Source organism: Schistocerca gregaria, chromosome 4, assembly GCF_023897955.1.
Source record: "Schistocerca gregaria isolate iqSchGreg1 chromosome 4, iqSchGreg1.2, whole genome shotgun sequence".
NCBI classification, from domain to species: Eukaryota; Metazoa; Arthropoda; class Insecta; order Orthoptera; family Acrididae; genus Schistocerca; species Schistocerca gregaria.
Window position 1 is genome coordinate 44,880,585 of NC_064923.1, and position 576,716 is coordinate 45,457,300.

The 576,716-nt window shown below is 43.5% G+C and overlaps 2 protein-coding genes across 3 annotated transcripts; one reads left to right on the forward strand and one right to left on the reverse strand.

Annotated features, from left to right (window-relative positions):
* The first annotated feature begins 39,493 nt into the window (after positions 1–39,493).
* Positions 39,494–42,930, forward strand: LOC126266786 (uncharacterized). The gene is made up of 2 exons (XM_049971329.1): positions 39,494–39,542; positions 39,920–42,930. Exons 1-2 carry the CDS (start codon positions 39,494–39,496, stop codon positions 42,928–42,930), a joined length of 3,060 nt encoding a protein of 1,019 aa, XP_049827286.1.
* Positions 42,931–150,378: 107,448 nt separating this feature from the next.
* On the reverse strand, positions 150,379–487,003 carry LOC126267248 (discoidin domain-containing receptor 2-like). Of its 2 annotated transcripts, XR_007548969.1 has the most exons (19): positions 486,666–487,003; positions 400,305–400,360; positions 293,713–293,867; positions 280,302–280,407; positions 255,574–255,805; positions 246,666–246,813; positions 244,354–244,533; positions 230,246–230,379; positions 229,879–230,086; positions 226,604–226,708; positions 216,045–216,437; positions 209,154–209,284; positions 191,078–191,200; positions 187,695–187,804; positions 182,829–183,023; positions 174,696–174,788; positions 172,498–172,639; positions 154,460–155,465; positions 150,379–154,336 (listed from the first exon to the last, which is right to left on the reverse strand). XR_007548969.1 is itself a non-coding variant. In XM_049972257.1 (18 exons), the coding sequence occupies exons 3-18, from the start codon at positions 293,807–293,809 to the stop codon at positions 155,121–155,123; spliced, it is 2,742 nt and encodes a 913-aa protein (XP_049828214.1). In that variant the 5' UTR covers positions 293,810–293,867; positions 400,305–400,360; positions 486,666–487,003; the 3' UTR covers positions 150,379–155,120. The 2 variants fall into 2 exon arrangements, 1 of the variants encoding a protein (XP_049828214.1); XM_049972257.1 differs by having other exon boundaries at positions 150,379–155,465.
* Positions 487,004–576,716: the final 89,713 nt, after the last annotated feature.

Sequence of the window (576,716 nt, forward strand, 5' to 3'; positions counted from 1 at the left end):
AGATTGTTACCTGGTCATACACCTTGTTTTAGAAAAACATGTCCTAAGAATTCAAGCCTTAACAGTACATGTTACTTTTCACTACAAACTCATTTGTATTTTCAGATTCAGAACCAGTGTTACACAACAATATATTTGTTAAAAGTATATATGAATAAAAGTCAATGACAAATGAAATCTAAATTTTTTGTGGTGATTAGAAAGTACTGCTCCTTGCTTGTGGAAAATGCGTTGGTATTGCTAAGAGTGTTATGAAAAATTTTTGGTTCTAAAAACCTCTGACACATCAATACATTTGTGAAGAATGTGTTGTTAATAAAAGTTCACACCAATTAACGGAATTTGATGTTTTAAGTTTTTTGTGATGGAGAGCCCTCCCCAGTAACGCACGTTATGCAAAGGTCGTTGGTACTGCTACGTATCCCCAGCCTCGCGTGCATGCAGATGGTTTCCGACCAACCTCGACCAGAATGGTTAAAAACTCAACCAAGTTCGTGGGATCTTGAGTTAGACTGGCATCACTATAAAAGTCAGTGACTCAAAGATCTACCCAAGGGTTGTTATATGACTGAAGTCGTATACCTGGTGGATTTTTCGAAAACGCTACTGAAAACTGAGTTTTGGAGTTTCGTCATCTTAATAATTTCCTCCCTGTCAGTTTTCTTTCTGAGACGAGTAGCAGCAATACTGAAAAGAGAACGCAGTTTATCGGACAATACCAGTGACAGTGTTCCTGGTCTGATTCGCATCTTACTTGCAAGTGAGCAGTTTTCCCATGTGAGAGAATTTGCTCCATTGCACAGTGTATCTGCATTTACTTCCAAGTTATTTCGGGCTGTTTTGTGGAGTAGATGTGTTCGAGCCAAGTTCATTCGATTGGTTAGTGCAATACGCTTAAATTACGGTGGCCGATTGAAGGGACACCAGATATTTAGGCAAATATTTACGGGTTAATACGATCGCATCAGACAGTATGAATAACTGTGTGCCTCTGTTATGCAGATGGAGCGCTTTGTGACCCGGTCCGCCATTGATATTTACAGAAGCCGACGTCGTGTCTCGTGGCAACCTCTTCCCCTCCATCACGCTAGGTGACGGCGGGGTCGACCGGTGGGTCCGTACGTGCATCGGTGTTCGCACAGTGTCACCTGGCACGGACGTTCGGTGGCAGCATTTATAGTAGATGTTCGCAGAGCCGCCAGCACCTCAACTCACTGAGTATCACTTAAGTGTCCACATTGTGCTTGTCTTCGCCAACACCTGTGAGAATGTCAGCGGATGTAAACGTATGAACGTGGTCCTACAACGTGACAGCGACTTTCACGTAATAATTGAAATCTAGAACGTTCAATGTCTTGCTATTAGTGTAGTGAATGTGGTACATAGGTACGAATTTAAGTACCAACGCATCATAACGGACTATAATTAGAGGCAGACGACGAGTGACTACCTCACACACCTATTAATGTCCATATTTTCATGAGGAAGGTATCAATCATTGATAAGTATGGAGAAGCGGTACTGGAATAACGTCAGGATAGACGTCCATTTACATTAAACATTCAAGTGCCCTAATTTTCATGTAGTGTGCGTTAATGATCGCGATAGAGGAACAGCCGGATCTTGCTACTGCACACTGCGACTTTAGATGCTGTTCACGCGAGTATAGTGTAAATATACGTCGATTAAAACAATGCATAAATTCCTGTATTCAGCCAGAGTCAAAGAGCGCAAGTGTTAACCTCGGAAGCATGACATCAATAGAAACGAAAATTACAGGTGGGATAACATGTATAGGGTTGCTCATATAGGGTAGTACACGTATCAGACCGAATTTAGGGTGTAAGGAAAACAATTATTTTAAAATATTGCAAAGCAGAATGACTGTAAATTTGTGACAATGTGTATGTATATATACAAATAATCAAGATTACCATAAGATTATTTTTAATCCCATCCCCCTGTCCATCTGTCATTCAGATGTGTTACAAAAATGTGTAGACGCAGCACACCGGCGACAAGGAAATAACATTTTCTGCAACCACGCCCAGTGGAAACGACCACTTTTGTCTAAAGACATGTCAGTATTTGACTGAACAATCGGCATACTATAAAAAATAGATTTAGGAAGAACTAGGGGTTCCGCACTCCTCCATATGGTTGTCTCTGGTTGCGAGTGTGAGTGCGTATAGCACGATTGTGGCGAGAACATAAAGAGATAACTGCGACCAAATACAGGCAGAACACCAATACTTACATAAGTTCCCACAACACGGACATAAATAGGAAGAGATGTTCGAAATGCTTTGTGCTAAACATAACGCAGCTGTGGCTATAACTTTATTATTTAAATCTCTACTGATGTTTTACAGCTGCCGGCTTTCCAAAAATATCGTTTACTATAGATGATATTAAATTTCTTAGGTCATTTTCGATGTGAAGCAGTGCAGTAGATCAATGATTGTTCTGTATCCACTACTAGCCATTAAAATTGCTACACCACGAAGATGACGTGCTACAGACGCGAAATTTAACCGAAAGGAAGAAGATGTTGTGACATGCAAATAATTAGCTTCTCAGAGCACTCACATAAGGTTGGCGCCGGTGGACACACCTGCAAAGTGCTGACACGAGGAAAGTTTCCAACCGATTTCTCATACACAAACAGCAGTTGACCGGCGTTGCCTGGTGAAACGTTGTTGTGATGCCTCGTGTAAGGAGGAGAAACGCGTTCCATCACGTTTCCGACTTTGAAGAAGGTCGGATTGAAGCCTATCGCGATTGCGATTTATCGTATTGCGACATTGCTGCTCGCGTTGGTCGAGATCCAATGACTGTTAGCAGAATATTGAATCGATGGGTTCAGGAGGGTAATAGGGAACGCCATACTGGATCCCAAAGGTCTCGTATCACTAGCAGTCGAGATGACAGGCATGCTATCCGCATGGATGTAACCCATCGTGCAGCCACGTCTCGACCCGTGAGTCCACAGATGGGGACTTTTGCAATACAACAACCATCTGCACGAACAGTTCGACGACGTTTTCAGCAGCATGGACTATCAGCTCAGGAGATCATGGCAGCGGTTACCCTCTACGCTGCATCTCAGACAGGAACGCCTGCGATGCTGTACTCAACGACGAACCTGCGTGCACTAATGGCAAAACGTCGTTATTTCGGATGAATTCAGGTACTGTTTACGGCATAATGATGGTCGCATCCGTGTCAGGCGACATCGCGGTGAAGGCACATTGGAAGCGTGTATTCGTCTTCGCCATACTGGCGTATCACCAGGCGTGACGGTATAGGGTGCCATTGGTTACACGTCTCGGTCACCTCTTGTTCTCATTGACGGAACTTTGAACAGTGGACGTCACATTTCAGATTTGTTGCGACCCGTGGCTCTACCCTTCATTCCATCCCTACGAAACCCAACATTTCAGCAGGGTAATGCACGACCGCATGTTGGAGGCCCCGTACGGGCGTTTCTGGATATAGAAAATATTCGACTGCTGCCCAGGTCAGCACATTCTCCAGATCTCTCACCAATTGAAAACGTCTGGTCAATGGTGACCGAGCAACTTGCTCGTCACAATACGCCAGTCACTATTCTTGATTAGTATCGTGTTGAAGCTCCACGGACAACTGTCCCCGTACACACAATCCAGGCTCTGTTTGAGTCAATGCCCAGGGGTATCAAGGCCGTTATTACGGCCAAAGGTGGTTGTTGTGGGTACTGATTTCTCGGTATCTATTCACCCAAATTGCGTGTAAATGTGATCACATGTCAGTTCTAGTATAATATATTTGTCCAATGAATACCCGTTATCGGAGAATCGACGAACTGTTAGAACGGTTCGTATTAGACGCAATACTGTGAAGTTTATGCTAACAAGTAAGTGGGACACTTTCTGAAGTAACTGTCGCTAAAATATTCTCTATCCAGTACCGATCTTTCCATGAAACCTCTGTCGTGGAAAATGGAAATGAGCGTTTGGCGTCATTGGCCCAGAGGCATGTCCCGCCGCCTCGGTGCAGGTCTTATTACATTCGACGCCACACTGGGCGACCTACGCGCTGGATGGGGGTGAATTGATCATTAATACAACACCCAGTCCCTGAACGGAGAAAATCTCCATCCATACGGGAATCGAACCCGGCCCCGTTGGACGACAATCCTTCACGCTGACCACTTTTCCCTTAAATCTCATTTTGTTCTATATTGTTCGTTGAATTTGTTCGTGGCGGACGTCCGATAACACTCGCTCATTCTTCGTTGATCCGTTCACTCATTTTGTTTGTTACAGAGAGTAGCTAAACCCTCTGACCTAACACCCCTGCCGGCGAACACTCAGCTATCGGGATGGACCAACTCCGTCGTGAATCTAGCCCACTGCATTCTCAGCCAGACATCTCGCCATGTCAAGCATAACATTACTTATCCCAAGTGTCAAACCTACCATACACGAGCGATATCTTAGTCTCGAATGACTACTCGATGTTGGTTACTCTATGTGGCACCTTTAGAATGTTATTCCCCTTATAAAATGGTTTGTTGTTAAGACAACAGCAAGGAAATCAGTTGCCTGTAGGGTCCTTTCTTTCTGATATCTGTACAAATCTGAAGAAAAGTATCTGGAGACACGTGCAATACGAAACTGACCGCTAGATGACACGGCTAGTGGATCTGCCAGTTCAGACGGAGGTGCGGATTACCGTTTTGTCAGTAGAGAGACAGGAACAACAGAATCAGAAGTTAGGAGAGTTCAGTAATTATGAACGTGGACTTGTCGCTGGACGTCACTTGAGAACCCACTCCATCATCGGCATTTCAGCCCTTCTCAGACTCCCCATGTCGAATGCTGCTAATGTGAAGTGGAAACGAGGAGGAACAACCAGAGCTAAACCAGGACCAAGCACACTCCGTGTACTGAGTGACAGGAATCGTCGAGCGCTCAGAGAGTTGCCTGTAAGCAGTAGCTTAAAATTAGTGGGAGAAATCACACACGCTTTCCAAGGAGCTACCTGCAGTGCAGCTAGTGCAATGGGTGTGCATAGGGACTTAAAATAAGTGAGACACTCTGTTCCAGATTGTCTTCATAAGCCACGCACTTATGCAGTGAAATCCAGTTCGGTGACTGGAAACGAGTGATGTGGAGTGATGGGTCACCCTCTGCTTGTGCGTTTGACTACTTGCCTCGTTTTAATAAGCGAAACACACGTATTGTGTTCCTGGTATGATATTTAAAGTGACTAAATAAGATAAAAACGTACGTGGGCCAGACTGGTGCACTGTCAACGCATACGAGAATATATTTTAAATAAATTACAGCTTTATGTGAAGCTAATTAATTTCATGAAGTCGTTTTTTCACGAAAAGAACATTACTATACAAATTGCAATTAATGCAGTTTCAAAAATACACGATAATTTACCACTAATTAAATGAATCTAGATGCTCAGTAACAACTGTTTCTGCATGGAAACCGCAGACAGGATAATATTTTGGATTCATTAACAGCCAACAGTTGTGGTAGGTGCAGATACGAGCTAATGCCAGGCGGACGAATTCGTTCAATATTTAGCTGACGACATCTCGGGTAACTGCAAAACATGTAATCATTACCTTCCGATGCTTACGGAGCGCGTCGATTACAACCTCATGGGTATTAGCGTGCTCTCCGCATCGATACGGTTGTTACACTTCCTTTTTTGTTATACTAGCTTCATTACAGATTAATAACAATTTATAAAATGTTGCCGTACATTTCTTCACAGTTTTTCTCGGTTTTTACACACATCAAAAACAGATTTGCGTCACCTCGGTCCCGCGAGTTCCGGAACATGTAGAGAAAATTGGAACTGACAACATAAACTTCATTCTGCCCTTTTGACTGCTCAGGAAAACCACATATTGCTTGTTGTACCACCATACAGCGATATCTTCAGAGGTGGTGGTCCAGACTGTTGTACGCACCATATCTTTAATACCAACTAGCACGTACTCTTGCATTGATGCATGCCTGTATTCGTCATGGCATCCTATCCACAAGTTCATCAAGGCACTGTCGGTCCAGATTGTACCAGTCCTCAACGGCGATTCGGCGTATCTCCCTCAGAGTGGTTGGTGGGTCACGTCGTCCATAAACAGCGCTTTTCAATCTATACCAGCCATGTTCGACAGGGTTCATATCTGGGAAACATTCCAGCCACCCTAGTCGAGCGATGTCGTTATCCTGAAGGAAGTCATTCACAACATGTGCACGATGGTGGCGCGAATTGTCGTCAATGAAGACGAATGCCTCGCCAAAATGTTGTAGATATGGTTGCACTATCGGTCGGAGGACGGTATTCACGTATCATACAGCCGTTACGACGCCTTCCATGAACACCCGCGCCGTACGTCGGTGCATCATAAAGTCACCCCAAAGCATAAGGGAACCACCTTGCTGCACTCAATGGACAGCGTGTCTAAGGCGTGGAGCCTGACCGGATGGCCTCCAGACACCTCTCCGAAGATTGTCTGGGTGAATGCACATGCGAAACCTATTGGTGAAGAGAACATCATGTCAATCCTGAGCGGTCCATTCGTCATGTTGTTGCTCCCATGTGTATCGCGCTGCATCGTGTCGTGGTTGCAAAGATGGACCTCACCATGGACGTCGGGAGTGAAGTTGCGCATCATGAACCCTATTGCGTACGGTCTGAGTCTTAACACGACGTCCTGTGGCTGCACGAAAACCATTATTCAACATGGTGGCTTTGCTGTCAGGGTTCCTCCGAGCCATAATCCGTAGGTGGCGGTCATCCACTGCAGTAGTACCCCTTGGGCGACCCGAGGGAGCCTTGTCATCGACAGTTCCTGTCTCTCTGTATCTCCTCCATGTCTGAACAACGTTGCTTTGGTTCACTCCGAGACGCCTGAACACTTCCCTTGTGGTGAGCCCTTCCTGGATAAAGTAACAATGAAGACGCGATCGAATCGCGGTATTGACGGTCTAGGCATGGTTGAACTACAGCCAACACGAACCGTGTGCCTACTTCCTGGTGGAATCACCGGAACCGATCGCCTATCTGACCCCATCTCCAGGCGGGTTTAGTGACATCTCTGAACAGTCAAATGGACTGCGTCTGTGATACAATATGCACAGTCAACGTCTATCTTCAGTTCTGGGAACCGGAATGGAGCAAAACGTTTTACGTGAAACACAACTAACTGTTTATGAGGCGATATTCCATACGCACACAGTTTGGTTAGATAATGGTAAGGAATGGTGTCGAAAGCCTTCTGGAAATCTAAAAATATGGAATCAATTTGATATCCCCTGTCGATAGCACTCACTACATTATGAATGCTATCGTCAGGGGATGTCAAATTGATTTCATATTTTAAGATTTCCAGAAGTCTTTCGACACCGTTCCTTACAAGCATCTTCTAATCAAACTGCGTGCCTATGGAATATCGCTTCAGTTGTGCGACTGGATTCGTGATTTCCTGTCAGAAAGGTCACAGTTCATAGTAATAGATGGAAAGTCATCGAGTATAACAAATAATATCCGGCGCTCCCCAAGGAAGTGTTATAGGTCCTATTGTTCCTTATCTGTATTAAGGACATAAACAATCTGAGTAGCCGTCTTATGTTGTTTGCATATGATGCTGTTATTTACCGTCTTGTAAAGTCATCAGATGACCAAAACGAATTACAAAATGATTTAGATAATATATCTGTATGGTGATAAAACTGGTAATTGACGCTGAATAAAGAAAAGTGTGAAGTTATTCACATGAGTACTAAAAGAAATCCACTAAATTTCGATTACGCGATATTGCACACAAATCTGAAGGCTGTAAATTCAGCTAAATACTTAAGGATTACAATTACAAATAATCTAAATTGGAACGATCACATTGTGGATAGAGCAAAACAAAGACTGCTATTTATTTGCAGAACACTTAAAAGGTGCAACAGATCTACTAAAGAGACTGCTTACACCACGCTTGTCCACGATCTTTTGAAATACTGCTGTGCGGCATGGAACTGACGGATGATATCGAAAAATTACAAAGAAGGGCGGCTCGTTTTGTATTATCGCGAAATGGGGGAGATAGTGCCACATACATGATACGTGAAAACATTGGTCTTTTTGTTGCCGTTCGAGGGTGGAGTGGTAGAGAGACAGCTTGAAGGTGGAACCCTCTGCCAGGCACTTTATTGTGAATAGAAGGGTAATCATGTAGATGTAGATATGTATTTTATATTTTATCACTGAAGTTGTAACGTGGCCATGTTAAGTAAGCCAGTGTGTGTCGCCACGTGCCTATAAATACTGCATGCTGATGTGGGGGCTGTGGAGTTTTGTTCGCCTTCCTATTTGACGACATTTGATCAGTTACGGTGAGATACCACTGTAATCTTACGGGTGATGGTAGATTTGGATTGAGGACGTTTCTCATGGTGCTATTCTACTTCAACAATAGCCACCTCGACACGGTTTATATAACAAGAATTCGAGTGAACTGTTTCAGGGAGTCGGTGACCTTGTGTCGTAGCTGTACGTGAGGTAGTAAGCGTGATGTGGTATACCGAAAGCTATCGTTGCTGTCTGGTCTCCATGTACGTGTTACACTCACTATTAAGCTCTAGTTCAGTACGGTTATGGTGTAACATCTCTGACGAACTTCTGTGGGATCACTTTTCTTTGCAAACTGTGCTACAATCTCATCAATTTGTTTCAGCATGTTGTAAACACAGTAAATACGTTGAAACTTCGTGTGAACACGTTTTTGCTGTAGATGAAAATTAAATGCCATATACATACGATAACAACTGTAACATTCACTATCCGTATAATCACGTTCTCAGTTTTTATCGTTACGTACCCAGTCCATTAGACCGGATCCCTTATGGGGTCACTGCGTGGGTCGTCTGTCGGCCTGTCTGTATGTAAGTGCCCATACGTCAGAAACGTTTAGATGTACCGAGCTAAAATCTGATGTCATGTACCATAGTCCACTGTCCCTGAGCGTTGTAAAAAAACTTAAGCTACTACATCAATGCAGTCAGAAGATCCTTCATTTATATCACAAATATTGAAACTAGCAAAATCACTCATAGGGTAGTTCCTGTTAACCTAGAATAAAGAAATGTGGCAAGAAGTAAGGTTTCGCAGTAAAATAAAGGGGAAAATTCGAAATTTGTTAAATTGAAACTGTTGCTGTTGTGGTCTTCAGTCCTGAGACTGGTTTGATGCAGCTCTCCATGCTACCCTATCCTGTGCAAGCTTCATCATCTCCCAGTACTTACTGCAACCCACATCCTTCTGAATCTACTTAGTGTATTCATCTCTTGGTCTCCCTCTACGATTTTTACCATCCACGCTGCCCTCCAATGCTAAATTTGTGCTCCCTTGATGCCTCGGAACATGCCCTACCAATCGGTCCCTTGTCAAGTTGTGCCACAAATTCCTCTTCTCCCCTATTCTATTCAATACTTCGTCATTAGTTATGTGATCTACCCATCCAATCTTCAGCATCTTTCTGTAGCACCACATTTCAAAAGCTTCTATTCTCTTTAAGTCTAAACTATTTATCGTCAATGCTTCACTTCCATACAAATACTTTCATAAACGACTTCCTGACACTTAAATCTATACTCGATGTTAACAAATTTCTCTTCTTCAGAAACGCTTTCCTTGCCATTGCCAGTCTACATTTTATATCCTCTCTACTTCGACCATCATCAGTTATTTTACTTCCTAAATAGCAAAACTCCTTTACTACTTTAAGTGTCTCATTTCCTAATCTAATTCCCTCAGCATCACCCGATTTAATTTGACTACATTCCATTATCCTCGTTTTGCTTTTGTTGATGTTCATCTTATATCCTCCTTTCAAGACATTGTCCATTCCGTTCAACTGCTCTTCCAAGTCCTTTGCCGTCTCGGACAGAATTACAATGTCATCGGCGAACCTCAAAGTTTTGATTTCTTCTCCATGAATTTTAATACCTCCTCCAAATTTTTCTTTTGTTTCCTTTACTGCTTGCTCAATATACAGATTGAATAACATGGGGGAGAGGCTACAACCCTGTCTCACTCCTTTCCCAACCACTGCTTCCCTTTCATGCCCCTCGACTCTAATAACTACCATCTGGTTTCTATACAAATTGTAAATAGCCTTTCGCTCCCTGTATTTTACCCCTGCCATCTTTAGAAAATGAAAGAGTATTCCAGTCAACATTGTCAAAAGCTTTCTCTAAGTCTACAAATGCTAGAAACGCAGGTTTGCCTTTCCTTAATCTTTCTTCTAAGTTAAGTCGTAAGGTCAGTATTGCCAGCACGTGTTCCAATATTTCTATGGAATCGAAACTTATATCCTCAAGGTCGGCTTCTACTAGTTTTTCCATTCGTCTCTAAGGAATTCGCGTTAGTATATTACAGCTGTGACGTATTAAACTGATAGTTCGGTAATTTTCACATCTGTCAACACGTGCTTTCTTTGGTATTGGAATTATTATATTCTTCTTGAAGTCTGAGGGTTTTTCGCCTGTCTCATACATCTTGCTCACCAGATGGTAGAGTTTTGTTAGGACTGACTCCCAAGACCATCAATATACCCTGCAAAATCTATTTTTGCCTTTAGAACTGTTGTAGCATTCATCGGCAGTCAAAAGCGTAATAGAAAAACATTACTGCATTTAAACATAAAATGTAAGTAAAGGAAAAACGTTTTATTGAATCTGCTCGCTTCTTTGCCTAGGTTGGTCTCCGAAACGAGAGCAGATATTTTTATACGATCTAGCAATTACCAGAACCGATAACTTGCCATTATCGATATCTGTAACAGGCGAAAGTCCTCGAGATTCTCGATTCTTGGAGGGAATGGACTACCTGTCTGTAGAGAACTATCAGTGCGCCAGTCCTACTCGCACATGGCCAATTTTTTTTTCCATCTTGAAAAAAAGAGAACGTACCATCATGCACATAAGTGTCCGTAGGACCTTAACTGTATTTCGCCTGATTTGTATGCAACTCAGATGTCTTGCGAGTCTTGTGCTGTGTTTTCCGTACAGTCGTTTGTGTTGTGGTTGGCAGGAGAGCCAACCGTGTGGTTAAAGGAGGCCGAAATGCACGCGTGTCAGCTCACGCAGGCTGGCGTGAGGTCTGGAACATGACAAGGGAATTAGAATTGAGAAAAACGGATGTAGCTGGTGGAATACTTAACTTTAATCCATTAATGGAGAACGTCGCTCTTTATGGTACATGATTCACAATATCGATAGTACGAATACTGGCGCCTTGCTTGGTCGTAGCAAATAACGTAGCTGAAGGCTATGCTAATTATTGTCTCGGCAAATGAGAGCGTAGAAGTCAGTGAACCATCGCTAGCAAAGTGGGCTGTACAACTGGGGCGAGTGCTAGGAAGTCTCTCTAGACCTGCCGTGTGGCGGCGCTCGGTCTGAAATCACAGAGTGGCGACACTCCGACGTTTACAACCGGACCGCGGCCGATTTAAAGGCTACCATATAGCAAGTGTGGTGTCTGGCGGTGACACCACATTCCTCCCCCGCAAATCGGCGTACGGTTGTGGAATAAGGCTTCCGCCCGCCGTGGGGAGGACCGCATGTTGACGTATGCGACGAGGTGGGGAGCCTAACAGGCGAGGCTGTGCCACCCGCACCCTACCATTCGGACCGCGGGGAGCTAGGAAACGCCTGAAAACCTGCTCCAGGGTGCACGCCAACATGCGGTGTATGCGCCCTTAGACAGGAGGGGCCGAAGGGTCGACCTCCATCGGGCCGGGGCACCCGACGGGCGAAGACAACATATGGTCCGGAGCGGGGAAGACTCCATGTGGGAGGACAACTGGTCACGGAAAGCGATCGACGGCGCGTGACCCAGGGAGGAGCCCGTCGGTTGCAGCGACGCGTCCACTGCGGGCGTCGCCAGCGGTAGAACAGGCGGGGGCGGCGGCGGCGGCGGCGGCGGCGGCGGCGCGTCGCCATGGGGCAAAATGCAAGGCAGCGTCGGCAACACCTGCGGCTGAGCTGAGCCAGTAGATGGGTCCCCGGGGCGCTGACCGGACGGCACCGTCGCTGAAAGCAGACGGCGAGTGGCAGATCCCGTGCGACCACAGAGGCGCAGCTGATTGAGATGCCGACGCACCTCACCAGAGGCCCCCAAAACCAGATACGTAGCGCGTCCGAGGCAGCGAAGAATGCGCCCTTCGAGCCAACGCCGTGAACCTCGATAGTGGCGATAGTAGACAACGTCGTTGGAGCAACAGCAGGTGTCTCCCGCTGCACAGGAACCTGATGCGGGGGATGTAGCAAACACATCAAGGTTCGATGATGACGACCGTGGAGCAACTCAGCCGGCGAGCGACCATCTCGGAGCTGACAGCGATACGAGGACAAAAAGAGCAATAGCGCGTCCTCCCGAGAATGCGACTCTCAACTTCAATACCTGTGACTTGAAAATCCTGACCAATCGTTCAGCGGCACCGTTTGACTGGCGAAAACGGCGAGGACGTCAGATGTTGAATACCATTTGCCTTGAAGAATGGTTGAAATTCTGCGGACATGAATTGTGGGCCATTGTCGGAAGCAATAGTCTGTGGAAGACCTTCAATGCAAATGAAAGCGGATAACGCTTGGATGGTGGCAGATGACGAAGTGGAAGACATCCGGACAACAAAAGGAAAATTACTGAATGAATCTACCACAAACAACCATCGAGCATTCCAGAATGGACCAGCAAAATCGATGTGTAAGCGTTGCCAAGGGGAAGTGGCTTTTGGCCATGCAAAGAATTTCCGCGGTGGTGCTGATTATTGTTCGGCGCACACTATGCAAGAAGAGCACATATTCGTAATCGCGGCATTTATTCCGAACAAAGTACAGTGCTGACGAGGAAGTTGTTTCTTTCTCACTATACCCCAATTTCCTTGGTGGAGAAGCTGTGAGACAGGAGCAGGAGCAGACTCCAAGACAGGAGCAGACTCCAAGACAGGAGCAGACTCCAAGACAGGAGCAGACTCCAAGACAGGAGCAGACTCCAAGACAGGAGCAGACTCCAAGACAGGAGCAGACTCCAAGACAGGAGCAGACTCCAAGACAGGAGCAGACTCCAAGACAGGAGCAGACTCCAAGACAGGAGCAGACTCCAAGACAGGAGCAGACTCCAAGACAGGAGCAGACTCCAAGACAGGAGCAGACTCCAAGACAGGAGCAGACTCCAAGACAGGAGCAGACTCCAAGACAGGAGCAGACTCCAAGACAGGAGCAGACTCCAAGACAGGAGCAGACTCCAAGACAGGAGCAGACTCCAAGACAGGAGCAGACTCCAAGACAGGAGCAGACTCCAAGACAGGAGCAGACTCCAAGACAGGAGCAGACTCCAAGACAGGAGCAGACTCCAAGACAGGAGCAGACTCCAAGACAGGAGCAGACTCCAAGACAGGAGCAGACTCCAAGACAGGAGCAGACTCCAAGACAGGAGCAGACTCCAAGACAGGAGCAGACTCCAAGACAGGAGCAGACTCCAAGACAGGAGCAGACTCCAAGACAGGAGCAGACTCCAAGACAGGAGCAGACTCCAAGACAGGAGCAGACTCCAAGACAGGAGCAGACTCCAAGACAGGAGCAGACTCCAAGACAGGAGCAGACTCCAAGACAGGAGCAGACTCCAAGACAGGAGCAGACTCCAAGACAGGAGCAGACTCCAAGACAGGAGCAGACTCCAAGACAGGAGCAGACTCCAAGACAGGAGCAGACTCCAAGACAGGAGCAGACTCCAAGACAGGAGCAGACTCCAAGACAGGAGCAGACTCCAAGACAGGAGCAGACTCCAAGACAGGAGCAGACTCCAAGACAGGAGCAGACTCCAAGACAGGAGCAGACTCCAAGACAGGAGCAGACTCCAAGACAGGAGCAGACTCCAAGACAGGAGCAGACTCCAAGACAGGAGCAGACTCCAAGATAGAGGACTGTAACGAACGTGGTACCACGACCCTGGACTGACCATTATCAGAACACAAGAGCAAAACACGACGTCGTACAAACAGTCTCCTTGTGAGCAAAAAATCTGCGAACCAATGGGTCCCCGATCCGTGACTGACAAGGTCGATTGGGTAGCAACAAAACGCAAAACGGTAGCAAGGGCACGGTCGGTAGCTGTGGCTGTAGCTACACGACGAAAATCAATCGGAAACGATTCGACCACATCATCGGTTTCCGCATCAATGAACATGCAAGCAAGTTCGGAGGAATCGAATGCCCTATCCTCAGCAACAGGCAAGCGGGACAACGCATTGGCGTTTCCGTGCTTAGCAGTGGACCGATACAAATATCGTAGCGGTACTGCTTGAGGAAAGTAGACCAGCGAATGAATTTCTGCGCTGTACGTGAAGGTACAGGCTTGGTCGGATGAAAAAGCGATGTCAAAGGTTTGTGGTCTGTGTTTATGGTAAAGTGACGACCATACAAGAAATCATGAAACTTTGTAACACCAAATACGAGAGCCAATGCTTCTTTCTCGATCTGTGAATAATTTCTTTGCGCAGACGAGAGCAATTTGGACGCAAAGGCAATAAGGCGATCGTGCGATCCATCTTTGTGCGCAAGCACAGCACCGATCCCGAACACCGATGCATCCACCATCAATAAAAGGGGCTTCTGGGGATCGAATGACGTGAGGCAAGTATTGGAAAGCAACGCCGATTTCAACTGGCGAAAGACGCGTTCGCATTCCGTCGTCCAGACGAACGGTACACCTTTACGGCGTAAGCGATGAAGCGGTCCTGAAATGGAAGAGATATGCGGCACATATTTATCGTAATACGTAATTTTTCAATCACGCTCTGTAGCTGCTTCAAATTCTGCGGCTAAGCCAAGTTTTGTATGGCACGGAGGTGCGTTGGACTGAGATGTATGCCTTGGGAATTGATTACATGTCCCAGGTATGGTACGTCCCGAGCAAAAAACCTACATTTGTCCTTCCGCAAGCGAAGACCATTTTGTCGCAAGGCCTGAAATAATGTTCTGAGATGGGCCAAATGTTCTTCTTCCGTCTTTCCAGATATCACAATATCGTCCAGATTATTTGCTGCAGTAGGACCGACGCACAAACAGTTTGTAGATATTGCTGAAACAATGCAGGGGCGGATGCACACCCGAATGGCAGTCTTTTAAATCGATACAAACCAAGATGCGTGTTAACCATCAAAACGCGCTGGGATTCTTCGTCCACCGGTATTTGTAAGTACGCATCTGCGAGGTCCTACTACGAAATATATTTACCCGGGCAGAGTTTGTCTAAAAGATCTTCCGAGCGGGGTAAAGGAAAAGATGCAATTACCAGTTGTGGACTGTTGCCTTGAAGTCCACATTAAGTCTCAACTTTCCAGAAGGTTTCGGCAAAATTACTAAGGGCGATGCCCATAGAGAAGCCTGCACACGTTCAATTACACCTTCTGATTCCAAATAGTGTAATGTTTCTGCGACCTCATCGCGCAATGCGTGGGGAACATTGCGTGCTCTGAAAAATTTCGGTCGCGCGTTTACTTTCAGTCCCAATGTGCTTTATAGTTCTTAGCGCAACCAAGGCCCGGTGCAAAAATGTCTGCAAATTCATCACAGAGACAAGAAACACTGTCTGAAGGCACAGTCTGGTTCACTGATAGGACCTGATTTACTATAGACAAGTTAAACAACTGAAATAAATCGAAACCAAACGAGTTCACTGCAGAAGAAGAACGAAGGACGTAAAATGACAAGTTTTGCTTGTCCTTTGTATGTTGCAAGAAGGCTGCACTGTCCTAACGGATGTTTTGACCGGAGTAGCTATTTAACGTAACATTTGCGGCACGCAACGGAGTTGTGCGCAGCAGTTTGTAAGTGTCATGATTTATCAGTGAAACTGCAGCTCCGGTATCGAGCTGGAATGGTATCACTTTGCCGTTAATGTCCAATTCTACAAAAAGTTTATTGTCCTGCTGACGACAAGAGCGACTGTGTCTCGCAACGTGAACTGACACTGGTACATAATCACTTGCTACTCGACGGTAGTTCCGGCGACGTCGACGCACACTATTTGTGGGACGAACACAGTCACTGTTAGAGAGAGAGTGGTACTGGGTGCAGTGGAATGAACTACATGAATTTCCATGGGCGAAGTTTCGCGAGCCGGAGTATCCTTGGTTCGATTCCGATTCCGGCGCGAAGCAAAGGGTCTGGAACGGTTTTGAGCTTCCGATCTGAGCTTTTTCTGGCAAACACTCTGAACATGTCCTTTTTTATTACAATAAAAGCAAATCGCTTGGCTTGACGGGCAATTCTCATGCGAATGTTTAGTAGCACACCGCGGGCATGATTTGATCACTTTATTTGCTTGCCTGCGCGGCACACCTGGCTCAGAGCCTGGCGGCAGCGGCGCGGCCGGGCGCGAGGGCTGTTTACTGCTCCGTGCAGCTCGCCGGCGGGCCGGTGAACCTGACACACTGCTGGCTAAGTTTCAAATGATTCCTAAGCAAAGTCAAGTGTGTCCTGCCGATCCAATATGTCCATCACGTGTTGAAGGGAGGGATTGACTAGTTTCAAAATCTCTTCCCTTATACGAACATCAGAAACGTTCTGTCCAATTGCATGACGTACCATAGTATCTGAATAAGGGAGTCTACATTGACACTCAAAAGCACAATCCCTAGTAAGGCCTTGCAAGGTTGCAACCCACTCCCGATTATTCTGTCCTGCCGTACGTTTTGTACGAAAGAAGGTATACCGTTTGTCAAATATGTTTACTGATTCTTTGAAATATGCATCTAATGCAGACAAAATTTCTTCCTAGGACAGAGTTGCTACGTCGCGGCGAGGACATAATTTGACTATCACACGGTACGTTTGTACCCCTACTGAGGACAACAAAAAGGGCTGCCGCTCGTTACCTTGAATTGTGTAGGCGGCGAGATGGAATCCAAATTGGCGTGACCACTCCGTCCAGCTTTCCAGTGCAGCATCAAAAGGTCGAAAAGTTGGTGCAACAGCGTGTTGTGGCTACGTTAGCGGTGAAGCGGCTGCCACCGCATCGTCTTGCATCGCACGTGAACCCTGGACGAGCTGTCGAAGGGCATCCAGTAAGGCCTGCGTCTGCTCATTCTGTAAGCGATAAAATTCGGACAGTACATCTGGAGATTGTGGCGAATCCATTACACAAGTAAATCATAGCAATTTAGATAAGAACACCTTCACTCTCGTCGCGAATGTTGTGGTTGGCAGGAGAGCCAACCGTATGGTTAAAGGAGGCCGAAAAGCACGCATCTCAGCTCACGCAGGCTGGCGTGAGGTCTGGAACATAAGGGAATTAGAATTGAGAAAAACGGACGTACCTGGTGGAATACTTAACTTTAATCCATTAACGGAGAACGTCGCTCTTTATGGTACATGATTCACAATATCAATAGTATGGATACTGGCGCCTTGCTAGGTGGTATCAAATAACGTAGCTGAAGGCTATGCTAACTATCGTCTCGTCAAATGAGAGTCTAGAAGTCAGTGAACCATCGCTAGCAAAGTGGGCTGTACAATTGGGGCGAGTGCTAGGAAGTCTCTCTAGACCTGCCATGTGGCGGCGCTCTGTCTGCAATCATTGATAGTGGCGACACGCGGGTCCGACGTATACTACCGGACCGCGGCCGATTTAAAGGCTACCACCTAGCAAGAGTGGTGTCTGGCGGTGACACCACAGTTTGACTACGCAAAATGTCCTGTTTCAAGAGGCCACAAGAGCAAACTGCTCTCTATGCCTTCCATTCCAGATGCAAAAGAAAATCACGGTAATGCAATTATCGTAAAATATGTTATTAAGTGTGATACAACCACTGCTCTTATAAACTCAAATTTATTACATTAAATGGATTTCCAAAAAGCAAGTTCCAACTTGAATTTATTTTACTAACATTTTGGTACTGGACTGGGACCCGGCACTCCAATCCAGTATATTTTTTCGTGTAACCTCATTTCAATCGCTGGAACTAAGCGGTTTCAGTGACTGAAGTCTGCTGAATGTTGTGGATATCGTCAACTTCAGCTGATGGTGCTATTCTGAAGATGGCCTAAGGCTAGGCTGAAACCGGTCATTTTAAATAAAATAACCAACGCGATCTAGACTGTTTTCTCACAAATTTTATATACCTCACAACATCAATGTTTGCAAAATACGTTACCAAAAATTTTGATTGTAGAATACATTTGGTAACCACATTTTCGATAAATAATGTGAAAGTTTGTGACTTGTGGTGTAACACTGGGCTGTCAAATATATTATTTGATTTCAGGAAAGACGTTCCACACAGAACCAATAAGTAATCTCATATTTAACGTTGCTAATTATCTCTGTTAGTCAACAACAATGTCACAGTGAAATATATTCTAAATTTAGTGGCTCGCTAGCTCAGTGATTCAGTTTCATGGCAGATGCGTGGTTGGGTGGGGGGGGGGGGGGGGGGAGATGGACGTGTTTACACGCTCCGTAGCGTCCTCGCCGGGAGTGTTTACAGCATAGCGGAACTGTTATTGTGAGTGTAGTGTTTTACATGACCATGGAATCCGATATTCGCAAATGCACCTTAAAATTTACATTTCTGTAAGGTTTTGGGCCTCCAAAAGCATCCGAATTAGATGAGTGGTTTCAAAACAATATTTGTTATTTGTTTGCGTGTCAATGAAATGCTAGGATTTCGGTACGATTTTGTAGCAAACGGAGTATATTATGCAGATCTTGTCTCAGGATTTTCAACCTTCCATTTGAAGTAACTTTGAAAAAATTTCGGAAGACATTTGCCTGCTATGGAAGCGTTCTGCGAATAATGTCTGAGAAATGGACCGGAAATAAGAATTTCAATGTAGATAACGTGGTAAAGGGTGCCACATTTGGCTTACAGAAACATGTCTCGTTATATGTATTTATTAAGGGATTTGAAGTATTAGTAATATACGACGGACGACCGCACACCTGTGACAATTACAGACTCTCTGATCAGTTAAAGTCAGTATGTCTAAGACGTTTACGAACTGCTCAGAAACATCCCCGCTCACGCAGACATGGAACAAGAAAACCAAAATAACGGCTCAACATATGCAAACGTATTGCAGAGTTCCGCTACACGACCACACACTCCGGAACAACGGGTAATATCTTTACCGGTAGCTCCAGTCCAAATAAGTAGCTTAACGGCGAGTACCGAGATGCTTCCGGCTGGTACAGTAACTGAAACTATTGTGAGACGACTGGGCACTTTAACGCGTGCTTCGGAGTCGGAGCAGCAAAAAGTGCGCACCCTTCCGGATATTATTGCACGACAATTTCGGAGGAACCCGAAAGGAAACAAAACAAATCTGCTGGACTGCTTACCGACACACCTGACGAGTCTGTAATACAAGCAGCGACCAGGCCGACTACCGTGGCGACATCAAAAGATGTCACACCAACACATGGGGCCACAAACATTACAGATGAGGAAACCGACTACACATCACAGAAGTCTGAAAGACCAAAAGATGTCACACTAACACATGCGGCCACAAACATTACAGATGAGGACACCGACTACACATCACAGAAGTCTGAAATATCAATAGATGTCACACTAACACATGGGGCCACCAACATTACAGATGAGGAAACCGACTACACATCACAGAAGTCTGAAAGATCAAAAGATGTCACACTAACACATGGGGCCACAAACATTACAGATGAGGAAACCGACTACACATCACAGAAGTCTGAAAGACCAAAAGATGTCACACTAACACATGGGGCCACAAACATTACAGATGAGGAAACCGACTGCACATCACAGAAGTCTGATAGACCAAAAGATGTCACACTAACGCATGGGGCCACAAACATTACAGATGAGGAAGCCGACTACACATCACAGAAGTCTGATAGACCAAAAGATGTCACACTAACACATGCGGCCACAAACATTACAGATGAGGAAACCGACTACACATCACAGAAGTCTGAAAGACCAAAAGATGTCACACTAACGCATGGGGCCACAAACATTACAGATGAGGAAGCCGACTACACATCACAGAAGTCTGATAGACCAAAAGATGTCACACTAACGCATGGGGCCACAAACATTACAGATGAGGAAGCCGACTACACATCATAGAAGTCTGATAGACCAAAAGATGTCACACTAACACATGCGCCCACAAACATTACAGATGAGGAAACCGACTACACATCACAGAAGTCTGAAAGACCAAAAGATGTCACACTAACGCATGCGGCCACAAACATTACAGATGAGGAAGCAGACTACACATCACAGAAGTCTGATAGACCAAAAGATGTCACACAAACACATGCGGCCACAAACATTACAGATGAGGAAACCGACTACACATCACAGAAGTCTGAAAGACCAAAAGATGTCACACTAACGCATGGGGCCACAAACATTACAGATGAGGAAACCGACTACACATCACAGAAGTCTGAAAGACCAAAAGATGTCACACTAACGCATGGGGCCACAAACATTACAGATGAGGAAGCCGACTACACATCACAGAAGTCTGATAGACCAAAAGATGTCACACTAACACATGCGGCCACAAACATTACAGATGAGGAAACCGACTACACATCACAGAAGTCTGAAAGACCAAAAGATGTCACACTAACGCATGGGGCCACAAACATTACAGATGAGGAAGCCGACTACACATCACAGAAGTCTGATAGACCAAAAGATGTCACACTAACGCATGGGGCCACAAACATTACAGATGAGGAAGCCGACTACACATCACAGAAGTCTGATAGACCAAAAGATGTCACACTAACACATGCGGCCACAAACATTACAGATGAGGAAACCGACTACACATCACAGAAGTCTGAAAGACCAAAAGATGTCACACTAACGCATGGGGCCACAAACATTACAGATGAGGAAGCCGACTACACATCACAGAAGTCTGAAAGACCAAAAGATGTCACACTAACGCATGGGGCCACAAACATTACAGATGAGGAAGCCGACTACACATCACAGAAGTCTGATAGACCAAAAGATGTCACACTAACACATGCGGCCACAAACATTACAGATGAGGAAACCGACTACACATCACAGAAGTCTGAAAGACCAAAAGATGTCACACTAACGCATGGGGCCACAAACATTACAGATGAGGAAGCCGACTACACATCACAGAAGTCTGAAAGACCAAAAGATGTCACACTAACGCATGGGGCCACAAACATTACAGATGAGGAAGCCGACTACACATCACAGAAGTCTGATAGACCAAAATATGTCACACTAACGCATGCGGCCACAAACATTACAGATGAGGAAGCCGACTACACATCACAGAAGTCTGATAGACCAAAAGATGTCACACTAACACATGCGGCCACAAACATTACAGATGAGGAAACCGACTACACATCACAGAAGTCTGAAAGACCAAAAGATGTCACACTAACGCATGGGGCCACAAACATTACAGATGAGGAAGCCGACTACACATCACAGAAGTCTGATAGACCAAAAGATGTCACACTAACGCATGGGGCCACAAACATTACAGATGAGGAAGCCGACTACACATCACAGAAGTCTGAAAGACCAAAAGATGTCACACTAACGCATGGGGCCACAAACATTACAGATGAGGAAGCCGACTACACATCACAGAAGTCTGATAGACCAAGAGATGTCACACTAACGCATGGGGCCACAAACATTACAGATGAGGAAGCCGACTACACATCACAGAAGTCTGATAGACCAAAAGATGTCACACTAACGCATGCGGCCACAAACATTACAGATGACGAAGCCGACTACACATCACAGAAGTCTGATAGACCAAAAGATGTCACACTAACACATGCGGCCACAAACATTACAGATGAGGAAACCGACTACACATCACAGAAGTCTGAAAGACCAAAGGATGTCACACTAACGCATGGGGCCACAAACATTACAGATGAGTAAGCCGACTACACATCACAGAAGTCTGATAGACCAAAAGATGTCACACTAACACATGCGGCCACAAACATTACAGATGAGGAAAACGACTACACATCACAGAAGTCTGAAAGATCAAAAGATGTCACACTAACACATGGGGCCACAAACATTACAGATGAGGAAACCGACTACACATCACAGAAGTCTGAAAGACCAAAAGATGTCACACTAACGCATGGGGCCACAAACATTACAGATGAGGAAGCCGACTACACATCACAGAAGTCTGATAGACCAAAAGATGTCACACTAACACATGCGGCCTCAAACATTACAAATGAGGAAACCGACTACACATCACAGAAGTCTGAAAGACCAAAAGATGTCACACTAACGCATGGGGCCACAAACATTACAGATGAGGAAACCGACTACACATCACAGAAGTCCGGAAGACCAAAAGATGTCACACTAACGCATGGGGCCACAAACATTACAGATGAGGAAGCCGACTACACATCACAGAAGTCTGATAGACCAAAAGATGTCACACTAACACATGCGGCCACAAACATTACAGATGAGGAAACCGACTACACATCACAGAAGTCTGAAAGATCAAAAGATGTCACACTAACACATGCGGTCACAAACATTACAGATGAGGAAACCGACTACACATCACAGAAGTCTGAAAGATCAAAAGATGTCACACTAACGCATGCGGCCACAAACATTACAGATGAGGAAGCCGACTACACATCACAGAAGTCTGATAGACCAAAAGATGTCACACAAACACATGCGGCCACAAACATTACAGATGAGGAAACCGACTACACATCACAGAAGTCTGAAAGACCAAAAGATGTCACACTAACGCATGGGGCCACAAACATTACAGATGAGGAAACCGACTACACATCACAGAAGTCTGAGAGACCAAAAGATGTCACACTAACGCATGGGGCCACAAACATTACAGATGAGGAAGCCGACTACACATCACAGAAGTCTGATAGACCAAAAGATGTCACACTAACACATGCGGCCACAAACATTACAGATGAGGAAACCGACTACACATCACAGAAGTCTGAAATACCAAAAGATGTCACACTAACACATGGGGCCACAAACATTACAGATGAGGAAACCGACTGCACATCACAGAAGTCTGATAGACCAAAAGATGTCACACTAACGCATGGGGCCACAAACATTACAGATGAGGAAGCCGACTACACATCACAGAAATCTGATAGACCAAAAGATGTCACACTAACGCATGGGGCCACAAACATTACAGATGAGGAAGCCGACTACACATCACAGAAGTCTGATAGACCAAAAGATGTCACACTAACGCATGGGGCCACAAACATTACAGATGAGGAAGCCGACTACACATCACAGAAGTCTGATAGACCAAAAGATGTCACACTAACACATGCGGCCACAAACATTACAGATGAGGAAACCGACTACACATCACAGAAGTCTGAAAGACCAAAAGATGTCACACTAACGCATGGGGCCACAAACATTACAGATGAGGAAGCCGACTACACATCACAGAAGTCTGATAGACCAAAAGATGTCACACTAACGCATGGGGCCACAAACATTACAGATGAGGAAGCCGACTACACATCACAGAAGTCTGATAGACCAAAAGATGTCACACTAACACATGCGCCCACAAACATTACAGATGAGGAAACCGACTACACATCACAGAAGTCTGAAAGACCAAAAGATGTCACACTAACGCATGGGGCCACAAACATTACAGATGAGGAAGCCGACTACACATCACAGAAGTCTGATAGACCAAAAGATGTCACACTAACGCATGGGGCCACAAACATTACAGATGAGGAAGCCGACTACACATCACAGAAGTCTGATAGACCAAAAGATGTCACACTAACGCATGGGGCCACAAACATTACAGATGAGGAAGCCGACTACACATCACAGAAGTCTGATAGACCAAAAGATGTCACACTAACGCATGGGGCCACAAACATTACAGATGAGGAAGCCGACTACACATCACAGAAGTCTGATAGACCAAAAGATGTCACACTAACACATGCGGCCACAAACATTACAGATGAGGAAACCGACTACACATCACAGAAGTCTGAAAGACCAAAAGATGTCACACTAACGCATGGGGCCACCAACATTACAGATGAGGAAGCCGACTACACATCACAGAAGTCTGATAGACCAAAAGATGTCACACTAACGCATGGGGCCACAAACATTACAGATGAGGAAGCCGACTACACATCACAGAAGTCTGAAAGACCAAAAGATGTCACACTAACACATGCGGCCACAAACATTACAGATGAGGAAGCCGACTACACATCACAGAAGTCTGAAAGACCAAAAGATGTCACACTAACGTATGGGGCCACAAACATTACAGATGAGGAAGCCGACTACACATCACAGAAGTCTGATAGACCAAAAGATGCCACACTAACGCATGGGGCCACAAACATTACAGATGAGGAACCCGACTACACATCACAGAAGTCTGATAGACCAAAAGATGTCACACTAACGCATGGGGCCACAAACATTACAGATGAGGAAGCCGACTACACATCACAGAAGTCTGATAGACCAAAAGATGTCACACTAACGCATGGGGCCACAAACATTACAGATGAGGAAGCCGACTACACATCACAGAAGTCTGATAGACCAAAAGATGTCACACTAACGCATGGGGCCACAAACATTACAGATGAGGAAGCCGACTACACATCACAGAAGTCTGAAAGACCAAAAGATGTCACACTAACGCATGGGGCCACAAACATTACAGATGAGGAAGCCGACTACACATCACAGCAGTCTGATAGACCAAAAGATGTCACACTAACGCATGGGGCCACAAACATTACAGATGAGGAAGCCGACTACACATCACAGAAGTCTGATAGACCAAAAGATGTCACACTAACGCATGGGGCCACAAACATTACAGATGAGGAAGCCGACTACACATCACAGAAGTCTGATAGACCAAAAGATGTCACACTAACACATGCGGCCACAAACATTACAGATGAGGAAACCGACTACACATTACAGAAGTCTGAAAGACCAAAGGATGTCACACTAACGCATGGGGCCACAAACATTCCAGATGAGTAAGCCGACTACACATCACAGAAGTCTGATAGACCAAAAGATGTCACACTAACACATGCGGCCACAAACATTACAGATGAGGAAACCGACTACACATCACAGAAGTCTGAAAGATCAAAAGATGTCACACTAACACATGGGGCCACGAACATTACAGATGAGGAAACCGACTACACATCACAAAAGTCTGAAAGACCAAAAGATGTCACACTAACGCATGGGGCCACAAACATTACAGATGAGGAAGCCGACTACACATCACAGAAGTCTGATAGACCAAAAGATGTCACACTAACACATGCGGCCTCAAACATTACAAATGAGGAAACCGACTACACATCACAGAAGTCTGAAAGACCAAAAGATGTCACACTAACGCATGGGGCCACAAACATTACAGATGAGGAAACCGACTACACATCACAGAAGTCCGGAAGACCAAAAGATGTCACACTAACGCATGGGGCCACAAACATTACAGATGAGGAAGCCGACTACACATCACAGAAGTCTGATAGACCAAAAGATGTCACACTAACACATGCGGCCACAAACATTACAGATGAGGAAACCGACTACACATCACATAAGTCTGAAAGATCAAAAGATGTCACACTAACACATGGGGCCACAAACATTACAGATGAGGAAACCGACTACACATCACAGAAGTCTGAAAGACCAAAAGATGTCACACTAATGCATGGGGCCACAAACATTACAGATGAGGAAGCCGACTACACATTCCAGAAGTCTGATAGACCAAAAGATGTCACACTAACACATGCGGCCTCAAACATTACAAATGAGGAAAGTGACTACACATCACAGAAGTCTGAAAGACCAAAAGATGTCACACTAACGCATGGGGCCACAAACATTACAGATGAGGAAACCGACTACACATCACAGAAGTCCGGAAGACCAAAAGATGTCACACTAACGCATGGGGCCACAAACATTACAGATGAGGAAGCCGACTACACATCACAGAAGTCTGATAGACCAAAAGATGTCACACTAACACATGCGGCCACAAACATTACAGATGAGGAAACCGACTACACATCACAGAAGTCTGAAAGATCAAAAGATGTCACACTAACACATGCGGCCACAAACATTACAGATGAGGAAACCGACTACACATCACAGAAGTCTGAAAGACCAAAAGATGTCACACTAACGCATGGGGCCACAAACATTACAGATGAGGAAGCCGACTACACATCACAGAAGTCTGATAGACCAAAAGATGTCACACTAACACATGCGGCCACAAACATTATAGATGAGGAAACCGACTACACATCACAGAAGTCTGAAAGATCAAAAGATGTCACACTAACACATGCGGCCACAAACATTACAGATGAGGAAACCGACTACACATCACAGAAGTCTGAAAGATCAAAAGATGTCACACTAACACATGGGGCCACAAACATTACAGATGAGGAAACCGACTACACATCACAGAAGTCTGAAAGACCAAAAGATGTCACACTAACGCATGGGGCCACAAACATTACAGATGAGGAAGCCGACTACACATCACAGAAGTCTGATAGACCAAAAGATGTCACACTAACACATGCGGCCTCAAACATTACAAATGAGGAAACCGACTACACATCACAGAAGTCTGAAAGACCAAAAGATGTCACACTAACGCATGGGGCCACAAACATTACAGATGAGGAAACCGACTACACATCACAGAAGTCCGGAAGACCAAAAGATGTCACACTAACGCATGGGGCCACAAACATTACAGATGAGGAAACCGACTACACATCACAGAAGTCTGAAAGACCAAAAGATGTCACACTAACGCATGGGGCCACAAACATTACAGATGAGGAAACCGACTACACATCACAGAAGTCTGAAAGATCAAAAGATGTCACACTAACACATGCGGCCACAAACATTACAGATGAGGAAACCGACTACACATCACAGAAGTCTGAAAGACCAAAAGATGTCACACTAACGCATGCGGCCACAAACATTACAGATGAGGAAGCCGACTACACATCACAGAAGTCTGATAGACCAAAAGATGTCACACTAACACATGCGGCCACAAACATTACAGATGAGGAAACCGACTACACATCACAGAAGTCTGAAAGACCAAAAGATGTCACACTAACGCATGGGGCCACAAACATTACAGATGAGGAAACCGACTACACATCACAGAAGTCTGAAAGACCAAAAGATGTCACACTAACGCATGGGGCCACAAACATTACAGATGAGGAAGCCGACTACACATCACAGAAGTCTGATAGACCAAAAGATGTCACACTAACACATGCAGCCACAAACATTACAGATGAGGAAACCGACTACACATCACAGAAGTCTGAAAGACCAAAAGATGTCACACTAACACATGGGGCCACAAACATTACAGATGAGGAAACCGACTACACATCACAGAAGTCTGAAAGACCAAAAGATGTCACACTAACACATGCGGCCACAGACATTACAGATGAGGAAACCGACTACACATCACAGAAGTCTGAAAGACCAAAAGATGTCACACTAACACATGCGGCCACAAACATTACAGATGAGGAAACCGACTACACATCACAGAAGTCTGAAAGATCAAAAGATGTCACACTAACACATGGGGCCACAAACATTACAGATGAGGAAACCGACTACACATCACAGAAGTCTGATAGACCAAAAGATGTCACACTAACGCATGGGGCCACAAACATTACAGATGAGGAAGCCGACTACACATCACAGAAGTCTGATAGACCAAAAGATGTCACACTAACACATGCGGCCACAAACATTACAGATGAGGAAACCGACTACACATCACAGAAGTCTGAAAGACCAAAAGATGTCACACTAACGCATGGGGCCACAAACATTACAGATGAGGAAGCCGACTACACATCACAGAAGTCTGATAGACCAAAAGATGCCACACTAACGCATGGGGCCACAAACATTACAGATGAGGAAGCCGACTACACATCACAGAAGTCTGACAGACCAAAAGATGTCACACTAACGCATGGGGCCACAAACATTACAGATGAGGAAGCCGACTACACATCACAGAAGTCTGATAGACCAAAAGATGTCACACTAACGCATGGGGCCACAAACATTACAGATGAGGAAGCCGACTACACATCACAGAAGTCCGGAAGACCAAAAGATGTCACACTAACGCATGGGGCCACAAACATTACAGATGAGGAAGCCGACTACACATCACAGAAGTCTGAAAGACCAAAAGATGTCACACTAACGCATGGGGCCACAAACATTACAGATGAGGAAGCCGACTACACATCACAGAAGTCTGATAGACCAAAAGATGTCACACTAACGCATGGGGCCACAAACATTACAGATGAGGAAGCCGACTACACATCACAGAAGTCTGATAGACCAAAAGATGTCAAACTAACGCATGGGGCCACAAATATTACAGATGAGGAAGCCGACTACACATCACAGAAGTCTGATAGACCAAAAGATGTCACACTAACACATGCGGCCACAAACATTACAGATGAGGAAACCGACTACACATCACAGAAGTCTGAAAGACCAAAGGATGTCACACTAACGCATGGGGCCACAAACATTACAGATGAGTAAGCCGACTACACATCACAGAAGTCTGATAGACCAAAAGATGTCACACTAACACATGCGGCCACAAACATTACAGATGAGGAAACCGACTACACATCACAGAAGTCTGAAAGATCAAAAGATGTCACACTAACACATGGGGCCACAAACATTACAGATGAGGAAACCGACTACACATCACAGAAGTCTGAAAGACCAAAAGATGTCACACTAACGCATGGGGCCACAAACATTACAGATGAGGAAGCCGACTACACATCACAGAAGTCTGATAGACCAAAAGATGTCACACTAACACATGCGGCCTCAAACATTACAAATGAGGAAACCGACTACACATCACAGAAGTCTGAAAGACCAAAAGATGTCACACTAACGCATGGGGCCACAAACATTACAGATGAGGAAACCGACTACACATCACAGAAGTCCGGAAGACCAAAAGATGTCACACTAACGCATGGGGCCACAAACATTACAGATGAGGAAGTCGACTACACATCACAGAAGTCTGATAGACCAAAAGATGTCACACTAACACATGCGGCCACAAACATTACAGATGAGGAAACCGACTACACATCACAGAAGTCTGAAAGATCAAAAGATGTCACACTAACACATGCGGCCACAAACATTACAGATGAGAAACCGACTACACATCACAGAAGTCTGAAAGACCAAAAGATGTCACACTAACGCATGGGGCCACAAACATTACAGATGAGGAAGCCGACTACACATCACAGAAGTCTGATAGACCAAAAGATGTCACACTAACACATGCGGCCACAAACATTACAGATGAGGAATCCGACTACACATCACATAAGTCTGAAAGATCAAAAGATGTCACACTAACACATGGGGCCACAAACATTACAGATGAGGAAACCGACTACACATCACAGAAGTCTGAAAGACCAAAAGATGTCACACTAATGCATGGGGCCACAAACATTACAGATGAGGAAACCGACTACACATCCCAGAAGTCTGATAGACCAAAAGATGTCACACTAACACATGCGGCCTCAAACATTATAAATGAGGAAACCGACTACACATCACAGAAGTCTGAAAGACCAAAAGATGTCACACTAACGCAAGGGGCCACAAACATTACAGATGAGGAAACCGACTACACATCACAGAAGTCCGGAAGACCAAAAGATGTCACACTAACGCATGGTGCCACAAACATTACAGATGAGGAAGCCGACTACACATCACAGAAGTCTGATAGACCAAAAGATGTCACACTAACACATGCGGCCACAAATATTACAGATGAGGAAACCGACTACACATCACAGAAGTCTGAAAGATCAAAAGATGTCACACTAACACATGCGGCCACAAACATTACAGATGAGGAAACCGACTACACATCACAGAAGTCTGAAAGACCAAAAGATGTCACACTAACGCATGGGCCCACAAACATTACAGATGAGGAAGCCGACTACACATCACAGAAGTCTGATAGACCAAAAGATGTCACACTAACACATGCGGCCACAAACATTATAGATGAGGAAACCGACTACACATCACAGAAGTCTGAAAGATCAAAAGATGTCACACTAACACATGCGGCCACAAACATTACAGATGAGGAAACCGACTACACATCACAGAAGTCTGAAAGATCAAAAGATGTCACACTAACACATGGGGCCACAAACATTACAGATGAGGAAACCGACTACACATCATAGAAGTCTGAAAGACCAAAAGATGTCACACTAACGCATGGGGCCACAAACATTACAGATGAGGAAGCCGACTACACATCACAGAAGTCTGATAGACCAAAAGATGTCACACTAACACATGCGGCCTCAAACATTACAAATGAGGAAACCGACTACACATCACAGAAGTCTGAAAGACCAAAAGATGTCACACTAACGCATGGGGCCACAAACATTACAGATGAGGAAACCGACTACACATCACAGAAGTCCGGAAGACCAAAAGATGTCACACTAACGCATGGGGCCACAAACATTACAGATGAGGAAGCCGACTACACATCACAGAAGTCTGATAGACCAAAAGATGTCACACTAACACATGCGGCCACAAACATTACAGATGAGGAAACCGACTACACATCACAGAAGTCTGAAAGACCAAAAGATGTCACACTAACGCATGGGGCCACAAACATTACAGATGAGGAAACCGACTACACATCACAGAAGTCTGAAAGACCAAAAGATGTCACACTAACGCATGGGGCCACAAACATTACAGATGAGGAAGCCGACTACACATCACAGAAGTCTGATAGACCAAAAGATGTCACACTAACACATGCGGCCTCAAACATTACAAATGAGGAAACCGACTACACATCACAGAAGTCTGAAAGACCAAAAGATGTCACACTAACGCATGGGGCCACAAACATTACAGATGAGGAAACCGACTACACATCACAGAAGTCCGGAAGACCAAAAGATGTCACACTAACGCATGGGGCCACAAACATTACAGATGAGGAAGCCGACTACACATCACAGAAGTCTGATAGACCAAAAGATGTCACACTAACACATGCGGCCACAAACATTACAGATGAGGAAACCAACTACACATCACAGAAGTCTGAAAGATCAAAAGATGTCACACTAACACATGCGGCCACAAACATTACAGATGAGGAAACCGACTACACATCACAGAAGTCTGAAAGACCAAAAGATGTCACACTAACGCATGCGGCCACAAACATTACAGATGAGGAAGCCGACTACACATCACAGAAGTCTGATAGACCAAAAGATGTCACACTAACACATGCATCCACAAACATTACAGATGAGGAAACCGACTACACATCACAGAAGTCTGAAAGACCAAAAGATGTCACACTAACGCATGGGGCCACAAACATTACAGATGAGGAAACCGACTACACATCACAGAAGTCTGAAAGACCAAAAGATGTCACACTAACGCATGGGGCCACAAACATTACAGATGAGGAAGCCGACTACACATCACAGAAGTCTGATAGACCAAAAGATGTCACACTAACACATGCAGCCACAAACATTACAGATGAGGAAACCGACTACACATCACAGAAGTCTGAAAGACCAAAAGATGTCACACTAACACATGGGGCCACAAACATTACAGATGAGGAAACCGACTACACATCACAGAAGTCTGAAAGACCAAAAGATGTCACACTAACACATGCGGCCACAAATATTACAGATGAGGAAACCGACTACACATCACAGAAGTCTGAAAGACCAAAAGATGTCACACTAACACATGCGGCCACAAACATTACAGATGAGGAAACCGACTACACATCACAGAAGTCTGAAAGATCAAAAGATGTCACACTAACACATGGGGCCACAAACATTACAGATGAGGAAACCGACTACACATCACAGAAGTCTGAAAGACCAAAAGATGTCACACTAACACATTCGGCCAGAAACATTACAGATGAGGAAACCAACTACACATCACAGAAGTCTGAAAGATCAAAAGATGTCACACTAACACATGGGGCCACAAACATTACACATGAGGAAACCGCCTACACATCACAGAAGTCTGAAAGACCAAAAGATGTCACACTAACACATGCGGCCACAAACGTTACAGATGAGGAAACCGACTACACATCACAGAAGTCTGAAAGATCAAAAGATGTCACTCTAACACATGGGGCCACAAACATTACAGATGAGGAAACCGACTACACATCACAGAAGTCTGAAAGACCAAAAGATGTCACACTAACACATGCGGCCACAAACATTACAGATGAGGAAGCCGACTACACATCACAGAAGTCTGATAGACCAAAATATGTCACACTAACGCTTGGAGCAACAAACATTACAGATGAGGAAACCGACTACACATCACAGAAGTCTGAAAGATCAAAAGATGTCACACTAACACATGGGGCCACAAACATTACAGATGAGGAAACCGACTACACATCACAGAAGTCTGAAAGACCAAAAGATGTCACACTAACACATGGGGCTACAAACATTACAGATGAGGAAACCGACTACACATCACAGAAGTCTGAAAGACCAAAAGATGTCACACTAACACATGGGGCCACAAACATTACAAATGAGGAAACCGACTACACATCACAGAAGTCTGAAAGACCAAAAGATGTCACACTAACACATGCAGCCACAAACATTACAGATGAGGAAACCGACTACACATCACAGAAGTCTGAAAGACCAAAAGATGTCACACTAACACATGCGGCCACAAACATTACAGATGAGGAAACCGACTACACATCACAGAAGTCTGAAAGATCAAAAGATGTCACACTAACACATGGGGCCACAAACATTACAGATGAGGAAACCGACTACACATCACAGAAGTCTGAAAGACCAAAAGATGTCACACTAACACATGGGGCCACAAACATTACAGATGAGGAAACCGACTACACATCACAGAAGTCTGAAAGACCAAAAGATGTCACACTAACACATGCGGCCACAAACATTACAGATGAGGAAACCGACTACACATCACAGAAGTCTAAAAGATCAAAAGATGTCACACTAACACATGGGGCCACAAACATTACAGATGAGGAAACCGACTACACATCACAGAAGTCTGAAAGATCAAAAGATGTCACACTAACACATGGGGCCACAAACATTACAGATGAGGAAACCGACTACACATCACAGAAGTCTGAAAGACCAAAAGATGTCACACTAACACATGGGGCCACAAACATTGCAGATGAGGAAACCGACTACACATCACAGAAGTCTGAAAGACCAAAAGATGTCACACTAACACATGCGGCCACAAACATTACAGATGAGGAAACCGACTACACATCACAGAAGTCTGAAAGACCAAAAGATGTCACACTAACACATGCGGCCACAAACATTACAGATGAGGAAACCGACTACACATCACAGAAGTCTGAAAGACCAAAAGATGTCACACTAACACATGCCCCCACAAATATTACAGATGAGGAAACCGACTACACATCACAGAAGTCTGAAAGATCAAAAGATGTCACACTAACACATGGGGCCACTAACATTACAGATGAGGAAACCGACTACACATCACAGAAGTCTGAAAGACCAAAAGATGTCACACTAACACATGGGGCCACAAACATTACAGATGAGGAAGCCGACTACACATCACAGAAGTCTGATAGACCAAAAGATGTCACACTAACGCATGGGGCCACAAACATTACAGATGAGGAAACCGACTACACATCACAGAAGTCTGAAAGACCAAAAGATGTCACACTAACGCATGGGGCCACAAACATTACAGATGAGGAAGCCGACTACACATCACAGAAGTCTGATAGACCAAAAGATGTCACACTAACACATGCGGCCACAAACATTACAGATGAGGAAACCGACTACACATCACAGAAGTCTGAAAGACCAAAAGATGTCACACTAACACATGGGGCCACAAACATTACAGATGAGGAAACCGACTACTCATCACAGAAGTCTGAAAGACCAAAAGATGTCACTCTAACACATGCGGCCACAAACATTACAGATGAGGAAACCGACTACACATCACAGAAGTCTGAAAGACCAAAAGATGTCACACTAACACATGCGCCCACAAACATTACAGATGAGGAAACCGACTACACATCACAGAAGTCTGAAAGATCAAAAGATGTCACACTAACACATGGGGCCACAAACATTACAGATGAGGAAACCGACTACACATCACAGAAGTCTGAAAGACCAAAAGATGTCACACTAACACATGCGGCCACAAACATTACAGATGAGGAAACCGACAACACATCACAGAAGTCTGAAAGATCAAAAGATGTCACACTAACACATGGGGCCACAAACATTACAGATGAGGAAACCGACTACACATCACAGAAGTCTGAAAGACCAAAAGATGTCACAGTAACACATGCGGCAACAAACATTACAGATGAGGAAGCCGACTACACATCACAGAAGTCTGATAGACCAAAAGATGTCACACTAATGCTTGGAGCAACAAACATTACAGATGAGGAAACCGACTACACATCACAGAAGTCTGAAAGATCAAAAGATGTCACACTAACACATGGGGCCACAAACATTACAGATGAGGAAACCGACTACACATCACAGAAGTCTGAAAGACCAAAAGATGTCACACTAACACATGCGGCCACAAACATTACAGATGAGGAAACCGACTACACATCACAGAAGTCTGAAAGACCAAAAGATGTCACACTAACACATGCGGCCACAAACATTACAGATGAGGAAACCGACTACACATCACAGAAGTCTGAAAGGTCAAAAGATGTCACACTAACACATGCGGCCACAAACATTACAGATGAGGAAACCGACTACACATCACAGAAGTCTGAAAGACCAAAAGATGTCACACTAACACATGTGGCCACAAACATTACAGATGAGGAAACCGACTACACATCACAGAAGTCTGAAAGACCAAAAGATGTCACACTAACACATGGGGCCACAAACATTACAGATGAGGAAACCGACTACACATCACAGAAGTCTGAAAGACCAAAAGATGTCACACTAACACATGCGGCCACAAACATTACAGATGAGGAAACCGACTACACATTACAGAAGTCTGAAAGACCAAAAGATGTCACACTAACACATGCGGCCACAAACATTACAGATGAGGAAACCGACTACACATCACAGAAGTCTGAAAGACCAAAAGATGTCACACTAACACATGGGGCCACAAACATTACAGATGAGGAAACCGACTACACATCACAGAAGTCTGAAAGACCAAAAGATGTTACACTAACACATGCGGCCACAAACATTACAGATGAGGAAACCGACTACACATCACAGAAGTCTGAAAGACCAAAAGATGTCACACTAACACATGCGGCCACAAACATTACAGATGAGGAAACCGACTACACATCACAGAAGTCTGAAAGGTCAAAAGATGTCACACTAACACATGGGGCCACAATCATTACAGATGAGAAAACCGACTACACATCACAGAAGTCTGAAAGACCAAAAGATGTCACACTAACACATGGGGCCACAAACATTACAGATGAGGAAACCGACTACACATCACAGAAGTCTGAAAGACCAAAAGATGTCACACTAACACATGCGGCCACAAACATTACAGATGAGGAAACCGACTACACATCACAGAAGTCTGAAAGATCAAAAGATGTCACACTAACACATGGGGCCACAAACATTACAGATGGGGAAACCAACTACACATCACAGAAGTCTGAAAGACCAAAAGATGTCACACTAACACATGCGGCCACAAACATTACAGATGAGGAAGCCGACTACACATCACAGAAGTCTGATAGACGAAAAGATGTCACACTAACGCTTGGAGCAACAAACATTACAGATGAGGAAACCGACAACACATCACAGAAGTCTGAAAGATCAAAAGATGTCACACTAACACATGGGGCCACAAACATTACAGATGAGGAAACCGACTACACATCACAGAAGTCTGAAAGACCAAAAGACGTCACACTAACACATGGGGCCACAAACATTACAGATGAGGAAACCGACTACACATCACAGAAGTCTGAAAGATCAAAAGATGTCACACTAACACATGCGGCCACAAACATTACAGATGAGGAAACCGACTACACATCACAGAAGTCTGAAAGACCAAAAGATGTCACACTAACACATGCGGCCACAAACATTACAGATGAGGAAGCCGACTACACATCACAGAAGTCTGATAGACCAAAAGCTGTCACACTAACGCATGGGGCCACAAACATTACAGATGAGGAAGCCGACTACACATCACAGAAGTCTGATAGACCAAAAGATGTCACACTAACACATGCGGCCACAAACATTACAGATGAGGAAACCGACTACACATCACAGAAGTCTGAAATACCAAAAGATGTCACACTAACACATGGGGCCACAAACATTACAGATGAGGAAACCGACTACACATCACAGAAGTCTGAAAGACCAAAAGATGTCACACTAACGCATGGGGCCACAAACATTACAGATGAGGAAACCGACTACACATCACAGAAGTCTGAAAGACCAAAAGATGTCACACTAACGCATGGGGCCACAAACATTACAGATGAGGAAACCGACTACACATCACAGAAGTCTGAAAGACCAAACGATGTCACACTAACACATGCGGCCACAAACATTACAGATGAGGAAACCGACTACACATCACAGAAGTCTGAAAGACCAAAAGATGTCACACTAACACATGCGGCCACAAACATTACAGATGAGGAAACCGACTACACATCACAGAAGTCTGAAAGACCAAAAGATGTCACACTAACACATGCGGCCACAAACATTACAGATGAGGAAACCGACTACACATCACAGAAGTTTGAAAGATCAAAAGATGTCACACTAACACATGCGGCCACAAACATTACAGATGAGGAAACCGACTACACATCACAGAAGTCTGAAAGACCAAAAGATGTCACACTAACACATACGGCCACAAACATTACAGATGAGGAAGCCGACTACACATCACAGAAGTCTGATAGACCAAAAGCTGTCACACTAACGCATGGGGCCACAAACATTACAGATGAGGAAGCCGACTACACATCACAGAAGTCTGATAGACCAAAAGATGTCACACTAACACATGGGGCCACAAACATTACAGATGAGGAAACCGAATACACATCACAGAAGTCTGAAAGACCAAAAGACGTCACACTAACACATGGGGCCACAAACATTACAGATGAGGAAACCGACTACACATCACAGAAGTCTGAAAGATCAAAAGATGTCACACTAACACATGCGGCCACAAACATTACAGATGAGGAAACCGACTACACATCACAGAAGTCTGAAAGACCAAAAGATGTCACACTAACACATGCGGCCACAAACATTACAGATGAGGAAGCCGACTACACATCACAGAAGTCTGATAGACCAAAAGCTGTCACACTAACGCATGGGGCCACAAACATTACAGATGAGGAAGCCGACTACACATCACAGAAGTTTGATAGACCAAAAGATGTCACACTAACACATGCGGCCACAAACATTACAGATGAGGAAACCGACTACACATCACAGAAGTCTGAAATACCAAAAGATGTCACACTAACACATGGGGCCACAAACATTACAGATGAGGAAACCGACTACACATCACAGAAGTCTGAAAGACCAAAAGATGTCACACTAACACATGCGGCCACAAACATTACAGATGAGGAAACCGACTACACATCACAGAAGTCTGAAAGACCAAAAGATGTCACACTAACACATGCGGCCACAAACATTACAGATGAGGAAACCGACTACACATCACAGAAGTCTGAAAGATCAAAAGATGTCACACTAACACATGGGGCCACAAACATTACAGATGAGGAAACCGACTACACATCACAGAAGTCTGAAAGACCAAAAGATGTCACACTAACGCATGCGGCCACAAACATTACAGATGAGGAAACCGACTACACATCACAGAAGTCTGAAAGATCAAAAGATGTCACACTAACACATGGGGCCACAAACATTACAGATGAGGAAACCGACTACACATCACAGAAGTCTGAAAGACCAAAAGATGTCACACTAACACATGCGGCCACAAACATTACGGATGAGGAAACCGACTACACATCACAGAAGTCTGAAAGATCAAAAGATGTCACACTAACACATGGGGCCACAAACATTACAGATGAGGAAACCGACTACACATCACAGAAGTCTGAAAGACCAAAAGATGTCACACTAACACATGCGGCCACAAACATTACAGATGAGGAAGCCGACTACACATCACAGAAGTCTGATAGACCAAAAGATGTCACACTAACGCATGGGGCCACAAACATTACAGATGAGGAAGCCGACTACACATCACAGAAGTCTGAAAGACCAAAAGATGTCACACTAACACATGGGGCCACAAACATTACAGATGAGGAAACCGACTACACATCACAGAAGTCTGAAAGACCAAAAGTTGTCACACTAACACATGCGGCCACAAACATTACAGATGAGGAAACCGACTACACATCGCAGAAGTCTGAAAGATCAAAAGATGTCACACTAACACATGGGGCCACAAACATTACAGATGAGGAAACTGACTACACATCACAGAAGTCTGAAAGACCAAAAGATGTCACACTAACACATGCGGCCACAAACATTACAGGTGAGGAAGCCGACTACACATCACAGAAGTCTGATAGACCAAAAGAAGTCACACTAACGCTTGGAGCAACAAACATTACAGATGAGGAAACCGACTACACATCACAGAAGTCTGAAAGATCAAAAGATGTCACACTAACACATGGGGCCACAAACATTACAGATGAGGAAACCGACTACACATCACAGAAGTCTGAAAGACCAAAAGATGTCACACTAACACATGGGGCCACAAACATTACAGATGAGGAAACCGACTACACATCACAGAAGTCTGATAGACCAAAAGATGTCACACTAACGCATGGGGACACAAACATTACAGATGAGTAAGCCGACTACACATCACAGAAGTCTGATAGACCAAAAGATGTCACACTAACGCATGGGGCCACAAACATTACAGATGAGGAAGCCGACTACACATCACAGAAGTCTGATAGACCAAAAGATGTCACACTAACACATGCGGCCACAAACATTACAGATGAGGAAACCGACTACACATCACAGAAGTCTGAAAGACCAAAAGATGTCACACTAACACATGGGGCCACAAACATTACAGATGAGGAAACCGACTACACATCACAGAAGTCTGAAAGACCTAAAGATGTCACACTAACACATGCGGCCACAAACATTACAGATGAGGAAACCGACTACACATCACAGAAGTCTGAAAGACCAAAAGATGTCACACTAACACATGCGGCCACAAACATTACAGATGAGGAAACCGACTACACATAACAGAAGTCTGAAAGACCAAAATATGTCACACTAACACATGCGGCCACAAACATTACAGATGAGGAAGCCGACTACACATCACAGAAGTCTGAAAGATCAAAAGATGTCACACTAACGCTTGGAGCAACAAACATTACAGATGAGGAAACCGACTACACATCACAGAAGTCTGAAAGATCAAAAGATGTCACACTAACACATGGGGCCACAAACATTACAGATGAGGAAGCCGACTACACATCACAGAAGTCTGAAAGACCAAAAGATGTCACACTAACACATGCGGCCACAAACATTACAGATGAGGAAGCCGACTACACATCACAGAAGTCTGATAGACCAAAAGATGTCACACTAACGCATGCGGCCACAAACATTACAGATGAGGAAGCCGACTACACATCACAGAAGTCTGTAAGACCAAAAGATGTCACACTAACACATGGGGCCACAAACATTACAGATGAGGAAACCGACTACACATCACAGAAGTCTGAAATATCAAAAGATGTCACACTAACACATGGGGCCACAAACATTGCAGATGAGGAAACCGACTACACATCACAGAAGTCCGGAAGACCAAAAGATGTCACACTAACGCATGGGGCCACAAACATTACAGATGAGGAAGCCGACTACATATCACAGAAGTCTGATAGACCAAAAGATGTCACACTAACGCTTGGAGAAACAAACATTACAGATGAGGAAACCGACTACACATCACAGAAGTCTGAAAGATCAAAAGATGTCACACTAACACATGGGGCCACAAACATTACAGATGAGGATACCGACTACACATCACAGAAGTCTGAAAGACCAAAAGATGTCACACTAACACATGCGGCCACAAACATTACAGATGAGGAAGCCGACTACACATCACAGAAGTCTGATAGACCAAACGATGTCACACTAACGCATGGGGCCACAAACATTACAGATGAGGAAACCGACTACACATCACAGAAGTCTGAAAGGCCAAAAGATGTCACACTAACACATGCGGCCACAAACATTACAGATGAGGAAGCCGACTACACATCACAGAAGTCTGAAATACCAAAAGATGTCACACTAACACATGGGGCCACAAACATTACAGATGAGGAAACCGACTACACATCACAGAAGTCTGAAAGACCAAAAGATGTCACACTAACACATGCGGCCACAAACATTACAGATGAGGAAACCGACTACACATCACAGAAGTCTGAAAGACCAAAAGATGTCACACTAACACATGCGGCCACAAACATTACAGATGAGGAAACCGACTACACATCACAGAAGTCTGAAATATCAAAAGATGTCACACTAACACATGCGGCCACAAACATTACAGATGAGGAAACCGACTACACATCACAGAAGTCTGAAAGACCAAAAGATGTCACACTAACACATGCAGCCACAAACATTACAGATGAGGAAGCCGACTACACATCACAGAAGTCTGATAGACCAAAAGATGTCACACTAACGCTTGGAGCAACAAACATTACAGATGAGGAAACCGACTACACATCACAGAAGTCTGATAGACCAAAAGATGTCACACTAACGCTTGGAGCAACAAACATTACAGATGAGGAAACCGACTACACATCACAGAAGGCTGAAAGACCAAAAGATGTCACACTAACGCATGGGGCCACAAACATTACAGATGAGGAAACCGACTACACATCACAGAAGTCTGAAAGACCAAAAGATGTCACACTAACACATGGGGCCACAAACATTACAGATGAGGAAGCCGACTACACATCACAGAAGTCTGAAAGACCAAAAGATGTCACACTAACGCATGCGGCCACAAACATTACAGATGAGGAAGCCGACTACACATCACAGAAGTCTGATAGACCAAAAGATGTCACACTAACGCTTGGAGCAACAAACATTACAGATGAGGAAACCGAATACACATCACAGAAGTCTGAAAGATCAAAAGATGTCACACTAACACATGGGGCCACAAACATTACAGATGAGGAAACCGACTACACATCACAGAAGTCTGAAAGACCAAAAGTTGTCACACTAACACATGGGGCCACAAACATTACAGATGAGGAAACCGACTACACATCACAGATGTCTGAAAGACCAAAAGATGTCACACTAACGCATGGGGCCACAAACATTACAGATGAGGAAACCGACTACACATCACAGAAGTCTGAAAGATCAAAAGATGTCACACTAACGCATGGGGCCACAAACATTACAGATGAGGAAACCGACTACACATCACAGAAGTCTGAAAGACCAAAAGATGTCACACTAACGCATGGGGCCACAAACATTACAGATGAGGAAACCGACTACACATCACAGAAGTCTGAAAGATCAAAAGATGTCACACTAACGCATGCGGCCACAAACATTACAGATGAGGAAACCGACTACACATCACAGAAGTCTGAAAGACCAAAAGATGTCACACTAGCATGTGGGGCCACAAACATTACAGATGAGGATACCGACTACACATCACAGAAGTCTGAAATACCAAAAGATGTCACACTAACGCATGGGGCCACAAACATTACAGATGAGGAAACCGACTACACATCACAGAAGTCTGAAAGACCAAAAGATGTCACACTAGCATGTGGGGCCACAAACATAACAGATGAGGAAACCGACTACACATCACAGAAGTCTGAAAGACCAAAAGATGTCACACTAACGCATGGGGCCACAAACATTACAGATGAGGAAACCGACTACACATCACAGAAGTCTGAAAGACCAAAAGATGTCACACTAACACATGGGGCCACAAACATTACAGATGAGGAAACCGACTACACATCACAGAAGTCTGAAAGACCAAAAGATGTCACACTAACGCATGGGGCCACAAACATTACAGATGAGGAAACCGACTACACACCACAGAAGTCTGAAAGACCAAAACACCATCCGCGCTACCAAACGCCCGAAGAGCTGCAAGACTTAGACAGTAATTTACAGTTGACCGGCAAAATGTTGAAAAAGGATGTGAGGCACGACCGAAAGGCAACAAGGAATATGAAATCGACGCTATGAACGTCGACAGGCAGGAAACCGAGAAATCTTAAACGACTGTGTCAGACGCATTAGACACCACCACGAACTGGTCTGAGAACATGGGAGACTAAACGACTTCACTAAATAGCTTCGGTAACATCATGCAGGATTATAAAACTGCGACGGTAAACGTTAATAGAATCGAGTCGTGTGTTATAAGTAAAGCATTAACGCTTTACCTACAGATTACGGATTTACGCATCATCTTTATCCTAAAAGTGGTGACCCATAAAATGACCGATATCGGGGAGAGGGGGGGGGGGGGGGGGGGGGGGGGGTACGATGCGGTTTTTAATTTAGGAACTGAGAGTGGAACAGAAATTTCATTCAAGCAAGGCATACAACTCAAAGTAAAACTTCAAGCAGAGGAACCTTCATCGTTTCTCAGGAAGTTTTATTAGTGAACGTTTATGCACCCTGGGGAAATATTGGACGTAGGCACACAAGCACTTTTTTTCCGCGACGAAATAGCCAGTTTGTGTACATGACCAAACGCTACATTAAAACTTTGGGGAGATTTTAGTTGTATATTGAAAAAGCTGGATCAGAACTCCAATTTTAATTTTTTCCACTACTTTTCGAATTCCTTCAACTAAAAGACTCTTGGATACACTTCCGTCCAAACACTTCTGGCTTTGCGTATACCAGCTTTGAATCCTCAAGTAGACTCGACAATTTCTATGTTCATAAAGACTTCATAAGTCATCAGCTGCGAAATATGGCCAGTTGGTTTCTCCGACCACAGAGCTTATCAGATATCTCTGAAACTCTCCCGACAAAATATTTTTATGCGAAGGGGCGAGCGGCAGAGGAATGTGTACTCGTTAAAGGATGCTTCTCTGTCTCAGGCGGTCGAATAACTAGCAACAAACTTAGCCGACGGTTACCAGCATGTACCTACCTCATAGTATGGTGGACGCAGATAATAAAACCAAGCCAACAAATATACATAATGAACTTTGCCAAAGGAAAATGACACTTAAGGTCACATACAGAGCAGTATTATTTTACACTCTTCCTAGACCTGTACGAGAGTGAAATGAATATAATTTCAAATATACATTGGGTTAAGTGTACGGAAGCCAAATTAATCGCAATCGCTAGACAATTCTTGGACGGCATCCAAGTTAGGACAAGAAATCTAGTGATGTTCCTAATGATACGATCTCCATATATCCTTTATCCGAGATACTAAAGGAGCTAAAAATAAGGTAATTAACAAACTTGTTGACCCACAGAACACTGAGTACAGCACCCAGGTTGCTGTCTAGGACTGCACTGCGAATTATTTCACTGAGGTTTTCACGGAAGCAAAGAGTAATGGCATCGCGCATCGTAATATGTTACAAAACATGGTAACAAGCGTTATGCCGATAGAAAATACGTCATTGGTTGAAAGCACATCGTCTGCAGAAATGTAGGAAATAATTGGCGGTGCCCCAAAACCAAATGTGGCTGGCTTAGACTGGCTGGAAATTGAATTTTATGCTCATAACTGGCACATCACTGGTGCAAAGATTTCCTTCGGAATTCAGAGAATGTCTAATAGTGCTTATAGCAAAAAAGAACCTCGCTCTACCTACCTGTCAAACTATCGATCGATCAAGCTGTTGAATTTGGATTTCACATTATTCACACGCATAGGGAATAAAAGGATGAAACCTATATTTCCGAGGGTTACGGGGCATTATCACTCCAACTCTGTGTCGGATGTTCGATACTAACTACACTGTCAGACTGCAGAGATATCACGTCGATCTGCAAGATCAAAATAGCCATAGCATTCCTCGATTTCAATATGGCGTTAGGGAGAGTGCATCCCGATTTCTTGCTCCAAGTGATGAACCTTATGGGAGTTAACGACGACGTTCTACAAATACTACAAAAATGACTACGCGGAACACACTCCAAGTGCCAAATGGTTACCATGGTTTCCACGTGTATTCCACGGAAAGGTACTGTGAGCTTTACTTTCGATAAAAGAACGCGACACGTGCGGCTCGGGTCTCTAGAAATCCACGATTAGCTTGTCGATACAATTCGTGTGAACTCTGATAGAATCAATACCGGATTTTTGACGTGTCTTACGTAGAATTTATGGATCCCCTTCATGTTGACAGGTTACTGTCACGACACTGGTTCTCAAGTCCCATTCATTGGTGCCCCAGGGTTGGTTCGAATGGCCCTGAGCACTATGGGACTTAACATCTGAGGTCATCAGTCCCCTAGACCTTAGAACTACTTAAACCTAACTAACCTAAGGACATCACACACATCAATGCACGAGGCAGGATTCGAACCTGCGACCGTAGCGGTCGCGCGGTTCCAGACTGTAGCGCCTAGATCCGCTCGGCCACACCGGCCGGCCGGTTCCCCAGGGCTCCGTGCTAAGTGTTGTACTGTTTTCCATGGCCATAAATACAATTATGAGTTGTCTCCTTCCAGATATCTCGGGCTCCCTCTTTGTCGACCATTTTGCGATCTACTACAGCTCTCAGATGACCAGTCTTCTTGAACGACTTCTTCAAGAATGCCTCGATCGCCTTCACTCATGTAACATTGAAACCGGCTTCCGCTTTTCTCCCATTAAGACTGTCTGTGTAAATTTTTGGCGTCATACGGAGTTCCGTTCGCCTTCCCTACAATCTAGGCCCTGTCGACTTTCCGTTCGCGGATTTCGCTAACTTCTTGGGACTTACGTTTGACAGAAAACTGTGCTGGTGCTCCCATGTTTCATATCTTTCGGCTCGCTTTCTGCGATCCTACAACACCCTCCGTGATGTCGTATCTCTTGGGGAGCTGACCGAGTAGTCCTTCTCATCCTATATCGCGCCTTAGTGGGCTCGAAATTGGACTATGGAAGCATAGTTTACTCCTCTGCTCGGCCGTCTATTCTTCGGCGTTTCGACTTTGTACACCACTGTGGATTGCGTTTAGCGTCTGGAGCATTTTACATCAGCCCCGTGGAAAGCCTTTATGATCAGACTGCTGAACCTTCGCTGTCCAATCAGCGAGCTGTCCTGAGTAGTTATGCTAGTCATCTGTCTTCCATGCCTGGTCATCGGGTCCATGTCCTTTTTCTTCGACGCTTCCTTGGATCTAGGGTACGGAGGCCGCCCTACCATCGGGAGTCCGGTTCTGTCGACAGCTACGTTCTCTTTCCTTCCACTTTCCTAAAATTTTCTTGACTTGTGTGGGTACGGCGCCACCTTGGCTTCACCCGCAGACCTGCCCTCTCAGTGACCTTAGTCAGCTTCCCAAGGATAGTACCCCTCCTCTCGTTTATGGTCATTCATTTGCTGCTCTATGCGCATAAATGGAGGATGCCACATTTATTTACACTGACGGCTCAAAAACGACATTTGGTGTTGGGAGTGCGACACCCCTAATATATTTCGGCTTCCAGACCAGTGTTCGGTTTTTACTGCAGATCTTTACGCTGCTCTCCAGTCTGTCCAATGCATAAGCGGATACAGTATATTATATGCTTCGATTCGCTCAGCTCTCTCCTCAGCCTCCAAGATCTCTATCCTTTCCACCCTCCGGTCCACCGGATTCAGGACTCTCTCCACTTGCTCTACTTGGGGGGCGTCTCTGTGGCATTCCTCTGGATCCCAAGGTACGTTGGTATCCGCGGAAACGAGGCAGCCTATATAGCGGCCAAGGCAGCTGTCTCTATTCCTCGGCCCGCAGTTTGCATGGTTCCCTTTGCCGATCTGCAGAGTTTATGTCGTCATGTTAGTCTTTATGGAACACACATTGATCTACACTTCCCGATAGTAAATCGCTGGATGTGAAAGCTCATCCCTGTGCTTGGATCTCTTCCTCCCGCCCTCGTCCAGGAGGTAATTTTCACTACACTCCGGATAGGGCACTGTCTTTTAACTGGCGATCCTCGTCCGGTTGGTCCCCACTGCTGTCAACCGGGACGATGAGACACATTTTACTTCAGTGCCCCTATTTTAATCCGCTACTCGCCCGTTTACAGCTGTCGCCTGATACGTCTTCCATTTTAGCAGATTGAGTTTCGCTCATATTGCTGCTGATTTTTCATTCGGTTTTTACCCTTCCCTAAGCCACAGAACGGGTACTTATGACCGTAGCAGTTTTGCACCCTAAAACCATAACAAAAAAGTCCCGTTCAAGCATCACGATAATTCATAAAATTATGTTTTTCAGGCGTAAGGAGCTGACCAATTCATGTAATTCACCATAGAAATTAAAATTTGGAGATTGATCTGCAGGACGCAACACACAGTTAAAATCGCCATCCAATAGAGTACCCGTAGGACTCTAAGGCAATAGATAAAGTATATCCTCTTTATAATACGCCAACGATCCACTGCGATGCCAGTGCCAGAAGGGGCATATAAAAGTACCGAGGTAAGGTTAAAAAGTTGATAACCTACGCCCCTGCCAGAATCCAACTTTTCCACATCAGTAATAGGAATGACTTCGCGAAAGAATAAGACGGTCCCCGTAGAATATTTAGTTGCAACATTAAAGACCAACCGAAAACCAAGAAAAGAGAGATGCCTAAATAACACCTACTGTAAGAAGAACATGTACGCACATGAATCAGAAATGAATTGACGCAGTGGAGCCAATCGCGATTCTGATTCCTCTCGATTAACATTTAATGAAAGGAATGTGTAAGCTTAGGTCTTTCATCACAGGTATACACGGATGTACGGGACGTTCGGAGCAGAATTAGGTACACAGCTGAGAGTCAAGGTCGATTGCGCAGTCCACAGGTGAATCAGACGTCGGGGGACTAGAACCCCCGTCACCACAACCTGTTTTCTTAGATTTCTTACGTGCCATCCCACGGTCGGGTTGTATACGCTTTTTCTGTCGGCTACGCGGCGTCGTGACTGTGACTGAGGTGTAGGAGGGGTCAAAGGGTCAGCTCCCTGACCCTCAGAACAAGGGTCATGTAATGCACTTCCAGTGACTAAGGCGGAAGCATGCTGTTGAACTGCCTGTGCAACAGGTGATTCTTGGTCGTTAATCTTTTTCTACTGGGGAGTTGCTGTAGGCGGCAAAATTTAGGAAACCGTCGGTGGCTGAACAGTAATGGGTGATACAAAGACGAGGCGGGGGGTGAGGGGGGGGCGTGGGGGAGGGGGAGGGCACACTGTGCTTCCCCTCCACACACAGGCCGCTCACAAGGAGCCACTTGGCGAGCAGGAGGGATGCTGGAGATAAGTTCTTCGCCACTTACCGTACCACGGACGGGAGGTACCGTAGTATCGAGAGGAGCAGGGGATGCAGTGGGTGTGGAGGACGTTGGGGCACAAGACACATCCACACCCTCAGCCTCACCATCTTGAGTGCGACGTCGCTTGTTTGTTACTGCCACAGATTCTATCCTGGGGGGAATAAGATTCTGAGCCTGTCGTGGAGGTAGAGGTAGATATTCATTTACACGATCATCAGAACTGACTTTTAGCTCATTATGATCTGGGACAGACGTACGTCCGACGTTGGGTGGAAGGAACAAGATCAGCAACCGTCAATTTTCGACGCTGCACCAATGACGGCCATAATACAAAAACCCTCCGTGGACAATTCGATGGAACATATCCACTTGAATAACACAGGAAGCAGGTTCCCTCTTGACCAGTATGCATGACACGAACGCAGTTTTCACACACTTGTAGATCTTATGGAATATTGTGTTTGACATGCATTTCACGGAACGAATTCCATTATAACATTGTAATCTGTGTTGACTAGACCAACGTTCACGACGGACGTTTTTCTCATTACAGTAAGAAGTTAGAAATCTGTCATCAACTTCCGGCGGGAGGTTGAACACTCGAACGTTGATATAGTCAATTTCAGCTTCTGCGAGTGGCGCCATAAAATTCATTAAATTTTCCCACTGTACTGGGAACGTAAAGTTATTTCGCACTCCGTGGATGTTAAACGTCGCTCACTTCGTTGACGTGATTCGAGCTGTGTGGGAGTGTACTCTACGGTACTCTGGGAAGTACTCTTCCATCGTTGACTGGTGGACACAGCTGGCAAAACCGAGGCTCAGGCAAACTTTGATACTTTTCTGTGCAGCCAAAGAGCGAGACTTTCGGAGAACTTACGAATAATACCATTCCATCCTGCGTGAACTTTATGATGCTGCATATCCCGTCACTCTGCGAATTGCGGACGTTAGGCGTGTAAAGGCAAAATTGTTGATCTTGAAGAGAATATAAATGAGAGCGTTGAAAATGCGATCTAAGCCACGTTCATTGGTGACCGAAGAACTGATTTAAGGAAATCCCTTGCTTCGGCATCAGAACGGTCGCCAACACACTTGTATTAATTATCGCACAACAAATAATGAGCAAGCTGATATATAAAGTGTCTTACACCAAACCGTGTAGACATCTACGACATCGGCGAGTCCAGTGGAACCTTGTGTGACCCACTAGTCAACATCTTGGATACGACGATTAAACCTAAACATAATGAAATCCTTTTAGCTGCCTTCCGGCCTGAGGAAGTTTACAAACTTTTGTGGGATCGGTTTCTCAAAAGTCCCCGGGTCTGGATGCACATCCCAAGGAGTACTACGTGCGCTTTTGGCCACTGTTTGGTGCTATCTTTACGTCCCTTTGAATGAAGTGTTACGGGGTAGAGTACTGCCGGCCTCGTTCTAAGTGGGAAAATTGTTTTAATCCCGAAACGCCTTGGACCAGCTTCCCCTGGTAGCTTTTGCCCATTTGATTTGGTAAACTTCGATTATAAGAGTGTGGCAAGGGCAGTTAACAGTAGGGTGTCGGCTCTGATGGAGACGATTGCTGCATAACATCAGAATTGTGTAGCTGGTCGTATCATTCTTATCAATGTACTCGGGTGTCGTAACGTGGTTTCGGTTGCTGCTGTAACGTTCGCATTTGTGCCCTGACTTCCTTAGACTTTGGTAAGGCACTTGATCAAGTTAAACCCGACTTTTTGCTTTGGATTCTGGAGGCAGTTGGTTTTACTGTTGACACACCGTGAGTGCTCTCAAATCTGTTTACAGGCATTTCAACTTCGGTGATTGTTAATGGCTAAATGACGCCCCTGATAAATATCCGCTGTGGAGTGCCCCAAGGAACTCCGCTGTCAATAACGTTTTTTTGTGTTAGCTCTGGAGCCCCTACTTAGGATGCTTTCCGGAGGGACTGTAGTTGTTCTTGCTTATGACGTGATGGTCTACTCGCAGTTCTGTGGAGATATCTCGACTGAAGTCCGTAATCGGTTATTATTGTCGGAATTCACGCGCACTATTTAATGAAGGTAAATGCAGGCTTCTTACTTTGCAAGCTTTTGACAACGCGGCTGTTTCATGGGCTACCGCAGTGGATTAGCATACAGAAAAAATTCAAGCTGAAAAAGAATAAACACAAAGAACCTGGACGACAGTTTGGTTCAATATCAGTCTTTCGATTTGGCCGATGCCCGTAACGTCGTCCTCTTGGTGTAAGGTAGTGTGTGTATGTGAAATCTTATGGGAATTAACTGCTAAGGTCATCAGTCTCTAAGGTAGTAAATGACTTGTTTTCAACGAACGATAGACACTGCATATTGGTCTTAGATACACAGGTTCAGGTATTCGTTGTACGTCTACGGATGCATTACAGCATCACTTTACTCGTGGAGGTCATATGCTAACTGATCTCGGATTAGGATGCAATTGGTTTTCTGAGACTTTATACACTTTTTTAAAAAATTTATCATGCTTCCGACTACATCCCTCTCTTACACCCTTTTTAATACGAGCTCTAAGCTGTTGGTCGTCCACTCTTATTATTCCCTCTTTGTTCTTGTACATACCGTGCATTACGTGTCTCTCCGTATAGCTTACCCCTAATTTTCTCAGAATTTCGAACGTCTTGCAGCATTTTACATTGTCGAACACTTTTTCCAGATCGACAAATTCTATGAACGTGTCTTGATTTTTCTTTAGTCTTGCTTCCATTATCAACTCTCTGGTGCCTATGCCTTTTCTGACATCAAACAGATCGTCATCTAACACATCGTCAATTTTCTTTTCTATTATTCTTGTCAGCAACTGGGATGCAAGATCTGGTACGCTGACTGTTTATTGTTGTATAATTCTCGCTCTTGTCAGCTCTTGCATCCCTCGGAATTGTGTGGAGTTTTTTTTTCCGAAAGTCAGACGGTATATTGCCAAACTCGTACATTCTACACACCAACGTGAATAGTCACATCTCCCTAATTATTTTAGAAATTCTGATGAAATGTTATCGATGCCTTCTGCCTTATTTGATCTTAAGTCCTCTCTTTTAAATTCCGATTCTAAATCTTCCAAATCGACTCCTGTTTCTTCTTCCATCACATCAGACAAATCTTCCTCCTCATAGAGGCCTTCAGTGTACTCTTTCCACTTACTCGCTCTCTCCTCTGAAAAATGGAATTCCGGTTACTTTTAATTTCACTAAAAATTTCTGGAACTCTCCTATATGGTGAGTCTGTCCTTCCGACAATCATTTCTTTTCCATTTCTTCACGTTTTTCATGCAGCCATTTCTTCTTAACTTACCGGTACTTCCTATTTACTTCGTTCCTCAGCGACGTGTATTTTTGTATTCCTAAATTTCCCTGAATATTTTTGTACTTCCTTCTTTCATCGATTAGCTGAATTACTTCTTCTGTTACCCATGGTTTCCTTACAGTTACCTTCTTTGCACACTGCAGATTTCATGTTGCGCCCAGATTGTTCCTCCTTTCCACGGTCGAAACCTCTACCGTTAGGTGGTTTACTGGGGCACTTCGTTCATTATTTTGTAGCACACGAGGGGGAACATCACATGAACCTCATGCAGTACATGAGCACTGCCTATTGGTCAGATATCGAATGCCTCGAGAACGAGATCTCTTGCCAACATGTTGAATCTTGCTTTCCGTCGGCAAGGTGTTGGTTAATTTCAGTTTTCGGATGATGGGTGTTTTCTTTGTTATATATGTTCCCATCTGATTTGCCTCGGCTTGTTCTCTCCTATTTTACCTACTCGTTTTTCTGTGTTTTGGATCAGTATCGCTCCAGTTCTATTGGAAAATATGTATAGATGAAGTATCTATGTACATGAGCGTATACAGTCCTTGCGATCAGATTGGAATTTCTCTTGTTTAGAATATTATCGGCTCTCGTCCTTCTGCTTTAAGATTATATATGGTGTCCCAGCTACCTTGTCCACCCAAAGTATCTCTGGAACAATAACAGCTGTTGGAAAACGACTTTCACCGGCATCAATGTACATATTTGGAAACTTTCTAAAACGAAAGCATATGTGTTTTTTTAACACAAACTTAAGTTTTTTTAAATGGACCTCCTATATTTTTTCTTCAGCAATCCATAGCATGACAAAGCACATACACAACGGCGTTGATTGCATCGCAATATTCCCATTACATCCCGAGATATTGAGACGCCAAGTTGACGCTTCAAACACCCGACATGCGCTGCTAGCGCACGTCCTGAGGCTCAGGCGTGAACCCCATGCTGCCTGTAATCGCAGTGTGATTGACATGTGTAATCACATCTCCATACTTATCAAGAGGGACACTTACTTGAAAGTCGTTTTCCAATAGCTGTTATTGTTCCAGAGATATTTTGGGTGGACAAGATAGCTGGGACACCCTATATATATACTGTTTATAAATATTACGAGAGCTTGATGGTGGGTTGTCAGCTATGTTCTCGGTTTCTTTCCTTTCTCTTTTTGTTTATTATTTTGTTATCAGCTTACAGAACCCTTCACGCAATACGTTGCATGAGAAAAGGTCACTACGTCCATAACTACTTGATTATATCAAACGAAATGCGGTTTAGGAACGTAAAGATTAGAGTGTGCTAGAAATCTAGTTTTTGCGTTTATACTGCGTTATATTTGTGTGTGTCCTCAATATCTGGCGTTTGCGTTTATACTGCTCCATATTCGTGAGACTGTAAATACCTATATCAGCAACGGAATCAGAAGTGGGAAGCAAAACTTCCACCAGAAATTTCCAGATCCTACTGCGCTGCTGGATCGTGTAGCTGTCTGTTAGGTGATTTCATGTCATTGATGAAAAAAAAAAAGAAGAATTAAGAAACACGCTTAGCTTAGACAGCCAGTAATTATCTATGTGGACGCGCAAGGAAATGAATGTATCGATCATGTTCCAGTTAACCTCCAGACAGGGCAGAGTTTTCTTCTTCACGAAAAAATCATGAATTAATTCTCTCGGCAGGATGATGGTCTGTTGGAATGATTCTAATTACTCATACCTAAGGTTGAGGTCCGATTGACACATGAGGCAACGTTTTTAACAAGCCCAAAATGGTCATCTTATCCTGTGGTAACGAAATTTGAACAATGTAGGGTTGCATCATAGATCTAAAGCCACATCACACATTTCCCTTCGTAACCTACTTTAGGACAGCCAGTGAAGGTTGTAGCTTGACAGAGGCGGCTGTTACACGAGGTAGAAACCTGCTTACTTACGTGAGTTTTTTTATTGTTAGTAACGAGTGATTCGTCACTTAAGGTCACCGGACACTTCTTTCTTATTGTATACAGTGTGAGTCACCTAACATCACAGCTGAATATATTTCGTAAACCACATCAAATACAGACGAACCGATTCCACAGACCGAACGTGATGAGAGGGACTAGTGTAACTGGTTAATACTAACCATAAAAAACGCACTGAAGTATGTTTTTTAACACAAACCTACGTTTTTTAAAATGGAACCCCGTTAGTTTTGTTAGCACATCTGAACATATAAACAAATACGTAATCAGTGCCGTTTGTTGCATTGTAAAATGTTAATTAAATCCGGAGATATTGTAACCTAAAGTTGACGCTTGAGTACCACTCCTCCGCTGTTCGATTGTGTGTATCGGAGAGCACCGAATTACATAGGGATCCAAAGGTAACGGTAATGGACCTTAGGTACAGAAGAGACTGGAACAGCACATTATGTCCACGTTCTAACACTTTTTTATTGGTCTTTTTCACTGACGCACATACACATTACCATGAGGGGTGAGGTACACGTACACACGTGGTTTCCGTTTTCAATTACGGTCTGGAATAGAGTGTGTTCCGACACGTCAGGCCAATAGATGTTCAATGTGGTGGCCATCATTTGCTCCACACAATTGCAATCTATGGCGTAATGAATGTCGTACATGCCGCAGTACATCTGGTGTAATGTAGCCGCAGGCTGCCACAATACGTTGTTTCACATCCTCTGGGGTTGTAGGCACATCACGGTACACATTCTCCTTTACCGTACCCCACAGAAAGAAGTCCAGAGGTGTAAGATCAGGAGAACGGGCTGGCCATTTTATGCGTCCTCCACGTCCTATGAAACGCCCGCCGAACATCCTGTCAAGGGTCAGCCTAGTGTTAAATGCGGAATGTGCAGGTGCACCATCATGCTGATACCACATAGGTCGACGAGTTTCCAGTGGGACATTTTCGAGCAACGTTGGCAGATCATTCTGTAGAAACGCGATGTATGTTGCAGCTGTTTGGGCCCCTGCAATGAAGTGAAGACCGATGAGGTGGTCTCCAATGATTCCGAACCATACATTTACAGTCCACGGTCGCTGTCGCTCTACCTGTCTGGGCGAGGGAGGATTGTCCACGGACCAGTAATGCATGTTCCGTAGATTCACTGCCCCGTGGTTTGTGAAACCCGCTTCATCGGTAAACAAGTAGAACTGCAACGCATTCTCTGTTAATGCCCATTAACAGAATTGCACTCGATGATTAAAGTCATCTCCATGTAATTGCTGATGTAGCGACACATGAAACGGGTGAAAGCGGTGACGATGCAGTATGCGCATGACACTAATTTGACTCAGTCCACCGGCTCTCGCAGTGTCCCGTGTACTCATGTGTGGGTTCATGGCAACAGCAGCTAACACACCAACTGTCTCCTGTGACGGACCCGTTTGCGTGCTACGACCATATCTGTTGCATACAGTTGGCGGTAGGTGTTTTGCAATGTGCGGCACGTTGGATGCTCTCTGTCCGGGTACTGTTCTGCATACACCCTGCACGCTTCACCTGCATTTCGTCGACACTCGCCATAAATGAGTATCATCTCGGCCTTTTCAGAGTTCGAATACACCATGGTCACAGTTCCTACAACACTACACTATCACAGACGTCTGGTAACACAGTGTATTACAGTTGGTCTGCGTGCGAAGACGAATGCAGAATAACAATAGCAGCAAACGCTACATGCGGAAACTGCGACAGCTAGACCAAACCACAACAGTGCACTACAGACACACTCGTAAACACGGTCGTCATCGTAAACGTGTCCCTGCAGATGCTGCTCGCTGACCGTAGCCTGTGTTTGTTACAACACGCAATCGAACGTCGGAGGTTTCAAGCGTCAACTTTAGGTTACAATATCTCCGGATGTAATTAACATTGTACAATGCAACAAACGGCACTGATTACGTATTTGTTTATCTGTTCAGATGTGCTAACAAAACTAACGTAGTTCCATTTAAAATACGTAGGATTGGGTTAAAAAACATACTTCCGTACATTTTTGTATGGTTTGTATTAACCAATTACACTAGACCCTCTCCTCATGTTCGGTCTGTGGAATCGGTTCGTCTGTATTTGATGTGGTTTACGAAATATATCCAGAGGTAACGTTAGGTAACTCACCCTGTATATGCATTCAAAATATTTATGCTGGGTTTTCGCTGTGTTTGACGCCTTTGAGACGATGCAAATCCATCGTGTCATTGTCTCTCGAAGACTCAGAACTCCTAACGGTCTCTGTGAAGAACAAAAGTCTCGGTTCGAATCCTGATCTGGAACAAAAATTTCCAACATGTCACTTCAAGTTGTAGCATGCACACACCAAACTGTAAAATGTTTCTGATTTTTAGCACCTCTACGTAGGTTTTCAACAATAACTCTTGGTACCGGTTTCGTCTCCCCATCAGACACATACCTTTTTGCCATATCATTTCAGGTTCAAACATTTCACTCTTAATTATTGGTGAAAAAGAATTCGGCAGTCAACGTCTCTTCGTGTGTAGTCAACGACGATGATAAGACATGTTATTTCCAGTTGAGAGCACATGACGCTACCGGTGAAATAAAGTTATTTTTAATGTCTACTCGTGTCTAGAAATTAACGGCGATATGTACTGAGTTCGAATGACACTAGGCGAAAAATCTGCCGTCTCGTCAATTGGTGAAAATTTATGGTTTCCAACATTTGACTGTGGTTATTTAACACTCCAATTAGTTTTTGGGTTTTCATCCGCGTCCAACACAAAATTATATGCTTTGTCATTTCAAGTTTAAACCTCTGAACACTTTGTTATTTGTAATCGAAACGATTTTTAAGATATTTCGTGCTTAGCAACAATAGTTATTGAATTGGAGAGAAGGATCCCAGCCCAGTACAAAAATTTTCGTAACGTAATTTCAAGCTAAAACTTGCTTTTTGAAATTTTGTTTACTATAGTTAAATGGGTTTACAAGCATAATCGTTGTGTTAGCTCCAAAATAAGGTGTTTTGTGCATTGTCACGATATTAATCTACATCTGGATTGGTAGACAGGGAGAGCACATAAACCTTGTGGCCCCCTGAACTATCCATTTTGTATAGTCAAACGACTGTAGCGAAAAGAGAGCAGAGGACCTGAAAGACAGTTATGTGAGATGGATATAGATCAGCCGAAACGCAGTACAGGTCGTTCGGATACTTTTGAGCATAATAGTACGTGTGCGATTATAATCGTAGTCCTGCTTCCTCAGCCTATGGTGTAAACATTTGTCAAGGACTTCGTGTTGTGGTTGGCAGGAGAGCCAACACCGTGTTACTAGAGGACGCCGAAAGGCACGCGATTTAGCTCACGCAGGCTGGCTTGAGGTCTGGAACAGGACAATGAAATTAGACTTTAGCAAAACGGACGTAGCTGGTGGAATACTTAACTTTAATCCATTAATGACGAACGTCGCTCGTGACAGTACATGATTCACAATATCAATAGTAACTGATAATGTCGCCTTGCTAGGTCGTAGCAAATGACGTAGTTGAAGGCTATGCTAACTATCGTCTTGGCAAATGAGACCGTATTTACTCAGTGAACCATCGTTAGCAAAGTCGACTGTACAACTGGGGCGAGTGCTAGGAAGTCTCTCTAGACCTGCCGTGTGGCGGCGCTCGGTCTGCAATCACTGATAGTGGCGACGCGCGGGTCCGACGTATACTAACGGACCGCGGCCGATTTAAAGGCTACCACCTAGCAAGTGTGGTGTCTGGCGGTGACACCGCACTTTGCATCTTCAGTGTGATGCCTCCGAGGAGCTCCATTGAGTAGGCCGAACAGAAGGAAGTCTGATCGATGAGTTAGTCGACACATTGGTTGCTGTGCGAAGTCACAGCAGTTTCTAACCTGCCGCTCCGTGTTGTAAATACACAAATGTATTTGTCCTTCAGCCTCTCTAGAACGACGGACCCATCGTCCATCGTAGAATCTCCATACACCTTCTTCAGCCGTTCGTGAGCGCTGTTAGAGGTTTCAGCTTCTGCAGTAAGTAATTCAGTCTCAGAACGCTGTCTTGTACCTAGGTCAACGTTGACTGTTTTCTAGACTTACATAGCGCTGCCATTTGTTGCTGGAGCAGACTGTGGAAGTAAATTTGTGGAAATACATCAAATTCATTATTACTACATTGCCAGTTTTATGAAGGAGAAAAAACAGGAGGTATTATTCTCCTAGTAGCCCTTGTAGCAAGGCGAGGATCATTTCCGTACTACAGGGAAAGGGAGACTGCTGAGGCCAAAAGCGAGCGTAGGAGATGGTAACGTATAGTATGTCGATTAAGGAACTGCTATTACAGGAACCTAAAAAAATACGAAAATCTGTGGGAGTGCACGAGTGCTAGCTTGCTTCCGGGTGCTACGCACCAGCTTCAGAGAATCCACTCTGTTGACTCTACACTACAATTTCATCTCAGCTCCGATCTGTATTGTCCGCAAATGCTGTAAAATTTGCTTTGCAGTCGTCTGTAGTCATTTCTCGATCGATCTCTCCACCTGCTTCACCCTCTTTCATGGTGGACTAAAAATTACAGGACATGTCAGTGATTTATTTGCACGTGTATATATCTATTACCCATAAAGACCAGAAAGGGTATTAAGTTATGTGGTACATTGGATATTTTAATCTACAAACATATTCTCTTCCTTGAACGCACAATCAACGCTGCTAGGGTATTATTTGTCCATTACGAACCAACACACTGCTATTATGTACAAGCTATTATTTCAACCAAATAAAATCTAAACCACAACCATGAAAGAGCGCACTGACCATCTGGAGAGCTGTAGACGGTTTAGAACCGGTTCAAATGGTTCAAGTGGCTCTAAGCACTATGGGACTTAACATCTGTGGTCATCAGTCCCCTACAACTACTTAAACCTAACTAACCTAAGGACATCACGCACATCCATGCCCGAGGCAGGATTCGAACCTGCGACCGTAGCAGCCGCGCTTAGAACCGGTACCAGTTGGCTTGCACTTGCCGCAAATAATCTATCTACTCGTGTAAAATGAGATTCAGGCCTTCCTCCTAATGGTTGCTATCCAGTATGCACTGGTTTAATCTGTCAGTGAATAGGCATTTGTTACTTTGCAGAGGCGTACGCCTTCAGTCAAACAGGCAGACTATCGATTACCGAAGGGCACCCGGCTGATCTCTTCTCTCATCTACACGATGCAAGTCGCACAAACAGCGGAGTCAGTCATCGCTGTGCAGAATAAAACAGTCCAATAAAGTTTCGCACTGCAAGGGGCACCTAAAGTGGGGGCTTGCAACACCAGTTACAAAAACAATTAATGCAACCTTTCATCAACTATATGGTTCAAATGGCTCTGAGCACTGTGGGACTTAACATATATGGTCATCAATCCCCTACAACTTAGAACCACTTAACCCTAACTAACCTAAGGACATCACACAACACCCAGCCATCACGAGGCAGAGAAAATCCCTGACCCCGCCGGGAATCGAACCCGGGAACCCGGGCGTGGGAAGCGAGAACGCTACCGCAAGACCAGGAGCTGCGGACATTCACTAACTACACATCAGGTGTAGATGGGCCAACAAGTATACTGGTAGCACAGCGTGCAGGGTGCACTAACAAGACAGTGTTCAATCTGCACTGAAGTAATACAGGGCAAGTGTAATTCTAAGTAGCTGTGTACGATACAGATCTGCGGGTTCTTGCAAATGGCGGGTTAACTAATAAAGTTTTTTTATTTGTATTTTAATTTTTTTATTGGGACGCTTCCACGTATACTTCGTCTATTGTTCTTAGCATGTCTAGGTGACACTCAGTTTCTCTGCATGTCTTGTCCAAAATCTCTTTAGCAACCGCCGCTGTAGCAACTCGAATTCGTGCCACAAGAGCTCGCCCGTCACGGACTGGTGAACCGAACACCTCGTCCCACCCACTAGGAAGCCAGTGGGAGTATGTGTGGTGGACGTGGTGGCCACCATGTCAGCCCCTGTCTATCTTTTCATCTGTACGGCAAGGTTTCATCCAAGAAATGGCGAGCAAATAACTTCCAGCGTGGTCGTCCACCGTCTTGTTGAACCACTATAAAACACCTGTAACTGAAGTGCAACAGACACGCCTAGGTAAACTGTTGTCCTAATGCAGGCTCGATGAAAAAGAACAGGCCCATAGCAGTGTTGTGCACTATGCAGCACCACACGTGTGGTTTCAGGATGTCCTTCGCTTGTACATGGTACAGTACATGGCTCTACAGACTCCCGGGTGTGCATAATATACCTGTTTATTACGTCAGGGTAGTGAATATATTCTTGATAGAAAAAAAAAATCGTATCGTAGTCGTTGTCTGCACCGATTCGTTTCAGCAGACTCAACACGTCTCGGCCTATCATCTGGCTGCAAAACGTGTAAGAGTTGCCCTTTGTGTGCATTGAGATGCAGTCCTAAGACTTCGATTACCAAGAACTGGTAAATTATAAACGTAACTTCAGAAAATAACCAAGACATGCTACGCTGCTGTGCACTCAAAGACTGATATTTGTCCTGATCACTGCATTCATTAATTTTATATTGTCCACACGCCTTGGCTTACGCCATTCTCAAACACTCTACAAGAGACACCAAACGGTGTCGGTAAAAGTACATTGGTATAATCACATAAAACATACCTGGTACAAACGGAAAAGGCAAGCAATCAGTAAAAACAATGATAAAGTACATGAATTGGGGTTTGTAAAAAACGAAAAAAAAAAGTGGTAGAACTCGCAATAATATCTGTAAGAGGCGCTTAGGTAAAACGAAACTGAATTTGTCAAACACTAATATAAAGTATCTGATCTACACTACTGGCAATTAAAATTGCTACACCAAGAAGAAATGCAGATGATAAACGGGTATTAATTGGACAAATATATTATACTGGGACTGACATGTGATTATATTTTCACTCAGTTTGGAAACGTAGATCATGAGAAATCAGTAACCTGAACAACCACCACTGGCCGTACTATTTTCGAACATTTTCTGTATCCATAAAGGTCCGTACATGACCTGCAACATGTGGTCCTACATTATCCTGCTGAAATGTAGGGTTTCGCAGGGATCAAATGAAGGGGAGAGGCCGGCCGCGGTGACCGAGCGGTTCTAGGCTCTTCAGTCCGGAACCGCGTGACTGCTACGGTCGCAGGTTCGAATCCTGAATCGGATACGTATGTGCGTGATGTCCTTAGGTTTGTTAGGTTTAAGTAGTTCTAACTTCTAGGGGACTGATGACCTCAGATGTTAAGTCCCATACTGCTAAGAGCCATTTGAACCATTTTTTGAAGGTACAGCTACGGGTCGTAACACATCTGAAATGTAACGTCCACTGTTCCATCAATGCGAACAAGGCGTGTAACCAATGATATACCAGTATGGCGATGACGAGTACACGCTTCCAATGTGCGTTCACCGCGATGTCGCCAAACACGGACGTGACCATCATGATGCCGTAAACAGAACCTGGATTCATCCGAAAAAATGACGTATTACCATTCTTGCGCGCAGGTTCGTCGTTCAGTACACCATCGCAGGCGCTCCTGTCTCTGATGCAGCGTCAAGGGTAACCGCAGCCATTGTTTCCGAGCTGATAGTTCATGCTGTTGCAAACGTCGTGGAACTGTTCGTGCAGATGGTTGTTGTCTTGCAAACGTCCCCATCTGTTCACTCAGGGATCGAGACGTGGCTGCACGATCCGTTACAGCCATGCGGATAAGATGTCTGTCATCTCGACTGCTAGTGATACGAGGCCGTTGGGATCCAGCACGGCGTTCCGTATTACCCTCCTGAACCCACCGATTCCATATTCTGCTATCAGTCATTGGATGTCGATCAAAGTTAGCAGCAATGTAACGATACGATAAACCGCAATCGCAATAGGTTACAATCCGACCTTTATCAAAGTCGGAAACGTGATGGTACGCATTTCTCTTCCTTACACGAGGCATCACAACAACGTTTCACCAGGCAACGCCGGTCAACTGCTGTTTGTCTATGAGAAATCGGTTGGAAACTTTCCTCATGTCAGCACGTTGTAGGTGTCGCCACCGGCGCCAACCTTGTGCGAATGCTCTGAAAAGCTAATCATTTGCATAACACAGCGTCTTCTTCCTGTCGGTTAAATCCGACTATGTCTGTAGCACATCATATTCTTGGTGTAGAAATATTAATGGCCAGTAGTGTACCTTAGTAGATGACATCTGATTACAATCAGACTCAATGTACACATCGAACTATTAGGTACAGACGATGCCAGATGGGATGCTATACTACGGTAATGAACATTTTATGTTTTGAAATATAGACGTAACGCTACAACTTACTGATAGAAAGTAGTTATAAATGTCAAAACACATTTTATCATATCTGTTATATCATCCGATTTTTTATTTATTAAATATCCTTGACATGTGCGAAGTACGTCCAAGGTAACTGTACCAATGTATTTTTAGTGTGTATTTTCATGTATTTCATGTATTTTCAGGTAGAGCCTCTGAGAACGGCGTATAGCCGCAACGCGTGATGCAGTGGTGAAGACTAACATCCATTTTTCAGCGCATTACAAATGGCTGCAACAAGTCACAAAGCATTTATTACTATCCTAATACGTCAGGGCTATACCTGGTTCTCTGGAAGAACAATCCGTCGATTCCTACTGCCGTGAAATGCCGCACACGCCATAGCAACAGTGTCATCCCACACTGCAAGTCTGCGGCTTCTTTTCTCGTCACCAACACTGTCGATGTCTTAAAACTTTTCGTGCCATCCATTGATGCTCTTCAGATTTCATGTATGTCTACCATAGGCACCGCAAAACACATGGGGATCTCTCCTATATAGAAGCCCCTATAACAGCGACACTCCAACACTTCGGCACATCTAACAAGATAGAGAGAGAGAGAGAGAGAGAGAGAGAGAGAGAGAGAGAGAGAGAGAGAGAGAGAGAGGGAGAGAGAGACAAAAGAAATCAGATGTTGTCCAGAGGAAAAACAAATCTTAACCTACCATCTGAAAAAAAATATACAGAGACATGTAAACGTATATCCATAAATAACGTTACGAATTAAGCTAATATTTGCAACAAACTGCACAGCTGTATCTTCACTGCAGAGCCAAAGAAACTGGTACACCTTCCTAATATCGTGTAGGGCCACGCGAGCACGCAGAAATGCCACAACACAACGTGGCATGGACTCGACTAATGTCTGTAGTAGTGAAGTAGTGCAGGAAGGAAGTGACGCCGTGAATCCTGCAGGTCTGTCCCTAAATCAGTAAGAGTACAGAGCGGGTGGAGATCTGTTGTGAACAGCACGTTGTAATTCATCACAGATATGCTCGATAATGATCGTGTCTGGGGAGTTCGGTAACCAGCGGAAGTGTTTGAACTTAGAAGAGAATTCCTGGGGTCACACTGTAGCAATTCTGGACGTATGGGGTACCGCATTGTCCTGCGGGAATTGCCCACGTCCGCCGGAATGCACAACGAACATGTATGGATGCAGGGGATCAAACATGATGCTTAGGTACGTATCACCTCTCAGAGTCGTATCTAGACGAATCAGGAGTCCGATATCACTCCAACGGCACACACCCCACACTGTTACAGAGCCTTCACCAGTCTGAACAGTCCCCTGCTCAAATCAGGATCTATGTATTCACGACATGTGTCTCAATGGCCATCCGCTAGAAAAAAATTTGAAAAGAGAGTTGCCCGACCAGGCAACATGTATTCAGTCACCAACAGTCCAATGTCGGTGTTGTGGGCCCAGGCGAAACGTGAAGCTCTGTGTCGTGCAGTCATCAAGGGTAAAAAAGTGGGCCTTTGGCTCTGAAAGCCCATATCGATGATACTTCGTTGAATGGTTCACACGCTGACACTTGCTGGTGGCCCAGCATCCATATCTGCATCAATTTGTAGAAAGGTTCCACTTCTGTCGCGTTGAACGATTCTCTTCAGCCGTCGTTGGTCCCATTCTTGAAATGTCTTTTTTCCGGCTATAGCGATGTAAGAGATTTGATGTTTTACCGGATTCCTGATATTCGTGGCGCACTTGTGAATTTATCATACGGGAAAATCCACACTCCATCGTCACCTCGGAGATGGTGCGTTCCATCGCTCGTGCGCCAACTGTAACACCACGTTCAAAGTCACGTAAATCTTGATAACCTACCATTGTCGCAGAAGTAACCGATCTAAACTGCGCCAGACACTTGTTGTCTTATATAGGCGTTGCCGACAGCAGCACCGTGATCTGCTTCTTTGCGTATCTCTCTGCTTGTTTACGTATATCTGTATTTGAATACGTATGCCTGTACCAGTTTCTTCGGCGTCTCAATGTAAAATAGTTCGTTGGTGATAATTTTATGTGATCAGGGAACGGTTTTATTCTGACCCAGTATTTCTAGTGCCGCACTTTCAGCAAGGAGAATAACTTCAATTATTAACGACGTATAACGATTCATCAGTCTATTTATTTATAGAGGAGAAAGTAGGGGCGAAGGATGAAAAAGAATTGTTTTCGTGTTAGTAAATTCAGAGACAACTGCAATTTGGGTTCCCCCTCTAATTACGACTGCCATTTGCGTCCTTGCTGCTGACAGCCCCTTATATCTTCCGCCTCTGCCACTGCACCGAACGTTCCATCACGTCCGGCCGGAGGAGAACGAAGTGCCGTACCAGCGGGGACGCTTCGCACCGTACCGGTAATTTCAAGAAACGCGGCGCCGATGTCGCGGACATTGATTTTTCCGTCAGACTGGGTCCATTCATTGCTGCAGTGACAAATCGACTGGAGAGGGGCGCAGGTGGTTGCTTTCCCTGCGCGCCGCCCTCGTGTTGCTACAGCAGGCCGCGTCCCCGTCAATACTGGCTTTCTCAGCCAACCGGTTCTCGATGTTGGGACGACATATTTTCGAAGAAAGGTGCTGTATCCATAATAGACGACATTCCCTCAAAACTGCTGATACCTCTGAGAGAGCCAGCCGTGTCTAGACTAATCCAGCTGATGTGCGATTACATACAGTAGGTGAAATGCCCTTAGATTTCAAGAAGAGGATAATAATTTTTTAAAGAAAAGTGCTGAGAGGCGCGAATATTACAAAATTATCAGTTTAGCGGGTCAACGCTGCAAAATACTGAGACGAATTACTTACGGAAGATTGACAAACTGGTAGAAACTGACATCGGGGACGATAAGTTGGGATTTCGAAGAAATGTAGGTACACGCGAGGCGGCACTGACTTATGGTACAATATAGGTTAACGGAAGGCAGTTCTTTGTTTATAGCATTTCCATGTTTCGAGAAAGCATCTGCTGATGTTGACCGTATTTTAACGGGGTAAAGTACAACAAGCGAAAGGCCATTTACAACTTGTAGAGAATCGAAATGTCACTTACAAGAGTCGGACGGCTGAAAGAGAAACAGTGGATGAGAAAGGAGTGATACAGTGGTGTATCCTACCCCAATGTTATTAAATCTGTACATTGAGAAAGCTGTGCAGTATAATATAATAAAATGATGGAATAGACGATAGTAAAATATTGAAACGCGTGGCTTTTTAAAATGTATTGAATAAATGAGATTAATTTTTCGGCATGAATGCCAAGCACAGTAAGCTTTGCTATGCCTAGAAATAAGTTCGTATTAGTTCGTATTGTTTTGCAGGGGGAAGTAGTTTCTTTCTCCGCTGTAGATTTGTGCTTACCATTCTTTATAATGCTACGTTTGGTCGCCGTGTTCACCTTCAAAGTCTTGACCGTGTTCCATTGAGCTTATCGGATCTTCGTAATTTTCCAAAGTACACAGGTGGGCTTCAGTTCTTGTAGTTATCGTACTATTTTACATAACAACTCACGCGACCTTTCTGTTAATAAAACAATGCTTTATTTTTCTAAACGGTGCACATATGAAATACATACTCCTCACTTTTCATATCGCTCCCAAAATGGCGGTCTACAATTACTCGCTTAAAATGGCGTGCTTCTCTCTCGTTCACTAGCTAAGCACGAATCCTTCCTTCCTCCTACTGCTACAAGAAAAAATCCTCTGTTTTTTAACAACTGAAAATCAAAAATACATGACGGTAGGAACAGGCTCTATGATGGGCTACCGTTTCATCTTTTCTCTTGCCTTTAAAGAAGACGAAAACATAAAATAAATGCAAAAGGTTTATCACAGCAGGAAACCAAGGAGAAATTTGGAATTGGAATAAAACATCAGTGAGAGGGAATAACATGTTTGAGGCTCGCCGATGTAATTCTGTCATAGAGGCAAAGCACATGAAAAAGCAGTTAAAAGGAATGGGCGATGCCTTGGAAGGAGGATATAAGATGGACTTCAACAAAAGCAAAACAAGAGTATTAGAATGTAGTCTAATTAAAGCAGGCGACGCTGAGGGAATCGCATTAGGAAGTGCGATCCTAATCAATACATTGGTTTTCTATTTCGATGGTGAAATAACTGGTGATGTTGGAAGTTGACTGTCAATGGCACAAAAAGCGTTTTTGAAGAAGAAGAATTTGTTAACAGCAAATATAAAATGAAGTGTTAACACGTCTTTTCTGAAGGCATTTGTCTGTAGAGTAACATTATACGGAAGAGAAGTGAGGACAATACAAAAAGGGAATAAAAGCTTTTGAAATGTGGTGCTACAGATGAATCCTGAAAATAAAGTGGGTAGATCACTTATCTAATGAGCAAGTACTGGATGGTTTTGCGCAGAAAAGAAATTTATGGAAGAACTCGATTAAAAGAGTGGGTCATATGATAAGAAACATTGTGGGACATCAACGAGTTGCAAGTTAAGTTTTGGAGGGAAATGTCGGGAGCAGAAACAGTATGGGGAGACCAAGAGGCGAGTGCAGTAAGGTGCTCTAAATACATGTCGGTTTCAGTAGTTATTCGGAGTTGAAGAGACATACACAGCATATAGTAACTTGGAGAGCTGCTTAAAATCAGTCTTCTGAAGATCACAACGACAGCGTGCAAAAATTTTGATTTCTGTACAACCTTATAGTATAGTTAAAATACTTGTTTAATCTGTGAGTTGAGCGAACGACATTGTGATAAAATCAACTAGTCCCGATTCCTGTTGCTAATGGAACTTAGGCCTGCGGTGTTATACTTATGTGCCCGACACGTGAACAGGAAAACTGTGTAACGCACCTACAAAAATAATTAAAATCATAATTGCAATAATGGAAATTCATCTTTTACTGCTGTAAAAGAACATTTAATAACAAAGTAAAGAGAGAAATCAGTTTTCTCATTGTCAGGACATAAAGACAATTTTAGTGTGCTCCAAAATAAATCTCTTAAATTTTCACACTTTTGGGAATTATTTTTAGTGAGCGAAAGTGAATCTGAATCCATAGGTAGCTTAATGCTAATTGTTTGTGGAAAAATTCAGCAACGGGAATATTAAGAAAATTGTTCCCTGCCTAAAACTTACTGTAATCACGAAATCTATGGACTCTGATAAAAGAAAACTGATTGCTTTGAAAGTAAGGCTGGTCCTCGTAAGTTAAATGAAAGAAATAATCTGTATTACACAATTTATCTTACCTGCAAACTGCCCTCGTAGCTGCAGCGTCTCTCGCTAATAGAGCTGCAAAATCTAACTACAGAGATACGGAAAGGTGCAATGCATATTACAAAAACATTGCTGTCATTCTTGGTTCATAATTTTTTCGTAATGGTTTTTAAACATTGAAAATTAATTGACTCTTGAGATGTGGGCAATGATTCTTGTTCAAGTGAACTCAATTACAATTTAGTTAATAAGATTTAATGAAACTTCAAAAATAATTCAGCTAATCATATGACAATAATCCAACAATTACAAAAATTGAACTTACAAATATTCAACTTTACTTATCATCTTTCCTTAAACAAAATTCCAAAACATAATTCTTAAATTCATTTCTGCCTCAGTGAACGATAAATCCTAACGAGAAAAGGAAAAAGCAAAAATATTCTCTGATCTGGATGTCTGACACACCAAGAATGCGACAAAACAGTTTTTGTATCACTAGACAAAATTTCATCAAAAGAAGAAAGCGTCAAGAAATACTTGTAGTAACGCTATACTGGTGTAATAGATGTCCCAATAGTGCTTCTAGTGAAAAACTCGACCACTTCAACAGGTTTGCACCTGATACTGGCTCGGAGGCGAAGACTACCTGGAATCTGAACTAAGTACTACCAGGTCTTAGAAATCCTTAAAAGAAAAATGAGTGAGTAATGCAGTATCCCATTCTATTATTCCAGTGTTAATGAAGGAAATCAGCCACCTTTTCACGGATATAGACTAACAAATTTTAGTGCCAATATACTGGTGCATATATCGGATCTACATCTACATCTACATCCACACTCCGCAAGCCACCTGACGGTGTGTGGCGGAGGGTACCCTGAGTACCTCTATCGGTTCTCCCTTCTATTCCAGTCTCATATTGTTCGTGGAAAGGAGGTTTGTCGGTATGCTTCTGTGTGGGCTCTACTCTCTCTGATTTTATCCTCATGGTCTCTTCGCGAGATATACGTACGAGGGAGCAATATACTGCTTGACTCTTCGGTGAAGGTATGTTCTCGAAACTTTAACAAAAGCCCGTACCGAGCTGCTGAGCGTCTCTCCTGTAGAGTCTTCCAATGGAGTTTATCTATAATCTCCGTAACGCTTTCGCGATTACTAAATGATCCTGTAACGAAGCGCGCTGCTCTTCGTTGGATCTTCTCTATCTCTTCTGTCAACCCTAACTGGTACGGATCCCACACTGCTGAGCAGTATTCAAGCAGTGGGCGAACAAGCGTACTGTAACCTAGTTCCTATGTTTTCGGTTTGCATTTCCTTAGGACTTTTCCATGAATCTCAGTCTGGCATTTACTTTATCGACGATAAACTTTATATGATCATTCCATTTTAAATCACTCCTAATGCGTACTCCCAGATAATTTATGGGATTAATTGCTTCCAGTTGCTGACCTGCTATTTTGTAGCTAAATGATAAGGGATCTATCTTCCTATGTATTCGCAGCACATTACACTTGTCTACATTGAGATTCAATTGCCATTCCCTGCACCATATGTCAATAAGCTGCAGATCCTCGTGCATTTCAGTATCTACTGCAATGTTGATTATTGAAATATTAATACACACATCTGGCGTTTCCGCAAGACATTCATATTGAACATAACAAGTTAACCATAACGTATGTAGGTGCGAGGTTTCAGGATAGTTCCGTACAAATGTGAGAGCGAAGCCAGTCGTACACAGTCTAGGGATGAAAATCGATAACATGAAAAAAAATATTTGTTTATACCCGTAAATGTCGTTTCTTAGAGGACAACCTGTAAACACTACATTTGCGCATACCCGTAAATGTCGCATCCTAGAGGGCAAATTCCATTAAACGATAACCTGAATAAAATATTTTCGTATACCCGTAAATGTCGTATCCTAGAGCGCAACCTGTAAACACTATATTTGAGCATACCTGTAAATGTCGCATCCTAGAGCGTAAATTCCATTAAATTACGCACGACTTCTTGTAAAAAAAATATTTGCGTATACTCGTAAATATTGTATCCTAGAGCGCAACCTGTAAACGCTACATTTGAGCATACCCGTAAATGTCGCATCCTAGAGGGCAAATTTCATTAAACTCCTAAATGTCGTATCCTAGAACGCAACCTGTAAACACTAAATGTCGTATCCTAGAACGCAACCTGTAAACACTACATTTAAGCATACCCGTAAATGTAGCATCCTAGAACGCAACCTGTAAACACTACATTTGAGCATACCCGCAAATGTCGCATCCTAGGTGGCAGAAAATTCTACTATTGTTAATGCAGGTGATATCATGTGGAGTACAGTGTTACCGTGTTACCCTGTTCTTGTTCACTTTCATTTAATAGTTCGTGGAAAGTCACTTTGTAAATGATGTTGCATCGAAGATACTGGCTGAACGATAGTCGCTGAAGCGTTGATACGGTACACTTCGAGATGCGTAGCAGTGGAAGCAGTTCTAATTTGATGCTGCGATGCTGATGTTCGTTGAAGATCGCTGAGCCATAGCAAAACGCTGTTTACTATCTTGTCAGCTATAAAATTAATCATCAACATTGAAATGATAATTCTGGCGGCTGCTCTTGCACGTAACACCGTAAAAACTTTTACCTGTATCAAAGTAGGTGCGCCATGGTGTGCGTTGGGTTACTAGGCAGATACAGATTTTACATATTCAACAGAGACGTTTCCTTCACTATGGTTTGAGCGGAAGATAGTCCTTTTATTAAGTCTTCAATCAAATTAAATGATCGTAAGTTTGGCCCTCACACTGTTTGGTCTAAAATTTGTAGATAATTCACAGACGATCTCCATTCGTAAGCAGCTGTCCTTAGAACAGCAAAATTCACTGTCGATGTAGAATTAGAACCATAACCTATCACTAGAACGCTAATACTGCGTGATTTCTTCGAGTAAGAAATCGAACTTTTCCTTGGTTTAGTAAACAGAGAAAAGACAGTGCAATGTATTGCTGTTTGTCCTGATTACGAGTGGAGACTGACCAGCCGATACGCAGGCATGTTATGATATGCAAAATCAAAACTGGGCTCAAATAAAAGAAAGGCCAATAAATAAAACAGAAAATTACCTCCCGCAACCAAAACAAAAGAAAAATGTCTGGTGAACGAAAGAATGTGACAGATTCCTTGAAATAAAAGCAAGACAGGAATAGTTTAAAATGGCTAGCTCCTCTTTCAGATCAAAACTTGATCAAAAACAAGGAACTATCACTACCCTTTGAAAAAATAACAAAACGCAGCCCACCGAGCCGAGAACTCCGAGACAAAAACGGAAATATTGTTTACAACGATAGGGGTAATTGTAAAACATTGGTAGAATATTTCAGAAAATTTCTCAACTGTGAAGAAACCACAGAAGAAATGGACTTTAAGATCTCAAAAATAACCAGCTCAAACTCATAACCACTCATCACCGAGAGAATATATAGACAGCCATTTCAAATCTGAAAAGTTGCAACGCATCGGGAGAAAACCAACTCACAGCGGATCTGTCGAAAAATGTCAACAAAGAACCTATAGATTCTCTGCAGTATATCTCTGCAGAAATATGCACGAATGAAAGAATCCCAGATAAAAGGAAGACAACCCTCGTTTACCTACTCCATAAGAAAGGATGCAAAACAAATCACAACCACAGAGGGATCTCACTCCTAGATTCGATGTATAAGATCCTAAATTCCTACAAACTGAGCAGAACACCAGTTAGACCATTAACCTGGAGAGTACCAGGGGAGTTTCAGGAAAGGGAGACCCTGTCCAGAACAAACCCTAAACCCTAAGGACCTCATGACCTGTAATAGTAATAATAAAGAGTAATATCGTGTGCTAGACTCTCATTGACTTTAAAAAGCTCAGGTTCAGTAAACCGGGAATCCGTCATCCTGTGCTAAAGGAATGTAGACAACAAAACCACAACCTAATCAGACAAAAGCTTACCAGAACATACTACAAAGTCAAATAGGTTAGTTAACTATCCAAACTTTTGAAATAAAAATTGTTGTATGCCAAGAAGGTGGACTCTCCCCACTGCTATTTAACTGCACTGTAGAAAAAGCAGTAAGAGAGGGGAGCACGAACATCCGTGGTGGAATCGGACTAGGAACCAAAAACTAAGGCATCAAACTCGATAGTCCAGAGTTTGCAAATGATATGGCCGTACTAGCCGAGAGCGGGTAGAGCTCAAGAAACATACTCGAACTACAAACATAAGCAGAAAAAATAAATCTGAAAATCTGCTTCGGAAAGACCAAGTTAATAAACATAAGAAACTCAACAAAACATTTTAAAGCTTCAGAACAAAATAATAGAGACAAATATCTTGTATAATGGATCAGCTGGAAGGCCCTTAAAAATAAGGCAGTGGAATTTAAAACTAGTTTAATTGAACTGTCCTTCCAACTCACCAAAAAAGACGTGAAGCAAAAAGTTCCTGTCATGGTATGTAAAAATAAGAATTGAAACGCAATCGATCGTGAGAAACTCAGCTTGCCCTTTTCTCACATGATGTACTGATCACTATGGATGAAGGGCAACAGACAATTCCGTATGTCTAGATTTCCGGAAAGCGTTTGATATGGTGCCACATTGCAGGCTTTTAACGAAGGTACGAGCGGATGTATAAGTTCGCAGATATGTGAGTGGCTCGAAGACTTCTTCAATAATGCAGCGCAATAGGACGGTGAGTGTTAACCAGAGAGAAGGGTATTCTCAGAAGTGCCCCAGGGAAGTGTGGTAGGACCGTTGTTGTCCTCTATATACATAAATGATTTGGCGGACAGAGTGGACAGTAATGTGCGGTTGTTTGCTGATTGTACCGTGGTGTGCGGTAGTGTTGGAGTTGACTTAATATACACTCCTGGAAACTGAAATAAGAACACCGTGAATTCATTGTCCCAGGAGGGGGAAACTTTATTGACACATTCCTGGGGTCAGATACATCACATGATCACACTGACAGAACCACAGGCACATAGACACAGCCAACAGAGCATGCACAATGTCAGCACTAGTACAGTGTATATCCACCTTTCGCAGCAATGCAGGCTGCTATTCTCCCATGGAGACGATCGTAGAGATGCTGGATGTAGTCCTGTGGAACGGCTTTCCATGCCATTTCCACCTGGCGCCTCAGTTGGACCAGCGTTCGTGCTGGACGTGCAGACCGCGTGAGACGACGCTTCATCCAGTCCCAAACATGCTCAATGGGGGACAGATCCGGAGATCTTGCTGGCCAGGGTAGTTGACTTACACCTTCTAGAGCACGTTGGGTGGCACGGGATACATGCGGACGTGCGTTGTCCTGTTGGAACAGCAAGTTCCCTTGCCGGTCTAGGAATGGTAGAACGATGGGTTTGATGACGGTTTGGATGTACCGTGCACTATTCAGTGTCCCCTCGACGATCATTAGAGGTGTACGTCCAGTGTAGGAGATCGCTCCCCACACCATGATGCCGGATGTTGGCCCTGTGTGCCTCGGTCGTATGCAGTCCTGATTGTGGCGCTCACCTGCACGGCGCCAAACACGCATACGACCATCATTGGCACCAAGGCAGAAGCGACTCTGATCGCTGAAGACGACACGTCTCCATTCGTCCCTCCATTCACGCCTGTCGCGACACCACTGGAGGCGGGCTCCACGATGTTGGGGTGTGAGCGGAAGACGGCCTAACTGTGTGCGAGACCGTAGCCCAGCTTCATGGAGACGGTTGCGAATGGTCCTCGCCGATACCCCAGGAGCAACAGTGTCCCTAATTTGCTGGGAAGTGGCGGTGCGGTCCCCTACGGCACTGCGTAGTATCCTACGGTCTTGGCGTGCATCCGTGCGTCTCTGCGGTCCGGTCCCAGGTCGACGGGCATTTGCACCTTCCGCCGACCACTGGCGACAACATCGATGTACTGTGGAGACCTCACGCCCCACGTGTTGAGCAATTCGGCGGTACGTCCACCCGGTCTCCCGCATGCCCACTATACGCCCTCGCTCAAAGTCCGTCAACTGCACATACGGTTCACGTCCACGTTGTCGCGGCATGCTACCAGTGTTGAAGACTGCGATGGAGTTCCGTATGCCACGGCAAACTGGCTGACACTGACGGCGGCGGTGCACAAATGCTGCGCAGCTAACGCCATTCGACGGCCAACACCGCGGTTCCTGGTGTGTCCGCTGTGCCGTGCGTGTGATCATTGCTTGTACAGCCCTCTCGCAGTGTCCGGAGCAAGTATGGTGGGTCTGACACACAGGTGTCAATGTGTTCTTTTTTCCATTTCCAGGAGTGTAGGAAGATACACGAAGACGTAGACAAAATTTCCGGTTCGTGTGATGAACGGCTCTGTATCTTATCAACGGCTCTATATGTGGAAAAATGTAAGTTAATGCGGGTAAGTAGGAAGAACAGGGCTAATACGGAGGCGTACAGACAGACGTTTTTCTCTCGATCTATTTACGAGTGGAACAGGCGGGGAAATGACAAGTAGAGCGGCAGTGTATCGTCGGTAACGCACAGCACGGTGGCCTCTGGAGTATCTATGCAGATGTAGATGTACATGTAGAATGATTAAATAGGAAGTTCTGTTTGCAGCGCATACACTGCCCATCACCAACCATGGCCCAGTTGGAAGGCTGGAGATCAAAGGAAGGAAGATACTAAGAAAAATCCGTGGCCCCAGAATCCACAGAAATAAATCAGTGTACATCAGAAGTGAACCCCTTTACTAAACTACCGAAAAACTCTCAGACACCATGCGGAAAGAAGATTTGATTTTATGAACACACCCTCAGCATGGACCAAAATAGATTACCATAAAAAATTGACTACTTTTGCAACAACAACAAAAAAACAACCAAATTTGTTTTAGGAAACGGAGAAGGACTTACGAGAATTCACATCACAGGAAATATGCTCATTGATAAAAATAAAAAAAAATCAGACTACGAAAAGAGGTTCCAAATAAACTGAAAACCAAAGGACGACCGAAATCTCTGAAGCAGGAAGGACAGCAAAGTCAGAAGACATGAGTCAGTACTGGGCTAATACAATGGCACAGAACTGATTGCTACATTTAACATACACAAAGTCGGGTGAGGCCAAAGAATGAATCAGTCATTTTCCTGTAGATTATGAGTTCCACTCGTCTCTAATTGTAAATTAAAGCGTTCTACGTTCCAATAAACTGTCTCTGTAATCTTGTAATCTTTCCAGCACTACTAAAACTGTTCATCTTTCCAAAAAGTACTTGATTTTCCGAAATGTATTCTGCACACGTGCCATACCATCCAAGCACCTTCAGGACCACCGGGAACTACTTGCTCATCAGCTGTCGCTTCCACAGCCAGAATATTTGGCATAGGTGATATGTTTCCTGTAGAGCAAAAATTTTTTTATAAATTTACAGAGGTTACTTATAATTACAGTGAAAAATAATACTAAAACCCAAACAACGGCTTTTTTACAATCCGCAACTGTACAGTCAAGGAATAAACATAGGAAAGGAAGTACAATTTAATTATACATCCACACTAAATAGTAAATTATTGAGAGGTTGTTTCATAACTACAGACAAGGCTGAAAATGTACCTGTTGCACCCTTGCCGTTCCATACTAACTCTAACTCACAAAGTTTGCAAATGTTATGGGAGTTAACACAACGATATTTATAATATTTTTCACACCACATTGAGATTGCAATGACGCTCGTATATACTAGTAGTTAGACTACATTTGTAATAAATGAAACTGGAATTGAGGCCTTCAAGATTCCATAATGTAAAATAAAACGCATTCTGTAACACTGTAACATAATCATATGCCGTTTTGAAAGCTGCTGACTGAAACATATTAATCTATGTAAGTAGATCAATGCTTCTACACCTTCGGTTCAACCAGAAACAGAATATCATATAAAGGAAGAGCAGGCTTCAGTCGTTTAAGAGCACATGAATAATGACAGTATGAAGTCGCATAACAACTGTAAAGGTCAAACTGATGCTTACTGATCGAAAAGCATATATTTGCAAAAAGCATAATTTCCTTCTGGAATAACATAAGAATTACCTGAAACATGGTAAAATATGTGACTGGGGAAAAAAATCAGTAACATGTGCAAATTTCTTGAAAGGTAAATAATGTACTCTACAAAGCCTTAAAATTTCAGGCAATTTTCGTCATCATGGTCATTTTCTGTTTTTGCCCGTTACTCCTCCTTGTAGAGATAGTCCAAGTTCTACACCGGGTTGAGTCTCTATATGTTATGTTGTCCTGTTGGGTTGTTGTACTACGCTGTTTTGGATATTGTATCATCACCAATAACACTAATGTGCTGTTTTCATATCCTTTTCTTTTTAAGAGACGTTAATCCAAATTCTGCTCTCATCTCTGTACATCGCTTTCGATCTTGTATGTCCCGCTTCAGGTCTGTGAAACAACGTTTACAAGTTTTTGGTTCTCTTCGTACCATTTTATGTTGTTATCCACACTTCCGTGCATTGCAGCTGAGAGGGACAGTGTAAAATGTGCTTCGTCTTAGTTTCCGTTGCAAGAGTCGTCTAATAGCAATATTTATTATATTATACACTCATTTTCAGAAAAAAAACAGAACACTTGAACGACTAGATATAGGACGTTCATATTCACAGGATATTTACATTAGTATGTTCTGCAGAAAAGATCAGCATTTCAGTCACTTCGTTTCAGCGTATGTCCTGTTACCTAGTAGGCAAAGGGTCCACCATGGGCCCTGATATCTTGTTCCATGCGTGATGGCATCGACGGGTATAAGGCGCGAATGGAGTCCTACGGTATAGTCAAACATGCTGCATTCACCAGGTTCCAAAGTTCATCTGTGGTGGTTGGCAGCGGGTCACAACGCTATACCCATCGGTTCACCATATCCCACAAATTTTCGAATGGCGGTAAGTATGGTGATCTGGCGGGCCAGTACAAAAGGCTGAGGACTTGTGACACCAAGAAGGCACCTGTTGGTGAGGCAATTTCTGGTTGTGCAGTGTCTTGCTGACAAATGGCATCTGAAGTGTTGTGCAGAAAGGATGTGGCTACGGCTCACGGGATGTTATTCGCGTAAGTCACACTGGTTACAGTAGCCTGGCCACACACCACTGTGATTTGTGGTTGTAGGCAGTAGCACCCCACACCATAAGGCCTTGAATTAGCACTGTTTGTTTTCTGTGAATGGGGTCACTGTGATACTGCTATCACCATCGTTTTCAAATAAACGGAACCTTGATTCCATTCAAAAAACACTGACTGATGACATTCCTGTCCCTAGCGACGTCGTCCCATACACCTCTGCCGTCTAGCGCGTTTCTTCATATTCGCCAAAGATAGGGCGAGAAGTGGACAAGAGGCACGTAACCGAAGCGGTAATAAACAACGACGGACTGTCACCCTTGGTAGTGTAGAATGTGTTACACTGTCCCACTGTTGTGCCACAGCCGAGGATGACGCAGATCTGCCCGACAATGTCCTTCGGGTGAGGTGTCGATATTCTCGGGAGTGGTCTAGATGGTGCGACATGATCCATCTCCTCGTGTTCTACGGAAGGCACACACCCATCGCACTGCCGAAAGACTTCGTCCAAGACGAACAGCAATATCCAGCATGGATGCAAAACATTCTCTCCTGCCAATAATGCCCGCTATTTCAAACTAACTGATTTGACGATACCCTTCGGCCATACATGTGCGAGGCATTCTGCGTGTCTGCTCAAGCCACACTGATCCAATACCTTCGGATCATAGCGACAACGAGGGCCGCAGAAACATTTTACCGATAGTTGGAACTTGGCCGCGATACCGAAGTTGACATCGAATCCGCGGGCTGACGTGGTCCAAATACTAATCATTTCTGCAGAACATACTGTGAATATACCCTGTGAATGTGAACGTCCTACATCTAGTCATTCGTGGTTTCCTCTTTTTTCTGATCATGAGTGTGTTATGTTGAAGGTAAGTTTCGTTTTGAAGTAATATCAGTTTCTAGTTTTATTATTTTCCCATTTATTAGAATTTTGGGACTAATATTTTTTTTCATCTAAAGTTCTGTCACCTTTCTTTTCGTTAAGTTCTCAAAAAAGCATTCCACAGACGTTTCATAAATTTTACCTCTAGTTTAGGAAGAGTATTAGTCGACATACGCAAAACATGCGAGTTTTGCTACGTTGGCAGCAAAATGACTGATGATGGCCGAAGTGGAGGGGATATAAAATAAAGAATGACAATGGCAAGAAAAGGAATCTGTTAACATCGGATATAAATTTAAGTGAGGGAAACTGTTTTCTGAAGGTCTTTTGTCTGAAGTGTAGCCATGTACGGAAGTGAAATGTGGACGGTAAAAACTTTAGATAAAACCAGAATAGAAGCTTTCGAAATTTGCTCCTACAGAAGAGTGCTGAAGACTAGATGGGTCAATTACGTAATGAGGAAGTAATGAATAGAATTGGGAAGACAAGAAATTTATGGTACAACTTGACCAAAGGAAGATCTCGGGTGATCGGACACATTCTGGGACATCAAGGAGTCACCAGTCTAGTATTGTAGGAAAGTGTGGGGACCAAGAGATTAATATAGTAATGTTGTTGTTGTTGTTGTTGTTGTCTTCAGTCCTGAGACTGGTTTGATGCAGCTCTCCATGCTACTCTATCCTGTGCAAGCTGCTTCATCTCCCAGTACCTACTGCAACCTACATCCTTCTGAATCTGCTTAGTGTACTCATCTCTCGGTCTCCCTCTACGATTTTTACCCTCCACGCTGCCCTCCAATGCTAAATTTGTGATCCCTTGATGCCTCAAAACATGTCCTACCAACCGATCTCTTCTTCTAGTCAAGTTGTGCCACAAACTTCTCTTCTCCCCAATCCTATTCAATACCTCCTCATTAGTTACGTGATCTATCCACCTTATCTTCAGTATTCTTCTGTAGCACCACATTTCGAAAGCTTCTATTCTCTTCTTGTCCAAACTAGTTATCGTCCATGTTTCACTTCCATACATGGCTACACTCCAAACAAATACTTTCAGAAACGACTTCCTGATACATAAATCTATATTCGATGTTAACAAATTTCTCTTCTTCAGAAATGCTTTCCTTGCCATTGCCAGTCTACATTTTATATCCTCTCTACTTCGACCATCATCAGTTATTTTACTTCCTAAATAGCAAAACTCCTTTACTACTTTAAGTGTCTCATTTCCTAATCTAATTCCCTCAGCATCACCCGATTTAATTTGACTACATTCCATTATCCTCGTTTTGCTTTTGTTAATGTTCATCTTATATCCTCCTTTCAAGACACTGTCCAATCCGTTCAACTGCTCTTCCAAGTCCTTTGCCGTCTCTGACAGAATTACAATGTCATCGGCGAACCTCAAAGTTTTTACTTCGTCTCCATGAATTTTAATACCTACTCCAAATTTTTCTAATGTTTCCTTTACTGCTTGCTCAATATACAGATTGAATAACATCGGGGAGAGGCTACAACCCTGTCTCACTCCTTTCCCAACCACTGCTTCCCTTTCATGCCCCTCGACTCTTATTACTGCCATCTGGTTTCTGTACAAATTGTAAATAGCATTTCGCTCCCTGTATTTTACCCCTGCTACCTTTAGAATTTGAAAAAGAGTATTCCAGTCAACATTGTCAAAAGCTTTCTCTAAGTCTACAAATGCTAGAAACGTAGATTTGCCTTTTCTTAATCTTTCTTCTAAGATAAGTCGTAAGGTCAGTATTGCCTCACGTGTTCCAACATTTCGACGGAATCCAAACTGATCCTCCCCGAGGTCTGCATCTACCAGTTTTTCCATTCGTCTGTAAAGAATTCGCGTTAGTATTTTGCAGCCGTGGCTTATTAAACTGATAGTTCGGTAATTTTCACATCTGTCAGCACCTGCTTTCTTTGGGTTTGGAATTATTATATCCTTCTTGAAGTCTGAGGGTATTTCGCCTGTCTCATACATCTTGCTCACCAGCTGGTAGAGTTTTGTCATGACTGGCACTCCCAAGGCTGTCAGTAGTTCTAATGGAATGTTGTCTAATGGAAAAGGCTCCAAAAAGACAGGGTAGAACAGAGAGCTCCATGAGACCAGTCTTAGAGCTGAAGACCACAACTAGAACATACACAAATCAGCTGCCACCACTGCTGAACAAGGCAGTTCATTTTTTAAAACAGAACATGACGACACAGTGTCGTTCAACACGTTAGCTGAAATGTTTTGAGTAAATGGCTCATGCATGGCGGGGCGCAATCGCTGCCGAAGTCGCCATCGATATACACTCCTGGAAATTGAATTAAGAACACCGTGAATTCATTGTCCCAGGAAGGGGAAACTTTATTGACACATTCCTGGGGTCAGATACATCACATGATCACACTGACAGAACCACAGGCACATAGACACAGCCAACAGAGCATGCACAATGTCGGCACTAGTACAGTGTATATCCACCTTTCGCAGCAATGCAGGCTGCTATTCTCCCATGGAGACGATCGTAGAGATGCTGGATGTAGTCCTGTGGAACGGCTTGCCATGCCATTTCCACCTGGCGCCTCAGTTGGACCAGCGTTCGTGCTGGACGTGCAGACCGCGTGAGACGACGCTTCATCCAGTCCCAAACATGCTCAATGGGGGACAGATCCGGAGATCTTGCTGGCCAGGGTAGTTGACTTACACCTTCTAGAGCACGTTGGGTGGCACGGGATACATGCGGACGTGCATTATCCTGTTGGAACAGCAAGTTCCCTTGCAGGTCTAGGAATGGTAGAACGATGGGTTAAATGACGGTTTTAGTGTACCGTGTACTATTCAGTGTCCCCTCGACGATCACCAGAGGTGTGCGGCCAGTGTAGGAGATCGCTCCCCGCACCATGATGCCGGATGTTGGCCCTGTGTGCCTCGGTCGTATGCAGTCCTGATTGTGGCGCTCACCTGCACGGCGCCAAACACGCATACGACCATCATTGGCACCAAGGGAGAAGCGACTCTCATCGCTGAAGACGACACGTCTCCATTCGTCCCTCCATTCACGCCTGTCGCGACACCACTGGTGGCGGGCTGCACGATGTTGGGGCGTGAGCGGAAGACGGCCTAACAGTGTGCGGCACCGTAGCCCAGCTTCATGGAGACGGTTGCGAATGGTCCTCGCTGATACCCCAGGAGCAACAGTGTGCCTAATTTGCTGGGAAGTGGCGGTGCGGTCCCCTACGGCACTGCGTAGGATCCTACGGTCTTGGCGTGCATCCGTGCGTCGCTGTGGTCCGGTCCCAGGTCGACGGGCACGTGCACCTTCCGCCGACCACTGGCGACAACATCGATGTACTGTGGAGACCTCACGCCCCACGTGTTGAGCAATTCGGCGGTACGTCCAACCGGCCTCCCGCATGCCCACTATACGCCCTCGCTCAAAGTCCGTCAACTGCACATACGGTTCACGTCCACGCTGTCGCGGCATGCTACCAGTGTTAAAGACTGCGATGGAGCTCCGTATGCCACGGCAAACTGGCTGACACTGACGGCAGCGGTGCACAAATGCTGCGCAGCTAGCGCCATTCGACTGCCAACACCGCGGTTCCTGGTGTGTCCACTGTGCCGTGCGTGTCATCATCGCTTGTACAGCCCTCTCGCAGTGTCCGGAGCAAGTATGGTGGGTCTGACACACCGGTGTCAATGTGTTCTTTTTTCCATTTCCAGGAGAGTATTACTTGTGTGCGTATAGTAGGATCGATGTCGGTATCTTTACAAACTAGCCGCAGTACCTGGATGGTTTTCCTAGAACCGAATAAAATAAGTAAAAAGACTACAGAATGTCACTGTTGTTTCCTACCGTTCTACAATGAAATCTGTTAGTATTTCGTGAAAAAATCGTAGCAGTGAATTTATCTGGTATTAAAACAGCAGCTGCCATGTGCAGTTAAAATATAATAGTGAACACATGCGCAGGTAGAGAAGAAAGTATTTAATTTACATGGTTATTGCAATCAATGTTATGAACTGAACAAAAGTGCAAACAAAAGTTCAGACTACTAGGTAATCCAGAAACGGAGCGCCTTTGTGTGTGGTCTCAGGAAGCACTTTTGCGGGTGGTCGCGTCTCTGAGCATTTCTTGCTTGTTATCAATTTTCGTCGGTCGTCTCGGAGTCGTAGTGGCTCTAAAAGCTGACATCGGCAGCTGCCTATGAATCGCCTTGCGCCCGAAGTCGACTGCGGTCACGACCGACGCGAGGTAGTCGTCGATGCCCTGTTTTACGACTGTTCATTAGTTGCTGCAGTCTTAACCGCGAACGCTCGTAAAAGGCGGCGTAAATACGAGTGCAGCGAAGGGAGTGGCGGAGTCATTCCTCTCGCCTCATACTACAGACCGCTTGCAGAACGTGCCCGTCCTTAGTTGCCTGGATGCGTCGCCGAGAACACGCACAGCCTACGCCAGTACCATTACGTTACACTGAGGCAGTTGTCTCCTCTCTCTTTAAACTAAACAGAAAATCAGTTACAAATTGAATTTATTGCATTAGGTTTCTCATTTTTTGTGATAGAGCTTTTTCTGTACCACATACAAATACTAACGTTAGAAAAAACCTCAGCAATAATAATGATAAATGTGATGTAAATTACTTTTATACGATGGATTAGGTGGTTTAGGTTAATTCTGCCTCAGAGGTATTAGGTCAGTTGCGTCGCAATAAAGGGGCAAGTAAGAGTCACACAACGCAGGGTTTGACGGCCGGTATTTAGGTTCTCTGTCATTTTAGATTTAAAGGCATTCGGTCGTCGTTCACAACATGTTTGTTTGCCTAACATTTCGTCTCCTAACACTGGAGACGTCCTCAGAGTCTATAAACAACTCAAATGGTTCAAATAGTTCTGAGCACTATGCGGCTTAACTTCTGAGGTCATCAGTCGCCTAGAACTTAGAACTAATTAAACCTAACCAACCTAAGGACATCACACACATCCATGCCGGAGGCAGGATTCGAACCTGCTACCGTAGCGGTTGCTGGACTCCAGGATGTAGCGCCTAGAACCTCACGGCCACTCCGGCCTGCGTAAAGAACTCGCTAGTTATTTTTCTGAGGATGTATGCTGAGATGAAGCGGTAGGCGCAGAAACATACCCAAAACGCTGGTCTAGTGTCCTTACACAGAAAATCATCAAGTTAGAATGTTAGAATAAACACTGCTGAGTCGAAACATTATTAGTATCTCCGCAAGACTGTTGGCCCATCTTCTTGAGGCAACAAGCAGTGAGTCTCTGTGGCATGATTTCGACGAATTTTGAATAGGTTTCAGTAGGTATTCGATTGCAAATTTCCACGCACAGTTCACGCACATTCTGTAAATTAGGGACGCGTGGTTTGTGAGCGCGAAACTGGCACCCGGTAGAGTTCCAAATGTGCTCCACTGGATTGAGATCACGCGAATGTGGAGAGCAAGACATCAAAGTGAGTTTACTATCACGCACCCCAATTCACTGTAATACAATTCTGGCCTTGTCACGTGGACAATTATCCTCTTGGAAGATGCCACGGATATCGGCGGAGACACCAAGTAATCAGGGACTTAGACGGTCCGCAATAATTTTCACGTAGTCTACATATTATGATGCCCACCTATTGGATTCATGGAAGCCCTGGTAATGTCCCCCGAAACATAATACTGACCTCAGCTTCCTGTGCTGTGTACATGGTGCAGTACGTGTTTGGGGCAGCCATTTCCCTGGATGATGGCATATCCGGACACGCCCATCGTGTAATAAGAAAGGTGATTCATCCGACCATGTAATGCTTCTCCATTGACCCACGGTCGAAAATCGATGATCTTGTGATCGCTCGAACCGTTACTGACGATGTCGATTGGTGAAGTATGGATCGTCGTCTACGAATCACTACGTGCAACAGTGCACACTGAACGATGTACACCGTACACCTATGTCTGCAGTAACCTTGTACTCAGTCGTCAGATCTTGCACAAATCGGTGTGTATTCTACCTCATAGAACGGGCACAGCTCTGGATTCTACGTTCTGTGACGAGGCGTGGACTTCTCACACCCTAGTGGGCATCGCACCGTGTCTCCTAAACGTATTTTTTCGTCGTCCAGTCGCCGGCTCACGGATTAACACGCGAACAACTGACCAGTTTTGCCGCCTCCTAGAATTGGGCTATAACAATCTTCCTTTTTCAAAGTCTCCTATGACTGTGGATTTCCACTTTTGTGGTCGATGTCGTCGGTAGAGTGATTCCCCAGCAGTCTCTGCTCACTTATTCAGTGTGTTTCCGTATGGTTAAATTTATCAATTTGAGGAAAACGACACTGAGGAGGAACCGATAGAGTCGAAACTTATAAGCGAAATCCGTTCTGATAGCTCTGACCGTGGAATATAAGTACTGGTATTGACCGGGTTGTACTAATCAGAATCGACAGCAGACCAACACTGACAACGATAGTTCAGGTATACATGCCGACGTCGCAAGCTGAAGATGATCAGATAGAGAAAGTGTATGAGGACATTGAAAGGGTAATGCAGTATGTAAAGGGGGACGAAAATCAGCTAGGTTGGATACGCCCACATAAGGTACGCGATCTCCACACGATGTGCTTACTTCATCGATTTCTTAGCCACTGGAGCCCCCAATACTTATCTTCTCACATTAAACACCTATCATCATTCCACAATCGCAACACCAGATCGGATACGTCTATCGTCTTGGCTGTATCTTTACATAACACAAAATCTTTCTCCGTGTCATTCTCCATCTCAGCGATACGACTATGGAACGCGCTCCCCTGTGATCTTCGTCTTATCCAGAACTACTCAACATTCAAGAGGGAACTCAAAACTTACATATTAGGGACGGTATAGCCACCATTGTTGTGCCCCTCCCATCTCTTTCTTTCTCCTCTCAATCACAGCTTCGAATTTCACCGTTCTATTTCTCTTCCTCTAACCTATCTACCTCATATATATCTCTTTCACCCCATTCTATCGTCTTATGTCTCTGCTCGATGAGAATAACTCACAAGCTGAAAAAACATAACGAGAAAATTCCCAACTAACTATGGGACTGACATTCAGAAAAGAAAAGTATGTTTACTTTCATAAACATAGTCACTATTATTATTATTATTATTATTATTCTTGATTGTTATAATTATTTGTTATTGTTATAATTATCATTGTACTACTGTTATAATATCTATTTTTTTCTTTAACATCAATACTGCATAATAGGCTATATTTCCTTAATGTTATGTAGAAACTGTAACTCGTTCAATCTGAATATGCCTGGTTAGGTGTAAGAGAGGGCCTGAAGGCCCTAATCTTGCCAGGTAAAATAAATGCATAAATAAATAAATAAATAAATAATAGTCATGGGCGACTGGAATGCAGTTGTAGCGGAAGGAGTAGAAGAAAAGGTTACAGGAGAATATGGGCTTGGGACAACGAATGAAAGAGGAGAAAGACTAATTGAGTTCTGTAACAAGTTTCAGCTAGTAATAGCGAATGCCCTCTTCAAGAATCACAAGAGGAGGAGGTATACTTGGAAAAGGCCGGGAGATACGGGACGATTTCAATTAGATTACATCATGGTCAGACAGAGATTCCGAAATCAGATACTGGATTGTAAGGCGTACCCAGCAGCAGATATAGACTTAGATCACAATATAGTAGTGATGAAGAGTAGGCTGAAGTTCAAGACATTAGTCAGGAAGAAACAATACGCAAAGAAGTGGGATACGGAAGTTCTAAGGAATGACGAGATACGTTTGAAGTTCTCTAACGTTATAGATACAGCAATAAGGAATAGCGCAGTAGGCAGCACAGTTGAAGAAGAATGGACATCTCTAAAAAAGGCCATCACAGAAGCTGGGAAAGAAAACATAGGTACAAAGATGGTAGCTGCAAAGAAACCGTGGGTAACACAAGAAATACTTCAGTTGATTGATGAAAGGAGGAAGTATAAACACGTTCCGGGAAAATCAGGAATACAGAAATACAAGTCGCTGAGGAATGAAATAAATAGGAAGTGCAGGGAAGCTAAGATGAAATGGATGCAGGAAGAATGTGAAGACATCGAAAAAGATATGATTGTCGGAAGGACAGACTCAGCATACAGGAAAGTCAAAACAACCTTTGGTGACATTAAAAGCAACGGTGGTAACATTAAGAGTGCAACGGGAATTCCACTGTTAAACGCAGAGGAGAGAGCAGATAGGTGGAAAGAATACATTGAAAGCCTCTATGAGGGTGAAGATTTGTCTGATGTGATAGAAGAAGAAACAGGAGTCGATTTAGAAGAGATAGGGGATCCAGTATTAGTATCGGAATTTAAAAGAGCTTTGGAGGACTTTCGGTCAAATAAGTCAGAAGGGATAGATAACATTCCATCAGAATTTCTAAAATCATTAGGGGAAGTGGCAAGAAAACGACTATTCACACTGATGTGTAGAATATATGAGTCGGCGACATACCATCTGACTTTCGGAAAAGCATCATCCACACAATTCCGAAGACGGCAAGAGCTGACAAGTGCGAGAATTATCGCACAATCAGCTTAACAGCTCATGCATCGATGCTGTTTACAAGAATAATATTGAGAAGAATGGAAAAGAAAATTGAGAATGCGCTAGCTGACGATCAGTTTGGCTTTAGGAAAAGTAAAGGCACGAGAGAGGCAATTCTGACGTTACGGCTAATAATGGAAGCAAGGCTAAAGAAAAATCAAGACACGTTCATAGGATTTGTCGACCTGGAAAAAGCGTTCGACAATATAAAATGGTGCAAGCTGTTCGAGATTCTGAAAAAAGCAGGGGTAAGCTATAGGGAGAGACGGGTCATATACAGTATGTACAACAACCAAGAGGGAAAAATAAGAGTGGACGATCAAGAACGAAGTGCTCATATTAAGAAGGGTGTAAGACGAGGCTGTAGCCTTTCGCCCCTACTCTTCAATCTGTACATCGAGGAAGCAATGATGGAAATAAAAGAAAGGTTCAGGAGTGGAATTAAAATACAAGGTGAAAGGATATCAATGATACGATTCGCTGATGACATTGCTATCCTGAGTGAAAGTGAAGAAGAATTAAATGATCTGCTGAACGGAATGAACTGTCTAATGAGTGCACAGTATGGGTTGAGAGTAAATCGGATTAAGACGAAGGTAATGAGAAGTAGTAGAAAGGAGAACAGCGAGAAACTTAACATCAGGATTGATGGTCACGAAGTCAATGAAGTTAAGGAATTCTGCTACCTAGGCAGTAAAATAACCAATGACGGACGGAGCAAGGAGGACATCAAAAGCAGACTCGCTATGGCAAAAAAGGTATTTCTGGCCAAGAGAAGTCTACTAGTATCAAGTGCCGACCTTAATTTGAGGAAGAAATTTCTGAGGATGTACGTCTGGAGTACAGCATTGTATGGTAGTGAAACATGGACTGTGGGAACAGAAGAGAATCGAAGCATTTGAGATGTGGTGCTATAGACGAATGTTGAAAATTAGGTGGACTGATAAGGTAAGGAATGAGGAGATTCTACGCAGAATCGGAGAGGAAAGGAATATGTGGAAAACACTGATAAGGAGAAGGGACAGAATGATAGGACATCTGCTAAGACATGAGGGAATGACTTCCATGGTACTAGAGGGAGCTGTAGAGGGCAAAAACTGTAGAGGAAGACAGAGATTGGAATACGTCAAGCAAATAATTGAGGAAGTAGGTTGCAATTGCTACTCTGAGATGAAGAGATTAGCACTGGAAAGGTATTCGTGGCGGGCCGCATCAAACCAGTCAGTAGGCTCATCACCAAAAATAAAAAAAAATGTTGTTGCTCAACTTGTAGAGACGGCAAGTTTAAGACATGATAATAGGTGTCCAAATAACAATAACTGTCTACTAACAATAATAAACATGAACTGTACAATGCATAAGTTAAGAGCTGTAAGGACTTGTTCATCTTCCATGCTATGAAACACCTCCCTTCTACTACAAACTCTTTGGTTTCCACATTTTTGGGGGCGTAGTATATACAAAAATAATTAAAACATTGTTCAGTAAATATTGACCCTGAAAATTATACTTTAAGAGCTCTGGGCACTTGCTCATTAGAAGTGATGTGTTTCATAGTATCGAAGATGTACGAATAGTATACATTTTATAACCCATGTGCACTAGAGATTTCTTTCTTGCTGTGACCCATACCATCAGCACTGAAAGTTGCCTACCTTGCAGCCTTAGGAATAACTCTACCTGTACGTGTATTCCACAGTCAGAGGTATCCCAACGATTTTCGCTTATAAATTTAGACTCTGTCGTTGCCAGACCAGTATCCCTTACCTCAATGCGTTTACTTTCCTCCATCATCTCTGAAAGTCGTCACGGAATCACCTTATATTCTTTCCTCGCTATTTTAAGTGTCTGGAACGCCACCAGTCAGCGTTGTCTAGCGTTGGGAAATCGTCGTAAAGTTTTAGCTAATCAGAACACATACTCGCATTCTCACGTAGCTTAGTCAACAGCTACAGTATCCCTTACCACAAACTGATAAATTAACCTTTCTGAACAACAGCTCGATAAGGAATTCTTACACGGTTTAAGATTAGATTTAAATACACACAGATCGTACCGGAACAACTGTGGTGTCATAAAATATTTAATGTTGCACGTCTAACGAGGTCATGAAGTGCTTATCCGTGAAACCTTATAAGCCCTTCTATATACTTACTGCGTTTCTCATAATGATGACAGTAGGCACTCTATGCACTAAAACGTAATGTTTGTCCTTGTCAGTATTATCTCAAGACTGCAAAAAATTGCTGACTAAGTTTCTTAAGTACGTAAATCTGTACGCTATAACACAATAAAATTTTTGTGTAGTGCGAGGCTGAAGGGGAGCATGGGAATAGCTACCGATACGGCAAGATAACATTTTAAAACAACATGGCTTGACATGCAGTTAGCATTCAGTTCATAAGATACGTACGGGTTGCAGATCTCTGTGTCTATAGAAATTCTGTAGTTGTGGTCAGCACTCTGAAGACTGTCTTGTCGCATCTCTCCACGCTCGTCTGTCCTTTGCAAGCCTCTTCATTTCTGCGTTAACTACTGCAACCTACACCCATGTGTAACCTATCAACATAACCCTTCTTTTAATCGCGTTCTCCCCCTTAAATTTCTGTTTTCTCTCCTATTAGATTCTGTATTTCTTGATTAATTACTGTGACTACCATCTAAACTTCAGCATCCTTCTTTAGCAGATTACAGAAGATTCTATTCTTTTCTTCTCTGAACTATTTATTGCCCACGTTTCACTTCCGTGCAAAAGGGTTATGATAAAAGATCTATAAATGATCTCTTGATTCGAGAATTTAGAATCATGCAAGACACCGATTTAATACAACTAGAAACTCTCAACTTTTCTCTATAGGATGAACAATAATGTCGATCAGTTTATCATCGATCTCAGGTTCACCGAAAAACCGTTCGTAGATTTATTGAAGACTTGCTTATCGATATTGCCTCACTTCCTCATAATTTCTCCAGTTCTTAACCACTGGCTATCCTCTTTCTCAGGGAACCTCTAATCACCACAACCATAATCACTTTCCATCATTTGCTCTCATTATAACAACGTGCAACGCTTCCTGTTACCCGCAATCCTACACTCATCCTCCTGTTCCCACGATCATAACCTGAACCACTGTTCCATCATCCGTATATCGTTCCTACTCCAGTTACTTCCACGGAAGAACGGGCAGACGCCACACCTGCCAGCGAACCGGTAAGAATAGTCCACAGTACGACAGTGCCAACACCGGAGCCCTACCATGAGACATGCACCCTAACCGACCATACCATCTCTCCGACCTGCGCTACCTACAAGTAATCCAATTAACGATTGACTCAGTTAAATCTTCAAGGGGCCTTGAGGCGGAACTGGTTGTTCCTTCACATTGCGTTGCCACAGGCACCCTTATGTTCTTCATTATTAATGACACATTGTTCATCTTCGCATCTCTGCTCAGGTAGCCAGAGCACATGCTTTTCCCATCCCTGTTACCGTTGTTCTCAGTTGGGGAGTGAGTGACTGTTACGCTTGTGGTTTCGAGTGTGGAGCAGCTGTAGTGCAACGATACGTGTGTTACTTAAGATTTGATTTCAGTCTAGTAGTTGGAGTGGTCAGAGCTGTAACTACGGTGGTAGGATCTTCGGGGGCGGTAGGAGCCTCCTCCCGCCCCTTTCAGGGATGAGCAGAGTGAGCGTTAGAGGGCACTCTGCCAATTTCAGCGTCCGGTTTCCGGGAGGCCTAGAGCAGGGGCTCTCAAACTGTTCACGTCTCACCGCCCTTCTGAAACAAACTATTTCTGATTTTCTTTACTTCCTCAGCCTTCTCATACTTGACACAAAGTTGGCCTACGATATCTCGTTTACTTCTGTCCAATGAAATAATAATAATAATAATAATAATAATAATAGGGTCTCATTCGAGTACAATAATGTTTAACACATTTTTACAATATTGTCATATATTTGTTTTCTTCAAAGATTGTGAAAGTTAAAAATTATAACAAGTATATAAATAAGTACGGCTGCGTGCGCAGTTATTGGAACCGTGCAAATATCTGAATTGCATCACATATCTTAACACAAATTAGTTCACAGATTAGTCAGTTAGTTAAACTGTTTCCATTTATATTGCTTTTAATTCATTGAGACACTTTCAATATTTTAAAGATCACGACATACAAATAGGCACAGAACAATAGTCAACAGTTTTAAAACTGTTATGTTCAAACTGATCACCCGGAAATAAATATAAGCGAGAGTGAAAATAGCACGGTTTAAAATTCAAAACTTTTCTGGCATTTGTACGCACACTGTGATGCGTGTGCTTGAACTCGTGAAGAAAACATATACAGTCTTGCTTGGATCTTTGAAACAGTGGCTTGCAGATACCCTTCCAGCTGCACTCGAGACCGTTGTTTCGTCTTCAGTAATGCCGTTGGGGAAAATACTAACTCGCGAAGAGTAATAATACGTCCACTGACCTTGTACCTTTCTTCCAATATTCATTTCGAGACCGCTCCAAAAAACTGTTAAGAGATTTCGATTTAAATTCATTTCATTTTATCACTTGACAGTTTTACTACCTCGCCTTGATCTACTGCTGACATGTCGTCTGTTATGCTGCCATCAAGTTGCAGGGCCAATTTTTTATTACCACGATGAGGTAGGAATAATAAATTTTTCATATCAGGTGCTTGATCGTGTGAAAGATCAATCGCCATCCCCGAATTGCTCTTCAACAGTGGGAAGCAAGAAGGTGCTTAAATCATTAATGTAGGCCTGTGCTGTGATAGTACCATGCAAAGCAAGGGGTGCAAGCACCGTCCATGAAAAGCACGACTACACCATAACACCGCGGCCTCCAAATTTTATTTTTGGTTCTACGCAGGCTGGCAGATGACGTTTACCGGGCATTGGCCATACCCACAACCTGACATCGGATCGCCACATTGTGTGTTGTGATTCGTCACTTCACACAACGTTTTTTTCCCCTGTTCAGTCGTCCAATGTTTTCTTTCCTTACACAAAGTAAGGCGTCCTTTGGCATTTACCGGCGTGATGTGTGGCTTATGAGCAGCCTCTCGAGCATGAAATCCAAGTTTTCTCACCTCCTGCATAATTGTCAAGTGGGTCCTGATGCAGTTTCGAATTATTGTGTGATTATCTGGATAGATATGTGCCTGTTACACATTACGACCCTCTTCAACTGTCGGCGGTCTCTGTCAGTCAACAGACGAGGTCGGCCTGTACGCTTTTGTGCTGTACGTGTCCCTTGACGTTTCCACGTCACTATCACATCAGAAACAGTGGACATAGGGATGTTTAGGAGTGTGGAAATCTCGCGTACAGACGTATGACACAAGTGAAACCCAATCACCTGACCACGTTCTATGTCCATTAGTTCCGTTGAGCGCCCCATTCTGCTCTCTCAAGATGTCTAATGACTACTGAGATTGATGATATGGAGTACCTGGCAGTAGGTGGCAGCACAATGCACCTAATATGAAAATAGTATGTTTTTGGGGGTGTCCGGATACTTTTGATCACATAGAGTATATTGCTCATGACGCTGAAAAATTTCGATAGGTTTATCAAAATGATCTGGGTGTTTTCTCAGAAAATGTCTCTTCAGTTTCAATCCATATATGGCTAAAATCTTCAAGCGAATAACATATTCTGGTCGTTCCCCATAATTCAAAAGAATACTTGTAATCAACTTCACATTTACGCTAATAGGAACAGAAGTTGACGAGAAAGAAAAATTTATGTTGATTAATTCAAATATTTTTCCTTATTAGATTTGCGTATTTCCAAAGGAGAAGAGACACTTCGTGAATCACTTCCATGGGATCTCTTTCTATCACTGCGAATCAGGCACTTAGCCATGGGCATGGCGGAACTTGTATCACTTTATTTTAAATCTGTTTATCTACTTCCACTACTTCTAAGTACTAGAGGTCAACTTCTAACTCGCTATCTATGAACTGATTTCGGAAGCATGGCTGAAGTCGAGTGGACAGTCACAGTGGCTGTGATTAATCATACGTTCTTGTAGTTAGTGTTGCAAGGGTTTGGCGGTCACATTGTCAAGCGGCCTGTTGTCATAAGTGGTTGTTGTATGTTTCGTTATTAGCTAACACTGCAGGTCATTGGCGGCAGGAGCTGTGTGATGAAATATTCCTCGCGGCCTGCTATGCATTCTTGCTGACATGACTTACTGGTCAGTTCATATGAGACAGCAAATTAATAATGGTGCAGTTTTCTAACTTTGTTCATGGAAATGAAAATCTGATGCTGGCAGTAGGTCTTGTTCACCGGAAATCCTTTTGACACATAATATTTCAATCAAAAACCGGCGTTCCCCTCTATTACTCTCTACCCCGTGATCTTTGTGGACGGACTCACTACAGTTTCCGTCAGGCTATTTGCTAAATCAAGTATGAGTTACACTGTAATTGAAATCATTGATCTGCTCCTTTTCAGAATCATCACAGTCGGTTTGTGTTACAGACACCTCCTGTAATCATTTTTTAAATAAATTTACTATGTGGATATTTGAGTTTCCAACGAGGGCATGGAGCTCATTTCAGTGCAGTGGTATGAAGTTAATCGAATAGGCCTTCACCGCGTATTATGTATGTTGCTTTCAGTTTACCCTCAACTTGCATTTACTCATTTCCGTTGACTTTTTTCCTTTGTGCCTCAGTAGTCTAAGTGGCCGCAACCGTTATAGGAACGAGTAGGCATGTTCTTGCATTGGTTTCTACTCAGTATCATAACGGAATGACAGTGTGAAACATTTAAATGTCGTTGCCCAATAATTTCCCACCCCATCGCCACATCTGCTTATTATTTATTAGGATTTTTCTATGCGTCACATTAACACAGCAATATCTTGTTACTGGTTTCAGTTTACCGTCACGTATGCTATGTACCCTTTTGCACTAGCCAAAGCATAAGGAGTTTCATTTTACGAATTTCGCATCCACATTGATCTCAGAGAACAACGGCTTAAAGCAAAATTAAAAGTAGACTTCACACCCAGCGTGAACTCTAGATTTGATGTGGTATGTAACCTTCATTTCCGAGATCTATCGACCTGGACTAAAAATTATGCAACTGCAGAACGCCCTTGTTCCCTCAGTTTTCCCTTTTTATCCAGCTTACAAAGTATGAAATGTCACACAAGAATGTATGCCTGTCATTAAAATTCAGTGAATGCGAAATACAAAACGAATTAATAGAAACACTGAACAAACCCATCACTAAAGATTTACATCAGACATCTCCCTATGCGAATATCACGGCAGTAATACTTACCGTTCTTCCATTAACATCCAGTGTGACATTTTAGAAGGAAAGGTGATCAAAATAGAGCAAAACAAATTGCGACAGAAACTGCGGAGGGCGCGGGTTAAACTTCTACGTCTTGAAGAGAAACTCAATGAAACCACCCATGGATCGCAGTCTTATAACAACGATTATCACAAAATATTTCTATATACTTCTGTTGAAATAGCAGAACAAGATCCATCTTCTTGCTCAAATAGCGAATTTCAAACAATCGTCTTGCAGCTAGATAGAAGATGCTGCAAAACGTAATTTAGTGTTGAGATCGGTACACCCAAAGGATTGAGGAACGCCAGATAAAATGTCTGGCAGTGGCCTTCTGTGAGTTCACTGCAACTATCTCGGTGACAGTTCATGCGGAAATGGAGTTACGAATCCTGTAAAAAAGAGATTAACTTTAGAAGCTATGCATTTGAATTAGGTTAGAGACATTGTTCCTTGATAGTGGATGAAATTTCATTGGAACACCAGTTGCAGTTTGATGGAAAGCTGGATATTTTCTTTGGTCATAAAAACACACCTGTTAACAAAAGCTATCAGAATTTTATCGATAACAATCCGTAATTAGTAACGACAAGAATGTGAGCGAATGTGAAATTCTCGCCACTATTTACTATGCTTCATGATAGCGTGTTTGTATACCAAGTATCTCTTCACCAAAAGGATCTTCTGGAAGCAAGTACGCAATCTGACACTGTCTGTTACCAGATATATCGACGACAGCGGATTTCTTTCAGTACGTCTATTTACAGATATTCATAGGAACAATGTAAATATCATGTGACGTCTTTCCAAAGGTAAGAGCTTGAAGTGGCAAATTACTCACCCACATGATCCGAGGCGACCATTATTTCTTACGTCTGATCAATCACAAATTTTAAGGAACATGAGGCACATATTTTTTGAAAGATCGTGTTTGATGCAAAAGACAGATAAACGGCTCTCATGTGGAAAATGTGTATGAACTGTAAGGAAACGAAGCAGTAAAACCTCTCTGCTTTTGACTCGAATACAGGCATGCCCTAACAACATAGAGAAAATGAATGTGACGTTAGCGAGGGCTATATTTTCTACACCAGTAATAACAGCTCTTGAGTATCTCCAAACACATTCTGCACATCAAAAAGCTCGTTTGTTCCAAGACTGCACAGCGACCATGTATTTCATGAAAATGATTTAGAAATGGTTCAACATGCATGATGTTAGCAGTTGTAGCAAACACAAAGTTTTGCCCTGACAGAAATCATTTTTTCAACACAGGTGATTACTTCATTGACTGGAAAATGAGTTCCTTAGGAGTCTGAGGATATGAAAAAAATATGCCCTGAGCAAGGAATGGCTTCCCTCTGAAACGAGACTTGCGAGGCAGTTCGTTTGACTACTTGTTCTACAGTAGTATGTGTGTGTTCGATACTTACCGTATTCGGACTTTCATTTCGTGCTAACAAGAATATATAACGGCGACTCTACAGAAATTTTCTTTAGCACTTTGATGAAAAACTCGGGCATAAGTTACATGCTGGATTCAAGAGCTGTAGTATAGGCCATCACGGAATCTTAAAGACAGGAATTTGTATGCATCAACGATATCACCATGCTCATGACATGTTATTAGCTGCGACAGGTCATCGGAAGTGATACCTAAGAACACAGAAACAGCGACCAAAATACTGCAGAAACTTAATGGGTCCTAAGGCACGTATAGCTTCTTCACAAAATTTCTTTACCGACAGTAGTTTGATGATAGTGTTACAAATAATAACAATATTGTCATTACAATGTAAATCTGATGTCTTTATTTTGATACAGGTTTGAAGACTGTATCAATTAAGCTTTGCATTGCTTCCTTTTCTCTATGGTTTCGATGTGAAGGGAATTAGAGAAGGAGTTAGTTGCGAATCGTGTTGCAGCCTAATTCAACGATAAAACTGTAGTCCTCCATTAATGGATATGGTTTCGCAACAAGGTGAGAGTAATGTTTTCTTCTATCATTCAGAATTATTGGTGTGGATAGTAAACATTGTATGTAACTTTGAGTGTAAAGTTCCAAAATTTGTCACTATCCAAACCTGAAAAAATTTAAATCATCAGTTTTCAATGTTTAGAAAACTTCTAAGGTTTTGCATGTCAAGTGAGACTCCAGGTCACATTGAGAGACTAGACCAGGTAATCCGCGAAACTGATATACCAATCACCTTAAAAACAAGTGCGTGAACGTTTCGAAAGGGTGAAAAATTTAAATAACAACACAATCAACAGAAAAGTAAATCTGACTGTAGCAGATGTGAAAATTGCGCGTAGGTTCGTTCATCACGCTTGGGGCGCTCTAATGGTGAACTTGAGTACTTTTTGTGTTCGCGCTTTTTCCCGGTGTGGAGTACACTAGCGGTGATCATCCGTACAGTCGTAAATCCACCATTAATTACGTTTCTTACATTGTATTCAGTAATCATCAAAAATAATTCAATACCCTAAGCAAATTTATATTTTGTGGCGACAGTTTTCTTAAGAACTGTGACCAGTTTTCATTTTTCACAACGAGGTTCTTTTTCAATGATCTAGAAGACCCTACCTTCTTACCTCAATTTCCTTCTGCTTTCTTTCTCTTCTGTTCGTGTTCCCGAGCATTATTCACAGGTGATGAGCGGATTTCCAATTTTTAGTCCTTCCGATTCGTTTTGTCAATTGGCTACAATTTTAGCAAAGTCTGAAATGAATTTATGCGCTTGTAGGCTATGTGCCGTAGCCGTTCCTGTCTGCATTTTCTTCTCTGGACCTGTGTCCCCAGTTGTGTTTTACATTGGATTATCTGAACTGCAGTTTTGCGTCCTGCCGTCACATGAAAAGTAGAAAAATTCTCCACCGAATAATATTTAGTATTATGTGGGAATATTCTCTTTTTATTCACATTTCTTAGGTGCATGCTGTACTGTTACTGTCCGGTAAGAGTACAGAAGGCACCGAAAGCCTGTAGGCACGTCTAAATAAACCGCCTCAGAGGCTAGTACTCTTTTTCCGAAAGTTCAGTAGTTGGCGACTTTATTATTATATCCTACAACACGGTACAGACAGTCGCAACTGCAATAGCAAGGGAAAATTATCATGTAGACTTAATAGGTAATGCATATATAAAACTGCAGTGACTGGTTAATACCCCTTACATTACGAGGCGTATAAGTGACTTTCAATCCTTACCTGAAATAAATTATGAAATAGCAACAATAAATGTCTAGTCTTCATGTCACTGCACACTCCTACAATCGCTATACAAAAACAGGTTCCTGATGAGTTTAGCCAACACAGAAAGGAGTGGGTAATCTTAGATGATCTTTCCGTTTGGATATGTGGGTAAGAGATCGTAGTTGTTGCCTAACACATCCACTTCGAGTGAAAACGCTACAACGCATATAAAATTTTGTAAAACGTAATGCTCAAGGGAATCCTGAAGGGATTGTTGTTCGACCCCTACTGATAAGTACTCTTGCGACGTTGGCCAGAAAACTCCAGGGTACTGACGAGAGGGAAATTACTCCGATGACGGCATGTTTACAGGGGAAAAAATTTAGCAGGAGAAACCACTTTCCGTCGCTTCAAGAAGGAATCCCTTGTTTACTGCTAAGCAGGGCGCTCAAGATCTTTGTTGCATTTAATTATTCTTCTGGTACGCCTACGTTGTGTCGCCGACAACACGACTAGGGAAGCTACTGTTTGCTTCCAGTGCTGTTCCGGTACGGATAAACATTTGTTTCCGAAATTATAAAGGCAATTTGTAACACTGGAATCCTTTCCGGAAGATGGACCCGGAATCTCTTAATACCTTATTCAGAAGGAGCTTATAGAGGATTTGATTCGAGACACAAATTAGGCTTAGGTCGGGAGGCGGGCAGTGGACGCGGTATTTGTTTAGGAAACCCGCTTACAGGTAATTTAGTAGGGACGGTGGGGTTTCCGGCAGCCGGTGAAGCCGTGGAGGTGCAGTCGCAGGCGCGCCGGGGCGCCACCACGCCCAACACTGCAGCCTAGCCTCGCTGGCTGCGGCAGTGCCCTGCTGGCGCCAGGCGTCCTTCAGAAAACTTACGACACGCAAGTCCGGCATGTTGGTAGTGCCCTGCACCGCAGACAGCTAGTGAAGACAGGTAAAACGAGTCCTTATGCTATCGACTATCAGCTTATCACGTTTCGCTTATGGTTCATAGAATGACATTTTAAGACGAACACTGGTAGATTAATCCTCGGTTTCTACTTAATTCAATTTACTCTGAAGACACAAAGAAACTGGTACACCTCCCTAATATCGTGTAGGGTCCCGCAAGCACAGAGACGTGTCACAGCACACAGTGACATAGCCTCAACTAATGTCTGAAGAAGTGCTGAAGGGAACTGACACCATGAATCCTGCACCACTGTCCATTAATCCGTGAGAGTACGAGGGAGTGGAGATCTCTTGTGATCAGTACGTTACAGGGCATACCAGATATGCTCAATAATATTCATGTCTGAGGAGTCTGGTAGCCAGCGGAGGTCTTTAAACTCCCAAGAGTGTTCCTGGAGCCACTCTGCAGCAATTCCGGACTTGTGGAGTGTCGCATTGTCCTTCTGGAATTGCCCACGTCCGTCGGAAAGCACCGTACATGGGTGCAGGTGATCAGGCAGGATGCGTACGTACGGGTCCCCTGCCAGCCTCGTATCTAGACGTATTAGGGGTCCCACACCACTCCAACTCCACACGTCCCACACCGTTAAAAACACAGAGCCTCCACCAGCTTGAAAGTCCCCTGCAGGGTCGATGGAATCATCAAGTTGTCTCCATACCCATACAGGTCCACCTACTCGATATAATTCTAACCGAGGTTCGTCCGACCAGGCAACATGGTCGGACTGAGGGAGGACATAGAAGCAATTCAGAGGTGGGATGCTAGACTTGTTACTTCTAGGTTTGATTGTCACGCGAGTGTCACGGATATGCTTCAGGAACTCGGGTGGGAGTCTCTGGAGGAAAGGAGGCGTTCTTTTCGTGAATCGCTACTGAAGAAATTTAGAGAATCAGCACTTGAGGCTGACTGCAGTACAGTTTTATTGCCGCCAACTTATATTTCGCGGAAAGACCACAAATATAAAAAAAGAGAAATTACAGCTCGTACAGACGCTTATAGGCAGTCATTTTCCCTCGTTCTGTCTGGGAGTGCAACAGGAAGACAAGATGCCAGTTGTGGTACGAGGTACCCTCCACCACGCACCGTATGGTGGATTGCTGAGTTTGTGTGTAGATGTCGATGTTTCCAGCCATCAACACTCCAATGTCGGTGTTGACGGCTCAGTCGTGCAGTCTTCGGCTCCGAAACCACATATCGATGATGTTTCGTTGAATGATTCGCTCGCTAACACTTTTTGATGGTCCAGGACTGAAATCTGGAGCAGTTTGAGGAAGGGGTGCTCTTCTGTCACACTGCCGCCGCTGGTCCCGTTTTTGTATGATATTTTTCCGACCGCAGCGATGTCGGAGATTTGATGTTTTAACTGATTCCTGATATTCACCTTACACTCGTGACATGGTTGTACGGGAAAATCTCCGCTTCGCCGTTATTTCCGAGAGGCTGTGTCCCATCGCTCGTTCACCAGCTATAACACCATGTTCAAGTTCACTTAAATGTTGATAACCTATCACGGGAGCAGCAGTACCCGATCTAACAACTGTGCCAGACAAATGTCTGATATCGGTGTTGCACGCCGTATTCTGTCTGTTTACATATCTCTGTATTTGAATACGCAAGAAGATATCAGTTTCTGTGGCAATTCAGTGTAAGAAATCATCTATGCAATTCTAAACGAAAATGAAAGCAGATTAGTTCATTTTAACTGTAATGCACTCTATGACAAAAGAAAAATCGAAGTGCCACGAAGTAATTATCCGAATGGGACAGTTGTAATGTACCGAGGAACTAATGATTACAATTTTACAAAAATTGGGTAATTTATTCAAGAAGAAAGGCTTTACAAATCATGTTAGTCAATAACACGTTGCCCTACTTCTGGCCCTTGTGCAGGCAGTTACTGGGCTTGGCATTGTTTGATAGAGTTGTTGGTTGTTCTCCTGAGGAATATCGTGGCACAATATGTGCAACTGGCGAGTTACCTCAGCAAGAGCTGAGTTGGAGAGCTCTGCTCATGATGCTCCAAATGTTCTCAACTGCGTTTGATACGGCGACCATGGTCGCCGAGGTAGGCTTTGACTAGCACGAAGGCAAACAGTAGGAACAGTCACCGTATGCGGGCGGGCATTACTTTGCTGAAATGTAAGGCCAGGATTGGTTGCCATGAAGGGCAACAAAACGAGGCGTAGAATATCGTCGACGTATCGTAGTGCTATATGTGGGCCACAGACTATAGCCAGTGGCGTCCTGCTATGAAACGAAATGAGACGCCAGACCGTTATCCCTGGATGTCAGGCTGTATGACGGGCAAGAGTCAGGCCGGTATCCCACTACTGTGTGGGGCGTCACCAGACAGGGTTTCGATCTTCAGTGGTGAGTCCCACTTCGTACTGAGCCCCGACGAACAGCGAAGACGTCTTTGGAGACTTGGCAGACTGCCGTGTGATACCAGCCTGACTGTCGTCGCCCACACTGCCAGACGTGATGGTCTAGAGCTCTATTTCTTTTCATAGCAGAACGCCATTGGTTGTCATTTGAGGCACTCTTACAGCGCAAACTGTACGCAGTCGGTATTCTACGCCCCGTTTTGTTGTCCTTCATGGCATGCCGTCCCCGGCTTACATTTCAGCAAGATAACGCCCGCTGGCACACGGCGACAGCTTCTCCAGCTTGTGTTCATGTTTGGCTCACCCTACCTTGGCCAGGAAGGTAGCCGCATCGGTAGCCCATTGAGAACGTTTGGAGAATTATGGGCAGAGTCCTCCAACCATCTTGGCACATTTTAAGGCGGCAATTGCACAGACTTTGGTGCGATATCCCATAGGAAAACAACAGAAAACTGTATTGATCTCGCCTTGACGACTGACTCAATTTGTAAAGCTCTGTCCCTTTAATAAATCATCCAATTTGTCCGAAACTTTAATTTTTTGTCTCTACATGTTCTTCAGTTCTACCGATTTCCACTCCACTGGGATAATTTTTTCGTGGTGCATTTTTTTTTTTTTTTTTTTTGTCTTTGGGTGTACACACGATCATTGTAGGGTTATCACGCATGTCAGTATACTATGAGCATAATAAATAAACTCTATAAGGAACAAAATAGACTTTCATATGAAATGATGCACTTGTGAGAACAGCTGAAAACTAATATAACGACTGGAGGGACCGGTGTTCCTACGCCGTATCGTGCACGGCAGTGTGTTGCGTTTTTACTCTTCCCATAATTGTGTCCACCCCCCGTACCTTATAATAATAATTCTCTTCTCTATGTACAAACTAGATGTCTTCGGATGACATGTTCTTCAAGACAATGAAGTCATAGCTGACAATGAGTTCTCATTGATCGCACTAAATGTCTATTACGGACACACAACACCGTGACTCCAATACAACATTAATTTATTACTCTCCAAGGAACGTACATCATGGAATATAAAACATTAATTCAAGGCTAAGCAGTATTTCCAAAGTGTCTATAACTACAAATATAAACCCACAACACCCTCCACGCCCTGGTCAACTTCTAGAGGAATGACCAGTTGAACGGGGCGTGAGATTATGGATCCTTCTGAAGATCGTAAGGTTACAGTTTTTCCCATCTCCTCTTTCATGAAGTTCTTCTATCCGCGCCTTTCTCAGTGTGGGCGAACATAACCATTTCAGGTCAACGATGGGTTCAATTCGATCAGAGAGCACAGTGCGTACCATGTTAACACACCCACACCATTATGCACCCCACACCACCTTGCACTGCCTCTTGACAGCTTGGGTCCATGACTTCATGGGGTCTACTCCACACTCAAACCCTACAATCAGCTCTTACCAATTAAACTTTGGACTCATCTGACCAGGCTATGGATTTCCAGTTGTGTAGGGCCCAGCTGCTCTGGTCAAGAACCCAGTAGAGACGCTGCAGTTGATGTCATGCTGTTAACAAAGCCATTCGCGTCGGTTGTCTTCTGCCGCAGTCCATTAATGCCAAATTTCAGCTCACTCTCCTAACGGATACGTTCGTCGTACATCAAGCATTGATTTCTGAGATTATTTCACGCAGCGTTGCTTATCTGTTAACACCGACAATTCTACGCAAAGCCTCTGCTCTCGGTCATTAAGTGAAGGCCGCTGGCAGCTGCTTTGCCCATGGTGAGGGGTAATATCGGCCCACTCTTGACACCGTGGATCTCGGAATATTGAATTCCCTAACGACTTCCGAAATGGAATGTCTATTATTCTTCGTAAAGCGGCAATAATTTCCCCGGAAACCTATTTCACATGAATCACCTGAGTATAAATGACAGCTTCGCCAATGCAATACCCTTTTATGATTGGTATACGCGGTATTACAACCCTCGGCATATGTGCGTATCGCTAACCCATGACTTGCCACGTGAGTGAATTTCTCTGTCGTTGTAAACGCTAACCAAAGTACTATATGCCAAGACTGTAGAAAGTCTTCCACTTGTGATAAAATTTCATAGACAATTTTATTTTCAAACACCAAGCCCGGTTTAATAATTATGAGCCTAACGGTTTGGAGATATAGGCAGTCTGTCTGTAGACTTCCTCGAAGTTAAGCTTACAACCACAGATTCCACCTGCGTAACTCCACGACATTAGGATCATTTGACAATAGCCTTAGCGGCTGAAACCGGTCGCACTGTTATAAAATAAAACTATTGAAGTTGTTGTTGTTCTTTGTCTTCCACCAATATCTACAGTTAAGGATCCTAAACTACCATGTTCAACATGTTCGACAAGAGAAAAATATCATAGCCCTCCAATAACAGCATTTTACTGGTGTGACTTCATGTGCAAGCTGTTGCTGTCTCTGTATAACGGGATCCAGGGTTCGATTCCCCGCCGGGTTGGAGATTTTCTTTGCCCGGGGACTGGGTGTTTGTGTTGTCCTCATCATTTCATCATCATCATCATCATCATTTGTCAGAGTGACTAGATTGGATTGTGAAAAGAAAATGGTATGTGTAAAAATTGGGACTTTATACAGGCGCTGATGACCGCGCCGTTCAAAAAATGGTTCAAACGGCTCTGAGCACTATGGAACTTAACATCTGTGGTCATCAGTCCCCTAGAACTTAGAACTACTTAAACCTAACTAACCTAAGGACATCACACACATCCATGCCCGAGGCAGGATTCGAACCTGCGACCGTAGCGGTCGCGCGGTTCCAGGCTGTAGCGCTTTTAACCGCTTGGCCACCCCGGCCGGCTGACCGCGCAGTTGAGCGCCCCACAAACCAATAATCATCATCAACATCACGTGAAAGCTGTACTAATTAATGCGTAATCCTTCAAATGAGTTTCGTGGGATGAGACACTCACTGTCAACAGCCCGGACAGGTCAAACTTTGACTTATTCTAAGAAGTTTTAACAAACTATGCTTCTTTCATCGTAACCCGAGCCATTCAAGCTAACAGCAGTGTCTTCATGTATTGGACAGAGGAGTCAGTCAGGCCTTGCTGACGTTAGAGCTCGGTTGTTGTGAAGTATGGCGATAATATTGAAGGATTCGAGTGATACATTCAAATAAATAAATGTCGAAGGGAACGTTATATTACCCAACTGCTGTCATCGATTCACGGCTGTGGCCAATAAGTAGGATGCACGCTGTATGTCTAGACGGACAATTGCATTGGGACACGACATCCTGTAGCTCTGATATCTTGTTATTAGAGTGGTAATCGAGTTGAAGGTAACGTCTTCCTAGATGTTGAGGCGCGTCATGTTCCTCTTTAATTTCTTCTAGGCGGTCGACGTTTCGACCCATTTTCTGGGATTGACTTCAGAATCTTCTGGTGTTCATGGATTAGTTGAACAGTCAATTTGCAGCTGAAAAATATGATACAGTGGGTAAGAGTTATGTTGTTTCATGGCAACTCACAGCATGAATGCGCACAGAAATTTGACTGCGTGAAAAACACATTACAGCAAGAAAGGCGACAGGTAGATCAAGTAACAGATCAGGAAATAACACAAGGATAATTCTGCGACATCAACACAGAACTTTATAATGTCGTATTATGTGAAACACTCAGGGCACAAATTATGCAGAAGCTGACAGGAACCATTTACTGCGAACGAGCAAATTTTTTTGTGACATATAGAGTGCGAAGCATATTTAATTCCTACTGATGGGTGAAGAAGCACAGTTTCAACAAAGTGATCAAAACTGTCCGTACTCTTCCGATAGATATCCTAGAAATGTCTGTCGCACAGTCATAGAGTGAAAATATGGTGCGAGATATCTGTTGCCTCAATAAGGAGTCCTTTTCGTTTAGTGGATGAGTGACAGCTAAACAGTATGTAGACTCGACTGGAAGACCTGTCATCGAATCAAAAAGCCAGGCTCACTGGTATGCTACCAAGTAATCCTATTTGCGAACTTCACTGGAAACCGTACATCACGTCTTCGGCAAGGAGTCATTACTGGAAATAATAGTAGTTGGTGTTCTGCCAAATCATTAGATATGTTAATTAATGCTTACGTCTTTGGCGAATGAGAAACTCAAATTTTGTATCAGCGTGTGACGAAGAAGCCGAGTGAAAAAATAAGGTGTTTAAAGGAGATATCCATTAGAAGGAATTGAAATTTACACACATAACCAGTCATTCAGCAAATGTTCACCGAGTGAAACAACTTTCTTAGCAAACAAATATTCAGTCAGAGCTTTCAATATGTTTTACTCTTAAAAAAAAGAAAAACTCACGTCTACGTCATATCACCTCCCAGCTTCCCACAAGGTATATCTGGCTTGGTTTACAGCTTTCTTCCAATACCTGTACTTGTTGAGAAATAAATTAACGCATACAGTTACAAAGAAAAAATCATATATATAAATAAGAGGAAAAAAAGTAATAAACCCGTAAGTGACTTCATCATACGCGTTGAAACATTATAAATGCCTTTGCATGCAAAGAATCATTACTCGGATGAACTCATTTGTTAATAATACACTGCTAAGATTATTGTTGGCAGTAGCATATTTCAACTAAAAATGTAACATGTATGTAGACTTTAATATATGTTTGTAAAGATTTCCTGTACCATTGACATAATACTGCCCGAAAAATGAGTGCAGTCTGCTAGCAAAAATTTCCTAAGTCGACAACGCGAAGCAAAGTCTATTGCAACCTCGGTTTCTTGTCAGATGCGTTTATTGTTCTATACCATCACATGTGAGAAAAATGGAACATTGGCTTGTGACGCAAGTGCTGATACTTCGGCAGCCAGAAAATGAGGGTGATAGTCCAAGTGTTGACACCAGATGTCAGGCCTGTTCTTTGTTTCACGTAATAAAGTAAACGTGCACCTGCGACGCTTGAGAATGAAGCAAACGAAATCGGCAAAGAGTAACCATAAAAAGTCGTTTTAGCAACAACAAATATCGTTATATTTAGGTTAAAATGATAAACTACGTACAGTGTGTTTGAGGAGGAATATCTCAGGAACTGTGGTGTAAACTGAATAAAACATTTGATACAACACGTGTCAAACTTGTATTGGTTACACAAATACAACTTTTACAAGGTAACAAAAAGAAATACTCACACAAGGTGTTAAGTTTCAAAGTTAATTTTCGTAAATTCTCCAAAGCATATCGAATGTTTTTACACAAACATGTAGCCCTTCTGTGGTCTTCTTGGAGTTCGAGGATGAAGTTATCCCTCTGCAGTGGGTTGTGGCAGACTGAAACTGTGTGCCGGACCGAGACGCAAACTCGGAACCTTTGCCTTTCGCGGACATGGCCTACCCAGAGCGTGCGGGATGTTCCCAGAATGAAATTTTCACTCTGCACCGGAATGTGCGCTGATATAAAACTTCCTGGCAGATTGAAACTGTATGCCGGACTGAAAATCTAACTTAGAACATGACTTCCCTACAAAAGGCAAACGTCCGGATTTCGAGTCTCGGTCCAACACAATGTTTCAATCTGCCAGGAAGTTTCATCTTGGCGTTCATTTAACACGATAGCGCTATTCATAACGCGAACGATCAGTTCGTCCGTCCGTGTATTTACTTTTTTCTTTTTAGATTTCGCACTTGCAACCACGCCAGACGTTGAAATCTAATGGGGTTGAGCCCAGGGACATTGGTGACCAAGACATGTGGCGATTTCTACCTACATATGTTCCAGGAAATGTTTGTATTCGATGATGTTTCTCCTGATGATTAGAATGAGCACTCCCCTCCTTCATGCTGAAGATCATATCCATCCTTGCGGAACCTCTTCCAACAATTGAGAAAGGTCATTTTCAAAAATGTCTTGAAAATAAGGCTCTGTAAGTGGATGGTGTAACACAACGGGCCCATTCGACTGTTCACCTATCGTACTACACCACACATTTACAGAGAAGCGTTCAGGAAAATATGTTTCTACACAGCCGTATACGTTATCGTCGGACCACCGATATGAGCTACGAGTGTTTCTGATACCATCACGAATGAAACAAGTAAACAGTATTAGTGAGAGTACTTGGCGATTTGCAGCTAGGCAACCGCAAAATTCCAACCGTCTACCTTAATCACTGTCTCAAAATTATTGAATCTGCTGATGTTACGTTCGCCACATTCATGTATGTAAAACGTGGAGATGTGTAGAAACTCTGCTTGTGCTTGCTGAAGGACCACGTTCTACCAACTGAATAATTTCTCCTGTTTAAACTACACTGAAACGCCCTGCTAAATCTGCAGGACAGGACAGATAGAATAAACTGTGCAAAGAGGCCAAAATAATGGGCTGTCAGTAACACTCGATCATACAACTTTAGTATTTGATCAAACATTACAGGGCAAATTTCCGACCTTAACTATCGACTGAATATGTCACACAATCTTATGGCTTAAGGGCACAACCTCTTTAATTTTTAAAGCGGCTTAAGGTCCATGATTTAAAAACAGAACTACAATAAATTTTCAAAGGCAGAAGGCCCAAAGCTTTACCCTTAAATAAATTAGAAAAGGAGGCTGAAGGCCCAAACAATGTAACACTTAACAATAAGGAATTTTACTTTTAAATCGGCTGAAGGCCCATGATTCAAAGCACAACTAGAATAAATTTTTACGAGGCAGAAGGCCAAATGCTATATAATTAAATATTTTTCTTTTAAATGAGGCTGAAAGCCCAAACAATGTAAGATTTAACAAGTAGGGAATTTAAATTTTAAGATGTCTGAAGGCCCATGATTGAAAAGCACAACTACAACAAATTTTCAAAAGGCAGAAGGCCCAAAGCTTTATCCGCAAAATATTTTAAATTCGGCTGAAGATCCAAACAATACAATACTTGACAAGTAAGAAACTTTCAATTTTAAAACGGCCGAAGGCCCATTATTTAACACCCAACTAAAAGAATACTTATCCAAACCATTGGCTATGAGCCATTAAAATACACAATCAAACAGCAATAAGAAAAGGCAGTACAGCCAGCGGCGCTCGTAAGTTTCCGGGGGTCGGTCTGCACTTGAAATATTAACGTTCGCTTAGGGAAGACAGGTGGTCGGCCCAACTATATCCGGTCCGCCGGCAACCAAACCAAGAGATAGTCAACGGACCCACTGACAAGACGACTTCCTTTCTAACCGACCAGTACACAAGGAATTGGAAAGCCAAAACCTAAAAGTTGTAGCCGCTCACAACCAAGTATGCATAAGCTGTCAAAACTACACACACGTATTGGACAGCGACAACACAGTGAGGAAACGACACTGCCTGAATTTTACGTCAGCGGCCAGGGCAGGTAACCGGAACGCTAACGGTTCAAGGCAAAAAATGCCGCTGGTGGACTTGAACTTCAAACAACAGAAATACAGTTAAACTCCACCGGATGTGGGCCAAACTTTCGTTAATTCGAATAATCGCTGTTGCTCACGGAAACTGGCTTCCGCTTCGGTAATTAAAACACCTCTCAACTTTCATCTCCTGTGTCGGTGAACCACGAACCTCGTAGCAATCAGAACAGCTCCCACCTACTTCGACACTGCTGCATAGAGACCGCCAGCGGGCTCCGCCCCCTGCGCTGCGAAGAAATTTTCTGGCTGATCTACACCAACCGACCGACTGCTCAGAGCCAGTACACCGACAACATTTAAAATGACTTGTCAGCCAGAATGACACAAAATACACACGGTTTCACGAACACTTTCACGAAGAACTAGACAGTGCTAACGGCAGTGACTGTACAATAACAGGGATGAATCACGAGATGGCACACACAGCCAACCCATAAGCGACCGCCGGCCAAATACACGTCGTCCGGCAAGCCGACCGACCGACGATCAACCAAAGTCGGCGCCCCTCCATCACGTGTGTCGACAACCGTCGAGCGAGTCATGGCGGTCCAGACCTCAGCGGTGCCGCGCCCCGACTGAACTTGTGCCTCGTGCCAACTCTGACACTGCCAGGTCCGAACTAACTTCTGGCAGGTTCCAACTAACTAGTAGATCCGAACTAACCCCGAACACACGACAACTGTAACAGAGTAGATTAGATTAGGTAGTAGACCAACAAATATAATACGAGAGGGCCTATATCTATAAGCGCTGCTGGTGCCGCTCACGGGCAGGCAAGGCAGCAACTCAGTGACACAAGTAACGAAACTAAGATAACGAGGTGGCAGTACACCAAAAACAGGATGTTAAGTGAGAGATGGCACGAACACGAGCCTCAGTGCACTTTTAGGGGGTGCACTTTTAGGGTGCTTGACAGTACCATTCCAGACTCAAGCATTGTAAATACGAGTAAACACTCTTGAATCTCGTTTCTGCATTGTAAAAATAGTCTACAGCATTCTCTCCAAGAAGCCACGTACGCAGATACCATATCTGCATACTTAACAGCTGTAAATACATGCTGCAGGCTTAAAGGATACATGAAAGAAAGCATGATGAATAGTATTTAACCTCCTGCCGAAAAGCTCGGGTTAAGGATAGACAGGGAAGAAAATCAGGGGTGCCCTTTCAGTGGAACAATTCCTTTATTTACCGTAAGTTATGTAGGGATTTACAGGAAAAGCTAAATCAATATGGCTTCATAGGGATTTGCGTTCTGCCGAGTACGAGTCCACTGAGCTAGCCACTGTAAACTGTGAAGTGAAACTGCGCAACAAACCACAATCATAATTACAGCTGAAAAATTCTATTATTTAAGCTCAAGCACAACCTGATTTTCAAATTAAAAATGATAAACAACAAATAAATCCGTAGCAACAGCAACACCAACAAGCGAATTCAAGAGTATCTCCATGTCTTGAAAGGAGGGTATAAGATGAACAACAAAAGCAAAACGAGGATAACGAAATGTGGTCGATTTAAGTCGGACGATGCTGAGGGAATTGGATTAGGAAATGAGACACTTAAAGTAGTATAAGAGTGTTGCTATTTGGGGATCATAATAACTAATTATGGTCGAAGTAGAGAGGATATAAAGTCTAGACTGGCAATTGCAAGGAAAGCGTTTCTGAAGAAGAGACATTTGTTAAGATCGAGTATAGATTTAAGTGTCAGGAAGTCGTTTCTGAAAGTATTTGTATGGAGTGAAACATGGATGATATATAGTTTGGACAAGATGAGAATAGAAGCTTCCGAAATGTGATGCTACAGAAGAATGCTGAAGATTAGATGGGTAGATCACACAATTAATGAGGAGGTATTTAATAGAATTGGGGAGAAGAGGAGTTTGTGGCACAACTTGACTAGAAGAAGGGATCGGTTGGTAGGACATGTCCTGAGGCATCACGGGATCACCAGTTTAGTATTGGAGGGCAGCGTGGAGAGTAAAAATTGTAGAGGGAGAGCGAGAGTTGAATACACTACGCAGATTCAGAAGGATGTAGGGTTCAGTGGGTACTGGGAGGTGAATAAACTTGCGCAGGATAGAGTAGCATCGAGAGCTGCATCAAACCAGTCTCAGGACTGAAGACCACAACAATAACAATATTATCAATGTAAGTAGGAGGCGTGTTACATGGAATGCTTTCTTTTTCGAATTAGTTTCTGATACCACTTACTAAAATGCTTACTTGCAACACCTGGAATTTTAGTGAAAGAAGACAATGTATTAGGGAGATACGTGTTTAACCTGAGACTAAGATGTGTTTCACCTCTGTGTGTTTTCAGTTTACCCTAAATAAGTCAGCATTCTTACTTCCTATCTTGCTGATTAGTGGTGTGACCAAACTCAGAAGTCCTCTGGACCGACATTAACTGTGAGAAGTAACCGCCCGCCATTCTTCACGGTGAACGATCACATTCCGCTCGCATTCCCGCCCCTTAATCCTCCCCTGCCGCCGCCCCTTAGCCCATTCGCGTTCTCCAGCGCGCGCTATTCCAGCGGCAGGCGGCCGGGCAGTGGGATTAATGCTGCCATAAATCGGGCGCGATCTAATCCTCTTCACAGGTCCGCCCGCGGCGCTGGAACAGTGCTGGACCGGCCCGGAGCGCACCTGGTGCCGGCTACCGCCCCTTCTGCCGCTCGTGCCGCCCCCGCCCGCCGCCAGATGGTCATCGCTATCGATTTAACAATTATAACATTCCATTAGCTCGCTGCCGGCAGAGTGAAAGGGGCTACCGGCGGGGCGGTTCTCCATCACCGGCGCTCTGGGCGCGGTACGCCGTCACGAGCTGATTCTCTGCTAAGGAGGGCGAGACCGCTGGAAGACACCTTGCCCTCACTGCGAGCGACGGGCTGGATTCAATAAGATCAGCGCAGTTAATTCACAACGAAAGGCGTCCAATACAGAGCTTCATTGGCAATAACACTGATACTACTTGTTTTCACGCAGAAATCTGAAGCACTGTGGCAAATTGTTGTTGTCGTTGTTGTTGTGGTCTTCAGTCCTGAGACTGGTTTGATGCAGTTCCCCATGCTACTCTACCCTGTGCAAGCTTCTTCATCTTCCAGTACTTACTGTAAGCTACATCCTTCTGAATCAGCTCAATGTAGTCAACTCTTGGTCTCCCTCTACGATTTTTACCCTCCACTCTGCCCTCCAATACTAGATTTATGTTCCCTTGACGCCTGAGAATATGTCCTTCCTACCAATCACTTCTTCTGGTCAAGTTGTACCACAAACTCCTCTTCTCCCCAATCCTATTCACTACCTCCTCTTTAGTTAGGTGATCTATCCATCTAATCCTCAGCATTCTTCTGTACCACCACATTTCGAAAGCTTCTATTCTCTTCTTGTCCAAACTGTTTATCGTCCATTTTTCACTTCCATAGATGGCTACACTCCAAACGAATACTTTCAGAAACGCCTTCCACACTTAAATCTATTCTCGATGTTAACAAATTTTTCTTCTTCAGAAACGCTTTCCTTGCCATTGCCATTCAACATTTTATATCCTCTCTACTTCGACCATCATCAGTTATTTGTCTCCCCAAATAGCAAAACTACTTTACTACTTTAAGTGTCTCATTTCCAAATCTAATTCCTTCACCATCACCCGACTTAATTCGACTACATTCCATTATCGTCGTTTTGCTTTTGTTGATGTTCATCTTATATTCTCCTTTCAAGACACTGTCCATTCCGTTCAACTGCTCTTCCAAGTCCTTTGCTGTCTCTAACAGAATTACAATGCCATCGGCGAACCTCAAAATTTTATTTCTTCTCCATGGATTTTAATACCTACTCCGAAATTTTATTTTGTTTCCTTCACTGCTTGCTCAGTATACAGATTGAATAACATCGGGGAGAGGCTAAAACCCTGTCTCACTCCCTTCCCAACCACTGCTTCCCTTTCATGCCCCTCGACTCTTATAACTGCCATCTGGTTTCTGTACAAATTGTAAATAGCCTTTCGCTGCCTGTATTTTACCCCTGCCACCTTTAGAATATAGAAGGGAGTATTGCAGCCAACATTGTCAAAAGCTTTCTCTAAATCTACAAATGCTAGAAATGTAGGTTTGTCATTCCTTAATCTTTCTTCTAAAATAGGTCGTAGAGTATCAACCAGTAAATGTGCCTGTGTACGGTAGAAGAAACACAGAAGTCATATTAGTATTGCTTTACTGGTCCAGCTGCTATTGCAGTTGGTACTAAGCTTGCCTTTTGTCAGGTTGTTATGCGCCTCTTCATCCAGTTATGTGGAGAGCAACCATTTTTCTCTCGTCTTAATTGAGACCAATAACTCGGCCACCCCCAAATCTTTTAAAGAATCCTTCTTCCATGTATGAAACAGCTTCAAGCACTGGATGATTGTAGTGTGGGTTACTGACAGTCTACTTTAAACAAAAGTTTGTTTTTCAAGTAAATGTTCATATCGTCATATCTTCTCATATATGTGTGGTACAAAGGTATAATTTTCCGCCGGCCAGTGTGGCCGAGCGGTTCTAGGCGCTTCAGTCTGGATCCGCACGACTGCTAAGGTCACAAGTTTGAATCCTGCCTCTGGCATGGATGTGTGTGATGTCCTTAGGTTACTTAGGTTTAGGTAGTTCTAAGTTCTAGGGGACTGATGACCTCAGATGCTCAATCCCAAAGTGCTCACAGCCATTTGAACCATTTTTTACAATTTGCAGACATATTCAGTGCTGTATATGGATACGTTCTGCCGATAGACTTAGCAGTAAAGAGCTAATAAATTACTGCGTCATGTCTGATTCTGAATTTTGACCGTATCGACAGCGACAATGTGGAAAGCGATAAATTTTTCTCCTTCCATTATTTTGTGGGGGTAGTAATATTGGACGAATATAATCTGGATAATTTGAGCGCCGTGAGCTACAATCAGTCTCAAGACATACACATAATTTTGAAAATCAATACTTATCTTATTGTGCTAAAACATTGACATAACGAGTAGATTATCACAGATTTCTAGAGTTTTAAATAAGAGGAATGATTATATGAAAGATTGAAAATTATATTTTTGTTGCCCATGGAAGGCGTTAGGTAGGAAACCTGTGAAAGGTAACAGTCACCAAGAACCATGAGCAAGGTAGCCGTTTGACAATAAGGATTACGATTCGGCGACGTGGAAAACATCTGACCCCAGAAATAATACAGCGCCAAGTCCAAGGAGAGAGGTTTTCCATCTACACTTACCTCAGATGTGACCTTCAGTCTCTATCGAGTTGTATGTCGGGTGTGATAGCTATACTTGTATTATCGACGATAAGTATCAGCTTTGCATTTTCGTGAATATAGAATGGCAAGTCATTAATATACACTCCTGGAAATTGAAATAATAACACCGTGAATTCATTGTCCCAGGAAGGGGAAACTTTATTGACACATTCCTGGGGTCAGATTCATCACATGATCACACTGACAGAACCACAGGCACATAGACACAGGCAACAGAGCATGCACAATGTCGGCACTAGTACAGTGTATATTCACCTTTCGCAGCAATGCAGGCTGCTATTCTCCCATGGAGACGATCGTAGAGATGCTGGATGTAGTCCTGTGGAACGGCTTTCCATGCCATTTACACCTGGCGCCTCAGCTGGACCAGCGTTCGTGCTGGACGTGCAGACCGCGTCAGACGACGCCTCATCCAGTCCCAAACATGCTCAATGGGGGACAGATCCGGAGATCTTGCTGGCCAGGATAGTTGACTTACACCTTCTAGAGCACGTTGGGTGGCACGGGATACATGCGGATGTGCATTGTCCTGTTGGAACAGCAAGTTCCCTTGCCGGTCTAGGAATGGTAGAACGATGGGTTCGATGACGGTTTGGATGTACAGTGCACTATTCAGTGTCCCCTCGACCATCACCAGAGGTGTACGGCCAGTGTAGGAGATCCAGATGATGCCGGGTGTTGGCCCTGTGTGCCTCGGTCGTATGCAGTCCTGATTGTGGCGCTCACCTGCATGGCGCCAAACACGCATACGACCATCATTTTCACCAAGGCAGAAGCGACTCTCATCGCTGAAGACGACACGTCTCCATTTGTCCCTCCATTCACGCCTGTCGCGACAACACTGGAGGCAGGCTGCACGATGTTGGGGCGTGAGCGGAAGACGGCCTAACGGTGCGCGGGACCAAAGCCCAGCTTCATGGAGACGGTTGCGGATGGTCTTCGCCGATACCCCAGGAGCAACAGTGTCCCTAATTTGCTGGGAAGTGGCGGTGCGGTCCCCTACGGCACTGCGTAGGATCCTACGGTCTTGGCGTGCATACGTGCGTCGCTGCGGTCCGGTCCCAGGTCGACGGGCACGTGCACCTTCCTCCGACCACTGGCGACAACATCGATGTACTGTGGAGACCTCACGCCCCACGTGTTGAGCAATTCGGCGGTACGTCCACCCGGCCTCCCGCATGCCCACTATACGCCCTCGCTCAAAGTCCGTCAACTGCACATACGGTTCACGTCCACGCTGTCGCGGCATGCTACCAGTGTTAAAGACTGCGATGGGGCTCCGTATGCCACGGCAAACTGGCTGACACTGACGGCGGCGGTGTACAAATGCTGCGCAGCTAGCGCCATTCGACGGCCAACACCGCGGTTCCTGGTGTGTCCCCTGTGCCGTGCGTGTGATCATTGCTTGTACAGCCCTCTCGCAGTGTCCGGAGCAAGTATGGTGGGTCTGACACACCGGTGTCAATGTGTTCTTTTTTCCATTTCCAGGAGTGTATATTAAGAAGAGCAGAGGATCCAAGACAGAACCTTGCGGCACCCCATTCTTGATTGTTCTCCAGTTTGACAAATCACCAGTCTTTTGCATATTATGTGAATTGCTTATTTCAGCTTTCTGAACTCTTCCAGTTAGGTATGATTTAAACCATTGGAGCACTGTCTCATTCATACCACAGTACTTGAGCTGATCTAGAAGTATCCCATGATTTACACAATAAAAAGCCTTTGATAGATCACAAAAAATCCCAATTGGTGACTTCCGGTTACTCAGAACATTTAATACTTAATTAGTGAAAGTATATATAGCATTTTCGTTGAAACCCCTTTTGGAAACCAAACTGACATTTTGTTTAAACTTTATTTTTACAAAGGTGTGCTGCTACTCTACAATACATTACTTTTTCAAAAACTTTGGATAAGGCAGTCAAAAGAGAGATTGGCTGTAGTTGTTAACATCAGACGTATCCCCTTTTTTATGCAGTGGTTTTACAATGGCATACTTCAGTTTATCTGGGAACATACCCTGCTTCAGAGAGCTATTACATATGTGGCTAAGAATCCCACATTTCTTGGGAACAAGCTTTTATTATCCTGCTGGAAATGCCATCAATTCCATGTGAGCTTTTATTCTTGAGAGAGTTTATTATCTTCCTAATTTTAGCAGGAGAGGTGGGTGGAATTTCAATTGTATCAAATGGTGTGGATAGGGACCTCTTCCATTAACTGCCTTGCTTCTTCTAATGAACATTGAGATCCTATTTTCTTTATAACATTTAAAAGATGATTATTCAACATTTTTGGACTTCCAGATTGTTGTTTATCAAGTTTCCATTCACTTTGATGGTGATGCCATCATCCTGCACTCTTGGTTGCCCTATCTCCCTTGTAATAATATTCCAAATTGTTTTGATTTTGTCATCAGAGGTATTAATCTCAGACATGAAGCACATACTACTAGACTTTATAATAACCTTTCTTAATGTAGCACATTAGTTTTTATAATATTTGGCTGTTTCTGGGTCATTACTCTTTCTTGTTGCTGGATACAGTTCGCTTTTGTGGTTACAAGATATGTTTATTCCTTTAGTAAGCCAAGGTTTTTTGCAGGGTTTCTTAATTTGATTTAACTACTTTCTTGGGGAAACAGTTTTCAGATTCTCTTACAAGTGTATCATGAAATAAGTTATATTTTAAATTTGCATTGGGTTCCTTGTACACTTCATCCCAGTCTAACTACTGAAGATTTTCTCTGAAATTTCTAATTGTTGAATCATTAATTGCATGCACAACTTTGGAGGGTAGTTGAATTAATGAATGGAGCTATGTCATATACTGTAACTAGCCGAGCATCATGATCAGAAAGCCCATTCTCAACAGGACGAGAATTTATGTTTTTAAAACCTGTCTTGGTCTATAAAAGTGTTATCTATCGATGTGCTGCTGTCCTTTACTACCCGAGTAGGAAAATTAATGACGGATGTCAAATTGAAAGAACCAAGCAAGACTTCCAGGTCATTCTTCCTATTACACTCTTTCAGTGAATCAACATTGAAGTTCTCACAAATAATAATTTGATCTCCCCTATCTGACAGATAGCACAACAAGGCATCCAAGTTTTCCAGGAAAAGTTCCCTGAAGGGGACCTATATACTGTTACAATTATAAAAGAGCCCTCCTTCAGTTTAAGTTTACAGGCACATGCTTTTATATGTTACTCTAGACAAAACTTTTTTCTATCTAAGCTTTCTATACAGTGATGTCCTTACGTTAGTTAGGTTTAAGTAGTTCTAAATTCTAGGAGACTGGTGACCTCAGAAGTTAAGTCCCATAGTGCTCAGTGCCATTTGAACCATTCTATGACTATATGGAGTATTTTTATTTGTATTACTAAGATAACATTTATTGCATAACTCTGCTAATATTACTCCTCTCATATCCTTTCCATCAGGGCCATATTCCCGTAACTCTCTCTTCTGTTCCCACCCATACTAGATCCTTGCAATCAGCCATGATTGTTATATTTTCAACTCTCTTTATACACTGAATTACACTGGCAATATTCACTTTGACTTGCTATTGACATATTACAGTAGGCTACAATTTAATGCCGATTCTGATGTCAGTAATACTATCAGTGAACCGCTACCAGTAAATCACTCTCTGCGCTTCTTTTCTGTTCATGACAAGTCCTACTTCCAAAACACCATTTTATGCTGCTGTTATTTTACGCTTGTCTAACCAGAAAACCTTAACTTCCTTCCATCTTTCATTTCAACTGATCATCAGTACGTCTAGATTGAGCTTTTGTGTTTCTCTTTTCGGATTTAATAGCTTCCCTACAACATTCTGCCTTCCAAGATTCCACGATATGACTCTTAGAATCTTCTTGTTGGTTATTCAGTACAGGATATTTTGTCAATGGAGAGATCATCATGACACCTTTTTTTAATACAGACCATACACGCATGCCTTTAAAGGCGATTTATAACTTTATAAAAAAGTTTCTCAGTATTTTAAATATCTAGATGTAAATAGGTAAATGATATGAATCTTCTGTGATACGTAGCACTTTATGTGAACTTTGAACACAAGATGAAGGACGACAACGGATGCCAAAAACCTCTTCGTCCACTTTTCCTCCTCTTCCTTCTTCTTGTTCTTGTTCCACTTCTTCCTCTACCAGTTCACACGATGCACCTTTATACTACACACCTCAAACAAGTTTTGCATCACCTAGGTTCCGAGAGTTCCGGAACCTGTACAGAAAATTGGAATACAGATCAGTATAAACATCGTTTCCGCCCTTTTTATTGCTCATGAAAGCCACACATTGCATATTGTACCACCAGACAACGAGACCCTCAGAGGTGGTAGTCCAGTCTGCTGTACACACCCGTGCCTCTAAAACCCAGTAGCACGTCCTCTTGCATTTATGCATACCTGTATTCGTCGTGCCATTCTATCGACTACTTCATCAAGGCCCTATTGGTCCAGATTGTCCCATTCATCAACGGCGATTGGGCGTAGGACCTCAGAGTGGTTGGTGGGTTATGTCGTCCAGGTAAACAGCCCTTTTCAATCTATGCCAGGCATGTTCGATAGGATTCATGTCTGGAGAACATGCTGGCCACTCTAGTCGAGCGATGTCGTTATCCTGAAGGAAGTCATCCACAAGTAGTGCGCGATGGGGGAGTGAACTGTTGTCCATGAAGACGAATGCCTCGCCCGTATGATGCCGATAAGGTTTTGTCGGAGGATGTCATCCCAAGTGAGTTATTCAGATGAAATGAAGTATTTGGGGAGCAACTATAGATCTAAATTTACCATAGGTTTCAGAGTAATAGTATTTCGCTAACTAATATGTCGTCTTGAACAGCGTATTCAATCACGAAATTTTGGAAAAGCACTTAGATTCTGACATTAGAAATACGAGAAATTTGAGTGGAGTCTCGGGTGTTTCATAAATGACTGGGAGACATAGTGGGCGGTAGTGCGCACGGCAGATACTGAGTCAGTCGTTTAATTTTCTTTGCTGTCGAACCTCACACCTCAGTTCTCTATTAAATTGCTAATTTCTTCAGAGTCTATTATTAGCTGAAGGCGTAGTACGCTTTCGATGATAATACGAATCTCACGCTAGAGATGTGCAACATCATACTGTCGTAGGTCTTCATCCGTGTAACATTATACACCCCACACCTCACATTAGATAAAGATATTGGCAAACGTCCACTTACATTGCCGTAAGCGCAGTTCGTGCAACAGCATATTTTACCACACTAACATGCCTTGTTATACAATCTGGAACTATGCAACCAAACATTTGATTCTTCATCGAGATTAATTTCGGAAGAAATGGGCCCATAACGTCGTCTTACAATTTCATATGCCTCTCATGTTTTCATGACGTAATGTCTGTGAAGATCAAATTCGATTCAGGAAAGACATTTACCTATACTTATTAAAAATATTTCAAAAGCGGAGAACAGAGACAAGTAGTCAGAGATCAAACAAAATTCGTCACTACGAACTCCAGTTCCTCAGTAGTGGCTGTAGATTGTTCTGACGTTTGTGCACCTGTCAACATCACGTTTGATGGATCAAGTAACGGTTCTCACTCATGATTTCCGGTACAGATAGGCAAACTCCGTCTTTTCCGGTGATTCACCTTCGTTATAACAGAGGCTGCTGCCCCATATGTGGCACCATAAGCTTGACTGCTTGGTAGCGTTTTGGCATAGCTTAACCGTGCGACGTTGCACTCTTATAACGTCTGATTAGACTTCTTTTCCAACGTTCCCTTCCCTAGAACGACACGGGAGTTTGATCACTGTTCATGTTATAAATCACAATGGACTGATTTGTGCTGAATGTCCAGAATGCAAGATGAAAAAGCGTTTAGTCAGGCCCCCGGGCTCAGCAGCTGTTGTGGCTCAGCACCTGAAGAATAATTTGGAAAATATTTCGAGTAGATTTCCCCACCATGTTATAGTTCTGGGTGGAGATTTTAATTTGCCGGATATAGACTGGGAGACTCAAACGTTCATAACGGGTGGCAGGGACAAAGAATCCAGTGAAATATTTTTAAGTGCTTTATCTGAAAACTACCTTGAGCAGTTAAACAGAAAACCGACTCGTGGCGATAATATATTAGACCTTCTGGTGACAAACAGACCCGAACTATTTGAATCAGTTAATGCAGAACAGGGAATCAGCGATCATAAAGCGGTTACTGCGTCGATGATTTCAGCCGTAAATAGAAATATTAAAAAAGGTAGGAAGATTTTTCTGTTTAGCAAAAGTGACAAAAAGCAGATTACAGAGTACCTGACGGCTCAACACAAAAGTTTTGTCTCAAGTGCAGATAGTGTTGAGGATCAGTGGACAAAGTTCAAAACCATGGTACAATATGCGTTAGATGAGTATGTGCCAAGCAAGATCGTAAGAGATGGAAAAGAGCCACCGTGGTACAACAACCGAGTTAGAAAACTGCTGCGGAAGCAAAGGGAACTTCACAGCAAACATAAACATAGCCAAAGCCTTGCAGACAAACAAAAATTACGCGAAGCGAAATGTAGTGTGAGGAGGGCTATGCGAGAGGCTTTCAATGAATTCGAAAGTAACGTTCTATGTACTGACTTGGCAGAAAATCCTAAGAAATTTTGGTCCTATGTCAAAGCGGTAGGTGGATCAAAACAAAATGTCCAGACACTCTGTGACCAAAAGGGTACTGAAACAGAGGATGACAGACTAAAGGCCGAATTACTAAATGTCTTCTTCCAAAGCTGTTTCACAGAGGAAGACTGCACTGTGCTTCCTTCTCTAGATTGTCGCACAGTTGACAAAATGGTAGATATCGAAGTAGACGACAGAGGGATAGAGAAACAATTAAAATCGCTCAAAAGAGGAAAGGCCGCTGGTCCTGATGGGATACCAGTTCGATTTTACACAGAGTACGCGAAGGAACTTGCCCCCCTTCTTGCAGCGGTGTACCGTAGGTCTCTAGAAGAGCGAAGCGTTCCAAAGGATTGGAAAAGGGCACAGGTCATCCCCGTTCTCAAGAAGGGACGTCGAACAGATGTGCAGAACTATAGACCTATATCTCTAACGTCGATCAGTTGTAGAATTTTGGAACACGTATTATGTTCGAGTATAATGTCTTTTCTGGAGACTAGAAATCTACTCTGTAGGAATCAGCATGGGTTTCGAAAAAGACGATCGTGTGAAACCCAGCTCGCGCTATTCGTCCACGAGACTCAGAGGGCCTTAGACACGGGTTCACAGGTAGATGCCGTGTTTCTTGACTTCCGCAAGGCGTTTGACACAGTTCCCCATAGTCGTTTAATGAACAAAGTAAGAGCATACGGACTATCAGATCAATTGTGTGATTGGATTGAGGAGTTCCTAGATAACAGAACGCAGCACGTCATTCTCAATGGAGAGAAGTCTTCCGAAGTAAGAGTGATTTCAGGTGTGCCGCAGGGGAGTGTCATAGGACCGTTGCTATTCACAATATACATAAATGACCTGGTGGATGACATCGGAAGTTCACTGAGGCTTTTTGCAGATGATGCTGTGGTGTATCGAGAGGTTGCAACAATGGAAAATTGTACTGAAATGCAGGAGGATCTGCAGCGAATTGACGCATGGTGCACGGAATGGCAATTGAATCTCAATGTAACGAAGTGTAATGTGATGCGAATACATAGAAAGATAGGTCCCTTATCATTTAGCTACAAAATAGCAGGTCAGCAACTGGAAGCAGTTAATTCCATAAATTATCTGGGAGTACGCATTAGGAGTGATTTAAAATGGAATGATCATATAAAGTTGATGGTCGGTAAAGCAGATGCCAGACTGAGATTTATTGGAAGAATCCTAAGGAAATGCAATCCGACAACAAAGGAAGTAGGTTGCAGTACGCTTGTTCGCCCAATGCTTGAATACTGCTCAGCAGTGTGGGATCCGCACCAGGTGGGGTTGATAGAGGAGATAGAGAAGATCCAACGGAGAGCAGCGCGCTTCGTTACAGGATCATTTAGTAATTGCGAAAGCGTTACGGAGATGATAGATAAACTCCAGTGGAAGACTCTGCAGGAGAGACGCTCAGTAGCTCGGTACGGGCTTTTGTTGAAGTTTCGAGAACATACCTTCACCGAAGAGTCAAGCCGTATATTGCTCCCTCCTACGTATATCTCGCGAAGAGACCATGAGGATAAAATCAGAGAGATTAGAGCCCACACAGAAGCATACCGACAGTCCTTCTTTCCACGTACAATACGAGACTGGAATAGAAGGGAGAACCGATAGAGGTACTCAGGGTACCCTCCGCCACACACCGTCAGGTGGCTTGCGGAGTACAGATGTAGATGTAGATGTAGATCGTTGGGAAGTTAAGTGATTCAGAGATATTGCCTCCTTCGCTTTAAAGACTCTTCTTTATTCGTTATATCTCACACCCAGTAGATATTGAATGTTTCCCTATTTGATATTCTCGCCTTTCAGCAAGTGTCATTGCACCATGACAACATATTTTAGGGCTTTGTTACTCCAGTATTGAACACAGGTACAATTACTAAGGTAGAACTGTGAAATTGTGTACAGTGGTTTATAGAATGCATTACGTATTTGACGCTTGCCTTCAGTATGACGCCTTCCGACTACCGATGACGTCTTTTCATTCCTGTAACAAAGAGGCACGCGAAGACTGGTGCCATTTCTGGTGTGGGACATGGGAGTGTGAGTCAGATAAACCACAATTTCTTGTTAATTTCAACAGACACAAAATAAGAAGATAAACTTACAGTGATTATTGCTCTGTATTTATCTGTGTATGTTATGAAAACTTGTAGTACCTTGAATGAATACATGGATTTCAGTTTTAAATTTAATTGTTTAAGATACAGAAACTGTTCGTTTTAGCATGTAATGGCAGATTGGGGTAAAGGCTCACGGACAAAGACCAGTCGCAACTTACCCGTGAAAAAGAAACTGGAGAATAAAGTAAGGGATAGAAAGAATCAGCAGACTGAATTGAAGGACAAGAAAAGGAAAGCTATTGGAGGGTGCTTTACTGTGATCCAGAAACAAATGAAAAGGAAAGTAGTAGTAGCACCAGTCATCGTAGATATCGGATGTTTCCGCCATTTGTTCACTGGGGCATAGAAATCTCTACCTACACATATACAGACCGTAATGAATTATACTGAATGTCTAAAGAAGTAGGAAAAGACGAATTATACTAGGGGGTGTGTTGGAATGTGCTACATGTGGGCATGTGATGGAGGAGACATCCCAAGACTGTGCATGTAATGACCGCTTATCCAAGAAATTAACATTTTAAAAACGGCTGAAACGTGAAAACGAAACTGATTACACATTCCATGTTACTGTTTAAATACGTTTCAGTATTCTGATTTGCTAACAGGAACTGCCAGATAATTTAATTGGCGATTATCTTCACTCATGCGTATGTATTAATATAAGCTTCCTCTCTGAAGCGCACAATCTCTCAACCACAACGGATAATTATCCCGGCGCATGTAATCAATTATACGAAGAAACTACTTCATTAAATATTAAAACACAGCGTGTTATGCCGGGCGTAAGAGAAATAAGAGCAAACATCCCTATTGGTGACAGAGGACGGTGTAGTTAACAACATTTAGTCAGTACTTTCTTCATATGCGGACTAGTAATTACTACTGGTAGGAGTAGCGTGATTTTAGGTTGATTAGTGACAAGAGCCGCCCATTAATATTTATTTTCCCTTGAGCAGCAGGTCACGTGTTGAAGTATGAACACTTCGAAGCAAAAGGATAAATCTGTACTGACACGGGCAGTCCACTTACTGGTGCAGTTACAGGCATGCAGAAAACACCAGGTCGTAAAGTTTGTGTGTGTTCGTGGGAAGACTGTTCGAAGTGGAGAATAAAGAACCAACACACTGACGTCTATACATGTTAAGGTACCACATGTAAAAATATCTGTCCTTATGGCTGTCGAGAGACCCGCACCGCCGTATTAGACAGGTTGCTAGTGGAGGTGGTTTGACGCTGCCTTCCTCCGACCGTAATGGGGATGAATGACGATGAAGACGACACAAAAACATCCAGTCATCTCGAGGCAAGTGAAAATACCAGGCCCCGCCGGTATTCGAACCCGGGACCCCGCGCTCGGGAAGCGGGAGCGCTACCACGAGACCACGAGCTGCGGACGAATTGGTCTAAAGGAAACAGTGAATCAATAAGTGGAGGGGAATCATGCACAAACACGCCTATCTGTGATATTTTCAATTAATTTCATTGCACTATTCTTTTTTTACGTGTAATTTTATTGAGTTCAGGGAAAATACAGAAACTACAGCATCTTTCCAGAATAAGATTTTCACTCTGCAGCGGAGTGTGCGCTGATATGAAACTTCCTGACAGATTAAAACTGTGTGCTAGACCGAGACTCGAACTCGGGACCATTGCCTTCCGCGGGCAAGTGCTCTACCAACTGAGCTACCGAAGCACGACTCACGCCCCGTCCTCACAGCTTTACTTCTGCCAGCATCTCGTCTCCCACCTTCCAAACTTTACAGAAGCTCTTCTGCGAACCTTGCAGAACTAGCACTCCTGAATGAAAGGATATTGCGGAGACATGGCTTAGCCACAGCCTGAGGGATGTTTCCAGAATATTTTCACTCTGCAGCGGAGTGTGCACTGATATGAAACATCCTGGCAGATTGAAACTGTGTGCTGGACCGAGACTCGAACTCGGGACCTTTGCCTTCGCGGGCAAGTGCTCTAACAACTGAGCTACACAAGCACGACTCACGCCGCGTCTCCTAGCTTCCAAACTTTACAGAAAGTCTCCTGCAAAGGTCCCGAGTTCGAGTCTCGGTCCAGCACACAGTTTTAATCTGCCAGGAAGTTTCATACAACGATCTTGCCTACTATTCGTTTAAGGTTAGGCCTGCTTATTTTGTAGGCGTCAAAATAAAGATTTATGCTTAAGTGCGCACTAACGCCCCACTTTTCTACACATAATTTATAAATTTCTACTACTATTTAAAAGCGATAAGTAGTAATTACTATGTTGTACTATACTGTATGAATACATAGATCGATGAGTCGCGAGACTGAATACAGATTAAGAAACAGACGAAATCCCAGATTGGGCTTACTTAAAGTAGTCGAAAAAGTTCTGCATGTCAAATTCTCAGACAGGGTGAATGCGCATGTGGCAGGCATCCCCAAGTGTTGAACCAAAATAAACTTAAATGTGAACAGCTCCAGACGCGAAAAGTCGGAAACGCTAGACAGAAAGAGTCGGGGGGAAGAGGCGACGCCTCCGGACTGTGATTCACACTGTGGGGTCACGTCGGAGAGGCACATTTCAGGGCTCGGCGCGCAAGTCTAAAAAGAAATTAATAACGGAGCAAAGACTTGGGACGTAGGCCTTTTTCTGATTGCTAATTAACGTTCCATGTAAGGGGCGCCGCGTTCTTTGTCCATGGAGCTGTTTTATAATAAGTGCTGCTTCTGCGAAAGTAATAAATATCGCTGGAAAGCCGACTACGGACCACAACCGCGGGACCCTGCGACTGGAGAAAGCTTACTCTCCCCCGCCCCGTCTTCTCCCTGGCACCCTTGCCGCTCCCGCCCGCGCCGCTTTTCTCTCGCTGCGTCCTTAATAAAACAGCCCTGAAAAATTTTTACAATTTACTCTTCCGGTGCTGTTATTAGAGGCGGCGGCGGTGGCCCGGGCTCGATGCCACGCGGCGCGCGCTCGCTCGTACCTCTTGCTTTACAAGAGGAAATTTTAATATGTTGCGTTGCGCGGTTCTCTGACTTTCCCAGAGCAATGAATATAAGCAGTTGCAGGGAAAGGAAAACCGCTTCCATATTAAACGCGTCCGGAATAAAGAAATGTGGGCGTGCAGAGGAGCGAGCTGCACTGCAGCCAGTGTTATAGTCTCGGCTGAGCTGAGTAAGCGGCTAGCACAAGCTCTCCAAGGGCAGGCGGATCTTGCAAGCGAGAACATAATAACTGGAGACCACTCATACGCTGTCTTCTTATCCATGGTAGTATGAACGTAAATCCATAAATGTCGAGTCAATAAACTGAGGACGTACAACGGTGAAGGCCGGCCGCTGTGGGCGGTGCTCATAGGCGCTTCAGTCCGGAACCACGCGGCTGCTATGGTCGCAGGTTCGAATCCTGCCTCTGGCATGTATGTGTGTGATGTCCTTAGGTTAGTTAGGTTCAAGTAGTTCTAAGTCTAAGGGACTGTTGACCTGAGATGTTAAGTCCCATAGTGCTCAGAGCCATTTGAACCATACAACGACCAACGGGCTTCATTAGTCACACACAATTAGCACACAATTAGCACAATATTAATGTGCTAATAGTAAACTGCAGGAGCGTTTATAGAAAGGTCCCAGAACTGTTCTCATTAATAAACGGTCACAACGCCCATATAGTACTAGGGACAGAAAGTTGGCTGAAACCAGACGTAAACAGTAATGAAATCCTAAACTCAGATTGGAATGTATACCGCAGAGACAGGCTGGACAGTGAAGGGGGAGGCGCGTTTATAGCGATAAGAAGTGCAACAGTATCGAAGGAAATTCACGTAGATCCGAATTGTGAAGTGATTTGGGTGAAGGTCACGGTTAAAGCAGGCTCAGACATGGTAATTGGATGTCTCTATAGGCCCCCCGGGCTCAGCAGCTGTTGTGGCTCAGCACCTGAAGAATAATTTGGAAAATTTTTCGAGTAGATTTCCCCACCATGTTATAGTTCTGGGTGGAGATTTTAATTTGGCGGATATGGACTGGGAGACTCAAACGTTCATAACGGGTGGCAGGGAAAAAGAATCCAGCGAAATTTTTTTAAATGCTTTATCTGTAAACTACCTTGAGCAGTTAAACAGAGAACCGGCTCGTGGCGATAACATATTAGACCTTCTATTGACAAACAGACCCGAACTATTTGAATCAGTTAATGCAGAACAGGGAATCAGCGATCATAAAAAGGGGTTACTGCATCGATGATTTCAGCCGTAAATAGAAATGTTAAAAAAAGTAGGAAGATTTTTCTGTTTGGCATAAGTGACAAAAAGCAGATTTCAGAGTACTTGATGGCGCAACACAAAAGTTTTGTCTCAACTACAGATAGTGTTGAGGATCAGTGGAAAAAGTTCAAAACCATCGTACAATATGCGTTAGATGAGTATGTGCCAAGTAAGAAATGGTTCAAATGGCTCTGAGCACTATGCGACTCAACTGCTGTGGACATTAGTCCCCTAGAACTTAGAACTACTTACACCTAACTAACCTAAGCACATCATACACATCCATGCCCGAGGCAGGATTCGAACCTGCGACCGTAGCAGTCGCACGGTTCTGGACTGCGCGCCTAGAACCGCGAGACTACCGCGGCCGGCTGTGCCAAGCAAGATCGTAAGAGATGGAAAAGAGCCACCGTGGTACAACAACCGATTTAGAAAACTCTTGCGGAAGCAAAGGGAACTTCACAGCAAACATAAACGTAACCAAAGCATTGCAGACAAACAAAAATTTCGCGAAGCGAAATGTAGTGATGGTCAACTTGTTATATTCAATATGAATGTCTTGCGGAACGCCAAATGTGTGTATTAACTTTTCAGTAATCAACATTGCAGTAGATACTGAAATGCAAGAGGATCTGCAGCGAATTGACGCATGGTGCAGGGAATGGCAATTGAATCTCAATGTAGACAAGTGTAATGTGCTGCGAATACATAGAAAGATAGATCCCTTATCATTTAGCTACAAAATTGCAGGTCAGCAACTGGAAACAGTTAATTCCATAAATTATCTGGGAGTACGCATTAGGAGTGATTTAAAATGGAATGATCATATAAAGTTGATTGTCGGTAAAGCAGATGCCAGACTGAGACTCATTGGAAGAATCATAAGGAAATGCAATCCGAAAACAAAGGAAGTAGGTTACAGTACGCTTGTTCGCCCACTGCTTGAATACTGCTCAACAGTGTGGGATCCGTAGCAGATAGGGTTGATAGAAGAGATAGAGAAGATCCAACGGAGAGCAGCGCGCTTCGTTACAGGATCATTTAGTAAGCGCGAAAGCGTTACGGAGATGATAGATAAACTCCAGTGGAAGACTCTGCAGGAGAGACGCTCAGCAGCTCGGTACGGGCTTTTGTTAAAGTTTCGAGAACATACCTTCACCGAGGAGTCAAGCAGTATATTGCTCCCTCCTACATATATCTCGCGAAGAGACCATGAGGATAAAATCAGAGAGATTAGAGCCCACACATAAGCATACCGACAATCCCTCTTTCCACGGCTGGAATAGAAGGGAGAACCGATAGAGGTACTCAGGGTACCCTGCGTCACACACCGTCAGGTGGCTTGCGGAGTATGGGTGTTGATGTAGATGTAGTCTGAAATCGAAAATCCGTCACGTAGCGTCCCTCACTCTCCACTTTTGAGACGCCATATTCGTTGTTTCCTCACCAAGAATTGCGTGTTACGACAGCGTGCCGTTTTAAGGCAACAGCGCACGGATTTTTTAAATTCTTCTGCGCCTGCAAAGTTGTACATGTCTCGCTAGGACATGCGTTTAGTAAGCCGAAGCGCTACTATATTCAATGACTTTGAATTAAGATGCTCTTTCCTGACCCCATAAACTTATTTCGACTCCACGGCCATTATCAAGCTATCTGCAAACCTATCGAGTTGTTAGTGCATATATCTATGTCAATTTGTAACGAAAACGATTTTGTACATATCTGTCGCAGTCCTTATGTCCTCAACACACTGTTAAAGCTGCCTTTGTCGAATACCACGTATTTCTGATTATCGAAGGACTAATGCAGAAGAAATTTTTATCCTCTAGATATGTAATATCTTAGAAGTGGAATTTGTTGCTAAGCAATATTCGCCTGAGACTCATCGACAGCTTCAGTTGGCAGATAAGTCAACAATGTTAATGGCTACTTAGTTGCTTATTCATTTATAGATGAGTGTGTGTTAGTAGCAGTGACCTCTGATCTCTATACTACCTCGATGTAGAACTCTGATCTCAGCACATGAGACACTAGCCTGCCTGCAGATTCTTGTCATCTGCCTAGTCCGCCATGTTGTAATTAGGCAAAAAAAATGACCTTGGTCTCTACGAGATAAAGTATTCTTCACTGGCTTTGAACTTTATATCAATATGCATATAATAGACTGAAGTGGGAGCAGAGTCGATAAGTATTTTCATTCTGCGTTCTCGTGACATTTCCTGGCAGTCATGTTGTAATCAGGCAATAAACGAAGTACGAGCGTCTTTGGCGGGCACGCTCAGGCAGCTGGAGTTCGACTTTCAGATAGTAGAGATACCTCGGGGTAGTAGTAAATTCTTTACTAACGCTTGCTGGTGTTGTCTTTGCCTGTAAATTTGTTCTATGTGCCATCGTATTCTATACTTTCAATAACATTGGAAAAAATTTTATGTTTTAAGTTGATTTGTTCGTTAAGAATTTTGCCTGGATGTTTGTATGTGTGTATGTAGATTTCTGTTTCCTCTGAAAAGTTCGTTATTCGGCCATTTGTTCTTATGTGATATTCTGCTTGCATGTGGTTGAATACTGTGTATGTTCCTTTTACGTTCTCGGTATCTGGTTTTGAAATTTCTGACCTTTTGGTCTGTATAAATTTTTCACTGTCATTACAATTACTTTTATATACGCCTGGGTACGTGTAACCCGTTAGTTTCATTATTCCGGATTGCTTTTTTGGGTTTAGGTCGTGTGTAATGCGTTATGCAAATCATTCTATAGTTTTGTTTAGTAATGTTTTGAGTCTCTCTGCTATATGTTCTGTTTGTTTATGATGACTACGTTATTTTCAGTTTTGTTAATTTAATGGCGATGTGAATCGTTACATGTATTGGTTCGTTGTGATTATCATAGATTCTGTGCATAACACCAAACGACCCAACAATAAACTTTTTTGACGATATAGAAATCTACATACGATTACGCAAATATACAGACTAAACTACTGACGAACACACCGACTCGAAACATAAAAATTGTATTGACAACTTTGTTGTAATTGTAGACTACGATAACGGATAAAACAAATTTACAGGCAGCACAACTCCAGCAAACAGTAGCAAAGAATTTACTACTACTACTATACACAACGCAGTTCTTGTTGATTGTAGTTTACACACCTTACCACAATGAAATGTTATCTGTGATGCGTCATTCAATGTCCGACCAACAATAATATCAGTTTACTAGGTAAAAAACGATACAGTTTAACATGTTCAGCACTGTGCAATACTATACACGTGATTAAGGTTCTGGACTCAAAAGCTTAGACCCTCGTAAAGAGGAGTCTTTTTTCTAAAGGATGTAAGGAATATTTGTAGTAATGATAGGCTAATGGGTGTATTTTTTTTAATAACAAAACATATCATGATTTGAATGTACACCTGCTTTGATCATTTGCTTACTTTTACTTTTGTATTTCGCTTTTAGGTTTTCAAAGTGTCTACCATGCTTTGTGTTACACCAATAATACCTGGTTAGTTTCATGTGCCACGTATTATTTGCACGATAAATCGTAATGATGTCGAACGAGTTATTTTATATTAACATCATTTTTTAAAATATTCCGCAGTACTGATCATTTATTAGTTTTTTTCGTTTTTTAACTAGGCAAGCAGATGCTAGCAAATCCTACCCATCACGATTTGCGCATTCCAATAGTGGATAGTTTTCTGAGGATCAGGAGTAGTTGCCAAAGAGAAACGTTTTCAGATTAGTTTCAAATTATAATTTTATAATTTATATATCCGTTGATACACTGTGGCTCGGATGCAGGGGCGTTTTCAGTTTGGAAGGCAATGAAAAACACAGGAAACAAAAAAACGTAAAAAGCAGAACCGTAATTCGTGTATACAAAAGGAAATATTGCTTGAACGGCTCCACCTACGTATGAAAACTTTAAACTTTAAATTACGATCAGATCTATTAGTATACCGGTAAACGGCGAAAACTGGCTTTTTTTAGTGAAACAGCTATGTCCCAACACAATCAAATCACCAAATGCTATTTCGGATACGACTACAAAAGTCGGTTGATATCCTTAACTCTCGAATCACGGCACGGGCACATCACAGTGACATAACGGGTAAATATACCACGGTGCTCCATTGAGGTATAAATGCGGTGAACCTAATGTTTTGGGCTATATAAGATGGCTTACGTCTGTTCTAGCTGGTGACGTAACTACAACTCCCTTCTTTTTTCGCCTCTATGCTACGCAAGACTATAACCTTGTTGACTTGGCTGTTAGTTGAAGCTATCAAACTAACGAATAATATTAAACACGTATTAGCGAATACTGCTTAGAAACAAATTGCGCTACTGAGACATTACAAATACACTCCTGGAAATTGAAATAAGAACACCGTGAATTCATTGTCCCAGGAAGGGGAAACTTTATTGACACATTCCTGGGGTCAGATACATCACATGATCACACTGACAGAACCACAGTCACATAGACAAATGCAACAGAGCATGCACAATGTCGTCACTAGTACAGTGTATATCCACCTTTCGCAGCAGTGCAGGCTGCTATTCTCCCATGGAGACGATCGTAGAGGTGCTGGAATTAGTCCTGTGGAACGGCTTGCCATGCCATTTCCACCTGGCGCCTCAGTTGAACCAGCGTTCGTGCTGGACGTGCAGACCGCGTGAGACGACGCTTCATCCAGTCCGAAACATGCTCAATGGGGGACAGATCCGGAGATTTTGCTGGCCAGGGTAGTTGACTTACACCTTCTAGAGCACGTTGGGTGGCACGGGTAACATGCGGACGTGCATTGTCCTGTTGGAACAGCAAGTTCCCTAGGAATGGTAGAACGATGGGTTCGATGACGGTTTGGATGTACCGTGCACTATTCAGTGTCCCCTCGACCATCACCAGAGGTGTACGGCCAGTGTAGGAGATCCAGATGATGCCGGGTGTTGGCCCTGTGTGCCTCGGTCGTATGCAGTCCTGATTGTGGCGCTCACCTGCACGGCGCCAAACACGCATACGACCATCATTGGCGCCAAGGCAGAAGTGACTCTCATCGCTGAAGACGACACGTCTCCATTCGTCCCTCCATTCACGCCTGTCGCGACACCACTGGAGGCGGGCTGCACGATGTTGGGGCGTGAGCGCAAGACGGCCTAACGGTGTGCGGGACCGTAGCCCAGCTTCATGGAGACGGTTGCGAATGGTCCTCGCCGATACCCCAGGAGCAACAGTGTCCCTAATTTGCTGGGAAGTGGCGGTGCGGTCCCCTACGGCACTGCGTAGGATCCTACGGTCTTGGCGTGCATCCGTGCGTCGCTGCGGTCCGGTCCCAGGTCGACGGGCACGTGCACCTTCCTCCGACCACTGGCGACAACATCGATGTACTGTGGAGACCTCACGCCCCACGTGTTGAGCAATTCGGCGGTACGTCCACCCGGCCTCCCGCATGCCCACTATACGCCCTCGCTCAAAGTCCGTCAACTGCTCATACGGTTCACGTCCACGCTGTCGCGACATGCTACCAGTGTTAAAGACTGCGGTGGAGCTCTGTATGCCACGGCAAACTGGCTGACACTGACGGCGGCGGTGCACAAATGCTGCGCAGCGAGCGCCATTCGACGGCAAACACCGCGGTTCCTGGTGTGTCCGCTGTGCCGTGCGTGTGATCATTGCTTGTGCAGCCCTCTCGCAGTGTCCGGAGCAAGTATGGTGGGTCTGACACACCGTTGTCAATGTGTTCTTTTTTCCATTTCCAGGAGTGTATACAAAATAACAGCTTCGTCTGCGCTACACCTGTGGTACGTAGCGATACGAGGCTTTAGACAGCGACAAATTTAACGGTATGTTTTGGAAGCAAGTACTACGAAAAATATTTACAACATTTTATTAGTTACAAATAGACACAGATATAGTCACGAACAACTCGATTTGTCTGCAGATAGCTTGATAATAGCCCTGGAGCCGAAATAAGCTTATAGCTAAAGAAAATAACATCTGAATAAAAGTTATTGAATATAGTAACGTTTTGGATTACTATACATATGTTCTTACTAGGGCACCGAAAATTTATCACAGACACGTCACTCTAGATACTATTCGAACGAATTAAATGCCAGTTAATGACACTTAGGCGGTAAAAGTCTTTACGATACGAACAATTACTGTGAACTTGTGGTTAGAGCTGAAGAAAGTGGGATAGCTTACTTATTCATGTAACAGAAGTATGTTCTGCAGTAGTCGATGTTGTTTACAAATAAGAGCGTCCTCTTTCAGGAATCAGTTTCTTCAATTTTGTGATTTCAGTATGATTAAAACACGAAAGGCGATATTTCCGCGAGTGCAACTACATTTCTCTTCTTTCTTGTCCCAAATGTTAGGCCGTTTTTTAGGACATGTCACGATTTCCAAAGGGGTGCTTAAACAGGATCCTAAAAATGCAGCTAAAAATCTGCCAATGGTTGGAAGTATATGGCCGCATTTTCCAAATGTGTTATGATTCTCGATGGCGGGGCTGTGCAGAAACTTAAGATCATAGCTCAAATTGCTGCCAATGAAACGGGGAACAACGACGTTTGTATTTTTGCTTCTCACAAATATTAGCTGCGCTCGAATCGTAAACGACGTGTTCGTAATTTCGACGCTCAGCACATCAGTGGTTGCAACACACAGCGAGCGAAGGGCGTCACGTGACCTCAATGTCAGCTGATCGTGAAGTGATGAGGCGGTGGTCTACTTCTAGCAAGCCTCGTTGCAGTTTCGCACTGCCGTTTTTCGGATCCAACTACAGCCACATGGAATAACGAACATGTTGCACTACCTGACAGACCAGTCTTCCGCGGCTCTTGCAGTGCCAGGATGCAACAATGGAAAGAGCGAAATACAGTTCGCAGGTGTCGTAAATATTAACAGGCTACCTGGATTTTAGATTGATCCAGTATCCATCCGTGTATAGCGCCGACAACATTCCTACATGTAGGTGTTCATGATTTGTTTGGATACTGCGAACGGAGTAAAATACGGCAAACCGTTCGGCTCGTCTCTTTCCATTCATATGTGATAAATAATCGTCCGTGGACAAGTTGCGTGAGAAAGTTTCTGATCAATTAATTTTGATATTGATTAATGGAATTACAGTAGTTATATGTCCTGATTCCATCTTTCCTTTTGAACATTCTTTAACTTAACATGCTTCTGGGTATTTCAAATGATTTACTGGATGAGCTAACTTACATGTGCTGAGGACATCGGACAGGAGAGTCGCAAGAGTGGCGCCCTCAGGTCCGAGGTAGCGTGATGTTTGCAGAACTGCTTGTGAAGGATCGACGAGTAGAAACGATCGTCCCGCTATCTTGGAGAAAGTCGCCTCGGCTGGTGCCCAGCCTATCGTGCAGTTGTTGTTGTTGTTGTCTTCAGTCCTGAGACTGGTTTGATGCAGCTCTCCATGCTACTCTATCCTGTGCAAGCTTCTTCATCTCCCAGTACCTACTGCAACCTACATCCTTCTGAATCTGCTTAGTGTATTCATCTCTTGGTCTCCCTCTACGATTTTTACCCTCCACGCTGCCCTCCAATGCTAAATTTGTGATCCCTCGATGCCTCAAAAGATGTCCTACCAACCGATCCCTTCTTCTAGTCAAGTTGTGCCACAAACTTCTCTTCTCCCCAATCCTATTCAATACCTCGTCATTAGTTACGTGATCTACCCATCTAATCTTCAGCATTCTTCTGTAGCATCACATTTCGAAAGCTTCTATTCTCTTCTTGTCCAAACTAATTATCGTCCATGTTTCACTTCCATACATGGCTACACTCCAAACAAATACTTTCAGAAACGACTTCCTGACACTTAAATCTATACTAGATGTTAACAAATTTCTCTCCTTCAGGAACGCTTTTCTTGCCATTGCCAGTCTACATTTTATATCCTCTCTACTTCGACCATCATCAGTTATTTTACTTCCTAAATAGCAAAACTCCTTTACTACTGTAAGTGTCTCATTTCCTAATCTAATTCCCTCAGCATCACCCGATTTAATTTGACTACATTCCATTATCCTCGTTTTGCTTTTGTTCATGTTCATGTTATATCCTCTTTTCAAGACACTTTCCATTCCGTTCAACTGCTCTTCCAAGTGCTTTGCTGTCTCTGACAGAATTACAATGTCATCAGCGAACCTCAAAGTTTTTACTTCTTCTCCATGAATTTTAATACCTACTCCAAATTTTTCTTTTGTTTCCTTTACTGCTTGCTCAATATACAGATTGAATAACATCGGGGAGAGGCTACAACCCTGTCTCACTCCTTTCCCAGCCACTGCTTCCCTTTCATGCCCCTCGACCCTAATAACTGCCATCTGGTTTCTGTACAAATTGTAAATAGCCTTTCGCTCCCTGTATTTTACCCCTGCCAACTTTAGAATTGGAAAGAGAGTATTCCAGTCAATATTGTCAAAAGCTTTCTCTAAGTCTACAAATGCTAGAAATGTAGGTTTGCCTTTTCTTAATCTTTCTTCTAAGATAAGTCGTAAGGTCAGTATTGCCTCAAGTGCTCCAACATTTCTACGGAACCCAAACTGGTCCTCCCCGAGGTCCGTATCTACCAGTTTTTCCATTCGTCTGTAAAGAATTCGCGTTAGTATTTTGCAGCTGTGACTTATGAAACTGATAGTTCGGTAATTTTCACATCTGTCAGCGCCTGCTTTCTTTGGGATTTGAATTATTATATTCTTCTTGAAGTCTGAGGGTGTTTCACCTGTCTCATACATCTTGCTCACCAGCTGGTAGAGTTTTGTCATGACTGGCTCTCCCAAGGCTGTCAGTAGTTCTAATGGAATGTTGTCTACTCCGGGGGCCTTGTGCAGTATACTGCATGTATTCACTTCTAACAGCCAAGCTGAACGCATTCGTTCTGTGTGAAGGAATTCTTCCTGGCACGAATCAGGCGTCCAGAACATCTGTCAGCTGTCCAAAAAAAGTGACAAAAAATGAGACGTATGTGATTCTTCAGTTTCTCCTGGCGTATTTCTTGCTCGAACAGTCCACGGATGTACTGCCGGTCCATAGTGCCCAACGGGACATCGGTGGACTGTTCGAGCAAATCTGACGCATGTTCAGAATATATCGTCGAGATGAAGTAAAAACTCGAGCACAGTTTCTGATCTCGTCTATGTGCACTCAGGCGAGGCTACCTCTAGGTTGAGGGGGCACCGGTTGGTGAAACGGATGTGCCGTCAGGAGCGCATAACACGTTGTGTGAAGTTCTTAGAAAAAAGAGGAAATAGAGATTATTGGTATCTAGCATTTCGCATATCCTGTCGGGAGCATTTGTTACAAGGAAATAATTACGCCGCTAGAGAACCGGTATAACTGTAAGAGAATTGGTTGCCGAGATCCCCAGCGGGAAGAGGTGAGCACTCAGTTCTTTACTGTCAAGAAGTTAAGAACTTCGACTCTGGACTGAACGCGTGGGTACTCCTCAGGCTTCGCTCTCAACTAGAGCGGAAGAGTGCATCAGCAGAGTGGGATCACTGTTCCAGTCCTCGGGAGAGTGGTTCTAGCGCCGTACTTGGTGGCAAAGCAGACACGGAGTCTCACATCACACTGATGATAAAGGCGAGCCCGGCTTGCAGCTTCGGCATGTTAGGACTATCGCGAATTACAAGTTCAGAATCGTGTTCAGATTCATTTCCCCACATTCGTCAGGGCATTCTTGCATGACGGTCTTGGTTTCACTGGTCAGACAAATACTCTCTGTAAACGATGTGTACCCAGGTCGAGTTAAATATAAAAAAAATTATATATATGATTATCAACTAAATCTAACCCCATCAAGTAACTCTGCCAGCAGATGTTTCACTCATCTACTTCTCACAGTTAATATTCTATGTCTGTAATTTTCTTGATTTCATTACTTAGTTAGATGCTTGTTCAGTCTCATGCCTTTGTGGAATAACCTAAAGAGTTCACATAAATCAAATCTTTCATTCGAGTAAATAATATCTCATATTTCGTATTTTTCAATGGTAAAATGTGCATTTCCCTCCTTCACATTATCTGATAGGGTGGCGATCTTTCGTAGCTCACTCATTATGTTGCGTACACTTGCTTCAGCACTGGGTTTTAAAGGTGTTTCGGCAACACGATTAGTTTTGATACAATTAGCTTCTCTCACACGTGCGTGGGGTTTCGCTGGTGAGAGGACTTCACAACACTAATAAGACAGCTACTGAGGAGTTATAAAACTGGAGATGTATTCTGACATCTGGATTGAACAAAACCTAATATGTAGCGAAGGCCAACTATGACTGACGTTACCACAGTGATACACGACACACAAAACATGTATTGTATCGTATCTAGATACACAGGACTAAGATCTAATCGGAGAGAGAACGCTGAACTACGAAAAGCAGATCAATATGGCCAAGGGGGAGATTTCGGCGAATCATTCGAAATTGCTGCGGCCATCGGTTTTAATCAGAGTGTACGAAACTCAAGCTCACCCAGCGAACGAAACGGCGTCGTATTTGATCCGTATAGCTGTTGTCTGTCCAAAGCCCAAAGCAGTGAACAGTACTCCTTCATGGCGGTATAGGGTTGTAGCACGATGCGCTTGCATATCTTGTTTCTAAGCCCGAACTGAATGGATGCGGACGTGGCGATGGACATTTTATGACCTGGCTGACGCCTCTCTCGGGTACTCTTACGACTTCAAAAAATGGAGGCGTTGTACTTTCTCAAGCAATAGTTTCCTATAGTTACAGGTGCACTCCCAACTACAGGAACGTCAGTTTCAACCGTACCTCTACTCCTCCCACGAGGATGAAGACCTCGTTCAAAACTTAAGGAGTATTTAGCAGTTGCAGCCACTTTTAGTAAGCTATTAACTACTAGTAAGCTATTAACTCATTGTTAGACCGCAGCCGGAATCTGTTTCCAGATTTCGGTTGGTATGTTGCTCCGCAGTCATTATCATGAAGTTGGTTTTCTCTCGGAAAAATTCGTTAGCCGGCCACGGTGGCCGAGTGGTTCTACGCGCTTCGGTGCGGAACCGCGTGACTTCTGCGGTCGCAGGTTCGAACATTCCCTTGGGCACGGATGTGTGTGATGTCCTTAGGTTAGTTAGGTTTAAGCAGTTCTAAGTTCTCTGGGACGGATAACCTCAGATGTTAAGTACCATAGTGCACAAAGCCATTTGAACCCTCTGAACCAAAAATTCGTTAATGGTGAGTAACATTTGAATTTTCAAGTAAATCGAAATCAGGCTGATACGGAAATTGTGAATTCATCTTAGACTGATTCATTATTAAAGGGCCTTGAATCACTGAATTGTTTGATTATTAATTCCTATTCGACTCTTTCATCGTGTGAGTTCTTGTGCGGCCGTCTACATGCGTGTCTCAGCACTTGGTGAAGCTGAGAAGTTTCCCTAAGACATGATGTTACAAGTTGGGCTAAATCTTAAAGCCCCGTACCTAGCATGATTCGGTTTACTATGAGGTGATCTATTGGCTCAATTTAATCTGGCATTGGCCCACTTGAATGGCCTCTTCCAAACGAGGCAGCATGGATTCTGAAAACACTGAACGTAATATTTCATGATATTCTTAAAGTCATCCATCAAAGCAGACAGCTGCAATATTTCTTATTTACAGAAAAGCATTTTAATCAGTACCGCACCTGCGTTAATTAATGCAAGTATGATCATATGGGATATCAGGCTGAAATTGTGTCTGGATTGAGAAATTATTGGCAACGAAAATGCAGCATGTAATTGTGGAAGGAGAGTCATAGACACATGAAAAAACTTCAAGCGTGTCAAATGGAAATGCGTTTGGACCGTTGCTATTGGCGTTGTGTATTAATGAGCTTCCAGTTAATGTTAACAATAACCTCAGAGTTCTAGTGTAAGCTTCGGTTATCCGCACTATTTGACCAAAGTACCCTGGTATCTACTAATGGACATCAATAGGGGTTGTACCCTTTCTTGGAGACAAGTTGTAGGAGATGTCTGAATGTCTGTGGAGGACTCACAACCGATTCAACAGTTCGGGACTCTAGGTAGGCCAGTCCATTTAAGAAATGTTACTGTCCGCAAACCATTGTCTCATACACCCAGCATTATAACGTGGTGAATCGTCAGGCTGGTACAAAAAATCATCGTCCTCGATGTGTTCCTCTACTGTACGCAGTACACAATGATGTAAAATGTTATCATACCTTTCTGTCTTCCTCATTTTCTTGAGCACACTGAGCGAACCACAGCCTAACAGCAAAAAAACTATCCCAAACAGTAACACCACAACTTCCGTGCTTCACTGACGACACATGACGGCAGCTAACGTTCTACAGACATCATTCAAAATCAGCACATTCATCAGGTAGCGTGAATCTTCATACCGCATTGCTCGTTTTCACTCTCCAGTGGCGTCACTGTTTACACCGATTCAGCCTCGTTTATCATTGACCAAGAGACATGTGACTTACAAGGAGATGCTCGAACATTGTCTCCCGTTCTTTATATCGCCCTATGCGCACCCATTGTATCACTGATTATAGGCGGAATGAAGCGTTAAGCGTGATTTACTGCCTCCGAACCTACGCAACGAAAGAGAATCCTTTACGAATGTAAACCAAGTTCGTTTTCTATTAGAAACTTTAAAACAAGCTTGCAATTGTAACAACGTGGCTTCTGCAGCTTGTGGAGGATGAAGAGTAAATTACTACTGTTTTTAAGACGAATACTATCCCAGGCTCAGTAAATCATCAGCTGAAAAATAATAAAAGTAATTTTTTAATACACTAAGTTCTCGTTTTCGTTTTACAATCATTCTTTCGAAATTTTTTACAATTTAAAATTTTACGTTGCCATTTAGTCCCATGCCTTTTCCGAAAATATTGATAAATACATTACACTGAACATTATCTCTGTTTATCTGAAGGGTAACTAAGGTAGAAATTTAAATTTAAAAAAAGCCGATGCCACGCAGATTCCACTCCTCGACCCTCAGAGTAACGTTCCACACTCCTACACAGCCAAGCGCTATCTGGAAATTGCAGCAACAAAAATAGTTTATGCCTCGCCCGACCTGGGCCAAGGATAATATTTTTTTAGGCTTGATCTTCTGGATCTCCCACGCTTGCGATTTTCATTTCTGGGCAAGACCAGAACATACCACAAATTTGGACGAAATCGGTGATGGCAAGTAAGTGTGGTCCCCTTTTCAACCGTTGCTGAAGCAGTCCTTTCATTGGACTTCCGTTCATTTGTTCAATACCAGAGGGATACAATCGCTGTACAAAGTAGCCTGCTTACAAAACACACGTTAGGCACAATCTCTTATTGCTGAGCTTCAGACCCACATTCTCAAAAACTTTTTTCCTCTAATTCAGCCCTATGTTTGATACCAGTAGATTTCTTTTGGCCAGGAATGTCCTTTTTTTTGTGCCTCTCATATATTCCTTGCTTCGTCCGCCTTGGGTTATTTTGCCTCCAATGTAGCTGAGTTCCTTCGTCTACTTCGTTGTCACTAATTTTGATCTTAAACTTCTCGCTCTTCTCACTTCTGCTACTTCTCATCTCTTGCATCTTTCTTCGGTCTACGCTCAGTACATATTCTGTACTCATTTCAATCTTCATTCCGTTCAATAGATCTCGTAATTCTTGCTCATCTTCACTGGGGATAGCAATGTCATCAGCAAATCTTATTTCTGTCATGTTTTCATGCTGAATTTTAATTTCACTTTTTAACCTTTCTTTTATTTCCAGAATTGCTCCTTTCGCGTATACACTGTACAGTAGACGCGAAAGACTGCATCCCTATCTTACAGCTTTCTTAATCCGAGCCAAACGCTGTTCATTCTTGTACGTATTGTATACCAGCTGGGGTACCCGTCTTTGTTCAAGGAGTTAGTAATCGAAGTTTTGCATTCATGCAACAGAATCCTGTTACTTGTCTACTGAATTTTTTCGCGTTGCAGAATTGGAAGATGGTTTCGATTTTTCTGCTTACGACGACTTGCGTTTATTGTATTCTTTCCTCGGGTCGTAGTGGAATGCTTGATGTGTTATGTCATATCGTTTACTTGTCTTCGTCCGCGCTTCTCGTAGGGTGATATTTTCGTGGCTGACTTAAATTCGCAGCCACTTATTATAATATCGTGACGAAAGTCCTTGTTCTTCAATCCGTTCATTACGATGTTCTTCGGTTTTTTTTTCTTCTCACGGTGCTCATTGTTGTACGTTAGGAAGTTAAACATGCTTCGCACTCTTTGTCTGATTCGTTTTCCGTTGTTCTTTTTGATTCCGCTGTAATGCTTCAGGTAACGACCTTGCCGTCAGATCCCCGTAGTTAATTGTTGGGCGTGGCCGGCACTTGGATGGGTGACTATCCGGGCTGTTGCAATTTTACAAGGTGCACTCAGATTCGCGATGCCAATTGACGAGCTACTCGACCGAATAGTAGCGGCTCCGGTCATAGAAAACCATCGTAACGACCGGGAGAGCGGTGTGCTGACCACACGCCCCTCCTATCCGCATCCTCAGCTAAGTATGACACTCCGGTCGGACGGTCCTGATGGACCACTTGTGGCTAGACGACAGGTTGCTTTTAGTGGGTCATGTTACAGATCTGGCAATATTTCCTCCTCTTTTACGTTTAGGCATTGTCTCAAATATAAACCAAGTCACCTTTTAGTAGCAAATCCTCCAAGTACCCTTTTCACACCTTATTTTCGATTCGTATTCATTCACTGCATCACGTTGGCCACTCAAATTTCACTATTGGTTTTTATTCACTCGCTGCACTATTTTTTCGGTTTCTCCCTTCGTCACTGATAAGAAACTGACATTCCAACCCATTATGGGTCTTGCTTAAAAAGCCATACCAATGGAATGCCCCACCTTTGGCCAATTCCAGAACATACCAAAAACGCTTTGAATGGTCTGCAATGTTCCAGCACAGTCCACAGCATTCGAGAGTGTTCTCGAATGCTCTACAACGATCTAGGATGTTCGAGGATGTTCCCGAACACTCTGAAATCTTTACGAATATTCCAGACTATTCCTTAACATTCCAGGACATCCTGGATCGTTGTGGAACATTCCGGAATGTTATGGAATGCTCTCGAATACTCTTGTACGTTCTGAATATTCTTGAATACTCTAGAGTCTTATGGAACATTCTAGAAACTTCTAGAGAGCGCAACTGTCAAATTGGTTCTTTTCTTTTTTTTGTAGCAGTATAGATGTAAATGTTTTAAGTGCGATTTAGAAAGAAGAAGCCAGGTGAGGGCAATAAATACGAAGTGCTTCACAAGCAGGTGAGGGAGATTATTTACCGCATTTATAACTTTTTCAAACGTGAATTTGAAAGCTGGTCTCCTACAGTTGACATTTGAAGACACACGAACAGCCTTCAGAACTACGTAGTATCGACGAGAGAACTGTAAAGAGAATTGCAAACGAAAGTGTCAGGGTTGCAGGAACCGCAGAAAAAGTTAATTTTGTGTCGCTAGGAAAGCATCGAAATCGCAAGGAACCGGTAACACAAAAGGATGGTTTTAACAACAATGTTTTAAAGTGCTCCATGTGAATGATCAATGCCTGACATCACAAAAACGTGTTAAAGTTGTGCAGGCGAAAATTAGCTTCAATGGTAAGCACTTTGTCAATGTAAAGAATTTTAAAAGACGTAGGTTCCTGATATGTTAAGAAAAGAGTTTTTAGTTCAAAGAAATGACATAGATGCAGCACGTACTACATCCCACATAAAGATTCATGATACAAGAGAACGTGGTAGTTCAACATTGTATTAGGCTGATAAAACATGGGCCTATTAGAAACATTCCAGGAAGATGTGCTGGTAAATGAGTGATGGTACTGGAGATTTTAAAATTTTCATAGGGAATAGTTCTCGGACAATTATTCCGCATACTGACTCTTCTTCTGGTTTTGTTTCACGGAGTAAACTTGTATTTACTTGTATGAAAAGCATCAGTGACTACCATTCCGAAATGAACGCTGTCAGTTTGATGACGCCATTGACAGTTCTTATCATAACTTGCTTTGAAGTTGGTCATTGCCACTTATAAACAGCAGAAAAGAGATTATTTTTCCCTAGTTTAGAAATAAAGATGTGTCAATAATGGGGGTTTACAGAAAACAACGGGACACCTGTAGGAATATTCGTTCAGACCAAGTTATTGAACTGTAGAGGAACTGTTCGAATTTCGTGGAAACGATAGCAGAAACTGGTATCCTTTACAAAGAAACAGCGGGTATGACATAAAATTACTTGAGAGAAGGAGATCTTCTTAGTCAACAACTTATATTGACGATTACTGATTTCGGCAAACATGTTTGGATTACTAAACGAGTTCATAGAATGTCAAAATATTACGTTCACTTGCCCAAGTGCGCCTATACAGTCTCATCGTCTGACTGTGGTTACTACGGTAGTTTAGTGTACTATCTACTATCATCGTAATTATTTTATTATTTGCATAGTGGTGATTACTCGGGTTGTAATCCGGGGCGTAGACTGCAATCAAAACAATACAGCGGAACCACATCTTGTGACTTTACTTCAGCATTTTTTTATAATTTTATTATTTTATAATCATGTATGCGCCATCTCTCAAGTAATTAATAAACACCGTCTTTACCAGTCGAGATGAGTAAACTAAAATTTAATTTAGCTCTCACATTATAAAATACTTATTTATTTAATACTAACTACCTTGTAATGTCTATTTTTTCTTATTTTTAGCTTTTTGTTTATTTCAACCACGAGTGAGTCAAAACAATTGCTCCTACCCCTTCCACCCAATTATGATATGTGGTAATTTGAGACGACACTGTTGTCTACTTGCAGACGATTTCATCGGCGCTGAAGCGAGTTCAACCAAGCGGAATTTACGGCTGTCGTTGAGGGAACCGCTACTAAATCTTGGCCTTCACAGAACGTCCCGTCCGATAATACCATCCCTGGAGTCTGTGGGAGCAGTTTACTCGTTTTTGTACCTCTTCAAACGCAGCAGTTTGCATATTAATACTTTAAGTGTACTTTACAGTATAAACGTCAAAGCAAGCCATTTCTACAAGCTAATTTAGAAACATACTGGAAACAGCGTGTCATTCGCGTGAGATACAGCAGCGTTGCTTGCGCCTGGCGTAGAATACGACGCTAGTTAATTAGCCGAAGATCTTACAAGAAGTTCCACAAGAAGGATGCAACCCTCGTATATAATTAGGACAGTACAGCACAAATGCTGAAAATGTTGCCTAGTAAAACGTCATCACCTGGTGAATGAGTGACTACAAAATAACACATTTTGGAGTAATCAATAATCAGACAAATTGAGTTATACAGATGAGCTGAAATTATATTTCCCATACGGAATGCTAGAAGCAACAGTTAACCTCATTTCATATTTACAACTCGACAAATCTGATGTCTGATGATGGGTTATCTCGAAACGCGTAATATTATACACTCACCGGTTGATGACGTTTTACCAAGTGATCTACTTAGCATTTATGCAGTGCTGTTCCAATTAGTTCATTTTGATACCTACATTTGCATGACACATCACAATAATGATTAAATACCTTCTCTTACGAACTATTAACAGGATAAAATTTCACACACTTGTTGACACTGTACTTTTCAAAAGAAAGCAAATAAAATGTTTAGGAAAAACTACAAGAAACCTATAGCTTGTGAGCGGCTTTCCTGGAGGAAAGCCGTGCTGGTCCCCGGCACGAATCCGCCCTGCAGATTAGAGTCAAGGTCCGGTGTGCCGGCCAGTGTGTGGATGGTTTTTAAGGCGGTTTTCTATCTGCCTCGGCGACTGCGGGCTGGTTCTTCTAATTCCGCATCAGTTACACTTTGTCGTTGATTGCTGCGCAAACACTTTCTCCACGTACGTGTACACCATATTTTACTCTACCAAGCAAACATTGGAGTCAGACTCGTCTGGTGTGAGACGTTCTCAGAGTGGTCCGCTGAGGCCCGAATCGTACGATAACTCTGGGTTTGGTCTGGACCGCTGTAGCCTGTAGTGAGGTTGTGTACCACTGTGGGCTAAGGAGGGGACGAAGCCTCTCCGTCGTTTCTAAGGTTCCCAGTTCAGTACAACCATCTGCTGATCATATTCAAGCCGAGGAAGAAGTGATAATGCAGCTCTGATGATTTAAAAATGAATGGGAGCATTGCAGGTGCTGCTCGCGTCTTTGTGTAGGACAGTAGTAGTAATAGTAGTAGTCGGCTTCGAAGGTACTCGAAGCTCCCGTGCCGATCTGGCATTATTCCTCCAGATGCTCCTGTTCTGAGCCCCTTCTTGCCAGTTATTTATTCCCAATCTCTTCACCTTGCTCTTTTGCCATATGGCTTCTCCCTGAGTATTCTTAGCACAATTTAGTCTTCTTCCATTCTCATTAGATGTGCAGTCACAAGGCATTTATTATGTTTACTGTAGTTGGTTGTTGTGATAGCTCGTGGATTTCTATGTTGTTTCTTCTCTTCCAGCATTATGATTCGTTATCATAATATGGACCAAAGATTTTTCTACAAACCTTATTCTCAAACACTTGTAAATGGTGGTGTTCTGTTTTTGTTAGGCTCCATGTTTCTGCCCCATAGATTAGAACTGGTCTGATGATTGTACTATATAACTTTAATTTAGATTTCCTAATCAGTATTTGGGCCCTAAGAGATTTTGTATTGCATAATAGGCTCGGTCAGCATTTTGCAGTCTCGCTTTTATTTCTGCCAGTGATTTTGTTCATTTATCACTGATCCCAGCAATTTGAACTGTTCAACATTCTCGAATTTGTGTTCACCAATTATTAAATGTGATTGGCTATCCCACTGATTTCTACATCTTTGAACTATCGTGCATTTCGTTTTCTTGTCATTTACTTTCTGACTAAGTCCTGATGCCCCTGTTGCAAGCTTGCCTAATCCGTATTTCACTGTTTCCAATGAGCACTATGTCATCTGCGTATGCTAACACGTTAATTTTGCTTTCTTGGAGGATCTCAGCAGCTACCAGTTTGAGTTTCCTCAGAACTCTTTCTAAAGCTATATTAAAGACAAGGGGGGACAAAGCATCTAGTTCTCTTAATCCACTTTAATGGTCAGACTTTAATCCGTTTAGCAAAACTGTGTATGTATTTTCATCCATGCGTACTTTGCGAAGATTTATCAATTTAACTGAGAAACTAAATCCAGTCATTACGTTCCACAAGCTTTCATGAAATCGATGAGCAGATACTGTATTTTGTGTTTACATTCCCAGTCTTTTGCATTTATTGATCTGATTGAAAATATGTTGACAGTGGTGGATATGTTTTTGCAGAAGCCATTTTGATAATTCCCAATTATATAGTCTGCATATGGTTTTAAGTGGCATAGCAATAAACAAGATATGAACTTCTAACTTACATTGACTAACGATATTCCTCTGTAGTTTCCGAAATCTACCTGTCTCCTTTTTTATGTATATGGATTATTAACGATTCTCTACACTCCGTTATAATGTTTTCTGTTTTTGTGATTATCTGTATCAGATGAAATAAACACCTGAGCAATGCTTCTCCTCCAGATCTTAGTATCTCAGCTGTGATGCTGTCACTGCCAGTTGCTTTACCATTTTTACACATTTGATACACTCTACCATCTGGAATTTCCTCATAGTTGTGACTGTTTCTGGAACTAGTAATTGTTGCTTCTGGATCACAGCAATTCAGTAGGATGTCTAAATACTTCTTGCTTGTCGCCAAAACCTTCATCACCTTGGTTTTGTGACTAAAACCTTGTCTAATTTTGATGATTGTACCATGCATTTTTTGGATGTTGTTATTTTGATGATATTCATGAACAGATTCAGTCTGATGTTTTAATAATTGTGTCTATTTCTTCCACTTAATTTTGTGTCCTTACGTTTGAACCTGCCGATAAGCATGTTCTATTTCATGATCCTTATTTGTTTGCAATCATTTTTCCTTTAGTTTCATAACCTTGTTTTCAGCTTCTTCACACTCTTCAACGAACCATTTTTCCCTGCCTTTCTTGGATCTCTACAGGTTATTATTTGCAGCTGTAAGGACGACCTTTTTTACATTGTTCCAGTATTTATCACTGGTCATTTCAAGGCTTTCTTCTGTATTACTTAAGGCCTCAAACTGGTTTGAAACTTCAACTTCGTACTTCATTATTGCTTCTGTTCGTATCATATTTTGCAAATCCAATCTGTTCATGTTTTCTGGTCTAGGTTTCACTTCTGATGCTGCCTTCAGTTTGATTTTCATTATGCTTATTACTAGATTGTTATCTGAACCCATTTCAGCTTCTCAGAAGGCTTGTATGTCACTAATTGCTTTTCTGTGTTTGCTATCCATGATAACATGATCAATCTGATTTGCTGTTTTCTTGAGTACCATGTTTCTTTGAGCATTCCTTTTCGTAGGAAGGAAGTACTGCTAATGATCGTATTTGTGTATGCAGCGAAATTTATCAGCCGAATGGCACTGTCATTACTTTCCTCACACAAACTTTTTTTTCCACTAGGTGGTCTGAAAAGTCATTTTTTCCTATTTTGGCATCAAAATCGCCTACTACTATCTCGATATCATGTTTTGGTTTTTGTTCCACAAGTCTGATAAGTTTTCATAGAAGTTGCCCTTTATTGTATAATCTTTGTCATTAGTTGGTGCATGATGACAAGTTGAACCATTATGACCTGATTCTAAGATAGCTTAGTCTTTCGTCAATGGCTTCAAACTTTATTACTGTAGGTAGCCTATGATTTAGTACACATAAGGCCGTTCCAAATTCGTGATAACCAATTTCTTTACAACTACAATATTGTGTTCTTATCTATATCTTGTATATTTCGACCTAATAGTCATGTTTCCTGTATTGCTGCTATTGCTATCTTGTTAATATATAGTTGTTTTCTTAGTCTTTGGAACGATCCTGTTTTAAACATACTCTGTAATTCCATGTTACAACTCTCATGTTTGATTTCCATTTCAAGGTCGTCATATTTTGGGGTCCATGTTTCATCCGAGGCATATGTGAGATATTGGCAATATGAGAGTTTTTCGAAGCTGTGTTATTGCCTCTGCATACAACCCCCAACCTGGAGGACCTGGTTTTTTTTATAGCGGTGTTCAACCCTTAGCTGTTGGAGATTTCTCTACCTACTACAAGGCAGTAGTGCTGATTTTGGTCCACCTCGAGTATTTGATTTCCTCGATACCCATCATATCTGATGAGCTTTCCTCTATCTGCCAACTGGTGAAGCGCCCAATGGAGACCAGCAAACTCCAATTGCAGAATAAGGCAGAAAAATATTGCACCATTTCACCTAATATTCAGCAGTTATAAGGACCACTAAAATTAAATGTACGTTACTATAAACATGTAAAACTTCTTGATGTTTAGCCAAACAAGGAGATTCAACATTTAGAAATTGGACAAGCTAGAGCATAGGGTGTCACAAAAACTAAACCAGAAATCTCTGTTGATGCATCATGGACAGGGGACCTGAGCAAGTTAAAAAATCGTCAATATCAATGAAATTCTCCAACAGCCGTGCAACTAAGGTGTTATTTTACTTTATATTGACAGCTACCAGTTTCAGCATTCCAGCATATGGGGCCACCGTCAGGCCCTATATGCATCTCCTAAAATAAACGATAATGCCGTACAGTACCATATATCATTGGATTTTCGTAATTAAAACCGTTTCACAACTGCTTCATTCGAAGACTTGCTACTTAGTCTTTATGGTTTATTTTGAGAGATGCATATGAGGCTTGAAGATGGCACTGTGAAATGCCAAACTGGTTGTCATCAAAATAAAATAACATCTTAGTTACACTGCTGTTGGAGAATTTCATTGACATGAACAACTAAACCAGAAAGGTCACAAGAAATATTAAAGTTACCAATCAGTCTAGTGGAGTTGTTACACTAAAAGTTTGCAGCGCTCTCTTTGCAAAATTTTCTGTTTCCTTTAGGTTTCTCTTAGGTCACCGCCAGAGTATAATAGAACGATTATCGTTATTATAGGACATGTCTGTCTTAGAGATATCAATGTTATTTAAAGACACATTAGCCAGTACCAAAACCCAATGGAGTATCTTAAGCGATAGATTTATGGCTATACAATAAGCTTTTCTAAGTAAACAGTATCGTAAAATATCTACCTAATAATTTTACTGATGTTTTCAAAATTATAGAAGATTGCTGTTCGAGTGTAGAATTGCCTCTTTTATTACACTTCTGCTATGTCATTTATCCCCCCACCCCCACTTATCCTTTTGTACTTGTAGAGTTTTGTTCACTTAAGTAAGGTATTACCCAATGAATATTATCAATTCATATGTTTTAGAGGAATATGATATTTCTGCTTTTGTGCCTTTTAGCCTCATTATTTTTGTCTAATATTATGTACTCTACAAACTTAGTATTTCGTGACTTAAACAATCACCATATAATGTTACATGTTATAAATGTACTTATTAGATCGTGTTCTATTCAGCTGAAGCCTATTAACTTTACACAATATATTTTCTCCTGTTTTAGTGCACTTGTGTTCATAACGTGTTTGTATTTTGAAATTCCGATTTTTAGTCTACTGTGAGTATGATATAATCATTTCCATTCCCAGCACTGACGAATAATAGTTTCTCTTTTAACCACGCCCCCTTACTCCATCCATCCCCTGTTTTATTATGTAGGTTTTTAACCGGATTGATGTATGAGAAAACAGTGAAGTTATTCATGTTATCTTGATATGTTGACTTCCCATTTAATGTGTTTTAGCGTATATACCTAGATACTGAGACACTGTATCAGTAAAATATTATGACTCATGATTTAGAATTGCTTTATAAGGATACATACTCAACAAATAGTGAACATTAAATATGCTACTATATTCCTTTATAAGGGTCAATAATATGAGACTTATGTAACATTAATCAATTGAGATCCTTATGAGCTATGATTTTTATTTTCATATTTTCTTGGAGCCTGATTTATGAAATTTTGTACTTCATCACATGAAAAAAACCATTACCTGTGTTTTATTGTCATTATACTTGCTCCTTCGTTTGTATTTGTTAATAATTGTCAATGAATTACACAATACAGAATTTTGAGGATAGGTTTGTACTACTAATTTTAAAAATGTTTTCAAAAGTTGTCTTATGTGTAGGTACATAAGAATGGATCATTACTACTGTTGTGGTTTTCAGCTCTTTTCATTTTTATTGTCTGTTGTTGTGTACTTCACAAACTTCATGTCGTAGACAGCAGTACATAAATATGCTTCTTTGGTTATTCTTTATATAGGTGAAGTAGATATGGACTTTATACGTTTTCCTCCCTGTTTATTTTGGTGTACACTATATGTTTCTATTAGCAAATGGTTATGATTTTAGCTTGCCATTGTGAATATAATCATGTTCACACCCAGTATTACAGAGAGTATTGCTTGGCCTTTCACTTCTCGCCTCCACCACCATCTTCAGAAAGAAGATTAGGTACTTGACTGATGTTTGATTACATTATGAAGCTCCTTGTGTTACCCTGGTTTGGTGGCTAGTGTTTTAATTTGGTTTTGCATAGACTTGGGTGATATGGAATGTAGTACCTGGATATGTAGAACCTAGGTATGTCTTGTTCATTTGGGTAGCAATGCATTTTCATGTATGATGTGGTACTAGATTATTTAAATGTATGCCTTAGTGGAATGGAATGAAGTATAGGTATTAGGTTACATGGTCCAAGTTTGTGGCTTACCCCTTTTGATTATAACAGGGTTTATATACATTAATTTTGTAAAACGTGTGTTGTGTGATGATTTTATACCATATATATGTAAATATTATGTGCACTTTGTTAATGTATATTAATATTGTTGGACAAAATAAGAAAAAAAACTATAGTGGTTTCACCCAGTGTTGAGGCATTTGACTATTTTGCTTTTATATTAACCTACAACATAGCATTTTGGGGATTTGTTACCGCTCAAACCTGTATTGTTTTGTCTGTATGACTTTTGGTCTTTTAACATCCTACATCGTTTCCTGTATACTGGACATCCACTTGCCTTATTAATGAAAACTTGTAATCATTGTTTTGCATATTTTGTTATGTTTTAGTTTTAGTTTGTATATGAAGACATGTATGACATGTGATAATGTGATCATATTGTTCCTTAAGTATTTTAGATTGACAGATTACTTTTATTTGAAATTTTATTCTATTTTGACAGTACATTGTCTTTTCTCCTTTTTTGTCTTTGAACAGTAACCTGGACGGTGGTCAAGAACTGAAACTGATAGTAATAAATATTACAAGAGAGCATTGTGTCATACATTTTACGAAAGACGTCACACCTACACCGCAACAAAATCTTGCTTTAGCAAAAGAAACATACTGGTATTACATCAATAATCAGAAATCGAGAAACATTTCTGAAACTTTGGAAACTGTAGCCATCTAGAGAAGCCCCTCATAAACACTGAAAAACTCGGAGGATAAAACAAAACTGATAAACATTATTACAAAAGAACAGTAGAATTAAAGTAGGAAGGTATACTGGTGGGAACACAACAAGAGAAACGATTGGTTCTTAAAAAGGTCTGGAAATGTCAGTACTTCTTTACATCACTACAATTATATGTGTGAATTATTCCTATTTATCATCATTGCTGCTCATGGGTTGATGTTCACTTTCACAAATATTCCACATTATCTTTGTGGGAAACACAGAACACAAATATTAATTTAAACTGCTCTGGTTTAGAATCATTTGTGTTGCAACTGGGAAGTATCTGGCAGTACGAAAATGTATATGTTATGTAACATACTTCAACAGAGGGCAATCACACCATTTAATTGTTGCACCAAGTAGAAGGAAATAGGAAGTTGGAAAAGTGGAGCAAGTTTTATTAAAACACAAAACATCCATTCCATCGGTTTAATTTGTATCAGCAGTTCACAATGTTTACAGAAGGAAGTAATGTGCAAAAAAAGACTCATTTTTGAGATGTATCCTCTGAATTTTACTGCAAGCAAATGCTAATGTCCATACTGTGATTTCTTAAATTTGTACACTATAATTTTCTTTACATTATTAGATACGTGATGTATTGGTGATTGTGCCACGCCATACCGTTTTTCTTGCTGAATTGTGCAAGGTGAAGTAACTGAATAACAATCTTCTGAAGTTTTCATTTGATTCTATGCTTCAAAATTTTTGACACTCTGTGTGCTATTGTGTGTTCTTGACAAACATTTAGCAAATGTGCTGAGAAGGAGAGAACGCTGGCTCAGTTTATTATTACTTTCCGAATGACACAAAACATACAACGCAAAATTTCTCCAATTTTCTAGAGCCGCTTGATTTTAGTTACCGGTACTTTATGTAAGTTTAAAAATTTTTAGTGGATTTTTGCTAGCGAGCATCAGTACAATTCTCTTTTAAACCACTTACGGGATACTGTGTGTTAGACATTATTTCGAAAACTATGTTAGACTATACATCTCTATACAACTTTACATTATTTGCTATAAAATTTAGATTCGTTGTTTTCTCCAGTAGTAGATAACTTTTTCACGACTTGTTACTTTCTTCTTAATACAAGAATAGCTACAAACAGAGTAGACATAGAGAAACTACATGCAACAACATCTTTCAAGTTTTGTTTTCTAACTGTGAAAATAGCACTTCGTTGCAGTATTTGTACAGAATGCTCAAGTCACTAATATGTATAGTTATTAACATTTCGATTTTTCTGTGCTGTTTTTTGCCCCATTCTGTATACGTTTTATCGGTACAACTCTTTACCATACTAAGTACTGCTTGCTAACAACTATCAAGAAATATGGCAGTTGTTTCATTTAAGGAATTTACTCCAGTTTTACATTTTCAATTACTATTTTTTGTTTCTGCTGAGCACTTCAGCTGCTATACTGCCTAGGTAATCATGCTTGAAAAAATGTTTCGCCTTATATCGCTTCTTTAGAGACAAAATGAAGTTTATACAAACTCCAAGTCGGAATCATACTGTTTCCAAAACCTCACAGTTAGTAAAATACGTACAAAAGCATTAAAATGTTGTTACCAGAAAAAATATCAGCTTTCTGCTGTCAACGTAGTACAAACTTTTTCTACATTCGTGAACTAGAAGAAGTGCAACAGGGGTAGCTCGCATTAGTAAAATCTTTAATTGGTCCTACAGAAAGTTTCAGTCACATCAAACATCGATTGTAGGCATTGATTCTTGAGGTATGATTTGCTTAAGACAGTGTTAGGTTCAAGTTTTCTCAGAAACTCTTTACCTGGTATCTACCACTATTCTATCACAGATAAAATATCGTTTTAATTTCACGAGTATGCGTAATGTAAAGCAGTTAGTCCTGAAGATCGTTACGCGTTGTTCATAACATTTTGTCAGCTGATGCACTACAAAGACAGAAAGTACCTACACTGCCACAGCTGGTAAACTAAACATGGATTATTGTTACTAGATTCTGCCATCAACGTGTGTGAGCCCCACTTGCCTACAGTTCTACCTAACACACGCATATGAAGGGAGGTAGGCGAGTGATAATTCTGGGCATGATTTCATGTCCTGTGATTCTGTAGGTAGTCACGAAGTAACCATTTTTAGACACACAAAATTCTAACGGTTTCCTATGTTACAATTTCCGGAAGAACACATCTTTAACTGGGAACCTAAAATTGTAATATAGATAATGAGTACACAAAAAGAAACTTTGGTTCACGGGTCTTAATTAGGCTGATACTGCGAAAAACATGTTGTAACATAGCTGAGCTTATGGGAAAAAAAGGAAGCATTATGTGCCCATGAGAAAAGTGCCAATTTAGACTACCATCTACAAGAAAATGCCACAGAGGATCTACAAAATAGAAATTGTCTCATTAGACCGGTTATATGCTATATTTCAAGGAAATTTTGATATTGCTATTTCATTGCTTTCAATAAAATAATGTGAGTGTTAATTACATAGATTATTAAACTAAACGATTAGAATGATAATATCTTACAAATTATCAAGGAGCTACAAATCATATCCTCGCAATTTTCAAAGGGTAGGGAGCTAGTATTGGGGTATTGGGGGAATGTAAATGTAAGCTGGAACGACTCACGTGGATGAAAACCTATTGACTTTTTGGTATGACTATTATACATTTTTCTTTTTATTAATGGAAATATTGTACATTAGTAGGAGTGCCCATGTTTATTGCACAGTCGGAAACAAACCACTGTAGGCTTGAGAGACTATTCAAGCAACGAACAAGCACACAACTTCCAGAGACCATTCTGCTTAGGGAGCTAAGGGTGCTGCTACGTGAACACCTCCGGATATAATTATCAGCAGATACTTCAAACCAGATCACTTGATTTCACGTGATGACTACCGTCTTAAATAAGTACGTAGGTAGCAATAAAGTTTTAATTATCACCTCTAAAATGTTAATTACTTATTTAATTTTATGTTTGGATGCAAATGTCTGCAGTGCAGGTACACACTGAAATCCTCACGCCACAATATCGTAGCACGTTCCGAGGGGGCCAAAATAGAATGACGTAGACCACTGACAAAACAGTGTATCATGGATGATAAGCAGCAGCTGAATTCTGAAGCTGTGCGAAGCCAAGCCAGATGACCTTTTCTGCGATCTGGATTGCCCTGACACTGCTGCAACATTTACGCTGGTTAGCGTGACGAATTATCGCGCGATACTACAGTTTACCGACGGTCTGGGCAACAGGGATGCCGGTTAGCGCTGAAATAACCGGTTCTCGGTTATATTTATTTTATTTGCACACCTGTTTAAGCTGACTCTTAAAACAGCTCAAACCGACCGGATTCTGAAATAACCGATTATCCTTTACTCCTATTATTTCTTTGTGGTAAACGTAGAAGCCGAGCAGAGATTGAAAATTTTGACTCTCTCAGACTCAAGGTACGTAGTATCAAAAAATTAGTAAATAGTCATCTGGGGAACAATTAGTCCGTTAACACTTCGCTGCTCTTTTCAAAAAGTGGTAAGTAGTGGAATACTTCATAAAAAAAAAGAAGAAGGAAAGAAAAAGAAATAACACCGCTATTCTCCTATGATCATAATTTTTAGAAATTCTGCTCAAAAATCATGTTCTAACCGCGGATCATTGCAATGTCTGGACATTACGAAACGCTAGTGCTAAAGAGTGAAAACTTTGGTTGAAGAAGTCCATTTTGCGTGTTAATTTGTCCGTTTTCACAAGCTACAAGAAGATAAAGGCATGTTATGTAGTTACTGGCAACAGATCAACTACTTTCTCTGTTTATTGTATACTATGCTTGAATTGTTGTTAAATGTTTAATTTATTACTGTTACCATAATTACCTTCCCGTTTTATTATTTCATAGAAATGGCAGACAAATATTTAATCTTTTAAAGCAAATAGAGCACTGCTGTTCATTGCTACGTGACTTTGCAAAAATCATTCCAGACTACGGTTTGTACCAATCTGCACTACAGCGGATGTCTAGCGACGACGGCGAAAAACTGCCTTATAGACGAGGTAGGCACAAGTATTGCACCCTGCACGTACAGGCATACCTTGAGCCATGACATAAGCAAGGAGGACATTATTGTCTGAGCAGAGCTATACCAATTGTTATGCCATACGTTAGTTCCCCGTTTCGGTTGGCACTGTTATTAAAATAGCACTGATGGCCCTACCTGCATGCTACAATAACGCAACATTTGAAACCAATGCAAATTTTACTAATAAAAATTTTTCGTTTTATAAAATAGGTTTATTTCAAAACGAATAATTTTGCAAATACGATATATCTAATTCATATTTCGTTTATTTACTCGGTTATCAGAAAATTGAAAAACACCTGTTACAACTGTGTCGAAACAAGTACTGAATACTATCTGTTAAAAACGAAAAATTTTGGAAATACAATATATCTAATTCATATTTCGTTTATTTACTCGGTTATCAGAAAATTGAAAAATACCTGTTATAACTGTGTCCAAACAAATACTGAACTCTATCTGTTACCCACAACTAAGATACCGGTATCGGGAATGAGATTTTCACTCTGCAGCGAGGTGTGCGCTGATATGAAACTTCCTGGCAGATTAAAACTGTGTGCCCGACGGAGACTCGAACTCGACACCTTTGCCTTTCTTGGGCAAGTGCTCTATCATCTGAGCTACCGAAGCACGACTCACGCCCGCTCCTCACAGGGGTACTTCTGCCAGTATCTCGACTCCTACCTTTGAAACTTTACAGAAGCTCTCCTGCGAACCTTGCCCGCGAAAGGCAAAGGTCCCGAGTTCGAGTCTCGGTCGGGCACACAGTTTTAATCTGCCAGGAAGTTTCATACCGGTATCGCTCTTAACCGGTCTATTTATCCCATTCCGACTGCGCCTTGTGCTTTTCGTTTCTGTTCCTGCATGTTGCGCTGATGTGGCGTGCGGATTGCGGTATATACCAGAAATGAAAGTAAAAAAAAAAATAGTTAATCGCGTGACCTACGTTTTGGAGATGATAATTAAAACGTTCTGACCATCCCACGCAACTCGCAGGACTTGCTGTCCGTACTTGTTACGGACTCGTACAGCTAGGCCGTCGCCGGACCAGGACGAGGTTCACAGGCGCACGTCGTCGAGGCATCAGGAGAAAATGCCGGGCGCGTAGCCCAGCGTCTTGCGCTGCAGGAAGAGGTGGATCTCGCGGAATGCGGGCCTGCGCGCGGCGTGGCGGCGGCGGCACTCGCGCAGCAGGCGCAGCACGTCCTTGGTGCAGCAGGCGGGCGCGCCCAGCGGCAGCGGCGCGTCCACGTCCGCGTCGTCGTCGTCGCCGGCCTCGTCGGCCTCGTCGCGCTGCTGCAGCCGCGCCAACGCCTCCAGCACCTGCGCGTCCGACAGCGGCTCCAGCGGCCGCCGGCGTGCCAGGGTCAGCACCTCCCACAGCGTCACGCCGAACGACCACACGTCGCTCTTGGTCGTGTACTGGCCCTGCACACGTCAACCGACAGGTATTCTTTATACAGAACCGAATTAAGCCGTGTATCGACTCGTGCTACACCTTGTGTTTAGATTGCATTGGTTTTCCTTTTCTTCCTCTGACATGTTTGTTTGATATGTTGCCTGTCATTAAGTGACTGCTTCGTTGTCTTTTCCCTCTGCTATCGATATCTTCGTTTTTGCTTCGGGGAAACTGCTATGGAGGAAGTGAGCTCTTTGACCGGTTGGAACCTCGTGTAGTGACGCGGAAGTAGGGGGTCGCGCGCAGAGAGAGTGTTGTGGACACGGGAGAGCAGTGTGGCTCTCCAGCGCGAAGCAGGCGTGGTCGCTTGTACCGTGTCGCCACGTGATGTATGTCGGTTGTGTGTAACGAGTGGGTCGAGTTGACGGAAGAGCTCCCCGCGTGTTGATTGTATACAGAATCGCCCCACGAGTAGATGCTGTTCTTTTCGCCTTGGTGGGACATTAACAAGCTTCTTTATATCCTCCGTTTCAACACTGGAGTTTAAAAGGAAGGAGCGGTCACTACCCGTCAACGTTGCAGGGAAGACGCGAACTCCGGTGACAGAGCGTGTTGTCGCGTGATCGTGGCGTGTTGGGTACGCTGGCGACACGTGCGCGGTCGGATGTGTGGATCGTTGCCATCGGAGGTCGTGTACTGCCTGTTCGAGCACAATTGAAAGTTAAGTTTGTGGAAGGTTTAATCATTAAGTAATAATTTTGTGTAACCAGCGCCTCTTCTGCCGTGTGGCCTCTGGCGACCGGGTTTCCTGTCCCTGGCACCAGTGCAAATGAAGACAGTGATCTTTCCTCCTCCTCTCATTACTGTCCGATGGGAGGTGTAGTTTTGGCAGTTTAATTGTTTCGCTATTCTGTCGTGGGTTATAAGTAAATTCATGCATCTTGTTGGTTGGTCATGTGATCGCTCATTCGGGACTGTGTCGTGTAATGTTTCCTTGTACGAGGTTAGCTCTAATTCTGTCAGCAAGTTAAGCCGTCTTATAACAAGTTTTTGCTGGCTAAAAGTCGGTGCAGTGACCAGCCTGAGAGTGGCAATTGTGTTTAAGGGCGTATTTAAATTGGTCAGTATTTTGTCTAGCCTGAGCAGCCCTGAGTGGGTGATTTGTGGCCGCCTTACATGGGTCCGTCATATCTGTTATGTTCTAATGACATTCTAGGACACTTTTGTTTAAATTTTTTTTAATTTCTCCAAGATTGTAGATTCCTTTTACTGCCATTAATCCTGTGTTTGCTGAGACCTGTGTAATTTTTTAAATGGAGGTGTTGGTAGCTTCACTACCTCACCATACCTTATTAACAAAGCTCTGTATTTACCTTAGTAGCCTGATTACTAACGTTCTTTAATTTTTTTAAATTGTTGTATTGCTATAAATTACTTTGATTTGCGTTAGCACCGTGTTTTAAAAGGTAGTTTATTGCCGTACTGCTAGCTTCTGTGTTTATTTAAATTTTTAAATTGTTTTATTGCTATAAATTACTTGATTGCCGTTAGCGACGTGTTTAAAAGGCTGTTTATTGCCGTACTGCTAGTTTCTGTAAGATACGAACAAAACATTTGTGATAATCTCAACTCGACAGTAAACTACTAGAGATTTGGCCCCGTTTCCCAACTTGCGGTGTGGCTTGTAGAAACCGTAACCACTGTGTGTGTCACGAATGCTGTCTCAAACGCAGGAACAAATCCTACAAAAGAGAACCTACATTACTCGACATTGATCTGACTAAGCTACTTGACCATAGTGCAACTGATCAACGTTATCAATACGGGGATTATAAGGCAGCTGTTGCCCGGATCCGTGATTTAGTTAATTTAAATACGCAACATCTTTTGGAGGGACATTGTAAATCTGAAACATTTCCACATTATACAAGCCTCAGCTGCTGTGTCGTACACTTCGTTGTGGGATGTGTACCTCACAGTGCGTTTAAAATTAGTTGCGACTTTTGACGTTTGGCTCACTGGAGCCGGACGAAACGCCGTAGCCCAGGCAACACCAACACCAATGGCGAACCGACTTTCCCTACACACCGCCAGTGGTTCGCACCTGTTGCCCATCATGAGTAAATAGTACCACGTGGTACACAGATTTTTCAGAGCGCATATTGTTCCCCTATGCCACGTGAAAACCTTACATTACAGTGTCTCTTTTTTTCTGTAATCCGATTATGATTAAATAAAAGCTATATGTTGCCCCAAGATACGCCAAAGATACCTGTGGAAACCCCACGAAAATTCAATTTGTCGTTTTGGAGATTAGTGTTCAAACAGAAAAATAGATGCGAGAGTTACACAGTGCGTTATTATTAGAGATGATATTTCCAATCACAGGTTCATACAGGAGAAAATATTGCAAAATCGTTGACAATTATCATTCGTCTATCGCCTGAATATTTAGCAAGTCTGAAAACTAAAATGGCAAATACCAGTTATAATATGAATTTTTACCGACCTTCCATATGTATAGCCTTGATGCGAGCCTATGAGATGGTGGTGGAAAATTAATTTTAGTCTCATCCGAACAGTTATTTTCAGAAAGTCACAAGATGGCATAAATCGGTAAATAACAGAGCCATTGCCTCAAATTTCCCACGAATACAGATCAGTGCAGAGGAAGACTGCTTTTTCGAGGCACTCACTCTCCTGACAACACAACAGAATGACCAGCTTGAGTTCCAGTTTGCGGTCACCTGCCTCTCTGGCAGAACGTTGCTGCATTGATCAGCCCTGACTTCCTGCGAAGATTAACCGCAGGAATAATTTTTTCCAGAGGAGGCATTCAGTGTTTCCTCCGACAATAAAGCCACGGAAACACGCTCAAACAACCTACTTCTTTGCTGATTTCAGATACTGTTCAGTGTTGGTAAGTCATTAGTGTGGTAGTTGCCGCCAACTTCAGTGAATATGAATTGGCATCCATTACCCTGTAATCAGTTGTGTGTAAAAGCACAGTGGTAGAAACTCGCTCAGGCCGCAAGAGTGCACCTCGGTCTCTGGTATTACACACACTGGCAGCTTGCTTTGAGAGCTGTTGGCACAACGTTTTCTGAAACTGACGGGGTTTCAGTTACCGTGCTTACCGTCCTTTGTATCCGAATCTGTCGTTCCTCATGGTCTACAATAATATATCCTGCACGTCTCTTAAGATGGCTTCCCACGTTTCACTAGTTAGAACTCTCTAGGGCTGGGCGAATGTTTTGTTACTCGATTGCTTTACTTGTTTAGTTTCTAACTTCTCCGAAGGACTGGCTATCCGACGAGTAATCCGGAATTCTCCAGCGATGTCGTCAAATACTTTAATAAGGATACCTCGCGATGAAACGTATTTTTAATTAATCAGTATATAATTATACCATCGATTTACTGCATGCATTTTACATGTGTGTGTCCTCTCGTGTTCTTTACTGTATTAATTATTCTGCTGGAAACAGCTGCTGCATGGTCAGCCTGCCATGATGCATCGCTCAGGGGGCGGACGGTGCAGGTAAGATAGCTTTAATCAGCGTAACGGATTGGGCAGCTAATTCTAATTCTTCTCCTCTTCAACCTCACTAAATGTGGGCATGCTATAACATGATGCTGTTATCATGTTACGTGAACAAAGAAAACACAGATCATTAGTGCGCATTGTCAAACTGTCTTTCCATATTGTCTTATAGTGCTGCGTACTTTGAAAGATTATGGTACTAGGCACAGTCAAAAGTAAGCAATCACCAGACATTCATTGTTAACGTGCGGAATCTACGAGATTCAGCAACGGTATCTCCGACAGTGAGTTTTCGCTGCTTGCTTATTTTTGACTGCGCCTAATGGCATGATCTTGTAAGGTGCAACATAGACATGAACCATGTACACAGATTTCCTTTACACGTACGTTAGTATGTGACATAATGTATAGTAATTGCTTGTTTTTTCGTTGCTTATTGAACTTTATTATTGGGTAATATTTTCCCGAAACCTGTTTTTAAGTGAAATAAATCACACATTTGGACAACTGGTGCGACTTATCTCTGTATTGACGAAGATAGTTATAGGTCCCGCTATTGAAGGTAATAATCTTGGATACGTGGCAAGTTATTAAATTATTTAGGTATTTTATTGACTACTTGCTTAGACAAATTAGCTATTCCTTCTCACATACAACAGAGCGATTTGTATATGTGCATGTATGTCATATTATATTTTAAGCGCATATCTTCTTTTATAAATGCAGAAATGCATACTCTCCGAAATCTGCCTCTTTTTCTGAATTAATAGCAAAGAAAAGAAGTGCACTTTTGTGAAAGGAAATTAAGTACACGATACGACACATACTACAATGCAAGGAACGAATCAAAGCTTCTTTGTAACTGCGAAAGGGAGACATCTGTGACGTTATTACAGACAATCAAAAAAAAAAAAAAAAAAAAAAAAAAAAAAAAAAAAAAAAAAAAAGCACTTGGCAGCCCTCATCTGACTGTTAGTAGCGCACTGTAGAAGATCACCTTAATAAGTGTTGACAGAGCAGCGCGTGACGCACTAGGTTCACATAAATTATCTCTCTCCGACTAACATGAACTATCAATAAAATCAAGTGGTTCAAATGGCACTATGGGGCTTAACATCTGAGGTCATCAGTCCCCTAGAACTTAGAACTACTTAAACGTAACTAACCTTAGGGCATCACACACATCCATGCCCGAGGCAGGATTCGAACCTACTACCATAGCGGTCGCGCGGTTCCAGACTGTAGCGCCTAGAACCGCTTGGCTACCCCGGCCGGCGAACTTTCAGTAAAATTGTCTATAGTGAAAGGAAGGCTATGTTTTTCACATTAAAAAAACTGAATGTTTTAAGCTTTTTAGATAATTTATGACACAACGAAGGAAACAATAACAAGTTGGTCGTCACTGTACAAATGACACCGACTATGTGAAGGGTGTAGGAGACATTCTTACAACATCCCGTGCCAAATTAAACCATACACCTAGTCTGGATTATGTCTTGCACAAAGTATTGGAAAAATTAAGATTCCTCCGTCTTTACACGAATACTGTGAATCCCTGCACAAAATCGCTGAGAGTAGAGATGGTCAATAATGTGTTACCAAAAAGATCGCTGTCCTTCATGCTTTAAATAGATGAAAAATATTTTAGGCGTTTGTTCCACAGTAAGTATTTGGAAAATATTAGAGATAGTCTGAGGTATTACTATGATTTTTTTAATGCAGCTGATTCAAGTTGTAAAGGTCCAATGCCAACCAGTATGTAAATTTTAAAGTTTACCATGAGGTTACGAGGCAGTTCCGTCAATGACGTTAAGCCGTGCGTGTGGTTGTATTGAGTCCTGTGCTTGAGGATACCCTTTGCCTAGCGTTACTTACCTACAGTTATCTTCGCAACCTCAGTGGTGGCGCCCAGGTTAGCTCCGCAAGAAACACATGCACGCATACAGCACACGTGATTATTTGGGGTTCGGCTGTTCTCATGGATCCTCGTGTTATATAGTAGCTTGTACTGAGATCACAATCTAGTGATAATGAGGAGTAGACTCAAGTTTAAGAGATTATTCAGAAAGAATCAATACAAAAATAAATGGGCTATGGAAGCACTAAGAAATGACGAGATACGCTTGAAATTCTGTAAGGCAATAAATACAGCAATAAGAAATAGTTCAGGAGGCAGTAGTTGAAGAGGAATGGTTATATCTAAAAAGGGCAGTCACAGAAATTGGAAAGAAAAATATAGGTACAAAGAAGGAAAATACGAAGACACCACGGGTAACAGAAATACTTCAGTTGGTCGGTGAAAGAGGGAAGTTGAAAAATGTTTAGGGAAATTCAGGCATACAGAAATACAAATCGTTGAAGAATGAAATAAATAGGTAATGCAGGCAAGCTAAGACAAAATGGTTGCAGGAAAAATCTAAAGACATCGGAAAACAAATGATTGTCGGAAGGACAGATTCAGCATACAGGAAAGTCAAAACAGGTTTCCGTGAAATTAAAAGTAGAGGTGGTAACATTAAGAGTGCAACGGGAATTCCACTGTAAAATGCAGAAGAGAGAGCGATTAGGTGGTCAGACTACAGGGAAGCGTCTATGAGTGGCGAGATTTGTCTGATGTAATAGAAGAAGAAACTGGAGTCAATTTAGAAGAGATATGGGATGAAGGTATTAAAATCAGAGTTCAAGAGAGCACCGGAAGACCTACAAACAAATCAGGGAGAAGGGATTGATAACTTTCGAACAGAGTTTCTAAAATAACTGGGGGAAGTCACAACAAAACGACTATTCAGGTTGGTGTCTAGAATGTATGAATCTGGCAACATTCCATCTGACTTTGGGGAAAATATCTTCCACACAATTCCGAAGACTGCAAGAGCTTAGATGTGCGAGAATTATCTCATAATAAGCGTAACAGCTCTTGCATCCAAGTTGTTGACAAGAGTAATATACAGATGAATGGAAAAGAAAATTCAGGATGTGTTGTATGACGATCAGTTTGGCTTTAGGAGTGGTAAAGGCACCCGAGAGGCAATTTCACGTTGCGGCTGATAATGGTAGCAAGACTTAAGAAAAATCAAGACTCGTTCATAAGATCTGTCGACCTGTAAAAAGCGTTCGACACTTTAAACTACTGCAAGATGTTCGAAATTCTGAGAGAAATAGGGGTAAGCAGTATGTACAAGACCCACGAGGGAATAATAAAAGTGGACGACAAGGAACGAAGTGCTCGGATTAAAAATATGTAAGACAGGGACGTGGTCTTTCGCCTCTACAGTTCAATCTGCACATCGAAGATGCAATGATGGAGATAAAAGAAAGGTTTAGGAGTGGAATTAAAATTCAAAGTGAAATGATATCAATGATACGATTCGCTGATGACACTGCTATTCTGCTTTAAAGTGAGGAAGAATTACATGATATTTTGAACAGAATGAACAGTGTAACGAGTGCAGAATATGGACTGAGAGCAAATTAAAGGAAGACCAATGTAATGAGAAGTAGCAGAAATGAGAACAGCGAGAAACTTAACATCAGGATTGATAGACAGGAAGTAGAGAAATTAAAGAATTCTTTTACCTATACAGCAAAATAACCAATGAGGGATAGAACAAGGAGGACATCAAAAGGAGACCAGCAGCGGCAAAAAGTACATTTCTGGCCAAGTGAAGTCTACAAGTATCAAACATAGGCCTTAATTTGAAGAAAAAATTTCTAAGAATGCACTTTGGAGCACGGCTTTGTATCATAGTGGAACGTGGACTGTGGGAAAATTGAAGAGAATCCAAGCATTTGAGATGTGGTGCTACAGACGAATGTTGAAAATTAGGTGGACTGATAAGGTGAGGAATGAGAGATTCTGTGCAGAATCGGAGAGGAAAGGAATATGTGGAACCACAATGACAAGGAGAAAGGATGATTGAACGTCTGTTTATACATCTGGGAATGACTTCCACTGTACCAGAAGAAGCTGGAGAGGACTATAACTGTAGAGGAAAGCAAAAATCGGAATACATCCTGCAAATAACCGAGCTCGTAAGTTGCAAGTGCTGCTATGAGAAGATGAGGTTAGCACAGGAGAGGGATCCGTGGCGGGCAGCATCGAACCAGACAGAAGGCTGATAAAAAACTGGGAGTTGCAACTTCACCCAGACTGCGTGGTGACAGGCCGTATTCTATGTTGGACTTAAGACGTGATACTGTTACCTTAAGGGGGGTAGGACGTCAAACGGGCCGATTTGGAGCAGGAGAGGCACCACAGGACATTTTAATTTCCATCGTCTATACTTTTACAAATAAATTCATAAAACTTAGTCAGCATGACAAGGAAGGATTCAGAATGGACACTCGTAACAGCGGAAGTTCGTAAACATAACGAACTAATTTTTTTTACATGTGAAATTTCATCATTTGTTTCCACTTACTAATGGCAGCATTTGTTGGTATAGGTACACTTTTCTTCATAAGTAACAGAGATGGTTCGATGAATTTTGCACAGCATACAAACCATACTTAAAGGTGTATGAAACTGTAGGATTTTCCAAATATATTAAAAACTGTGGTAAAAATGGGGGTAATTAACTACAAAATTTGTGTTATTTTAAACATGAAATTTCACACTTTAAAAAAAATATTTAGTTGTGTTTTCGAACTTCCACTGCAATGAGTGTGAATCCTGAATCCTTCCTGGTGATTTTGACAAAGTTTTATGAATTTATTTGTGAAAGTATAGACACTGGAAATTAAAATGTCCTGTAATGCCTCTCCTGCTCCAAGTCGGCCCGTTTCACGTTCTACCCCCCTTAACTGGTTGACGTGGCCTCATTCACTGTCCATGATCTGCTTTGGTCTGATACAGGAGTTAGGATGTGAAATATTTTGTGGGGGTTATGTGCAGGTTACCATTTGTGAGACAGTACCCCCTCCCTGTAAAATCACTTCTGAATGTCGTTTGTTGAGTTGTCTACTGGCCATGTTTGGTCGATGCATCTAAAACATGCGTCAATAGTCATTGTATCAGGCTTATGCGTTTTCCAAATTAAAGTTTTAATGTCCTTTGCTTCCTGTATATAAGTGCCTTTCTCTGATTTTCTTACCTGTTACAGACGGGCCAAATGGACTCAATTGCGTTCCCTCATGCTTCTGTTGTAACTGGGGCACCTGTACTGACTGTCATTCACTTGCTGTGTAAATTTAATTTGTACCCTGTGTGTATGTTTTAGAATTTGTCGAGCAACTGTTTGGAATGTCGGCTGAAATCGAGCTGTTACTGTATTTGCCTAATTTGTGTGCTTAAGGCCCTTCGTTCTCCTAGCATTTCTTTGGTCATATAAACGCTTTCCAAATGTCTCAATCTACTTCACAGGCGTGCACATTCTTTGAAATTTCTGCGTTTCCTGATTTTGGAAGCTATTGAGATAAGAAATCCTTCAACTTGCTTTCTATTTGCGTATGTAATTGTTTAAAATCACTCCACAGTCATACATACTCGTATGTTATTTCGTGTGTCAGTCATTTTCCGAATCTGTGGTTTAAGCTAATTTTTGATAAATCTTTGGGTAACACTCAGAACCTAATGATTTGTTTTAAACCTGGGTTTCTGTGACGAGCAAATATCATTTCGCTTGTAGAGGAAAAACTTGTCCTCTGGGATGAATCAGTTACTAATTTTACATCAAATTATATTTTCGCTCAGCATCTCACTATTCCCAAATCCTAGCTATTTACCGCTTCAAACGTAATTCACACTGGTTGTCAGATAATGATTATTAGATCGAGGATGTTTAAGTTGGAACCTATTCTATTTTCGAGTTCCTAATTGCAAAGATTTATTTATTTATTTAGCGTATGGCGCTACACACATGGTTTACATTTATTACATTATGAAATTATATGATAAAATACACTATAAAATACATAAGTGAAGGATACAAATTCAGATAAAATATAATACATAAACACTATAAAAAGTAACATCACAGCAGATATTTTGCGATACACAAGTCTTCAAATTCTGACGTCCAAATTGGCGATCCACTCGAGGCAGGGCGGTGTGGCGTTGAAGAAGTCAGCCCGACTACCCTAGTAGGCTCTTAATTTACAGTCCTTGGCTATGTGCTGTATTGTTTGATTAGGTACCCCACAGTCACAGCTAGGGCTGGGAAGCTTTCCCCACTTCTGTAGATTGTGTGCACACCGTCCATGATCTGTTCGGATTCTGTTTAGGCTTTTCCATAGCTGTCGTGGGACTTCAAAGCCCTTATGTTTCTCTGATGCACAGATAAGTTCACGGTTGCCAGGGGGGGGGGGGGGGAGGGACTATCACTCCAGCTCTCGTGCCATTTAGTGTCCATGCTGAAGTTGGCAGCTGACAGATGTTAGGCCAGTCTTAAAGGGAGATTATGGAGCGGAGTCGTGTTCTTTCCAAATTTAGGACATCTTCATGGATAGGAAGTATTGGGTTATTCAATTTTTTTGTATATTCCTTCATCAGAGCTTCCTGTCTTCGCAGGGAGGGTGGTGCTATGTGACTGAGCGTTGGAAGCCAATCTAGTGGGGTAGTCTTTATGCAGCCAGTTATGGTTCTCATAGCGGCGTTGAGCTGGGTGTCCAACTTGTTTACATGCATGCATGCTGGTTAACCATGCTGATGCACAGTACTTGGCTGCAGAGTACACTAATGCGAGTGCAGAGGTTCGTAGTGCGTCTTCTACTGCTCCGCAGTTAGTGCTGCAGAGCCTCTGAATGAGGCTGTTCCGTGAGCTTGCAAAGAAACTTGTACTTACACGATTGATGACTAATTACGCTCGAAACCGTTAATTTTATAGCACATAAAACAGCTTATTTCAACGTTAGGGCACATTTTTGCCTATTTCCGCTTTAAAATCCTCAAATGTGTGGTATCAAGTATCGATTCCACCCTACTGGCGTCTCAAATTTGGCAACAGAACTGCAAGTTTCCGTCAGACGCCAATATGGGTCTTGCGGCATCTGGCAGACGCAATGGTGCCTGATCACTTAGCCACGCCTGCGAGCTTTAGTTGAGAGAGCCTCATTCTCTTTGCTATTGTATGAGCTGACTTTTATTTCTTCCTGTATTATTTGTAATGAATAGAGAAAAACAAGAAAATCTGTTTACTATGTTAACTTGATCCCTGCCAATTCCTGCTTCTGTCCAACCTCGCTATGACGACAGTCGCTGCACCCCTCTGCAGCCCACCTCTGCTTACCGTGATGTATAGTGTGGTACACGACAAAAGGTGTCTATTCCTTTAACGCAAGAATAAAATTCTGATATTTTCAAAAGTTGGAAGTGCTTGCAAGAATCGTAGATGTGAGGACTTTCGACGATATTTAGAACAATCTGTAGCTCTTAGAATACTGGTCAGCTTCGTGTTTTCTAGAAGAAAATGAAAAAAAGTCCTGGAAGAAAGATATTCTTAGGCCTTGAACCGGTCTCTGATAAAAAAAAAATCTCATTGGGCAGTTTAAGTTGTCTAGGAAAGCTGTTTAGTCCCTTTAGTAAGAAAGCTTGGCTGTACATCATAGAGCCTCATTGTAGGATTGTGAGGCCATTGCCTAACTTCAGAGGACGCTAGTAGTGTACTGACGGACGTGTAACGTTTAACATGTTCATTGCTCAGAGTCTGTTCTAGTTTCAGTGTGCGAACGGTTCAAGAGAGCTGAAAACAGCTAGATCAAAGAGTAGTGACATTAGACAGTGGCTGCCAAGGCTTCCGTACTACACAATACATGGAAAAATTGTATTCTGCAACAAAGAGATTAGCTGTTATATTTTTATGCTTCTTAGTTTTTCCTGTCATTTCGGAACGTATTTTTCTTACGCTTTCGACACCAGAGCGTTTGTGAAGCAAATTATTTTATCAATATTGTTTAAATTAAAGTGTGAAACACCGGTACTGAATCACTCACTTTTAACAAAGTTGTCGAGTTCGATGTTGACATAACGGAAAAGCAAGCAATGTGAAAATGTGATAGCCGTAGGACAAACAATAAATATATTTAAAATGACACACCAAGTATCGATTTTTTTCAGAATTGAGTTGCAACAAAAATCTGTAAATTATAGAAGACTTTTTTTATTTCCCCAAATTTTCGTACCTGTGTCTTGTAACAATAGCAAATACTGTGTACATGCACGTTTATACATGCTGTTACAATAAGGTACGGCCAAACTTTCAGGAAACATTCCTCACACACAAAGAACGAAAATATGTTATGTGGACATGTGTCCGGAAACGCTTAATTTCCATGTTAGAGCTCATTTTATTACTTCTCTTCAAATCACATTAATCATGGAATGGAAACACACAGCAACAGAACCTACCAGAGTGACTTCAAACACTTTGTTACAAGAAATGCTCAAAATGTCCTCCGTTAGCGAGGATACATGCATCCACCCTCCGTCGCATGGAGCCCCTGATGTGCTGATGCAGCCCTGGAGAATGGCGTATTGTATCACAGCCGTCCACAATAAGAGCACGAAGAGTCTCTACATTTGGTACCGGGGTTCCGTAGACAAGAGCTTTCAAATGCTCCCATAAATGAAAGTCAAGAGGGTTGAGGTCAGGAGAGCGTGGAGGCCATGGAATTGGTCCGCCTCTACCAATACATCGGTCACCGAATCTGTTGTTGAGAAGCGTACGAACATTTCGAGTGAAATGTGCAGGAGCTCCATCGTGCATGAACCACATGTTGTGTCGTAAAGGCGCATGTTCTAACAGGCCAGGTAGAGTATCCCGCATGAAATCATGATAACGTGCTCCATTGAGCGTAGGTGGAAGAACATGGGGCCCAATCAAGACATCACCAACAATGCCTGCCCAAACGTTCACAGAAAATCTGTGTTGATGACGTGATTGCACAATTGCGTGCGGATTCTCGTCAGCCCACACATGTTGATTGTGAAAATTTACAATTTGATCACGTTGGAATGAAGCCTCATCCGTAAAGAGAACATTTGCACTGAAATGAGGATTGACTCATCGTTGGATGAACCATTCGCAGAAGTGTACCCGTGGAGGCCAATCAGCTGCTGATAGTGCCTGCACTCGCTGTCCATGGTACGGAAACAACTGGTTCTCCCGTAGCACTCTCCATACAGTGACGTTGTCAACGTTACCTTGTACAGCAGCAACTTCTCTGACGCTGACATTAGGGTTATCGTCAACTGCACGATGAATTTCCTCGTCCATTGCAGGTGTCCTCGTCGTTCTAGGTCTTCCCCAGTCGCGATTCATAGGCTGGAATGTTCCGTGCCTCTAAGACGCCGATCAGTTGCTTCGAACGTCTTCCTGTCGGGACACCTTCGTTCTGGAAATCTGTCTCGATAAAAACGTACCGCGCCACGACTATTGCCCCGTGCTAATCCTTACATCAAATGGGCATCTGCAACTCCGCATTTGTAAACATTGCACTGACTGTAAAACCACGTTCGTGATGAACACTAACCTGTTGATGCTACGTACTGATGTGGTTGATGCTAGTACTGTAGAGCAATGAGTCGCATGTCAACAGAAGCACCTAAGTCAACATTACCTTCCTTCAATTGAGCCAACTGGCGGTGAATCTAGGAAGTACAGTACATACTGACGAAACTAAAATGAGCTCTAACATGGAAATTAAGCGTTTCCGGACACATGTCCACGTAACATCTTTTCTTTATTTGTGTGTGAGGAATGTTTCCTGGAAGTTTCGTCGTACCTTTTTGTAACACCCTGTATATAGCACTTCTTCCTTGTATTACGTTTTGAGTGATAAAATGCCCACTTGACTCAGCATGCAGTTAACGTAAGGCATATGTTGAACGAAAATCAAAACTCAAGCAAACGCTTTTAACTAATTCTTTAGCAACTTGCGTCATGCTGCAGTAGTAGCGAATATCGCTTTTCAAAAAGTAGAAAACTGTTTTCATAGGTTTGTTTGGAAAGTACTGCCATCAGTCTTTTCCTGCAGGGAGACTACTTCGTAAAAATTATGTGGATTCAACTTACAGTGACGTGTTGCACACAACCCGAGAAGATACTGGGGACTCTTTCATATGGATTTCTGTTGATGAAACTACTGACAATCTTGGCCGGTAAACTGCAAATCTGTCAACAATGTGTTCCATATCCAAACAACGAGGATGAAAACAAGATGCTTCTGCCCTTCACAGATGCCGCTACTACATCTATGGTTGCAGCATTCAAGTATTCTACCCTTTGATGCTGCGTGTAACTTTCGTAGCCCATCGTACCAACCATACACGAGAGCAAGTAAAGGTTAATTCCCTAAGGTAAACAAATTAATCTCCACTATAAATAAAGTTTTTTCGTCTTGCCACATGAACCGGTTGTTATCCGCTAGGACACGACGATAGCAACAGAGGAATAGTACAGTAACTATCTCCCGGCAGTCTAGCAGGTAACTGAAAATCTAGTGGAGGAGGCCGATGCAGTAACTTAGTCAGACATTCTTCAATCCAACCAGCCTTGTCTTATATTATAGCCAACTACTCATTTATGGCAAGAACTATTTCCAAATTAGACGGATCAGGGAGGCGTGTATACGAGAACACTTCTTCACTAGAGGATGTTAAAAACAAAATTAATGATGCGCAAGGTGAAGTGAGAGAAAAAGTACAGGCAAAATTGAAAAGTTTTTGCAGAAGAACCCCGGGCTGAAAGACTTGTGCACAACAGCATACATACTTAGCAGGAAACCCATCTCCCGTGATTGCCGAATTGCTGTCCAGTACGTTGTGAAAGGGAAGTACACTCATCACATCCATGCACGAAGAAAGTTCAGTTTCGGTATATACATTAACACTGGCTGACAAGAGCCACAGTTTTCTCTATGAAGTACAGAAAATGTTTTAGTCATTTACGGTGAAGCCAACAACGGTCTGAATGTTTTCAACTCTTACTTTATCTGGCATGCATCAAATTACGTAGTGGACGTATTTCAACTTGTGGTTGTATGTATTATGAACTGTATTTTTATCTTGAGAAAACTAAAAAGATCTGGCATCAGTTTGGACAAAAGAGTCATGTTGCTGGCTTGTGCAGCTGCGCAGATTTTCATTTTCCTTTTTTTCATGAATAATAATAAGCTCATATGTCAACACTGTATTCTACATTACGTTTAGTTTCTCTGCATAACACTTTTTAGGGTGTATTTTTGGTTCTTCATAGCTTGAGGTATTGAAAAAGCCTATTTTAGACGCCTAAAATGCACTTTTCAGGCCCTAAAAAGTCCACAGACTGAAGATTTAGTGCATCAAGGTTGCGGAGTGCACGAAATGGTTGTTAAGAGTCCTGAAGGGATTTAGTGTGGGTAGAAATAAATTCACAACTATAAATGATGTCTGCTCCATTGTCAAAAAATTTGTTTATATTTTACAGCGTCCAGCGTGATAGAAAAAGTGAGGAAGTGGAAACAATATATTTACCTCAAGGAACTGCATTTTTAACCATCAGCTGTGTAAGTAAATGTTTATCTTCTACCTGTTTCGGTCATTCAGACCTCCATCACAGGAAGAAAAACATTTTACTTTACTTTTAGATGTTTCGGAAGTCCTCAAGAGCAAATTAAACTCATTTTCCATCTCATGTATTTGCCTTCTCTTCCAGTGACGATGGTATGTGCAACCGAATAAGGGGAATAAAGGTTTCTTATATGGCTGGTGGTTACAAATAGGTTTGCTTAAGTATCTGACGACAATAGTCATCTCATCAAAATATTAATCAGTGTAGGTAAAACTCGTGACGGGTAGCGATTGTCATTAAATGGGTGTCGCGTAAATAGAACATATAGTAAGAGAGGACTTCAAAAGGTTACTCCCTTACTACTTTGGCAGAGCAACTAACTTGTATTAAATGCTGAACATTTTAAAGTGAAACATATACACGTCACTAATACACAACACATTCACCATGTCTTTGCAGAGATCTTTCGGAACGTTCTACATCTACATCCATACTCCGCAAGCTACCTGACGGTGTGTGGCGGAGGGTACCTTGAGTACCTCTATCAGTTCTTCCTTCTATTCCAGTCTCGTATTGTTCGTGGAAAAAGAAACTGTCGGTATGCCTCTGTGTGGGCTCTAACCTCTCTGATTTTATCCTCATGGTCTCTTCGCGAGATATATGTAGGAGAGAAAATATCCTGCTTGACTCCTCGGTGATGGTATGTTCTCGAAACTTCAACAAAAGCCTGTACTGAGCTACTGAGCGTCTCGACTGGAGTTTATCTATCATCTCCGTAACGCTTTCGAGAGTACTAAATGATCCTGTAACGACGCGCTGCTCTCCGTTGGATCTTCTCTGTCTCTTCTATCAACCCTATCTGGTACGGATCCCACATCGGCGAGCGGTATTCAAACAGTGGGTTAACAAGTGTTCTGTAACCTACTTCCTTCGTTTTCGGACTGCATTTCCTTGAGATTTTTCCAATGAATCTCAGTCTGGCATCTGATTTACTGACGATTAATTTTATATGGTCATTCCATTTAAAATCAGTCTTAATGCCTACTCCCAGATAATTTATGGAATTATCTGCTTCCAGTTGCTGACCTGCTATATTGTAGCTAAATGATAAAGGATCTTTCTTTCTATGTATTCGCACCACATTACACTTGTTTACATTGAGATTCAATTGCCATTCCCTACACCATGCGTCAATTCCTTGCAGATCCTCCTCCATTTCAGTACAATTTTTCATTGTTACAACCTGTCGATATACTACAGCATCATCCACAAAAAGCCTCAGTGAACTTTCGATGTTATCCACAAGGTCATTTATATATATTGTGAATAGCAACGGTCATACGACACTCCCCTGAGGCACACCTGAAATCACGTTCCACCAGTTTTTCAGTTTCTAGACGACAGAAATCTGCTCCTTGGTTACAGAGCCATTCGAGAACTGCTGTGTGGAAGTCCTCACCCTTTGGAAAATGTTTTTCCCCCAGATGTTCTTCCAGCTTGCCGGAAAGATTGCCTTGTGGTCGATATTAATGGCCTTCTTTCCTCACCAGCATCATCCACATCTGTGCACCCTTGGACAAATTGTTACCACCATATCGTCACAGCTGTACGCGAAATTGCATGTGGTCCACATACCGCCAGTATTTCACCATGAATTTACACGATTTGCCCGCGTGTTCGTGCCGTCCCGGGTACATCAGCGTTGTGGTACGTTTCCAGTTACCGTACAATTTCATTCGCACACTGTCATGCTTCTATTAGCAATACCGCAGCAGAACTGTGTATGGATGTAACCCAAAACGTATACTTTCTTCTGGCAATGAGCCACTCTCGTCGGGCAGTTGTCTCACCATGGGAAGATGTCTCTTTTTGAAGTCCCTTGTATCAGCTACAGAAAGCTTTAATCCTAGCTGAATATGCTGTTAATGTTTGAGGTCAGAAGAAGCGTATCAAAATTCTACTTCACACTAATTTTTAGCTGCCATAACTGTCTGTTGCGTGCCGCAGTTCTAACGAGGCCAACATACACACCTGGCAAACAGACTCCCAGGCCATCCATCTCACGGGTATCCCGTTGGCGCCGTCCACCTTGTAATAGTCAGCTGCGTACAGCTCGTTGTCGGTACCGAAGTCGCACACCTTCACGTGGTAGCCCTCACCGACCAGGCAGTTCCTGATGGAAGAAAAAGACAAACAAAATGTGACTGTTTGTATAGTATTCATCTGAGTAAACATGTATTGTGAGAAATGTTACTAAAAATTAAAAACAATGATTTTGATTGATGTCCGGGAATCGTCTTCCGGGGAAGTTTGGCCACCAATTTGCAAGGCTTTTTAGTTGATGCTACATTAAGCGACTTGGTTCTCGATGATGATGAAATGACTGTGAGGACAACTCAACATCCAATCACCGAGCGGAGAAAATCTCCGATCCGGCCGCGAATCGAAGCCAGGCCCACTGCATACCAGTTGCACGCACTGACCAATCAGCTAAATCGAGTGAGGTGGCGCAGTGGTTAGCACACTGGACTCGCTTTCGGGAGGGTTACAGTTCAAACCCGCCTCCCGCCATCCTAATTTGGATTGTCCGTGATCTTCCTAAATCAGGGCACGGCCGACTTCCTTCTCCATCGTTCCCTAATCCGATGGGACTGAAGACCTCGCTGTTTCGTCCCCTTCCCCCAAAGCAACAATTCAGTTAAGGAGGCGAGCGGTCACTAAAAGACCAGTTGGAACGCTGGGTGAAAGCTTTTTGGGACATTATTTGTCAATGGGGAACTACTAGTGAGGAAATCTAATAATTACAGCTTTGAAAGGACGGGCCAGCAACGTTTGATATTTCTATGAACAGTTCAGTTCATGCCGCGTCTGGGAACTGTCGTTTCTAATAAAATTGTAATGTCTGAGTTGCAATGAACTGGTATTTGATCGAATTCATTAGCATCTGTTTTCACCTCTCTGTTATAGTATTTTGAAGCATTGAATAGTTTTTTTTTCGGCAGGGAATGTTAAATATTTTGAATATCTCTTTATTTTGGTTTCTGTATTTGTTTTTTGGACCATGCTAAATCCTTATTCACGCCCTAAAGAACGTATATATGGAACGAATAGGACTGCGGATAAATGGTGTAATATACCGTAGAAAGGGCTGTTATTTCAGCTGTTTTATCAGATTTGATCTTTTGAAAATGAATTGGGCGCGGAATCTATTTGAATATCCATGGAACCAATGTGGATTTGTGGTATTCAGGTGATTGATTACATGAACAAAGATTAGGTAGTGTGGTTCATTAGGTATGAATGTGAAAACTGGAGTGTGTGGTAAGAGAGATTTCAGTGTTGAACTAAAGTTTGGTAGCAGCTGCAGTCAATATATCCGGTAGCCCGTTGCCTGTAATTTCCTGGCAAGTCAGGTACAATTTACAGCTGGAGACGAGACATTCATATCTGAAAAGTGTTCGATTACTTCTGGATGACATTAGCTACTGTCGCACTTATGTTGTACAGAGGAGGAGGTGGTAGGGTATCACTTCCAGATAGATTTACTGTCGTCTGGTAAGAGTCATCGATTTGCTTAATTTTTCCTTTTTTCTCAAATTAATGACTCTGGAAACATCAGATACAGAAAGTAGTGGCAGTAGTTTCCTAATTATCTGAGCTGTATTAGAACCTCTGTCATATCACTGATCACACTTTAGTTATAAGGCCATGTATCAATGTTTGCAGTGTTCGCGGTTTCAAAACTGATTTGTAATTAAATGAGCTCCACATTTTACATTTCTGGGATGACACACCATTACAGAATATTTAAATGTCCCATACAGGGGATGAAGTTCGTATCATGACTTGAGGAACCCAATGTTTCCAAAGTACTTGTGTGAAATAGTACGCACGTCAGTTTTCTGACTTTTGCAGTGGGTTTCATTACGAGTGAAGAATGGTGAGCGGGTGGGAATGGGTGACGAATGGAGGACTTGCTGCTGTAGGAAAATAATACGTACCTAATCTCCGCGACAGGAAGTGCCGATAAACATTCCGTTTTAGTTTTAACTGCTTTAAGAATGTTGTAGTGGCAATGGAATTAACATCAGACAAAGCTTCGGTCAATATCGTTTACGTCTCAATTTTTATGTAGTAGATACGTTTCGTTCAAATGTGAAGTAAATATTTATTTCAAAATAACCTCACTACTATGTTTCTCTCTTCTAGGTATTAAAACCGTAACTTACCGCGTGGCGAGATCTCTGTGAACGAAGTTCAGCGTTTCCAGGTACCGCATGCCAGACGCTATCTGGCAAGCCATGTACAGCAGACAGCTGAAGCTGAAAATTTGGAAAGGAATACTTGATACCTTGACAACATATCTTTTATTATAAAGAATGCAACTGAAATACAGGGTCTTGTTTACAGGCTGCAGAGGATAAAAAGAAAACACGATTCCTGCTTCAAGGAAGATTTGTTACACGTACATTCATCAAAAAATGGTTCAAATGGTTCTAAGTTCTATGAGGCTTAACATCTGAAGTCATCAGTCCCGTAGACGTAGAACTACTTAAACCTAACTAACCTAAGGACATCACACACATCCATGCCCGAGGCAGGATTCGAACCTGCGACCGTAGCAGCAGCGCGGTTCCGGACTGAAGCGCCTAGTACCACTCCACCGCAGCGGTCGGCGTAAATTTATCAATTCCACGAGTGTTTGTCATTTGAAGTAAGATCAACAAGATATTCATATATCTAAGTTCATCTCTATTGCTTGAAACTCTTCGAATGAAGCAGATAAAACTATTGCCGAATTCACTAACAATTCATTTTAAATTGCATAAAGCTAGTAGTAAAGTGCTTTTGCGTGAGCCACAACTAGTACAGGCTTAAAAATTTGAAGCAGGGCATACTATTGCTGTTGAAATGATTTAATACAACCTACAGCGCATCTGAAAAGAGATAAAAGCACAACAAACAAAGAAAAAAATTATACTGAAGGGATATCACATAGTTTAAACAATTTGTCATTGCATGGCCCAAGTACAGTGAATATTAATCTTGAAAAAATATCAAAATATGAAGTAAGAAGACACTTGGAAACTCGATAGAAGCAGTAGAGACAAAGCTCTTAAACATTTTAAACATCACTCAGTTAGATCACGTGAAACGGTGCTTTCCTGTCACGAGTCCAGTTATGTCCCGTTCATAAAGTTGCAAAGGACACTTAAGCAAGAAACCACAATTAACTCAACTGTGAAACAGAAAAATCCATGGCGGTCGAAACAAAGTTTGCTTCGAATGAAGTGTCAGTGTGTAGATCCTAGTCAAAACAAAGCTTGTTTTGTCTTGCAATATCTTCTGCATGTCTTGCTGTCACATCTCAGATGTTGCTTGAAGAAGTATATAAAAATAAGACAGACTTGACGATTTGGTGTCAGTAATGACAGTATAAAAATTATTTGAAAGAATTATAAATATATCACTTCACTAATGTTGAAATAGAACATATGCAACGATTAAGAATATGCATGAATCTATTCTCTAGTAGCAACAGCATACAAATTCATTAAAATGATTTTCGTAGAAAATCATACTTTCGCAGTGTCTTATTGTAATTCATTTCAAGTAACATCAGAAATGTGACAGCAAGACATGCAGAAGATATGGCAAGACGAAACAAGCTTTTTTTGACAGCCACCCTGATTCTACTGGCCAATAAAGTTGATGGTGATGCAGCGTTTTGAGTACCCTTTGTATATTTATCAAAAGTAATTAATACAATCCAGTGAGTCACAGAAATGGTGGTAACTGAACACTCAAGTCAGTTGTTTCATTTGAACGAAGTGAGTGGTTGTTAACACTTTTGTGTGAACAGACAAGTCAACAAACTAAGTCAACATCCCTCGTACTAGGTCATCCAAGCCTCCTGTGCAGGATAACCACAACAAGTACTGAAACTATAAAGAACAACTAAAATATTTATACGTGAAAAAATGGTTCTTTATTCCCATCATAGTCAGAAGATGAGGTTTGTACCTCGTAACATGTTACTTCATTACATCACTTAAGTAAGCGAAAAATTATTGTAACTGGTAATGGTCTCTAAAGAACTTTTTCGTATTATAAAATCATCGAACGCCATTTGTAACAGAACTTTTGAAAACCAATATTCTTTCAAAATGGACGTGAGACTATTTTGCCTTGTACGTTGCTTATGTATAATGAAGTTTATTTATATGTATCACACATGGAACGGACAGGACAGGGAATATGCTTCTTATTAGAGCAAATGTAGCAATTAGACGTGTGTGGATTTTCACAAACTAACTATTTGATTTGAAACCAGCTACATTAGATTGGTGCCCAAGTTCTTAGTGTTTTTGTTTTCCATTTGGTATTCCGTTTTTATGGGTTTATTAATCGATTGTCATTCTTTATTTGTGTGACACTGTTGCTATTTGAGTTTACATATAGTTATTTTGTCATTTGGAAATAGTGAGTGAAGCTGTGGACACTAGAAATTGGATTCCCAAGTGGAGAAGTCGAAACAATTCCGATATATTCTTCTGTTTGCGTTCAGTAGAGGGGTGACACGAGCGGAGACAGCCACAAACACTCCAAATCGTGCCTGGGGATAATGCCGTTGGACAGTAGTGAGTCTTCACGTTCAGGAATGCCTTCGGAGTTTGATGTCGTTTTGAGCGCGTTAATGCCCAATGATCCACGTCATTGCACTCGAGAACTGCGCATGCGATGAAGTGTAATCATTCCTCCACCGTGTGACGTTTGTACGCAGTGGGGAAGGTTCACAAATCGGACGTATGGGAACCACATGCTCTGTGCCAAAATCCCAAAAATCAGCGGGTGGTCATATGTGCATCTCTGCTTGCTCGTCATCAATTGGTTCGTGAACAACACCGACCTTTCGTAACATCTATTGGTACTGGTTACAAGAAATGGAGTCCTTCATACAAACATAAGAAAAAGAAAGGAGTGATTGAGAGAAAATAAAGGAAGAAACAGCAACTCCACGTACAAAAAACCACGCATCAGGTGGAAGAGCGACGGTGTGTTTCATTACGAATTCATTACCCAATGTGTAACCATCACTGCTGACATTTATTGTCAATAATTGAGACGTCCTGCAGGCGGAGTCCACGATCAACAACGAGGAATACTGCGTGAAGTGGTGCTATTGCCCGATAACGCCCGTCCTTCCGCATTCTGCTAGACTGAAAAGAAAAAGCACTATAGAAGAGTTGGGTTGGGAAGTCATTCTGCACCCACCTTATTGACTTGACCTTAAACCTTCAGATGTTTACCTTTCCGCTCTCTATCGACCAGCCTTCAAAGACCTTTTTCCGGATGGAAATGCTCTCCGAACATAGGTCGGCGAGTTCTTCGACTCAAAACCACGTGATTTCTACAGTCAGGAATTTGAAAAGTTACCAAACACAGGTAGACTTATTTATTTATTTATTTACACGTCAAGTTCCGTAGGACCAAATTTAGGAGCAAATCTCCTAGGTCGAGGAACGTGTCAGTACATGAACTTACAACATAAAAGTAATGACAGCTAAAAATAAATGTTTATGAACCTGGAAAAAAAGTCAGCCCATAAGGTTAAGTAAACGGTATTCGCAATACAATAAGAATCAGCTTAATTTTTCAAGGAACTCTTCGACAGTATAGAAGGAGTGAGCCATGAGGAAACTCTTCAGTTTCGATTTGAAGGCTCGTGGATTACTGCTAAGATTTTTGAATTCGAATGGCATCTTATTGAAAATGGATGCAGCAATATAATGCACACCTTTTTGCACAAGAGTTAAGGAATTGCGATCCAAATGGAGGTTTGATTTCTGCCCAGTATTAACCGAGTGAAAGCTGCTTATTCTTGGAAATATACTAATATTGCTAACAAGAAACGACAATAAGGAGTATACATACTGAGAGGCCAATGTCAAAGTACCCAGTCTCGTGAACAGAAGTCGACAAGAGGTTCGTTGACTCTCACCACTTATTGCCCGATCCGCCCGTTTCTCAACCAAAAATATCTTTCTAGAATGGGAAGAGTTACCCCAAAACATAATACCATACGACATAAACGAATGAAAATAAGCAAAGTAGACTAACTTACGTGTCGAAGTATTACTCACTTTTGATACCGTTCGAATAGTGAAAATGGCAGTATAAAGTCTTTGAACATGATCCTGAACGTAGGCTTTCCATGACAGCTTACTATATATCTGAACACCTAGAAATTTGAGCTGTTAAGTCTCAGTCATCATATGCCCATTCTCTGAGATTAAAACGTCAGGTTTTGTTGAATTGTGTGTTACGAACTGTAAAAACTGAGTCTCACCGTTATTTAACGTTACTTTATTTTCTAAAAGCCACAAACTGAGGTCATATACTGCAGTACTTGAAACCGAGTCAATGTTGCACACAACATCCTTTACTAACAAGCCTAGTGTCATCAGCAAACAGAAATATTTTGATTACCCATAATACTAGAGGGCATATCATTTATATAAATAAGGAACAGGAGTGGCCCCAACACTGATCCCTGGGGCACCCCCCACTTGACAGTACCCCACTCACATCCCACATCACAGCCGTTATCAACATTGTGAATAACGACGTTTTGCTGCCTGTTGCTAAAGTAAGAGGATAACCAATTGTGAGGTACACCCCTTATTCCGTAATGGTCCAACTTATGGAGGAATATTGGGAGATCAACACAGTCAAATGCCTTTGTTAAATCAAAAAATACTCCAAGCGTTCGAAACTTTTTATTTAGCACATCCTGTACCTCACAGAGAAAAGAGAATATAGCATTTACCGTTATCAAATGACTTGTAAAGCCGAACTGTACATTTGATAGCAAATTGTGCAACATAAAATGATCAATTAACCTTACATACACAGCCTTTTCGATAACTTTTGCAAACACTGATGGCATAGAAATAGGTCTAAAATTATCTACATTATCCCTTTCTCCCTTTTTATAAAGCGGCTTAACTACTGAGTACTTTAATCGCTCAGGAAACTGACCAATCCTGAAGGAAAAATTACAAATATGGCTAAATGCAGGGCTAACATGTGCAGCACAGTGCTTAAATATTCTGCTAGGCACTCCATCATACCCATGACAGACCTTAGTCTTCAGTGATTTAATTATTGTCTCATTCTCCGTCCTGTCTGTATCACAGAGGAATATTTCAGACGTCAATCTCGGAAAGGCATTTTCTAACAGATTTATATGATTTCCTGTAGAAACTAAATTTTTAATTTAATTCCCCAGCAATGCTCAGAAAATGATTGTTAAATACTGTACATATATATGATTTATCAGTAACAGAAATATTATTACTGCGAACTGACTTTATATCATTGACCTTGTTCTGCTGACCAGACACTTCCTTCACATCTGACCATATAGCTTTAATTTTATTCTGTGAATTAACTATTCTATTTGCATACCACATACTTTTTGCCTTGCTAATAACATTTTTAAGCACCTTACAATAATAGAATGATATTTTCACTCTACAGCGGAGTGTGCGCTGATATGAAACTTCCTGGCAGATTAAAACTGTGCCGGACCGAGACTCGAATTCGGGACCTTTGCCTTTCGCTGGCAAGTGCTCTACCAACTGAGCTACCAAGCATGACTCACACCCCGTCCTCACAGCTTTACTTCTGCCAGTACCTCGTCTCCTACCTTACAAAGTTTACAGAAGCTCTCCTGCGAACCTTGCAGAACTAGCACTCACGAAAGAAAGGATATGCGGAGACATGGCCTAGCCACAGCCTGGGGGATGTTTGTAGAATGAAATTTTCGCTCTGCAGCGGAGTGTGCGCTGATATTGCCCGCGATAGGCAATGGTCCCGAGTTCGAGTCTCGGTCCGGCACACAGTTTTAATGTTCCAGGGAGTTTCACCTTACAATACTATTTGTAATGGGCTACTGTAGCTTGATTGTGACTACTTCTAATATTTTGATATAATTCCCACTTTGTTCAACATGATATCTTTATCCCACTAGTTAGCCAACCGGCCTGTCCATTACTGGTAGTACCCCGGGCTTTTGTAAACACTGACAGATGAGTATGTAATTGATGAGGAAATTCTCTGTTACATTTATCTGTTGTGTTTAAACTTATGGCAAAACGCCACGAACATATGTTGGTGTTGTCTTCAGTCCTGAGACTGGTTTGATGCAGCTCGCCATGCTACTCTATCCTGTGCAAGCTTCTTCATCTCTCTGTACCTACTGCAACCTACATCCTTCTGAATCTGCTTAGTGTACTCATCTCTCGGTCTCCCTCTACGATTTTTACCCTCCACGCTTCCCTCCAATGCTAAATTTGTGATCCCTTGATGCCTCAAAACATGTCCTACCAACCGATCCCTTCTTCTAGTCAAGTTGTGCCACAAACTTCTCTTCTCCCCAATCCTATTCAATACCTCCTCATTAGTTACGTTATGTACCCACCTTATCTTCAGTATTTTTCTGTAGCACCACATTTCGAAAGCTTTTATTCTCTTCTTGTCCAAATTAGTAATCGTCCACGTTTCACTTCCATACATGGCTACACTCCAAACAAATAGTTTCAGAAACGACTTCCTGATACATAAATCTATACTCGACGTTAACAAATTTCTCTTCTTCAGAAACGCTTTCCTTGCCATTGCCAGTCTACATTTTATATCCTCTCTACTTCGACCATCATCAGTTATTTTGGTCCCCAAATAGCAAAATTCCTTTACTACTTTAAGTGTCTCACTTCGTAATCTAATTCCCTCAGAATCACCAGATTTAATTTGGCTACATTCCATATCCTCGTTTTGCATTTGTTGATGTTCATCTTATATCCTCCTTTCAAGACACTGTCCATTCCGTTCAACTGCTCTTCCAAGTCCTTTGGCGTCTCTGATAGAATTACAATGTCATCGGTGAACCTCAAAGTTTTTACTTCTTCTCCGTGAATTTTAATACCTACTCCAAATTTTTCTTTTGTTTCCTTTACTGATTGCTCAATATACAGATCGAATAACACCGGGGAGAGGCTACAACCCTGTCTCACTCCTTTCCCAACCACTGCTTCCCTTTCATGCCCCTCGACTCTTATGACTGCCATCTGGTTTCTGTACAAATTGTAAATAGCCTTTCGCTCCCTGTATTTTACCCCTGCCACCTTCAGAATTTGAAAGAGAGTATCCCAGTCAACATTGTCAAAAGCTTTCTCTAAGTCTACAAATGCTAGAAACGCAGGTTTGCCTTTTTTTAATCTTTCTTCTAAGATAAGTCGTAAGGTCAGTATTGCCTCACGTGTTCCAATATTTCTACGGAATCCAAACTGATCCTCCCCGAGATCCGCATCTACCAGTTTTTCCATTCGTCTGTAAAGAGTTCGCGATAGTATTTTGCAGCTGTGACTTATTAAACTGGTAGTTCGGTAATTTCCACATCTGTCTGCACCTGCTTTCTTTGGGATTGGAATTATTATTTTCTTCTTGAGGTCTGAGGGTATTTCGCCTGTCTCATACATCTTGCTCACCATCTGGTACAGTTTTGTCATGGCTGGCTCTCCCAAGGCCGTTAGTAGTTCTAATGGAATGTTGTCTACTCCCGGGCCTTGTTTCGACTCAGGTCTTTCAGTGCTCTGTCAAACTCTTCACGCAGTATCGTATCTCCCATTTCGTCTTCATCTACATCCTCTTCCATTTCCATAATATTGTGCTCAATTACATCGCCCTTGTATAAACCTTCTATATACTCGTTCCACCTTTCTGTCTTCCCTTCTTTGCTTAGAACTGGGTTGCCATCTGAGCTCTTGATATTCATACACATGGTTCTCTTCTCTCCAAAGGTCTCTTTAATTTTCCTGTAGGCAGTATCTATCTTACCCCTAGTGAGATAAGCTTCTACATCCTTACATTTGTCCTCTAGCCATCCCTGTTTAGCCATTTTGCACTTCCTGTCGATCTCATTTTTGAGACGTTTGTATTCCTTTTTGCCTGCTTCATTTACTGCATTTTTATATTTTCTCCTTTCATCAATTAAATTCAATATTTCTGCTGTTACCCAAGGATTTCTAGCAGCCCTCATCTTTTTACCTACTTTATCCTCTGCTGCCTTCACTACTTCATCCCTCAGAGCTACCCATTCTTCTTCTACTGTATTTCTTTCCCCTATTCCTGTCAATTGTTCCCTTAATATGTACCAACCGAATTACAGGCAACTGCCGCTGGAGAGCGATGCGGTTTTTCAAATGTAGACGCGGAGTATGTTCCGTATGATGCGACAGCTCGTTTGTGAACACGCAGCACCCGCGACGGAAAGCACACCCCGCGTGAGGCGCACGCACCTGAGCGTGCTGTGCGTGGAGTGGGCTGCGTCGCCGGCCAGCTGGTGCGCGCGCAGGAACTGCGTGAGGTCCCCGTGCTCCAGGTACTCCAGCACGACGCCCAGCGGCTCCTCGCGCGTGCTCAGACCCAGCACGCGCGCCAGGTTCGCGTCCTCCAGGGCGCCCAGGACGCGCACGTCGCGCAGGAAGTCTTGTCTGCAACAGTCGGCAGCAGTCCGTTCCAGCAGCAGTCTGCACAGCACCGGAGCAGGCACAACCCTGAACCACAGGGTACTCCACACGGGTGCGTCCTACGCCCAGTCGCCACCCGTCAGTTTCTCTCTGCCCCACATGCGTGCGGTTAGAGGTCCCCTTCTCGACGTGGGTGCATTTTCGATTTCAATCGCAGCTCGACAGAACGATCTATACTGTACCAGGAATCAACATATCCGCTTTGCTCACAGCAGTTATCGCCACAGTCGGTATACAGTGTGGACCATTGATGTCACGAAATGAGCGTCAAACGAAAAAACTAAAAAGAACGAAACTTGTCTAGCTTGAAGGGGAAACCAGATCGCGCTATGGTTGGCCCGCTAGATGGCGCTGCGGGTATCAACTGGGTTTTACGTAAATAGGAACTCCCATTTTTTATCACATATTCGTGTAGTACGTAAAGAAATGGGGATGTTTTAGTTAGACTAATTTTTTCGCTTTGTGACAGATGGCGCTGTAGTAGCCACAAACATATGGCTCACAATTTTAGACGAACAGTTGGTAACAGGTATGTTCTTTAAATTAAAATACAGAGCGTAGGTACGTTTGAACATTTCATTTCGGTTGTTCCATTGTGATACATTTACCTTTGTGAACTTATCATTTCTGAGAATGCATGCTGTTGCAGCGTGATTACCTGTAAATACCACATTAATGCAGTTATTGCTCAAAATGATGTCCGTCAACCTCAATGCATTTGGCAATACGTGTAACGACGTTCCTCTCAACAACGAGTAGTTCGCCTTCCGTAATGTTCGCACATGCATTGACAATGAGCTGACGTATCTTGTCAGGCGTTGTCGGTGGATCACGACAGCAAATAACCTCCATCTTTCCCCACAGAAAGAAATCCGGGGACCACAGATCCAGTGAACGTGCGGGCCATGGTATGGTGCTTCGACGATCAACTCACCTTTCATGAAATATGCCATTCAATACCACTTCAACCGCACGCGAGCTATATGCCGGACATCCATCATGTTGGAAGTACATCGGCATGCTGCCATGCAGTGACACGTCTTGTAGGAACATCGGTAGAACATTACGTAGGAAATCAACATATATTGCGCCATTTAGATTGCCATCGATAAAATGGGGGCCAATTATCCTTCCTCCCATAATCGCGCACCATACATTAACCCGCCAAGGTCTCTGATGTTCCACCTGTCGCAGCCATCGTGGATTTTCCGTTACCCAATAGTCCATATTATGCCGGTTTACGTTACCGCTGTTGGTGAATGACGCCTCTTCGCTAAATAGAACGCGTGCACAAAATCTGTCATCGTCACGTAATTTCTCTTGTTCCCAGTGGCAGAACTGTACGCGACGTTCAAAGTTATCGCCATGCAGTTGCTGGTGCATAGAAATATGTTACGGGTGCAATCTATGCTGATGTAGCATTCTCAACACCGACGTTTTTTAGATTCCCGATTCTCGCGCAATTTGTCTGCTACTGATGTACAGATTAGCCGCGACAGCAGATAAAACACCTACTTGGGCATCATCATTTGTTGCAGGTCGTGGTTGACGTTTCACATGTGGCTTAACACTTCCTGTTTCCTTAAATAACATAACTATCCGGCGAACGGTCCGGAAACTTGGATGATGTCGTCCAGGATACCGAGCAGTATACATAGCACACGGCCGTTGGGCACTTTGATCACAATATCTATACATCAACACGATATCGACCTTTTTCGCAATTGGTAAACGGTCCATTTTTAACACGGGTAATGTTTCACGAAACAAATACCGTCCGCTCTGGCGGAATGTTACGTGATACCACGTACTTATACGTCTGTGACTATTACAGTGCCATCTATCTTTATGTTAAGCAACCTCTTTCAACAGACTTTGCTGACATCCTCAGGTCTTCAAAATTTGGTTACGAGACATGTACATTGTGAGTTGAAACCTCATGCAAAGTTTTCATGTTAGTCGATAACAGGTAGCACATTTTATAATGATTTGTCAAAAATAAAACATTTACTGTCAAAACCACCTTGTACACTTAGTCATGTTCGTATATGTAGCGTTCCAGACCTGCGGGCACGGCCATGTGCACAAAATGGTTTCTCATTCTTTTATTTTTTAAAAACCTTTGTAAAATATGCTACATTTTTTCCATTAATGTGATAACTTGGCCTGAGGTTCCAACTCATAATAAACAAGTTTTGTAACGAAAATGTTCAAGACCTGAAGATCACAGCAAAGTCTGTCAAAACAGGTTATTTGAAATAAGGAAATATTTACGCGATCTTGGCTTTAGAATGTTAAAGAGATCGCTCCTTCTCGTTCCTAAACATGAGGTAATTCAATCATAACTATGAAATTATTAGATATAGAGCATCGTGGTTTGTTGTAAATCGTTTAGCAGCTCTCAAAGCATCTTTCGGTTAGGCCAGAACTTCACTGTGCGGCCAACTTCGCTCATAGAACATACATTCCAGTTCAGCTCAAATACAGGTCAGCTGTTGTGGTAGCTTCAGTGACTCGTATACTAAGGACTGCAACGTCACCAACTACTGTTGTGTACACGCGTTCCTCAACGTAAGCCCACAAAAGAGGTCTACTGGCGTGACATCGGGAGAGCGGGAAACCATGCGATAGGCACCATCACGACCTATTCGCTTTTCACAAAATGTGTCATTCAGAACTTACTGTACGTTCAACCTCCAATTTGGCGGGCATCATCATGCTAGGAGATGATAAATGTCTGCACTCCTTTGATGTCCGAAAACATGAACAGTCCTGGAATGTCTAAGTAAACGTTTACCGTTATGGTTCCCTCTGCAAAGAAAATTTGCAACGAACGGGAAAGACAACAAAGCTTTGACGCTTGCTAAACGTCTTAAAGAAACCACGATTCTGTATCTCTAATAATTTTCGCAGTACTGGTTTTCCCAAAGTGTAACGGAACTATGTAGACACGATGTATTTCGAGACAGATGAAATCGTATAAAAAGGACCAGCTACTGGGATGGTTAATACAACGTGCCTAATGTATCTTTGAGCCTGGTGCAGGAGATAAAGTGGAGAGAAGTACTGTGTCTAATGACTTTACTCATGATTTTGAAGTAATGCTTTATCCTTTTGGACGAACGATAACGAAAGGAAAATGTAAAATATTCAGACGATGTGCTAGTACCGATACTTCGGAATCCTTCCTTCCAGATACACTTACCTCCCTCTACAGTTACAGATGAAGGTTTCTAAACCTAACATCATCCCAAAAGTTTTACAGGCTCTGGTGAAATGCCAGGAAAACTACATTAAGCAAGCAAACTTGGTGACAACGTAACTTTTCTTTCCGTTGTGCATCACGGAGAGATTCTCTGTTGAAATTTCAGGACAGCACTTTTCATGAGGAGTCGGACAACATACTACTTCCCCCCATCTACATCTCGCGTATTGACCACTAGGAGAAAATTCGAGAAATTAGAGGCAATACAGAGGCTTACCTACAATTATATTTCCCACGGACTTTTTCCGAGTGGAACAGGGTTGCAAGGATCAGAAAGTGGTACTGAAAGTAACCTCCGCCACACCCCACTTGGTGGCTTCCGGAGTACCATGTAGATGTAGATGAACATTGATTTCATGCCTGACATCTGACATTTACAGTTCAAATCCCAAAAATACCTGTATATCTCTGTACTTGCAACACCATAAGACTATGGATAGTTAAGTGCTAAAACAGTAACACATTTCCGTTTACATGTAAGTCATTCAAATCTCTTCAAGATTGGTGTGTGTGTGTGTGTGTGTGTGTGTGTGTGTGTGTGTGTGATGGAAGATGGGAGGGGAGATCTTATTTGTATTATATCCCATGGCGTCAGTTAATACAATAGTTCAGTGAATGTCTTTTCTCCACATCTCACAGAATGGTAAGTGCAACGAATAAAACAATTTAATTAGCGTGTTCTTCTCCACAACTTCTGAGTAATAAGTGCAAACGAATGTTTATTTAGATATGTAAACGTAAGACACATCTCTCTTTCTGTGGAGTTAAGAACATACGTCATTTATTTTCCAGAAAGTTGCACCGAAGAGTTCTAATATTTTCAAAGGAATGCAATTTTCTCGAACGATACAGCTGATGCTTTCAAACTGAATCCGTACAAATCAATTTAAATCAAATTTCTATTAATTATAATTACGGAACTAGAAAGGCGTATTATTTTAGGGACGCATGTACTTAGTGGTCTGTGTTTAGCAGGATGTTCTCATGGCAGAATGTGCATTGCGTTGGGATGTTAAACCAAGTGATCATTTGCTTGAATGCACAAATCAGTGTGAAGCCTTAAACGTCCTTCGGGTGGAGCGTAAAATTTTCGACGTCACGGAGCGAAAAATTGACATTATAAGCAGGCACACGTATGTGTTTCAGTGCAGTTTACAGTGAGTGAAGTTTCAGAGTAAAATTTATAGACAAATTTACTGCAGTTCAGGTGATAAGTTACATTAGTTTAATGCTTAACTGAACGAGGACTAAATGTGACACCTGGTGCATAACTTTCAACTTTAAACCGAAATGTTCAGAACGAGTACACAAGGCAGGAAAGGAAGAGTAGGAGTGACGCTGCTCCGACACTTGGGACCTCACGCACTGACCTCTGCTGCTCGGTGGAGGCGGTGGGCAGGAACTTCACGGCCACCAGGCGCTTCCCAAGCGTCGCTGAGCTGCCGTACTCCGGGATTCCGTCCGCCTCGGCCACGTACACCTGTGTGCACGCACACGCCACATAATATATAGTCTGCAATAAATGTAGGTAACACAGCGTAAGCATATACGTTTTACATCTGAAAAATGGAGAAAATATTGAAACTTCTAATGTATCGAGACAGAATTACACTCCTGGAAATTGAAATAAGAACACCGTGAATTCATTGTCCCAGGAAGGGGAAACTTTATTGACACATTCCTGGGGTCAGATACATGACATGATCACACTGACAGAACCACAGGCACATAGACACAGGCATCAGAGCATGCACAATGTCGGCACTAGTACAGTGTATATCCACTTTTCACAGCAATGCAGGCTGCTATTCTCCCATGGAGACGATCGTAGAGATGCTGGATGTAGTCGTGTGGAAAGGCTTGCCATGCCATTTCCACCTGGCGCCTCAGTTGGACCAGCGTTCGTGCTGGACGTGCAGACCGAGTGAAACGACGCTTCGTCCAGTCCCAAACATGCTCAATGGGGGACAGATCCGGAGATCTTGCTGGCCAGGGTAGTTGACTTACACCTTCTAGAGCACGTTGGGTGGCACGGGATACATGCGGAAGTGCATTGTCCTGTTGGAACAGCAAGTTCCCTTGCCGGTCTAGGAATGGTAGAACGATGGGTTCGATGACGGTTTGGATGTACCGTGCACTATTCAGTGTCCCTTCGATGATCACCAGAGGTGTACGGCCAGTGTAGGAGATCGCTCCCCACACCATGATTCCGGGTGTTGGCCCTGTGTGCCTCGGTCGTATGCACTCCTGATTGTGGCGCTCACCTGCACGGCGCCAAACACGCATACGACCATCATTGGCACCAAGACAGAAGCGACTCTCATCGCTGAAGACGACACGTCTCCATTCGTCCCTCCATTCACGCCTGTCGCGACACCACTGGAAGCGGGCTGCACGATGTTGGGGCGTGAGCGGAAGACGGCCTAACGGTGTGCGGGACCGTAGCCCAGCTTCATGGAGACGGTTGCGATTGGTCCTCGCCGATACCCCAGGAGCAACAGTGTCCCTAATTTGCTGGGAAGTGGCGGTGCGGTCCCCTACGGCACTGCGTAGGATCCTACGGTCTTGGCGTGCATCCGTGCGTCACTGCGGTCCGGTCCAAGGTCGACGGGGACGTGCACCTTCCGCCGACCACTGGCGACAACATCGATGTACTGTGGAGACCTCACGCCCCACGCGTTGAGCAATTCGGCGGTACGTCCAGCCGGCCTCCCGCATGCCCACTATACGCCCTCGCTCAAAGTCCGTCAACTGCACATACGGTTCACGTCCACGCTGTCGCGGCATGCTACCAGTGTTAAAGACTGCGATGGAGCTCCGTATGCCACGGCAAACTGGCTGACACTGACGGCAGCGGTGCACAAATGCTGCGCAGCTAGCGCCATTCGACGACCAACACCGCGGTTCCTGGTGTGTCCGCTGTGCCGTGCGTGTGATCATTGCTTGTACAGCCCTCTCGCAGTGTCCGGAGCAAGTATGGTGGGTCTGACACACCGGTGTCAATGTGTTCTTGTTTCCATTTCGAGGAGTGTATATTTCGAGTTAGCTGCCATTATTTACACCAATCACAAATTCTGTCCAAGTCATCTTGTATCTTCCTACAGTCACTCCACAGCTACAAAACCTTGATCTGACCTATGCTATGAAAATGTTTCATGGTTATGCGCCTGCTTAAGTTCTACAAGTCCCCCACATGGATCCTTTACTACAATTGCCACCTTTCCTCAGTCACGCTGAACACCTCTGAACAACCCCCTCGACTCCAACAATCCTATAGTTTTCCTTTCACTTTCCAACCCTGGAACGATCCTGCGGCTCTATCAACACATCCCACCAGCCGTACACCTACATAATCTCCACATACTCTTCAAAAGAGGTGTCAACCGTCACCCCTTCCCAAATCGTGAACACAGTCCCCACCAACTTTAAATCCGCCCCACCTGTTCCATCTCATCAGCACTCCCTCTCCCTCCCTTCCTTCTACCTTTCTTTCCCTAGTCCCTTTTCACCACCATATTTTGGCCTCACTGATGCCCCCTCTACTCCTACCCCTCTTGTATTCTAACAGCCACTCCCACAACCATCGAAAATCTGCACCCATCCTGCTTCCATGTGCCAGCTTCCTTTTTCTTCCCTCCTCAACGACCAGCTTGTACCCTCTCAACAACAGACTACCCATCTGAGGGCAGGTCCTTCCAGTTTCAATGCCTGTGGCTTCTTTCTTACTACCACCAGTGTTCTGTGTCATTGTTTTTTAATATTTTGAAATGCACTCTTATTGTGTTTCTGTTTTACTTTTCAGTACAACTCTTTTTAACTAAATGCAAAGGAAGTCATACATCTTATGCATAAAAACTTCCATTTCCTTTTCACCTTCAATTTTTTTTAAATTCATTGTAGATATCTCACCTTCAAGTTGCGTGTATTAGTAAGTGTAATCTACTGCGTAAGACAAGGCGAAAATCCCCATTAATGAATGAGTACAAGATAAATGATCAGTCTTTGGAAGTGGTAACATCAGTCAAGTATCTGGGTGTGACTATTCGAAATGATCTCAAATGGAATGCTCAGATTACACAAGTAACGGGTAAGGAGAATATATTGCGGTTTATTGGTAGAATCCTGAAGCGATGCAAGGAAATGGCTTACAATACGTTAGTTCGTCCAGTCTTAGAGCATTGTTCATCTGTATGGGACCCTTACCAGTTGGGTCTGATTCAAGAGATTGAGAAGGTCCAAAGACGAGCGGCAAGATTCGTGACTGGTACATTTAGCCATCGCGAGAGCGTTACAAATCTCATAGAAAGTGGGACAAACTTGCAGATAGACGACGCGCTAAACAGAAGGGGCTTCTCTCTAAATTTCGAAATCCAATCTTTACCGAGGATGTAGAGCATATATTATTACCACCAACTTTTAAATCGCGTAATGATCATCATTCAAACATAAGGGAAATAAGAGCTCTTACTGAGGTGTTCACACAGTCGTTTTTCCCTCACGCGATCCGCGAGTGCAACAGAGGGGGGGAAATATGACTTTGGCGCGAATTCTGCCCTCCGGCACACACTGCTTGGTGGCTAGCGGAGTATATATGTACATGTAGATGTATTTTTCATCTCATTTAGCTTTTATTGTCAACTGGTTGAAGAGTGGGTTGACTTTTCCGCCGACAGCCGTACACCATGCCCACATGGAACGAGGGGTATGAAACAACAAAAAAAAAAGGTACACAGATGTCAAGTGTGTCACTCACCGTGCCGAAGGCTCCGTCGGCCAGCCTGGAGAGCATTCGCAGCCTGTGCCGGGGGAACTCCGGCAGCGCCGTCTGCTGCAGCCGCCGCCGCAGGGCTGCCAACGCTCCAGGCCGGTCAGGGGACTGGAAGAAAGACAGGAAGGCGCGCTGTAGCGTAGTGGAGTAGGCAGAGCTGTCAGTGATAGTTTCACGAAACGTAAGTCGCAGATAAACCGTTTCCTGGACGATCTCCGTCTGTGTTGTGTGTGTGTGTGTGTGTGTGTGTGTGTGTGTGTGTGTGTGTGTGTGTGTGTGTGTGGTGTTGGGCGGTGCGGGCGGGAGGGGGGGGGGGGGGGCGGGGCGTGAGCTCAGTAGTTCATAATCAAATGGCTCTGAGCACTATGGGACCTAACATCTGTGGTCATCAGTCTCCTAGACTTCGAACTACTTAAACCTAACTAAGCTAAGGACATCACACACCTCGATGCCCGAGGCAGGATTCGTAACTGCGATCGTAGCAGCAGCACGATTCCGGAGTGAAGCGCCTAAAACCGCTCGGCCACAAGGGCCGGCGTGCACGAGTTACTCTATCCCGTGCAAGCCTCTTCATCTCCGCTTAACTACTATGATGTACATCTTCCTGAATCTGTTTACTGTATTCATCTCTTGGTCTCAGTCTACAATTTTTAACCCCCATCGGGCGTTATATGGATTGTGTTTGCCGACATAGATAATGAAATGTGTTTCACATGCCTTCTCGTGCGCTGTTGTCTAATGTCGTCTACAGTGTTGACCCAATAACACAGTCTTTATTAGTTTCACCATGTTCGGAATGTGCTCTTGACCCATAGTTGCTTTTCATCAGTTAGTGAAAGACTGCACAAATTGTTGACACACATTTCATTTAGGTTCACGGCCATTTTTAACGCATAAACCGGTGGACATGTAAATATTTTACACGATGGAAGATAAAAACAGAAGCTTATACATGGACAGAATATTAGGTCCCACGTTTTTCTTGTTTCCTTTTTAATTATGTGTGTTCCATATACAGCGTTTTAAAAGCAATTCCGCCTTCGCAGCTCACCTCATACAAGACAGTCACACGATGCACAGTATCGAAAATAACCTGGTCATTCTCCATACAACGAAAAACAGATAATTTATGGACATTTAACTCTCTAGGACATATGCAGAGACGTAACTGTCAGCTTCCTTTAAAGGTACTTCGCACTTCGTAGCTGCATCTACATGGTAGTATTGCTCAGACGAGCAATAGTGACATTTTTAGGTAGAAGTTGTTGGGATCTATGGTTGCTGAAGTTGCCGGGCATGGGCCACCGCTTTTGCGGCATTGCCAGCCATTACCGAATGCCTCGTGTATTCTCCGCTTTGTGCTGTGCGTTGCTTATTTGTTCGTTGAAACGAGTGAAGACGCTGCCCTATGTTCATCAGAGTGTTCGAGTACAGCACCCGTGACTCCTAAAAGGAATGGGAGATTCGTAGTACGAAGTGGTGCTCATAAAATGATGCATAATGTGGTGGACTGCTGCGAGGCCTAAACGAAAAACAGAAAACTGCTACACCCTATCACTCAGACTCATCAGAGGGCTGCCACTTACACCAGCCTAAGTATTGCGTTCATTAGATGGGATTAGAAAGTTTGCAACCTCTGGTCCAGGCTAATCAGTCGGTACTGCAGGAAAGAAAAGATCAATTTTAGTCCGAATTTGTACTGCACAAGTGCAAAGCCATTTTTATTCGACAATATTTCGAGCTACTCAGCTGCTAAGTTGAAATTACTGTATTTTTTTACTTAAGAAGAAATGCAGTGATATTGAAGAAGAAGTCGACAACTTCAGATAAATTGGTTATAAGGAATGGCCTCGCACTTGTTCAAGGGCTACTTGAGAAGATAAGCTGGAGATGGGGCAGTACTTCCTTAAAAGCGTTACTTAAGTCGATGGGATTCGTGTGGAGATCCGTAATGACCAAACGAAATCTCTTGCTAGACTGTGGTGACACTGTTCTTTTGTGGTCTCGTTTGCCTGCGTATGTGAGGAGCATTAGGGAAGCTCAAAAAGTCATTTTTTGTCTTGATGAGTCGTGGACTGATAGCATCTGATATGCGGCAAATTCTGGCTGAAGCAAGATTTTTGTAATGGGTGTTATAGCGTGGGAAGTGCCTTCAGCATGATGGTAACGTCAAGTGCTGGCTCGAAAAACAGGTTAGTGAAGCAACCGGGGAGCAAGTTCTGGACGAAATAGATGCAAGGAGATTATCGTGGCCAAATGAACTGCCGGCCATTGTGGCCGTGCGGTTTTAGGCGCTTCAGTCTGGAACGACGTGACCGCTACGGTCGCAGGTTCGAATCCTGCCTCGGGCATGGATGTGTGTGGCTGTTGATATACTTTCCGGGATGTGAGGTCGTGGTCCAAGAACTTTTCTGCTCCTTACGTTTCGTCCAGGACCGCGCTGGACTTCCTCAGAGGCGCTGCTCCGCTGAGTCTTGCCGACTGACTGGTCGGGTGTCTGAGAGCGACTTATATATTGTGAGAAAGGGGGCGTGGTTCAGGTGACACGTGATGCGCAGTGATAATCCATAGCAAAGATAAGGTTGACTATCGATTACCACCTTGTCAAAGATAAAATTGTTAGCAATTTTGTAGAGCCACTGTCCATATATCGCTAAGTTTCATAGCCTCCTCTTTCCTATTAAAATTATCGTGATGTTTATAAATTTCAATAGCTTCTCTATATAGCCGTGGATAGTAATGTAACGTTGTAGATAAAACTTCGGTATCCTAAAACTTCACTTGGTTGTTGCCTGGTTGAAGAGCATGTTCCACTACAGCTGATTTTTCTATTTTTCCAAGTCGACAAAGACTTTTATGCTCTTTTTGTCGCGTATCTACAATGGATATGTGTGATGTCCTTAGGTTAGTTAGGCTTAAGTGGTTGTAAATCTTAGGGGACTGATGACCTCAGATGTTAAGTTCCATAGTGCTCAGAGGCATTTGAGCCTAATGAACCTTTAAATATTCAAGAAGTGGTTTTCGGATATGTACCGCCAATTTCTGCCAGTGTTATAGATATGATAATCGTGGCCAAATGAACTACTAGAATAAGAAGTGATTTTCAGAGATTTTCCGGCTGTCAAGTAGTTTTGGATAATGCGATGTATTGTAACGATAACAGGAGCAAGTGCCAACTAATATTTTATAGGGCTCGCAGACATCTTACGACTGCGAGAGACTAATTATCTCTGACTCATGATATGAAGACTCTGTGGATAAAATGTGGACATCACGTATGCATTGGATGGACTACTTCGGATTTAGAATTGCCAAGAGTAGGATCGCAGTGGAAATGTAATTACCGAAATTGTAAGCTGCCATCTTGAATACGGAATGAAATTTAAAATAATTGTGATAACATTTCATCTCATGCACTGGGATGATGTATACTGAAGTGTAGCTAGGAAACTCATTTATGGAAAATTATAATTTCATGAATGGAAAAGGTACGTTCAATTCTTTGGTTGTCTTAACGTCTCCCTCGTTTGTGACTCGGAACATTATTTTGAGTCGTAACTCGTAGGGAACTTTGTTTCCTGGGAAATCGGTAGAGCCTGCACCACGGTTGTTTTTGCTTTATTTTAAGAGATTAAATTCTGGACTTTATCGAAACTGATGACAACGTGGACACTGATTCCCTTGCTGCAGAGTGCGTACGTCGTAGCACCCAGGACCGCTTCCTCACGGCGTACAATTGCGCCTATGATTATTTTACGTATTTTCGGAGTCGATGATAGCGAGATTTTATTGCAGATGAAGTGATAAATTTTATACCTTGAAGAGTGGGAGATAACAGTATGAAAATATTTGAAAGCGACTTCTCTCGCCCAAAAGTTTCCGTTCAAGTAACTACACATTATTCGATGAGATTTCGGGATTGCAGCCGGATCACGTTGACTTCTTGCCACGATATTTCGGCTGGCAATCGTCCAGCCATCTTCAGGTGAGTGTGCGTCACTGGAGACTGCAAGTTCCTGGAGTCAGCTTTATAGCAAAAAATTGGCGCGAAAACGCATGCGCATTGGCCACCGTCACAGGAGCGTCCTCTGTCGAAGTCCGCGCCCTCTGGAGCTACTGTTCTATCTTTGGAGCGCAGGCACATGCGTAAAGGTGAAAACTACATGTCCGCCCTCTGTCGGAATGCGCGCCCGCGTCGCTAAAAACAGACGTCAGATGTCGCTAGACGTGTCATTTAGAATAAACCGTCTTCTCTCAGAGGAAATTAGAGAGATCACCGGGTCCCAAGCCTTGTCCAGTTGAAAACCGCCGTCACGATTTATAAGATTTTGCGCTAGGCGTATCTCCACAGATTCTTTAATAACGGAATCCCAAAAAGTTTTCGCTGGGGCCAAGATTTTCGTGGCCGAAAATTCCATAGCGTGTCCTGTGGTAATACAATGCTCAGCTACGGCCGACTTACTGGGCTGCAAAAGGCGAGTGTGGCGTTCGTGTTCAACGCACCTTATCATGTACTGTGCGCGTCGTCTGACCGATGTAAGCTTTGCCACACTGGCAAGGAATTTTATAGATTCCGGCCTTCCGCAGACCCAGATCGTCCTTTACCGAACCGAGAAGGGCACTAATCTTCGCCGGTGGCCGGAAGATTACTTTTACTTGATGTTTCCTTAGGATCCTGCCTATTTTAGATGAAAGGTTGCCGGCGTATGGAAGGAACGCCCTGGACCTGAAAAGCTCCTTATCTTCTTGATGTGAGTGGTCACGTTTCTTCCTTTTTAGCGCTGCTCTAATCTGATGTGGAGAGTAACCATTACCTCTGAACACCGACTCTAAATGTTCCAGCTCCTTTGTAAGGCTGTCTCCATCAGAAACAACATGAGCCCGGTGCACCAACGTTCTAAGGACACCAGTAGTTTGTGAAGGATGATGACAACTCGACGCTTGCAGGTAGAGGTCCGTATGTGTGGGCTTACGGTAGACAGAATGCCCTAATGACCCGTCCACTCTCTTGGTAACCAAGACGTCCAAAAACGGCAAGCAACCATCCTTCTCTATTTCCATCGTGAACTGGATGTTATTGTAGATTGCATTCAGATGCTGCAAGAACCGTGACAGTTCTTCTTCACCATGGGGCCACACTACAAAAGTGTCATCTACGTACCGCCAGAATACACTCGGTTTAAGTTCTGCCGAATCTAGTGCCCTTTCCTCAAAGTCTTCCATAAAAAAGTTTGCTACCAAAGGCGAGAGAGGACTTCCCATGGCAACACCGTCAGTCTGCTCAAAGTACTCGTTATTAAATAAAAAGTAGGTTGAGGAAAGGACGTGATGGAAAAGTGCTGTTATGTCGGCCGTGAACTTATTGCTGATGAGAGACAAAGAGTCCATAAGAGGAACCTTAGTGAAAAGTGAGGTGACGTCGAAGCTGACTAGTAAGTCAGTTTCACTGAGCCGAAGTGACTTTAGTCTACTAATAAAGTCAGCCGAATTGCGAACATGATGCGCACACTTCCCCACAAAAGGTCTCAGTAGAGAAGCGAGATGTGTCGCCAAATCATACGTGGGGGCGTCGATATTACTGACGCTCGGTCGTAAAGGAACCTCTTTCTTATGGATCTTCGGAAGACCGTATAACCTGGGTGGCACAGAACTGTGAGGTCTTAGTCTTTTCGCCACTTCTTGCGGAATAGAAGAAGAATTCAGCAGTGCTGATGTTTTCCTTTCCACTTTCGCTGTGGGGTCTTTGCCAATCTTCCGATACATTGGTTCATTCAGCAAGTTGTAAATCTTCTGATTATAGACCTCACGTGGCAAAAGCACTGTAGCGTTTCCCTTATCCGCTGGTAAGATCACTGTATGAGGATCTTCTCGTAGCTTTCGTAATGCGGCCCTTTCCATGGCAGAAATGTTGCTCTTCTGACGTGGAGCTTTCGTGAGTGCACGGCAGGTTTCACGTCTAATTTCTTCTGCAGCATCACTAGGAAGAGGTCTTACAGCTTCCTCAACAGCACTAATAAAATCAGTTAAAGGCAGGGTCCTCGGCGTAGGAGCGAAGTTCAGGCCTTTATTAGTAGACTAAAGTCACTTCGGCTCAGTGAAACTGACTTACTAGTCAGCTTCGACGTCATCTCACTTTTCACTAAGGTTCCTCTTATGGACTCTTTGTCTCTCATCAGCAATAAGTTCACGGCCGACATAACAGCACTTTTCCATCACGTCCTTTCCTCAACCTACTTTTTATTTAATAACGAGTACTTTGAGCAGACTGACGGTGTTGCCATGGGAAGTCCTCTCTCGCCTTTGGTAGCAAACTTTTTTATGGAAGACTTTGAGGAAAGGGCACTAGATTCGGCAGAACTTAAACCGAGTGTATTCTGGCGGTACGTAGATGACACTTTTGTAGTGTGGCCCCATGGTGAAGAAGAACTGTCACGGTTCTTGCAGCATCTGAATGCAATCCACAATAACATCCAGTTCACGATGGAAATAGAGAAGGATGGTTGCTTGCCGTTTTTGGACGTCTTGGTTACCAAGAGAGTGGACGGGTCATTAGGGCATTCTGTCTACCGTAAGCCCACACATACGGACCTCTACCTGCAAGCGTCGAGTTGTCATCATCCTTCACAAACTACTGGTGTCCTTAGAACGTTGGTGCACCGGGCTCATGTTGTTTCTGATGGAGACAGCCTTACAAAGGAGCTGGAACATTTAGAGTCGGTGTTCAGAGGTAATGGTTACTCTCCACATCAGATTAGAGCAGCGCTAAAAAGGAAGAAACGTGACCACTCACATCAAGAAGATAAGGAGCTTTTCAGGTCCAGGGCGTTCCTTCCATACGCCGGCAACCTTTCATCTAAAATAGGCAGGATCCTAAGGAAACATCAAGTAAAAGTAATCTTCCGGCCACCGGCGAAGATTAGTGCCCTTCTCGGTTCGGTAAAGGACGATCTGGGTCTGCGGAAGGCCGGAATCTATAAAATTCCTTGCCAGTGTGGCAAAGCTTACATCGGTCAGACGACGCGCACAGTACATGAAAGGTGCGTTGAACACGAACGCCACACTCGCCTTTTGCAGCCCAGTAAGTCGGTCGTAGCTGAGCATTGTATTACCACAGGACACGCTATGGAATTTTCGGCCACGAAAATCTTGGCCCCAGCGAAAACTTTTTGGGATTCCGTTATTAAAGAATCTGTGGAGATACGCCTAGCGCAAAATCTTATAAATCGTGACGGCGGTTTTCAACTGGACAAGGCTTGGGACCCGGTGATCTCTCTAATTTCCTCTGAGAGAAGACGGTTTATTCTAAATGACACGTCTAGCGACATCTGACGTCTGTTTTTAGCGACGCGGGCGCGCATTCCGACAGAGGGCGGACATGTAGTTTTCACCTTTACGCATGTGCCTGCGCTCCAAAGATAGAACAGTAGCTCCAGAGGGCGCGGACTTCGACAGAGGACGCTCCTGTGACGGTGGCCAATGCGCATGCGTTTTCGCGCCAATTTTTTGCTATAAAGCTGACTCCCGGAACTTGCAGTCTCCAGTGACGCACACTCACCTGAAGATGGCTGGACGATTGCCAGCCGAAATATCGTGGCAAGAAGTCAACGTGATCCGGCTGCAATCCCGAAATCTCATCGAATACTCAGTACGCCGGGAAAACTTCAAGAATCACATCAGATACCTCTTCGGGGAGGCGATGGCATTACAAATCCAGAGGTTGGACAAGCTACGCAGTAAGCGAGCGAGACTGTTAAGTTCTCTGTGTTTTATACTGAAGTGTCGGGACAACGGCCTTATACCGAAGTTTGCCAGAGTGAGGCATTTTATCCAGACCGCCGCTGCAAAATTCATTACACGAAAGGCGAGCTTGGCATTAGTGAAGGAGAGGATCCGGTTTACTCGGCGTGAACTGGACGCCATATCGAAACAGCTGTTTCATCTGCATATGGAGATTGCATCCAGCCTGCCATCACTTTCCTGGGCATGGGTCGATGGCGTGACCTGGGCTAAATCGGACTGGGTTCATAAAGAATCTACATCAAGACAGGTTTCGAAGTTCACCCGGCTGTCAGCAACGTTACCGCAAGAAGATGCTTTACGACGCTCCGTGGTCAATTTAACGGATAAAGTTTTGGACAACGTAACACTGTCTGTGCTTGGGAAAGGCCTGAACTTCGCTCCTACGCCGAGGACCCTGCCTTTAACTGATTTTATTAGTGCTGTTGAGGAAGCTGTAAGACCTCTTCCTAGTGATGCTGCAGAAGAAATTAGACGTGAAACCTGCCGTGCACTCACGAAAGCTCCACGTCAGAAGAGCAACATTTCTGCCATGGAAAGGGCCGCATTACGAAAGCTACGAGAAGATCCTCATACAGTGATCTTACCAGCGGATAAGGGAAACGCTACAGTGCTTTTGCCACGTGAGGTCTATAATCAGAAGATTTACAACTTGCTGAATGAACCAATGTATCGGAAGATTGGCAAAGACCCCACAGCGAAAGTGGAAAGGAAAACATCAGCACTGCTGAATTCTTCTTCTATTCCGCAAGAAGTGGCGAAAAGACTAAGACCTCACAGTTCTGTGCCACCCAGGTTATACGGTCTTCCGAAGATCCATAAGAAAGAGGTTCCTTTACGGCCGATCGTCAGTAATATCGACGCCCCCACGTATGATTTGGCGACACATCTCGCCTCTCTACTGAGACCTTTTGTGGGGAAGTGTGCGCATCATGTTCGCAATTCGGCTGACTTTATTAGTAGACTAAAGTCACTTCGGCTCAGTGAAACTGACTTACTAGTCAGCTTCGACGTCATATCACTTTTCACTAAGGTTCCTCTTATGGACTCTTTGTCTCTCATCAGCAATAAGTTCACGGCCGACATAACAGCACTTTTCCATCACGTCCTTTCCTCAACCTACTTTTTATTTAATAACGAGTACTTTGAGCAGACTGACGGTGTTGCCATGGGAAGTCCTCTCTCGCCTTTGGTAGCAAACTTTTTTATGGAAGACTTTGAGGAAAGGGCACTAGATTCGGCAGAACTTAAACCGAGTGTATTCTGGCGGTACGTAGATGACACTTTTGTAGTGTGGCCCCATGGTGAAGAAGAACTGTCACGGTTCTTGCAGCATCTGAATGCAATCCACAATAACATCCAGTTCACGATGGAAATAGAGAAGGATGGTTGCTTGCCGTTTTTGGACGTCTTGGTTACCAAGAGAGTGGACGGGTCATTAGGGCATTCTGTCTACCGTAAGCCCACACATACGGACCTCTACCTGCAAGCGTCGAGTTGTCATCATCCTTCACAAACTACTGGTGTCCTTAGAACGTTGGTGCACCGGGCTCATGTTGTTTCTGATGGAGACAGCCTTACAAAGGAGCTGGAACATTTAGAGTCGGTGTTCAGAGGTAATGGTTACTCTCCACATCAGATTAGAGCAGCGCTAAAAAGGAAGAAACGTGACCACTCACATCAAGAAGATAAGGAGCTTTTCAGGTCCAGGGCGTTCCTTCCATACGCCAGCAACCTTTCATCTAAAATAGGCAGGATCCTAAGGAAACATCAAGTAAAAGTAATCTTCCGGCCACCGGCGAAGATTAGTGCCCTTCTCGGTTCGGTAAGGGACGATCTGGGTCTGCGGAAGGCCGGAATCTATAAAATTCCTTGCCAGTGTGGCAAAGCTTACATCGGTCAGACGACGCGCACAGTACATGAAAGGTGCGTTGAACACGAACGCCACACTCGCCTTTTGCAGCCCAGTAAGTCGGCCGTAGCTGAGCATTGTATTACCACAGGACACGCTATGGAATTTTCGGCCACGAAAATCTTGGCCCCAGCGAAAACTTTTTGGGATTCCGTTATTAAAGAATCTGTGGAGATACGCCTAGCGCAAAATCTTATAAATCGTGACGGCGATTTTCAACTGGACAAGGCTTGGGACCCGGTGATCTCTCTAATTTCCTCTGAGAGAAGACGGTTTATTCTAAATGACACGTCTAGCGACATCTGACGTCTGTTTTTAGCGACGCGGGCGCGCATTCCGACAGAGGGCGGACATGTAGTTTTCACCTTTACGCATGTGCCTGCGCTCCAAAGATAGAACAGTAGCTCCAGAGGGCGCGGACTTCGACAGAGGACGCTCCTGTGACGGTGGCCAATGCGCATGCGTTTTCGCGCCAATTTTTTGCTATAAAGCTGACTCCCGGAACTTGCAGTCTCCAGTGACGCACACTCACCTGAAGATGGCTGGACGATTGCCAGCCGAAATATCGTGGCAAGAAGTCAACGTGATCCGGCTGCAATCCCGAAATCTCATCGAATACTCAGTACGCCGGGAAAACTTCAAGAATCACATCAGATACCTCTTCGGGGAGGCGATGGCATTACAAATCCAGAGGTTGGACAAGCTACGCAATAAGCGAGCGAGACTGTTAAGTTCTCTGTGTTTTATACTGAAGTGTCGGGACAACGGCCTTATACCGAAGTTTGCCAGAGTGAGGCATTTTATCCAGACCGCCGCTGCAAAATTCATTACACGAAAGGCGAGCTTGGCATTAGTGAAGGAGAGGATCCGGTTTACTCGGCGTGAACTGGACGCCATATCGAAACAGCTGTTTCATCTGCATATGGAGATTGCATCCAGCCTGCCATCACTTTCCTGGGCATGGGTCGATGGCGTGACCTGGGCTAAATCGGACTGGGTTCATAAAGAATCTACATCAAGACAGGTTTCGAAGTTCACCCGGCTGTCAGCAACGTTACCGCAAGAAGATGCTTTACGACGCTCCGTGGTCAATTTAACGGATAAAGTTTTGGACAACGTAACACTGTCTGTGCTTGGGAAAGGCCTGAACTTCGCTCCTACGCCGAGGACCCTGCCTTTAACTGATTTTATTAGTGCTGTTGAGGAAGCTGTAAGACCTCTTCCTAGTGATGCTGCAGAAGAAATTAGACGTGAAACCTGCCGTGCACTCACGAAAGCTCCACGTCAGAAGAGCAACATTTCTGCCATGGAAAGGGCCGCATTACGAAAGCTACGAGAAGATCCTCATACAGTGATCTTACCAGCGGATAAGGGAAACGCTACAGTGCTTTTGCCACGTGAGGTCTATAATCAGAAGACTTACAACTTGCTGAATGAACCAATGTATCGGAAGATTGGCAAAGACCCCACAGCGAAAGTGGAAAGGAAAACATCAGCACTGCTGAATTCTTCTTCTATTCCGCAAGAAGTGGCGAAAAGACTAAGACCTCACAGTTCTGTGCCACCCAGGTTATACGGTCTTCCGAAGATCCATAAGAAAGAGGTTCCTTTACGGCCGATCGTCAGTAATATCGACGCCCCCACGTATGATTTGGCGACACATCTCGCCTCTCTACTGAGACCTTTTGTGGGGAAGTGTGCGCATCATGTTCGCAATTCGGCTGACTTTATTAGTAGACTAAAGTCACTTCGGCTCAGTGAAACTGACTTACTAGTCAGCTTCGACGTCACCTCACTTTTCACTAAGGTTCCTCTTATGGACTCTTTGTCTCTCATCAGCAAGAAGTTCACGGCCGACATAACAGCACTTTTCCATCACGTCCTTTCCTCAACCTACTTTTTATTTAATAACGAGTACTTTGAGCAGACTGACGGTGTTGCCATGGGAAGTCCTCTCTCGCCTTTGGTAGCAAACTATTTTATGGAAGACTTTGAGGAAAGGGCACTAGATTCGGCAGAACTTAAACCGAGTGTATTCTGGCGGTACGTAGATGACACTTTTGTAGTGTGGCCCCATGGTGAAGAAGAACTGTCACGGTTCTTGCAGCATCTGAATGCAATCCACAATAACATCCAGTTCACGATGGAAATAGAGAAGGATGGTTGCTTGCCGTTTTTGGACGTCTTGGTTACCAAGAGAGTGGACGGGTCATTAGGGCATTCTGTCTACCGTAAGCCCACACATACGGACCTCTACCTGCAAGCGTCGAGTTGTCATCATCCTTCACAAACTACTGGTGTCCTTAGAACGTTGGTGCACCGGGCTCATGTTGTTTCTGATGGAGACAGCCTTACAAAGGAGCTGGAACATTTAGAGTCGGTGTTCAGAGGTAATGGTTACTCTCCACATCAGATTAGAGCAGCGCTAAAAAGGAAGAAACGTGACCACTCACATCAAGAAGATAAGGAGCTTTTCAGGTCCAGGGCGTTCCTTCCATACGCCGGCAACCTTTCATCTAAAATAGGCAGGATCCTAAGGAAACATCAAGTAAAAGTAATCTTCCGGCCACCGGCGAAGATTAGTGCCCTTCTCGGTTCGGTAAAGGACGATCTGGGTCTGCGGAAGGCCGGAATCTATAAAATTCCTTGCCAGTGTGGCAAAGCTTACATCGGTCAGACGACGCGCACAGTACATGAAAGGTGCGTTGAACACGAACGCCACACTCGCCTTTTGCAGCCCAGTAAGTCGGTCGTAGCTGAGCATTGTATTACCACAGGACACGCTATGGAATTTTCGGCCACGAAAATCTTGGCCCCAGCGAAAACTTTTTGGGATTCCGTTATTAAAGAATCTGTGGAGATACGCCTAGCGCAAAATCTTATAAATCGTGACGGCGGTTTTCAACTGGACAAGGCTTGGGACCCGGTGATCTCTCTAATTTCCTCTGAGAGAAGACGGTTTATTCTAAATGACACGTCTAGCGACATCTGACGTCTGTTTTTAGCGACGCGGGCGCGCATTCCGACAGAGGGCGGACATGTAGTTTTCACCTTTACGCATGTGCCTGCGCTCCAAAGATAGAACAGTAGCTCCAGAGGGCGCGGACTTCGACAGAGGACGCTCCTGTGACGGTGGCCAATGCGCATGCGTTTTCGCGCCAATTTTTTGCTATAAAGCTGACTCCCGGAACTTGCAGTCTCCAGTGACGCACACTCACCTGAAGATGGCTGGACGATTGGCAAGAAGTCAACGTGATCCGGCTGCAATCCCGAAATCTCATCGAATACTCAGTACGCCGGGAAAACTTCAAGAATCACATCAGATACCTCTTCGGGGAGGCGATGGCATTACAAATCCAGAGGTTGGACAAGCTACGCAATAAGCGAGCGAGACTGTTAAGTTCTCTGTGTTTTTTACTGTAGTGTCGGGACAACGGCCTTATATCGAAGTTTGCCAGAGTGAGGCATTTTATCCAGACCGCCGCTGCAAAATTCATTACACGAAAGGCGAGCTTGGCATTAGTGAAGGAGAGGATCCGGTTTACTCGGCGTGAACTGGACGCCATATCGAAACAGCTGTTTCATCTGCATATGGAGATTGCATCCAGCCTGCCATCACTTTCCTGGGCATGGGTCGATGGCGTGACCTGGGCTAAATCGGACTGGGTTCATAAAGAATCTACATCAAGACAGGTTTCGAAGTTCACCCGGCTGTCAGCAACGTTACCGCAAGAAGATGCTTTACGACGCTCCGTGGTCAATTTAACGGATAAAGTTTTGGACAACGTAACACTGTCTGTGCTTGGGAAAGGCCTGAACTTCGCTCCTACGCCGAGAACCCTGCCTTTAACTGATTTTATTAGAGCTGTTGAGGAAGCTGTAAGACCTCTTCCTAGTGATGCTGCAGAAGAAATTAGACGTGAAACCTGCCGTGCACTCACGAAAGCTCCACGTCAGAAGAGCAACATTTCTGCCATGGAAAGGGCCGCATTACGAAAGCTACGAGAAGATCCTCATACAGTGATCTTACCAGCGGATAAGGGAAACGCTACAGTGCTTTTGCCACGTGAGGTCTATAATCAGAAGACTTACAACTTGCTGAATGAACCAATGTATCGGAAGATTGGCAAAGACCCCACAGCGAAAGTGGAAAGGAAAACATCAGCACTGCTGAATTCTTCTTCTATTCCGCAAGAAGTGGCGAAAAGACTAAGACCTCACAGTTCTGTGCCACCCAGGTTATACGGTCTTCCGAAGATCCATAAGAAAGAGGTTCCTTTACGGCCGATCGTCAGTAATATCGACGCCCCCACGTATGATTTGGCGACACATCTCGCCTCTCTACTGAGACCTTTTGTGGGGAAGTGTGCGCATCATGTTCGCAATTCGGCTGACTTTATTAGTAGACTAAAGTCACTTCGGCTCAGTGAAACTGACTTACTAGTCAGCTTCGACGTCACCTCACTTTTCACTAAGGTTCCTCTTATGGACTCTTTGTCTCTCATCAGCAAGAAGTTCACGGCCGACATAACAGCACTTTTCCATCACGTCCTTTCCTCAACCTACTTTTTATTTAATAACGAGTACTTTGAGCAGACTGACGGTGTTGCCATGGGAAGTCCTCTCTCGCCTTTGGTAGCAAACTATTTTATGGAAGACTTTGAGGAAAGGGCACTAGATTCGGCAGAACTTAAACCGAGTGTATTCTGGCGGTACGTAGATGACACTTTTGTAGTGTGGCCCCATGGTGAAGAAGAACTGTCACGGTTCTTGCAGCATCTGAATGCAATCCACAATAACATCCAGTTCACGATGGAAATAGAGAAGGATGGTTGCTTGCCGTTTTTGGACGTCTTGGTTACCAAGAGAGTGGACGGGTCATTAGGGCATTCTGTCTACCGTAAGCCCACACATACGGACCTCTACCTGCAAGCGTCGAGTTGTCATCATCCTTCACAAACTACTGGTGTCCTTAGAACGTTGGTGCACCGGGCTCATGTTGTTTCTGATGGAGACAGCCTTACAAAGGAGCTGGAACATTTAGAGTCGGTGTTCAGAGGTAATGGTTACTCTCCACATCAGATTAGAGCAGCGCTAAAAAGGAAGAAACGTGACCACTCACATCAAGAAGATAAGGAGCTTTTCAGGTCCAGGGCGTTCCTTCCATACGCCGGCAACCTTTCATCTAAAATAGGCAGGATCCTAAGGAAACATCAAGTAAAAGTAATCTTCCGGCCACCGGCGAAGATTAGTGCCCTTCTCGGTTCGGTAAAGGACGATCTGGGTCTGCGGAAGGCCGGAATCTATAAAATTCCTTGCCAGTGTGGCAAAGCTTACATCGGTCAGACGACGCGCACAGTACATGAAAGGTGCGTTGAACACGAACGCCACACTCGCCTTTTGCAGCCCAGTAAGTCGGCCGTAGCTGAGCATTGTATTACCACAGGACACGCTATGGAATTTTCGGCCACGAAAATCTTGGCCCCAGCGAAAACTTTTTGGGATTCCGTTATTAAAGAATCTGTGGAGATACGCCTAGCGCAAAATCTTATAAATCGTGACGGCGGTTTTCAACTGGACAAGGCTTGGGACCCGGTGATCTCTCTAATTTCCTCTGAGAGAAGACGGTTTATTCTAAATGACACGTCTAGCGACATCTGACGTCTGTTTTTAGCGACGCGGGCGCGCATTCCGACAGAGGGCGGACATGTAGTTTTCACCTTTACGCATGTGCCTGCGCTCCAAAGATAGAACAGTAGCTCCAGAGGGCGCGGACTTCGACAGAGGACGCTCCTGTGACGGTGGCCAATGCGCATGCGTTTTCGCGCCAATTTTTTGCTATAAAGCTGACTCCCGGAACTTGCAGTCTCCAGTGACGCACACTCACCTGAAGATGGCTGGACGATTGCCAGCCGAAATATCGTGGCAAGAAGTCAACGTGATCCGGCTGCAATCCCGAAATCTCATCGAATACTCAGTACGCCGGGAAAACTTCAAGAATCACAACTACACATTATTCAGTTTTAATATTTTAACTTCAAATTTCAGGGGGACGAAAGTTAAAACGCAGCAGAACCTGCATGGGCGAAAATTAAACGGTACGTGTGGGAGCCCAACGTCTCTGGCGACATGTCTGGGGACAGTCTCAAAAAATTGACAGACAGTGCCTTAAATTCTGTCGGTCCAAACGATTTGCAAGGGGACTGCGGAAAAGTGCAAGAAGCGGAGCATGATTTACAGGAAGTGCGATGGCGTAATGGAAATAGCAATTGACGACAGTATAATAGGTACTAATGACTTCAGTGTTTCATCTAATGCAGACACAGCGGAAGATGAGAGCTCATCCTGCAGCAGATAATGAGTCTTCACGTACCGACGCGAAAATAAATCTTCAGACAGTTTTATGTAGATGATGCATATATTGAATTACATTGGTTTTTTACTAGATATGTGTTTGTCTGTAATTTATATTGTTTCTTCACTTGTTTCGGCTTTCACTATAACCATACTTCACATCTGCTTTTACTGAAGCGCGAAACACGTGTGTAGGTAGGCTGCCATGCGAGAGGGTGGCGGGGCACGTCCCCACGCACCTCCCTTTTCCCCTCTACGTCCGTAGTCCTCGTTTGTTTACCTCCACGGCCGACTGCCATGATAAGCGTCCCAGTTGTAGCCAATCCACGTTGTGTCCATGATACGCTAGCGCCCTCTGCCGTTCCCCGTTTTGCCGGCTCTCACTAGAGGACGTACCAGAATGCTCGACTTGGACACACCGTCCGCTGCAACTATTTTCAGTTTTTATTAGTATAAAAATTACTTTTGGCGGTTTTGGTAACCATGCAGTTTTAAATTTCAAATATGGCAGAGCATAACTTCTTTTAAATGTAAAGGATGCCAATATTTTAATGTATCTAACTGAACAGTTTGACACGCCCATTTTTTTCATGTCAGTGACATATAAGTTTTAACTCTATCAGACTGTTAATTTTGTTTTCATCCATTTGGCAATGCCCGGATGTGAATGCTAAAACCCGTCGTGGACTAAAATAAGCTGCGTATCAGTAACTGGAGCGGTCTTTCATCAATTAGTAAGACCTGTATTAGAAATATTACTTTATTAATAAATGTGCAATCAAGTACTTGTCAAATTAGCGAAAGAACGAATATGTTCGGAAGAAATATTGTTATGGTATTTTGACTGTATCTGTTTCACAGTGAAACCATTGCTATATCAGAGGTTATTCAACTTTTGTGGTAACCTGCAAAACCGTTATTATTACTGATGCGTAGTGTAGCACCACATGTCTGTCACAAACCTTTCCTACGGTAGGGCTGTCTCACTGTTCTACAGAATTCTCACCTCGATGTTCTCATTGCAAGCGTACGTACAGTAGCATTTCAGTTCACCCATAACAGCTTGTGAAGTTCAGGCTATGTTTTGTGACACCTCGTGCGTAATGCTTTATTTGCTCTTGTTGGAGAGCACATTGATGCTATCGCAAGGCGTGCAATGGCAGCAACTCTCAACGCCTTCCAACCCAATCTTCTAAACTTTCTCCTGATCAGCTACCATGACATCCATTAGCTGAACAGCTCACCACTGGGGACGTAGGTATGACGTAGAATTTCTCATGTTCATTGCTGGTAAGAAGAGATAACTCGGCTTTCCTTACTAGTCGTTAAGACTGAAATCTAAACAATTATCCTGTTCGATACGAAAACTGTTTCATTCTATGTAAGAAGCTGTGGCAGAGAAAACGTAATTTTAAAAACACATTCACAGTAATCATCAACAAAAATTGTAGTATGCTAAATAGCGAAAAAACTGTTCAGATGGCTCTGAGGACTAACTTAACTTCTGAGTTCATCAGTCCCCTAGAACTTAGAGCTACTTAAACCTAACTAACCTAAGGACATCACACACATCCATTCCCGAGGCAGGATTCGAACCTGGGACCGTAGCGGTCGCACGTTTCCAGACTGTAGCGCCTAGAACTGTTCGACCACCCCGGCCGGCGAAATAGCCAAAAGGAAGAAAGTGTGCTGGCAACAGAACACGCAAAACCATCAGCTACAGTGCTAGTATGAAAACCAGGAAAGCTTGAGAAGTGGGCTACTGAACACCGAGTTCCGGAGGAGGCTAGTAGTCAGTGGCTACCAGCAAACGTCACGACGTGGCTGTCACACCGCTATATAAGGGCGGTAGGCCACGTAAAACAGCTGGTGTCACACAGAATTCAGTGGTCAACCAAGGACCAATAAGTCAGCTGAGTGTTGCTGGATAGGAAATACAGTGTCTGAATTTTGCTCTGTGTGATGCAGCTAGGGAATCCGTCGTTGTGAGGAACTCACCTTCTTGGCCCTGGAGAGGGTCCTGCTGCCTCTGGAGAAGATGCTGCCGACGTCATCCGACAGCGAGATCGCCGGGGGCGTGGGTGGCGGCCGGAGACCCGTGTCCGGGACGGCGTAGTCGGGGCCGCTCTCTGTGGAAGACACAAGACTCAGTGAGGGCGGGAACCTCACTGCGTAAGTGATCCATTTACGGCGTGGATCTCAAAACCAAGTATAGCCTAATGGGTACTAGGCGGCCGACTGTCATACTTATTACAGAAGCTTTTACATCGAAGAGTCAAAGAAACTGATACACCTGCCTAATACCGTGTAGGACACCCGCGAGCACTTCGAGGTGTCGTAGCACGACGTGTCATGGACTCTAAAGTCTGACGTTGTGCTGGAGGGAACTGACACCATGAATCCTGATGAGTACGAGGCGGTCGAGATCTCTTCTGAACAGCAAGTTGCAAGGCATTCAAGATATGCTCAGTAATGTTCATTTCTGGGGAGTCTGGTAGCCAGCGTAAGTGTTTAAATTCGGGAGAGTGTTCCTGGAACCACTCTGCAGCAATTCTGGACGTGTGGGGTGTCGCATTGTCCTGCTGGAATTGCCCAAGTCCGTCGGAATGCACAATGGACGTGAATGGACGCAGGTGATAAGACAGGATGCTTACGTACGATTCACTTGTCAGCGACGTTTCTACACATATCAGGGGTTCCATGTCACTCCAACTGCACACACCCCACACCATTACAGAGCATCCACCAGCTTGCACCGTCCCCTGCTGACATGCAGGGTCCATCGAATCGTGGTCTCCATACCCGTACATGTCTATCCGCTCAATACAATCTGAAACGAAACTCATCCGACTAGGTAAAGTGTTTCCAGCCATCAGCAGTCCAATGTCGGTGTTGATGAGCCCAGGCGGGGCCTAAAGCTTTCTGACGTGTAGCTATCAAGCGTAAACGAGTGTGCCTTTGGCTCCAAAAGTCCATATCGATGACGTTTCGTTGATTTCTTCCCACGCTGTCAATTGTTGATGGCCTAGCATTGAAATCTGCAGCAGTTTGCGGAAGGGTTGCAATTCCGTCACGTCGAACGACTCTCTTCAGTCGTCGTTGGTCCCGTTCTTACAGGATCTTTATCCGGCTGCAGCGACGTCGGAGATTTGATGTTTCACCGGATTTCTGATATTCACGGTACACTCGTGAAATGGTTGAACGGGAAAATTCCCACTTCATCGCTACCTCATGTATGCTGTGCACCATCGCTCGGAGCCGACAATAGAACCACGTTCAAAGTCACTTAAATCTTGATAACATACCATTGTAGCAGCAGTAAGCGATCTAGCAACGGTGCCAAACACATTTTGCCTTCATAGGCGTTGCCGAACACAGCGCCGTATTCTGTCTGTTTACGTACTCTTTATTTGAATATGCGTGCCTATACCAGTTTCTTTGGCACTTCAGCGTATTAAAATGGTTTAGTGGTCCATAGCGCGTTTTGAGCCGCATAATGCTTTCGTACACCATGGGACATAAAATCCTTACCTACCGTTCAAATTTTATACTCTCGCATGGTGACAATTTACGTTTTGTGTATCTCCGGAGTTCTGTGTAACAAAAAGAGTACATACGCAGCGTCTTCTTTCAATAGCACAGAGTGCTAGCGGTCGACAAAAGATATTTCTGCGTCTCTCAAAACACAAGCCCAGGTACATTTAAGTAAGTGCGTTAGAATGTATTACGATCGGGTCCCTGGATCACACATACCTGATTCGGCAGTTCAGGTTATGAAATATGTCACTGGTTCTACTGTAACCGTTTTGAGTAAATTAGAGTATCCGCCAATTGAGGTGTCAGTTACTTCTTTGTAGATACACCGAAATAATGAGCATTTTTGGAAGGTGGCTACTAACAGCCGTAAAATAATGTATAAAATACATGTATGACCCTCACATCAGGTGCTTTTTTATTTAAAATCAAAATATAGATGGATTTCATTATAGATCATATTCACGGATTGAACTCAGACATACAAAAAAGCAGTATATAGGAAAAGTTACAAAAACTTTTCCAAGGAACTGCAAAATATGCATGAATATTTACAGGGTTAAAACTGTTTTGACCACCACATTACATCCGTCATTACTTAAGGAATGGCCACGTCTCATATGTAGAGCATGCCATGAATTCCAATATAACATACACGAATATTAAAGGTAAACATAATAACAACATGTGTAAACAGGGCAGCACTGAAGAAAAGATCAGAGTGTAAGTGCTACAATTCTACAAAATATTATGGAATTGGTCAAAGGTCTTTACCAAGTGTCTTCGTGGTAAATAACTACTATTATACAGATGCGTTCTAAACATTCCTTAAAGCCAAATCTGGGGACGTGCCTAGTCATGCTGTGGTTATTTACCCCGCCCCTTCTCTAAGGAATTAGTATTACTGACATATTAGGCTTTTAATTAAGAACTATAACTGAACTTCATTTACATATGATGTTTTCCTGTAAATGTAGCCGATATTTTACAGTAATGGTTCATTACTGTAACTTAGGTGCATATGAATGCTAGTTGACATTTAAGTCTATATCTGAACACTGCATTTTAACTTGCTTTTATGTTATGGATACTACTTTTATTATGTTTATGATGTACTTGACTTTTGTTTATAAACATTTCATAGAATGTATAAGGATTATTCTACTGTTTAACATTAGGGTTTTATAATGATTTTTACATTATTTTGTAAGATCGATGTGGATAGCGACTTTGTTTTTCTGTTTACATGTTAAACTATACCAGAGTTTCATATCAGCGCACACTCCGCTGCAGAGTGAAAATCTCATTCTATACCAGATATGTTTGCCAAAGATGGCCCAGTCCCCTACATTTGGCAAGTAACATATCATCGAGGTATTTTTCTAACAAACGATGGAAATACTTTGTAAAGATTTTGTACAATTGTAGCACTTATACCTCTGATCCTCTATTCAGTACTGCTCTAAGTACACATGTTATTAGCATGTTTGCCCTTAAAAGTCTTGTGTGTTACACTGGAATTCACGGCATGCTCTACATATGAGACTTGGCCATTATTTAAGTAATGACAGACATAATGTTGTGGCCTAAACTGTTTTAACTCTGTAAGTATTCATGTATATTCTGCACTTTCTCGGAAAAGATTTTGTATCAATTAGTGTATAATACATATTCTTTTCTTTTTTCCGTAATTCTGGATAGAAACCGTGAAGGAGATCTGTGACTGAAACCGGTCGATATTTCAGTTTTAAATAAAAATGCAGCCGATAATCAAACATGCATTTTGTGCAACATCGGAATACACCGACGGAAAAATCACAGCAGCAAGAAGGAGTTGGGTGACATAAATGAAAGATGGTAGGAGTGTTTCTACATCTGAAAGATGACGTGTATTCAGATTTCACGTCAGTCGCTTAAGAGTAATACTACACTACTGGCCATTAAAATTGCTACACCAAGAAGAAATGCAGATGATAAACGGATATTCACTGGACAAATATATTATACTAGAACTGACACGTGATTACATTTTGACGCAGTTTGGGTGCATAGATCCTGAGAAATCAGTACCCACAACAACCACCTCTTGATACGGCCTTGATATGTCTGAGCATTGAGTCAACCAGAGCTTGGAGTGCGCGTACAGGTACAGCTGCCCATGCAGATTCAACATGATACCACAGTTCATCAATAGTAGTCACTGGCGTATTGTGACAAGCCAGTAGCTCGGCCACCATTTCCAGACGTTTTCAATTGGTGAGACATCTGGGGAATGTACTGGCCATGGCAGCAGTCGAACAGGACCGGCAACATGCGGTCGTGCATTATCCTGCTGAAATGTAGGGTTTCGCACGGATCGAATGAAGGGTAGAGCCACGGGTAGTACCACATCTGAAATGTAACGTCCACTGTTCAAAGTTCCGTCAGTGCGAACAAGAGGTGACCGAGACATGTAACCAATGGCATTCCATACCATCACACCGGCTGATACGCCAGTATGGCGATGATGAATACACGCTTACATCGAGCGTTCACAGCGATGTCGCCAAACACGGATGCGACCATCATGAAGCTGTAAACAGAACACATTCATCCGAAAAAATGACGTTTTGAAATTCGTGAACCCAGGTTCGTCGTTGAGTAGATCATCGCAGGCGATCCTGTCTGCGATGCAGGGTTAAGGGTAACCGTAACCATGGTCTCAAAGTTGATAGTCCATACTGCTGAAAACGTCGTCGAACTGTTCGTGCAGATGGTTGTCTTGCCAACGTCCCCATCTGTTGACTCAGGGATCAAGACGCGGCTGCACGATCCATTACAGCCATGGGGATAAGATGCCTGTCATCTAGACTGGTAGTGATACGAGGCCGTTAGGATCCAGCACGGCGTTCGGTATTACCCTCCTGAACCCAACGACTCCATATTCTGCTAACAGTCATTGGATCTTGACCAACGCCCGGAGCAATGTCGCGATACGACAAATCGCTATCGCGATAGGCTACAATCCGACCTTTATGAAAGTCGGAAACGTGATGGTACGAATTTCTCCGCCTCACACGAGGCATCACAACAAAGTTTCACCAGGCAATACCGGTGAATTGCTGTTTGTGTATAAGAATTCGGTTGGAAACTTTCCTCATGTTAGCACGTTGTAGGTGTCGCCACCGGCGCCAACCTTGTGTGAATGCTCTGAAAAGCTAATAATTTCCATATCACAGCATCTTGTTCCTGTCGGTTAAATTTCGCGGCTGTAGTACATCATCTTCGTGGTGTAGCAATTTTAATGGAGAGTAGTGTTGTAGCGTTACTAGGAGGATGCAAATCAGTTTTGATTGAAATACTCACTGGGAAGGTCATGAGAGTTAGTTGCCTTCGAGATAAGGTGTGGTGCGTTGTTGTCAGTCAAGACAACTGACAACAAGTGACTAAACGCCATTATCAGCATCTTGAGCGAGTTCGTGTAATAGGGCTACGAGAAGCTGGATATTCCTTCTGCCGTACTGCAGAGTCTCGTTCGGGCACACAGTTTTAATCTGCCAGGAAGTTTCTTAGTTCCTGCATCTGAGTCTGCGCGTTAGGCCACCAGTCTTCTCGTGTTCGCTCAGGCAATGGTCATTGGCGATTGGATCGATCGGTTCGTCGGTCGCGCGCTGAAACACAAGACGACTTGTCCGTCTTGAGCGTCGGCGCATGTGAGGTCAACACGTGATTCCAGTGGGCCGCAGCGTATAGTGAGGGGTAGTGACTTCGCGGTCGACACGAGAGCAGCAGGAGTCAACCCACAACATCAGTATGGCCGGTGCGAGCTGCGACGCCGTGAGACGGGAGATCGGCGCGCCTTCCTGCGTCCATTGAAGCGGCTGGCACCTGATGGTTCGGGAGAGCGATCTGGGGATGCTGCGCCAGGTCTCCTCGAGAAATCGCAGTTTATTAGAAGTTAAGTGATTGGTGATATGTTGTATGATTTACTTTTCTTAAATTCTATATGTTTTCTTGGTGAGGTCACCAGCCGTTTTGCTTTTGGGTCGTCCCACCATTCTTCTCCGTTTGCCCACCCGCGAGAAAGTTGTTGTTTATAAACTGAGTGGTCCAAAAAAAATGGTTCAAATGGCTCTGAGCACAATGGGACTTAACATCTGAGGTCATCAGTCCCCTGGAACTTAGAACTACTTAAACCTAACTAACCTAAGGACGTAACACACAGCCATGCCAAGGCAGGATGCGAACCTGCGACCGTAGCAGCAGCACGGTTCCGGACTGAAGCGCCTAGAATCGCTCGGCCACACCGGCTGGCCTGAGTGGTCCTTTCTTCCCTTGTAGAGTAGGGGCAGGTTAGAGCAACCTGGGGTTCGGGTTGTTCAGTAATCACCCTATCAATCTACCGTACGTTACTAGCTGTCATGCTTGTCGGATTTGGTGTGTTAACGAATTTATTGCTTGGCGTGCAACGGTCTAATACCTGAAATATGTTTTGATCTTTGGAAACTTTGGTATTATTGCCTATGATGTTGAGAGGCCGTATCTGTGTACTGTAGAGCATCTTAACTACTGTTTGGTCAACCTTGTAGAATTTTATATAAGATTGCATTTCATGGGCTTTTATTTGAATGATCATTTTAGTATACGAAGTTGCCACGCTCTGACAGTAAGACTTTTCTTAGAAGTTAAAATCAAGTTGCACCTTCGTTGGCAAGGTTAATATTTTAATTGCTAGTGTTTTGTACCATTTCCATCCTTTCTACGGGGGGTGGTAGTTTGTTTGCTCGTGTAAATTGTTAAAACTCTTAGTTTAAAGTTATCTGGTGTGTTGGAGATTTGCACTAGTGTAGTGTTTCAGAGGCTGTTGTGAGCGGTCGTAACTACGTCCGTGTCAAAAGGGAGTGGCGAGGTTCTCTGCCCGAAAGCATATACAGTCAAAACTTGTTTCCTTCTGCCTCTGAATAAAATGTAACTTTGATATCTAGAGAATGCTTACTGATTGTAATTTTAAATCTGTTTGTTTAAAAAAAGATTTTAGGCACTATTAAAGTGAATAAAATTCTCATTTGTTAAAAGAAATTTGGTTATATTTTCATCAGCTATTCCCTGGCAACTACTTCCATGCTTACATAGTGTGATTAAATCTGTTAATGTTCTTCATGAATCGCTAGTAAATAAAATAAATTATCAAGAATATTCTTTGAAAGTAAATCACGGTTCATCTACATTGAATAGTTTTTGCAATTGCGATATTTTTCCGTCAATGAGTGAATGCTCACTGCTCGTATTAATTGACAACTGCCGCTGCACATGGCACGATGTTACGAGTCACATTCTCTACAGATGCTAGTCGTGGGAGGAACGCCTGGTGCTTACCACTGTGCGTCGCGAAGCCCTTCTCGCTGACGCCGTCCACATCGAAGGGCACGCTGCTGTAGCTGTAGTAGGGCGCGTACTTGAGGGCGTGGTAGGGCTCCTGGTAGTCGCTGGCGACGAGCAGCGGGTCCAGCGTGGCCGCCTCCCTGCCGCCGCCGCCCCCGCCGCCCCCGCAGGAGGCGGCCTTGTCGGGCGACGCGCCCGGCGTGCCGCAGGCGCTGCCCGGCGCCGACGCCAGCGCCCACTTGGCGGCCAGCGGCGACGCGAAGCACTTGCGCTGGCGGTGGCGCGACACGATGACGTAGATGGCGGCGGCCAGCAGCAGCACGACGGCCATCAGCACGCCCACGATGACCGCCAGGTAGGTGTGCTCCTCCTCCGTCGCCGTCGACACTGTGCGCAAGCGGGCAGCCACAGCTCCTCACTCTGGTCTGTTTGCGTGCGTCAGACGTGGCGGTTCTTTGACTTGCAACACTCTTAAGAGCAGTTGAACGGAATGGACAGTGTCTCGAAAGGAGGGTGTAAGATGAACATCAACAAAAGCAAAACGAGGATAATGGAATGTAGTCGAATTAAGTCGGGTGATGCTGAGGGAATTAGGAAATGAGACACTTAAAGCAGTACAGCAGTTTTGCTATTTGGGGAGCAAAATAACTGATGTTGGTCGAAGTGGAGAGGATATAAAATGTAGATTGGCAATGGCAAGGAAAGCGTTTCTAAAGAAGAGACATTTGTTAACATCGAGTATAGATTGAAATGTCAGGAACTCGTTTCTGAAAGTATTTGTATGGCGTGTAGCCTTGTATGGAAGTGAAACATGGATGATAAATATTTTGGAAAAGAAGAGAATAGAAGCTTTCTAAATGTGGTGCTACAGAAGAATGCTGAAGATTAGATGCGTAGATCACATAACTAATGAGGAGGTATTGACTAGAATTGGGGAGGAGTTTGTGGCACAACTCGGCTAGAAGAAGAGATCGTTTGGTAGGACATGTTCTGAGGCATCAAGGGATCACAAATTTAGTATCGGAGTGCAGCGTGGAGGGTAAAAATCGTAGAGGGAGACCAAGAGGTGAATACACTAAGCAGATTCAGAAGGATGTAGGTACTGGGAGATGAAGAAGCTTGCACAGGCTGGAGTAGCATGGAGAGCTGCATCAAACCAGTCTCTGGACTGAAGACCACAACAACAACAACAGTGCTAAGAACGTGAAACTTACACTGGTGTGTCTAAAGTTAACAGCTACACAGCGGGAAGGAGATTTCAGTGATAAAGCTAAATCCGAAATTGATGAGGGATATCAAGTTGCAAAACACCACGTATAAGGCGGTCACACTGATAAAAGCACAGACAGGGACACACGTGTGTAACACCAGCAGTATAAACTTAGTCCACTGAACCTAGATTTCGAGTGACTTGTAAGACCTGAGTTTCAAGTAACTTACGAATGACGTCGTCAACAACCGCCGATATTTCGACAGCAGAACACCTTGCCATTTTCGAGGCAAAACTGCAGCAATTAAGCGCTACTCAATGAAATTTAAAACCTCAGTTTTCAGATAAACGGCGGAAGGGTAACACTCGTACACGCTGTAAACACTAGCACCATCAAAACCAAAGATGACCGCGGTCAGAAGTTATCGATAGCGAAATTAATAACCAACGAGAGAGGTAGCAAAAGCTCTGTCCCTCTGTTTTCTGACAAGGGACACAGCACTGTTCCAAGCAAGATTTGAACATAAACCACTGTGCCTTTTTATAAGGTTAGTTGCTAATTTAATTTCGACAGCTTCCTTAACAATAATAGTGCAATAGGTGGAAGTGCATGGCAGAATCTTCGTGTCGGTTTGTTCCATAGGATGACGGGTGTCAAGACAACGTTCTGCAGTGTCGGATTTGCTCGGCTGTTTTAAGCAGGTTTGCCGTTTATTTTCAGTGCACGAGTCCTCCGGGTGCGACCATCTTAACTATAAGTGTCTAGTAAAAAATGGCTCTAAAACGCATATCTCAAGAGCTATAAGTACTTGTTCAGTAGAAGAAACGCCTTTCACAGTAGCTAACATATGCCCTTAGCTGTTAATGTATGAACATTAGAGTCCATGTTTACTGGCCCTTTTTTATTATTTTGTTCCATACTATCACCTCTCAAAATATGGTAAGAAAGAGTTTGTAGTAGAGGATATTTGTTTCACGGTATCGAAGATAAATAAGTGCTCCTAGCATTTCAGAGGCCGTGTTTAGTGTTTATTAATTTTTTGTTTTTTTGTTCGAGTGATAGTTCGTCTCATATCCATGCCTCCTCGATCACCATGAATTAAGATACGATGTATAACTGAGTATGACACTCATCGAAACGTCTTGGAAGTTGAACACAGCCACCCGAATGGCAGCCCGAAAAAAATTCAGTAACGTAACAGACATGCAAATGTAATGCGAGTATCACAGCACTTTTTTTTTAATTTAATGGTATTTTGTAGGTGCTTCTGTCATACAGTAAGCAATATCAAACGAACATGAACGATACAATACGAGTGTAAAACTTGTTATACATAGCATGTAACGAAAACTATATGTCAAAGAATCAGTGTTAGTAGGAGACGCTAGAATTTTTATATTTAAATGGCTTTTGAGCAGTTTTGTAAGCAATATGTGACCAATGAGGAAGTGTCATAGCGTATTACATAAACATGTTTTGCTAACTGTTTGTTGATTTATTAATAATGTATGCAAAATTTTGTTGTTCTACGTATTTTTGTCTTCCAAAGATAACTGTAATGGACAGTTAAAAAGATTTTGTACCTTTAATGACAACAGTTATGAGGAGACTAATTAATACTAATTTTGTTGTTACAGGAACTATGAAATTTATCGCTGTTGCTGTTAATAAATGTCTGTATAACGAAGACTAATGTTGAGCAATTCGGAAAATATATGTATCACTCATTATGACTCCATTTCTTATTGGTGAAAATTTTAGATACTTACTCTACAGGTTGTGCTATACCTTAGCAATGCCTGAAGTACCTGAGTTCGCTTCTTCAATAAAAACAGCTAAATACGAGGGTTGGAACTTTGATAGTGGCAACTATTTATTTACAGCTCTTACAAAATAGATATAGGGTTTCAAAGTTTTACTCACTTTCAAAGTAGTCACCAGCAATGGGTATAAACCATTGTCAGCGATGTGGAAGCCGTAGAATAATCTTAGCAGTGCCAGTTGTGTTGACAGTTCGTGCGGCCCGTTTTATTGCCCGACGAATTTGTAGCAGCTCTGAAGCGAATGACGTGAAGTGTTTCCTTCGGTTTAGAAATCGAGTTGAGCTCACGAGGGCTTCAGTCTGGGAAGTGCAGTAGGTGGTACAGCACTTGGCAGCCCCATCAGTCAAACAAATCAGTAACAGCTTGCACTGTACACGCTTCAGAATTGTCCTGCAATCGGTATTAATACCGCGACTGCACCTGGGCTCTTCAGTAGTTGTGTACTCACCTGATGATGGCCGGACGTCTCTGGGCCGAAATATCGTGGCAGAATGTCGACGGGATGCGGCTGCATACCCGGAAATTATTAGAAGAACAAATACGCCGGGAAAATTTCAGAAGTCACGTCCTGCAATATGATGGTCAGGTCCTGCAGAAAGTGTCATCACTTCTGTCTCTATGTTGTTCATTTTTGGAACACAGGCTACGACCGGCTTAGGGATGGAAATCGTGACACTTTCTGCAGGCCTTGACCATCATTTTGCAGGACAGTGCTCAAGCACGTGCAGTGCCTCCACAGTGCAAGCTGTTACTGATTTTTTTTTTTGATTGGTGGGGCTGCTAATTGCTGGCAACTGAGTCATGCTTTACTGGATAATGGGGAGTGGGGACACATAACTCGCATCACAATGCGGTCGCGTGGTTTAAGCTGTACGGTCTGTGTGTCGTGGCATAATGTCCGTTTCCATTACAATTTTCTCAACATGTAATATTGACTCTACCCTGTTTGCACCTACTAAAGCCATGAAGCTTTCTTCGCTCGACTTGGAGTCATCTCCATTAAATAAGATGGACTTTGAGGTTATGTTCCAGCCGAATACCTTCCCAGCGCGGCCTTGCTTGCCATGATGACATGCACCTGGCTGTGACGTCAGACGCCGACAGACTGCTGACTCCGCAAGGCAGATAGCATTCAGAGAAAACCACGACAAAGTGGCATCGGAGCTACCTCACAAAAACGTGCCAGCTCCCTGAAGGGAAGAAGCACAGTTGTCGGCAGAGTCCGCTTGGGAGCTGTGGCATCAGCCAGCAAGTGAGTTTACTGTGAATCTCACTCCACTTGGAATGGGCATTAATTACGTAAGACCCGAAATGGGAAGTAACGCAGATGTAAACTGCAGCCTAAACGAAATTTGGTAGCGAAATGTTGGAAACTGATGCCACACCATTCTTGTCAAGAAGACATGGCGCTTACAACTGATTCATTAGATATCACCTAGCCCCATCGGAACTTCTTCTCATGTAATGAACTGTTCGATAATACTCTAAATTTAGCAAGACTTGGGTGGATTTCCTTACCTAAATTACTAGTTCTTATTGTGGATGCTCAAAGAGATTTCTGATTGTCAAATAAAAAGTACAATTGTTCCGTAAATACATTCTTGTATAGGATTTTCGATATGTTATCAGGTACCGATCCTACATCATGAAACGTAGCAGTCACAATTCAAAAAGTATATGATTTGCAATGAAGATACAATAATTTTATTCTTCATTGTCATATGAAAACAGAATATCTGTCTCCATTTGTAGTTCTATTAATTTTGCCATCGATAATGGTACAGATTTTCTGAAATAACGGCTTGTTGGGGTCTTCAGTCCATAGGCTGATTTGATGCAGCTTTCCATGCTATGCTATCCTGTCCAATCTGCTTGGTTTCCAAGTACCTACTGCAACCTACATCCTTCTGAAAGTACTTAGTGTACTCATCTCTTCGTCTCCCTCTACGATTTTTACCCTCCCCGCTTCCTTCCAGTATTAAATTGGTGATTCCTTCATGCCTCAGAATGTGTCCTATCACCGATCCCTTCTTCTAGTCAGGTTCCAAATTCCTCTTCTCCCCAATTCTGTTCAGTACCTCCTCATTAGTTACGTGATCTACCCACCTGATCTTGAGCATTCTTCTGTAGCACCACATTTCGAAAGCTTCTATTTTCTTCCTATCTAAACTATTTATCGTCCATGTTTCCTTCCATACCTGGATACACCCCATGCAAACAATTTAGGAAACAACTTCCTGACACTTAAATCTATATTCGATCTTAAAAATATCTCTTTTTCAGAAACGCTTTCTTTGAAATTGCCAGTCAAAATTTTATATCCTCTCTACAGTTATTTTGCTCCCCAAATAGCAAAACACATCTATCAATTTAAGTGTCTCGTTTCCTAATCTAATTCTCTCAGCATCGCCCGATTTCATTCGACTACATCTCATTATCCTCGTTTCTCTTGTTGGTGTTCATCTTATATCCTCCTTTCAAGACACTGTCCATTCCGTTCAACTGGTCTTCCAAGTCCTTTGCTGTCTCTGACAGAATTACAATGTCATCGGCAAACCTATAAGTTTTTATTTCTTCTCCATGGATTTTAATTCTTATTCAGAAGTTTTCTTTTGTTTCCTTTGCTGCTTGCTCAATATACAGATTGAATAACACCGGGGATAGGATTCAACCCTGTCTCACTCCCTTCCTAACCACTGCTTCCCTTTCATGTCCCCCATTTCTTATAACTGCCATCTGATTTCTGTACAAATTGTAAACAGCCTTTCGCTCCCTTTTTTGACCACTGAAAACTTCAGATTTTGAAAGAGAGTGTTCCAGGCAACATTGTCAAAAGCTTTCTCTAAGTCTACAAATGCTAGAGACGTAGTTTTGCCTTTCCTTAACCTATTTTCTAAGATCAGTCGTAGGGTCAGTATTGCCTCACGTGGTTCAAATGGTTCAAATGGCTCTGAGCATTATGGGACTTAACAGCTGTGGTCATCAGTCCCCTAGAACTTAGAACTACTTAAACCTAACTAACCCAAGGACATCACACACATCCATGCCCGTGGCAGGATTCGAACCTGCGACCGTAGCAGTCGCACGGTTCCGGACTGCTGCCTAGAACCGCGAGACCACCGCGGCCGGCTGCCTCATGTGTTCCAACATTTCTACGGAATCCAAACTGATCTTCCCCGAGGTCGGCTTCTACCAGTTTTTCCATTCGTCTGTAAATAATTCGCGTTAGTATTATGCAGCCGTGAGTTATTTAACTGGTAGTTCGGTAATTTTCACACCTGTCAACATCTGCTTTCTTTGGGATTGGAATTATTATATTCTTCTTGAAGTCTGAGGGTATTTCGCCTGTCTCAAACATCTTGCTCACCTGGTGGTAGAGTTTTGTCAAGGCTGGCTCTCCCAAGACTGTCAGTAGTTCTAATGGAATGTTGTCTACTTCCGGAGCCCTGTTTCGACTTAGGTCATTCAGTGCCCTGTCAAACTCTTCACGCAGTATCATATCTCCCATTTCATCTGCATATACGTTCTCTTCCAGTTCCATAGTATTGTCCTCAAGTACAACGCCCTTGTATACACCCTCTATGTACTCCTTCCATCTTTCTGGTTTCCCTTCTTTGCTTAGAACTGGTTTTACATCTGAACTCTTGATATTCATACTAGTGGTATTCTTTTCTCAAAATGTCTCTTTATTTTTCTGTAGGCAGTAGCTATCTTACCCCCAACTGATATATGCCACTACATCCTTACAGTTGTCCTCTAGCCAATACTGCTTAACCATTTTGCAATTTCTGTCGACCTCATGTTTTTCACGTTTGTTTTCCTTTCCGCTGCTACATTTACTGTATTTTTATATTTTCTTCTTTTATCAGTTAAATTCAATATCACTTCTGTTACCCAAGGATTTCTACTAGCCCCTGTCTGTTTACCTACTTGATCCTCTGCTGCCTTCAGTATTTCATTTCTCAGAGTTACCCACTTTTCTTCCTTGTATTTCTTTCCCTTGTTCTTGTCAAACGTTCCCTAATACTTTCTCTGAAACTCTCTACAACCTCTGGTTCAGATACCATCTCCTTAAATTTACAACTTTTGAGCAGTTTCTTCAGTTTTAGTCTACAGTTCATAACCAAGAGATTGTGGTCAAAATCTACATTTCTCCCGGAAATGTCATACAGTTAAACACCTGGTTCCTAAATCTCTGTCTTAGAATTATATAATCTATCTGACACCTTCCAGTATCTCCAGGCTTCTTCCATGTATACAACGTTCTTTCATGATTCTTAAACCAAGTGTTAGCTACGATTAAATTATGCTCTGTTCATAGGTCTATCAAGCGGCTTCCTCTTTCATTCCTTCCCCCATTGCTTATTAACCTACAACTTTTCCATCTCTTCCTTTCCCTGCTATCGAATAGCCGGCCGCAGGTGGCCGAGCGGCTCTAGACGCTTGAGTCTGGAACCACTCGACCACTACGGTCGTAGGTTCGAATTCTGCCTCGGTCATGGATGTGTGTGATGTCCTTACGTTAGTTAGGTTCAAGTAGTTCTAAGTTCTAGGGGACTGATGACCTCAGCAGTTATGTCCCATAGTGCTCAGAGCCATTTGAACCATTTTTTTTTTACTATCGAATTCCAGTCCGCCATGACTACTAAATTTTCGTCTCCCTTCACCATCTGATACCTCATCATACATTTCATCAATTTCTTCGTCATCTGCGGAGCTAGTTGGCATATAAACTTGTACTACTGTGGTAGCAGTGGGCTTTTTGCAGATCTTCGCTACAATAATGCGTTCACTATGCTGTTCATAGTAGCTTACATGCACTCCTATTTAATTTTTATTCATTTTTAAATCTACTCCGGCATTACCCATATTTGATTTTCTTTTTATAAACCTGTATTCACCTGGCCAGAAGTCTTGTTCCTCCTGTCACCAAACTTTACTAATACCCACAATATCTAACTTTAACCTATCCATTTCCCTTTTTAAAGTTTCTAACCTGCCTGCCCGAATAAGGGACCTGTCATTTCACGCTCCGATCCGTAAACGCGTTTTCTTTCTCCTGCTAACGACGTCCTCCTGAGTAGTTGCCACCCGGAGATCCGAATGGGGGACTATTTTACCTCCGGAATATGTTACTTGAGAGGACGCCATCATCATTTGACCATACAGTAAAGCTGCATGCCCTCGGGAAAAATTACGGCTGGAGTTTCCACTTGCTTTCAGCCGTTGTATTGCAAGCACAGCAAGACCGTTTTGGTAAATGTTACAAGGCCAGATCAATCATTCAGACTGAAAAGGCTGCTGCCCCTCTTCAGGTACCAAACGTTTTTCTGTCCTCTCAACAGATACCTCTCCATTGTGGCTGCTCTTGCAGTACGGCTATCTGTATCGCTGAGTCGCTGTGGGTTCAAGCCTCCCCACCAACGGCAAGTTCCAAGGTTCATGGAGGGGGAGGAGGGGTGAGGGGGGGTTAATAACGGGAAGGTTCTGTATTTCAAATTTTCAATATTTCTACGTTTTTGCCCTGGAAAAAATATATGGAGGTTAGCCGTGGCGCTAGTAGTCTGGCTCAACTGTCTCAAGGGTAGTATCGACTGTCCCTCCTCTCGCCCCATTGTTAATATCTATGAGGAAGAGTTGGTATCTGTGGGTTCTGTCCTTAGATATTTGCTTGCCGGTGTATATACGGGGTTCGCTGACCGGAGAGGGGGGCGCAAAAAGTTTGGGGAATGGCGGTAGAGTCACGACAAGAGGTGGTAACGATGTCCGAGTGGCCGAAGCCACGAGGTACTCAAGGAGGCTCTGCGCAGAGGAAAGATACCGGAGTACCTCACCGGGGTCAGCGTCGATTACAAACAGCAGGCCGACACCCCGTCTATTGGTGGGCAACACTCGTGTCGGACGACCGCTCGTGGCCTGGCTGCCCTCTTCCACTTGGCTTTCGTCGGCGCCACTCAGTAAACGCTGCGACGAACCGTGCATCTTGCTGATAAAGGGGAGTAACATTCTGTAATTCTCGTGGTGATTTGTTTCATTACCTACCTTCCTCATTATTTTCTGGTTTGTATCCGACCCTCAGAGTTTTACTCGGACGGCTCTTTGGTCGTAGATATATACAGTACTATTGTATTAAGGGACTAGTTGTCGTTTGTCACTCGATTATTTTTCCTTTTCTTTCTGGTCTGTAACCGATCAATAATGTTCTAATTAATTAGCTCTTGGCCGTAAGCCGGCCGCGGTGGTCTCGCGGTTCTAGGCGTGCAGTCCGGAACCGTGCGACTGCTACTGTCGCAGGTTCGAATCCTGCCTCGGGCATGGATGTGTGTGATGTCCTTAGGTTAGTTAGGTTTAAGTAGTTCTAAGTTCTAGGGGACTAATGACCACAGCAGTTGAGTCCCATAGTGCTCAGAGCCATTTTTTTTGTTGACCGTAAATACAACCGGAACAATTGTACTAAGGCACAGGCTGCCGTTAAACAAAAGCGGGACCTTGTGGTTGGATTTAGCTATTAATTATTTGTTTGTAATTGAATTTCTCATTCACTAGTTATGATCTGAACAATCTGTTGTACTAAGCTGACGTTTCTGTATTAGAAATACCGGGCCATTATTGGCGTATTTCATCTGGATCTTGTGGTTTTGCAGAGTGAGTTCTCTTGTAGTAAGTGTTTGCAAGTAATGTTTTAAGACGTTCCTTCGGAGCGGTCATAATAACTGAGAATCAGTTTAACTTTCAAAATATTAACAGCCAATTGCCACCAGGACTTTAAGGAAAATAAGATAGTCAAAAGGGACGGTTTGGGATCCAGTCGCACCTTGGTTGCCGATTGAAATTAAGAGGTTGGTTGCTTTGAAGTAATCCTTATCATTGTCATACTGTTTCCTAATCTGTTCAACCTTTAAGCCCAGTTGCGCATCTTAACCCCGAACTTTCGACATGCAGCTTTCGAATTAAAAGTTACGTCATCTGTTCTGAGTAACTGAATCACTTTTGTCACCAAAGGTGCTTTATAGCATAGGAAAGAACAGCCATCAAATGAGGGACATGATGTAGTGAAATTAGAAGGAAAGTCAGCGTTGGCCCTAATTTTGATGGTTTATTGACAGCAAAATCGATTTTCAATCACATAATGATCATCTTCAGTGCCTGTAGTGTACAAATTAAAACTCATAGGTACTGGTGTCAAGTGATTATCAGCAATCAAAGCTATGAAAGATAACAATAACGTTGAAAGTTTACGGATAACGTGCAACATTATGGAAGAATCGCACTAATCCCAGCGTTTCATCGTCCCCAGCGGTACAGTTGGTATGTGACATTCTCTTCACCAAAACTCTGTGCAACGTATAGCACTTCTTACAGAAAACAAAGTGTTCCAGTTGACTGGAGAGCTTTGCCGTGCCGGAGAGGGTGTGAGCCCAGTGAACTAGTATTCTGAAGGCTCAGTTCTTCTGCAGCTGCCGGCGTACTAGTACAGAAACAGCTAGGCACCGGCGCTTCAGAGACGAGTTGTACTCACCAGGCCGTCCCCCGGCGTGCTGCTCGTCCCTCTCGATGAACACGTCTTGCGCCGGAGCGTCCTGCGCGGGCAGCACCTCCTCAGAGAAGTTGCCGTGCGCTATCACTGCAACGCAGGACACATCGTCATTAGTTTGCGGCACACGAACTTATCTCACTGTTAAAATTATTTAAAAGCAGCCGATATTATCTTATGACTGGTTTCGGCCATCATCAGAGTGGCTGATCAGTTACAGTGACTGAGGCGTCCACAGCGGGTCAGGCGCCGCCATCACCGTCATCCAGGTTGTGCAAACTCTGATGATGGCTCGTAATTGAAAGGCCGAAACCGCTCAGATGTTAATATCGGCTGCGAGCAAGACTGCTTTTAAATAATTTTATCACAATAATATCGCTGTTCTCCGACAATGTTCTATAAAACTACCTCGGTGTCCTAGAAAGAAAGAACTATGGCTTTGATTTAAATAAGATAACTACAGAAAATTATTTTAAAACGATACTTTATTTCATTATGAACGAAATAAATAACATGTTTAATACGAGCACAGGAGTATCTTCAGTTTTAGTAGACAATGCCAAAACCGTAGACAGGTTTCCTTAGGAAATGGTGATGACAGGGGTCGGTGAGGATTATAATGGCTAGTAATAACGAGCGGTTGAGACACTGTGCAGCAAAGCGTTGGCAGTTCAGTAATGGACTAGAGCTACAGTGAACATCTAGATCATCCAGAAAAACTTCCTCCTTATGAAGAAGCCTTCGATCCTCACGTGTACCTTTGTTAACTGTGCTTCGAAGGGTAAAGGGATTTGCTAGAGCGCATAACGGCATCATTACACGTCCAACGCAGGGAAACGGTGAAGTAGACTTAGCCGTCACGTTCTACATACATGCTGATGTCAGGGTACTTAGTTCCATGACAAACATAACCTGACGCTGTGTATAGCGCTTACCAACAGGGCACCGCTTGAGCAGGAGACGCAAGCGTGTTCGAGGTGATGACATGGTTTTAAATATGATCCTTGGCAGATGTGTTATTACCTTCCACTGGTAAACAAGTCTATTGATGTCCGTCTACAGCACTCGTAGAGCAACAAGTACCATCAACAGAATAAGAACTAGATCCCCCAAACTCCTCAGAAATGTTTCAAATCACATTACTTTTGTTCTTTTGATTGCATATGACATTCCATGGAGTAAGTTGTGTGGACTTTCCACACAGTTGTGACGAATCTCCCTGCATTTTGGACTGTCCGATGGTTTCTGCGGCATTTGGAAATCAGGTGATGACGAATCGTCACCATAGTAAGGGCGATAGGAGACCTTTCATGCTATTAGATACATACCACTGATTCATTTTCTCGTTAGTGTATTTTGCATTGTCACCACAATCAAACTGTGATATACAGGATGAAATTGATGGGGCAAGGAGGGTAGAATATTTGAAACCTTAGCGACATTTCAAGTCACTCTTCTTTTTTCCACGTCAGCAATTCCCTAATCGTTGGGTTAGATATGACCTCTCCTTATATCGTCATTGAAGTCTTTCGGTGGAATTCATAGATTTTTCTTCTTAATAACTATGTTTTCTCGTAATTTTGTAAAATTCTGCAGCAAACAAGCTATGCACTTTTGCTGTAATACTTAGTTCAAGTTTACATGTAATTAACACAATGAAGGTGGTTACTTTGTTTGAAAATGTTTAAGGAGACACAGTAACTGGTTGTTTAGCTCATTTAAGCGAGCGTAAAGCTGGTTTTTAATTGAAACCACTTCATGCACATCAACAAAAGTTTTACATCACCCCTTTACTTTGAAATTCATGGCACAGAAAACAAAAATTGGCTCTGAAGTATGGGTATATATGCATTTGCAATGTGTCCATATCACTAAATCAAGAAAGGAACATTTGTAGGATGACAGAACACTCTGTTTCCCATTGGCTGTTTTACACAGCACTCCCGAGCGACGTCAGTAAATGATGGAACGGTCCCTTGCTAGGATGCCGGGTTTAATCCGTCGTGCACATTGATGACGTCTTCAAACCAGCCCCGCTCCAAATTATACCACTCTTTAATAATGATTCTGTGTAAGTCGCGCAGAATACATCGTCGTTGTCGGCATCCAAACGCAGATCGTTTCGGTCAATGCCATGGAAGTCCGATTGGGCTTATGTCTGGCGAAGAGGTAGGCCATCTTATTCTGGTGATCTGGCACTCTGAAGGATCATGTTTACGAGAACAGCACGATGAGCAGGTGAGTGATCGTCCATCAACATAAAATTGTCACCAAAATGTGGGCGATTCGGTCCCTGTGTTCATTGCAGAAATTCGTCCCTGTACCGCAGAGCAGTGAGAGTGTCCTCAACATACTCGAGAGGTTTACTGTGGCTCAATGTAACGTCACCACATAACATTACACCACAACCATCCTGTTGGACATTTGAGTGCGGTGTTGGAGTCGTTCGATATCACCGAGTTGTCTCCAAACACGTTGTCATGCTACAAACAAACCCGAGTTTCGCCCTTAAACAACCCCCGACCTCAATCCTGGGACGTCCACTGTGCATTATTTCCTGTCAATCTGTAACGCTGTCCATGGTGTTTGGTGTACGACGTGATCGTGGCCATAGTCGTTGGGAATACAAATTCGCAACATGCAATCGTCTCCCAACAAGCTGATGCGCTACGCGACCTCCTGAAACCTCCTCGAACACGGAATTCAGTTCTGAAACACTCCAATCACGGTTCCGTTGACTTAAAAATCATAGATATCTGTAATCCTGTGCACCTGTCATAGTGCACGGCCTGTGCAGCGTAAGTCCTCAGCGCTAGCTATCAACTGAAAGCGATTACATGTCCGCAGCACATCATATCCGCACCACACAACTTTTGCGCAGGGTCAGTTGCACAACTTCCCTGTTTCACAATGCTGTTGCGCTTAACATGGTGATGCGAGCCTGATCACTGGTCCCCACTGTCCTCCCTGGCGTGATACACGTTCACTTCTGTGTCCCACAGACGCCTCTAATGCGTCTGTGCTGGTGCTTACTTTCAAGTGAAATGCTGCGTTTCGCTGAAGTGTGGTGGTCTACGCGTAGGTAGTGCTGATAGTAATTTCCAAACAATGCCAGGCACGACCTTCCGACCGGCATGGGGACTGTCACAATAGCAACACACCTGCACGACATATCGGTATGAGGTAAAACGTTAGTTGATGTGTGCATGGGAGCGTTTGGAGTAGACATTTATCATGGCGCATGTGAAAGAGTTACTCACCAGAGTCAAAAGAAACTTCGCTGATCATGATCCACCTGTTGGCGAAGTGCAGCCGGAGCTTCACGAAGCGGCCCACGCGGTGGTGCAGCTTGATGGTGATGTTGCGCGAGTTCTCGAAGATGCGGTCCTCCATGTACGTGAAGGTGATAGGTTCGCCTTCGTAGATCTTGCCGCCCACGCTGAACAGCACGTTCGCCTCCGAGAACACCTGCACTGGAACCCAGGACGACTTGACTGTCATCTCTGAGTCGACAAAGCGCGTCGCCTGGCGCTCGCGAAACGCAAAGTGTCGCAAGAGTTCAGAGGCAGGAAGCGACTTACATCGGGTAATGGAGTGTAGATAGTTCATGTATGTTCACGCACTCACCTGCACATCTCTCGTGAACTGGTTGTTGCAGAATATGTGGACAGCGTTGAACTCACGAACCTTGTCGAACTCGAACTTAATCTCGACGGGCTGCCCTCCACGGGTGTCGTTCCTCCAGCCGACCCATCCTTGGCCTGCAGAACATAGTAACGACAGATGACACAGGAGAACTGCAAATCAACACCGTAAAGGTGGCTTCCACAACGCGTACAAGGTCAGGTATTTGACATTCATTACCATTAATTCAGCGGTGCAAGGAAACAGCGCTATCGAGTCAACCAGCGACTCTAGTTCCAACTATTGTTCGAGGAAACTCAAGAGCCTGTGAATAAAATATCTGACATTCTATCTTTGACATTACAGCATCTGAAGTAAAGGATGAACACAGAAATAGGTTAACAACAACGTGTTAAGGTCAAAACTACGCTACCTAAAAAAAATGCAACACCCTCAAATACATGTCATTTTAACGACAAGTGAGTTGACACGTAGATATCACTGAAGGAGAGGGTGATAAATTCATAACCATTGAAACACATTTATCACAATAAAGGGAGTCCAGACAGTCGCATAAGTACACAGTGCAATTCTAACGGCAACGTAGGCGTGTATGCAGACAGTCGTAAAGTTACTGAACGGCATCCTACGGCAGACTACCCAAAGTATGCTGCACCTGCGTTTTCACAGTGGTTTATGCAGGTGTTAGAGAATAAATTCCCGCTTCTTCATGACCCATACGTGTCCAATTGCAAAGAAATCTGACAATCTTTCTGGACAGGGAAGTTGTTGTACATCACGAAGAGCCGTTTCATTTCTTGCATCGTGCTAGAAAAGTACATCAGCTTCCTGTGAAAGAAATGGCATTAGCATAGCGATGACGGCCTTATCACTTTAACCTACAGAAACCCCAAATGAGACCGCGAGTTGTAGCAGATGTCAACCACGCACCATGAAGCCTGGAATGGAACCTGGGTGCCGTGGACAATTGCACTCTGGGATGGGACCAGGTCTACGTCATGCCTGTAGGTCCTACACCAGCATGCAGACAGAACCTGTCCTCATCACTGAAGACAACAGTGCGATATTGAACTCTCCAGTCATTCCTTCCACGACAACAGACTAGCCATGTTTGGCGGCGTCGTGTCGTCAATGGTAATCTGGCCAGAGGCACATGTCACCTCAGTTCTGCTGCAAGCAGACCATTTCCAATGAACCCTAATGATACAGCACGTTCAACATGTGCCCTGTCAGTCGGCCATTGCTGCTCGAAAAATTCTTGGACTTCATCGTGCGTGTGTACTACGCTGACTTCCACAACCTGGCCAACAGGTGTGGGAATGTTCCACTGACCACTGCTGGAAGCAGTGACTCACCACCGATACATTCTAACCATTATGTCCACTAACTCGTCGATACGACCATCCGGCTTCTACAGGGTCCGTTGAAATGATCGAAGCTGTTTAACTGGAGTACTTAATGGCCGTTGAGACTTAGCTGTACTCTAGAGTGAATGTTGGAGACACTGTTCAACATTAAACTCATCACAGTTGATGCTTACAGAGTCAAAACAGGGGGTGCACAGACAGGCCTACGTAGCACCATTTGATCGCAAATAACCGTGACAGATGTATCATTTATCATCAGCTCGAAATCAGTCGAACATATTTCACACTGAATGAGATTTTCTGCAGCGGAGTTTGCGCTGATATGAAAGTTCCTGGCAGATTAAAACAGTGTGCCAGGCCGAGACTCAAAATCGGGACCTTTGGCTTTCGCCGACAAGTGCTCTACCAACTGAGCTACGCAAGTACGACTCACGCCCCGTCCTCACAGCTCCACTTCCGCCAGTACCTCGTCTCCTACCTTGGGTAGCTCAGATGGTAGAGCACTTGCCCGCGAATGGCGAAGGTCCCTAGTTCTAGTCTCGGTCCGGCACACAGTTTTAATCTGCCAGGAAGTTTCATATCAGCGCACACTTCGCTGCAGAGTGAAAATCTCATTCTGGAAACATCCCCCAGGCTGTGGCTAAGCCATGTCTCCACAATATCCCTTCTTTCAGGAGTGCTAGTTCCGCAGGTTCGCAGGAGAGCTTCTGTAATGTTTGGAAGGTAGGAGACGAGGTACTGGTGGAAGTAAAGCTGTGAGGACGGGGTGTGAGTCGTGCTTGGGTAGCCCAGTTGGTAGAGCACTTGCCCGCGAAAGGCAAAGTGCCCAAGTTCGAGTCTCGGCCCAGCACACAGTTTTAATCTGACAGAAAGTTTCATATTGTACCCTGGTGCCACTAAAGACATTCTTTTGAGTATATTGTATTTCTTTTTTCCGGGTATGTATTTAAATACATCAACACACAGATAACGATACACATAAAAAACCTCGAAGGTATCTTGAACAAGGAGAATAATCTAACACTTGGTAACCTAGCTCATTCTCGGTTAAACTGTTACCTTAAAGAAGAGCCATTTAAGACATGACCTTTTTATGTGTATGGCTTAAATTTCGTTCGAATCACTCTCTATAAATGTGGCTCAAACGACCTGACAATCTTGTTGCTTGTAAGTGAAAATACTAAGAAGATAGGGCTTACAAATCTGATGCCGTATAAGATTGTTTGTTTTAACACACTTGTTATATAATGTTTATTCATGTTGAACTATTCCTTGCTTTTGGAACAAACATTCCCTATTTTAGTTTACATGATGCCTGGAGGAGGATCCATTGACGATATCAAAATCGTCAAAGAAATCTTTTACTAAGTATATCATAGAAGAAGAACTAAGCTGAAGTGAGAAAACCATACAGGAAAAGAGTATGCAGGCAGGAGACTGAGGAAAGAGAACGGAATGAAAATCAATAAGAGAAAGAACAATTGTTGTCTTTCATCTATTTCGGAATACAAAATATTCGTGCTAGGAAAAAAGCGTCCCAGAATAGAATTTTAAGAGATATAATTTAATGTTTTAGGTCAAACATACGCACCTAAATGTTTATACTCCTTTAAATAAAACATTTCGACATGGTTATTATCAGTCGTGTGGCTTTCAACAGCGGCCTGCCCGTTAGATCTCACTGTAGTTGCACAACATGCCGATCTAAAATTTTGTATCACTATTTATATCTTGTGTTCATAAACTTGTTGAAAAAGATTGTTACTTAGGAATGAGAGAACTACTGAGTGCTGCCACAGAATTGTGTTCACGTTACGCTCTGCTGTTCAAAACAATGCCAACTTTTGGAAAAAATTATTTTTGTAACTGAACTATTGTATATGAATTATGCTTTATTTAAATTGTGTATTATTATTATTCAAAAAAAATTAATATGTTTGGTACGAGTTCCCCAAAGCTAGTTCTCGCGATAAATAAAATAATTACACTACTGGCCATTAAAATTGCTACACCAAGAAGATGACGTGCTACAGACGCGAAATTAGACCAACAGAAAGGAGATGCTGTAGTATGCAAATAATTAGCTTTTTAGAGCATTCACACAAGCTTGGCGCCGGTGGCGACACCTACAACGTGCTGAGACGAGGAAAGTTTCCAACCAATTTCTCATACACAAACAGCAGTTGACCGGCGTTGCCTGGTGAAACGCTGTTTTGATGCCTCGCGTAAGGAGGAGAAATGATTGCCATCTCGTTTCCGACTTTGATAAAGGTCAGATTGTAGGCTATCGCGATTGCCTTTTATCTACTCGCGTTGGCCGAGATCCAATGACTGTTAGGAGAATATGGAATCGGTGGGTTGAGGTGGATAATACGGGACACCGTGCTGGATTCCAACGGCCTCGTATCACTAGCAGTCGAGATGACAGGGACCTCATCAGCATGGCTGAAACGGTTCGGTCTCTGAGTCAACAGATGGTGTACTCAGTGACGAACCTGGGTGCACGAATGGCAAAACATCAATTTTTCGGATGAATCCAGGTTTTGTTTACAGCATCATGATGGTCACATCCGTGTTTGGCGACATCGCGGTGAACGCACATTGGAAGCGTGTATTCGTCATCGCCATACTGGCGTATCAGCCGGCGTGATGGTATGGGGTGCCATTGGTTACACGTCTCGGTCACCTCTTGTTCGCATTGACGGCACTTTGAACAGTGGACGTTACATTTCAGATGTGTTACGACCCGGGGCTCTACCCTTCATTCGATCCCTGCGAAACCCTACATTTCAGCAGGATAATGCATGACCGCATGTTGCAGGTCCTGTGCGGGTCTTTCTGGATACAGAAAATGTTCGACTGCTACCGTGGCCAGCACATTCTCCAGATCTCTCACCAACTGAAAACATCTGGTCAATGGTGGCCGAGCAACTGGCTCGTCACAATACGCCAGGCACTACTCTTGATGAACTGTGGTATCGTGTTGGAGCTGCAAGGGCAGCCTTACCTGTACACGCCATCCAAGCTCTGTTTGATTCAATGCCGAGACGTATCAAGGCCGTTATTAGGACTTGGTGGTGGTTCTGGGTACTGATTTCTCAGGATCTATGCATCCAAATAGCGTGAAAATGTAATCACATGTCAGTGCTAGCATAATGTACACTCCTGGAAATGGAAAAAAGAACACATTGACACCGGTGTGTCAGACCCACCATACTTGCTCCGGACACTGCGAGAGGGCTGTACAAGCAATGATCACACGCACGGCATAGCGGACACACCAGGAACCGCGGTGTTGGCCGTCGAATGGCGCTAGCTGCGCAGCATTTGTGCACCGCCGCCGTCAGTGTCAGCCAGTTTGCCGTGGCATGCGGAGCTCCATCGCAGTCTTTAACACTGGTAGCATGCCGCGACAGCGTGGACGTGAACCATATGTGCAGTTGACGGACTTTGAGCGAGGGCGTATAGTGGGCATGCGGGAGGCCGGGTGGACGTACCGCCGAATTGCTCAACACGTGGGGCGTGAGGTCTCCACAGTAGATCGATGTTGTCGCCAGTGGTCGGCGGAAGGTGCACGTGCCCGTCGACCTGGGACCGGACCGCAGCGACGCACGGATGCACGACAACACCGTAGGATCCTACGCAGTGCCTTAGGGGACCGCACCGCCACTTCCCAGCAAATTAGGGACACTGTTGCTCCTGGGGTATCGGCGAGGACCATTCGCAACCGTCTCCATGAAGCTGGACTACGGTACCACACACCGTTAGGCCGTCTTCCGCTCACGCCCCAACATCATGCAGCCCGCCTCCAGTGGTGTCGCGACAGGCGTGAATGGAGGGACGAATGGAGACGTGTCGTCTTCAGCGATGAGAGTAGCTTCTGCCCTGGTGCCAATGATGGTCGTATGCGTGTTTGGCGCAGTGCAGGTGAGCGCCACAATCAGGACTGCATACGACCGAGGCACACAGGGCCAACACCCGGCATCATGGTGTGGGGAGCGATCTTCTACACTGGCCGTACACCTCTGGTGATCGTCGAGGGGACACTGAATAGTGCACGGTACATCCAAACCGTCATCGAACCCATCGTTCTACCATTCCTAGACCGGCAAGGGAACTTGCTGTTCCAACAGGACAATGCACGTCCGCATGTATCCCGTGCCACCCAACGTGCTCTAGAAGGTGTAAGTCAACTACCCTGGCCAGCAAGATCTCCGGATCTGTCCCCCATTGAGCATGTTTGGGACTGGACGAAGCGTCGTCTCACGCGGTCTGCACGTCCAGCACGAACGCTGGTCCAACTGAGGCGCCAGGTGGAAATGGCAGGGCAAGCCGTTCCACAGGACTACATCCAGCATCTCTACGATCGCCTCCATGGGAGAATAGCAGCCTGCATTGCCGCGAAATGTGGATATACACTGTACTAGTGCCGACATTGTGCATGCTCTGTTGCCTGTGTCTATGTGCCTGTGGTTCTGTCAGTGTGATCATGTGATGTATCTGACCCCAGGAATGTGTCAATAAAGTTTCCCCTTCCTGGGACAATGAATTCACGGTGTTCTTATTTCAATTTCCAGGAGTGTATTTTTCCAATGAATACCCGTTTACCATCTGCATTTCTTCTAATGGCCAGTGGGGTAGTTGGCATGCCTAAAAACTAATTCAATACTCATTGCTACAGAAGACGCAGAATGAGCGCGAAGAGGATTCGCGTCGTGGACCTGAATTCTTTGTCTTCCGCCTACACAGGAATAAGAGAAATAATAGGTGGGAAATAGGAGCTGATTCTTTCCATGTGCTGTTCGGGAGTGGAACAGTCGAGAAATGTTTTGAGAGTGGTTAATGAACTTCCTGTCAAGTATTTAAGTGAAGGCACGCCTCGTAAATTCCACACTGGGGATGACTGCCAAACTTACTACGGGGACTTTGGTGCCAGGTCTTCTAAAAAATTTTAAGACTGTAATTAACTTCCTTTTCAAATACTAAACTACCAAACAGTAGCAAAAGCTGAAGTGAAGGAAAGATCTATAGGGAGAGCGTTTAGCTGGCGGGATCACATATCCCGACACTTCATCGCAATAAACCGTACTAAAAAAGACGCGTTGTGGAGAGATCTCTGTGGTGGTGTATGTTTATTTTCACTGAATGCTTAATGGCTTTCGTGTTTTCAGTTCCGAACACGAGAGGTGTAATTTTAATCGCGTGTATCCATTCCGCGACGTTTATGAGTTTACGTGACAAAATAGTGATGTTCCGTGACTTTAATGGCATTTTCTGTGAATGGTTGACATAAGGAAGTCGTGTAGCCTCTATGACGATATAAATGTATGTGAAGCCAACATATCACATCTGCTGTTTTCCGTATTTATACGACCGTGTTAAGAAAATATGCAGTTTAAATGAAACCCCACTCCAAAACGTGTCAGTTTCATTGTGGGTTTTTGCACTAAAATGTTGGGAAACAGAATTTTTGTAGCAAAAAATTTTACCAGTTATTGGTACCTTGAAAGTATATAAATGCCCTTGCTTGTATTTGAACTGTTTATGTTGGGTCTGCATTCAAGAAGTTCCCTCACTGTCACCCTGAGCGCATGAACCGAACATTTACTTAATAAAATGCATACTGAATTCATATTGTGCTGTTTTCCGACTCACAGTATGCTACAGTTTTTGCCAATAAAATAAAACTCAGAAAATTTCAAGCATAATAACATTCACAAAAAGAAACACGGTAATAATGCACTTTATCGCGCAGTCGGGGTTATCAAGAAAGAAGGTTATAAATAAATGAATGTAGGTTGACAGGTTTCGCGTGCATATTCATCAAATCTTTCGTGAAACTCTCCGTCGTTGGTGCACATACGTCACTGTATTCTAGTGCGCTCCAGCGAGACGTCTACAACATAGCACGCCATTCCTTCAGCATGTGGAATTGACAGTGCAAGAAACAAAAAAACTGTATTCTACCCTTGCAAAACATAAACGTTAATCTTCAGTCAATGACGCACGACTTTCAAAAAAAATTTCGACCGGGAAGCAACAGAATGTGAAAGTCATGTGGAGGTTTCTAAAAACCAGGTTGAAAGAACTGAACCACGGGAGGCCCATAAAATCTCCAATCTGCAGAAGGCATACCCTCATACCTCTGTGGCGTGGAGGTAACCGTCATTTGAAGGCGGAGTCTAAAGAGTAGCTACTACCTGTTTCAAAAACTTCAGTCGACATCAAATGTTAGAAAAACTTTGACAGTCACTACGTGAATTCATATGGGAAATATTCGAGGAGAGTCCTGATAATTTAAATTCTGTAATCCAATTGTGTAAAATATGTTTTAATACGTACACTCTACGACAGAGAAAGTGACGCGCCACTAGGGTATTATCTGAATAGGACGAAATCGGTAGACGTGATGTACACATGGGGACAAACAAATGGTTAAAAGATCAGAAACGTTGGATAATTTATTCAAGGGAAAGAGCTTCACAAACTGAGCAACTCAATAACGTGTTGTTCCACCTCTGACCCTTACGCAAGCGGTTTTCCGGCTACGGACTGACTTAGTTGGAGGACGTCCTTCTGATGGATGTCGCGCCAAATTGTCTGTAAGGTTGTGGTATAAGGATCTCGTGGATGGCTAGCAGAAGGGCTTTACTTTGAACAGAAATGGCACCCCACGCCATTACCTCTAGCTGTCGGGCAGTATGGCGGTCTTCAGTCGATTTAATATTCCACCACAGTCAGGACGCATCTGCAGGTAAGTGTTTGCTGGCCATCGGGGCTCAGTTAGAAGCGGGACTCACCACTGAAAACAATTTTACTGCATTCAGTGAGACAGCAGGCCGAAGACATCGATGGGGACACCCTGATCAGCGTTGAATATTAACCTCACTGTCTCCCGCCATGTTCCTGACAGCAAGGAGTGACGGTGTGGGTTGCCATTTATTTGATAGCAGCACCCCTTTGGCTGTCATCCACAGCACCCTTACAGAACTGCGGTACGTCCGAAATATTTACACCCCCTTCTCTTGCCTTTCATAGCAAGCCATCCTGTGCATACACTTCATTGAGATAAAGCCTTTCCACACATGGAGAGAGTGTCTATTGGCTGTCTTCGTGCGTGCCAAACTCAGCCTTGGCCAGCAAGTCTTGATCCAAACCACATTGTGTAGACGAGCAGGTGGTCGTCTTCTTCACCCACACACTCTCCAAGGATTGTAATGGGCTCTCATTGAAGAGTTGAGACCATTTACAGCATTATTGGCATGGCCCTCCAACCAGCTCGCGATTTCGATCATTTAACGCGCCAGTTGGGCTGAATTTGGGACGATATCCATGAAGAGGATATGCAGCAACCCTGCGAATCAATGCCAAGCCGAATAACTGCTTGTATAAGAGCCAGATGCGATGCAACGCATTACTGACTTGCTCAATTTGTGAAGACCCTTCTCTTGAATAACTCATCTATTGTTTTCTGCAACTGTTATCATTTGTTTGTCTGTTTGTACATGTACGCCAGTTCTACCGATTTCCGTGCCATTCAGGTAATAATCCTTCTTGGTACGTCGTTTTTATTTATGTTTTCTTCTTAGAGTGTATTTTGGGGCGGCTCCGTCTCAGGGCCTTTAACTACGAGCCGTGCTTGCTTAAGTGTGAACTGCGGCCTAATCATATAAATCTACATCTACATCTACGAGATTACTCTACTGTTGACAATTAAGTGCCTGGCAGAGGGTTCAATGAACAACCTTCAAGCTGTCTCTCTACCGTTCCACTCTCACACGGTGCGCGAGAGAAACGAGCAAAAAAAGTGGTTGAAATGGGTCTGAGCACTGTGGGACTTAACTCCTGAGGTCATCAGTACCCTAGAACTTAGAACTACTAACTCACCTAAGGACATCACACACATCGATGTCCGAGGCAGGATTCGAACCTGTGACAGTGGCGGTCGCGCGGTTCCAGACTGTAGCGCCTGGAACCTCTCGGCCAACCTGGCCGGCAAAAACGAGCACTTAAATCTTCCTGTGTGAGCCCTGATTTCTCTTATTTTATCGTGATGATCACTTCTCCCTATGTAGGTGGGTGCCAACAGAATGTTTTCGCACTTGGAGTAGAAAACTGGTGACTGAAATGTAATGAGAAGATCCCGTGGGAACGAAAAACGCCTTTGTTTTAATTATTCCAGGAGAATACTCAGTATTGTAGAACGCTCAGTATATAGTCGTTTATTGAAACTCAACTACACTTCTCCAGAATCACTATATACACACAAAAACAATTCATCAAGAGCGTCGGTGAGGTCCGTGGGAGCTGGTCCTAGCCCGGTGAGGAACTAGCATTAATGCTGCTGCACTGGCCTTATAATGCCGGCGGAGTACTCCAACTTTCCCTGTATCTGTGAGGCGACCACTGTAGAAAAAGATTCGCATTAGTCTCTAGCAAGATATGTTTGTTTTGAAGAATTGTTTTCTCTTGGTTGCGCCTCCATGTGTTTGTGTATGTTACATGATACACAGGGCTGTCTTGATTGTAGTCTGACTGCAGGGGCCGTCCGTGGCAGACGTAACAATTGCCACTCCAATTCACATATCATGTCTGTGGCACTATCTCCCCTATTTCGCAATAATACAAAACAAGCCTCGCTTCCATGAACCTTTTTCAATATCATCCGTCAGTCCCACCTGATACGTATTCCACACTGCACAGCAATACTCCAGAATAGAGCGGACAAGTTTAGTGTAAGCAGTCGCTTTAGTAGATATGTTGCACCTTCTAAGTGTTCTGCAAATGAATCGCAGTCTTTGGTTTGTTCCACCCACAGCATTGTCTATGTGATCATTCCAGTTCAGGTTATTTGTTATTGTAATCCCTAAGTATTTAGCTGAAGATGGAGCCTTCAGATTTGTGTGACTTAACGCTTAATCGAAATTTAGGGGATTTCTTTTAATACTTGTATGAATAACTTCTCACTTTTCTCTTTTCAGGGTCAATTGCCACTCCTCGCACCACACAGATATCCTACCTTAATCATTCTACAGTTCGTTTTGCTCATCTGATGACAAGTCGGTAAATGACAACATAATTACAAATTATCTAAGAGGGCTACTCAGATTGTATCCTATGTCGTTAATATAGATCAGGAACAATAGAGGGCGTATAACACTTCGTTTGGGAACGCCGGATATTACTTCTGTTTTTCTCGACGACTTTCCGTCTGTTACTATGAACTGTGACCTTTCTGACAGGAAATCATGAATACAGTCGTACAACTGAGCGATATTTCATAGGCACACAGTTTGGTTAGAAGAAGCTTGTGAGGGACGGTGTCGAAAGCCTTCTGAAAAATCTAAAAATATGGAGTCCATTTGACATACCCCGGAAGATAGCACTCAGTACTTCATGAGTATAGAGCTTGTGCTCCGCAAGAAAGGTATTTTTGAACCCGTGCTGATTATGTGTCAGTAAATCGTTTTCTTCGAGGTATTTCATAATGTTCCGATGCAGTATATGTTCGAAAACCCTAATGCAAATCGACGTTAGTGATGTGGGCCTGTAATTCAGTGGATTACTCCTATTTCCCGTTTGGGGTATTGGTGTGACTTCAGCAACTTTCCAGTCTTTAGGTACGGAACTTTCTATGAGCTAGCGGTTGTATATAATTGCTAAATATGGAGCTGTTGTATCAGCATAGAGAGGAACCTGACTGGTATACAATCTGGACAGGAAGCCTTGCCTGTATTAAGTGATTTAAGCTGCTTTGGTGCACCGAGGATATCTACTTCTATGTTCCTCATCTTCGCACTTGTTCTTGATTGGAATTCAATAATATTTACTTCGTCTTCTTTGGTGAAGGAGTTTCGGAAAACCGTGTTTAATAACTCTGCTTTAGTGGCACTGTCATCAGTGACTTCACCGTTGTTATCGCGCAGTGAAGGTATTGATTGCGTGCTGCCATTGGTGTGCTTGTCCGCCCCTGGTAGCTGAGTGGTCAGCGCCACAGACTGTCAATCCAAAGCGCCCGGGGTCGATTCCCGGCTGGGTCGGAGATTTTCTCCGCCCAAGGACTGGGTGTTGTGTTGTCCTAATCATCATCATTTCATCCCCATCGACGCGCAAATCGCCGAAGTGCGTCAAATCGAAAGAGTTGCACCAGGCAAACGGTCTACCCGACGGGAGGCCCTCGTCACAAGACATATCATTTCATTTTCACTTGTGTGCTTTATATATGACCAGAATTTCTTTGAGTTTTGCCGGCCGCGGTGGTCTCGCGGTTCTAGGCGCGCAGTCCGGAACCGTGCGACTGCTACGGTCGCAGGTTCGAATCCTGCCTAGGGCATGGATGTGTGTGATGTCCTTAGGTTAGTTAGGTTTAAGTAGTTCTAAGTTCTAGGGGACTGATGACCACAGCAGTTGAGTCCCATAGTGCTCAGAGCCATTTTTTTTTCTTTGAGTTTTTGCCAGATTCCAAGACAGTTTCATTGTGGAAATTATTAAGAACATCTCGCCTTGATGGACTCTCTATATTTCAAACTTCAGCAAACCTTTGCCAAGCTTCGGGATTTTGTGTTCTCATAAATTTGGCATGCTTTACTTGTTGCTTCTGTAACAGCGATTTGACCCGCTTTATGTACATCACTTATTAATTTATTAATTATTTTTAAATAGCTGTACTTTGCGTTTCTTTTCATGGTTGTGGTTGTTACGGTATTCGGCCTAGCAACTGCCTTGTGGTCGCTAATCCCTGTTTGGTAATGATACTCCCTATTTGTCCAAGATTATTTGTTGCTAAGAGGTCAAGTATGGATTTGCAACCATTTACGCTTCGCGTAGGCTTGTGAACTAATAGTTCAAAATAATTATCTGAGAAAGCATTCAGTACAATTTCGGATGACGTTTAGCTTGCCGCCTGCTTTAAACGTATAATTTTGTCAGCATATGGAGGGTACATTGAAGTCGCCAACGACTATAATTGTATGAGTGGGGTGCGTATTTGAAATGAGACTCAAGTTTTCTTTGAACTGTTCAGCAACTATATCGGAGGCGGTGAAACGATCCAGTTACACTACTGGCCATTAAAACTGTTAAACCAAGCAGAAATGCAGATGATAAACGGGTATTCTTCTGGCAAATAGATTATACTAAAACTGGTATGTGATTACATTTTCACGCAGTTTGGGTGCATAGATCCTGAGAAATCAGTACCCAGAACAACCACCTTCATACGCCTGGGCAGGGAGTCAAGCAGATCTTGGATGGCGTGTACACATATAGCTGCCCATGCAGCTTCAACACGATACCACAGTTCGTCCAAGAGTAGTGACTGGCGTATTGCGACGAGCCAGTTGCACGGCCACCATTGACCGGAAGTTTTCAATTGGTGAGAGATCTGGAGAATGTGCTGGCCACGCCAGCAGTCGAAAATTTTCTGCATCCAGAAAGGCCCGTACAGGACCTGCAACATGCGGTCGTGCATTATCCTGCTGAAATGTAGGGTTTCGCAGGGATCGAATGAAGGGTAGAACCACGGGTCGTAAAACATCTGAAATGTAACGGCCACTGTTCACAGTCAATGCGAACAAGAGGTGACCGAGACGTGCAACCACTGGTACCCCATACCATCACGCCGGTGATATGCTAGTGTGGCGACGAGGAATACGTGCTTCCAATGTGCGTTTTCCGCGATGTTGCCAAATACGGATGCGATCATCATGATGCTGTAAACAGAACCTGGATTCACCCGAAAAATTGACGTTTTGCCATTCGTGCACCCAGGTTCGTCGTTAAGTACATCATCTCAGGCGCTCCCGGCTATGATGCAGGGTAACCGCTGCCACGGTCTCCGAGCTGATAGTCCATGCTGCTACAAACGTCATCGAACTGTGTTCGTTCCAATGTTTGATGTCTTGCAAACGTACCCATCTGTTGACTCAGGGATCGAGACGTCGCTGCACGATCCGTTACAGCCATGGGGATAAGATGCCTGTCATCTCGACTGCTAGTGATGCGATGCCGTTGGGATCCAGCACGGCGTTCCGTATTACCCTCCTGAACCCACCGATTCCATATTCTGCTAACAGTCATTGGCAGCAGTGTCGCGATACGATAAACCGCAATCGCGATAGGCTACAATACGACCTTTGTCGAAGACGGAAACGTAATGGGACGCATTTCTCCTCCTTACACGAGGTATCATAACAGCGTTTCACCAGCCAACGCTGGTCAACTCTTGTTTGTGTGTGAGAAATCGGTTGGAAACTTTCCTCGTGTCAGGACATTTCTGGGGTCGCCACTGTCTCCAACTTGTGAATGGTCTGAAAAGTTAATCATTTGCATATCACAGCATCTTCTTCCTGTCGGTTAAATTTAGCGTCTGTAGCACGTCATATTCGTAGTGTAGCAATTTTAATGGCCAGTAGTGTAATAGTTTAGTCCGATTGTCAAGTATAACCTCTACCCACACTGCTTCGCAGGATGTATCTACTTCAATTTCGCTGCAAGGCAAACTACTTCTGACAGCAGTAAATACTTCACCGCCAACTGTATTTAATCTGCCCCTTCTGAACGCTGTTAGGTCTCTGGCAGGGAAGTCAACGTTTGCTGTGCTGGCTGGAGAGCGAGCGCACGCCTAGGGCGGCACTGGCAGTGGCAGGTGGCAGGTGGCAGGTGGCAGGTGGCAGGTGGCAGGTGGCAGGTGGCAGGTGGCAGGTGGCAGGCGGCGGCAGGTACCTCTGTCGGCGGCCGCGTAGTGTCCGGCCCGGAAGGTGTCCGGGGCGACGCGGCCGTCGGTCAGCTGGCCCAGCCCCCGGCGCAGCTCGCCGTCCCAGTGGCCGTCGTACGTCGCGTCGAAGAACTCCCAGCCGGCGCCGCGCTTGTCCCCCTGGGGCATCGAGTAGCTCACCACGCCGTCTGCAACAAGCAACCACTACCTCCTGTCACCAGCGTCTGCAACACTTCGTGCAATCATTACGAAACGGTAAACTGCGCGTGCAGCATTCCGCAGTTGTCGTCCAGCTACAAGTAAGAGGTATTACAGTAAATAGCTAACAGGAGGACACCCTGCGGAGACATCACAGCAAGCGAGTTCCCATTGTGCTAGTTCGAGGAATAAAGTCACGCGTTGTCTCAAGCTCCTTTGAGTAGCAGAACCCTGTTACGTGCAAGGCAGAGGGAATTTAGAAGTGTCAAATAAAGTGGAATGCGTAAGTAAGATTCCAGCCCCTTGGCTGTGGGTAAGTCATGTCTCCCCAAATCCTTTCTTTCACAATTGCGACTTCTGCAAGTTTCTCAGGAGAGCTTCTGTAAAGTTTGGAAGGTAGGAGACGAGGTACTGGCAGAAGTAAGGCTGTGAGGACGGGGCGTGAGTCATGCTTGGGTAGCTCAGCTGGTAGAGCACTTGCCCGCGAAAGGCAAAGGTCCCGTGTTCGAGACTCGGTCTGGCACACAGTTTTAATCTGCCAGGAAGTTTCATAAGTAAGATTGCTTCGTATATTCTAAAATCATCGGTAGAAATGAAAACCAACCGACATTTTAAGTTGTTCAACAGAATCTACGGATCTGTAGACAGAATTTCGGAGAGTAATATACACACAATCCCTAACAAAGCAACGGTAGATAGAGGCGGTAACTATCCTACAATCAGGCATCCAAGTTACTAACAGGAGTAATGTAGAGAACAGTGGAAAAGTCATTTGCCAATCTCTTACATGACAATCATTTGGCCTTTAGGAGGAGAACGGCACGAGAGCGGCAGTTCTAACGCTGCGCTTGATAATGGAAGCTACACTTCAGTAGAAGCATGATACAGTCATAGGTTTTGTGGACCCGGAGACAGCGATCGACATCGTAAATAGGTGAAAAATGTTAGAAATCATCAGGACAGTAGTTGCAAACTACAGGGAAAGACGGCCAATACTCACCAAGTACAAGAACCAAGAGAGAAACATCAGATGACAATGAAGGAAGTGCTCTGATCAGAAAAGTTTTGATGCAGGAATGCCCTCCTTCGACCCTATTGTTAAGTCTGTACATCGAAGAAGCAATGACGGTGTCAAAGAATAGATTCAGAACTAGAGTTAGAATTCAGTGTGAAACGGTATCAATCACGAGATTTGCTGATAACTTCAATGTCGTCAGCGAAAATGAGGAAGAATTGCAGAACCCGTCGAATGGTAACAACAGGCAAAAAAACAAACTAATGTAATGATGAATAGCAGAAATTAGAGTAGTGATAACTTAACATGAAGACTGGTAACTATGAAGTAGACGAAGTAATACAATTCTGTTATCTTCCAAGCATTTGATATAACTGCGGTCGTAGCACATAGGTCATAAAAAGCAGACTGTCACAGGCAAAGATAACATTCTCGGCTGAAAGGAGTCTGCTAATATCACACACAGGAAGAAGTTTTCCGATAGTATATGTCTGGAGCACGGCGTTGTAAGGAGAACCATCAAAGAAACTTGAAGTATTTAAATGTTGTACTACAGAATAATGTTGATAATTACGACTGGACTGATGAAATATGAGACGGTCCTTTTGGAGAATTGGTGAAGAATGTAGCATATGGTAATCACTAACAAGAACAAGGAGGGACAGGATGATAGAACATGTATCAAGACGTCAAGATTAACATCTTCACATTTCTGCGGCGCAAAGGCTGTTCCATAAAACTTCGGGCATGCAGCCGCATAAATTCGACTTCTTCTTCTTGTTCTAATATTTCGGATGAATACCATCCATCCATCTTCAAAGTGCGCTGAAATATTAGAAGAAAGAGCCGAATTTGTGCCGCTCTACGCCCTAAATCTTATGGAACAATCAAGGATTAACTTTCGTAACTACTGAGGGGTAAACTGTAAAAGCGTGCGGGTAAAATAGACTAGAATACGTTCCACAAATAATTGAGAACGTAGGATGCAAGTGCGACTCTGAGATGATGAGGTCAGTACAGGAGGGGAAGTCATGGGATGAACTGTCGATGGACGACTTCAGTTCTGTTTTCAGGTAGAGAGGATCACAGTGCGCGGCGCCCACCCACCTGTCCAACGACAGCCGTAGAGCTCTACCCTCATGCAGACGGTCCTGCGGTGGTAGCTGTAGGGCAGGAAGCGCACCCTGCTCGCCCAGATGGCCGGCTCCAGCTGCTGCTTCGACTCCAGGTACGTGTTGGTGTTGCCCTTCAGCACCTGCAATTACATGCACTCCTCACAGCTCTGCCCGTTCACAGACTACCTAACCCAACTACACATATGTTTTACACTGAAAGTACCAATTTGTAACACAGTAAATGAGATTAAGTAAAACAAAATTGCGTCATATGTATTCTTTAAACTATACGGGTGTTGACGGGTATAAATGCAGATGTTTTCACTGGAGACTGAGGACAGTGTAGAGAACACGATTACATCAGTATTTACGTCTTTTTCAGCTATTACAAGTAGTATGTTTTTAGGACGGGCAGCACCTCTAAGTAGATATGGTAAGAGCAAGCCTTTAATTCTTATTTTCCCCCGGGCAGCAGGTCAACTGTTGAAGTGTGGATGCGTGGATACACAACGGTTAACCTTTATTGACAGGTGTAGTCCGCTTAGAGGTGCAGTTACAAGCGTGTAGAAAACATCAGATCGTAAAGTTTGTTATGTGTTCGTGGGAAGACGGTTCGACACAGAGAAAAAAAAGTAACAACTACACACTGATGTGTGTACATATTATGGTATCGCATATAAAAATATCTGTACTTATTCCCGTTACACCCTGTATATTTCCCACATTTTGGCAGAGTGGGGGCGATCTGCATGAAGCCAAGATGCTAGTAAAGCAATTGTTTTCATGATAGGTTGCTATAGGACTATTTACCTTCTTAAGACCTTATTGTCTACAAATTCACATAACCTCCGTCTGTGCTATGTGTTATGTCACATCACGAACATCCATGTGAAGGTCAGGTATATCACTGGATCCCAGTATGTCAGATGTAAATAAACGGAATCTACAAACGTATGGATACTGCGCCTAATACAAGCGTCCATGCTCCATACGAAAGTGAAATACATTCTGTAAACAGCTGTTGTGTGAACAAGAGCGCTTGTGTTCAGTACACTATCTTTATATTTGTACATATTGTTTATTTTAAATGTGACATGCTTATATCTAGTGATTTCATGATCTTCACATACATACTGCCGGCCGTGGTGGCCGAGCGGTTATAGGCGCCTCAGTCCGGAACCGCGCGACTGCTACGGTCGCAGGTTCGAATCCTGCCTCGGGCATGGATGTGTGTGATGTCCTTAGGCTAGTTAGGTTTAAGTAGTTCTACGTTCTAGGGGACTGATGACCTCAGATCTTAAGTGCCATAGTGCTCAGAGTCTTCTGAACCACATACATACTCGTGATGTAACTTGATACACAGCACACATGGAGGAGATTATGTGAGTTTGTAGACTATAACATCCGAAGATGGCAACACAAGCTGCTAAACGGTCGCGAATCTAACAGTGACCCGAATACGGGATAAATTTCCTTTATTTCACGTCTATTGTCACAAATGACCGTCTTCAGAACTGTTTTATAAAAACACATCTCAACATAGACATTATAGACCGAAACCGGTAGACTGCTGACAAGAAAATTTGTGACCACAGACGTGAAGTAAAGGAAATTTATTCGATGCTGGGAAAGAAGTCTTATCGAACCCGGCTCTCGAAATGAATGCATTACTAGCGATCTTGGCTTTTAAATTCCTTCTGCGTTTATAGATTCCTTAAACATTCTTAAATATGCACAATATTAACAATGATCTACTGCATAGTCACTCGCGTACAATCCTAGACGAAGTTATTACTTCCAATTTAAAACAGCTAAAGGTTAATATCCCTCAAAAGACTTGGTGGTGTGGCGGAAGCACGTGGTCGTAGCATCTGGCGAAACCGTTTCACTTTAGGGTACTCGCATTCAGTTAACGAATATTCATTAATGACGGTTTAAAAAACTGGCCTCTGTCATTTAGGTCTGCCTTACTTTCCTCCAACCATTCCATATATCGCGGCGTTCAATGCTATATTAAGTCATCCATAACCAATATTCTGATGTCAAAATCCCCCTCCAGTTCCAATGCAATCTTCATGTCAGATAGTTGTCAGCGACATGACACAGCCTGAGGACGGATTTAAGCGTCATTGATTACCTGGAGTATCCATTCTGTTATGGGGGACAGACCAACACAGTTGTTTTCATATTGTCATTACAGACCAAATGTGGAGGCGTGGGCTACTTTGTCCATCATTAATTGAACAGTGCATGTCGTGGTTTCTGACATTAGTGCCGTAATTTCCAATTGCTATAACTCAGTTCTACTGAGTTTTCCAGTATTATTCATGTTTTTGGGATCACCAGGCATCTGACTGGCTTAATGCATACTATCATGGCTTTCTCCCATGCCAACCTTTTTATCTCAGAATAACACCTACAGCTGCTATCTTCATATTGTACCTTATAAATGCACACTGAAGCTGAGAAAGATAATTTGAACCGTGTATCCAGCTCACTAGGCGGATGCTCTAACCACTACACCATCTTGGCACATTGGCTCTGTACAACTGCACGAACTAGTTTACCATGCCACACTCCTCAATCAAAATTCGCTTCCACGCCTCAGCTCTCTTGGTATTCCCACTACACTGGAAAAGCATTGCAGAGGCTCTGAAACTGTATTCTAATAGCACCTCAGCATGGAATAAATGGGAGAGACTGACTGAAACCCAAGTCACAGTTTCGGGAGAGTACTAAGTGCGCTGAGGCGTGAATAGGAATTTGGAGTGAGGAGAAAGGCATTCTAGAGCGGCCCACGCTATTACACAGAGTCACTGTAGTGATTAGCGCATCTGTTTAATGAGCTGAAGATCTGGGTTTGCATCCCGAACTTAGGACAAATTTTCATTCGTCGTTTCAGTCTGAATACATAATAGATATTTGAGACTAGAAAAGGTCTTTGGTGCAATATTATTTTAGTTTCATTGTGCGTTTGATATATTGCAACGTCGGTCTTGCCCTACAACTTTTACCTTCTAGAGCTCCCCCTGCTACCACAGAGGCTATTCCCTAATATCACATGAACTATCCTCCTGTCCCCTCTTCTTATCTTCCTCTCCAGCTCTATGCAGAGTTGTTTCCGTTCGGGCGCTAAAGTCTACACTGTTGAGCGCCCATAACGCCATATCCACCACCACTCTATGCAGAGCCTCCTCTTTTGTTATGTCTAGTTGATTCTCAACATTCTACGATTCTTTCTTTTCTCCTCACCTTCCCCCACAGTCCATATTTTACTTCTCTACAATGCCGTGATCCAGACGAACAATAATTTATTGACCAAACTAAGTCCAATGATTGATATTCGCAAACTTGTTTTGACCATGAATTCCCTCCGTCATACGTTACTTTGCTTCCAACGTTAGAGAATTTCTTCTATTTCGTGATCTCAGTTTTGATGTTAATGTTATCACTTATCGTATTTCTCCTACTCCTAATCATTTTAGTCTTTTTATGTTTCGGCGCCTCAGTCATCAAATACGGAATCTCTATAATGATACCTGTTTTGTTCGTTCGTCCGTTTATCTATATGTCTTTGTAACTGTTGTTGTTGTTGTTTGTTGTGGTCTTCAGTCCTGAGACTGGTTTGATGCAGCTCTCCATGCTACTCTATCCTGTGCAAGCTCCTTCATCCCCCAGTACCTACTGCAAACTACATCCTTCTGAATCTGCTTAGTGTATGTCATCGGCGAACCTCAAAGTTTTTCTTTCTTCTCCCTGGATTTTAATATCTACTCCAAATTTTTCTTTTGTTTCCTTTACTGCTTGCTCAATATACAGATTTAATAACATCGGGGAGAGGCTAAAACCCTGTCTCACTCCCTTCCCAACCCCTGCTTCCCTTTCGTGCCTCTCGACCCTTATAACTGCCATCTGGTTCCTGTACAAATTGTAAATAGCCTTTCGCTCCCTGTATTTTACCCCTGCCACTTTTAGAATTTGAAAGAGAGTATTCCAGTGAACATTGTCAAAAGCTTTCTCTAAGTCTACAAATGCTAGAAACATAGGTTTGCCTTTCCTTAATCTTTCTTCTAAGATAAGTCGTAAGGTCAGTATTTGCTCACGTGTTCCAACACTTCTACGGAATCCAAACTGATCTTCGACGAGGTCGGCTTCTACCAGTTTTTTCATTCGTCTGTAAATAATTCGCGTTAATATTTTGCAGCTGTGACTTATTAAACTGATAGTTCGGTAATTTTCAAATCTGTCGACACCTGCTGTCTTTGGGATTGGAGTTATTATTTTCTTCTTGAAGTCTGAGGGTATTTCGCCTGTCTCGTACATCTTGCTCACCAGATGGTAGAGCTTCGTCAGGACTGGCTCTCCCAAGGCCGTAAGTAGTTCTAATGGAATGTTGTCTACTCCCGGGGCCTTGTTTCGACTCCGGTCTTTCAGTGCTCTGTCAAACTCTTCACGCAGTATCGTCTCTCCCATTTCATCTTCATCTACATCCTCTTTCATTTCCATAATATTGTCCTCAAGTACTTCGCCCTTGTATAGACCTTCTATATACCCCTTCCACCTTTCAACTTTCCCTTCTTTGCTTAGAACTGGGATTCCATCTGAGCTCTTGATATTTATACTAGTGGCTCTCTTTTCTCCTAAGGTCTCTTTAATTTTCCTTTAGGTAATATCTATCTTACCCCTAGTGAGATAAGCATCGACATCCTTACATTTGTCCCCTAGCCATGCCTGCTTAGACATTTTGCACTTCCTGTCGATCTCATTTTGAGACGTTTGTATTCCTTTTTGCCTGCTTCATTTATTGCATTTTTTTATTTTCTCCTTTCATCAGTTAAATTCAATATTTCTTCTGTTACCCAAGGATTTCTACTAGTCCTCGTCTTTTTACCTACGTGATCCTCTGCTGCCTTCACTACTTCATCCCTCAGAGCTACCCATTCTTCTTCTATTGTTTTTCTTTCCCCCATTCCTGTCAATTGTTCCGCTATGCTCTCCCGGAAACTCTCTACAACCTCTGGTTTAGTCAGTTCATCCAAGTCCCATCTCCTTAAATTCCCACCTTTTTGCAATTTCTTCCTTTTTAATCTACAGTTCATAACCAATAGATTGTTGTCAGAGTCCACGTCTGCCGCTGGAAATGTCTCACAATTTAAAACCTGGTTCCTAAATCTCTGTCTTACCATTATATAATCTATCTGATACCTTTCAGTATCTCCAGGATTCTTGCATGTATACAACCTTCTTTTATGATTCTTGGACCAAGTGTTAGCTGTGATTAAGTTATGCTTTGTGCAAAATTCTACAAGACGGCTTCCTCTTTCGCTTCTTATCCCCAATCCATATTCACCTACTATGTTTCCTTCTCTCCCTTTTCCTACTCTCGAATTCCATAGTCACCCATGACTATTAAATTTTCGTCTCCCTGAATAATTTCTTTTATCTCATCATACATTTCTTCAATTTCTCCGTCATCTGCAGAGCTAGTTGGCATATAAACTTGTACTACTATAGTAGGCGTGGGCTTCGTGTCTATCTTGGCCACTATAATTCGTTCACAATGCTGTTTTTAGTAGCTTACCCGCACTCCTATTTTTTTTATTCCTTATTAAACCTACTCTTGCATTACCCCTATATGATTTTGTATCTGTAACCCTGTATTCACCTGACCAGAAGTCTTGTTCCTCCTGCCACCGAACTTCACTAATTCCCACTATATCTAACTTTAACCTATCCATTCCCTTTTTAAATTTTCTAACCTATCTGCCCGATTAAGGGATCTGACATTTCACGCTCCGATCCGTAGAACGCCAGTTTTCTTTCTCCTGATAACGACGTCCTCTTGAGTCGTCCCCGCCCGGAGATCCGAATGGGGGACTATTTTACTTCCGGAATATTTTATCCAAGAGGACGCCATCATCATTTAACCATACAGTAAAGCTGCATGCCCTCGGAAAAAATTACGGTCGTAGTTTCCCCTTGGTTTCAGCCGTTCGCAGTACCAGCACAGCAAGGCCGTTTTGGTTAGTGTTACAAGGCCAGATGAGTCAATCATCCTGACTGTTGCCCCTGCAACTACTGAAAAGGCTGCTGCCCCTCTTCAGGAACCACACGGTTGTCTGGCCTCTCAACAGGTACCCCTCCGTTGTGGTTGCACCTACGGTACGGCTATCTGTATCGTTGAGGCACGCAAGCCTCCCCACCAACGGCAAGGTCTATGTTTGATGGGGGGAAGGGGCAACTGTTAAGAACACTTTTTATGAGAAACGGATAGACGCATCAAGAGAAAACTGAGGTGACACGTTAAGGCCTATAGTCCCCTAGTGGTGTAAAAATTATAAGCTTATAAGTCAAGGCACTCAAAAGGTTCGGTCCTTTATGTCACATATTTTGATACTCGCAAACTTACTCATCAGAACCTATAGGATACTTCTCGCTGACCTAGGACGACTAAATTCGACAGGAAGGAAGGTTTTGCAGTACAAGTAAAGCAAACAGGCAGGAACTGGTCAAACTTTAATTATTTAACATATTTTGAGTAGTTACAGTTGCCATTAAAATAGTAAAATATATTTTGAGTAGTTACAATTTTGCTATTTTAATGGCTCTGAGCACTTTGGGACTCAAGTGTTGTGGTCATCAGTCCCCTAGAACTTAGAACTACTTAAACCTAACTAACCTAAGGACATCACACACATCCATGCCCGAGGCAAGAATCGAACCTGTGACCGTAGTAGTCGCACGGTTCCGGACTGCGCGCCTAGAACCGCGAGACCACTGCGGCCGGCTGCTATTTTAACATATATTGCATTCATCATCACTCAGGAGTCTATTAGACAAATATAACTGTATGCAAACATAAAATGTAAGCTGCAGTCATGTTTTAGTACGTAAATTAAAATTTCGTATTAAATATAATCTCTCCACATACATAAAATGATGTTCCCCCATCGTTTCTTTTTGTCCGGTCAGTCTGAGGAACCACGGCTGAGATTTTGGGAAGGTCTTAAAATTCCCGAGACCAACATGTTGCCAGTATCTTAATCGATAATAGGCAAGAATCGTTGAGATTATCGATTTCCCGGGATGGATGACTACTTATATATACATAATGAAGTGTGTCTGAACCATTTTATCGCAAGTCCAACTCGCACTTGTTCAAGTTTTCCAGTGCTGTATAGGGTTTTCATTTCATTCAGTATGTCCTGTATTTCTTTACGCTTCAGCTGATGGTAGCAGCTGAATTTTAAACCCACTCTTGAATTATTCTTTTATTTTTGTCGATGTATAGATTGAAGAGTATAGGAAGAGAACAGCAGCTCAACGGTATGGGAGAAAAGTATCAGCGTTGGCTTAAACCATTTTTAATACGAGGATTTTATTAGGGTTGCCCAAAAAGTAAGTTCCATTGTGTCGCTAAATGGAAACCACAGTGAAAATCAGGAAGATTTTATTTGCAAGAGTTAGCTCCTCTTTACAGATACTTATCTAGATAGTCGCCGCTCCGACTTGGATATAATTCTCTACGCTGGTCTATAGCGCGTAGCCTGCGCCCAAGTGTTGTCTTCGTATCCAGTGTTTCATGTGAAGAGAGATGATACGCAGGACGAGCCAATTAGGGCTGTGTAGTGGGTAATCGAACACTTTCCATCGAAAAGGCTACAGGAGCGTCTTCACTGCCCCTTGTAATGGTACTTGAATCACGTAACCAATACGGCAGCTCACCCAACCTCTCGATACCAGCAATATTCTACTGTGCTTCTGTAAAGTAGTTGACATATTTCTGAGACAACATTAAGATTTGATTTCATTAATGTAGAGGTACTTTGATAAATCGGTGTGTTTATATTGCAATGATATTATTCTTATGTGTATTCTTTCTTTTGTCACTATGATCTTTGTCTTACTTGTAACTCTGATTTTTGGGCACATAAGCGATTACTAGGTTGTTAAAGTCGGTCCTTGAAAAAGTCAAGTCTTGGACGTCATGTTGGAAAGACACATATTGTAGTCAGCTTATAAAATGTGAACTTTCACAGTGAGGAAGATGTTTTCAAGTATGTTTCGTACTGTGAAGTGATGTTTTGTGTGTTACGTGATATTGCAACAAAAGCAATAAAAAGTAAGTGTAACTTAAATTCGGAGTGCTGATTATTTTTTTTACATCACCATCGTGGTAACTTGCAAAGGTTTGATCTTCAAGAATGGTTTGTGAAACACACCTATAAAACTTTTGAATATAGCAGAATACAACCTAGGTCTCTTTGCATCCGAGCTTGGAATCATCACCACCTGGATTTTCAACGATTGAGCCATGATTTTACAAAACTCGAAAAGATGAGTGCCTAGTTTATTCATTATTACATGAAAGGTCTTTATTAACTGTGCTCTAATGACACTTGCCACATAATAACTTCGTTGTTGCCCGAAAATGCAGTATTTAGCAGCGTGAGCAACACCACAATCTTTATTAAATTTTGACCTTTGTTGTGGTAGGGTTGTTAGAACCTGCAGAGTTCGGCTGAGAATTGCCATGAAGAACGAAGCGCGTGGAAGTTGTGTTAGGTGGGCTGCATTCATTAAGGCGAAGCCTCTCAGCGGGCCCTCCTACTTGGCGGGAGACATCGTTATTCTAGGCATCTTTACTCGCTCACAGGGCGCTCACAAGACCGTCTTGATGCGATCGTCGGCCATACTAGAAACACTACCCAACACATCTGTGTAAAACCTTCATCGGGTTTTCACTGTGGTGTCCATTTCGCTACCGATCGGAGCTTACTTTCTGGACAACCCTAGTAATTCGGCGATACGAGTAAAAACCACCTTGAAATGTCCCTAGCCTTTCAGTTTGGCACTGCTGCGGTGGGTGCCCGGCGCCTGCTGCCCAGCAGTGTACTGACCTCTTTACCGCTGTGGTCGCGGTAGCGGATCCACTTGCCGAGCCGTGGCCGCCAGTATTCGAGCATGTAGGCCTCGGCGAACTCCTGGCCCTCGCCGTTGCCGAAGCGGCCCTGCGTCTCGGCGGCGGTGACGAGGTGCACCTGCCGCAGGTCCACCTCCAGCCACTCCTTCGGCTCCATCGTCGCCTGCTGCTTGGGGCACCACGCGCCTCCGTGACGCTCCGTGCGGACCCTGCAGCATAACGGGTTTGGAAATCACTTCTTCAGTGTACGAATGCGTCGTTTCACGGCGTTATACCGGATGACCCTCCTAAAAGTCGTCAGGTGCATTTTCTCTGGTGTTGGGACGGCTACTCGCAAATTTGGTTTTGCGATACGAAGCTGCTGTCAGCTGAAACAAATGCTGCCCGCCACATCATTCATATGTTAGCCAGTATCGACGGAAACTGTCATTTCACTTTACAAAGGTAATTATTTTTTAAAGCGTAATTTTGCGCGTCCATTTGACAGAGCGGTACCAAATCAGTCTGGTGCGATATTCGTTTTGTCGATCACTATTAATAAATACATTAAAATAGAAATATAACTATACGATCCAGTGAAGTTAAAGTGACCTTCTGCGAAAAACGCGAGTAGCCATCTTATGCTGCACGGATGTGCTGGAAGAGAGTCAGTGGGGCTCTAGAAGGAGCCACGTCGACTTCTACGACGCGTGTGTCTGCGTGGGTTTCTAGGATGAGGATCCATGGTGCGAAAAGCCCGATCAAAGTGATGCCATAGTTCTCGACTGTGGCCTAAGTCCTCCGAGTTTGGTGGACAGAGCAGTACGGTAAAACAAATGCTGATGCCTTCCGATCAACACACATACACTGCGAGGTGTGCGGCACGTTGCGTTATCCTGCTGGTAGACACCATCATTTCAAGCAATGACACGCTGTATGTAGGTGTGTGCATGGTCCACGAAGACAGATGCATACTTGTGTTGATCCATTTTGCTTTCCAGAATGACGCGTCATCCAGTGAATGCCACGAAATCATTGTGTGAATTCCTAGGAGGTCATCGGTCTCTAGACTTACACACTACTTGAACTAACTTAAGCTAACGACAACACACGCACCCATGCCCGAAGGACGACTCGAACCTCCGGTAGGAATGGTCGCGCAATCTATGCCATGGCGTCTCAAAAGGCGCGGCCATTCCGCGCGGTACCAAGTCATTCCCCAGGCCATAAAACCCCACGTCTGGCATGAACCATTACGACCGTTGTTGCAAGGCCATCCATGCCGACGGCCATCTATCCAATGGAGCACAAAACGTGATTCAAGTCAGAAGGCCACCTGTATTCACTCAGTGATGCCCTAGCCCGCCCTGACTGCTACCCGCCCTGCAGCGGTGCTACTCAGGTACTGCTGGAACGCTGGTTGTTGTTCTTATTTTGAGATCGCTCTTAAAACGTAAGACTAAAATGAATATCACACTAGAGACTAGAGACTAGTCTTCCACTTCAAAAATGTTTTTGTTTAACGAAAAAAACGGTGCTTTTCGTCGACACTGCATGTCACTTGATGAGTAGTATTTGCACAGGATGAATGCAACTGGACGCTGTAGAAATAAAATTGATGGTATGTGCCGAAACACCAGAGAAAAATGCAGCTGACGACTCTTAAGACGAACACTCGGTATATTGGTAAAGTCTTCTCGAGTTCCCAGCTGCGTCAAGCGGTTAAAAACCAACGAACCTTCGCCCCAGCGATCCAGAGATAGCCTAATTACACTGACCGAAGAGTACTCGGCCAAAACGTCGTGCGTGTTTCACTAAGTGATGCATTTGGAAGCTCGAGGAAATTCTATTGCCTCAATATTGTCAAAAAGAAAAGACTAATTTGTTCCTTCGTTTCTCTTCTCTTTAGTCTAGACCATTTAAGCTCAAAGTATAGTTGTTCTACATAGCGTAGCTATAATTCCTGAAGTTCGTTTATTTTTTATTCCCGTCTTAATTGAATTCTCCATCTGTCAATTATTTGTGAGTTGAATACGCTTAAGTTTTCCAACGCTAGTTGCAGAACTTTTTAGGCTCTCTGATATTTCAAGCTACATCATGATTTCTTCCTTCATTTGCTGAAAGATAAAAGGAAGACTAAAATTCATCAGGTCTAGGCTGTTGGAGGTGGAACTCAAGCTCGGACTGGTCATGAAACTTAGTGAGGTCTTCTGAAACGCACCATGGTTCATGTTCGGCATTACAAGAAGGGATATTTGAATCCAGTTCATTTCCTAACACATATTCAGTGACTAATCGCTATCCGCCCTCACCCAGTTTACTATGTGCAGTTATTTTCATCTTTCAGAAACTGCCAATTCTTTTCATTATTTTCAATAATATTGACTTATTATTAACTAATACTTCATCACACAATCGCATTCCTTCACCGTATTTCGCATGTTATTTTCTACACCCTATCTAGCCCATAGCTAGTGCTACGTGATGCTTGCCTACGGAGCTGTGCTAGTTGGTGCAAGGGGTCGTTACCGTAATCACGTCGTCCGCAGCAATCAGCTGTGACAGCATTTCGCCATTGCGCCCACTTCGATGCAATGGCACGACCACCCTTTCGGTCTCCAACAGTCTTACCGAGTAACAGGAAGCTTCTGAAATCTTGCGACAAGGACACTGCCGAACACCTAGTATGTCTGCTTGCCAATACATCCAGGCTTGGCATCCAACCAGCAAGTGGTATCGAATTGCCGATCACTGTGGAGCAAGGTGCTGCAGTGTGAACAGGGAGGCATTGTCGTGATACTATTACCCGCTGGAGCAGACCTCACCACCATCTTGAGGATCACCTGTCTTATGGTCTAGCAGCCGGTCAGACGGGGCGAAGGTCAAACTGATACCCCACTACCCACTGGCACGCTGGACGTCCACCGCCCGCAAGTGTCAATAGGTAGATGTCGGCTTTCACTCCCTACACGTCGTCACTTCATGGTGTGTCACTCCTGAGGCAGACCAGCAGCTTACTTTCCTACTGACACAACAGTGCCTGTCTGCAGGGCCAACAGAAGATGTTGCTCCACCGCTTGGAACGCCTACCACATAAGGTCGTCCTACAGCTAGGCCTTACTGAATACGGCAGCCGCGGACAGCTACAAGACAATGCATTACCGCCGTCGCATAAATGTTGACAGGTGTCTTCGCCTGACACTATTTGTAGAACTAAGTCCTGTCTGCAACACCGTGAAAACTTTGACGGAAACTGCTCCGCATGTAACTTTTGTATTGGCACAAGAGCCAACACCATGTTACAATTCGAGGGCGAAATGCACGCGTTTTAGCTCACGCAGGCTGGCGTGAGGAGGGAAGAACTATACTGACGTGAGGTCTGGAACATGACAAGGAATTAGAATTCAGAAAGCGGACGTAATTAGTTTGATACTTTAATCCATTAATGATTAATGATTAACAGACCGCGGCCGATTTAAAGGCTACCACCTAGCAAGTGTGGTGTCTGGCGGTGACACCACAGTAACAAACCAACAATGCTTCCAGCCGTACCACGACTGATTCAAATGTCTAATTCGTGCACACACACACACACACACACACACACACACACACACACACACACACACACACACACAAGCGCGCGCGCGCAACTTCTATCACAACTCAATTTATTTTCTATTGTTGTTGTGATCATCTTGAGATGGCTTTCTGCAGCTGTCGATGCTGGTCGAGATGTCTTCATAACTGTATAACTACTGCAACCAACATCCACTTGAGCATTTTTACTGTAGTAAATCTTTCGACACAGTAATAAAAATGTACAATTCTTTCATGCATAAGGATGTATCCTGTCAGCCTATCATTTCCTTTATACAAGTTGTGCGATCAACATCTTTTTGCACCAATTCCACTCAGTAACTTTTCATTAGTTTCCTGATCGACTCATTTATTATCAATAGTCCTCTGTAATGCCAAGATTCGAGACATTCTACTTTCTTCTAGTCTATATCTTTCTTTTTTCCACGTTCGACTTCCATATAGGACTACCCTACTGATAAACAATTACAGAAAAGCTTTTTTAACATTTAAACTGGTTATAAATATTTGTTAACAAACTTCCCTTCTTTTAGAAAAGCTTCACTTTGTTCTTTTATAGCCGACCAAAGTGGCCGAGTGGTTCTAGGCCCTACAGTCTGGAACCGCACGACCGCTACGGCAGCAGGTTCGAATCCTGCCTCGGGCATGGATGTGTGTGATGTCCTCAGGTTAGTTAGGTTTAATTAGTTCTAAGTTAGAGCCATTTGAGCCATTTGTTCTTCTATATTACGTATTAGATTCTCTAAACTTCTTAAAAGATGGGTTCGTTGCACCATTCACAAACGCCGTGGTACCCTGTGACGTGCACAGACGACGGACAAGGCTGGTCTGTAGTGATGTGGCTCTGGTGACGGTCTTATTATTTCTTCAAGCTGTCACAGCAGTCACTAGACCGATAGTGATCAGTTTGGCTCTGAGCACTATGGGACTTAACATCTGTTGTCATCAGTCCCCTAGAACTTAGAACCTAACTAACCTAAGGACATCATACACGTCCATGTCCGAGGCAGGATTCGAGCCTGCGACCGTAGCAGTCGCCTAGTTCCCGACTGAAACGCCTAGAACTGCTCGGCCCCCACGGCCGGCTAGGGATTAATTCCCACAGATCTTTGACTAGCTTACGTAGTTTAGAAACTTGCATTTCCAGAACACTGGCAACTATTCTCTCGATTACTGTGGGTCATTTGTTTGGTCCTTCTCTTCTGTTTGTACGTCTTACAAAACTTATTTATGTCTACTAATGATGTACAATGACGGGTCAAGACATTATGACCACCTGTTTAAAAGCTTGTTTGTCCGTCTTTGGAACAAAATGCTTCACTGATACTGCGTATCAGAGATTCCAAAGTTTGTTGGTAGGTTAGTTGTCTACGCAGAGGTCATGTGATTCTCGTAAATAACGGACCGCTGATTTGTGTGGTGATGGCGTCCGATTGCGACCCAGTGGCGTCCATAGGATTTACATTGTAAAAGTTTGGTCTCCAAGACATCAAGGTTAGTTCACCACAAGGCCCCTGAAACTACTGTAAGACGGCTCTGGTTCCGAGACACCAACTATTATACTTTTGAAACATGACATTGCCGTCGGGAAAGACATGAAGCATGAAGCGATGCAAGTGGCTCGCAACTCTCAGCGTTTCTTCGATTAGTACCACAGGTTCCATTCGACGGGAGGAGAGTGTTTCCCATACCTTAATACTGACCTACCAACCTGCGTCCGTGGCATACTGCAAGTTTCTAGCCGCCGTTCACCAGGACTACTGCATTTGTGTAGACGACCATCGAGCAAGTGTAGCAAACATGTGTTTCACCCGAAGAGCCGAAGCGTTTCCGTTGATCGACGGTCGAATCCCGATTGTCTCGTCCCCACTGATATTGATGTCGTTAGATCAAAATGTGCACATGTAAGAGTGGTCTGCTGCTGAGCTCCATGTTCAACAATGTACGATGGTGTGCTCCAAATCGCTTCTGCGTGCACCAGCATTCTCATCTTCCGGCAAAGATGTGACAGATCTCCATCTGTCCTACTTCACAGACCAGACAAGCTTCCGAGCCCCATGTTCTGTGAAATGTCGTGGACGTCCAAAGATTTAGCAGCTAATGGTGGTTTTACTGTGCTCCTAACTCTTTCTGTAGATGCTCACGACAGTAGCACGTGAACATTCGACCAGACTAGCCGTTTTTCTGCTTAATAATAATCTGCCCTGTCACATATCTCAATGGATGTACCCATTTGCAGCCAATATCTTCGCTAGGGTGACCCCCTTCCGTGTCTGCTCTCCTTATGTCCTTTTATTACCACTCAACGTGCCCACAATGAAACTAGGCGGCATCTAACGTAGCGGTGGGCTGTGGTCCTAATGTTTAGGCTGATACGTGTATATTGTGATGATTTGAATACCTTCATCACTGGTTCCAGTTGTACAGTAAGTCATAACTGCGGACTTCACTCCCGGCAGAAATTAATTCATCGTTCAGAATATGATTGTAAAAACTGCACCAAGTACTATTCACTGCAGAATACGGCGGCAGGACGTCACATGCGAGGCTGCCTCTCGTCAGGGAAATTCTCGCCGACGACAAAATCCTCGCTCGTTTCCTCACCTGTATTCTCCGGCTGGGGAGCGACGAAAACTTGCTACAGTGCTCCAGTCGCCCGGTGTTTAATTTGCAACTTCCTCTGATGCCGACCACAACTTTGTGCAAAAGTTCAGCACGCCGAGGCAGCCTCTCTGCTACCACAGTCAAGATGCTGCAATTTTGCAGAAGACAAGGAAGCTTCTCTGTCCGAGATCAAGGGGAGAGGAAAACAGGTCTCTCCTCGAACGTGCCTCGCCGCGCCGCACCGCGCAGGGTCCTTGAGGAGATGCGCAGCTTCTGAGGGTGACGTCAAGTGTAGGAAAGTTTCCGTATTCTGTTCCCGCCACGACTAACGCAGCCGGGACTTCTGACGGCACCGAGTTTGTGAAAGGCTGGAGGAGCCACCATCGTGGCTGGAGCCTCATTGTGCCGTGTTGTGTTCGTGTTGTTATGGATTCATTTAGAAGCGAAACAATGGAACACGAAAAAAACTGTCACGTCGTCTTCCTCTCTCGGGAAATTCTTCTGATGTCTTCGTGGCAGCTGCATATATCCCAGGTACACTTTCCCGGAATCTACTCTGTAGGAATCAGCATGGATTCCGGAAACAGCGATCGTTTGAGTCCGAACTCGCTTTATTTGTTCATTAGACCCAGAAAATATTAGATACAGGCTCCCAGGTAGATGCTATTTTCCTTGACTTCCGGAAGGCGTTCGATACAGTTCCGCAATGTCGCCTGATAAATAAAGTAAGAGCCTACGGAATATCAGACCAGCTGTGTGGCTGGATTGAAGAGTTTTTAGCAAACAGAACACAGCATGTTGTTATCAATGGAGAGCCGTCTACAGACGTTAAAGTAACCTCTGGCGTGCCACAGGGGAGTGTTATGGGACCATAGCTTTTCACAATATATATAAATGACCTAGTAGATAGTGACGGAAGTTCCATGCGGATGATGCTGTAGTATACAGAGAAGTTGCAGCATTAGAAAATTGTAGCGAAATGCAGGAAGATCTGCAGCGGATAGGCACTTGGTGCAGGAAGTGGCAACTGACCCTTAACATAGACAAATGTAATGTATTGCGAATACACAGAAAAAAAGGATCCTTTATTGTATGATTTTATGATAGCGGAACGAACACTGGCAGCAGTTACTCCTGTAAAATATCTGGGAGTATGCGTACGGAACGATTTGAACTGCAATGATCATATAAAATTAATTGTTGGTAAAGCGGGTACCAGGTTGAGATTAATTGGGAGAGTCCTTAGAAAATGTAGTCCATCAAGAAAGGAGGTGGCTTACAAAACACTGGTTCGACCTATCCTTGAGTATTGCTCATCTGTGTGGGATCCGTACCAGACCAGGTTGACGGAGGAGATAGAGGAGATCCAAAGAAGAGCGGCGCGTTTCGTCAAGGGTTATTTGGTAACCGTGATAGCGTTACGGAGATGTTTAGCAAACTCAAGTGGCAGACTCTGCAAGAGAGGCGCTCTGCGTCGCGGTGTAGCTAGCTCGCCAGGTTTCGAGAGGGTGCGTTTATAGATGAGGTATCGAATATATTGCTTCCCCCTACTTATACCTCCGGACGAGATCACGAATGTAAAATTAGAGAGATTCGAGCGCGCACGGAGGCTTTCAGACAGTCGTTCCTCCCGCGAACCATACGCGACTGGAACAGGAAAGGGAGGTAATGACAGTGGCACATAAAGTGCCCTCCGTCACACACCGTTGGGTGGCTTGCGGTGTATAGATGTAGATGTACAAAGCGCCGTTATTACCTTCGCTACCAATTTTTTCCAGAGTAAAGCACTTTAAGGTACGGTTATTTTAACTGATGTCGGAATCAATAGTAATAAAATGGAAAGAAAAGAAGTTTACGCAATTTCTATTCCTAGTACAGGAAGATGAGGGCTGAACTGGGTTATTCAGAAGAACTTTGCGGTTATAAGTAACGTGCAGCTGGTCGCAGAGGTGCAGTGAAGTCAATAATTATCGCATATCAACGAAATTTGGTACCCATGCTAATGGATTAATGCGGAACTGATTTAAGCTACAAAAAGAATTGTTCCAATTTTGGCTACCAGGTGCAAGCCTACGCTATCGTTTGACGAGCCATAATGTGAATGAACAGCATTGCCATCGAGAAGGAAGACTGTGCACTGTCAGTGAAACTGCTTTATGTGAACAGCAGCAGTTACCCTGCTGCGTTGAGACAGTGTGGCCTACTGAAAGCTAAATACCATTAAATGTTTTAAAGAAAATTATAACGAAATTCGAATACATTGGTGAGCTTGGTAGGCACCTGGAAGAGGAGGGTGTCCTATCCTGCTGGAGGTTATTGACTTGGTTGCTGCTGCTGTAACTGATTATCCTGCCTGTGTCTCGGATAATGCTAGAGCTCGTGCAGTGTCACAGGAGTGGTCTGTCCCATGGGCAATAGGACGGAAACTCTATTTTACACTGGGGTCCGTACAAGAGCAACAGCTGAAACCTCATGACCTGCAGCAGTGCTCTGAATTTGCTCTTTGGTTGCCGGTACGGATCGAAGTTCATCACTCGTCGCGGGACACTATCCTGTGGAGTGACGAGGCGCATTTTGCGCTACAGGCAGCAGGGAATGCACTGAACTGCCGAATTTGGGGCACTGTTAAATCGCGTTGTGTCACGAAGAGCCATCGCATTTGACGTGTGTAAGTGTATGGTATGGTTTGACAAGCGCCTTAATTTTCGGTCCGTTCTTGTTTGAGGAGAATGCTCCTAGACGAGCAGTCTTATGTACCGTGACCTCCGCGCGTTATCGAGACCTCCTTGTACAGCATGTGATTACTCTTTTTAGAAGGGGGCAGCTGTGTGGAAACGACTGTTTTCACGCAAGACGCGGCAACACCTCGTGTCACTCGCCTACTGAAAAATTTGCTTCATGCGGACATCCAGGAACGTGTTAGCTCCAGGGGGTTACCAGATGCATGGCCTACAAGATCATATGCTATGAACCAATGTTAATTTTGGCTCCGGGCATATCCAAATTTGTAAATTTTAAATTTGTGGTAAGATCTTATGGGACCAACTGCTTAGGTCATCGGTCCCTGAACTTACACACTACTTAATCTAACTGAAACTATCACCAACACATACACCTATGCCCGAAGGAAGACTCGAACCTCCAACAGGTGAGCCGTGTGGACTGTGACATGACATATCTAAAAGAACGGGTCTACCAGGGACGCATACAGATATATGTGGCCCAGAATCCACAGGAACTGCTGCTAGCAACTGTCGATCACATCGTATTAAGAAATTAATTGTATAAGTGGCGGTTACTAATAAAATTAGCATTATGCCTTTCTCACTTGTTTGACCTTTTCTGTCCATGTCCAGCTGCTAGCCAATACCTATGGAAATACGTCTACACATCTGTCTTGCAATCTCAGCGACAGATATGTATCTGATGTTTTCCAGCGTAAAACTGTTCCGTATTAACGGGTTAGCATATATACAAAGTTTAGCTGTCATATGATAATGACAACCCACACTGAACATGCATGAGTAGCTGCACTTAATTACAATCACCCAGTATATAATTATGGAGTTTCGGGAAACACTACAGGAGAAAGGTAACGGTGTATAGAGCATCTGACCGGGTATTTAACTTGTAGCACCGATGAGGTCGACACCAGCATCGATATGCTTTCGTCTTTGGACTCTGAGCATCGTCTTTGGACTCTGAGCTTTGTCTTTGGGTTCTTCCGCCATGTTTAGTTCTTTGTCAGCCTTGCATGTGTTTAGGTGAATAAATGAACTATTGTAAATGGGTGTCGTTTGGTGTAACCTACCCGAACTTCTCTCTCAAACTCATACTACAAGTTCTCAGTATGGCATTGCTTGTAGCGCAGCAAACGTCAATACTTACGAGCCATTCAAAGACAGGTGTTTTTAGTGGAGGCATGACAGCAACCCTCTTTGCAAATCTGTCTAGCGCGTTGCCTGTCTTCTGCAGCGAAGTTATTTGGTGAGACAAAACACAGTGGATGATTTGTGCACATGTTATGAAAGGACTGTCCATTAGCGCAACTGCGGCACGCCATGTATTACGGATTGAAAGTTGAAGAGATGCTGTGTCCACTGTATATGTCATTTTTCTGTAGGCCTTACACTCTTCATGCTGTCGTCTTATGAAACCCTGGGGATAGTAACGAGCAATACTATATGTGCCCCAGAGGTATTTTCCACTTGGGACCTACAGATGAGGCGAAAAACATGGACGCACCAAACGCACAACCAGTTACCATGCCCAGTACAGCGTAGTATAAGTACACGAAATGAGTTATTTTGAATGGACTCTTATAACATTCTTCCTGAAAAAATGGGAAGTCCAGGTGATGATAATGAAGATAGATATCAGTAATTTACCCTTCCTTCTACAGTGGACGACTTAGGCTCCATTAGATTGATATACCGACTCTGGTGGCCACGGGAGACGCTTCTATTCATCGTTGCCCTCACAGAATCAGTCTTGGAAAATGCCAGCTGTGTGAACAGGATTCATGTCGTCTTCTAAACAGCACCATTACTGGGGAACACATATTGCATCATGGGATGGGTATGATGAGCCAAAATGGTCTCACAATCTTTGGCAGTAATGTGACCATGCACAGCAACAATGGAGTCCAAAGAATACCACGGTACGGCACTCCAAATCATCACCTCCTCCAAATTCCACTCTTGGTAGCAAGAAGAGTGCATCTTAGGCTTGGGACGGCATACGCGAGACATACTCTCGGTCAGAAGTTGAAAACAGTGTACAACAACACTCATTCGGTCATATCCATCCATTGCTCCACTGGTTTTATAGCTTGAGCACCACGTTTTCCCGTTAGAGACATTTGCGTTATCGACGAATGGTTTGGGGCTGTCAGCTCTCCCGGAAATTCCCAGCTTATGTAGCTCCCTTCATGTCATTTTGGTAGTGGCAGTTTTCACGAGTGCGACACTGAGGTCAGCAATGACTTGGCAGCTGTCATCCTCTTATTTTTCGCCACAAACCTTTTCAATGAACGACCGTCACAATCACTCAACACGCCGTTTCGTCTGTATTGTGACTTCCGGAATACGTTTGCTCGCTTTCCCTGTATGCGGTGCAAAATCTTCGATACAGTTCTTAGTTCTTCTTCAAACACCAAACACTTCGACTCCCTTAGTTATGGAAAAACACACCACACGAACAGCAACAGTTTTCCCACGTTCTGATCCACTTAGCTCCGACATGATGCACTCACAACCACACAGAACACTGCTCTCGTCACGACTGACAATTGCAGCATAAGTCAGGGCGTTGCGCAGACGTCATTCGTGGTCCAATACTACAGCGCCACACGCACGCTCGGCTAGCATCTGCATTTGCGTTCAAGCATGCGTTAATCGCGGTGTTTCTCTATTTTTGATCACACCATGTAGAAGACCTAATGGTAATGTTGTGAATGATCATTCTGTATTTCTTTATGCATATATATTCAAAAAAGCACTTGGTTGATATTTACGACTGAAAATATTTGAAATTTCGATGTTGTTGTTGTTGTGGTCTTTAGTCCTGAGACTGGTTTGATGCAGCTCTCCATGCTACTCTATCCCGTGCAAGCTTCTTTATCCCCCAGTACCTACTGCAACCTACATCCATCTGAATCTGCTTAGTGTATTCATCTCTTGGTCTCCCTCTACTATTTTTACCCTCCACTCTGCTCTCCAATACTAAATTGATCATCCCTTGATGCCTCAGAACATGTCCTACCAACCGATCCCTTCTTCAAGTCAAGTTGTGCCACATACTCCTCATCTTCCCAATCCTATTCAATACCTCCGCATTAGTTATGTGCCCTACCCATCTAATCTTCAGCTTTCTTCTGTAGCACGACATTTCAAAAGCTTATATTCTCTCCTTGTGCAAACTATTTATCGTCCATGTTTCACTTCCTTATATGGCTACACTCCATACAAATACTTTCAGAAACGACTTCCTGACACTTAAATCTATACTCGATGTTAACAAATTTCTCTTCTTCAGAAACGCTTTCGCTGCCATTTCCAGTCTACATTCCCATGTATTATTCTAAATGAGAAGTTACCATTACATGCAAATTCGAGTGTCTCATGTGACAGTCAAATCAATCCTCCAACTTGTGATATGGTGCGAAACACGTTTTGTACAGAGCAATTTGCTGCACAGTACATGCAGTCTTTGTTACAGTTTCCTTCTTTCTCCTAGCACATCCTGCACTTATTTTTCTCGTTCCAACTTCAGCTGGTAGGTGTTCCCCAACCGCGATGATATTTTAACGCTGCAGTTGAGCGTGTGGCGACACTCTTTCTTTTGACAAATGCGTCTCTCTTTCCCAATGCATACCCTTGCACTGCTCGAGTTGTAAAAAAATCAATATACGGCATCTTTTATGGGGAAAAAATGTAGTACAGAGACGTAACAATGAAAAGAGCAAACTTAGAGGTACAGTCTGTAATTATATGATTTCTACGGAACATTAGCAGGCTTCCCTTTAGCAGTGAGACACATACAGTAAGTTTCCGCTGTTTCTCTGATAGTGTATAATGGAACCTACACGTTCCAATCGAAGATAAGTGGTTTGTTTGACACAAATGGCGTTGCGGGAGAAACTACAGTTTCACTTGCAAACTTCGAGTATAACTCGGTGATTAGAAACTGTATTCTGCCAGTCGTCACAGTCCCGGTACTCAAACATTTCTTTCATCAAAAGATTTGGGTTGTCTGATTCTGGGCTATGTACTATAAAAAGTATTAAACCACAAATGTCCCGTTTAACAATGTTTTATGTGAATGCGTGGTACCTACACTCCTAGAAATTGAAATAAGAACACCGTGAATTCATTGTCCCAGGAAGGGGAAACTTTATTGACACATTCCTGGGGTCAGATACATCACATGATCACACTGACAGAACCACAGGCACATAGACACAGGCAACAGAGCATGCACAATGTCGGCATTAGTACCTTTCGCAGCAATGCAGGCTGCTATTCTCCCATGGAGACGATCGTAGAGATGCTGGATGTAGTCCTGTGGAACGACTTGCCATGCCATTTCCACCTGGCGCCTCAGTTGGACCAGCGTTCGTGCTGGACGTGCAGACCGCGTGAGACGACGCTTCATCCAGTCCCAAACATGCTCAATGGGGGACAGATCCAGAGATCTTGCTGGCCAGAGTAGTTGACTTACACCTTCTAGAGCACGTTGGGTGGCACGGGATACATGCGGACGTGCATTGTCCTGTTGGAACAGCAAGTTCTCTTGCCGGTCTAGGAATGGTAGAACGATGGGTTCGATGACGGTTTGGATGTACCGTGCACTATTCAGTGTCCCCTCGACGATCACCAGAGGTGTACGGCCAGTGTAGGAGATCGCTCCCTACACCATGATGCCGGGTGTTGGCCCTGTGTGCCTCAGTCGTATGCAGTCCTGATTGTGGCGCTCACCTGCACGGCGCCAAACACGCATACGACCATCATTGGCACCAAGGCAGAAGCGACTCTCATCGCTGAAGACGACACGTCTCCATTCGTCCCTCCATTCACGCCTGTCGCGACACCACTGGAGGCGGGTTGCACGATGTTGGAGCGTGAGCGGAAGACGGCCTAACGGTGTGCGGGACCGTAGCCCAGCTTCATGGAGGCGGTTTCGAATGGTCCTCGCCGATACCCCAGGAGCAACAGTGTCCCTAATTTGCTGGGAAGTGGCGGTGCGGTCCCCTACGGCACTGCGTAGGATCCTACGGTCTTGGCGTGCATTCGTGCGTCGCTGCGGTCCGGTCCCAGGTCGACGGGCACGTGCACCTTCCGCCGACCACTGGCGACAACATCGATGTACTGTGGAGACCTCACGCCCCACGTGTTGAGCAATTCGGCGGTACGTCCACCCGGCCTCCCGCATGCCCACTATACGCCCTCGCTCAAAGTCCGTCAGCTGCACATAAGGTTCACGTCCACGCTGTCGCGGCATGCTACCAGTGTTAAAGACTGCGATGGAGCTCCGTATGCCACGGCAAATTGGCTGACACTGACGGCGACGGTGCACAAACGCTGCGCAGCTAGCGCCATTCGACGGCCAACACCGCGGTTCCTGGTGTGTCCGCTGTGCCGTGCGTGTGATCATTGCTTGTACAGCCCTCTCGCAGTGTCCGGAGCAAGTATGGTGGGTCAGACACACCGGTGTCAATGTGTTCTTTTTTCCATTTCCAGAAGTGTATTTTTTCGGAAGTATCTGAAAGAACAGACACCTCATGCTCATACAACTGATTCGCCTCGATGGACAATGCATCCACCTTGTTCAGTGTGCATGCACCAATACGTCCGACCTCCTGCAAGTGTCTAAGAGTAGCATGCATGGAGGTACAGGACAAGGAATGTGCATAGGTGGCGCTTGGTGTGAATACGGATCCTCTGTGAGGCGTGCCGAGGCAGTACACTCAGGTGCGATAACACTGTGTCCTGAACAGCCCCATAGCAGGAATCGCCGCAGCTCAGCGTTTTCGGTCAGAGGTTTAACTGCCTTCTGTAATAAAAAAACTGAGTGAATGGATCAGCGCTGAACGTGAACAGATGGCATGGGACGTCGGCCCCGAACAAATACAACGAACGGTAACGAAAATAATGAGCTCAGAAAATCGTTAACGCACCTGCTTGATAAGCAGGAGCTCCGAATCGTGGTCCGGTACACATTTTTACTCATCGCCATTCATTCTGCGTAACGTTCCGATGCAGCTAAGAGCAGTGATCCCTTCTCTTTCCTGTCCTTTCTCTCCCTCCACTTTCAACTTACATAACAACATTTTTACAGCTAGAGCAAGAGAGGAGTAGCGTATAACGTTCTGTAAGAAGGAAGAGACGTGTCAGTTGAACCAATTTCTATCGTTTTCACAGAGAAATGTAGTGCTAAGAAAGTTCTAAATATAATCTAAGGCTGCCTGATCTCCTACAAGGAAGCTAGCCCAATAAAGAGTTCTTGTTTAGTATTTTTAAGCCTACCGATGCGTACTGTGGTACCTTAAGTAATTTTGTCAGAATAAATCATACGTTACTGGTCATTAAAATTGCTAACCAATAAGATGACGTCCTACAGACGCGAAATTTAACCGACAGGAAGAAGATGCTGTGATATGCAAATGATTAGCTTTTCAGAGCATTCACACAAGGTTGCCGCCGGTGGCGACACCTACAACGTGCTGACATGAGGAAAGTTTCGAACCGATTTCTCATACACAAAAATCAGTTGACTGGCGTTGCCTGGTGAAACGTTGTTTTGATGCCTCGTGTAAGGAGGAGACGTGCATACCACCACATTTCCGACTTTGATAAAGGTCGGATTGTAGGCTATCGTGGTTGCGGTTTATCGTATCGCGTCAGTGCTGCTAGCGTAGGTCGAGATCCAATGACTGTTAGCAGAATATGGAGTCGGTGGGTTCAGGAGGGTAATACGGAACGCCGTGCTAGATTCCAACGGCCTCGTATCATTAGCAGTCGAGATGTCAGGCATGTTCTCCGAATGGCTGTAACGGATCGTGCAGCCACAGCTCGATCCCTGAGTCAACTGATGGGGACGTTTGCAAGAGAACAACCACCTGCACGAAACGTTCGACATCGTTTGCAGCAGCATGGACTATCAGCTCAGAGACTATGGCTGCGGTTACCATTGACTCTGCATCACAGACAGGAGCGCCTGCGATAGTGTATTCAAGGACGAACCTGGGTGCACGAATGGCAAAACGTCACTTTTTTGGATGAATCCAGGTTCTGTTTAAAGCATCATGGTGGTCTTATCCGTGTTTGGCGACATCGCGGTGAACGCACATTGGAAGCGTGTATTCGTCATCATCATACTGGCGTATCACCCGGCGTTATGGTATAGGGTGAGATTGGTTACACGTGTCGGTGACCTCTAGTTCGCATTGACAGCACTTTGAACAGTGGACGTTACATTTCAGTTGTGTTACGACCCGTGGCTCTACCCTTCACTCGATTCCTGCGAAACTTTACATTTCACCAGGATAATGCACGACTGCATGTTGCAGGTCCTGTGTGGGCCTTTCTAGATACAGAAAATGTTCGACTGGTGTCCTGGCCAGCACATTCTCCAGATCTCTCACCAAGTGAAAACGTCTGGTCAATGGTGGCCGTGCAACTGGCTCGTCACAATACGCCAGTCACTACTCTTGATGAACTGTGGTATCGTGCTGAAGCTGCATGGGTAGCTGTAGCTGTACACGCCATCCAAGCTCTGTCGAGGCGTATGGAGGCCGTTATTGCGGCCAGGGGTGGTTGTTCTGGGTACTCATTTCACAGACTGTATGCACCAAAATGGCGTGAAAATGTAATGACATGTCAATTCTAGTATAATATATTTGTCCAATGAAAACCCGTTTATCATTTACATTTCTTCTTGGTGTAGCAATTTTAATGTCCTGTAGTGTAAAATTCAAACTGGAAAGTGATACCGCCCGCCAGCGAACTCCGAGATCTCAGTGTATTGATATGCATTTCTGTTATGCTGGGTTAATAACAGGAGAGCAACATGCATTAACCGGTTTGATGCAGAGAACAGCCGAAGTTGAAAGATCCGGTTTCTTTTACTTAATGAATGACTGGTTTTGGGTTAACTTAACGCATTTTCAAATCATCCTATGAGACACAGAGTAAAAAAAAAAAATACAGTTTATCCAATGAACTGTTATGAAAACTGAGTGCATTTTACAGGATACAGAACCTATCAACCAGGATACACGTACCGAGCCCAGGATTCACGTACCGAGGGAACAGAATGGTATACTCCGTAATAGCATGCAAACCATATTAAGACTATACATACACGTATCTCAAAGTCATGTTTTCTATGAACAGGACAAATGAACATTACCAGGAGAAGCACACAACTGGTAGTCTACTTCCTACGCTGCCACAAGAAAATGTCAGGCAAGGTGTACCTTTATTAAAATATCCAGTCATCAACGACAAAACAATTACTACTGTAGAATTACAACTCAAGTACCACATTTCAGCTTTTTAAAATTTTTTCCGCAGAAACAGTACGACATATAAAATCTCCAAAATTCCAAAAACAGCAGGTCATTTAAAAGCAATGAAGTGCAAACAACAGTTCCACCACATACGGCACATACAACAAAAGTTGTTTGCTATAGCGACCTTTCATTGTGCACCATAAATAAAGCCAAAGGAAACATACTACGGCACTGAAAATAATCAGCTTTCTAATTACTTCACACTCGTAAAACACTTAATCAGAAGCAAACTTAACAAATTACATACCTATAAAAAACCTTTGTCTTTCGCTTTAATCCTTTACTCATTTATGCATCTGACTACATTACTTTACTATTGGACCTAATACATACAGCAGGTTGTCGTGTGCCATTATGGAGGCTAGCATTTGAACAGTGGAAGAGAAAACTTAGCATTTTAATTTTTATTTTACCTACGAAGTGTCACTGAAATGTTTTTATAGATACGTATTCTGTTAGATTTGCCTCTGGTTATGTATGACGTAATTAGATAGGTGATGTTTTCTTCAATGTCGTACAACACTATGCAATATATATATAGCTCTATCGAAAAGTAGGCTGTGTCATGCATATCATCAGGCCACCGTTACTGGAATAAATATAAAATATGTGTCATACAATTATTTAGCTTTACAGCTACGTTCAGTGATATTTGTGTGTACTATCTACAGAACGTGTGGTGAATAAAGTTAGCAGTTAATAAGTAGTAAATTAGAACTTCGTGCCTTATGCTGAAGATTCACTGCATAAACAGGAAAAATGTGGTAACCAATAAATTTCATTCCTTTCATTGTTTTGTGGGTGTGTCAGCGAGAAATGTTTTTGAAAAGATTTGGAATTATGTGCAAAGTTTATCGGAAGTCGTTGAGTCCCCCATTTCTCAAATACTGGCTGAATATAGACTGGGTAATTCGCCCGCAGTGAGTTAGGTGCCTCAAGACAGATACAGACAGGCAACCCGAAAATGGTACTGGATGTTTGGGTGACCAAGCGACCGTTTTAATTGTTTAGTAAGATACATTCTCGTTTTTTGAATGCCGCCAAAGGAAGTAAATTATTTCATTAGAAAAGAAATACATCCTTCAATACTTCAGTTAACTGAAAAGTTGAGTGTAGTAAGAGTGCGATTAAGTTACGTACCCTTACTGTTCCATCATCTTCTGAAAAATCGTGTCGTTATCTTAAACAGCTCACTAAATAACACACTTTTTACGTCGTACGTGATTCACCTTGTGCTAATATACACACAATGACATGGGACTTGACAGTTCGTCGTGTTTCTGTCAGAATCTTTATTATTCTTGAGTAAAGTAACTGCTGAGTATCCATCAGATTATACTGTGGCATGTCATGTTGCAGAACAGTATTCGGAAGGAAATATTACAATTTAAAGTCCCGACGATTATGTCATTAGACAAGGATGGGGAGAGATATTGGTCGTGTCCTTCTGTACGGCGCACAAACAGCAGTCTCCAAGAAGCTAGGTCTTAGCCGTCAGTCCGACTACACTTGTTCAGCCTGACATCTCGGACGCCTCGAGCATCATCTATTGACAGTGACGTTCTGCTATAGCTAAAACTTCCATCATTAAGATGATCACAGTGAGAGCGGATCCAAAGGTGAACTGGGTAGACATTTTAAACTGAGAGGTTCATTTTGGTCTTACAACCCCCCTTCTTGTGTTTTTCTGTTTGAGTGACTTCACAGTGCATAATACACGATATAGCTAATCATCGTTTTTTTTTTTTTTTTTTGCATCAGTCGAATTGAAACGTATGCAATGACTGAGAACCTGTAGATCATTAAAAGCAGATCGAGTACTCGCGCTCACATTCTTAAGGGTTCCCCTTCCAGAACACATCTTTCATACTACTCTATGAACCCAAAATTCTGCTACTATGAAATAACTGATGATGATATTTGGTTTGTGGGGTGCTCAACTGCTTGGTCATCAGTTCCCGTACAGAGTCTCAATTGTTGCACAGTCCAAATATTACACAAACCAATCTAGCCACTGTCATGAATGAGGACGATGATGTTGAAATGATGAAGACAACACAAGAGCCACTCCCCAGGCAGAGAAAATCCCCAACTCAGCCGGGAGTCGACCCGGGAAGCAGCAACGCCAGCCTCTACACCACGAGCTGTGGACTATAAAATAGCTGATGATTAGTCAATCCGATGATCACTTCCCTCTCTGGATATCGGACCGACTAAACACGGTTGCAGGAAGGAAGGAATGAGGTGCTTTGATAAGATATTTACTGTGGTGCGTCACATAATAGCATATTTCATAATAAACCAATCTAGTTTTGTAATGCTCTGAGCATAAGATATAAACACAAAACAAAACCCAAAAAAAAGTGGTGGTGTAAAATGGCAGAGATAAAACATAATCGAAAATAACAATGCAACAAGAGAGACATGAAATGTCGATATCTTGAAAGTTAAATCATTATTATCAAAATAAAATTATTCATCATGTATCTGGTACAAAACACACGTATAACTACAGATCTTTGACTGTAGACGAAAATTATAACTTTGAAGCAATACAAAATTATCCAAAGCGACATGGTTCGTAAACCGAGAGGATTTTACTGATAGCATGCTAATACGAATGAGTCTGAGGATACATATCTCTCCTCTATGGTGAGAACATAACACGCGAGTGTCCAGTTAGAAAAACTGCAGCTACCCTATTCGTTATCATTTTCACAACGCTGCTGGAATGCAGAGGTAATTCTTCAGTTTTCTGTAGTAACCCACCACTTTTGAACTGGTGCTGCGGACAGAATTATGAAGAATATTAGTCGCACCATAGTATGGACGTAAAATAAAACTTGAAATGACGCGAGTCTTGGCTCAAGCAATATCATGTCACTCCTCTGTTATAAGGGAGGTGGCCAAAACTAGAATAAACACCAGCATTTTTAGCAGACACCAGGGGTCCACAGTAGAGCATGGGGGCGGGCTTTGGTTATCGAGCAAAAGCAAAGGTGAGTGTTTGCAATTGTACGGAGGCGGGAGTGGCAGTTTCAAACATGACGCTGTGCCCTCATGCCACCTGACATCACTTGGTGCAACAGCGGGCCAGAGTTGCTGCATGTGCTGTGAATGCAACACTCTAGTCCTCTCTGGAAGGCCCCGGAGACTGCTACTGGATCTGGAAGAGTGGAACATCATCCCAACTCTGACAGTCAGTGAGTTTACCTCCTGATAATGATGGTGGAGGCTTGTAAACAGAGAAGATTTTATTGAAGGATACCACCGTGAAGGACACCAAGCAGACATATTTGAATCGTGTTATTTTGAAAATGACTAATATTTCGATCATAAATACACGTGGTACTACCGTCGCATATTAATTGTTCTATAAAATTCAAGACATCACATGGCTTGCGTTTTAGCAATAGTTATAAAACTTAGTGATAAAGCATCAGTTTTCAACGACCAAAGTTTGATTGCTGTACTACCCTTTATAAGCAGAATGGACTTTCAGCTTCAGTATTTTCACAACCAAAGCGTGCGTATAACTTACTGAAATACATGGAGGTCACTTATTGAGGCTACTGAAATAAACTGTAACTTACTAGAAGAGCATAGTTTGATTTTAGCTCCACATATTAAATACATGTAACATTGTTTCTATAACCCTACGGAGTGTCATAGGACCTTTGCTATTCACAATATACATAAATTACATGGTGGATGACATCGGAAGTTCACTGAGGCTTTTTGCAGATGATGCTGTTATCGAGAGGTTGTAACAATGGAATATTGTAGTGAAATGCAGGAGGATCTCCAGCGAATTGACGCATGGTGCAGGGAATGGCTATTGAATCTCAATGTAGACAAGTGTAATGTGCTGCGAATACATAGAAAGATAGATGCCTCATCATTTAGCTACAAAGTAGCAGGTCAGTAACTGGAAGCAGTTAATTCCAAAAATTATCTGGGAGTACTCATTACGAGTGATTTAAAAAGGAATGATCATATAAAGTTGATCGTCGGTAAAGCAGATGCCAGAGTGAGATTCATTGGAAGAATCCTAAGAAAATGCAATCCGAAAACAAAGGAAGTAGGTTACAGCACGCTTGTTCGCACCATGGCTTGAAAACTGCTCAGCAGTGTGGGACCCGTACCAGATAGGGTTGATAGAAGAGATAGAGGAGATCCAACGGAGAGCAGCGCGCTTCGTTACAGGGTCATTTAGTAATCTCGAAAGCGTTACGGAGATGATAGATAAACTCCAGTGGAAAAATCTGCAGGAGAGACGCTCAGTAGCTCGGTACGCGCTTTTGTTAAAGTTTCGAGAATATACTTTCACCGAAGAGTCAAGCAGTACATTGCTCACTCCTACGTATATCTCGCGAAGAGACCATGAGGATCAGAGAGATTAGAGCCCACACAGAGGCATACCGACAATCCTTCTTTCCACGAACAATACGAGACTGGAATAGAAGAGAGAACCGATAGAGGTTCTCAGGGTTCCCTCCGCCACACACCTTCAGGTGGCTTGCAGAGTATGGATGTAGATGTAGATGTAGATCTTACATGAGAACTATTGCTCATATAAGTTACAGGTTACAGTGCACTTGTCAACGAGAATTACCAAAACAAAATTAGGGAATTCCCACGAATAAGTTTGTCAAATATGCATCTCTAAAACCAGTATCAAATATTATAGCAGCTTAACGCTAGGGTATTAATTTTATCTTACAGCACAAAATATTTGCCATCTTATGCTGACAATGGTCATTCATAATGACACATAATAAAAACCACATGACCTTTCGATGAAATATCATTACGCAGTGTAAAAAGTGACTCAACTCATGGTAACTATCACCACCCCAAATGAGTGGTTGATACTAGTGTGGGGACATTGATGCCCAGTATACAGGGTGTGTGTGTAGGGGGGTGGAGTGGGGTTGGTTGGGGGGGGGGGGCGGTGGTCAGTTGACAAGGATACTCTGGGCAGGCATGTGTACACATCTTAGGAAGGTCTCCCTTACATCACACAGAAATTTCTGAATAGTCCCCAGCAGTTTGGAAGACTTCTGACTAGTTCTGGCAATCACATCTTCATCTTAGAGCGAAGTGGTGGTGACTGCCACAGATACTATTAGGTTAGCGAATGATGATCATTAAGATGTTGACTCTCATTACACACTTGGCACTATTCCCCTCAGGTAGTAGTGGATGGGGAAATCATCAATTGGCATAATGACGGTCATTAACCCTACACACGCATGTAGCATGTCTCAGTGAATTATGACAAGCTTGTATATTACATCAATGTACATCGGCAGTCATAAGCAAGTGCAAACATGACATTGACTAAGCAATTAGAGATTTTTTCTGACTAGTTGGAACGTATTCCAATAATCAAATATGATTATATTTTCGAGTGTAGAACACGGCGCCTTACCTTTATATCCCTAAAATAGCGCTTGCTAAAGCGAAGAATTACTGAAAAACATTCAAGACTGCTATATGATGTCAGTCCGTTCTATGTATCCAATAATAACATTTCTCAGACTGAAATGACAACACTTTTTACGTAGTTGAGATGTGGAAATACTACTGCAACACTTGACAACCGTCACAGAACAATTCAGACGTGGAAATATTTAATATCAAGTTCCAATATATCTCACACCAATAGCAGGCTTCAAAATTACCTTTGAGGATGTTATTTTTATCCTCACTTATTTTATACCTACTTAATCATGGTAACAGGTTTCGAGTACTTAGTCTGAGAGCTCACAATCATGTTTTAAGCGTGTGTGTGTGTGTGTGTGTGTGTGTGTGTGTGTGTGTGTTTGTGTGTGTCTGTAAGGTGAATAACATTGTGATAGTTGATGTAAGTATTGAATTTTTTTGTATTGTTGACATTTGTCCAGGCGCTGTAGGCAGAAACTAACATATGATATTGCAGTGCCTGTATTGTTCACGAGTACGTTGCAATGCCCTTTCAGACATGCATGCATGTCCGAAGAAACTGCCACTGTGGCGACTACAACTGTTTTGAAACAATTTTAATGTATTCGCAACTGAACAATACAGATGTATAAAATAATTAAACTGCTCGTCTGTTGTGCCTTATGCCATGTACGATAAAAATATCATAATGTCATATTCACTAGTGCTGTTTAATGTGTATTTTCGGCGTAAAATGCAAGTCACACGGTTTGCGTAATTTTCTGTTTAAATAATTTCGACTATGCCGAAAGTAATTCAGTTGGTGGAATGCATTTAAGTCTAGTGGAAATTGCAGTTTCGGGTCTGCATTGCGATTGACTGTCATTTTAACCAGCTGCAAAGTAATGGGATACGATAGGGGACCTTCGTGCGGTGGCGCGGGTGGGAAAAAAAGGGAGGGGATGTGGAAAGGTCACATTATTGATAGGGGGCGTGGCATGTGACATGATGAAGATGACTATATAATAGATAATAGCTTGGTGATGTCATTCATTGATTGCTGGCATGTACTCTTACTGTACTAACATTTGCACTTTTCGATGTCATTTGATTGCTGAATGGGCCAGCTTGCCCAGAGATACACTTCTCTTATAGGTCGGAAATATTGGTTACCTTTTGAAAATTTTTTGTGAGTTAATTCGTTCGTTTGGTTTCAAGTATCGTGATGTAATGTTAGTCATGCAGCACACCACTGTGCTCAGTGACTGAATGCCATCTTGACTTGCAACAACATTTGGTTATTATCGTTTTTGTTTGCATAGATCATGTGAGTTAGCAATAGCAGCGTGTCAGCCGTCGTAAGTTGCAGCCACAAGTAGCGAGTTTCCCAGATTTTGGAATTTGGGCTCGTCTGCATGCGTATCATGGCACATTAGATGCCTAATTATTGATTCATATGGAATCTTCATTATTAGACTAATTTATCACATTCTGAAACTTTGACGAGTTTAATTTTCTGTGAGAAAAGTTTGTTGTAAGTCGTGGTAGAGAGGCAGGCGAACAGTAAATGTTACACCGTCCCACTGTTGGTTTTCTTACGATAAAAGAAAGTAAAAGTGTTATCCAAACATAACATTATCAATAATAAGTTATCATAGCATCATCGTCCTATCCTAAAGAAAACCATTTCATAACGTAATCAAACAAAATAGAGACGACTTGTTGTTTAAGAAATTACCAGGTAAATAGGAATAGTGGAGGAGAATGTGACATGACTGTTTCGATGTGAATGTCACACACTCTATTAAAATTTGTTTTAACAGTACACAAATGAAGAAGTTAAAAATGGTAATAGTTGACATGATAGCTGTGAATTCTTGCAGAAAATGTATTACAGTCAGAAAGTGAAATAGGCGGTCACACGTACCAAACTCGAAAATGTAGTGGACAATGTCTCTGCCATAGAGCTGAATATGACATTAGTTTAAAGACGCAAGAGCTCTACCTTTTGGATGACTTACCTCCCATTTTGCGGTCCGACGTTTCCACTGTCAAAGGAGGAGCTGGCCGATATGTCTTCGTCTGCAATGGCACCGGACTCCATACCCAGGGGCGCCAAGCATTGCGCTGCAACACGGACAGTGATCAATCTGAAGGCACTTTGCTGTCGCTCTTGATCAGTACTTATATTTACGACTTCAATGAAAAAATTTTGTCTACATTACTCTCTGTTAATTGCTGATAGGGATAACACATTCCAAACCATTGCTCACATTTTATCCACAACACCTAAGATATATAATCTATCAGCGTCTTCAAAGAATACAGTCATTGCTTTCAGGGACCAGTAGCCATATCCCAGCAATATAATGATAAATGATCCGAAAATAGAGAGACTGAACTGTTTCAGCTTCTTAGGAAATACTCTCTCACTCATGACAGAAATGGAAATACAAAATAAAATTGGAAGATTTAATTACATTAATGGAACACTGTCAAACCTCATAACTAAAGTATGAAAAAACTTTGGTCCAACAAAACAACGTTGTTAACAACCCATGACATATGGAATTTATTCATGGACTGTAAGAAAGAGGAACCAACAAATGGGAGTAATTGGGCACGCTATAGGGACATGAGGAAGAATACCGGCATCAGAATAAAAAGCATAGATGAACAGATTAAGCAACACACGAACAACTGGAAGGAGAAGGTTACAAGAGTGAAAGACGAGAGAAAACCTAAATTAAAGCTTTTTATGATCCAGAGGGCAGAAGATCTTTAGGTTTACTGAGGAAAAGGTGGGTAGCTCAATAAGTTAAACCGAGAGGATGCAGGAGGCCAGAAAGAATGTAATCGAAACTGGAATGTCTCAGACGTAAGGCAGATGCTCTTAGGACAGCAACATTATGTACAGGGAACGGTATTGTAAAATTTGAAGGTTGATTGTCACCATCTTTAGCACTCACAGTCGTAAACAACGCAATGACAGTCACCAAAACACTGCCCGTTCAAGGCGTTATTTCTGGAAGGGTAATAACAATTACTTAAACAAAAGTAACGTGATTATCGATCACTTGTAATGCAAATATTGACTAGGAACATGAAATTTACATTGTCCTTTAACTTTTAACAACAAAATAATTTTTGCAGACACAACCACAGACATCAGCATGGCCCATGCTTTTATGCACAAACCTATTATTATTGATGATGCGAGAAAATATATCCGCTTATATGTCTTAAGTAAATACTAAAAAAAACTTGCAAACACTTGAGAGATGGCCAATCCTGGGATGGCATAAGTCAAACCTCTAACTGTTAATACTCTTTTTTGGTAATAATTACGCATGGAGATAGAAAAAAAAGCAAATTTTCATCCATAATGCAAGGGAGTTCCGTGATTCACTCAGAAACATGAGTCACTGTGAAACTGCGCATACTAAACGAAGGCAGAACTCTAGGAAAACGTGGACTCTAGTAGGAATCCTCTTAGTGTCTCTGTCATAGCTTCTCCAGACAGACTTCTGGATACGCTGGCCATGTTGCTTACAGTTGTCACCCAGTATTTGCTGTATAGGTAAGCAGGCTGGCAAAAGAAACGCATCTGGTTGACTTTATGAAGTGATCATCGACAAATCTGAACCAAGGCTAAAGTCAACCTGTTTAAGTGCAACAGACCTTAAGTAAAATGAATACCAAGTTTTGAGGAAGGTTTTTTATTGTTGCGCTTCTGTGTTACGACTTAATCGATTTCGCTAAGGCAAATATCAGTCTATCAGCCAACAGTCGTGTTACACTAAGACTGTCTGCAAACCAGCTGTTCGTCTCACCTACACAATGAAGTGAGATTCTCACTTCTATCTTAACATTTTCAGTAGCGGAAGTGTGTGATCTCGTTATGGATTTCAGTTGGAGCGGTGATGACACATAAATGCTTCCGGTACTTGAATCTTTGGATACATTCTGAATGAATAAATAAACATATGGACTCTTCTGCATAGGATTAGTTCTATTACTGGGTATTGATATGATACGACAGAATTTCCCATAGAAGAAGAAAGAGAGTATATATACTTATATTTTAGCCGACTATCAGTAAACTCGCAGCCAGGAAGTAGCACCATGATAAACAATCTGCATTCATGTCACATTTTTCTAGTCAGCATAAATGCACGTGCACTTATTTGAGATCCAGTAGCTCATACCCAGTGCCTGATTATGACACATATACTGTTACCATTTTTTGAGGCATGGCGCCATTTGTTAGAATTTTGTGTAACGATGGTGACTTGGGGGCTAATTAGTTACAATTTAGCTGCAACATAGCGGTGTGTGGGCAATTTGTTACAATTTTGCTGTAAAATATCAATATAGGTGGTAATTTGTTACAATTTTGCTGTAACATGGTAGTGTATGAGGTGAAGTAACGTGTAGTCCCATCTGTGCAATGGAGTGAGTTTGAATTATTAGCAGAAGATAACAAATCCTTTTGTACTACTGGATGGAGTTAATAACCTAGCATGGATTCACTACAAAATTTGGGCGACTTTGGTATGTAGTTGAAAGTTGGTAGTTCAATGTCTTACAAATATGTATGTGTATTAATAATTTTCAGTATGCTATTACATCACAGTGTTATTTAGTGTCCACTTTGTCCAGTTTAAGTTAATTTTTGACAAGCATACTTCAGTGATAAGTAGTGCTAATAGCAGGACATGTGTGTTTTCACAAACAATACAGACATATTTTTGATTTTTCTAGTATTAGAAAGATCGAACTGTTCTTGTTGACAAGTGAACTTCATGCTGCAAGTTAGATCAGTGATGAATTATATAGTAAATTTTGGGTTTCCTCAAAGTGAGGTGCAAAGAGTAAACTATTCTCATCAGTTAGTGCAACTTCACATTTAAGTTAGATTAATATGGCCAATTTGCAAGACATATATCATTGACGTCGGTTTGCAGTAGGGTTTTGGAGCATATACTGTATTCAAACATTATGAATCACCTCGAAGGGAACGATCTATTGACACGTAATCAGCATGGCTTCAGAAAACATCGCTCTTGTGCAACGCAGCTAGCTCTTTATTCGCACGAAGTAATGGCCACTATCGACAGGGGATCTCAAGTTGATTCCGTATTTCTAGATTTCCGGAAAGCTTTTGACACCGTTCCTCACAAGCGACTTCTAATCAAGCTGCGGAGCTATGGGGTATCGTCTCAGTTGTGCGACTGGATTCGTGATTTCCTGTCAGGAAGGTCGCAGTTCGTAGTAATACACGGCAAATCATCGAGTAAAACTGAAGTGATATCAGGTGTTCCCCAGGGAAGCGTCCTGGGACCTCTACTGTTCCTGATCTATATAAATGACCTGTGTGACAATCTGAGCAGTTCTCTTAGGTTGTTCGCAGATGATGCTGTAATTTACCGTCTAGTAAGGTCATCCGAAGACCAGTATCAGCTGAAAAGCGATTTAGAAAAGATTGCTGTATGGTGTGTCAGGTGGCAGTTGACGCTAAATAACGAAAAGTGTGAGATGATCCACATGAGTTCCAAAAGAAATCCGTTGGAATTCGATTACTCGATTAATAGTACAATTCTCAAGGCTGTCAATTCAACTAAGTACCTGGGTGTTAAAATTACAAACTACTTCAGTTGGAAGGACCACATAGATAATATTGTCGGGAAGGCGAGCCAAAGGTTGCGTTTCATTGGCAGGACACTTAGAAGATGCAACAAGTCCACTAAAGAGACAGCTTACACTACACTCGTTCGTCCTCTGTTAGAATATTGCTGCGCGGTGTGGGATCCTTACCAGGTGGGATTGACGGAGGACATCGAGAGGGTGCAAAGAAGGGCAGCTCGTTTTGTATTATCGCGTTATAGGGGAGAGAGTGTGGCAGATATGATACACGAGTTGGGATGGAAGTCATTACAGCATAGACGTTTTTCGTCGCGGCGAGACCTTTTTACGAAATTTCAGTCACCAACTTTCTCTTCCGAATGCGAAAATATTTTGTTGAGCCCAACCTACATAGGTAGGAATGATCATCAAAATAAAATAAGAGAAATCAGAGCTCGAACAGAAAGGTTTAGGTGTTCGTTTTTCCCGCTCGCTGTTCGGGAGTGGAATAGTAGAGAGATAGTATGATTGTGGTTCGATGAACCCTCTGCCAAGCACTTAAATGTGAATTGCAGAGTAGTCATGTAGATGTAGATGTAGATGTATTTTTTACTGTTACAAAACAATTAAATTATGAGAGTAGTGAGACATGTGTTTAGTACTTCGATAAATAATACAGTAAATTTTATTTTGCTGCAATGATCGATTTCTTTCACGATCAGAGATCGGTAGGTTGAGCTCCATATCACAATAAGTGACCATACATGTTAATTACTCAATATCTTTAAGTATTTTCATGAATAATTTTATTTTAATGCAAAGACTAAATATTCATGAGATTGAACTTCCCTATGGAAGCTTACCCATCATTGTCTTTGATCATGTTATGTTTTGCATACAATATTTGGTACATTTACGGAAATATGTAGTTTGAGTGAAGTGATAAATTGAATATATAAGAAAAACACACCAATTTTAGTATGATTTTTTGTGCTAATGTGTCATAAACTGTGAAATCAGTGGATAAACATGCTACAATAATTAAGTTCAGAATCAATAACATTAATTGTAATTTTGTTAAAACATTGTCCTCTTCATCCCTAAAATGGTACTTGGGTAGTTACTTCTGTGTCACCAATAAAATCGCCTCTTTTACGCCTAAGGGGAAGTATGAACTATTACTGGACTGGCAGCTTACTACATTGTTTTACCCATAAGTGTTTTGTACTGTTTCAGAACAAATTCATTGTGGACATGTCACTGTAGCACTTAATTTGAGAGTCATGATTTTTGTATCAAGAGTCACACAATAGTTGCACTCTTCTAGCTGCTGACACATTCTCTTTATACAACAGTAGTTCAGGAGGAAGAAGAGACTAGTGTTTAGCGTTCCATCAACAGCGAGGTCGTTAGAATTGGTCTTCTCATCTAAGAGGAGCACGCGACCCCACCCATCATTGATCCAAACCCTAATCTTTTGGCACCATTGCAGATACTGACGCCGATACTTGAGTGCCGCGGAAGACAATGTATTGCTCGTCGGGCAATGAGACCGCCCCCATGTAGTCACCTATCTACTGTCCACTGTCAAGCGGCAGACTGCATCCCTTGCAGCCTTGTTAAATGTCATTGCAATTGCACCCTCTGTTCGATGTGGGTCCCTTCTTGTCTGTTCCACAGTACAGCAGACATCCGCTGATATAGTTCACCATGGTCGACCACCTCCTCTCCTTCGGGCTGCTTCGCCTTCGGGTTAGACAACCCTCAGACACATGAAACAATGTTGAAACCACAGGAAACTCCTAGGCTTCCCTCTTCACGCTTCGTCTTTCTTCTAGTTTCTCGATGATTCTTCCCTGTGTGAAGTAATCCAAACTCTGTCCCCAGCCATGTTACAATGAAGGATGTCATTGCCGAGATCCATAACTGCTCACTGATTGACACGCACTGTCTTTTCTCGTTTAACTGCCTCATGTTGCAGAGCCAGCACCATTTGATGCTACAGTGACAGTGATCTCGGGCCATGTGATATTTACACTGAAGAGCCAAAGAAACTGGTACACTAGTACACCAGCCTAATGTCGTGTAGGGCACCCGCGAACCCGCAGAAGTGCCGAAACACGACGTGGTATGTACTAGACTAATAGCTGGAGTAGTACTGGAAGTAATTGACACCATGAAGAACTCTGCAAGCCATAAATCCGTAAGGGTGGAGACCTCTATTGAACAGCACAACGCGAGGAATCCCAGATATGCTCAATAATGTTCATGTCTGGGGAAATTGGTGGCTAGAAGAGTCTCCCTGGAGTGCCTCTGTAGCAATTCTTGACGTGTGGGGTATCGCATTGTCCTGTTGGAATTTCCCAAGTCCGTCGGAACGTCGGAATGCACAATGGACGTGAATGGATGCAGGTGATCACACAGGGTGCTTACGTACATTTCACCTTTCAGTTTCGTATCTAGCCGTGTCGGGGGTCCTATGTCACTCCAACTGCACACGCATCACACCATTACAGAGCCTCCACCAGCTTGAACAGTCGCCTGCTGCCATGCAGGGTGCATGGATTCATGAGGTAGTCTACATCCCCATACGCGTCCAACCACTCGATACAATATGAAACAAGACTCGTCCGACCAGGCAACGTGTTTCCAGCTATCAACAGTCCAATGTTGATTCTGACGGGCCCAGGTGAGGCGTTACGCTTTGTGTCGTGCAGTCATAAAGGGTACACGAGTGGGTATTTGGTTCCATAGGGCCATATCGACGATGTTTCGTTGAATGGTTCGCCCACTGACATTTGTTGATGGACCAATACTGCAATCAGCAGCAATTTGCGGAAAACTTGCACTTCTGTCACGGTGAACGATTCTCTTCAGACGCTGTTGATCCTATTCTTGCAGTATGCCTCAGCGATGTCGAAGGCTTGATGTTTTACCGGGTTCCCGATATTCACGGTACACTCGTACAGTCGTATGGGAAAATCCCCATTTCATCACCAGCTCGGAGATGCTGTGTCCCATCATCGTGCGCCGACTTTAACGACACGTTCAAACTCATTTAAATCTTGATAATCCGTCATTTTAGCAGAAGTAACCAATTTAACAACTGCGCCAGACATTTGTTTTCTTATATAGGCGTTGTCGACCGCAGAGCCTTATTCTGCCTGTTTACATACCTCTGTATTTGAATACCTATGCCCATACCAGTTTCTTTGGCGCTCCAGTATATGTATATTTGATAGTAAATCGGAAACTGCGCAACGTATCGAGTTTTTTCCTAACATTTATGTCTCAGTACAACCTGCCCTTCGATATCCCTACAAGCGATGCATAAATTTTCTTACCACACTGTATGTATACACTACTGGCCATTAAAATTGCTACACTAAGTAGAAATGCAGATGATAAACGGGTTTTCATTGGACAAATATATTATACTAGAACTGGCATTACATTTTCACGCCATTTGAGTGCATAGACCCTGAGAAATCAGTACCCAGAGCAACCACCTCTGGCCGTAATAAAGGCCTTGATACGCCTCGGAATTGAGTTAAACAGAGCTTGGATGGCGTGTACAGGTACAGCTGCCCATGCAGGTTCAACACGATACCACATGTCATCAAGAGTAGTGACTGGCGTATTGTGACGAGCCAGTTGCTCGGCCACCATTCACCAGATGTTTTCAATTGGTGAGAGATCTGGAGAATGTGCTGGCCAGGCCAGCAGTCGAACATTTTCTGTACCCAGAAAGGCCCGTACAGGACCTACAACATGTGGTCGTGCATTATCCTGATCGAATGTAGGGTTTCGCAGGGATCGAATGAAGGGTAGAGCTACGGGTCGTAACACATCTGAAATGTAACGTGCACTGTTCAAAGTGCCGTCAATGCGAACAAGAGGTGACCGAGACGTGGAACCAATGCCACCCCAAACCATGACGCCGAGTGATACGCCAGTATGGCGATGACGAATACACGCTTCCAATGTGCGTTCACCGCAATGTCACCGAACACGGATGCGACCATCATGTTGCTTTAAACACAACCTGTATTCACCAGAAAAATTGACGTTTGCCATTCGTGCACCCAGGTACGTCGTTGAGTACACGATCACTGGCGCTCCTCTCTGAGATGCAGCGTCAAGGGTAACTGCAGCCACGGTCTCCGAGCTGATAGTCCATGCAGCTGCAAACCTCGTGGAACTGTTCGTGCAGATGGTTGTTGTCTTGCTACGCATTTCTCCTCCTTACACGAGGCATCACAGTAGCGTTTTAGGAGGCAACGCTGGTTAACTGCTGTTTGTGTATGAGAAATCGGTTGGAAACTTTCCTCATGTCAGCACGTTGTATGTGTCGCCACCGGCGCCAAGCTTGTGTGAATGCTCTGAAAAATTAATCATTTGCATCACAGCATCTTCTTCCTGTCGGTTAAATTTCGCATCTGTAGCATCTCATCTTCGTGGTGTAGCTATATGAATTGCCAATAGTGAACATTAGTGAGATGGTCGCCCTCATAAACGCCGACATTGAGGTGAAAGCCGACTAGAAACGTGCAGCATGCCACGGACGAAGGCTGGTGGGAACAATATTATGCTATGGGAGACATTCTAACACGCTTGCATGGGAGCTGTGGTAGTAATCGAAGGCAGGCTGATAGCTGCTAACCACCTGCATCCCTTCATGCTTGATGTCTGCCCGACGGTGATGTCATCTTTCAGCAGTACAATTGTATTGGCAGAACCGTGCTACAGTTGTTTGAGGAGTATTATAGTGAACTAACGTTGATGTCTCGGCTACCAAATTCACCTGATATAAACCCCATAGAACCCATCTAAGTCGCTATCGGCCTCTATCTCCGCGTACGCACATCAGCAGCCTGTTATTTACGCGAATCACAAGATCTGTGCGTAGACGTAGAACGCCACATACCTCCACAAGCCTACCAACAAACTGTGGGATCGCTGATACGTGGAATCAGTGACGTATTTCGTTCCAAAAACGGACAAACAGGTTATTAAGCATAATGTTTTGGCTCATGACAGCATGTATTGTAAAGGTAAAGATTTAGTTCCTGTTTCAAGAGTAGAGTTCTTGTGATGAAATTCATTCGTACCCGGTTGATAACAGAAGCCTTCTTCTTAACAGCAGAGAATTACAAAATACAATTTTCCTCTTCAGTTTCTTAAACCACACATCCAAACATTCAGTGGTGTCGTCTATCTACTACTTTTGTCGTGACAATGGAAGAAAAAATAAATTGACATTACTAATGGCGCTGGCATAGACGCTTGAAGGAACACCGCCAATGTCTTTGTTTTAATGATGTCATCATTGACTCTTACAAATTTTCCAAAATAGCTTCATTGTGCCTCGCTTCCTGTATGATTAGCGGCTCTCTTCCAGTCTTTATAGGTCACTCTCTAGACAGCTTTGCACATGAGGACACATTTTATCACGCACCATAGAAAGTGCACACATCACCGCCTTATGTAACAACATTAGTTTTCAAGCGAACATCCATCAACCAGACGCTGACAACTTGATTCATGGCTGCACTCGGAGTGTATCCACAGTCACGAGTAATTCTACAGTATCCTCATCGTGCCTCAAGACAGCATGCGGACTTATCCAGTCACCGATCAGAAGAGTTCACCTGGACATTCTACTGATTGTGTCAGTCATTATCCAGAGGATTCAGGACCAGACCAGTTTTTACGGACGTATCGGAGCAAGTAACTTTGTCTCACACACACACTTCGCACCTTTTAAATGATGTATGATGTCTCTCAATAAACTACAGTTAGTTGTTGCTGATCTGTGTTGCAATTTCTGCCGTACTTCACCTGAACGAGATAATTTTTATTTTGGCTGGAGCCACAGTCACGGCAAAGAAAATGATGCTAACGTCATTGGACTGTAATAATTTTTATTTTATTGTTATGCAATCCGTATTTCGCCCTAGGCTTTTTCAACAAAATACAGGTAAGTTTTTGTATTTGAAAATGGTCTAAAGCTGAAGTTTGGATTGCATAAAAATAAAATAAAAAATTTTCAGTCGAATGGTGGCAGCATCAATCAAAAAATTTGACTAAGACAGTTTAGTTCTGTGACGACGATGCAAGCAAGCTACCTTGAGATCAGCACCACTCTAAATCGTTGCCTGTCACGTGAGCGTCCAGAAATGTCTCTCTCTGTACAGATTATGGAGCGTGGGTGGCACGGAGGGTGTTAACGAATTACAGGGAGAGGGGTGGAGGGTTACAGGGACCTTTTTCTGTTTTTTTGACATGTACTTGTGTCTCAGTGTACGCTATTGTAGAGAACGAAACAGGACGACTGAAAAATCATTATCCATTCCGGCTTCTGTTCACGTTCAAATTTTGTCGACTGGTTTTGAACGGTCTCTAGTGGTTCCAATCTATATACTAAAGCAAAAACAGCAGTCGCGCTACAGTCCAAAAGGGGAGCAATCATGTTCAGCCGGAATGCAGACCACCGATCCGCTTAAGCTTTGAATCGGCCGGCGGTAGTGTCAGAGGTTGTCAAGGTCGTAGTCCTATAACTCGACAGCATAATGTGTGGGAATCAAATCAGCAAGGGGCCATGTGACGCCTTTTCGTCTTGACTATGTGTCTGAAACGTTTTCCTCAGTCATAAGAACACCGCGTGACTCCGTCGCTGGGCCTCGCGGTTCTAACCTCCATCGCAGGACCGTCGAAAACAAGGCGTAAACGTGACCTTTCCATGGCGGCTATGGGTAGAATTTTGGTGAAATGTGGTGTCGTTGTGACATCATAAAACCACCTCACATATCAAACTAACTTCCAAGCTCTTGCCTTTATTTTGCATGTTTGGACACGTTTAAACTGCTTCCGAGCGCTAGGGTGGCGTCACAGGACACAACGCTTTTGTACCGGTACAGAGGAAGGTTGTAGGCGCCTTTGAGCCAAATTTCAGACTTGTGCGTCACAATGGGAGACAGTTACACGGTTTCGAAAGATTGACACTTTAAAATGACAAGACACGTTTCACCGCTGCCACTGTCCGTCCCCAGTAGCTGCGTGGTTAGCGTGACAGAATGTCAATCCTCCCGGCTGGGTCGGAGATTTTCTTCGCTCAGGGACTGGGTGTTGTGTTGTCCTAATCATCCTCATTTCATCCCCATCGACGAGTCAAATCGAAAGGCTTGCAGCCGGCGAACGGTCTACCCGACGGGAGGCCCTAGTCACACGAGATTAACATTTACCGATGCCATTGCATTTTAATATGACCACAGGCCTAAACTGCCGGCAAAGTTCAGCAGTACACTAGGGGCGTTCAATAATTAGTGCAACACAAATTTTTCTCGAACAATTTCGAATGAAAAACTTCTGGGACATTGTGGAATATTCCCGCGTAAGTCCCTACAGTTTTATGAAGTTGTGATAGGCAGCAGCGTTATAGTTAGCCTTCAAAATGGCGTCTGTAACGGAGTTCCGTTCCAAACAAAGAACTGTCGTTGAGGAAACTGCAGATATTCGTAGGCGCCTGCAGAATGTCTACGGAGTTTTGGCAGTGAACAAAACCACGATGAGTCGTTGGGCAAGATGTCTTCATAGCGAGGAGGTTGCCGAAACCTCTGCGATCTCCCACGTGCCGTCCGGCCGCACACAGCTGTGTCTCCTGCACTGTTGGACCGTACTGACACTCTCATTCGAGGTGATCGACGAATCACAATCAGACACCTCGCTGCACAACTTGACGTCTCTGGTGGTAGCGGTGTCACACTCTACCACCAACTTTTATAGTCGAAGGTGGGTGTCAGGTGGGTTCCTAACCGCCTAAGAGAAGACCATCAAGAGAAACGAAGGACCACCTGTTTAGCCGAATGAAGCATGCACTGCGTGGGAAGCACCACGTGGATGATGAGGAATCTAGCGATACTGTAAGACATTGGTTCCGACGTCGTATAGTAGAGTGGTACCATGCAGGCCTACAGGCCCTCCCTGAAAGATGGCGTAAGGTCGTCGCATTGAACGGAGATTATGTTGAAAAACAGGGCTCTGTAGCCAAAATGGTAGGGAATAATATGGTGTATTGAAACCCTGAATGAAAGCAACCTGCTTTCGGGGAAAGAAAAGGTTTGTGTAATAGCTATTGAATGCCCCTCGAATACAGGGTGTTACAAAAAGGTACGGCCAAACTTTCAGGAAACGTTCCTCACAAACAAAGAAAGAAAATATGTTATGTGGACATGTGTCCGGAAACGCTTACTTTCCATGTTAGAGCTCATTTAATTACTTGTCTTCAAATCACATTCATAATGGAATGCAAACACACAGCAACAGAACGTACCACAGTGACTTCAAACACTTTGCTACAGGAAATGTTCAAAATGTCCTCTGTTAGCGAGGATACATGCATCCACCCTCCGTCGCATGGAATCCCTGATGGGCTTATGCAACCCTGAAGGATGGCGTATTGTATCACAGCTGTCCACAATACGAGCACGAAGAGTCTCTACATTTGGTACCGGGGTTGCGTAGGCAAGAGCTTTCAAATGCCCCCAAAATGAAAGTCGAGAGGGTTGAGGTCAAGAGAGCGTGAAGGCCATGGAATTGGTCCGCCTCTAGCAATCAATCAGTCACCGAATCTGTTGTTGAGTAGCGTACGAACACTTCAACTGAAATGTGCAGGAGCTCCATCGTGCACGAACCACATGTTGTGTCGTACTTGTAAAGGCACATGTTCTAGCAGCACAGGTAGAATATTCCGTGTGAAATCATGATAACGTGCTCCATTGAGCGTAGGTGGAAGAACATGGGGCCCAATCAAGACATCACCAACAATGCCTGCCCAAACGTTCGCAGAAAATCTGTGTTGATGACGTGACTGCACAATTGCGTGCAGATTCTCGGCAGCCCACACATGTTGATTGTGAAAATTTACAATTTGATCACGTTGGAATGAAGTCTCATCCGTAAAGAGAACATTTGCACTGAAATGAGGATTGACACATTGTTGGATGAACCATTCGCAGAAGTTTACCCGTGGAGGCCAATCAGCTGCTGATAGTGCCTGCACAAACTGTCCATGGTACGGAAACAACTGGTTCTCCCGTAGCACTCTCCATACAGTGACGTGGTCAACGTTACCTTGTGCAGCAGCAACCTCTCTGACGCTGACATTAGGGTTATCGTCAACTGCACGAATTGCCTCGTCCATTGCAGGTGTCCTCGTCGTTCTAGGTCTTCCCCAGTCGCGAGTCATAGGCTGAAATGTTCCGTGCTCCCTAAGACGCCGATCAATTGCTTTGAACCTCTTCCTGTCGGGACACTTTCGTTCTGGAAATCTGTCTCGATACAAACGTACCGCGCCACGGCTATTGCCCTGTGCTAATCCATACATCAAATGGGCATCTGCCAACTCCGCATTTGTAAACATTGCACTGACTGCAAAACCACGTTCGTGATGAACACTAACCTGTTGATGCTACGTACTGATGTGCTCGATGCTAGTACTGTAGAGCAATGAGTTGCATGTCAACACAAGCACCGAAGTTGACATTACTTCCTTCAATTGGGCCAACTGGCGGTGAATCGAGGAAGTACAGTGGGAGGTGCGACGAAACTAAAATGAGCTCTAACATGGAAATTAAGCGTTTCCGGACACATTTCCACATAACATCTTTGTGTGTGAGGAATGTTTCCTGAAAGTTTGGCCGTACCTTTTTGTAACACCCTGTATAAAAGAAAGAATCTGACAGCCTGTGGACCCGTGAGTGTCTTCAGCATTCGTCGCAAAGTGTAGAGAGACGAGTGCGTACTTACACCTGTCGATGGCAGAGGCGCGCTGCGCGGGTCCCGGCAGCAGCAGCAGCAGCAGCGGCAGCAGCAGCAGCGGCGACGGCGGCAGCAGCAGCCGCATTCTGCCGCGGCTACTGGAGGCGGAGGCGGCCGCCGCACGCCCGCCCCCACGGCCTCATCTGCAACCGCAAACACGCCTCCGCGTAAGACACTTAGCGCGCGCCGCCGCACCTCCGACACGTGTTTCTGTTCTGGAGTGCGGAGCAAGGACGTGGGTGCGACAGGGGGAGGCGTTAAGTGACCGGAGGGAGTTTCCACTCGGGAGTCAGTCAACAGGCGCCACTCTTTCCCATATCTGTTACAAAGTACACTAGGTGTGCACAGTCACTGTCACAATAGGAGACAAAACATTGACCACCAGCAGGCGACCTTAGGAGATCCTGTCAACTTAGCCATTACAGCCTCATTCTAAGAACTTTTCACCGGCTGTAGCTTGGGTCCTCAGTTCCTCAAGGAATGGGTCCATAATTTTCTTCAGAATGGCTGGCGTACTAAAGTAAGGAGGACAAACCTGCTAAGGAACCAAATTGTAGAATAAGAAAGGTGGACAGACTGAGCAAAGTGGCGAAGTACTATTGATACCTCAACTCCACCAGATGTTGGATAGAAGGGAAACGAAGATGATGATCACTAAACTAAGTCCACTCCTTGATGTTTAGATCCTGCGTTGCTGTCAACTGCTGGCTTCTCGAGTGCTACGTTTCAATCGCTATTACAAACAGTCTCCGACTTTTCTATAGGGTTATGAAGTGTCGACATGCGATAATGTGCCTGAATGTTCATCAGACTACGAAACTGGGACTGCCGGTCAGTGAAGACGGCAGTTGTCCTCCAAGAAGACGGGAATGTCCTAACGACACTCACTGTGAAGGTGCAGAAGGAAGCGGAACGTATGGTCACCGATAATGTTGAAATAAACATCCTCTTTAACCGCAGAAGTGACGTCATGTAACACCTTAACTGCCATTTAATTTATTTTTTACTGTATAACCGGTTTCGGTCAAATATCACTATCCTGTACTTGTTGTCATGGACACAAAAAGATATCAGGAGAAAAGGATGTCTGAAAACTGTAGTAAATATACAATCAATGCAGAGCTTTGTTAACAAGTGTTACATACATGCGTAGCAAAACCAGTCAAAAATATATAATATTTATAAATACCTGATGCAGAGGTACATGTATGAAGTGTCAGTTACAGACAACTACCAAGGAAATGTACAAAATCATCATCTTCTCCATCTAAAAGTTAGGTGTTGCACTCACCTGCTCCGGTCTCTGCCATCCATCCATCCATCTCTTACTAGATATACCTAGTCCTCTTTTCCAAGTAGCTGATAATTCGTTATCCTTTTCATCAATGTGTATTCTGTTATTCTATCAACATCATCATTCAATTTCATTCTATAATATCGTAACATATCATTAACTGAAAAGCTTTTTAAATCTTATGTTACTGTTTCATCCCTTATTTTGCCTATTTTCGTACAGCCCTTGCATGTCTCATGAACTTCGAATTTGCAGCCTGTATAAGACTTTTTTTTTGTTACTGTGGATGATACCATATACAAGAGCAGGTTAATCTTAACTTTATAGTATTTCATGAAGTGAAATATGTGTTCTAAAATTTTCTCATTTGTTTTTATTTTCAATCTTACTGGATTCTTTCCTTTGAAAGCCATCATCTTTGTCTTATTTCCAGATAAAGTTTAGTTGTAATGTATCGCGTTTTATCTCACTCTATACAAGGCTTTTCTATAAAAGCGTACAAAAATGTAATAAGACATAGAGAAAGCTGCAATGAACAATATTTGGTAGGGAATCTCGGGTCAAAGCAGCAAGCGTAAGGAGATGTGGAAGTAAACTTGTCTATCGTTTCGTCTAGCATTACTGTTGTCCAGCATATGTACAACTAACTTGGGTACAGATTTACACGTACTGTTCTGTGTATTTACGTGTACATTATTTACTTCCTGCAAGGAAAGAAGGAGGAAGAGCCTGATTACTAGAAAATCATGAAGCAGGTTTTGTTTACTTGACCTGTCCACAAGGTGACTCTGTTGTATTGTATTTACATTGTCCCACGACAGAAAGTCCAACGAATCAGCGACAGATCCATTCATTACGCAATGCTATTGAGAGACATACAGTACAGTACGAAGGAGCAGTACCGTTACAGTGTTGTAGAACTCACTGACGTGCATCCTGTGTATTCAGAAGTGCGTCGCAAAACTCTCGCCGCCGAAAGGCTGAACAGGGAACGATTTCCTGACAGGCATCATCCGTCAGGACGAGTGTTTCCTTCTCTCGATCGTGTGGAAGACTGGCTCGCTGGGAAGAAGAAACGAGGGATCTGGCAACACGAGGACCACTCGCACACCCGGTTTTGAAGAGGAGGTGCTCTCAGGTGTTGCAGCGGACCCCACTGCAAGTACTCGTCGTACTGCACGTGAAGTGGGTGCTGCACATACCAGCGTGTGGCGCGCGCTCCACGAACAACACTCACACCCACATAACGCAAAACGAGTCCACGCAATGCTTGTGACTGACTTTGCACGAAGCGATTTATTGCGACAGTGTTGTTCCAACAATGGATTGAACTACCAGATTCCCTCCAAATCCTTTACTGACCAGGACTTATTTCATCGTGATGGTATTTTGAACAGCAGGAACACCCATGTGTGGGGTGAGGAAAGAATTCACGCTCTTGCAGAGTCACACCGTCAAGTACGTTTTGACGTCAATAGGTGGGCCGCCACTGTGGGCGACAATCTCAGTGGGCCATATCTTCTACCTGGCCATATGAATGCCCACCTGTACTTGAGATCCGCGCAAAGAGCTCTGTCTGAGTTATTGGAGAACGTAAGTTTGGCTCTTCGTGAGACAATGAGGATACAACATGATGGTGCACCGTCTCACTTCAGTGTCGATGTCCGCATCCATCTCAATGCTGTATTTTGTGGTCGTATCCCATGGCCTGCGGGGCCACCTGGCCTGAAGTCATTTTTGTAAGGGACCCCAGTGGACACCGAGTTGGAATTAGATTCCAGAACTGTAACACTGTGTGATGTGATTCGAAACACGCCAGGGATATTTATCACCCTGATTCAGAATCTTGTTCGCCGATGTCTTGCTTGCATTTTTGGCGGACGTCAGTTTCAGTACATTTTCTAAGATACAGTACAAATGGCACGTTCATTGTGTCTATGATGGTATTTGCAGTAAGCTGCAACTAATGTAGATAAAAAAGGACACAGTGATTTTATTCCTACTGTCTCCTTAAGCTTGCTTTTCCGATCCCAGGTTCCCTCCCTCAAATTGTGCAGTGGAACTTTCTGTATGTCGTATTAAACTTCCGCATGCTTTTACTGCTCTTTGTAAGTTATTTCCTGTTTTCTGTGTAATTGTCTAGTCATCAACATATAACAAAGTATTCAATGGTACACAATATCTTACTTTAATTCCTTAGTATATTTCATCTTTCCACATCGTAACTAGGTCGTTAACACAAGAATTAAATAAATTAAATAGATTACACCCTTGTCCAACACCTTGATTGATTAAAATTTCAACTGTGATTTTCGAACCTGAAATTATACACTCCTGGAAATGGAATAAAGAACACATTGACACTGCTGTGTCAGACCCACCATACTTGCTCCGGACACTGCGAGAGGGCTGTACAAGCAATGATCACACGCACGGCACAGCGGACACACCAGGAACCGCGGTGTCGGCCGTCGAATGGCGCTAGCTGCGCAGCATTTGTGCACCGCCGCCGTCAGTGTCACCCAGTTTGCCGTGGCATACGGAGCTCCATCGCAGTCTTTAACACTGGTAGCATGCCGCGACAGCGTGGACGTGAACCGTATGTGCAGTTGACGGACTTTCAGCGAGGGCGTATAGTGGGCATGCGGGAGGCCGGGTGGACGTACCGCCGAATTGCTCAACACGTGGGGCGTGAGGCCTTCACAGTACATCGATGTTGTCGCTAATGGTCGGCGGAAGGTGCACGTGCCCGTCGACCTGGGACCGGACCGCAGCGACGCACGGATGCACGCCAAGACCGTAGGATCCTACGCAGTGCCGTAGGGGACCGCACCGCCACTTCCCAGCAAATTAGGGACACTGTTGCTCCTGGGGTATCGGCGATGACCATTCGCAACCGTCTCCATGAAGCTGGGCTACGGTCCCGCATACCGTTAGGCCGTCTTCCGCTCACGCCCCAACATCGTGCAGCCCGCCTCCAGTGGTGTCGCGACAGGCGTGAATGGAGGGACGAATGGAGACGTGTCGTCTTCAGCGATGAGAGTCGCTTCTGCCTTGGTGCCAACGATGGTCGTATGCGTGTTTGGCGCCGTGCATGTGAGCGCCACAATCAGGACTGCATACGACCGAGGCACACAGGGCCAACACCCGGCATCATGGTGTGGGGAGCGATCTCCTACACTGGCCGTACACCTCTGGTGATCGTCGAGAGGACACTGAATAGTGCACGGTACATCCAAACCGTCATAGAACCCATCGTTCTACCATTCCTAGACCGGCAAGGGAACTTGCTGTTCCAACAGGACAATGCACGTCCGCATGTATCCCGTGCCACCCAACGTGCTCTAGAAGGTGTAAGTCAACTACCCTGGCCAGCAAGATCTCCGGATCTGTCCCCCATTGAGCATGTTTGGAACTGGATGAAGCGTCGTCTCACGCGGTCTGCACGTCCGGCACCAACGCTGGTCCAACTGAGGCACCAGGTGGAAATGGCAAGGCAAGCCGTTCCACAGGAGTACATCCAGCATCTCTACGATCGTCTCCATGATGGAATAGCAGCCTGCATTGCTGCGAGAGGTGGATACACACTGTACTAGTGCCGACATTGTGCATGCTCTGTTGCCTGTGTCTATGTGCCTGTGGTTCTGTCAGTGTGATCATGTGATGTATCTGACCCCAGGAATCTGTCAATAAAGTTTCCCCTTCCTGGGACAATGAATTCACGGTGTTCTTATTTCAATTTCCAGGAGTGTATTATGGCACTTGATATATTACAATGTAATGTAGATTAATAACGTGTTTAGGAAAACAATTTATTCCAATATTTTCCACAAAAGGGGTCTTTTTACCTTATCATCTACATCTACATAGTTACTTTGCAAACCACATTTAAGTGCCTGGCAGAGGGATCATAGAACCACAATTCTCTATTATTCCAATCTCGTATGGCGCGCGGAAAGAAGGCTTTCTCATAAACAATAAATTCTAAATACGTTTCGGAGTGAAATTCCTGACTTCTTCAATATTTTTTTTTTTTTTTTTTTTGTGGTGTTACCGCCAGACTAGGTGGTAGCCTTTAAATCGGCCGCGGTCCGTTAGTATACGTCGGACCCGCGTGTCGCCACTATCAGTGATTGCAGACCGAGCGCCGCCACAAGGCAGGTCTAGAGAGACTTCCTAGCACTCGCCCCAGTTGTACAGCCGACTTTGCTAGCGATTGTTCACTGCCTACTTACGTTCTCAATTGCCGAGAAGATAGTTTAGCATAGCCTTCAGCTACGTCATTTCCTACGACCTAGCATGGCGCCATTATCAGTTACTATTGATATTGTGAACTATGTACCGTCAAGAGCGACGTTCGTCATTAATGGATTAAAGTTAAGTATTCCACCAGCTACGTCCGTTTTTCAAAATTCTAATTTCCTTGTCCTGTTCCAGACCTCACGCCAGCCTGCGGGAGCTAAAACGCGTGCCTTTCGGCCTCCTGTAGTAACACGGCGTTGGCTCTCCTACCAACCACAACATTTTTCTTATCATAAACATATAATCATTTTATGTACGTCCCTTTCTGAAGCTTGATTTTTCTTCTGAGATTACTGCATCAGCTATAGTTTGTAATCTTTGATTAAAAATTTGACCGTAAATTTTATAGCCAGCGTTTACTAAACTATTCCTCTATAATTTCCTGTGTCTCTCCTATTGGCTGTTTTAAATACAGAATGAGTTTAACTGTTTTAAATTCTTCAGGTATGAAACAGTTCTTTCACTACATATCTAAAAAAAAATGAAGCCAAATTCTAACATGATTGCTCCATATTTTATTTGCTCAGCATTCATGCCATCTAGGCTAGTACCTTTTCCGAGTTTTGTTGCATTTAAGTGAAACGTACAAAATAAAACGGCAAAGATTGATTCGGAATCGTTTGCACAAGACATTGCTAAGCTGTAAATGACGAAGATTAAGTACAATCAGCTGGTCCTCATGACTGGTATTGTCTTTCCATGGCGATTGTCACGCAAATTTTCAATACTTCCTTTTTCCCTTTTTCAGCTCGAAATGTTCGTTCAAAATGGAGTCAGCTTCCTTAGCATAATGGAAAAAAGATTCTATTTTCTTCCTGAGAAGCTGTGGAATGTAACAAAAATTCTTGTTAGTGTTCAAGGTAACTTGTATGAGTGGGTGAAGGTACGAAAAATATTGTCCGAAACATCACAGAACCACCTTCGGACATATGTTCGCAGTCCACACAGATTATGGCCTAAACGTCTCAAGGTGCCGTCGGCACATTCGTCTTGAATCATTTTAAAACGGGAAAAATCTGGATCCGTCCGACCACAAGTCAGTTTTATTTTTTTTATTTTTAGCGCACTGAAGACGCGCAGCTTTATGTTCTGCTGTGTGAAATGGCGTTTCACCTGGGACCTTACCACAAAGACCCATCGTTCGCGATTATCGCTTGGCAACTAGTTAAGATGGATCTGCATCGACTGACAGTAGCATTTTGTATTGGGTTTGAAAGCATTTGGCACTAACAGAGGGCGATAGTTTTCCCTGCCCCTGGGATGGGATCTCTTTGCGAAAGCTGTTCTTACCGTGTATTACTTTTCTGTGAGCGCTTCACCGTTAGAAACATGGGAAATTTTTCGTCGTTTATATACGAAATAAGTCCGGCAATTTCACTCATAGTGTGATCATGGGTAGTCGAAAAACGATACCTCCACTCTGTCTACCAGCATTATTGCAATAGTTCCGCACAACCGAAGGGCACACACACAACACGGAGCGAGGTGGCGCAGTGGTTAGCAAACTGAACTCGCATTTGGGGGGACAAGGCCTGAAATCAGCGTCGGCCACCCTGATTTAGGCTTTCCGTGACTTCTCTAAATCGTGTAAGGCAAATGTTGGGACGGTTCCCTTAATAGGGCACGGCCGACTTCCTTCTCCAACCTTGTATTCTGTCCCTAATGATCTCGTTGTCGACGGGACGTTAGACACTCCCTCACACTCCTCCGCACAAACACACCGCTTCTCTGCCGTGACCTGCGTCAGTGGTTGAGCCTCATGTGACCACCTGCAACCAGCTCTTCACCACCTACAGCACCACAGCACTACAAGTGTGGTCTCTCAGAGGAGACTAAATTTTTTCTCTCGTAACCTTGTGCTCTAACGTATATTTTTTTTTAAATTAATGTTATCATGTTATCATGTAACAACTCATGCTTCCCAGTTTCTTATTATCTCGCGAATGAGAATTTAACTGTAAACTGTGAACATCGATTTTCGGGCGGGACAACAGCGGCTGTTGTTGGCGAGTGTGGCGGTACTTTGGAGTGCGGCAGAGTAACGAAATGTTCGTCAGTGTAAATTCGACGCAATGTATGCAAACGAAATTTTATCAAGCGCAGAGTGTTGAATATGCTAAGTGACGTGTATTGGTTTTGTGCGGCAAAAGAGAACCGTTTTCATTACATTTGTGCTTCGTCTACAACTACGGCCCTTGTTGTAACTGCACGCTTTAACACTTGCCAATGTACGTTCCAATGTTCCAACGCCTACAACCCACGAAGGAAGTAAGGTCCGCAAACGAAGAATGTGTCCTACAAAACCCTTGTTCATATGAGTAATTATCATCAGTGTGGGATCCGTTTCATAAAGAACATACGGAAGAATTAGAGAAGAGCCAAACAAGTGCAGCGCGTTTCATTCCAGTAAGTGCGAAAGATGTAAATCAAACGCTGGGGCCAGACGATACAAGAGAAAAGTTGTACATCGCTGTGCGAAAATTTCCCTAGAAGAGTGAGAAATTGTATTTTCTCCTCCTATGTATGTCTCGCGAAAATACCATGCATCAAAGTTGGAGAAATTCAAACTTGTACACAGATTTATCACCAATCGTTCTTCCAGCGTATCCCTCGTGGCTGATAGATCTAGGAAAGAGCAAAATTGACTGTGCTACACAAGTCACTCTTTGCTACACAAATTATAAGACAGTTTATGTACTATACAGGTAGGTCCAATGTCCGGAGACTCAGCCGCTTTGAAGGTATCGCCACCGGAAAAAAAGATCTTCCATAATTCCGCGGTCACAAGACTTACGTAAGTTTTTCAAGGAAGGCCGAAATCTGAATTAGGCCCGGTGGTAAAATAAACATATACTCATATATCGACTTCTCCCAAAATATCGACATATACCAGCTATAATATTACCCCCGTATATGCACTATCGATATTTTTATTTTCTATTATATCTGTTCATAATTTTCGGTAAATATTTCAAGTTATTCTTTTGAAATTGTACTTGAACATAATTTTACTTTGACTGTGTGACCGAGTCGCTCTACGTTTTGAGCTTTCACCACGTCCAATCTTTCTCTTTGACTGCGTCAAGCAAGTTTATGTGGCACAAAGCAAGTCCGATGCACTCGGTTGGGGGGGGGGAGTGAAGAGGTTAACAAGATTACTAATATGCAGAAATAGTACACCACTTGAATTAGAAAACGAAAATCTAAATGAGAAGATAGGCTTTTCCGGTGGGCAGCGACGTGTGAGGTGAAATGCTGACGTGATTGACGCTTAATGCTACCAACAGAAACTGCAACGTTGAATCTCACCATGCAATTTTCATCCTACAATTGGTAGATCGGAGGCGTTGGCAGAAATAAAGAAAGTCAGGGAGTTCTAAGTGTTCCGGACAAATCTGGCACGTGACATAACCAAACGACGGACCCGTCGGGCACCTATCGTTGTGCCATTACACGCATTGTTAGCAAAGCGGTTGTCGCTAAGCGTAAACGTGCATTGTTTCCCTTTCAATTTTCGCTCTAAGAGGGATAGACAAGCTGCTAGCGTGCTTATTTACAAAATGTCTAATAGTAAGTCAATATTTAAATATACAGCTCTAAGACCGGCGATATATTTACAATCTGCAGCCGATATTTTCTGTGGAGGTATGTTGATATTTTTCGGCGCCATATCGATTCGATACTTTTGTCGATATATCGCAACGTTTAGCGATATTTTCTAAATATGGATATATGGGAGTACAGATATTTTTGAAAATATTTAGAGTCCCAGTCTTTTCACCAGCAAACTGCAGGGATGCGTCTCCATCATGCACTCGGATACTCCGTGAAACGTTGGGTACGACCACTTGTTCTACCTCGCTATGCTAATGACCGTAAGGTGGCATTGTCATCGTATCAGTGTTTGCAAACAGGTGATGGTTGTCACCTAAAACTTGTGTGTACAATAAAACAAATGACAAACGGAGAAACGAGTGTTCTATAGCCGCAATATACAGGGTGATCAAAAAGTCAGAATAAATTTGAAAACTTAATAAACCACGGAATAATGTAGACAGAGAGGTAAAAATTGACACATATGCTTGGAATGACCTGTACTTAAAGGTTAATCAAATTAGCGAACAATATCACAGTGATAAGGCTTACTTTAAACCAACCTACCTCTTAATTTCGATCGGCAACCAAGGTGCGGCTGGATCGCAACCAGTCCCTTCTGACAATTTTATTTTGAGTAAAGCCCTGACTCACTCTGCAGAACTACAAGATCCAGCTGAAATACACCAATAATTATATGGCATTTCTAACACAGAAACGAACAGCTTAGCACAACATGTTGTTCAGATTATAACTAATGACTGAGAAATACAATTACAATCAAATAATTGAACCCGTTAATATGTAAATCTAACCACAATGTCCTTCTTTTGTTTAACGGCAACCTGTGCCATAGCACAATTGTTCCGGCTGTATTTACGGCCAAGAGCTAATTAAGTAGAATATTATTGAATGGTTACAAACCAGAAATAAAAGGAAAAACAGTAGTGTGACAAAGTTTCAAGCGACAACTAGTGTCTTAATACAATAGTACTACCTATATTTACGACCAAAGAGCCGATCGTTTAAAATTCTGAGGGTCGGGTAAAAATGAGAAAATAATGAGGAGGGTAGGTAATGAAACAAATCCTCATGCGGATTACAGAATGTTACTCCCCTTTTATTTCGGTTGTTCCAATGCGATAGATGTACCTTTGTGAAGTTATCATTTCTGAGAACGCATCTAGCGGCTCTAGGCCCTCAGTCCGGAACCGCGCGACTGCTACGGCTGCAGGTTCGAATCCTGCCTCGGGAATGAATGTGTGTGATGTTCTTAGGTTGGTTAGGTTTAAGTCGTTCTAAGTTCTAGGGGATTGATGACCACAGATGTTAAGTCCCATAGTGCTCAGAGCCATAAGAACCATTTTTTTGAGAACGCATGCTTTTACAGCGTGATTTCCTGTAAATACCACATTAATGCAATAAATGCTCAAAATGATGTCCGTCAACCTCAGTGCATTTGGTAATACGTGTAATGATATTCCTCTCAACAGCGAGTAGTTCGCCTTCCGTAATGTTCGCACATGCATTGACAATGCGCTGACGCATGTTGTCAGGCGTTATCGGTGGATCACGACAGCCAATATCCTTCAACTTTCCCCTCAGAAAGAAATCCGGGGACGTCAGATCCGGTGAACGTAAGAGCCATGGTATGTATGGTGCTTCTACGACCAATCCATCTGTCATGAAATATGCTATTCAATACCGCTTCAACTGCACGCGAGCTATATCCCAGACATCCATCATGTTGAAAGTACATCACCATTCTGTCATGCAGTGAAACATCTTGTAGTTACATCGGTAGAAAATTACGTAGGAAATCAGCATACATTGCACCATTTAGATAGCCATCGATAAAATGGGGGCCAATTACCCTTCCTCTCATAATGCCGCACCATACATTAATCCACCAAGGTCGCTGATGTTCCACTTGTCGCAGCTATCGTGGATTTTCCGTTGCCCAATAGTGCATATTATGCCGGTTTACGTTACCGCTGTTGGTGAATGACGCTCCGTCGCTAAATAGACCGCGTGCAAAAAATCTGTCATTGTCCCGTAATTTCTCTTGTGCACAGTGGCAGAATTGTACACTACGTTCAAAGTCGTCGCCATACAATTCATGGTGCATAGAAATATGTTACGGGTGCAATCGATGTTGGTGTAGCTTTCTCAACACCGGCATTTTTGAAATTAGCGATTGTCGCGCAATTTGTGTGCTACTGATGTGCGGATTAGCCGCGACAGCCTCTAAAACACCTACTTGGGCATCATCATTTGTTGCAGGTCGTGGTTGACGTTTCACATGTCGCTGAACACTTCCTGTTTCCTTAAATAACGTAACTATCCGTCGAATGGTCTGGACACTTGGATGATGTCATCCAGGATACCGAGCAGCATATATAGCACACGCCCGTTGGGCATTTTGATCTCAATAGCCATACATCAACGCGATATCAATCTTTTCCGCAATTGGTAAACGGTCTATTTTAACACCGGTAGTTTAGGACGAAGCAAATACCGTCCGCACTGGGGGAATGCTACGTGATACCACGTATGTATTACAACGCCATCTATCACAAAGCGAGAAAAGTGGTCCAACTAAAACATTCATATTTCTTTGGGTACTACACGAATATGTAATAAAAACGCAGTTGATATCCGTTTGAATTATGGCAGCGCCATCTAGCAGGCCAACCATAGCGCCATCTGGCTTCTCCCTTCAAGCTTGACGAGTTTCGTTCTTTGTAGTTCTTTTGTTTGATGCTTATTTCGTGAGACATTTGGCCCGGTCACTATCAATTGTCCACCCTGTATATATTCGCAAGCAAATACCTTCTAAGGACACAACCCACAGATACCAACTCGACCTCATAGATGTTGTCAATGGGGCCGCAAAATGGATAATCGATACTACATCTCAGCAGTGGCGCCAGACAGAACAGTCAATGACGCTACAGCTCACTAGATACTGCACTGCACGCTCTAAAATACTCCCCAACGTGCTTTTTTCATGTTATGATGTCAAAACTCGGTTCGTTCAACGTTAAACGTTTGAACGCGCGATCCTTGGGCAGTCGGCTTTACCGACGCCTCGGCCTTCATTCCAGTCAGCGTCCCCTGGTGAGGCGCCGCTGGCTTGTCCTCTGCTTCCACCCGACAATGTCGCCGGCCTCCGGAAGGTGTTGCAGGCTCCAATTGCTGCAGCTATTCCTGCTTGTGACCAGTTCTGCCACGGCGGCGCTCACGGCTATCAAGTTTTCTCCAGTGCAAGACTTGCTCAGAATGTCCCCCTGCAGGCGGCGAAACTTACGAACCATCTCGGTTGTGGTTTATTATAGCTTAACACACAGTAAGTAAAGCCTTACCTAGGCGCCAGCTGTGATCTTCCTTGTCCTGTGGATGCAGGTAGAGAAATCTCTGGTATAGCTAGCTCATATAAGTCCTTAACAGTCGAGATGCCGATAACACAGAAAAAAGTGTTTGCCTTTTCAGTTTAAACAGATAGAACTTAGTTACAGCTGTGGGGCGTGATTTCAGGAGAGTAGGGCACGACACCTCCTACAGCTCAAAGCATTCAGCGGTGTCACCAGCAGTGTCAAGATACTGGTTGTTTGTGTGGGAGTACATCAACAGGTCGCCCTCATGTTGTTCTTCCAAATCTTAGGCAAGTTATGCAGGCAAGTGTTCATTTCAAACCGTACTGAGTGTTTCTCATGGCCCTGGTGCACAACACAGCGACCATTTGTGATATGTAAACGAAATCTTTTATGGTAATCACAGTTACAGAAAGTACCCAAAATATGTGAGGTATTCACACTTCTAAATCGGGTAATTCTTGTGAAACAAAATAACTGTAGTCAGATGCGGAAGTTTTCTTCTTCATTGGTGCGGATTATACTGTGTGAACATTTATAATACCGACAAACTGCAGGCACGGATTCTTGACTGGAAAGTTCTGAAAATAAGTCCTATCAACATGTATCTGGAAATGCGTAGTAGATGGCGCAGACAAATGGAAATTCCCTTGACATTTTACCATGTCTGTAGCACACAGATGACGATCATACAGATTCATGATGCGACGTCTGGTAAAGAGGACTGATGATCTGATGCAAAAATCATCGACAAATCGTGCCTTAGAGATCCAGTGCTGCACTCGTTACAGGTGATGGGGATAGTAGCGGTTACCATGCAGGATGTCCATAACCCAACTTTGGCCTACGCCGTGTTGGCGGGTCACTTGCCTGGAGCTCGAACTATGATTCGTCTCAATATTCTGCAGATCCCAGACCTCCAGATCTGGTCTACGCACAGTCCGCCGGCTCCCTACACGTTCTTTCGTCTGTCTGAAAGGATTGATGATTGTACAAGCGCCGAAAAACGGATCTAAACTTCATGTGATGTTGTTGGTGTCCGTCAGGGCAATTGTTTTGGTATAGCCGTGCTGCCTCACGCCCGTTTTAGTCTGCTTGGCCGTACACACGGTTTGTTCCCTACATGAATACCGGAACATTGTGCTGCTTACAGTGCGCAGTGTCAGACAGGCTAAAAACACGAGGAACACACGGCACGTGGTCAGAGGAACTTTCATTCGTCAGCGCCTTCTACAGTGGCAACCATACATTTGGGGGCACATGTGGAGATAATCTTTCTTCCTCCATTTCCAGACAGGAAACCGTCCCTGCAGTATGACTGTTTTATATTAATATCCATCCTGTATAGTCCTGTGAAACTGTATTGATCTTTTTGTAACACTGCGTATTTATTCCCTTTCGACACACATCAAAAAAAGTTTTGCATCACTTCGATTCCGAGAGCTCCGCAACCTGTACAGAAAATTGGAATAGAGATCAACATAAACATCATTTCGCCATTTTTTATTGCTCTTGAAAACACATTTTGCATGTTGTGCCACGATACAGCGAGACCTTCTGAGGTGGTGGTCCAGTTTGCTGTACACACCCGTACCTCTAATACCCTGTAGCACGGCCTCTTGCATTGATACATGCCTGTATCCGTCGTGGCATACTATCCACAAGTTCATCAAGACACTGTTAGTCCAGATTGTCCCACTCCTCAACTACGAGATCCCACAGTGTCCCTGGTACGTTCGATAGGGTTCATGTCTGGCCATTCCAGCCGACCGATGCCGTTATCCTGAAGGAAGTCATTCACAAGATGTGCACAATGGGGGCGCGAATTGTCGTCCATGGAGACGAATGCGTCGCCAATATGCTGCCGATATGGTTGCACTGTTGGTCGGAGGAATAAATTCACGTATCGTACAGCCGTTACGGTGCCTTCCATGACCACCAGCGGCTTACGTCGGCCCCAAATAAAGCCACCCCAAAACAGTAGGGAACCGTCACCTTGCTGCACTTGCTGGACAGGGTGTGTAAGGCGCTCATCCAGACCGGGTTGCCTCCAAACACGTCTCCGACGATTGTCTGTTAGAAGGCATAGGCGAGACTCATCGGTAAAGAGAGCCTGATGCCAATCTTGAGCGCTCCATTCGGCATGTTTTGGGGCCCATGTGTACCACGCTATGTGGTGTGGTTGCAAAGATGGATCTCGCCGTGGACGTCGGGAGTGAAGTTCCGCATCATGCAGCCTATTGCACAAAGTCTGAGTCGTAACACGACGTCCTGTGGCTGCACTAAAAACATTAATCAACATGGTGGCATTGCTGTCAGGGTTCCTCCGTGCCATAATTCGTAGGCAGTGGTCTCTGTGTGTCTCCTCCATGTCCGAACAACATCCCTTTGGTTCACTCCGAGACGCCTGGACACTTCTCTTGTTGAGAGGCCGTCCTAGCACAAAGTAACAATGTCGACGCGATCGAACCACGATAACGACCGTCAAGGCATGGTTGAACAACAGGCAACACGAGCCGTGTACCTCCTTCCTGGCGGAATGACTGGAACTGATCGGCTGTCGGACCCTCTCCGTCTAACAGGCGCTGCTCATGCATGGTTGTTTACATCTTTGGGTGGGTTTAGTGACATCTCTGAACAGTCAAAGGGACAGTATCCGTCTACAGTCAACGTCTATCTTCCGGAGTTCTGGGAACTGGGGTGATGCAAAACTTCTTTTGCTTTGTGTATATTGCCGGGAAAAACTTTGTAAAGCTTTCTAGAGGGACGAATTGAATCAAGATTTATTATTGCAAGACTGCATATGGTGTACAGGAAATGATTAGATTTACAGATCAGTTAGACAAGCGGTTCTGAGGTCCCAGGTATCGACACATGCTGAAACACCCGTACAAATAAGTATCACAGCCACCAAGGGCGGCAATGGAGGTGCCGAGTGGTATCCAGTTGATCGTACAGATGGCGGATACTGTCCCAGGATGGGTTGTTCCACGCCTGCTCCACCTGTTCAGAGTAGCTGGTTGACGCGTCACATCATAAGCCAGGAGGTTCTCTGACGGCACCAGTCGAGTCGTGCACATCGGTGCAGTGGTGTGAGTGGAAGGTGGGCTAGAGGTGTGCCTGCCCGCACTCCCACTGCTGATAACCAGTCCGCACCAGTTCGTGTTCACACGTCTGGGCTCACAAGCCCTCTTATCTGTGCTGTGGTAGCTGTGCTATCTGCCACTGCTATCCTCACAATATGACGATCCTGACAGGCGGCGTAGACTTCCAGAACCTCATCTACGTGTGTGAGAACTATTCACGTGACCACTGGTACCAGCATCGTTGCACAGCCGACGCAGCACTTCCAACTTGTGCCCCAGTTCTCCGAAAGGACCATCACGCCACTCCCAAGGCCACAATTTGACACCTTTCAAACTCGCTCATTTGGCTGTACGAAGCACGTGCCACGGTTACCTGCTTTCTTCACACGTCTGCACCACACTGGCTGTGGGCATTCCCTATTAGAGGATAGACATATACCGCGAACTGGTAGCGCCACTACTCTGTCTGTTGCGGAACCACGTTGCATCCATTATCAGTAAATCTACTATCCCTCAGGTGACATCTGCCATCACCGGATCAAAATCAACGTCGTCTTGCGAGGCGTAGTAGTTTTTTCTTTGCCGGCAGCGTATTCACAAATGTAAAGTTAAAACAAGGGCAATAGAAGGCCGGATGGAGTGGCCGTGCGGTTCTAGGCGCTTCAGTCTGGAACCGCGTGACCGCTACGGTCGCTGGTTCGAATCCTGCGGCGGGCATGCATGTGTGTCATGTCCTTTGGTTAGTTAGGTTCAGGTAGTTAATTCAAAGTTCTAGGGGACTGATGACCTCAGAAGTTAAGTCCCATAGTGCTCACAGCCAATTGACATTTTGAGAATAGAAGGGTGCGTGTAGATGTTTAATTGGAATCATTGTACTGTGGTTGTAAAATATCTTCAGACACTCGCAGGGTATGTGGTCGCCCCTCCTCTAGTTCTTGTCACTTCAGAGTTTTCAACATTTTCGTGTCATGGGCAAGCGAGTCAAAGAAATCTACATTTACTTTCATACGCTCGATATCATATATTACTCCCCATTGCAATGAACCCCTCACACATGACAATTACTCCGTGATAAATTCGAATTGTCTTCTGCAGTCAGCCAGTTTCACGGACAAACAGCGGTTTACAGTAATGTCACCAATGAAACGACGTCAGTCATTTGGCTAGTGATCAATAATACTGTATGATCGTCCGTTTCGTACCTTCGTACGCTGTGAATTTTATATGACTGTGTCTAGATGTCCCTCAACAATTCCAAAGTGAACAAATATTACACCTTTCGTAACATATACAACATCTTTGTTCCCTCCATTATGAGCCAACCACAGTATCAGTACCACACTAAAATATAATGAAGATCGGGCTTAACAATTATTAAACCTTCTTCCAGATAACACTTCCGCACTGTTAACATCGAATATTTGGAAGTCTGATAACATTATATACAGCCCAACAATTTTTTTGCGTCTAAATGAATATCAAATTAACTTAGGGGTAGTATATGTCTTAAAAGTGGTTCTGTAGGAAAATCCGCTCTTGAATTCAATACAGAAACATATATTTCCACAAATCTATTTGTTAGGCAGCTGCACTGAAAGAGGCCTTCAAAGGCTGTAGTGAGAAAGTTGTGTATCTTTCAGATGACTGGAATCTGGCGTCAAACTGATACCCAACTGAGAATATAACACACAAAACAAGAGAAGAGAGAATATGAATATGATATTAATAACCAAGCAGTAAGTCAATACTTCGCAAATTATGCGGTGAATAAAATGGCTCAAATAATGTTGAAATAGAAAGCGAATGAAGAAAGTATGCGGCGTCTTTTTTAAAATAAGCTGTTTGATGATTTGTGTGCCCTAGTGATATTGTTTCTTTATTTCGTTTTTGATGTATATTCTAGCATTTTAGTAGCAATTAATTAATTCTGGTAGGTGTCAAGACGGTTATTTCTTCAGCAGTGTTTATTCAGTTTGATCACCTGTACTGTCGAGTGTTGCTGTTCCATACGGACAATTCAGACACATTGACGGAAAGAGAAGCCGTCACAGGAAAAGGTCTTGTGTTTTGAGTAAGCTTGTTTAAAGGCTCTTATTGGAAAGACAGTTTGAAATAATTTACCAAGTCTACGAAGGTTTGTCTGACAAAATGCTAACCTAGGAGTGAAGTTCCAAAATAGAATTATTCTGGGAAGTGTTCCCTAAAGGGCAGGAGTACACAAAACTGGCTAGGAGCCTATTACGTTGAACCCCATTATTTTCCAAGGCGAGGATGTATTGTTGTCTTGAAAAAAGTGTGTATGGACATTCATGGGTTTAGAGTGAGTTTTAGATCGGCTTGTGCAGAAAAGAAAATGAAAGAATTCAACGAGGATGTTCTCTAATTCACTTTAGATCAACCATGAAGCATTTTAGTGTTTTTGGAATCGCATTGCAGTTCTTTACTTGTTACCGGTTGACTTTTACACTGTTTCGTAGATTTTTCACCTAGCAAAACAGGGAAAACTCTCTTCTTGCCTCTAGAAAACCTATACGCAGACCGTAAGTTGTGTCTTTTAAATGGAGCTCTTTATATACATAGTGTCAACAAAAGGTCGACTGCTTATCTGAAATGAATTGAAAATCCGACCTTCCATTTCACGTAATAACGTATTTGAAGTAGAGCGCAGAGAGAGCCGTAGAACAACGAACGGTAAGCGCCACACATACGGGGCTACAAGAAATTGGCGACGCTTGGAAGTTTGCGTCAAGTTTGCTTGGCACAACATCGTACTTACGGTTATAGCCATGTTGCATGGCAGTGCTGTTGCGGCTACCGGTTAAAGTTGTTCTGCCTCGACGAACACCAATCTGCGCATTGCAGTCAAAGTGACCTCCGCTTTGTTGTGGCAAGAATCGAGATCGAATATTGTGGTAGTGCTTGCGTGTCGACGTGTATCGAAGGAGCGTGTTTTGTTTTTGCTTTATCTCGTTGCTATGGCAACTTGACAGGAGTGACGGCCGAGTAAAGCGAAAAGTCGTGCTGTGCGCTTTGCGTGCACAACGGCAGACGAAGCCTTTTGCGGACTTAACATATCTGACCAGACGTCCAAACGTTGAACATGATGATAAAACGGGGAAAGTTTTTAAATTTTATAATGGTATTACGTTTGAAGATTGAAAGTAGGCCAGAGCGTTTCAGTTCTGCAGGAGTGTCGAAAGCGAATCGCTGGGGAAATCCATGATCCGCTGTTTATTCTTTTCTTATAGTTCGCTTTCTTTCGTATCTTATTCTTTTATACGATTATCTCTCGTCTTGCTCAAGCAATGTTGGTTGTTTCATCATTTCCACATAATGTCCCTATATTATAATTAAGATTCTGTAGTTTTTCAGATCTCAAAAAGGAAAAAAAACAAAGAAGAAGAAAATTTCATCCCACTCACAAAAAAATTAATTTATAACTGGGAAGGGTTGCTTTATGGAATTTAGGAATTAAACTACTGGCCATTAAAATTACTACACCACGACGATGACGCGCTACAGACGCGAAATTTAACCCACAGGAAGAAGATGATGTGATATGCAAATGATTAACTTTTCAGAGTATTCACACAAGGTTGGCGCCGGTGGCGATATATACAACGTGCTGACATGAGGAAAGTTTCCAACCGATTTCTCATACACAAACAACAGCTGACCGGCGTTGCCTGGTCAAACGATATTGTGATGCCTCTTGTAAGGAGGAGAAATACATACCATCACGTTTCGGACTTTGATAAAGATCGGATTGCACCCTATCGCGACTGCGGTTTATCATATCGCGACATTGCTGGTCGCATTGGTTGTGATCCAATGACTGTTGGCAGAATATGGAATCGGTGGGTACAGGAGGGTAATAAGGAACGCCGTGCAGGAACCCACGGCGTCGTATTACTAGCAGTCGAGATGAGAGCCATCTTATCCGCATGGCTGTAACGGATCGTGCAGCCACGTCTCGATCCCTGAGTCAACAGGTGGGGACGTCTGCAAGACAACAACCATCTCCACGAACAGTACGACGACGTTTGCAGCAGCATGGACTATCAGCTCGGAGACCATGGCTGCGGTTACCCTTGACGCTGCATCACAGACAGGAGCGCCTACGATTGGTGTACTCAACGGCGAACCTGGATGCACGAATGGCAAAACGTAATTTTTTTCTGATGAATCCAGGTTCTGTTTACAGCATCGTGATGGTCGCATCCGCATTTGGCAACATCGCCGTGAACGCACATTGGAATCGTGTATTTGTCATCGCTATACTGGCGTATCACCCGGCGTGATGGTAGGAGGTGTCATTGATTACTCGTCTCGGTCACCTCTTGTACGCATTGACGGCACTTTGAACAGTGGACGCTACATTTCAGATGTGTTACCACCCATGGTTCTACCCTTCATTAGATCCTTGCGAAACCCTACATTTCAGCAGGATAATGCACGACCGCATGTTGCAGGTCCTGTACGAGCCTTTCGGGATACAGAAAATGTTCGACTGTTGCCCTGACCAGCACATTCTCCAGATCTCTCACCGACTGAAAACGTCTGGTCTATGGTTGCTGAGCAACTGGCTCGTCACAATACACCAGTCACTACTCTTGATGAACTATGGTATCGTGTTGAAGCTGCACGGGTAGCTGTATCTGTACACGCAATTCAAGCTCTGTTTGGCTCAATGCCCAGGCGTATCAAGGCCGATATTACGGCCAGAGGTGGTTGTTCTGGGTTCTGATTTGTCAGGATCTATGCACCGAAATTGCGTTAGAATGTAATCACATGTCAGTTCTAGTATAATATATTTGTCCAATGAATACTTGTTTATCATCTTCATTTCTGCCTGGTGTAGCAGTTTTAATTTCCAGTAGTGTAGTAAAATGTCGAGTAAGTCATTGATTGACCAACATTGTGCTTTCCATGCGGACTTACAGACGCACTCTGCAAAAAAATTTTCCGTTCAGATGTCTCCTGGTACAAGACCAAAAAATGGGCTATCTGCTTCCGCATTAGATTCCATTAATTGTGACGTAAATGCAGAAAACCCGAAGACGTAGTCGTTGTTGTTGTTGTTGATGATGATGATGATGATGGTGATGCGGTCTTTAGTCTCTCCATGCTAATCTCAGCAACACATCTCTCTTCATCCCTGAATAGCCATTACAACCTGCTTCTATAAAGCGGATTCAGTAAGTAATGCAACACATTTCTTCCGAAAGCAAGTTGGTGTGGTTCAGGATTCCAGTACATCATATTGTTCACCACTGTTCTGACTACAAAATCCCTATTTTGCAACATAATCTCCGTTCACTATGACGTCCTTACGCCACCTTAATGTATGCCCTACTGGTCTACATCGGAACCAACATCTCGCTGCATCAACAGCCTCACCACCACCCACGTACTGGTTCCCGCGTAGTGCACCCTTCATTGGGCTAAACAGATGAAATTCGGAATGTGCGAGGTCTGGGCTGTTGGGAGGATCAGGAAGAACAGTCCAATCAATTTTCTGAACTCCTGTAACGTGCGGAGATTTGTGCGAGGTCTTGCGTTGTCAAGGAGGAAGAGAAGTTCGTTGGCATTTTTATGGTGACGCACACGCTGAAGTCGTTTCATCAGTTTCCTTCACAGATGATGTTTGCAGCATGAAGGAGGACATAAATCAGAGTAACCCCTTCAGATTCTCAGAAGAGCGTCGCCATGATTTACCAGCTGAGACTGCGGCTTTCAACTTCTTCGTAAGAGAGGTGGTGTGGCGCCACACCAAGGATTACCGTTTTGTCTCCAATTCGAAGTGATGAACCCAAGATTCATGGTCGGTGACGATGTTCGACAACAATTCTCACGATCAGCCTAGTGACATTCAAGCAGTTCTTCACAGATGCCGTTTATTGTCTTCCAAAAGGAACATCGTGGGCACACACCTTCGAGGATTCAACTGGTGAACGAGTGCCTCAGCACTACCAACAGAGACGTCCAAGTGCGTGTTTGTGATCCGTCGATCGCTTCGAATGGGAGTGTTCGCACGTTCCGACGCTGCAGTAGTCAAAGCTGTGTGCGGGCGGCCGGCACGTGGAAGATAGGAGAAGTTTGAGCGACTTTGTTGCAATGATATCAGACGCCTCGCCCAACGAATCACCGTGCTTTTGTTCACTACCAGATCACCACAGACATTCTGCAAGCGCCTACGTGTATCTACGATGCTCTGGTTTTTCGCGGAAAGGAACCCAGTGACAGCTCACTGCTTGGAACACACCTCTATTACAGACGTCATTTTGAAGGCTACGTATAGCGTCACCACCTACGGAAAGTCCGTGGAGCTATAGGGGCTGAAGCGTGAATATTCCACGATTAATTATTGAATGCCTCTTGTGTCTCAACCGGCATTGGTCTATGTCCGCAACTTGTATCCTCCACATTGCTCTAGACTGCTCAACATCCACGTTTAACTTCTGTAGAAACCTATACTCCAGCCCCCAACCTGATTTATTTCGACTCAGTTTCGATGCATCTGTTCTACCTTTCTTGATTTCCATCTTATAATCTGCTCTGAAGATTGTCCATTCTACAGAGGAGTCCAAAAGAATGTATCCGCTGTTTAAAAGTCCATAACTGGCAAACTAATTAACGGAGTTGTCATATCTTTGGTGGTGTAAGAGTTTGTAGTTCCGGCAACCGCCACACTATCGTTGTATTGCGTTGTTTTGCTTTGTCAAATGGTTCGAATGGCTCTGAGCACTATGGGACTTAACTGCTGAGGTCATCAGTCCCCTAGAACTTAGAACTACTTAAACCTAACTAACCTAAGGACATCACACACATCCAAGCCCGAGGCAGGATTCGAACCTGCGACCGTAGCGGTTGTGCGGTTCCAGACTGTAGCGCCTAGTACCACTCGGCTACCCCTGCCGGCTTTGATTTGTCAGATGACGGTCGCCAGATAGACCATGTTTTGTTCATAGTTGCACCTAGTTACTCGAATAACATGTCTGGCGCAAGACTTACATTCGATGAAAGGAAGTCAGTTTTCAAGTGGTATTTTAAGTACGAAAACATTAATCAGGTTCAACGGCAATGGCGAAAACAGTACCAAACAGAGCCACCTGCACGATTCGTCGCATTAGAGACAAATTTGAAGCCGAAGGCTGTGTTAAAGATGTACACTAACAACGATTTGGACGACCTGTAACAGTAACAAGTCTAGCTAACTCTCGTCGTGTGTGACAACAACTCACTCGCTCGCCACAGAAGTCTGTGAGACAGTGTGCCCATGAAACTGGAGTGAGTCACTCGAGTGTTTGGAGAATTTTGAAGACAGCAAAGTGGAAGGGCTACATCCCACGATTGCTACACGCAATGAATGAGGACAACCCAGATCGTAGAATGGAGTACTGCGAACAGTGAAGCTCTCGCAGCCGAGCGAAGCGGACGTGCGGTGTGTGCTCTCCGCTGGCAGAGAGGGCCCGCGCTTTGTTTACTTTCTTCGGCCGACACTAACGTGACGCCATAGCGCTCCAAGACCATGGCAAACCAGTACAGAAGATCAACCTTGAAATTCACATTTCGGAACGACTTTACCCGACCAAAGGCGCTCGAAGTCGAACGTTTTTTAAAAGAGGAAGCCAAGATCCCGGCTGCCGACATTGTCGGCATTCACTTTTCGATCGTCAGTAGCACGGTCTATGTAAAGCTCATAAACGAAACTACTTGCGACAAGGTGCTTCGAGAGATGAAACAAGAACTCCGCTTCTGCCACTCAGATGGAAATGTTGGCAACGTCGAGGTCGGCCATGCCGCAATGGGACTGCGGACTATACGCATCTTCGAACTTCCATTTGAACTCCCGGCGGCAGAAGTTGTAGCGGCGCTCCGCCCCTACGGCACGGTACACGAACACGTGGCTGAAAAAGGGACCCAGTTTAAGACGTATCCAGTACTCAATGGAGTACGCCAAGTGCGCATAGATCTCCAACGACACGTGCCATCCTATCTACAGATAGGTGGATGCCGGGCCATAGTTATTTATGACGGCCAACCGAAGACGTGCTCCGGATGCGGTAAGGAAGGTCACCTTCGTTCCGAGTGCCTCCAGCGTCGGATCACACAACTCCCACCGAAGGACGTTGCACCACCAGCGGCGAAGACTATTCTACCCGTTACTTACGCGGCGGCGCTCACGACGTTCTCCACACAACAGACACGGCCGACCGCTTCAGCGGTACAAGAATCACTTTCCACGGACAAAGACCTGGATGATCCGCCGACCTGGCCAGTGGTGGAAAATAGCACTACGACTCTGGAGCTACCGAACGCGACAGACATTGACGCCAGTAAGATGGCAATTGATTCCCTTATTGTACCGACCGAAGCGTTTGTTCCGGCGGAGCATGAGTCAGTGCCGTCTTCTGACAATGAAGGCCACGTACGGAAACAGCGATCACCGAAACGCCGAAAGCGGCGTCGTCGGACCGTGTCGGAACACAGCGGTTCGCATTCGGCCGGGGAAGAACGACTGACCACTCAAGAAGCCAGCCGCGAAGCTGAAGCTGTTTCCACTGACTCCAACCTTGCAGAACAGACAGAAAAACGTGCAGCTTTCGACCATCGGCCCATTGACAGAAACAGTGAGCAGCGGGAAGGTACCAGTGCAGGTAGCGAAATCGCCCGATCCCTTACTATCAAACATTCTGAGACTATGGACCATGAACAGACATCCGCGCCCGCCTCATGGGCCGAGGACGTTGAGACACAAGATCACGACCCGCGGCCAGCTGAGGCGCCGCCGGATCATGCAGCATAAGCAGCACAAGGAGGACCGCGTTCGGCGGGGGGTGACATCACTTCCGATGTTCGCTTCTCTCCGCCTTCACTATGGATAACCTCGCCCAAACAACTCGTTGCCAGGCTTACCGCCTGGCGACAATGAATATCAACATGATCAGTTCTCCTGTCAAGATCCAACTTTTGAAAGAAACCATACGAGCCATGGGGGTTGACTTTGCTTTCCTACAAGAAGCGAAAACGACGGCACTCCCGCACATTTACGGGTACACCACACATGTGACGCCCGGTAGCCCTGCAGATACCGGAGTGGCAATATTAGTGCGTGAAGGTATTGAAGTTATCGACGTCACGTTTCTTCCCTCCGCTCGAGGAATAGCATTTACGGCACTCAACACCCGATTCATTAATGTTTACGTGCCGTCGGGTACCACAAGACGTCACGACCGCGCCAGATTCTACTCCACAGATGTCGCTCCCCTTTTCCTAGGACGATACGACCACAGCGTCTTCGCCGGCGATTTTAATTGCGTACTTCACCCCAAGGACCAAATCCCACATTACACGCCTTGTCCGGAACTGGGTGCGATGATCCAAGAACTCCACTTGTGCGACACGTGGGAAAAAGTCCACGGTAACCACTCTGGCCACACTCATCTTACCAGTCATTCGGCCAACCGACTCGACCGCATATATGTGTCACAAGATCTCACACAAGGTGTGGTGGACGCCGAACTATGGCCTCAAGCCTATTCTGATCACAGTGCCTATATCTGCACTATACACCTACGCCCCCAACAAGTCTGGCGCAGCAATGGCTTTTGGAAGCTCAACATAACTCATCTCCAGGACCTGGATTGCCGTCGGCAAGTTGCAGCAACGTGGGCTGACTGTGAACGCCGCCACCCACGATACACCTCGACCCTGGAGTGGTGGCTCCCCTGTGGCAAACCAGCAATCCGTAGGACACTTATGCAATATGGCAAGGACGTGACTGCGTGGCATCGACAGACCCTCGATTTTTACTACGCGGCACTCAGGAACCTCGACGCCTTACCCCCTTCCCCGGAGAGACAACATGATCAAAGCAGAATCAAGGCTCACATACTATCATTGACGAAGCGCCGACTAGAAGGTGCAGTCGTCCGCTCGCGACGGCACGACCGAACGTTTGCCGAGGAACCCACTATGCACCACGTTGTGGCGGATAAGCGCCGACAACGCCAACACTTAATCACACAACTCAGGACACACGACGGTCGCTTATGTACGACCCAAGCGACCATAGTAAAGGCGATGGAGGATCATTTTCGTCATCTTTACAAGGAAAGAATCGTCGATGACGAGGCCACTACTGAAGTGTTACAGCAGGTAACACGTACTATCGACGAGGCTACCGTGAATGCACTAACAGAGGAAATCTCACTCGAAGAAGTCGCAGACGCCGTGGACAAAGGTGCGGCCAATAAGTCTCCTGGACCTGATGGATTGCCCATCGAATTCTACCGGACTTTCCGTGACATCATGATGCCTCGCTGGGTTATAATGTTCCGCGAACGTACGTCTCCAGACTGTGTTGTGCCGCCAGCGTTTGTAGAAGGTCTTCTCATACCGGTACACAAGCCAGGTGGAGGGCTATCGATTAACGACTATCGGCCGCTTACAATGATGAACGCCGATTACAAGATTTTCACCAGGATTATAGCGAGCCGTATTAAGACGACTTTGCCGATGATCCTCGCTCCTGAACAGACGTCGCAGGGGAGAGAAGCCAACATACACATGGCCACCGGTGACTGCAGGGATTTAATAGCAATCGCTTCTGCGTGCCGTCTGAGAGCGGCGATCGTCTCCGTAGATTTCAACCGCGCCTTTGATAGAGTGCACCACAACTTCCTCCTACGAGTGATGGACTGTATGGGATTCCCCCCGGGCCTCATCGACACCCTACGGCGCCTTTGGACCGCAGCCAGCTCACACGTCCAGGTCAATGGAAGGACGGTAGGACCAGTACCCATTAAGAGGTCTCTACGACAGGGTTGTCCCCTTTCTACCTACCTTTATGCCATCGCACTCGAGCCACTCCTAGGGGGCCTTAACCACCGCCTATCTGGCATCACGCTGCGGGACGTCTCCTTTCGCTATAGGACATACGCTGACGACCTGCTACTGCTGGTTCGTTCCAATGACGAAGTTCAAAGCGTACTAACCTGGATTGAGCGATACGGACAGGCCGCCGGCAGTCTTCTGAACATCAACAAGTCGGCGGCGTTGGATATTGGGCGAGGTCTCGGACCGGAAGCCCTCGCTCCCCTCCCACCAGTTTCTGATCTGCGATATTTGGGAATCACGTTCAAGAAAGATGTACGTCAAACAGCTGCAGCTAACTACCGACGGTTATTACAGATCATACGCGCAATGGTGCGACAGAACCTGCTCCGGGACTTGAACCAGCTACAACGTGTTGAATACCTGAACCTCTACGTGGCATCAAAACTCAATCACGTGGCACAAGTCCTCCCACTACCGCTGCAGATAGGTCGCCGGCTTCAAGCGGCCTTCAGTTACTACGTTTCCGCAGGTCATATCTTTAAAGTACGATACGACACTCTTACCCTCCCAGTGCACAAAGGAGGGCTGGGACTGGTCAACGTCAGGGCGAGAGCAGCTAGCCTTTACATGAGCAACATGAGGAAACGATGGAAAAGTCAATATACCTCTCTCACGGGTCGTTTACTACAGGTTCTGATGCCAGTCTCTAACGTCCCGCCGGTGTCGGTTGCGCACGTCGCACCACAGCTCTCCCATGTGTCGACCTTCATTCTTGATTACAGCTATGTCAGCTCGAACCTCTCCGCCACGCGTCCACCAAAGGCGAAAGATTTTTACACCAACCTTCTGCGTGTTGTTCCACATAACGTGGTGGAAAACAAGTACCCTACGGTTCACTGGCCAAGAGTGTGGAAAACGATACACCACAACTTTCTGTCCTCCACGGTGCGTTCGATGTGGTATCAGATCGCCAACAAAAAATATGCCACACTACAGCGACTTCACACTATTGGACTGGCAGACTCCCCTTATTGCCCAGATTGTCACCTTTTGGATACTGATGAACATAGTTTTACTTGCGCATCGTCGTCCGGAGTTTGGCGACTAACACAGAAGATATTGGCTTGTTACCTCCGGGTCACACCTGATATGATTGACCCTCAGACCCTACTCTGTCCCGATGGAACTTACTTTCCGGCTGCAAAATATCATGCGCTTACTTGGTTCAAAGGACTTACCGTCGCCTACATCTTTCGCGACGGAGAGAAAGAGCAGCTTGATTATTGGAGGTTCCTGCAAAATGCTCACAATGCCCTCGAACGCACACCGAAATACCGTACGCTCTTCGCAAATTATTTACGCAGCGTTTTCGTTAACCCCCCACTCAGCTGGGGAGTGCCGAGCTGCGGTTAATGTTCTGTGCCGCATCACACAAACGGCTGAACGTTCTGCCTTGTCAGCCATGAGCGAAGGAAGAGACAAGCTGCTGCAAGGATGCTGTTTTCCTTGATGCACTAGCGAAGCTGAATGCTTCCGTTGCAGATTCCCTTCAAAGGCGCAATTGGAGATATCAGATAACGATGACGAGGCTCCAAGTGGAACCAGTTACATTATTGAAGAACCTTTTAGTTGGAATTACATCAGTGATTTATGTTTTTATTTCTGGATTACTCTTTTATGCCACCTATGTTGTTGTAACACTTACTTGTAACACTTAGTTACTAGAATTCACATGTAACAAAAAAAAGTGGCAAAGGATAGCCCTAACCTTGATTTCCCATATTTCCCCTGACATATAGGCAGCTCTCTGGGGTGGGTTTACTCAGGAGCCAACGCCTGAAGTGGATCAGATTTTTTGTTATAGGATGAAAAGTGGCGGTGGCACTTAGGGTTTTTTTTAGTTCCATTTTCCTAAGGGGCTTTTTAAGGGAAATTACTTTATAGAAAAAAAAGAAAGAAAAAAACAAAAAAAGGAAAAAAAACAAAAACAAAAAAAGGGGGGTAGCATATTTGATTTATACTCAAAACGTCTTCGGTTCCGGGTTCGATGCCCGCCACTGCCGAAATTTTGATAAATAATTAGCAATGGCGGCGGCCGAAGACTTCCGGCATAAGAAGTCAGCCTCATTCTGCCAACGGCCTTGTCAAAGAGGGCGGAGGAGCGGATAGAGGTTCAGGGCACTCTCTTGTCCTAGGGGTGGGAAATTGCTCCTAAAGGCGGAAGAATCAGCAATGATCAACGACATGAGAATGCAGAAGGCCATGGAAACCACTGCATTAAAGACACGTAACGTGTATCCACAGGACATGTGGCCTGTAGTTGAAGAAGTGTCATGTTGATCTCTCCATTGGCAAAATATTCCGAAATAGTCCCCTGTTCGGATCTCCGGGAGGGGACTGCCAAGGGGGAGGTTACCATGAGAAAAAGATTGAATAATCAACGAAAGGATAATGTTCTATGAGTCGCGGCGTAGAATGTCAGAAGCTTGAACGTGGTAGGGAAGCTAGAAAATCTGAAAAGGGAAATGCAAAGGCTGAATCTAGATATTGTAGGGGCCAGTGAAGTGAAGTGGAAGGAAGACAAGGATTTCTGGTCAGATGAGTATCGGGTAATATCAACAGCAGCAGAAAATGGTATAACGGGTGTAGGATTCGTTATGAATAGGAAGATAGGACAGAGGGTGTGTTACTGTGAACAGTTCAGTGACCGGGTTGTTCTAATCAGAATCGACAGCAGACCAACACCGACAACGATAGTTCAGGTATACATGCCGACGTCGCAAGCTGAAGATGAACAGATAGAGAAAGTGTATGAGGATATTGAAAGGGTAATGCAGTATGTAAAGGGGGACGAAAATCTAATAGTCACGGGCGACTGGAATGCAGTTGTAGGGGAAGGAGTAGAAGAAAAGGTTACAGGAGAATATGGGCTTGGGACAAGGAATGAAAGAGGAGAAAGACTAATTGAGTTCTGTAACAAGTTTCATCTAGTAATAGCGAATACCCTGTTCAAGCATCACAAGAGGAGAAGGTATACTTGAAAAAGGCCGGGAGATACGGGAAGATTTCAATTAGATTACATCATGGTCAGACCGAGATTACGAAATCAGATACTGGGTTGTAACGTGTACCCAGGAGCAGATATAGACTCAGATCACAATATAGTAGTGATGAAGAGTAGGCTGAAGTTCACGACATTAGTCAGGAAGAGTCAATACGAAAAGAAGTGGGATACGGAAGTTCTAAGGAATGACGAGATACGTTTGAAGTTCTCTAACGCTATAGATACAGCAATAAGGAATAGCGCAGTAGGCAGCACAGTTAAAGAGGAATGGACATCTCTAAAAAGGGCCATCACAGAAGTTGTGAAGGAAAACATAGGTACAAAGAAGGTAGCTGCGAAGAAACCATGGGTAACAGAAGAAATACTTCAGTTGATTGATGAAAGGAGGAAGTACAAACATGTTCCGGGAAAATCAGTAATACAGAAATACAAGTCGCTGAGGAATGAAATAAATAGGAAGTGCAGGGAAGCTAAGACGAAATGGCTGCAGGAAAAATGTGAAGACATCGATATAGATATGATTGTCGGAAGGACAGACTCAGCATACAGGAAAGTCAAAACAACCTTTGGTGACATTAAAAGCAACGGTGCTAACATTAAGAGTGAAACGGAATTCCACTGTTAGATGCAGAGGAGAGAGCAGATAGGTGGAAAGAATACATTGAAAGCCTCTATGAGGGTGAAGATTTGTCTGATGTGATAGAAGAAGAAACAGGAGTCGATTTAGATGAGATAGGGGATCCAGTATTACAATCGGAATTTAAAAAAGCTTTGGAGGACTTACGGTCAAATAAGGCAGAAGGGATAGATAACATTCCATCAGAATTTCTAAAATCATTAGGGGAAGTGTCAACAAAACGACTATTCACGTTGGTGTGTAGAATATATGAGTCTGGCGAAACAGCATCTGACTTTTGGAAAAGCATCATCCACACAATTCCAAAGACGGCAAGAGCTGACAAGTGCGAGAATTATCGCACAATCTGCTTAACAGCTCATGTATCGAAGCTGTTTACAAGAATAATATACAGAAGAATGGAAAAGAAAATTGAGAATGCGCTACGCGACGATCAGTTTGGCTTTAGGAAAAGTAAAGTCACGAGAGAGGCAATTCTGACGTTACAGCTAATAATGGAAGCAAGGCTAAAGAAAAATCAAGACACGTTCATAGGATTTGTCGACCTGGAAAAAGCGTTCGACAATATAAAATGGTGCAAGCTGTTCGAGATTCTGAAAAAAGTAGGGGTAAGCTATAGGGAGAGACGGGTCATATACAATATGTACAACAACCAAGAAGGAATAATAAGAGTGGACGATCAAGAACGAAGTGCTCGTATTAAGAAGGGAGTAAGACAAGGCTGTAGCCTTTCGCCCCTACTCTTCCATCTGTACATCGAGGAAGCAATGATGGAAATAAAAGAAAGGTTCGGGAGTGGAATTAAAATACAAGGTGAAAGGATATCAATGATACGATTCGCTGATGACATTGCTATCCTGAGTGATAGTGAAGAAGAATTAAATGATCTGCTGAACGGAATGAACAGTCTAATGAGTACACAGTATGGTTTGAGAGTAAATCGGAGAAAGACGAAGGTAATGAGAAGTAGTAGAAATCAGAACAGCGAGAAACTTAACATCAGGATTGATGGTCACGAAGTCAATGAAGTTATGGAATTCTGCTACCTAGGGCAGTAAAATAACCAATGACGGACGGAGCAAGGAGGACATCAAAAGCAGACTCGCCATGGCAAAAAAGGCATTTCTGGCCAAGAGAAGTCTACTAATATCAAATACCGGCCTTAATTTGAGGAAGAAATTTCTGAGGATGTACGTCTGGAGTACAGCATTGTATGGTAGTGAAACATGGACTGTGGGAAAACCGGAACAGAAGAGAATCGAAGCATTTGAGATGTGGTGCTATAGACGAATGTTGAAAATTAGGTGGACTGATAAAGTAAGGAATGAGGAGGTTCTACGCAGAATCGGAGAGGTAAGGAATATGTGGAAAACACTGATAAGGTGAAGGCACAGGATGATAGGACATCTGCTAAGACGTGAGGGAATGACTTCTATGGTACTAGAGGGAGCTGTAGAGGGCAAAAACTGTAGAGGAAGACAGAGATTGGAATACATCAAGCTAATAATTGAGGACGTAGGTTTCAAGTGCTACTCTGAGATGAAGAGGTTAGCACAGGAAAGGAATTCGTGACGGGCCGCATCAAGCCAGTCAGTAGACTGATGACCCAAAAAAAAAAAAAAAAAAAAAAGTGTGGTTCGGTTGTCTAACCGGGGCCTGATTGGGCCATTCTTCTTTGACGGCAATGTTACCGGTGAGGTGTACCTTCATCAGCTTCATCCATTTTACCTGCCATCCTAGACTTGTAAGGAGACGGAAGTGTTTACTTTCAACAAGATAGCGCCCCAGCCCACTACCAAAATCCTGTTAGGGCGTATATCAACGGAAATCTACCAGATAGATAGATGGATAGGCCGTAGAGGTGGTGAGGAGTATCCACCACGTTCCCCAGACCTAACTCCTCTGGACTTTTACCTGTGGGGAACACTAGAGGACGTCGTTTATCGACAAAAGCCACGCAAATTGGATGAACTTCGAGAATCCACCGTACATTCTCGTCCAAATATCGAACTGAACTCGCTGCAGTCAGAAGTTTGTGCTGCAGTTCGGCAGCATTATTAGTGTGTTTATGTTAATGCTGACCATTTCAAACACCTACAGTTATATCTTTAAGTTGGACTTTAAGCTACACTTTCACCAAAAATTAGACAACTCCGTCAATTAGTTTGCAAGTTATGGACTTTCAAGCAGTGGATACATTTTTTTGGACCCCTCTGTATATTAAAGTAGTGAAAAAACATCGCAACAGTACTTTATTGAATGACTGGCTTTCGCCTATACTTAGGCCATCTTCCGAGCGCACCATCAGTTGAAGTTGACGATGCGTACAACAGCCAGTTGGCCTCAGTGTCTGAAACTGCGACTGAGGTCAACTGGCTGTTGTACGCATCGTCAACTTCGGTTGATGGTGCCGTCTGAGAATGGCCTAAGTATAGGTCGAAACCGGCAATTTTAATAAAGTACCATCGCGATCTAGACTGTTTTTTCACTGATTCTATATAGATTCCAAGAACGTTGCTTTCCGAAAATGTTACCAAAATTTTGACTGTCAATTCTTCTCAAACGATATTACAAGTCCGTCGTCCCTGACCGAATCCCAATGTCATCGGCATACTAAAGTTTTAATTTCTCCTCCACTTCCAAATGTTTAGTTGATTTTATTTACTACTTGCTCAGTGTACAGATACAACAACATCGGAGGGAGACCACAAATCGAGGTAACTCCCTTCGCAACTAGAGGTATGAAGACTTCATTGCGATCTTGTGAAAGAGTTTCAAGGTTGGTTTTCTAAACATATCGAGGAAACTGCCAATCTTGCTTCCGCTTTCTTGCTCTTTTCTAGACCGTTCGTCATTTCAATTGAAAGCGTACATGTGCATGGACAGTTGTAATGATTGACCTGCAAGGTAATCAGCATTCTGATGATAGCCTCTTTACCGTGAAGACTCTCCAGGACGTCTGCGTTGCTTTCCTCATACAATATCTCCACGTCTCCATAATGAGGTGGCAAGTGGTACAATATTTCTTTCGAAATATTTGTATGAAAAATGCTGTGGGACACAGCATCTACAACGTAGCGATGAAGTCGGGATTTTCCCCTACCACCATTTCACGAGTGTACCGTGAATATGAGGAATACGATAAAACATCAGATCTTTGTCATCGCTGCGGCAGGAAAAAGATCGTAAAAGAACGGGACCAAAGACGACAGAAGAAAATAGTTCAATTTGACAGAAGTGCAACCCTACCGCAAACTGCTGCAGATTTCAATGCTGGCCCATCGCCAAGGGTCTGCGTGCGAAGCGTTCAATGAAACATCATCGATGAGGGCTTTCGCAGACGAATGCCCACTCATCTACCCTTGATGACTGCACGACACAACGCTTAACTCCTCACCTGGGCCCTTCTCATCGACATTGGACTGTTGATGACGGGAGACATGTTGCTGGTCGAGCGACTCTCGTTTCAAATTGTGTGGAGCGGATGGATGTGTACGGCTATGAAGACAACCTCAGGAATCCATGGACCCTGCATAACAGCAGAGGAGTTACCAAACTGGTGAAGGACCTGTAATGATGTTGGGCGCGTAGAGTTGGAATGATATCGGGCTCCTGATACGTCTAGATGCGACTCTCCAAGGTGACACGTACGTAAGCGCCTGTCTGCTCACCTGCATCCATTCATGTCCGCCGGCCGCTGTGGTCTCGCGGTTCTAGGCGAGCAGTCCGGAACCGCGCGACTGCTACGGTCGCAGGTTCGAATCCTGCCTCGGGCATGGATGTGTGTGATATCTTTAGGTTAATTAGGTTCAATTAGTTCTAAGTTCTAGAGGACTGATGACCACAGATGTTAAGTCCCATAGTGCTCAGAGCGATTTGAACCATTCATGTCCATTGTGGATTCCGACGGACTTGGGCAATTCGAAGAGGATAATGCGACTCCCCACCCGTCCAGAATTGCCACAGAGTGGCTCCAGGAACACTCGTCTAAGCTTAAACACATGTACTGGCCACCAAATTCCTCAGACAAGAACATTATTGAGCATGTCTGGGGTGCCTTAAAACGTGCTGTTCTCCTCTGTCGTGCTCTTACTGATTTATGGGTGGCCCTGCAGGATTCGTGGTCTCACTTCTCTCCAGCAATACTTGACACTTTAATTGAGTCCATGCCACGTCGTCTTGCGGTACTTCCGCGTTCTCGCGGTGGCGTTGCACGATATTAGGCAGGTGTACCAGTTTCTTTCGCTCTTCATTGTACACTACTCGCCATTAAAATTGCTACACCACGAAGATTACGTGCTAAAAACACCAAATTTAACCGACAGGAAGAAGACGCTGTGATAGGCAAATGATTAGCTTTTCAGAGCGTTCACACAAGGTTGGCGCCGGTGGCGACACCTACAACGTGCTGACACGAGGAAAGTTTCCAACCTATTTCTCATACACAAACAGCAGTTGACCGGCATTCCCTAGTGAAACGTTGTTGTGATGCCTCGTGTAGGGAGGATAAATGCGTACCATCACGTTTCAGACTTTGATGAAGAACGGATTGCAGCCTATCGCGAATACTGTTTATCGTATCCTTCATTCGTATACCTTCATCCGATCCCTGCGAAACCCTACATTTCAGCAGGATAATGCACGACCGCATTTTGCATGTCCTGTACGGGGATTTCTGGATAGATAAAATGTTCGCCTGCTGCCCTGGCCAGCACATTCTCCAGATCTCTCAACAACTGAAAACGTCTGGTCAATGGTGGCTGAGCAACTGGCTCGTCACAATGCCCCAGTCACTACTCTTGATGAACTGTGGTATCCTGCTGAATTTGCATGGGCAGCTGTACCTGTAAATGCCATCCAAGCTCTGTTTGAATTCCCAGTCGTATCAAAGCCGTTATTATGGCCAAAGGTGGTTGTTCTGGGTATTGTTTTCTCAGGATTTATGCACTCAAATTGCGTAAAAATGTAATAACATGTCCGTTCTAGTATAATATATTTGTGTAGTGAATACCAGTTTATCATCTGCATTTCTTCTCGGTGTAGCAATTTTAATGACCAGTAGCGTACTTCCTATTGTAACTGGTCATCCAGCAGCTTTGCTAGTGTGACTTTTAAAATCAGATGGTAGTTATCGATGAACGCAGCGGCGGTACCTACGGCTTATGGCGTGGTGTGTGTACGGGTCGATACGGCGCCTCCGCTCTCCCTTTAGCGGGCAGGGCAGGGCGTGCCCTCCTCGCCGCTCCTCAGCACAGCTCAGAGCTCAGACCGACCCAGCTGTCGGCTGGACGGCGCGGCGCCTTCCGCCGGCAGAGGGCGGTCACGCGAGCGCTACGTCGCCGCCGCCGCCGCAACACGCTACGGCCGCAGAGCAGATCCGGCCACGCGGCACTTTTCTCTTTGGCGCCGGAATTACCTCCAGGCAGCACTGCCGCGTGTGAGCAGTTAGTGGCACGGCAGCGAGCGAGGAGTCGGGAGGCGCGTGCGCACTCTGCACGGCGCGGAGCCACCGCTGTCACAGGCTGCGGCAACACTTGCTGGTTAGAATGCGGCGAAGCGAAGGAAGACGTGAAGCCGGCATGTGCGGGTCCAGGAAAGTACAGGGGGCGGCGAGGCAGAGACAGTGCGTGGAATGGATTCGACAGGACCCTGATAGCATTCCGGAGGCATGTACCGTCAGAGATCTACGTGCAGTCACGTTAGCCCTATTACAGAACATTGGTGTTTGCGTGCGGTATTGCTGTGAGATAGCGTCTCGCAGATGTTCCACTGGATTGAGATAAGGACAGTTTCGTGGCCACGACACCACCAAAGGTTCACAATCACGTTGCTCAAACCACTGAACCATAATTTTGGACATATGACTGGTACGTCCGCTAAACCCGCTGGGCTGAACAGGTAATAGGATTGTGGAAAGGGTCGAAGGTTGAGGTCAGTTTCTCCTTCTAATTGTCATTTATTGTAAGTTAATAACCTCTGACAACCAAAGAGGCAGATAGCCGGACGTTTAGCGAATGCAACTCTTTTACGGCTGCAGGCCTCCAAACAAGAAATAGCATCAAATAAACAAGATAAAATCCAATTAAGGCAACAATAAAATAATTTAAAAAAGGCAAACATATTCAAAATGCAGTACAAATGGCTGAGGGCTACAGCTAAATTTCAAAATTTTAGAATATATTACCGTAGACTTTTAAACGTAGAAGGCCGCAATGTTTAAGCTTGAATCCCTCCGAGGTGGCCGAGCGGTTCTAGGCGCTACAGTGTGGGACAGCACGACCGCTACGGTTGCAGCTTCGAATCCTGCCTCGGGCATGGATGTTTGTGATGTCCTTAGGTTAATTAGGTTTAAGTATTTCTAAGTTCTAGCGGACTGATGACGTCAGAAGTTAAGTCCCATAGTGCTCAGAGCCGTTTGAACCATTTAAGATAGAAAGACAAATTTAAAAATTAATTTTGCACAGTTTTTAAGAAAATTAAAAAATAACCATAAATCTTGAATTTAAAGTAGCTGACAACAGGTAATTGAACACCGGTGGCACTCAGAAGCCTCCAGGGAGGTCGGTCTGTCATCGTTCACTTAGGCGAAACAGGTGATGAGCCCAACTATACTTGATGCGTCGGAACCCCAACCACGGGACAGCCACGGGCCGACTTGCTTGCCACCAATTAGTACCTGAGAACGCAAACACAAAATGTTACGAACGTAATTATCCACAAACAAATACGTACACAACACTAAGTGTTGCTCACAGGAAACCTCCCCAGCAGCGAACCACCTAAACGAACCACACAATATGAATGGACGTGGCTTGGGTACTTGAAACCACTACTCTACTTCGACGTCCTGGGTCGGTCAATCACGAAGCTCGTAGCGATCGAACAGCTCCACACACGCTGCGACACTGCGCAGGGCCCGGAAGCGGACCGAGGCCACTGCACCGCGCGGGGGTATCCTTCCTGGTCCGCACCAACCGACCGACCGACCGACCGCTGCTCCGTCCGCGGGTGCTGCTCGATCGCGACTCTCCTGCTGGTTCTCCTCCCACTCGCTTCCAGACGTACGACGGCAGAAATACTTTCTCGGACCCAACCATGCAGAGGAAACACTCCCACTGGCAAAACGACATTCTTGCACCAGGAAAGAACCGACCTAACTTCTACTAGATGGTAATTAAAAGGGCCCAGAAGAGCTCGGAAAACCAGTTACACGTTGCCCGACGAGACGACCGGCCTCTCAGAGGCAGTACGCTGTTGACATTTTAAATAACTTGTCAAAGGAAATAACGTGAACTACACACACAACCTGACAAACACTTGCCCGAAGACCTGAACGATACGTAACAGTAACTAAGCACACACGAAGACCAATCGGGAGTCGGTGCACACACACACAGCCGACTCATGAACGATCAGCGATACAAAATACGTCGTGCGGTAGGACGACCGACCGATGATCCAACAAGACCGTGGCCCGGCTCAGGTGATGCGTGGCGGCAACGGTCGGGCAAGCCATGTCGACGCAGACCTCACTGCTTCTCTAACCCGACTGCACCAGTGCCGCATTGCAACTCCACGACTTGCAGGTCCGGACTCCGCTGCAGACGCGTTCCAACTCACTGGCAGACCGAACTCACTGTCTCAACTCACTTACAACAGACAACGAGCGGGAATTAATAGCAGTCGAGCAAAGATACTACGAGAGGGGACGTATTGATACACGCTGCTAACACCACTCACGGTAAGGAAAACAGCACCTCAGTGACAGTAGTAATTCAAATCAATGTAGTGAGATGGAAGTACGTTAAAAACAGGGTGTAACATACATGATGGCGGGAACACGAGCCACGCAGGGCTCAGTGACTTCGACAGTTACCCTCCTAGAAGATTACATCACTGTCTGCTAAAACACCGAGAACTAACGGTTGCACGTGGTCTGTAATAATATTCAAGTTTCTTCGATTGCTCATACACGTCGAGGGAGGCACAGGTGATTGTTTGTCACAGCGTAATAGACTGAGATAACAGGTCATTGGATAGCCATATGCTGATATATCGACGGAGGTAGTATCGAGTATACAAGATACAAAAGGGCAGGACACTGGCCGTGCTGTCATTTGTTCTCAGGTAATTCAAGTGAAAGGTTTCCTGAAGCGGTTATTGCCTCACTAGGACAATTAACAGACATTGAACGTAGTTAAAGCTAGACAAACTGGACATTCCATTTCGGAAATCATTAGGGAATTCAGTAACCCGAGATTCAAAGCGTTAGGAGTCTGCCGAGAACACCAAATTTCAGGCATTCCTCACCATGGACAACTCAGTAGCCGATGGCCTTCTACATCTACATCTACATTTATATTCCGCAAGCCACCCAACGGGGTGCGGCAGAGGGCACTTTACGTGCCACTGTCATTACCTCCCTTTTCTGTCCCAGTCGCGTATGGTTCGCGGGATTAGGGGGAAGCAACATATTCGATACCTCATCCAGAAACGCACCCTCTCGCAACCTGGCGAGCTAGCTACACCGCGACGCAGAGCGCCTCTCTTGCAGAGTCTGCCACTTGAGTTTGCTAAACATCTCCGTCACGCTATCACGGTTACCAAATAACCCTGTGACGAAACGCGCCGCTCTTCTTTGGATCTTCTCTACCTCCTCCGTCAACCTGATCTGGTACGGATCCCACACTGATGACCAATACTCAAGGATAGGTCAAACGAGTGTTTTGTAAGCCACCTCCTTTGTTGATGAACTAAATTTTCTAAGGACTCTACCAATGAATCTCAACATGGTACCCACCTTACCAACAATTAATTTTATATGATCATTCCACTTCAAATCGTTCCGTACGAATACTCCCAGATATTTTACAGGAGTAACTGCTGCCAGTGTTTGTTCCGCTATCATAAAATCATACAATAAAGGATTCTTTTTTCTATGTATTCGCAATACATTACATTTGTCTATGTTAAGGGTCAGTTGCCACTTCCTGCGCCAAGTGCCTATCCGCTGCAGATCTTTCTGCATTTCGCTACAATTATCGAATGCTGCAACTTCTCTGTATACTACAGCATCATCCGCGAAAAGCCGCATGGAACTTCCGACACTATCTACTAGGTCATTTATATATATTGTGAAAAGCAATGGTCCCATAACACTCCCGTGTGGCACGATAGAGGTTACTTTAACGTCTGTAGACGTCTCTCCATTGATAACAACATGCTGTGTTCTGTTTGCTAAAAACTCTTCAATCCAGCCACACAGCTGGTCTGACATTCCGTAGGCTCTTGTCCGCAGCTCATGGTCGTGCGGTAGCGTTCTCGCTTCCCGCGCCCGGGTTCCCGGGTTCGATTCCCGGCGGGGTCAGGGATTTTCTCTGCCTCGTGATGGCTGGGTGTTGTGTGATGTCCTTAGGTTAGTTAGGTTTAAGTAGTTCTAAGTTCTAGAGGACTGATGACCGTAGATGTTAAGTCCCATAGTGCTCAGAGCCATTTTTTTCAACGACTAGTTGAGCACGTGCCATGTCTTGTAGATGCAAGGCGCCGGGCAAAAAAAGATTCGACCGGTACTGAGAGGCTTCCTATGACTTCTGTCACCTGATTGTATTACCCCGATCGTCCTGCACCAGTGGCGCGAGGCGTGTTCCAAGCAGCAGCTCGCTTCAATGACGGCGTTTTCGGACCCTACCATTGACCTGGTTTAACCATAAAATTGATTCATCAAACCAGGCGGCACGTTTCCACAGATACAGGGACAAGTCTCCATGACGCTTTTCTCACTTCACTCTTAATTTGTCGTATTGTTATGTCAGCATGACCACATATTTGCATCGATTGCCGTGGAGCCTCATGTTCAAAACGTCCCCCGAACAGAGTTCTCCAGGACATTAGCACCTGCAGCAGCATTGTGCTCTATCGTCAAAGTTAACACAGGGCCAAGTGTCCGAGCTCCACGTTTTGTGCGGAGGCCGCTGATGTCTAACACTTAGTCACCTACTCGTTCCACCGCCTTTCAGCAACTTACGATTGGCACTCAAGAGAGTAGTACGTGGACGACCGATCAGCTTCGCTCGTCTCCATGTCCTGAGCAATAACAATCTCTCCTTTGTCAAAGTCGCTTGTATCAGTTTATCTCCCCATCTGCGGCCCGTCTCTTCGCTACAATGATTTCGCTTTCGTCTTTGCTCCGTTTGTATAGTTTGCTTGCGGTATCACGACCCAGAAACGCCACAACACGGCATTTAATGTATAGGTTGCCAGTGGTTGTGAAGTTATTGCTCAGCAATTTACTTATCTATTTCCTAATATCGCAGATACCTTTCGGAGAAGACAGTAAATGGAAGCTGACAGTCTCGCAAATGGCAATTCCACAAATTGAAAGTTACACTTAACACAGGGTATTTTTCAACTGCTTGTGTGAGGCTATGCTCATACGGGTGGGCCTTCTGCCAAATCAGTGACATTCCAGCCAGGACAACGTGCAGATTCGCAGGCTCACCACACCCGTTGTCAACAACAAATCCGACACAGTTCGTGAGTTTGCAGGCGGAAATGGGGAAGTTCACAAACCTACAAAGACTTAAATGCAAAGTCCTGTCACTCATAGGGTGAAAATAAACTACGTACACAGATTTGCAGACCTTTCTGAGGTGATAACAAAAATTGTTATGAGACACAAATGCACAGGTACATGACTTTCGCCCTAGGGATCCCTTAAGGCGACGACGCTGGACTTACCTTAGGCCAACGTTCACCGTTGTTTTGACTTGTTTGTATGCAACACGTTGACATTGCATTCTGAATTGCAGCGCAATTGCCTCTTACTGCGGTAAGTTTTCGTCAGTGCTAGCAATGTCCATGTCAGTAGATAAACAATAAATGTTGAACGTAATTATTAAATAATTATTTTTATGGCTGATTACAGTTTAGCTTTAACGTACCACGTATCTAAGAAGACAGCAAGTTTAACGTCAGGTGCTATGGTTTCGCTCAAAAGTGATGTGAGGACAGACGCAGGACAGGGCTTCAAAAGCTACAACAGCGAAGTAAATCTGATGCTGCCGACCACTGCTTCACATATAACCTTTTTCTTCTCCACGTTATGGATTATCATTGTCGAGCACTCTGGCTTCACTGTCGTCTCCATCATGTCCTGGGTCGTCTCTTCTTACCCTAGGAGTATAGTCCACTGCTGCGTTGAGAAGTCAGGTATCTTTCATCTTTTTTAGTAATCGGTCCAGTTCTATTGCCTAATATTTTATTATGCATTGACTGTACACTGCACAACACAATGAAAGGGTCACGTTTTCGAAGCATGTTAATTACGCTCATTGCGACACATTGTTTGAAATATAACTCAAAGGTCCCTACAGTCTTCCTCTGTTCTGGTGCATAGGTGTGGCTCCTTGTGACGTCAACCTCAGGCGCGGCGACGCTTCATAAAGCAGATTGGAGACACGTGCGAAAATAAAGCCAGAGCTCAAAAGTTCATGTGAGGTGTAAGGCGAGCTAATGACATCACATTGGCACCAAATTTGACCACAGATCTGCCCAATGCGACCGTGGCTGTGTCACTTGATGGGAAGGTCATCACACCCTCCCTTATCCAAATTTCACCCCTTTTTTTTGACGCCTCTTGATGGACGTTCGAAGCGTTCAAATCACACGGATTGCTATGAGTGGCCTAGGAAAACACTCCAAACATATTTCGGGGTCGAGAACGACAGTTAGCAGTACAATGAGCAACACGACAGTTCTTGATGACCTTTGACCTCTGGACGATTAAACCATTCTCTAAGGACATCGTCGGCCTGCAACACCATTGAACATGATCGCACCAATTTGCAGTGTAGCGCGACAGCAATTTTTCGCACTGCGATACAGGGTGGAATCACTAAGGACCATTCAAAACCATTCAACGAAATATGATCGGAAGTAGAAAACTGTCTTCATGCGTTTTCAGTCCTGCTATTTCGTGCCCTACGTGATCACACAGGGTGAGTGGGTGTGGAATGCAACATGTGTGATTAAAACGGCAAAGGGTCCTTCTGAGACCTCCCAGGTAGCTAACACCGTCGGTCACAACCACACACCTCTGTTGGACACTTTGAAAATGTAGTTGTGTAGAGACAGCCCGTCAGTGTTTACTGGGTGCCGGTGTGACAGGCATCTCCTTCGAGGACCCTTAGATTCCACATGTGAGCAACAGCTCTAGTTCAGCCACGGAGCGACACTCAGCTGAGAGGGCGCCTAAAAGTGTGTCAAGGACGTTTCCCTGTCATTCATCATATTGCGAATCGTTTTTTTGTCGCGAAATGTGTGGGGATCAACAACGTCCCAAGGAAAGGAATATTTTCATTGACGCCCTTTATGGGACTCGCTGATATCTCTTCAGATTGATACTGAGAGGCCGTGTGTCAGACATGTTTTCCTAGGACACCCATAGGAAACCGCTTGATTTCAACGCCGAGTGTAGCGGTTCCGACCTTAATCGCAGAGCCTCAAAAGAAAATGTGAAATATGGGTAAGAGGAGCTGTGATGACCTTCCCATCGTGTCACGTCCACGGTGACGTTGGCAATGTTGTAGTTAAGTCTGGTGCCAAACGCTCCTTAATAGTCTCATTCTTTCCGACTGTATTTTACTCATTTGTTTTGGAGTCAGCAACGAGGCTCCGCAGCCATACAACTATTAGTTTACAAAATTTCATTTTCATTTCTTTTCTAACTTAATTTTTAAAAGTTCCTTGTATGGTCCAACAAACACTTTGAAATTTGCTAACTTTGCTGGCTCTAATAGCAATTTCTACTTCTTTAAAACTTCAATACATACTCTGAATAAGAGTTGATGACGAGGTACATCCCTGTCAGAGTCCAGTATGTGTCAGATTAGTTCACATCTTTTAATTTCTATTTCTGTGATGACAAAATTGCTACTTATATAGAGACTCTTCATTACCACGGCAACGGCCTTGCCGCAGTGGATACAATGGTTCCCGCCCCATCACCGAAGTTAAGCGCTGTCGGCCGTGGCCGGCACTTGGATGGGTGACCATCCGGGGCGCCATGAGCTTGGTTCAAATGGCTCTGAGCACTATGGGACTCAACATCTATGGTCATCAGTCCCCTAGAACTTAGAACTACTTAAACCTAACTAACCTAAGGACATCACACAACACCCAGTCATCACGAGGCAGAGAATCGAACCCGAGAACCTGGGGGCCGCAATGAGCTGCTGCCATTTTTCGGGGTGCACGCAGCCTCGTGATGCCAATTGAGGAGCTACTCGACCGAATAGTAGCGGCTCCAGTCAAACAAAACCATCATAACGACCGGGAGAGCGTTGTATTGACCACACGTCCCTCAGCTGAGGATGAAACGGCGGTCAGATGGTCGCGATGGGCCTCTTGTGGCCTGAAGGCGGAGTGCTTTTTATTACCAGAATAGGTGTGGTGAACAGCGCTCACTATTAGTATTTGGCAAAATTTTATTCGATTTTTAGCTGTCAAGTGTCTTCCCCAAATCCTTAGAAGCCAGATGTGTTTCCACACTCTTAGTTTCTTTGCTCCGTTATTTGCGTAACGTTGAAGACGTTATCCTCTCCTAAATCACTTTGCTCTTCCCCTACTAGCCAATCTCCAATAGTTTTTGATCTGTCATTTATTATTTTAGTATTGATTACATACCATGTATTAATGAGACTAATCCCTCTGTAGCTTTCACGAATTTTTGCCACCGTCTCTTTTGATTTTAAACTTCAGGTGCTGACCAAGCGAAGTATTAGCGAATTTTCCTAGTATTTCTTGAGTTAATGTAAAATTCTTAATATGCATACGATACCAATATATTTAATATGTCCCGCATTCACTTCATCTAATTCAGCTCGCCCTCTGTTGTTTTTTTTCACTTCGTAGTACTGTTCGCGCATGTTATTTTTGTACTGTTATTGAGACGGCTGCAGGTTTCAGAGAGGCCTGCTATCGGCCCACGACGAATAGCTCGCCATGAGATGAACTGCAGCGCCGAAGATAAACAGAGGAAATCACGGGCCAGTGACGTCACTTGTGGATAGAGAAGCAGACGTGGTGGTTAACCACCGAGCGGGCTGCAGGACTCCGTCGAAGCTGCGTTTACGGCAGGCACGAGGTAGTGTGGTGCCGTAGTACAGGTTGAAACTTGTAGTACGCAGCAGTGGAAGCCGAGCAATGCAAGGACGAGCTGTTAAGCCATCGCGTACGGGCTTATAAGGAATGACAGCGCTCACCCCTCGCTTCAGTGGGTCGGCCGTTGCAGCCGCGCTAAAGGCGGCATCTGGTGGCTCGATAAACGTGGAATGCGAGTGGAGTGCTAAGCGCCTTTAATTGGTGTCCCGATGAGAAGGCGTTGTGCGCTGATGGAAAGGTATCAAAATGGTTCAAATTGCTCTGAGCACTATGGGACCCAACTGCTGTGGTCATCAGTCCCCTAGAACTTAGAACTACTTAAACCTAACTAACCTAAGGACATAACACACATCCATGCCCGAGGCAGGATTCGAACCTGCGACCGTAGCAGTCTCACGGTTCCGGACTGCGCGCCTAGAACCGCGAGACCACCGCAGCCGGCGGAAAGGTATCCTATGGGGCTGAACAGAATTCAGCTTTGCTTCGGTATGAGACGGGTAAGCATCAACAAATCTGTAAAATTTTGTTCATTCCCCGGGCCTTGATTATTTAGGGAGCTTTGTTAGCACTGAGTTTTATTGGCTTGATGTTAATTTAGTTCAGCAACGTACTGGGTGCTTTCAAAAAATTTTTTATATTCATATGTGCATAAACTTCCTTTTAAAGCTTTTCTGTGATTTCCATTTCATTGAGTTATCTCAAGCGGGCCAAGTTCACCTGAAGTGCACTCTTGCTGATAACCTTTAATATCTAATTAGTGGCCCATTAGTTTATCACAGCGATACTCCACTAATTGTTTGCTATTGGAGAGTTACTCCTGGAATATGTTTTGTTTTTTCAAGTAAACTAATTGCTGTGTAATTTTACTATTATCTGACGCTGTGTAATATAAAGTTGGGTTGTGAAGTTTTCTTGGATGTGAAAATTCTTTATTAATTATAATTATTGGAACTGAGTTACAATCCTGTACGAGGGGCGGGTTGTGGGCTTGTGAAATCATTTTACGAGGGTCATTCGGAAAGTAAAGAAAGATCGGTCGCGAAATGGAAAATACAGTGAAAATCTGATGAAGCTTTGCACAGATGCGTTGGGCACTGTGTCTTCTATGCCTGTCGATCGCATCATGTTGCTGTTTTCAGTTGTGAGGTCATAGTGAGAACGTAAAGATGGCTAGGAATTAGTGTCTCCCGCCAAGTATGAGGGCCTGGCGAAAGATTTCGCCTGAAGCTATGCAATCCACATAACATAACTGTCATACGGATCGTTCTACACGACAATTCTTGGCTGCACTCAGCAAGGGCAATGGAGATGCTCCTGCAGCGTTTTCGATGGGAAGTGTTTGATCACCCACAATATAGCCTGTAATTCGCTCCCCCTGAGGTTCATCTCTGCTCAAATGAACTCTTGGCTATGAAGACAATTTTTTGATACAGACAACGAGCTGCAGCCCAGAGTCGAAAATTGTCGAAAAGCACTGGCGGCTGTCTTCTATAACGAGGGTACATCGCTACAACAGATGTCTAAGTCTGAGCGACGACTATGAAGAGAAATAGCTAGAAGGTGTAGCTAACCGTTGCACATATAGCAATTCTGATTTTCACTGTTGTTTCCATTTCGCGCCCTAACGTTCCTTACTTTCCGAATAGCCCTCGGATTTGTTGTTACATCTATGCCCATTTCTTGTTTTACGTGTTTCCTTGTACCAACCTGTAACCACAGTGTTCATGATACGGCAGGAGGCCGCTGTTGGCAAAATGTGGGTCCTGGGGGATGTGTTGGGCCCTTGCAATTAAGAACAATTTTCGGTCACAGCTATTTATTTGAAGTAAAATATTGTAATGAAGTGTTCTGAATTTAAACCTTTTGCCTCCCACTCCCGAGTTTGAACGTAATTTTGGCTGTTGTCTTGTGTTCATGATTCTTCTTGGGCTGTATTTAGTTCGTCCATTGGAGCCATCTATTTGTGTTTCATTCATTTGCTCATCATACATTAACTGTTTATGATGTTTTATCCATTGTTTATCACTTGCTAGGTTTCATCTCGCACTACATTTTTTAAATGTATTTACGGGCTTAATTAGTTTATATCCGATTGAATGCCTCTCGTGTCCATCACACTCTGCCTCACTTCCTCGCGAGCTTTTCTTGTTATTTGCTTGGTGACTGTTCTTTTCTCGTTACATGCTTCATAGGATATAGCTGTTTTATTTTGTATGCATATGTTCTGTGCTTTTTCTTTCCTTTCAACTGCTTTTTTATTTCTCCTTTCGACTTTTTCAAACTCTTTATTTCGATCTTCCTCTTCTTTCGTAAAACTTCTTTAGCAATTTCATGTATTGCCTGTATTATATTTTCCCATTTTCTATTTACACATTCAACGAATGGTGTTTCCGTTAGATACTTCTTAAATCCATTTTCATCAAGAGTTCTTAAACTTCCTTCTTGCAAGTGATGTACTTTGTACACGTCTGCATTCTCTGGTTTGTGTCTTGGTTACTTTTCCTCCACTTCGCGGTTGTCCTACTTTCGAACGTAACAATGAAATGAAAAGTGATATCGTAAAGCGAACGCCAAGTTTCTAAGATGGTTTAATAAAGGAGTCTATCGAAATAAAGATGTCGAAAAACATAGTAAACGTGGAAAGAGATATCATTTTAAAAAAAGTGTGAAGTGCGGCACTCATTTTAAAAAGACCTCACCGGCTGTCACATCCGCAAGCGCTGGGAAGCGCAGAGACGAGTGCAGCCTATAAAACACAAAGGAGCATTGGATGTCATAGTGGTGCGAGATCACTAGTTCACAGCCTGTATGGAGTCCAGAGAACGAGTAGCAATAGCAACATAACTCGCAGCACCGGCCAAAGGAGCAAACACGAGAAAGTTTCTCTATTTCTTTTAACACCACATGTATACTACAGCTTTTCTCTATTTAACTTTAACAACGTACGTAATAGTACTGTTGTTCATTTTGCTTTTCCTACACTTGCAGGGCCAAAAATTCTGAAGATGGCTTTCACATTAGCCGGAACCGGTAAATAAACAAATATTATTGCTGTCTCCACTGTTGGTTTTAACCTAAAAATAATTTCTTTCTCTGAAACTCACTTTCGTTGTCCACCACCGTCACTATTATTTTCTCTAGTGGGATACAAACTTCTTAAGCGCTCATCATATCTCAACCGGCATCGCTATCATTCTGGGAGCATGTAACTACGTCACTGTCGTCTGCGTCTGAACAGCCAGAAATGTTTACTAACATTTGAGGGTATTGAGAGGTGCTGAGAACTGCGCAAACTTCAGCTGCGGAATCACAAATAGCAGGCCATACTGTTTTCCATTGCCAGCCGCTGTGGTCTCGCGGTTCTAGGCACGCAGTTCAGAACCGTGCGACTGCTACGGTCGCAGGTTCGAATCCTGCCTCGGGCATGGATGTGTGTGATGTTCTTAGGTTAGTTAGGTTTAAGTAGTTCAAAGTTCTAGGGGACTGATGACCACAGCAGTTGAGCCCCATAGTGCTCAGAGCCATTTTTTTTTGTTTTCCATTAATTCAGAATCGGTATTTCAGTAACACGGCCCCAGTAAGATGCAGCCGTTACAGTCACGTTTTTGATATTTACCAATTTTTTTACAGATTTTAAATCAATTTCTGGCTCTTTTTAAATTAATTTCACAGTAAGAGTCGGCTGCAAACATGTTTGATGTTCTCCAGTACATACATCAGTTGTAGAAGGGCCGTTACCTTAGGAAAGAAGAACATCCCTCTGATGTCACCACGAACTGCTCCATTCCAGAATGTGACGGAATGTTTTTAATAAACAATATGATCTTCGGAGGAATACTCTCTTCCTCCGAATGTCTTCTGACACTTGGCGGGAAATACTCATAAAACCAATTTTTAAAAACGCCACTGTCCATTCACGCAATCTTTTATGATTTTTAGGCAACTGGGAAATAAGACCGACTAACATGCTTCTATGTACGCAGATGTGACTTTTCCCATCGGCAAGAGCGGCAATTTATATCTTGTGGATGCACGGCTACAGGCCACAAGTGTAACTCGATCTTTGCACCTCTTATAACCTCTTCCTATGTCATGTAATTTGGAATCCAGTGTTCTACAGTGTAGCATCCAATTTGAAAAACGTACAGATCCGTCGGCATTACGAATCTGTGGTGGCTGACTAAATTTCCGGAGTGCATAAGTTCTTGCATTTTTTTTTTTTTTTGAGTTTTCTGGAGTTACTGCATGTCTCAGGATCGCTGAATGACGGTGTATTCCACGACGACCTAATCATCTTTCCACCAAACCTTGGCTGGTAATAAAGTTAGGGACTGCCATCGGCTAGCTTGCGGTTTAAGTTTAGTGCTTTTCCTGCAACATTGGACCCGGTATGGGAACACAATGTTCTCTTTCTTCCCACTGAATCAAACGAATAATCCTTCAACCATCGTTTCATTTCTTGCTTTTTCTATTGTACTGCAGTTCTGCAGCGTTTCCTTCAATCATAATTTAGAAGCAGGCCTTCAATTCTTATCAGTTCTTCTTCCATTCTGACACAGTGTATGCCCCTACACCATGTTCTGCGGCTATGTTCTTCAGCAGCTTTCCTTTGTATTTAGTGTTTCCAACTTTTCGTCCGACGTAACAACCACTTTCTTCCGCCTCGAAGCTACTTCGCTCACGCACACTCAAAACATGGGCCGCGAGACCGCTATGGTAGCAGGTTCGAATCCTGCCTCGGGCACGGATGTGTGTGATGTCCTTAGGTTAGTTAGGTTTAACTAGTTCTAAGTTCCAGGGGACTAAGGACCTCATAAGTTGAGTCCCATAGTGATCAGAGACATCTGAACCATTTGAACCAAAACATTGAAACAAAGAACAATACCGATATAGCATCTTACCTGCGTACGGAACAGATCCACATTGAACTAATTAACCGTCTCTGGAAGCGTAGGTTTGGCGATCCTTATGCTACCAGCGGTGCCAACATAACAATTGTACGTATGACGTACCATGCCAACTGTACACCGCACATTTTCGTGTGAAAAAAAAGGAAAAGGAAACAAAAAAAATTATTGAATCTGAGACTTACAATTATTACCCTAACTCAAATCTTCTTGTTGACGGATTAAGTCGTGTTATAACAGTTTCAACACTGTTTCAGAGATTATTTCGTAAATGGCAAAAAGAAATGTGTGAGAGGCGAACAAGTAGTGGGGCAGGCACTGACCGCCCTCCTCCTGCTGTAGCGGCAGCTGCAGCGCGGCAGCCACCCCGGGCTGCAGCGGCGCATTTCCGTCGCCGAGGAGCGGCCTCCCTAATTATATTTGTGATGGCGCGCGAGATGCGATAGCGGCATCAGCAGCAGCAGCAGCAGCAGCTATAGCTGGCTGGCCGGCTATTCCCGGCCCCAGTTATCGCCCCTTGCATCTCAGCCGCTAATGACGCGCCGGCAGAGGGTCTGCTTGCTGCTCTGCGGCCCATTCAAAGAGCATGGCAGCCGGGGCCCTAGCTGGGAACCGCGCACGGATTTTGTGGAACTCGAGTCGTATTCTCCCAGCTTACGCGCCGACACGCGCTGCCGGATCGCTTCTATGATCCAGTTGTATGTGTCGTATAAGTGTAACATCCACGCTCCGCAACCTGCTGTGAACGTTGACGTCCACACTTTTGTAAACCTTCGTCACCAATTTTGTAAAGTCCTCGTCGCTACTGCTGTGCAGACCCTAGTTGGCGCTGTTATTGCGTTAGGCTTAGTTTGTAAATTCTTGGAACGGTTTCCGGTGCATTACGCCGCTAAGAAAATTTGTCGCTGTCACTATTACGCAGCTATGGCCCAGGGCAGGTAACACGATAAGGAAACGAAGGTTCTACAACACTCCAGCAAATTGGTAACGATGTCACACAAATGTGACTTGCTGAATGATCAAGTCTGCAACACTGCACGTAATAATACACAAAAGGGGTCCTCACAAGATAACCTTCCCATCGCACCCCTCTCAGATTTAATTATAAGTTGGCACAGTGCCTTGGAAAACTGAACACAGATCAATCGAGAAAACAGGAAGAAGTTGTGTGGAACTATGAAAAAAATGAGCAAAATATACGAATGAAATACTTCATGGGGAAGATATGCAACATTCAGAATAACATAAGCTCAGAAGCGCCTTCGTCCCGTGGTTAGCGTGAGCAACTGCGGAACGAAAGGTCCTTGGTTCAAGTCTTCCCTCGAGTGGAACTTTGTTATTTGCAGACAATTATCAAAGTTCAGGCACTCACACATAATCAACTTCTCTCTCCAGAATTCCAGGACATGTTCAGATTTCCTTGGACATATGCAGGTTTTGACTGTCTACACACGGAAAAATTTGAAAACGTTAAAAACATATGTTTTGACAGAGCACAGGCAAAATTGTGCGACTGTGAAACTGTTGCATTCATTTTTTGCAATTTATGTGACAAACTCTTGTTTTCATCGCTTTTTTGGGAGTGATTATCACATCCACAAGAAAACGTAAATCGGGCAAGGTATAAGAATCTTTTTACCCATTCGCCAAGTGTACGAGTTTGGTGCGTCGACAATGAATTCCTGTCATGTGGCGCACATGCCGTCACCAGTGTCGTACAGAATATAACAGACGTGTTTTCCTGTGGAGGAATCGGTTAACCTATGACCTTGCGATCAATTGTTTTCGGTTCCCATTGGCGAGGCACGTCCTTTCGTCTACTGGTCGCACTCGTTTTGCGGTGTGGTCGCAAAACACAGACACTAAACTTTTTACAGTGAACAGAGACATAAATGAACGAACGGACAGATAATAACTTTGCGAAAATAAAGAAAGTAAACTCTTCACTCGAGAGTACGCTTGAACCTCGCACCTCTTGTTCCGCAGTTGCTCAATGTAACCACGGGACCACGGCGTTCCTGAGCTTACATTACCCTTCATGTTACCTATCTTGATCATGGACTACTCAGTTTGTGTATTTTGCTTATTTTTTTCATAGTTCAACACAACTTCTTCCTGTTTTCTCGATTGATCTGTGTTGAGTTTTTCAAGGCCTATCCACAGTACCAACTTATTACTAAATCTGAGAGGGGTGTGATGGGAAGGTTCCCTTGTCAGTATGTAAATGCCTATAATCGTAGATAAACTACACGGTACGTAGCAAATGCAATTTTGCAACAACTGTCTGTTCACTTCTAAGAGTTCACTAAATGACGTTCCCTGTCTAAGTCATCCCTGGACGATGACCTATAACGCCGGCCGCTGTGGCCGAGCGGTTCTAGGGGCTTCAGTCCGGAACCGCGTGACTGCTGCGGTCGCAGGTTCGAATCCTGCCTCTGGCATGGATGTATGTGATGTCCTTCGGTTAGTTAGGTTTAAGTAGTTCTAAGTTCTAGGGGAGTGATGACCTCAGATGTTAAGTCCCATAGTTCTCAGAGCCATTTGAACCATTTGAACCTATAACCAAGTGAGCGAGATCTGCCCTTCTATCTTCCGAGTAAGCTGCTGTCCGTTGTCGTCCGGTCATTGGCAGATTGTACTACGCGGATGCGCAGTCGATACCTTCATCCTCGGCGACGCCCGTAACGCTGGTGGGTTTCGCTCAAGTTGAGAGTTCCTGTGGCCCTGGCGGCAGCTCGCATTTTTGCACCTGTGGTGCTTTTTCCCTGGCTTTGCCTTGTTCGACGACACAACACACACACCGTACTCCGCAAATAATCGTTAAGTGTATAGCACAGGGTACGTTCCATTATATCACTTAACATGGTTTCTTCCATTTTATCCAGCGGGAAGGATGATTGCTTCAATGCACCTGTGTGTGCTGCAGTTAGACTAATCTCTTCGCGATCGCTAAGCGAGCAATATGTAGGGACTGTAATATGCTCCTAGATTCATCAATTAACCCTTTGAATACCAGTGGTTTCTGCCTGAACATCATTTGACATGAAACGCGACGATTCTGTTGCAAGACAGAATCATCTAATGGTAGACTGAGGTACGGCCACGAACGTAGCGCAATGTAACAGTAACTTACAGACTACAGAGCAACAGTCGGTGCGGAGTTTGTGCTACATGACTGGAGTAGGAGACTGTGAAATGTTTTTTTATGTATAATAGCCACGATGAGGACTTATCTATCGGTGGAAGAAAGTAAATCCAAAGGAATATAACATAAATGTAGGTTTCTAATACCGCTTTTATGAGTGGTATCGAAATGAACGCGCCGGGGCAATGTGTAGTTTTGACACTAAATGAATTACTTGTTAGGTCAATTTATACTTCTCATTTAGGACTATAATTCGTTTTAGTCGTTATTAGATCATAAAAGTTCCGGGATGTGGGATTTTGTGTAGGAAAGATGCGAATTTGCTTTGTAATGTACGGCATGAAATGATGTGTGCTTGAAAATTGATAAGTCAAAATGGTTCCAAAATGAACCCACCTCCATAAAACCACACATTGATTACTTTTTGTGAATTTATTCTTGTATTCATCGCTTACTGTGGTGATAGAAAATTTCTAAAATTTTCTTTTCATACTGTTCGTAATGAAAGGGCTAAAGTTGATTCTAGAAATGTTCGAATTACACAGTTTGCCTCTGTCTTCAGTCGTGTGCCAGTTCAGTTATTTCAAAATCTTTGTGACACGCTCCCGTGGGCGATCAAATCATTCTTACTGGCCCTTATTGTACCATTCGGAACCCCATGATAGTCTCATTTGGCAATGGTCCTACACACTTATTGTGGGATGGTCATACTACTAATTTATAAGCAACATCTTTTGCAGCCTGATTGCACTTCTCTAATATTCTAGCAATGAACAGCACTCTGCCACCTGCTTTGCCTACAGATGTGCCACTTCACATCCTTACAAATTATTAAATACGGTTATTCGAGTTGACCCATTCCATCTGCGGCTATCTAATATTTTTAAAAAATCGTAGGATACTACGTGTTTGGGTTTTGTCAAGTGTACAATTTTACACGTATGAATATTTAAAGCAAGTTGGCAATCTTTGCACCACACCGAAATCTTTTCAAGATAAGGCTGAATAGGGGTGCACCTCCTTTTAGTGAGCGCTTTATTATACATAAATGCAAAGCATCTGAAGTTACTATTAATATCGTCCGCGGGATCATTAATATACAACATGAACAGCAAGGCTCCCAATAAACCCCCTGTGCCATAAATGTAATTACTTCGACTCTCTATCCAAGGCAGCTTGCCGCTTCCTCTCTATCAAAAAAGCTTCAGTCCAGTAAAAAATTTCCCTTGATACCCCATCCGACCATATTTTTGATGCTAAGCGTAGATGTGGTACAGAGTCCAATGGCTTCCGGAAACCTAAAAATATTGTATCTACCCGAGTGCCTTGTACATGCTTTTCGGTTGTGTGTGTCATGTGATAAAAGTATAAGCTGAGTTTCACACGACCGATGTTTTCGGATTCCATGGTGAATGACATGAGAAACTCATACATTCCGAGATACCGCATTATGTTTGAGCTCAAAATAAACACCGAGATTCTACAACATTGCTTCTTATTTATTGTTGGCATTATCTGGTTAAAGGATGATTTTGAATCTATTCTTTCGTGGCCAGAACCATGCAATGATCAGGACTACATTGAAGTATGCAATGAGAGAAGTGGTGAATGCAGTAGCAACAGCGTGATAAACTACTCACAGGTAAAGTCCGACAGTGAATTCGAGTGCTGTACATTAGTTGATGGACGGGACGTCCGGGACGTGAAGTGGATGTTTTTTGATGCATTTGTGTGGCAATAATTAAGTGTTCGTTTACTAGAAGCCCAGGACTGAAAATCACAATCAATCATTCAGAGGCTGATTGAAAAACTGGCTCAGATGCATCATCCAGTATCATACCTGGAAAGCTTGGCCGCTAGTGAAAGACTGATGACTCTCCCCGCCTTACTGAAGGACAACTCAAGCAAATGTGCCATTTGGAAACGAAAATGATAATGCAATATGAATACCCACAAACAGTGTATCCAACAATATTAGAAGTGAATCGCGTTACCAATGCAAAAACATGAGCAGTTTCCTGTTTGGATATCTAACATTAACAGCGAAAATTTTAACTTTCTGTTCACGTTTTCTGTAATTCTGACATTCTGAAACATGTGTGGAATAAAGTGCAAAATTTTTTGCCTGTAAATGAAACATAAACTCAGTTATCCTATAACCACCTCCTCAGTCATTACAGGAACACTGGGTACTAGAAATGTGTCCCCTACTTCAACTTTTATGTCGCTCCTGAGAAACAGTGACAGTAGCTCACGTAAGGCCACAAAAGGTCTGAAGGTCGCTCGTACAGTTGCAGTTATTTGTCATTTCACGTGATACTGTTATCGATTTTTGTGCTTTATTATCCTGATCCATGTACTTTCATGTGCTTTGTCTTACCCATCGTGGCACTGCTTTTAGTATAGCTGTGTTACACTGCATGTTTGGAGGCGTATGGAATGATGCAAATCAATGTGGCTTATACTCAATGTATATCAATTGCATTCATTTCATGTTAACATGAGATTCTCATGACCACGCCAAGAATTACATAATAGGGGAGATCCTTATCTGTACAGTTATATTCTCAAGTACACAATTTCAGTCTTACAAACACTTGAGAAACCATAAGCTCAGTCAGAAAATATGGAGTCCAGGGCATGTGGTTCTTCAGTTGGATAAGCAAAAATCCCGCCCCTATTAACCATGGAGCTTGCCGGGGTGGGCTCTGTTAAGGTAGACGCAATTTTAATGAATGGATATCCGTGGAGTGATCAGAGAAGTCCAGGGTTTTTGAAGGGGCAATAACTCCAGGGACAAAAGTCTGCGTGACTGACCTGGCCTTCTATCGTTTGCCAACAAGGTCTTACTGTCCTGATAGTCCGACAACTGTAAGCAAAGGGAAACTACACGGTGAATTTTTCCCCGTGAACATGCATGTCTATTGTATCGTGATGATGCCGTGCTCTTGGGTAAAATACTTCAGGAGGATGTCATTATTAGTGAAAATAGGACTGGAACCCTACTGTTCAGTTGTGGAATATTAGTTTCCTTAATTATGTAGGTATGTTAGATAATTTAAAAAATGGAAACGGATAGACTGAAGTTAGACCAGGGAAGCACCGATGACAACATAGTGAACGGAGTATCATAACCAAAATAGACACGAAGCCAAAGACCAGCACAGTAGTGAAAGGTTATATGCAAACGGCGTACCATCGACGGCATTCACGTAACGACCAAGAGCATCGATGTTAGGGTAGAGTTGGCAGTGCTAACGTACAAGTAACACTGCGTGAAATAGCCACAGAAATAAGTGTGGGACGTATGAAGGACTTATTCGTTACGACAGTGAAGCAAAATTCGGCGTTAATGGGCTATTGAAGCGGACGACCGATGAGAGTACCATTGGTTACAGCATGACATCGCCTGCAGCGCCTCTCCTGGGGCCCGCATCTCGTGGTCGTGCGGTAGCGTTCTCGTTTCCCACGCCCGGGTTGCCGGGTTCGATTCCCGGCGGGGTCAGGGATTTTCTCTGCCTCGTGATGGCTGGGTGTTGTGTGATGTCCTTACGTTAGTTAGGTTTAAGTAGTTCTAAGTTCTAGGGGACTGATGACCCTAGATGTTAAGTTCCATAGTGCTCAGAGCCATTAGAACCAAGCCTCTCCTGGGCTCTTGTCCGTATGTGTTGTACCCTAGACGATTGGGAAACGATGGTCTAGTCAAATGATTTCCGATTTCAGTTGGTAAGAGCTGGTGGTAAGGTTCGAGTGTGGCCCAAAAGTTGGCAACAAGGCACTGCGCAAGCTGGGGGTGGGTCCATAATGGCATTGGCTGAGTTTACATGGAATGGAATGTGTCCTTTGGCCCAACTGAACCGATCATTGATTGGTAATAGTTATGTACGGCTAGCTGGAGACCATGTGCAGCCATACATATACTTCATGTTCCCAATCAACGATGGAATATATTGGCTGACAATGCGCCATGCTACCGGACCACAATTTTTTCCGGTTGGTGTAAATAACATTCTGGACTTCCTCGTCACCCAGATTTCTCTATATGAATCTCGTCGAACGTTTATGGAACAATCGAGAGAAGTTGTGTTCTAAAACCTGCCCTGGCAAGATTTTCGCAATTATGGGCGGTTATAGAGTCAGCATGGCTCAGTAGTACTGCAGATAACGACTTGAGGGGTCCATGCCACGACGAGTTGTTGCACTATGTGGCGCAAAAGAAGGTTCGACATGGTATTAGAGAGTATTCTACGACTTTTATCGTCTCTGCGTATTGCATTTGCAGATTAAGGAGAAACTTTCGATAATGTTGATATTCCAGAATGAGATTTTCACTCTGCAGCGGAGTGTGCGCTCATATGAAACTTCCTGGCAGATGGACTTCATGTTCCCAAACAAACTGTGTGTCGGACCGAGACTCGAACTGGGGACCTTTGCCTTTCGCGGGCAAGTGCTCTGCCCTCTGAGCTACCCCAGCACGACTCCACGCCCCGTCCTCACTCTCAGCGCACACTCCGCTGCAGAGTGAAAATCTCATTCTTGAAACATCGCCCATGCTGTGGCTAAGCCATGTCTCCGCAATATCCTTCCTTTCAGGAGTGCTAGGTCTGAAAGGTTCGCAGGAGAGCTTCTGTCAAGTTTGAAAGGTAGGAGACGAGGTACTGGCAGAACTGAAGCTGTGAGGACGGGGCTTGAGTCTCGGTCCGGCACACAGTTTTAATCTTCCAGGAAGTTACAATGTTGACATTACTACACTCTTTGAAATTTTGAAGGCAGCGGGTGGGGGTGGGGGAGGGGGAATTGACAAGGAATTGAATATTATTTAAAACTTGCACAGGAAACAGATCGCAGGTATAAGAGCAGAAGTGCATTAAAGTTGTGAAGAGAATAAGTCAGGATTGTAACCTACCCTGATTTTATTCGACCTGTAAACTGGGAAAGCTGTGAGGGAAACGAATCAGAAATTTGAAAAAGGATTTAGAGCTCAGCCAGAAGCAATAAAAACTTTGAGGTTTGCCGATGACAGAAGGGGCTTTCAAGAGCAGTCTCTTTAGAAGAGGTTACAAGTCACAAGATCAGCGTCAATTAAGTAGTAATGGGCTATAGTCCAATTAAATTAGAAGAAGCTGAGTGAACTAGACTTGGAAATGAAAAACTGAAAGAAGTTATTCTATATGGACAGAAAAATAACTGATGATGACTGAAGTATGAAAACATAAAATGAACACTGGAAATGGCAAGAAAAGCATTTCTCAAAAACCAAAAAACAGGAATTTATTGACATGTAATATAAATAGCGGTGCTAGGAAGTGTTTCTTGAACGTATTTGTCTGGATCATAGCATTGTATTGAAGTAAAACGTGGACGATATGCAGTTCGGCAAGAAGATTTTCAAATTTGGTACTACTGAAGAATGTTGAAGATTACGTGGGTGGCTCGAATCTGCATCTACATCTACATGGATAATCTGCAAATCACATTGAAGTACCTGGCAGAGGGTTCATCGAACCACCTTCACAATTCTCTATTATTTCAATCTCGTATAGCACGCGGGCAGAATGAACAAGTATATCTTTCCGCACGAGCCCTGCTTTCCCTTATTTTATCTTTGTGATCGTTCCTCCCTATGTGATGAATGAGGTCGTACTGAATCAAACTGGGGAAGAAAGGAACTTATAGCACAACTAGATTGGAGTGGAGGCTGCACCAGACCATTCTTCGGAGGGAAGGAAACATCAGCAACAAAAAATAAGAATTAGCAAAAGCCAAAAGTAGCCTTAACGAAAGCGGCGTGCAGAGCCTACTGAGATCGTTCCAGAGCTAAAAATACTGTAATACCTTATCGTCTCACTTAAAAGTTTTTAGAAAATTCGACCGAATACAGGTTGGAAACAACAAAATCAGCTTCGTGCACCGTACTTAACAGAGCACAGGACTACTGCTCTGCATGCTAAGTGGAAAGCGGTGATGACAGAACGTGTGTCATCTAAGCCGCGACTGAACAACAACAACAAAATGTTGATAGTATGGAAACTGTGTTTCCGTAAAGCAGTAGCTCCAGCCTGTGTAACATACTTCTCTTCTCTACATCGATCTCAAAAACATTTGTAACTATTTACTTGTACTAATGTTTCCGCGTGGTGCGTGCGTGTGGAGGGAGGGAGAGACAGAAGCGGTTCCCAGCTGATAACTGCTGGCCCTCGCTTCCTCGGCCCGGCTGCCGCGCCCTGGAGCGGCGGAGGAAACTGAAGACACAAACAGGCGTGCCGGCGTGACGTCACGCCGCCAGCAGCTGACGCCCTCGGCAAACGGGCGGGACTGGCGCGGCTCCCTCTGTGTGTGTGTGTGTGTGTGTGTGTGTGTGTGTGTGTGTGTGTGTCTGCGGCGGCGAGGAGCACCGGCCGCAAAGGGCGGCTCCGACACACACACACACACACACACACACACGCAGGGAGGGCACGCAGGCCGCACCGTCATAGGGAACTAGCAGCGGCGGATGGTAACTACGCCCTCGTTTCCGCGCCTATCACTGGGCTAGCACACAACAGCATCGGAATGGTTACATCTGTCGTTACTATGTGCTAACACTCTTGGTGGTATTAAAATCAATGAAGAAGAAATAAAAACTTTGAGGGTCGGCCATGACATTGTAATTCTGCCAGAGACAGCAACAGACCTGGAAGAGCAGCTGAACGGAATGGACAATGTCTTGAAAGAAGGATATAAGTTGAACATCAACAAAAGCAAAACGAGGATAATGGAATGTAGTCGAATTAAGTCGGGTGATGCTGAGGCAATTCGATTTGGTAATGAGACACTTAAAGTAGTAAAGGAATTTTGCTATTTGGGGAGCAAAATAACTGATGGTGGTCAAAGTAGAGGGGATATAAAATGTAGACTGGCAATGGTAAGAAAAGCGTTACTGAAAAAGATAAATTTGCTAACATTGAGTACAGATTTTACTATTAGGAAGTCATTTCTAAAAGTATTTGTATGGAGTGTAGCCATGTATGGAAGTGAAACATGGACGATAAATAGTCTGGACAAGAAGAGGATAGAAGCTTTCGAAATGTGGTGCAACAGAAGAATGCTGAAGATTAGATGGGTAGATAACATAACTAATGAGGAAGTATTGAATAGGATTGGGGAAAAGAGGAGTTTGTGGCACAACTTGAGAAGAAGTTGGGACCGGTTGGTAGGACGTGTTCTGAGGCATCAAGGGATCGCAAATCTAGCATTCAAGGGCAGCGAGAAGGGTAAAAATCGTAGAGGGAGACCAAAAGATAAATTCACAAAGCAGATTCAGAAGGATGTAGATTGCAGTAAGTGCTGGGAGATGAAGAAGCTTGCACAGGATAGAGTAGCATGGAGAACTGCATCAAATCAGTCTCAGGACTGAAGATCGCAACAACAACACATCTTTGACCGTTACGAAAACCAACTGAATGTGCAGACAACTGTGACGCCGTATTTCCTCAGCGCTTTTCGAAACAGTACACACTGTCTGATCCAAAGTATCCGGAGCCCCCCATGTTACGTGGAAGTAAGCATTACACGTCACGAGAGGCGAGTCGGCCGGTATGAAAGGAGGAGGCGAGTATTGTGTTGTCAATAGAAAAGCAAAAACAGAAAGACGGATCGGTGGACAGGGAGCAGTGACTCTAGTGGACTGGTCATTGGATGTTGCCTGAGTAACCGACTAATGAGGAACATTTCGAAACTCATAAACCTGCCCAAGATGACTGCTGCTGATGTGGTTCAGAAGTTAAAACGCGAAGGAACGACCACAGCTAAACCAGGATTCGAGTGAAGAACAACTGCTAACATGACTGACTTAGAAGTATATATCCTTAGCTTAGGACCAGATATATTTCGTGTAGCGAAAAGATGATCAGAATGAATTTCAAAATGATTTACACAAGATATCTGCATGGTGCAAAAAGTGTCAGTTGAAGTCATTCACATGAGCACTAAAAAGTTACACGATAAATCACACAAATCTAAAGTTGTAAACTCATCTAAATACTTACTGACTACAATGCGAATAACATAAATTGCAACGACCACCTAGATACTCTTGTGGGAAAAGCAAACCAAGCGCTGCAATTTATTGATAGAATCTTTAGAATGTGTATCAGATCTACTAAAGGGACTGCTTACTCTAAGCTTGTCTGCCCTCTTCTCATATATTGCCGTCCGGTGTGGCATACGCGTCAGATAGGATTGATGGAAAACATATAAAATGTTCAAAGAAGGAAAGTTTCTTTTGTATTATCGCGAAATAGGAGACGTTTTTCGATGCTGCGAAAACTTCTTAGGAGGTTTCGGTCTACATGTTTTTCTTCAGAATGCGAAACATTTTGTTGGTACATACCTACACAGAGAGAAATTATCATTGTTGTGACTGACAATCCGCAATTTTTCACAAACACAACTTTTATTGAGGAAAATTCACAAGGTTGATGACTGAACAACAAACGAAAAGGTAACAATAACGATGCCAGTAAAAGTGTCCTAATTGAGGCAAACCAAAATTCACTTCTAATTTTCCACAAAGTACGTGGTGACGCACACACACCAGTAAGAGTCCGATTCAGAGACGAAGACGTAATCTTCAGCTGCCGAAGTACACGAGGTCAGCATCTGGAGTCAACAGAACTTCGGCGGCTGGTTGCCCCCCCCCCCCCCTTAATAGGTGTCTCCAGCCAATCAGATTTTGGCGTAGTGATACTTCCTGCATGCCGTTGCTCCTGCACCTCCTGCATGAAGTAGTGCTCGGAATATCTGTTTCCATTATCTTGAATGTAAATAGCCGGTGTTTACCAATGTGCTTGTGGTTAGCACTGGCATAGGCAACGCCGTCCTCTGTGGTGTAATGTGGGTTGCTGGCTCTCAGGGGCTACCTTGGCTCCGGAATAATAATCATCATAGTGAAATAAGAGAAATCAGATATCGCACCGAAAGAATTCGCCGAACGCTATTCGAGAATGGAACGATAGAAGTACCTTGAAGGTGTTTTAATGAATCATCTACCTGGCACTTAACTGTGAACTTCAGCTTAATGCAGATAGATGCATATGTAGAAGGTTAGGCAGATGTGATGCACTAATGGACGGGGACCATCGCGCTCTGCGGAAGTTTGTTGTAAATAATCTTATGAAATTAGAGGAATGAATCACTCTGGACTTCCAAGTGCTAACAGTAGTCAAACTACCACAATGGCTGTCCGTAAGGTGTTAAAAAGAACGGGGTGCAACGAGCGAGCAGCTGTTCCTTGGCCGCACGTTCCCTCAGTCATTGCTGACCGACAGCTGAGTTACTGTAAGAAACGACGCGGCTCGACAGCGTACGACTGGAGACGAGTGATTCTGAGCGCTGGATCACACTGTACTCTGTTAACAATCAGACAGAAGTTTGAGCTTGGCGAAGGCGTCCACAACGTTACTTGTCACCATGTGTAACGTCAATAGTGCAGTACGGAGGAGATGATGCTAATATAGAGGGGTGTTTTTCGTGATTAAAGGGTGTCCCCCTATAGCACTTCAGAAATTGCCAAAAGCGGTAGGATATGAGCACATTTTGCAGCCAAATGTACTGCGTGCAGCAGAGGTACGTCCCATGGACAACGATTGTTCGTATCAACAAGGGAGTGTACCCTGTTACAAAGCAGCGTCTGTGAGGCAATGGTTTGTGGACGATACTGTTTCAGAAATGAACTGGCCTGCCCAGCGTCGCGATCTGAATGCAATGGAACACCTTTTGGATGATTTCGCTCCAGAAAGCTATATGAATAACAAGAGCTCAGATGGGAATCCAATAAAGAAGGGTATATTGAAAGTTGGAAGCAATATATATATTGTGTGTTACGTAAGAAATAGCACCGTGAATACAATATTATGGAATGAGATGAGGATATAGATGATGAGATGGTAATAGTTAAATTGCAACAATAGCTTCACAGTCGAAACACGACACCTGGAGCAGACGACATTCCATGAAAAGGAGAAAGGTCTTTGCGAGAACCGATCAATATACGTCTCAGCTCTCTTTTTGTACTCAAGTTGTGTCATATATTTCTTTTCGGTTTAGTTACTTTTCATAGGTATCCGATTTGTCCGTTTCATATTCAGAATTATTCTTTTGCACTTGGTGCGTGTCTGTAAAGTTGATCATCCAGGTTTCTCTTCCATACAAGGTGATACTCTGAACAAATACTTTCAGAAAAGACGTCCTAGCACTTCACGTTTGCCATAATTACATGCAACCTTTTGTTCGAGAAGCTTACATTTCATACAAATTTGTACTCCACTGGAAAATACTCCGTCAAGAAGCAAGTCGTAACTATTTCGTAAGCGGCTCGATTGCAGACCCATGTTTACTGGGAATGTTTCGCCTCTCTTATCGTGTGTATAATTTGAAACTAACTCGTCCGACCAGGTAACATGTCTCCAGTCCCATGTCGGTACTGACGTGCCCAGACGTGGCGTAAAGTTTTCTGTCCTGCTGTCATCAAGGGAGCACGAACGGGCCTTCGGCTCCAAAAGCACATATCTATGATGTTGCATGGAATGGTTCGCACGCTGAGACATGTTGATGGCCCAGTATTGAAATCTGCGGCAATTTTTGGAAGGGTTGCACTTCCGTCGCGTTGAACGATTCTCTTTAGTCGTCGTTGGTCCAGTTCTTGGAGCATTTTTTTTCGGCCGAAGCGATATCGGAGATACTACTTTTTACCGGATTCTTGCTATTCACGGTACGCTCGTGAAATGGTCGTACCGGGAAACCCCCACTTCATCCCTACCTCGGATATTTTGTGTCTCATCGCTTGTTGGCCGACTGTAACACCACGTTCAAACACCGAAGAATGGTAAAAATAGCTCTGAGCAGTATGGGACTTCACACATGAGATCATTAGTCCCCTAGAACTTAGAACATTTAAACCTAACCAACCTAAGGACATCATACACATCCATGCGCAAGGCATGATTCGAACCTGCGACCGTGGCGATCGCGCAGCTCCGGACTGAAGCGCCTAGAAACGCTCGGCATCCCACACCGGCGTCCAAACTCACTTAAATCTTGATAACCTACCATTGAAGCAGTTGTAACCGATCTAACAAGTTAGCCAGACACTTGTCTTATATAGGCGTTGCAGACCGCAGCGCCATATTCTGCCTGTTTTTGAATTTCAATTCGCATGCCTAAACCAGTTTCTACGGCGCTTCGGTGTAGTTTTTCTGTGTTCGTGGGTGGTTGTGAGCTATCGACTGAGCTTTAAATTAAAAATTACTGTTATCAGTTTTCGATTTTAGCAAGCTGTATGTCGAAATATTCTCTTGAGGGCGATAAAAACGGAGACGTTGCGCACTTAGAACCTGGAATCGTCACCATTTTTTTTAACAGCCAGTTGAGGCTTCGGCTCTTTGTACCAAGGCCATCCGAACAGAAAGTTTCGTCGATGTGTTGTGGTTGTGCCGGCCGCTGTGACCGAGCGGTTCTAGGCGCTTCAGTCTGGAACCGCGCGACCGCTATGGTCGCAGGTTCGAACACTGCCTCGGGCATGGATGTGTGTGATGTCATTAGGTTAGTTAGGTATAAGTAGTTCTGAGTTCTAGGGGACTGATGAGCTCAGCTGTTAAGTCCAATAGTGGTCAGAACCATTTCTTATGATAGTGGTTTGCAGATACTGGTCCACGTGGATGGGTTTCCTTTGAACACTATGGCTGAGACTCCCATCTGTTACGTTTCGGAACTTCACCACTGGATGAACCAAGTCGCGTTGTATCTGTTTCTGTGTCAACAACCGTACGTGAAGTTCTCTCAGCCCGAGACCCAGTTGCCCATAAATCTTGTAAGCCTCGGAGCTCCCGGTGCCCGCCGGGCGGTGTCCGCGCCACACCGCGGGCGGCGCAGCCCATTCCGACGCCGGGAGGCCCCGCCTCGTCCGATCGAACGGCGGCGGGGCAGCGGCGCTGAGCTCGCCTGCTACGGGGCGTCGCGGGTGCCTCTATTATTCATGTTGTTTCTCGTTACCCCGGCGACCGGGCGCGGTGTGTCACGGGACAGGGTGGGGGGCGCTAAGTACGCAACACGCACGCTGGCACGCACGGGCACACGCACGCGACGGGCGTCGATTACGGCGGCGCCGGCATCCCGCGGGGAGGGGTAGGGGCCGATTTACGCACGTCTGTGTTGTCTGCAGCTCTGGAGGCGGCTGGCCGCTTCCACGGGAACGAGTAGAGACTACAACCAGCAGACGCAAGGTGCCAATTAACCGGCCCAAACATTGCGCTACGAGTCATCTCAACATTATTTCACTCTCCACTGTCTTGGTTCGACAATAAACAGTCACAAGCAGCGCACTGGTGTGGTGAACGTACTGTAAGACCTTCGGTTCACACACCATCAGAATATTTGACTTGTCGCTCTAACGAAGTAGGCGAGTGTCTGCAGTGTGTCTCGTGGTCTTATCGTGGCGCGTTTATCTTCTGCCGTTAGGTCAGACGATAGAAATGCCCCCTGCACGCTTAGAGCAGCAGATTGATTGTGACCAACTTTAAACAGAACTTGATTAATTTTCACACATATTTATTAAAATAATAACAAGCATAAAATTACTTAACTTGGTTCTGGATCCTATTTACAACTGACAATCTGAAGTTCCTTTCATACTGGTAGGTTAATCTTATTCTCATACATACACTCCTGGAATTTGAAATAAGAATACCGTGAATTCATTGTCCCAGGAAGGGGAAACTTTATTGACACTTTCCTGAGGTCAGATACATCACATGATCACACTGACAGAACCACAGGCACATAGACACAGGCAACAGAGCATGCACAATGTTGGCACTAGTACAGTGTATATCCACCTTTCGCAGCAATGCAGGCTGCTATTCTCCCATGGAGACGATCGTAGAGATGCTGGACTGCCCCTCAGTTGGACCAGCGTTCGTGCTGGACGTGCAGACCGCGTGAGACGACGCTTCATCCAGTCCCGAACATGCTCAATGGGGGACAGATCCGGAGATCTTGCTGGCCAGGGTAGTTGACTTACACCTTCTAGAGCACGTTGGGTGGCACGGGATACATGCGGACATGCATTGTCCTGTTGGAACGGCAAGTTCCATTGCCTGACTAGGAATGGTAGAACGATGGGTTCGATGACGGTTTGGATGTACCGTGCACTATTCAGTGTCCTCTCGATGATCACCAGAGGTGTACGGCCAGTGTAGGAGATCGCAGCCCACACCATGATGCCGGGTGTTGGCCCTGTGTGCCTCGGTCGTATGCAGTCCTGATTGTGGCGCTCACCTGCACGGCGCCAAACACACTTACGACCATCATTGGCACTAAGGCAGAAGCGACTCTCATCGCTGAAGACGACACATTCGTCCCTCCATTCACGCCTGTCGCGACACCACTGGAGGCGGGCTGCACGATGTTGGGGCGTGAGCGGAAGACGGCCTAACGGTGTGCGGGACCGTAGCCCAGCTTCATGGAGACGGTTGCGAATGGTCCTCGCCGATACCCCACGAGCAACAGTGTCCCTAATTTGCTGGGAAGTGGCGGTGCGGTGCCCTACGGCACTGCGTACGATCCTACGGTCTTGGCGTGCATCCGTGCGTCGCTGCGGTCCGGTCCCAGGTCGACGGGCACGTGCACCTTCCGCCGACCACTGGCGACAACATCGATGTACTGTGGAGACCTCACGCCCCACGTGTTGAGCAATTCGGCGGTACGTCCACCCGGCCTCCCGCATGCCCACTATACGCCCTCGCTCAAAGTCCGTCAATTGCACATACGGTTCACGTCCACGCTGTCGCGGCATGCTACCAGTGTTAAAGACTGCGATGGAGCTCCGTATGCCACGGCAAACTGGCTGACACTGACGGCGGCGGTGCACAAATGCTGCGCAGCTAGCGCCATTCCGCGGCCAACACCGCGGTTCCTGGTGTGTCCGCTGTGCCGTGCGTGTGATCATTGCTTGTACAGCCCTCTCGCAGTGTCCGGAGCAAGTATGGTGGGTCTGACACACCGGTGTCAATGTGTTCTTTTTTCCATTTCCAGGAGTGTATCTCTGATACTTGACAAAACTGTCTGTACATTTATCTTCTTGGCTATGTACGGGAATATGGTAATATTATTAGGCGCAGACTAAAACTTGACTATAGACTGGTACAGACAAGTGTAGAATTCGTACAGACTGGTGCAAACAAATGCAGACTGACTAATTGGAAGTCTGTACACTCGTTATAATACCTCCCACGTTCATGTATCACTGCGCGAGTGTGATCCGAGAGGAGAAAAGGTTCTACGTTTGCAGCAATCACATTGGCTGCGTTACATATTAATACGCGAATCGGTCCGTCTCTATGGCAACGCCATCTCGTAATGTGGAGAAGGACGAGCGCTGCGCCTGCGCTGTTGTGCTTAGCGGGGCGCGCTCTAGTGGGAAAGTTGTGTACGCGCGGACTACGTGGAACTATGTACACAATAACTTCGATTTCTACTGGTTTGAAAGTGTGCAAGCACAGAACGTCGCTTTGTTTTCTTGAATCGCCCTGGCAAGAGCCTATCGCGGAGAAAAGGAAAAAAAAATGGAATTTTGTTGTAAGTTGCCATGGGACCAAACTGCTGAGGACGTCGGTCTCTCGACTCACACATTACTATATCTAACTTACGCTAAGGACAAGAATCGCACCCATGCCCTAAGGAGGACGTGAACCTCCGAAGGGGGGAGGGGGCAGCCACGTGGCATCGTGGCAAGGCGCCCTAGACCGCGCGGCCAGAAAGCGAGGCACACTTTGTTGTATTAGGTTGCTGCATAAGTTCGTAGCGTTTTTGGTTGCTATGGGTTTGTTTATTTGTAGTTAACTGTTGCTATCTGAGTTTACGTATTGCACATTTTGTCATTTGGAGACAGCCAGTGGAGCTGCACACGCTAGAAAAAGAGAGTGTCAAGTGGAGAAATCGGAACATTTCCGACATATTCTTCTGTCTCTGTTCAATAGAGGGGTCACAGCAACGGAGGCAGCCCCAAACATTTGCCTGTATGGGGATAATGCCATTGGACAGAGCCTGACAAGAAAATAGCTTTCTTTGTGTGAATTTTGTCCATAGTGGATGATGTTGAACTCTCTGACTATTCTTTTATAGGGTGAAAAAAATTTCTGCTGCGTGTCATAATAGAAGATTATTTATCTGTCACACGAACGGGTTCTGTGTACATTGGTGTACAAAAAATAATTTTCTTTGTGTTTATACAGTGATCTCCAACAATATAAACATGTACATGAAAGTATAAACACCTGAGGATCGGCACAAGCCCTCAACCGGTGTGGTACATAAATCATCTTTTACTGTGACTGGTAGTGGAAATTTTTCTACAACCTAATAGTTTTCTTGTTTGGAGGACGATCGTTTTGACGTTAGTGTCTCTCTACTTTCAGGAAGACATTAGTGGTTTGATGAAGACGGTTGAATCGCATTAATCCACAATTATCCATGGCAGTGTACTAGCAAATGTGATAAACAATGCTCATTCCACCATCTTGCGTCGTTTTATGGAATGTTGAAGCTTCGGTATTCCGGTGTGTGGGTACCACATGCTCTAAGCCAAAAATACACACACACACACACACACACACACACACACATATATATATATATATATATATATATATATATATATATATATATATATCTGGCTGCTCGTCTCAATTGGCTCTAGAAGAGCAGCGACCATTCCTATCCCGTGTTGTTACTGGTGACGACAGATGGTGTCTATAATACTAATGCAAGGTAAATAAAGGAAAAGCTGAATCAAAACGAAGCAGAAATTTCCTATACAAAATAATGGGCGCATCCATAAAATATAGCGTTACGCATCTGATGGAACAGCGACGGTGTGCTGTACTACGAATAGCTTCCTCTAGCTCTAACCATCACGCTGACATTTATTGTTAATAGCTGAGACGTCTTACAGACGCAGTCCAAGTACATGGACCAGGAGGACTGCGTGAAGTGATGCTATTCCACGATAAAGCCCGCCCGCATTCTCTTACACTGACCAAATATGATGTGCAGGCGTTTGGTTCGGATGTCATTCCGTACCTACCTTATTCACCTGATCTCGCGCCCTCAGATTTTCACCTTGCATTCACAATGCATTCTGAACATGGCCCGATGAGTTCTTCACCTCAAACATCCGTGATTTCTGTAGTCGCGGAATCGTAAAGTTATCCCGACGTTCACAGACTGTTGTAAAGTGTGATGGAGACCATATTACCGATTACGAAAGTCTTTGTTATGTGTATCTGTTGCGTTTCTTAAACACATTAAAAAACGCTACCCCTTACGCACCAACCTAATAAACTAGCTCTAAACTTCTGACTAACTATATTTATCAAACTCAAAACACTAACATCATTAAACCATAATAGGTACCTTGGCAGTCTCTTCGGGTTTGCTGCCGGACCATAAAATCAAGCCGATTCAGTGTTTCAGTTATCCAACTGCTCTTCATCTTCAGGAGAACGCTGCTGCTGTTGCTGCTGAGTCCCGCTGAGAATAATGGGTACCCACTGAGAGTACCGTATCTTCGCTAACCTAACGAGTCATCGAATGTAATACGCACACAATTTGAAAAATTAAAATAATAAAAAAAGAGTTTGTTGGCTCATCACTGATATACAAATTTATTTTACACAACAATCGATGCATACATGAACTGTCAAAGCAACAACTTTTAGTGGCCCGTTGTTAACTGACACAGTCATCACTAGAAAAGAACGCTTAAGTTGTTTTCTTACGTGCCATGCAAAACAAGCTTATTGTGAATTAAAGGAGTTACTCATTACTCACAAATGTCATCATTATTGGTATCCTCGGCGGAGTCGATGTCCGAAACAGATTCATTTCATTTTCCGCATCATCCTCGGTGTCGTTCCAGAGCACACAGTCTTCATTGCCGTCCAGAGTGATATACGGCATTTCTTGAATAATTTTATGATCACTGGTGCTTCGATGGTTTTCCACGTAGCCGATACCCATTGTGCAATAGCATAGGGTGTAGCATGCTCAGTTGTTTCGGGGTGGGAACAGTTCACGGTTTGCTTCTTCGTACTGTTTCTGAACGTAGCCTTCGAACGATTTGTTTATACTAACGTCCAGGGATTTCAGCACAGAAGTCATTCTCCAAAACTAAAACAAGGTCACTAGCTAATCTGTGGATCTTCTTTTTTACGTCTTCAAAGCATTGGTGGTAGTTTGGAAAGTCCACCAGGGCGGAATACCCATACCTTTCGGAGCTACTGTAACACCTATCCCTTGTTCTGATTTCGAACAGTGACATCATCCGTGAACAGCTTTTCATTTGTAAGTGTCTTGGAGCTTGTTTTCCTCTTGAAGATTCAGAAAGGGGTAAGTTTACGTCCATTTGTCGTTATTGTGCTCTTTTTCATGTCCCGATGGTAAATTGTTTTGTGCCTTTCTCATCAATGTGTAAGTACATGGCACTGAGCCGTAGCGCCTTGTTTCGCTCCTCCATAAGCCTGACAGTTACAAGGAGGGATGGTTATAACATGACAGGTAAGATCCTATGAAATAGTGAGCCGCAAATAGTTACAGCTGTGGCCAAAATACGTCATCATGTTACGTACTATGAAATTACACGTGGTGAAAACAATAAATTTTGAAACAAAACTGTATGAACGGCGACAGCTTTAATTACTATTAATTTAATGTGTGTAACTATCGGTTTGAATGGAATGGAATGGAATGTGATAAATCAATATTGTATGTCTATCAACTGAGTAAGCGTTTGCGTGAGGACTGCAGTATGCCTGTACACAAAGTGAATCAAGCTCTCAGGGTAATTACGTAAAGTGCAGCCAGACATTTAAAGGGACTGGGGAAACGAGAAATATTTTACGATGTTTTTATTATTTAAAGCGAAAGTCATTTCGATATCTGTGGTATTTATAAATTTGTTGTAAATAAATTGTTCGTGAAACCTATTAAGTGGTGACTGGTCAAATGTAAAAGACGGTGGATTGCTCAATTTAAAACTATTATCGTTTTGGTTACAATGTGTATCAGCCAATCAGATGATAGTACGTTCGCGTGAATTTTGTTCTCTAAAAGAAATTTTTTCTAAAGCCTAAATACAGTTCGCAAAAATAGGCATCCTTATGTTCGGACTCCTACAGATACAAGCTCAAAATAGTTCGAGAAAATTTGCGGTATAATGAGTAAAACGTGACAGTGGAACGGCACAGAATGAAAGCGGATGTGTGTGTGTGTGTGTGTGTGTGTGTGTGTGTGTGTGTGTATGTGTGTGTGTGGAAGACGACGGCGCGAAACTCCATTTTTATGTATTAACTGTGACTTTTGAATGAAACAAAAGTTCGCGTGGCATACTGTGCAAGTCGGAACCGAAAACTAGAGCTTCAACGAGATCGATTTGGATAATATTACAGTAAACATTCTGTCATAGACAATCCGTTTTCTTATCTTTTTTGGATACAGGTTCGGCTAACTATCATAATCTGGCTTTTATGTGTGACTGTGATTGTGTATGAGTGTCAAAATTGTAACTTCCGATTAGCGTTCACTAGACAGGGTCTTTGTATCAAGCAAGTAGCAATATAAAGAACTTCGCTTACAAACTATCATCTAAAAGCTCAGTTAACCTGAAATCAGAAAAGATTTTGATGCAACCTTTAGAGGTGTCATACACAGCCTGCTGCCACCAATATAAATTCAGCACCGAGTGACAACAAGAAGAAGACGGACATTTGAAGTTGTTTAATTAATTTGACAAAAATATTTTTTGAAGGGTCACTGTGACCCTGTGGTACATAATGTGTAACTGATCAGCCGCTGGGCGTGAAGGGTATTTGTGTGAAAATGGCACGTTGAAATGACATTTTACTATCGGAGGATGCTATACTGAAAGCATTGTTAGAAGAACTCAATCGTGGAAGTGATGTAAGTGGCTTTCCTGATGAAAATTATGCTGAAGATGATGCGGCAGTTATGGACAATGGCGAAAATGATCAGACTGCCGAATCTTCAGACACTGATAAATAAAATACAGTCGTCCACGGCAACAATGGACGTTGTTGCAACACAACTCTCCCTGATACAAGAGGCTAGTCAGTTGCTGATAACTTTGTAGTCTATACTGCAAGAGTGTGGAAATAACGAATGAATGGGTTTTTGAATAATTGAGAAAACCTGAAAATATTTGTTCAATATGTGCATTTCATCTAATTAATCTGTAAATAAATTATTTAGATCCGGATAACTTTCAAATTGAAAAGTCTCCATGACAGTTTGTACTTTGCTCCGATTTTTGGATGCATTAGTACTAATATTGCCAAGAAAGTACACGAGAAAGGTAAAATAAAATATGTTGAGAGCCCAATTCCATTATGTAGTATTCTATATTCAGTCAATTTCTCCAGCAGTTATCTGGGGGTCACTGTGGCTCTGGTGTACAGTTAGTGAGACAATTCCAATTGTCTATACTAGGTGTACACTACAGTTAAGTACGAAGCCACGCCTTTCACTTTGTTTCTTATGGTCCCACTAGTCAGAGGTTGTCCATTATTTCTCCTTTCACGGACGAATCTCAAAACTTTTACTTGAGTGTCTTCCGTTGCGAGGGTCAATGTACTTCATTCTAGTAGCGATATTTGCAAATAATCCTATTTCTATCTCTTCCATAAGCGAACGTTGTTCTCAGGTATACTGAAGTCTCGTCCCGACCGCCTTCAGCACAAAGAATTACTTCACGTTTCAAAGTGATATTCTTCTGAGCTTGCCTTCCATTTAGTGACAACCTAATAGACACTACGGAGTAATACGCCAACAATAATGTATTTCAGCTGAGATGTATAAAGCATAGTGACGTAAGTAACAACACCTAAATTTAAGTGATGTTTCCGGTGGACGACTGATTCAAGTTTATACTGGAATGTGATGCGCCATCCAGTCTTATACTCACAACGATTTTGAATAACACTTATTATATTAAAGAAAGTGCGCGTTAGATTCGCGTGGATACGATGTTTAGTACTTTTGAGGTTGTTGTGTCGAGCAGATGACGTTCAGTTACATCTAATGCTTCCTAATTCTACATTAAAGTAGTTTTATAGATTGTCTGGCTACACCAGAAAAATACATCGCCACCAGTGGTGATGGATACATCGTGAGTCAGCGTAAGTGTAAAGCCAAATGTGGCTAACGCCTGACCCCAACATGAGGTAGTTGGAGGAACGGAAAAAGACAGTGTATGTCAATCGGCGAGCTGCTAAGGTGAACGGTGGACGTGCTCGTCTTTAAAACATTGTCCGGAGACAACATTTCGACGACTTCACATGCGGAAAAATCATTGAGAAACAGGTAGAAGTTACGAGCGTAGCCTGGGAGTTTGGTGCTGCTCACAGAATTACAATGAAATGAATACCACTAGCTGCATACAATCGTTGATATAAGTCAACGGGGACATTTGAAAACGTGTGCTCTGATCGGGACTCGAACCCGGGATCTCCTGCTTACATGGCAGACGCTCTTGCCATGTGAGCCACCGAGGACACAGAGGATAGTGTGACTGCAGGGACTTATCTCTGGCATGCCTCCCGTGAGGCCCACATTCACAACTTGTTGTCGCGCACTATATTCATAGTGCCCATGCCCATTATACTCATTACTCGTGGCTTTTTGCTGCGCTCTGTTTGTGCATCCACACAGAAGAAGATGGTCAAATGTCCGATGAGCCTTATATAGCCAGAGAGTAGTGGGTTCGCGTGCGCTTCTTGGATGAGAGCAGATTTAGGCTGAATAGTGATAGTAATGGTTCTGGTCGTACCCTCATATGACGAGAGATGGCAACTCGTAATACACCTAGTAGCAATGTCGAACGTGGTCGGTTTGTCCGTCCAGGTGTTACGGTGTGGGGAAACATAATGTTGCATGGCCATATTGACCTCCAAATCCACGAACTCTCCGGAGACCGTTATTGTGACCCTGTATTCCTTCCCCATGTACGTCTCTTCACAGGTACATTCCGCCCTGCCTTCATTTCCGGGGCCGATAATGCGCGACCGCATAGCACACTGCAAGTGGAGCAGCTCGTAGAAAGAGAGCATATTCGGCGAATCGACTGCGTGTATCGTCAGCCGAGCCAATCCCATGAGCTCATCCAATGAGCTTCGCGAATCGTATTCGGCACGCCCACATGCACCAACGACCATCCAGCGTACGCGAACCGCGCTAACGGAGAAATGAAACGCTGTACCACAAGAACTCGTTTACAGCCGTGTGGTCAGCAAGGGAACACGTTGCAGAACATGTATTACTGTTTGTGGTTATCGTACACCTTACTACTTAGTCCTGATCTGGAAACGGAGCGGAGCTATCTGACATCCAAAAGACCACGGTCATTGGGCTTTTGAGCCAGGAGTGGAATGATTTAGTTTGTAAACTGTTAGCATGCAGCCGAGATGAAAGTATACCGTGCAAGGCAAAATGGCCTGGCTACTCTGGTGCGCCAGGGGCCATGGATGACACGGGTGAACAACGACTGAAGAGAAGTGTGCGGACATATGCAGGGTGGTCCATTGTTCGTGACCGGCCAAATATCTCACGAAATAAGCGTCAAACTAAAAGACTACAAAGCACGAAACTTATCCAGCTTGAAGGGGGAAACCAGATGGCGCTATGGTTGGCCCCGCAAGATGGCACTGCCATAGGTCAAACGGATATCAACAGCGTTTTTTTAAAATAGGAACCCCATTTTATTATATATTCGTGTAGTACGTAAAGAAAATATGAATGTTCTAGTTGGAAAACTTTTTTCGCTTTGTGGTAGATTGCGCTGTAATAATCACAAACATCCGGCTCACAATTTTAGACGAACAGTTGGCAACAGGTTTTTTCATTTAAAATACAGACGTAGGTATGTTTGAACATTTTATTTCGGTTTTTCCAATGTGATACATGTGCCTTTGTGAATGTATCATTTCTGAGAACGTATGCTGTTACAGCGTGATTACCTGTAAATACCAAATTAATGCAATATATGCTCAAAATGATGTCCGACAACTTCATTGCGCTGACGCACGTTGTCAGGCGTTGACGGTGCATCACAATAGCAAATATCCTTCAACTTTCCCACGGAAGGAAATCCGGGGACGTCAGATCCGGTGAACGTGCGGGCCATGGTGTGGTGGTTCGAAGACCAATCCACCTGTCATGAAATATGCTATCCAATTGCGCTTCAACTGGAAGCGAGCTATGTGCCGGATATTCATCATGTTAGAAGTATATCGCCATTCTGTCATAGAGTGGAACATCTTGTAGTAACATCGGTAGAACATTACGTAGGAAATCAGCATACACTGCACCATTTAGATTGCCATCGATAAAACGGGGGCCAATTATACTTCCTCCCATAATGCCGCACCATACATTGAAAGGTCCCCTTAGAAAAATTATACAAGACTGTGCTTAAACTGACACACAATATTTTTTTAGCGCAACGCAGTCTGACTTTCAATAATACCTAAAAAAGAATGGCCCTGACTAACATTAACCTATACGTTTCACAAATCACTTACCTCACAAAAATCTTCGTTACTCGAACTACTGCAATACAGCGAGCGCCACTACTGCCAGCTAACTAAGAGATTCAAACTACAGAAGGCACTAACTACTGATAGGTATAGTTAGCAAATGAAAGATATTAATAGAGAACAAACAATGTATTTACCTTAATAGTCATAATATAAATAGCCGTTCATGACATCCAGTCTTACAAATTTCAAAACTCCGCCATCTCTCTCCCCACGTCCACCGCTGCTGGCGGCTCACCTCCAACTGCCCAACGCTACGCGCTGTTAGCATCCAGCTGCCGCTGCCCAACACTACAATGGCGAGTATTACAACAATGCCAAACAGCCACAGACTGCACACGGCACAGCCAGTGATTTTCATTCAGAGCGCTACGTGGCGGCGGCATTACCAATAAAAAACCTAAAGAGCCTACTTACATAGCCCCCATGCTCCCCACAAAAAATTTTACAAATTGTTTTGGGCACTGGCCAATAATTTTTCTAAGGGGACCTTTCAACATTAACCAGCAAGGTCGCTGATGTGCCACTTGTCACAGCCATCTTGGATTTTCCGCTGCCCAATAGTGCATATTATGCCGGTTTATGTTACCGCTGTTGGTGAATGACGCTTGGTAGCTAAATAGAGCGCTTGAAAAAAATCCGTCATCGTCCCGTAATTTCCCTTGTGCCCAGTGGCAGAACTGTACACGACGTTCAAAGTCGTTGCTATGCAATTCCTAGCGCATAGAAATATGGTACGGGTGCAATCGATGTTGATGTAGCATTCTCAACACAGCCGTCTGAGATTCCCGATTCTCACGCAATTTGTCTGCTATTGATGTGCGGATTAGCCTCGACAACAGCTAAAACACCTACTTGGGCATCATAATTTGTTGCAGGTCGTGGTTGACGTTTCACATGTGGCTGAACACATCCTATTTCTTTAAATAATGTAACTATCCGGTGAACGGTCCAGACACTTGGATGATGTCCAGGACACCGACCAGCATACATAGCACACGCCCTTTGGGCATTTTGATCTCAATAGCCATACGTCAACACGATATCGACCTTTTCCGCAATTGGTAAACAGTCCATTTAAACACGGGTAATGTATGGCGAAACAAATACCGTCCGCACTGGCGGTGTGTTAAGTGGTACCACGTACTTACACGTTTGTGACTATTACAGCGCCTTCTATCACAAAGCGAAAAAGGTGGTGCAACTAAAATATTCATATTTCTTTACGTACTACACGACTATGTAATAGATATGGGGGTTCCTGTTTAAAAAAAAAAAACGCATTTGATATCCGTTTGACCTATGGTAGCGACATCTAGCAGGCCAGCCATAGCGCCATCTGGTTTCTCCCTTCAAGCTGGACGAGTTTCGTTACTTGTAATTTTTTCGTTTGATGCTTATTTCGTGAGATATTTGGCCCGGTCACTATCAATGGACCACCCTGTAGGCGTGCAACTGTGGAACATTTGACGGCCCAGAGAGAACCAAGGGCAACCCACAGTTTTTCCTCAACGTCTGCTGGTCAGCGACGAAGGTAGTATCGCAGCTGAACATTCACTTAGTGGCGAAAGGTGGCATTCCCAGATAAAAAAAATTATGCTACGTTGGGGATATGGCCGTTGTCGATTACAGCGTGGAACGTCTGAAAACAAACGCCCTTCAACAGTCGTCAGAAGGGCCCATACCGGAGGCGGGAGCGTTTACGGTGTGTGAAATGTTCTCGTATTGTCCGATGTGTGATCATGTCACTCTGGAAGGCAGAGAGATCAACACAAGTGTGTGTAAGTTCTTGGGGGCCATGTCCAACCGTACTTTCAATTTTGTTTTCTCCTCGGCGCTATGGTGTTTATCAGCAGGACAATGTAACAGTTCGTGGGTGGTTCGAAGAGGGCCAGAATTAATTTACTGTACTCGCCTGGCCACCAAACCTGTCGAATATCTGTGGGCCACCTCGATCGGGACATTCGCGCCATGGGTCCTCAACCGAGAGACTTGGCTTACCTGGCCATGGCACTACATGGGTACGACTTCACATCCCTCTCGCTACCTTCCAGAACCTCATTCTCTCTTCGTTGACATCTCGCGCCCCAAGAGGTGGTTCTTCAGGCTTTTGACAGGTGTTCATGTTAATGTAACTGAATGTGTGGGAACCGTATAGCGCTTTTTGTAATGTCCAGACTTCAGTGTAAGTCCCCTTTGTGTTCATCGCACTGCGCGTTTATTTCACTTACCCTCTGTACTATAATGTGGCACTTGTTTTTATGTATGGTCCAAGTTTCTTCGAGCTGTGTTTCTAGGCAGTGAAACATCTTGCGAAAGCTAGCATCCTCCCGAAGTTTTGCACAACAATTTATTTGCATTACTCGCGCCTTTCTTGCGTACTCGATATTTTGTTCCCAGTGTTAATTCTGTCATTGTTTTTGCGTACAGTCGCACGTCAATCGTCATCGATTCGTTCAGTGCCACTTTGCACCTGACATGCCGACACTTTTGTCTCTGTACTCCCACTCCTCTGTCCGCCCTTCCACCGGGTGAGACTCCACCTGCGTCTCTTTTCCGTGATTACGAGAATCTAATAGTCATGGGCGACTGGAATGCAGTTGTAGGGGAAGGAGTAGAAGAAAACGTTACAGGAGAATATGGGCTTGGGACAAGGAATGAAAGAGGAGAAAGACTAATTGAGTTCTGTAACAAGTTTCAGCTAGTAATAGCGAATACCCTGTTCAAGAATCACAAGAGGAGGAGGTATACTTGGAAAAGGCCGGGAGATGCGGGAAGATTTCAATTAGATTACATCATGGTCGGAAAGAGATTCCGAAATCAGATACTGGAGTGTAAGGCGTACCCAGGAGCAGATATAGACTAAGATCACAATATAGTAGTAATGAAGAGTGGGCTGAAGTTCAAGACATTAGTCAGGAAGAATCAATACGCAAAGAAGTGGGATACGGAAGTTCTAAGGAATGACGAGATACGTTTGAAGTTCTCTGACGCTATAGGAATAGTGCAGTAGGCAGCACAGTTGAAGAGGAATGGACATCTCTAAAAAGGGCCATCACAGAAGTTGCGAAGGACATAGGTACAAAGAAAGTAGCTGCGAAAAAACCATGGGTAACGGAAGAAATACTTCAGTTGATTGATGAAAGGAGGAAGTAGAAACATGTTCCGGGAAAATCAGGAATACAGAAATACAAGTCGCTGAGGAATGAAATAAATAGGAAGTGCAGGGAAGCTAAGACGAAATGGCTGCAGGAAAAATATGAAGACATCGAAAAAGATATGATTGTCGGAAGGACAGGCTCAGCATACAGAAAAGTCATAACAACCTTTGGTGACATTAAAAGCAACGGTGGTAACATTAAGAGTGCAACGGGAATTCCGCTGTTAAATGCAGAGGAGAGAGCAGATAGGTGGAAAGAATAGATTGAAAGCCTCTATGAGGGTGACGATTTGTCTGATGTGATAGAAAAAAAAAACAGGAGTCGATTTACAAGAGAGAGGGAATCCAGTATTAGAATCGGAATTTAAAAGAGCTTTGGAGGACTTTCGGTCAAATAAGGCAGAAGGGATAGATAACATTCCATCAGAATTTCTAAAATCATTAGGGGAAGTGGCAACAAAACGACTATTCACGTTGGTGTGTAGAGTACATGAGTCTGGCGACATACCATCTGACTTTCGGAAAAGCATCATCCACACGATTCCGAAGACGGCAAGAGCTGACAAGTGCGAGAATTATCGAACAATCAGCTTAACAGCTCATGCATCGAAGCAGCTTACAAGAATAATATACAGAAGAATGGAAAAGAAAATTGAGAATGCGCTACGCGACGATCAGTTTGGCTTTAGGAAAAGTAAAGGCACAAGAGAGGCAATTCTGACGTTACGGCTAATAATAGAAGCAAGGCTAAAGAAAAATCAAGACAAGTTCATAGGATTTGTCGACCTGGAAAAAGCGTTCGACAATATAAAATGGTCCAAGCTGTTCGAGATTCTGAAAAAAGTAGGGGTAAGATATAGGGAGAGACGGGTCATATACAATATGTACAACAACCAAGAGGGAATAATAAGAGTGGACGATCAAGAACGAAGTGCTCGTATTAAGAAGGGTGTAAGACAAGGCTGTAGCCTTTCGCCCCTACTCTTCAATCTGTACATCGAGGAAGCAACGTTGATAATAGAGGAAAGGTTCAGGAGTGGAATTAAAATACAAGGTGAAAGGATATCAATGATACGATTCGCTGATGACATTGCTATCCTGAGTGAAAGTGAAGAAGAATTAAATGATCTGCTGAACGGAATGAACAGTCTAATGAGTACACAGTATGGTTTGAGAGTAAATCGGAGAAAGACGAAGGTAATGAGAAGTAGTAGAAATGAGAACAGCGAGAAACTTAATATCAGGAGTGATGGTCACGAAGTCAATGAAGTCAAGGAATTCTGCTACCTAGGCAGTAAAATAACCAATGACGGACGGAGCAAGGAGGACATCAAAAGCAGACTCGCTATGGCAAAAAAGGCATTTCTGGCCAAGAGAAGTCTACTAATATCAAATACCGGCCTTAATTTGAGGAAGAAATTTCTGAGGATGTACGTCTGGAGTACAGCATTGTATGGTAGTGAAAAATGGACTGTGGGAAAACCGGAATAGAAGAGAATCGAAGCATTTGAGATGTGGTGCTATAGACGAATGTTGAAAATTAGGTAGACTGATAAGGTAAGGAATGAGGAGGTTCTACGCAGAATCGGAGAGGAAAGGAATATGTGGAAAACACTGATAAGGAGAAGGGACAGAATGATAGGACATCTGCTAAGACACGAGGGAATGACTTCCATGGTACTAGAGGGAGCTGTAGAGGGCAAAAAATGTAGAGGAAGACAGAGATTGGAATACGTCATACAAATAATTGAGGACGTAGGTTGCAAATGCTACTCTGAGATGAAGAGGTTAGCACTGGAAAGGAATTCGTGACGGGCCGCATCAAAACGTGAACCGTCCGCAGGGCTTGACCCACAAAACCTGCCCCTTTCACTTCATTAGTAGGGAAGTATAACACACTTCCGAACACCAGTTTGACTGTATTTTATTTTCATAAGCAAACATGTACAATAAATGGGTACAGAGACCAGCAGGAAATGTAAATATGCTTCAACGTATAAATAATATTAATCATCTGCACATTAATGAAAACGTGAGGTGGCGTCTGATGTCTCCGATGATGTAGTCACCTTAACATATTACCAGCTTACCAGCTGTGTACTGTCGTAATACTGTTTGTAAGGAACGTGTGTGTCTCCAGACATTAAAGCCAAGAGTGGTAGGTAGCCCTGAGAGTACAGTGGCAATCCCACTGTTGAATGCAGAGGAGAGCGCGGATAGGATGAAAGACTACATTGAGCGCCTCTTTGAGGGGGTAAGACTTATCTGACAAAGGAGGAGTCGACAGAGGAGAAATAGGGTATGCAGTATTAGAATTTAGAGTAGCCGTGCGAGACTTAAAATCAAAGAAAACAGGAGGGATAAATAACTTTCTATCTTATTTCAAAAATCACTGGAAAAAGTGGCAGCAAAACGATTTTCCGTTGGTGTGTAAAATGTTTAAGTGTGGCGATATGTCGTCGGACTTTCGGAAAAGCATCGTCCACACAATTTGGAATACTGCAAGAGCAGACAAGTATGAGAATTATCGCACAATCAGCTTAACAGTTGCTGACAGTAATATAATTCACACGAATGGAAAAGAAAACTGAGAAACTGTTAGACGACGATTAGTTTCACTTCAGGAAAGGTAAAGGCACTAGAGAGGCAGTTCTGACGTTGCAGTTGCTGGAAGCAAGGCTGAAGAAAAATAAAGACACGTCCATAGGATTTGTCAACCTGTAAAAAACTTTCGACAATATAAAATAGTGCTAGATATTCCAAATTCTGAAAGAGAAGGGTAAGCTATGGCGAAAGGCGGATAATATACGATATGTAGAAGAACAAAGAGGGAACAATAAGAGTGCGAGACTACGAATTAAGTGCTCAGTGTAAAAAGAGTGCAAGACATTATTACTGTATTTCGCCTAATTTGTTCCATCTATACATCGAAGAAGCAGATGAAGTAAATAAAAGAGAGATTCAAGTGCTGGATTAAAATTCAGGATGAAAGGATATTGATAATAATGATGTTCGTGTCATCAGTAAATGTGAAGGAAAATTACAATAGCTCCTGAATGGAATGAACAGTCAAATGAGTACGGAGTAAGGATTGAAAGTAAACCGAAGAAAGACGAAAGTAATGAGAAGTAGCAAAAATGACAGCAGCGAGAAACTTATCAGAAACGATGATGACGAAGTAGAAGAAGTTAGAGAATCCTGCGAGAACTGGAAAAAGCACTTTTCTGGCCGAGAGAAGGCTACCTGTGTCAAACATAGGTTTTAATTTGAGAAACGAGTTCCTGAAAATGTACTTCTGGAGCACGGTATTGTATGGCAGTGAGACATGGACTGTGGGAAAACTGGAACAGAAGAGCATAGAGGTGATGTGCTACAGTAGTATGTTGCAAATTGAGTGGACTGATAAGATGAGGGAATCGATGAGGAAAGGAATACATGGGAAACATTGAAAAGGGAAAGGGGCAGTATGATAGGGGTAGGAATAACCGTCATGGTACTAGCGGACATGATAAAAACTGTAGAGGAAGAAGGGATTGGGATACATCACGTAAATAACTGAGGACGTGCTGATGCTGGTGGTTTGCTTGCCAGAAAAATTTCGGAGCAGTCTGAGACGTTCCGCAACGAGTGCGTGAGTTGGGGTGGAGCGTGCAGCGAGCAGATGGGCGTGTCTGGAGACGAGTGCCGCCGTCTGGGGCCGGACTGCGAGCCGCCACTCCCGCACTGCCGCCCTGCCGCCCCCCACACACATACGGCGCCCCTAATTACACCGGCTGGTCCGGACTGCCGCCGCTATTCCCGGCCCGCGGCTATCGCCGGTCGCATCTGGCCCGCTGATGACGGAGCGACGCGTATGCGCCCTGCGCCCCGTGAGCAGCTCAAAGGGAGCGGTCCACGGCGAGGCCGCTATTTACGACCGACGGCCGCACCACTTAGCCGTCACAAACGCTGTTTCTCACAGAAATATATTGCTCCACTTCCTTTTCTGTTTAGCTTTCCTCCGATTGATCTCGAACTCGAGTTTCCCTTGCAGCATATGTTACTTGTGGAAAAAAAAGAAGGCAGCAATAAAATTAGAGGAATTACAGTTCCGTCCGATGGCCCGCAGCTGTACCTCTTTGCGTCTCACTACATGTTTAGGCAGACATGAAAGCTTCCAGCTAAATATTAACTCCAGAATAAAACAGAAAAGTGTATTTCGGCGGAAACGGTGGTAATGAGCACCTTTTATTAAAAGCGTCAAGGAAATTGCAGTACAGCAGCAGTATATACACTAGTGGCCATTAAAATTGCTACACCAGGAAGAAATGCAGATGATAAACGAGTATTCAGTGCACAAATATTTTATACTACAACTGACAAATGGCTCTGAGCACTATGGGACTTAACATATATGGTCATCAGTCCCCTTGAACTTAGAACTACTTAAACCTAACTAACCTAAGGACATCACACAACACACAGTCATCACGAGGCAGAGAAAATCCCCCTCCTCCCCCCCCCCCCCCCCTCCCCCGAGAATCGAACCCGGGAACCCGGGCGCGGGAATCAGGAACGCTACCGCAAGACCACGAACTTACATTTTCACACAACTTGGGTCCATGGCCCCGAAAAATCAGTACCCAGAACAGCCACTTCTGGCCGTAATAGCGGCCTTCATACGCCTGGATGTCGTGTACAGCTACAGCTGCCTATGCAGCTTCAACACGATACCACAGTTCATCAAGCATAGTGACTGGTGTATTGTGACGAACCAGTTGCTCGGCCACCATTGACTAGATGTTTTCAATTGGTGAGAGATCTGGAGAATGTGCTGTCCAGGGCAGCAGTCGAACATTTACTCCATCCAGAAAGGCCAGTAAAGAACCTGCAACTTGTGGTCGTGCATTATCCTGCTGAAATGTAGGGTTTCGAAGGGATCGATAGATGGGTAGAGCCACGTGTCGTAACACATCTGAAATTTAACGTCCACTGTTCAAAGGGCTGTCAATGCGAACAAGAGGTGACCCAGACATGGAACCAATGGCACCCCATACCATCACGCTGGATGATACGCTAGTATGTAGATGACGAACACAAGCTTCCATTCTGCGTTCACCGCGATGTCGCCAAACACGGATGCGACAATGATGATGCTGTTAACAGAACCTGAATTCATCAGAAGAAAAATGACGTTTTGCCATTCGTGCACCCAGGTTCGTCGTTGAGTACAGCATCCCAGACGCTCCTGTCTGTGATGCAGCGTCAATAGTAATTGCAGCCATCGTCTCCGAGCTGATAGTCCATGCTGCAGCAAACGTCGTCGAACTGTTCGTGCTCAGGGATCGAGACGTGACTGCACGATAGGTTACCGCCATGCGAATTAGATGGCCGTTAGTCGACTGCTAGTGATACGAGGCCGTTGGAATCCAGCACGGCACCCGTATTGCGCTCCTGAACCCACCGATTCCATATTCTGCTAACAGTCATTGGATCTCGACCAACGCGAGCAGCAATGTAGCGATACTATAAACCACAATCGCGATACTCTACAATCGGACATTTATCAAAGTCGGAAACGTGAGGGTACGCATTTCTCCTCCTTACACGAGTCATCACAACAACGTTTCACCAGACGTCGCCAGTCAACTGCTGTTTGTGTATGAGAAATCGGTTGGAAACGTTGCCCATGTGAGCACGATGTAGGTGTCGCCACCGGTGCTAACCTTGTGTGAATGCTCTGAAGAGCTAATCATTTGCGTATCACAGCATATCTTCTTGCTGTCTATTAAATTTCGCGTCTGTAGCACGTCATCTTCGTGGTGTAGTGTACGATGTGTGCTTATTCATTTGCGAAATAGGTAACATAGCTATGACACGACAAAACTGTGTTAGGGAAATCAGCATGGGAACTTACATGCAGTAAGTCCAAACATCTCGCGCCACTAAAATCTTACTACGTAAAACACGATATTGCAAGTGCCTATGTTTGTAATAAGTACGATGCGATGTTCCTTCGGACACGCATGCATAGTGACTGCAATATCGTATTTATCTGCTGACAGCAGGCTAGCGGCTTAGGATGAAACCTCTCACCAGTACGGTAATTACAGTAAGTGTTCGAGAGCAGTTTAATGACACATAGACGACAACATATGTAAACTTAAGTCTGGCCGTTAATCGTCACGAGTAGCTGCAATTGTTTAGGCAACCACTCGCAACAAGCGGGAAATCCGCATTCGAGTATCGGTCCGACACAAAACTTCAGTGCTGTAATTCTATTTTACAGCTGGAGTTTCCGTATTCGCAGCTGCGAATGGATTTTCTGTATGTTAGATAAAAACCTTACTGCCCTCTTAGGTGACTACTATATCAGGGGAGGCTCTCAGCAAATTAAACTTCCTGACAGCTGAAAATTGTATGCCTGAGCGAGACCAGAACTCAGGATCTTTGCCTCTCGCGGGCAAGTGCTCTAGCAATTTTTTTTTATCTTATTTGGTTCGTTCTCGTTCGTTCTACCTGCTCGAGGCGGATGTCCAAGACACCCGTTCCAGTTCCTCGTTGATCTATTAACTCAGTTTTTTTTATTACAGAGGACAGCTAACCCTCTGACCAAACACGCTGAGTTACCGTGCTGGCACCAACTGAGCTACCGAAGCACGACTCACGCTCCGTCCTCACAGCTTTACTTCTGCCAGTACCTCGTCTCCTAACCTCTACACTTCACAGCAGCTCTTCTTCGAACTTTGCAGAACTAGCACTCCTGGAAGAAAGGATATTGCGGAGACATGGCTTAGCCACAGCCTAGGGTATGTTTCCAGAATGAGATTTTCACTCTGCAGCGGAGTGTGCGCTGATATGAAACTTCCTAGCAGATTAAAACTGTGTGCCGGACCGAGACTCGAACTCGGGACCTTTGTTTTTCGCGGGTAAGTGCTCTACCAACTGAAATACCCAAGCACGACTCACGACCCGTCCCCCAAGCTTCAATTCTGCCAGTACCTCGCCTCCTACCTTGCAAACTTCACACTAACAAATGGTTCAAATGGCTCTGAGCACTATGGGACTTAACATCTGAGGTCATTCCCCTAGAACTTAGAACTACTTAAACCTAACTAACCTAAGGACATCACACGCATCCATGCCCAAGGCAGCATTCTAAACTGCTGCCGTAGCGGTCGCGCGATTCCAGACTATAGAGCCTAGAACCGCTCGGCCACCCTGGCCGGCCTCACGCTAACAGCACGTCACACAGCCTTAGCAATGAGCCCCAATTCGGCGAGAAAGAGAGTTCCTCAGTTTCTTCACATATGCCTTATCCAGATGAGGGAAAGCATTGGTGATAAAGATCCAGCAGAGTCACCAAATTGTTGAGGTATCCCAGATACGTTAGCATACGACAAGAGGTCGTGCAGAAGGCCCCGAACATGACACGGTTATTTCAGCACAACCTTAAGAGAGGTTCAGTTTAGTGAATTCTTGTACATTTACAAGACTCAAGTTGTTATAAAAATAATACGTTATTGACACGTTTCGAAAAAAGCTTGCCATCAGAATATGTGAACTTGATAACCTTACTTGAAATGAAAATTTCGACCAGTGGGATTCGAACTGGCGTACCACTGAGTCGAGGGCTACCGTACGAGTGTGCCACTCTGACCTCGGCTATGGAGGTGGGTTACACCACCAACATCGCTCCAAATCTATCGTGTCCTTTTTGAGGGAAGTGAGCTTATATCTCGGTGAAGAACACCATTTATCAAAATCATAAAGGAAGTGTAATACTTTAAGCTATATAGAATATATGTTAATTCACTTGCGAAACAGATAACATGGCCACAGAGTAAAAAATAATGAGAAAGTGTTCTGTCTTCTAGACTTTATAGTTGCATTCAGTTGAACGTTTTCACGCCACTAAATTGCAATATCTGATGAACTCAGGCCTTCAAGGAATAGGTAATGAATTAATAATATCTATTCATAGAGATGCCGTGCATGCAATTATCCGTTTGGAGAGTCGTGAGAAGTACTTTGAATCAGGTCTTACAAAATCTAAGTAGTGAATAACACACTCTCCGAATGTCTTCTTGCTTCGCTGTAGCACGACTCTTTCTCTTATCCAGTACTACTTATTTCATACACATTTTTAAGCAGGTCGTGAACAAAGTATTGAACGTTGGACCAGTGTAGGAAGCACGGCGAGTAGTATCAGAACAGAAACTGATACATCCCCTCACAGGGTTGCCGCTGCCTCACCGTCTCGCTCCTCAGCACGGCAGCCGTTTGACAACGCCCTCTTTCCTTTCCGACTCGACAATTTATGGCGCGCTTTTCCCGTCCCGCCTCCAGAATCGGAGATCAGTAGCAGGCAATCTCCATAATCCTTTGGCCAAGCTATGGCTGACAATAAGGCGTTCCCTCCTGCGCGGAGGCGAACCTCAAGCCAGGATTTCTGAACGAACGCTTCCGCCAGTGATCGCTGTCACACTCATCCATGTTTACACCTTTTTGAGACACAAAAATATGCTCTGCAGTTAGAGAGTGCTCCTTCTGTTTAACAACGAGAGTGTTATACCCAGACCGTACTACTGAAGTATAACATAGGTGACATCTCACAGGATGTGAAGAATAGTGTAAGGATTAAGCTCGTAGGTTGCATGACCTAGTGGACTAGCGATGAAGCCCGTGCCTGTATACAGACGGGTCGCAGGATCGAATCACGGTCTAACCATGGCAATTTTTAATCCGCCTTTAACCAACCCTTCACATCTGAACGACATGACAAGTCGCCAAAAACGACATGTTGTTTGAATTCCACACTAAACCGTACTTCCCGTTTCTGCGGTTGGTGAACTCTGCAATATTATCGACATCAAATTGAAAGGCTAGCACACGGCCACTGAGCAAAAAGAAATTATTATTTCATTTCGTAAGCTTCCAGGGCCAGTTAATTAACTTTGTGCGTTAGAACGTGTCATTATGAAACACTGAAGCAACTAAACTGTCTGCCATCAATTATTTTATTCAGAATTATGTTATTCACAAAACACAGTATTGATTCTGTAACTCCGTGCATGCTGCTCTCTTTTGTTGCCTTGGAAGTATCATACAAGAGATTATTTATTTTTTTATTACTTATAAGGCACGGACTCGAGGCTTTCGTCTAAAGGGCGTGTAAGCTTAAACATGGTGAACTTTTCACAACATCGTATAGCTCTGTATCGCTACTTTTGAAAATGTCTTTACTCACTGGGATGATAGTAAGAAATGTCGACATATTAAACGAAGGAATACAGTTTGCTTCGGAGATACATTATTATTTTATTGATCTCGATTGAGATACCTATAGCATTTCCACTAAAACTTGAGTTATCCATCTCGGCTACATAGAGTCATTTTTCCGTCCGACGAAGAGAGAAGTTGAGGTACAAACCTCGTACGTTCCAGAACGATTACCACTGGAGACTTACAACAGGCGTTTAAGATGGCGGAGGTATCTGCTACTTATAACGGTCATCTCCTTGTTCGGTAAATGTATATTTTATACTATATTATATGGATAAAGATTCGAGTCTCATGCAAATAATTTTAAACAATTGATTGACCGCTTCACGACATTGCAGGGATCAGGTAATGATACAGAAAAACTTATTTTCACTTCCAGTTCTGTGGTCAATGCTGCGAGTTTTAAATTCAGATTTGATTACAAACAGAGATATCACAGACGCTGAATCACTTTACCTCGCTATTTATTGCATCTTGGAGTACAAATGTCTAACACGTCTCCAAGCACGCGCTTCTCATAAGTTGTAGGTAAGACGCTGAATCACTTTACCTCGCTATTTATTGCATCTTGGAGTACAAATGTCTAACACGTCTCCAAGCACGCGCTTCTCATAAGTCGTAGGTAAGTTTAACTAATTTTCGCTAAATTGTCTGAAACTACTAATGCTTCTCGCAATGGCGGTTAACTATAAGTAGCGAAACTCGTTACAGTAGCGTCTAATAGAATGAGCCGATGAACGTTCGCTAACATTCTGTGGTGTAGTTTCCGTCTTTGAAAAAAAGGGGGAGGGGGGAACAATTGAACAGCCAGAGAGTAAATTTAATAGCTGAGCCTGCTGAAAGAACGCAAACGTAATTATTTCCTCTCTGATGCTAACGGTGGTTTAGTGTGAGTAGCTGAGCAGTTGATTTCTGCGGCGACTGTGTATCTTTCGCCATAATAATGCGGTCTGTCGCGTGCACTGTAACGATGACTCATGCTTTACATATTTTTCGCCTGATACTCACTTTCAACGGCCAACAGATTATTTGATGCGTTAATCTCGACTCATTTCTAGAGAGCGTGGCCCATCGAGGAGATGTACAATACGTGATGTCATCACACGGAAAGACATTTCGATCAACCGACAAGTCAGTTCTGGTTGCAATCAAATCATGGAGTAAACATAACTTTTTATTTACTGCAGTACTTTCATGCACGATCTTATCGTTATAATACTGAAGTAATGTACAACGTATGACTGTTGTCTCTGATGTAAGTGAGAGGAAATATTGTTTTCTTGAAAAGGCAAGAATGTCTAAAAAACACCAACATTTCGCTGAGACATTTTCCGAGATACGCATTAACTAATCAATAATACTGTTACGAATCAGAGGCAAATGGTCCTCTGTAAAGTATATGGGTATAAATATTATGATTTTATGTCCCTCATAAAAATACAAGAGGAAATTTATGAAACAATATTTTATTCTTAGAGTTAAAAAGACAAATTTTAAGGGAAGTCGCCATACGAAATAATGCTGTATACATTGTTCGCTATCGTGTTTTGACAAGGCGGCCTCTGGTTTCGGAAGAAAACAACAGCATAAGATATTATGATTTCAGAGAAAGTCATTAGAAGTGTCCTATGTATTGAAGAATAATATGTAAGATGCATTATTACTGTGCTTACATCATTGCGTCGATGGAGAAAATCATTTTGCAATAGTTTAAGTTGCTTAAATGTTAGTTTCCTTCCATATAAAACCGCATTTATCTTGTTTGGTTCAGTCTGTAGAAGTCTTAGGAAAGTAAATATGATAGTAGCCACAGAAATTTGAATGAGGTACACAAGTTGAAAGATAGTGTTTGCGTTGGACTTCGGATACATATTGAGGTGACAAATTTTTGATATTACCTGCCTCACTATGTTTCCGTAATGATCGACGATTTCCAATTTAATGATATTCTGTCCCAGTACTTATACTGTGTTAAGCAATAGTTACAAAAAGGCAATGCTTGTTTTGTACACAATACACACGTCGCTGAGAAAAGTAGATCTCATTTGTGATAAACTGGTGAACTTTTTTTATTAGGATGAACACGTTATGTTTCCTTGACAAACTGAAATTCTTTTCTTAGCCCTGTGCATATTAGATAACTACAAAGTAGCAGAAACAGGAATTCTTTAAAGAGCTGTAATTCCAAAGCTTGTAAAACGTGCAAACAAAAAAAGTTGAAAACAGTGTTTGAAATTGTGCTTGTTACACTTTCATTAAACTGTCACATGATTACAGTGAAGTGTGTACAGATTTCGCTAACTGTGATGTTAGATAGGTACAGTAAATCGCGCAATAGTTACAGCTAAGGCTTGTGACAATAATACGAACTTCGTAAGTAGCACAGTATGGAGATTAGAACGTATTCTATCTCATACCGGCAGAGATACGTATTTGTGGTCAAAACTAATTATATGCATTACTGTCACAAAGTCAATTGATCTAAAATAGTTCAATGCGAAGGAGCACGGTAAAGAATTATACTAGATTTTAAAAATGTGTAATACACAATAGTTCTGTGTGGAGCGGCTGAGTAGGGAAATGCATAGAAATACATTGCGATAGCTGATGCTGAGCTCGCAGAACGGTTTGCGTTACGGTAGGAAGTAAGGCCGTTGTACCCACATTTTAATATCGGAGTGGAATCTCCCAATTGGTTCTGCAGATATTTTCTACTGTGTCTTCAAACAATGCAGACGGAAGGAGGATGGAAGGGAAGGGTCTAACACTCGACCGGCGACCTGGTCATTCGAGTCAGACGATAAGCTCGGACTGCCAGACTGTGGGTAAGGAAATAGAACGTTTCTTCTTGGAAGGAATCTCCTAGCCTTGCCTTAAGCGATTCACGGGACCTATGGAGATCCCAAATGGAGGTGGCATTGATCAGACAGTACAAAAGTTGAATTGTCACTTATCTGGAAACATAGTTATTGTCTTGGCACAGTTGATATAGATTTGTGTGGTACAGGTAAATACAAGATAATTATGAAAATGTAATGTAATGTAATAATGTAATAATTTCATATATACACTTATATCCAAAACTGAAGCAACAACGTTGCGTTTATTTTGCCACAATAGAGAACAAACAGGTGATAGTAAAGTAGAAACAATATAAGGAATACAGCACGTAATCAGCTGTAACATGCATAACAGTAATCAAAAGCGTCCTTCGTATTTTTCCATCTTATAATTTGCACCCATATATGCTGACAGCTGATTAATGTGCCCAATCTGTGATGTGAGCGTCTCTGGCACAAATACAGGCCTGACACGACGGGGCATGCTATGAATGATGCCATCAATCTCGTGTTGAGCCAATAACGCATTCTTCCTGCAGAGCTGCTCAGAAGTTCAAAAATGGCTCTGAGCACTATGGGACTTAACTGCTGAGGTCATCAGTCCCCTAGAACTTAGAACTACTTAAACCTAACTAACCTCAGGACATCACACACCTCCATGCCCGAGGCAGGATCCGAACCTGCGACCGTAGCGGTCACGGGGTTCCAGACTGTAGCGCCTAGAACCGCTCGGCCACTCAAGCCGGCTTGCTCAGAAGTCTTGTAGAGTGGTTGGTGGATGCTGAGGTGATGGTACCCGTCTCCCTAGTGCATCCCACGTATACTCTGTGGGATTCAAATCGGGAGAGCGAGCCGGCCACGCCATGTGTCCAATATCTTCCGTTTCCAACCCTGCTGCATGAGGTCGATGAGCAATATGAAGTATGGGCCCTCGGCAACTCGCAGCAACCGCGCGTGAGATCCCAAAATCTCCTCACGGTACCTGACAGCAGTTGAATCTTGCTGATTCACCTGTACAATTTCATGAAGTGTTCGAATGGTCAACACAGTCCCTGCCCACACTATTAGGGATCCTCCTCGATATCGGCCAGTTTCTCCAGTGTTTGGATCCCGAAATCGTGTTCCACGTGCCATCCAGATGCGATTTCATCGAGAATCACTCTCCAGACCAAGTCGGGACTCATCTGTCAAAAGAAAATTGGCCCACCTTTCGACCATCGAGGTGGCATATGACGGCTCCACTCTAGAAGTCCCCTCCTATGAAGACACGCCAGAGATTAATAGAAAGCAGGTCTCCAAAAGAGAAAGCGACTCTGCTGAAGCCTTCTGTATTCCGTTTGCGTCGATACAGCACATCAAGGGACGCTACGAAGTCAGATGCCAGTTGCAGTGCAGTAATAAGGCCGTACCGCCGTGCTGCTACAGCCAAATAGCGGTTCACTCTTTCTGGTGTTACAAGTGGTCGGCCCTGTCCTGACCCCCGAGATACTGCTTCGGTCTATAAACTGTCACCTCATCGGAGAAACAACAGAACGATTCACTTCAGACCACATCAACTTGCGAATCTTCTGCTTCCATTCTTCCTATGGCCCTCCACAACAGAGTGTTTGTAGGCTTCTTTTCTGTACCATACTGCACCGTCTGTGACTGTGTACACAGCGATTGTGGATGTGGGACTACCCTGCAAACACTACCTCCTGGAGTAGATGCCCTGACGTCATTGCTGGCGTGGTTGTCCGTTGATCGAGATGACATCTCCTATGCAGAATACGATCGTAACGACATCTGTTGACAGTTTGTATTATTATATCGTGAATTAGACACAGGATGAGAAAATGGTAGTTTCTTGCATTAATTTCTGTCGCCAGTGTTATTCCATTTGTATAGGATTAACTCAGCGGTGTCCGCAGCTCGTGGTCTCGCAGTAGCGTTCTCGCTTCCCGAGCACGGGGTCCCGGGTTCGATTCCCGGCGGGGTCAGGGATTTTTCACCTGCCTCGTGATGACTGGGTGTTTGTGTCGTCTTCATCATCATCATCAATCATCCCCATTACGGTCGGAGGAAGGCAATGGCAAACCACCTCCACTAGGACCTTGCCTAGTATGGCGGCGCGGGTCTCCCGCGTCGCTCCCCTACGCTCGGTAAACGGAGTATGGGACTCATCATCATCATCATCAACTCAGCGGTACGGTCGCAGGTTAGAATCCTGCCTCGTGCATGGATGTGTGTGATGTCCTTAGGTTAGTTAGGTTTAATTAGTTCTAAGTTCTAGGCGACTGATGACCTCAGAAGTTGTCGCATAGTGCTCAGATCCATTTGAACCATTTGAACTCAGACGGCTTGAGTAATTAAGAAAACAATTTAGTTTTGAACATTTGTGGTGTACGTGTAAAACATAAACACCTGAAGTTCTGGTCTCACACGGCAGAGCCTATGTCTGTGGCTCAGTGCTGAGAATATCGTCTCCAGGTATCATTCCTGTAAGTCAGAGTTACAAATAGCAGGTTGCTGTTGTTGTCTCTGACGTTTCTGATCAAATAGGAATGACTGTTATGATCAGTTACTCGTTGGTTAAAATGTATGTTCCTTACGTTTATCCCATAGCGGTCAGTCTTAGAGTAATATACCTTGATCTTCTTCTCTGTTCACATTTTCCTATCTGTCGCTTAGGTTGACAGCTACACTGCCTGACAAGAAAAAGTGAAACACCCGGTAGATATGTCGCATATCAATGTAACTTTGTACATGTACACGCCATCAGCGGGCGTGTAAATGATTAGAACTGCAACTCTCTGTGACAAGCAGAACGGCAGAAACATGCCTGCCATTACAGCTGCAAAACATACACGTGTGCCCAGTGCGTTGCCGTGCTCCTGGCCTTCTAACGAATAGTATGGTCCGACAGACGCAACCTGCTTGCCGAAGGCCAGTACTGCCTCGCAAATGAAACGCTTATATATTAACTGTCTGGACAATGAGGAAAATGTACTGGTTTGTTCCTCACAGGCACTCTTGCAGCCGCCACTAGAAGCGCCAGCAGCTGTGGTCAGCATAGCGCACATAAACGACCATCATGTTGCAATCACAGCACTAGGTTGTGTGCGCAAGTCATATCCTTCACAATGATATCCTTCAGTCTGCAATTTTAAAACATTACATAAAGACTTGCAGGTGGTATTCTCACTGTGAACAATTCATGCTTTACGCGAGCTGCATCCAGTGGTTCACCCGTTGCAACTAACGTTCTGCCTCCCAGCATTCGCTCAGGACACTCTGCAGGCTGTATGCTGGTTGTTACCAGAGTACCTTCCTTCGGAATTCATGCTAAACCTCCGAGCACGCTCAAGCACCCAGCAGTCCATCTACTGAAGATCAACCTCCTCTTCCGAACTTTCACTCAGCACACACACTGAGCTCTACATCAGCCGCAGCCAGGGCCTCATCCATCAGAGTTCAGCGCAGGTTCTGAGCCCTACCTCAGCGCGTGTTCTGGGATTTGTACCAGGTGCACACTCTGACTCATTCATTGGAGCTCATGTTCAACCACCGAACGTTCACTCGGTGTACATTCTGAGTTTTACACTTGCCGCCCTCAGCATCCCATCTGTCGGAGCTCACACCTGTCTCCCACGTGCTGGAGATATCTCCAACTGCCAGAAGTCTCCATCCTTGCAATCTGGTTCTTGTACTCCCAACTTACTCCATTACATCGGAGCCTGCTCGCCAACAGCACAACGCTGCTGCGGAAGCTACTTGGAGGTGCCAGCAGTCTTCATCCCTGTTACACTGAGACTTTGGCTCCTCGATTTTATTCTGTTATTGTGTTCAGAGACTGACGACTCGCCTTCTGGTCCACATTATTTGTCCTCTTGTTAATTAATGCTCCAGGATAGAGAAGACTGAATTTACGTTGTTATTAATAAATGGTTGTACACCCAGGTGTAACTTCTTCCCAACTTAGCCGTCCGCAGCTCGTGGTCGTGCGGTAGCGTTCTCGCTTCCCGCGCCCGGGTTCCCGGGTTCGATTCCCGGCGGGGTCAGGGATTTTCTATGCCTCGTGATGACTGGGTGTTGTGTGATGTCCTTAGGTTAGTTAGGTTTAAGTAGTTCTAAGTTCTAGGCGACCGATGACCATTGATGTTAAGTCCCAGAGCCATTTGAACCAACCCAACTTAGCCCTACACGGGACACATCAAGTGTTGCCCATGTTTAGTGTGGGTACCAGGCATAAAGGGAGGTGGGGGGGGGGGGGGGGTTAAAAGTTTCAGATGTTAAGTGAACAATGTGAAGGGCGCGGAGAGGTTTGTACACATGTGAAACAGCGTCATCAGCACCTGACAGCGTTTGTAAGAGATCTCACTGAGGAACTCCATTTGGCCAGTTGGTCGGCTCGTACAATATCCACATTCGCAGGACTTCTAGGTGTGACGATGGCCTTATATTGGACGGCGTGGGAATCTGCATACAGGAAAACTTGTCTTCAAGTGGTTCTCGGCGCTTCAGTCCGGAACCGCGTGACTGCTACGGCCACAGGTTTGAATCCTGCCTCGGGCATGGATGTGTGTGATGTCCTTAGGTTAGTTAGGTTTAAGTTCTAGGGGACTGATGACCTCAGATATTGAGTCCCATAGTGCTCAGAGCCATTTGAACCATTTGAACTTTGACGTTAAGTCCCACAGTGCTCAGAGCCATGTGAACCATTTTTTGAGATCGACTATGTCTGACCACCACGAGGGACGAGCGTCGTACGGTGTACCGAGTCCACCGTAAACCTTTTACATCTGTGTAATGGACTCATCGCAACATCTGCGTCATCCTGCATCATTAGTCGCAGATTAGCCAGCAATTAGACTAGGGAATTACCATCGAATGCGTTGGCTGCCATTAACACCACAACACAAACCTTCACGTTTGTAGAGATGCAGTGACCGGGAAGCACGGAATGCTGAATGGCATCGCATTGTGTTCAACAGTGAATGACGCTTCTGTGCTACCCCCTTCCCCCTCCCCCGATAACCAAATTCGACGAGTACAGCGGTGACCTGTGAACAGCATTCTTACAACGCTTTGGACAGGCACTTTGCTGTGTAATGATAAGGTGAGCCATCGGCATCTTTGGTAGTGATTGAGGGAATACTGAGGGCACAATGATATATCGCGAACATCCTGCATCCTCATGTGTTACCCCACATGTCACAGTATACTGGTGCCACTTTGCAATACGAAAGTGTTTGACCATATATTGACATGTCTCTATGAACTGTATGTAAGACGCTGTGGTGCTCCTGTCGCCAGCAGTATCCTATTACTTAGCCCTGGCAGAAAGTGTGCGGGACCGTCTCCGACTTCACCTCAGTGACAGTACGAGTACCTGGGATTAATCACAACAGTTGTGTGGCAGCTTGCCTAATAAGATGGTGCAATGGCTTTATCACACCCTTCTCAACCAAATTAGTGCACAATGACAGGCGAGAAGCAACCTGTGTGGCCCGTAATTATGCACTGATACGGTTGGGGTCGGGTGTGATAACGCCGTTGTATCTTAGTGCGTCATACTGATAAGTGGACCCATAGTGTACACTTCTTTTTAAACTTACCCGGAGTTTTTAATTTCTGAACACGTCCGCCACCATTATTTGAACTGCTGAAGCAGCCATTCATGGTGACGAATGTAATGTGCTCTATGTTGCCAGCCACTACAAATTTGAAGTTAACCTCTAACAGCCATAGTAGTAAACCGTGACTGTAACACATGTGGTACGATAAAAAACATTCCGCTTTTTTACCACACTTATCGTAAGATGGTGTCCAGTTATATTTAAGAGGGGCACCCCCATTTATTCAGATGGTGTCGCAATACCTCAACGAAGCGCTGAATTAACCATAGACACAATATCGAGAATGCAATACTCAGATCACGGAATCTCTCACCGAGGGCTAGGCACTTTCCCTTATGGCAAGAGTTGATGTATAGATATTGTCAGTAAGTTAGTAATTTTGGGTGAATATACTGTGTGAAAGTGGAATGTATGAATGGGGACGAGAGTGCGGAGACAGCCATAGCCTATTTGTCTCTGGTAGTGGCTACGTTGCAACCTTGGATAGTTGTATATTGTTTTTGTATAGCTTCCTAATCTTATCAGCTAATAAGGGAGAGATTGCCGGAGACTAGCTTCCATGGCTCGACACTGCGTCATGTCAATATGGAGGGCGAACACAGAAGTGCTGCTGTGCAACTCCTTCAGATCTGAAGAGTCATCCGTGGTACATGTAGTCTAGAGCGCCAAATCTAGTTCCATCTTCCTTTTTCCTGTCCCCGGAAATCAAGAACCCCTGCAAGATGACTCTTTGAAAGTTCGGAAGACCCCGTAACACCAAGATGCCATCAGCACTTGAAGCAGTAATCTGAAGCCGGTTTAGAACGAAACTGCGCGTGACACCAATGACAGTAATGTGAGAACCTGCAAGTGGATTGTGTCAGTTACGGCAAGAACAAACATAAAATATCTAAAATTTAACGGAGGTTCACTTACACAGAGGAGAGAGCGTTCATTTTCTTCGTTCGTGTATAATGACCATCGCACATAAATAAAAAGCTAATACACAATTGGATACAATAACTTTTCTTTTTACATGTTTCCTATAGAAACAGGGGCAACGGTCTTGCCACAGTGGATACACCGGTTCCCGTGAGATCACCGACGATAAGCGCTGCCAGGCGTGTCCGGAATTTGGATGGTTGACCATCTAGCCGCCATGCGCTGTTGCAATTTTTCGGGGTGCACTCAGCCTATTGATGACAATTGAGGAGCTACTAGACCGAATAGTAGCGGCTCCGGTCACAGAAACCCGTCATAACGACCGGGAGAGCGGTGTGCTGACCACACGCCCCTCCTATCCGTAACCTCAGCTGAGGATGATATGGCGGTCGGATGGTCCCGATGGACCACTTGTGGCCTGAAGACGTAGTGCTTTTATAAAAACAACCTGATACCACACTATCGCTCTTACGTTCTTGTATTCTTTTTAAGCAAAGTTCTGTGTTATGAAATCAGGCTACCAAGAGTTTGTGGTGTATGCTTTGTAATTGATCATCAACAAGGAAAAACAACCAGAACGTGCCAGGAATCATACATACTGAATGGTATATATTTTTAATGACTTATGTGATTTGTAACTGAGGATAAATTTATTCATTATTCAGTCTCAGTAACTACTGTGTCTAAATAGTATTCGTAAGTAGCTTCCCTAGCTATGATGGCGCTTATCTTACACTTGATATCTTTCTCCAAAAAATACTTCAAATGACTGAGAGCACTATAGGAATTAACATCTGAGGTCATCAGTCCCCTAGAACTTAGAACTACTTCAACCTAACTAACCTAAGGACATCACACACATCCATGCCCGAGGCACGATTCCAACCTGCGACCGTACCGCTGAGTTAATCCTATACAAATGAAATAATACTGGCGACAGAAATTAAAGCAAGAAACTGCTATTTTCTCATCCTGTGTCTTATTCACGATATAATAATACAAACTGTCAACCGTTGTAGGATTCGAACCTGCGACTGTAGTGGTCACGCGGTTCCAGATTGAAGAGCCTAGAACCGTTGGCCACTACGCCCGGATCTTATTCGCAGATAACACTTGAGTATTTGCTGTTGAAAAATATGGGAGGGCTCACCTTCAGAATGAAGCTGCTTTTAATGCTGCCAGTGGTTTCATTTATAGCTTACTGCTTAACAGAGTGATTACAAAAACATCTCATTCATACTCTACGTATCTTGACACACGTGATTGTGATATATCAGCGCTTATCGAATGCAGGCTGAACTATTTTCTATTACGCGCAAAAGATATTACTTGAAGCAAATATGAAGATGATTAATATCTCGCCTGCAACATAAGCGCTATAGATGAAACACTATCTCTTGTTTCACGCGGGTGGGAAAGGATATTTACTGTGGCATTCAAAGGAACCATTCCAGCGTTCACCTGACGTGATTCAAGGAAATCGCGGAAATTGCATTTCTATTCGCCCCGCTTCCGAATGTCAGCCTCATGTCGTAACCACTACGCAACCTCACTTACAATTTTTGTCATTACATACCAACAGAGGATTAAAGGGAGAATGTTAATGTGAAACTGTACTATTTACGTGTGAATGTAGATCAGTATTGGAACTGCGGAACTTTTTCTGTCACTTTGCAAACATTTCTCTTTTTCTGTATTGCACATTCTTCTCTCTAACTTTTTAAACGTTTCAGAGAGTACTTGATGATGAAAGCCACCACGGTCGCCCGCAGCGAGATGAAACTCGCTTAAAACTGAAACGCTACAAAGTTATCCGCCGAGTATCCTTCACTTTCGGTACTTGGAGACTACGAGCACGCTCAGTAATGAACCAACAGCAGTTGCTCTTCACAAACTTATCCAAATTGTGCTCTTTGCCCAACACAATTTCGAACGGGAGTCTACCCAGCAGGCATATCGCTCGGAATCAAAGAAACTCCACGGTGGGAGAAAGAGGAATGGGTGATTTTGATGATAATCTGAAGCCACAGACAGAAGCAGCGTATAATAAACGTTTTGTCTCCCATAGAGTCGCCTGTTGACGAAGTTGCGAGAAGCGCACGCCACGGTGGAAGACATCTTAAAGTCAGACAACATAGCTCCAATGACTCGACACACTTAATTTCAGTGTAAGCAGGCCCATAGCTCGTGTTTCCCGTTACTCATATTACATAAAGTAAAGCTCCTGTAATCCAGGTCAGCTCACTTGGTGCTTAAACAGTAAGCTTCAGAGAGCCGTTCACGAAAAACCAAATTTATTTTGTGCCACACTACGAACTAGCCTATATAAACTCGCAGATTTTCTAGAAAGTCTTAAAGACAACCTGTCAACGTACGCAGGTGCCACAAATTGATGACTTATGTGTTTATAAACCATGTTACAGTGTCATTCGATGTATCATGTGCTTCCAGATATTAAGAGTGGGGACTGTTATAGCTAATCCATTTAATTCTTTTAAATATACAAGCGAAACGAAAGGAGCCGTAACGCTTGCTGCTCATTTGAGTGATATATGGTGAGAAAAAGCGTACCCTCTGCCTGAAGTTGTCTGCTGACCTCACGTCACGGATTTTTTAATTTCATTTGTTTTACGTCAGAAAATACTGCACAACAACTCACGTACACTTTTTTTGAAAATAGTTGTTTATGCCTGGCACACATGTGAAGATACGGGCAGGCACAATGGACAATGGGTAATAACTGGTACTGTACTGTTCGTTACATCAGCTATTGCCTCATTACACGATGATAGCAATGTGTGGAAGGCACTGAATATAAAACTGCAGTACTCCTGTGCTAAATATGCTCACACCATTTGCTAATACGGCCCAGAAGCTTTTGCAACATCATTTGAATGTACAGGTTAACGAATGTATTATCACACTTTCTATTTTATTAATAGTTTTAATTTATAGCATGCGTCATACCACCTAATGCAAACGAGCAGAAATGAGAACAGAAACTTCACATCGGAAATAGGAATCACGAAGCAGACGACTGTATGGGCTCCTGCTATCTATCTGCAAACACCTACTGTTGCATTTCTCGAGGTATAAACTGTCAGCATGAGTACTAATCGCAGAACATGTTAAATTGATAATTGGATATATATGTACTTGTTGCTGTAATTTTCTCGCCGAATTTGGGTACTCCTGTTGCTTTGAAAACAGATAACTATAACCTGTGTCGCATAATCATCAAGTCGACTGCAGGTGTTTGTTATGGATACTTAGGGTTTTATAATGACATATTCAGGAAAATCGAACCAGTACTAAAACATAATGAAGCAGCACATATCTAATACAAAGCAAGTGCTCGAAATAGTTTTTTAATTAAACTTTAGTTAATTAAAGTACGTAATATCCATGAGCAACAAACCTAACAGTGTCAATATTTGCCACGTAATGAAGTACATGTAACTCTAGATTTTCCTCTCTGAGTTTTGCTGGGACATTTAAAACGAGAAATTGGGTGCCATGTTTCATCACTCACCAGGACTTTCACACTGTTTTCCTAAGGGCCCGTTCGTATTTGTTAGTACACACTCAATACTAAAGCGCCGCGCCCGTCCCTTGAAATCAGAAAGTAAATAGCCGTCGTAAATATTTTTCCTGGAGGAGCCGGAATCACGAAAGTCTCCCAGGCGCCACAGTGTGTGCTTTGGATGTTGACCAACATGACAACACGTACAGTTTGTTGTTATCTCCCAGTGGTCAATGTACCGAGGAGAGCTTCATCTTGAGTCAGCAGTGTAAGATTACTTTCTTGAATTTCATACTTTATTCAAATATACCCGTATTAACTCTTTCGGTAATTATTATCTGCACTAAGCATTTTTAATTAATTTCTACCTGTCATAGATATTACATGAAGACTTTCAATTTTTTCTTGCCTGATTTACTGCACTTACGTCGTTACCTCTCTGACATTGGCGAATATCGTACTTAGTTACTGAGAAAGAAATTAATGAAGTTAACTAGATTGCCTTTTCCCTATCTACTGAGTTAAGTTTTGTATCACCCTTCTATATCAAATACCCCCAGCACACACATATAGTCGACGAGCGTGTCCGTACGCAACCATAGCGACTTTGTGTACGATAGCCATGTTTACGTATTTTATCATGTAAATATTTTCAAATGCTTTGTGATATTATCAAGCTTAATTTTGTGAAGCGTTGGTCAACACATAAAATCTTGACGGGAGATATTTGTGTTGCGAGCGGGTGCTAATTTGGTGTACATATTTCTCTTTAAAATTTCAGCATGGAATATTCAGCTTTCCTAATACTAAAGAAATGATGGATAATAATTTCTAGTATTCATTATGGATGGTTCTTTGCTCACTGCTCTCTCATACATATTGTTATGAGTGGCATGTATATATCTCACACAGGGAGTTGATCTTATTTCCTCACAAACACGACCTAGTTTTTGGTTACATAGAAAAGGGATAGTTTTTTTTTAGAACAGTTGAAGCATACTTGAAGGATACGGTAACAGTTCTCGAACTGGAAGAGTATCTTTAACATTTTGAGGAGTGTCGGTGGTAAAACTCCTTGCGAAAGTTGGGAAAAATGTTGACAGGAAAGCTGAAGTTAAAATCTGTGTAAAAGATCTACCTGTATTTTATTTTTAAATATGGAAATTAAAAGTTGGCGTCACGGTTCGGGATGAACCCACATGCAGTTTTCAGTCATTGTCCGTAACGAAGAAACGTAAACATCTAAATGGCAATTAGTCCTACTGCACTCGTGCCTGGCATCAAATCGAATATCTCATACTATTTGGAATGAATACCATATAAGAGAAATTATAACGCTTGGTGTGTTACTCTCCTCTCGCTTATTACTGTAAGTACTACAAAACCATTTGTTAAACATATGCTGCAAGTGGTGGTAAATATTCACTTAATCACACCTGCTCTTCTTCCCTACATTGTCTGCCTACTTAACGTGTTAGAGATTTCCTCCATCAACGGCTCGTTTGTGATGCGAGTCTTGCGTCCCGTGTTTTCAACAGAGGGGTCTTTGAGAAAGCCTGTTTGATGTCACATTGAGGTAACTGAGAGTGCTCATGGCTTGTTGACAAATAAAAGATTTTATTTTTGAGCCATCAACCTTATGACTAGTTTGATGCGGCTACCTACGAATTTCTCTCCTCTGCCAACCATTCCATGTCAGAGGAGCAATTCCCATTATTTCTGCATGTGCTCTAATCTGTGTCCTCCTGTATGGTTCTTAACCCTCTATAGCTCCATATAGTATCATGGAATTTATTGTTTGATGTCTTAAGTCCTATCATATTGTCCCTTATTGTCAGTGATTTCCATACATTCCTTTCCTCGCCGATTCTGCGAAGAGTCTCCTCATTTCTTACTTTATCCGTCCATCAAATTTTCAACCATCTTCTATAGCATCATATCTCAAATGCTTCGATTCCCTTTTCCCGTTTCCCTACAGTCCACGATTAACCACCATACAATGCTGTGCTTTAAACGAACATTTTCAGGAATTCTTCTTCAATTTAAAGCCTATGTTTGATACCAGAAGACTTCTCTTTGCCAGGAATGCTCCCTTTGGCAGTCCTTCGTCCATCATAAGTTATTTTGCTACGAAGATAGTAGGATCCCATACAATCGTCTGCTTCGTGATTCCCATTTCCGATGTGAAGTTTCTGTTCTCATTTCTGCTCGTTTGCATTAGTTTCGCCTTTCTTCGATTTACGCTCATTCCATATTCTCTACTCATTACATCGTTCCTTCCATTCATTATATTGGGTAATTTTTCTTGTTCCACTAAAGATAGTGAGGTCATCAGCGAATCTTATCAATAACATCCTTTCATTTTGAATTTCGATGCAAGTCTTGATTTTTTTCGTTTCCGTCATTGCTTTTTCGATGTATAGACTGAACAGTAGGGGCGAAATCGTACATCTCTGTCTTACACCTTGAATATGTGTCTTTTACGCTCTGTTGTAAGGAAAGATGTAATGGCTGTGAATTGCAACAAATGCTGTGAAGCTATTGCTGAGTATTTGTTCAGTCACAGATGCACTTTAACATAGGCGATTCCCGGTTTTGGCAGCCTTGGGACATCTTCCAAGAATTTCAGCTCTGTTACAACGTAACGCATCAATTTCGTCAGTGTATACCACTGACTCAGTATTAAGATACAGTATACAGGGTGGTCCATTGATCGTGACCGTGCCAAATATCTCACGAAATAAGCGTCAACGGAAAAACTACAAAGAACGAAACCAGTCTAGCTTGAGGGGGGAAACCAGATGGCGCTATTGTTGGGCCGCTAGATGGCGCTGCCATAGGTCAAACGGAAATCAGTTGCGTTGTTTTTAATATGAACCCCCATTTTTATTACATATTCGTGTAGTATGTACAGAAATATGAATGTTTTAGTTGGAGCATTTATTTTCGCTTTGTGATAGATGCCGCTGCAATAGTCACAATCAAATGGCTCACAATTTTAGACGAACAGTTGGTAACAGGCAGGTTTTTCAAATTGAAAACAATTTGAACATTTTATTTCGTTGTTCCAATGTGATATGCGTATCTTTGTGAACTTATCATTTCTGAGAACGCATACTGTTACAGCGTGATTACCTGTAAATACCACATTAATGCAATAAATGCTCAAAATGATGTCCGTTAACCTCAATGCATTTGGCAGTACGTGTAACGACATTCCTCTCATCAGCGAGTAGTTCGCCTTCCATGATGTTCGATCATTCAATGACAGTGCGCTGACGCATGTTGTCACGCGTTGTCGGTGGATCAAGATAGCAAATATCCTTCAACTTTCCCCACAGAAAGAAATCCGGGCACGTCATATCCGGTGAACGTGCGGGCCATGGTATGGTGCTTGGACGACCAATCTACATGTCATGAAATATGCTATTCAGTACCGCTTCAACCGCACGCGAGCTATGTGCTGGACATCCATCATGCTGGAAGTAAATCGTCATTCTGTCATGCAGTGAAATATCTTGTAGTAACATCGGTAGAACATTACGTAGGAAATCAGCATACATTGCACCATTTAGATTGCCATCGATAAAATTGGTACCATTTATCCTTCCTCCCATAATACCGCAGCATTCATTAACCCGCCAAGGTTGCTGACGTTCCACTTGTCACAACCATCGTGGATTTTTCGTTGCCCAATAGTGCATATTATGTCCGTTTACGTTACCACTGTTGGTGAATGACACTTCATCGCTAAATAGAACGCGTGCAAAAAATCCATTTGACCTATGGCAGCGCCATCTATCGGGCCAACCATAGCGCCATCTGGTTTCCACCTTCAAGCTAGACAAGCTTCGTTCTGTGTAGTTTTTTCGTTTGACGCTTATTTCGTGAAATATTTGGCCCGGTCACTATCAATGGACCACCCTGTATACAGTAACAGACCTGAAAACGCGTGGGTCGGGAATCTTTGACTTAACATAACGGGCTAAGTAACATAACGGGCAATAATGTTCCTGCTAGAGAACTCGATCAGCTGCCAGGTTTTCAGCTTCCTCTCAGTTTATGTACATGCAAAGAAGACCCTTTACAAAAGTTAGTTTCCAGGAATTACGAAGTCTTCAAAGAGTTTCACAGTGCTGCTTTGAGGATCCTTTCATTTTTCAGCATGTTGAACGTGCCCCGCAAGCTTCAGTTACTTTTCAGCAACGACTATGTGAAATTATATGGGTGCCTGGTATCTGTTCTTTATGACGAGTCCGAATAACAGATGCCACGCAATGAAATAGTTGATTCACCCCGATGAGCAATGACTTCACCACCTTGTGTACGGATGCGCAGTTACGTTCGACCTCCAGCGCCCATCTCAGAGTAGCGAGTGTGGATGAGACGGGTGGGGGCTGCGAACAGCTGTTATTAGGTGGGAATGTTAGTCGGCCGAGAGGCATGCCGAGACAGATCGAGCAAGTGAGACACTGTATCCGGGTAGCGCAGTGGTTAACGCAAGCGCCTAGTAAGACGAAGATCTCAAGATTAGAATCCTCACCCGGCACACATTTTCACTTGTCGCCGCTGATTCCGCGTAGAGACCCGAAGCAGCTGACATCAATAATCCCTTCCCTTTCCTTTAGTTTCCCTCGCACCACCTATAATTTAGATAAGATGATTATATGCAGGCTTCGTAGGCTACTTCTTAGCACTTGATCTTTTTAAACGTAATGGTGATAACTCATCTTCAAAATTGCTGAAACATATTGACCTTGTGTACTGATTTTACTAGCGTCTTCCGAGTCGCACCTACGGGTATGGCGGCCGGTGGGATAGTAGCGAGGTACAGCTGAAACATTGCGTACATACTTATAGTCTAATTGCAATACCGATCGCGTATGCTGGAAGACTCCAGGAACATTCCCAACTCTGCTGCTGATCCAGACTTAACTTTCCACTCTGCAGCGTAATGTGCATTTAACTGCCAGGTTAAAACTGTGTGCCGGACTATGACTCGATCCTAGAAAAGTAGGAGATGAGCGGAAATGAAGCTGTGACGGCGGGTCGTGAGTCGTTCTTGGATATCGCAATCGTTGGGGCACACGCCTGCGAGAGACAAAGGTCCCGGTTTCGAGTCCCGGTACGCTACATAATTTCCACAGCAGACCTGTGCACCGACGTCTCTCTTATTACATCTATGGATGCCGAAATAAGGAACTTTTGTGAATATCTTGCAGTACCTATTTTGCAGTAATATTTGAGTACATACGTTTCTAATTTTCACGCACATTGCGTCTCTCTTATCACCTTTTATTTTTTGCACTATAGATCTGACCGTTCCATCAATCTTGGTGGTCCTTAGTTTTGAGCTTTACGGCGTTGCGGGGCGGCAAGTTTTCGCCATCATACAATTAATATTCAATAAACTCTTTTCGATTTATTTTTCTGTTAAATCCTCTGCAAGCTTCTTCATCTCCCAGTACCTACTGCAACCTACATCCTCCTGAACCTGTTTAGTGTATTCGTCTCTTGGTCTCCGTCTACGATTTTTACCCTCCACACTGCCATATAATATGCTAGAAACAAACGGTTGTTTACAGTGTTTCTAACAGAAAACGATTTCATCAGCAAGATCCAGCTCCGTAAGTCTAGGCTGCTCAGTCCATCATACGGTCATGCTGCAGTTGTTCACACTTTTTCTCATCATCAAAGCCTTGGCTAATCTGAAAAGGAATGATGACAAAATGTATTCTTGTCTGACACCTTTCACATCGTTAAAGAAACGTTTGTTCCCACCTTTTGTTTTTGTAGAGGAACATTAATCTAGATACAAGTTCTATCCAGTTCTTCTCGTAGTCGACAATCTGCTGCATCTTTATCCTTTTCAGAAGATCGATGCAAATGACTTTACTTGGAACTGAGAGATACATGATGAAACCCCGGATTGTACTTTTTGTGTATTTTTTGTTGGAAGTCCTTTATTTCGGTAGTATAACAATAATGCCACGCCTCGTTTGCCAGCAGGTAGTACACCTACATTTCTGTTCACCAGACCAAACTAAATAAACAACCGTAATACTGTTTTGTTGTATTGTTCTTTGAACCATTCCTGTATAACATGTTCCTCGTTCGTTGAAAAATTCAGCCACGGAGGTTCAGTACTACAAACAATATTTTAGAAAATTGGAAGCCAAAAAAATTCAGCCTGGTGCGTCTATTACCTCTTGTCCTGTGGCGTCAACAGTCCAGTACAGCGCCTCTCGTTCAGGTGTGCTGGCTGCAACAAGAAAAATGTATCATGTGGTTTGCCCCCTGCAATGTTAAAAGTAGAAGAACAATAGCATTTAGTATGTCCTAACTTATACCTCAGCTCTGACATGGACGATCGAGCTTCTTTTGAGCGGTACCCTTCGACGCCAGTGCAGCGAATTTCAAAACAGCTTGAATCCTATAAGTGTATTAGGTGAGGGTAACGTGAAAATTGTATAAAATTAAATGTAAAACGGGTGAGTGAAAACCATTTAGGTGCCTAACTACATCAACGAGAGTGGGATGGGATTTATTACGTAATATTCGACAAGACCACCACAAACAAATTTTTCGAGCGACATCATTAGCTTTTAACTTTCCACATTCCGTGTCCACAGATAAAAGCAACGCTATCTTTCTAAAGACCAGTGTACTTACTTGACACAAGAGAGTAAATACATCTCACAACACACGTTCCAATGGCGCCTAGACAATGCGCATCGACGTCAATTCGAAAACAAATGTACGTGACCTATCACGCGTTCTCGATGGCGAAGGCCAATGACTGACCCACGTCAATGCAGTTATCAGCGTGGGAAAGCACGGTGTTACGAAAGTTTGCTATAGCGTAAGATGTGAAATGTTTTAAACAGAAAACATTTTAGATAAGGACACGATAGAGAAAGCTAAATACGTCAGGATTTACAGGTACATCTACATCTACATCTACATGGCAGAGGGTTCATCGAACAGTCTACACAGTTCTCTATTATTCCATTCTCCTACAGCTCGGGGAAAGGAGTCACCTGTGTCTTTCCGTCGGCCTGGGTAGCTGAGCGGTTCTAGGCGCTACAGTCTGGAACAACGCGACTGCTGTGGTCGCAGGTTCGAATCCTGCCTCGGGCATGGATGTGTCTGATGTCCTTAGGTTAGTTAGGTTTAAGTAGTTCTAAGTTCTAGGGGACTGATGACCTCAGAAGTTAAGTCCCATAGTGCTCAGAGCCATTTGAACCATTTTTTTGTCTTTCCGTGCGAGCTCTGATTTATATTAATTTTTCAACGTGATCGTTTCTCCTTACGTAGGTCGGCGTAAACAAAATTTTCGCATCCACAGGAGAATGTTGGTGATTGGAATATCGTGAGAAGATTCTGCCGCAACGAAAAACACCTTTGTTTTAACGATGTCCACCCCAAATCCTGTATCATTCCAGTGAGACTCTCTCCCCTATATCGTGATAATACAAAACGTGCTGCCCTTCTTTGAAACTTTTCGATGCACTCCGCCAGTCCTATCTGCTAAGAAACCCCCACCGAGCAATAGATTTCTAAAAGACGACAGACAAGCGTATTGTAGGCAGCCTCCTTAGTAGATCTGTTACATTCCTGAGCGTCCTGCCAAAAAAACGCTGGCTTTGGTTTGCTTTCGCCACAACATTTGCTATGTGTTCCAATTTAAGTTGTTCGTAACTGGAATTCCTAGCTATTTAGTTGGATGTAGAGCCTTTAGGTTTCATTGTTTATCGTGTAACCGAAGTTTAATGGATTACTTTTAGCGCTCATGTGGATGACCTCGCACTTTTAGTTATTTCAAGTGCCAATTTTTGGACTATATAGGTATCTTTCACAAATTGTTTTGCAATTTGTTTCGATCTTTTGAAGACTTTACTAGTCGATAAACGACAGCGTCATTTGCAAGCAAGCTAATACGGTTGCTCAGATTGTCTCCACATCCGTTTATTTAGATAAGTAACGGCAAAGGCCCTGTAAACCAAACTCCTGGAAATTGAAATAAGAACACCGTGAATTCATTGTCCCAGGAAGGGGAAACTTTATTGACACATTCCTGGGGTCAGATACATCACATGATCACACTGACAGAACCACAGGCACATAGACACAGGCAACAGAGCATGCACAATGTCGGCACTAGTACAGTGTATATCCACCTTTCGCAGCAATGCAGGCTGCTATTCTCCCATGGAGACGATCGTAGAGATGCTGGATGTAGTCCTGTGGAACGGCTTGCCATGCCATTTCCACCTGGCGCCTCAGTTGGACCAGCGTTCGTGCTGGACGTGCAGACCGCGTGAGACGACGCTTCATCCAGTCCCAAACATGCTCAATGGGGGACAGATCCGGAGATCTTGCTGGCCAGGGTATTTGACTTACACCTTCTAGAGCACGTTGGGTGGCACGGGATACATGCGGACGTGCATTGTCCTGTTGGAACAGCAAGTTCCCTTGCCGGTCTAGGAATGGTGGAACGATGGGTTCGATGACGGTTTGGATGTACCGTGCACTATTCAGTGTCCCCTCGACGATCACCAGAGGTGTACGGCCAGTGTAGGAGATCGCTCCCCACACCATGATGCCGGGTGTTGGCCCTGTGTGCCTCAGTCGTATGCAGTCCTGATTGTGGCGCTCACCTGCACGGCGCCAAACATGCATACGACCATCATTGGCACCAAGGCAGAAGCGACTCTCATCGCTGAAGACGACACGTCTCCATTCGTCCTTCCATTCACGCCTGTCGCGACACCAATGGAGGCGGGCTGCACGATCTGGGGGCGTGAGCGGAAGACGGCCTAACGGTGTGCGGGACCGTAGCCCAGCATCATGGAGACGGTTGCGAATGGTCCTCGCCGATACCCCAGGAGCAACAGTGTCCCTAATTTGCTGGGAAGTGGCGGTGCGGTCCCCTACGGCACTGCGTAGGATCCTACGGTCTTGGCGTGCATCCGTGCGTCGCTGCGGTCCGGTCCCAGGTCGACGGGCACGTGCACCTTCCGCCGACCACTGGCGACAACATCGATGTACTGTGGAGACCTCACCCCCCACGTGTTGAGCAATTCGGCGGTACGTCCACCCGGCCTCCCGCATGCCCACTATACGCCCTCGCTCAAAGTCCGTCAACTGCACATACGGTTCACGTCCACGCTGTCGCGGCATGCTACCAGTGTTAAAGACTGCGATGGAGCTCCGTATGCCACGGCAAACTGGCTGACACTGACGGCGGCGGTGCACAAATGCTGCGCAGCTAGCGCCATTCGACGGCCAACACCGCGGTTCCTGGTGTGTCCGCTGTGCCGTGCGTGTGATCATTGCTTGTACAGCCCTCTCTCAGTGTCCGGAGCAAGTATGGTGGGTCTGACACACCGGTGTCAATGTGTTCTTTTTTCCATTTCCAGGAGTGTATATTGGGGAACGCCAGAAATCACTTCTGCTTTACTCGGTGACTTCCCATTAATCACTACGAACTGGGACATCTCTGATAGGAACTGAGTCAATATTCCATAGGCATACAATTTCACTACAAGCCGCTTGTGTGGTGCAGTGTCAAAAGGGGGGGGGGGGGGGGTTCTGAATGGTTCGACGAGGTCCTCCACGATTCATTCTCGTGCGCCAATCTCTATCTAGTAGCACTACTCACACAAAATAGTCTTATTTGTCTGTCTTCCTCTAAAGTTTTTAATTTCTATGGCTCCCACTTGTACCATGGATGTGATTCCCATTCCCCGCCATCCATTCACACATTTTACTATATGTTTGCCACAAATTCCCTTAATCACCAATCCAGCGGAGAACCCCATTTTTCATTAATAAAGTGAATTTTCAGTATCTGTCTTTAACATCTCAAACTGTTTGATCTCTTCTTTTCCGATTATTTCACAATCGATATTTATATGCCTACAATAAAACTTAACTAAACTCTTCCCCAACAGGTCATGAAGACCCGAAGGCACGGACCGGCCGCCGTGTCATACTCAACCCATAGGCGTTACTGGATGCGGAAATAGAGGGCCGTGTAGTCAGTACACCGCTCTGCCGGCCGTATGTCAGTTTCCGGGACCGGAGGTGCTACTTCTCAATCAAGTATCTCCTCCGTTTGCCTCACAAGGGCTGAGTGCACCCGGCTTGCCAATAGCGCTCGGTAGACCTGATGGTCACCCATCCAATTGTTAGCCCAGCCCTACGGCGCTTAACTTCGGTGATCTGACGGGAACCGTTGTTACCACTGCTGCAAGGCCGTTGGAATACTCCTACAATGCTGTGCTCCAAACATACGTTCTCAGAGATTTCTTCCTCAAACTAAGGTCTATCTTTTATAGTAGAGAAAGGATTACGAATGAATAGTACTGATTATTAGTATGGAGAACAATTGCTGGTCTGACATTAAGGGTATGAATGACACACTGCTGTAAGTGGTTATCATATAGAATGTAATCAGCTTTCCCCATTCTTTTCAATCAATGCCTGCTTGTTTCTTAGTTGGTAATGGCTACTGGATCAAAATGGTGTCTATTCTTTCAGGCATGTCCAAAAGAATAGACCACACATATACTTTATGTGAGACTGCCAATGATCTCTTCAGTGCAGATGCACACCAGGTCGGAACTCCTACGGGAATCGGCAAAATGCCACAAGTAATGAGGTTGACGGGCAAGGGACATTAGATTAGTACGCGTGGATAAGTTGAGAATCTGTGTCTGACGGGAAGCATGGTTTGTCCGTGGAGTTGCACTGGCCACTATGTCTGAATGGATCAGTGGTAACAGCAACTACATAGTAAGCAAAAGACACGGGTTCGAATCCCGGTCCGGCACAAGTTTTGAACTTTCCCCATTGATTTCCATCGATGTGTGCTCGTAACCAATGTCTGTTATCCCATTGTAAGTTAAGAATACGCAAAGCAGCGACAAGTAGAAATGCGGTAGTCGACCGGCCTCTGTGGCCGAGCGGTTCTAGGGGCTACAGTCCGGAACCGCGCGACCGCTATGGTCACAGGTTTGAATCCTGCCTCGGGAAGGGATGAGTGTGATGTCCTTAGGTTAGTTAGGTTTAAGTAGTACTAAGTTCTAGGTGATTGATGACCTCAAATATTAAGTCTCATAGTGCTCAGAGCCACTTGCACCATCTTTACCGAATGGAAGTGGTACTTGTGTCAGATATTGGTCGAGAACTGACGAAAACGGTCCTGGAGGTAATCGTCAGGAGCACAGAACAGCATGGAGACGCAGATCATTGGTAATGTGGAGAAAATTAAGCAGGTAGTGTTTCATATATGCTCTTACTGAAGACTGTCAAACGGAAAGTGGTCAAGTAAGATATAAAATGAACAATTACGATAAACAATGTGTCAGAATCTAACGAAAAGAAGGGTCTGACTGCTGGGTCATATGCAACAGGACCTATGTTTTCTTAGTGCAAGAGGAAGAGGCAAAGGTGTTATCACTACCGGATAATGAAAATATGGAGAAATTAGATTTTCTAAAATGTTCAGCGTGGTATGTGGAGACGAAGACGTTGGTGCAGAATAGTGAGCGGTGCACAACGGCTTTATTCTTGTAAGACGGATTGCTTAAAGAAAAGGAAGCTGCGAAGTGGCACGATGATATTGACAGGGAAACTATCTGGAATTCAGTTACGTCGTTAACGTGGCTGCGCCGGCTCTCAGAGTAATGAGCAAGCATCCAGGGCGCAGTTCTTTTGGGCGTCGTGTTGTCTGTATAGAACCGTGAGTCGGTAACGACTGGCTCGCAGGTCACGTCCTCATTACAGGGAAACCATACCCAAGAGCCCGCCTCCCGGAGCGAAAACATCGATTCCAATTTCCTTTTTCATTACTTGAATAATCCGCGCAGAAGAAGCTGTCGGGCCCTGTGTGGTACAGTCTTTGAGGGGGACGATTTCTTCGAGGAAAAGTTGAGAAGTTCGTGCACAGTATAAATAGCTTTTCCTGAATATTTCCTTTACGAAAATTATGGAAGGCGTAACGTAAGACATCTTCTCATTAAAGACTCCTATACTATAAAAATTGAGATTCGTTTCATTCGAGCTTTATCCACTGCAACAGACTTAATTAGGTTATGCTTAATGTAATACCAAATTTATTAGTAAATATTTCGTGTAAGGTTGTTAGCGGTTTCATTTTGTTCAAAGATTCTGCATAGTGGAAGATCAACATTGAACAAAGAAGCTGACAATTTGCAGGATGTCATTTTTTCAGTTGATCCTTGATGTCACTCGGTACCGCAGAAAGTAAACGGTAGCGACATTAACAATGTAATTAAATTTTGGTAGTTTTATTACCAGTCCAGGTGGTTATTTTGATTTCCAGCTGCAACATTCTACAACCACAGGGTCATACCAAAAAAATTACTGATTTCGTGATTGTTAGGGATTCCATTGATATAGCCCAAATAATTACGCCACTGGTTGCCTAATGGTAACTATAAGCCACTTGTTCCGATTAATTCAGAAAATTTTAAGTGTTACGTATTTGTATCACCTGATACTTAACGTAAACGTATTATAAGTACCTACACACTGAATTCTCTGGATCAAGGAAAACCTCCATAGCAAAATACGAAAATAAAGTCCTCTACTATTTACCGTACTGTCCATGACAGGAAAACAATACACAAACGTTTATTGATAAATCGTTTTTGATACATAAACGTTTATTGATTAGACCCTTTTTTGTGACTGGGTAGCATAAAAAGTTTATAGACTTATTTTTTTACTTATGACTCCTGGGTATGCAATTATAGTTAGAATGATTTGAAAATACAGAATTCGAGTCTTCTCCATAACTCATCCACAGAGTAATCCCAGTCATTCCCGGTATCAAATGTTGAAATATGTGTGAATTCTTAGGGGACTTAACTGCTAAGGTCATCAGTCCCTAAGCTTACACACTACTTAACCTTAACTATCCTAAGGCCAAAAACACACACCCATGCCCGAGGGAGGACTCGAGCCTCCGCCGGGACCAGCCGCACAGCCCGTGACTGCAGCGACGGCCGGTATCCGAACTGCTCATACAGCTTTGAGCATGAGACCCTTAAGGGAGGAGCAGTGCGAGAGCAAGTGTCAAAAGCGAGTGACGCCTGGTGACCGGATGCTTTCACTGACAACCTGCCTTGGGAACTGCACTCCTACAGCGTTTCAGAGAAATGGCAGCTATGGCATGTGAGATGGAATGCAATTAAACTGGTACCACGGACAGGGATTCGTGTGAGATTGTCCTGAGATTCATTTCACAGAAGCACTTAGAACATTTATGAAAACGTTTTCTAGAGATCGCTACGGACCATAAAATTTTACTTATCTATTTCAATTATTTCGTGAATCAACGTGTTTTGAGATACAAACCCTCTCTTCAGCCTACAAATAATACAAAAAATATTTTATAAAAGTACATTTACATGTTCAAATTGATTTTTACAGTCTTTGCACGTGTTGTGCTCATACTGCGGAGAAACACATGGGTAAAATAACATGACGGAAAATGTTCACTTCGTTTGTAAGTCTGCTTCACTCACAAAAAACTGTTTTAAAATAGTCACACGCCCTGTTCTTACGAACAGTCTGTCTTTTTGTATTGCGTTCAGTTACCTCTGTTTCTATGGCTCCTTGGATCTTCTTAACCATTGTTGCTCAAGTGGTTCAAATGGCTCTGAGCATTATGGGACTTAACATCTGTGGTCATGAGCCCCCTATAACTTAGAACTACTTAAACCTAGCTAACCTAAGGACATCACACATATCCATGCCCGAGGCAGGATTCGAACCTGCGACCGTAGCAGTCGCGCAGTTCCGGACTGAGCGCCTAGAACCGCGAGACCACCGCGGCAGGCTAACCATTGTTGCAACTGACACTTAAACCATTACATCACAATCAACTCTGTTGTGAAACATGAACAACTTGGTGGTCAAAATGAAGTTTGCTTCCATTTAGCTATCGATATGACGTTCCATGTGTCTTCTGTCAGAGAGACTGTGAGAATTTGATCTTAAAACCAAATTATAAAATAAAAGATTTCAGTACATAGATACTTCTACTCACACACACACACACACACACACACACTATATATATATATATATATATATATAGTATTGAATTGAACATGGTGAAGAATAAACATGTCTGTAATTCGTTTTGGAACTAATTTATCAACTCTTGGCCTTAAACGAACATTTCCAATTCCTGCAAGATGTTCATTTTCCAGCTCTTCTGTAAAGTATATAATGCCTTAAGATTGTTGTCTACTGCAAAACTGTGTCCCTGTTTCGTCCATATCCTTCACTACAGCTGATATGATAGGTTTAGCAAGTCTAAAACAGTCAACATGTTCTTTAAAACGGCTGGTAACATTTCTGACCGTCTGGGTAATTTACAATTCCTTGCGTGTTCATAAATTCCTAATTTTTTCAATTCCTTTTGTGTCTCCTTAAGTTGTTGGAGGTAAGTTGAGAAATTTTTTTACCATATTTTGGAAACAGTCAATACCTATTTAAATTGTTAGAACATTTAGTTACATGACCGTCTTAGGCCCACAAATAACTAAGAGACCCGGAACTTTCGAGACAACACAGAGTGGAGGAATTCCGAGCCCATAGGGCTGCCGTAGCATTAATAATTACGAGCAAAGTTCAGATAAGTATTAAAATTTTCTTATAGCAAAAATGACAGGGAACAGTTTTCATATTGTCTTATCCGTGAATAACAATATTCTGACGAAAAAAACTCAACACCAAGAAGGAGTTGTGCGGCGTAAACAAAAGTTGGCAGATTGGCTTGGCTTTGCCATGAAATGCTTTAGTGCAGTGTCTTCATCTGACTTATATGAAGTCTTGGATCTGTACGTGAAGCGTGCTTACGGAAATTGTTGTGGTGATCACTCACTCAAAGCGAGAAATCCAGGTTCGAGTTCCGGACCGGCACAAATTTTTATTTCTTTCCAGTGAATTATATAGCTGTGGTAGTACCGTGTTCGCCGTTTGCGAACACATTTCACAATTTGATACGGTATAAATGGTCAGCATGTCTCTTCGTTCTGACATGTATGCATGGTCGAGGGAACGGCTGAGTCGAACGTTACAGACGCTGTCAATTACAGACACTGTACCAATGTAACACTGACTTGTTTTTGTTGAACATTTTAGTGATTCATAATGATGTAAATTATATATGCTAAGGCTGACTGATTGTTTACCAGTCAGCATGTGTAATGGGACCAGATGGACGGTAACAGCAGCCAGGTTCGAGCAAATTCCGCGGAGATTCGAATCCGGAATCACCAAAGCTCATTATAAAAGGTAAGTTTTGAAATTATGAAATTGTGCAGTGTTCACTTTACTAATATCCAGTTTCACCGTTAAGAATCATCTAGCGGTTGTTAATATCTTTAAACCCTTAAGGGGTGGAGTAATTTTGCTTGTGAACTTTGTTTTCTTTTTCAGTTCATCCTGTGAATCTTGTTTCTGTTTAATTAGCTCAAGTAAAAGGTCGTTTCTGTGACGCCCTAAAGTCATCTGTTACGTATTATTTTCTGTTGATTTAATAAGCGTACAATAATTCCTGTTAATAACTCATTTCAATCAACCGACTCAATCCTTTCATCCTGCTTCCCAGTGTCGTCACAACATTATTCTCCGGTAGAGTTTACATTCACACATTAGAAAGATGGTTCCTACCTTTCAGTTGCAAACTACGAAATATTACAAGGAAATGAAATTTATTAATGTGTCTTTACTAGGTTGACATTGGTCTCTTATAAAGTGTCCACGAATGGACTAGCTACTAAGAATGTTTTCTATACAGGGCGAATGTTATTAATCGTCTCTAAGCTTTAAAACCATCAAAAATAATACAAACTGCCTTTTATCGTCCATCTCAGGTTCTTTGGCCAACGTTTGTTTGACGATTCTTCTGACGTTTAGCCAGCGCGAGTGGCTGGCATTGCCGAAGGTTGACCCTCCATTGCCGGTGGTGAACTGGAACCGAGCTCGCGGCCGCAGACTATCTGTATCTGGCGCGCCAACGTCCAAGGGCTTTTCCGTGGTCATTTCCGGTGCAGTTCTCCTCTTGCTGTCTGCGACGGTCGTTTGCTGCAGCACGAGAATCCAGAATCCGTTCGCCTTGAGGCTTTCTTCTTCCTTGTTAAAGCTATTCTCATGCTTGTGTATTTTTATAGCTTCTCTGAACAATCGGATGTGATAGCTCAGCTCTGCAGCCAGAACTTCCCGTGTCGCCGAATTTTACTACGTGGTCGGTCTCACATAGCACGTGCTCTGCCACGGCCGATTTCTCTGCCTGTCCCAGTCGGCAATGTCGCTTATGTTCTATGCTTCTGCTGTTGATTGCTCGCCCAACATAAATATTTCCGAATGTGCGTGGTATGTTGTATATTCCCGTCATTGCAAATGGGTCCGTTTTCTCCTTTGTCGATCTGAAACACTCTCTGATCTTCTTTGTCAGTTTATAAATATTCTTTACCCTGTGTTTGCGCAATATACAGCTGATTCCCTCCACCACCCTCGGTATGTCTAGAAGGAAGGCAGAGCCCGACATTTTTTTTCCGATGTGTCACTTCGCCGAGTGTCTGACTCCGTCACACTAATGCTCCTCAGAATACTTTCCAGGTTTTGCATCTCACGTCTGAGGTGTTGCGTCCCCCATATTCGTCTGGTTACGAGCGTATTAATCATGCCTCTTCTTGGTCGGGTGGTGATTTGACTCTTTGCTTAAGCATCGGTCTGTATTTGTGGGTTTTCGATATATGCTGGGTCCAAGTTTTCATCATCCCTTGTGAGCGCATCTAGAAAGGGCAGCTGTTTGTCTTTTGCTAGTTCCATGGTGAACTTTATGTTGGCATGGAGGCTGTTCAGATGTCTTAAGAAATAATCGAGCTGTTCCTCGTCATGGCCCCATAAAACGAAGGTATGATCGACGTATCTGTTACAGATCTTAGGTTTACAAGACCCAAGTCCGGTGCCGGTGTTTCGAAACTTTCCATGAAGAAGTTGGCCACCACTGGACTAAGAATACTATCCATGGAGGCTCCTTGGTGCTCTTCACAGAAGCTGTCATTTCAGTGAAATAGCTCGTCTTGAGACATGAATGAAAGAGCTTGGTGATGTCTTGTGGGAAAATGGAACCGACATGCTCCAGAGAGTGAATGAGTGGCACTTTGGTAAACAAAGAAATAACATCAAAGCTGACTGAATGCCATGTGGTCCAAGTTTTAATTCCTTCAACTTCTCTAATGGAATATTCTTTTATACATGTAGCGTGAGCAGAGAGGCAGAGTGCTTTGCCAGTTCATACGTCGGTGCGTCAGGAGCGCAAACAAGTGCTCTTTGTGGAAGTTTATTCATATGGATCTTAGGTAATCCATACGACCGAGATTGTACAGCTACTGAGTTGCGCAGTTTCTTTCCCCTCAACACGCAAGAGCGAAAATAGAAATGTGGAAAAAGGAGCATTCCTACGTGGTTATGAAAGAACAATAAAAAGAAGAGTACCCTTCATTTCAATTAGGACTTTGAGAAGCAGGTGGAGTGGTCCCTCGCGATCAAGATTGCGATGGAAGTACGGCGACTGAGGTTCGGCTGAGAATCACAGTGGCGGACGGTTCTCAGGTTACAGCGCAGCTTTCATCGATGCTGCGGACGCGGCGCTGGTCCTCCCGAGAAACCGATCTGGCCGCTGACACTCGACACGGCGCCCGCCTCGTCCAGTCGGAGAACAGTCGCCGGACGCTGCCTGCGGCACCGTGACTATCGCGTTACCGTCGACACTGGTCAGTCACTGCCCTGGAAACCCGATACACACCTCAGCTCTGAAACGTTCTAAATCTCGTCAAATATGCGGTGTACATTGTATTTACGCGCCACTTTCTTACAGAAGTACGTAAGACATCGCAAAGTGAAAGGATGAAGTTACACTTATGGCCCATAAGTTGCTGTACAGTGAAAGAGGGAACATACTGCTTACCATTATGGACTTCTCCCTGTTCCGCTTAATGTTCCACTTAATCTATGTTGTGTGGAGTGAGTAATAAATGGCTATCTAAGCTTTACATCCGCTGCCTTGTTTTAATTTTTCTTTTTTTACGTAGTAGCACTTGCAATCTACGTCCTCAGTTATTCGCTGGATGTACGCTCTACAATTATTGTCCTCTACAGCTCCGTCTAGTACCATGGAAGTTATTGCCTAACGTCTTATCTGATGTCCTACCATACTGCCCCTTTTCTTGTCAATATTTTCATTATATTCTTCTCCTCACCTGTTCTGCGGTGCCGCGCGAAGCGGTCGCACGATTTGAGGCGTCATGTCACGGACTGCGCGGCCCCTCCCGCCAGAGGTTCGTGTCCTCCCTCGGGCATGGTTGTGTGTGTTGTTCTTAGCATCTTAGCATAGGTTAGCTTAAGTCAGTTTAATTATGTCTAAGTCTAGAGACCGACGACCTAAACAGTTTGGTTCCTTAGGAATTCACACACATTTGAACATTTTTGTTCTGCGGTAACCTTCTCTTTCCTTACCTTAGCAGTCCATCTAATTTTCAACATTCTTTTGTAACACTTTTCCTATTTTCGCACCATCCATGTTTCACTACTATAGAATGCTGTGCTCGAAACGTACATTCTTCTTCCTCATTTAAGGTTTATCTTTGGTACTCTAGTCTGCTTTTCATGTCCTCCTCGCTCCGTCCATCATGAGTTGCTTTGCTACCTAGGTAGCATAATTCCTTAACTTCATCTATTTCGTGATCACCAACCCTGATGTTTACTTTCTCACTGTTCTCATTTCTGCTACGTCTTATTACTGTCGTCTTTCTTCGACTTTCTTTTAAGACTAAATTCCTGTCATACACACTTTTTAATCCGAGCACTTCATACTTTGTCTTCCACTCGTATTATTCCATCTTGGTTCTAGTACGTATTGAATATTGCCCGCTTTCCCCTATAGATTACCCCTATTTTTCTCAAAATTTAGAACAATTTGCACCATTTTACATTTTATCTAAGGACCGACAGACTCTAAAGAAAGTTTCCTCCCTACAAATCTTTCATTTACTCTCTCTACCACTGATATCAATTCCGATGCGCTAAGCTTCGCAGGCATTTAATCTGTGAGGTATTCTCCAAATATTTGCCGTTATATGGTAACCCTATACTGTTGACTTCTTTCTCTTGTTTAAGACCATTGTCTTTAAATAACCTTGTTTGTCAGTAAAACAAGTGGAAAAGATAAAGTTTCATGTACGTATATCTATGAAAATGAAGACATAATATATTATTTCTATATTCAGGCACGTGTGCTGAAATACTCGTTAGTGAAACAGCTTTATAAAACCAATGAAAGAGAAAACTTGAGCCATTACCGGTCAGTTTCTTTGCCACAAGTGCTTTTGAAAGTTTTTCAGAAAATAAAGTATGGGAAAAAAGCGGTCGTCTCAGCTCAGATATTTTGTTGCCAGATCTCATTTTGGCTTCAGTACAGAAATATGCAGAGATAATTCAGTTTATTCTCTCGTGCGAGGGGCACTACCAGGACTAAACATAGTTTAGTGGGGATCATACAACGTTTTTGCCAAAGTTGGAACATTGTGGGATGAGGGAGAAGAAAGCAAACAGCTGTCCACTAGTGACTGACTCTGATCAAGCAAAGTGGCGCGGCCATGTGGGTCCTTTTATAAGGTGTTACGAGCATAAGTGCAGATATTTCTATTAGTGAATGAAGGCTACATTTACGTCATCTGCAGCCATTGCAAGTCTTATGTTTATAGGTTGGTCAGTACCTCAAACTACATCTGGCAAGAGCAAGCCGTTAATATTCATTCGCCTGGGGAGCAGGACATTTAATAATACTGACAGACGTAGTCCACTTAGTAGTGTAGTACGACCATGCAGAAAACGTCAGGACATAAGGATTGTAAGCAGTTTGTGGGTGAACTCACAAGGAAAAAGCGACCGATACACTGAAGTGTAAAGGTGCCACATATAAAAATATCTGCACTCATTCCCCGTATAAATATATATATTCAGAGATAAAACTCTCGTAAAAACGAAACTTCGCGGCATAATGATATTAAATAGTCAGTTAAGTTGACCATTCAAAATTCCTAGTGTTGGGGGTACATGGAAGGCTTTTTGGCAGTATTCAGCTCAAGATCTGGTGCAGTAACTGAATACTGCTAGCTCCCCTATTAGAGTGATCTGTCTGGCGCTAAAGGGCTTGGGCTCGTTTAGTTTGCTTACTTTCCCGCTATTATTTTATATGGTGTTATATTCTGAAGCAACTCTGTCCACTAATCGAGAATACACAGCCTAATCAAAATTATCTGGACTCCTATAAGTGGAGTGTGTCTACGTTTCGGCTTTAGGGTGGCTTGAACTCTCCAGGTGACCATTTTAAAGATGTTTCTCAGTGTCTGTGGAGGCCCAATATCCCTGAAGAAAGCTGTCATTTTTGACACAGGGATGTGAAACGATATCGAAATTGTAACTCACGCAAAGAAGACTTCTGTAATAACCAGAAGTGATAATGATAGATCAAAGTCACTGGTGACAGATTTATGTTCCAGTTCAGATGTAGCCACCTGCTGATAAGCCGTATCTCATATGAAGCATGAAAGTCGGAAACTGTCGACATCAAGTCAGTAATGATCCTGTTGTCTCCTTCTAAATTAATACTCTAACATACCACCGCTTTTCTTCAGATGTTTTGCGTATACTGTTAGCACTCCCCATGACAAATACTCCTCTACGCACTACTTCAAGTGAAAATATCTCCACATATGCATTCTTCCACCAGACGTATATACTTCAAGGAGGGTAGGGAGAGAGATCGTGGCTATACAGACATTGACATAAATATATAAGATGCAGAAAGTCTTAGTCAAACTAAAACAAGATCATTCGAGTTAGGAGAATATATGTAACAGTGAAACTGTAATTCCATCGAAAATTTATACCGTTTTGAAACCTTCTCTGAAACTACGTAGGCCTACATAAAAAGATTTCAAACAACAATTGTTCAAGAAGCGATGCCTTCCCAAAATGTACACGTACATGTTGATAGGTAAATGTGCACTCCAGTTTTTAATAACCACAGAAAGTACACTACTAGCCATTGTAATTGCTACACCAAGAAGAAATGCAGATGATAAACAGGTATTCATTGGTCAAATACATTATACTAGAACTGACATGTGATTACATTTTCACGCAATTTGGGTGCACAGATCCTGACAAAACAGTATCCAGTAATAACGGGCTTAATACGCCTGGGCACTGAATCAAACAGAGCTTAGATGGTGCGTAGAGGTACAGCTGTCCATGCAGCTTCAACACGATACCACAGCTCATCATGAGTAGTGACAGGCGTTTATGACGAGCCAGTTGCTCGGCCACCAGTGACCAGACGTTTTCAGTTGGTGAGACATCTGGAGAATGTGCTGGCCAGGGCAGCAGTCGAACATTTTCTGTATCCAGAAAGGCCCGTGGAGGAATTGCACCATGCAGTCGTGCATTATCCTGCTGAAATGTAGGGTTTCGCAGGGATCGAATGAAAAGTAGAGCCACGGATTGTAAGACATCTGAAATGTAATGTTTATGACCAAAGTCCCGTCAGTGCGAACAAGAGGTGACCGAGACGTGTAACCAATGGCACCCCATACCATCATGCCGCGTGATACGCCAGTATGGCGATGATGAATAGACGCTTCCATTGTGCGTTCACCACGATGTCGCCAAAGACGCATAGTACCATCATGATGCTGTAAACAGAATATGGATTCAGCCGATAAAATGACGTTTTGCCATTCGTGCACCCTGGTTCGTCTTTGAGTACACCATCGCAACGCTCCCGTCTGTGATGTAGCGTCAAGGATAACCGCAGCCATGATCTCCGAGCTGATAGTCCATGCTGCTGCAAACGTCGTCGAACTGTTTGTGCAGAAGGTTGTTGTCTTGCAGAAGTCCCCATCTGTTGACTCAGGGATCGAGAGGTGGCTGCACGATCCGTTACAACCATGCGGATACGATGTCTGTCATCTCGACTGCTAGTGATACGAACCCGTTGGGATCCAGCACGGCGTTCCGTTTTACCCAACTGAACCCACCGATTCCATATTCTGCTAACAGTCATTGGATCTCGACCAACGCGAGCAGCAATGTCGCGATAACATAAACCGCAATCGCGATAGACTACAATCCGACCTTTATGAAAGTCGGAAACGTGATGGTACGCATTTCACTTCTTTACGCGAGGCATTACGTTTCACCAGGCAACGCCGGTCAACTGCTGTTTGTGTATGAGAAATCGGTTGGAAACTTTCGTCATGTCAGCACGTTGTAGGTGCCGCTGCCGGAGCCAATCTTGTGTGAATGCTCTGAAAAGCTAATAATTTGCATATCACAGCATCGTTTTCCTGTCGGTTAAATTTCGCGTCTGTAGCACGTCATCTTCGTGGTGTAGCAATTTTAATGGCCAGTTGTGTAAGTAGATCGTTACAATATTTTAAATTAAGTGATTAATTAAGTGAAATACTGAAAAACAATTTTTTGCTCTCTGGCAGTCATAAGATAGGCAACCTACAACTGGGTGTCTGAGAGTAGGCGTTTAGTAAAATACACTCCTGGAAATGGAAAAAAGAACACATTGACACCGGTGTGTCAGACCCACCATACTTGTTCCGGACACAGCGAGAGGGCTGTACAAGCAATGATCACACGCACGGCACAGCGGACACACCAGGAACCGCGGTGTTGGCCGTCGAATGGCGCTAGCTGCGCAGCATTTGTGCACCGCCGCCGTCAGTGTCAGCCAGTTTGCCGTGGCATGCGGAGCTCCATCGCAGTCTTTAACACTGGTAGCATGCCGCGACAGCGTGGACGTGCACCGTATGTGCAGTTGACGGACTTTGAGCGAGGGCGTATAGTGGGCATGCAGGAGGCCGGCTGGACGTACCGCCGAATTGCTCAAAACGTGGGGCGTGAGGTCTCCACAGTACATCGGTGTAGTCGCCAGTGGTCGGCGGAAGGTGCACGTGCCCGTCGACCTGGGACCGGACCGCAGCGACGCACGGATGCACGCCAAGACCGTAGGATCCTACGCAGTGCCGTAGGGGACCGCACCGCCACTTCCCAGAAAATTAGGGACACTGTTGCTCCTGGGGTATCGGCGAGGACCATTCGCAACCGTCTCCATGAAGATGGGCTACGGTCCCGCACACCGTTAGGCCGTCTTCCGCTGACGCCCCAACATCGTGCAGCCCGCCTCCAGTGGTGTCGCGACAGGCGTGAATGGAGGGACAAATGGAGACGTGTCGTCTTCAGCGATGAGAGTCGCTTCTGCCTTGGTGCCAATGATGGTCGTATGCGTGTTTGGCGCCGTGCAGGTGAGCGCCACAATCAGGACTGCATACGACCGAGGCACACAGGGCCAACACCCGGCATCATGGTGTGGGGAGCGATCTCCTACACTGGCCGTACACCTCTGGTGATCGTCGAGGGGACACTGAATAGTGCACGGTACATCCAAACCGGCATCGAACCCATCGTTCTACCATTCCTAGACCGGCAAGGGAACTTGCTGTTCCAACAGGACAATGCACGTCCGCATGTATCCCGTGCCACCCAACGTGCTCTAGAAGGTGTAAGTCAACTACCCTGGCCAGCAAGATCTCCGGATCTGTCCCCCATTGAGCATGTTTGGGACTGGTTGAAGCGTCGTCGCATGCGGTGTGCACGTCCAGCACGAACGCTGGTTCAATTGAGGCGCCAGGTGGAAATGGCATGGCAAGCCGTTCCACAGGACTACATCCAGCATCTCTACGATTGTCTCCATGGGAGAATAGCAGCCTGCAGTGCTGTGAAATGTGGATATACACTGTACTAGTGCCGACATTGTGCATGCTCTGTTGCCTGTGTCTATGTGCCTGTGGTTCTGTCAGTGTGATCTTGTGATGTATCTCACCCCAGGAATGTGTCAATAAAGTTTCCCCTTCCTGGGACAATGAATTCACGGTGTTCTTATTTCAATTTCCAGGAGTGTAGATGAAAAGCTTCACAAAGACAAGCTCGTATAGCCGTCCTCATCGTCACATATTCTCACTCATCGGTAAATGGTGAAGGGACTTGGGAGTCTGGTAAACACTCGGGTGACCAGCAGCGTCTTAGGGATTAGGCCTATGTAGGCCGTGCGCGTGCAGACACCCCGCAATGACAGCACTCACACCACACCAGAGCGTGGGCCTCGGCCGCCGCTACGCTATATCCTCTCGGCTGCCAATGTGAGTACTCCTTAAACACCAGGAGAGCGGGGCGCGCTGCCACGTCTCAAACAGCAGCTAAGAGACGGCGGCTGAGTTACGCATTCCGAGGCGGTAGCGGCGCCGGGCGCCGGGCTACCAGCCGGGGCGCACCTGTGCCACTCTGCGTGGCGCGCCTCGTCGCCTAGCGTCGCGTCACGTAGAGGCGGGCCCTGAGAGCCGGCCGTCGTGTTTGCGCCTCCTGGCGGGACACAGATTGGACGCGCAGTGCTCACAGAAATGCTGTATGAAAACAAGCTGCTCGAGACGACAGCCACTACTGTTTGCCGCGTCCGTTCGAGAGTTCGGCTGATTGCTGAGTCAACATCTGCTGTTTGGAATTCAGTCGTCCCCGGGAGTGCTGGTAAGAGGGGTGGGGTGCAGGGAGTAGAGGCTGGGAGGCGAGCGTTGCTAGCGGCAGCTGCAAGCTACGGCGATCGACTACATCTCCAGATTCATCTGGTCATCGACAGGCAAGAAATCCCGTATATCGTCATCAGTAGGTGCTCACCCGCAGTTTTCAGATATTTGTCGAATACAGTAGAGCGTCGTTTATCCGAACGTCGGTCAACCGAACGACCGCTTAAGCGAACTGTGTACTCAAACAATATTACAGGAAAGTTATTGTTAGAAAGAGAAGAGGATGGAGAAGGAAGTCTCTTAAGAAATCGTACGAATGTTGACTTGAAAGACGCGTCCTACATGATCAGCGCAGCATGGAATAGTGTAAAGGAAGAGAATTTGAAGAAAGCCTGGAATAACATTTTGGACACAGAACAAAATTCACAAGGTATGGTTGAAAATGATATGTCCAGAATGATATGTCCAAAATTCTCGGTATGCTAAAAGAAATAGATTGCCACGAATGTGACGACGAAGACGTTTATGAATGGATGAATATCGATGATCCAGATTCAGGACGTCGTCACTGATAAAGATGACACTGCCAGCACCTCATCAATCAGTGCTTCAGAAAGTGAAGATGAAAGTGTGGTGTCACCGCCAGACACCACACTTGCTAGGTGGTAGCCTTTAAATCGGCCGCGGTCCGGTAGTATACGTCGGACCCGCGTGTCGCCACTATCAGTGATTGCAGACCGAGCACCGCCACACGGCAGGTCTAGAGAGACTTCCTAGCACTCGCCCCAGTTGTACAGCCGACTTTGCTAGCGATGGTTCACTGACTTCTACGCTCTCATTTGCCCGACGATAGCATAGCCTTCAGCTACGTCATTTGCTACGACCTAGCAAGGCGCCATTATCAGTTACTATTGATCTTGTGAATCATGTACCATAGACAGCGACGTTCTGCATTAATGGATTAAAGTTAAGTATTCCACCAGCTACGTCCGTTTTCCTCAATTCTAATTCCCTTGTCATGTTCCAGACCTCACGCCAGCCTGCGTGAGATGAGACGCGTGCATTTCGGCCTCCTCTAGTTATACGGGTTGGCTCTCCTGCCAACCACAACAAAAAGTATACCAACAGCTTCTGAGGCGTTCACTTGTTTAGATACTGCCTTGCGATGGTTTGAAGCCCAAGATGAAAGTGACCACTTTCAGATATCTATAACGAAAAAAGTACGTGACTTAGCTGCTCGTAAGGGTGTAGGCTTGCTTAGAAAGAGCAAAATAAAGGACTTTTTTAAACCATAATTTTGTATACTGTGTCTATTGTTCATACAAAATGCGTATGTAATATGTATATATTTTAATAAACTGTGCCACATACTATTTATTCCTACTGAAGTTGCCTTTGTATGTTACTTCGTAATACTAAAAGAGATGCCTGTTTTTATGAATAAATTTACCGCACAGTACTTCTTTTTGGCAAATAAACATGTACAGTTCGATTATCCGAACAAACCAGTTTTCCGAACACCTATGTCCCCCAATTACGTCGGATAATCTACACTCTACTGTATTATGTTCGTCAAACCTTGAGCTTCTAACAAAAGCGTTATTACTCTCAGCAATTTCGACTGCTGTTAAGGCCGGCCGCAGTGGCCGAGCGGTTCTAGGCGCTACAGTCTGGAACCGCGAGACCGCTACGGTTACAGGTTGGAATCGTGCCTCGGGCATGGAAGTGTGTGATGTCCTTAAGTTAGTTATGTTTAAGTAGTTCTACGTTCTAGGGGACTGATGACCTCAGAAGTTAAGTCCCATAGTGCTCAGAGCCATTTGAACCATTTTTGAACTGTTGTTAACGATTTTTCAGACACAATAAGTTATTGCAGAACCTGTTTGTGAATATGCATGAGGTCTGAAATGTAACACCCACAGCTAGCTATTATTGTAAACTGTAATATGGCGCCTTGATGAAGTGCCCGATACATGTATATTTCTTCATCACAAGTTTTCTTTTCTTGAGTTTTTGGGTATGTTCATGAGGGGTAACAGGTATTCGCTTGAATTTCATGTATTTATCGAAATTCACAATAATTATTTTTTTTTGGGTCATCAGTCTACTGACTGGTTTGATGCGGCCCGCCACGAATTCCTCCCCTGTGCTAACCTCTTCACCTCAGAGTAGCACTTGCAACCTACGTCCTCAATTATTTGCTTGACGTGTTCCAATCTCTGTCTTCCTCTACAGTTTTTGCCCTCTACAGCTCCCTCTAGTACCATGGAAGTCATTCCCTCATGTCTTAGCAGATGTCCTATCATCCTGTCCCTTCTCCTTATCAGTGTTTTCCACATATTCCTTTCCTCTACGATTCTGCGTAGAACCTCCTCATTCCTTACCTTATCAGTCCACCTAATTTTCAACATTCGTCTATAGCACCACATCTCAAATGCTTCGATTCTCTTCTTTTCCGGTTTTCCCACAGTCCATGTTTCACTACCATACAATGCTGTACTCCAGACGTACATCCTCAGCAATTTCTTCCTCAAATTAAGGCCGGTATTTGATATTAGTAGACTTCTCTTGGCCAGAAATGCCTTTTTTGCCATAGCGAGTCTGCTTTTGATGTCCTCCTTGCTCCGTCCGTCATTGGTTATTTTACTGCCTAGGTAGCAGAATTCCTTAACTTCATTGACTTCGTGACCATCAATCCTGATGTTACGTTTCTCGCTGTTCTCATCTCTACTACTTTTCATTACCTTCGTCTTTCTCCGATTTACTCTCAAACCATACTGTGCACTCATTAGACTGTTCATTCCGTTCAGCAGATCATTTAATTCTTCTTCACTTTCACTCAGGATAGCAATGTCATCAGCGAATCGTATCATTGATATCCTTTCACTTTGTATTTTAATTCCACTCCTGAATCTTTCTTTTATTTCCATCACTGCTTCCTCGATGTACAGATTGAATAGTAGGGGCGAAAGGCTACAGCCTTGTCTTACACCCTTCGTAATACGAGCACTTCGTTCTTGATCGTCACTTTTATTATTCCCTCTTGGTTGTTGTACATATTGTATATGACCCGTCTCTCCCTATAGCTTACCCCTACTTTTTTCAGAATCTCGAACAGCTTGCACCATTTTATATTGTCGAACGTTTTTTCCAGGTCGACAAATCCTAAGAATGTGTCTTGATTTTTCTTTAGCGTTGCTTACATCATTAGCCGTAAGGGCAGAATTGCCTCTCTCGTGCCTTTACTTTTCCTAAAGCCAAACTGATCGTCACCTAACTCATTCTCAATTTTCTTTTCCATTCTTCTGTATATTATTCTTGTAAGCAGCTTCGATGCGTGAGCTGTTAAGCTGATTGTTCGATAATTCTCGCACTTGTCATCTCTTGCCGTCTTCGGAATTGTGTGGACGATGCTTTTCCGAAAGTCAGATGGTATGTCACCAGACTCATATATTCTACACACCAACGTCAATAGTCGTTTTGTTGCCACTTCCCCCTAATGATTTTAGAAATTCTGATGGAATGTTATCTATCCATTCTGCCTTATTTGACCGTAAGTCCTCCGAAGCTCTTTTAAATTCCGATTCTAATACTGGATCCCCTATCTCTTCTAAATCGACTCCTGTTTCTTCTTCTATCACATCAGACAAATCTTCACCCTGATAGAGGCTTTCAATGTATTCTTTCCACCTATCTGCTCTCTCCTCTGCATTTAACAGTGGAATTCCCGTTGCACTCTTAATGTTACCACCGTTGCTTTTAATGTCACCAAAGGTTGTTTTGACTTTCCTGTATGCTGAGTCTGTCCTTCCGACAATCATATCTTTCTCGATGTCTTCACGTTTTTCATGCAGCCATTTCGTCTTAGCTTCCCTGAACTTCCTATTTGTTTCATTCCTCAGCGACGTGTATTAATAATGTCAGACAAAAATACGCAAGTACAGGGTACTTCATTGTTTTGTAACATAAATCCGTAAATTTTGTATAAAATTTATCTTTTTACAGAAATCTAAGTTTCATGATTCAGTTATTGGATAAATCACTGTACATACGTAGCCGAATGTTGAAGCTAGATAGTAGTCGAGTAAATGAAATGAAATCGAAATTACGACGATTGTAAAAGGGACCAATTTTCAGCAATTAAAAGTGCTATCTTGTTGATTTGAAATTATTCAGTGTGAAAGTGAAAGCTTTACAACTGGCAGTATAACAAACGATGCAGCTGTTTTGTGAAATACTTAAGTCAGTTATAACTGAACATTCAATATGGAGAATTACAACAACATTGTCAAAAACAGAGAGGCTGCAAGGAAATTACGTGGTGACGAACTTGACTAAGTTCTCACCTTGAGCAGTGAACTGCAGTTGAGAGTATGTAACGTTTATTTGTTTCAAAATTCTGCACTAACGTATGTTACAGTTAAGCTGCGTATTGCAGTTTTTCATAGTTTAACTTCACTGTCACATCGCTAACACGTAGCGTTATGTCAAATGCACGCTGTTTTATGGTACCGACGCTAAAATTATTAATATTGGCTTTGTTTATGTGGTACAGGAATGCTCAACGTTCTTCTTCCCTCCATATAAAGTCATAAACACTAACTGCAGCACTACAGACTGAAGAGTAGCATTTTAATATCGCTGAAAATATCGGGTAAAAGTATCCCAAAAATGCTGCCGCGAACTCTGGTAGCTTGTAGAAACGTCATCCAACGACGCTACACAGCGTTGAAGTTACAGGCGCCAGTGACTGCCGCTAGGCCAAACCTTCAGCAGTAAACGAAACTTGTTTGGTATCCACTGATCGCAGCTGATCGCCACGATCACCAATGCAAAAGAAGGAGCTAGCTGCTGCGTAGAAAAGCCTTTTCTCATATGAATGCAGTGCTCTCTTGCCTCGGTGAATGACAGTGTGGAACGTGGGTTTCATCCAGAGTTTATTTTTCTTCTCGAACCCCCTAACAATCTTTACTTGTATACAGGAGAAAAGCAAACTGCTAATAGAACGCGTGTCAGAAGCCGTCATCCACTAAGGCAGCTAACTCCATCATCTGCCATGGCGAACTTGGCAATCAGTCTCGATCAATGGATAACAAAAAAACATTGCGGAACGTTCGACCTACGGTTCGTCCGCGTACGAAGTCACGTTTTCTGCCGAAGGAGTGCTCTTGTGGTATGGGCTGTTGCCTGTAACTTATACGATCTGCACCAACGTTGGCTGACATTTCCATACATGGGTTCCTATCCTCGATTTGTTCCTCTATAACGCCTCGAAATTTGTAGCAAAAGTTCTGGGGGATCCAGTATAACACACCAAAACTGAACTTTGCAGACCTGTAAACTGTTTGAACAATACCAACGCTGGATTTCCGAAACAGAGTGGTTGGGACACTGGACTCGCGTACGGGAGGGCGATGGTCCAATCATTCGGATTTAGGTTTCTCTTAATTGTTTATAGAAATTGCTTTGAATGGTCTCTTTGAAAATGGTACGGCCGACAACTCCCCAATCTTTCACCAATTCGATCTTGTGCTCCATATCTAATGCTCTAATTGTCGATCGGACGTTAAACTCTAACCTTCCTTCCTTCTTTCTTTGGATGTCCCAGTCAGAATTTCATGTGCTTGATAACGGTTATTAACAATAATATGTGATAGTAATGGCAGAAACTTAACAAATGTTTACTATTTGTAACAGATGAAGTCAGTGATCTATTTTATTATTACAAAATAAAAGAGAATGTATATGACCTTTTATTTATTGTTACTGCAAGTTCGACAAAATGGGACCCCATTAGATTTAAGATCAGTATAAAGAGAAATAAAAACGTCAGTTAATCCTTCTGATCCAAGCTACTTACGTAGTCTAACTACTCTACAGGTGATTAATGGGCCGGCCGGTGTGGCCGAGCGGTTATAGGCGCTTCAGTCCGGAGCCTCGCGACTGCTACTGCCGCGGGGATGGATGTGTGTGATGCCCTTAGGTTAGTTAGGTTTAAATAGTTCAGATGTCAAGTCCCATAGTGGTCAGAGCCAGGTGACTAATGAAACTGGAACTTTCATATCGTTATACAATGCAAGGCGTTCATCACGTGACAGGTATCATGAAACTAAAATGTTGAACAGCGGTGGTGGGCGTCCTAAATCAAATCTGTGATCTGAGAAAATGTGGGCGAGGACGTTCTTATGATCGGTGCGAGCGCTCGCTACAGTCCGCACAGGAACCCATACTGTTAGTTGGACGGTAATACGTGTTCAAAACTCAATCATTTTTTTCGTCGGCTGAATCAGATGGACCTACCGAAAACCTAATGGATGTCGAATATATCAGGCGCAAATTTACTCGATGCTCTGATATTTCCTGGATCCGTCAGATTCTCGGTGAGCCGATCTCATCATATCAACGAAGGTCGTTATCAAATTTTGTACACGTATTGCTGTCCAGGTAACCATATACGTTGACGTGTACATCATAGTGAGAACTCTCTAACTACATTGATTTTTTTTTGCATTTCACTGCAAACTCTTATACTGTACGCGGGAGGGGATTATGAATACTTTTATTTAGCTGTAACAAGTAAACTAAGCTGGAATGAGATCTTGCTATATCTTTCGTTCATAACTCGCTATGAAGAAAATTTTCTTTCGTACGAAATGATAATGAGATCAAACATTCAAATATTTCATAATTTATGTTAACAAATGTCTTTCATAAAATAAGTCCATTCCAAGTCAAATTTTTTTGTGATTTCGGCTTATGGGATTTAAATAAGACCACTGAAAATATTTGACCGGGTCGCCCGTCGAACTTCTTTACCGTAATATCGTAAATTCCTGATTGCTTCTTCAGGTATACAGTAGAATTAAACGCCGGTGACTCAAAACTCTCTCATAAAAACCTCGTCTCTAACAAACTGTATGCCACTTATCTCACAATATTTTTTAAATTAATTTGTGACTGTGGTTTAGTGTTTCCTTGCTCTTACATAATCTTAACCACTGTGCTCGAAGATAAACTATTATTACTTATGTTTAGCTAAGAAACTGTAAAAACTATGTAACAACTCAAATTTAAGAAAAGAGAACTCACAACTCTTCCCGCACACTAGGATGTCCTCATCCAAATTCGTCGATGTTTAACACCCTTCTACTTTGGGGACAACCGTCGTGGGACCACTCATTTTCGTTTACAGCTGCAACTTGGAACATCAGATTCTCATCAAGAACGATTACATAAATGCATCTGAGGATGCACCTTTAAGGGACAAAATCAGTCGTGGGCCTGTGAAAGCACTCCAATAAACAGATAATGTCATTGTATAGAATGTCATTCATTTTAGTTTTCATTGGATGATAACACGTGGCCTAATATTATCATATACAAGTTCCATTTAACTCAATCATTTGTAGTAAAATATGGCAGAGATATGCAGGGTGGTCAGAAACAATCATAAAAGCTTGTGAGGGTGCTTGTGAGGATATGTCGTTCTGCGAAATAGTTTGTGAGAAATAACATAGGTACGCTGCGCCATTTCCAAGTTAATTATCACTGAAGTTTGCCAATCAGCCGATTGTGCGCGCAAATTTAAGCGGCCCACCAGAGACGGCGTAGCGAAACTTGTTCTTCAGTTGGTTGCCTAAAGCTGAATAAAAAAGTATTACAAAATTGTACGTGGGACGTTAATAAGGATCGAGCCGAAGCGAAAGACTGAACAGTCTCGTGGGCTATCATCTATGCTATGAGAACAATATTGACACTAACTGTACCTGGAGGGCCACTTGAATATACGCTGGCAACGGCCTTATCGGCAACTTCAATGCTAGGTAACTCGTGAAATCGTAACTTATCAATTTTTTTTCGTAAGAGTTACTTCGCGGCACAACTTACCCAGCAATATCTTTTCAAGCTTTTTTGACAACGTACTGGTAAATGTAAATGTATTCTAGGTGAGCGGCTACATTTACGTATACAAACTGAAGAGCCGAGGAACCTGGTACACCTGTCAAATTTCGTGTAGAGCAACCCCGCACTGAGAAGTGCCACAACACGACGTGGCAGGGACTTGACTAATGTCTGAGGTAGTGCTGTAGGGAACTGACACCATGAATCCTCCAGGATAGTCCACATATCTGTACGGCTACGAGAGTGTGGAGATCTCTTCTGAACAGAACGTTGGGAGGCATCCTACACTCCTGGAAATGGAAAAAAGAACACATTGACACCGGTGTGTCAGACCCACCATACTTGCTCCGGACACTGCGAGAGGGCTGTACAAGCAATGATCACACGCACGGCACAGCGGACACACCAGGAACCGCGGTGTTGGCCGTCGAATGGCGCTAGCTGCGCAGCATTTGTGCACCGCCGCCGTCAGTGTCAGCCAGTGTGCCGTGGCATACGGAGCTCCATCGCAGTCTTTAATACTGGTAGCATGCCGCGACAGCGTGGACGTGAACCGTATGTGCAGTTGACGGACTTTAAGCGAGGGCGTATAGTGGGCATGCGGGAGGCCGGCTGGACGTACCGCCGAATTGCTCAACACGTGGGGCGTGAGGTCTCCACAGTACATCGATGTTGTCGCCAGTGGTCGGCGGAAGGTGCACGTGCCCGTCGACCTGGGACCGGACCGCAGCGACGCACGGATGCACGCCAAGACCGTAGGATCCTACGCAGTGCCGTAGGGGACCGCACCGCCACTTCCCAAAAAATTAGGGACACTGTTGCTCCTGGGGTATCGGCGAGGACCATTCGCAACCGTCTCCATGAAGATGGGCTACGGTCCCGCACACCGTTAGGCCGTCTTCCGCTCACGCCCCAACATCGTATAGCCCGCCTCCAGTGGTGTCGCGACAGGCGTGAGTGGAGGGACGAATGGAGACGTTTCGTCTTCAGTGATGAGAGTCGCTTCTGCCTTGGTGCCAATGATGGTCGTATGCGTGTTTGGCGCCGTGCAGGTGAGCGCCACAATCAGGACTGCATACGACCGAGGCACACAGGGCCAACACCCGGCATCATGGTGTGGGGAGCGATCTGCTACACTGGCCGTACACCTCTGGTGATCGTCGAGGGGACACTGAATAGTGCACGGTACATCCAAACCGTCATCGAACCCATCGTTCTACCATTCCTAGACCGGCAAGGGAACTTGCTGTTCCAAAAGGACAATATACGTCCGCATGTATCCCGTGCAACCCAACGTGCTCTAGAAGGTGTAGGTCAACTACCGTGGCGAGCAAGATCTCCGGATCTGTCCCCTATTGAGCATGTTTGGGACTGGATGAAGCGTCGTCTCACGCGGTCTGCACGTCCAGCACGAACGCTGGTCCAACTGAGGCGCCAGGTGGAAATGGCATGGCAAGCCGTTCCACAGGACTACATCCAGCATCTCTACGATCGTCTCCATGGGAGAATAGCAGCCTGCATTGCTGCGAAAGGTGGATATACACTGTACTAGTGCCGACATTATGCATGCTCTGTTGCCTGTGTCTATGTGCCTGTGGTCCTGTCAGTGTGATCATGTGGTGTATCTGACCCCAGGAATGTGTCAATAAAGTTTCCCCTTCCTGGGACAATGAATTCACGGTGTTCTTATCTCAATTTCCAGGAGTGTATATATGCTCAATAATGTTCACGTATAGGGAGTTTTGTGGCCAGCGGAAGTGTTTAAAATGAGAGGAGTGTTCCTGCAGCCACTCTGTAGAAATTCTGGACGTGTTGGGTGTCGCATTGTCCTGCTGGAATTACCCATGTCCGTCGGAATGCACAATGGACATGAATGGATGCGGGTGATCAGACAGAATGTTCAAGTACGTGTCACCTGTCAGAGTCGTATCACGGTTCCCATGTCACTCCAAAACCGCACACCCCATAGCATTACAGAGCCTCCACCAGCTTGAACAGTCTCCTGCAGAGTCCATGGAGTCATGAGGTTGTCTCCATTCCCATGAACGTCCATCCGCTCGATACAATTTGAAACGAGATTCGTCTGACCAGCCAACATGTCTCCAGCCATCAACAGTCCAATGTTGGTGCTGACGGCTGCAGGCGAGGCGTAAAGCTTTATGAAGTGCAGTCATCAAGGGTGCACAAGAGGGCCTTTGGCTCCGAAGCCCATATACATGATGTTTCGTTGAATGGTTCGTATGCTGACACTGGTTGATGGCTCGCTATTGAAATCTGCAGCAATCTGCGTAAGTGCTGTCACTTTGAACGGTTCCGGTAACAGCGACGTCGGAGATTTGATGTTTTACCGGATTCCTGATATAGCGGTATACTTGTGAAACTCGTACGGGCAAAATCCCCACTTCATCGTTACATCGGAGATGCTGTGTCCCATCGCTCTTGCGTTGGCTATAACACCACCATATAACTTACTGAAATCTTGATAAACTGCCATTGTAGCAGCGATAACAATTGGGCAACACACTTGTTGTCTTTTATAGGCGTTGCCAACCGCAACGCTGTGTCCTGGTTGTTTACATATCTTTGTATTTGAATACGCATGCCTATACCGGTTTATTTGGCGCTTCAATGTATGTTATATATTACCTTAAACATCGTATATTATAGAAAATTAATAATGTTTTCATTTCTCTGTATTGTGAATTTTTGTCTGGCGATGAGTTAATTCGGTCGAAACTGTTATAGCATGTAATAAACCATGACGTAGACTGTGTAGGCCATAAAGTAATAATGAGTTTCATCGCAAGTGACTGTTTACTAGTGTGACTTTCGCAAGTTTCAGTATGATCATGTGAGCTAATGTTACTTGGTCATGGCAAGCGTAAGTACCTAGCTCACAGAAGGCTAACTAGAAAATGCATGAGCAAAATAATTAAAGAATTACCAAAACACGAAAAAAATGATTAGAGAGAATACGGATGAATAAAATATTCCTGAACTTAATAGCAGTGTGCTATTTAAACTTGGTGATTTATCACTATTTTCCATTCTAATGAAAATGAAACCTAGGGAATAGTGCAAACATTTCTGAACAGTGGAGAAGGGAGCGTTATACAAGAACACATCATTTTTCTGTCTAATGTCCACTGAACAAATGATGCAGTTCCTTCTGAATGAGTCGATAGCGACGACAACGAATTTCATGATGGAATATACGTACGTACAGAGATGGCAGAGTTGGAATTCCGAGAAGTCTGAGACCTTATTTGTTGCATGTGGTACTGCGCCTCTTCTGAACACAGTTCAGAAGGTGAGAAAATGTTAGAGAAGCAATGGAAACAATAATAAAACGACAGGAGTAATAGAATGTGCGGCAAGTGAAATTCCCATAAATTACGGGCCAATAGTTCATAAACGGAAAGCTGTTGCCCGATAGAGTCTCAGATGTGGGATGAAATCAGGAGAATTTAGTGACAAAGACATCAAACTCATTTAACCACTCCAGCATGATTCTAACCGTGTGAAACGGACGGTTATGCTGTTGGAGGATGACGTCGCAGTCGGGAAAGACATCAAGCACGAAAGGATGCAGGTAAAATATGGTGATGTTCAGTTAGCGCATAGCTGTAACGGAGTGAACATTCACTGTCACAAATCCCATGGAAACTCACATGAATGCTGCCCACAGCATAACAGCGACATGGCTCAATGAAAATTGTGAAGAAGTCAAAAAATAAATGGCTGTCGGAAGGAGTGACTCAGCATACAGGAAAGACGTACAGAAAACAGCCTTAGGTGAAATTAAAAGCAAGGGTAGTTAAAATAAGAGTGCAATGGCAATTCCACTGTTAAATGCATGGGAGAGACCGGATAGTTGAGAACGTTGAAGGCCTCTATGAGATTCAGAACATTTCTGGTGACATGGAAGAAGTAAAAACAGGCGTTGTCATGGAAGGGATAGGGGATCCAGTATCGGCAGCTTTGAACTACTTAAGACTAAATAAGGCAGAAGGGGTAGGTAACACCCTATCGGAATTTCTAAAAGCAAGGTTGAAGAGTGGTATTACAATTCAAGGAGAAATTATGTCGATGATAAGATTCTCTGATGATATAGCTATCCTCACAGAAAGGGAATAAAAACTGAAAGATCTATTGAGTGGAATGAGCAATCTAATAGGTACAGAATATGGACTGAGAGTAAATCGAAAAAAGACGAAGGTAATGAGAAGTAGCAGAAATGAGAACAGGGACTGAAGGAATTCTGTTACTTGGGCCGCAAAATAACCCAAGATGGATGGAGCAAAGAGAACATAAAAAGCAAACCAGCACTCGCAAAAAAGTCTACTAGTATTAAATACACGCCTTAAATCGAGGAAGATGCTTCTGAGAATGTACTTTTGGAGCATAACACTGTGAAACATGGACGGTGGGAGACCAAGAACGGAATCGGACCTTTTGAGATGTGGTACAACAGAAGAATGTTGAAAATTAGGTCGACTGTTAAATTGAGAAATGTGGATGTTCTCTGAAGAAGGAAAGCTAGGAAAGTAGTGTATGTGAGACGTTGACAAGAACGGAGAGGACGATAGGATATCTTTTAATACATCAGGAAATAAGCTCCATGATACTGCAGGGAGAGGTTAAAAACTATAGAGGAAAATAGAGATTGGAATACACCGAGAAAATAACTGAGGACGTAGGTCGCAATTTCTTCTCTAAAGAGAAAATGTTGGCACAGGAGAGGAATCAGTGGCGGGCTGAATCGTACAGCCTCCACTAGCCTGCGTCCATAGCGCGGTGTACGTTCCATGCAAATGTTGGCCTGATCGATTCATCCGATCAGGAGACACATCTCCATTCATCCATGGCCCAGTTTCGAGCATGTGCCCAAAGCAATCGTTATTACAGATGTCGTTGGGTCAACACTGAAATCGTAGTTGTTATCTGTTGCGAAGCGCTGAATTCAACAAAGCAAGCTGATGAAACGCTTGTGCCTGCACCGGTATTGCGCCGTGTCGTGTAATATGCCAGAGACATCCCGTACAGGGCGAGCACCTCTCCGAAGTCTGTTGCATTAGGACATTCGAACAACGCGACTGGCCGCGGGGCATGTTGGGAATTAGTACGCGCCCTGTAGTTTGGTTTAGTGGCGAAGCCCACATTCATTTGTATTGGTTCGTCAGTAAACAAAATTGCCACAGTTTGGGGACTTCGAACACGCATTTGGCGATCGAAAAGTCCCTTCACCCTCAGCGGGTGACTGTGTGGAGTGCGATGTCCAGTCACGGAGTAATTGGCGCGACATTCCTTGATGGCACGTTGACTATCGAACGGTACGTCAGGGTTCTGGAATATGAATTCGTCCCCATTATCCAAAGTGACCCTGATTTCGACAAGACGCGGTTCGTGCAAGACGGAGCTCGAAGCAGATGAGTGTATGATGTCCGGCAGGAACACTTTCGGGACCGCATTCTGGTTCTGGGTTACCCAGAGGCCACTGGAATGGGCCGTGATTGGCCGCCATATTATCCGGATCTGAATGCTTCTGACTCCTTTTTGTGGGGTATAATAAAGACAAGGTTCACAGCAATAATCCCAAAACCATTGCTGAGATGAAAACAGCCGTTTAGGATCCGACATTTCCGCGGATCATGAAGAATTTCGGTATTCGTCTGCGCCACGTCATCCCCAGTGATGGCAGGCATAGCGAACACGCCATAACCTAAATCCGAATATATCTAGTGAAGTTCACATGTTGAATAAAGTGTGTGAACGCCGTAGTTTGTAACTAATTTACATTATTTTAAATCCATTAATTGCCACCCTGTACTTTCCTTCCTCGCGTCACGACCACACATCGTCACCACACGGCATTCTATCTCGTGCTGGGCAATGGTCATAATGCTTTAATTCATCAGTGTGAGTTACGGTTTTAAATACGACGACGCCCACAGAGGAGAGACGCATGTTGCAAGGACAAGCAGTCAATCTTCAGTGCATATTACCGTGTTGCGCATGAACAGACGGGATGATTCATTACATTTCGACTGCATCATTCATGCTAAATAAATTAACCCTACGACGCCCAAGCCTTTTCTTCCAACTTGGATGTCTAAGGCGGGGGGGGTGGGGTGGTGGGGGAGGGGTTCAGCGAGCCCACAGGTATTAAATAAGTTTAATTGTTTATGTATTTTAACTAAGGCATCGGCTTATAAATATTGTTAATTGTTATAAATATTGGATTGAGTGAATAAAAAATTGACATATTACAATACAAAATATAGATGTGTTCATATACAATACACTACTCTGACTCCTCAACTTGCCCAGTTTATCCGTCATAAATACTGCGGTGTCACTGCCAGACACCACACTTGCTAGGTGGTAGCCTTTAAATCGGCCGCGGTCCGGTATTATACGTCGGACCCGCGTTTCGCCACTATCAGTTATTGCAGACCGAGAGCCGCCACACGGCAGGTCTAGAGAGACTTCCTAGCACTCGCCCCAGTTGTACAGCCGACTTTACTAGCGATGGTTCACTGACTTTTACGCTCTCATTTGCCGAGACGATAGTTAGCATAGTCTTCAGCTACGTTATTTGCTACCACCTAGCAAGGCGCCAGAATTCGTACTATTGGTATTGTGAATCATGTACTATAGACAGCGGCGTTCTCCATGAATGGATTAAAGTTATGTATTCCACCAGCTACGTCCGTTTTTCTCACTTCTAATTCCCTTGTCATGTTCCAGACCTCACGCCAGCTGAGACGCGTGCATTTCGGCCTCCTTTACTAACCCTGGTTGGCTCTCCTGCCAACCACAACAAATACTTTGAAGAGGCAACGCCCTCTAAACAAGCTGAGAATTTCATCTATGGTGAGGTGGACCCCTAGTTTATACAGTAGTGGAAACCTAACATTCACTTTCTTGAAAATTCACGGATTGCTGTGAAGTTGTCTGCTTCCCTTCATAGCTGGCTGGTACTTTTGTCATTAAACCTTATGATTGCAATAAGTTCCTTAAAACGTTCTCTTGCCGTAATACCCTTGTAAACTGGCCGACCCATTAGGTCTGACCAAAGATCGTGTACACTGACAGAATTGTCCTTATTTGCCCCCATAAGTATCAGGATTCCTATAAAGGCATACAATTCTTTTTCATTAGTCACAGTAACATTTCGCCTAACTGCCTCTTCATTGAATGTTTTACTATAACATCCATGATGTCAGAAGTAAGAAGTAACTTTAAGGCTTCTCCAGGTGAATGGCAAACACCAGCTGCAATTACTCCTGCCTGCTCTCTTAATATATTAGCAACAGACCTTCGAGGAATTCTAGGCTGTGTGGTTACGTACCTTCTTCCAGACTTGGCCACAATAACATCCTAATGGTCACTGCCTGAAGCTGCGCTATCTTCATCTTCTCTAACACCCACATCACTTTCCCGATCTGAATCATACTCCACAACACCATACTCATATTCACTTTCACTCCCCGAGTCAGAATCTTCATCTAAAATTTCATTCAGAACTCTTTCTAAAGAAAATTCATTTATTATCTTATTCATTTCTAAGTCTGGGCGTGAACAATAGGGAACTGCGCTAACTCACAGCAAGTTTACAAGATAAATAACAGCTGACTGATATCAACAATCACTTCCTCTGAAAATAAACCGATTTTTGTGAATATCAAGAATACCAACCAACAAGAAACTAACTTTCATTGTCATAGAGAAAAAAAATACGAAATCCTCCTAAGGGAAATTTTATATAGCATGGAAGCCCAAGTTGGTGGGGGGGGGGGGGGGGGGGGAAATTGTTGGACCCATAATAATTTTATTTATTTTTTCTTTCAAAGCAGGAATTTTCTATAAAATATATTGACACTAACGTTTCATAAAACAGCCAACAAACAATTACTCAAAGGGAATATGTAGTATGAAAGTTACTTGGGCAAAATCAGGGGACATCAAAAACAAAGAGACAACAGCGTAATAACTGGGAGTAACCGTCCGAATCGACCTAATGAGCATTGAGAGATTGAAATTCATCACAGGCGTCCTAAGGAAATACAAATACACCACGAAAGAAGTAGCTTGCAAATCCTCTTTCGGCCTATTCTTGAGTAGCGATCCCGTATCAGTAGGAAAAGTGAAGGTAGATCAGGTCCAAAGCAGAGCGAAACGTTCTTTCCAGGTTGTTGCAGTGCATGACTTACGTGCTCATTAAAATCCATCAGACGCTAGAAGAGAAACGTTCTCCAGCACGGAGAGGTTTACAGCTGAAATACCTACGGACCACGTTCAAATAAGTCAGCAAACACATTAGGCCCCTTTTTACTAGTACATACATCTCGTTAAGTAACGACGACATGAAAACCGAAGGAATTAGAGTTAATATGAAAGTTTACCGGCGGCCTTTCTTGCCGCTAATGAGGTAGGAAGACCAGTAAATGATGCCGCCTCTACTAGAAATTTTCTACCTAGCAAATCATACAGGAGGCCGCCTTAGTATAGATACGTTTCAGAACAATGTTGAAATACAATGGAGAACTTGTTGCCCGAAATAATTTGAGATCATTATTTGAAAAACTGAAATAGTGAGACAAATGATAATAATACAGAAAGTGAGAAGATGAACAGTCTGTTACAGGAAGATGCGTTGGAAGCAGTGAGAAAATTCTACTAGAAAGTCGAAGATAAGACACAGAGAGAGATAGATGACTGACACTAGTGCTCGAATATTTTCTCAAAAATGTGAATATCTGCTAACGTTAAATATTTAACTGACACCGTGAATAAGATGTTGCATAAATGTAACCATCAGAAATGTGCGAAAAATTATTACCGTACTAGATTTTTAAAAGTAATGCAATCAAAGGTCGTTTTATATGAAGAAGGTAAGGAAGAAGTGTAATAAGTAGCCTGATGTAAAAATCATTAATAACTTAATTCCATACGTAGGGATCACTAAAGAGGAGAACTTCTAGGGAACTGTGTAGTACACAATGCAGAAAAGTGTTTTGAGTATCTTGTACCATTAACAAAGTTAATGACAGTGGCACAGAATGATATGAAGAGGAAATCGAAACGAAATAGTGACGAATTTTGGAAAATTTATTTTGAGTAAAAGTATGTGGCTTGTTACAGTCATCTCAAGAAGACTGCTGTGGTTTGTAACTTGGTGTGTAACACTTGTTCATAAAGAGAGACAAGCGTCACCGAATTAGGAGCACACGTACGTAGAATGATACCGTACGTACGTATAATGATAACGCTCTCCTACAAATTAACTTCCTTGCAATACACTCCGAGCGACAGTTAAAATGCTGCATTGTTTCCTCATCAAGCATGTCAGAGACATAACGTATAAAAATTAATGACAGAACAGTAAATTCACTTGGTTGATCACGTTGGTAAGAAGCAGGCAGTCAACTCAACAGAAACGAACGTTAATATTATTGTCATAATCCTTTCACAATGAAAGAAATATAAAGCATGTCCTCTTTAAGAAATCGGAAGTAGTTACGAAGAGTTACCACGTTGTTTTTCCACTGATTACATTGGAAAGAGAGCGACGGGACAGACATGTGATGCTATTTGAATGAGATGTTACTTCACTTTACATACTTTGTAACAACCAATCACCGTCTGTTTCTCCAACCACCATTTCTAATATTATTAAATATTTGATCTCATTGCCATGTATTGGCAAAAGTACATATATCAGCCTTCATTTTAAAAATCTTCAGTGGTTCACTGGCTATCTGTAAACAGAACATGACAGTGACTGTAGGAATACATTTTTCTGTAACAATAGAAGGCGGCCTCAAATTATGTACTGTAAATAACAATCTTACAATGAACGTTTGCATTGATGATCACTTGTAAAGAGAATAGTCTACGAATGGCAACGTCCCAGCTTCGGTCCCAATCAGGCTGGCTATTAAAACCCGACAGCAGATTTAATTTCAAAGACGTGTGTTCAAAAAGTAATGGGAAGATTGTAAATTCAGGTGTTTTATTACTCCATGTTGCACGGTTTTTCGTTGTTGTGTTGGAAAAATGCCTGAAACGTGTCTGCACAGGGCGGATAATTAGTCAGTAGTCAGCTGTCAAAAAGATAACACGAGTTTTGTTGGTATCGCCGATTATAGAAGTGGATCACATGATCTGCATAAAATTTCTCTATATGAACGGAAGTACAGCAAGTTTTTAGGTTCGTCAAGTAATCTCACAAGCGGTAAAGGCATTTGGAAGATAACCGTGAAGACGTTTAAGATGACTTAAGCCCTTCCTCGAGTACATTTTAACAAGCGATGGAAAAGTGGAATAGAGAAAGAAGAGCGCCGGGAATCACAATCAGAGAAGTCAATAATGATACTGATATGCTGGATCATGCCATAAAGTTTGTTTGCAAATTTTGATGATGAAACCTTTGAAACCAAAATTTGTTTCAAAACTGCTGAGTTTCGAACACAAGTAGGGGCGAGTGCAAGGTGCTATGGAGTCGCTAGATGACGTAACAGCTAAGCAGAACTAATAAAATATGTCATAGAGGATGAGGGTAAGTGGGTTTACGAATGTATTGTGAATACGTAAATACGTGTGAACCTCCACATTCACTAGGCCTGCTCCCATGTGACCTATTCTTGTTCTCTGACACGCTCTCGCCCCCCCCCCCCCCCTCCTTTCACACCGGAAAAAAGGAAACATTGAAGCGCCACCGTTATAAAAACATAAATGATACTAGAAAGGCTTCGCTCAGAGAACTTGAACGTGAAAGATTGAAACAGACGAATCAGCAAAATTCCTTCTAAAAAACCAAAACTTTCCGTTATGTTTTAACATATGCTGTTACAGCATCAGAGCATAATCTGGGCAATCTGACTGAGAATTGCGTGTAATGAAGTCGCTGGGAGTTCAGCTACGACAAGGTAGGTCATCGTTGCTGTAATAAGAAAGGTTATGAACTGTAAACCAGCTTAGACAAAGAGAAAAATTGTGTACTACCTGTATACACGTCAGGTTAAAACATACAAGAAAAAGCTTGTATGCTATGTGCGTTAACTTTGGGAATAACCTTTGGAGAGCAACATATTCTGCATACAGTGTATAGAACTATCTTCAGTAATGCCACTGGTCAATATAATAGGCGTCTGCTGTGGAAGAAAATTGCTTTCGCTGAATGATACCGTCGCGAGCAAGAGGCCGTACAGATCTCTTCAGGCTTACTATTGACTCAGTAGGCAAACCTCTCTCCGCCCCAATAGAGAGGTGCAAACGATGCTCTTTTCTTCGCTCGACATATTTGTTTCTCTCCGAAACCCTCGCCTTTATTTTCCTCTGAATTCGCTCTCGCCTCTCAGAGAATGGGAATTGTGCTCTTCGGTCAAAAGGACGCTTTGTGCGCCGAGTTTCCCATCTCTTACGCAACTGTTTATGGGGACAGAAAAGAAATTACTTCTCGCAGGAATTCTACAACAGCTGTCACGCTGTTGCTTTCAATACAACCTGTTCAATCAAATACAAGTATAACGACATCGTTCATTAGAGCGATGATGATAATTTAACAACTTAAACTTTAGAAAGGGAAAAGGAAAACGCATTTCACGTGTCTTACTATTCATGGTAGGATGAATGCTTTCTGCAAACAGATTTTACCGAATGTTCCCGTACAGCCACTGTGCTCTAGAGCTCTTCGCCCACTCTCCTGCCCCCACATCCCTCTCCCACAAGAAAAATTATGCAGTACTTTAGTCACAAGTTGAGAATTAAAAGATTGCTTCTGAAACACTATTTCTTTTGAAATGGCCTTTTAATTCCCACCAAGAACTGAAGAATAAAGATAATCTTCGACAAAGAGCTAACTCATTTCAACAAGACTTTCAGACTGGATACATCGCATTGAACCTCACAGTCTGTGCTAAGTGCTTCTCCGTACATTTATGTTTCACCACTAAACGAATTCCTGCATTAATTAACAGAGAAAGGATTCTGACGTGCCCAGTCAAAAATGTTATTGGACCTCATACAGACATTATAGTGTGTTCCGTTTACTACCTCTTGGTTTCAAACATTACTTTGTAATCAGATACAGTCGCCTAATAGCTCGGGGTATCTCTCCGGAGCGAATGGATTTTAAATGACAAGTGTTGTGGTTGGCAGGAGAGCCAACACCGTGCCACTAAAGGAAGCCGAAATGCACGCGTCTCAGCTCACGCAGGCTGGCGTAAGGTCTGGAACATGACAAGGGAATTAGAATTGAGAAAAACGGACGTAGCTGGTGCAATACTTAACTTTAATGCATTAATGCAGATCGTCGCTCTTTTTGGTACATGATTCACAAGATCAATAGTACGGATACTGGCGCCTTGCTAGGTCGTAGCAAATAACGTAACTGAAGGCTATGCTAACTATCGTCTCGGCAAATGAGAGCGTAGAAGTCAGTGAACCATCGCTAGAAAAGTCGGCTGTACAACTGGGGCGAGTGCTAGGAAGTCTCTCTAGACCTGGCGTGTGACGGCGCTCGGTCTGCAATCACTGATAGTGGCGACACGCGGGTCCGACGTATACTACCGGACCGCGGCCGATTTAAAGACTAATACCCAGCAAGTGTGGTGTCTGGCGGTGACACCACAACAAGTCAGGTTAAGGGTCGGACTAATATTTATCGCAAAATACTAAGGTGTGATTCATCCATTAAATATAACGCACAGACAGTTTTCGTTCGACCAACTCTTGAACCCTGCTTCTTGGTCTGAGGCGTTCACCACGTAGTAGTGATAGTAGTGCGAATTATCTGTCGTCTCAGGATTTTTGTGAGAGTGAACAGAAATACTTAAGTTTCCTCTCAGGGAATCGCTGTAGGAAATACGCCGTGCATGATGTCGAAACCTATCCATTTTCTTCCTAGAGATTATCAGGGCTAACCATAAAGTTATCAGTATCACCTGGTAATGTAGTGATAAATATACATGTGAGATAAATGACGGTCTGTAAAGTGCTTAAGCATCTAGATACTAAAGAAAGAGATGTAGCAAATATGAATGCTATGGAAGAAGAACAATGGATACAACATCACCCAGGCTTGTGGTGTAATAACTCTCTTGAAAAAGAAGAAAACGATGAACCTATTTATGGAAGCGTAGATTCCACTATCTTAGAGGAATGAGAAAACTTTAAAAGAAATGAAGAATGGGGAGGTTACAGGAGAAGATCGAATAAATGTTAAATTATGGAGATATGGCGGTGCAATGCTCAATCAGAGATTTCTGTTTAATAGATATTGGAATAGATGTTCTTTCCAAGATGCTGGCCGCACGCCAATTTACGTGTATTAAAAAAAAGCGCTAACAGCAGGCGTGATAATTACGGGGGAATGTTTTGAATGCAGGATTTAAAATATATGCAAGAATATTACGTAAAGGAGTACGAGCCATCACAGACGTTTTGCTGCTGGATCAACAAAACGGTTTGAGAAAGGGATGGTGCTATATAGATACCACCTTCACAGTTTAGCAGATAGCAGGAAAGAGTTGAGGATATAACCCTGAAACTGATGTAGTATTTATCGATTACGAAAAATCATTATATCGAGTTAGAAGGGAAAAATTATTGGACTTTACGACTCAAAGTGAATATCCAAATCAATTGGTAAAAAGATACATAGAAATGAATGTGTAATGTGTAAGGCAGGGTTGTAGGTTGCCTCCTATTTTCTTTACAGTGTATGCAGACGATCTCATTGGAGAATGGATGCATAAAAATAACGGAGGAATACGTATTGCACCAAATTTTACGCTTAAGGCGACCCAACTTGCTGATGATGAGTTCTCATAACTAAAACAGAAGACGAGAAGCAAAGAGCAGTATACATGTTGCAGGAGCTATGCGAGAACAATAATTTAAAAATTTCCATAAATAAGAGAAAAATAGCGGCATTCAAAGGTAAGATAGTGTTAGAACCAAAATTTCAATCTAGATCTTCATACATTGTATTACTACTGGTCATTTCCTTTCCTGAGCAGACAAGACGTGTTTCTGATACAATCACTGGGATAAATTCTGTATTTACCTACAGTTCTTTTCTTTTCGGCTGTTGTAAAATAGTGGATGGTGTATATTTAGTTTAACTTTTTTTAGATCTGTATAAATTCATAGTGATGGAAAGATGTAATCGGTTTCAAAAGCATACAACTGAAACGTGGAAATAAGTGAGAATTATCTTATATACCTACTCGTATTAAGCTACTGAATTCTTTCGAGACCATTAGGTCGAATATAGTGATTTCCGTTCCTGTTCCACACACAAATAGAGTCAGGGAAAAGCAATTGTCTGAAAGCCGTCATAAGACATGCTCTTTACACAACATCTAAGTTGGTGGCAGTAGAATCGTTTGCAGTCGTCCTCAAATGCCGGCCGGTTCTCTACATTTCCGTAACAGTGCCCTGCAGAAAGCACATCGTCTTCCTTCGTCTTCCCATGCATCTGCGTAATACTTGCATGTTGATCGAGCCAACTAACGGTTAATCTAGAACCATAACTCTGAATTAGTTCCATGTTTTTCTTGGATATGACCTGATGCGAATTGCAAACACTCGAGCAGTATTCAAGAATGGATCGCTGTAGCGTTCTTTAAGGCGTCTCCTTTATGAATGAGCTACATTTTCCAAAAAAAATTCCGAATAAAATGAAATTGAGCATAAGCCTTCAATACAACCAACATGTCGTGCAAATTCCAATTCGTACCTCTTGTAACATTACGCTAATGTGTTTTATTAAATAGTTCAAATGGCTGTGAGCACTATGAGACTTAACATCAGAGGTCATCAGTCCTCTAGAACTTAGAACTACTTGAATCTAACTAACCTAAGGACATTACACACATCCATGCCCGAGGCAGGATTCGAACCTGCGGCCATAGCTGTCACGCTGTTCCAGACTGAAGCGCCTAGAACCGCTCGGCCACACGGACGGCTTTATACCGGATGGTCAAAAAGATCAGTATAAATTTGAAAACGGAATAAATCACAGAATAATGTAGATAGAGAGGTACAAATTGACACACATGCTTGGAGTGGCATGGGATTTTACTAGAACCCAAAAAATACTACCGTTCAAAAAATGTCCGACAGATGGCGCTTTATCTCATCAGAATAGCAATAATTAGCTAACAAAGTAAGACACAGCAAAGAAGATGTACTTTACAGGAAATGCTCAATATGTCCACCATCATTCCTCAACAATAGCTATAGTCGAGGAATAATGTTGTGAACAGCACAGTAAAGCATATCCGGAGTTACGGTGAGGCATTATCGTCGGATGTTGTCTTTCAGCATCCCCAGATATGTCGGTCGATCACGATACACTTGCGACTCCAGGTAACCCCAAAGCCAATAATCGCACGAACTGTGTTCTGAGGACCTGGGAGGCCAAGCATGAAGCTGAGCACACGATCATCACCAAACGACGCGCGCAAGAGATCATTCACGTGTCTAGCAATAGTTTTTTTGGTTCTAATAAAACCCCATGTCATTCCAAGCATGTGTGCCAATTTTTACCTCTCTATCTACATTATTCCGTAGTTTATTAAGTTTTCAAATTTATACTGACTTTTTGATCACCCGGTACTTTATCGACTGTGTAAAGCGGCACCCTAATAATACTGTATTCGAACGTTACATGATTGTTTTTCCTACTCTTTCAAATTAATTTACATTTTTCTACATTTAGAACATGCTACCATTCATCACAACAACTAGAAATTTTGTAATAAAATGGTTCAAATGTTTCTGAGCACTATGGGAATTAACTTACTTCTGAGGTCATCAGTCCCCTAGAACTTAGAACTACTTAAACCTAACTAACCTAAGGACATCACACACATCCATGCCCGAGGCAGGATTCGAACCTGCGACTGTAGCGGTATCGCGGTTCCAGACTGTAGCGTCTAGAACCGCTCGGCCACTCCGGCCGGCAAAATTTTGTAGAAGTCATGTTATATTCTCCTAAGTCACTAAACGACGACACCTTCCTCTTCACCGTAATTTTTACATTGCTCGAATGATGGTGTATTTAGGCGATGTAGAGTCAGGTTGATCGCGAGGGAATTTGAACCACGCTAGTCCCGACTACGGGCGTGTCCCATAGCTGCAGCGCCACATAGCTCCTCTGCTATCAACTGAGACAGCGTACGTGTCAGTTTGTGTCTCCAAAATCTAGAAGCATTGAGTCACGCGACTGAACTCACTCTACAAACAGCTGTACCCAAACACCTGGTTCAGAATGAGGTGACAGAAGTCAAGGGAGATGCGCCCTAATATCGTCTCATACTTCCTTTTTTCCGGCATAGTTAAGCAATTCGACTTGGCATGGACTGAACAACTTGTAATTCCCTTGCAGAAAAACTGAGCCATGCTGTCTCTATAGCCGTTCATAGTTGGGGAAGTGTAGCCGATGGACGGATTGAAGTCTCATGCCCCGTGAAGTGGGTGGCCAAATTAATAGCTCAAATCTTCCCGAATATTCTTGAAAGCAATTGCGAACAACTGCGGCACGGTGACAAAGCCCACTGTCATCCGTAAAAATCCTGTAGTTGTTTGGCAACATGGAGCCCATGAACGGCTGAAAATGGTCTCAAAGTAGCGGACCGTAGTCAGTTCCAGTAGATAATCTGACCACTTGGACCAGAGTACGCAGTCTGTTCCATGTAAGCATGGCCATGCCATCTGGAGCCACCACCATTTTCACAGTCCCTTGTTGCAACATGGGTCCGCGGCTTCGCGAGGTCTGTGCCACACAAGAAATTACCGTCAGCTCTTAACAAATAAAATGAGGATTCATCTGAGCAGGCCACGGTTTTACAGTAGTTTAGGGTCCAACCGATGAGATCACGAGCCCAGGAAAGGCGCTGCAGGCTGTAACATCCACGAGATAAATTTTAGCTACAGTGCGACGAGAGGAAATTATGCCTGCAACAGTTATAAACATTATCTATCCGACATATGAAGAAAACAGTGAAATAAAACGATGATAATATAATTATTTATATAATATTTTATTATGTAATTGGACGTATCGATGAATATCGTACAAGGACAGTGATAATTGTAAAGTCCTTTTATGATCTGCGTTTGTCTTCCTTTGTTTTTACCTTTGGTTGGGTGGCTTTTGTAGGTTGCGGACGCAGGAAACGTATCAAACTGAGGTCTGTTAAGAAATTGTAATTATTTGTGAATTATTACTTGAGAATAGAGTTTATTATTATTATAAATATGAGTGAATAATTATTTGTAACTTTAATTCCTCTCTCAGTAAGCATTACCTGTGTTAATTATAATTTCTTTCCGCTGCAAGGATCGCAGCCATTGATCATAGCGATTTGTATCGCCCTTTCATTTGTGTTTCTTACAGAAGTATCAAAGGTTTGCTTGATGAAAATTAGTCTAAATAGTGTACGATATGAAAGTAAAGTTTAATAAACATTTCAAATACTTATCCTGTTAAAAGGAAATTTGCTCTAACAATAGAAATTGTCTATCAATTGTCTGCCACCACCTTAACAATTATCTCAGCGGCAAATTCTAATTACGCAACTCTGCAGACATAAATGCCGAAGGTAATAAAAATGTGTAAAGATAAATGTGCACCGGTGGTCCCTAACTCATTTTAATGAAAATAACTCGAATCAGATTGGATCCTTAAAAACAGTGCTCATAGCACGATCCATGTAACAAACTTTTTGGTCATGTATGGAGCCGAAATTAACTACGCACGAGTTGCAAAGAATATTGTTTCAGGTAACATACGCCAGTGTAGTGCGCGGCTGGTATGTCACGGGCATAAAAAAACTGCCACATCGTCTACATAACTGCATCGACAGAAATTGTGTTTATGTCGAAAACTAGCTAAATGTTCAAGCTATAAACTGATGTAAACCAATGTAGAAATAAACACGTCTATGTGCTTATAAAAAAATAGAATTCCTTATATTAGGTATTACCCTCGTATTACCAAAGCTAATTTGTAGCTTCAAACTAATTTGTACACTGTAGCGCTAGTTCAGTATCTTTTAATCCACAGTCGTAATTGGAGATGAGAACCGAGTGCACGCATGTCGAGCTCGTTAATAGCGACGTCGAACGTTTACTAATATTTCTCCGTCCCTACGCTTGCATCTCTCTCTCTCTCTCTCTCTCTCACACACACACACACACACTCTTTCTCTCTCTCTCGATCGCTCTTTCGCCTCGTATCTTTGTATCGTTTGTATCTGCATGTCCCTGAAAAGGTTTCCCTGGTCGGCAGTTAACGGGCTAATCGACGAAGCCTGCACGCCCCCGTAACAAAAGCCAACCCATAAAACACTTAAAACTTTAGCAGAACAGCTTACGTGCTGTGATAGCCACTGAGGAAAGCAGTGAGAGTCAGCTGCTGCCAGAGGTGAACAACGCAAAGCAGTGAAGGCAGCGGAAGCTGTTGGCCGCCGCTGAACGTAACGCTCGCTGCGCGGAGTGGGCATTATTACGAGCGCCTGTGCATTAGGCAGACCGCTACACGCTTGCGGCTGCGAAGACGGGGGCAGCCCCTAAACACGAAAAGTTCTCCAGTTGTTCGCTGACACCGCACGTGCTTCTGGAGCAGACAGCGCTGTAAACGAATTCTTGCAAAGGAAGACGAACTGCTATAAAGGCGGCAGTTTTTCATTCTGAGGACGGAAGAGCTCTGCTTTTCCTGCGTTTGAGTCACACAGATGAGCAAGGGGAAATGAAAGACGTAATTTTGAATATACACTCCTGGAAATGGAAAAAAGAACACATTGACACCGGTGTGTCAGACCCACCATACTTCCTCCGCACACTGCGAGAGGGCAGTACAAGCAATGATCACACGCACGGCACAGCGGACACACCAGGAACCGCGGTGTTGGCCGTCGAATGGCGCCAGCTGCGCAGCACTTGTGCACCGCCGCCGTCAGTGTCAGCCAGTTTGCCGTGGCATACGGAGCTCCATCGCAGTCTTTAACACTGGTAGCATGCCGCGACAGCGTGGACGTGAACCGTATGTGCAGTTGACGGACTTTGAGCGAGGGCGTATAGTGGGCATGCGGGAGGCCGGGTGGACGTACCGCCGAATTGCTCAACACGTGGGGCGTGAGGTCTCCACAGTACATCGATGTGGTCGCCAGTGGTCGGCGGAAGGTGCACGTGCCCATCGACCTGGGACCGGACCGCAACGACGCACGGATGCACGCCAAGACCGTAGGACCCTACGCAGTGCCGTAGGGGACCGCACCGCCACTTCCCAGCAAATTAGGGACACAGTTGCTCCTGGGGTATTGGCGAGGACCATTCGCAACCGTCTCCATGAAGCTGGGCTACGGTCCCGCACACCGTTAGGCCGTCTTCCGCTCACGCCCCAACATTGTGCAGCCCGCCTCCAGTGGTGTCGCGACAGGCCTGAATGGAGGGACGAATGGAGACGTGTCGTCTTCACCGATGAGAGTCGCTTCTGCCTTGGTGCCAATGATGGTCGTATGCGTGTTTGGCGACGTGCAGGTGAGCGCCACAATCAGGACTGCATACGACCGAGGCACACAGGGCCAACACCCGGCATCATGGTGTGGGGAGCGATCTCCTACACTGGCCGTACACCTCTGGTGATCGTCGAGGGGCACTGAATAGTGCACGGTACATCCAAACCGTCATCGAACCCATCGTTCTACCATTCCTAGACCGGCAAGGGAACTTGCTGTTCCAACAGGACAATGCACGTCCGCATGTATCCCGTGCCACCCAACGTGCTCTAGAAGGTGTAAGTCAACTACCCTGGCCAGCAAGGTCTCCGGATCTGTCCCCCATTGAGCATGTTTGGGACTGGATGAAGCGTCGTCTCACGCGGTCTGCACGTCCAGCACGAACGCTGGTCCAACTGAGGCGCCAGGTAGAAATGGCATGGCAAGCCGTTCCACAGGACTACATCCAGCATCTGTACGATTGTCTCCATGGGAGAATAGCAGCCTGCATTGCTGCGAAAGGTGGATATACACTGTACTAGTGCCGACATTGTGCATGCTCTGTTGCCTGTGTCTATGTGCCTGTGGATCTGTCAGTGTGATCATGTGATGTATCTGACCCCAGGAATGTGTCAATAAAGTTTCCCCTCCCTGGGACAATGAATTCACGGTGTTCTTATTTCAATATCCAGGAGTGTATATTTATCCATGACTGATTCATAAATACTCGATAAATACTCAACGTACATGAAAATATTACACAATTGATTATATTGGAATACTGAATAATGCGTACACGTATCTGTTCTCGTAAATTTGTACTTCCCAAAAGTACACGCCTTTTACAAAATTTAGTTCTGCAGACATTTAAAATTTTTTCGAAAGACAGTTAAATAACTTGTTAGTTACAATGTTTTGGCATATTAGGCTATGTTCACTAGTATTTTTGGTTCTATTAATACGTTTGTTAGTTACTCACATGTTCCACACATCATTTAAGGGATTGTCTAGGTCTTATAATTAAATTTTTCTACAGTGGAAGCATAGGGAATTACAATTTGTGCCACGACCGGGACTCGAACCCTTGTATTTTTGCTTAGTACACAGAAATGCTAACCATTACACCACGGAAGCACTGTGGCCAACATTGCTGCACGAATTATCCAACTCGAGTGCCCTCCCCGACACAAACTTCTATTCATATCTTCAGCTTATTTTCACCCTGCATTGCCACTATTGCAAGTTCTCTCCGGCATTGGAACAGCACCCCAGCACTGGACGTAACGGAGAAGTCCTGTACTGTAGGTGATCTTGTAGATGTTACAATTAAATTTTTCCTGAGACAGTTAAGTGTTATTTTCATCTAATATAATGATGGAAGCAGAAGATGCGCTGAAGATATAAAATGAAGTTTGTGATGAGGAGGGCTCACCACAGTGTTACGGAGGTGTAAAGGTTAGCATTTTTGCCTGGTAAGCAAGAAGACCAGGTTCCGAGTCCCGGCCGTGGCACAAATTTTAATTAATTTCTTCTACATCCGTCATTATCGTAGGTAAAGGGTTTTCGCATCGAAATGATGTGGAATGAGTCAGTTTACGAGATACATTCAAAGTGAGTCAAGTGACATACCTGTTATTTCATGTGCGGTTGCAGATGTCGAAACGATGTTTTCTGCAATTGATAGTACGATGAAGGGCACGTAATGTTTTGTATATATAATCCTCTGAATTCTGGAATTGATAGAGATATTGAAACTAGTACGGCTTTTTAATGGAACGGTATATTTTCGATGTCTGCATTCAGTAGCTTTTATAAAGACAATAACAGCAATGTAGCGCTTGTTAGACTCCAAGAAAAGCATTGAAACCGGGAATCAATGCGGCAGAGTCGCTTATTACGGTGTAAACACCGGCTAAGGAAAACTTTAACAAGTGTGCGTACGTTTCCAGGTTTTTGTGGACACAACTACATTTCCGTCAGCTACTTTTTTCCATTAACAATTTTGTTTGACAAAAGTAGCTTGCCTAACAACTCCTCACTGGCGTACGTGTGCGCATGCAAGCAATGCTGAAGCAGAAATGATGCGCCGATAGACAACACTGTTCCCGCTAATTCTGCAGTGTCGAAAAGTAAGCAGTCGAATGGTCTCATACAAAGATGCAGCCCGACATGACCGTATTTATAACACAATAGCTTATTTCGGCAGCCTTTCTTCTCAGCTTTTGAATATTTCTCAGATTCTTTTTCAAAGAGCTTCAACTCCAAATTGACGATCATTACATCAGCGCACTCGTCTTTTCAAGCACTTACGAAAGCCTTTAGAAAGGTGCACAATTCTATTTATGAATCATATTTTCTTCAATATCTTGATCGATACAAGAGCTAAGATTATACATTAAGTACTGAGGTACGTGCCCCTTAGTGTACTATCATTTGTCGAAAACCTCGTTTCAATGTCTGGAAATAAAGGGTGTTACGTCTCACGCGACTCACCCTTTATACTGTACTAGTTTTGACAATAATTAACATAGTTGTGTACCCTACTCATGCAGCTGCATTTTAATTTGAGCCAAATTTCATTTTACTTTTTTGTATCTTGAGTCACTCTCACAATTACTTCTTTTTCGGTTTCTTCACATTTTTTATTGATCCATTTCGCCTCTAGCTTCGCTGCACTTCTTATTTACTTCATTCATAAGTGACTTGTCTTACTGTATTACTGAATTTCCCTGAACAATTTATACTAGCATCTTTCATTAATCAGCTATATTATTTATTTTGTTACCCACGGTTTTTTTGCAGTTATCTTCTTTGTACTTATGTTTTCGTTTCTATCTTCTGTGACTGTTCATCTTAGAGATGTCCATTCCTCTTCAACTGAACTGTCTGCGGGGCAAATCCTTACCGCAATATCTGTAAACCAACTTCAAGCAAATCTTTTCATTCGTTCGAATCTCACTTCTTCGCTCACTGGTTTTTCCTCACTAGTATCTTAAACTTCAACCTACTCGTCATCACCACTAAATTGTGATCTGAGTCTGTATTTTCTCCTTGATAACTCTTATAATCTAGTACATGATTTAGAAATCTCTGCCTGACTGAAATCCTCCCGTATTTCCTTTCCTTTTCCAATATACCTCCTCCTCTTGTGATTCTTTAACAAAGTATTCGCTATCACTTGCTGAAACGTACCGCAGAATTCAATTAGTTTATCTCCTCTCTTTCTTGTACCAAGTCCATATTCCCGCGTAACCGTTCTTCTTCTCCTTGCCCTGCAACCGAATTCCAGTCCCCCAAGACTATTAGAGTCTCGTCTTCCCTTACATATTGAATTACTCGTCCATCTTGGCTTGCTGTGCCGCCATGTATAACTCAATTACTGTTGCCAGAGTTGGTTTGCTATCGATGGACGAGAGAGTCATCTGGTGTCTTTCAAACAAGACTTCCCTCAATGCCGCCCAAACTACGGCAGTTTACTTCACCAGACGGCGCCCAATTGTCCGTCAGAACATCACTATTGCAGGCGTCCTGGTCCATGGTTCCCAGGTATCAAGTATCTAGGTGGCCAAACAGATAAAAAACTGCTCTTCCATCGACATGCAGAATACCAAAAAGGACAGAAGCTGACAAAAGCGTTGTACCCGCTCTTCAAAAGCAGGGAACTGGAAACCGAGCTCCGACTGTACCGGATGGTTGTCCACCCTTCCGTCACCTATGGCTCCTACTCGAGGTCCACGATTAGTGCATCCCGGATGCAGACCCTCCAGCGCCTGCAGAATAAGGTGCTTCGGTGGAGCCTGCATGCTCCTTCCTCTCACGAGAGTTGTTATCCTCTACGAGGAAACAAACTCTAAAGACGTCCTCTCGAGAGAAGGCTTCTCTATGACAAAGTGGATGCCCTGTGCGATAGTCACTGGCTTCCACCACATTGCCGTCACGACTCAAAATGGTTCTAATGGCTCTGAGCACTATGGGACTTAACTTCTGAGGTCATCATTCCCCTAGAACTTAGAACTACTTAAACCTAAGTAACCAAGGACATCACACACATCCATGCCCGTGGCAGGATTCGAACCTGCGACCGTAGTGGTCATGCGGTTCTAGAATGTAGTGCCTAGAACCGCTCGGCCACTTCGACCAGCCATCACCTCGGCAATGGCACCGCCACCTTGTTCCTCCTACCATCATCGCGGAAACAGACTCAGACCATGGCTAAAGATAGGCCTGTTACGGCCACTAATAAAGTGTCGGTCTTGATACGACCGCTCGGATATAGGATGTCCATAATACAACCATCAATATCAGCACTTATTTAGTTGTGTTCCCTACTGCCGGTATCTTGAACTTCCACCGTTGGAGAGTGGCACGGGACTTCGAGTCCCACCGCCACACCTTCAACGTCCTCTCCAATGACGTCATCGGTGTGATGTCACTGTAGGAGAGAACAATTTTACCCTTCCACCAAGACGGTAAGACCGAGATCCACTGGTGCCACTGTACCTTAACCTACCACATAAAAATTGTTTTCTCTGCGTTATTTACATAGCACAGGTACGCATGACACTTCAAAAAATGGTTAAAATGGTTCTGAGCACTATGGGACTTCACTTCTGAGGTCATCCGTCCCCTAGAACTTAGAACTACTTAAACATAACTAATCTAAGCACATCACACACATCTATGCCCGAGACAGGATTCGAACCTGCGACCGTAGCGGTCGGGCGGTTCCAAACTGTAGCGCCTAGAACCGCACGGCTACCACGTCCGGCGCGCATGACACTTATTTCCGATTAAAATATATAAGGAAAGTTATTAGAAGTACTTCGTTTACTCATCTGCCATCACCGTTCCGTTTAAGCCAGCTCTGTTAATGGTTTTCTTAAAGTCAGCCTTCCTCATACACAAAAATTGCACATTTCATTACAGTGTGTACTTTTCAGGACATAGGTCTACGAGGTTCGCAAATTCAGGTATCATGAATTATACAAACAGCATCCAGTATACCCAGTGAAATTCCATCCAACTTCAAAAATTGTTATACACCAACAAGGAAACAGTAATAAGCAATACAGTTTCGAAATTAATGGATTACTTTAGAAAAATTGCATAAAATTTTTGCATATGAATGATTATTCCCTAAGCCTACTTGCTTGGTGTTGAAAAAATTTTCTTCATCCTTTCCATTGAACGAAAGTAAGAGATCGTTAAGGATTTAATTCATATCACTTCGGTCAGTAGACCACATAATTTTGAAGCTACAATCACTACGAAAACCGATATTTCGAGCGCCTTTGGAGGTGTATCCTCTGGGTGACTAAAAATGCTGCTTGCTGGGGATTGGCTTCCCCATAAATCCAAGGAGTTTAGCCGCCCTGAAGAGGGCAGCTGCAAAGTTGGTGAAAATGACTGTTTTAACAGTAGTTTCAGTGTCAACATATCGCTCCCTAAAGGACACCATAGTAGTACAAGATTATATGCCAACTATCTCCGCAAGTGAGAAGGAGATTGAAGAAATGTATGATGAGATAATTCAAACTATTCATATAGTTAAGGGAGTGGCAAATTTGATAGTCATGGGGGACTGCAATTCGATAGTAGGAAAAGGAAGAGTAGGAAAAGTAGTAGGTGAATATGGATTCGGTGAAAGAAATGAAAGAGGAAGCCGCCTGGTAGAAATTTGCACAGAGATAATTTAATCATAGGTATTACTTCGTTTAAGAATCATGAGAGAAGGTTGTGTATGTGGAGGAGACCTAGAGGCACCACAAGGTTTCAGATTGATTATAAAATGGTTAGACAGAGATTGAGGAACCAGTATTTAAATTGCAAGACATTTCCAAGGGCATGTGTGGACTATGACAACAATTTATTGGTGATGAACTGTAGATTAAAACTTACTTCAAAAATGTGGGAAGTTAAGGAGATGGGACAAGGATAAACTGAAAGAAACAGATGTTGTAGAGAGTTTCATTGGGAACATTAGGGACGACTGACAAGAACAGGGGAAAGGAATACAGTAGAAGAAGAATGGGTAGCTCTGAGAGATGAAATCGTGAACGGCACAGCATCAAGTAGGGCTGGTAGACATCCCTGGGTAACCCAAAAGAAATTTAATTTAACTGATGAAAGGCGAACACATAAAAACGCAATAAGTGAAGTAGGCTAAAGGGAACACAAACGTCTAAAAATGAGATTGACAAGAAGTGTATAAAGGCTAATCAGCAACGGCTAGAGGGCAAATGAAAGGATTTAGAAGTATATATCACTAGGGGAACGATAGATACCTCCTGCACGAAAATTAAAGATACCTTTGAAGAAAAGAGAACTATCTGTATGAATATCAAGAGCTCAGATGGGAAATCAGTCCTAAGCAAAGAAGAGAAAGCAAAAGTAGAAAGGAATATATAGAGGGATAATTCAAGGAAGAAATGGAAATGAAAGAGGACGTAGATGAAGATGAGATGGGAGATACGATAGTGCGTGAATAATGTGACAGAGCACCGAAAGACCTAAATCGAAACGCGGCTCCGGGAGTAGATGACATTCGGTTGGAACTGTTGATAGCCTTGGGAGAGCCAGCCATGACAAAATATCTGGTGGACAAGATGTATGAGACAGGGAAAAAACCTCAGATTTCAAGAACAATATAATAGTTCCAGTTCTAAAGAAAACTGATGCAGACAAGTTTGAGAATAATCGAGCTATCACTTTAAGTACAGTTACAGAATATTAACACGAATTCTTTACAGAAGAATGGAAAACGGGTAGAAACCGACCTCGGGAAGATCTGTTTGTGTTTAGGAGAAACATAGGAACACGTGAGGCAATACTGACCCTACGATTTCTGATAAAAGTTAGGTTAAGGAAAGACAAACCAGCCTTTACAGCATTTGCTGAGTTAGAGAAAGCTCGTGACAATGTCGACTGGAACACTCCCTTTGAAATTCTATAGGCAGCAAGGGAGGGAAAAACTATTTACAACAGAGACTAGATGGCAGTCGTAAGAGTCGAGCGGCTTTAAAGCGAAGCAGTGGTTGAGAAGGTAGTGAGACACGGTAGTAGCCTATTGCCAATGTTATTCAGTCTGTATACTGAACAAGCAGTAAAGTAAACCAAAGAAAAATTGGGGATAGGAATTGAAGTACAGGAAAAAGAAGTAAAAGTTTTGAGGTTTGCCGATGTTATTGTAATTTTGTCAGAGACAGTAAAGGACTTGGAAGAGCAGTTGAATGGATTGGACAGTGTCTTGAAAGAAGAATATAAGATGAACACCAACAAAAGCGAAATGAGGATAATGGAATGTTGTCGAATGAAATCAGGCGATGCTGAAGAAATTAGATTAAAAAATGAGACATTTAAAGTAGTACATTGGTTTTTCTATTTGAGCAGCAAAATAACTGATGATGGTCGAAGTAGAAAGTCTATAATGGCAAGGAAAGCGTTTGTGAGAAGAGAAATTTGTTGATGTCAAGATTTAACTGTCAGGAAGTGTTTTCTGAAAGTATTTGTATGGAATGTAGCCTTGTACAGGAGTGAAACATGGACGATAAACAATTTAGACAAGAAAAGAATGGAAACTTTTGAAACGTGATGCTACAGAAGAATGCCGAAGATTAGGTGGGTAGATCATCTAACTAATGAGGAGGTAACGAATAGAACCGGGAGGGGGGGGGGGGGGGAAACGACGTTTTTGACAAACTGATTAGGCGAAGGAATCGGTCAACATCAAGGGATCACCAGTTTAGTACTGGAGGGAAGCGTGAAGGAAGTCAAAGTGGGTGCTAAAATCGTAGAGGGAGATAAAGAGATGAGAACAACTCGCAGATACAGAAGAGTGTAGGTTGCAGTAGTTACTCGGAGATGAAAAGCTTGCACAGGATACAGTAACATGGAGAGCTGCATCAAAGGAGTCTTTGCACTGAAGACCACAATCTCAGCAACAGGACAGGAGGATTCATACTGGCTGTGGAAGCCTTCGCGCTTATGTCGTTAAGGATTCGATTAAAACTACTAATGTTACTCGATTACTTTCGGTATAAACAGAGTGTATCGGCTATAACTATCTGCAGCACAGAACGAAGCGGCCGCCTCTTTCCTCGTTGCCCATTTCTACCTCGAGCGCAGACTGGTCGATACCTACCGTGCGTCAGAATAGTATATGAGGTGGGACTCCGTTACGGGACCAGTGGCGCCGCGCAGCGGTCGGCTGCAGAGTCACCTATACGTGCGAGGTATATTAAGCCGCAGAGGCAGCAGCAATTGGGGCCGTAATTGCAGTGACGACACACACATGTCCACCGCAGCGTATTTCCAACGACAACAGACAGCTGACAGATTCAACTAATCCACCAGAATCTGTGTAGTTAATCACTGCAGCGTAATCTCACTACGGTACACAAGTTGTCAGCAGAGCCTCCAGTTCATTTTGCACTAGAGAAAGGGGCAATGCGAAAGTGTACTGCTGTTGGGGACTACAAGATTCTAGAAAGAAAGAATCTGTTCCACATAACGTGCGTTGATGGATGTGCGGCCCTGACAGTGGTCTCTGCTCAAGGATGATTAATTAGTGCTGATTAAGTGAAATGTCCTGCCAACATCTTTAATCATTCTGGAGCAAATTTTAACGTGTTGTAGGGGCAGCTGGCTCATCCAAGTAGTGTCCAAGTAATAAGTTAATCACATATTTTGAAGTAGTCAATTCTGCCATCTTATAGTATTACGGGTGTTACGGCGTGCATCTGAAAGACTTGCACCGGGTCGTTGTGCTGCACGAGACTCTTCTTTTTTTTTTATTCTCATCACTGCTACATCTTCGGGATTTAATCGTCTAATGAGAATCTCATAAAATTCAAGGTGGAACACGAGCCTTTATAAGACTACTCTCAAAGATCATACTAGTAAAAATTACCAGAAAACCTCTCTGTTGGAGATTCCCTCGATTCGACATAAAGTCTCTCACGGAAACATAGCAACCACTCCATGAGGTCAATATTTTGTTGACTGTTCATTAAACCACTACGAATAGGATGCTTGTGGAAAACGCGCTGGGACTTTATGTTCTCCGTTTATACGTCGACGATTCTGAAAACTAAGCCAGGTTTAAGAATGGTTGAAATTAAAATGATATGCATACCCTTAGAAGCGTACAGGCGTTGATATAAGTCAACGGGGACAGTTGAAATTGCGTGCCCCGACAGGGACTCGAAACCGGAATCTCCTGCTTTCGTGGGAGACGCTCTGTCCATCTGGACCACCGAGGACAAAGAGGATAGTGCGACTGCAGGGACATCTCTGGGACGCCTCCCGTGAGACCCACATTTGCAACTTATTGTCTCGCACTATATTCATAGTGCCCATGCCCGTTACAAAAATGGTTCAAACGGCCCTAAGCGCTATGGGACTTAACATCTCAGATCATCAGTCCCTTAGAACTAACTACTTAAACCTAACTAACCTAAGGACATCACACACATCCATGCACGAGGTAGCATTCGAATCTGCGACCGTAGCAGTCGCACGGTTCCGGACTCAAGCGCCTTGAGCCGCTCGACCACAATGGCCGGCTGCCCATTACACTCAATACTTGCGGTTTTACTGCCGATTACCGCAATAGTTCGGGCACTGTTTGTGCATCTGGACAGAAGAAGATTGTCAAATTGCCTGTGAGCTTTAACTATTACATATATATAATGGTTTCCAGATTCTTTCACACTAGGAAATCGAAACACTTTACTTCAATAGTCACGGTATCTAATAAATATTCCTGAAATGTAGTAGCCACAGCGATCTTCAGAAATATCATGTCCAAAAGTCGGACCACATCGTACTTTAATTTAGGAATAAAGTAGGACTTTTACAACGTACACTCATGTTCAGGTAAAAAAGATTACCTCAAATCAATAGAGACAGGACGTCTACATTCACTTCACAAGTACATTAGTATGTTCTGCAGAAATGATTAGCATTTCAGTCACCTCGGTTCAGCATGTGTCCTGTTGTCTAGTAGGCACATAGCCTGTCATCGACCCTGATAACTTGTTCCGTGCGTGATGGCATCGACGCGTAACAGGCGCGAATTGCGCCCTGTGTTATACCCATCTAGGCTGCATTCACCTCGTTTAAGAACTTCATCCGTGGTGGTTGACATTGGTTCACAGCACTGCAACCGTTTTTTCATCATATCCTACACATTTTCGGTTAGCAACAAGTCGTGTGATCTGACGGGCGAGCATGTGGTCGTGCATTGTCTTGCTGAAAAATGACGTCTGGACTGTTGTACGGGAAGGATGTTGCTACCAGTCGCAGGATGTCATTCACGTAGCTCACACTGATCACAGTGCCCTGGACACGCACCAACTGTGATTTGTGGTTGTACCCAATAGTACTCTATAACATGAGACTTTCATTTGGTGCTGTATGCCTTATGCGAATGCACTCATTGTGATGCCGCTCCAGCTGTCTGCTGTGAACAAAAACGCGGGTATCATTTCCAGACAAACAGAGCCTGGTTTCGTTCAAATGTTCACATGTGTGAGAAATCTTATGGGACTTAACTGCTATGGTCATCAGTACCTAAGCTTACACACTACTTAACCTAAATTATCCATGCCCGAGGGAGGACTCGAACCTCCACTGGGACTATCCGCACAGCCCATGACTGCAGCGCCCTAGATCGCTCGGCTAATCCCGCACGGCGAACCTGGTTTCGTCCGAAAACACTATCTGATGTCATTCTTGCTCCGGTGATGTCGTTCCATACGCCATTGCCGTCTAGTATGTTTCTGCACATTCGTTAGAGGTCGACGGAAAGGTGGACGATGTGCAAGTAACCCATGCCGCGATAAGCGGTAATGGAGTGTCACTTCTGACAGTGTACGATGTGTTACAAGGTTCCACTGCTGAGCCAGGACAAACACACACACCCATGCCCGAGGGAGGACTCGAACCTCCACTGGGACTATCCGCACAGCCCATGACTGCAGCGCCCTAGATCGCTCGGCTAATCCCGCACGGCGAACCTGGTTTCGTCCGAAAACACTATCTGATGTCATTCCTGCTCCGGTGATGTCGTTCCATACACCATTGCCGTCTAGTATGTTTCTGCACATTCGTTAGAGGTCGACGGAAAGGTGGACGATGTGCAAGTAACCCATGCCGCGATAAGCGGTAATGGAGTGTCACTTCTGACAGTGTACGATGTGTTACAAGGTTCCACTGCTGAGCCAGAGCCGATGAGGACGCGGGTTTGTCCTGCAATGCAATTCGGATGAGGTGTCGATCTTATCGTGGGGAGCTGGTGAATGAAGGGAGGGGGCCTGTGTGATGCGATCTGATCAATCTTGTTGTGTTTTATGCCCTTCCGTGAACCATTCTGCACACACCCGTTGTTTTGCTCCCATACGAGCAGCAGTTTCCTGGATGGTTGCGTCGCGTTCTCTCATGCCAATAATGCGCCCTATTTAAAACTCACTGGTTTTTCGGTACGGTACTGTTCGCGCTTATGTCTGCAAGGCATTCTGCACGTCTGCTCAAGTCACACAGATCCATTACCTTCCGTTTGTAGCGACAACGAGAGCCGCTGGCAGATTTTACCGGTAGGTGGTATTGTGCCACGATATCGATGTTGACCTTGAACCTGTGGGCCGAAAAGATTTAAATGGTAATCTTTTCTGCAGAACGTTCTAATGTACATGTTCTGTGATACGAACATACTGCCTCAAGACGTCTTGTTTACTTCTGAAGATGAGTGTATATAGGTGATACAGTGGATAACATGGGGATTTCCATGAGCCGGCTCGCCGAAGATGCTGAAGTCTGTAGAACAGCAGCAACGCCGGAAGACTAGAAAAATGCACGAAGGCCTGCCGGGGACCAGTGACTGGTGCCGGAGCTGGCAGTTTGCGCATAACGTAAACAAATGTGTAGTATTTCACAGAAGTAGTCGAAGAGATCGATTACTGTTCCATCAGTGTGCTGGTATTAAACTACTGGACACACGAACGTCCTTACTATACCTCGGAATAACCATACGGAGCTATTGACTGACTGATTATTTGAGAGAATAGATGGGACCAAACGGCGAGGCCATCTATCTCGCGATTCCGAAGCTACTCTCAGAAGAAAGAGGGTGCGCTAGAAGTAGATGGATCGAGTCAGGGAAGTCACATTATAAAATAATGAAGTTAAAACACACGAGGTAAACGGTATAAAAGGTGAGATTAAATTGAAAAACACGAAGAAAGAATGGGGGGGGGGGGGGGTGGTGATGGGGTGCCAGACCGAGAAGAAATGATAAGAGAACTTAACCACAACCACTCTACCCCTGCTCCAGGATGTAAGTAAAACTTTATAGCTGTAAATAAAAACAACTTTCACTGAGGAAATTGAGGTCCGGTTAAACCGTCCGTGAATCATCTGCTAACATTAAAATTAATTAATCTGGAAGACTATACTAATCACGAAGGACAAAACTAAGGGGACATTCCACTAATACGTGGGATACCGTCAGTCTGGCTCCAGAACCACATTTTGGGGGTGGTTCAATAGGCAGAAGGAAACAGTGGGTGCCCTGGTATGACCAATGCGCAGATGGCATAAGACAGTGGACTCCTTCTGAAATGAGCGGAAGGAAGAGCGCCAAACGGCTGTAGACTCCTTGATAGTATGAAGTTTATTGCTGTGAGCAGATGACATTCCACTTTTGGGCAAAAAGAGTTATGACGGAGATCCGCGAACCCGCTTCTGGAATCATGAAAGGGAGTGGGAGTACGTATCTGCACTTTCCACCCAAACGGTTTGCCAGTTCGTACTCCATTGTGATGAAATGACTTGGGACTCAAAGAAAGCCAAGTGTGCAGGCGGCATAGCCAATGGCAGAGAGAAGATCATGGTTAGCAGAGACATCGGTCGATAGCCTGCAGGGTGCTGACTGTTTCGGTACAAATTAAAACATTATGGAGGGAGGCCTGAGAAACAAAATGGAGGGCTGTGTGATTGGCTAGGAGCTCTGCTCTGAACACACTCCATGATATCGGCAATAAATGGTGTTATAAGCCAGCAGGAGACGTGAAAACGTATCCCACCTCATCTATTGTCTTAGAATCATCAATGTATAAGTTGGTGTCACCCTGGAACTCTACAACGATGGCACGTACAACACGCCGGAAAACCATTGCGGTGACAGAGACCTTAGGACCTGGATTAGGTCGGTCCTAATCCGTGGTCCAGGCACCACCCAAGGAAGGGTATGGGAGGAAATACATGGTGCGCATTCCACTGAGTGGAGATCCATACGGAGCGACCTGACGTTCAACGACCACGTAAAACTAGCTGTAGCGAAAGTAGATGCCAAGGTGAGATTCACTTGACGAACTTCAAGGTAATGTGATTCTTCCATGAAAGAAGTGCCCTACAAAGCACTTCCGTGACCGATTACTGGGTATTGTTCATCAATCTGACAATCTCAGCACGTTTCATTAATAGGAGAGCGGAGAAGATTCAACAAAACGCAGTGCGTTGCGTCAGGGGATCTTAAAGTACGCGCGTTAGCGTTAAGTGATGCTCAACTAACTCCAGTGGCAGAGAAGCTTTATTTACCGCAGACGGTTTTACTGTTAAAATTCCGAAAACATACGTTCCACTAGGACTCTCTAATATCTATCGCCAAGTGACTACAAGTACTTAATAGAAATGTGAGCTGAAGCGGAGGTCTATCAACAGTCGTTTTTCTTACACAAGATACAGAAAAGGAACAAGAGGTGGTGAGAATGATAGTGTTATCGGAAGTACCCCCCCCCCCCCCCCCCCCCCCCCCCGCCCCGTGAACCACAAACTGACTAAGGATTATGGACGTCGTTGTGGAAAATCGGAACTTTTCTATGTCATTTATGTTTCTCGTCGTTTACATAAGCTACTCAAAACAGTTGTAAATGAACTAAAATTGCCGAAAATACGTGATATAATTCGAAATATTTCAATACAAATAATGCAAAAATTTTCGAAGCAAGAAAGTGCGAAGTAAATAGAGTCATACAGAGTCATAAGAGAAGATGACGGTATGAAGATTTGGCTATAATTAATGTAAGCCAATTAAAAGTTTGGAGGAAGAATTAAAAATTAAGGTAGAAGAAGTAAAAACAGTCAGGTCTGCCAGTGACATTGTAATTCTTTCAGAGACTGCAAAAGAGTTGAAAGAGCAAATGAGCGGAACGGATACTGTCATGAACAGAGATTATAAGATGAACATCAAGAAAAATGGAACAAGGTACTACAACGTAGTCCAATTAAATCAACTGATAGCAAAGTAATTAGAGTACGAAATGAGACATTAAAAGTAGTACATGAGGTTTTTTCCATCTGGACAGCAAAATAACTGATCATGGCCGAAACGGAGAGGATAAAAAATGTACCTGTCTATTGTACGAAAAGAATTTCCCAAAAACAGTACTTTGTTTAAATCTCATGTACATTTAAATGTTATGTGTTTTTTGCAGGTATCTATCTTGAGGGTAGCCTTGGAGTGACGCGATACGTTGACGATGAACGGTTCAGACAAGAAGAAAATAGAAGCTTTCGAAATGTGGGGTACTACAGAAAAAATGTGGAAGACAAGATGGGTAGGTCGAGTGAATAATGAGGAGACACTGAGTCGAATTAAGGGAGCTAGAAATTTGTGGGACAACTTGACTAAGATAAGGCATTGGCTTATAGGATGTATACAGAGAAAGAAAGAAATCGTTGATTTGGAAATAGAGGGAAGTAAAAGGGGAGAATAAGGTATGACTGCAGTAAGCAGTTTCAATGGATGTGTGTTGCATGTATGTACACAGATAAACGAGGCTTGCACAGAACAGAGTATCGTTGTGAGATCCATCCAGTCAGTCTTCGAACTGACTAAAAAAAGATAAGCAGATGAAGTCCTTCATGGCTACCCGTGACATCACAAAGATAAACGCTACATACATACCCAGTCTTAGCGGCCAATGATATCACCGTGACTGACGTACCCAGACCTCAGGGGTTCACGTCTGTCAGTACCTTTCTGTTACAATCCACCATCCACAGATGCTCTCCTGAATACCTCGTCGGACTAGCACCCATTCCTTTCAGATGTGTTAGTCCCACCCAGTCCTCAGGACAGTTTCTGTGATGTTCGAAATGCAGGAAACCGGTACTAGCAGGAGTGAGCTACGAAGCCGGATAGCAGGACCAGCAAAAGGCATTGGGTTCGATTTCCGGCAGGGCACAGAGTTGTTAATGTTCCAGCAAGTTAAATGTCCTCAGCTCCTTGTAACTGAAGGGATTCCAATATCTACTCATGTATATAATATTATGGTTGCGTCGTCATCAATAAGTAATGATGGACAGGCAGAGAGAAATCTGTTGCTGTTATACGGATAACTCTCAAATACCACTTGGAGAGTCACTGAGCTTAACTTTCACAGACAAACTACGGATCAGTAGTAACGGCGCCTCTTGTTCTCACACCGTCACACATAAAGGAAAGGCTTAGAAAGGAAATGAAGACACTGTTGGAAGGTCGAATCACCACTAAATTTCCACCACCCACTCCTCCCCTTACTCCAAATACAAGCGTGTAAATTTTGATTTTATTTATTTCATCGGCATAACTTACGAACCGTCTCCTTTGAGACGAAGCAATGTAGGGTGTAAACTGCAACTGTTTTCAATGTATCACAGCTGTGTAGTGGTAGTCGAAGCGAACAATTTGTAGTCTCTCAAACCGGGAAACAGCCTCCAATTAAACTACAAAAGCCACAGAGCAAAAGTGTCACGTGATATTTACAATATCCTCTTTCTCTCTTACTCCACTTAGTTACTGTGTTATTTCGTTAACATGATTAATTTAAACTTTCTCACTAGGGTAATGAAAAAAATAAGACTTATGTAAGCAGTATGCAAATACTAATTACGTTTATAATTTCGATTTAAACTTCACCTTCACCCTCACAGTGGTTGCGTAACAAGAAGACAACACAAATAAGAACATATGTTACATTCTTTTCTGTTAAAATTCGCAACATTTGGAGTTAAAATTTACAAACACGCCGATTTTATATTTTGTAAGTGCAACAACAGAATGTTTTTGACATTAAAGGATGATTTTTAGCTAATTTCACGAGCGGCAAACGTGTGCTCTAGTTTCGTAAGCCAGTTTGGTTGCTTCCCGGCTTGATGGACCACAAATGTCCTCTATCAATATTTTCGTCTCTACTTTACCTACATCACTGTCATATATTGTAAAGAGTTCTCGTTTAGACCCTGCAGCTGGCAGTTTAGCCTACGGAAGTAAGTGTCACTTATTTGACAGGAATTGTCGACATTTTAGATCGCGAATTTTTGGGAAACTACATTTCTTCAGTGACAGTATTAATAAGTTCCTATATATCGTCTGTCTTTCTAGTGAGATGTGGGAGCGTCTCTCTATTTCATCCATAATTATCTACTACGCAGTAAAGCCGGCAGTACGTCAGAAAACACAACAGAGCACCACCTGCTGGTCCGGCCTTCCGCAGAGTAACGTTGCCCGGTTAGCAGCTGGAGAGCCGATCGCCTCTGGAGTTGCCAGCCCTCCTGGAATTGACGCGTATCGGAAATTAGCTCTCCGCAACCTCAGAGGCCGCGCCACGTCCGGTGTCTGCGTCCCAATCTTCGGCGGCTTCATCACCAATGCGGATCGAAGCTCCCCGAAGTTCGGTAGCGCAGCGTCAAGGCACTGCTCAGCCAGATGCACAGTGGTGAAATTTGCAATCAGTGGCGAACATTTCCTTCATCTAGGTTATAAATTAAATTCTCCGTTATGCCTGAATATTTGCTTTGGATAGGTCGTTTCAGATTCTTGTCCCATTGTCCCACCCTTTATCAGTTTGAGTTTCAGCTTCATCTATAATGACTTCACCGATGACGGGATGTTAAACCCAAAAGTTCATTCTATCATAAAGCCTAACGATGGTCTCTAGATCTATTTCGGAGCAAACCCAGTGACCTCAATTTTTTCATTATTCCACTAGAAGCAACTGTGGGACCCAGGAAATTTCATGTGCACGAAGATTCGTGAGACAAATTGATCAGAAACATACATCAAGCGCACAATTTTGTCTATAAAATATTGCAAAACTTAAATCAATCGGAAGGAGCCAACACTAGAATTAACACAATAAAAAAATAAAATGGGTAAAATACTATAAAAATCTGTGGTATAATGAAAATGGTCTAACAAATAGGGAACACATGAATCCCCAATTGTAGGAAGGTCTACAACGTGTTCGCTGTGAGGTACATCGCCGCAGTTTCATCTGTAGGCACACGTTTCATGTGGTGAAGCTGTCTCATATACAGACACTCGTCACAGTCACCAGAACGGTAGATGGAACTTCATAATGGATTGGAGGAAGACAATGCGAAAGCACCTCCATTAGCACTTCACCCAGTGCAGCAATGCTACATTATTGTGTTTTCCCAAAAGCTGCCGGCCTCGATGCTGGCATGATTTTTATCTAACATATTTTGTTATTTGCTTGTTATTTTCATTACAGTTCACGAAGACAGAGCATGATCTCTGTGAGGAGAGTGATCTCGGTGATTACAATGCTAAGGGCTGCAGTTAATGCTTTGTAGTTCAGGATTCGTCTGTTTGAAATAACGGATTCTTACAGTTAAGTACAATTTCCTATAAGGTAGATAATGATGGGGTGATAGTTTATGTGAGATGGAGAAGAGAGAGTCGGTTACGTATGATGGGATAGACAAGTCTCGGGGCTGCTTCATTTTACGGCCAGTAACTAAAGTGATCCTGGAAAAAGTTAGGGAGCGTTTAGAAGAGCAAGGAAGATGGGACATGTTCATATAAGAACTGGAGTATGTGATATAAAAAGCAGGTCTAGGATTTAAATTCACGGGGAGTGCCTTGCTGGTGCATAGAAAAGTACTAATAGTACGAAAAGACAAGGGAAGTAACTGAGAAGGTGACAAAAACTGGCTAAGTTGTTTGAAATAGTCTTCGTCTTTTTCTCATCACTGATAAGTGTACAAGTATCCTATTATGAGTAAGAATAATATTGGTATGGAGAACAGGATCGTGATAGTCAGTAGTATCGACAGAGAAACCTGAGTGGGAGCTTTCGAACTAGTTGTGAAATCACGTAAGCGAATGGTAGAAGGTCCAGGAGAAACATGTTCTGCAAAATATTTTTCTATTTTTTCCGAGTACCTCTTTTGCGACATTTGCTGCTTGATTGGTTGTCCTGTTAGGATATCAAGCAGAACGGACGGTTCTCTTCTGAGCCTTCCAGAATGTTGACTTATAAGAGAGAGAGAGAGAGAGAGAGAGAGAGAGAGAGAGAGAGAGAGAGAGAGAGAGACGACAGCGAGAGGAGAAAAACAAGAGTGCGAAGGAGATGTAAAAGATGAGAGTAGTAAGGAGGGGGACTGGAAAGAGCGAAAGAGAGATAACGAGAGAAATGGGGAAATGTCAAGGGAGAAGGATGTACAGGAAAAGAGAGAATGTAAGAGAGTGAGAGAGATAATGGTAGATGACGATGGAATGTCGGGAAGAAAGAGAGAGATGCAGCAGAGGGGTGCAGGGAAACATAGAGAGAGTTGAATAAGTAATCTCAGCCACTCTGTATACGCAAGGAAACTTTATACTGCTTCCATTGAACATATTATTATTATTGTTACTCCTTATGTTATTATACCTTCTATTTGATTTGATAATAAAATCTACAATATCGGTCAAATTGATTGTAACTTCTAACAAGAAATCAGTTTCACGAAACGTTTTGCTATCCACGTGTTCACCGACACGTTAATGATCACAAATCAGTCGCTGAAATTTTCTTACCGTTAATGCTCCTGTTTAGTTTTAATAAGCGGTCTGAATGTGCTAGGTACAGTTACTTAAACATGGACCGACATGTGGTCAGCTTGGTCTTATATTTTTTAAGTCAGAACATCGCAAGACTTCTCGGGACAATTATCTATTGTCAGAATAACTTACACAAATGACAACGAATTAGACGTCAAGCAGAACGATGTAAGACACCTTGTGCTACAACTTTTGACGGTCAGTAGATTGGAATTGCCTTCAAGTACCCTCACTTATAAACGAAACTCAAATTAGTTTGCCAGATATGTTACAGTATTTGTGGCACTGATATTTCTCGTGCAGTGCCTTTTGTCGATTAGGCGGGAGTGGTTTCTAAGTACTTCCTTGTTATGTCAAAGCATTAGTCTGCCAGATCCATACCAGTATATGCAACACAGAATATTTTCGTGCTGTAAGAAACGAGATACTCTGCAGAGATTACTACAGTTTCTTATTTTCTTATTACAATTTAAGAAAGCATCAGTAGTTCGTTCGTTACTAGAAGATGTGGTTGGTGCGCTTGACGTGATTAACTTAAGCACGTGAGCTAGTGGAAGCCACACCAGAGAAACAGCCAGGCTCTGTCTGAGACGGTGTAATTCTCTCACTTCTCAAATAGTACAGGAGTAATTGAGAAACCACCTTTCGATTTACAGTGCCAGTACTTGAGCGGCTCTTGCCTTCATTGGCATTTTCTTTCTAGTGCATTCTTTTCTGACCATTATATTTCGTTTTGTAAGCCAGTGCGTATCGAATTACGATAATATCTTGGTGAAGGCAGTAAGGCATAGGAGTACATCAAACGTTCATGACAAAATTACAATTCCATATGATAATCGCATTTACTACTGATTCAGGAGGTGGGGCTACGTAACACTTTTAACCAGTCTGCATTATGATATCTAGTAAGACACTAGTTCATGTCAAACTGTCTCAAGTACGGAAATCAAGAGAGGCTAATTGACAGTTTAAATCACCCTGATTATCAGTATTCCTGAAATTTATGAGAATTCAGTGCGGTATGAAGCTTCTAGTGCTCCAGATTACCTAATGGTCGTGTACTATGAAATCAAATCTGACCTTGATAATTATGGTCTTGGGACTAATACTTCCACGTGGTCTATATGCGAGTCTACCGTCAGGAGTGGCTGCTAAAGTGTCACCACGAAAACCTTTCAAATAAAAGAGGAATGTATACATCGTTCATTTTCCAATTCCAGTTGCTTACTCTTGCACTGTGACTACTTTCGATCTCCCTGGTTCACCTTCAGGTGACTAGCGTCAGCAACGCTTCGCGTTTGTATCGGAACTACTCCTTCATCTGCATTCTGAGATGTAGCAAAATATAAACGACGTATAATGTTTTTCGTGCCAACATATTTGCTGAATTCTCTAGCGATGAATATCTCGGCTATAACGATGTTGGAAGTTGTCAGTGTGTCAGCGACGTATGCAGGCCAGGGAACTAGTGCAGCCCGTCATCCAATGGCTAACGTTTGACCTCCTAGAAGGTGGCGTGCGCAACTGACGTACTGTAGCTGTTACTTTTCGATCTGCCCCGAATATTTAGAGATAACATGCTTATCGAATGATGTCCCAGAAACCACCTTACCTGGCGTTTATCCATTATATCTCTCTACAGTTTAGGCTGCCGGAATGCAGTTTTACGGCACATCTTAACACGTTACGGGAGGATGTAGGACATGAAGCAGTATGATTCGCCCGAAAACATTACATTTTGCCACTCAGTGTCCACGTGGAGGTCTTCGGTAGCTCCTTGTCTGGTATCGGGAAGCTGAATGTCTGCCGGAACAAATGGATGTCGGTGGCCGATAAATGGCAGTGTCGCCGCAGTGCTGCCCTCGTGTAGTGACTGCGCCACCGTCTCCCTATGTGAATACACAGGCCAATAGTACACGGCTGGCCATTAAAATGGCTACACCAAGAAGAAATGCAGATGATAAACGGGCATTCATTGGACAAATGTATTATACTAGAACTGACATGTGATTGCATTTTCACGCAATTCGAGTGCATACATCCTGAAAAATCAGTACCCAGTTCCACCACCTCAGGCCGTAATACGGCCTTGATACGCCTCGGCATTGAGTCAAACAGAACTTGGATATCGTGTACAGGTACAGCTATCCGTGCAGATTCAACATGATACCACACTTCATCAAGAGTAGTGACTGGCGTATTGTGACGAGCCAGTTGTTCGGCCACCATTGACCAGACGTTTTCAATTGGTGAGAGATGTGGAGAATGTGCTGACCAGGGCAGCAGTCGAACACTTTCTGTATCCAGAAAGGCCCGTACAGGACCTGCAACATGAGGTCGTGCATTATCCTGTTGATACGTAGGGTTTCGCAGTGATCGAATGTAGAGCTACGGGTCGTAACACATCTGAAATGTAACGTCCACTGTTCAAAGTGCCGTCAATGCGAACAAGAGGTGACCGAGATGTGTAACCAATAGCACCCTATACCATGACGCCGAGTGACACGACAGTATGGCGATCACGAATACACGATTCCAATGTGCGTTCACCGCGATGTCGCCAAACACGGATGCGACCATCATGATGCTGTAATCAGAACCTGGATTCATCCGAAAAAATTACATTTTACCATTCGTGCACCCAGGTTCGTCGTTGAGTACACCGTCGCAGGCGGTCCTGTCTGTGATGCAGCGTCAAGGGTAACCGCAGCCATGGTCTCCGAGCTGATAGTCCATGCTGCTGCAAACGTCGTCCAACTGTTGGTGCAGATGGTTGTTGTCTCGCAAACGTCCCCATCTGTTGACTCAAGGATCGAGACGTGGCTGCACGATCCGTTACAGCCATGCGGATAAGATGCCTGTCATCTCGACTGCTAGTGATACGAGGCCGTTGGGATCCAGCATGGCGTTCCGTTTTACCCTCCTGAACCCACCGATTCCATATTCTGCTAACAGTCATTGGATCTCTACCAACACGAGCAGCAATGTCGCGATACGATAAACCGTAATCGCGATAGGCTACAATCCGACCTTGATCAAAGTCGGAAATGTGATGGTATGCATTTCTCCTTCTTACACGAGGCATCACAACAACGTTTCACATGCAACGCCGGTCAACTGCTGTTTGTGTATGAGAAGTCCGTTGGTAACTTTCCTCATGACAGCACGTTGTAGGTGTCGCCACCGGCGCCAACCGTGTGTGAATGCTCTGAAAAGCTAATCATTTGCATAACACAGCGTCTTCATCCTGTGGGTTAAATTTCACGTCTGTAGCACGTCATCTTCGTGGTGTACGAATGTTAATGGCCAGTAGTGTATCTCTAGCTTTCGGCATAAATGCGGCCGCACCCCGACGGCTCAGTCGGTCGTTTACTTTCTCTTAGAGCGTTCGTTGCTATCTCCACCGTACTGCTGACTACTCGCCGACGACTTCGCTTTGATAGATACTGGTTTTCCTCTCTACTCTAGATCTGGATTGTCGATCGTGCTTGATCTGTTCACAGTGCTGTGCTTGAAAGTTCGTCGCACTTCGTTGTAAGCTAGATTCCTGTTGCCTCGCTCTCGTTGTGTCGGGTCGGGTCCGCCGTTCGTCTGTTTCTCTGACGTGTGCGCCAGTATCCACGGACTCTATGATACAGCACCTCTCCGCCATGCTCCTCCTGTTTCTCGCCAACGCATTTTGATGAGTTGGCATGAGTACCACCTGGGGAGCTCTTATTTGATGGCCTGGAGCCGTCGTAGGTCATAAGCGGATTTCCGCAACGGTATTTCATTGTGGAGCCACCACAGGGGACAAAGATGTACTGGCCGTTGGAGCTACAGGAAAATTCTGTGCTATGAACGTATTTGTGTGGACGAATAGTAACTTAATGTTGCACACGATCCATTCCTCTCTACCGGTTACATAGCTGGATCACCGTCCTAACACCACGAATCAAAATGTGATATACAAACCAGTCATCAGTCTCTATTGTCTATGCACTTAATTATGTACTGTCGCTACAAATTTTCTAAGCAACATCCGAGTTTTACATTAGATCCATTCTTTATGACAGTTGCAATTTTCGCTAGTTCCATTGTCCACTATTCAGGCCTGGAAGAGAGAAGAGTGAAGTAAATGCTGTCCCTTCCCGACATTTCACACAAACATAGATAGCGAACGTAACAGGAATACCTGAATGCCTCTCTTTCTTGGGTCCCATGCGAGATGTGTGATGGACACAGAACTCTTCAGTAGTCTGTTTTTAATACAGCTGTACCTATTTTCTTCACAGTGTTTCGTGAGAATGCGGTCTACTTCCTTCCACGATTTTCATGTAAGTTCGTGAGCGGTTTATGCTACGTTGTAGTTTGTATTGCGGCGGCGCGCTGAAATTCCTTCAGAATGCTTCTCAGATTCTTCGTCGTGTGCCTTCTACAGTTCCGTTTAAAACTTTGTCTATATACTTCTCCAGTCACTGTGCAGTGCGGGGCGGATCGAGCTTTACACGTTTACTGGTCTTTCGCTTCCCTGTGCACTCGCAAGTACAGCAAGGAAAAAGGATTTACTCTTAGCCTCTGTGCGAGGTAGCCGATTAGCTGATGGATTAGAAGGATGATCGTACGTCTCTTCTTTACTTCTGATTATGAATATATAGCACTCGTGTTTCACGAAAACTGTGAGTCTTCTCTCATACGTTCGACATTCCTACCGCTGTAGTATTGATCGAATCGACCTCTCAGTGTACCGTATGCACACTACGACTCAACTGTTTCTTGGATATATTCCAGTCTCCGTCTTCCCCGACAGTCTGTGCAGCTCCCACATGCAGCACAGAAGGTACTAATCAAATGTTTTATATTTCAGTCTTTGATCGCAATATCAATTCTTTAGACGATGACCGGTTTCACTCCGTAATGATCATCCTCAGATCTTTTCTACACCATGTTCTAAAGTGATAAGGCCATATGGCATCGTCAAAACATATAAATATAATCAGCATATATGTTTTGACGATGCCATCATGGCTTTAAGACATGGTGTAGAAAAGATCTGAGGATGGTCATTACGGAGTGAAACCGGTCATCGTCTAAAGATTTCATATTATGATCAAAGACTGAAATAAAAAACATTTGACAGTATTGGATCACTGTTTGTATACGCGACCATGTCGCACTTGGTGAAACAGAAGTTACTGCGTGATGTCTTAATACATGTCCTCTCATCCTGTACCCTCTTCTTGTCAGTTTTTCCCATTTGTTGCTTCCTTCGGCAATTGTACGGAGAACCTCATTATTCCTTCCCTTATGAGTCTACCTAACTTTCCGCACCACCTCTCAAATGCTTTTATTCTCTTCTTTTCCGATTTTCCCACAGTCCATGTTTTAATACCATACAATGCTGTGCTCCAGATATTCATTCTCAGAAACTCCTTGCTCAGGTTAAGGCCGATCTTTGATACCAGCAGAGTGCTCTTTCTCCAGTAATGACCTCTTTGCTATGATTTTAAGCTTTTTATGACCACGTTGGTTCGTACGTCAAGTGTTACATTGATTCCATGGTCTCACAATTAACTTTGTGGTCCTCAGTTTTGGTTTTATGTTTATCGGTAAATTGATTTCTGGTGCTTGTCGTTAGCTTAGTCTTTCTTCAGTTTACTCCAAATTAGTTTTCAATTCCAATTAGACTGTTTATTCCGTTTAAGAGGTCACGCAGTTCTTCTTTATTTTCACTATGAATACTGATATCATCAGCGTATTTTAACACGGGTAACTTTTTATCTTTTATTTTGATTCTCCTCTTGAACCTTATTTTTTATTTTCGTCATTGCTTCTTCTGTGTAGAGAATGGTCTGCAGGGGCGAAAGACTACATCCGTGTCTCACACCCTTTTTTGTCCTAGCACATCGTTTGCGGTTTCCATGATCACTGTTCACTCTTGCTTCTTGTGCATATTGTATATTAACCGTCTTTCCCTATAGCTTACTCCCGTTTTTCTAATTTCAAACACCTGCCACCATTTTGCATTGTCGAACGCTTCTTACAGGTCGACAAATCCTATGAACGTACCTTACTTCCATTTACAATCTCAACGTCAGAACTGCCTCTCTGATGCTCTTACCTACGCAATACCCAAACTGACCGTCATCTAAGAGAACCTAAATTTTTTTTCTAAGGGCATTGGTCCACAATCGTTCTTTTGTCATTCTTATACGCAGGGAGTATCCTGAGCTTTTTCCAGTCCTGTCAGATTTTTCTCTGTGCCTGAGATACGTGGCAGTTGTGAACTATGAAAACAGCCATTAACACAGGGTACTTTACATAAAACCGAACGAAAATCCACTCATGGGCTGGCACTTCATTGGTTGTCAGCTGCTTCGGCGACGCTATACAGACTATAATTATACAGTGTTGAATAACAGGTCACACTAGAACTGTATAAGGGATCTCGTTAACAGATGCAGCACTCCAGCGAATATAAACCTGCCAATTGTGCTCCTCGTCCCTGTTATGGCTATATTCGTAGTGTGGTCCTCGGATACTTTATGACGGCTGTCTAGTCAGTTGAGCGAGTATAAGGGACAGAATTAATAGTGACCTCGCTGAAGGAACCGACTGACCTCCGCTCAACCCCCTCATCGCCCTACCTTCGGCAGACGGCAGAGTATACCCGGTGAACGTCTGTAATAGTAGCTGTCAGAGATCTCTAGTATACCGGTTGATCAAAAAGTCAGTATAAATTTGAAAACTTAATAAACCACGGAATAATGTAAATAGAAAGGTAAAAATGGACACACATGGTTGGAATTACATGTGGTTTTATTATAACAAAAAAAAACCCATATTGGTAGACTCGTGAAAGATCTCTTGCGCGCGTTGTTTGGTGATGGTCGTGTGCTCAACCGCCACTTTTGTCATGCTCGGCCTCCCAGGTCCCTAGACCTCAGTCCGTGCGATTATTGGCTTTGAGGTTACCTGAAGTCGCAAGTGTATCGTGATCGACCGACATCTATATGGATGCTGAAAGACATCATCCGACGCCACTGCCTCACCATAACTCCGAATATGCTGTACAGTGCTGTTCACAACATTATTCCTATCACCCGGTATATGCGGCTACTATTGAAAGTTGATGGCTAATTCTGGGAGAGCAAACAATTGTAGGCTGTTGCCGCGTATGGGGAAAGAGTACCACTATTGTGATCCATAATCAGTCATGCGTCTATCTGTAGTGACTTACATAAGAACGACAGAAATATTTCGTGTTTTACCTGGAGAAAAACACCAGAAGAATTATCTTTCAGTAGGCTCATGTAGTTCGTTACGAGACCGTTTTATTAAGTGCTCAGATGTCAGGAAGTGTTTTTGGAGTTTAAGAACCCGTCGACGATGAGTTATTAGGGACGAAGAAATCTCAACATCTTAGGACTATTGCCAGAGTAAGCAAGTGTCTTTTTGATTCTGCTATTGTTACCCATGAATGAACACAACCCGAACAAAAGAAAATTCCGCTATGAGTGCTTATTGCCTACGTCATAAAGTGACAACTGAAATGCTTAAATTATTCACAGGCTGAAGACTGTACTCTAAATTTTGTTGTACTCTAAATTTTATTGTAGTGTGAAGACTTCGACTTGCTTTGGGTGACGTGCTGAAAATAATCTGCCGTTTTCTATGTGTTCGTACATGAGTTGCACATAATAACAGAAACACCAAGTACACATACCATGACTAATACCGTGTCGGAGAACAATTGGCATTCAAAACAGCTTGTAGTCTCGGAAGGGATAAATACTTGTCCTCTGTGGTTTTCAAGGCAAGCTTGTACCATTATACCAGCTTTGTGGCATTTTTAGGTAACTATGATGGAGGTGGATAGCTATCACGCTCCCTTCTCTGCAAAACAGACCACGAAGGATCAATAATTACCAGACCTGGAAGCTCTTATCACCAGGGGACTTGCGAAAATTCATCATTGATCTGACAAAACGTGCGCTGGAGAACAGGAGCCGTGTGGGCAGAGGCGCTCTTGTCTTGGAACACCACTGCACCATTGGGGAACAAATACCGTACTACGAAATGGATCTGATCAGCCAAAATGATCACATACTCCTTGGACATAATGCACCATTGCAGATTAACCACGGGGCCCATGGTATCCACGATAGGGCTGAACAAATCATCACCGAATCCTCGCCATATTTCACTCTTGGGACTTAGACTCGGCCAAAAGGTGAAAGCAGCGTGAAGCAACACTTGTCCAACCAAATGTCATTCTTCTATTGCTCAACAGTTCTAGCTTAACACGTTTCCCTGTTACAGGCATTTGAGTCACTGATTCGTTGGGTGAGGCCTCCGCCATCATCGCATCAATGTCTCGCACACTTGCTGTAGCTCCTGCAGTATTGGAGCATACACGTATTCTCATTTGAGGTAATAGACGCATCACAGACACCTCGCTGCACTGTTGGACGTCTATACTGATAGCGCTGACACACTCGTCCACCAGTTGGGTTACGCAAAGGACCGTGCGCGCTGGGCTTCTCGTCTCTTAAAAGAAGACCATAAACAGCAACGAAGGACCGTCTGTGCACAGTTGATTGCACGTTACGATGCAGATCGTGACAATTTTTTTTTTTATCGAACATAATCACGGGAGTTGAAACATGGGTTCATCATCACTTCAGAAACAAAACGGCAGTCCATGGAGTGGAGTCACACCACCTCTCTTGCAGAGGAAAAGTTCGAAGCAGCATCCTCAGCCAATAAAGTCATGGAGACAGTATCCTGGGACTAGGCAGAGATTATTCCATTCAGTGTCCTCCCTCATGGTTCAACAATCAACGCTGAAGTGTTTTGTGCTACCGGCAGGAAACTCAAGAACAACTTCAGCATATTAGTCGCAACAAAACTGCGAATCGCGTAAGCGGTTCGTTAAATCTATTCGTAGACTCACGAATAAGAGATGACTGCAAGTGTACAGGAACTAAAATGAAAGCGACTATTTAAGACAAATGACATAGTTTATTTTGATATTTATAGCCTGTATATAAGTTGAGTGTAGCTATGGAAAAGAATACAGCCACGTGAGACCAGCTGAGGAGCTGCACAACCGTTAGAAGTGCTTCCAAGGTCAATAAACCCTACAACGATCGGGAGAGCAGTGTGGTCACCGGCCAACCCCGCCCCCCCCCCCCCTTCACCCCTCACCTCCTTCCCCTGCAATACCGCATTTAATGTCACCATTGGCACAGGATGGCACGGCGACCAAAAGGTGGGACGTACTTACTACTTACTGGGATAAAAATGCAACTCTTCGACGAGTGCAGTCCATCTCGTTGAAAATCTGTAATTTCTAAGACCTAAATTTTAGAATTCGAAATGCATTATTCTTCGGACATGGTATAATTTCACACTCTTCAGTTAAACTTCCCTTTTAACTGGAAACAAAGCCACTGATTCAATATATTCACCTCGCCTAAAGGGATCGTTCTCGAAGTAACAAATAATACCCTTATCAGTTCCTTTCGATTTTCGCTCGGCACATTTTCTGAAAGTGCTCTTCACATGTCTTCGAGTACCTTGGTTGCTGTGAGCCAAGAGTGCTCTACGCCTAACTTATTATTGCCAGAGATATTCTCTCGGTTCTCTTGTACACTGAAGGGGCAAAGAAACTGGTATAGGCATGCCTATTCAAATATAGATATAAGTAAACTGGCAGAATACAGCGTTGCGATCGGCTACGCCTATAGCAGACAAGTGTCTGGCACAGTTGTTAGATTTGTTACTGCTGCTGCAATGGCAGGTTATCAACATGTAAGTGAATTTGAACGTGTTGTTATAGTCGGCGCACGAGCGATAGGGCACTGCATCTCTGAGATAGCGATGAAGTGAGGATTTTCCCGTACGACCACATCACAAGTGTACCGTGAATATCAGGATTCCAGTAAAACATCAAATCTTCGACATCGCTGTCGCCGGAAAGGATCCTAAGAATGGGACCAACGACGACTGAAAAGAACCGTTAAACGTGACGGAAGTACAACCCTTCCGCAAGTTGTTGCAGATTTCAGTGCTGGGCCATCAACAAGTATCAGCGTGCGAACCATTCCACGAAACATCATCGATATGGGCTTTCGGAGTCGAATGACCAATCGTGTAGCCTTGATGACTGCACGACACAAAGCTCTACGCCTCGCTAGGAACCGTCAATGGTCTGTTGATAACTGTTAACATGTTTCCTGGTCGGACGAGTCTCGTATCCGATTGTGTCGAGTGGATGGACGTGTTAGTGTATGGAAACGAACTCATGAATGAATGGACCCTTAATATTGGCAGGGGACTGTCCTAGATGGTGGAGGCTCTGTACTGGGGTGGGGCATGTGTAGTTGGAGTGATGTGGGACCCCTGATACGTCTAGATACGACTCTGACAGGTGACACGTACGTAAGCATCCTGTCTGATCACATGCATCCATTCATGTCCATTGTGCATTCCGACGGAATTGGTCAATTCCAGCAGGACAATGCGACACCCCACACGTCCAGAATTTGTACACAGTAGCTGCAGGAACATAATTCTTTGTTTAAAGACATCCGCTGTCCAGCAAATTACTCAGCATAACTGGGATGCCTTGCAACATGCTATTCAGAAGATATCTCCTGTCCTTCGTACTCTAACGGGTTTATGGACAGCCCTGCAGTATTCGTGGTCATAGTTCCGTCCAGCACTACTTCAGATATTAGCTGAGTCCATGTCCTGTCGTGCTGCGGCACTTCTGCGTATTCGCGGGGGCCGTACACGATATTAGGCAGGTGTAACAATCTTTTTGGCTCTTCAGTGTGTATTCTCTCAAAACTACCGCGAAGGTAGAAGTACTTAATGTGAGTGCGACAACACTTGACGCAATCGACATGTAAGTAAACAGACTTTGGACTTATGCTCTGCACCCGCCAGTGCCAATTACATGACTCAGTGCCTGAGTGCAAGTATCGGACGCTACTTCGACATCATGCGTGGCCTTAAACTGTCCAGTTATCCAACCGGAGAAAGAAGACCTACAGTTTAATGTGGACCAGGGACTGGGTGTAGTTCCTGGTGACTTCACATATCGTCGAGAGTTGAACGTTATCGTACACGCAAAGTGAAAGTTTTGGTGGTCCAATAGTGATTCGATCCTTCGACCTCTCGGTTTACATACACGCCCTTGGTCGTTGGACCAAGCCCTCTTGAATAGCAGAATAAATATTGGAGTTACTGCTACTTGATTCCTTGGCTAACTATGTTATTTTTTCAGTGGTGGTATTTTCGATGGAGTAACGGATGCTGTTCCTCAGACAACCCAGTGGTGTCGAGGCCTTCCTACCAGGAAGAAGCAACCACATCACTGAAGCACGATTCGTGGTGCTACCTGATAACGTTTTTTTGATAAATTCCAACAGTCAGAGATCTTCAAGTACTAAGACGCTGGGTTTTGCTTTTGATCTATGGCTCTTCGATACTCCTGAAATGGGGTCAAGACACCGTTATAGCTTAGGAAGAAACGAGATTAACTTTCCAAAACTGCAACGGATTGTGTGAATCTATGCCTCAAACAGGGATCCTAACTCTCGTGCTACTATGCAATCCAAGGACGTTTAGCACCTTCACAAAAATATTCCATCTGCCAGTACCTCTGTTCCATTCCCGAAATAGAAACGCTTCGTTAGAATACTAGGTAGAGCACGGTTTCAAACTGGTAGGAATTTTCATAGTCTGTTAATTTTCCTGGTCTGCTAAAACATAAGTCAGTCGGGATCTCTTAACAACCCTTTTGTCCTATTCTTCAGCTCAGTCCAGTTGAAATCTTGAATTCCAATCTGTATGCAAAGTCGTGTGGTTACTTAATCCCATAAAAATGTTTAAATATTCACTAACTGACAAAAAATGTGAAGCACACAGACGACTTGGACGAAGGTCAATGTAACTTCGAAGACGTATACACCATTGATGGGTAAATGACCAGAGTTGCAATACTATATTACAGTAGAATATCCACCTGAGTGCGTTATGTCCTTATTTGGTTTTATTACTAAGCCTAGTAGGCTATATAAGAGGCATGGATAACTTAAGATTCTTAGTGACTGCCGTGGAGGCCACGGAGATGCCACGTACTCCTGTAGGACAGCGTTATCAGCAACTGACGGAGTTCGAAAGCGGCTTCATTGCGGATCTCCATTTGGCCGGCTGATCGCATAGTGCTATATTCAGATCTGTGTGGCAATGAGATATGACATTGGATCGATCTGGGACTGCATCGGAACGTGAGGGCCGCCATACTCGGCGCCATAAGGGAGCATCAGCGTATTGTGCACCTCGCACATCTTACCCACTTCACACCTTCGCCTGCCATACGAGGACATGTGATGGATACCCCGTAGCGTCAATGGTCTGAGGATAGCAGCTGTCAGACGAGGGGTTTGCCGCTCAATGAGAAGGCTGCCGTGAACACTGCCTGACACCGTGGCCAGGAAGCACGGTCTGCTGATAAATGGCGTCACATTCCGTTCAGCGATGAATCGCGGTACTTTACTGCCTCAGATGACGATGTCAGGGCGACCCGAGGAGAGGTCTGATTCTTTCCATGTTACAGAGTTGCACAGCGGTGCCCCTTGTGTAATTGTGCTCTCCACTTACCAACGTAGCATCTTTCAGGCAGGTGAAGAAGTACTCTCATTTGGTCGACGTTTCCGTGTATGATATGGGGACCCTGTCATCGTTTCCCACAAACGAATGAATCGCAAGTATGCAGTCCGTCATACCAAGACGAGCTAAAACGTCATGACCACTGCCCACTGTCACGAGGACTGAACACCGCCTCATGGCATTGCGCGTTCGGTTATGGAAGTGTACAAGCGGAACGGGTACGAATAGAAAACCATGCTACCAACGATACAGGTCACAATTCCATAAACAGTTTGACAAAGGGAAGATTTTTTTAATGTCCCAGCATTTGGGAAAGAGCGCCTCGGAAGCGGCGAAGTTGGTCCACTACTCTCGTGAGAACCTATTGAAAATGGCTGAAGGATGATACAACTGCGAGATCGGACGTCTACGTCTCACCACAGAAATTGGAGATCGGACGATTGCCCATTCTGTGAAGCAAGACAGACGGCGATCTCTAGCAGCTCAGGCGGCAGAGTGCAATGATGGTGCAGGCGCAAGGGTTTCGGGACACACATTGTCGAACAAGCAGCAGAAGGCCCCTACATGTCCCCATGTAGGCCCACCGATAACGTCAGTTACGGTTGCAGTGGATAAGGGATCGTCAAGATTAGACAGTGGTTCAATAGCAACACGGCATCTCCTCTGATGTATTGCAGTTCTTGTTACACCACGTCAAGGGACGTGTCCGAATGCACAGCCATACAGGCACAAAGGAGAATGGCTGCGCAAAACATATACAACGGCAGGAATCCGGAGACGCCGGGCTGTGGGGACATTCACCTAGATTTCCACGACACCTGTGGCAATTAGAGAAGGTACCATGAGAGTCGTGGACTCCACATCCCTCCCTGCTTGAAGTGTTCCCCGACGGTGATGGCATCTTCCAGCAGGATAACTGTGGATGTCGGTAGCTCAGACTCGAGCTGCATGTTTTGAGAAGAATAATTGTGACCTCCCGTTGACGTCTTAGCTACCAAATTCGCCTCATGTGAACTCGATGGAACCTACCTGGGACCTGGGACGTTCCGGAATTCCGTGACTTGTGCATAGGCATCTGGTGTCACACGCTCCACGGAAGCCTACGAAGGACTTTCCGAATCCGTAGCGCTTGTGTTCCAAAGATGCAGCAAAACGTTGTTAATGGCCGTAATGTTTCAGCTCATCAGTTCTGCTACAGCAACCAGCAAGCTTCCCACAATAAAACACGCCACCTCAGCACTACGAAACTGTGTGAGAAATGCCTGAAGAGCATGAAGGTGCTTTTGTGGCCTCCCTGTTCATTTAACTTGAATCCTACTGATTTCCGAAGCCATCGAGCAATATCTTTCCGCTTAGGACTCACGCGAACATTTGGCATTCCTTGTGGAAAGAAACTGAGCGGTCATGACCCATTATGTCTTCCAATGCTGTCTGTGTGTCTTGGAGGGAATAAAGGTGAGAACTTAACGTCCCGACGTAATGGTCATTAGTCATGAAGTGCAAGCTGGGATTGGACGATGATGATGCTGATGTTTGGTTTGTGGATCACTCAACTGCGCGGTCATAAGCGCCCGTAAAAATTCCCAATCTGTACGTAGTCTAATCTAGCCACTTTCACGAATGACGATGAAATGATGAGGACAACACACACACCCAGTTCCCGGGCAGAGAAGATCCCCAACGCGGCCGGGAATCGAATCCGGTACCCTGTGATACCGAGGTAGCAACGCTAAAACTAGAATTGGAATCGAATAGGAGGACTGGTGGAGGGGGAAGGGGGAGGTGAAGAAATCAGTCGTGTCCTTTCAATGGGACCACTGAGGCACTGTCATTAATCGATTTAGGATAAATAGCGTAAAAGCTAAATTTTGGTGGCCAGATGGAGATTCGAACTAGCGTCCTCCCTAATAGTTCAGTGTCTTTCCTCTGCGCCACATTGCTCGGTATGTTTGTTGTGGACTCAGTGAAAGGTGAAAAGAAATTTTGCACGATACTAGATACTCTTCACCAATTCATCTTCTCAATAGGGCTTATGGCTCTGAGCACTATGGGACTTAACATCTATGGTCATCAGTCCCCTAGAACGTAGAACTACTTAAACCTAACTAACCCAAGGACAACACACAACACCCAGTCATCACGCTGATATCAACTTAGATTTATTCAAAATGGTTCAAATGGCTCTGAGGTCATAAGGCCCCTAGAACTTAGAACTACTTAAACCTAAGTAACCTAAGGACATCATATACATCCATGCCCGAGGCAGGATTCGAACCTGCGACAGTAGCAGTCGTGCGGTTCCAGACTGAAGCGTCTAGAACCGCTAGGTCGCCGGGCCGGGTTTCGGCTTATTGCTTGAGTAAGGTTTCAGCTGGTTGTAAAGGAGATGATCCAGGAATTTACTCTTCTGAACTTTACCTCTGTGACTGATTACCACTTCAATGTTTTCCCCCAAAAGATAGGTTTGTGCGTGGTATCTTTCTGTGGCGATGATACTGCATAATATATTCGTTCAGCGTACCCTAAAACGCGGCAGCACTTCTTATTCGGCCTGAAGCTCACTGCATTGAACTGCTATTCTGTTGGCACCTCGCCAGCAGCTCACCGTGTCCTTTACTCAACTCGATCAACAAAATGAAGCAAAATCTGGCGTTTCCGTTTAACAACAGGAGTACCCCTGCTTCAGTACGGACACGTTTTGCTTGGCAAAAGTTTCGTAATACACTTGTGGTGTTTATACGTTTTGTACGAAGCCTTATCGACAACATTCTCAACAGAAACAAGTTCCCAGACAGTGAGTCACCACGAAAAAGTCTTATGTTTTACGCTTTCTCCCTTAATAATTAGAATATGATTCACAGTGGGATTCGCAGTAAGCAAGAACTTGTTTCTTTTGTTGTTGTCTATGTGCTCAAAAATCACTCTCGTTCTGTCTACTTTGGCCACTCTAACTTCACTACATCAGGATATGTTGTGAACAGATGTAAAAAGGATCATCACTGACAGCAGTAAATAGTCTGAGGACAATTTTTGTGATCACAGATTGAAATTAAATAAAGTTCTTTATTCACTATGTACCGCTTGTATTCGCAGTTGTCTCGCAGCAAGCTGATGAACTGCGTTGTAATTCTAAATTGGCACTGCAGGTGTTTCTGTTCTGCTAGTTAATATGCACACACCTTTTTATTGTACAGCAGGAAATGGAAATGGTCGTACCAGATACTATGGGTTCGCCGCCAGGCTGTTATCAAGCGTTTAATCACACCTGGAATCGTGCTTTGAATTGGAATGATCGATACACAGTTTGTGGATGCCCTGTGTCCAAAAAGCACGGCGGACGAAATAATGATGTTCGCTTACATCATTCACTAGCGCCGAAGTGATACATAGAAATACGTGACTACAGCTTTTAGACAGAAACGCTGAATTACTATTTGTCTTTCCCTGTCGACAACGGTGACAATACCATCTCTGAAAAAATGTATTTAAACCTCTTATCATATACGCAGAGTGCAGCTTGCTTTTTCCTTTTCACTGTACAAACACACTTTAAGTTTCTAACTGAATACCGCCTATCACAAACCTACATTAACAACGCATTTCCTCGGCGCAAACATATACACTAAGAAGTGTCAGATTGCGTTAGTATTTAAATTTAACTACGTAAATCCAGAAAGTTCTGAAAAAAGAAAGAAATCGTAATAAGAAGTCGCTTTAAATGTCACTTCATACTGACAGTATTGAGGTAGTAATTCCTTTGTTTTCCTTATTGTCTTCCTATGCTAATATTTTTTGTTTCTTTCAGATGGTTCAATGCACTCAAAAGACCCATTAGGCAACTGTCGAATTACAGATAATCAAAGTAGGGACATCAGTATCGTGGTAAAAGATGCTAACATGGACAGTGCGCTGAAAACTCTAGTAAACACTATACGATCAGAAATTTGACGTGTGAGAAAGCGCCGACTATATTCTTCGACATCGTTGAAGCAGCAGGTGTACACATTACCTGAATATGCTTCATCAGTGTAGATGTGCGGTTTATTACCTAGCACCGGGACAAACACAGTTAATCGATGCTTCTCTCTTACAACACTGTCAGTCCCTTGCACTATTTCACTGACAACCACCCACGGACAACTGCGCGTTCAACACACTAGTTTAATGGCAGAAAGATATCGAGAGAACGAGGTTGAAATCAACCAGATAGATTGGGCGAGAATAAAACGTCAAAGAGGTTTGTGCGTAATACGCACACAAGCGCGCCACTAGCACGAAAACAAATGTACTTTAAATTTGTGCTATCTCAGCAACCATTCGCAAAAGGCCATCTTTCTATAAGAGGTTTTCTGTTTCAAATGAGCGTTTCTGTCATATCCCTGAATAGTGAACATACCTTTGTGACGCCCTGTATATATACTCCCCCAAATATGAGGACGCACCTGAAATATTACTTCACTACTAGTAAGTAAATTAAACTAAAAACGTAACAGATATATCAGCAAGAAGACACTGCAGAATAACTTGTCCTATTTGTGGACTTACATTGATCCCTGATGTGAAACTGAAACCACGCTATCATCTGGCCTTGACATTACGGGTCCTGGAAATAGTATGACAGAATATATCCTTAAATTAACCAAGGACAGAATGTGAAACCTTTCAACCACCCATCATGACAAATAAATGAGTTCATCACCACACACAATCTATCTTGGCGGATTCAAAATTTGGCGAATTTTACCAATCGTGTGTAGATAACGTTCCAAGAGGTCGCCAAAAGCATAATTTTAATAAATCAACTGTCAGTTTGTGTTTCTGAGGATCATTTGTCGTATAATCTAGTTGGCATAGTTATATTTCAGTTTTATGTGTATATCCCTAATTTTTGTAGGCATTTCTAGTGTCGAACTGCAAGTATCGGGGTACTTAAGATATTTCCCACAGTGAAGAAGCGCGCAAAATGGACGAAACACCGTCCACAGAGAGGAATTTGTCACAGGTTGGTAATAAGAACAAACTCGATATAGCAATTCTTGGATTGGTCATATCAATATATATTCACTCTTGTACAAGGCATATTACAGATCTTCCTACTATTATCTTTCTGAAAAACTATGTGCAAGTGAATTAACTAAATCACCTTCTCCCCTGTAATGTTTATTTAATTTTCAAATGGGACTCTTCGAATTATTTCCTGAAAACGACAGTATTGCTCCAGTGTCTTGAATCATATCACGTCCGACACTGCTCCCCAGTATTCATCACTTTACTCGTGACAGGAAAATATTCCAAGGAAATGTGCAGAATTACAGAACAGTTTATTGTTTACCGTACTTCTGCTTTTCTAAACAATCAGTATGTTAGAGAAGGCAAATAACGAACACTTAGTGTAAAGATCTAGCTTATCAACGATACAGCCGCACTGTCTTGCTTAGTACGTTGTGCTTTTCGTACATGCCAAAGTATCGTTACTACGGTGAAAAATTTTTTGCTGATATATATTCTTAGATTTTATCTCTCTTTGTTGCGAATTGAACGAGGAAGCTGTTAACTCATCACTTTCCAGTCTCTCCAACGTATTTCTGAGACAATAAATACTTCGTTTAAATATTTATTCATCGCGAATACCTGTTCGACGGTCATAACAAAAGTAAACTGCATATTTGAACTCCTATATATCGTCTGGTATTGCAAATTACATTCTATAGACCTCAAGAAGACGTGCTACAATCCACATGCAAGAGAACTACAGTTTGGAGAAGATACATATGCTAAATATTTCATACGCTTTCGTCACACATTTCATATGATATATAATGGTTCAAATGGTTCTAGGCACAATGGGTCTTAACATCTGAGGTCATCAGTCCCCTAGACTTAGAACTACTTTAACCTAACTAACGTAAGGACATCACACACATCCATGCCAGAGGCAGGATACGAGCCTACGACCGTAGCAGCAGAGCGGTTCCGGACTGAAGCGCCTAGAACCGCTCGGTCGGCCGGCTATGATATATATTCAGCACACCACGTTAATAAATTTGGCTTTTAAAAACACACAGAAATATAACTTAGACACGGTTTTTAGCTGTTGTAACAAGCACCACAGCAAGATTTTATAATTACGAAGCGCTTAAAATTTTGACAAACGCGCCAAGTCTTTAATAGCAGCACATTCCTCGGCGAATCGGGAAACACTTGTAGTCCTCAACAACCAAAAACTGATAGATTTTGAGCCATTTCAAGTATTCGCATAATGCGCAGTTGACTCAGATTAAATAAGCCGGAAAACGGGTTCTAAACAGTCCATTCTGACGGAGTACGATGAGGAAATGCATACCATTAAATATGTAAATCCAGTTATCACAGCAAATTTTGCATCCCATTAATCAAAATGCTGATCAGTAAATGACATGAGTGCTTCCGTACAGTCTCTCACATGCTACGTCTCTGTAAATAATACAGAATTACCCCTCATGGATACCATCAAATGAAGCAACTAAATTTGTGCGTTGTAATGACTTCTGTATATGTACGATGAACAAAGGTTATTAGTCCAAATTTTAATTTCGGTTAGTCACGCTGGTTTACAATTTAAATAGTCCACCAACTGTCACAGCAGCACTGCAGGGCTGCGGTTTACTAATGAGAGAAGGGAGCGACAGGTAAATATTGATTCACACCGGGGAATCCCCAATTTCTGTCCTTCCGCTTGAAGAAAATGTGACAGGTGAAATGCAGTGCGTTTATTGTCCCCCACTTTGATTGTAGCATTACCGTTGATGTAGCCTACAACACATGTCATTAACGAAAAGGTTATGTTCGGAATTTTCACAACATAGTGGACTATAAAATTTTATTTTCATGGGGTTCCTCAGCCTCAGCATGTTCTGAGAATGAAAACATGGTCCAAGTAGCCTGTATTCTCTTTATTATCCGAGCAACAGAGCAATTGGAACTGCCGGTCACTTTCAAAGTTAAGATATTCCTACTTGGACCGTGTTTTGATTCTCAAAATAGTGCACTATGACTAAAAATCATTGCAAATATTATGAGAAATTATTCACAATAGCAGCTATACCAATAATTTATTGTTTAAGGACACTGAAATAAAAAAAGCTTAAATTATTGTGCCGCATATTATTAATACTACAGTGGGGATGACGTTACTCATTGTTCAGAACATTAAAAACTAGTTTTCTCGGTATACTGTTAAAGAATTAACTGTTATTCCAAAGTGCCTAGAAGATCTTGTTCTTCCTTGCACTAGTTCTCAGCACAGACACATATAGTTCGATGCCTGCTAAATGGCTGGCTCTGAGCACTATACGACTTAACTTCTGAGGTCATCAGTCGCCTAGAACTTAAAACTAATTAAACCTAACTAACCTAAGGACAGCACACACATTCATGCCCGAGGCAGGATTCGAACCTGCGACCGTAGCCGTCGCTCGGCTCCAAACTGTAGCGCCTAGAACCGCACGGCCACTCCGGCCGGCGCCTGCTAAATGAAGAATTTTTTAGTGTGTGTATTTTGTCGGATGTTGATATCAGATTTGACAGCATATCGCTCTGACCTTCTGTTACTTCACCTGAGAAATTTCGAACCTCATCACGGTAGCTTATGGTGTAAAATCATACGATTTTATTGACTGTGATCGATTTTCTGCGAGATATGTTACGCTTGCGCTGTACTAGAGGGGAAATCTATCATACGTGTCGGAATTACGTTTAACACTCTCCATTCCTTCCATTCAATATCGTCAATACCAACTCAAGCACACATTCTCTATCGCTGTCAGAGAGTCACAACCAAGCGATCCAAAGAACGTGTAAACACGTTGTCAACCGTAAGAAAACAGGCTACCCTGACTAATTAAACTGGTAGCAGTTACTTCTGTAAAATATCTGGGCGTATGCGTGCGGAACGATTTGAAGTGGAATGATCATGTAAAATTAATTGTTGGTAAGGCGGGTACCAGGTTGAGATTCATTGGAAGAGTCCTTAGAAAGTGTAGTCCATCAACAAAGGAGGTGGCTTACAAAACACTCGTTCGACCTATACTTGAGTAATGCTGATCAGTGTGGGATCCGTACCAGATCGCGTTAGCAGAGGAGATAGAGAAGATCCAAAGAAGAGCGGTGCGTTTCGTCACAGTGTTATTTGGTAACCGTGATAGCGTTACGGAGATGTTTTGGAAACTCAAGTGGCAGACTCTGCAAGAGAGGCCCTCTGCATCGCGGTGTAGCTTCCTCGCCAGGTTTCGAGAGGGTGCGTTTCTGGATGAGGTATCGAATATATTGCTTCCCCCTACTTATACCTCCCGAGGAGATCATGAATGTAAAATTAGAGAGATTCGAGCGCGCACGGAGGCTTTCAGGCAGTCGTTCTTCCCGCGAACCAAACGCGAGTAGAACAGAAAAGGGAGGTAATGACAGTGGCACGTAAAGTGCCCTCCGCCACACGCCGTTGGGTGGCTTGCGGAGTATAAATGTTGACGTAGATGTAGCTTTCAGCTCTTGTACACTGACAGATCTTGTTGGATGAATAGCAAGCTATTGATAGATACTGGACGACTGTTTGAAGACTGACAATTGTCTCTGATATTTGTGAATAGTTTCTCAGAATTCGAGAGCTTTTGTCAGTACAACTAGACCTCTTTGTACCCCGCTCTTCGTTCGATTCGCTAATAGGCCTGCGACACGGAAATTGTGATTACTTGTGGACCTCCAGATTCCTTCGCCGTATTTTATACATAAAATAACCTAAAATGACACCAAAAACCGGCAGTACACTCTTGATTTATTTCGGAGTCTATTCTTTCCTGTAACTAGAAACGTACCGGAGGCTATCCAGGTTACAAAGTAAGAGCTGCTTTAAAATCCTACAGAACTCACCTCTTTCTCTGCACCTCTGGCTTAAACAATCGAGAGACGATGCCGTCAGAGCATCGACCGGTACTTCACTCAACACTTGCAGTAAAAGATCGTTCAGATTTCCTTAGGGCAATGCATACAGTATACGTAAAAAAAAAATATTGCGAATGCAAAATGTGCAATGAAAATTTATTTGGTAAAAGAGGATAAATAGCCGCACTGCCAGAAATTGAAAGTGGAGCTCAGATACCGGCGAGTGACGCGAGTCACACGTTGCCCGCCGCGAATGCTCGCGAGAGACGGCGCAAGGCGCTAACAAGTGGGACCCGCTCGGCTGCGGCACGTCTGCTGCCGCTGGAGGCGCGCGCGCGACTGAGCCGCGGGGGCAGCGAGGCGGGCCTTCCGGCGGCGAGCGGCGCTCCAGCAAGTGCGCCGCCGCGCATGCGCAGAGCCCAGGTGCGAGATCGTCTTTTGCTTCGGGGGGCCGTCGTGTCCAATCACCTGAGTGCGTGGCACGACGAGTGCGGCGGGCGACAAAGGTCTTGCTTTCGCAACACTCCCATTTGTATCTGCCCCTCTGCTAGTTTCGAATGGGACCAAAAGAACAACCAAACACGGGGACAGTGGTTCTCATTGTACTATTTCATTGGTTCTATCCGACATCAGGAGAAATGAATATTTGAATGAAGTGTGTGGTGTCACCTAGGCCTTTAATTCGGCCGTGGTCCCTTAGTACACATGGGACCCGCGTGTCGCCACTATCAGTGATTGCAGACCGAGCGCCGCCACACGACAAGTCTAGTCTAGAGAGACTCCCTAGCACTCGCCCCAGTTCTACAGCCGACTTTGCTAGCGATGATTCACTGACTACATCCGCTCTCATTTGCAGAGACCACAGTTTAGCATAGCCTTCAGCTACGTCATTTGCTACGACCTAGCAAGGCACCATATTCAGTTACTCTCTCTTCTGAAGATATACTATTGTGACTCATGTACCGTGAAGAGTGACGTTCATCATTAAATGGAAAAAAAAGTTAAGTATCAAACTAATTTAGTCCTCTTTCTGAATTCTAATTTTTTGTCATGTTCGAAACCTCACATCAGTATAGTTATTCCCTCCTCACGCCAGCCTGCGTGAGCTAAAACGCGGCCTCCTCTAGTAACACGGTGTTGGCTCTTCTGCCAACAAAACAAAGTGTGCTGTAATGGTACTTCTCTTCCTTTCAGCTGAACACAAGCACTGCTCCCAGGTTTGGTAGGGACTGAGATTTCAGTGCGCTAAACAAATTTCTGTTTCCTACACTTATGTACAGAATGTGAAATACTGCAGCTTATTCGCAGAGTACGTAGACAACAACAGGGCAGGCGAAGACGGTATGTTGTAAGCGTGAAGGCTGAATCCGAAACTGACTCCGGAGACCACACGTGACTTGGCGGAGGACGGAGTGTCTACGATGCACTGCAGTGTGCTCGCTACCTGCCTCGCGTATGTATCGCCGCCACATGTGGAAGCGAGTATGCAGTCTCACTATCGCTGGCTACAGCAACTACACAAGCTTGCGCATTGTTTTGGAACACCATGCCAGCTGAAATCTGTATGCTGCACGACGGTATTTTTAAAACTACGAGCCCGTGAAACGCTTCTGGCCTTCGCTCTTTACAGAGATACGAACAAAAATATCTCACACTAATTCGATTTTTTTTCATATTTCCCAGGTTGTTAAGATGTATAAAAGAATCGTTGGAGACGTCTTAATCCCAGTCGTTCGTACTTTAAACACGCTGGTTTACGGAATTTCACCCAGAATTACAATAGAAGTGGTTAAAAAATGGCTCTGAGCACTATGGGACTCAACTGCTGTGGTCATCAGTCCCCTAGAACTTAGAACTACTTAACCCTAGCTAACCTAAGGACATCACACACGTCCATGCCCGAGGCAGGATTCGAACCTGCGACCGTAGCAGTCGCACGGTTCCGGACTGCGCGCCTAGAACCGCGAGACCACCGCGGCCGGCAACAGATGTGGTGATATATTTTCCTTAGTTTTCCCTTTTTTCTTCACAGAAGCTTCATTAGTAACATATCTGCTTCTCTCTTTCCAGTGTTAAGATGCGCTTCTTTCACCAACACACAGCAGAATTTACAGCTTCACATCAATAACGTTGCACTTGCAATTGCGCCTCTCCTTAAACTGCATATAATTATAGAAGAAAGTGACGGCAAGACAGAGAAATACCTTCCATAAAAGCTCAGTAAAATAAACATGTAATTTCTTAATTTACGTTGTTGCAAACCCACATCAATTGACATTTCCCCAGTTATCGATGCCATTTAAAAATTAAATTATTCCATTGAAGAAAATGTGTAGTTACTTCTACATTGGGGTAGATGAAAAGTTTCGCGTGTCAACCATACGGCGAAATGATCTTGCCTCTCCATGCTACTTATAACACTCGGTAGTGCTTACGTTGCTTGTGCTATCCATTTACCAATTTTAGTTTACTACGCACTCTGACCTAACAGAACAAAATAGTCCTGTCAGGGAAAACACTACCATCCGCTACTGTTATACCACAATGTACAAACTGTGGATCCTGTTACACTATTAATATGCACTTTCAATACACAAGAGGAACAAGCATTTAGCAAGCATGAGTATATAACTTCCCATAGTTACGATTCTCAACCTTCACTGTAATGAGACACAAAGTTGATATTTTATGAGATGGTGACTGACCTTTTGCAACTTGCAACAGGCAGCACTATGATCGTTGACTAAACAAAATTTTAAAAGCCCCAGTTTTAAGAAATTTTAATTTTTAATTGTAACCGCAAATTATTTTAATACCTGTTTGAACTACTTTATTCCTTTAAATTCTATTTTTCACTTTTGTTTTTTAGCAAGCCCACAAACTGTTAATATGCAGTTTCAATTGCAGAATTACTTTTAGCAAACATTATTTACTTTAGCACATTCTTTTGCCACATTAAAATTAACTTTTTTTTACTATGCTCAAGAGGCATTAATTAGTAAAACACTGGGCTTTTAATATTCTTTCAATAAGGACACTCGGTAAGCTTTTTAGCATGGGAAAAACCGAAAGTGGATAGGTGACAGAGGATAAATCAAGGTAAGTTTTCATAGATAGTCTTTTTGTTTACCTTATATTTGAAAACAAATAAATCATCCACATGAACGGATCCTTCACTATACATTTCTACAATTCCTTGGTTCGGTTACAGTGATTGCACAATGTGGTGGCGAGTAAACGTTGTTGGATGAAGGTGCAGGTAGACAAGCTGGACTCTGTCATTTCTTGGTGGCGAAGATAGATATTAATATCAGAGTATTCCCAGCATATTACTCCATTCATCCGAGGCTTTGACGCGTACAAGGGGCGATTGAAAAGTCCTTGCCAAGTCCGTGAGATGGCACCAGCGGCGCGTATCGAGGTCATGTTTAGTTAGTAGCATCTTTGGAAAGAACGCAAATCAATTTTCAGCCATATTGGTCTATTTCTTTGTGTTTGGCATTCGTGTGAACAAGGAAGTCGAGTGATTGTAAAAAAATGGACGAAAAAGAATTTCGTGTGCTGATCAAACATTATTTTATGAAAGGCAAAACGCCTCAATAGACTAAAGAAGCTTGATAAACATTACGGTGACTCTTAAAACAGTTTATAAGTGTTTTCAAAATTTTCGGAGTGGTCATAAGCGCACAAGTGATGCTGAGCGTTCTGGACGTCCTGTGGAAGTTACGACTCCAGAAATCATTGCTAAAATCCATGATATGGTGACGAATGACAGAAGAGTTAAGGTGCTTGGGATTGCTAGTGCTGTGGGCATCTAGAATGAACGGGTATATAATATTTTGCATAAACATTTGGACATGAGAAAGCTATCTGCAAGATGGGTTCCACAGCTGCTCGCACTGGACCACAAACGGAATCGTGTGAAATGTTGCAAGGATTGTTTGTAGCTGTTCAGGAAGAATACGCATCGTTTAGTCACTATGGATGAAACATGGATACATTACTATAATTCTGAGACAAACCTACAATCTAAACAATGGGTTACCAAGGGAGAATATGCACCAAAAAAGGTGAAGACCATTCCTTCACCCGGAAAGGATATGGCAATTGTCTTTTGGGATTTGCAAGGGATAATCCTCATCGACTATCTGGAAAAGGGTGCTTGGCTCCCTCAAACTACCATTTGTTCCCCAATTTGAAGAAATGGCTGGCGGGAGAAAGATTTTATTCAAACGAGGAGGTGATTGTAGCAACTAATATCTATTTTGCAGACTTGGAGAATTCCTGTTATTCGGAAGGGATCAACAATTTAGGACAACGTTGGACGAATAGTATAAGTCTAAAAGGAGACTATGCCGAAAAATAAAAAAAATGTTTAACGTAAGTAGGTTGTATTTTTGCACGGACTTTTCAAACGCCCCTTGTATTAAAACGGCACTAAAAGCCTCTCTCGGCACCAGCACAAATCACAACCCTTACATGAGCTGTTAGCGTCTCAGTAGCTCGTCTCAGACTGACTCTTGGTTCCACATTTCTATCTATGCCAACCACGTTTTGCATGTGCTACATAGTTCCTTTCCCGAGGGGAATCACAACACCTTTTATACGTATAAACAACTAATAACCCTAAGTGAGGATCAGCAGTTACATAACATATTAAATAAAACTGGAACATTTGCGCATATTGACACTTGTAAAAAAATAATTCACTCAAACTCCAAATATATACAGTAAATGAGACAAAGAATTTAAAGATAGATACACTACACTGCATAGAATCAAATCATAACATCACAGTTTTTACAAAGGAAAAAACGAACAATTTTGTGTTATTGATATAATCAAACAATATTTACAACAGTTTAGCCACAGAATGTTAAATAAAACACAAAAAGGAAAAGGAAATTAATAGAGCATTAGAACTCTGGTGTTACATACTATTTTGCAAATTCTCATCTCAATGTTGTGAACCGTTCATGAGATATACTGGATCATACGAATAGTTTACTCTTAGTTTATCGTTTGCACTCGAGGCAGAAATGAGTGCGCCACACACAACCCACCTTCACGAGACTGGAAATACAGCTCTTAAGTTTAAAGAAAAAAATTAAAATGTTAGCAACTTTCCATATGTAGCAGTGTATGATTTAACAGTCACTGATCATAAATTCAGACCGATTCCTAGCTTTTTTTGCAAACTTATAAAAAAAATGTGGTAATGATTACTTAATTTCTAAATATCAAAATAATTGTAAGCGCTAACGAATATATCGACAGTCCTATCAGCTTAATGATTGCAGAACTGCCGGAATGCACGAGAGCCGTGCACGATAGCCGAGGCCATAGGCCACTGCCACACTGCCACGCCCTGGGCTACAACATGGGCCATGCTGCGCTGTGCATAACCAATGGTCCACTGTGGGTTGCTGGTAGAACTTGCCACACTGCGAGTTTCTACGTCTGCTTGATGAGCAGGGCCAGTGCGTTGCTGGAATTTGTGGTAAGTTCCTATGGGGCCAAACTGCTGAGATCATCGGTCCGTAGGCTTACACATTACTTAATAAAACTTACACTAACGATAAGGACAGCACACACAGCCATACCAGAGAGAGGACTCGAACCTCCGACGGGGGGAGCCTCGCGATTCGTGGCAAGGCGTACCAGACCACGCGGCTGTCAGTGCATTGTTCAGCGTGGCATAATCTGGAACGTAATTTACATCAACTAACTAACTCGCTTGTTCTTGTCATAATAAATGAGTGTAGAACATATTCACCTTCTTTATCATGCAACCTGGTCAAAACTGGGAGCTATTTTGCCTGAGGCTTGAAATTATATGAACTCAAATTTCTTGGAGAACAGAACATTTTATTCTGCTTCGAATGGCACTTTGACATCACAGTAAATGTCATACTGGCATTGACCTGAAAAATTCTTATTACAATTTTTTTTGTATTTTTCTAACGAGATAAAGAGCGTTATGATGTCCCATCTACGAAATTTCTCTGTCGGCGATGATAGTGCAACTCTTACAGACGAGTTGTAGATGTGTTCAAAAAAACGCAAAAAGGAAGAAATTGTGGCTTCTTCCAGGGACACGAAAAGGACAAAATTTTGCGACTATTTAGGATATCGCCACAAGAGAAATGGTGTTTCTGAAGGAAATTATGTTTCCTACAGTTTCATTCTCAGTGTTATTCTGATATTTTCACACCCAGACAATGATGATGCTCTGCTTTTCATTCCCACTAACTCTTCTGTCAGAGATAAATGAGGGAAATAGTACCATATAACAACTTTGTTTATTGGACACGTTTGCTGTGTTTCTTTGACCTACTTAAGTAGTTTTTCAGATTATGTTTGATTTACTGAAGTGAAATTAAAGGACGTTTATTTCGAAATTATTATCGAGCTGCAGGGGAGATACTGATAGTTTTGTTTCATCCTCAGGCAACCTGCTTTTCAGCTCCTATTCAGAAAAGTACCCAAGCGGAAGCAGCTGAGTGCAGGACGAGGGTGCCCGAGGCCCACGAGAGAGACAGGCCGCGGCGCCTACGTCACAGCACGTGACACTGCCGGTCTCACGAGTGCCAGAAGCCGCCTCCAGCAGGAAGCGATTAACGATACCAGACTGATTTTATAGTTCTTTACTACGTCTTTAAATGCATGCAAGCTCTTAATGGCGCACGACTAAGTTAAGACTTTGGGCAAGCTCCTTTTCCATTACATATTGATTTCCCATATGCCCTCAACGGAGCCTAGCGTTCGCGAAGTGTGACGGACAAGCCCACTAGTGTGACGTCACAAGTTCGTTGCGTATATCCAACGCCATCTAAACGACAAGGCCTCACAACTGAACTATGAGGTCATGCAATACAGGCGAGGCACTTTGCCCCAACCCTGCCTTTTGCCAAATCATTGTGCTAACATTGTTTTAGAAACGATTAAATGCAAGACAGTAAAAGACATTAAGACGATTGAGTTTGACTATGAGTGAAATTACCCAAGTTGATTTATTATATCGGGGAACAAAGCGGAAGCATTTAATGTTTTCAGCTGTGTCAGATGTAGAAATATGAATTTTTTTTGCATTCAACACAACTTTTGATGCTGTAAAATTCCCTGCACTAAAAGCTGTCGAATTGCAAGAAATGACATTACTGAGATTTAAAGCATTTTCCTTTTTTTCTAAGACATGTCAGATGTAAAATAACATACGACATTGAAGCAGATGGTGGAAGAAAGTGCTAATTAACAACAGCATTATGTTGAGTTATTGGATGTTATATGTTTCGTTAATTTTAAAGACAAGGACATAAACAAAGCAGGCAGTGCATTCTAACGGTATACATGAAACTACTACCTCCCAGACCGTTGTGTACTGGGAAACAACAGATAAAGTTATCAGTTTAATCCTTAATTGATGGTTAGCGTTTCCTTCCAACGATCCCTTCAATTGTACCCAAGTTTATATTTACATTGACAAAGTCTTATTCTCGTAACATTGATACAAACAAAACCGTAGAATACATAGCTTACACATCTAAACGATGTTAAACAAATAATAATGTACATCCATAACATATTTCAGATGTATGGTTTGAAGTAAACTGTAAACAATAAAAGTAGAGAAAAGATTACTGGTAACTCTCACTAAACCTATGAGCATAACCGAAACATACGGAAATATTTATGAATTGCATGAAACGGCCCAGCATTCATTCTACATTTCACCTGTGGAAACATTGCACAGAGTTACAAAGTAGCAGTCCTCATGAATGCAACATTTTCATTTGCTATGTTCGTTTCACAGACATAATAACTGATGCCACAGCTTCTTAATAGTTAATGGAAGGACAGATGGTAACAATTACTCAAACTATATTACATTTTCATTTATAGATAGCAAAGTTTTTTCTACAAAACATCATCAATATTAACAGTGGGGTTCTCAATTATTGTGCTAATGGACACAGCACAATATGTACGGAAGATAGATTTAACTTTTCAAACTGGAGATCACATCCAATTAACAGATTTCTACACAAAAAAACTTTCACACAAATAGAGGAAGAAAAACAAGACAATCCAAATTCATGAGACATAAAGGAAATACAAACATGATACCCTTGTCCAACCACAATTAAGTTTCAAAGGAGGATCAAAATAGCTCGTGGTCAAAGACATGCAAATACTTCTCACCAAAGTCTACAAAATGGCAATGTGGCAGAGAATGCTCTGTAGATATTAAGCAACATCAATGAGAGTCATCTTACTGACAGTAAGGTTGCTGTCATTGCATCGTAAATGGGAAACAAGAGTTTGCTGCTTTCAGCAGAAAACTTCAAGCATATTTTGGGGGAAGAAACAGTTTTATTTTTTAATTAATAAGGTATGCTATATACCATAAAAAGATCTATCTAAATATTAGAGTGAGTAACACAGTAAGTAACATATTTGGAACACATACAATGTAGCACAAAAAGGCACCAGAACTAAGAAAAAGTACATATCAAAACACTATGAATCCAGGAATTTACCAGCTCAAATATCAATATGAAAAGTGGTTCATATGACGAGCAGAATATTTCACAGAAGAGCAGACAATATCTCAAGTCACAAGTGTGGAACAGCTCATTTCACATTTGTCTCATAAAATACACTTAAAATTTTTCAGCATGTAGCCATATCTACAAATTAATTTGCAAAGTTAATTTAAAATGACTCACTCTGAACCATTATGCAGAATGATCCATGGAACATGGAACTAACTATCTATAACTGTAACACTTCACATCAGGGACGAGAGTCAAAGGTATGGGAATAACAAGTGTCAGCAAAAGCCGATCGAGATGTCATCTCCTACAAGACGTGGCATTGTGGTATTGATCCGAAGATCCAAAGTAGACATAGCTATCTTTATAGTGACATGCAATTTACATTGCATAGCCGCTCCTGTGGAAAAGTTACTAATCATGAAAAAATTCATTTATGGATGAAAGGACTTGCTGTACTTGCTGAAAATGTAACTGTAACTTGAGATATTAGTTTGTAATACAATTATAAATAAAGTTTAATCCATGACAACAGCAACCGGGGAGCGTACATCGCGAACCGGGGACTCAAGAATGTAACAGTTTGAAAAAATTCTAAACCATAGTGCCGCACTGCCCGTTGAGCGCCTAGCGAGTCGGTGACACAATCCGACCGACTTCCAACCCAGTCAGTACTTTCTTTTTTACACTGAACAGCTGGTCGACAGTCATTTTATTTACAAGGAGGATGTGGGCAACACCTTAAATGATGTAATTACACTTTTCACCATAAACACATGAGCAGATGTTGCAAGAGTAGTGGTATCATGTACCATACCAACTAAATTTCCTCTTTTGTAGCCCATGGTTGGATTAATGTGTATTTCATCTAACATGAGTGTCACAAGACGATCATGATGATTCAGGTCTGATACTTTCTCCCTTAATGTAAGTGGGAAAATTTGGGCTGTTAAGATCAACATCAATAGTTGCACAGATGTTTTAATAGTATTAGGATGAGGCAGAATAATATTTCCAGTGCTCTGTATGAATCTGTAAGCAGGGCTCGAAATAAAAAACATCAAAAAAAAATACTAAAACATGGGGAGGAAACCTATGTCTCTCAGGAGACGAAAAGTTTAAATGAAACTGACTTCTTATGAATTCAACAGCAGTTTTAGTTTTCCCTTCACATTCTAAGTTATCTAACAACGTAACAATGATGTATTGATGATGTATTTCTTTCTTTTTGCACACTATACAAGAAATATTATAATATAGTCTAGATCATGGATATTACTTACAGTTTTTGCAACTTTTTTGAAAGTGATTTCACAACCCGTAACGTAAAAAATATTAATATTTATGTACAGAATATGAGGTGGTGGTCTTTCAGTGTCTACATAACAGAAGACAGTATTTATGAATCTTTCACTGCTTTTGGCCACTTTTCACTTCAGGTAGCTTTATTATATTCTTATAGAGGTTTAATACCGTCCTCTAAGGATGTTCTAAGTGCAGGAGCTTCCCTTCTCTCGCGTTTTTTAGAAGGAGATTCTCTGGTTTTTGGCATCACTTTGGAAATATACGAACGGCAGTTAGGAAATTATTTGGGACTGCGTGTTGTCGGAGTTGTGGCTTGCTTAGTGGTGTGGTTAACGTAGCCTCAGTTTTCTAGCATGGTACTTGTGTTTCCCACAATACATCGTCTTCGCAGAAGTGCAAATGGCAGCTCTACGAAGTGAAAAATAACATACTGCACGCATGTCGCTGAAACCTGTACGGATACTCAAACTTCAACTGCTGTATACTTTCGTCGTTGAGTACGGCTTAAACTGAAAGGTGCTCACCACTAAATGTTTGCTAGAATCGAAGTTCTCTCTTTTGATCGCAGACAACCATTCGCGTATTCCCATTGACTGTAAATTTAAAAATGTGAACCTTCTTCTTGTCGTCGTAATTAGCGTCACAACCAGGAACAAAATACCTATTCACCATGGTGACGATCACTTCTGAACTGCTACAGGCAGTATTCACTTCAACGAGCAGAAAAGTAGACGATTTCACGAGGGACTTCAACTCAATAACACTGCAGCTCCGAAACAGTTATTTACATGGCTCCACTTAGCTTTCCTACAGGCAACTAAGCTGCGATGCTGCTGGTAGGTGGCACCGGCTGTATGTCTGAATCTGATGATGTCACCCGCCTATTGGCCGAGAGTTGTAAGGCCTTGTGATTTGGATGGTGTTGGTATATCTCGCTGGCCCGGGCATGTCGCATAGCAGACGTGCGTGGGGCGGATCGGATGCTCTCCTGTGAGACAGCCAGAGTCGGCCGGCAAGCAGGTCCCATTAGGCAAGTGGAGCAGCCGGCAAAGCGAGTGCGCTTCTTTCGGTGCGCGTCGGACAACTTTACACTAATCGGGCGGGCGCGCGCTGCTTTTGTGCTGTGTAATAAAGCCTTGATTACACCGGAGCAAAAGGAAGCGAACGAACATTCGCTGACAATTCCTCAGTGTACACTATCATTTGCTTCTTTCTGTGAACAAGCGTTTACACCAGAGGGAAAGTATGAGAATACGAAATAACGAACGTAGCCTATGAGCACTGCATTATTATTTTTCGGTGCTAATAATTACATACAGTTAGGGCAACGATGCAAAACTTTGATGCATGGAGGACGATTTTCCGTGGCGAGCACACAACGTTTTTTCACAAAATAAGGAAAGTGGCGTAGTGAAAGAAGAACTTAGGTACCTGAAACCAAACTTCTAGTGAAACTGGATCTAACGCTTTCCATACGACACAATGGGTGACTAGTATGTTCCAAAACGTCGCGAATAAAGAGGCAGGATCAAGAGTTCTGGATTGCCCTTGGACTAGGGACCATTTGTATACGGAAGAGAAGGATATCACTGTGTAACTGTGCTGCAGCTCAGGTTCAAACTTTTAATATTACACACTTCCTCTTGCTTAGGCAAATGGAGCAAATCTGTAGGTTGTTTTGGCACTTGATGTGGTCTACGGTGGGCTTGATAAGACTTAAGGAGGCACCATTAATTCATGACACGATCATCTTCGCCGTCAGCAGAGGACCAAAACCCAGCTACGGATTTATAAACAACTATGCACCAAAAATGGCAATAGTTTTTGCAATGTATTTCAGAGATACACAATTCGAACCGGCATGACAACTCCCTTCATATCTGTAGTTTCTAAGATTCAGAGGTTCAAAGTTACCCTATTTGTACAAGTAAAATACGAGCAGAATCCGGTGAGAGGCGAAAACGTAGTTTATAAAGTGACGTAACACTTAGTAAAGTGTCTCAGTTATCATCAGGAAACCCCATGTTCTAGTACTGAAGAAAACTCACTTTCCTTTCTTTCTTTCTTTTTATTTTATAAATTTATTTTTTATTTGTTTACTTATTTATTCATTTGTTTTGCACTTGAATTCCGGCCTGAGGTGTAAAATTAATTCTGCCTTTTTCATTTTCACCGACCAATAAGTTGCTTTCCGTGTAAGTTAAATGGCCTGCTTCAGCAGGGAAAAGAAGGAACCCAGAGGAAAGATGCTCCTGCCGGAGCACAAAAAGTAAGAATATGCTCCTATTTATTTAAACAACTTCGGCTGAAAATTGGGATACCAGCTGCCTCATTCTACCTCCCTAAGCACTTTTTAAAATGTTCCGAAAATTTTTGCCATGGACCTTTGCGAAGTGTTTGATTCTGAGAGAGAAGAAGACACTTGCAGTGGAGAGGGGACGGCAAAGTAATGAACACTGGAAGATAGTAGACAATTGTTACGTTATAGCTAGAGCGAATGAGGCAACTGCAATGCGAGAGAAAGCCAGGGTGGTAGGGAGGGGGGGGGGGAGAGCAAATGCTGATGAAAGAGTATTTGAAGAGAGAGACAGTGACAGTGAGATGAGACAGCAGCAGTAGGAAGGAAGGAATGAGATATTAGCAGTAAGCAAGAAGGAGATAGTGACAATGAGAGGAGACAGTAGTAGAATGACAGAATGAAGGGGACTGTGGCTGTGACACAGCAGACAATGACACAGAGGCGCAAGGAGATAAAGACAAGGAGTTGGGCTGAATGAGTGAGTGAGTGAAGAGAACAACTCGGAATGAGTGGGTATTAGCGACTTACAGCGATGGAGTAGTGGGAGTAGTGGATGTGAATTAGTTACGGTTAGGGGAGCTTCTGGGAGGTTGAGGTGATCTGCACGTTAAAAAAAGCGCGAAGGTATTCGCGTGTCAAAATTTTTGAGGACGTTTTTGTAGACGATGAAGAAGGTACACTGAAGAGCCAAATAAAGTGTTGCACACGCATAATACCGTGTAGGTTCCCCCCGAGCACGCAGAAGTGCTGGAACGAATTGACACCATGAATGCTGAAGAACTGTCCACAAATCCGTAGGAGTAAGAGTGGATAGAGATCTCTTCTGAACAGCACGTTGCAATGCATTCCAGATAAGCTCAACATGTCTTGAGAGTTTGGCGACCTGCGGAAGCTTTAAAACTCAGAAGAGTGTTCCTAAAGCCACTATCTAGCAATTCTGGAAGTGTTGGGTGTCGCATTGTCCTCATGGAATTGCCAAGTCCGTCGGAATGCACAATGGACATGAGTGGATGCAGCTGATGAGACAGGATGCTTACGTACGTGTCACCTGTCAGAGTCGTACCTAGACGTATCAGGGATCCCATATCACTGCAACTGCACACGCCCCACACCATTACAGAGCCTCGACCAGCTTGAACAGTCCCCTGACGACATGCAGGATCCATGGATTCATGAGGTTGTCTCTATTACCAGTTCACGTCCATCCACTTGATACTATTTGGAACGAGACTCGTTCGATCAGGCGAGATGTTTCCAGTCATCCACACTCCAGTGTCGGTGTTGACGGGCCCAGGCGGTTCGTAAAGTTTCGTGTCATGCAGTCATCAAGGGTGAACGAGTGGGCCTTCGGCTCCGAAAGCCTATATCGATGTTCCTTTGAATGATTCGAACACTGACATCTGTTGAAGGCCCAGAACTGAAATCCACAGTAATGTTCGTAAGGGTTACACTTCTGGCAGCTTTAACGATTCTCTTCAGTCGTCGTTCTTGCAGGATCTTTCTCCAGCCAAGAGTGTAGGAGAGGAGGAGGGGATCGTCAGGCAGAGAAAGGTGATGGAGCAGAGAGACACAGTGAGGGGGAGTGGGAGATAGAGAGACGGGAGGGAGAAATGGACAGAGAAAGGGAAGAGGAGGAGATGAATAGGAGAGAGAGAAGGAAGGGAAGATGCTTAGATAATGGTGGTAGGAAGAAATGGGCAATGGGTGAGGAGGGGCAGATGAACGAGACTGGAGGAGGAGGAGGAGTTGGACAGGAAAAGGGTAAGGAGGAGACGGACTTAAGAGGACAGAGGATAAAATGAATAGATGGATGGAAGGAGGAAAAGCAGATTGTATGAGAGAGGGTCGGGAACACATGGAATGAAAGATGAGGAGATGGTGTAATGATGGAGGGAGAGAAAGAGATGGACTGACAGATGGGCAAGGAGGGGCTTGACTAAAAGAGGCTGGTTAACCACCATCTACATCGCACATCGCAGACTTGAAGAAGAGAATCAGCGAAGTTCTGGTAGGTAACAACTGGAATGTGCACTCATACTGATACCGTTGCTGTGGCCAAATGGGCCAGATATCTCGATTGAGGAACCATGCTGCCTACAGCTCGAAGTGGTCCCACAATTTCGCGATTGGGTTTACATCCGGCGAGTTGGGATTGCCAGAAGAGAACGGCAAACTCTTCTTCGTGCTCTTCAAACTACGAAAGTACACCGCAAACCTTGTGCCACTTTGTGCTGTCCTGCTGATAGATGCCATAGTGACGAGAAGAAACACCCTGAGTATAGGCGTTATCCTCAAGGACAGATGCGTAATTGTTTTGATCCATTGTGTGTTGCAGAATGACGAGATCACCGAGTGAATGCTACGAAAACATTCCCAACTCCATAATGCTCCCTCCTCTAACGGTTTAGACGATTATTGCCGGGTGTTTACTATCAACGTACCATCCATCATCTGTCTGGTGCAGCATAAAACGTGATTCGTCTGAAAAGGCCGCCTGTCGCCATTTAGATTATGTCCAGTTGCTGGCGTGCTGGCGTGCAAATTCCAGTCTGCTCCTGGGTTCTTCTTACAATCCAGTATCTGGTTCCGGAATCTCTGTCTGACCATGATGTAATCTAACTGAAATCTCCCCGTACTTCCCGGTCTTTTCAAGTATACCTCTTCCTCTTGTGATTTTTGAACAAAGTAGTCGCTATTATTAGCTGAAATTTATTAGACAACTCAATTAGTCTTTCTCCTCTCCTTTTCCTTTTCCCCCAGCCCATATTCTCCTGTAACCTTTTCTTCTAGTCCTTCGCCTACAACTGCATTCCAGTCCCCATGAATATCAGATTCCATCTCCCTTTACATACTGTATTACCTTTACAGTATCGTCAAATACTTTCTGTATTTAATCTTCAGCTTGCAACGTCGACATGAATACTTGACTCGGTCTTGCCAGTGAAAATAGCAGCCTATATTGACGATGAGTATTAATAAACGACTGCCCGCAACCAACTAATAAACAACATCTAATGAGATAAATGTTATGTACCTCAATCTAAACATCTAAATGAATAACTGAACCTTCATTTAGGTGGGTATAGCTCCTTATGATCCTAAAATAGGCTGTTTACTGTATTATGAGCCTACATACTGGGTGTACGTAAAAGGATAATACGAGTATGTTGCAGTGCTTTCTCTTTAAATAATTAAAAAACACTTCTTGCTCATTCTAAAGGGAATGCCATGTACCCTTCTGTTCGGCTGCTGAATCCTGACTGCGGTTAGGAACAAATTTTAATATCCAAGCATCTGTTCCGTAAGACAGGAAGAAAACTCAAATAATAAAATAATACTTAATGCTAGATGACTAGAATAAACTGACCGCTAGACAGCTGTAGTGCGGTAGACACGTGTTTCGCCACTCCCAATGTTTCATTGAATCTCACTTGGGAAGTGGTAAAGGAGCCACTTCGTTTGGACTGTCTATCTCCTCTAATAAGTTTCTGTGAAACAACGACGACGGAAAGGCGAATCCAGTCAATTGACAAATGGAATATACGGAGGGGAAACTGCACCGCGTAAAAGGAGAAAGTAACTGGCGAAGTGAGAGTTATAGACGTAACGAGGGACCTCATAAGAGACTATAATAATATCTTTTGATTTGGTGTCTATTTTATTTCTTACATTATATTATTTTATTTTTTTGAGTCATCAGTCTTCTGACTTGTTTGACGCTGCCCACCTCGAATTTCTCTCCTGTGCCAGTCTCTTCGTATCAGAGTAGCAACCTACGTCCTCAATTACTTACTACATGTATTCCAACCTCTATTTGTCTCTACAGTTTTTACCCTCTGCAGCTCCCTTTAGTACCATATTAGTTATTTCCTGATGTCTTAACAGATGTCCTACCATCCTGGACCTTCTTATTGTTAGTGTTTTCCATATATTTCTTCCCTCACAGATTCTCCGGAAAACCTCGTCATTCCTTACCTTCTCAGTCCATTTGATTTCGAATATTTTTGTGTAACACAACATCTCAAACATTTCAGTTCTCTTCTTCTCCGGTTTTCCGACAGCCCATGTTTCACTAACATACAATGCTTTTGATTTCGTCCTCGCTCGGACCCATCCTCGTGGTTTATTTTGATACCTTTACTTGATCTACTTCGTGATCAACAATCATGATATTAAGTTCTTACTTCTACTTCCCATTACTTTCACCTTTCTTCGATTTACTCTGAATCCATATTCCGTACTCGTTAGACTGTTCATTCCATTCAGCAGATCCTGTAATTCTTCTTCCCTTCCACTAAGAACAGCAACGTCATCAGCGAATGTCATCATTGACATCCTTTCGCACTGAATTTTACTGCCACTCCTGAACCTTTCTTTAACTTCCGTAATTCCTTATTCGATGTGTAGATTCAACAGTAGGGGTGAAACACTACAGCCCTATATTACAGCCTTTTTAATCTGAGCACTTTGTTCTTGGTTGACCACTCTTATTACTCCCTCTTGACTCTTGAACATATGTAAATTACCAGTCTCTCCCTATAGCTTACCCCTATTTTTCTCAGTATTTCGAACATCTTGCACAATTTTACGTTGTCGAACGATTTTTCCAGGCCGACAAATCCTACGAACGTGTCTTGATTTTTCTTCAGTCTCGCTTCCATTATCAAACGCAACGTCACAATTACCTCTCCGGGGCCTTTACCTTTCCTAAAACCAGCTAATCGCCATCCAACACAGCCTCAGTTTCCTTTTCCATTCTTCTATGTATTAATCTGGTCATAAACTTGGATGCATGAGCTGTTAAGCTGATTGTGCTATAATTCTAGGACTTGTTGACCTTGCTGTCTTCGGAATTGTGTGGATGACGTTTTGCCGAATGTCAGATGTTACAAAACCAGGTTCACACAGTCTTCACACCAACACGCTCTGAAAGAGTAATAACTGTTAGGCTACGAAAAATCAAAGCAGGATAAAGGCATAAATAACGAAATCCATGGATCAATTACGTGGGAAAGGTAAAAAATTTTAGGATGGGTTTTTCGTGGTTCGACAAACGTCACCGATCAAACTGCCTTTGGGAAAAGGATGTGTCTTTGTCCAGACTATGCTAATAGCTATGCGACTATGCTTAATTGTGATCTTTATGACGTTTTAAACGAAGCATTTGCGCTACAAAATGTAAATACAGCACTTTCATATCGGTCTGAGAGTACCCATTATGGTATGCTGTTTCACCTAGGCCGAGAGTCTAAATCACTTATGTAGCATTTTAAACAACATCCGGTAAAAGCGGTGAAATATTGGACCGAAGCCGAACGATTTCGAACTATCAGCCTTCTCTCATGTTCTCTAAACATTCTGGAGAGAATATTCAAACAGAGACACGAATGATTGTGAGGATGGTGTGATAATACACTGTCACTGTTGCAGTTTAGCTTCAGGGAAGTGGGTGACACTAACGAAATCTTGCTGAAATTTATAACAGGTATGCAACTGAGAGTATGTGAAAATAGGTACCAGTACCTACTTCATAAATATTTAGAGTGATTGTGTTAATGTGTGTTGTAGTGATTTTTTTGTGTATATATAGGTGTGTAGATTCGTTGTAGCGTCTTTTACGTGTATTTGAATGGTGCCTGTGTACACGTTGGTTGGTTTGTTTGGGGAAGGAGACCAGACAGCGTGGTCATCGGTCTCATCGGATTAGGGAAGGAAGTCGGCCGTGCCCTTTGAAAGGAACCATCCCGACATTTGCCTGGAGTGATTTAGGGAAATCACGGAAAACCTAAATCAGGACGGCCGGACGCGGGATTGAACCGTCGAAATCCCGAATGCGAGTCCAGTGTCTAACCACTGCGCCACCCCGCTCGGTCTGTGTACAAGTCATTGAACAGTAGGTGCAAGTACACTTGCACTGTTAACTAAACATCGTATGATCACATGAGGCTACGTACAATAAATTCATTACAACTTTATTCCATGGGCAAGTAATTTTATTTTCGATGCTGTTATGGGTCTCTATGCCCGATAGATAAATCTCTTTGGAGTGTCTGTATGGATGTAAAATAAATTATGAAGAGGTCGCTGTGAAGCAGCTTAATTGTTTCCTTTTCTAATATCTCAGGGTGATAATGGAATGTCTTTCAGCATGAATAACAATTTATACTTTCGTAGTTTTTCATGGAGAAGCACCTTTTGCATGTTACACTCAGTATTAATTCAAAGCTAAGCACTTACTTAACTGTGAAAAATAGTGACACTTGAACAAAAGATAGCCGTGAAGCGGTAGCCATAAGAATCTCTTTTGTATCGATACTACTCTTTTCGAAATTAATGAAATTAACTTGAAATTAGTCTGTTTATTCAAAAAACTAATTTTAAGCAACCTCCATTTGGCTTTCCGCCATGTAATATTGGAGTGGTTTAAAAAAGAATCTGGCGTATCACAAATGTCGGCCAACAATACAATTGCAACTCTCGCGTTGTTAATGTCTGAATAATGCACAGTTTTTTTTCATACTTGTAGGGATGCTAATGCCTCTGCAATAACTGGTATGGTTATCAATAACAGCATATTTGTTTGCCAGAAATACGATACAAAGTACATACGTCTACATCCATTGAAAACAGAATAAAAAGACGATGAAAATCTAATTCTATTGTTCTCAATGTTTTCAGTAACTTTTCTACAAAACATTTACTAGTATTCATTATCATGAGTTATCCATACTACGTCTCATATAAACCACACTAAGATACTTAATATTCTTACGTAGTCTTTGGTACACAGTATAACAGATCTTTTTATTACTTAAACATTTATGGTCAATCAAAAATAACTGTTTGTCGTTCCAAGAGGACCAGTACAGTGCCTCGAGCTGCTGTCAAATTAGATTCAAGAAATGAACATACCGGACATCTTTGTTGGAGATACTGTCAGCCGTTTTAAACATGAAAAATCTGATTATTAAAGTGAACAGGAAAATTATTGCTTTCAGAGACACTACCGCAAAGGGCAACACTGCTGTGGCTACTGATTAATAAATTTACAGCAGACACACATGACTTTGTTCTCTCCGAAGATCTCTGTTCATATACGATTAATGCAATCTTGCGGAGGAGTCCAGCAAGCTTGATAGGTCCATAGGACAGCTAGATAAATTGGTGACTCAGAATGAATCAGTACCGACTCCTCCTAAAACCAGAGAGCTTATCTGTAATCTCCATAACTTTCGTGACCACGTAACACTGAGACTGGAACAATATAACATTCCTGTGACAGTCACAGAGGTCTTCACACTGACTATGAAAAATAGTATAGCGACATGAAGCAAGTAGTAAATATATGTAAAAAGTCTTAACACTACGCTGCGTGTATTAACGGTATACTAGCTGGGCTGCAAATGCCGGGCAAGCATCCAGATTTACAGCGCCCTAATAGGACTAGATGTTGACGGTTCAAGTCCATGCTTTGGATCAACCTCTAATAACGTATTAGAGAAGCTCGGTAAATGACCGTTTAAAATGATATGAAGGTATCTTAGAACTACGCTTTCGACCACAGTAAATGCTCCATTAATCGAGTGGACTTAAGACGAAATACTCAAGACGCAAAATCTTAGTGAAGCGGTCCTAGTTTCATGGTGATGCCCTCCAGGATCTTTCCCGGGAAATTTGTGATACTTGCTTTTCCACTCGATATTGGCTTTATATGAATCTTCCATTTACCCTGAGGGATATTTATGCATCTATGTCAGCCCCCAGAAAGTTTTTGTTTGAACAAGAGTTCTGTGACACCGTGTTTGAGTCAGGCGTAATATTGGAGGTATATTTTACTAAAAGCGTAAACGAAACTGCTTTCATTAAACTCGTAGGACAGAAACTTCCAGCTGAACAAAGTAAACGGACGGGTCAGAAAAGAAGGCTGACAGTGGATGTGCAGTGTTGGACCTGGTAGGACGGTATGAAGCGCAATATACCTTGAATAACGATTGCAGTGGTACGGGGCATATTGGAAGGTAGTTCGCAGGAAACATTCTGACACGTGCTTTTCCACTCAACAGTGGCTTAACAAGAACCTTCGACCTGTCCCCTCTGAGTAACAGACAAGATCGTCATTCTTCTGTCCGACTCTAGCTTGTAAGGTGTCAGGCAAATCCAACACCTTCCACGAAAACCCTGACATGATACGCAAATCCAGTAGTATGTCACATAGCTCCGAATAAATCGTGAGATTAAATTAACCAAAGTAATACGAGTAACGAGTGAGTAAATGGAATACCACAGACTAACACAAGAATGCCTAAATGCATGTCGTACCTTCCCACCGTGAGACCGACGCAGTTCCGAGGGGAGAAACGAGAACAGAAGCCGAGAGCAGAACCGTGTTAAGCTAGAAGCCCCTACGATAAGGGACGGACTGGACACCCACGTCGGCAGCCTATCGCTAAGACTACCACCCGCACGTTTTAGCGTGAGACTTTTTCGCGTCTCTGTTACGTCAAGGACCACCCCCCAGCCCATGTTAAAAGCTAGAGCGCTCCAGAAAAACAGTATAGATCTTACGATAACACAAAAAGGGCCACTACCACCCGCAAGTTTTAGCCTGAGCCTTCTAGCGTGTCTGTTACATTAGGACCACCCTCCAGCCTATGTTAAAAGATAGAGCCCTCCAGAAGAACAGTATAGATCTTAGGATAACGCTAAAAGGACCACACCAGCTGCATGTTTTAGCGTGAGACTTTTTCGCGTCTCTGTTACGCTGCAAACTTTAAAAACATTGCCCCACCACGAAAAGTATAACGTTTCTCATTGGATAGACAGAAGTTTTGTAGGCGGAGCTTAAGGTTAACATTGAGACCCTGATTGGTCAGATGAAAACACTGCCAGATATTTTTTTTTAATCCAACTTCGGTAAATGTAATAAGGAGAAGTTAGAGGAGAGTTGCTTCCGAGATGGCGAGGTGAGCGGAGCTGTGCTGCCCGTCGCTGCCCTGACGCTGCCTACACACCGACAAGGTAATGAAAGCACGCGATGCCGCATTTTTGAGCGCATAAGGCTTCACTCAGAACTGCAGAAATCTCATCTGTTACACCCCCTTTTTGCGTAATACTAGTGTCGATCGTTAATTAAAACTCATGTTGTTCACATTTGCCACTTGAAGAACAGATCTGAAACGCGATGATTTTTCTTTTATATAGTTATTGAGAAGCCACATCAGCCACTGTAATTTACGACAAGTTAGATAAGTAATTAAAGATAATTGAGGGTCACTGTAGACCATTTTGATAGTTTTCTCTTTTGTGAAACTTAATTTAAACCTAGATTATAGATGTGATATGGCATAGGTCATCCTTCGATCCATTGTAGAACTTGGAAACCCATTCAGGGAATATTCGTTCACATTTTTGTTGAACGCAGTTGGTTTTTACCATCCTGTATTAAAACATTTCCTTTTATCAATAGTGCAATTTATAAACGATGTTTTTTGAGTAGAATAAAGTTTCCAATGGTAAACTTAACTGCTTATTTGACGTTATTTGATCAGCTAACTAAAAATAGGAAAGCCTTGAACCCCTTCCACTAAATTTAGTTAGTATTAAGATTCTTTTACAGGGAGTGCAGTGGAGCTGACGCTGAGATAATTAAGTATTTGGTTATATCATCGCTAGTCTCACTGAACTCTTCTGAATTCTACATGTCATGTGTGGTCTGGCGTCTCCTTACCAGCAACAGGTCCAGGTTCAAACTAGTCAATTCCCTAAAAAACACGCTGAAAGCGTCGTTGCGCGAAAGTGGTAGGGAGACATAGATATAGAACAAACAGACACCACCATGAATGTTTAGAAACTCTGCACTCATATTTCTTAAAAATCTAAGAAAAGACACTTAAACAATCCGGTCAGAGAGTAACAATTACGTGACTGCTTGCTAAAGGACATAACCTCGCCGTTTATAGGATAAAAGCAGACAGCAATACATTAGGAAATGAAACAAATGGCACTCTTGCGAAGAAAGCCAATTACGGCGGCAAACAAGCCAACAAACTACAACATTTGAGAGACTTATACTTCAAGACTATCTCGATAAAATAGAGTGAGCCAAATGGTAGAGAAAGTGGCAGGCGACAACAGGTGGACACTGTGGCACATCAACAACAATATCATCAAAAAATGATTCAAATGGCTCTGAGCACTATGGGACTTAACTCCTGAGGTCAGCAGTCTCCTAGAACTTAGAACTACTTAAACCTAACTAACCTAAGGACATCACACATATCCATGCCCGACGCAGTATTCGAACCTGCGGCCGTAGCGGTCGCGCCGTTCCAGATTGTAGCGCCTAGAACCGCTCGGCCACTTCGGCCGGCCAACAATATCATCACTTCGTGGGCTCACCAGCGAAGAGGACTTCTTCATCGCATAATCCCGGAAGATGTTCACGCAGAACTTATTCAGACATCTCCATCACATCATCATCATTTCTTTTCGTCTATGCAACTCTGATTAAGACGAAGAACTACAACGCTCTTTGTTTGGTTCCATGTACAGGAAGGGCTTGTCAGCAAAGTTACTAAGGAACATTAACCGAATGAAATACCAGTTTCCGACCTAAGGTCATGTAGAGTTTCATGAAAAGATATTTTAATGTATAGAATACTATAGAGGGGTTGAATAAATATATGGAAACACCGCTCGAAATGCATGCTTGAAAATGAATGCAGGTGCTATCCAAAGCTGCAAGTTTCACTGTTGTATCTGACCGCGAGTAACACCTGCGCTGTGCCCTCAATACGTTCCAAGTGTCAGCTGTAGTCAGAACAGCTGTCTGTATAGTTATGACTGCATTAAATAGGAGCTATGGTGACGGAAGGTCATTGAAGAAGATTGTGACAAAAATTAAGCGGACTGCAGCTGCAAAAATCGCTGCTGAACTGAATGTCACATTCACGAACCACGTCAGCAGTAAAACAACAAGAAGAGAGCTCCGTAAGTAGGGAACTGAAGGGCGAGTGGCAATTACCAAGCGGTGGAAATGCTGGTAGCATGAAAACGTTGTGCCAAAGCCATAAAAAGTGGACTATGCAACAACAGAGGAAATTCATTTGGTCAGATGTGTCTCGTTTCCAACTTCAGCTCGAGTTTACGATCCATTGGTGTAGGATTTAGGAACTTTAGTAACGATTTGGGAAATCGTATCTTGGTATTCCATGGATCTCATGGTTCCCCTGCAAGGCCACATGATTTGCAAGGTATATTTGGGAATTATCGCTGATTGGATCCATTCCGTGGTACAATGTTTGTTCCCCAATGCTGCTAGTATGCTCCAAAGACGACGACGCCCTTGTTCACAGAGCTCGCATTGTCCAGGATCGATCTTTTTGCGCACTAGGATGCATTATCGAGTCTCCCCTGGCCATTGCAGTTACCAAATTTCAGTGTTGTACCTTTGTGGTCTAGTTTGTGGAGAGTGATGGATGATCGCTATCCATCTCCATCATCGTCAAATGAACTTCCCACTGTTTTACAAGAAGGATAGCATAACATTCTCTTCAAAGCCTTACAGGACCTGTCTTTATCCATTCCGAAATGAATGGAGGTCTTGAATCCCAAGGATTTTCCTACACTGTGTCAGCCAGGGTAATGTGCTGTGCTTTTGGTATTTCCATATTTCTGTCAGCCCCTTGTATACCTTAATCGATGAAAACGCAACTACATAAAAGACATTCATGAACTACACTGAAGCACATGTTCAAATACAGAGATATGTGAAGAGGCATATGATGTCACTGCGGTTGGCAACACCTATATAAGACAACAATTGTCACACGCAGTTCTTTGATCGGTTACTGCTGCTACAATGACAGGTTATCGGGATGTGAGTTTTAACGTGGTGTTATAGTCAGAGCACGACCTATGGAACACAGTATCACCGAGGTACCGGTGAAGTAGGGGTTTCTCCGTATGACCATTTCACGAGTGTACCGTCAATATGGGGAATGCGGTAAAACATTAAATCTCCGCCACCGCTGAGGTCGGAGAAAGATCCTGCAAGAACGGGACCAACAACGATTGAAGACAATTGTTCAGCGTGACAAAAGTGCAACCCTTTCGCAAATTGCTGCAGATTTCACTGCTGGCCATCAACAAGTGTCACCGTGAGAATCATTCAAGGAAATATATGGGATTTCGCAGCCGAAGATCCACTCGTGTACACTTGATGACTGCACGACCTTTCTTTACGCCTCGCCTGGGCCCGTCAACACCGCCTTCGGGCTGCTGATGACTGGAAACACGTTGTCTGGTCGGACGAGTCTCGTTTCAAATCGTGTAAATCGGATGGACGTGTACGGGTGTGGAGACAGCCTCATGTACCCATGGACCCTGCGCGTCAGCAGAGAACTGTTGAAGGTAGTGGAGGCTCTGTAATAGTGCGGGGCGTGGGCATTTGTAGCGACATGGGACCTCTAGTGCGTCTAGATACGAGTCTGACAGGTGACACGTACGTAAGCATCCTGTCTGATCACCTGCAGCCGGCCGCGGTGGTCTCGCGGTTCTAGGCGCGCAGTCCGGATTCGTGCGACTGCTACGGTCGCAGGCTCGAATTCTGCCTCGGGCATGGATGTGTGTGATGTCCTTAGGTTAGTTAGGTTTAAGTAATTCTAAGTTCTAGGGGACTAATGACCACAGCAGTTGAGTCCCATAGTGCTCAGAGCCATTTGAACCATTTTTTTGATCACTTGCATCCATTCATGTCGACTGTGCATTCCGACGGACTTGGGCAATTCCAGTAGGACAATGCGACAACCCAAACATCCAGAATTGCTACAGAGTGGCTCCAGGAACAGTCTTCTGAGTTCAAACACTTTAGCTCGCCACCAAACTCCCCACACATGAACATTATTGAGCGTATGTGGGATGTCTTGCAACGTGCTGTTCGGAAGAGATCTCCACCCCTACGTACTCTTTCGGATTAATGGAAAGACCTGAAGCATTCATGGTGTCAATTCCCTGCAGCACTAGTTCAGATATTAGTCGAGTCCACGCCACGTCGTGTTGCGGCATTTCTACGTGCGGGGGTCCTACACGATATTAGGCAAGTGTACCAGTTTCTTGTACCAGTTTCTTTGGCTCTTCATTGTACGTATCAGTAATATGAATGGTGGGATTATAAAATTTACACCATTTCTGTACTAATCGTCAAACTACTACAGTTATATACTTTCCTGTTACGTATCATCTTTATGCTCTTACTTGCGTCTATTATGTGTATAGGTGGCAGAATGGAGTCACCGAAGGCATTTAAACGGTGAACTGAATGCTTAAATGGCTCTGGAGGCAGGGAGGAAGGAATAGGTGGAAGAACGTTGTATCTCCTCCATATTAAACTGACAGTTTCCGAAGCCTTTTTCCTCAGAAAGTATGAACAATAATATACTGAAATATCTTTCACGTAAGTTTACATTATTTGCTAACAAGAGGTTATTTTCATGAGTAATATATTAAAATTGTAATTTTGAAATACCTTTCAAAAATGACCTGTTTTCCCGGAAAACTTAATAAATAAATAGGGCAAAGGGTCATTTATCCATTATTGTGGTATAAAAGGCTTGAGGGAAAGGTTATATTAGGCTTGAAAAAACTAAATTTACAGCACCTAGAGTTTAAATTTTTCTTGCATTTACAGTGTCTTTAATACATTCCTGTTGTGCACTCATCATTTAAATTCACAGCTTCTTCCATTGTATAAGCCGTAGATTCCTGTGCCACAGTTTTACAAGGAGTGTGCAGTAAAGAAATACATTTCTGAAATTTTGTAGGAGAGTTTGGTAAGTTCGGAGTAGCACAACCGATGTCCAGTTATGTGCATGCCATACCAAAACCTATTATCGTTTTCATTATATTCATTTTTTTCCTTCTTACAGATCTTCCGGCTGTCATTTTATTTTAAGCACTTCATGGACAACTCTTAATACAGATATGTAGTCGGATGTGCATCTTTCCTCCTACTAGATTGCGTTTTCCTCCTTCTACAACTGCGAAACCTCCTACGTAAATCAGCAGTTGGCGTTCATAAAATTAAATTGATTTCAGGAGATATAAATCGATAGCCAGTGTATTACATGGACTGAAACTGGAGCAAATGTCATAGTCAACATATTGTGCAAGAAGCAGAGAATGGTAAGGTAGTAAAGTAGAGTGTTTGACATTAAACAGGCCTGGTCATTGAGTAATGAAATTAGGGACAGGCCTTAACGGAGAAATAAACAGTTCCGCTATACGTTACCTGCATAAACTTAATCATATATATATACATAGGCTTCCGCGACCATTGTCACATTCAATAAAATTTTTCTGCGTTCGTGACCGCTTTCTCAATATATAAAACTACTGACGTTTCGGTCCCTCTAAACAAAAACAGCATGAAGTAGGTCACTTGCAACAGGGACCGAAACGTCGGTAGTTTTATATATTGAGAAAGCGGTCACAAAACCAGAAAATTTCTATTGAGTTTATAATATATATTTTTTACAAGTTTTTATCCTCTCGTCACTATTGTTTACAGTAAACATGCTTGCACATTATTTCAGAAAAATCCTATCCGAATGGCAGCATATGAAATGTCACTTGTACTCAGTATTGTCTCATTCATTTATCGCTTTCTTTTTTGTTTTCTTTTTTTCCAATGAAATGTGCGTTGAATTCGTTGTTGAAGCATGTATCTTGAGCAGGAAACGATTCTTTACTATTATGTTCCTTTTTTTTAAATGAGAGGTTAACACAAGCCTCAGCGTTTCGTACTTTTCCGCACGACTAGATAAGGAGTACATGCTCTCCACTGCGGCTGCAGAAATTAATCTGGCGTCTGTATGTAAATGAGGTGTGAGTGCGAGCACGAGTCAAGGGCCATCCATCAAGTCGCCGTAGAGTATGTGTTTAACTCTCCAGACTGGAAGCAGAACACGGCCCGCTGTTGCAGGCCGTGCTGTATATCTCTCGCTAGAGATTGCATTAAGGTGAGACGGAGAACAGGAAAGTGGAGATACAATAGGGATGGAGATTTCCAAAGCAGACACACCTGTTCCTAGTTTCCTATCTGATCACATTGTTACGGTTTGAAAGGTTCTGCTTGTGGCAACGCAGAACTAAGTATCCCCTAAAAATTGAGTAGTAACACCTATACCAAACTATATAATCTACATGGTAAGGCCATGTAGAACATTTACAGAGGTGGAGGAAGAGGTTGGTCACAACGGTAAATAATGTTTGAGCCCCTCCGTTCACAAATTAAGTTCTAACTACTCACCTCTGTACAGTCAAACACCAAGGAAAATTTACAAAATCATGGACATAATTGTAGGTGGCTGTTCGTGGTAATATTCAGATGTTGGGGTCACAGACAGGGAGCAACAATCAGCACAAATCTAAAAAAAAATAGCTTGTAATAAATTCGAAACTCATTGAAAATGTAAGAAATGCAACAGGAACGTCGAAGAAGGACATACGGCTGTGAAGACAGTTAGTTAGATAGTTAGTTACGTGTTCCATTGATCAATGTCACGGTAACCGTTATGAGTGGAATTTGTCAAGTGGATAAGAAATGCACACATGGATCAGGTTTTTCTTGGCTTAAAATTTTTATTACCGCGCTATTCCCTTACATGGCACAAAATGCATATATCATACTTATAGTTTTATTTGTTCCTGTTCAAGAATTCATCTAAGGTGTATAAGGAGATGCAGAGGAGATATGATATCAATCTATTTTTAAACTTTTGCTGCTGTCTGTCAGACATTTTATTTCATCTGGTAATTTACCGAAAAATCTTACAGCAGCATATTTTATCCCGTTCTGTGCCAAAGGTAGGTTAAGCAGAGGACAGTGTAAGTCTTTGTTTCTTCTGGTATTATAACCGTAAATTCGCTGTTGTTTTTAATCTGGTCGGTGCTTGTTAAGAACAAATTTCATTGCTGAGTAAGTATACTGCGAGGCTGCTGTAACAATTCCTAACCTTTTGAACAGATTTCTACAAAATGGCGACTATAAACCCCAGACATTGTTCTAACAATTTCCTTTGAGCAGTGAATACTTTTTGGACAAGTGTTCTGTAATCCCGTATTATTCCGTATGACATCAGAGAGTGAAAGAATGCAAAATATGTTAGCTTACTGAATTCTACATCCTCAAAATTGGCAATTATTATGATTGCAAAAGTTGCTGAACCTAGTCGCTTTAGCGGATCCAAAACAGGAAGATTCTCATCTATATCTATACCCAAAAACTTGGTACGTTCTACCCTGGCTACTATAGAGGTGTTACTCTTATGGAAAGAACTGTACTCCTTGCAGCAGAAAATTGTATGTACAGTGTTTTTTCAAAGTTCAAAGCAAGACCATTCGCAGAAAACCAATTAATGACTTTTCCAAAGACATTATTTGTACCACTTGCTATTAGAATTTCCTTTACAGGATTAATAATGATGCTCGCATCATCAACAAACAGTGCCAGTTTTGCTTCTTGTTTCAGATAAGAAGGGAGGTCATTCACATATATCAAGAACGGAAGGCGACCCACGATCAAGTGGCAAATTTCCTTAAATCACTTAAACCGTATAAAGGAACGGGTGAATTTCCCTTTTGCAGTTGTTACTTTCTTTCTATTTCATTGTTATAGCTGTAAGGGGTACACATTGATCAGTGAACGTGCGTCTGTGAATGAAGCTAACAGATGTAAAAAAAACTGGGCGTAAATAGCGATTTCTGAAGAAAATTCTTGAAAATAAAAGTCAAGATTCTGTTGGCGAATTCTGACACTCGACTGGGGAACCAGAAAACCCTTCTCATTATGTGAATGATATAATATCACGCGAAAGACGTATGGTGCAGAGGCTGAAAGAGCACTAATAGACTTGCCATCATTTAACGCGGAAAGGATAGGTAATACTCCTTCGGAATTTCAATAATCATTGGGGAAATTATCGACGAAACAACTACTCAGACCTACTGAAGACACCACCATATATCCGGGATATATCATTCACATTATACCGAAGACAGCAAAGGCGGATAAGTGCCAGATTCTATTGGGAAGAATATTCAGAAGAGTGGAAAAGAACACTGACGATCTGTTGGATGACGATTAGTTTGCCTCTAGCAAAGATAAAGGTAACAGCGAGTCAGTTGTGACGTTGCGCTTGATAACTGAGGCAAGACCATAGGAAATTAACACTCTAGAAAAAGCGTTATATAACGTAAAATGGAGCAAGGTGTTCGGAAGTCTCAGAAATCTGATGTAACCGTATTTAGGTTCTGAACATCCTACAAAAAAGTACAACAAACTCTTTTTGACCCACGTCTTGCACCAAGTATTTATATTTGTACTGTGACTGCTTAGACCATCATAGAAACAGCCGTAAAACACGAAGAATAAAAGATGTCTCAGCTGTACATTTAACTTCCACTTCTTGCGTATCCCTTTTTTTGCTGAACGGTACGATAAACGCAAGAAAACGAGACAAAAGCCTGCAACAGTCTTCAAGATACAACATTAACTACGAAACAAAATGACGCCAATAATGAGGTGTGATGCCTACGCTACACGTCAGACTTTCCATATGTTTCAAGAATAAGCATACAAATAGCAAGCATAAATATGTCCGGAATTCAACCTCATTATCTTTATGCAGCAACTTTGTTTTTAAAATTTTCAGTCTAAAAGTACAGCAGGCGCCGCATAGCACTTTCGTCGCCGAATTGTAATGTTGATGGTGATTTACGTTAATGCGAAAATTCTTTTTTGCTGAATCTGTCCCTTCACCAGAGACCCTGCAAAATTTCTCACCTCTCCGGCCTAGGTAAGAATCATTGAAAGCACAGCACTATCGTATTATTTCAATGCTTCAGCAATCTGCAGACAAGTGAAAAGCATCAAATGACTTAAACAACTGATCTGCTTTAGCAGTCTGACTCGATAAGAGAAAAAAATGTTTCATGAGCAGCACTCACGTACATTAAATTCGCTACGGGCAGATATCAGGCACAATAGAAAAATGCGAATGAGAGTGTAAGTTGAAAAAGCAATGACACCATCCCAATAATAATCAGTGAGTGATAGTGATCAGTTCATATTTGTTCATTGTGCAATGCTATGTGGACGTAATATGGCAGTCATAATCGTCAAACATGAAATTACTACAGTGAATGATAGTACAGTTCGAAAGATTTGAATAGGCATGGTTTACCAAGCCCTAGTGTATTTGAAATAGATGTTAGACACGCATAAATATAAATATGAAGAATCGACCACAGCGACACTGCAAACAGCCTGTGTCGCAGGAACCTAACTTGTAATTTCACATTATAAGCCACGTTATTACGACAGAGGCTGGAGTGACGCTGTGACTGATTCTTCAAAAGTGTATCTATTCACTTAGAACTTGCTATTAAACCTAGCAGCAACTCTGCATTTACGTAACGTGTAAGACTAGGCGGGAAGGGGGTGGGGGAAACGGGGGATATTTTATGCCTACCTCGAAAAATAAATTTAAAAAACGGATTTCGTTTATTGTTATTAAATGTTATTAGCGCAAACATTTCAAAAAGGTACTCATATATAAATTGGGTGGAGCACATGTCATTATCCTGTAGCACAATCTTAGCCATACTAGGGCATATTCCGTAATGCGTATAACAAGGAAAGGGATACTATATTACCACCACAAAACCTTTTTTTAGACATAGAATCTTCACAACATACCTTTCTAAAATTGTGCGGTTGTATGAGAAGGGACCTGAACCTGAGAATATGAGCATGTCATTTGTTGCGAAAAGACACATTCACTACTAACGAAACTTAAAGCTTGTGGTTAAGTTTTACTGGGAAATTTAAAACAATTGCCGAATATGTTGCACGAATTCATTAAAAAGAATAACTTTCTTTTCAAAATTTTAAGATATAAAGTACATGCCTAGATAACAATATTTTCAAAGGATGGGCGTTACTTACCATATCCGCCATCACCCTCCTCGGTACTGCGAGGTTTAAAGTGCGGTACGTTATTTGAGACATGAAATATTCTGTGATACTTATCAACTGCAGCAGTAATCTGATGCGAAAGTTACGTTTCATACGACGCGATCAAGAAACAGCGGCTCACAAAGTGCAGTGCAACTCACTCAATAAACGCCTCAGAAACAGAGAAATGAAATATTGTAGTTGAATTTAAATTGTGTAATACTCCAAAAATCTTCACAACATTGCAACTAACGAGCCCCTGACAATAGAAACACATGTCATCCGACAAGTCGAGCACAATCCCGTAACATAGAATCACCTTCATAAGGGTGTCACAACAGATGATTAATTAAATTGAGAGAAAGAGAGATTGAGATTCTTGTGCAATGTTTACGGCTGATTGACGAAAGCTCTGTTCTCTTTTGTTTCTACAGGCTTACAAAGACATGAAAATTACCGACACTGCGTGTATGGATACATAATTCGCTTCCGTGATTCACTCGAAGTTTAGCAGGCATATTTACCGAAAATCTAGCCGCAGCGTGTGTATATCGGACAATGATTTAATGCATGCTTTCATATACGAAAAATATCTTCAAATATCGCAATTAATGGAGCAATTTAACACAGAAAACAGTATGCTCACGACGACCGCATCGAATGGTTCAAAATCGTTCAAATGGCTCTGAGCACTATGGGACTTAACTTGTGATAAGCCCCCTAGAACTTAGAACTACTTAAACCTAACTAACCTAAGGACATCACACACATCCATGAACGAGGCAGGATTCGAACCTGCGACCATAGCGGTAGCGTGGTGCCAGACTGTAGCGCCTAGAACGCTCGGCCACCCCGGCCGGCTCGCATCGAATACCACGCAGCTATTTCATCGAGACCCCGTAGTAACTCATCGGCGTACCTTCCGACCGCTTAAGTGTTAGCTGGTCAGTTCCCCACAAACGCGTGACCAAAGCTTCACCAAACATTTCAGGGAGAGATACCCTCAAGATGAAGACTGTCCATAGCTGGTGCTGATTACAGAAACATTTATGCAAGTATTTACACAAAATACTCGGCGAAATAAGGAAAGAACGTGAGCGAAATTAGAAAGTGGCTGCTTACCAGCCACTATTAAACGTTATTATGCAGCAACTTTGATCAGGAACTTCTTCAGTTTAAACAGAGCAGTAGCAGCGTTATGTACTTGACGGATCAAAAAATTTTGTGATTCACAAAAATTCTTCTTGCTGCAATTTTCCCTTTACGAGGAATCGTAGAAAATTACAAGCTTCGAAAAGAGGAGTGGAAAGTTTAGTACTGTGATATTATTTCGGTGTAACCTTCGGAAAATGTACTAATGGAAAAAAATATTGCGACATCGAGGAGTTGAGCGACATACGCGAAAGCTGGTAGGGGTGTTTCTAAGTCTGAAACATGATGTCGACTCAAATTTCGTACCAGTTGCATGCGTCAGGCACTGGCAGTGCCACTAATGAGAATGCAAAACAGACTTGCTTTAAATAAACGCTGTAACAATCGTTATGGTTAGTTACCTTGGAGATTGGACGTTGATGTTAGTCAAGAGTGCATTTAAGAAGACAAAAACGCCATTACCAACAGCTCACTGATTTTGAACGAGATCGTGTAATAGGGCTACGATAAGCTGGAGGTTCCTTCTTCGATATTGCACAAAGACTTCGCAGGAATATAGCCACTGTGCATCATTGCTGGCTGCGGTGGTAACGAGAAAGTACGGTCGCAATAAGATCTGGCTGGCCACATGGCTTTACCGAGAGAGCACACCATTCTGTTAGATGTATGGCTCTGGCGCTTTGTACAGTATCTGCAGCTGCAATTAGAGCATCACAATGACACAACGGACTGTTACAAATGGGTTTCTTCAAGGAGAGCTCCGATTCAGACGCCCTGCACCGTGCTTTGCACAGACGTCAAACCACCGCCATTTGCGACCTCATTGGTGATAAGCGGAAGTTTACTACAGGGGAGAGTGTGTGTTGTGTTTTCTAATGAAGGCTGATTCCTCCTCAGTCCACAGATGGTCGTCTGTTAGTTGGAAGGTGGCCCGTTGAGGGCCTGCAAGCAACCTGCAACTTGCAACTGGGCCTAAATCTGCAGTTACGGCCTTGGATGCGATTTAAATGACAGAAGGAGAACTCACGTTGCTATCGGGCGCACCCTGACACGAAATTTACACCGGTTATTAGCGTATTGGCATTTTACATTTGCAATGATGTATCTAGCGCTTACATTCATCTGTTATATAACAATGTTAATCACTTACGCATTTTACCTAGACAAGAGTATTCTCGAAATTTCATTACCCTACATTAACTAGTTTTTGTTGTAGAGATTTTTTCCGTCAGTGCACATAACACATCCTGAGCTATACACTAGGACTTGCTATTTTTAAAAAATATAGGGAATCTGATACATCCATATTTTAAAAATATCATTATCGCCACTCAACGTATCGAAAATAAGTACTGATATATCGATGGAAAAGATATCGATGGACCTGCCTATAAAAATATTGCCTGCACATTGTAAATACACTGCAAGTTTTACAGCTGTACATTTGACTAGGGATTTATTATTAAATATTTTGCCGCACAGAGTGGTCGCGCGTTTTGAGATGCCATGTCACGGATAGCGCGGTCCCTCCCGCTATGGCCTCCCCCGGACATGATGTGTGTGTGTGTCGTTCTTAGCATAAGTTAGTCTAAGTACTGTGTAAGTCTAGGAGCCGATGACCTCAGCAGTTTGGTCCCTTAGGAATTCATACACACACACACATACACACAATTCGATATTCTGTACGTTAACAAGCTAACAGCCTATTTATCCCCCTTCGACCAAGAACTGAAAGGAAAATGAGAGCACGCTTCGTAACAAACACTTGGCTAACAATGGTAACTGCATGTGAGTGGCACAATAAACAGTGTCCGATGGTTCGGTTTCGCCACATATAGGATTTTAATTTCTGCCAACGTCAGCGACCTTGCAGTTGTAACTTAAAAATTGTATGGTAAAACTAAACGTTAGACTTTCTGTTGGTAGCGCCGAGCACCTAGTACGTTGGTATTTCCGCACACCGTAAAGGACAATCTTCTCATTTAGGTTTTTGTTCGGCATTTTCAGCAACTATTCTTGAAAAATGCCGGTGTGAAGAAATATAAAAACGTTTTTTACCGCAACTGGTGCGCCATTCCTTCAGATCAGAAATCTTGTTATTGCATTTACACCGCCATCCACCCACAGTGCTTTCATGCCACAAACACTTGCGTCATACTGCCAAGGAGAAAGAGAAAGCTCAGAAAGTTGTAAGATTCCTCCACATAGTGAATGTAAAATTATGTTCTGCTACAATTTCAAAAGAACAACTTCAAATATTTACAGAAAATTGTGAAAAAAATACATAAAATAAAAATATCGGCACTCGATATTTATATTTTGATATCGATATATAGGGGAGAATATCGCCGATATAGAGAGTGATTATAATTAAATAAACTTTCAAACCGCTGTTCAAATAACACCACTGGTCAGAATGACGTCAAATTGCAACAGAATATTATCGGAGAAACGCGAAAGCGTATAGTGGAAGAAAAATAATTTTGTAGTTACAAAATGTAGCAATGGGCATCAAAATATAATAGTGGTCGACTTCAAATGACAAATGAATCATATAAAAATGCCTAAGGTGCACGTTTGATGTCAAACAAACTGCACTACTCGATGTGCATGGGTGTACAGGTGTGACGCTGTCAGTAGCCCCTCCACCACGCCAAGGTCATATCACATCGGATGGGAAAAATCGGTTCCTAACTGTTCTGAGGCCAAAAATCGCTTAAAACCATCTCTCATTCCAGATTTCAATTGTCTTGAGAGCAAAAGCGCATAGAAAACATCAATCACGTCGGTTTCTAATTGCCCTCACTCCAAAAACCGCAATAGAAAATCACCGATGGAAATGAAATCGAATTATTAATTTTCGTGTGACTGACACAAAACAAGTTCAGCATGCTGTCCACAGTTTTTTCCAACAGGTTGAAATCGTGAAACAACATGTTCCACAACTGATCGGAATGCTTCCGTGGTCACATTCGGAGTATGTGCCATCAGTGCAGCTAAGTTTGCAATCGGAATACTGAACACAACAGCATTCAGATAGCCCCACAGCCAGAAGTCACACGCTTTAATATCAGCTGACCGGGAAGGCCAGACTGTAGGGAGATGGCGGCTGAGAATTCTAGCATTTCCGAAATGGCGCTTCAACACCTGCTGAACAGGATTTGAAATGTGCAGAGGTGCGCCATCTGGCATAAAAATAACCCCCTCCACGCATTCACGCTGTTGGAGAGCTAGAATGACGTGGTTGCGCAAAAGATACTCATAGCGGTTACCAATGGCGGTACAAGTGAGAGGACTGGAAGCAGCTGCCTCTTCAAAAATTATGGTCCTCTCCAGGACGAAGTGGTACTGACTCATCTGCGTGTGAGTTTTCCGTTGTCCGTATTTGACAATTTGTATATCGACATATGTTGTCAGACAGAAGTGGGCTTCGTCTGTCCACAAAATCTTTCACTGCCAATCACTGTCCACTTCGATGCGAGCAAGAAATTCTATTCTTGCTGGCAGGTCAGCAAGAAGCAACTCATGCACTGGGGTAATTCTGAATATATAGTAAAGAAGGATGCTTCAAGTCAGATGGCTCTGAGCACTATGCGATTTAACTTCTGATGTCATCAGTTGCCTATAACTTAGAACTAATTAAACCTAACTAACGTAAGGAGATCACACACATCCATGACCGGGGCGGGATTCGAACCTGCGACCGTAGCGGTCGCGCAATTCCAGACTGTAGCGCCTTGAACCGCACGGCCACTCCTGCCGGCGACGGATGTTTCGTAGGATTTTACGCACCGTGCTGACGGGTATGTCCAATGTTAGGCCAATTCTCAGTGCGCTAGACCTTTGCACACCACCACTCGTCTCCTCCTGCATTGCTGTGGCCACTGCTTCCACTGTCGACGACTCTATTCGTTACCTCCCTCAACCAGGTTGCACACCAAACGAACCCGCCTTTTCGTATTTCCTAACCTATTTCTCCAGACAGATGGCAGTCATCGGATCAATGCCTTGCTTTCGGAACTTCTGCAGAACGACGTGTGCACGTCATCATTCTTGTAATACAGCTTTACAAGCAAAGCGCGATCCTGCATTGAGACTATCATGGCGAAGGTCGCAGATGCGAAAGAAGGAAATGCTGTGTACTCGGCGTGTTTATACTAACTTGAATGGGTCGTGTGCATGACAGGTGTTTTCATCTACGACACATACAGCGCCATCTATTGATCAAATTTCACACTATTTATCTTCTTCTGCCATGTGTTTCCCCCCTTCTGGGATAATATTCCGTTGCAATGTGACTTCATTCTGACCAGTGGTGTTATTTCTACAGATTTATGAAAGTTTAGTTATAATCAATCTGTATATCGATATATTTTCGGAGAAGTGCCATTTATGGATATTTTATCTACAAATTACAATTAAATCAACACCATCAGGTGCTGACGAATGTTGATATACATCAACGGGATCTCCTGCTTACATGGCAGAAGCTCTATGCCACTGAGCCACCGAGGGAACAGAGGATAGCACGACTGCAGGGATTTACCACAGGCACGGTCCCCGTGAGACCCACATTCTCAAATGGCTCTGAGCACTATGGGACTTAAAAGCTGTGGTCATCAGTCCCTTAGAACTTAGAACTACTTAAACCTAACTAACCTAAGGATCTCAAACACATCCATGCCCGAGGCAGGATTCGAACCTGCGACCGTAGCAATCGCGCGGTTCCGGATGGCGCGCCGAGAACCGCGAGACCACCGCGGCCGGCCATTCTCAACTTATAGTCCACACTCTACACTCGTAGTGCTCCATCTGAATATCGTTAAGGCTAATGGGGTGATGATCTTTTTCAGTGCGGATGCACACGATTTGCCTGAACTCTTACGCGAACAGGGGGATTGTCTGCAGCGAGAAATGGTTGTAATGGCAGGGGCACTACGAATGTAGTGTTGAGAGTGTGGGTCCCACGGGGAGCGTGCCGGCGACAAATCCACGCAGTCGCACTATCCTCTGTGCCCTCGCTGGCTCAGATTGATAGAACGTCTGCCACGTGAGCAGCAGATCCCGGGTTCGAGTCCCAGTCGAGGCACACATTTCCAACTGTCTCCGTTGATATACAGGGTGTTACAAAAAGGTACTGCCAAACTTTCAGGAAACATTCCTCACACACAAATAAAGAAAAGATGTTATGTGGACATGTGTCCGGAAACCCTTAATTTACATGTTAGAGCTCATTTTAGTTTCGTCAGTATGTACTGTATTTCCTCGACTCACCGCCAGTGGGCCCAATTGAAGGAAGGTAATGTTGACTTCGGTGCTTGTGTTGACATGCGACTCATTGTTCTACAGTACTAGCATCAAACACATCAGTACGTAGCATCAACAGGTTAGTGTTCATCACGATCGTGGTTTTCAGTCAGTGCAATGTTCACAATTGCGGAGTTGGCAGATGCCCATTTGATGTATGGATTAGCATGGGGCAATAGCCGTGGCGCGGTACGTTTGTATCGAGACAGATTTCCAGAACGAAGGTGTCCCTTCGGGAAGACGTTCGAAGCAATTGATCGGCGTCTTTGGGAGCACGGAACATTCCAGCCTATGTCTCGCGACTGGCGAAGACCTAGAACGGCGAGGACAGCTGCAATGGACGAGGCAATTCTTCGTCCAGTTGACGATAACCCTAATGTCAGCGTCAGAGAAGTTGCTGCTGTACAAGGTAACGTTGACCACGTCACTGTATGGAGGGTGCTACGGGAGAACCAGTTGTTTCCGTACCATGTGCAGCGTGTGCAGGAACTATCAGCAGCTGATTGGCCTCCACGGGTACACTTCTGTGAATAGTTCATCCAACAATGTGTCAATCCTCATTTCAGTGCAGATGTTCTCTTTACGGATGAGGCTCCATTCCAACGTGATCAAATTGTAAAATTTCACAATCAACATGTGTGGGCTGACGAGAATCCTCACGCAATTGTGCAATCACGTCATCAACACAGATTTTCTGTGAACGTTTGGGCAGGCATTGTTGGTGATGTCTTGATTGGGCCCCATGTTCTTCCACCTACAATGGAACACGTTATCGTGATTTCATACCGGATACTCTACCTGTGCTGCTAGAACATGTGCGTTCACAAGTACGACACAACATGTGATTCATGCACGATGGAGCTCCTGCACATTTCAGTCGAAGTGTTCGTATGCTTCTCAACAACAGATCCGGTGACCGATGGATTGGTAGAGGCTGACCAAATCCATGGCCTCCACGCTCTCCTGACCTCAACCCTCTTGACTCATTTATGGTGGCATTTGAAAGCTCTTGTCTACGCAACACCGGTACCAAATGTAGAGACTCTTCGTGGACGGCTGTGATACAATACGCCATTCTCCAGGGCTGCATCAGCGCATCAGGGATTCCATGCGACGGAGGGTGGATGCATGTATCCTCGCTGTCGGAGGACATTTTGAACATTTCCTGTAACAAAGTGCTTGAAGTCACGCTGGTACGTTCTGTTGCTGTGTGCTTCTATTTCATGATTAATGTTATTTGAAGAGAAATAATAGAATGAGCCTTAACATGGAAAGTAAGCGTTTCCGGACACATGTCCAAATAACATATTTTCTTTCTTTGTGTGTGAGGAATGTTTCCTGAAAGTAAACCTTTTTGTAACACCGTGTATATCAACACCCGTAAGCACCTGATCGTAGTGATTTAATTGTAATTTCAATCTACAGAGCTGCACGGTTCCGAAAGAGCAGATGCCATCTTTACATTTTACCATCAGGTCTACTACACACGTAACGTGAAGACCCAACATGAGCTCTGGTGTCGTGTGATGCGACTTGAACTGCCGAACATATGGCTTCAACATAAACAAAGCTACAGGGGTGGTGTTCCTGGACATCGAAAAGGCTTTCGACCGTCTATGGCACAACGGCCTCATCCGCAAACTCTGCGACGCGGGATTCCCCGACGGGCTGCTGCGTCTCATACACTCATACCACACAGATAGGAGTTTCCGCACTGACGTGCAGGGAAAAACAATCAACACGACACTGTATACACGCGGGAGTACTCCAGGGAGGCATTCTAGGGCCCCTAGTGTTTAACCTCTACATAAACGATCTCGCAACCACACACAACACAACGATGGCAAGCTACGCGGATGACACAGCCATCCTTGCGCAAGATTGGAAACCATCAAACATTACGTCACGCCTACACACTGCACTCAGAGTGGCCGAGCCTTGGTTGGAGAAATGGCGTGTTAGAGTCAACGTCGACAAGTGCGAAGTCGTTCTGTTCACTAGAAGACCGAGCAACTGCGCAAACACCGATACTGCAGACCAATAACCCTACATGCACGTCCAATACGTTTCCGCGAAAAAGTCAAATACCTCGGTGTCTGGCTGGACCGGAAATTACTCTGGGGGGACCTCATACAACACATGACCAACCGAGCTAGCGCGAGGCTCAAACAGCTATAACCTATGCTCAACAGGCGTAGCACACAGAACAGAAGGGTGTCGACGTCCATGCACATGACACATATCCGACCCCTGATGACGTACGCAGCTACTGTCTGGGGATACGCTGCGCCTATACGCCTGCGCCGTCTGCAGCTCATACAAAACAAAGTACTCAAAATCATAAGCAATGTTCCACGGTACACACGCATCGCGGACCTTCACCGGGAATACCGACTTGAGACTCTCACGGAGTTAATCCACAAACTCACCACAAGACTATACAGAAACTCCAGACAGTCGCTGAACCCGTTTATTCTGAATCTGGGGAACTACGACCACAACCATAGATGGAAACATAAAAGACCAAAAGACATACTTGTGAGGACATAACATCTATGGCCAAGCATACGCAAACATAACGGCACAGGCGAGCCCCTGTTAATGAGATGCCATTACTGGATATGCAGCTGAAATACACTGCCGTAACTGGCACCGCACAGGGAAGCCGTACCGTACACTGCATGCACACAAGCTACACACATCCCACACAGTGAGATGATCTATGGCCGATCTCCCACTACTGTATAACGATCTTGATTGTTCCAGGAACGTAGCAGCTGCAGCAACTGGGACACGTTGCCATCGCTTGTCACGGTAATGATACATGATACCTATACTAACAAACCCAACCGAGCATCAACCATCGCAACTAGTAAGCCACCACTGCTCTTACTACCCACCCTACTGACGCAGAGGTTTTCTTCCCACCGGACGTGCCATGGCACTTTTTCCCTCTGCTCTTCAAATCGCTACCATCACTCGCGTTTCGTGCACTATCTATCACCTGATGGACCGTGTTAATTCGTAGTCTTACCCAGACACACGGACAACATCACAGCCCAGCATCCTGTGATCCGCTTACGAGATAAGTAACATGTTTACGGAGCTGACAGTAGAACTTTTGGTTTGGTCACCACGTTGATGAGGGCGTGGAAGGGTCCCCATCTCTATTTTTTTTTTCCGAAGGCTGCAGGCGGAGGGGAGGAAGATGGCCGCACTTTCCCTATACAGAGCTTGGGTCAGGGAGGCGAGGTGAACCGCGCCCACCGTGGGCGTGTTTTGGGTGCTGGGCGCTGGGCGCCGGTCTCTGCGGCAGGAAATGAACACGCCGCGGGCCGGCCGCTCTTGTTTGCGCAGACCCTGCAAACACTCAAACAGCGCGGCCCGGACCGTGGCGCCTGCCGTGTAGCGCGCTCTCCAGCCGCGGAAACAATGACGCCGCTGCGTGTACACCGGGGCCGGCGCTCTCTGGCACGCTGGCTGCAGCGGCGATTAGAGCCGCGTGGGCGACAGGCTCCGGTACAGCACTAATTAAAACTCGAGTGCAGTGAGTGAATCTCTACCAACAGCCACGTTTGCACTGAAAAGCGCCTGCTGTTATGAGAAACACATCTCACCCTGGGCGTTCGTGTAGGCTACTGTAGGCACTAGCCTGCCTCGCAGGTCATTAGTCACTGTCTGCTGCGGTGGTACCTGTCCTCACAGGTCGCGAGTACTTTGGCTCGAGTCACCCAACACGCAGGCTAGACAGCATCATCCACACAACTTCGAAGATTTCAAGAGCCGACAAATGCGTGAATCGTCGCACAGTCAGCTTAACAGTTCGTGCATCCAAGTTGATGACAAGACTAATAGACAGTAGATGGCGAACACTTTAGCTTCGGGAAAGGTACAAGCATCACAGATGCTGTTCTGAAGTAGGGGTTGATAATAGAAGCATGAGTGAAGCAAAATATAAACAAGTTCATAGAATTAGTTGGCATGGAAAAAGCGTTCGAAAATGTCAAATAGTGCAAGATATTCGAAATTCTGAGAAAAATACGAGTGAGCCGTAGATAAATACAGATCATATAATATGTATAAGAACCAAGAGGGCAGAGTCAGAGTGGAAGACAATGAATGAAGGACACGATTTAAAAGAGGCGTAAGACGGAGTTGTAATCTTTCGTCCCTGCTATTCAATCTGTACATCTCAGAAGCAGAAATAAAAGATTCAAGAGTGGAATTAAAATTTAATGTGAAACGATATCACTGATAAGATTCGCTGATCAGATTGTTATTTCTGTTCAACGAAGAAGAATTACGTGATCTGCTGAACAGAACAATCAGACGGGTACAGAATTGCATTCAAAGACGAAAGTAACGAGAAGTAGCAGAAATGAGAACAGCGAGAAATTTGACATGAGGATTGATTAACACGAAGCAGATGAAAGTAGGACATTCTGCTATCAAGGCAGCAAAATATTCTACAATAAACGGAGTAAGGAGGACATAAAAAGCTCACGGCACTTGCAAAAATGGCATTCCTGGTTAAAATAAGTCTCCTGGTATCCAATATAAGTCTTAATTTGAGGAAGAAATTTCTGAGAATGTTCGTCTCGAGTACATGTGGTGAGACATGGGCCGTGGGAAAAGCAGAAACTAAGAGAATCGTTCTTCACGAGGATTTGACACCAACACACAAGCACACGTAGCAACAGTGTAACCTACCACCCCATATTGGATCTCGACATGCCTAAATGACATAATGAATTACCTTGAAACACTAAAGAACAGATAAATCAAGTACAGCCCAGGAGTACCTTGGTGGACAAGGACCCCTGAAATACATGAGGCTCAACAGATGTACCTTACGTAGAAGATCAGAGAACGGGCCACCAAACACTCCACTAAAAAAGACGAGAATAGAAAAAACATCCATCACGTATAAAATGTAGGGACAGTCTTCCCTCTACAATGCTATCATTACCGAGTACCTACAAATAACGACAATGTGTAACAAAATCACAATCTCTATCGAATAACATATAAACTATTTTCTCAAAAACTGACATTCTGAGCCCGTGGCTGTGTGCTAAATATAGGTTGACTCTTAGATAGAAGACAACAGCAACCAGCCACTTTTTACAACGCTATTTTTTTTATTCAAGCATCGCCGTTACCGGTTTCGTAGCGACAAGTTCATCTCCAGACGGCTAGTTCACGTTTTACATTAGCTTTCGCCATTTTTTCCCCTACTTGACGAAATTTCCTCGGGGTGGTGGTGCCCCACAACCAAAACAAGATGTGAGGCAATTACAGTTAAAAAGACGTTGTGTCACATCTTGTTTTGGTGTGGTAATAACGAGCTCACCAGTGATGCATACGAATTGCCTTGTGACAATCTAACTGGCACATTCACTTCGTCCTGGATTATGGTGAGACTGCTCCTGCATTTGCAATTTTGCCTCCTTTTACATGACTGAACATTACTTGACTTTTCAGATAATGGAGAATCAGATTTCTTTTCGAGACACCTTTTAGCTCTAGAACAGTAAAGTGTGCTGCTCCAAATTTATTCAAAGGAAGTCATAATCTATAGCTTATGCATTTGTTAATTACAATTATTATATCTTCGATGGTGAGTTATATACCAAATTAAGTGCAAAATGTTCTATTTTGTACCCTATTCGAATCGTATATTTTACGAAGGTTAAGTAATGTATGGTTAAGGTCATGTTTAGCATGATGTAAATTAAATCTCTGTTTACACTTTCTACTTCTTTACAACAATTGGAGGTCGATATCCAATTTTTATTCAGTCATTCAAGATTGGGTTGTCGCTGTGCTCTTTACTAATGTAATAATGTTGCACAGGATTGATACTAATCTTTTGCTACTATCCGGTGGTAACGAAAGGACTCATGGTCAGGTTAATTTTATTTGCACTTGAAATATGTTATCTTCTGCTGTTTGTTATACTGCACTGAGGGTAATTTGGGACTTTTATGAGTTTACATTATTATTACTTCCCCTGTTGCCGGCCGGAGTGGCCGTGCGGGCTCTAGGCGCTTCAGTCCGGAACCGCGTGACCGCTACGGTCGCAGGTTCGAATCCTGCGTGGTCATGGATGTGTGTGATGTCCTTAGGCTACTTAGGTTTAAGTAGTTCTAAGTTCTAGGGGACTGATGACCACAGATATTAAGTCCTGTAGTGCTCAGAGCCATTTGAACCATTTTTTGCCCTGGTCTATGTTCAAGTTAACCTTCGAAGTGTGCCATTCCTTCAAATGAGTTCATTCGAGAACCACGTTCTTGAAACGTACCACATGAATTTAAATTATATTCTGCCTTAATCAGAGATTATTAAATAAAATTTTCTGCGATGTAGGTACATTTGTGCTGATGTTGAACTTTGGGACACTAGCCAGTGGAGACGGAGACAATTAGATAGTTTCTGGTAAAACATCTGTTCATGATTTTTGTGATTATTATTGGGTGATATAAGATGCAGATTGTGAAACACTTGCACTGCACACATTATATCTACAAGATGCATCCCTTAGACCATAGTTAGTAACTACGTGAGGTGTAGAGTGAGAAGTCTAATTTCAGTTTAGTCTTGGATAACTGTGTTTAACCCCCTTTTCTCCCCTTTTTTATTACTCTGCTTCTAAGCATTTTCATGAGTGTACCTTTAAAAATACTATTAACCTTTTAATTTACTATCTTTTGTTAGCTTGCTGTTGTGTAAAAAACGCCTTTCTCTATGATCATTTCGTCTCAGTTACATATATCTGATGATGGTAATAGCCAAACGTCATAATAAGTAAGGAAATTTAAATAAGCAACTTGCACGCTTTTATTCACCAAATATCCACAAAGATCTCGGTCTCATACAGCAATTTCATTTCCTGCATTAATATGTTGCTTGGGTACCTACGTCTGCCTGCAATGTATCATTTGGCGGACGCAGACGTGAAGCTCGGTTGAATGTTTGGAATACTAAAAGGGGTAAGGTATGTGCAGACCAGGTTCTACTCTCGTTTGGTTTCCATGTCGATTTACAACCAAATCACTATCAGTCCTACAGTTTGTGAAGGTATTGCTGATACTGGGCAGTATTATTATTTTTATTCCCTTTTCAGTCATTACATCAGAATTACATGTTGTACATCTGCCAGTTTCTGACTTGTTTAGCTGCAGTACATGTAATTATGCAAACGATTCCTTTACTCTAAGCAACATATAACTTACAGTTTACACGTTAATTGAATTCTGTACCGAGTTACCTTTTCAAGTAATTTTTCATAACACAATCAATCTATTAATACCTAAGATATTATAAGAGAGGGAGATCGCGTGTCAAAATATCGACAATCGGACATCATAGACAAAAGTAGGGAGTGTGATTAGAGACATGATTGTATTTGTTATGAACATACACAGAGGTTGGAACAAAATATGGAAGCACCGGAGAAATGCATACTTGAACATAAATGCAGATTCTACCACAAACTGCAGGTTTTACCACAAACGGCACCTGTACTGCGTCTTTAATAAGTTGCTATTGTCTGTCGTAATCAGAACAGTATTCTGTCTCACTAAAACTATATACATCATAACTAGTTTTCCTGAACAGCAGTTCGGATTTCAGATGTTTTCCGACACCATGGCAGCACTTCAGATTGAATGTAAGTTAAGCGGAACACGACGTGAAATTCATACGAACTAGTTTCTGTGTGCAGGGGTTCCTTACGATAATCATTCTAGATCAGAAACATATACTTCGTTATACCTTCATTTATATTTAGTTTCTTCTTTTTAGCAGCTTAGCTTTTTCAAGACTCGTAAAATCTTCACTCATTTCTCTTGGCTTTCTTCCTGTTATATCGGTATTATCTGCGTATCCCAGCATTTGATCTGATTTGTACAGGAGAGTTCTCATCGTATTGATTCCAGCAGCTCTCATAACCTTTCCAAAGGACCTATTAAACAGATGACAGGATTATAAATGTCCCTTCCTTACTGCATTTTTATATTCGCATTACTTTATAATATATAATACACTACTTGCCATTAAAATTGCTACGCCAAGAAGAAACGAAGATGATAAACAGGTATTCATTGGTCAGATATATTATACTAGAACTCAAATGTGATTACATTTTCACGCAGTTTGGGTGCATAGTTTCTGAGAAATCAGTACCCAGAACAAACCCCCCTGGCCGTAATAACGGCCATGATACGACTGGACATTGAGTCAAACAGAGCTTGGACGGCGTGTACAGGTACAGCTGCCCATGCAGCTTCAACAAGATACCACAGTTCATCAAGAGTAGTGACTGGCGTATTGTGACGAGCCAGTTGCTCGGCCACCATTGACCAGACGTTTTCAATTGGTGAGAGATCTGGAGAATGTGCTGGCCAGGGCAGCAGTCAAACATTTTCTGTACCCAGAAAGGCCGGTACTGGAACTGCATTATCCTGAAGAAATGTAGGGTTTCGCAGGGATCGAATGAAGGGTAGGGCCATGGGTCGTAACACATCTGAAATGTAACGTCCACTGTTCAAAGTGCTGTCAATGCGAAAAAGAGGCGACCGAGACGTGTAACTAATGGCACCCCATACCATCACGCCGGGTGATACGACAGTATAGCGATGACGAATACACGCTTCCAATGTGCATTAACCACGATGTCGCCAAACACTGATGCGACCATTATGATGCTGTAAACACAAACTTGATTCATCAGAAAACATGACGTTCTGCCCGTCGTGCATCCAGGTTCGTCGTTGAGTACACCATTCCAGGCGCATTTGTCTGGATGCAGCGTCAAGGGTAACCGCTGCCATTGTTTCCGAGCTGATAGTCCATTCTGCTGCAAACGACGTCGAACTGTTTGTGCAGATGGTTGTTGTCTTGCAAACGTCCCCACCTGTTGACTCAGGGATCGAGACGTTGCTGCATGATCCGTTACAGCCATGCGGATAAGATGCCTGTCATCTCGACTGCTAGTGATACGAGGCCGTTGGGATCCAGCATGGCGTTCCGTTTTACCCTCCTGAACCCACCGATTTCATATTCTGCTAACAGTCATTGGATCTTCACCAACGCGAGCAGCAATGTCGCGATACGATAAACCGCATTCGCGATGGGCTACAATTCGACCTCATCAAAGTCGGAAACGTGATGATACGCATTTCTTCTCCTTACACGAGGCATCACACCAACGTTTGACCAGGGAACGCCGGTACAGTGCTGTTTGTGTATGAGAAATCGGTTGGAAACTTCCCGCATATCAGCACATTGTAGGTGTCGCCATCGCCGCCAACCTTGTGTGATTGCTCTGAAAAGCTAATCATTTGCATATCACAGCATTTTCTTCCGGTCGGTTAAATTTTGCGTCTGTAGCACGTTATCTTCGTGTTGTAGCGATTTCAATGGCCAGTAGTGTATATCCTAACTGGACTCCAGGTGTTTTCCATTGCAGCTTTCTCCAATGTGGATAATTTTATATAAATGAACCTCTAAATCTTCCCTTGCTAGGTATAGCTCTCCTCTGTCAGTACTGTCCTAGGCCGAAGTGTATAGAGAGATGATGTTTACCAGTTCAAAATTCTTTACGTTGTTGCAGTATTTCCGTTTTCGTCAAGATCTGATTCACAGTTGATCTGTTGTAACAAAATCCATATTGATAGTCATCAGCACCATCTTCAACAAAGGATGCAAGCTTATTAAACAAGACACTGGAGAAGCTGTTACACGCTTACTAGTTTAGCCTCCGTTATTTTGTTTACGTAGACAGTATAGTTTGCACAGATTATTTTGTTGTTGTTCTTTAATCGAATTTGTATGTTGTTTTGGTCAAGGGTAAATCTACACACTGTGGAATCTGTTTATATAGTGTACACTAAGTAGGCTGAGGCAAGGTATTAAAATTTAAAAAGATTTCAACTCACACAACAAACATACCAACCGTTATTATCTTGCGCAAATCAGAGAGTCTATTTTCTATAAAAGAGTTAGTGGCCGTTTACATTAATAGGTATTCGTCCTAGTGGAAACAACGTATTAAAATTCGGTTTCCTTCTATGTGCAAATCTGAAGAAGGAGATTCGTAATGGTGACTGTTGAATAGTTTCTGAGATTTGTTTCACATACCCCAACACTTTCTAAGCTTTTCACGCTAATTAAGGTCATAGAAGCTTGGTGTTTTTCTAATGTACTTCTGACCAAAAAGCGATTTTGGTGGATAACTAAATATCTTCTCAAAAGTTTCCGTCCTTACTTCAATCTCTAGGCAGTTGCGTTTCTAAAATGAAAATGCACATTTTATCTTAAACTGAGAAACCAAATATAAATTTTCATAGATTTAGCTTAAACATACTCAAACCAAATATAAATTTTCATAGATTTAGCTTAAACATACTCTCGTAACGAAATATTTCCATTAAAACGTTCATCCCTATTTCAGCCCCTAAGGGGCTTAATGTCCAAAAACAATAAAACCGTAATTTCCTTTAGATCCAATTGATAGGTCAAATACCAATTTTCAGTGATTGCTTTAGCAGTTTTCTAATAATAATTTATTTTCAACAAAAGTTTCACACACTATTTCACCCCCTTAGGGGGTGCATCTACAAAAATGATGAAACAGCTACTTTTTATTTCTGACCGAGAAACTAACTACCAGTTTTCATAGTTCTAGGTGCAAAAGTGTTTTAATAGTGACATATTTCCAAAAAACCTTTCCTCCATAATTTCACGCCATTAGGGGTGAAATTCCGAAAATCTCTTCTTAAGCGATTCCAGCAGTACAAGATGAACACCTTGTGCGAATCTCAAGTTTCTGTCTTTGGCACTTTGGCTGTGAGATGGTGAGTCAGTGACTCAGTTGGTACGTTTACCTTTATATAAAGACAGATACAATCAGCCTGACCCACTTCTAGTTTTCTTACATCGATGAAACTGATCCATCCTTCAATTCAAGGACAATTATTGGAATTGTACGCTGGACTAAATAGAATCCGGTGCACTTTGTCTGGCGTGCAAGCATGAAAATGAGCCGAGAAACCACTAGCAACTGGGGAAAGTTAAGCTTGCGGCTTCTTGTAAGCGAAATTAGCGGTGAATACAAAGGGTTGATGGGAGACCTGAAAAATTCATATTAATTCCGTGTTGTGGTGTGCAGCCAGCGACGTTACAAGGGTGGCTGCACATGCACAAACGTCGAGTAAGCAAAGCTGCATTGTCTGAGGCCGACGAAGGCGGGGGTGGGTGGTGCGAAGGTCGGGGGAAGCGGCTAGCGTGAATCATCTGATTGCGTAGCGGTTTACACCGCTGCGTCTCGCGTGGATTATTTTAGCCCCGCAGCGGCGGCCCGTTACGGCCGGGCAGAACAGATGGGGCCCCACATGTGCCCCTGAGGCCGCTACTGTTTCCCTTATTCATCGATCCTCCCTGGTGAATGGTCGGAGGGCGAGTGTAGGGGCCCCCATGTTATTTCGCCGGTGACAGCCGTTCCTTGTCATTCAATAAACGGGGTTTACCGTAAATGAATGGCCATCTTCCCCAGCAGGGGGGGCTTTCCTTAGTTAAACTGCGAACATAAAAGACTTTTTACGCCTCTCTAACGATGTTGCTACAGATGTTGGACAAAGGAGAGAGGAAAAATACGGGAACTGGCGTAGCTGCACTGAGTGCCAAGATATTGAAAACACAGCCCAGGATAACTTGTGTAAAAAGAAGGTACAAATGGACGCTTCAGCAAAGTGAGCTAAGTTCAATTGCACCGGTTTTGTGCTATCTCTCAGTTGTTCTAAGCGAGATATATTTCAGGGCAATAAACGGACCATACCGTGGAAATCTGAATTCCCCGCCATCTCTGAACAGGTTTCTTTACTTGTAAGACTTGAGACACATTTGCTCTATGGGCCGTGTCTGTCGATTGTTGCATGTGGTGGGCTATGATCTGAAACTTCATTCTAACAGTAATTCTGAACAACGCAATAGTGCATTACATATTGGAATATTACCGGTTTTAAATTGTAATTTACACTTTGGAAGATATCATGATAATTTTGGCATATCGTTACATGTTGAAATGATGTATATAAATGACCTAGTAGATAGTGTCGGAAGTTCCATGGGGCTTTTCGCGGGTGATGCTGTAGTATACAGAGAAGTTGAAGCATTATAAAATTGTAGCGAAATGCAGGAAGATCTGCAGCGGATAGGCACTTGGTGCAGGGAGTGGCAACATACCCTTAACATAGACAAATGTAATGTATTGCGAATACATAGAAAGAAGGGTCCTTTATTGTATGATTATATGATAGCGGAACAAACACTGGTAGCAGTTACTTCTGTAAAATATCTGGGAGTATGCTTGCGGAACGACTGGAAGTGGAATGATCATATGAAATTAATTGTTGGTAGGGCGGGTACCAGGTTGAGATTCATTGGGAGATTCCTTAGAAAATGTAGTCCATCAACAAAGGAGGTGGCTTACAAAACTCTCGTTCGACCTATCCTTGAGTTTTGGTCATCAGTGTGGGATCCGTACCAGATCAGGTTGACGGAGGAGATAGAGGAGATCCAAAGAAGAGCGGCGCCTTTCGTCACAGGGTTATTTGGTAACCGTGGTAGCGTTACGGAGGTGTTTAGCAAATTCAAGTGGCAGACTCTGCAAGAGAGGCGCTCTGCGTCGCGGTGTAGCTAGCTCGCCAGGTTGCGAGAGGGTGCTTTTCTAGATGAGGTATCGAATATATTGCTTCCCCCTACTTATACCTCCGGACGAGATCACGAATGTAAAATTTGAGTGATTCGAGCGCGCACGGAGGCTATCAGACAGACGTTCTTCCCGCGAACTGTACGCGACTGGAGCAGAAAAGGGAGGTAATGGCAGTGGCACGTAAAGTGCCCTCCACCACACTCCGTTGGGTGGCTTGCGGAGTATAAGTGTAGTTGTAGATGTAAAAAATTACTGCAGGGAAAAAATATTATAGTAAATTAAGGAGTGACACTATGACGTTATAACAAAGATTGTAAAATCACTTTCCATATTAGAAAAAAAGGTACACTAGCCAAATACGTAGTAACTGCTACAAAGGAAGAACGGGAGCGAAATTCTCAAAAATACTCGTCAGCTCCATATGCCGAGAGTAGACACAGCAAGAGATTATCTCAGCAATGGAAATTCTTCCTTACTCACACCCTTTGTACCACGCCTTTTACCTGGATCTAACATCAGAGGATAGAGTTTATAAGGATAATGAAAGATAATTTGCAGAATATGAGGAGTATATAGGCAGGTACAGGAAATGTTTGGTTGGGTAATTGTTTGGGTGTGCTGTCCGTATAAAGTATTTGCTTCAAAAAGCGTAGCAACGACAAAAATATAACAATCACGTAGTCCAGTTTCCTGCAGCATTCCAGATGCTCTAAAACCAAAATCACAACTTTTCTCTGCCATATCAACAACCGGAAGGAGAAATTCATTGCAAACCGTAATTTTCTGATATTAGTAATATTCTGAAAAATACAATGAAACGATGTTTTCACGTATTAATTTTATTTTCAGTAAACAAAGACGGTTACATAACTGCGTCTATCATGAAAATCAGAAAATGTACATGGTCCATTGTTTTGATTGCGCACAAACACAATCGTATCGTTAGATTTGTGATGTGTCCACGTCTACGGAAATCGGTTTCATACAGTAAGCACAAACGGCTGAGTGACGTGTTTCGTTTCTTGTATAGAGGCGTAAAGATCGTGTCGATGAGGCACCGAAACTGGTATTGTAAGAAAAGTATTCTACAAAGTTACAGCCATTGGATTTCTGTTTCCTTTCTATCACTGCAGTCCAGATTCATCTGATAATGTTGAACTGCTTCTTGAGCGTACTTTACTGCACATGTCGTTTCAATTTAGTTTCCAATCTCTACCGACAAAATTGGTTAATAACGGTATGTTTATCACTTAGTGAGCCTTACAGTAGCGTGAATCGCAGAAAATGTGATGGGAACTTGGTTGTACATTTCCCTCGTATAACGTGTTAGGGAATATTGTTTTCATTGCAAGCTCGTACATCTCGATGGAAGTCAAACGATATTATGGTCTACTAAAAATAACATTTGTCTCTTCGATACTGATTGCAGGTTGGGGATGGAGAGGATAAGACGAATTAGCGCTGCACATTCGTATCCGTATGTCGTGCCATTAATGAAGAAAAATATTTTTTGCATTGTGTTACACAACAACAAACAAAATCATTTTTCCCGTGTTCTTATGTCAAAAGATGAACGTCGAACTACAGAGTCTCTTCGATTATGTGACGCAGTCGTAATAAAATTGTGAACTTACATTTTTCCGATTCCACTCAAATTTTTGCCGGTTTTCCGCCATTGCTGTTTCATAAAATCAAGAAATGTTAAAGATATGTTGAGGTTTACACAGCGACTGCATGATCCAAAAGTACTCCGCTTTCCTGTCCCTGTTGGTGCTATATGGTTCACAAGTTCGTATACGATCGCTAGAACAGTAGGAGGAGGTGAGTTTCTTCATGTGTTATCCCAAAGCTGGCTGCGACAAATATATTTTTGTGCCATGGAATACATTTGTGGAAGAAAACATGTCCAGGTTTTAAAGTTCATCATATTCTCGGCAAATGGATGACGTTTTTCTTTACTTTATAAAAGAAAGGACTTGGAGAGAAAGAAAGTAACGAAGATCCTTGAATTTTAGATAGGTACATGCCCTCCTAAGTAATCATCCCCATTTTTTCACTTTCTAAATGGATTAATTACAACTCCGTAGTAGTTTTATTTACTTATTTGTCGCTTGGCATAAACGCTTGGTCATATAAAGTACATCGGGAAACTAAATTAATAAAAATAAGCTGAAAAAAGAGCCAATAAAAAAGAACAATAAGCGAGTAGTAAAATCAGCAGCTGAATTTACAGTGAATTCAGAAATAAAAAAGGATATTGAAATGAAGAACAAAATAAGTAATAAAGTGAATTATAAAATGAACAAGAAATCTACACTAAAAACTGACAGGACATTAATGAACATAGACAGCAAGCGTAATCCTAAAATGTCTATGCTATCCAGCCAGGAAACTGCAATATCTTTCAGTTTGTAATCTGTTTTTGGTCCTGGGTACGCTCTGATGTTGCATTCACTGACGCAGAGCATCATAGCCACACTGAGGACTGTAGTTTCTGGCAAACTTCATATAATGGTCGAATCCTGTAGAGAACTTTCAATTATCTTCGGAGAATTTCTAGACCAGTAGACATTCCGCCACTCCGCATTGATGTTAAAAATCGTATCTAATAGTTGATTCGCTGAGATTTGCTGGGTATTTCTAGGGCTCAACCTTCTCAGTGATATATGGAGAATGTCCTCATGCACTAGCAATTATAGGGCATTTTGAATTCTCTTCATTTGATGGACTAAGGAGCCCTTTCTGTGGAACACATATAAGGACACGTAGCGTAGCGCATGCGCTAATGATACGCTACCTGTTGTGTAGTTTCGCATTTAGTTCCATACGTGGCTGATATTCAACCACACAGAGGAGCAGTATTTCGTGTCAGACTATACAAGACCTAGAACATAACCTCTGAATGTGAAAGTGTACGTTCCCCACATGGTGCCACAAAATTTGTGTAGCATATTGTCGCGTAAGTTGACCTAAACTGCCAGTGCTTCAAGGTGTATCCCGAAGGACAAGATACGATCCAGTATAACACTAAGGTAATTAGGAAACTGATTATGGAGGAGCAATGCGGGAGGTTTTTTTCAGGTGGAAACACGTTGTTTCGGATTTGCTTATGCTCCCGTAAGTGCAGAATTTTTCAACAACTTTAAGGGCTTGGGAAACGTGACTGTTAGCATCTTCCATCCGCTTGGCTTGGACGGCTATGGCCAGGTCGTTGGACTTATCTAAAATTACATTGTCTTGTTCCCGTGTGATATGTACCGGTTAAAAACTGCGGGCGCCACCACCGATCCCTGATTGAAGCCGTTATCTTCTTGTCTTTCGGACACTACTTATATTAGAACCCAATTTTATCTTAAAGGTTCTGTCACGTAGCATTTTATAGACAAGGGGTAAGACCTTCTGGCAAGAGACGGTGAGATTCAGTTTATACAATAGACCATTTTCTCATGCGGTGTCATTTACATCTACATCAACATATGCATGGATACTCTGCAAATCACACTTACGTGCCTGGCAGAGGGGTTTCCGAACCACCTACACACAAATTCTATATTAATCTGCTATCAAACAGCGCGCGGAAAAAGAACACCTGTATCTTTCCACGAGAGATCTGATTTCCCTTATTTTATTGTGATGATAATTTCTCCGTATGTAGGTTGGTGTCAACAAAATATTTTCGCATTCGGAGTAAAGCGTTGGTGATTGAAATTTCTTGAGAAGATCCCACCGCAACTAAAAATGTATTTGTTTTAACAATTTCCACCCCAAATCCTGTATCATGCTCGTAACACTCTCTCCCTTATTTCGGGATAACACAAAGCTTTTTCCTCTTCTTTGAACTCTCTCGCCGTACCCCGTTAACCCTATCGGTAAGGATCCCACACCGCGCAGTATTCCGAAAGAATAACAACCTCTTCAGCACATCTGTTGCCTCTTCTAAGTGTTCTGCCAATAAAACGTAGTCTTTGGTTCGCCTTTCCCAGAACATTTTCAATGCTTTCTTTCCAATTTAAATTGTTCGTAATTGTCATTCCTAGATATTTAATTGATTTACATTTGATTGATTTATCGTGTAATCGAAGCTCATCGGATTTCTGTAAGATTCATGTGGATTAACTCACACTTTTCATTATTTAGTGCTAACTGCCAATTTTGACACCATACATATATCTTACCTAAATCGTTTTGCAATTGGTTTTGATCTTCTGATAACTTTACTAGCCGATAAACAACAGCACCATCTGCAAACACCCTAAGAAAGTATGTTCGGATTGGCTCCTAAATCGTTTATGAAGCCAAGAAATAGCAGAGGGCCTACAACACTATATTGGGAAACGACAGAACTCACTTCTGTTTCACTCGATGACTTTCCATCAATTACAACCAACTGTGGTCTCACTGACAGGAAATCACGAATCCAGTGGCATAACTCAGCCGGTATTCCATAAGCAGAGAATTTGATTACCTGCCGCTTGTGAGGTACGGTATCAAAAGCCTTCTAGAAATCTAGAAATACGTAATCAATTTGAAATCTCTTTTCGATAGCACTCACCATTTCGTGCGAGTTTCGCAAGAACTATGTGTCCTAAACCCGTGTTGACTATGTGCTAATAGAACGCTCTCCTCGAGGGAGTTCATATTGTTCGAGCACAATACATGTTCCAAATCCTGCTGCATATAAACCTTAATAACATGGGCCTATAGTTTAGTGGACTATTCCTGTTACTTTACTTGTATATTGGTGCGATCTGTGCAACTTTCCTTTCTTTGGGTACGAATCTTTCGCCAAGCGAGCGGTCGTGTCTGAGTGTTAAGCATGGAGCTATTGTATCAACGTACACTGAAAGGAATCTAATTGGTATACAGTCTGGAACGGAAGACTTGCTTTTATTGAGTGATTTAAGTTCTTTAGCTATTCCGAGGATATCTGCTTGCTCATGTTGGCAGCTTTTCTTGATTCGAATTCTGGAATATTTACTTTGTTTTCTTTGGAGAAGGAATATCGGAAGGCTATGTTCAGTAACTCTGCTTTAGCAACGCTGTCATCCATAGTAATTCCATTGCTCTCGTGAAGAGAAGGCGTTGTTACTTATCTCTAGCATATTTTACATACGACCAGAATTCTTTGCCACTTTTCGATACAAATTTTTGTTGTGGAAACTGTTATAAACATCTCACATTGAAGTTAGCGCTAAATTCCGAGCTTCTGTAAAAGAGTGCAAATCTTTGGGATTCTGCGTTCGTTAAAATTTGGCTTGCTTTTATCGTTGTTACTGCAGCAGAGTTCCAACCTGTTTTGTGTACCATGGGGGGCGGGGATTGTTAATTCATTTTCTATAAATTTGTCAACTTCTGGCAATACTATTTCTTTGAATTCAAGCCACATCTGATCTACACTTGCGTTGTTCATTTCGAAGTAATGGAAACTGTCTCTCAGGAAGGCGTCAAGTGAATTCTTATCTGCTTTTTCGAATCGATATATTTTTCGTTTATTTTTGGGAGTTTAATCAGTCTGGAGACGAGAATCCCGTGTTCAATCGTACCCGCACCCGTCTTTTTTGTTGTAAGTTCCAGTGGTATCAAACTGCTGAGGTCATCGGTCCCTAGGCTTACACACTACATAGTTTAACTTAACTAACACACACACCCATGCCTGAGGGAGGACTCGAACCTCCGAGCGAACTGTGACCAAGCATCTGAGACGGCGCTGCTACAACGCGCGGTTGTATCTGTGGATCAAGTGTGTTGTCACAAGCGTTTATTACTGGAATGGGCTCATAAACTAAATGTTCGAAATAACTTTCAGATAAAGTTTTTAGCACAATTTCGGATGATGTTTTATGCGTACCTTCCGATTTTTAACATTTATTTTCGCCAACATAGAGAGGGTAATTTCAACTAACCACCAACTAAAATTATATTGGTTTGAAATTAGACGCAATTTTTCTTTGAACGTTTCAGCAGTTGTATCATCTGAGTTTGGAGGTCTGTAGAAGGATTCAATTACTATTTTATCCTGGTTGTCAAGAATAATTACTACCCATACAAACTCACAGTCACTACAAGATAAACTAATTCTAACAACAACAAACACGCCATCGACAACTGTATTGAGCCTATACTTTCTAAACTCCGGCTTAAGCAAGCTTTCAGTGCCTATAACGATCTGAGCATCAGTGCTTTCTATTAGCACTTGGAGCTCTGGTTCATTCCCAAGACAGTAATGGCAATTTACAACTTTTGCACCGATGGCTCCTAGATCTACGTTCTTCCTGTGTTCGACCTGCACCCTTCGGGACTGAAGCCATTTCCTTGTTTCCCTGAGATTCCCCAACCTAAAATATCACCTAGTCCACGCGACACAGCCTACCACCCCTTCCCGTGAAGTTTCCTCCTGTGTGTAAATGACCCTTACCTATGTAGCGGAACGCGAAACCCTAACACCCTACTGCATAAGTCGATGAATCTGCAATGTACACGGTCGCAGAACCCCCTGGGCCCCTGATTCAAACGCGGCAGAGATCCACAGTCGGTGCTGTCGACTATGTTGCAAATGGTGAACTCTTCTTTCATCTAGCAAGCAAACCTGGCAGCCTTCACCTCTTTAGATAGTAGCTTGAAACGAGAGAGCATCTCTTCCGATCCAAAGCGGCACACATCGTGGTACCGATGTAAGCTGCACCCTGTGTTCTTCATTGCATGCGGAAGGACACGTTCCACGTCTGAGAGGACTCCACGTGGTATGCTCACTGTGTTCACAATGGCCGCCTTCCACTCTTTGACAGTCATATCCCTAAGAAGTCACATAACGCTCCCAACTACCAACCATCCCACCCTCTGCGACTGCCCAGATCTTGCTGGTTGGGACGTATCCTCTGAAATAGGACAAGCTACTGCATCTGGTTGAGGGGCAGCAGGAGCGAGATCCACGAAGACATCTGTCGCCTTGAGTCCTTGTTGGAACCCTTATATGGAGAGTTCGACCTGGTCATTGTATTGTTCCAATCTGTTTAAATAGAATCTCTCCATGAGCCTGTAGGTGATTCTGAGTCGGAAAACTGAGTGGTAGCTTTGTGGTTTGTCCCTTGGTTCACTTCGCTTTTTCTGTATTATTTTAGCTTTCTGGAACTCAGTTGGTACTTGGCAATGTCCGGAATAACGGCGAAAGTCAGACTGCTGCTCCTGATGCTGGTTGTAATTATACAGCTGAAGAAACAATAGAAAATATAATCCGAGACCTGACATAATCAACTGATACATACGAAATATGTCGAATTCAGAACGCAGTTGGGAGCAACCACGATATCATTTTGCGTGCGAATTTAAAATATTAACGAGGACAACAGCTGTATGAGCTTAAATCGTTGTAATTATGCAAAATGCTCTCAACAGTGAATGCAGATTTGGATTATTACAAAATATGTTTGTTATTCCCACGGGGCTTTATTTATTTTCATTTCGGATGTCGAGATTATACGGCTGAAAAGTTTTATTCGTTTTATTTAACAGGATGCTGACTTACAGGCGGTATGATACCTGTATAAAATTCTCTCAGTGGTTACGTCGCTTCCCATGCGACACGAATATCGTTCGAAGGTAACACCGCATTCAAAAGCTCCATTTACACTTCAGATTTTCACGGCTTGAACACAGAGAATTCTCTACAATATCATAGCTATAAGCTTCAGTGCCATGACATGAACTCGCTGAAAGCTCTTTCTCAAAATGGCTCAGAGCACTATGGGACTTAACTGCTGTGGTCATCAGTCCCCTAGAACTTAGAACTACTTAAATCTAGCTAACCTAAGGACATCACACACATCCATGCCCGAGACAGGATTCGAACCTGTGACCGTAGCAGTCGCGTGGTTACAGACTGTAGCGCCTATAAAGCTCTTTCTCCTAAGTAATGATAACATTAAATTGTTTCATCTGAAACAGCTGGAGTACTGGTGATCACTGCATAAGACGGAGGTAGCCCTCCAGAAATTAAACCGAAGATGGACACTCCTCGAGTAAATTTCAGTGTTTTAACTTCGCTTAGTGTTACAGTGGCCGTTAAAATTTTTTGGTTTTAGCTAATAATTTTGTGAAGTTTTGTTGGTATTGGTATTATCTGTGGTGTAGTAGTATTAATACGAGTAGTTGCTTTCTTAGTAGGCAGAGAATTTCGAGACCATTATTGCTAGTTCTTACATAGTTCTACTGGTGTAACTAAACTTTTGGTAACGTAGACGTATAGTTTTTTTAAAAAAACTTTAAAATTTTACCATGAGTGAGAAGTGTGGGCTCTGTCGTAGGTTTTTGAGTAGTGGGTTACGGTGTGGGATTTGTTCAAAGCACTTTCATTGGGGGGAAAGCAGTGGGGAAACCAGTGATAATTTTAGTGAAATTCTCTCCTGGGAATGCAGAATCTGTAGTGGAAATAACTTGATAGAGGACCAGAAGCGTACGATCTGTGCCCTTGAGGTGCAATTACAATGCGCAAAGGAGGAACTAGATAGGTTGAGGAGGGTGAAGGGTGGTGGGGAATGGGAACTGGCGATAGGCAAGAAGGCAGTAAGGATGAGGAGGTACTCAGACAGTTTTACTTTGCGTACATGCAATGTCAGAGTTGGGTGGAGAGGAGCCTCGTGTAGTTGTAGATGTAGGGAACATGCAGAAGTCCTCAGCAATTGGGAGGCCTCAGTTGGTTGCAAAGAATAACACATGAAAGTTTTGCTGCTAGGTAGTTTGCGCGATAGAGGTGTGGGCCTGCAGTTGCATGAAGTGTTGGGGAGCGAGTACCAGGTCACCAGCATTGTGAAGCCTAGTGAGAGTTGGCTCGAGTAACTGGCAGCATTTTGGAGTTACGCAAGAATTTTACGAAAGAGGATCAGGTATTGATAGTGGGTGGAGAAGGGAACAGTCTTGATAGGGACGGGTAAAATGATGTTGGTAGCTACTCAAACTGGTGGCACTAAAGTGCATTTCGTGCAGGTGTTTCGGCGTCATGATCGGCCTCACTTTAATGCGACTGTTAGGCGCGTTAACGTGGGGCTGGGGAGAGCGCTGATGGAAGAGGGCATGCGTCACATCTCAGTGGTGCCAGTTGGGCCCTTCAGTAGATCGGGTTTCACTAGGCATGGCCTGGGTCTCAATAGGTACGAGAAGGGGCTAAGCTTGTGGATGGTGGTGGTCGTGTCACTCATGGAAAAATTCCTGTAGTAATTGGTGTTTGAGCTGCCCCTTTTTTAGATTGAAGTCAGCTTAAAGGACGTCCCTCTAACTAAGGTCTCACCTTCCGAGGAATTAATGTGTCCAAGAGAAGGAATTAGCATATTTCATCAAAATATAAGAGGTATTAAAATTAGTGAATTGCTTACAGATGTTGACTCTGAAATTATTGGTATATCAGTGCATGACTTAAATAATTCGACAACTCAGAGGCTTCCTGTATCAGGCTACAGGTTAGCTGCCTGTTTCTCATGGAGTTCCTTGCAGAGTGGGGGAGTGGCTATGTACGTAAGAGATTTCCATTTGAGCCCATAGACGTATCAAGACAGTGCACTGAACAGATATTTGAATGTTGTGCATCGGTAGTTGAATTTAGTGAAACTAAACTTCTAATTGTTGTTATTTATAGGTCCCTTAACTCCGACTTCAGAGCATTTCAGCTCAAGATATAGAAGGTTCTTGATTCACTTTGAAGGAAGTACCAAAAACTGGTTATATGTGGTGACTTCAGTATAAATTTTGTATATGATAGTGCAAGAAAAAGGATGTTGGTAGATTTCCTAAATTCAAATGACCTGATACAGACTGTGTTTTTTTTTTTTTTCAACTAGGGTGTAAGGAAGCAGTAACACAGCCGCAGACAAAATTTTTATTCATTATTCATTACTATATGGGCAAACTGTTAGTCAAAGCGTAAGTGGCCTTTCAGACCATGATGCACAAATTTTAACACTAAAAGGCTTTTGTACTCAAACCAATGTCATATTTAATTACAAACTGTTTAGGAATGTTAACGCAACGGCAATAGAGAGTTCTTTAAACTTTGTCAAGGAACTAGAGTGGCAGGATGTTTATAGTGCCGATTACATAGATGATAAATAATACAATGCTTTCCTTAACGCATTTCTCATGCTCTTTGAAAGTTACTTTCCATTACAATATTCTAAACGGGGTACTAGTAGTAATGGGCAGCCTGGGTGGCTGACTAGTGAGATAAGGTTGTCATGTAGAACAAAGCAGGAGTTATATCAAAATGTTAGAAGCAGTCACAATCAAGTTACAGTAGCCCATTACAAACAGTACTGTAAGATGCTTAAAAATGTTATTAGGAAGGCAAAGAGTATATGGTATGCAAATAGAATAGCTAATTAACAGGATAAGATTAAAACCATAGAGTCAGTTGTGAAGGAAGTGTCTGGTCAGCAGCACAAGGTCGACGATATAAACTCAGTTCGCAGTAAAAATATTTCTGTTACTGATAAATCAGATATATGTACAGTATTTAACAATCTTTTTCTGAGCATTTCTGGTGAATTAAATAAAAATTTAGTTTCTACAGGGAATCATATAACTGTCCTGCGAAATGCATTTCTGAGATTGATGTCTGAAATACCCCTCAGTGATACAAACAAGCCAGAGATTGAGCCAATAATTAAATCACTGAAGGCTAAGGACTCTCATGGTTACGATGGAGAGTCTATCAGAATACTACAGTAGTGTGCTGCACATGTTAGCCCTGTATTTAGATATATTTGTAATTTATCCTTCAGGAGTGTCCAGTTTCCTGTACTCAGTAGTAAGGCCGCTTTATATAAAAGGAGAAAGGGATAATGTAGATAATTTTAGACCTATTTCCATACCATAAGTGTTAGCAAAAGTTATTGAAAAGGCAGTGCATCTAAAGATAATTGATCATTTCATATCACACGATTTGCTATCAAATGTACAATGCGGCTTTAGAAGTCGCTCAACAAGTGAAAATCCTATATTCTCTTTGTGAGGTACTGGAAGGAAATTCTGGTCTTACGTAAAATAGGTAAGCGGGTCGAAGGCTTCCATTCAGTCACTCACTGATCTGTCTGGCCTGGCGACGGAAGACAGCAAAACGAAATCTGTAATTTTAAATTTAGCATTTGAGAAATCTTTCACGCAGAAGGATCGTACAAACACACCGCCGTTTGAGTCTCGTACAGATTCTCGTATGGAGGACATAGTGATAGACATCCCTGGGGTTGTGAAGTACCTGAATGGGTTGAAAATAAATAAATCGCCAAGTCCTGATGGGATTCCAATCCGGTTTTACAGAGAGTGCTCTACTGCATTAGCTCCTTACTTAGCTTGCATTTATCGCGAATCTCTTGCCCAACGTAACGTCCCAAGTGACTGGAAAAAAAAGGGCAGGTGACGCCTGCATATAAGAAGGGTAGAAGGACGGTTCTTCAAAATTACAGACCAATATCCTTAACATCGGTTTGTTGCAGGGTTCTCGAACATATAGTCAATTCGAATATCAAGAATTTCCTTGAGACAGAGAAGTTGCTGTCTATGCATAAGCACGGCTTTAGAAAGCATCCCTCCGACGGAACGCAACTCGCCCTTTTTCACATGATATCCTTCGAACCATGGATGAAGAGTATCAGGCGGATGCCATATTCCTTGACTTCCGGAAAGTGTTTCACTCGGTACCCCACTGCAGACTCCTAACTAAGGTACGAGCATATGTGATTGGTTCCAAAATATGTGAGTGGCTCGAAGACTTCTTACGTAATAGAACCCAATACGTTGTCCTCGATGGTGAGTGTTCAACGGAGGTGAGGGTATCATCTGGAGCGCCCCAGGGAAGTGTGGTAGGTCCGCTTTTGTTTTCTATCTACATAAATGATCTTTTGGATAGGGTGGATAGTAATGAGTGGCTGTTTGCTGATGATGCTGTGGTGTACGGGAAGGTGTCGTCGTTGAGGATACAAGATGACTTGGACAGGATTTGTGTTTGGTGTAAAGAATGGCAGCTAATTCTAAATATATATCAATGTAAATCAATGCAGATGAATAGGAAAAAGAATCCCGTAATGTTTGAATACTCCATTAGTAGTGTAGCGCTTGAAACACTCACGTCTATTAAATATTCGGGCATAACATTGCAGAGCGATATGAAGTGGGACAAGCATGTAATGGCTGTTGTGGGGAAGGCGGATAGTCGTCTTCGGTTCAGTGGTAGAATTTTGGGAAGATGTGGTTCATCTCTTAAGGAGAGCGCTTATAAAACACTAATACAGCCTATTCTTGAGTACTGCTCGAGCGTTTGGGATCCCTATCAGGACGGATTGAGGGATGACATAGAAGCAATTCAGCGGCGGGCTGCCAGATTTGTTACTCGGAGGTTTGATCATCACGCGAGTGTTACGCTAATGCTTCAGGAACTCGGGTGGGAGTCTCTAAAGGAAAGGAAGCGTTCTTTTCGTGAATCGCTACTGAGGAAATTTACTCACTGCCACTTCGGAAGCGTAAATCTTTTTAATAATACTTGTCATATTAAAATTGTTTTTGTTACTATTGTGTTGTGTTGTTTTTGTTACTATGGTGTAACAAAGACTGTGGCTGTGAAACCCTAATGTAAGAGGGAGTATGATGGCCCTGATCTGTTCAGGTTAAACAAGCACATAAATAAATAAAAATAAATAAAATATCACTAAACGCCTGTAAATGAAGAACTTTAGGCTTCGAAAGGCCAGTTATAATCAAGGATGCGGTGATGACTATAGCACAAGCACACTTACAGACAAGAGAGGAGCATTTCACAGATCTGTTAAATTGCGAAGACAATCAAGAGGAACAGGTAACGGATGTTCCGGAAGAAGTCGAAACAGATCAAAGTATAAATCTGCAGTGCCCCACAATGTGCAAAACTTGGAGTTCTTCGAGAAGGCTAAACCATGCTAAGGCTACAGGCCTAGACACCACAGAACGGGAGCTCTTGAAAGTACTGTTAAAATGCTTAACCTCTTGCTGAAGCATATTTGGCTGGCAGAAAAGTTCCCAGTGGAGTGCGAAAATAGACATTGCAGAGATCACAAAAAACTGAAACTTGTCGGCTATTATAATAGAGCAAAGCAAAGAATTCTAGGAAACCTTATACTCTGCATTTATTGATTTTGGAAACGCTTTGGATTCGATGAAATGTCAAGGTCTTGCTGAAGTACGATGTACTACAGAAAATTCTAAACGTCTCCAAAAAAATATATGTGTGGTGGCTACAGACTTTGAGGGGTCTAAAAGGGAATTCTCACAGAGCCAACAGAGGTAAAACCCAAGTCGATACAAATGCTTTTTCTGCTTGTCCTTGACTGAGTTATGAGAAGAGTCACAGCAGGCAGCAGACGAGGTATTCAATGGAGAATCCATGAACGTCTGGCGGATTTGGATTTTGCAGACAAAATATATTTACCAGCTCGAACACTGACAGATATGAAAGCTAAATTAAACCACTGAAAAAAGAAGAAAATATTTGTGGCCTCAAGATATAAAAATAGGTAAAACAGAGGAATCCAGAGTAAATTCTGGGTAAATGGAAGTGTCGCTGTTTTTAGGGGGCCAACAGGTGGACGTTGTCCATTCATTCCTGTATCTAGGTAGTGTGGTGACAGAGGATGATGGAGTCGGAGATGTGAAAAATCTCACGGAAAAAGGCAAATGCCTCGTTCGTACAACTGTATCAAATGTGGAAAAACAGAATCATCACGTGGCAAACTACGATTCGTATTTTTAATTCAAATGAACATCTATGAATGTTGGAAAGTAGCACCACAATTACAGAGCTTTGTAAATAGGTGTCTCTGCCGCATAGTGATTATCTGGTTGCCAGAAGAAATAAGTAATGGGGATCCCTGGAAAACAACAAGCAAGATACCTGGAGAAGAACTCATAAGTGGTTCAAATGGTTCTGAGCACCATGGGAGTTAACATCTATGGTCATCAGTCCCCTAGAACTACTTAAAGCTAACTAACCTAAGGACATCACATAACACCCAGGCATCATGAGGCAGAGAAAATGCCTGACCCCGCCGGGAATCGAACCCGGGAACCCGGGCGCAGGAAGCGAGAACGCTACCACACGACCACGAGCTGCGACTGATAAGTGACAGGAAGCGGAGATGACAGGGCACACAACGAGAAAGCCAGACGGAGCAGTCGTAAAGAATACCTTGAATGGCATCCTCAAGGGACAAGAGTGAGAGGGATGCCTAGAGATACAGGGAATATACAAAATAGTATGAACGCCGTGCAGTACAGTACACTTGTTGTAAGTTGGCATCACTGCACATGTGTAAATACTGCGACGCAGCTGCAATATACAGTTGACATGCCAAGTCTTGGAGATTATTTTTCAGGTATAATACGTTTTGTTCTGCGACGGGTAACACGTTAACAGAGAATGGACAGTATAGAGAATGGACAGTAGAGAATGGACAGAATAGTATGAACGCCGTGCAGTACAGTACACTTGTTGTAAGTTGGCATGACTGCACATGTGTGCACTTCGAAAAAGGGCAACTCGGTGGTGTGCGGTTAGCGGTAACGTGTGTGACGAAACACCTGCGCTATATGACATTTCACGAGCGACAGTATTCACAGTTATGACAGCATACACAAAATGTGGTAAAAAAGCCTCTGCGAAGAGGAGTAGGGAAGGAAAGCCGAAGTTAACTGACAAACACAGACGAGCATTAAAAAAGATTGTGGTCAGACAAAACTACCGAGGCAAAAGCAATTGCACCGCTCATCGCTCACTCGAGTAATGCTGTGTCAACAAAAACAGTACGGCGGGAGCTTCAAAAGACTGAAATTCATGAACTGCTGCAATTGCGAAACTGCTAATAATGGAAGGCAACGCCAAGCTACGAAAGAAGTGGTGCTACTATCGTAACACCTGGACACTTGATGACTGAAAGAATGTGGTATGGTCTGGTGAATCATAACTGGTTTATTTGCTACAAACGGCCTGACATATGTATGGAGAACCCCAAAAGAAGCCTGCGAACTTCCCTGCTGCATGCTACAATCAAGAACAGGGGAGTTTCCCTTTTGATTTGAGCGGTTAAACCGCGGTATTGTGGGGGTCATACCATTGTCCTCTCCGGCCGCATGTCTGAGAATGAATGCATCAGCATCTTCCACATTGAAGTGCTATTATGAACAGCATTTTGCTACAAAACACTGCCGTATCACAAGATCGTAGGAACTCACATCCAGTAAGGCTCATGCGTGGTTCTTGGAGCATCAGAGTTTCATCAAACATCTTCCCTCGTAAGCATAAACGCTAGTCCTCAACATCATTGAACCGTTACCCGGATTTTTAGAGCAGAGAGTTACAAGCAGCTTTTCAGCTCCAACATCGATGAAGCAATTGGCGGATGCTAAGGTGCAGAAATGGGAGAACATTTCGTTGGGAACTGTTCAATTATAGCTGCTCTCGAAGGCAATAGTGGTCCAACTCCTTTCAACAAACTAAAATATTTTGTATATATCAGGGGAGTCATACTACCTTCTTCAACCCTGTACAAGAAAGAATATGGTGGAAGAGGAATGGGGAGCGTTGGCAACACGTGGGAGGAATTGCGAGAAATAACCAAAGACAAATGGATAGCGCTCACCTGGATTCTCTGTTTGTCCATACAGCCCAAAAGATTAGGTCAACTTAGGAAGTATGGTATGATGCTAAAAATCTTGTGTCCATAAGACAAAATATCACAATGCCATAATACTGAAATCCTCTGATGTTGTGAAGACAAAGCGTAAAGGGAAGCTGTCGAACAGAGTGCTTTGGCTCCACCACAACATGCCAACTCGTCTGTGCAGGACACAGTCACGAACTCTGCGTCTCTGGGTTATCAAATGAACCCTAGTATTCTCCTGCCATCGCACCCAGCGCCTCCTTCCCCTTTCCTCCATTGAAGGAACCATTGCGTGGTAGGCATTTCGAGAATGACGAGCTGATTCTCGAGGGGAACTTTTCCGAAGCAGCCAAAACACTGCCATATACATGGAAGGCCAACAGTAGCCAGGCCATATTAGAGAATAGTACGTTGCATTTATATTGCATAAGTGCATATATTTCTGTTGGCGACTGAGAACGGTGTACTGGACAACATTACATCAGAATTTATGTCATTTTCAAACTAACAATTATAAATATTGCAAGTCGTATGTTTTTAGTTTTTTAGTACAAGTGTGTGTGGCAAGAGCAAGGCATTTATGCTTACTTCCCCCTGGGCAGCAGGTCAGTTCTTTAAGTGAGGAGACGTGGACGCAAACGATTAGTCTATACTGAAATGCGAAACTCACTTAGTTGTGCAGTTACTATCTTACAGACGACATCAGAACATAAAGTTTTGACGTGACGTATCTGTAGTGAGAGTGTTCGACACAGAGGAAAAACCAACCAGCGCACTGATGTGTGTCCGTATTAAGGTACCACATCTATTATATCTGCACTTCTGTTTGTTACACCTTGTACAGAGAAAGTCAAAAAGAAACAGAAAGTTCCACCTCGCAGACTAAATTTGTGGTGTCACCACCAGACACCACACTTGCTGGGTGGTAGCCTTTAAATCGGCCGCGGTCCGGTTGTATACGTCGGACCCGCGTGTCGCCACTATCAGTGATTGCAGACCGAGCACCGCCACACGGCAGGTCTAGTCTAGAGAGACTCCCTAGTACTCAACCCAGTTGTACAGCCGACTTTGCTAGCGATGGTTCACTGCCTACATACGCTCTCATTTGCAGAGACGACAGTTTTTCATAGCCTTCTGCTACGTCATTTGCTACGACCTATCAAGGTGCCATATTCAGTTACTATGTATTCTGAACAGATACTATTGTGACTCATGTACCGTGAAGAGCGACGTTAATCATTAATGGATTAAAGTATCAAACTAATTACGTCCGATTTCTCAATTCTATTTCCTTGTCATGTTCCAGACCTCACGTCAGTATAATTCTTCCCTCCTCCCGCCAGCCTGCGTGAGCTAAGACGCGTGCATTTCGGCCTCCTCTCTACCAACACAACAAAATTCTTGCTAGATGATGATAAATTTATGTACTCCTCCGTTTTTACATTAATCCCAAAACTAGTTAATTTTATTCTTCATTACTCTGTAGCGCGCACACAGGTCTAATTTTACTGGTCACGAGGTAACCTCCAGAAGACACTCACTTATCGCGCCTGGCAATCTGTTAACTTCGGCAAGCAAACTGCTGTTGCTACCACTGATATCCTCGTTTTAAGACGTAAACACGGTCGCGGTGGAACTCTTTCCATGAATTCAGCCCACCTTGTCTGGAACAGCTGAAATACGCTACCTGTTTTCTAACGTAATCCACTGAGCACAACAGTAGGAGGAGATTCTTCCTGTGATAACGTTGTGGTTTCCAGATATTCCCAAGCGATTTCATCCCCTGTGTTTAGTTAACGGTCGTGCGGCGCTGTGTAGACGGACAGTCACGGACTGTAAGTCACGCAAACGTAGCGAATATCGCTTTAACCGGAAATGAGTTAGTACAACGGTAAGTGTTTTTATGACACGATAATGATAAGGTCTTCCGAGAAGACGCTACAGACAGCCATGAATAAATGTCGCTGTAGGAGGTCGCTGTTGTAATGCCCTTCCCTTAATAATAGCGATTAGAAAACAGTTCTTTTTCTTCACGATGACATAGCAGAATAATGGCAACCACTAAACAAGGAATGTATTTCCACTTTTATGGAAGTGACAACACACAACATCTAGAAAATATTATTTAACTTCGAGTCGCTCAGTTCGTGTAAATGAATGTGTCACACGAGTTAAAGGAATCGGGTCCTGAGCTGTTATAACGACATGCAAGAAGCAACAATATACATTTTTCGAATATATGCTTTTATTTTCATCATACGTTAACCAATCCACACTGACAATCATAGTTCTGTATCACACAAAAAAGACCACAAATTCAGATCGAGTGTAAACATTTGATCAGTTTCATTGTCTTTCTCAAAACTTCCATCTGGAAAGAGCGTTTCATGATGATAACCATTTCAGCCACAAAACGTCTAATCAAGTCTGGCCCAAAAGGCGCCAGGCAGTGATAATATAAACAGCGCTAATTATTCTCCAAAGATTCCAGAATGTTCTAAGAGTCAAAACAACTATATTACGATTTCCAATCTCGTATTTTAATTTATTTTTAGTTTAATAAGTGATTTTCAAGAGTGTCAATTCCTCTCGTAATGTTTTAGAGTAAATCTTTCACAATGCTGAAAAAATTCTACGTGCCGTTAACTTCACGTTGTAATAAAAAATCGAATGAGTGTCGACAGTACTGCAGTAAAAATAAAAGTAGTGGCATATGTATCTATGATATTAAAAATCTCATAGTAGAACAATACTCAACAATTTCTGTTTTATTAGCACTTGCCGTCATATATTTGTAAACTATTAATCGTGATGTAGTATTCTAGTGTTTTAAGATACCGATATATAAACGAAAGATCACATTTGTGGCAAATTGTATCCCGTGGACTGGAAAACATAGTAAACATCCATGAGCCGTGGCGGGACTGATGCCAGGGATATCTTTGGCTTGGACACGATCGATTCCCTCTGGCAGAAGTTTGTCTTTGGAGCCTGCGCCGGTTCAGGATATGGCGGGCAGTACGGAATGGAAAGGGACAGCAACGTGGGACACGGCCCGCGGAAGCGCGCGTATTAGCGAGACGTTGGAGAGACGACAGCGAACACCGTGTACCTGAGTACGGGCGGCAGTTGGCGCTTCATCGCACTGGGGTGAGGAACAGCGGGCCGGCGCTGTGGATTCTTGCGAACCTCGTCAAGCTATGCATGTGCTCGCTTCCGTGAAGGAACAACTGTTACCATCGGACTAAGCAACGTCTGCTGTCTCCGCCACATCGATCCAGCATCTGTTAAGTAATTCAAGTCCTACCAACTATCAGTGAAATATAATGATGATTGCTCTTGAGGCAGCAAAGCGTTGCAAGGATTGTGATGTGATATTTCATGCCTCTTATTAAGTGTGTGATTCATCCTTAATAGCATTCTTCTTACTTCAGCTGGCGAGTGTCTAAAACATTGACACGTGTGCACAGCCTTACCGAACGATCTATATTCCGCGTCTAAAGATTGCCGTGTGGTACCTTACAGGCCCACATAAGGTGTTCCATGTGGTGCTTGGATTTTAATGAGCCAGTTCCGTTTGCATCATTCGTGTATGTGGTTCTGCTTGAAGGAATGAAATCACTTTTATTACCGTCAATTGTATCGAAGTAGTTTTCCTTATAAATTTGAGTATTAAGGTGAAGGAAGGGTTGTTTGGTCCCCTCTTGTCGCTTCTGATTTATGTTTCAGAGATCGAAAGCAGTGGGCCACCGAAGTGCAGAGCCTCCCCTTTTAAATTAATAGCGGGCGTACGGGCGGTGGACTTCCCCTGAGCTGTCTGGTTCCAATTTCGGTGTTCTGAACTGGGTGGAAGTACTTAATTCGAAGACAAGCCTCCAGCGTTCGTGGCCAAGTCGCGGCCTCACAATCTCGGGCCTCAGTTATCGTACAAGCTGCAGTTTTCTAAATCTTGTGGTGGCTCTGCAAGGTTGTCCGGGTTAAATGTTTTAAATATTTGTCTTGAGAATTTTGAGGGATTTCTACAAGAGTGTGTCTTAACTGAAACAGTTTTCTAAAACTGCGGTGCAGTTCAGCCTTAGTGGCGTACGTCAATTTTAATGGGGAAATAACTGGGTTATTATTCATCAAGGTGTCTATAACCTTGTAAAGTTGTTTGATAATATTTCGGTTTTCAATCTATGTGGAAATAATAATTGATTTCCGGGTTATTTAATGCAATGTTTATTTTAAATGATTTGCTTGGCCCGAGTGGCGGTTTTTTTATATTTTTACAAACAAATGAATTCGCTTGTGGTTTCATATAACAAGCAGTTTGTAAAATTGTCCTGAGTGGCGGGTTTTTAAATGTTTTTAAAGAGATTAACTCATTTGTGGTTTTATATAACAAGCAGCTTGTAAAGTTTGCTGAATGGCATTTCGTAAAGAAATTATTATCTGATTTATGATTATAATTCTCTTAATGATTTGTCTATGATGCAAATAAATATGTTGAAATGGAGTGCTCACTGCATGGGTCAAGTCCTTCCACTCCCTTTATGTTAAAGGTTAAGGAAATTGCAGCTCGAAATAGAAATAACGTACCAATCCAGTCATGGATTCAATAGTTTACAGACAAAAATGTGTTCAGATTAGATCACAGTTTGGGTGGTACTATAGATTGCAGCTGTCAACGAGAATCATACACTGGCGTCCCAAATTAAAGCAACAACCGAAAATTTTGGAAGGTGGGGTTTTCTTGCCACAAAATAGTATAAAAAGGTGACAGTAAAGCAGAAACAGTGTAAAGAATACAGAACGTAATCAACTGCAAAATGTGTAACAGTAGACAAAAATGTTTTTCGTTTTTATCCAACTTAAACTACTTGCACAAATATTCTGACAACTGGTTAATATGTTCAGTATGAGGAGTGACCACATCTGACACCAATACAGGCCTGACACCGACGGGACATGCTGTGAATGATTCAAGTCGGGAGAGGGAGCAGGCACGCCATGTGTGTAATACCATCCGCTGACAGCTGTTAAATCTTGCTGATTCACCACTACAATTTCATGAAGAGGTGTTCTAGTGGTCACCATAATCCCTGCGCGCATCATTAGGAATCCTCGTCTAAATGGGTCTGTTTCCACGATGTCTGGGCCCCGAAATCGTGTTCCACGTACCCTACAGGTACGAGTTTGTGTAGAATCACTCTCCAGACCAAATCGGGACTCTGCGAAAAGAACATTGGCCCACTGTTTGACTGTCCAAGGGGTATTTTGACAGCTGCATTCCAGGTGTTCCGTTCTGTGAACACAACCCAGAGGTAAACAGACAGCAAGTCTCCAGCAGTACATCCTTCTGTAAACTGTTTGCCTTGATAACACACGTCTATGGGACGCTGTGAGGTCAGATGCCAGTTGCAGTGCATTACTAAGGCTGTGCCGTCGTGCCCATACACCCAGATGCGACAAAAAAAAAAAAAGCGATCGAATATGTAAAACGCTGCAAGGTGCTCGACATTCCGAGAAAAATCGGTGTAAGCTACAGAGAAAGACGGGTTGTGTATAATGTGTACGGGATCCAAGAAGGACCAATAAGAACAAGAGACCAGGAATGAAGAGATCTGAATAAAAAATGTCTTTCTCTCGTACTGTTCAGTCTCGCTTGCGAGATGAAGCCGGAGCTCACCATCTTCAGTATCGTGGTTCTTTATCACAGGGCAAACGGGAGGGTCTGAATCAGAGGCTCAGGTGTTTCTGTCAAAGCTGCATATTTGTCGACTGGGTGTTTGGTTTCCGGGTTCAGTTTGGTAGGTCAGGCGTCCACTACACACAGGAAGGTGATGCGTGGTACCGCTACCATGCAGCAGCTTCGTGTGTGTAGTGGAGGGTACTGGCCAGATTTTAGATGAGAAGGTCTCGGGAAACTACAGAAAGGGTGCAGGTCTAAAAGGATGCAGGGAAAACACAGAAAGGTCTAAATCTAAAACTATTGAATCAGCTTGACATACTCTGTCAATAGCACTTATTACTTCGTGAGAATAAAGGGCTAGTTTTGTTGCACAAGATCGATATTTTCTGAATCCTGTGCACGAAACAGGTGAGACTACTGTTGCAGAAGCAAACGAGAAAAACATGCAAAATTTCAGATAACGCAAAATCCCAAAGATTGTAGAAGTCTTACAGACGCTCGAAATTCAAGGGGGGATGCTTTTAATAGTTTCCACAACGAAGCTCTGGCTCGGAATCTGGCAGAAAACCCAAAAGAGATTCTGCTCACATGTTAATTACACCAACGGCAAGACGCAATACACACCATTGCGCGATAACAATGGTGACGTCACTGATGACAGTATCACTGAAGCAGAGGTACTAAACATGGTTTTCCGAAAATTCTTCACCAGAGAAGACGAAGCAAATATTCCAGAATTCGAATGTAACTGTACCTAGCTACATCGATATTGTAAATTTTCTTAGATGTATTGGGGGAGCTACAGACATCCAAGCGCTAATAGAAAGCAGTGAACGTCAAATCGTTTTAGGTACAGCAAGCTGGCTAAAGGCAGAAATAAGTTAAGCCGAATTCTGCTCAAAGGACCAAACCATGTTCAGAAAGAAGAAATTAAATACAGCTGATTCTGGAGTGTTTATTGCTGTTAGCAGCGGTTTACTTTGTAGTTTACCTGTCAGTTAGTAAGGGTAGAGGTTACACTTCAGAAACGGAGTAAATTGGTGACTGCAGCGTTTTACCGATCCCCTGACTCAGATGATAGCTGAACGCTTCAAAGAAAATTTGAGTCTTATTTCAAATAGGTATCCCATTCATACAGTTGTAGTTTGTGGTGACTTCAATCCACCCTCGATGTAGTAGCGGATTTCCCGCCTACCAAGAGAAGTCTCCATACTTCATATATGCTGCTCATTTATCATCTTTTTTCCAAGTTTGCCTTATAGCTTGAAAGTCATTTTGTGTGTTATCCGTCCCGGTGCGAAAAAATGTTTGGTGACGTCTGATCTAGTACCATTTCCTGCAGTCTTAACACACGGCCTATCGCTCTGTACCCCCTTCTTTACCACTGTTTTCCACATATTTCTTTCCTTTCCGATTATGCATGGGATCACCTAATTAGCTACATTCTTCTATAACATCATATCTAAAGCAAAATTTTGTTCATGGCTGCACGTTCAGAGACAGTGAATAGTTACAATTGAAAGAAAGCAGCTCTTGGTCATTATTTTTAACGAGTTAACCGGGTTTCAACACTGCTAGGAGCTCTTCACGGTAAATGATGACAGCCAAAACAGTTGCAGGGTAAAGGTTTATTAAAATTCTTGACCAAGGTTTCGGTATATATAAACATACCTTCATCAGAAGTAAAATATCTAACATTACATCCTGCAATGGAGATTAATAAAACAGTTGTGCCAAAGGCGACGTCAGTAGTTAAGATATCATCTCATGTTGTATAAATGGAGATGATGTCTTAACTACAGACGTCGTTTTTGGCACAATTATTTTATTAATCTCCATTTCAGGATGTAATTTTAGGTATTTTACTTCTGATGAAGGTATGTTTATATATACCGAAACCTTGGTCAAGAATTTTAACAAAGCTTTATCCTGCAACTGTTTTCGCTGTCACCATTTACCGTGAAGAATTTCAACAGTTGCTGTTTCAGCCATGTTCAAAATCTTGAGACTGCTAGGAGTGTCTTCCTCAGAATTTAAATCAAAGAATGGTCTATAACATGGTCACAGAGTTATGACACACCGGCCGGCTAGGCGACTGCCTCTAAGGTCATCGGTACACATTCGTGGCGCTATTCAACTGTTCGCCAGCATCTCAAGCCTAATAACTTCGAAACATGGACGTCGAGCCATATTCGTATTAATAAGAGAAATTATTATGAATACATTAATACCAACACAATCGATGGGTTGTAGTAAATAAGGTAATAAGCAGAACATAAGACCGGCCGTACACAAATTTATTAACGTCCCTTGAATGGTTAAGCTACTTTGGCTGAGACTGTTGTGCGATCGCCTATCTCAATACCTGCCATTTCGGCATTTGTACGATGGTTGAATCCAGCGACAGCATTACGATCTTCCGCTATGAACCAGTTTTGGGAAACATTACCCTGTACGTCGGCCTTCCCTCTGTCATCGTGTGTTTTGGTGCCAGTATGATTATCGAGTGACTGACAAGATGTAGACGGGGAACCGCTTTCATGGAGACAGGGCAGCGCGTGACCCTGGCCTACGACGACCCCGCACGAAGACATCGGGCAGCCGCCCGTATCGCCGTCGCCACCCTGCATCTGCAGCCGCGCCGCCCTTGGAAGTCGCGTCTTCAGACTGAAGGAGCGCTCCGGCGCCGAGCAGTCTTAGCGGCGGCCTCTTGTCACGTGATCCACGCCGCGCGGCGCGCTGAGGGCCCGCCCCGGCTGAGGTTGAGGTGGTGGTTGAGGTTGCGGTTGAGGCTGAGGCTGCAGACGCCGTCGCCACTCGACCACGTACTCGTCGCGCCGTTCTCCCTCTTCAGGCATTACACGGGAAACTGCTTCTCGCCAACACGGCGGGAGCGGATGAACTCAAGCTGTCGACAGGCTCTACCAATGTACTAAAAGGCACTACTGCACATCTAGATGCTTCTCCCTCCCTGTAGACATTTCTTAAAGAAATCTGGAAAACAAAGGCGAAATAGCAAACAAATGTTTTAAGGACTCATTGAAGTCGGAAGACCAAAAGGTCACATGTATAAATATCATGGTACATTGTTCAGTTACGAATTCATATTGATTAAGAAGTAGATTTCGTGGCCAACTGAAAGAATTAGAACTCGATTAGCGATACTGTTCCAACTCTTCGGTCTGCGCGTTAAGAGTAATTTGTGGGTACTTTTTCAGTGACCGATAAATTTCAACCTCCTTTAAAATATTGATTGTAATGCACATTTTGGAAGATTGTGAATTCTCACCTCTCATTAATATATGGCTCTTTATGGGAATACGCATCTACAGGGTGTTTCAAAAATTACCGGTATATTTGAAACGGCAATAAAAACTAAACGAGCAGCGATAGAAATACACCGTTTGTTGCAATATGCTTGGGACAACAGTACATTTTCATGCGGACAAACTTTCGAAATTACAGTAGTTACAATTTTCAACAACAGATGGCGCTGCAAGTGATGTGAAAGGTATAGAAGACAACGCAGTCTGTGGGTGCGCCATTCTGTACGTCGTCTTTCTGCTGTAAGCGTGTGCTGTTCACAACGTGCAAGTGTGCTGTGGACAACATGGTTTATTCCTTAGAACAGAGGATTTTTCTGGTGTTGGAATCCCACCGCGTAGAACACAGTGTTGTTGCAACAAGACGAAGTTTTCAACGGAGGTTTAATGTAACCAAAGGACCGAAAAGCGATACAATAAACGATCTGAAAAATTTCAACGGACTGGGAACGTGATGGATGAACGTGCTGGAAAGGTAGGGCAACCGCGTACGGCAACCACAGAGGGCAACGCGCAGCTGGTGCAGCAGGTGATCCAACAGCGGCCTCGGGTTTCCGTTTGCCGTGTTGCAGCTGCGGTCCAAATGACGCCAACGTCCACGTACCGTCTCATGCGCCAGAGTTTACACCTCTATCCATACAAAATTCAAACGCGGCAACCCCTCAGCGCCGCTACCATTGCTGCACGAGAGACATTCGCTAACGATATAGTGCACAGGATTGATGACGGCGATATGCATGTGGGCAGCATTTGGTTTACTGACGAAGCTTATTTTTACCTGGACGGCTTCGTTAATAAACAGAACTGGCGCATAGGGGGAACCAAAAAGCCCCATGTTGCAGTCCCATCGTCCCTGCATCCTCAAAAAGTACTGGTCTGGGAGGCATTTCTTCCAAAGGAATCATTGGCCCATTTTTCAGATCCGAAACGATTACTGCATCACGCTATCTGGACATTCTTCGTGAATTTGTGGCGGTACAAACTGCCTTAGACGACACTGCGAACACCTCGTGGTTTATGCAAGATGGTGCTCGGCCACATCGCACGGCCGACGTCTTTAATTTCCTGAATGAATATTTCGATGATCGTGTGATTGCTTTGGGCTATCCGAAACATACAGGAGGCGGCGTAGATTGGCCTCCCTATTCGCGAGACATGAACCCCTGTGACTTCTTTCTGTGGGGACCCTTGAAAGACCAGGTGAACCGCCAGAATCCAGAAACAATTGAATAGCTGAAGCAGTACCTCTCATCTGCATGTGAAGCCATTCCGCCAGACACGTTGTCAAAGGTTTCGGGTAATTTCATTCAGAGACTACGCCATATTATTGCTGCGCATGGTGGATATCGTACTATAGAGTTTCCCAGACCGCAGCGCCATTGTAACTACTGTAATTTCGAAAGTTTGTCTGCCTGAAAATGTACTGTTGTCCCAAGCATATTGCAACAAACGGTGTATTTCTATCGCTGCTCGTTTAGTTTCTATTGCCGTTTCAAATATACCGGTCATTTTTGAAACACCCTGTATTTTAAAATCATTGTTAATTGTGTAATTTTTTAATGTCTTTTACAGATCACCAAATGGCTCAGGGCACTATTGGACGTAACATCTGAGGTCATCAGTCCCATAGAACTTAGAACTACTTAAACCTAACCGAAGGACATCAAACACATCCATGCCCGAGGCAGTCGCGCGGCTCCGGACTGAAGCGCCTAGAACCACTCGACCACCGCGGCTGGCACAGATCAGCCGAAGATGCATCTCTACTTATGTGGAACCGGTAGTGACTTCTTAATAAAAGTGCGGAACATTTTAATCAGAATGCAGAATTCTGGCTGGTGCTGGCTAATTTCTAAAATAACTTGTATTGAAAGGTCTTCTCTCCTGTACCATTCTACTTCCGACTCTTACCTTTCTACGATAATTTCTATAACACTGCTTCATGAATTAAAGAACTCTTTTTGTCCGCAGCTCGTGGTCGTGCGGCAGCGTTCTCGATTCCCACGCCCGGGTTCCCGGCTTCGATTCCCGGCGGGGTCAGGGATTTTCTCTGCCTCGTGATGACTGGGTTTTGTGTGATGTTCTTAGGTTAGTTAGGTTTAAGTAGTTCTAAGTTCTAGGGGACTGATGACCTCAGAAGTTAAGTCCCATAGTGCTCAGAGCCATTTGAACCAAAGAACTCTTTCAGACCGTCTTCTCCGTCTCATAATTGCGGTGATTAGCAATTCAGAGAACAATGTATATGACTTGCAACAACGGTTCTTAGCACCGACAACGCCACTGAACTGTTCTAAACGCCGACGATTAGGGCTGCACCGTTATCAAGTCATAGCACCAGTGAACGCTACGTCATATTATCCACGTCTTATAATTAAAGTTTTGCTCTATTGCTTGTTCGTCATATAAGTTTAACAGGTGTGATGAAAATTTAGAATTTAGCTTACGCTCTGGCTAAAATGAAAATGAGATCCATGATTTGACAATTTTATCGTTGGCAGTTTGGTATCTGCTTATATACTAGGATATATTATTTATTCGTCTCTGTATTCTATAATCGACACAATATACATTACGTAATGAAAAGTAATTTATATTTTCACTGAACATACCAAACAGCACATATAATAATCATTCATATTTCCATACACTGACAAAAATAAGACGCGTTTTGCGCCCGAGGTTGAAGAGCTTCAGTTAATTTTCCACCGAATAACGTAATTCGCCTTTCTTCACTGTCGTTTTTGTATCACAGAATACGAAGGATGCGGGGAAACGAATTAACTGCAGAGTAAATATGGTTGGAGATAAGCGTAGTTACGTTGTTGACGAAATCAGAACGTCACTTACCTGGAGTGTTATGACAAAACGACGGAAGTAATCCCAGAATTACATCGTTTACTTCTGATCATCTTTTACCAAACGCGAAATCACTGCCTTAGAAAATGAGACACCTTGCTTGCTGACGTCGCTGAAATGGAGCCAAGGTCACACGACATAATATTCGCCCCTGTCTTGAAAGAGTGCGTTTGGCGGTTTGGAGACATATAGTTGGTGTAAAATTCGTATCTGACGAGGCAGACCGCACATATGACAGTGAGTTGTTGTACGGAACCACCACAGTAAGACTCATCGACACGGAGACGGGACAGAGTGATAGGAAGGGGCCATCGTGGTCATTATTTGGAGTATCAACGCGGACTATCCAGTTTGTCTACAAGGAATGGCACATCCCACTCGCAACAATGCAGCGCGGACAAAGAACAGTGACCGTAACGATATATAGATGGAGAGGGACCGGAGAAGGGCGTCACTCACTGATACTCGGCAGTGGTCGATACTGTCAGTGATTACGGCTCCCTGTCCACCAGTTTCCGAGCGAACAGTTCGAACTGAACTTCGTGCAATGGACAGTTAGAATGGGGTACGCTATAAAAGACAGTTACTCGCAGCGACACATGAAGCTGTTCGTCTTGAATATCACACACAGAAAGTGGGCAGCAGTCACCTCGAGACGAACAGCGTCGTCCAATATGTCGCGGTTTTTTTATTCGAATTGTGGAAGGCCACGTGTGCTTCGACGACCACGTGAGAAGTTTCTTATGGACTGTTTTGGAGGTCATAATAGTTCAGACGAAACTTCCTGCCAAGTTAAAACTGTGAGTTCGGACTCGAACCCTGCACCTTTGCATTCGTCTTTGCCGTCGTGAAATGTGCTTGGATAGCTCAGTCGGTAGAGAATTTGCCCGCGAAAGACGAATGTTCCGGGTTCCACTCCCGATCCGACATACAGTTTTAATCTGTCAGGAAATTTCGTATCAGCACACGTTCCGTTGCAGAGTGAAAAATTCGTTCTGGGAACGTACTCCGGGCTGTAGCTTAGCCAAGTCTCCAGGGAGTGCTAGTAATGTAAAGTTTTGCAGGAGTACTCTATAAAGTCTGTAAGTTAGGAGATGAGGTACTGGCGGAAGTAACGCTGTGAGGATGGGTGGTGAGTCTTGTTTGTGTAGCTCAGTTAGTAGAGGACTTGCGTGTGGAAGGCAAAGGCCGAGGGTTCCAGTCCCGGTCTGATGCACAATTTTAATGTGGAAGACACCTTCATATCAGTGCAGCCTCCGGGGAACACTGAAAAACTCATTCCGGTTCTGTGATGTTTTGGGGTGTTTGTCGTACCAATGCCTGGGCCCTCTCATTCACGTAACCTTCACTATGGACCTCAATTTTTAAATCTACATTCTCAGTGACAACGTGTTGCCCTTTTGTCTATATCTTCACGATACTGTGGATACTCCAGTCTACCAAGATGAGAATGTGTTCTAAGAGCTACACCCGTACATTGTTGGTTTGGCTACCCACAGTGCCTCGACTATCCTAAATCATAGAAAACTATTTGGAAGAAATAGGGAGATGTACCACCAAACTACACTTTAAATGGCCTACTATCTGGAACAGAAGGTGAAGAGTTGCTGTCAGGTCCTGAACAAATTGTTAGGTCTATAGAACATATTCATTTTTGAGTGGATTCAGCTGATATGTCATTCTTGAAGAAGCTTGAGGACTTCCTTCCTCACCGAACTGATGCCATCATCAAGGTTAGAGGCGGTTTTACACAGTATCAGCGACATAGCCCCTGGGAGTGGCTAAGGTTTGTCCGGTGTGCGAATGATATCAGTGAAAAACTGCATGTTGCAGAACATGAGCTGAACGAGGCATTCGTCATGCCGGAAACGAAGTGACACCAGCACTCATGAACTGCAGCTACGCGCCTTCTGGTATGTGGAGCGAGTCATCTACACAGCTATAGCCGCTTTACCTAGCGGACCGGGGCGACAGGTCACGACGAGAGAGAAAGAGAGACGGAAAGAGGAAAGGACATAGAGTACACACTGAGCGTCGTGACATGTGTAGGCACGGATGCCGCTGTGGCGGGGTGGAGGTTTGCTGTGGTATAACAACATTTGCCAACGACGGGGAGGGCAATAGCCACCAGGCCGTGCGCACCGTTAAACAATCATTGCCGTTGTTTGAAGCGACTCTGCGCGGCACACACAGGCACACGTGCCCGCGGGCGGCCTTTGTTTCCGGCTCGCGTGAGCCAAACACAGTTGAGTAGGAGGAGGGGGGGAGGGGGTGAGAGGGGGGCGGGCTAATGAGCGATGAGCGGCACTGGGGAGGCGCACACACTCCGCGACACAGAGGCCGTGTCTTCTGCCCGTCTCCTCCAGATGAACACTCGCACGTTGGACCGAACCCTCAGTCGACGGAACAGTCTGCTAAGCTACTAAGTGATCCCAAAATAACTGTTATTTGTTCAAATGTGTGCCGTATTCTTGGTCGTGCCTCGCATACAACCTCAGTGCTGCTTTAGATCCCTTACAAGCTCATTAAATCTTACTTTGTGACACCGTACACAGAAACAGAAAAGAAACTTATTATTTTCACACTAACGCTGTATTGCAAATTTGCCCAATGCATTATTTGTCCATCATTTTGTTTTTGTAGAATCAAGTTCTATTATCCGAAGACATAAAAAGGCCATAAATGTCACATTTTTGTGCATAATAAAGAGTATACATTATAATTAATTCTACCTGGTACTTAAAAATACTTCAGCCTTAATACGGTAACATTACGACAAAAAAATCCTGATATTACAGCTAATAAACCGAAAAACAAAATACTTTCTCCACTACAAAAATACCACTAATCATTTAACAAATTTCGCAACTTGTAGTGCTGCTATTCGTACTACCCGTTCTATGAGCTTCTACATCTACGTATACATCTATACTCTGCGAACGCCTTGAAGTACACGGCAGAGAATACGTCTCATTGTAGCAGTTTCTTCCCGTTTCATCAACGTATAGAGCACGGGAAGAATGATTTTTTGAATGCATCTGTGCGTGCTGTGATTATTCTAGTCTAATTCTCACGATCTCTATGTGAGCGACCTATAGGAGGTTGTAGTATAGTCCTAGAGTCATCATTTAAAGCCGACTCTTGAAAATTTGTTAGTAGACTTTCCCGGGATATTTTACGCCTATCTTCAACAGTCTGCCAGTTCTGTTTCTTCAGTATCTCTGTAACACTCTCCCACGGATCAAAGTAACCTTCGTGCTGCCCTTCCTTGTATACGTTCAATATCTCTCGTTAGTCCTATTTGTTATGGGTCCCATACACTAGAGCAATATTCCAGAACCGGTCGCACAAGTGATTTGCAAGCGGTCTCCATTGTACACTGATTGTACTTCCCCAGTATTTTACCAACAAATTGAAGTCTACCACCTGCTATAAACACGACGGAGCTTATGTCATCATTCCATTACATATACCTGCGAAGTGCTACACCCAGGTATTTGTATGTTGCCCAGTTCCAATACCTTCTCAGAGGTATTTCAGTCATAGGATACTATGGTTTCGTTTTTTGAAATGCACAGTCTTACATTTTTGAACATTTAAAGCAACTTGTCAGTCTGTGTATCAGTTTGAAATCTTATCAAGATCTGACTGAATATTTATGCACCTTCTTTTAGACGGTAATTCATTGTAGATAACTGCACTACATGCAAAAAGTCTGTTAATACTGTCTACAAAGTCATTACTACCCAACACACTTCCCTGGGGCACACCCAAAGTTACTTCTACATCTGACGATGGCTCTCCATCCAAGATAACTGCCTACTGAAATACTGAACGGTTATTTTCAACAAGATGGTGCAACTGCGCATACAGCTCGCGTTTCAATGTCACTGCTTGCTGATGTTTTTGGTGATCGCATTGTCTCACAGAGACTTTGACCTCCACGACCGCCTGACCTAACATCACCTGACTTTCTTTTAGGGTGCAGCGAAAGGCCGGCCGGAGTGGCCGAACGATTCTAGGCGCTACAGTCTGGAACCACGTGACAGCTACGGTCGCAGGTTCGAATCCTGCCGCGGGAATGGATGTGTGTGATGTCCTTAGGTTAGTTAGGTTGAAGTCGTTCGAAGTTCTAGGCGACAGATGACCTCAGATCTTAAGTCCCGTAGTGCTCAGAACGCCGTATGATCGTACTTTTGACAATAAGATTAGGGGGTAAGTGCTGAATCAAGTGCTTTTCATAAGAGGGGCTACCTGAGGCTCAAATTCATTATACGGTATGATAGGGATTCCATTGGGCGCTGGAGCTTTTTTCAATATTAACGATTTCACCTGTTTCTCAACACCGTTGTCACTAATATTTATTTCACACATCTTTTCAGCCGTACGAGGATTAAAGTTGGGTAATTCGCCTCTGTTTTCCTTCGCTAAGAAACATATGAAACGGAGTTGAGAATTTCAACTTCTGTTTTGCTACGCTTCATTTCAGTTACTGTCTAATTCTCTAGGAACTGGACACTAACTCTGGTGCCACTAACAGCCTTTACAGACGACAAATATTTTTTGGCTTTTGTGAAAGATCATTTGACAATATTTGCTACGATAGTCTTTGAAAGCTTCACACATTGGTCACTCTCCATCAAAATGCGTTTCATTCAGCATACCTGTCTGTGTAGCCCTACGCTGCGTTTTACACCTTTTATGCAGCAATATCTGTTCCTTTAGACGTTTCCTTACACTGTCTATATTCAGTGGAGGATGGCTCCCACTACGAACTGTTCTGCTGGAAACATATCTATCCAGTGAATGGTCAGTTACTTCTTTAAACCTGAGCCGTATTTCCAATATATTCTCATGCTCTGTGATGAAAGTTTCAAGCTCCTCTCTGAGAAACGGCACTATTGATGTTTAATATAGTTTACTGAACATATATATCGTTGTGTTTGTTTTAGTTGTCCTTTCATGTTTGGCAGTCATTGTTACCATAACCACGCCACGGTCACTGACACCGGTTTCGATCTGGACATCCTCAAAGAGGCCAGATCTATTTGTTGCCATTAAATTCAACATATTTCCATCATGAGTGCCATTCTGAACTGTCTATTCTAAGCAGTTTTCAGAGAAGATACTTACTAATGCTTCACAGGATTTTTTATCATACCCACCACTAATGAAACCGCTATTTTGCCAGTTCATTGTTGGATGATTAATGTATCCACCGATGAGTATAGTACGATCCGGGAACTTAAGTACAAGTGAACTTAGGCTTTCTATAGAGTTTTCGTTTCCTTCACGAGATAGGTGAGCGAGAGAAGGATCCAACTATAATTTTATGCCCATCCCTAATATTAAGTCTTCTACAAAAAATCTCACTTGCAGCTTAAATTTCTATCTCGGTGAATCTGAGTTTCTAGTCCATAGCGACAAATATACCACCTCCAATTTCCATTTGCCTGTCCTTTCGATACACACTTACATTTTTCCCAAAAATCTCACTGCTGTCAGTTTCAGGTTTCTACCAGCTTTCTGTGCCTATTGTTATGCGAGTTTCACTGCTTTTCAGGAGCGGGTCAAACTCTGGCATTTTGTCGGGAATGGTTCGACAGTTAACCAGTAGGATTTTAAAGCTCTCATCTGTGGAGGCATTTCTTTTGAAACTACACTGATAATTCTGGGCTTTCTGCAGCTTTCGTTATCTGAATGAGATGGAGATTCGTGTAATCTAAAAAAACACTGTGTTCACCCTACAAACAACCAGCTACCTGAGTAGCAGCCTCTCATGGGTAGTGGACACCTGGCCCACTTAGGTGGACCCTGCGACTTTCAAACTTCAGCGCTCTGCTTTTGTTCATTCGTTAGGGTACATCTAAACTAGAGAAGCGAATGTCTGCTACTGTATCTGCTTTAGCACTACCCCGCCAACAGCCTTTCTCTGCTGGATTCGTTGCGCCTTGGTCAGCACATCAGCGGCGTTTCCACTGCGACATACGAATCCAATATTCACTGTAGCTCCTCAGAATTCCAGTTCCCATTAACCACTTGCCCTAGCGTGATGACTAGCCTTGAAAGCCTTTCATTCAGCGGTCAGCTGGTCTTAGTTGCCACGTGTATGGACTGTTGTCTTGTTGGGATGAAAGCAGGCTGACGTTTGGATGAATGCCTCGTGAAGTCCACCTCGTTCTTCGCGGATACTGTGGCTGCAGACAGTAGTGTAATCATCCTTTTGGGCACGGAAGCTGAGCTTGATGCTTTTTCGAGTATGCGAATTAAATTTAGGTTTTTGTAAAACCCAACATTCCGTAAAACACAACGTTTCTCCGTTTTTATTCTTTCCCGGAACAAGTCATTTTCTGTTGTCCTAGTTTTATTCCTGTTAATCCCCGCAACACACAGGACATGCCATATTGGGTGTCCACTTTGACTACTGGTGAAACGGCGTGACGTCATTAGGAATATGAGAAGAGAAAAGTGGTAGGTGAGAACGCCACACGTGCATTGTTAATGCAAGCAAATTCTCAGATCCCTGAGTTGAAATAAATAGAATACAGTTTCTTATTAGCTGTCCTTCTTGCTGGTTGAATTACAGGACCATGGGCAAAGTTTGAAATCACTGTGCCATTGCTGAATACAAAAATTGCTTCTTATGAAACTGTGGATGTCCCTTATCATTTCTCCCTGAAGGTGAACAACAAAAATGTTTTTCGTATTCGGAGGAAAAAGACGGTGATTTCAGGAGAGGTTCTTACCGCAATTAAAAACACCAAGACACACATATCATATTCGTGGTATTCTCTCCCCTATTTCGCGATAATACAGAGGGAACTGCCCTTCTTCCAACTCTTAGAGTGTCCTCCGTTAGTCCTATCTGACACGGACCCTAAACCGCACAACAAAACTTCAGAAGTGGGTGAATACGCAGTCTTTTCGTTAGACCTGTTGTATTTCCAAAGTGCTCTGCGAGTAAACCGTAGTCCATGGTTTGTATTCTAAACATCATTATTATGTGATCTTGCAATTGAAGTTGTTCGTAGCCGCAGTCCCGACGAATTTAGTTGACTTTGCAGCCTTTAGATATGCGTGATTTATTGTGTAACTGAAATTTGCCAGATTCCTTTTCGCATTCATGTCGACGACCTTTTCATTACGTACAATCAACTACACTCCTGGAAATTTAAATAAGAACACCGTGAATTCATTGTCCCAGGAAGGGGAAACTTTATTGACACATTCCTGGGGTCAGATACATCACATGATCACACTGACAGAACCACAGGCACATAGACACAGGCAACAGAGCATGCACAATGTCGGCACTAGTACAGTGTATATCCACCTTTCGCAGCAATGCAGGCTGCTATTCTCCCATGGAGACGATCGTAGAGATGCTGGATGTAGTCCTGCGGAACGGCTTGCCATGTCATTTCCACCTGGCGCCTCAGTTGGACCAGCGTTTGTGCTGGACGTGCAGACCGCGTGAGACGACGCTTCATCCAGTCCCAAACATGTTCCATGGGGGACAGATACGGAGATCTTGCTGGCCAGGGTAGATGACTTACACCTTCTAGAGCACGTTGGGTGGCACGCGATACATGCGGACGTGCATTGTCCTGTTGGAACAGCAAGTTCCCTTACCGGTCTAGGAATGGTAGAACGATGGGTTCGATGACGGTTTGGATGTACTGTGCACTATTCAGTGTCCCCTCGACGTTCACCAGAGGTGTACGGCCAGTGTAGGAGATCGCTCCCCACACCATGATGCCGGGTGTTGGCCCTGGGTGCCTCGGTAGTATGCAGTCCTGATTGTGGCGTCCACCTGCACGGCGCCAAACACGCATACGACCATCATTGGCACCAAGGCAGAAGCGACTCTAATCGCTGAAGACGACACGTCTCCATTCGTCCCTCCATTCACGCCTGTCGCGACACCACTGGAGGCGGGCTGCACGATGTTGGGGCGTGAGCGGAAGACGGCCTAACGGTGTGCGGGACCGTAGCCCAGCTTCATGGGGACGGTTGTGAATGGTCCTCGCCGATACCCCAGGAGCAACAGTGTCCCTAATTTGCTGGGAAGTGGCGGTGCGGTCCCCTACGGCACTGCGTAGGATCCTACGGTGTTGGCGTGCATCCGTGCGTCGCTGCGGTCCGGTCCCAGGTCGACGGGCACGTGCACCTTCCGCCGACCACTGGCGACAACATCGATGTGCTGTGGAGACCTCACGCCCCACGTGTTGAGCAATTCGGCGGTACGTCCACCCGGCCTCCCGCATGCCCACTATACGCCCTCGCTCAAAGTCCGTCAACTGCACATACGGTTCACGTCCACGCTGTCGCCGCATGCTACCTGTGTTAAAGACTGCGATGGAGCTCCGTATGCCACGGCAAACTGGCTGACCCTGACGGCGGCGGTGCACAAATGCTTCTCAGCTAGCGCCATTCGACGGCCAACACCGCGGTTCCTGGTGTGTCCGCTGTGCCGTGCGTGTGATCATTGCTTGTACAGCCCTCTCGCAGTGTCCGGAGCAAGTATGGTGGGTCTGACACACCGGTGTCAATGTGTTCTTTTTTCCATTTCCAGGAGTGTAGCAGCGTTTCACACCAGGGCAGAGTCTATCATATAGTGTCAGTTACTTGGGTTCAGTCTCAGAGAAACTTATCCTGTATTCAATTACGCCACCGATACTAATTGGATATCTGTAACTTCCGAGGATGGACTCACTTCTCCTTCAGATTACGTAAGCGATAGCGATTAGACATCTGTGATCTGCGGAGGTGGACTCATTCGGTTGACTGATCCAATAAAATAAACGATATTCAAGTGACATTTTGCTGTTTTGATGCTCGATATGATGACAAGCGTGACGGAGTGTGCAAAAGATAATTTCCAAAACAACGTCAAAGTTTTCCGAAATGCATCACAAAGTGTTTTCTCTCTATGTTGGGTCAAGAACCTTTATTAAAATAAGGCACCAAGCTAATACAGAGAACATAAAAAAAACTTGACACGAAGAAATATCTTCAGTGTTATGCTTCGTGATCTTTATGAGCTACAATTAGTATTTATGAACGCAGTAAGAGTCTTTGGAGGTGGCTATTGTTTTGACGTATTAGTTTTTATTTAATAATTTTAGATTTAAGCAACCCTTAGTAATGTGCACTTTACAAAACACTGTCCATGAGCCTAGAGTTAAAACTCTCGGTGGCACGGGGGCAGTATTCCGTGACCAAGGAGCGGCAGCCCCAAACAGTATTCCCGGTGACTTCACACGCTTTAGCCAATAGCAGCGTGAACCCCCGGAATGGCGTACCTGACTGTTTCTAGTTGCCTTGGCTGTACCAAGGGTGGGGCTGGGGGGGGGGGGGGGGGGGCTACTTTTTATCCACCTTTCGAGAGTATTGTAATCTCGTCAGCTACTTACTTCAACGTAAGTCTCTCTTTGCAAAGTATGTTGTGAGTAAAACTCAACAACAAATAATCAATTTGCGTTTTTAAATTTTTTGGGGTGGCCTTGAAGCACCCCAACGTCGGTAGTGCGTGTTATTGAATGCGATGATGTTGATTAGAAAGTGCTAAAAACTATGTCCATTTTACGGACTCAAGCAACAAGTCAGTACCTCTTTAAAACTGCTTCTTAATATAAGTAGACAACAATTCACGAATTTTTTAAAGTTCTTTTGGAGTGAGTGTAAAGAACCCGCCGCGTCCCCACCCCAGGTGATGCACATTATGGAAAATGTGATGTTGTTGCTAGGGTTAAATGTTAGACGAAGTTCTGTTAATGCCTGGCGTTCGTTGTATTTTCTTTATACAAATATACGAAAAAAAGGATGAAAACGCAACGCATCACGGAAGAATTATCCGAATAGGGCGCTCATCGGTAGATGTAATCATTTGTTTATGTTCACTTCTACATCACAATTTCAGAAAAATGGGATGATTTGTTCAAGACAAGGACGTCGACAAATTGATTTAGTTAGTATCGTGTTGGCCCACCTCTGGTCCTTATGCAAGCAGTGATTCGGCTTGGCAATGGTTAATAGGGTTGTTGGATGTTCTCTTGAGGGATATCGTGCCTTATTCTGTCACATTGACTCATCAGTCGTAAACACGAGACGGTTGGAAAGCCTTGTCTGTAATTCTCCCACCGTTCTCAATTCGTGAAAGACTCGGTGACCTTGCTCGCCAACGTAGAGTTGGGAAAGCGCGAAGACAACCGATACAAATTCTCGCCATGTGTGGGCAGGCATTATCTCACTGAAATGTAACGCAACGGTAGCATGCCATGAAGGAGAACAAAATGGTTCAAATGGCTCTGAGCACTATGGGACTCAACTGCTGTGGCCATCAGTCCCCTAGAACTTAGAACTACTTAAACCTAACTAACCTAAGGACATCACAAACATCCATGCCCGAGGCAGGATTCGAACCTGCGACCGTAGCAGTCGCACGGTTCCGGACTGGGCGCCTAGAACCGCGAGACCACCGCGGCCGGCAAGGAGAACAAAACGGGGCGTAGAAGATCGACGACGTACTCTAGGTTGTCGACATATATGTGAAGGTGGTATCCCAACACTGTCCTCCAGACGCGTCTCCGCTAGTCATCGGGGCTGAGTTCGAGGTGTGACTCATCACTGAAGACAGTTCTACTCCAGTCAATGAGATTCCAGGCCGAAGACGTGTCTGGGGACCCCACGGACAGTGATGGGGTGCAAACCTGCCTGCAGCCGGTCGTACGGTCTGACAGCCTAGAGTGAGTGTCTGAGGTGCCACTTCTTTTTGTAGCAGGACCCTTTTGGTTGTCATCCGCGATACCCTTACAGCACAGCGGAACACTGACGATATTCTAAGACTACTTTTCTAGCCATTCATGACAAGCCATCATGTGCTTAATGCTTTCACTTCAGCAAGATAATGTCTGCCCGCACTAGGCGGCAGTTTTTACTACTTGTCTTGATGACGCCAAAACCTTCCTTGACTAGCAAGGTCGGAAGATCTCTTCCCAATTGCGCACATTTGTAACATTATGGGCAGGACCCTCCAACCACGCCGAGATTTTGACGATCCACCCCGTCAATTGTGAAGCGTTCCCTTAGAAAGATTATAAATAACTGTGCTGATAAACCTCCTACGTTATTTGATTTTCAAACAGCTGAGCGAAACTGAACTCAATCAAGCATTTCTCTCTTTACTTAGTCTGATCATCACTAAACTGACACACAATTTCTTTTTTAGCGCAACGCAATCTGACTTTCAGTAATGCCTACAAAAGAATGGCCCTGACTAACAATAACATATAGCTTTCATGAATCACTTACCTAACAAAAATATTTGTTACTCGAACAACTGCAATACAGCGAGCGCCAATACTGCCAGCTAAATGAAAGATTCAAACTACTGAAGGCGCTAACTACTCATAGGCATAGTTAGAAAATGAAAAATTTTAATAGTGAACAAACAATGTATTTACCTTAACAGTGTACAAAAGTTCATGATATCCTGTCTTAGAAATTTCCTTTCCACGTCTAGATCGTCCGCTCTCAAAACTCTGCCATCTCGCTCCCCACATCCACTGCTGGCGACTCACCTCCAAATGCACAACGCTACGCGCTATTCACATCCAAGTGCCCGGCCCTACACAAGCGAATATTCCTAGAATGAATCCAACCAGCCACAGACTGCACACAGCACAGTCATAGATTTTCATACATAGCTCTACGTGGCGTTACCAACATAAAAACCTAAACAGCCCACTTACAACTTGACAGAATTTGACAATATATCCCTCAGGAGGACATCCACCATCGTTGTCAATCGATTATAAACCTAATAACTGCTTGTATAAGGTCCAGAGGTGGACAATCACTTTAATGAATTGCTCAATTTGTGATTTTCTTAAACAGAAATCATTTATTTATCTCAACGTGTGCATCTACCTATGTCAGTTCCATTCGGATAATTCCTTCATGGTGAGTCGTTTTATTTGTCGTTTGATCCCGGAGAATATATTCTGCCTCAACCCACGCACCAATAAACGTCACAGCAAACTAGTTTGCACCGCATTGTACAAAACAGCTCGCTGAACAAGTCAGAAGCGGCAATAACTTTATATCTGGAGGAATGTGGCGACATAAATCTTCCTAAATCTCGTTCATCTGTACGAAAATTTTAGAGA

What these genes read in the sequence shown, in the direction of transcription:
- LOC126267248 (XM_049972257.1), bottom strand. Translation starts at nt 293,809, where the DNA reads ATGCGGCTGCTGCTGCCGCCGTCGCCGCTGCTGCTGCTGCCGCTGCTG. An exon ending in CTACGGCTGTCGTTGGACAG is followed by an intron (nt 244,534 to 246,665) that starts GTGGGTGGGCGC and finishes TGCTTGTTGCAG; the next exon opens with ACGGCGTGGTGAGCTACTCG. An exon ending in AGTTCACGAGAGATGTGCAG is followed by an intron (nt 230,087 to 230,245) that starts GTGAGTGCGTGA and finishes GTTCCAGTGCAG; the next exon opens with GTGTTCTCGGAGGCGAACGT.
- LOC126266786 (XM_049971329.1), top strand. Translation starts at nt 39,494, where the DNA reads ATGGGGCCACAAACATTACAGATGAGGAAGCCGACTACACATCACAGA. An exon ending in GCCGACTACACATCACAGAA is followed by an intron (nt 39,543 to 39,919) that starts GTCTGATAGACC and finishes CAAACATTACAG; the next exon opens with ATGAGGAAGCCGACTACACA.